The sequence below is a fragment of the Pituophis catenifer genome, unplaced genomic scaffold (assembly GCF_029215685.1).
Source record: "Pituophis catenifer annectens isolate HBS135680 unplaced genomic scaffold, rPitCat1.0.hap2 SCAF_1, whole genome shotgun sequence".
Taxonomy (NCBI): Eukaryota; Metazoa; Chordata; class Lepidosauria; order Squamata; family Colubridae; genus Pituophis; species Pituophis catenifer.
In genome coordinates this window covers 203,882,715-204,459,430 of record NW_027256881.1, presented here as the reverse complement: position 1 = coordinate 204,459,430, position 576,716 = coordinate 203,882,715, and the positions used below count along the sequence as shown (strand labels likewise).

The 576,716-nt window shown below is 38.5% G+C and overlaps 4 protein-coding genes and 1 long non-coding RNA gene across 9 annotated transcripts; 3 read left to right on the top strand and 2 right to left on the bottom strand.

Moving 5' to 3' along the window:
* Positions 1-62,657: 62,657 nt before the first annotated feature.
* On the top strand, positions 62,658-78,796 carry DAPL1 (death associated protein like 1). Its single transcript, XM_070941052.1, has 4 exons — positions 62,658-62,831; positions 73,681-73,768; positions 75,955-76,012; positions 78,545-78,796. Exons 1-4 carry the CDS (start codon positions 62,771-62,773, stop codon positions 78,662-78,664), a joined length of 327 nt encoding a protein of 108 aa, XP_070797153.1. The 5' UTR covers positions 62,658-62,770; the 3' UTR covers positions 78,665-78,796.
* A 28,800-nt stretch (positions 78,797-107,596) lies between these two features.
* TANC1 (tetratricopeptide repeat, ankyrin repeat and coiled-coil containing 1) lies at positions 107,597-265,356 on the top strand. 2 transcript variants are annotated; one of them, XM_070940590.1, is made up of 26 exons: positions 107,597-107,959; positions 170,027-170,106; positions 190,354-190,554; positions 201,502-201,606; positions 206,163-206,293; positions 207,730-207,919; positions 211,217-211,474; positions 218,379-218,504; positions 219,635-219,913; positions 223,340-223,491; positions 225,461-225,692; positions 229,770-229,936; positions 232,211-232,818; positions 235,859-235,967; positions 238,264-238,386; positions 241,188-241,424; positions 243,208-243,393; positions 249,156-249,234; positions 251,246-251,379; positions 251,985-252,108; positions 252,371-252,546; positions 254,008-254,140; positions 256,710-256,801; positions 260,207-260,353; positions 260,877-260,977; positions 263,294-265,356. In XM_070940590.1, the coding sequence occupies exons 2-26, from the start codon at positions 170,046-170,048 to the stop codon at positions 264,654-264,656; spliced, it is 5,514 nt and encodes a 1,837-aa protein (XP_070796691.1). In that variant the 5' UTR covers positions 107,597-107,959; positions 170,027-170,045; the 3' UTR covers positions 264,657-265,356. The 2 variants fall into 2 exon arrangements, with proteins under 2 accessions (XP_070796691.1, XP_070796604.1); XM_070940503.1 differs by lacking the exons at positions 107,597-107,959; positions 170,027-170,106; positions 190,354-190,554 and having other exon boundaries at positions 201,506-201,606.
* Positions 254,066-290,354, bottom strand: WDSUB1 (WD repeat, sterile alpha motif and U-box domain containing 1). 4 transcript variants are annotated; one of them, XM_070940892.1, is made up of 12 exons: positions 290,268-290,354; positions 288,996-289,411; positions 287,642-287,826; positions 285,602-285,691; positions 284,773-284,866; positions 283,497-283,530; positions 280,560-280,600; positions 280,345-280,451; positions 277,767-277,946; positions 273,670-273,810; positions 267,042-267,264; positions 254,066-254,136 (listed from the first exon to the last, which is right to left on the bottom strand). In XM_070940892.1, exons 2-11 carry the CDS (start codon positions 289,391-289,393, stop codon positions 267,086-267,088), a joined length of 1,449 nt encoding a protein of 482 aa, XP_070796993.1. In that variant the 5' UTR covers positions 289,394-289,411; positions 290,268-290,354; the 3' UTR covers positions 254,066-254,136; positions 267,042-267,085. The 4 variants fall into 4 exon arrangements, with proteins under 4 accessions (XP_070796993.1, XP_070796822.1, XP_070797078.1 ...); XM_070940721.1 differs by lacking the exon at positions 254,066-254,136 and adding an exon at positions 262,769-263,501; XM_070940977.1 differs by lacking the exons at positions 254,066-254,136; positions 290,268-290,354 and adding exons at positions 262,769-263,501; positions 289,901-290,044.
* Positions 290,355-298,061: 7,707 nt separating this feature from the next.
* Positions 298,062-463,781, bottom strand: BAZ2B (bromodomain adjacent to zinc finger domain 2B). The gene is made up of 37 exons (XM_070940289.1): positions 463,737-463,781; positions 396,532-396,684; positions 381,202-381,390; positions 373,683-373,844; positions 370,138-370,331; positions 367,045-367,266; positions 365,303-365,698; positions 358,840-359,461; positions 356,011-356,310; positions 353,533-353,593; positions 351,580-351,688; positions 351,204-351,305; positions 345,670-345,880; positions 342,795-342,887; positions 342,622-342,683; positions 340,513-340,578; positions 337,138-337,203; positions 336,060-336,104; positions 335,738-335,764; positions 334,414-334,479; positions 328,758-328,898; positions 326,158-326,412; positions 324,668-324,882; positions 324,261-324,335; positions 320,202-320,442; positions 319,531-319,593; positions 318,112-318,256; positions 315,094-315,773; positions 312,151-312,427; positions 311,657-311,812; positions 310,680-310,840; positions 308,308-308,618; positions 307,754-307,889; positions 306,168-306,314; positions 304,501-304,766; positions 302,664-302,807; positions 298,062-298,847 (listed from the first exon to the last, which is right to left on the bottom strand). Exons 2-37 carry the CDS (start codon positions 396,680-396,682, stop codon positions 298,694-298,696), a joined length of 6,711 nt encoding a protein of 2,236 aa, XP_070796390.1. The 5' UTR covers positions 396,683-396,684; positions 463,737-463,781; the 3' UTR covers positions 298,062-298,693.
* LOC139314647 (uncharacterized) lies at positions 390,771-403,117 on the top strand. Its single transcript, XR_011600204.1, has 4 exons — positions 390,771-390,875; positions 399,839-399,947; positions 402,178-402,282; positions 403,035-403,117. It is a non-coding gene; the product is annotated as an uncharacterized lncRNA (long non-coding RNA).
* Positions 463,782-576,716: the final 112,935 nt, after the last annotated feature.

Sequence of the window (576,716 nt, the reverse complement as noted above, 5' to 3'; positions counted from 1 at the left end):
CTCCCTTTGTATGTTCCTATTCTAAACTTTGAATGCAAATGTGAAGTTCAAAAGATCAGTTTAACATAAAGTATATATCAGTGATGGCGAACCTTTTAGAGATCGAGTGCCCAAACTGCAACCCAAATCACACTTATTTATCGCAAGTGCCAACACGGCAATTTAACCTGAATAATGAGGTTTTACTACCTAAAATAATGATAAACAAGGCAGAGTTCAGCTAAATGTTTGAAGAAAAACATGATAAATGCCTCTTCAATTTTTTTCTGCTTTTGAAATATTATCTTTAGCAACAATAAAAAAGAAAACCTTTTGTAATATCATTTCTCTTTCCCCCCCCCTCTCTCTCTCTTTCCCTCCCTCTCTCTCTTTCCCTCCGTCCCTCTCTCCCACCTGTGGAAGAAACGCGATGGAGCTGGCCTGGGGCGTGCCCATAGAGAGCACTCTGAGTGCCACCTCTGGCACACGTGCGATAGGTTCACCACCACTGGAATATATACTGCTCAAAAAAATAAAGGGAACACAAGCAGAAGACATCCGAGATCTGAATGAATGAAATAGTTTTATTAAATACTTTGTTCTTTACATACAGTAGTTTATACACTGCTCAAACAACTAAAGGGAACACAAAACTACTGTATGTAAAGAACAAAGTATTTAATAAGGCTATTTCATTCATTCAGATCTTGGATGTCTTCTACTTGTGTTCCCTTTATTTTTTTGAGCAGTATATATTGGTATAAGCATATATGTCTCTTACAGCCTGTGTGTGTGTTTGTGCATGCACAAACACATACATTCAAATGAATTTTGGCATCAGTGACTGCTCTGACCAAAACCCTGCAATTTTCTTGGCAAGATTTCCACTAAGGTAGAACTAGAACTCTTGGTTTCCTGGTTTCTAATCTGGTGCCTTCACTACTATACCAAACTCATGTAGGCTCCACCCATTCTGAATTACAAGGTATCCTTGACTATTTATTCGTGGTGATATATGTAGACCATACGTTTATCCTGAAGAGATCTCACACTGACAGAGCCTGAACTTCCAGCAAAAGGGTGTGATCATAGGTGTTCTTGCTGAAGCACTTCAAAATTGCTGGAATATTTGCTGGCTTCAGGAAACAGCTGTTTCCTCTATCATTCCTACACTTTTCATAATTTTTTTCCTGTTGATAGGTACTGAAAGAAAACTTTCATGGTGATGTCACTGCCCTTCCAAGTTTATTTGCTGAACCCTGAAAAAGTATGATGTCTATCATAAATAAATCTTTGGTATCTCTAGCCAGGCTTTTTTTTTTTCCTGGGAAGACAGCTGGTTTTTTTCCTTCAAAATAGATTGCATTTCTCTGATACAGGATTTATACCTTTAATATTAGCTTTACAGCCAAGAGCTCATTTGGTCAATAGACAAGATGTATGAGTTAAGCTATATGCTCCATAACCGCTGGAGAGCTGCTGCAATCAAAATGGCAGCCACTCGGAGCGCAAGGGAAAGTTTTTCTTGTTTATCATAATGTTTTTTTAAAGGTTTATAAGCAGGAGATTGTTTTGGAGCACCCAAATCAAACTTACACCATGTTCAAACATTTTCCAGGTCATGAATGTTTCCAAATAATGTTAAAATTTAACCCGTATATTTAGTTGAGCAAATCTATATGTCATTAAAGTCTGTTTCTTAAGCCTATCTATATTAAATTTGCTTGTGCTGAAAAGAGAGACAGAGAGAGAGTTATTTCACTAATCTAATAAACTTGCCTTATTACAACAGCAGGAGAAGTAGAACTGGGGTGTTGGCATTTTCAAAGAAATACTATTCTTGTATCAGACATGTTAACTTTATTTCAGTCATGAATTCTCAGCTAGTGAGTGTAGTTGTACTTTGTTTTCATTTTCTACCATACCCCTGAATTGATTTGTAAATAGAATTCCCATCAGTTTTTCCCATGACAAAATCAGGAATCTCTTTTGCTTTGAATTTTGGATTGAAATACAGCTACAAATTTAGTTCAGCTACAAATTTAGGAGTTCATTCACAAGCTACTTTTTAATGGTGGTTAGCATTTCAATGTCTTACTATTGGGACATTAAGTAATCATGCCTCAAGTATTGTAGACATTAGGAGTTGAGCATGGTCCCAAAACTCTTTATCATGTTGCAATTCTCGCATATTCTATAAAATAATTAGAGAAATTACAGTCTAGTCAAAGATTAGCAAAAGTCTTTTCAGTCAGAAGGTTAAAGCAATCAGTTGGGTATTTTTTAAATATGTTCAAAATCATATAGTATAATTATATTAAATATATGGTGACTGGCACAAAAGTAATTAAAAGATAAGTGTTGTGGGCAAAATCTAATTGGAACTATGAAATCATTAGTAGATCTATCTATGTAGAAGACATTGCTGTTATTAGAAGCTTATATTTTGTACTAAATGAACTAAATATGTTGCTATAGAATGCAATCTTTCAACTTGCAATTACTTAGCAGATATAGCTCTTTCCTCAAAGCTATACCCCAGCCCTACTCTCAACCCAAAATCAAAGAACAAGCATAGGAAAGACCTCTTTTGAGGTAAGACCATTCATCTCTTCAAGTCCATTTTGTCAACACTGAGTAGCAGAGCACTCAGCTGAATACATCCTTCAGCTGGTATTTGATCTTTTAACTAAGGATGTGTAGGGATGCTGAAACCCTTCTGGATATGAGAAATGGGTTATGCCATGAGCTCTTGCACAATTTTATTGCACAAAGAGGAAGAGAGTCTCTGCAAATAGGCTGCTATTTTAAACACCAAAGACATCTATATATGATTAGTGATATATACAAAACACCCCATGCTGAACTTCATGTGTGAGCTTGTAGTTGATTAAGTTCACAGTCATAGACCCAAAAAGTCCATAAGGAGTGTCCCATTATTGATGAGTGTCAGTAATGACCTTTCTCTAATTAAAGAAGTCAGTTTAGTCATCTCAGCATTTCTATCAATTTCACCAACCATTTCTCCTTGGTGGGTAATGCCAAATCTTTCCATCTTTGTGCATATAATAATCTTACTACAGTAGCCATATACTGAAATATTATTTCATGAGTCTTTAAAATTGAGTCTCTACCAATGTATAAATTTGACCCTATTTTTCTTAGCTTTTTTATATGTCCACCAAATATGATAAAATGTCCCTTCATATTATTCACATTTTCAATATACATATGAAAGGCTTTTATACATTCTAGATAATTACTTTGGTATCATATACCAACAATATATCATTTTATAATTTTTTTCTTAAATGTAGTGTATATTTCAACCCACATATTTTCCCATTGATCCATCTGTATATTATAACCATAACTGTTTGCCTGTTTATCATAAATAAAACTTCATCTATTTCAATTTTCAACAAAAGTTTATATATTTTAACAATTACATGCCATCATCAGGACACAGTTGCACTTCAAATTTCTGTCTTACTTTGCTCCATACCATAAGTATTTTTATCTACTTGAATTTTTTCTGTTAACTAAATGGGAAAACTGTTGACAACTATATCGTTCTGCCATTAGTCATTTGTCTGCCTGTTGTTTCTCTTCTATAAATGCTTCTTCTGAGATCCATGTTTTGTTTTTGTGTAAAAAAAAAAAGATAAATGATTTTGTGACATATGGTTTTGAGGATTAGAAAGAATAGGTTATAGAAAGAAGGGAATTATGATGTAACCCTAGGGAGAGAGGTTTGATTACAATTGTATAACTGCTGTGAGGAAAATCAGAAGCCACTTCTTCATATATTTTTTCGTGTTTTATGTTCTTTTTCTTTTTTTATGTTTCCTTGTTTTCTTTGTCTTTTTTTTCTTTTTCACATTTGATAATTTTTTCTTGGAATGTATTTTTAATACATAAGTAAAATCTTTTAATAAAATCTATTTTTAAAAAACGACAGTCACAGGCCAAAGGAACAGTAAGAAATTAGAAAAGAGAGATAAAATGTGTCAAGAAGTAAATGTAAAAAAGCAAAAAAAAAAAAAAAGTAAAGTGATGAAAGCAGGTTATCAACTTAAGAAGTAGTAAAATGCTATTGGGCATTATTAGTCAGTATGAAAACTGTGGACCCATACATTTTAACTGACTTTTGAGAGATTTTTCTAGAAAAGAAAAGACCAGTGTAGGATTAGAAGGATGAGCCTGGGCATCTATTCATAATCAGAACCCATAATCAGGTATCAGGTGAGGTACCAGAGACATCTCCAAAAAAGCCAGTGTCATTGATTCAAACTCTGTGTTTGAACATATGCATATTTTTAAAAATTCTTCATGATTTTTAAAGGTAGTTTATCAAATCTCATCCAAAAAAGTCATTCTGTTTGAGACTAAAAGAATATGTTAAGTTATTTGGAAGGCATGCTGATAAAAGTAACATGGGTGAAATTCAGTTTTGAAAATCTGAATAAAATATTCCGTTCGAATAAAATATTTTATGTGTAAGCACATCTATTGCTTTTTCTAAACTGTAAGTAAAGTGTGGGTTGAGAGGCCACAATAACCCAAATCAGCAGCTAATTATTTCTTCCAAGAAGAGGAAAATTGATCAGTCAAAGAGAGGTGGGCTAAGAATTTATCTTCAAATGCTTCTTTCAACCAATATTTCAACTGGCAGGGTTTCATTGGGACTTTTAGCAAGGCACAGCCGGAGGACGATATTTGCCCCGGTGTTGTGAAAGGAGAGGGCAAACATGGAATTGCTTCAAATGCAAATGCATCCTTGTATTGTAGGTGCAAAACTCTACATGAGAAAACTTGGCATTTAATACTTTGACTGTGTCTGAGATACAATTATTACCCATATGGCAAATAGGTTTGTTTTTAGCATTAGCAGCCTGTACTAAAAGATCATGAATTTGTTGTTTTTCAGCCAGTGGAATATTTGAAATAAATTCCTAGGTATATCTTGACCTGTTCAATTTGCATATGATCAATTTGCATATGCACTTTTTATTCCCTGGCAAAGGGGAAGACACATGATATGCTAGTGGTTTGGATCTGAACTTTACTTGCAAACAGTTAGAAACAAAGATTCCTTGCCTGAGTAAGGAAGAGGTGCCAGTCCTACTTTTCTGCCTTTAAAAGTAGCCAGTGATAGACCCATGATCTGAGTTGGTATAACACTTGCTTCATATTTTACTACTTATTCGTCGGTTGGTTTCTTACATTCACAGCTTGCCTTTTCTCCAGCAGCAAAAGGTAGCATATATACCATTTCCTCCTCCACTTTCTCCTACAAGAACAATCCTTGAAAGGTTGGGCTGAGAGAGGGTGACCATCCAGCAAGTTCCCATGACTGAGGGCCTCCCCAGTTCTGGTTCCAACATCTTAACCACTACATCACATTGGCACACCTAATGGAACATATCTTAATCATAGCCAACTGAACAGCAAAATGGTCTTTGCCCCTTGATGATTAAGGCATCCAATAAAGCCTGGGAAACCTGTGCCTAAGAATCTGGGTATATAGTGCTTATTTTCTGAAAACAGGTAAGTTCTAAATGTGCAGCACACGAAAGGGATGTGCTTCAGAATAAAACTCTGGTATCTAGACTCTAGATTTAGAAAAAGAACAATCCTGCCATCTATATACATAACATAAGAAATAAGAGTGCTCTTTCATTGTAATTAGATAGAAATAAAATGCCAAGAGGCGGGTTGCTTTTGGCCTGTAAAAAAGGTGAGAACATAAGACATATTTCAACATTGATTTTAACCCCGGAGCAAAGATTATCAGAGAGACTCCTTCCTTCCACATTAGTCAATATTAGAGTTGTCTCATCTTTGCTAAAATCATCTTTTAAAAATAGAACCAGAAGCCATATTTAAGTTACTAAGTGCCACAGACAATTAGCATTCACATAAGCTCAATATTTAGTTATGACATGAATCACAGCCATGACCTGTGGCTGGATTAAATGTCAACTCTGGGTTCTAATATATTTCATAAAATATGTTATTTTAAATCCATAACACAAATCTAAAGTATATGCTGGAAAATACGTAAAATTACTGGAAACACAGAAAACTATTTAGAATAATAAGAAAGCTATTTTGAGCAAATGTCTTGATTGTTATCTGAATGCTAGTTTTATAAATATTGAAATACCTGAATTTCATCCTTCTACAAGGGCTATAACAAACAAATTGTTAAAAATTCTTATGACTTAACAGGAAAGAATAAATGTAATTAAAATTATATACGCACAAACACATATACACACTACGAAGAAGACCCTGAAGTTAATAAGTATGTGAAATATATTTTTTTTATTTATTTATTTTATTTTATTTCGAATTTATATACCGCACCTTCTCCCGAGGGACTCAGGGTGGTGTACAGCCAGATAAAAACATACAATACAAACATTAAAAACAATTAAAAAGATGTATATTAATTTGGCCTCAATTTAAAATAACAAACCAATTAAAAATATTTAAAATATATATTAAGCTATTGAAATTTATTGATAAGTCATTGAGAGAGTTTTTATAGAACAAATAAATTCCACCCACCCTCCAGGTTTTTTTAAATCCATACAAATATAAGGGCTTTAATTTTCCTGATTTTCAACTTTATTGTTGGGCTTATATTTCGATTTGTATATATTTGTGGTACTTTTTCCCCATAAAACATCATAGACAAAACTTATTTGTTGATATTTTTGCTATTTTAAAATGGCAATTTTCATGCTGGAAATGTGATATATTTGAAATGATCACATATATGATTGGCTTTTGCTCTACAGTTGTTCCACTTGGATGCAGTATTCATATTATTGTTAATTTGAAGTAGAAACAAAGAAAAATAGGGTTCAGATGTTAATACGATATTGAATTTATTTATGATGAAATTTGGAAGAGAGACAGATGATAGATGCCTTCAAGTCAATATTGACTCCTGACTATTGTCTGGACTAGTCCCTGCAGTTTTCTGGACAAGATTTCAGAAGTGTGTCCTTGCCTACTTTCTAGGGCTGAGAGAGAATGACTGGCTCAGGGTCACCCAGCAGGCTTTTGGCCTGAAGCTGGGCTAGAATTTATAATCTCCTGATCTCTAATCTGGTGCTTTCACTGTTATATCAAACTGTCTCTCTATAATAGTTACTAAGATTCCCTAAGTATTTTACAGCTAATTGTATTGTAACTCATTTGTCTAATCCTAATAAGGTATTTGAATGGTTTCTTGTTTTAGGCATGTTCATAGAAAAAAAAAATTCCCTTTCCCCAACAACCCCTACATATAAGAGGACACTAAAATTTCCAGCATCCATTATTTTGCTTTCAAGGTAATTTAACACTTGGCCTTGCCTTGCAGCAGGGAACTGGAATATTATGTGAACAGATATGCTTATCTCAATGTGATTAGATAAAGACATATGGTTGTTGTGGCAGTAGCCCAGGAAATGGCTGAGTAGATCATGCGAGCAAGAAAGAACAGCTATTGAATATGCATTATTTTGAGTTGCCAGTCTGTTTTTTTTAATCAGGGAGGTTAAAAAAAAAAGAATTTATTCTTTTTTCTGTGAAAGGAGTCCCAACTAAGTACCCTTTTTCTTGCTTCAAGTAAAGTGAGGTTTGGAATTATTGTCCCATAGAATCAGTGGTGGGATTCAAAAATGTTTACTACCAGTTCTGTGGGCATGGCTTGGTGGGCGTGGTAGGGGAAGGATACTGTAAAATCTCCATTCCCTTCACACTCCAGGGGAAGGTGACTGCAAAATCCCCATTTCTTCCCAATCAGCTGGGACTCGGGAGCAGAGAATAGATGGAGGTGGGACCAGTCAGAGGTGGTATTTACCAGTTCTCCGAACTACTCAAAATTTCCACTACCATTCTCCAGAATTGGTCAGAACCTGCTGAATACCACCTCTGGTATAGAATGACAGTACCCGATGGAATGCCAATCTCAGTTCTTTTTCTCTCCAGACATGATGCACAGGATCTTTTTATTCCCTGGATCTTGAGTTCCTCTTCAAATGTATATTTTATTCATTTATTTTCAAGGTATATACAGTATACTGCTCCAGTTGGTACCAACTTTGAGCAGTTTTACACATCCTTTTTTGCAAAGATGAGTAGAAAGTGTTTGGTTGCTAAGGGTTGACAGTGACTTGATGGCACATAATTAATCTTAATAATAATCTGCAGTAAAGGAATCGGCAATCATGAAATGCATAGTAGACTAGGTCTAAGTAGAGAGGCAGTGAAGTGTCTCTTGCTACACAATCATGCAGGCAGTGGGCTTCCCTGTGACATTCTATGGAAGTGAAAGCTGGATTTGAAAAAGCAGGAGAGAAAAAGCATTGAGAAGACTCCTGGGAATATCATGGATAACCAAGTAGATAAACAAATGGATAATCAAACAATTCAAGCCAACGGTCTCACTTGAGGTGCTGTAAGTGTCTTTTCTACTATTTCAACCGGTCAGAAAACCAGAGTACCAGTATCAGTTGATTGATGCACAGAGGCCACATAGGCACAATCTAATCCAAAGCCCTCATCACATACCCATTTGAGGCAGAGACTAAAATCTAAGTTGAACTGCCTCACATCCCCAAGAAGAAGCCTAAGTCCTCTGTGAAATCCATCTGGATCAATTAGTCACTTGGATAAACTGATCAAATAAACGCTTCCTCCCAGGGGTGAAATGCTACCGGTTCACACCGGTTCAGGCAAACCCATAATAATAAAAGCTACTGGTTCGGGCAAACCAGTAGTAAAAGAAAGCTATCTGTTCATTCGAACCGATATTTCCGACGATCAACTGTGCCGCGTGATTTATATTCGCTAGAAAACAGGAAATCCTGCTTTCTAGCGAATCTAAATTGCACGGCACAGCTGTTCCCCCTCTCGCTGTTCTACTTACCTTCAAAAGGTTCCTTTTTCCACACAAAACACGCATTTGGTGTGCACTGTGCATGAACGCACACAGCATGCGTTTGGTGTGCACCGTGCATGTGTGGGCAGCAAACTGGTGGCAACCTGCAGAGAATTTCACCACTGCTTCCTCCCTGTAAGAGAGGGCAGCATCAGCAAATGTGATCAGAAAGCCAAAAAAGCCATAAGGTAAAAAAAAAAAATCAAAGAAAGCCCCATGTAAGCAGAAAATAAGATGTGATTGAAAGAAGGAGCTCAGTGTAGGAAGAATCAATGGAGACAGACAGAGTTGTATAAGGCCCTCCTTGCCACAGCTGCTATTCAGAAAATGAGGGTCAAAAAGGATTCCCAAATTAGTTTGACCTTGTGATTATGACCTTCTTTAAAGATGGAATACCCCTGAAATCAGATGGTTTTGTCACTTAAAGCCACATTACCTCACAGGGCCTAAGCTTAAGTTTATTAGGAGGCTCTAACAGCATCCATGAAATACTGTGTTCCTGAAAAGGAGAGATTCCAAAGAGATGAAATCAGGATACAATCAGGGGTGAACTTCAGCAGGTTCTGACAGATTCTGGAGAACAGGTAGTGGACATTTTGAGTAGTTCAGAGAACTGGCAAATACCACCTCTGGCTGGCCCCGCAGTGGGGTGGGAATGGAGATTTTGCAGTATCCTTCCCCTGCCACGCCCACCAAGCCACACCGCGCCCACCAAGCCACACCCACAGAATCAGTATTAAAAAATTTTGAATTCCACCACTAGGTACAATGATAAAACGCAGGGAGAACTTCTCTATAAAGACCATGAGAAGGAGATACTGATCTTCTGAATTAGTGGTTCTCTGCCTTTCACATAGTTCTCTGCCTTTAAGTCATACCTGCCATGTTTTCCTGCTAGCAGTCTGGATAAGGAACAGTTAATTCAAAAACTAGTAATATTTATTAGAAAGAAGATGAAGGTTAAAGTACAAGAATTTCATTTGTTTTCAAATGAGGTTTCTCTATTTACCCAATTTTGGCAGCCAAAGCCTTGTATGTTTTGTCAGGCTCTCATAATAAAGGGGATTGAAAGCGAGCCGGTTGTGTAAAGATAGGAAAACTTGCACCTGTTCATGGTTCTGATAAAAGTTGTAGTGTCTTTAGCAGTCTGAGAATCAACTCCCACATCAACCATCTCTGTCAAAGAATCTGAATCCTTTCGTGATTCATCAAAAAAAAAAAAAAAGGCACTTTTCCCAAAGAGATTTACATAGAAAGGAGGGCATGGAGATGATCATCCTTGGTGAATGCTCCCTTCATTGGCAGCAGTTTATCCCTGAGGCAAAAATGCCCCCTCATTCTTATGGCTTTCCAAAACAGGTGGAAGAAGGTCCACATCATTGCTCGTTCTTGTGTACAGTTCTTTTATTTTTTTTTTAATTACAGTATATCCTCTCTTTTTTGTAAAATCTAGTTCTTGGATGGTTCCTAGATTTTGATTTTGTATATTGCCTACAACTCTGGAATACAGTGGTTTCTAAACTATCAATAAATTTAGGCATCTGTTGTAATACTTACTCTGTGATAAGTTTCAAAAAGTATAATTTCAAACATCTACACTGTGTTCCACTTACTGAGTCCCATCTAAAACCTGTTCTGGACTGCTGACCCAGTCCTACCAACACAGCCAGCCTTTACTTTATTCCCATTTATGCATGTAGTCCTCGACTTACGACCACAATTGAGCCCAAACTTTCTGTTGCTAAGTGAGACATTTGTTAAGTGAGTTTTGACCCCTTTTATGACTTTTCTTGCCACAGTTGTTAAGTGAATCACTGCAGTTGTTAAGTTAGTAACATGGTTATTAAGTGAATCTAGCTTCCCCACTGACTTTGCTTGTCAGAAGGTCACAAAAGGTGACCACATGATACTGGGACACTGCAACCGTCATATATATGAATCAGTTGCCAAGTGGCAGAATGTTCATCAATGTTGACCATGGGAACCATGGGAACCATGCTGCAACGGTTGTAAGTGTGAAAAATGGTCATAAATCACTTTTTTCAATGCGGTTGTAACTTTGAACAGTCACTAAGTGCATGCACGAAGCGAACCGGTTGTTACATTGGTTGAAACCCACCACTGCCCTGGACTAAGTCAACTAGAAAGCTCTCCTAGATCTGGATGTTTGATTTATAGCTGCTGGATTATTTGAACAGTGTCTGCATAATCTTCTGCAGGTGCAAAATATTACGCCAATCTTATGCCATCAAAAACCTCAGAAGGCTGAACCTCTGGATGCAGCTTGGTGTTTTCCAAGCCACACTGAAGTTTGGCAACTGAATGCCATTTGTGATGCCTAGCATGCTGGACTAAGCAATGTAGCTCTCCAGTAGCCAAGATTGCAGTTGACTGGTTTCTATTCCCACCTGAAATGAGAATATTTGCAGCTCATGGTTGACATGAAGGGTACTTGGTGCTCTCTGAGCTTGGTTATTTTCTTGCCGATGTTTCATTACCCAAACTAGCTAACATCATCAAGGCTAATAAGGAATGGGTTTTGTTCTTAGTTTATAGTCTAGTGGCTTGCCTCGTTGGTGTTGGTGGAGGTGGTCTTAGAGATTCTTTGGTTGGGCTGTTTACTGTTGGCTTGTTTGGCAGTTTCTTGATTGGGTATTGTTGACTGGATTATTGGTCTGATATTAATCTTGGAATTAATCTATGCTCATCTGGCTGCTGATTGCTGGTGTGGATGTTTGGGTCTTTTTATTCCCTTTTTTTGGCTTGTTGATTGCTTCTTTTGCATAGTATGTGTAGATATTGTTTATGTCTAGGTGTCTTATTGATGGCTAATTTATCAGAGGTCAACCACCATTACTGCCTTGCAATCCTGGAATTTTGTGACTGGAAAGGGTACTGTCAACCCTGAAGTGATCATGGCTGAAGCCATCTTGAAGGCTTCAGGGCTGCCACACAACAGAGGGAGTCGGGAAATAGTTAGATGGGGTTTGTAGCCAAAACAATAAAACCCAAGGACACTTCCCACAGGTGGCTGGCCAGAGGATGGGTAAAGTAACCAAGCAACTGGCCAGCTCCTGGATTGGACAGCCTGATCAGTGATTTAGGGGAAAGGGGGGGGGAAACTTTTACTTTTAAGTAGGTGAAAGCCATGGGAACTTTTAGAGTCGGCTTTTACCAGTCGTGCCAATATGATCTTCCCAATAAAACTGTTCTTTGTGGAACCTGTTTGCCTTGGAGTTCTGATTTCTATGGACGCATTACTTGGAACGCTGACAGGTACATCTGGTTGACACCACCAGTCCTGGTTGGAAATGTGGAACTATCCTACCATTTCTCCTCCCTTTTTTCCATAGTTATCAATCTCAAGTGATCTCCACCAAAAAGAGTTGTGTGCTGCCTTGTTTTCTGCTCGCTGGAACGTGCCAGGAGATATTATGGCGGTTGAGGTGAGATGCTTGTGGGAAGAGAGAGGAGAGTAGCTAGTGTAACGCTGCAGAGATTTGGGGTGGGAGTAGTTTTAAAAATAAGAGACGAGAAAGTGGGACAGGCATAAGAAGGTAAAATGGGAAGTTTGTCCGTGGCCTTTACAAAACTAGCCCTGCCATTACAAGAGAGCAGTTAAAATTCTGTTCTTTGACTCATTGTGTGCTCAAACCTCAGTTCCCTTGCAATTAATCTGGTAAACATATTAAACATATTCTGCTGGTTCTACTCTTACTTATGCTTCATTTGATCTTTTTTATTGCTGACTGCTTTTCTTATATCTGGCTGCCAAATAGGGTCCTCTATTGTTTTTCATGTTAAAGCAAGAAAGGTTAATTAACACCTTCCACTATATGTGTTCCTTTTAATTGTCCAATTAATCAATGTTCTATCAAAGATAATGCTGTCTCTCCTCAAAACTTATAAAGAAAAATAAAATCAACAAAATCTAGGGACGCTCTTTAAGTTTTATATTGAACTCTGCACTTGATATATTCTTGTGCCCACAAGGGATTGGAACGCAAGTACCGTTACTTGATTTTATTTTGCCAGAACTATAAAATAGTGGCAATTAATTGTTATTACCCCAATGAGGCCTTGAACTGAAGGAAAAAAAATCTATACAAATTAGACATCATTTATCATCATATACTTAGAACGGAGTCGCTGGGTAGCCAAAACACTCACCAAAGGAGAATTGGCTAGGTCAAGAATATTCACTGCTTGTAAAAAAAAGAACATTCTGGGGGAACTTTAGCAAGGGAAATGGAATGCTGGGTGAATATTGGAAGCTCACAGGATAGACCTGAGGCAATGGAATGGAATATTCTTGAAAGGAGCATGACTGGCCGGGCATTAAACCAGAATATTCTATCCTACAATTTGGTATACAGGTGGTTCTCCTTTAGCTACCACAATTGGGCCCGGCTACTCAGACATTAAGTGAAACTGTGACTATGCTTACGATATTACCTTTCTTTGCTTTACAGATCTGAGGTCATAAAAGGACTGGTTGCCAAGTTACTTTTTCATCATTAATCTAAATGTGAACAGTCACTAAATGAGACAGTTGCTAAGCAAGGATTACCTGCATGCTTAAAAAAAACCCCATAATTTACCGTTCCTTATTTGTCCACCCAGGAAAGAAAAAAAGGAAGCATTAGCAATTCTGAAAACCTTTAGGATTCAATAGTATAGTATAGTTTATTGAATAGCCCGAAGGCCTTTTCAAACAAAACAGAAAAGAAAAAGGGAAAAAGATAAAACAGTTACAAAAATAGCAATCTAAAAATATATGATAGGTGACATTAAAATTTTACAATATCAAATTTCAATAGCTAAGTTGCCAAGACTAGATAACCCAAATAGGATAGCTCCTCTCTAACTGAGCTCATCTTCCTTACAATCGATAAATTTTTTTTTTGATATAACTGGCTCGTATTGCCGTCATTCTTTTAAGGTATCGAGTGATCGCTCTTACCAGGGGAGGAGAGTCAGCCCTCAACAGAAATGCTAATTTTTGGCTTATATTCCAGTGGGGAAATTTATTTATAATTGGGGACAGATATTGTTTTCTTATTTCTTGATAGAGACTACATTCGAATATTATATGCGCCGTGTCCTCCACGACGGATTCAATAAAACAAACCTAAGAATTGTAGACCCTTCTAAACAATAAAGTAGGTGTGGAATGGAGTATTATCAAATAGGGCATTTTTCTATACAACTTTTTCTTTCGGGTTCTACTTTTTCTATATAATATCAGCTGAGTAGGTGATGTTTATTACTTGTTTTTTAAAACTGTAAACCACCCTGAAAAGCATTTTAGAAGGAAAGTGGGGGCATAATTAATAAATATTTGCTATTGTCTAAGGACAGATTGTACAATCATATCCCTGATTCCACATCATGTATCTTCTGCCAATATGCCAAGCCTAAATAATCCTTATCACCAGGCCCTGAACCTAAAAAACTAATGAATATTGTGCAAAAGAGCACAATGTGTACACCATCAGAAAAGAAACAGCTAAATTCTTGCAGCAATTCATCAAGATCCCAGTCTGGCCTTTTAGGATTTCTGAGATCCCAAAATGGAGCAAACAAAATAGTTTTTCAGTTGACTCAAAAAGTTTTGCCAAACAGTAATAGGCCCTGCAAAATTGACAAATATCTGATACTAAGAAAATCGCTGAGACCAACTGATCTTTTACACACTTCTGACAAGACAATCTCAGCCTGTGACAGCCATCTTGAATGCAGCCCCTGACTTTGTTTCCAAATGCATTCCGGTACATAAGCTTTGTTTTTTAACTCTGTATTTGAAGTATGTTTGTCTGCATTTCTGCTTCTGCAATTAAGTATTACTTTAACTGAAAAAACAGCCACTTTTTAAATTATAAATACCGTTCTCCACAAGGTAATGCATTTTTAATGAATTGTAATCCGCCCAGAGTTGCTCTGGATAGTGAGATGGGCAGCATATTAATTTAATAAATACATAAATAATAAAAAATGTGGTGAACAAGGTGAAAATGGAGGCTGCAACAGTGTGACCCAAGCTCTGCAATCCACATAAAAACCAGCCAGAGTGTGCTTGGACTGCATTGTCATGGCTGCCATCTTTTTTTTATTATTATTTATGTATTTATTAAATTCATATGCTGCCCATCTCACTATTCAGAGTGCTCTGGGTGGCTTACAATGCATTAAAAACAGAAGTATAAAAGCAACGATAAATATAGGAACAATTCAAATTACAAGAATTAAACAGACTAGGGTAGCCTCGATTAGAAAATATAAACCACCAACGAAGACAAATTCTGAAAAGACGTTTTCTCTCACATGAATCTGTCTGAAATTTCATAGCTTCTCTGGGCATTCTGGTTGTTGAACAAGATGGGGTCCGATTTTGGGTGGAATGAACTAACAAGCAGAGTGCTGGGGATCCAAATTTTATGCTCAGATTTTGAAAAGGATGGCTTGTATTCCAAGCACCCATGTATAAATATAAATAAATAAAAAAAAATAAGTTATCATTTATTGTCCATTCAAAATCTTCTACTATAAATATAAATACTCTCCAAGGACCACAACTAAGAAGCCTTCCTGGGGGTGGGAGAAGGCGACATTCTCGGTTTCTAATATCAACTTTTTCATATTTCAGGCAACAGTTGAATAAATGTCAATGCTAATTTTTAATTAATGCATTAATGGTTGGCTTAGTACTGAACAAATTTAAAAGCACCCTTTCTATTCCCATCCTTGTCACTCACTAGGATAGCAAATAGGAGGGGAGAGGAATCGAAGGATAATTAGATGCCTTCAGGTTAATACACTGTGGTTTAGTAAATTAGGATATGAAGAAATATTCCCTTCTGCATCCATCACTTCTGATTCATAGAACCAGCCAGGAATTTTTCAGGTAATTTAATTCTTTCTCTCTTTAGCTCTGTTACACTCAAACTGGGAAGCAATTCAGCAAGTTCCCATTGCAATAATAGTGCCTGGCAACATCAACCAAAGCCTATTTGTTAAAAAATGAGCTAAATAATCACTTGGCCTTACTGTACTAATACCATACTAAACAACTGCATTTATTTGGGGCCAGGAACCAAAGAGCAAACGGTTTTGCTAAAATCATTTTATAGGTGTACTCATTAAGCAAAAAGCTGGTTTAAATATAGCCTTTTTGGCATCTTCGGCTCAGAGAACTGGCAGCCCAGAGAGTAAGAGAAAAATGACTCTGAATTTCATGTAAAAAATTGCTAGCAGTTACAGGTCTGTTTACATGAGGCTAAGCAGGGCAGAAAGGACACAGATGCTATCATTTATTGTCACCTTAATTGTGAACTATCTGCCATCTATAGGTAAATACAGGCATTGCAGGAGAAATATATAATTTCCAGATGCTTGTCTATTGCCCACTCCACCCCCGTCCAAAAAAAGATTTAGAAATATATTACAGTATAAACATTCCAGAAGTCATTTCCATCTTCTTAGCAATCTTTTTATCCCAGATGAAGGTCATGTAATGAGTGACCACAGGAAATAGCTTTTGAGCAAGCATGGCAGGAAACAGTTCTCTGCTAGCAGAGAATTGAAAAACTACAACTTGGAGATGGGAGAGAGGTGTGGTGGATGTACAATATGACAACATTATTGCAATATACACAAGAGTGCTGATGAATGTGGCGAGCGTCTGGATGGGGAACAATAGGCTTCACTGAACCCAGGCAAGACTGAGTGGTTTGGGGGGGCTGCCTATTCTGTTCTGTTCTGTTCTGTTCTGTTCTGTTCTGTTCTGTTCTGTTCTATTATTCTATTCTATTCTATTCTATTCTATTCTATTTTTTATTTTATTTTTTATTATTTTTTTATTTTATTTTATTTTTTATTTTATTATTAATTATATCCCACATTTATTATTTCTGTAGACAACTCTAGGTGGTGAACTTGCTCCATCTTTTTCCTATTTCCCCACAACAACAACCCTGTGAGGTGGCTGGACTGAGAGTGACTGTCCCAGGGTCACCCAGCTGGCTTTCATTGGAAGGCAAAAATAGAACTCACAGTCTCCTGGTTTCTAGGCCAGTACCTTCGCCACTAGACCAAACTGGTTCTCTTCACTAAGCCATCTTCGATGCTGCGTGGGCCCCAGACAGACCCCATGCCCAATCTGGGGGACTGAGTTTGACATGCTTGTTATTTTTATACTTTTTTTTTGCTATATGCCACTCAGAGTCACTTCATCTGAGATGGGCGGCCATATAAATTTGATAAATAAATAAATCCTTAATAGTTCACATAAGAATAGGAAATCAGAATTATTGCAAAGTCCAAGCTAAAAGTGGGGTAAATACTCAGTTATTTTTGAAACTGCTTCCATCAAAAGCTAGTTCTTTTTCCAGTTTTGGAAGAAACAGATGAAAATGGCTTTAATGTTTTTCACAGGCACGAGCATGCACGCGCGGGCGCAATGCAAACCGGTAGTAAAGGTAAGTAGAACCCACCCCTGGTCATCATGTGATGTATCATGACTTTTCCCCCTTCGCTAAACCGGGCGTAGGCGTGGCCAACGCATGATTCATCCGGTCCATTGGCTGTGAGTTTGACAGCCCTGCCTTAGTTTCTGAATTTTTGCTCAGCCTGCCTCCTGCTGAGAGTGAAGATACTTTCCCAAGACCTCTGCAGAAGGTAAGGGAGGCAAGAGTAACGAGTGTGCAGAAGTGTCTCTAGTAATTTTACTGGGTAAAATTGCCAAAATTTAAGTTATATGTACTGTTATTACCTCTATTCATTATCCCACCTTAAAAAAACACATCTTTTTAAAGAGCAAATGGATTTTTAATTCTTTTTCTTTTTTAGTTGAAGTTAATGTAACTAGCATTGGTCTTTTCTTCCTAAGTGGATAGAAATAGAAAAAAGTGGAAAGATCGGGAGAGGGTGGGGCATGGAAGAGTTAGGACATTCATTTTGAAGAAATAAATGAACAAACTTCACTGCATTGTGAATACAAACCCGAAGGTGAAAACCAAAAGGCCTTTTCCAGACATTTGGTTAACTGAGGCAGTTTTCAGTGGGTGTTTCTTAAGGTTCCAGTGCTTTTTAAGGTTGAAAAAGACTCTAGTTTTTTCTTTCTTTTTCTTCCTACAAGTAAGAAGTAGGGCCTTATTTCTTGCCCTATATATTTTAGCCTGCCTCATGTTTCTACCACATTCTGCAATCCCCTGACCTCTCAAATAATTTGTTCCATTCTTAAATTCTTACTACCCACTAAATAGTAGGGATATTTAACTTTACCTTCAGGCAATATCTATCATGTAAACTACCCATTTAGTAGCAATACTTTATATCTGAAGTATGGGACTCTGAAATGTGATTAATCATTATGGCAGCCTATAGTTTGTATGTTCAGAATCTGTCTACCACTTAGTATTACTTGTCAGAACATAAAAAGAGGGGTTCTCTCTGTCCTATTATTTGGTTTCCCAGAAATATCTCCACAGACTCTGTTGAAAAAAATAACCTTGACTATTGGTACTGCAATTAACGTGCAATATTCGGATAGGTCATCTTGATATAATTATATCAAGATGACCTATCTGAATATTGCACTTTAATGTGGAATATTTTGAACTTTAATGTGGAAACTTTTTAATCCATGACCTACACACAGCTTTTATGAGGACTGTTGAAATTAATGTAATAATTTAATGTTGTTTTATTAAGCTGGTTTCTCTGTCAAAATCAATAATTTTCAAGTGGTGTATTGAAAGTTTTGGGAGTTGTTTGTGTTTTTAGTTCTGAACTTCCTTTAAGCTGCTGGTTTATGGGCTTTACTGATGTGTTGTGGCCATGCCTGTCAGGCACAAGTAACCAGGAACAGGAATTGAATTCAAAGCTCCTAAAAGTTATTTCATGCTAAGAATCTTGGCTACTAATGATCAAGCCAAATTGGTGCTAGATAAGGGTCAGTGGAATTCATGGTGTGTGTGTTGGGGTGGACTTGGTCTCTTGTGGCTGCAGAAAGATTCCAAATTGATGACATGCTTATCCCCACCCACGCTCAGGCTGCTCCTCTTCTACAACTATGGTTTTTTTTTTAAAGATTGCTTCAATGAATAAAGTTGGGTGTTGTTGTTTTTTTTTTGGCTTTTAGAAGATTTAGAACACCCTCCAATCCAAATGGATTTTGGGTGGAGTATAACAAGATAAACACAAAAACAAAATGTTAAAAATCACACAGAAATAATAAAAAAAATCATCAAATGTTTATCTTTTAGGTAAGCTGAAATGCATTATGTTCTACTAGCATCCTCAAATCAGATGGCAGAACTTAAGATATTTCACTCATGGACTGTTGCAAATATAGCTTTCAGGATTATGTCTTTGCAATATTTATCAGGTTTTGTTAACATTGTTTTTGTATTGTCTACGTTCAGTATGTATCCAGGAATGTGATGCTTGTTTCAATATCTTGGTTTGGCTTGGTCATCTTGGCCTTAACCTGCCATTTGTTTTGTGAAATCTCTTATTGTGAGAATTTTATCTTGGTTATTGTTTTGTCGCTTTTCTCACAACTTGTATCTTGTCTTTTTTGACATTCCAGGCCTTCTCTCGGCTTTATTGACATTCTTTGCCTTGCGACTTGCCAGAGATCTTACTCTGTCCTTGATATTCAAGTCTATCTTTTCACGGGCTCCTTGTGCGTCTTGTATTGCTTCTCCCATTTCAAAGGTTTCCATCCATTCAACACATTAATTTGTGTTATGAATTTTGAAAGTTGAGGTATAACAAAAAGTATGAAGCAAACCGAAGGCAGGCTGCGATGTGGCAATCTTTCTCTGTGCTTCATCCTCTACAAATCTTTCTTGCTACTGAGATGTTGGTTTCATGAGGCAGGTGGATTTTGTTCAAAGCAATTTAAATTAACTTCTCTTTTTTGGTGTGTATCTTTTAAAAATGTATAAGGCAGCATTCCCTTACTATGTAGGGGCCATACTTTGGCATCTTCCAGATGTGTTATGATTATAATTTCCATAATTCTCAAACAGCTGTTGGCCAAGACTTGGCAGGAACATGAGAGTTCTAGTCCCAACGCATCCGGAGAACACTAGATTGGAAACAATGACATTATCAACAACAACAATAAAGTAAATGAAAGCTAGGCTTTAGTGATGCTTTCCCAGTCACTGATCACTAGGCAGCTATATTCCTAAAAGGAAAGCATTGATTGCATACATGCTGGGCATGCAGCTTTGTGTCATAAGTTACCATGGTACTCTATCCGTTTGCCATAATGTTAAATCAGATTGTGAATCAGAGCTATAGGGGTGCAACCAACATAGAAAGAACTCTAGCAATGTCTTGGTTTAAAAAAAATAAAATAAAAGCATCACTGAGAACAATGTAAACCTGGCCGTTGCCAGCAAATGTTTCCCCAGGAAACACAATAGCAAATCTCTCATGGAAGCTATTGGCAAGATAACCTTGAGCCCATTTCAGAGTAGAAAACCAAATGTTTGCTTCTTGGTTGAGAGGCTTGATAAATATGTTCAATTGTCCCCTTTGTCCCAAAGCAAAGGAAGATGGAGTAATTATAACAAATAATGGCAATGCAAGGATATTTTCCAAAAGCAAAGCGTGAATTTAAAGCAGCAGGGAGACAATATTTGAGGACCTGAGGTAATAATTCTGCTGCCTATCATTCTGAAGGGCTGCTGGAAGGAGAGGGGTCTACGTTTTTACTTCTGGAGGAGGACTTCAAGGATAGGTGTTGAGCAGGGGTGGGTTCTAAAAATTTTTACTACTGGTTCTGTGGGTGTGGCTTATCTGTGGGCGTGGTTTGATGGTCATGTGACAAACAATTCTTTAGGATTTAGCAGAGGTACTGGTCTATTAGGCTTTTAACTTCTTGCAGAGCCGTACCGGTCTACCCATTTGTTTTTGGAGCATTCGGTCTACCCATTTGTTTTTGGAGCGTTCCAGTCTACCCATTTGTTTTTGGAATGCACTGGTCTAACACCACACTGCCTTTTACCGCTGATCAGCTGTAGGGCGGCCCTTTGAAGTGCTGCGGCAAGAGTTTAGACAGTTTTTTGCTGCTTTGCCACCACTGAGAGCATCGGAAACCGCTTTCAGGCAGCTTGGCCTCAATTGCCAATCTACCACCACCAAGAGATTTACAAGGAGCGGATCAGTTCTAGCCGGATCCGTTGGGAGGCTTCTTGCCTTCTCAATTTAAAGCTAAGGTGTCTTGTTTTTTTTTTCTCTCTTCTTTGTCAAGTGAGACCTGATTTTTTCCTTCTAGCCGATCAGCTGGGACTCGGGAGGCAGCGAATAGATTGGGAGCAAGTCCAGGCAGAGGTGGTATTTCCCGGTTCTCCGAACTACTCAAAATTTCCACTACCAGTTCGCAAGAACTGGGGAGAACTGGTAGCAACCCACCACTGGTGTTGAGACCTCCCACTCCCACTCCCATTCCCAATGCCAGTCTTAGTTTCCACAAAAAAACAAAGAAATCATTACCCTGCTAAAAGTTGTCACCAAAATTCAGCAGCAACAGCTGAATTTGCAGAATAGTTGCGAGGTGGCCTGCAAATGGGGCATTGTTGCACAGCAAATAGCTTTATACAAAAGACAGAAATGCATTGAGAGAGAAACACTAAAGTTAGGAATATTTACTTTTATAAGGAAGTGTTTGGGGGGCAGGAGCTTGCATGAAAGAAAAATAAATATAAGCTTTATTTGAGGGGGGAAAAACCATGGTAACTGGAAAACCTGAATTACTTAAACTAGTCTGCAGCTAAGAACATTTAGTGTGCAACCCCCCCTCCCCCTTTTATGGAGAAAGTGTATGTTTGAGTCTAGAGAAAAGGAGAACTCAACCATGAGTGGGAGGATGTGATGGAAAGAAAGCTCCAAGAACATCAGTTTAATGAATAGGAGACATTTCAAGTGGAGACATCCAAAGTAAGCATTTTAGACAAGGAAAGGAAGTAGAAATTCAGGGAGAAACAAAACTGGATATATTCTTTTCTCTAATTAAATTTAATCTAATTAAAACAGTCAAGTTTGCCATCTCTGATAGCTTATATCACTTTTTCTATCAGTTCTTCTATTGTGAGGATTGATGTATCTGTCCATTTCTGTGCATAAAGACTTCTCACTGCAATCAGCAGATACAATAATAAAGTTCTGAATTCCCCCCCCAACTTTCCTCCCAACTTAATCTTTTCCAGACTCTTCTCAAGACTACCATCACTAGACCCTTATGGGCACTCACGTCTTCCACTCAAGAAGTCTTTGATATCATAAGGTTCCCCTGGAGCTAAGTGGTAGCTGGGTGCACGCCCTTCTCCTCTCCCACCTCCAAAGGCTGAACCTCAAACACTAATTCTCCTTCTTCCCATCGCCTGGTTTTGTAAGATCCAGCCCAATGAAGAGTTCTGAAGACTCTTAAAGCTTCCATGCTCATCCGTGCCATTTTTCTTGCTCCTAGTAAAGAAAATTCTACAACTGGATTCTTTTTCCTTACAGACCAACATGCCAGTCAATTTTCTATTCTGAAGGGCTTCTCCCAACAAATATACATATATAGCTTTGTGTAGCTATGGGTGCATGTAATGGGAGAGATAGAAGCCAGCATTTGTAGTCTACTATGGAGCCATAGCTCTCCCTCCCCTCAACATATTTTTCTTTTAGCTCTCTGTTATTCAAGCAGTTAAATGTGTGCTGAAAGATAGCAATGCAAACAGCTCTTCTTCCATCTGCTATATGAGCAAGATAGCCTTATCAAGAATTTTCCTAGGCAACTGTTCACGATCACCTAGGGGATGTTCCTCTCAGATTTACTTGGGTTTGAAACCCAGAGTGGGGGGCATTCTACTCACTCCTGCCTATCTGAAAGCTCTGGCCATTGTTTTCATCATTCTCATCAATGAGGCCGCAATTGCATAGTTAATACAAATGAAAATGCAGAGGATTGAAAAAAACAGAGTCCCCTCCTTAGAGGATGACCTTCTCAGCAGTGCTGGATGAGGCAGTTTGGGGAAGAGGATGCCATTTCACAATAATTGGAATAAGACAGAAAATTAAATGCTCCATTCAAAGATCAAGCTGTGCCAAAAGTTCTGCCTTTGCTTCATTGGCCAGCATAGGCATCTTCCCTCTAATTCCCAGAAAGACGGACTGCTCCAAGAGTTGTTCTGTATCAATCTCCTTGGGTTTCTGCCCCCCCACCCCCTACCCCCCTGCCCCCTGGTGAAATCCAAATTGTTTACCTACCGGTTCTGTGGGTGTGGCTTGGTGGGCGTGGCAGGGGAAGGATACTGCAAAAACTCCATTCCCTCCCCGCTCCTGGGGGAAGGATATTGCAAAATCTCCATTCCTACCCCACTCTGGGGCCAGCCAGAGGTGGTATTTGCCAGTTCTCCAAACTACTCAAAATTTCCGCTATCGGTTCTTCGAACTGCTCAAAATTTCCCCTGCTGGTTCTCCAGAACCTGTCAAAACCTTTTGGATTTCACCCTGCCCCCCCCCCCCATGGAATTAATGGAAGTTAAAGGAAGGGAAATGCATTGGAAAGATTCTACGTGAATATTTGGTTTTTACTTTTCCTTTTTACTGTGAATAAGATGGTTAGGGTTGCTCTTTAAAATGACAATCTGCACTTTCAAATACTATTTGCATTCTAGAAAATGCAAGGAAATGGAAATGCCTGACTCCATTGCCCAGAGGACAAATTTCTTGAATGCTACTGCAGAACTGAAGAGGAATTAGACAGTTCTGTTATTAATGCCTGGTCAAAAAAAATGGGGGTTTTCAACAGCAGTAAATACTTGGTTCACTTAATGACAGAAAAAACACATGCTTCCAATGTTCATCTTTCTCCCCCACCCCTTTATTATATTTAATGAGTCTGAGCTTCATCAATAATAACGTCAAACAATATTCACTCCCTGGACAAGGCCCTGCAGTTTTTTTTCAGAAGTATTTTGCCATTGCTTAGTTTTTCTTATGATAAAAGAGCTTAAAGTAATACAATGTGAAGCATACATAGGGAAAGAACAATAGACTCATCTGATAATGTGTTGGCTCTGCTCTCCAGCCAAAGTCCTGGAGGAAAAAGACAGGTTTGGGGGGCTCATTTAAATAAGTGTGGGGACAATATCAGAGGCCAAGCTCTATGACAGAGAAGACATACTTTCTGGGTCTCCTCAGATGATAATGTTTAATCAATGGGACCCAAAGCATGATGATTCTGCTGAATTGTATGAGATAGGCAGAAACTACAGAAAACAGATGATCCTTTAGGTAACAGGCCATCTGCTATGAAGAACTTTGTAAGCAATAAACAACACCTGGAATTGCACCTGGAAGCTTGCTCCAGCCAGTACATTTCATGAAGCAGAAGTGTCAAGGACCTGTAGCTACAGTGGCTGTTAGTTTTTCCTGTCCTTTAAGAGAGAGTGACTTTATCTGCTTTATTTTTCTGAGTCATCCTTGGGAAGGCTCAGCTGATTATAAGAAAATTAATTTTCTTTACACACAGACTATTTGCACATGGGAGAAAAGGGGATTGATCTCAATTAGGCTAAAGAAGAAATACATCACACTCTTCTTAAAAGTCTTATAATCGAGTTATTGAAAAATAATGCAATTATTTGTCTATTGTCTCCTGAAACAATTCAGGCTGGAAGTGGCATTGGCCTTAGATGGTTAGCAAGACAGATAGGACTGAGATGGTCTTTGATCAAAAGTCTGAATTGCTTTTGATATCACAGTGAGGGAATCAATTCTACCCTATGAATGGATGGCATGGGAACAAAATAAATGTTTTTCTCTACTCAGTTGAAAATCTTTTTCCCAATGTGTTCTGGTAATTTAGATTTGATGTGAAACTGTCAATCACTTTCAAATAGGATATCAGTTTGCCCAAATGGATAAGGGTTTCTGTAATCCTAGATTATGCACAACTGTAATTGCCTGCAATAAAATAACCATTGGAAATATTTATAAAGTGTCAAAAAGTCATAGATTAATTTTTTCCAGTAGTGGGATCCTGAAAGCAATTCTTCAGAATATTTTTTTTTTGCTAAAAACTTGCCTAAAAGCAATTTGCCTGAAATTAATGAGCCTTATTTCTGAACACATATATAAAATCACTTTAAAATTAATGTCACTTTTGTTCCACTTTTAATAAATATTAAAAATGCATTTAGCACAGCCTATTCCTGCTTTGAGGATGGCCAATCACAATATTTCTATAAAAATATAAAGTCTGAACATTTGAAAATAAAAACGTATTTCATATTTTTTGAAAAATGACTAAGATATTGGTAGGATCATTCTTTCATTTCTTAAACAAAGCATTTTATATGAGGGTAGAATGTTGAAAATGTACAGAGAAAATGGAATTATACTTTTTTTTTTTTGTTAAATAAGTACAGCTAATGACTAGATGTGACCCTGCCCTTAGGCAAAATGAGAGGACTTTAGGCAGCTGTTCTCTGGATGTTATGAAATGGCAAAAGATTGTCAAGTATTTAATTAATTTCCGGTGTAACTTGTACTGAAGGAAAAGCAGGAAAATATTGTAGGCTTTCCCCTTCATTCGCTACAATAACTTTGCTGGTCTTGTAACCTACTTTGATAAGAGAGCACCATTTTTTGTTTTGGCTGAAAGGCTAAATGTTTTGTGGCAGCCATGAGAAGGTCTTGCAGTACTGTTGAGAATTGTCTATCTGTGAATGGAAGGACTACCAAAGAACTTTTTATTGTGCAATTGTTGTGCCATATTGATAAAATTTTATAAATTTGTAAATCTCCTTTGTTTTCTCACATATCTTATTCATTTAAAACAGTTCTAAACCAACTTTGGGTCAAAAGCTTTAGTCTGTTTTGCATATTATCATTATTATTAATATTATTATCTATCCATTCAGTGATTGTCACAAACAGCAATGATTTCAATTTTAACCAAGTGCCAGAGAATTATGGAATTGTTGCTGCCATACATTGTTCAGAAGGGAAAGAATGACTGGCCAACAGTAAAGAATATTGTAATTAGTAGCATTAGAAATCCCATTGGAAGCCTCCCAAACTATGCAAGTTTTCTTCTTTATAGTTACCAGAAACAGGATGTTACAAATGGACATTTATATTTTACTGGATTTGTATTTCTCCTATCCTGTTGTAGTTCAGGGTGGTTGCTCCCCTCCCATTCACAGGGGTGGAATGGCAGAAAAAATATATTTGAGGAGCAAGAGGAAGAGCTGCAACCAAAACTACAGTCAGATTAAAGAAATCTAAGTCCAGGCCAGAATTATAACTCCAGAAACATCTCAGACAAGACGCTGTCTGGTTCTCATCAAGATTAAAGGAGTGATAAGGGGAAGTGCATTCAGGTTTACCAGATTGTACAACTATGTCTTCATAATCTGAATTACATTGGCATTTATGACTTTGTTTTTGTCTGCCTTGAAGGGTTGACAAAGGGGTGTGTGTGTGTGTGTGTGTGTGTGTGTGTGTGTGAGAAGTTCTGGAACCTCTGATTAAAAGAGTTCCAACCTCTGCCCTTTCTGGGAGCAAATGACTGAGTGCATTTGAGAGTTTTCCCTTTATTCCTTTGCAGTGAGTTTTTTTCCCCTCAGGCTTAGAAGGGAGTATGGTATCAAAAACAATATTTTTGTAATTTTGAATATAGAGGGTGATGAGAGAGGGAAGCAAAGACGGCTGAGATTTGGTGGAAGGAATCTTGTGCCATGTAAAACCTCGAATGGGAAGTAATGGATTGCTGAAAGTCTGCAGAGATTCTCAGTCATCCAGGTCATGGTTGTCCCAAAAGTGCTTTTTCAGGGGGAAACTGGACTTTCTTGTTTTTCCTTTTGAAGACGTTCAGCTTCTCATCCAAGAAGCTTCTACAGCTCTGACAGGATATCCATTCCCCACTATCCTGTCAGAGCTGAAGAAGCTTCTTGGATGAGAAGCGGAACGTCTTCAAAAGAAAAAAACAAGAAAGTCCAGTTGCCTCCTGAAAAAGCAACTTTGGGATAATGGATTGCTGCATTTTAAGACTGCCTGCTGTCTAAAATAAAATAATAAAATAAAATAAAATAAAATAAAATAAAATAAAATAAAATAAAATAAAATAAAATAAACATTCCCTAACAGAACCAAATTCAAAGGTACTCCTTTTAGGGATTGAATTTCACAGGAAAGCAGTGAACACATCAGATTCAAATATAGACTTTCATTACATTTGTTAATTTTTGCTTTTGATTAGTGTAATAATAATATGCTCCTTGTTCCAAACTGAGAATGACTGCCCTTTATTCTATAGCAATTTTTGGCTATGCTTGTTCTTACTGTTCCTGCCCCCCCCCAGTTAATAAGAGGTAAATTTGCTATAAGAACCTACCTTTATTACAATTCAGCCTGCATTTGGCAATCAGTGACATGTAATGACCTTCATTTTAATCATCTGAAACTAGAAATGAATCTCAGGCTCTCAGATGACACATATTAGCAGAATTTGGGCTTCATATAAAAGATAAAAATCTCCTGAGCTTGAGTTCACCTCTTGATGATAGCATCCCTGCAGTGTTCTTGGCTGTATTATGGAAGAGCTTTACAACTGCTTTGTTCCAGAATGTTGTGTGTGTGTATGTGTATGTGTATGTGTATGTGAGAGTGTGTGTTTATAGTCCCAATCTACCCTGCAGCCCAAATTCCTAGGCAGCTTCCCAAACAAGTACAAACCAAGGCCAATCCTGTACAACTTCCATGATCAGCCAAAATTCTGCAAGACCTGCTGAACAAACAATAAACAAACAAAAAAATTTAATCTATTTAGCAGTCTCAGGCCTTGGCCAAGCTTTGAAGTGAGCTCTGAAGCGCAAACTACTAAATACAAAAATGTTTTAAAATATTCCAAATATTCCAGGGGAACCTTTTTTTTTAATCTTCCATGTTGAATAGGCCACAGTGTGATTACTGTAAAAAAACAACTACAGATAAATAAATAAAAGCAAAGAGCTGCTGGGCATTACTTCATGTAGTTTGGCCTTGCAATAGGCCTCTCAGATGAGGTTCCACTTAAGATACAAACGAACAGAATCTGAAGGCAAAGACAGAAAATGTCACTTGGGAAAGCTAGAATTCTGGGGTATGAAGGAAAGGATTAAGGATCAAAGGCATAAGATATGGAAGATGTGACAAAAAGACTGAGACTCAAGGTCTGGAACAAGCAGATAAAGGAATCCGTATGGCCATTTGCTAAAAATAATTGTTTAGACTGAGGAGCCAAGTTTAGGCAGTACAGGTAGGCCTCGACCTACGACCACAACTGAGTCCAAAATTTCCATTGCTAAGCAAGTAAGTTGTTAAGGGAATTTTGTCCCACTTTACAACCTCTCTTGCCAGTTGTTAACTGAATCACTGCAGTTGTTCAGTTAGTAACATGGTTGTTAAGTGAATCTGGCTTCCTCATTGACTTTGTTTATCAGAAAAGTGTTCATATGAACCTGGGACAATGCAACCGTCATAAGTACACACCAGTTGCCAACTGTCCAAATTTTGATCAAGTGACCATGGAGTAGCTCCAATGGAATAAGTGTGAGAAACATTAATGAGTCAATTTTTTCAGTGTTGGTGTAACTTCAAAGAATGGTTGTAAGTCAAGAACTATGTGTAGATACACAACATCAGGCAAACCCTGTTAATTTCCTCAGTTTATTGGTCCAGTTGATTTGTTAAAGTGAAGTAGCACTTCCAACCATTTGATGAGTGAGTATAAAAACCCTCTGCCTATCTTTCTCCTACAATATTGAGAATAAGGTACTTAGTCACAGTTATATAAGTCTCCCATTCCTGTGCATTTGCATCTTTTTAGTATTTTTTGAATCCTAGAAAATAGGATTCAAAATTTATTCTTCTGTGAGGGTGTAAGATTGCCCAGAAAATAAACAATAAAACACCAACACCTTTTATTACTCCCTTGTACAAGTTCTTGATCTGTAAAACTTGTGATCAAGCATTATCAATCAGAAAGCTTTATGTGCCCTCTAGTGGCAAAGCACAGTTTGGGAGTTATGTTAAATTTTAGTCCTATAGAATAAAAAGACAGCTTCACATATCACATCTAAGCCATTCCCAATCAGGTTGGAGGCTCCTGTGCTGTTATCCCAAGAGCAGTGGTGGCCCAGTGGTTAGAGTGCGAGTTTTTGTGAGAGTTAACAAAGAAGAAATATGTGTATGGAACAATAATTTACTGTTCTACCACTACAGGTCATATATAGGAGCACACAAACAACTTTGTGACTACAATCCAATTGCTGCTGCCCAACTCCTTCAGCTTTTATTTTTGGCTTGTTTGATATTATGTCTGAATCAGGAACCTTCACACGCTCCTCTCCTTGGAAACCAATGCCCCCCCCACACACACACAAAAGCCTTGACCAGACATCTTCTGATTCGTTCATCCACTCTCGCTAGCAGGCGTAGATATAGAGAGCAGTTGGGTAGCATTTGTTTGCCTGTTCCAACATCTGAACCAGCCAGAAGAACTCAAGAATGCAGAGGAGACCATAATATTGGAACAGGTGGTTTCATTTGTTACTGGCTGATATAAGAAATTACATCTTTTGAGACATTTCCCATCTGTTTCGTTAACACGCTTTTTATCAACCAGCACAAATTGAAGCACAACTGGACTATCGCCACTCTATTGAAGCAAAGGAAATGTAGGTCACTGCTCCCCAGAAACAATAGTTTGGCACCCAGCTTATAAAGTGCAAGTAGCATCAGACATTACACTGCAGATTCAATTATCAATTCTACATTGATAATTCATTGCATGGTATTGTCCAAGCTTCTGATATAAATGGCTACATCACATAGTTAGAGTGCAGTACTGCAGGCTACTTCTTTTGATCACCGGCTGCCAGCAGTTTGGCAGATTGAATCTCACGAGGCTCAAGGTTGACTCAGCCTTCCATCCTTCCGAGGTCAGTAAAATGAGGACTCAGATTGTTTGGGGTAATATGCTAACTTTGTAAACCGCTTACGCTTAGAGAGGGCTGTAAAGCACTGTGAAGCGGTACATAAGTCTAAGAAGTGCTATTGCTATTGCTACTGGGCTGCTGAGTTGATTTATTTCCAGATGAGTTGAGGAGGTACAGGACTTGTTCATGAGACCATTGAAAAGTAGAATTGCAGGGACTCAACATTTTAAGACTGGCTACAGGGAGGGGACATGGGAGCTGATACGGAACATTTTTTAGATATGGGGAAATAAAAACACCAATGTGTAAAAATATGCATAGCATCAAATTTGATTTTGTTGTCAGCTTTGGAAGCCATATTAGGCCGGAAGCTTCCATGCTGCCACCTTCTCATGTGTGGGAAAGTAGGAGGGGGGATTTAGTAGAGGGGTTGTCTTTAGACATAATAGCATTCTTCCTGTCAGTCAAGGTCAGGGCGATCCAGCATCTGGAGAAGGAGTGGTCGGAGTGCTGTCTCGAGATGGGAGAGATGGTGATTGGAGCATGTGATCGACTGAGGAGTGAGGGGATGGTTTTGGGGGTTTTGACTTACTGAGGGAAAACCCCGACCTCTCAGATTCGGGTTTTTCCAGATGTGCCAGTTTACCTATTCTAGTAAATAGAACTTTGAAAATGCTTGCTTCAGAGTCTTTACTTGGAGCTGGAATAGTATGTGAATGCGGGTAGTATAACAGACCTTTCTGTGAGCCTTAGGGAACATGGAGTGATAGGTTGCTTGCACAAAGAACAGTAGAGTCAACAAAAACATTCTAAATAATTTAGTCCAACTTTCCTACTTGATGCAGAAAATCAGAGCAGAAATGTTGCCAATGGCAACTATCCAGTTTTTCTTTGAAAATTCCATGAAGGAAAAATCTAAGTAATTAGGTTAACATTAAGAAAACTGTGTTCTGAAAGCAAAATAGGCAACAAACCCTGATAAGATATGGTCTTTCTAAAAAGAGATTTTTAAATTGGCTGAAAAGTCTTTGCTCCTCTTCCCCTGTACACGACAGCCGTTTATCTGGATTGCTGGATCAACTGTGTCTGATCTGACTTAAATGGCTCACTTGCCCCCTGCCATCTTACAGCCCTGTTCATGCCAGGGGTGTATATCTTCATTTTCCTGAAAAGCCATATGAAGTTGATATGCTGTGATGAATGCCACATTCCAAGCCAGGGCTTATTTTGAGAAAGGGTAAAATAATTTCCGTAAGCATCTCCAAGACTTACATCATTTATTTTGCCTCTTTACACTTGTGAATGCAAAAAAGGGGCTAGGTTTTGGGGGTTCAGTTAGTTAAATGGGTTGGGGAGCAGAAAAGGGATGCGGGGGCTTTTTTGTATCCTTGATATATGCCTTCATCTGGTTTAAATGTAGTGAAGGTAGAAATCAAGAATTTATTGTTGAAAAGTAGATGGTTCTAAGAGCAAAAAAATATGCAATGGCTCAATCCAACAATGCAGTCACATGAATCTTAATTAAGAAATAAAAATGCTAAAGGCAGAAAATAATAAACTGTGGTAACTGTACACCAATCTTCTTGAAAGGCATGAGTCTTCGCGAAGAAATCTAAATCTTTGAATATTAGGGTTTGTTTTGTTTTTGCTTTTATCCCGATAGATGATTAATTGCAAAATGTCAGAGTGACAAAAGTATGTTCCTTTTAATGGTAATTTTATTAAAGATTATAATGACAACTGCAAAAAGTAATACAAGCTAAAAGAAAAGCATACAAAAAAAATAGAAGGTGCAGAAAAGAAAGAAGAAAGAGAAAAGGTAAAAATAAATAAAGAAAAGTAAGAATGTAGTAAAGAAAAACATATAAAGAAGTGATTTTTCCCTTTATGACAGCCAGGGACTAGGGGTGATATGATCACAATGTTCCAATATCTAAGGGGTCGCCACAAAAAAGAGGGGGTCAATTTATTTTCCAAAGCACCAGAAGGCAAAGCAAGAAGCAATGGATGGAAACTAATCAAGGAGAGGAACAACCTAGAACTAATGAGAAACTTTCTAACAGAACAATTCAACAGTGGAACGACTTGCCTCCAGAAGTTGCAGGTGCTCTGACACTGGAGGTTTTGAAAAAGAGATTGGACAATCATTTGTCTGAAATGGTATAGGGCAGGGGTGAAATGCTCCCGGTTCGGACTGGCTTGGGCGAGTAGGTAGCGATGATGGCCGGTGGTTCGGAGAACCGGTAGCAATGGCAGGTGGAGGCTCCGCCCACCCGCCCACCCGCCCCATTCCCCGGACTCGGGGAATGCACCATTCCCGGACTCCTACTGCTCATCTTTCTCCCGCGGCTGGCTGTCAGGGAAGGCAAGCACCCGAAAGGTACTGGAGTCGCTCACTCTCCTTCTTGAATGAGCCGCTCTGGTCCATGCGCCGGCTGAGCAAGCGCACATCATTTATTTAATTCAGTGGCAGGTTGGGTGTGTGCTTGCGCAGCTGGCGCGTGGACCAGAGCGGCTCATTCAAGAAGGAGAGTGAGCGACTCCGCTACCTTTCGGGCACTTGCCTTCCCTCACAGCCAGCCACGGGAGAAAGATAAGCAGTAGGAGTCCGGAAATGGTGCATTCCCAGAGTCTGGGGAATAGGGCAGGTGGGCGGAGCCGCATGGCAAAGGGCGAGCAGGCAGCAGCTCTGCGGCAAGGCTGGAGTTGAGGAATGGTGCATTCTCCGACTCCTATTGCTCACCTTTCTCCCGCGGCTGGCTGTCAGGGAAGGCAAGCGCCCGAAAGGTACCAGAGTCACTCACTCTCCTTCTTGAATGAGCCGCTCTGGTCTACGCGCTGGCTGCGCAAGAGCACACCCAACCTGCCGCTGAATTAAATAAACTGTGCGCTTGCGCAGCCGGCGTGTGGACCAGAGCGGCTCATTCAAGAAGGAGAGTGAGCGACTCCAGTACCTTTCGGGTGCTTGCCTTCCCTGACAGCCAGCTGTGGGAGAAAGGTGAGCAGTAGGAGTCCAGGGAATGGGGCGGGTGAGCAGAGCCGCGGGAGAAAGAAATTTAAAAAGTTTTCCTACCAGGTTCTGTGGGCGTTGCTTGATGGAAGGGAGTCTTGTGACTGAGTGGGCGTGGCTTTGAGTGACATCGAGTTGGCCATGCCCACTCAGTCACAGGACACCCCTCCAGCAAGCCACGCCCACAGAACCGGTAGGGAAAAATTTTAGATTTCACCCCTGGTATAGGGTGTCCTGCTTGAGCAGGACTAGAAGACCTCCAAGATCTTTTCCAACTTTGTTATTCCATTAAAGTGAAGGTATAAACAGTAACTTATCACCTTCTCTTAAAATACAACAAATGATTTCTTCTATCCCATCTCTTATCTTTCATGGGTAGCAATAGCAATAGCACTTATATACCGCTTTACAGCCCTCTCTAAGCGGTTTACAAAGTCAGCCTATTGCCCCCAACAATTTAGGTCCTCATTTTACCCATTTTCGAAATGATGGAAGGCTGAGTCAACCTTGAGCCTGGTGAGATTTGAACTGTCAAATTGTAGGCAGGCAGCAGAAGTAACCTGCAGTACTGCACGCTAACTACTGCGCCACCATAGGTAATCTCAAATCCTCTCCTTTTCTGGAGAGGAATTACTAAAGAGCCAGTCTACTCGTTGGTTTTTCATTCCACCATGGTTGTTGGCTCCATTTTTTATTTTTATTTTTGCAAAGCAGTCTTCAGTCCATCATTTCTCACTCTGAAGTTCTTGAGTTTGTAGATAAAGAAGTATTAAGAAACATCTCCTTCGATGGGTACAGACATTGACTGGTGGCCATATCTACAAATAAATAATAATAATAATAATAATAATAATAATAATAATAATAATAATAATAATAATAATAATAATAATAATAATAATAATAATTTTATTTCTATACCACCCTTCTCCCGAAGGACTCAGGGCGGTGTACAGCCAATTTAAAAGCACAAGACACAACAATGATTAAAAATTAAAATAATTAAATAGATTTGGCCGGTTTAAAACCCCCAAAAAGTTAAAATACCCCAATTTAAAATTATTATATTGATAGCCCGGCCTGGCGGAACAACAGGGTCTTCAGTGCGCAGCGAAACACCCGGAGATCGGAGATCTTACGTATTTCCGGGGGCAGTTCATTCCACAGGGCTGGGGCTCCCACAGAGAAGGCCCTCCCCCTGGGTGTCACCAGCTGACATAACTTGGCTGATGGCACCCTGAGGATACCCTCCCTGTGGGAGCGAACTGGCTGGTGGGAGGCTATTGGTGGCAAAAGTCGGTCTCGAAGGTACCCGGGTCCTGTGCCATGGACCACTTTAAAGGTGATGACCAATATCTTGAATCGCACCCAGAAGACCACTGGGAGCCAGTGCAGCTCACGCAGGAGGGGTGTCACGCGGGCACAACGAGTTGCGCCCATAACCACCTGCGCGGCCGCATTCTGGACCAGTTGGAGCCTCCAAGTGCTCTTCAAGGGGAGCCCCATGTAGAGAGCATTACAATAGTCCAGCCGGGAGGTGACGAGGGCGTGAGTGACCGTGCGCAAGGCGTCCCGGTCCAGAAAGGGCTGCAACTGGTGGATCAGGCGAACCTGATAAAAGGCCCCCCTGGCCACGGCCGTCATATGCTCTTCTAAAGACAGCCGTGCATCCAGGAGGACACCCAGATTGCGAGCCCTCTCTGTGGGGGGGCAAAGATTCACCCCCAATAGTCAGCGATGGCACCTGCTGAATATATCGGGACGCCGGCAGCCACAGCCACTCGGTCTTGGACGGGTTGAGTCTGAGCCTGTTCCTCCCCATCCAGACCCGCACGGCCTCCAGGCAGCGAGACATCACATCAAGGGCATCGTTGGGGTGGTCTGGGGTGGAGATGTACAGCTGAGTATTATCAGCGTACAGATGATACTTCACCCCAAAAGCATGGATGATCTCACCCAGCGGCTTCACATAAATGTTGAACAGAAGGGGCGAGAGGACCGACCCTTGTGGCATTCCCCATGCGAGACGCCTCGAGGTCGACCTCTGCCCCCCTGCCAACACAAACTGTGAGCTGTCAGAGAGGAAGGAGGAGAACCGCCGCAAAACGGTGCCCCCTATTCCTAACCCTCTCAACCGCTGCAGCATGATACCATGGTCAATGGTATCAAAAGCTGCTGAGAGATCTAATAGGACTAGGACAGAGGAGCAACCCCTGTCCCGAGCCCTCCAGAGATCATCCACCAACGCGACCAATGCCGTTTCTGTGCTGTGCCCCTGCCTGAAGCCCGACTGGTACGGGTCTAGATAGATAGCTTCATCCAGGTGCCCAGGCAGTTGTCGTGCCACCACACTCTCAACAACCTTTGCCACAAATCAAAGGTTGGAGACCGGATGGTAGTTGGCTAATTCAGCCAGGTCCAGGGAAGGCTTCTTGAGGAGGGGCCTCACCACCGCCTCTTTCAAGGCGGCGGGAAAGGCACCCTCACTCAGAGAAGCAGTTATAATCCCCTGGAGCCAGCCTCGTGTAACCTTCCGGGAGGCCAGTACCAACCAGGAGGGACACGGGTCCAATAAACATGTGGCGGCACTAATCCTACCCAGAACCCTGTCCACATCCTCGGGAGCCACAGGATCAAACTCCTCTCAGGTAATATTCTCAAGACCTACCCTCGTCTCCTCCCCCGGACTCATCCAGTCGGAGTCCAAGCCTTCCCGAATCTGAGCGACTTTATCGTGCAGGAATTGCACAAAATCCTCAGCTCGACCCTGCAAGGGATCTTCCCGCACTCCCCCCTGAAGAAGGGAATGGGTCACCCTAAACAGGGCGGCTGGGCGGTTCTCTGCAGATGCGATAAGAGCAGAAAAATGGTTAGATTTCGCCGCTTTTATCGCCACTAGGTAGGTCTTGATATAAGACCTCACCTGTGTCCGGTCGGAATCAGAATGACTAGTCCTCCAAATGCTCTCTAGGCGTCTTTTCCGACGCTTCATCTCTCTCAGCTCCTCAGAGAACCAAGGAGCCAATTGAGATCACGACATGATCCAAAGCTCCGGCGGCCGCACTCTCCCAGGCGGCCACCAGCTCTTCAGTCGAGTCATGTATCAGAGTCTCAGGAAAGATGAAAGATTCAGCTCAATTTGGATTCCAAAAAGGCCAATACGAATTACAGGATAAATTTATCACAGGATAAATTGATAAAAAAAAGTCTATAATTATTTACAAGGATATAAATTAGAAGAAGAGGTGGTCAAAGAAAACATGATAATTTGGGCAAAGAATTTCGGCTACAATATTCAATTAGACAATTGGAAAAAATTATGCACAATAAATTATAAATTAACAATGTCTGTACCATATAAAGAAAATCTGTACAAAATGTTCTATAAGTGGCACCTCCCACCGGCTAGACTGGCAAGAATGTTCCCCAATACTTCTCCAACATGCTGGAAATGCAAACTTCATAAAGGAACCTACTATCACATGTGGTGGACCTGCCCAAAAGCAAAACAATACTGGCAAATGATCAGAACACAAGTAGAAGAAACCACACAACAAAGATTAGAAATGAGGCCAGAAACCTTTCTGCTAGGCATAATATATGGACAATATGAAAAGGAAATAAAATATTTAATCATTCATATAACAACAGCAGCATGAATAATCTTTGCACAAAATTGGAAAAGTAGTGACACACCAACAGAAGATAGAGTAATTAGTAAAATCATGGAATGTGCAGAAATGGACAGACTCACAAAGGAACTACAAGATAAAGAGGAATATACAAAAGTATGAAGGCTATTGCTTAACGCATTGTAAGCCGCCCTGAGTCTCTGGAGAAGGGCGGCATATAAATCAAATTAATATATATATATATATATATATATATATATATATATATATATATATGTAGGTCTTTGGTTATTCGGGTCTTCTCCCACGTAAAATTGGAAGTGTCTTGGCGACGTTTCGACGAAGTCTCATTCGTCATCTTCAGGCTGGTGTTCTCGGCTTCGTGCTTCCAGGAGCAATTTGCTCCTGGAAGCACGAAGCCGAGAACACCAGCCTGAAGATGACGAATGAGACTTCGGAACATAAATCACTAACATAAGCTAACAGTGAACTATAAAGATAGATATAAGAGAAAGACCAAACAAGGAGGAGTCAAGGAGGAGTCTCCTTCTCTGGAAACTCAGGGCAGCTTACAACGTTAAGCGATAGCCTTCATACTTTTGAATATACCTGCTTAGTAGGGCTTTCGGCGCCCCCAAGCGGTGTTCTTTTTTATACAAAGTCAGTTTATTGCCCCCACAATCCGGGTCCTCATTTTACCTACCTCGAAAGGATGGAAGGCTGAGTCAACCTTGAGCCTGGTGAGATTTGAACTTGCAGTAATTGCAGGCAGCTGGTGCTACTTAATAGCACTTTAGTCTGCTGTGCCACCAAGGCTCTTATTTATGGCCTCCTACCACCTTGCAAACAAAAAATAATTAAACCCTATCTAGACATTCTTTTTTTTTAAAGAAAACTCCTTGCTTTCATATGGATGAAAGAAAGGAAATTTTCTTAAAAGGAGCCCAAGTCTTTCCTTTCATCCATTTATTTGCCTTTTGCCTCTTTTCTTGAGATTTGACAAATAAAGCAAGACGGGGGGGGGGGGGGAGGAGATAGCCAAAAAACTTCATACCATTAATTTGATTGGTTTATCTCTCCATTACTGTTGCATGGAATGTCACCTTCCATTCAGGTCTCAAGCAAGAACATTGCTCTCTCTGCATAAACCCTATTGATGCCAACAGACAAGCAACTTCTTGCCAATACTTGTCACAAAAGAAACACTTTATCTGTCAACTTCTGATGGATATAGGAGAGTATCGGAAAAGTTACAAATTTAAAAAGCTAATATATAACGAAGAAGAGATTTTTAATTATAATGATGACAGCAGTCAATTTAAAAACATCCATCCCTGACAGAGTTAGATGATAACTTTAACTGGGAGGTAACTAGCCCTCAATCGGCACATCAAAAAGGAGCTTTGTCAAATGCTTGAAGTCCCTGCCGTTTCCATTAGATTGCTGTCAGGTTGATAAAACAGCAGTTTGTTTCTTTGGGCAGATGTATTGCCTGACACTGGAGGAACTTGGAAAATAGTAATGAGTGTTCACATTTCAAGTGTCAAACAGTAGTGTCACAAAGAGCATTATGCGCATTGGTTTTCCCCAGAGTTGAGAGGAGTGTGAAAAAGGAAGTGCCGATTGTTGTTCTGTGTATGTGGACAAGTGTTGTTCTTGTGTACAGCCATCTCAGGAATTTCCCTTTTGGGTGGTGGTGGTAGATTAATGTATTGTTAAAAACAATCTAGGAGGAAGGCCATGCTGGTCATTGGTGGTGAAATATCAGGAGGATTCCGGTGCTTGTAAATTTATCTCTCATGTAATCTGCATCTGCAGAATGAATCTATCTTCCTCTCCCTTTCTTCCCCCCCATCTTCCCTCCCCCAATTTAAAGCTACATCACTCTAGTCACTCTGTGCATCTCATGAAGTAAACTGCAGCACACAAAAGCTTATGCTTTTTAATGAAATGTGTTAGCTAGAAAAAGTGCTACCAGACTCCTCGTCTTTCAAGTAACCTACAAAACATCTTTCAAGCCAGATGACAGTGGATATAATTTAATTTAATTTCCAATTTATATACCGCCCTTCTCCCTGAGGACTCAGGGCGGTGTACAGCCAAGATAAAAAACATAGAATACAAATATTAAAACATTTAAAAATATATATAAATTTTGGCCCGAAGTTAAGAATCACAAACTAATTAAAAGAATTTAAAAATTTGTTCTAAGCCAACCTGGCTTGCTGAAAAAGATAGGTTTTCAGGGAACGACGGAAGGCATTGAGGTCATGGATTCTTCTTATCTCCGGGGGCAGCTGATTCCAGAGGGTGGGAGCCCCCACAGATATAAATATATCTGCATGTATCTCTCAAACAACATTCAGGTGTTCTGAAAATTGCTGTCTTTAATTTACTTTGTGTAGGCAAGGATTCTGAAAAGAAACCTTTGAAAACACCTGAAACAAAAAGGTACGGGGCTGAAACAGAGGATAATGTTGTTATATTTAAACAGTAGACACAGTACTGAGCTGTTTTTATGCTTAAATGTAATATGGGATTCTGGAATATGTTCAAGTGAAAGGAAGCTCTATACATCAGTAATGAGTTTCAATTTAGTTTGCTACCAGTTTGCTTGTGTGGGTGGGCGGAGCCTCCCACCACTGCTACCAGTTCACCCGATCCGTGGCGGACTGGTAGCAACCCATCACTGCTGTACATTAAGGGTACTTAAATATAATGTCTTTGCACAACTTATCTCTAATTCTAAAATTCCCATGTAAGGCAGGGGTGGGTTCTACTTACCTTTACTACCGGTTCACAACAGGGCCGCATGTGCGCGCTCGCTTCGCTCGCATGTGCGCTCTTCTGCACATGTGCAGAAGCATTTTGATGATGTCAGGGTCAGTGGGCGGAGCCTCCCGCCGGTTTTACTACCGGTTCTATAGAACAGGTGCGAACCGGGGGCAACCCACCACTGATGTAAGGGGATTTCTTTTGTATGGGATAGATAACATTACTATATTAATTTCTTAATTATTTATATTGATATCCCTTTTTGCCTTCAGGAGGTTAAGCTATACATGGTACTTCTCTGTTTTAACCCACAACTACAACTTTGGGCAAGCTTGGGCAAAGGCTGAAAGAGTGATTGTCCTAAATTCATCCAGTGAACTTTATAACTCAGTGGCTGAAGGTGGGCTAACACCTGGGTCTCCTTAATGCCCTTAACTACACAACAGCTGTCCTAGAGTTTTTGTGAGAGTTAACAAAGAAGAATTATGTGTATGGAACAATAATTTACTGTTCTACCACTACAGTTCATACTTCAGGTCATATATAGGAGCACACAAACAACTTTGTGATTACAATCCAATTGCTGCTGCCCAACTCCTTCGGCTTTTATTCTTGGCTTGTTTGATATTATGTCTGAATCAGGAACCTTCACAGGCTCCTCTCCTAGGAAACCAATGCCACACGCACACGCACACACACACACACACACACACACACACACACACACAAAGCCTTGATCAGACATCTTCTGATTCGTTCATCCACTCTCGCTAGCAGGCATTGATATAGAGAGCAGTTGGTTAGCATTTGTTTGCCTATTCCAACATCTGAACCAGCCAGAAGAACTCAAGAATGCAGAGGAGACCATAATATTGGAACAGGTGGTTTCATGTGTTACTGGCTGATATAAGAAATTACATCTTTTGAGACATTTCCCATCTGTTTCGTTACACGCTTTTTATCAACCAGCACAAATTGAAGCACAACTGGACTATCGCCACTCTGTTGAAGCAAAGGAAATGTAGGTCACTGCTCCCCAGAAACAATAGTTTGGCACCCAGCTTATAAAGTGCAAGTAGCATCAGACATTACACCGCAGACAAGAATCTCCAATGTTATCTTCCTTTCTGAAGAACTTACACACGTGTGTTTCACAAATGTACAACTTTATTCAAATGAGCATTAAAAAGCATTGAAGCAAAATGAAGTGCTTGCTTGCATAATGTGTCCATTTATATTAATCTACCAGATTAGTTCATTAGCTAATGGACCAAAAATTCTACATTGATAATTCATTGCATGGTATTGTCCAAGCTTCTGATATATTTGGCTATATCACATAGTTAGAGTGCAGTACTGCAGGCTACTTCTTCTGATCACCGGCTGCCAGCAGTCTGGCAGATCGAATCTCACCAGGCTCAAGGTGGACTCAGCCTTCCATCCTTCTGAGGTGGGTAAAATGAGGACCCAGATTGTTGGAGGCAATGTGCTGACTCTGTAAACCCCTTAGAGAGGACTGTAAAGCACTATGAAGCGGTATATAAGTGTTAATGCTGTATCTTTTGAGCAAAACAAGAAGGGAGAAGTCAAAGGGAGAAACACCAGGTTGAAATGCATTGTTTGTACCACATGAAGCTGGCAAGAAAATAGTAGCGGCTTAGTTGGGTAAAATATATTTCAAGAAAACATGTGTCTTATATTGCAGTCAAGATCTTACAAGACTGACTGTTCTTGTATTGAAAAGGAAATGTGAAACAAAGCAGGGAAGTATTGGTCCACCCAATTACATTCTTTTGGTTGCTGTTGAAAGTTTAGGTTTCTATCTAAAGCAGTGTGGAAAATGTATCTACTTTGGGGTTGCCCTACCATTCAAGAAGAAAGTAACAATTATTTTGCACATATCTGCACATTTAAGCATGGATTGGTAATCTATAATATTGTATATAGCTGAATAGAATAGAATAGAATAGAATAGAATAGAATAGAATAGAATAGAATAGAATAGAATAGAATAGAATAGAATAGAATAGAATTCTTTACTGGCCAAGTGTGATTGGACACACAAGGAATTTGTCTTGGTGCATATGCTCTCCATGTACATAAAAGAAAAGATACATTTGTCAAGAATAATAAGGTACAACACTTAATGATAGTCATAGGGTACAAATAAGCAGTCAAATCATATTAGGAAACAGTCAATATAAATTGTAAGGATACAAGCAACAAGGTTACAGTCATACAGTCATAAGTGGGAGGAGATGGGAGATAGGAATGATGAGAAGATTAATAGTAGTGCAGACTTAGTAAATAGTTTGACAGTGTTGAGGGAATTATTTGTTTAGCAGAGTGATGGCGTTCGGAAAAAAACTGTTGTTGTATCTAGTTATTCTGATTTCCAAAGCAACTACAAATGATATGTACGTATATATCTTTCTTAGAAATTCAAAGGCACTTTTCCACTAAATTCAATGTCCTAAATGTGCATAATAATGATGGCACATGAAATCAGAACCTCAGCAATATTTTTGATATATTAAACTGTTTGTTTTAATCATCATCATTATTATTTGTGTTTGGTGAATCATGTTATGTCTCCATAGATCAAAATTAGCTGTAAAAATAATCAATTAAATCCAGCATGCATAATATATATATATATATATATACATTTTTTTAAAGAATGGATTTTTGTAATGTTGTTAATCACTTATGGCTCTTAAGAGATTATGTGGCATTTAAATACCTAAATTAAGCTAAGATGAACTGAAAAAATCTTTAATGAGTCTGCATATTTGTAAATCAATTGAATAGTAATGAAATGCTTCAGTTAGCCAATATATACCATAAACTTTTATTAGTTTTTTATTGAATTAAATCCATTACGTTTCCTGTTTTTCTTACAAGAATTGCCAAAGTGATAAAATGTGAAGACAGCTGTATAGCTGGCAGCTCTGAAACAAAATAATCAATAATAAACATGGTGTGAAATCATTATAGGGAATGTTGCTGACATAAGTCTTTCTTCCAAATGCACAAGAATTCTCACAGCGTAGTGTAATTTAAGATTCAGAATCTCATTTTTCACCATCAAAGCATGTGCAATTGTAGAAGAACTGAAACAGGTGAGTTTCTTTGTTTTGTCCTGATGTAATTGTAGCGCTACTCCCAAAAGGGTCGCTGGAGTCCAGGCTCCCCTGGCCATCTTTTCCAACCATCCAGATGCCTTCCCCTGATACCATCCGTTGTTACAGCTGCCAGTCCGCTCTGGTCCCTCGCTCAGGCACCTCCACTTGCCTGGGTCAGCTGGACTCTGCTGTCTTGTCATTTCAGCTGATCCCTTGTGCAGTCTCCTCCCAGCAAGCAGGTCACACACTGGTGTGGTGGTCAGACTCCTCCCAGCAGGTGGGTCACATGGTGGGATAGTGGTCAAACGGCCCTCTCTCTCCTTCTGCAGCTTGCTGGTCTCTTCTGCCACTGCCTCTGTTCCTTCATTGATTCCTCTGCCGGCCTGCCGGCCTCCCTTTCTATTGCTCTCTTTCCTCTTCCTCCTCTTTTCTCAACCTTTCCTCACACAATTTTCCCTACCTTTCCCCACACTCCTTTCTCCACCTTCTCTCCCACTTCTTTTTTTCTACCTTTCCTCAACCTATTCTCAAGCAATGCTTCCCCCCTCCTTGCCCTTCACTCAGTTGGGGTGGAAGCCAAGTGGGCCAGTAGACCCTGCTTGTCTTCTCTCCAGTGGTGGGTTTCAAAATTTTTTACTACCAGTTCTGTGGGTGTGGCTTGGTGGGCGTGGCATGGCTTGGTGGGCGAGGCTTGGTGAGTGTGGCAGGGAAAGGATACTGTAAAATCTCCATTCCCTCCCCACTCCAGGGAAAGGTTACTGCAAAATCCCCATTTCCTCCCAATCAGCTGAGACTTGGGAGGCAGAGAATAGATGGGAGCGGGGCCAGTCAGAATTTTTACTACCGGTTCTACTCTGAACTACTCAAAATTTCCGCTACCGGTTCTCCAGAACTGGTCAGAACCTGCTGAAACCCATCTCTGCTTCTCTCCCTTTATCCTCAGGTTTGTTCCCCCAAAGAGACTCACCTCTCCCTCTTGCCTTCTCTCTCTAACCCTTGCTCTCCTCATGGTGGAGTCGAGGCCAGATCAGCCAGTAGTCCCTGCTTCCCTTCTCTCTTTTCCCTCAGGCCTGTCCCCCAAAATTCCTATCGCCTCTCTCTCTCCCTTGCTCTCTCCCATTTCCCGCCACAACCTCCTCCTTTCATTCTCTTTTCCCCCCTCCCCCATGCTACATAATATTAATTTTGCTTGTTGATAGATTGATGATAGACAGAAAGAGAGACAGATATGGTAAGTAAATAAATAGGTAAATATAGATGATAGTTAAAAAGTGTCAAAAGAGGCAAAGATCACATTCTATTCCATAAAGTTGATACAGTAACTTTAGTAAAAAAATAAAAAAAATAAATTGGCAACTGCAGTTAACAAGTGCAGATCTCATGCATAAAATTGCATAGTTTTCAATCTATGCATCCGCTTGTGAGGGGATGAACATCTGTTACTGCCATGCAGATAGATTGGTGTCATTAGCCATGGCAGTGAGAACTTGCTGCAGAAGCAAAGCGATGTGGCAGACATGGACCAAGACATGGTACACAACGCAATTCCCTTTGCAGTGAAAAAAGAATCCAGAAGCCTATTTTTTAGACTATTTGTGCTGCTTTAATCAAATGGGATTTGAAGCAATCTTTGCTCAAAAACAGCCCTCTCCTCCCACCTATTAGCTACAGATAAAAGCTAATACACAGCATGATATCCTTGCACCCCAAGAACTATTTGATAAAAGTAAAGTATGGAAAAGTTTACAGTTCTTGAAACTTGGAAATACTAGACATACAACATACTGGTAAAAATAAATAATAAAATACTGGTAATAATAACCCTGCTTCTGAAGGGATTAAAAATGAGACTCTTAAAAGTTTAGGGAAGGTTTATAAAGTTGTCTTATTTGATCAGAGCTAAAAGAGGAAAATAGTTGTATCCAGTTCCCATACTGGACTTTTACTGACAAGGAACAATTGATGAAATACACGGATTATGTTTTTTTACCAAGTGATGAACTATGGGTGGTTGGGTGAGACATTTTGTTGTATTTAAAAATGTGATGAGTTATTAAAATTGTCTTTAATTACTGTGATGAAGTTACTCTTTCTTTTCTCTTTCCTTTTTCATACCTTTCTTTTCTTTTCTTTTCTGTATCTGTTTGCATTTTTCATACTTTGCATTTGATTTTATTTCTTTCATTTATACTTTTTAATAAAATTTGCAAAAAAAAAAAGGAAATGTAATTCGTATACTAAAAAAGACACATATCCACTTACACATATACACATACCAAATGCACAACTTACATATGTGAGACTTTTCCCCCCCTAAAAACCTTTTTTCATTAGGTTATTATAAAAAAAACTAATTTAGGAGATATGATTCCAATCAGAGAAAAGGAGGGGGACCATCTCTATTCCCTTATATATTATGAAAGAAGCCATTAAAATTAGTTGAGGAATAATGTTTTCTAGTAGGAAATGAAGATTAAGGGACATACATAATTTATATGGTTAGGTATGAGAAAATAAACCCAGTATCAAGGTAGTGTAAATAGCATCATGCTTACCGATGTTTGTTGTGCAACTGCATGTAATTAGTACAGGGGTGGTATTCACTTACGTTTGCTACCGGTTCGCAAATGTGAGCACACGTGCCACCTCCGCGCATGCGCAGGACTTTCTGTGCATGCGCAGAGTGTAAAAAACGGGATATGATGACATCTGAGTGGGTGGGTGGAGCCTCCCACAGCTGCTACCGGTTTGCCTGAACCAGATAGAACCGGTTGAATACCACCACTGAATTAGTACCTACACATATATTTCTACTTTTGGCTGAAGTCCCATCTACCCCATGGACCCAAGAAATCACCCCAGAAGAAATGTGATTCCCAATGGAAAGAGCTGTTTATCCATATCTTTCATCCTGAAAGTCTCATACATAAACATAATATGGTTTCTATTTGCTTCCATATTGGAAGCAAATCGGCTTTGAATTATACCGAAACCTCCAGTATAAAATATGGGGTTGGAAACCTCCAAACCCATATTTTATAGTGATATGTGATAAAATGCAGTTGTTTCTACATGAATTCACATGTTCAAATATTCATACCACAGTTGTGACTATTACACTGAAGGGTTTCTTGTTCAAACTCCATGAAAATGTAAGCTGATACGTTTTTAAAAAGCAGTATTTTCATTGTATGAATAGCGACTGTCAAAATTAAGAGTACATCCAGTTGATGGCAGTATCATGTGAATAGTTACTCTAAATGCATTATTAATATTCCATAGACAAAATAAACTGAATAAGACACATACTTTTAAAAATTCTTTCTTTTTGTCTGCCTGTCTCTCCTCAGAGTGGAATAGTGAAATGTGGGAGAGAGGCATCTGCATTATGAATCATTCTGCACGGTACAATTATAATATGTGGAACAAAGTACTTGCCATCCAGGAAAGTAGACATTAAGATTTCCAAAGTTTTTCTTTGTCAATCAATAATGACACTCATAGCTACCCTTTTCTCTGGGATTACAGTATGTAGGTCTCTTGAGGACACAGACTATGGCTGAAACTCTTGGCTTCTGTGAATTCCCTTAATCATGAAATGGTGTAGGAAAAGGAAGTTCATCAAATCATTTGCCAGGTTATTGTCAGATCCAGGCAATAGATCAATACATGAAAAATTCAAAAACAATGCTTGATTGAATTGCTACCTATAATACAGGAATCTCCCAGGTTTCTTGTCTTCCCTTGGAAACAGATAGTATGGTTCCATGGATCTTAGAAGGGGGGAGTTATTCCTGGATTATCTGTGGCTACACAGTGATTCAGGGCTACCTCAGTTTGATTCCTCCTCTCTCTGGCTGGGCATTTTTCCAACAATTATTGACTGCCAGCAATAATTATTGACGCCAGACAAGTTAGTCCAGACAGAAAGCACGACTAGATGGACTAATTCTAGTTTATTATAAGGTTACATTAACAGTGTCTTGAAAGATTGAAAGTACAAACTCCCACCCCCCACCCCATCCCCCCATTTTTACAGTCCAGGAAACTAAGTAGAATCCCTTCTGTGACATTTGCAATGCCCACATTCATGTTGCGGGCTAAGCTACTTTTATCAGACTGTTGTCTAGTCTGTGGCTCTTCCTCCTGTTTCCCAAAGTCATCCCCCCTCCCCCCAATACCATTACTTTGAGAGTCTTAGGATCTTACAGTGTAACTAATGCTTCTACTTCTCCTAATAAAAACATGGCATAGTATTGGACTACAACTGGAAGGATCCATTCTGAAATCTACTTTCTGCCATGAAGCTTAAGAACTAACTTTGGGCTAATCACCTAGCCCAGAAGTAGGTATTCCAATGCCTTCAAATACTTCAGGCTTCAGCTTCTATTTGCTTCAGATAATATGGCAATGGCAAGGGACTATAGGAATTCAAAACATCTGGATGACACTAATTTTCCAACCACTATCTTACAAGATACAAGTTTTGCATATGAGAGGGATGATAACTGTGATCCTTGGATTAAATTATAATAAATATTTTACAATTATACTGTATATTACTTAATCATTCTTAATTTATTTATGCTGACAGAATGCTTTTCCTGGTGATCAGGCCACTAAAATATAGGCACCCATCCTGCTAGGCTGCTTCTGACATGGTTATGTACATAAGTGGCTCGACAGATTTTATTTATTTATTTATTTAAAATATTTCTATGGCCCATCTTAAAACCAGAACTCTGGGTGGCTTGATGGGTTTAGGCTTGGAAACTCAATTATAAATCTTTCACAGGGTCACTGAGGATTTTTTAAAAAGTTATTACTAATTTTGGACTGCAGTTTTTATATCTTTCTTTGAGTGAACCACACTGAATTTAACGAGAGCAACTTTTCATAGAACCTTTCCAAATATGTCCTATGTCATGCTTGCCTCATTACATTTGTTTAAATAATTTTAATTTAATGTGAGTTATGTTTGATGTTGGAATGATAGTAAAAGTATTTTAAATTATTAAACAGATATTTGTTCAGGTTGCTTCATATCACAAATATTGCTTATGCCTTTAAGAAACTTTGCATGTTCTTTCTGGAGGTAAGTTGTAAATTTATTTACATGGAAAGAGCACCAAGAATTTTCTAACAATGAGAGAATATAAAATTTAAGCAATTAATAGAAAGAGAAAAACTGTAGCTGGTTAAATCAGCAAAATAACTCAACCCAGATATCCTAAAGCTAAAATAAGAACAAACTCTTTGGACCAAGACTGAGGAAATAAATAATGTCTGGACAAGATGTTTGTTATATTTAAATGAAAACTAAATATAATTTATATGAATTAATGTGGCATATCCAATCTGCATATTATTTAGTTACTAAAAAGTAAACAATTTCTATCATATATAAATCAATAAAATGAATATTTTGTATCTCAGCTATGTAGAAATGTATCTACATTTTAACTACAGAAAGCCATTTCTACTCGTGACTTTTCCATGTTATGTTACACGGGTATAATTTATGCTATTGTGAAATAAGAGTCTAACTTTAACTCCATTGAGAGTTAAAAACTCATTGAGATTTGGAGAAACCCCAAATTTGCAAGAAAAAAGAAAAAAAGCAGCAAATAATTTGGGTGCCAGTGAAATTAGTGGGAGGTGAGGGCACAAAAACTAACACTTCTGAAAGACTACAGAACATTAAACATGGGATTGTCTATTCTTTTTCAAAAATTATAATGCTAGTTAACAGGGGTGAAATTCAAAATTTTTCCCTACTGGTTCTGTGGGTGTGGCTTGGTGGGCGTGGCAGGGGAAGGATATTGCAAAATCTCCATTCCCACCCCACTCTGGGGCCAGCCAGAGATGATATTTGCCGTTTTTCTGAACAACTCAAAATTTCTGCTACCGGTTCTCCAAAACCTGTTAGAACCTGCTGGATTTCACCCTTGCTAGTTAACCTTTAAAGCCCCATTTCCCCATTGCTATTCCTGATGTTAGGAAAGAGCCCAAGCTTTTGGAGGCTTTTTAAAAGTAGGTTTACAATTACTTAAATATTTTTAAATGGCATATTAAGTTGATTTTTTTTTAAAAAAAATGGCATTAACAAGCCTCTAAGTATCTGCCCTAAGGTCAGAAAAGTAAGATATAAAAAAATAAAATATGAGAGATGGTCAAATAATGTAGTAAAACAGGATGGTTACATCTGCAATAATTTTGATGCTAATTTTCTATTCTGTATGTACAAAAGTTGTGTGTGTGTATATACAATTAAGTATGTGCCATCATGTCAATATCAACTTTTAAGTACTACATAGATATGTTTTCTCCATGATGATCTGTCCCTGACCTGGTCTTTCAGGTCTTCCAACATCCCTGTAACTGGGTTCATCCACCTTGCTGCTGATCCTCATCCTCATTTTTCTTCCACCTTTCCCAACATTAGAAGCTTCTCTAAAGAGATAGAATCTTTACATAATGTGTCCAAAGTAAAATCATTTGAATCCATTCATTTATGCCACAAGTGAAAATTCTGGTTTGATTGGCTTAATCATCCATTGGTTTGTTTTCTTGATTGACCATTGCACCCTCAGAAATCTCCTGAGTTTGTATCTATTCCATATTCTCAATATAGCATGTCTAACTTGATGATTTTTGGAATCCAAATTAACTGTGACTTTATCATATCACAAATATCCGTGCCACCTAAATCTCAGGTCATGTGCTCCTAATTCTAAAAGTCTTTTGTTTCTCAAAATGCCCATTCTTTCATTTATACCAAACTACCTATAAGCTGCAAAATATAATAAAATCAATTCTCCTCTTTCCTTTGCATCATATAATACCTTATTTAACTTGTGGCTTTTTCCCGTGCCATCCAAACCTAGATAAATCTTTTTGCCCCTTTTTAAGCGATACATTGTTTGTCAAAACTGATATCGTCTGAAACAAAAACCTCATACTATTCTGCATATCTAGATTGAAAAAAAAGGAGAATAAAACTGAAAGAACCAAAACAGGTAAAAAGGCTACTGCAGTAGCATTTTCCTCTTAAACTGGCCAAAAGAGCTTTCAGGTGTGTACACAGTTTTGCACTTCCTTCACACACAGGGGCCTGGCTAAGTGGTCCCTAAGAGTGGGGACAGTACAGTGCCTAGCGGCAAACCTCAGGGTGACATAGAGTTAGGGTGAGTGGTATCTGTTGTCAAATTCATCCTGGCACAGATAGGTTTGTGTATGGATATAAGTAGTCCTTGACTTACAACTGCCCGTCAGGGTTGTAAGTCATGAAGATCATAAAGTGGTCATCATATGACTGGACCCAATTTTATGACTTTTGTGGCAATCGTAAGCTGACTGCTGCAGTCATTAATCAAATACTTTGGCCACCTAATGAGAAGAGAGGACTCATTGGAAAAGACCCGGATATTGGGAAACATTAAAGGCAAAAGAAGGGGATATCAGAGGATGAGATGGTTAGATAGTCATTGACTCAATCAATATGAGTTTGGACAAGCTCTGAGAGACAATGGAGGACAGGGGGGCTGGGTATGCTATGGTCTATGGGGTTGCGAGGAGTCAGACACGACTTAGTAACTGAACAACATAGCAACTTCCAGTTCTGATCGTAGTTGTCATATCTTCCAATCCTGTAATTCTTATAGTCTTTAATTCTGAATTTTCTGATGAAAGTACTTCGTTCCTCTCACCAAAAGCCCCTGCACACCTGTTGCTTTACTTCCCTGTAATAGGTATATTTGTTTGTTTGTTTTTTACTTACATGAAAGACACAATAAAAGTGCTGCATTAGCTTTGGAGAACTACAAGTGAATGCCATTTATTTTTCTTGAAAACTTCTATGAATGAGTTAGAGCCAGAACACAATAAAAGCATCTTATCTGAAAGCTTCTTTATTCTGTGTGTACTCTTTCTATTTTCTAATTCAAAAAGCGTTCCATTACAAATTCTGTATAAACAAGATTGGTTTATTTGCAATAATATGAAAAAAGGGGAATTGTTGCTTCTCTAATGGATTTCCTACTGGTATTTCTAAATCAGCCCCACCATGCTTGAATTGCATCTTATAATAGCCTCATTTCTGCTAGTGGTGTATGCTCTGTCCAAAAAAAAAAGAGAGTACATTCTTAAAAAGAAAGCCAAAAGAGAAAGAATATTATGTTGGCATTCTTAGGAATCAGAGCCTTATGCTTGAATAGACCGGAATTATCTCTGTAGCAAAGTTTCAATGAATCCTTGAAATAAAAGGGTGGAATATTTTTGCTTCTATACAAGAAGCAAAAGAAGAGGTAATGAAAGCTATTCTCATAAGATGTGAGTTTCAGTTATGAACATAACGTCCCATTTCCTCTTCCTGAGTACTATTTAAGGTGGATTGCATAGAAAGACAAAGTCCTATTATAAAGCCGCGTTCACACAAACAAGGAATAGAGCGGTAAAGAAAGAGAAACTGGTTGAAAAGGGGCATCATATGGCAACAATTTTTGAACCAAGGATCTCAAATGGACTAACTTACACACTGTGTCTAAAATCCAGGATCCATGACTCCCAAGGGAATGAAATTTGGGAAAGTTATACCTGCTTCAGTGCTATTGGCTGCTGCTATGCTGCTGGGGCAATGACGTTATTTTCATTTTCAATATTCGATGATAGTTTCCAGGCCAGTCCTGACTTACTCCCCCTCTGCCCACCCCCAGCAGCAGCCACATACTTGCTACTAGAAAGGGAAGGGGAGGGTGGAGAGGAAGGAACCCCTACACACCCTTTCCAACTCATGCCAGCTTGTGTGCTCCTCTGACCTGTACCACTCCGTGTGTGCCTTCCTTGACCCACATCCCCATATAGCACTAGCACTTAGACTTATATATCGCTTCACAGTGCTTTACAGCCCTCTCTAAGCGGTTTACATATTACTCCCAACAATCTAGGTCCTCATTTTACCCACCTCGGAAGGATGGAAGGCTGAGTCAACTTTGAGCCAGTGAGAATTGAACTGCCAAATTGCTGGCACCCGGCAGTCAGCTGTTGTGGTCCTCCAGCAGCCTGAGGAGCTGGCAGCAGACTCGGTCAGTGAGGAGGCTGGGGAGGACCATGGGCCAGTCCTGGAGTCTGGGGAAGGCTCGGACAAGGGCTCTGCATCGGAGGCAGAGAACGGGCCACCTGGGAGGTACACACTGCCTCCAAAGTCTCCAGAGTCAGACCACTGCTCAGTGAGGCAGAGGAACAGAGGGAGCCTGTTCCCAGTGCACCCAAGTGCAGAGCTGCCAGAAGGCAAGAACTGCTAAAACAAAAGGGATGACTGGATTAGGGCTGGGAGATGATTGGCCCCTCCCATAAGACTTAAAAGAGGAGCAAAGGCACATGGGCCTTTGCAGGAAGCAACGTTTATTCATTTGGTTCAGCTTAAAGCCTGAAGCTCTGTTTGATTCTGGATTCCGTGTGGCTTTGCCAATTAGGTCTTTGGCAGCATGTCAAGGGAGATAAAGGTGGACGATTATCCTGAAGGACTTCTCTATAAAGAAGGACTCTTTATAACTAATTGGGACTCATCTGTGCATGAACAGAATTCACAGCTGTTACAATAAAAGAGGTTTTTGGGACTACCCGTGTGTTTTAATGACTCAGGAAGTCTAGGTCAGAACATCAGCAGAAATAGCCTGCAGTACTGCATGCTAACCACTGCGCCATCACAGTTCTTTCCTGACTTACACAGTACCTATTGTTCACTCTCTTGCATGCTCTCTGACCCACGCCGTTGTTCCCACATGCCTTCCCCAACCCATGCATCACCTTTTCATCACACCACACACCCTTCTCAAACTACACCCTCCTCATGTGCCATCCTTGACCTTCATAGCACCTCTTTCCAACCTATGCCATTCCCCGTGTGCCATACCCAAACCGCACTTGTCATCCCTGCTACCCCCCCTCCATGCATTTTTCTTGATCCGTGCCCCCTTCATGCACCTTACTTGACCTGGACAACACCTTTTACACACCCATGACCCCCACACACTCCTGATCTACTCTGCCTACCGTGTACCCTTCCCAACCCAGTGGCATTCTCACGCACATCCACACCCCCTTCCCAACCCACACATACTCTCACATACCCTCACATACCATTCCTGACCTGCACCTCCACTCCCTCCCTCACCCAGCAGCAGCTACTTAGATGCCTGCTGGCCTTAGACTTGCAAATTCCTGCAGGCTTCCCCATTGACAGGAGAGAGGGAGGGAGGGAGGGAGGGAGGAAGGAAGGAAGGAAGGAAGGAAGGAAGGAAAAGACAGGGAAAGAATGTAGAAAGAGGAAGGAAGAAAGGAATGGTGGAAGAAAGAGTGGAAGGGAAGAAGGGAGGGGGAAAGGAAGGAAGGAAGATTTTTTTAATGTGTCCTGCTAGCTTCCTACAAGGAAACTCAATGGGAAAGCTGGCAGGAAATTGATGCTGCTCCTCTCTCACTGTTTTTTTGCCCATGCATTGTCATTCTGTTTCTGATGCTCAGCTCCCCACTTTCCAAATCTCAACATGGGGAAAAGTAATACTTCTGGAATTATTATAAGGATGACAATTGGATGAACTTCATGTGATTCTTAAAAGTATTATTTGAGTGCTTTCATTCATTATTATATCCTGAAATGCACTTTATATGGATGTTTGTTTAGAAAATGCTAAAAAGTCACCTTCATTAAAAGAATTCCATGCTCTGTTTACTTTAGGACTGTTACAATAATATTAAAAAAATTAAAACATCAATATATTAATGTTGAGAGATATGGACTTGCTAAATCAGCAAGCAACAGAAGCAATTTAAAATGCTGAGGTAATTGAAATTGCTTTGAACTGTTATCGAAAGCAGCTCAAGGTCATCATCAGGCCTATTCTTTGTAGAAAACCTTTCAGTAAGAACTTAGGATGCTTTAAAAGCATTTGCTGAAGATGTATATAAAATAGTAGTGTAAATGAACAGTAATATATTGTTGTTTAAGCAATCAATTTGTTTACGTTCTGATAGGTGTGTTTCAGACAAGCCTGATACTAAAGAAAAACAGCTAACACAATCACAGCTAACATTTATAACAGATACAATTGCATTTAAACACTATTGCAGTGTAAGAAGTTAGTACCCACCCCTCTCCTAGAAAAATGTAATATTTTAGGAAATATTAAAAAGGCAGAATATTATATTTCCCTGGATGAGAAATGGAGAAACATGTTTTTTAGGCAGGAAGCAGACTCACTCTTAATAGCCCCCACCCTCCTCAATAGCCCATAGCAGATGTCAGCACTTTAAGAGACAGAGATAGCTAGGTCTATTCATAAGCAAGGCAAATACCCTCACCCAAGATCCAACAAAGATAGGATTAGCCCTCTACCCATCTAGCAACAGAACTCACCACATGGCACCTGGGGAGATTACATCACCCAGCAAGGCTCAACTAAGCCTGGAACTCAAAAGACAACCTACAAAGTTATCCCTGAATGGCCCCATGGGAGTCTGACAACCAATCAGAATGCAAACTCAAATTTAAAACCCAACAGAGGGCATAAATCTCTCTCTCTCTCTCACCCATGTGCTTTTTATGCCCAGGACCTCAAACCATGTGGTCCTGCCCACCATTAAACCATCTTTTCAAGCAGTCTCCATGTTTCCAGTGTCTTTCTCCCCACTTGGAACTGAACCCAGATGGACATTTCTTCCAACAGTAGGATAGCCAGGAAATTCCAATCTGGGGCTTTTTGGACATGTCAGATTACAATTCCTAGAGGGCCGTCAAAAATTTTGAGGGCTATTAGTGCAATACATGTGAAAGGCACCAGGATGAGAAGCATTACTTTAAAAGATTAATCTGAAGTTACCTTTGCTTTAAAGTGTTGTTGTTGTTTTTTTTTTTTTTGAATCTAGCATTCTAAATATACCAAATCAAGAAGTCACAGTGGGATTATATATGAATGAAGATGGTTAGATTGCATTGGAACAGAACAAAATAATCACGACTAGATGAAGAGTTGAAAGTACAGATTTACAGAAAATATAAAACGAGTGCTTAGTATGATTTATTCCCTGGAAAGGATGTGCATTGTTAATTCCCAAAGACTGTAACCGAGGACTTTAATATTAGTAGACAGCAAGTCTCTACTGGTACAATGGAAATGGAAATCACCCCCCTAAACGCTAGAGAATATTTCTGTTGTGTTTTAACTGTATGATTATGCTTCTTAATGGTTATTGTATAATTCTTATACTCTTTGAACACAAATAGCTACACCCATCATGATCATAGAACAAGTATCAACACAAGAACAATTATATAAGTTGAAATTCGTCTTGAAAGGCAAAACACAAACCAGTTTTCCTGTGATGAGAATAATAACATACTGTATTCCTAAAACAAGGTGCTGACTAGGTCTTTGCAAAATTGAAAGAACACAAGGCGTTGTAATTTAGAATAAGTGTTTCGATTAGAATAGGAATTCCAGAAAGAAGTGTTTTGACGTAATTTGCTCATAGCAACTCTGAGTTATTTATTTAGTGGCACCTTCACACTATTTTCTATTTTATCTCCATCTGGACAGAGAGAAATAGGTAATCTTTGCATTTAAAGTATAGAGAGGCAATCCAAATCCCACCTGCTGTTATGCATTAAATATACAAATATGAAAAGGAATTGTTTGTCTTTTAATCAAGCAAAAAGTAGAAAGAAAAATGCACCTAACTAGGAAAACCATGAGTGAACAGTCTGGGATTGGCTGCTTAACAAGCTTGCATATGACTATGTGGGAGAAACATCTGCAAGATAAATTCCTGAATTCATTTTCATCACACTTATGACTTAATAAGTTTTTTCTTCCTTTTCACTTGGTCTCTCAGGATAAAATGAACTTCATGTTCCCCAGTCAAACAGGACACCAGAGACCTTCAGTTTCCAAAGTTTATTACATTGTTTGCAAACAAGGACCTGTTTAGTTACTCAATGGACAAGGCCATTATAAAGTCCAAATCAGATGAGTGCACCAACTTGCAATGGCAATTCTGCTAGTCCCGGCTGCTGTCATTAGGTGAATCCAGTGGTGTTACAGCAGAGCTGTCAAACTCCTGGCCTACGAGCCGGATGCGTCACACACTGGCCACGCCCATGCCCGGTTTAACAAAGGGGAAAACAGTCCCAATGTCACATGATGCCGCCGTGATGACGTGAGTTTGACATCCCTGAGTTACAGCATCTTGTGATCATATAATCACCATTTGCAACCTTCTGACAGCTTCCTCTGCTTATTAGAAGCTAGCAGTGAAGGTAGTAAATGACAATCACATCATTGTCACTGTGGGAAGCTGTGATGTCATAATTGCGAGGCTGTAGCTATGTGTCTGAATCACCTTCACACAACTGCAGAACAGGATTGGGGAAGTATGGCCCTTTTATGACCAATGAACTTCGACTCCCAGAATTCTTGGAGTTGAAGTCCACAGGTCATAAAAGGGTTGTAGTTCCCCAATCCTGTTCTGCAGGAGGACTAACAGTCACAACTACAAGGACTGTCATTAATTCCCACTTAATCAGTGCTTAAACAGTCATTGAACAAGAGAGGAGTTTCCACTAGGACTACCTAGGACTACCTATATTTATGACTGAGCAACAAGGAACTACAGGAATATAACAGGACTGGTTACAAGTTGACTACAGGTAGTCCTCGACTTACAACCACAATTGAGCTCAACATTTCTGTTGCTAAGCGAGACATTTGTTAAGTGAATTTTGCCCCATTTTATGACCTTTTTTGCCACGGTTGTTAAGCGAATCGCTGCAGTTAAGTTAGTAACACTGTTGTTAAGTGGAACTGGGTTCCCCATTGATTTCACTTGCCAGAAAGTCGCAAAAAGTGATCACGGGTCTCTGGGACACTGGCATTGTCATAAATATAAGTCAGTTGCCAAGCATCTGAATTTTAATCATGTGACCATGGGGATGCTGCAACGGTGAAAAACAGTCATGTCACTTTTTTCAGTGCCATTGTAACTTTGAATGGTCACTAAATGAACTGTTGTAAGTCAAGGATACCTGTATAAAAAGGGAACAAGTTTAAACAGATTCTCTATGCTGTAACACACTTGTTAAATGTCAAGCCACAAGTCTGCATTAGTTCTAACCAGGGTGGATTTGATTTAAATCGAGTTGATCTAAATCACAATTTAAATCATGATTTAAATCACTAGTAAAAAGGCTTGATTTAAATCAACTCGATTTAAATCATAATTTTTAAAGAGCAACTGTCATCTCTGCTACTCCTTTGACCCACTGTTGACTCACCAATAGTCCCAGTGGTGCAGAATATACAGCCTCATGCTACATAACTAAGCTCCATTTCATGCTGAATAAACTAAATTATTTATGTATCCTAAATAGAAAACTATCTTACGATAGATTTTTACCCCAAAAGTTTTTTATTAAAATAAATTCGATAAAAATCAAAAAAATCTGATTTTTTTGATTTTTTTAAAAAAATTATTGATTTTTATCCACCCTGGTTCTAACTTTGATCAACATTAATTAGCTTGCTAATTAATGGTTGCTGTATTTAAACCTTGCTATGCACAGGACCTGCATGAAAAAAACATATTAATATTCAAATTGCTTACATTCATTTACAACTGTGCTGCACAAAAGTTTTATTTATTTTATTTTACAAATGTTCTCTCTCAACAGATATAACTATTTAACTGCAATTCCTGCACACCCAGCAGTAGCTGGTGGTTTTCATCTAAGCAGTTGTTTTGGTTTGTCAATTCAATCCATTTTGAGTTGCTTTTTAAGCCGCCTTCCCAAGCTGTTTTGTACAATTATTCAGGAACTGAACTGCATTATGTGAGCACCAACAAAATTATTTTTACTCACTTTCAAATCTCTAACATAATAAATTACCAGGATTTCATGCACAAAGACAGGCTGCCCTTGATCCCTATTGTTATATTTCTCATAATCCTGTTTTCCAGCCTTGAAAATATAACAAGTGCAGGCATTATCCAGACATGATTTCCTTTGGAATGAGGTCACTGGAGGCTGATGGCTTTGCTTCTTTTTTGTTTTTATGTGAGAAGGTCATTTAAAGTTTATTTATGCATGTCTACAGGAGCTCAAAGTAATCACATGCCAAATAGATATTGCCACCCATTTGATTTGTTTTGCGAGCTCTTGCATTCTAGACATGCTTCCAAAGCAGTATAACTTAACTGCAATCACTAGAAACAGCTCTCATTTTACAGATCTTAAAAGATCAGCACAGAGACCGTGGAGAGCTTAGATCAGGGGTGTCAAACTTGTGGCCTGCAGGCCAGATGCATCCAACCCTGTTTTAGTGAAGAGGGAAAAGTTTAGATACGTCACATGATGTGTCGTCACAGGTTTAACACCCCTGCCTTAGGTCTTTTCCCTTAGCCCTTTTTCAAATTGAAGAAAGTTAGCACCCACCCCCCTCCTAGAAGAATGAAATATTTTAGGAAATATTAAAAAGGCAGAATATTATATTTGCCTGGATGAGAAAAGGAGAAACATGTTTTAAAGACAAAGCAGCTACCTGCAACTCCCTGCCCCCCGTCTTCAACTCCGGGGTGACGGGATTAAGACATGGCCCTCAGGACATGATAGGATTAGCCCTCTACCCATCTAGCAACAGAACTCACCACATGGCACCTGGGGAGATTGCATTACTCAGCAAGATTCAACCAAGCCTGGTACTTCAGACAACCTACAAAGTTACCCTTGCATGGCCCCATGGGAGTCTGACAACCAATCAGAATACATTTCTTACACAGGAACAGGAAGCTCCAAGGGATATAAATCAATCTCTCTCTCTCCCTCTCCCATGTACTCATTTTGCCCAGTACCTCAAACTATGTGGTCCTGTCCACCATTAAACCATCTTTCCAAATAGCCTCCATGTTTCCAGTATCTTTCTCCCCACTTGGAACTGAACCCAGATGGACATTTCTTCCAACGAAATATTTTTCCAATCAGAAATAAATGTGACAGGCTGCTTTGGGGTAATATTGGGTTTCCAACACAAAAGTTGAGTTCAGGTGTCCAGCTTGGATCCAGCCGAGTACATGTGGCACTTTTAAGCAACAGGAAGAAAGAGCAAGGCCTGCAACTTATTGGCAACAGCATTTTTAATACAATGGTTTTGGAACCTGGAAGTCTGCAAAATAGGTGGAACCAGATCACATGCGTGGGCAGGATTGAACTGCTGCTGAGTGTTTTGGAGCAGTGATGTGTTTATTTTAGGACTTACATTACAGGGTTTCTCTGTTTTTCAGCTCAAATGGCAGGAAATGGTGCTGTCAGTTTTCAGCCATCAATGGACAGCAGGTGGCTTTGAAAGCTGTTCAGGCTCTACAGGGGTGCAGTGTTGCAAAGCAATGATCTAGCTTTGCTCTGGTTTCAACTAATCTAATCACTTATCTCCCCAAAGAATCAACATTGTGAGATCTTGCCTGTAGCTGCTTCTGAAATGTAACAGAGGCCTTATGTTGAGATGTCTTATGTCAGAAAACGGAGAATCTATAATGAATCTTATCTATTGCCATGTGTGATAAAACAGTGATTTCCAATTGTTACTTTGTTTTTTAAACCACCAAGATCCATCATATTTCCAATAAGGTGAAGCTGTTTAGATAAAAAAATAAACCAGGTTTAATGGGAAAAGGAAATAAAAAATACTGAATATCCTTATTTTAGGGCCGTGAATGTTGGAGAAAGGAAATATTTGAATTTAAAGCATTTGGGACTGAATCACAATCTTAGTCCAGTTGGGAGATGCTTCAGAAGCTTCTGTTTAGGCACTTAGAGCAAACAAACAAACAAACAAAAAAACCAATTAAACTCTTGGATCTGATGGATTTGGTCTTTTAGATCCTTTTTAGTTTAAGTGAGAATTACAAGGTGAGGAAGGAAGTCTGCCTGAAAATCTAAGGTGCTTAAAATGTACAGTATGCTTATATAGCACGATAAGGATAAATTATTAAAATAGTATTTTTCCTTTTCTTTGTTTTCTCAGCAGAATAGAGAAGTATTCTCCATCCACATTCCTCCATCCCCTCTTTCCAGATTTCCCATTCTTGGACTATGTCCTGAGAAATAATAATTACCACAATCAATCATTATCAGAAAATACCTCATCTCCATAGCTTCTATTACTCCCGCATTTCTCTCGAGTTCTCATTTATCCTCTTTTTTTGGTCTTGCCACGCCAAAACTGGGGAAGAGCTGTCCTTTCCCACACGAAGCAACATTAGAACCTTTCTAAGGCCTGCCTCTACAGCAGGAGACTCCTGCTTATAGGATGCCCAATGGCTCAGTGGGTTAAAGATGCTGAGCTTTCCAGCTGACAAGCCAGAGTTTGAGACCCAAGTGCTACACTGTGGGATGAGCTTCGGTTACTTGCCCTAGCACCTATGCATCTAGCACTATGAAAGCATGTAAATGCAAGTAAATAAATAGGTACCACTTCAGTAGGAAGGTAACAATGTTCTGTGCATCTCAATATATAGTCATGCTGCCCACATGAACACGGAAATGTCTACCTATGCAATGCTGGCTCCTTCGGCTAAAAAACAGAAATGAGCACCACCCTATAGAATCAGAAATGATTGGACACAGGAAAACCTTTACCTTCTCTGCTGTAGGAAAATAGGATTTTCTTGTTACGAAAATATATCATTTGGCAATATAAAAAAGACATGAAGATATTGATGAATTTCAATAAATATTATCTACAATTATTATACCCCTCCAAAAAGATATTGCCTTGTCACTAATGTAATGGATTAAGAGAGGGTATATATCAGTATAACACATATTTGGGTTTTTAAAAATGTTTTGATAACTGTATTTGAGTATAATTGGTTTCCTTTGTAACAGTCTATATCAGTGATGGCTAACCTTTTTGCTGTGGCGTGCCAAAAGCGGGGGGGAGCGCAGTGGGTTTGCACGCGTGCATGCCCACACCCATAATTCAATATGCCACGCCCCCCGCGCAAGCACATGTGATGCCTCCCGCGCTCCTCCCCACTTTTGGCACATGATGGCCCGGTGGGCCCAGTAGGCCCATTTTTCACCCTACCCGGGCTCCAGAGGCTTTCTTGGAGCCTGGGGAGGGCGAAAATGGCCTTCCCCACTCCTGAGGGGCCCTCCGGAGGCCGGAAACGGCCTGTTTCCTTACTCCCAGTGGGCCTGGAAGGGCCGAAAATCAGGTGGCCGGCGTGCACATGCATGCTAGAGCTAACCTATGGCAATGCTCACGTGCCCACAGATATGGCTCTGCGTGCCACCTGTGGCACGCATGCCATAGGTTTGCCATCACGGGTCTATATCTATTCCAAAGGTGCTTTTTCAAGAGGCAACTGCATTTTCTGGTTTTTGTTTGAAGATGTTTCACTTCTCATCCAAGAAGCTTCTTCAACTATGACTGGATAGTGGGGAATGGAAGGATTTATACTCCTTGGACATTTGCATTCCTTTAGCAGGTTGTTAATGTCACCTGGAGCTTTATCTGTGTCATCAGGGTCACCTGAGTGGTGCAAATGGGTGTGGTGCCAGATAGATGATGTTGTATCCCTCCCCCTCTGTTGAGAGAGGGCTGCTCAATTTTGACATAGATGGGCTCTTTAACCCCTTTCAAACCAGCGATCTTCTGTCCAAAATATGGACTTTGTTGTCTTCAAAAGTGTGGCCTGTGTCTTTTAAATGCAGATGGACTGCTGAATCTCGTTCTCATGTGTTTGTTCTGTGAGAATGTTGACCTTGATGACCCGCTAAAAGAATGCAAATGGCCAGCTGTCTGCAAGGAGTACAAATCCTTCCATTCCCCACCATCCAGTCAGAGCTGAAGAAGCTTTTTGGTTGAGAAGTGAAACATCTTCAAAGAAAAACCTGAAAGTCCAGTTGCCTCTTGAAAAAAGCATCTTTGGGACTACCATGGCCTGGATGACTGAGAATCTCCATAAAATACATAGAATCTCTATATCTATGTATTTTACTGTCTCTACATTTTTGTGAAAGGGGCTTTAAGTTTTACTAGACTGTCAAAGTGGGCCAGTTCCCTACATTTCCCAAGGCATTCCTGCTATATTAGCACATTTTTTAAAAAAACCGCCTTAAAGATGCTACCGATACCTAGATTGCTGAACTTTGCCTACTTATAATTTCTTTCTTTATATAGTGTAAAAGGTGGTTTAATTTACTTTTCTCTGATTAGTCATTTGTATTCTTGTATTAGCTGGGTGCGGAGTTACAATTCTATTTATTTATATCCTGCCTTTATTATTTTTATAAATAACTCAAAGAGGTGACCATATCCAACACATCTTCCTATTTTCCCTACAGCAACAACCCTGTGAAGTAGGTTGGCTGAGAGAGAGAATGACTGGCCCAAAGTCACCAGCTGGGTTTCATGGCTAACGGCTGAATTAGAATTGCCTGCAACAGTTCATAGGTGTTGCCACATATGTACATTGCCAAAGGATTGATGGATAAGCATAAGCTACAGACGTGGTGCTACATACATCTCCCAAATACCACTTGCGGTTGTGTGGAGGGGCATGCCCTGCATGCTGATTGGTTGATCCAACTTCCTGTTCTGTGCTTTATTGTTTGAGCAGTCCTAGCCAGAACGAATATTTGCAGGGCATAAATGCAACTGTCACCAAACGACGATGTGCAGTGCTGGAGAAGTCTGCTGGACCCTTAAGGCGAGACTTGAACTCATGGTCCCCTCTGCCTAGCCTAGTGGTTAATCTTAACATTAGATTAACAAACCAGCATTGACTGATTGACACAAACCTAAATCAAACACCACAAAATACATCATGGCTTGGTGTGAAGCATATCATCAAGTTGGGTGATGTAAAATCTTACTTAAAATGATAGCTACCGCCTTTTGGGTTCCTCTAACAACAGACAAACTATAATTTAAAATATAATGACCGGATTTTCACGCTAACTCAAAATCCCAATCCAACACGGTTCAGTCCATTTTGGCTTGGAGGGGAAAAAAACAGTTTTGTAAGCAGGAGGCGTTACCCTAATCTCTCCTTCGCTTTCTTTTACGTCTCAAATTAAGCACGTCCCGAAATTTTGTGAAACTCCGCCAAGTTTTCCTCTTCCCAGCCCCTTTCTCTGGGCTGCTTCGCCTCGCCCCGCCCCGCTTTTATCTTTCCCAATAAAAAAAGCAAAGCGGCGCCCTGCGTACTAGGACTAGTAGTAACGCTACCTAGTAGTGAGATACTAGTGCTCTTTTACCGAACTCTCAATGGCAAATCCGGAGTTGTCCCCGCCGCCTTCCCCGGTTAAAGGGGAGCACCTTCCCGCAGGTAAGCAGGCAGGTTGTCAGCGAAAGGGAGCGGGGCAGGTGGGGAGCCCGTGACGCACTTCTTCAGTGGAAGTTTCCTTAGAGAAGCGGATTCTCTCCCGCCCCCTAAAAGCTCAGATATACTGAAGGAGAATGGTCTCCAGTCTTCTCAGTAACGGCTGAAACTTTCACTTTGGACTTGCTAGTGCTTTAAAGCCTAAAGGGGCAACTTCGCTTGCACAATAACAATGGCGGGGTGGGGGGTGGGGGTAGAAAATGTGAAACTGTACGCTAGATATATGACGCTTTCACACATATACGCACACACCCCCCGCTTCTCCTTCGGCGTCAGGTAATTCTGCAAGGGTTGTTGTTTTTCCCTTTCAGCCCGCCCGGGATGCCTCGGCCGGGTTCACTCTCTTTCCGCGTACATAGAGGCCAAAGTACAGCCCGGGACCTCCTTGTTTTGCTTGGGTTTTATTCGGGAGCAGCAGACGCCGGGTGGGGGAAGGGCGGTGCTTTGATCTTTATGGCGACTGTGGTTTTACGACCTGAGCCCTTCACTTTCTCTGCACCATCCAGAAAAGGGCTCCTCCCCTTTCCTCTCAGCGGCTGCATTGCTGCATTCACGGGCTTCTTTACGCTTTGTCGGGGGGGGGGGGGGGGAGGGGGGGGCGCAGCTGTTGTTCCCATCCTAGATGTTTTGAAAGCCGATCCTTTGCATTTCCACAGTTTTTCCCTTTGGGAAGGGACCCAACCCAAAGGGCTAAAGACAGGCCACACATGCGCTTTCTGTCTTCAGCTTCTTTCATATGTTTGCGGTTAGCCTTGCAACTGGGTTCCATCTGGTTAGTAACTGATATACATCGCTAGTTGGTTAATTATGGTATTGGCTTAGTTCAGAGGTCTTCAAACTTGGCAGCTTTAAGACTTGCAGAGTTCTGGGAGTTGAAGTCCACAAGTCTTAAAGCTGCCAAGTTTGAAAACCTCAGGCTTAGTAGTTTAATGGTTACCTGTGACTCCCAAAAAAGCATCCCAACTTAGGCTGTTGTTTCTCTGTGTCGTATAATATATGTGGGCACATGCATAATTTTGTATTTATTTTGTCATGTTTACGTAGTGTATGTTGTGTATATTGCAGGTGGTGACCCTTTGAGGGTTGTATTCATTTTAATGTGTGCAGATTAGTGTACATTCAAAGTGACAAAGCTTTATCTATTTTGAATGAAGGATAGGAAACTGAGTTGACCAGCAATCACCTGTCAATCTAATGTTTCCTCCAACTAAGATTCCACACCAATAAGAAAGTTGTATTGGACTACAGCCCCTATCATTTCCCACAATCTGGTAGAAATCAAAAGCCAACATAAGAATGCCAAAGGAAGGCAAATATGCTGGCCTTACTCCTGTTTCCACCAGTAAGTGGATCTAAAAGATTGTAAACCATAATTAAAGTGGAAGTATGTGAGGGTGCAATGTACTATGTCCAAACTGCTAACCCTTTGGCTGGGATTGCACAACACAGAGATTAAAGTGTGGGTAGTTTGTCTTGATGTGACTTGTTTATTCAGACAGCTGCAGTCTTGTTTATCCAGACAAATACCATCATAGCCAATGGTACGATAGCACTGATAGTGAGTTACAGCAGTGATACTGTATGACACCTTTCCCTCTTCCTCCAATTCTACCTGATACATTTTCCTCATTAATTGGGCAAGGAAAAGTGGGTTTGGTTTGAACATAGCAGCCAATCAGTGTTGTATACTGTCTTTTTTTAAAAAAGACAATATTGTTTCCTTGAAGAACTTAGTGGGGATTTTGCTTTTTTGTACCCCAGTCTGACCAAGGAAAGATTTTTTTTTAATTAAATTGAATTAATCAGGATTATGGATATGTGTAGCATGCAGGACCTAGAAATTACTTGTTTTACTATGTTTATTAAATTTATTTGCCACCCATCTCGTCACAAGAGAGAATGATGTGCAAAAGCAGGTGATTTGGGATAATTCAGTAAACTCTGAGTCAATGTACTGTGCAACTGTCAAATATAGTTGCTTGTCCAAAAATCAGTTTGGTCTAGTGGTTAAGGCACTAGGCTAGAAAGACTTTGAGTTCTAGTTCTGCTTTAACCCTAACCCTAATCCTGAAGGCCAGCTGGGGCAGTCCCTCTCTCTCAGCCCAACTCACCTCACAAGGTGATGGTTGGGGAGAAAATTGGAGGAGGAGGGAGTGTTAAGTATGCTTGTCACCTTCAGTTATTTATAAAAATAATAAAAGTGGGATTAAAAATGTAAAGAATGGTTAAAAACCATAATTTGTCGATTCAATAGTACACTGTAATGTTAAACTGTGGGTCAGTCATTACACTATATTTCATCCTAATCTTTATTCTTCCTTATAGTAAGGAAGCTGTAAATACTGTCCTGAAACACATAGCATAAGACTGGAATAAACATTGTAACAATTTAACATTGTTTATATGTGCTAATGATCGGGAATTGCAAAAATCATAGCTTTATTCTCTAACAGAAAAAAGCAACAAAGGACTCTCCAATTTTATTTAACTGAATTCTTCCTGAATACTGCATCCTACCATTCCCCTTTACGGTTGGGAGACCCTTACATTTGACTTAACCTAAATATAATTCTTAGCAGATCAATACTGCAAGCAAATCAATACTGTAATTATTTAGTCAGAATGCTGCTTTTGAATTTCCATAGTTGGGAGGAATGAGTTGAGGTTCTTATACCAGCAATCTATTTTTATAGTAAATTGACGAATGGATACTGTTTATATGATTTTGGAGTCCTGAGCTTGAATAATGGAGGGTTTAAAATTTAAAAATGCGGCATTAGTTCCTTTTTAAGAATAAACTTATAGTTCCAGAAAAAGTAAAGGTAGCCCTTGACTTATAACAGTTTGTTTAGTGACCAAAGTTCCAACGGCATTGAAAAAAGTTACTTATGACTGTTTTTCAGAGTTACGACCTTTGTAGAATCCTCATAGTCACATGACCAAAATTCAGAACCTTGGCAACTGGTTCATATTTATGACCATTGCTGTGTCCCAAGGTCATGTGATCACCTTTTGCGACTTTCTGACAGGCAAAGTCAATGGGAAAGCCTGATTCGATTAACAACTAATTTATCAACTGCAGTAATTCACTTAACAACTGAGGCAAGAAAAGTCATAAAATGGGGCAAAAGTCACTTAACAAATGTCTCACTTAACAAATTTTGGGCTGAATTCTGGTTGTAAGCCGAGGACTATCTGTGTTTCAGGTATAATTGGATACCTCCCAAAACAATATTGTAAACCTTGGTGGTAATGTCTTATTGTTGAAGATACAAAATAGAAGTGAAAATATTCTCGTTATCAAATTTTTATTTGAAATAAAAAAAACCTAGTAACATGACTTAGAACAAATCAGTGCAGGGTAAGAACATAGCTGTTTCGATATGTCTCCAGTAGTTGGACTTTATTAAAATATCAAGAACTAGATTTTCACAAATGGATGATGGCTAAAATAAATACATACAATATTAGGAGAAGTCTAAGTCTGTTTTGCAACAACAGATTATTAATATGTGTTTTTGGCAATATTCTTTAGTTGATTGAGATAAGGAAGAACACTTTACAGTAAGTAATTTGGTCAAATATTTTGGACATTTTTCTTGTTAATTGTAAAATCAAGTCTCTTTTAAGTTAAGACTAAATCTTGATGATTTTACAGACACATCTGTGTAGTTTTCTTGGTCATATTCTAGATTTTTAAAAAATTGTTTTCCAGATTAGTTTATAACCTTGGGTTTGTTTGGTAGTTTCTCATCCCCAGTATTAACTAGGCCTAATCCTATTTAGTTTATGGATTTAATCAGAAAAGTGGTGACACCTAAGTAGTCAAAATAGAAATGCATGGAGACAATGTGATACTGTGATCTGGACATTGTCCAGAAGACAAAGAGATACTTAGTTGTTTTTTGGGGAAATATGTAGCAATTACATATTTAAGTCAATTTAGAACATCAAGTAACTGCAACAAAAAATTGCATTTAAAATAATATTTGTTTGCTGAAGTCTTATTTTCTTTTTCTGCCAAGAAGGTAGTGCCTGAGAACAAAAACCCAGATATCACATGAATATTTCAGAAGAAATAAAACATTTAAAAATACTTCTTTAAGAACCTTGACAAAAATAGCTTACATGGTGCCAAAAAATACCAAGGCATTTGGTATACATACATACCCACATATTCTCTTCTCTCTCCTCTCTCATTTATTGGAAAAACTTCTCTTTAACCCTTAGTCAACTTCCTCATCTCAAATACTATTTTTTAAAAAAACTGTCACTTTTTTTCCTCAGACAAAATCTAAATAATGTATCTCTTTCCTGGGCAGGGGCTTTTTCTCCAGTCCACCATCAATATAGTGTGCTGTCATGTGTTCTCCTGTACACCACCAGCTACAGGTCCTGTTTGAGTTAAAGTTTCATTACGAGACCGCCTACTGCCACCAATAACCTCCCACCGGCCAGTACGCTCGCACAGAGTGGGCCTCCTCAGGGTGCCGTCCGCCAGACAATGTCGGCTGGCGACCCCCAGGGGGAGAGCCTTCTCTGTGACGGCGCCCACCCTCTGGAATAACCTTCCCCCGGAGTTACGTATAATAACAGACCTCCGGATTTTTCGTCGGGCCCTGAAAACTTATTTATTTCAACTAGCTGGGCTGGCTTGAGCTAAATTTTAAATTGGTTTTAAATTGGGTTGTTTTAATTTACGGCCAGAATATCTAATTATTTTAATACTGTTTTTTAAATTTTGTATGCTTTGTTTTTACTTAGGCTGTGCACCGCCCTGAGTCCTATTTGGAGAAGGGCGGTATAGAAATTTAAATAAATAAATAAATAAATAAATAAATTAGAATGGAATCCTATTTGCTGCACACTTAATATTTTTCTGGTTAATTTTTATCAACTGTAAGTTACAATGAGGACCAATGCAGCTTAAAAGAGACGATTATAATCATTGTACAAGTATTTAAATATGTATCTGAATTTCATATTTGCCTAAATTATCTTACTGTGGTGATGTTTTTATACATTCCACATAATGTTTTTTATGCTTCAGGAGTAATTTTTTACTGTACATTCTCTATTTTTTTCTTTCCTACTATTAGTTTCTTTCTAGTCCATTTCAATGGAAGGCAAGATTCTCTCTTGAGAGTTTTATTGAAGAGAATAAGATGAAGTTTAAAAACTTTGGAACTAAGTAGCTTTCAGGTTTAGAACACCATAAATCCCTCAATTAAGGCAGAAACGTTTTCAATGTATTGTGTTAATTGATAAAGAGAGGAAGAAGGTCAGGGTGTCTGGGATGTGACTCTCAGATTGTGAACATATTGAGCTCAAGTCCTGAAAGCCAGTTTGTCTGTTTGTTTGTTTGTTTATTTTATTGGTTCGATTTATATGCTGCCCTTTTCTGGAGACTCAGGGCGGCTTACAATGCATTAAGCAATAGCCTTCATACTTTTGTATATACCTGCTTAGTAGGGCTTTCGGGGGGCCCTAAGCAGGTGTATATTTTTTTATATACAAAGTCAGCTTATTGCCCCCATAATCCGGGTCCTCATTTTACCTACCTCGAAAGGATGGAAGGCTGAGTCAACCTTGAGCCTGGTGAGATTTGAACTTGCAGTAATTGCAGGCAGCTGGTGCTACTTAACAGCACTTTAGTCTGCTGCGCCACCAAGGCTCTTGGTGGATGTCCTTGGACCAGTCACTTTCTCTCAGCCCAATTCACCTCACAGGGTTGTTGTGGGAAAAACAGGATGAAGAGGAAGGTGGGTTGGATATGTTTGCCGTCTTATTTGTAAAAATAATAAAGGCAGGATACAAATAAACAAACAAACAAATATCACACTGTTGTTTAATTTGAGGTGAACAACATTTAGCAATATTGGACATCCACCTCTCTAACCAGGTAAGCATGGTGGACATGCTTCTAGTCCTTTCCCCAAATATTGTCATCTATTGAAGCAGTCCCAAACCTTTCCAACTCCATGGACTGGCAGTGCCTGAGGTGGCGCGCGAGGGGATGGTTTCACATGCGTGCCTGTCACTTGTGCAAATGGAGCTTCACACACTAGCCTGCCACTTGACCCTTGATCTAATGGGAAGTAGAAAGTAGGAAACAGTGGCAGGCCCTGTCCTATGGAATACTTTGCCTCCTGAAGTTCAGCAGCCCCCACCCTACTACCTTTCCATAAAGCTTCAAAGACCTGGCTTTTCCCTCAGGTGTCTGGTTACAGTTGGATAATGGGACATTAGAAGATTGACTTGATGCCAGGTCTTTGTTGTTTTTAATGTTTTAATCTGTTTAGTTTTATAGTTTTAATACGATCGTGCATGTTGTTTTAACTTTTGATTGGGTGCTACCCAAAGTTGGTTGGAAGATAGGCGGCTATATACATTTTTTAAATAAATTAAGCAAATAAATATCCTTATGCCATACAGAAATCTAGATAGTTGGGCTGTTGATTTCAAACTTTTCTGTAGGACTTTAACTTCTATTTTAAATTGTAGCTTGGCTACAATTGGGCCTGGTGGCTCAGCAGACTGATAGCATTGTGATTAACACCAGCTGTCTGCAATTACTGTAAGTTCAAATCTCACCAGGCTCAAGGTTGACTCAGCCTTCCTTCCGTTCTAAGGTAGGTAAATTGAGGACCCAGTTTGTCGGGGCAATAAGCTGACTTTGTATAAATATACAAAAGTATGAAGGCTATTGCTTAAAGCATTGTAAGCAGCCCTGAGTCTCCAGAGAAGGACGGCATATAAATCAATTTTTTTTTTAAAAAAAAGGGATGCTAATTGGGGTTTTTTTTTACTGGCAAGCATATAACAGTGTACATTTGACTAACACAGCAAAAAATAATATTTTAATATACTCTTGGGAAAATTAGTGCTATGCCATTTCTCATGAAATATCAGATGTTCCATGGCAGATAGCAAGTAATGTGTTTATACAATTCTAACAAGTATTGTTCAAAATTCTAAAAAACAAATCCTATTCACTGTCATGACTCAAAATAAAATTTTATACTGTTGACAGAAACTTAAGGCATAGTTAGCAATGAATTGGATTGCAATTACTCAGCGTTGAAGACATTGAGTTTATCATTTAAAAGCTGACAGCCCTGGGTTTGAGACCCAAGCACTGGGCAGTGAGGTGAGCTCCTGTTCCTGCTCCAGCTCCTGCCCATCTAGCAGTTTGAAAGCATACAAATGCAAGTAGATGAATAGGTACCACTTTGATAGGAAGGTAATAGGGTTCCATGTGCGTTTGGCGTATTGCCATACTGGTCACCTGGTCACGGAAATGATCACAGGAACAATGGTTCCTTCGGCCAAGAAATGGAGATGAGCACCTAGAATCAGACACGACTGGAAACCATTTTACCTTAGCACTGAATTAAAATAAAATCTTTATTTCTCTTTCAGTATTTTGGAAAGTTATAAAAATTTTCACGTACAAGTGTAATTTTTAAGTAAATATTGTTAGGTATTGTGGTAATTGCAGCACTTCCAATATAGTTCATATTAAGCTGCCTGAAGATAGTTGCTATACATATATGGGATAGCTCTGCTGATATCTTCATTAATGCCACAACTACATAATATTTTTCAATTTATTGACATCCCACTAGGAAAAAGAGGTAGCCTTATGAATTGTAGCTACTTATGGTGTTACTTATGGTTATGTTGTAGGCTGGCAACATAATAATAATAATAATAATAATAATAATAATAATAATAATAATAATAATAATAATTATTATTATTATTATTATTATTATTATTATTATTATTATTATTATTATTATTTTATTTCTATACCGCCCTTCTCCCGAAGGACTCAGGGCGGTGTACAGCCTATTTAAAAACACAGAACAAAACAACGATTAAAATTTAAAATCATTAAATAATTAGGCTCCAATTAAAATCCCAGAAATTTAAAATACCCCAATTTAAAATCGTTATGTTAATAGCCCAGCCTGGCGGAACAACAGGGTCTTCAGTGCACAGCGAAACACCCGGAGGTCGGAGATCTTACGTATTTCCGGGGGCAGTTCATTCCACAGGGCTGGGGCTCCCACAAAGAAGGCCCTCCCCCTGGGTGTCGCCAGCCGACATAATTTGGCCGATGGCACCCTGAGGAGACCCTCTCTGTGGGAGCGGACTGGTCAGTGGGAGGCTATTGGTGGCAGAAGTTGGTCTCGAAGGTACCCGGGTCCTATGCCATGGAGCGCTTTAAAGGTGGTAACCAACACCTTGAATTGCACCCGGAAGACCACCGGGAGCCAGTGCAGCTCGCGCAGGAGGGGTGTCACGTGGGCGCAGCGAGTTGCACCCATAACCACCCGCGCAGCTGCATTCTGGACCAGTTGGAGCCTCCGAGTGCTCTTCAAGGGGAGCCCCATGTAGAGAGCATTACAATAGTCCAGCCGGGAGGTGACAAGGGCGTGAGTGACCGTGCGCAGGGCGTCCCGATCCAGAAAGGGCTGCAACTGGCGAATCAGGCGAACCTGATAAAAGGCCCCCCTGGCCACGGCCGTCATATGCTCTTCTAAAGACAGCCGTGCATCCAGGAGGACACCCAGATTGCAAGCCCTCTCTGTGGGGGGCAAAGATTCACCCCCAATAGTCAGTGATGGCACCTGCTGACTATATCGGGGCGCCCGAAGCCACAGCCACTCGGTCTTGGAGGGGTTGAGTCTGAGCCTGTTCCTCCCCATCCAGACCCGCACGGCCTCCAGGCAGCGGGACATCACATCAAGGGCATCATTGGGGTGGTCTGGGGTGGAGATGTACAGCTGAGTATCATCAGCGTACAGATGACACTTCACCCCAAAACCACGGATGATCTTACCCAGCGGCTTCACATAAATGTTGAACAGGAGGGGCGAGAGGACCGACCCTTGCGGCACTCCCCATGCGAGATGCCTCGAGGTTGACCTCTGTCCCCCTGCCAACACAAACTGCGAGCGGTCGGAGAGGAAGGAGGAGAACCACCGCAGAACGGTGCCCCCTATTCCTAACCCCCTCAACCGCTGCAGCATGATACCATGGTTGATGGTATCAAAAGCCGCTGAGAGGTCTAATAGGACTAGGACAGAGGAGCAACCCCTGTCCCGAGCCCTCCAGAGATCATCCACCAGATGATCATCCAGAGATCATCCACCAACGCGACCAATGCCGTTTCTGTGCTGTAGCCCTGCCTGCCTTCCTTCCTTCCTTCCTTCCTTCCTTCCTTCCTTCCTTCCTTCCTTCCTTCCTTCCTTCCCTCCCTCCCTCCCTCCCTCCCTCCCTCCCTCCCTCCTTCCTTATATTTAGCCCACCTTTATTATTTTTATTATTTTTATAAATAATTCAAGACAGCGAACATAATACTCCTTCCTCCTTCTATTTCCTCAACAACAACCCTGTGCGATAACTTGGGCTGAGAGAGATTGAGAGACCTAAATTCACCTAGCTAGCTTTCAGGTGCAAGGTAGGTCTAGAACTCACAGACCTTGCCAGTCTCCTGGTTTCTAGCCTGAAGCCTTAACAACTAGATCAGACTGGTTCTCAGTAGCTATATGGGAGAGCATTGTAAGACAACAAACTTCACAGTTGTAATAAAAACAATGTTTCTGGTTATATATCATCACCAGCATTAATCTGGTTTATGTGCATGTAAATGCATGAATGTCTTCTTCATTGAATAAGAAGGACAATATCATCTCTGTTTCTAAGTGTAGCCTAAGAATCAAGATATTCAAGGGAGTAACTTGTAGACAGAAAACAACATGTGTCTGCTGATGCTTTCAAGTGGATAAAAAATACTGTTTGAAGACCAAATCAGCAGTGGCAGAAAACAGTATGGAATGGCTGTGGATTGAACCAACAGCCGAATTTATCCAACTTGCAAAGCCATAATATTTTCTTTGATTTTGTTTTGTAAACTTAGACAGTAAATCATGGTTTGTGGACAAACCATGGAATAGCATAGCTGCTTATGTATTTGACATCCTCCTCCAATAAATAAATTAATTCTTTTGGTGGGATTAGGGTTGGATATGAAATAAGTATAATAAAATGTATCATTCTAAATAATTAATTTTACTCTACATATCACAAGAATTTTCCAGCTTTGTGGACTAACACAGGCAAAGAAGGGAGTGAGCCGTGACAATCCTCAAGCTTTCCTTATACAAGTCTGATCAGATTGTAAAAAATCTGTAACCATAACTCTCCCCCCCATAGTTGCTCCCAATTCTTTGGGCTGTGATCCATAGTTTGAGTGTCTCTGGCTTAGCATAATGTGTTAATTGAGTCTGTGACAACATTTATGTAACACATCAAGCCAAAGTGCAGTTGACTTGTTTGTGTACAAATATCTCTCTACCAGCCAACTCCTGCATACTTGTTTGTGGGTTACCATGTTGTGTGAAACGAACCTTGATTAAAACAAAGTTGAGCATATGATGTATGAACTTAACCTTATTTTTTAGCATTTTTGAATGAAGATTTGAATACATTTGTATAATATAATTTGTATAATATAAAACTAAAGGGCCACCATCAGTGAGCTGTTGGACAGCATTACTTGGTCTGTTGTGTGGATGGTTTACGAGTGGGGAATTTGTGGTGGATGGAGGTGTGTTTGGGGATTGTTATGTGTGTTGGACCTGGTCTTTGGGTATTAAGTGAATTTCGTTGTATGGATATACTGTGTATACACGTACAATGACAATAAAGTTGTTGTTATTATTATTATTATTTATTATTATTATTATATTGGAAAATACAATATTCCTGCTTTCTTCAACAGTCAAAGCTGGAGGCATAAATGTTTCTAAGAAGCTAGAAAATGCACCAGTTGACAGAAGTTCTAAATTCGCTGGAAAAGAGAAAACTAGGTATATGACCTGCTCGTGTTTTTCTTATTTTATTTCTATTGTACAGTAGATGAATGAGGGCATAACAGAAGGTTTTATATTGTAAATAGCAATTCCGCAACAAAATGAAGGTTATCTGAAACAATTTAGAGAGAAAAACCAACATCAAATACAGTGAAATCCTTGATGTTCTCTGAGTTGTTTGCTTGCAGATGTTTCATTACTCAACTAGGTTAACATCATCAGTGCAAGTGAGTGTGGGGTTTGCTCCATGTTTAAATTCAGTGGCTTACCTTGCCAATTTTGATGGGGGTGTGATTTTCTCTTTGGTAGTTCTTTGATTAGGGTATTGTTTAGCTCCTCTTGTGGGAGGTTATTACTTTGGTAATGGAGCACTTGGCTATTACCAAAGCAATAACCTAACCATCCATAGAAGGAGTTGTGTAAGAACATTGTTCAGACAAGTACAAATGTATTGTGGCAATCCAGAATACCAAAGACACCAAAGATTCACAATTCAACTCTAGCTACATATATTTTCTTCTCTTGGAACATCAGACATATCCAAGCCTAGGAAATTGTGTGTGGATAGCTGTTTTAACTGTTCTAAATTAAGGATCTTTCCAGACTTCAATTCTTCTTCAATATGTAGCTGCTCAGCCTCTACATGTAGGGCTAAGTATTTCAACTGCTACATTACCCCAAATTGTTTCCATCATTTATTTAATTCTAACTTCTTCAAGAATAAGCACTGAAAACTTCTCATTGTTATCCATCTCATCCTTTCAGTTGCTAGAGTATTTGTAACTGTTTCAGGGCATTACAATATTTTGAACTAAATCTTAAACATTACAGTGATGGTCTTTATCACTATTTCCTAAAATCCCACAGCCATTAAAATACATTTGTTCCTTGGTGTGTGTTTTATTATTGAAAGCATATATGCTACTTGTGATAAAATTCATAAAGCATTCATTCTATTATTTGAAAAACAGTATATACATTTAAAACTTAGAATAAAGTTTAAATAAAAGCTGAGGAGATGTGCTTTATATAACAGTGCTGAGGGGTTTTTTATTATTATTTTCTCTGGAACTAACAGTATTTTTTTTTTACACAATCTCACAAAAATAACAATTGTAGTTTTTTCTTTAATTTTATAATCCTATTCCTGAAATTAGATTCAACTATTGTCACTGACTTCCCTTTCCACTAATGAGCAAGATAGATAAGATTTTGCTCTCTTTAATTATTGCCTTTTATACCAGAGGTGGGTTTCAGCAGGTTCTGACCAGTTCTGGAGAACCGGTAGCAGAAATTTTGAGTAGTTCGGAGAACCGGTAGTAAAAATTCTGACTGGCCCCGCCCCCATCTATTCTCTGCCTCCCAAGTCCCAGCTGATCAGGAGGAAATGGGGATTTTGCAGTATCCTTCCCCTGGAGTGGCTGGGAATGGAGATTTTACAGTATTCTTCCCCTGTCATGCCCACCAAGCCATGCCACGCCCACCAAGCCACACCCACAGAACCGGTAGTAAACAATTTTGAAACCCCTCCACTGTTTTATAGTAGAAAACGTTTTAAAATGTTTGAAATGTATCACTGTACCTTCTTATTCTGGTTCCACAGCTGCTTACTAGTCATAATTGAGGGGTGATTATGTTTGTTATCTAAATAATCCGGAAAACCTCAACATTTTTGTGTTTACATCCCTAAAACAAGGACTAAATCAACAATGCTAGAGTTGCCCTTAGCCTTTTTAATCCCTAGTTAAATAAGAGCCAGTTACTATACCAAAGAAGGGATGTTTAGGGAAGAAGGGCAGAAATGTATAACTGGTTGTGTCTCACCTGTGAGCAAGATCAGCTTTTATCAACAACCTTATTGTATTACTCACTAACCTTGACAGGTCAGTTTTCCACAAAGGTTTTCAGTGCAAATACATATGTAATGAAATTATATATGTTTTACCCAATATAAAAAGTTCCACATTTATGCTATACGGTTTCCTTAGGGTGACTGATTTACACATCATGTTAAAATGTAATCATAGGACTATGGCATGGGAGACTCAAGTGTTATTTAAGAAGAATAAAAACTGAATCTATAAGGGGCCAGATGCTCAGTGTCATCTGATTTAATCATACATTTGGGGAGGGGAATTAAATCGGTAATATAAAAAAAAAACTTTTCTATTTCTGCTTTGCAGCTCTGCTCCAGTCAAAGTACAGCACATGAGTATCTTACTGACAGACCCCCTTCAGAATGTAAGTATAAAGCAAAGAACAATACTTCATTCAAGATTTCTCATTTGAATTGACAAAGTCCAGAAACAGACGTATATATTAGTGTACAGTAACACAAGTAAAAATGAGTACTATTATATTTTAATCCCTAGCTAATGGAACTGTTTTGAAGTAATTTGCTGGCCTTGTTTTATTAGTTTCTTTTTTTCAGTAGAAGATCCTCACCTAGCATATTTTATATATTTTACAAGTGTAAGTGTAGTTATGGAAGAGGGCAAAAAAATTGGACAATCTGCCATGGCATGTGAAAAATACAGACAGTGAACTTTTTAATGAATTATATTACAATGGATGGAAGCTTATCAAGGAGAGAACCAAACTAGAAATGAGAAATTACCTGATGGTGGGAATGATTAATCAGTGGAATGGCTTGCCTTCAGATGTTGTAGGTCTCCATCACTGGAGATTTTAAAGAAGACATTGGACAGCCATTTGTCCAGAATAGCATAGGTCTCCCTCTTGAGAAGGGGGTTGGATTAGAAGACCTCCAAAGTCCCTCCCAACTCTTTTTTTCTGTAATTTGTGACCACTTCGAAATATGAATTGATGATAGGAACAGAATCATCTTGGGAGAGGCCAGTGTACTTTTTTTTTTTTTTAGTGAATAGTTATATTTAGTTATAGTTTGTCATTGGTAGATAACATGTTAAATGTTTATAAGATATGCAGTCAGGATATTGGATCTAACTGGGTGATTCTGTTATCAACTCTTACTATTGTCTTACTATTGTGAATGGTCATTGTACTTACTTTGTATACATACTGTATATGCTGTGCATAGAAGCTGTCCTATTTGTATTGCAAATTAGTTGGTATATTATGGGGAACCTGAAGACATTCTAATGGGGATGCGAAAATGTGCAATCTATAGAACAATGATCAATATAAAAAATGCAGTAATTTTCAAAAGGAGGTCTAGTGGACTGGGAAAAAATCAGTCTGATGGGGAGAATGGAAATACTGTATATTGAAGATTGGTGGAAAGGTGGTTGGAAACTAAGGAATGGGTGAGCTGATAGAAGGCATGGAGGCAAATTCATTTTGTTTCTATTATTGAATTCCATTTCAATTATTTTTTTATTAGCAGAAAGTTACTTTTGCCTATTTTTACTTAAGAACAAAAATGTATATCAAGTATTTGTGTTTTTTAAACATTGATCTATATATTGATATGTTTGTTAAAGGAGGTAGGCTTGAATGAGAAATGTGACAGTTGCCAAACAATATTTGAAGAGCACTGGCTGCTCTATCATTTCCCTCACTTAGTCATCTGTTCTTAAGGCTAAATGTTCCAGTTCCATCAATCTATTCTCATTTTCCAAGCTCCAGTCATCCTTGTTTTCTTTCACTGCGCATGTGCCAGTTTCTCTGAACCTTCTTAAAAGGTTCCACAACTGGACCTAGCATTTGAGGAAGATCTGACCAATGCAGAATAAAGTGAAAATGTATTTGTAAGAACTGTAGTAGAAAAATACTGTTCTCCATAACTAGTGGTCTGAAGTGTAGGTCTCTCTTTTTTATTAATTATATGCCTTTTTGTTTTTATTCTATATTTTTACCTTGTTGTGTGCCATTCAGAATCTACAGATGAGGGCAGATTAAAAAAAGGGAGGGAGGGCGAAGAAGGCAGAAGGATGTTTCAATTCAGGAATGTGAAGGCAGGATTATATCAGTTTTTCTGTCTCCCAAATTGTTGACAATGTAGTAAGGGGATAGACAAAAACTAAAACAACAACTCTAGACCGCTAAGCTTTTTTTGACCTTGTTATCGAGCTTTAATTTAGGATAATGAATTGAAGCAGGGATCATATCAAAGAATCTGAAAAGAAGAACATTAAGGCAAGGATAGGATTTCAGGCCTGCTTTCTTGTTATTTTGCTACATCCCTCCCTTGTCTCCCTGTGGATTTTACTCCAGTACTTGCTGACTGGAGGAAGAAGTGCTCATTTCCATTTCAAGGCCATTTCCACAGTCATATGGCCAGCAAGACATTAGAGAGTGCTGTTATCTTCCTAATGATACCTATTGATCTACTTGCTTTTGCGTGCTTTCGAACTGCTATGTTGGCAGGAGCTGGGGCGAAGACGGGAGCTCACTCTGACGCATGGTGCTCAGCTCTGAAATCTGGGCTGCTGGTTTTCCAGCCAGCAAACCCAGCATCTTAACTACTATGCCGTTTCCTCCCTTATATAATATAAATTAACTAAATATTTCCAGGAGGATTATTTTGTTTGTTCATTTTAATTTGGTATTCTTTTTTTATTCAGTATTAAAATTCTAGGATATTTAAAAGTTTGCTGCTTCATTCTTTTCCTTTTTCTCATAGGCCCATTTTCCTCTCATCTTTAAATCTAGCAGGAGCACTCTGAATATTTTGAAACTGAGCCATCGGTTTGATACATAACTAATAAGGGAGGTCTTTTGTCAGGTTGGATTTGAAAGTGGATGATTTGTAAGCAATTAAAATTGTTTCTTTTTTTTAAACTCCTGCAGTTGAAGCATACATTTCCAGCCGCCGCAGCACAAGGAGCATATGAGAAGCCACGACCTACTCTGGAAAAAATTGTATTGCCCAAACAAATGTGCATTATTCAGCAGCCACGGAAATGTTAAACGTGTAGAATAAAATATTCATATATTTGACAGACTTGCACTTAACAAAAACACCAGTTAGCTAGGCAAGCAGTAAATAGACAGTATCACTCAGGCATTTTGTTTTTTTCACAATAAAAACTGTGTATATTCCATTGTTGTTGTTTTTTCTTGAAATGATGAAGGTTAAATGAAACATTTAACATTTTTGTTTTGTTTTGTTTTGTTTTTTGTTTTGTTTCTTAGTGACCACAAACCCTTATTTTACCATTTTCCACCATGTAATAATAGCAATTACAGCTTGGAATAGAGAAGCACTTTTCTGAAACTATATCTGCTAGAGTGGCAGAAATGTTCTAGCCTCATTATGTATCCTTTAAAAAACAACAAAAACCATTGAGAATGTGGATATATAGAGAAGAAAGATGACAGAACATTCATAACTTCTGTATCTAAACTTAGATACCAATTGTTGTTAATACACTAGTTGTTTCCTGATAATGGTACTGAGGATAAGAAGGATAAATAGGGACACTTTGTCTCTCAGGATACCATTAGGTTGGTTTGGAGAGAGAAAAAGAAAGTTATTAGTTGCTATAATGATGTGTCCATTTACCAGCAGATGAAAAATTAATTCTTTTGCACACAAAATAAATAATTTGACTTACTCCTTAGAATCTAGGCTTAGCATAATAAGTTTTGTAATAGTGTAGGCTATATCAAGAAACATGCATCTTTAATGGCCATGATTTCTATTCCAAAGAGTTCAAGCTCATAAAAGTTATATTCTGGGGCAACCAGGAACAGTGCCATAGAATAACAGCAAAAAAAAAAAAAGACAACGTTTGTAGAAAAATAGGTGACACCAAATAAAATATTTAAGTTCTGCTGCTTGGATACCTCTGAATGTTAGTGCTTAGACTGATTAACAATGATCGAATATAATGTAGCTTTTAGAAACCTTCAAGTAAAACCAACTCTATCCCATTTATATATTCCTTTTTCCTCCAGGAATTCAAGGCTATGTATGTGGTTCTTCATTCTCCAATATTATTGACCCACAAGCCTGTGAGGCTGAGGGTTTCATGCCTGAGTGAGAATTCGAATGTAATCCAACAAGCATAAACAATAATTCCTCATTGAGTAGGAAGTCAGCTTAAATGTAAGTGAACCTAGCTAAAAAATTGTCTTTGCCTGCTGATGGAAGAGTAGCAGAGATGGAGCTAATCTACTTTCCCTTTGTTCAGAATCCTACCCCCTTATGACTCAAGGCCTATTGGATACATGTTTGACAATATTTGTTTGAAAAGGCAGAAAATAGATAAGATATAAACAGCAAACAGCAGAACAACACACAGTAAGAAACATTGAAAGAGGTGAGAAAACCTACACAATTTGGGACTGGGTATAAATATTAGCTACTTTTAGAAAAAAATATAAACTTTACATTTCTGCCCAGAAAAGATATTCCTGCTAATAAAGGAGGATATTTGTAGCTCAGGGTTGACATGAGGGGTCCTTGATGCTCTCTGATCTTGAAAACAAGCAAGCTCAGAGAGCACCAAAGACATTTGTACAGATGTAAGTATTTAAGACATTGAGAGTATTTTTGAATAAAACATCCTTAATTATAATATGACTCAACACTCTACTGTTGTATTAATTCTCCCAAACAGTACTAATCCAAATAAAGATGTGCAGTTGTCAGTCTTGTAAAAATGGGTCAGCATGTTTTAATAGCATCCTCATAAATCTTCAAAACTGCATTTGTTGATTTTTTAAATAAAATGTATCTTCCAAAATTGGCTTCTATGTCATTAAGAATAGGTATCAGCCATTGTGATGCCATTTTTTTTTCAAACGGAATATTAGAAGTTAAATAGAACATACATTAAGAACTCCAGACTGGTGCTTAGGAAAGGCTTAAGTGCCTAAAATCTTCTACGTATAACTTTTAATAGCTCACTGACCTTTTTTTCCTTTAAGGATTTGGAACAGGTTACTTTAGCCTTGAAAAGAACAGAGTAGAGAAATATAAAAGGACTCTTTTTTTTAAGTTGTTTGCATTTTTTAGGAGTACAAACATGTAGAGAGAGAAAAGGGAATAAGGAGAAAGTTATTTTATTTTTTATCTTGCAACTCTTGCTCTTTTGCATGATGAGCATGTCTTCCGAGTAGTCAAGACAGAAATGGAGAATCTACGCTAGAATGGATTCTCCAGAAGTTCAGTTTGATAAATGAAAACATGTTATTAGCTTAGAAAATAATGCAATGGTTTTCAGTAATTCTACAAATAGCACTTTTTGCATGATCTCATCCATTGAAAAACTTCCAGCCTTCTGCTGGGAAACCTCAGCACGTTGCAGAAAACTCCCATTTTCTAGAATGCAATTGGAATTTGTACTAGGAAATTTTTTGCGTCATATGAAATGAGTGATATGCAACATCAAGAAATGGGATTTCCACCGTCCTAAAAACAGGCATCAATAAAGCACATTTAACACTGCACTTAACTTCTCTTATCTAAGTCAAAATTCTATCCATTAGTGTGCTTTCAAGAGTATCCAGCACCGTTTCCAACCCAAACCATAACCTTTCGAAAATGTTTCCTTTTGAAAATGTTTGACTGAAAATCTCTTGTTTAAATTAAACTTTTGTCCTAACCATGCTTTCACTTGTACAGGTAGTCCTCGACTTACGACCACAATGGAGCACAATATTTTTGTTGTTAAGACATTTGTTAAGTGAGTTTTGCCCCATTTTTTGACCTTTCTTGCCACAGTTGTTAAGTGACTCATTGCAGTTGATAAGTTAGTAACCGGTTGTTACGTAAATCTGGCTTCTCCATTGACATTGCTTGTTAGAAGGTCACAAAAAGGGATCACATGACCCTGGGATGCTGCAACCATCATAAATATGAGTCAGTTGACAAATGCCTAAATTTTGATCATGTGACCATGGTGATGCTGCAATGGTCATAAATGTGAAAAATTGTCATAAATCACATTTATCAGTGCCATTGTAACTTTGAATGGTCACTAAATGAACTGTTGTAAGTCAAGGAGTACCTGTACTTCGCACCTTTTCTGATTGTTCTATAATCCTGCACAAATCCACAATCCCAATATAGTTAGATACTATTTACTCCAACAACGGGTGTGTTTGCATATTTTATGATTGTTGCATTTGTAATCTGGCTTTCCCAGTATTGCCAAATGACAACTGCCAATTGTCCCATCCACAACAACCATTGCCATAATGAATTAAGCTTTTGGGAATCATAGTTTGGCTTATTTGGAAGACAGAAAATCTCCATTTCTTGGAATGGCTATTTCGCCATCCCAATTCTCTTCCTTTTACTTTGGTACACAGTAATGATTTACTGTACCATGTTTTCAAAAGTTAAGAAAAGCAGGTGTTGCAGAAATAGGCAACTTGTAGATCTCCAGATATGCTGAAACACAGCCTCCAGCTCTGCCTCTCATTGGTCATAAGCAGGGGTGGGTTCTAAATTTTTTTACTGCCGGCTTTGTGGGCGTGGCTCATTTTGTGGGTGTGGTTTGATGGTCATGTGATAAACAATTCTTTAGGATTTAACAGAGGTACTGGTCTACCAGGCTTTTAACTGCTTACAGACCTGTACGAGTCTACCCATTTGTTCTTGGAGCATACCGGTCTACCCATTTGTTTTTGGAGCGCACCGATCTACCACCACACTGCCTTTTACCGCTGATCAGCTGTAGGGCGGCCTTTTGAAGCGCCGCAGCAAGAGTTTAAACAGTTTTTTGCCACTCTGCCACCACCGAGAGCATCAGAAACTGCTTTCAGGCAGCTTGGCCTCAATTGCCAATTTACCACCACCGAGCGGTTTACAAGGAGCGGATTGGTTCTAGCCGATCAGTTGGGAGGCTTCTTGGCTTCTCAATTTAAAGCTAAGGTGTCTTGTTTGTTTGTTTTTCTCTTCTTTGTCAACTGAACCCTGATTTTTTCCTTCTAGCTGATCAGCTGGGACTTGGGAGGCAGCGAATAGATTGGGGCAGGGCCAGGCAGAGGTGGTATTTACCGGTTCTCCAAACTACTCAAAATTTCCACTACCGGTTCGCAAGAACCAGGGAGAACCAGTAGCAACCCACCACTGGTTATAAGGTTTTAATGGCTGGTGTTGTACTTCAATAATATCTGTAGGTCAGCAGATGACTCATTTCTACATTATAGTCACATGAACTAGATCAGTGATGGCAAACCTTTTTGGCGTTGCGTGCCAAAAGTCTGAGTGCGAGAGCCCTCACACGCTCTCGCGTGCCAGCACCCATAATGCAATGGGGGCCCCCATTTGCGCATGCGCACATGATCTGCCCAACGCTTCTAATGCGCGTGCACCTCACACTGCACGTGCGCACATGCAACTCCCACTGCGCATGTGTGCACCCGCCACGCATGCGCCCCCATTTTCCCAAGAGGGCCGGCGCACCACTTACCGGAGGATAGCTGTTCCCAAGCCGGCAGCAGCGTTCTCAGCCCTGCCTGCCAACTCGCCAGCGCCCCATTCACCCATCCCAGCAGAGGCCTTTTGCCCATGCTGCTCCCCCAGTCAGAAGGGGGTGCAGGGAACACGCACGGAGGCTGCGGTTGCTGCCAGCCGGGCCCACCCGCCTTCTCCGGTTGGCGGGCGGCTGAGGCTTGCAATGAATGGCTCAGGCAGGACTGTAGCTCTGCGCCCGGGCTGTAAATGCGCCTTGCGGGAGCGGAGGCTCGTGAGAGTCGAACCCTCCTGCCTGCCTTACGACGGGCCTTTCCAAGGCAGGGTAGGGCTCTCCAACCTTGGCAACTCTGGGAGTTCTCAAAGTCCACAAGTCTTAAGGTTGCCAAGATTGGAGAGCCTGTTCCAAAGGGTGCCTGCAACCCATGACTGAAGGAGCTGTGCCAGCTGTGCCGGCCATCCCATCCCCCCACCCCATTTGGCTCCCTTCCCCCCGGCTGCCCCCTCCCGCCATCAGGCTCGGCGCCTGCAATCGCCACAAGTGGGAATCATCTGCGCTGCCAGTGGATCCCGGGTTTCCTCCGCGCTGCATTCTGAGGGACCCAGCAAGGGAGCGCCAGGACCCCAGCTGCGCTACGCTCTCCCCCGAGGCAGCCACGGCTGGACCGCAGCCCGGCCCGGCAAGCAGAGAGCAAAGGGGCGGTGTCTCCGGCCGGCCCGGCACCCGTTCTTGCTTGGAGGACCCGCTCTTGGCCTCCGACTGAGGGAGTCAGCCCTCTCCATGGGGAAACCCACAGTAACACGCGGGGAGAGGCAGCCCAGCTGCGGCTGCTGGTTGGGGGGCTCAGGCCCCGAGCAACGGCGGCTCCTGGCCTCGCTGGCATGGGGCAGAGGGAGCACGGGGGAGTTTGCAAGGACCGCTCGGAGGGACATTTGGGGAGGTTTCAGCAGCCGGAGATTGAATGAAAAAATCTGGAGAAGCTAATAAACTAAACAATTGATCTGATATAGAATTTTCAGGCAGCAGCACGGGCTGGGACCAGCCGCCGCCTGAAATGCAATGCACTTATCCCGCGGCTTGTATAAATTGCTCCCGCCCCTTTCAAAATAACCACCCAGTGCTTCCCTTGGGCGCTCAGGGCCAGCAAGAAGAAGGGGAGGAGGCAGGGGCGCCGGCGGAGACGGGCTTGATTCCTTGTTCTGCTGCGACCCCGAATCCTTGCTTGGGCTCCTCCCTGCTGGGTGTTGGGCTTCCTGGGAAGCCCCCTGCGCCTTTGCTGCCTCGGAAAGAGGAAATAAAAAATGAGTCTGCGGAGAAGGAGGAGAAGGACAGACGGCTCTGGAATGTGCATTTCCAGGGAAGAAAGGATTTTCAGGTGGCAGTGTGGGCTGGGAACAGCCGCTGCCTGAAATGCAATACATTTATCCCGCGGCTTGCATAGACCGCTCCTGCCCCTTTCAAAATAGCCACCTGACACTTCCCTCAGGTGCTCAGAGCCGGCAAGCGGCTCTTCTGAGAAGGGGTGGGGGAAAGGCAGGCATGTCTGCAGAGATGGGCTTTGGCTCCTCAATGGCTTGCGCCATTCATTGCAAGTCTCAGCCGCCCGCCAATCGGAGAAGGCGGGCGGGCCGGGTGGCAGCAACCGCGGCCTCCTCGCGTGTTTCCCCGCACCCCCTTCTGACTGGGGGAGCAGCATGGGCAAAAGGCTGCTGGTCCACCGGTGGTCCAGACTGCCTGGGACTACGCAAGTTGCTCATGCGGGGAGGGAGGGAGGGAATCCCTGGCTTACCTTGCTCTGCTCCCTTAGGAAGTGGCCACCAGGATTCCCTCTTTTGGTACGCGCGCCAATTGCTGGTCTTTGTGTGGGCATGCGCGCCAGAAATCAGACCAGCTGGCCAGTGCGCATGCGCACTCTGGAAACAGGAAGATCATTTTCCTGGAGTGCACATGTGCGATGGGCAGCTGCTCTTCCAATTTCCGGCACGCCCGTGCACATGAAAACCAGATGACCGCCGTAGCGGAACCCGGAAGAACAACGGGCGATGGCTCCGCGTGCCCGGAGAAATGGCTCTGCGTGCTACTTCCGGCACGCGTGCCATAGGTTCACCAACACGGAACTAGATGGTATTTAACATTCAGAAAGTCATCTAGAGCCTGAAATATTATTGTATTTAGATATTTAGTCACATTCTTTGTATTATCCAATCAACAAGAAATTTCTTAAGAAGAAATTTTTAAATGTTTTAATTGGTAGTGAGTTTTAATTGGGCCAAATTTATATATCTTTTAATTGTTTTTTTAATATTTGTACTACATGTTTTTTAATTCTGGCTGTACACTGCCCTGAGTCCTCAGGGAGAAGGGCGGTATAGAAATTCAATAATAAATATATAAAAATAAATAAACAACATTCCATAACCATCTCACAGAATTAAGTTCTTCAGAATATAAATATATAACAGATAACAAATGAATCCAGCAACTTTTGAACTTTATCCCAACACTGAAAATGAATCAAAATTATTTAAAAAACTTTTTTTTCCTGAATATATTTCAAGGGTTCTCTTTTTACATAAAAGTGTTTCAATATTGTAATCATTGCCTCCAAGCCTTTATTTTTACTGAGCCAAAATACATTATTTTGGACATTATTCATCCAAAATTTTAATCAGATTAGTTATCACTTTGCAATATTTTTGTTTTATTTTAATGTGGCATTATTCAGTATTAGTTGTCTGCTCTAGATTTTATTATTTTGTTGCCACCAGAGGGTAGTAGATGCCTGCAATATATATATGCAATTCAGACAGTTTGAAGTTACCATTTGAACTAGATCTCTTTTTTCCCACTCTTGACATTTCTGTTCAATTTGTAAATAAAACATTAGGGCAAGAGTTAAGAAAATTTTATATTTCATAATATATTGAATTTTCCATTCATCTCTCTCCCTTCCTGAGTGCATGTATAAATAATTAAAATTGGGCCATGACACAATGAACAGTTTTAAATACATAAGTATGCGTAAGTCTCTTGGAAATCAGAGTTACCCTGTAGTAAGATGGGCGGCCAATACATTTAATTAATAAATAATAAATAACTCACTTAATTCCTTTATCACTTTTATATATTAATATTTCTGTTTTAGGAAAAAAGTTAAACAAAATGAACTTTGTAAAAACTGATGAGTTTAGGTGATTTTGCCTTTATGTCATTTTAAAATAATACGGCAGCCTTCCAAACAAAAGGCTGCAATTAATTATGAATGTAAAATGGATATAGTGGAATTACACCCATGTCTGAATGTGGGTATAATTCCACTATATTGTACCCTATATGTTTATTGCTCAAATTGATATTTCAGTGTATAATGTTTATATATTGATATAACATTTGTAAGTTGCTATACTTTTATAAAGTTTAAATTGTACTGATTTTATTATACACATTTTATGACTGAGAATGTTTTCATTATAGTAAATCCGGTTGGTTTTAAAAAGTAGTATTGTATATAACTTCATGAAATAAATAACATTCTGGCTTCATGGATTGGCTGCCTTAATTCTTTCCTTAAGCTGCTCTTGACACTCTCTGTTTAGAATATTTCAGCAAGTTACTGGGCTGAGAGTTGTCAGTATATTGGTTATGGTTCTTTCCTTCTTAAATACATCATTCAATGTACTAGCTTACATTCAGAAGCATTTCACTAACTGATTTTATTTGACAACTGATGGGAAAGAGACGAAGTACTGTATATAGATGGGGGCCTGCCTGAATCAGCTGCACAGTCTTAATATTTAAATTTAACAAGTCCTAGGGCTGGGAGGAAAAGTTTATTTACATTATGTTCACACACTGCCTGGTCATAACTGAGACTGAATAAAGGGAATCCACATACATCAGAATCCAGACACAGGGGGGATCTGTCCACATTCCTTACAAACTGAGATCAAATAAAGAAGAGAAGGCCTACAAAATTCTTCCAACCAGTAGTGGGTTGCCCCTGGTTCGCACTGGTTCTATAGAACCGGTAGTAAAAATGGCGGGAGGCTCCGCCCACTGACCCTGACATCACTAAAACGCTTCTGTGCAGAAGAGCATGCATGTGCGAGCAAAGCAAGCACGTGCGGCCCCGCTGCGAACCGGTAGTAAAGGTAAGTAGAACCCACCCCTGCTTCCAACCCCTTACCCATCTAAAGGGCATAAGGAATGGCCTTGAAGTATAGTAGGAAGAGCCACTGCCAAGGCAAGTGCAGCTTAAGTCCATTCCAAAAACTAATTTGAGAAAACAGATTCAGAGGGAGCAGGAAGCCAATTCAGACTTGCAAGATTCTATTACTACAGCTATTGTAATTAAAGTAGTCCTAAACTACATGACATTGGTTTCTTAGTCGGACCTAATCTGAAGGATTGACAACTAACAATGACTCTAGTACTGTGTTTCCCCCAAAAATAAGAACAGATCTTATATTAATTTTTGCTCCAAAAGATGCATTAGAGCTTATTTTCTGGTTAGGTCTTAATTTTGGGGGAAATACAATACTAAATGTGTCCATCTGGCTGAAGATCTTAAGGTAAAGGTTCCCCTCGCACATATGTGCTGGTTGTTTCTGGCTCTAGGGGGCAGTGCTCATCTCTGTTTCAAAATCAAAGAGCCAGCGCTGTCCGAAGACGTCACCGTGGTCATGTGGCCGGCATGACTAAACGCCAAAGACGCACAGAATGCTGTTACCTTCCCACCAAAGGTGGTCCTTATTTTTTACGTGCTTTTGAACTGCTAGGTTGGCAGAAGCTGGAACAAGTAACAGGAGCTCACCCCGTTATGTGGCACTAGGGATTCGAACCGCTGAACTGCCGACCTTTTGATCGACAAGCTCAGTGTCTTAGCCGCTGAGCCACTGCATCCCTTAATTGGGGCTTATTTTGGGAGTAGAGCATCCTGAAAAATGCTAGGGCTCATTTCCAGTTGGGTCTTATTTTCGGGGAAACATGGTAAATGCCTGTGTTGCCTTCTATGTCACAAAGCAACGTGTCTGTGTATTTATGATCTTAATGTTGCATCTTTGTGTGTTAGTGGTATGTGTGCAGCGGTAAGCACAGGGCAAGCTGCCTATGGTCCACTCTGAGCTATATGACCAAGAGAGAGTTAGGGTGAATCAGTCTGCAATACTGCCCCACTGTGATATTTTTCTTAAATGTTGCTTGATCTGGCCTGTTTTCAAACTCTGCATTTCTTTTGCCAGCTTCTGCTGTCGTGTCCAATTTGGCTCTGTTCCACTCAATTTTGAGAGGACTAACCAGCTGATGGCAGATAGAGTCTCAAGGCCCCTTACATATTCCCCCCCCCCAACATTCCTTAGATTAAAAAAATTTTTTTAAAGATATGTAACAGAAAGGATGGTCTTTTTTGGTCAGTTGGGGGTACAGCATTCACATTTGACTGCTGCATCTGACTTTATTCTTCAAAGAACAGTTGTGATGGCCAGGAATACTGTTATGATGGTATGCATTTTAAAATGAAACATTCGGTTCCAGCAATTAGCAGAGCAGCTAAACTATTATCCAGCATTAATGGAACAGAGTTAACTCCACTTCTTTATAGAGCTGATTGAGTTTCCTGATCTTAAATGCCCACTTATTTCCCATAGCAGCTAATGCCTGATCAATGAATTGTATTCAATAGATTATAAGCTTCTTCCTTTTCTCTTTCTAGGCCATGTTTTCTTTCTAGTCAGATTTCCTTGCTCTGAGATTTAAACTTCTGGGTATTGCTCTTGCTTTTTACAAAAGCATCTCAGTCAAGCAAGAAAACTTCTTCCAGTATCATAAATCTTCTTTTGTATTTGCCTTAGGATCAAGTTCTCAGCAAAATGTTAAATTGTATGTAAATGTTTATAGTTTCTTATCTGACATACTGCCCCATGGTTTTTATTCCTGTTCTCCAAATTATTAGTCTCTGAATGATAAAAGGATATCTCTTATCCCATGATTGCTACATTTGTTCAGGAACCTTTGATCGGGGAAGGAGTCACAATTCTTTTTGTTTGTGGTAGGTTCATGAGCAATGTGGCATAAATGTGCTTGCCTAAATTAGGACATTTGCTTCTACTACATATAGTTCAAGTAATTGTGAAATACTCAGGATGTTTTATGTGCTGCAAGAATCATAATTTTGGTTTAGTTATTTTAAAGGGCCTCATGGGTAACTTGGGAAGAACACTGACCTTGGGGCATATGGTAAATATGATCATTTTTAAAAAGTCTGTATCAGCAACTAATTCATGCTTTTCTGTAGAATGAATTCAGAGGCTTGGCTCCATAGAAAAGTCAGCATTAACCGAAGATAGAGTGGATTTGTTAATTATATAGGTCAGTATGGAAATCCTGACCAAGTGGAGCCACCAGCATGCCTGGAATTCAAATTTGTCTAACAACTGAGGTGATCTGTTACAGAATTTGTATCATGAATTGTCAGCCTGAAATATACTTAAAGTTTTAGCTGGCTTAGGTCTCCCAGAGAAAGGAACTTCATACCTCTCAATTCGACGCTTAGGAATTCACCAGGAAGCAAAAAGATCTACAGATGCTTACACTAGGTACATTTTACACTGAGTGGAAATTTGTCTAGGTTTAAGGCCCCTTCTCTGCCCACACACATAATGCCCTAATTTAGCCCCTCGTAAATCATTGTCTTCTGCCAAAGGCTTTCATGGCCTCATCTGGTAGCAATGATTCAAGTCTCTTGTTTAAATTTCCTGTAATGACAAACAGCAACACTTCCTCAGAAGCATTCTGATGTTCCATAGGAAGCTTTTATGGTGCCTCTGAACTACTAAACCATGCACAGATATCAGCAATAGATCCTGCCTGAGCACTAGGATTCTTGCATCTGCCCAAGAATTCAGTTTGCTGACGCCAGATACAGTAATATGCTTATGTCACATTGACCATACAAGATAACGTAACTGGGATTGTGATATTCTAACTGGCACCCATTTTGGGTGTAATGGTTTTGTCCTATGTTAGGACTAGGCACTCTGCTTCGGACTTTTGTTAATTATTCAGGAGTAATAATAATAATAATAATTTTATTTCTATACCGCCCTTCTCCCGAAGGACTCAGGGCGGTGTACAGCCTATTTAAAAACACAGACAAAACAATGATATAAAATTTAAAATAATTAAATAAATGGCTCAAATTTAAAACCCCAATAAATTTAAATACCCCAATTTAAAACTATTGTATTGATAGTCCGGCCTGGCGGAACAACAGGGTCTTCAATGCGCAGCGAAACACCCGGAGGTCAGATATCTTACGAATTTCCGGGGGCAGTTCATTCCACAGGGCTGGGGCTCCCACAGAGAAGGCCCTTCCCCTGGGCGTCGCCAGCCGACATAACTTGGCTGATGGCACCCTGAGGAGACCCTCTCTGTGGGAACGAACTGGTCGGTGGGAGTAACACTTCTACCATATTTAGCCATTAGTGATGGAGGAGTGGACTGATAATAGTTGTAGTGTAAAGTGAAAGAATATCAGTATAACAGAGTTGGAAGGGACTTTGGAGCAGAGGTGGGTTTCAGCAGGTTCTGACCAGTTCTGGAGAACCGGTAGCGGAAATTTTGAGTAGTTCGGAGAACCGGTAGTAAAAATTCTGACTGGCCCTGCCCGCATCTATTCTCTGCCTCCCAAGTCCCAGCTGATCAGGAGGAAATGGGGATTTTGCAGTATCCTTTCCCTGGAGTGGGGTGGAAATGAAGATTTTACAATATCCTTCCCCTGCCACGCCCACCAAGCCACACCCACAGAACCGGTTGTAAAAAATTTTGAAACCCACCACTGCCTTGGAGGTCTTCTAGGCCGACCCCTTCTTAAGCAGGAAACCCTATATCATTTCAAGACAAATGGTTACCCAATCTCTTCTTAAAAACCGTTAAGTGAAGGAACACCCCCAACTTCTGGAGGCAAATCGTTCCACTGATTAATTATTCTAACTGTTAGGAAATTTCTCCTTAGTTCTAGGTTGCTTCTCTCCTTGATTAGTTTTCATCTATTGCCTTCAGGTGCTTTGGAGAACATCTGTGGAAGACTACTGCACCTACCCATATTGTGTAAGATTTCCTAGGAAAATATCTGAAGGGAGCAGTCAAGAAAGCATGGTAAATCTTTGCTGTGTGTGGCCCTGCTTAATCTTGTCTATAAGTTTCTTTTATTTTTGAAATGTGACCTTGAAAAAAGCATGTGTTTGTGGCATCCCCTGAGCTTTCCGATAATAATTACTTTCATAGTAACCACCCAGCAGCATCAGAACTGATTGACAAATAAATTAACTCTGACAGCCAGCAGGCTGAAATAATCAAAAACAGATTGTAATTTTCCTTGAGCAACAGGCAATAAAAATGGGGGGAAATGTTATAGATCATGTACAGGGAAATGTTTGTATCCTCCTCTAAATCAAAGTTGCACTCTTAAAAGATGTACAGTTTTGTCCTATCTTTTAGAGTCGCCTATAATAAATGGTCACTGTAGTGTCCTACATGGCTGAAATGATTGAAAGAATGTTGCTCTACACCTTTACTATGTAAGATCATCTTTCTGCCAAAATAGCACTACCATATTTTTTGGGGTAGAATTTTATACTGAATGGGATGGGAATGGGAATATCTAATGATCATCTGTGATTTGTTTTAGCCTCTTCCTTGCAGTTTTAACTTGCACCATGGCTTATCTGCTTTTGGAGCTGTCTAAAGCCCAAGATAATTTTTAAACACCATGTATTATGAATATTATATTACAAAGATTTCTGCTACCTTAAAGACAAACTTTATTATGCCAAAGTTTATATTAGCATATTTCCAAACAAAAATAGTGTCACAGGAGATTGCTGTTAATTTCTTTTGCCAAAGAATACTAACATTATTCAAAAGAGTCAAGAAAGTTTGTAGGCTGCTATTTAGCATCAGATTCTGTTAATAATGTGTATAACAGCAACAACAACAACAACAACAATATTAAAAAGAGTCAACACAAAAGGAATACATCAGGAGGGTCCGTAAAATATTAAAATCAAAGCTGAATGCTGGAAAGATAATTAAAGCCATTAATACATGGGCAGTTCCAGTGATACGATACTTAGCTGGAATCATCAACTGGCCTTGGACCGGAAAACACACAAACTTTTGAATATATACCACGCTTTACATCCACGAAATGACATCGACAGGTTGTACCTGCCAAGAAAAATAGGAGGCAGAGAGCTATTACAAATCCATAAAATTGTAGAAGAAAAAAAATGAAGTTTGAATGATTACGTGAACCAAAGTACAGAAAAATTGCTGCAGGCTGTAAAAATGGAGAACATTATAAAAACAACAGAAACAAAGGCAGAATATAAGGAGAAACAGCTGGATGACAGATTAAATAGATGGAAAACCAAAGCTTTGCATGGACAACACTTGAAAAACATTGAAGGAAAATGTAATGACAACATGGGCATGGCTTAAGATGGGAACCATCAAGAAAGAAACATAAGGTTTAATACTCACTGCTCAAGAACAAGCACTACAAACTAATGCCATGAAAGCGAAGATCAAAAATCCACTGATAATCCAAATTGCCAACTATGCAACAACAAAGTCGAAACTATTTCACATTTAATATATGAATGCAGCAAAATTACACAAATTGATTACAAAGCTAGACACAACTGAGTTGCTAAATTAATCCACTGTTCATTATGTAAAAAATATGACTTACGTCTATCCAAAAAGTCATAGGAGCACAAAGTGGAAAAACTTACCGAAAATGAGAAGGTGAAGATCTTGTGGGACTTTCAAATACAGATGGATCGTCAATTGGAACACAACAGACCAGACATCACGGTTGTCGAGGGCCGTGATTTGTTGATATCGCTGTACCAGGAGATGCCAGAGTTGAAGAAAAACACCTGGAAAAAATCACGAAATATCTCGACCTAGCCATCGAAACTACAAGGCTATGGAAGAAACATGTAACAGTGATACCCATTGTCATCAGGGCACTTGGTACCATGTCCAAGAATTTTACATCAGCAAATTGCAGCTTCCTGCAATAACACCAGCGGAACTGCAAAAAACTGTGCTACTTGAAACATCATACTTCTTAAGAAGGTACTTGGTTGATACCTAGGACACTGGCAGCAACCCGTATCAACCATTAGCACCAGTCAATAGTATTTGTGATACATTTTTGAATGATCAGTTGACTGAGTTTCATATTTAATGAATAAAGATAATAATAATGGTATTTGTGACGCATCATGATGTGTATATCATAATGAATAAAAGAAAAATAATAATAATAATAATAATAATAATAATAATAATAATAATAATAATAAGTAGTAGTAGTAGTAGTAGTAGTAGTAGTAGTAGTAGTAGTAACTCAGGGTTGATATGGGGGGGTCCTTGACACTCTGAGCTTGGTTGTTTTCTTGCAGATGTTTCATTACAAAGTAGGTAACATCAGCAGTGCATTGATGATGTTATCTAGTTTGGTAATGAAACATCTGCAAGAAAACAACCAAGCTCAGAAAGCATCAAGGACTTCACAATAATCGAGGCCTGAGGTGCAATCCCAAAGTAAGTGGAGCACCACTTTTAGTATTGACAAAATCACCATTGGGCAATTGCACAAGGCAGCTTTACTTGGAACAGCTTACATTCGGTGATCATATCTATAATACCATCATTCATCAACATCTGCCTATTCCAAGTCCTTGGGAAGGAATCGAAAGATGGATAAAACGCCAAATGACATGAGGTTGATTGTGCAACAAACCATAATAATAGTAAGACCATATTTTTCATGGGTACTGATGCTTTGTCTATCAATATAAACTCTTTACTAAACATACTGATCTTTTATCCTAATCAAATATTAAGATAAAATAAAATAAAATAAAATAATAAAAGTTGATTTTATTTAAACACTTACATTAATTATACAATAATTTCATGCCAGCATTTCTAAACAACCATGATTGGATATCTATACATCCTGTCGTGTAATTTAATATATGAGGTGGAAATAGTTAAAGTATCTGTATTTGCAATATTATATTAGCATTAGTTATCAAGGACTGTTTGTTTGTTGCTTCCAAGCAAGACAGGATTTTCAAACACACAATATGAGATTGTTTATTTGTAGTTTTGGATTATTTTGATAATATAATAATAACCAGGTTTGAATATTATACTAACGAAGAAAAACGACACTACCATCTATTCATGATACAACGTAGACTACAGTAACAATCACAAAATATAAATAAGATGGGAATCAGAGGTGGGTTTCAGCAGGTTCTGACCAGTTCTGGAGAACCGGTAGTGGAAATTTTGAGTAGTTCGGAGAACCGGTAGTAAAAATTCTGACTGGGCCTGCCCCCATCCATTCCCTGCCTCTCAAGTCCCAGCTGATTGGGAGGAAATAGGAATTTTGCAGTAACCTTCCCCTGGAGTGGGTGGGAATGAAGATTTTACAGTATCCTTCCCCTGCTACGCCCACCAAGCCACACCCACCAAGCCATGCCATGCCCACCAAGCCACACCCACCGAACCGGTAGTAAAAAAATTTGAAACCCACCACTGAATGCTATCTTGGAAATAGCCAAGATAAATGAAAAAGATACATTTTAAATATCTTATAGATCGATGTTATTAGACCATACATTTGAGTTCTTTCCCTTAAAAATGTGAGTGACATGCTGCAGTGGTCATATAACCCTCTCTCCCCATCCTTTTCTATTTTTTACTTTTAATCTCAATATAGTACTAATCCTTATTCATTCATTACAGGCTTCTTAAAAATATAAAATGTACAATTGGTATATTGCTATCTACAAGGATTTTGTCTTTTCCCTTAAAGCAGGGGGTTTCCAACTCTTGGACCACAGACCTTTTAGGAACTTGGCTGCATTGCTGGAGGTGAGCAACCGGTGAGCAAACGAAACTGAAACCACTCCCACTATCCCCAGTCTGCAGAAAAATTGTCTTCCACAAAACTGGTCCCTGGTGCCAAAAAAGGCTGGGGACCGCTGCTTTAAAGTACCTCTCAGTGGTTTACTGACCAAGTTTTTTCAGCTGCTTTGCAAAAATCCAACATGAATGTGCCGAATTTATCAGCATTCTGTTCTCTGAAGCATTACCCACAGTTTAGGAGAAGTCATATACGAAGACCGGGATGCTGGAATTTTTTCATTTGCCTGCCATTTATTGCATTTTGCTACTTTCGCACCTATTTAAAATAAATATAGAAGAAATGTATAAGCAAGAATGGGCAGGTCAGGAATGGAACTCTGAGTAGCCTCTTAAAAACAGAAGAAAAGCTACTTTCTAAAAACAATAAATTCAGTTAGGATTATAATGCAAGTTTCTTAGAACCAACACAATCTCATAAATCAGAGTCAATTTTTTCCTCTCTTAAGTAGAATTCCTAAGATAACAAATATTGTAATCGGTCAGCTAATTAAAACAATTCTGCCCAATTAATGATATACATTCAAATATCATAACATACCATATTTTTTCATATATCACCTCTTTGCTACTACTACTATTTCTGTGTTGGGAGCACTTCAGTGGTGGAAGGATTTGCCGGTGACATCACTGTTGCCCAGGGGACACTCAGTTGGGGGCTCCTTTTGTGTCCCCATGTAGCTGCTCCCCAAAGTGGTACTCATCTATCTACTCTTGGTCACCCACTTTCAAACTGCTGAATTGGCAGGAGCTGCAACTCGTAAAAGGAGCTCACCCCGCCCCGTGGCAGCAACGGGTCTCGAATGCAAGCCTGCCAATCGTCACCCCACCTCACGGTGCTCCTTGTCATTTTTGCTTTTACTATATCTTCATGGTAGTAAAATCAAAAGGGATTGCAAAGACATTCTAAAAAATCTGTCCAAAATGGATGCAGAGACTTTAGAATGACAAATGCAAGTAGTTCATTGTAAACAAATGTAAAGAGATCCATGTTGGTACAAAGGAAGGAAACTTCACCTATACATTGATGGGATGTTTGTTTACTGGCTGTGACAAAACAGGAAGTGGATTTTGAAGCCATATCTCAATGAAAATGTCAATCAGTGAGCAGTTGCTGCAAAAAGAGCACTTGTGTTGCAAGATGTCAATGGTGAAGTGGACCTGTCTTATCCTTTCATTAAAGAAATGTCCTTCTGCTTTCTGTAGGATCTTGTCTGCTCTGTAACCAACCCTTGACCATGGATTGCAGCCATAGGTTCGTTGGGATGAGGCTGTTGTCTGCATTTAAGGTTGAAGCGCAGGTGATTCCTGTAGTCTGCCACATTTTTGCTGTCTTTTCATATTCCAGCACCTGCCTCAGGGTTTCTTCAACAAAATGTGTGGCAACATATCAGTGAAGATTCTCAATCATCCTGGTAGAGTTTTCTGGAAGCTGAGTCATGGCAACTGCATTTCTTTTCTGGTTGGCTCGAAACATTTTGCTGCCTATTCAAGTAGCTTCTTCAGTCTGAGCAATTTGGTTAGAGGGATTCCATATATGTCCTACAGGAAGATCACCTAATCTGGATGGGCTCATTAGATGAGTAGGCAGAGAGTTGCTGGGGGGATTGGTGTTTACCAGTCACAGGTAGCAGGGCTTAAATATTGGCTGTTGGAAAGTAGCAGGGAAAGAAAGTTATTGACCTCAACTCCAGACTTGAAAAATATCGTAGGTGATAAGCAGCAGAAGGAAACACTGAATTTAATAAGTGGCCATTTTGCAAATGTTCCCAGCTCAAAAGCATCTTTATAGATCAAATCCAAAGTACTGCACATCCCTAATGATTTGTTTAATCTTAGTTTACTAAACAGAGGAAAGTTGACATTTGGTCATTCACATAATACACTAAGATTGGTGACCAAAAACTTTTAAAGTGAGTGGGCATCAGTGGTGGGTTGCCCCCGGTTCAAACCGGCGGGAGGCTCCGCTCACTTACTCTGATGTCATCAGAAGCGATCTGTGCATGTGCACAGCATAGGCTAATTAGCCCCTTGATTAGATCGGCCTCCTGACTCTCAGCTGATTTGCTCTCAGCTGTTTTGCTCAGGGCTCTGCTGCTTGCTTGCAAAGAGTGCTGGAGCAGATTTTTTTTTCCCCTAGCTATGCTGAAAAACAAAACTGAAAGTAAAGCAGGCTGTTGGCTTTGCTGTTTGCTGCAACATTGGAAAATTAGGCAGGTAGATTTCTTTTCTTTTTCCTCACCCAAAAAGGTAGGTGCAAACAATGGGAAATTTAGGGAAAAAGAGGAGCGTTCAAGATTTTAAAACACAAAAGAAAAAAAGCTCTATTTAACTAGGAATTGTAATAATTGAGATACTATTAATTGTATATTGTGTTGAAAGCAGAAATGGTTAAGTTGTGGTTTGGAGGAATATATGGGGGAAATTATTTGGTTTATTATTATTGGTAAATATAATTAATTGATTTGTAAGAAATTGGATTGCATGGAAATAATTGGAATATTCATGTCCATATTGATTAATATACAAAAAAGTTAGTTATATAACTAATTGATTTATATTAAAATGTTGAATTTATATTAAACAACTGTAATATTACATAATTAACCAATGTAAGGATAGATATAAAAATAGATGACAATGGGAAGGGGTATAATATAGAATAGAAGGGAAAAATTGAATTTGATTAAGATTAGAGATGAGGATGAAGGGTAATATTGGTTTTTTAAAAAAAATAGATAAGGAATAAATATGGCAAAAAGGAAATATAGAAATTGTAAATTTAATTGAAATGACTAAACACTGTTTAAATTTGTGAACCGGCCAAATACTCTGTTCAAAGAAAATAAATTGTATGTTTGTATGTGTGTTTCTAATTATTGCTATTTATTCATATTTGTTCTCTTTTATTCTTTAAAGTTTAACAATTCATTCTTTATCTTAATATCTTTATATTTGTTTGTGGTTGCTTTTCTTCCATTTCATCTTTTTTACTGTACAGCAATCTTTCTCCTCAAACTTACCACCTCTCTCTTTTCTTTCCTTCTTACTTTCTTCCCCCCCCGCTTCTTCTCCTCCCTATTTCCTCTTCCTTTCTTCTTCTCCTCCTCTCTTCCTCCCTCTCTTACCCTCACTCCTACTCTAATTTCCCTTCCCTTCCTTCCTCCCTTCTCTTCCTTCCCTCTCTCTCCTTCTTTCTTCCATCTCTCTTCTCCTTCCTTCATCGCTCTCTATTGCTGTATCCTTTTGCGCATATGGACTACTCCGAGAGCTGAAAAGGTTATTTTTGACTGGTCCTCGCACTTTTGACCAGTCCTTGAACTTACGACTGTCTTCACATTTTACGTTTTGCGCCCTATCTTGTCACCGTGGTGAAGACAAGTAGTGGTGAAATGACTGACAGGGTTGTTAAGAATGCCGCAACGGGCATAAATGTGAGGAAGTTCATAAGTGCGAGGACTGGTCAAAAGTGTGAAGACCAGTCAGAAATGACTTTTTTCAGCCCTCTGAATAGTCCCTATGTGCATATGGACTACTCAGAAGGCTGAAAAAGTTATTTTTGACTGGTCCTCGCACTTTTGACCAGTCCTTGAACTTACGACTGTCCTCACATTTTACGTTTTGCGTCCTATCTTGTCACCGTGGTGAAGAGAAGTAGTAGTGAAATGACTGACACGGTTAAGAATGCCGCAACGGGCATAAATGTGAGGATGGTCATAAGTGCGAGGACCAGTCAGAAATGAATTTTTTTCAGCCCTCTGAGTAGTCCCTATGCACATAGCCATGCCCACCCGGTCACATGACCAGCTAGCCATGCCCACCCGGTCACATGACCAGCTAGCCATGCCCACCCGGTCACATAACCAGCTAGCCACACCTACCCAGTCACATGACCACCAAGCCACACCCCCAACTAAGCCATGCCCACAGAACCAACTGTTTAAAAAATTGAATCCCACCACTGGTGAAAAGGGTCAGAGACTTTGTGCTTTTGGTCTAAACAATTATCTGCAAGGCAGAAGAATGAAATGACACCATAATTGTAGGTAAAAAAAAAAAGGACCTTGAGGTCTGCAAAACTTCTGCAAAATATATTCTTGTTTTTGTATTTAGTGCTTCTGGGTCCCTAATTTTTTTAGTTCTTTGTAAAAGACCAAACAGAGACCGTGGGAAGCTTCTGTGCAAACATGTTCCAAGAAGCAGCTGTATCTCATGAAAGCTCTATTGTTCTAAACTATATGCTGGGCTCTCTATTTATACCCTTAAAAAACCTTTTAGGGTCAGCTGCTTGTGCTAAAACAAAATTGATAATTATTAGCCATCAACTGTAAGCACTGTGACCATTGCCTCTTATCCTGGAACGAGTTACATTTCGGTGCCTGTGTGCTGCACAAAATGAGGAGTTCCTTTGAATAGCTTTCTTCTAATTGCAGTAGTCTGAACAAAGGAACACAACCAAAAGAGCAGCTACATTTTGTAACTAGAAACCATAGTAGAAAGTAGCTAAAATAAAATGGCTAGGAACAAATATGTTATATAGCAGGAGGGAAAGTTTCTGAACTCCCAAAGCTGGACCAGCCTTTTGCTGCTGTCATTCCTAGCTCAAGTTATGGTGGTTGATAACTTGAACAGATTTCTCAATACTTTCAATTTTTGCAAGGGGAAATTTGAGAATCTGAAAGCAGACACAACTCCTATTTTAAAAAAAACCCTCAGAAAGCCGTTTGGCTCAGACAAATTATCTGAATATCAGAGCAAGAGGAGAAATCTTAAGTGGAAGAACAGCTGTGAATTTGGCTCCTCCTAGGAGGAAGCTCCTGAAGATAATAATATTCTGTTTCTCCCTTTCCGTATCATTAGACATAGTACCCTAAAAGCAGCATAATATTCCAGATTCCAAACCATTCTGTTGAGATTCAACCTGATTTGTTTATTTTACATTTAAGTATTCCAGATTGTATTATTAAGCATGGGGATTACCATATCTGGTTAACAAAGATCGAAATGCAGAAAAGTACAAAAGGGGTTTGTGGATTTTTTTTGTTATTTAGTGGTTTACTGAATCTCTGTGGAGCAGATTTGATAATCCAGTTTGTGTACTATTAAAGGAATGTAATAAATCAGAAATGCCTTGGCTGTAAAAAGTGTCCTACTGGATTTCCAAAAATGTGCAATGACACTAAACCATGATTAAACTCAGTGGTGAAATCTAAAATTTGTTACTACCGGTTCTGTGGGTGTGGCTTGGTGGGGGAGTAATGTGACTGGGTGGGGGTGGCCAATTTTTTTTTCTTTTAAACAACCTCTTCACCTCGGTGACGAGGTTGTAAAAAAATGCTTTCAAAAGCTCTGACGATCCCAGCTGAGTTGCCTGATCAGCAGAGGCTTTTTTAAAAACTCAGCTGGGATCATCAGAGGCATTTAAAAGAAAAAAAGGGTTTTTTTCTTTTAAAAGCCTTTGACGATCCCAGCTGAGCTGTGCGATCAACAGAGGCTTTTGTTTTTACTTTTAAAAGCATTTTTTCGGCCGAAGAAGTTGTAGAAAAAATGCTTTTAAAAGTAAAAAAAAAGCCTCTGATGATTGTGCGGCTCAGCTGAGCATTGGGGTGGGGGTAGGGAGGTGGGCAGGGATTTTTGCTACCGGTTCTCCGAACCACCTGCCTCCATTACTACAGGATCAAGTGATCCGGTCCGAACCGGGAGCATTTCACCCCTGATTAAACTGTTGTTTCTTGAAAATGTATTTAGCTGGCTGCATTCATATATTCATTCATTAAGTCATTCATTAAGATGATAAAGTATACTTGTGAATTCAGGTGATATACTAAGGCTCAACTGCATTACATGCTAACTTGAAAAGTCTGGTTGATGAGACTGTATACCTTTTTCTTCAATCAGCGTTGGTGGATGATCTCTGGAGGGCTCGGGACAGGGGTTGCTCCTCTGTCCTAGTCCTATTAGATCTCTCAGCGGCTTTTGATACCATCGACCATGGTATCATGCTGCGGCGGTTAAGAGGGTTAGGAATAGGGGGCACCGTTCTGCGGTGGTTCTCCTCCTTCCTCTCTGACCGCTCGCAGTTCGTGTTGGCAGGGGGGCAGAGGTCGACCTCGAGGCATCTCGCATGGGGAGTGCCACAAGGGTCGGTCCTCTCGCCTCTTCTGTTCAACATTTATGTGAAGCCACTGGGTGAGATCATCCGTGGTTTTGGGGTGAAGTGTCATCTGTACGCTGATGATACTCAGCTGTACATTTCCACCCCAGACCACCCCAACGATGCCCTTGCTGTGATGTCTCACTGCCTGGAGGCCGTGCGGGTCTGGATGGGGAGGAACAGGCTCAGACTCAACCCGTCCAAGACCGAGTGGCTGTGGCTGCCGGCGTCCCGATATAGTCAGCAGGTGCCATCGCTGACTATTGGGGGTGAATCTTTGCCCCCCACAGAGAGGGCTCGCAATCTGGGTGTCCTCCTGGATGCACGGCTGTCTTTAGAAGAGCATATGACGGCCGTGGCCAGGGGGGCCTTTTATCAGGTTCGCCTGATCCGCCAGTTGCAGCCCTTTCTGGACCGGGACGCCTTGCGCACAGTCACTCATGCCCTTGTCACCTCCCGGCTGGACTATTGTAATGCTCTCTACATGGGGCTCCCCTTGAAGAGCACTCGGAGGCTCCAACTGGTCCAGAATGCGGCCGCGCGGGTGGTTATGGGCGCAACCCGTTGTGCCCGTGTGACACCCCTCCTGCGCGAGCTGCACTGGCTCCCAGTGGTCTTCCGGGTGCGATTCAAGGTGTTGGTTACCACCTTTAAAGCGCTCCATGGCATAGGACCCGGGTACCTTCGAGACCGTCTTCTGCCACCAATAGCCTCCCACCGACCAGTCCGCTCCCACAGAGAGGGTCTCCTCAGGGTGCCATCAGCCAAGTTATGTCGGCTGGCGACACCAAGGGGGAGGGCCTTCTCTGTGGGAGCCCCAGCCCTGTGGAATGAACTGCCCCCGGAAATACGCAAGATCTCCGACCTCCGGGTGTTTCGTTGCGCATTGAAGACCCTGTTGTTCCGCCAGGCCGGGCTATCGACTTAATAATTTTAAATTGGGGTATTTAAATTTTTGGGGTTTTAAATCGGCCAAATTTATTTAATTATTTTAATTTTTAATTATTGTTGTGTCTTGTGTTTTTAAATTGGCTGTACACCGCCCTGAGTCCTTCGGGAGAAGGGCGGTATAGAAATAAAATTATTATTATTATTATTATTATTATTATTATTATTATTATTACTATAATATTTAGGATTACAGAAACCAGTTTGTCATCTATGACAAACCATGGATACCCATTCTAGTTTTTGTAAACTCTAAATGGCAGCCCTTATTCAGGCCAGTTAAGACTAGATCTTCAATTAAAGTGCTGCATGGGAGTGAGGAAGGGGAATATCATGCTAATTAGGCAAACATAGCTTAAGTCAAAAAGAATAAACCATGAAATGGGTTAGTGGGATGTGTAACAGTCTTGCCCTCCCTGGCAGAAGAAAAATTGTCTTCAGTTTGACATTTTAAATCAATGTATCCCCATTTCATGAGCTCACAGTTTAAACCATGTCTTATCTCAGGGTTATGCTGAGATAACCATTCTCTGATTATGTGAACAAGACATTCCAATGTATTTCAGCCACACCTTCTGGGACTTCACTACTTAATGGGCATTAAATTCTTCCAGAGATAACGGTTCTTTTATTTACATCATCTGTCAACACAGGATGAAAGGGAGACAGTCAGGAGCTTCTAATCTTGTCTCTTGCAATTCACTTCAACCTGAATAACCCTTGGAATATGTACGCAAGCCAGATGGCAAAGTTTGTCCAAGTCAGATGATTGTATAAACTGGAGAGGGGGGGAGTCTTCCCCCAAGGTTATGGGCCCATGCGGGAAAACATTGGGAGTTCTGTCGGGGTGGGACAAGTTGACCAAGGATAGAATCTGCATCATGACAAAAATGGCTGTTGTTTCTCTTTACAGCTATTCATTTACTTTTATTTTTTATTTTTAGAAAACTGGTCTATGTTCTGTATACAACATGAATGTAATTCTAGTGGAGCATTTAAGAGTGGGAGGAATTATAAAGAGATCCTTAGTTTGAAATCTGGGGACCTCAATCCCAACCTGTTACATGCGTACTCACATACGCAGAGTTCAAAGTACTTTATTATGTTATGCCTATAATACAGGAATCTTCCTAGTCTGGCAACTTACTCCTAGGAACAAATAGATAAGTCTTTAAGGAACTTAAGGGGTGGGTGGGTCAGACCTAGCTCTTTTGAGGTTGTGCAGTGACTCCAGACTAGTTCCACATTTGATCCTTCCTTCCTGCCAGGCTGGGTGCTTCCCAACACAACAATTTCCAATAACTTTTTCATAGCTGTATTTTGTTCAGAATTAAAGGAGGCTGATATTTATCAAACTATGCATTTATTTGTTCTCTGTGCTTTATGTTAAATGGCTAAAAAAACTACTTAGGTTCACACATCTTATTACTTTTATTTATTTATTACATTTGTTTGCTGCCCATCTCACTATGAGTTAACTTTTAAGTATGATTTGTTGACTAAATTACGGTTTGCCAGGTTCACACATGGTGCTAATCTATCAACCACTGGTAAAACTCCTTGGCCAAAAGGTGTGGACAGCAATACGGTACAGGTTAAGAGCAAAGTAATCATAGAGATTATTGTACTACACAGGGGTGGGTTTTACTTACCTCCACTACCGGTTCACAATGGAAGCACGTGTGCATGTGCACACTTCGCTCACGCTTCTGCACATGCGCAGATTGTCCATAATGACGTCCGGCTGGGTGGGCGGAGCCTCCCACCGCCATTACTACTAGTTCTCAAAAACTGGACCGAACTGGGGGCAACCCAGCACTGGTACTTCATGATTAAAAGCTTTCAGGATTTTTGAAATAGCTTCATTCCCCATCCTTTCTAATAAAGTTGTTAAATAATTCAACTGATCATTATTCTTCTATAAGTATTCTTGTGGAAGGAAAATTGGTGTAAGTCCAAATAAGGAAAGATTTTCAACTGATTCTACTCACAAAATATAATTGACAAAGTAGCAGGCAGACTGATATGATCCTGTATGTTCCAATATTAAAAGACCCTCCAGAAATTATAAACATTGGGACATAAAAGACACCAGGGTAATGATACATAAATAAGTAAAACGTCTGCAGTTAAGACTGGTATAAGCCAGTAATTTCTCACAACAGGGCTAACTGTGAGTTCTGTACAAAGAAAAGGGTTGCTTTCAACTTTAAAGGTCACACTAAATTGCGATGAAGACACCAAACTCAGAATTTTTTAATTTTTTAATTTTTAATATTATGCAGCAAATTAAATAAATATAATTATAAAGTACCAGCCTATCAAGATTGTGTTGCCACTTAAAATTCAACTGGTACTGATGCAGTTACTTATAAGTAATTCTTATTAAATGGCAGTTCTGAATAAACAAGTAATTCCACTGTTAAGAGATATATATGTAGAATAATCAAACTGGATCAAAACATTAAATAGCTACATTTGTGTACCAAAAGAAATACTTCTATTATAAAGATGGTAGGTTCATTTTAAGGTTACCATCTTTCAAATGTCTTAGGCTATTTGAAATAAGTTACATACTGGTAGTCCTTGACTTACAACTACGGTATAATGGAGCCTACCCATCATGGCCATTAGTTGTGATGATTGTAAAATGCATCTTTTCATGTGATCTTTTTTATGATAGTCATAAAGCGGCCACCATGGTCATTAAGTGAATCCATGGTTTTGCTGAAAACTGGAACTGCTGATTTTTGACAAAACTGTTGTAAAATGTGACCAGAGGATGTTAAACAGCTATAAATGTGGCTAGGATGTTGAGTGCCTGAGGTTTGGTCATGTGACTGCTAGGGGAGGCAACCATCAGATTTACAATCTGAATGTAAGAGACTCCAGGTAGGCCCATGAAATCTTAAAATGGTTGCCATGCAACATTAAGACAAGGACTACCTGTAATCAGGCACAGATACAAATACAGGTAGTTCTCATTTAATGACACGATTGGGACCAGAAATTTGTTGTTAAGCAAAGCAGTTGCTGAGTGAAACTGCAACTGTAGTTACAATCTTACTTCAGCCTTCCTTTGCTTTATAGACCTGTAAATCTTGCAAATTGCAAGATTTGATCATAAAATTACTTTTTCATCGGTATCACAATTGCAAATGGGTTAAATGAGGACTATCTGAAGCATTGACTGAATTCACACATAACTCCAAATAATTATGAATTTGCTCATTCTAGAAATCAATCGTGAGATGGGCAGCTATATATAAAATTTAAATATAAAACAAAATGTTTGATTTTCTCTAAAAGATTTTAAGGATATTTTTTTTAAAAGCAGGCCTGGGCTGCTCTGCCCCCACCGTAATTTGGTGGAGGGGAGGGAACACAGGAGAAAGGTGGAGAGAGAAAAAAAGCTGGAAGAGTTACAACAGATTGAGCAAGAGAAAGTTCTCTGTAAGTGATCAGTTCAGACTTCTGGCACAGAAGAGTAAAAATGACAGATAGGAGAAAACCCTTTCTACAAATGATAAGTTTAGGCCTTTGGCTGACAGAAGACAGTGGAAGACTGGATTCAAGCCATAATGCAGTTTATTTGGGTTTGACTCATATCCTTCAGCTGACAGAAAACTTTTTATATACATGAAATCTGCCATCCCCATTACAGATGTTGCCTGTTTCAGGTTAGCACAGTCCCTTTAATCTCCTCTAGCTAGACAATTTTATAGGCCTTGTTGCTACCGTTGGAAGAAGTGGGAAGAGGAGAGAAAATAGAGCTTTAATCCCAGAATGAGTAATCAGAGGAAGGCAGTGCTATATGGGAACAGGGAAGAAGCATACAGGATATGCTTGCATTATGTTTAGGTGCAAGTGGAGAAAACCTTTCACCTTAATACACAAATTCTGCTAAATTAAGAGGAGGAAAAGTAGTTCTCCATATTTGGTTTTGCTCTTCTGCTGCTTCCATTTACAGATAGTCCTCGATTTACAACTACGAATGAGGCAACAATTTATGTTACTAAGCAAGGCAGTTGTTAAGTGAATCACATGGTCATTAAGTGAATCCAGTCCCTCCCCACTCTGCTTGTTGAAATTTAGTTGGAAAGGTCACTAATGATAATCATATGGACCCAAGGGGCTCCAACTGTCAAAAATACATACCTGTTGCCAAGTGCCTGAATTTTAATTACGATTGTGAGGAGACTTGTGATGTTTGTGTAAGGACCAGTCATAAGTCACCTTTTGAAGTTTCCGTGTAACTTCAAACAGTCACTAAATGAATGGTTATAAGTTCAGGACTACTTGTACTCCACGGACTTATTCTTGTGTACCCCACCAGAAATATGGCCTTGAAAAACAGGAAAAACAAATCCAATCTCTGTTTGAAATGTTTTTAAAGTGTCTTTTCTTTTTAAAAAAGGAAATTAACAAAGCACAGATATAATTAGAATTCAGCCAGATTTATTTACCAAATACTTGAAAAGTATTTTTTTACTCAAAGGACAAGATATATGAGTCACCTGAAGGCAGGTGAAAACTATAAAGATGTTCTTTTTTTTAATGACAACTTTTGAAGATTGTGCCTTCATCAAAGGGGGACGTTTTAATTTCAGGCCTTTAAAACACTTTTTTTTTTTTCATTTTTCAATCCCAACACCTTACCCCGCTTTGCAATCCTGAAAACCCCTCAGGTGAAAAACCTGCGTCTCATGGGACCACAGCAATGAACTCCCAAGTGCACACAATGGCAGCGCTTATATTGTGTGCGGAAGCCGGTCGCAACACGCAGGTTATTTCGTACTTCACAGGTAAGATACCCGAGATGCTTTCTTTGAACCCAGCCAGCAAAAGGACAACCCCACAGATCATGCAAAACAACGTGCAGTAGCAGACAGATGTCAATTGCATTTTTCCCCCTTCGGCCGACTGACTCCATACCGCTCCCCCCACCCCTTTGAATGTCATGCCCCGGCCTCCCCCACCCTGGCTTCCAGCTCGCCTTGTTGATCCTGGGAAAAGAGAGGGGGAGGCGGGAATGCCAAAGGCCGGGGCTCTAAAACCCGGCCTGCAATCCTGCTGAGCCCCTTCCTGCTAATTGGTCCCAGATAGTTGTGCTTTTTTACCAAGCAACAGGAACTTTGGCCGCCCGGGGTGGGGGAGGGTGAAATGCGGGCAGGAACCGAGGAGGAAGAGGGGGGGGGATGGAAATGTGGTTGCTGCGGTGAGTTGGCCGCGCCCGGGGGTGGGTGGTGGGTGGGTTTGGCTTAAGCTGCGGAGTCTCAGCCCAGCCTTGCCCTGCCGTCCAAATCCGACGGGGTGGAGGAGAAAAGGGGGAAGACGCGACGCATCCATTTGCAACCTGGAAACTCCTTCCCTTCCCCCAGCACGAGACTGGCTGCTCAGGGTAAAGGCGGCCTTAGGGAGAACCGCGGAAGGCGGGGACTGGGGCTGCTGGCTTCCAATGAGCTCAGCCGCCTTGCTTTGCCTTGCCTGCCCGGCGCTACTGGAGGAGTCTCGGTCGAGAGACTCTCCGAGAGACCCTGAAGCGCCTTCTTAAGAGGCGCTGGACGGCCAAGCCAAGGCGGTAAGTGCCCGCTCGCACAACGACGGCGGAGACGACGACAAGAAGCAGGGCGCTTCCCGAGCCTCCCGCTTTGCACCGCTAAAGGCATCCGCCCTGATTTCCCCCGCCTCGGTGTTTACAGCTTTTCCGATATAGAAATAGAGGTAAACGTGTCTATTGAATGGAAGCAAAGCGGGTCGAAGTTTCTGGCTGGGGCAAAGGTGCGGGAAAGATTTGAGGCTCCCTGCTTTCCGCGGCGGTGAATTCGGGGGTGCCGTCTCCGGCTTGCAAAAACGCGGACGACCACGAGGCGGCAAGGAAGCTTTGGCGTTTTTACTGCTCCTTTTTGCTCACTTCTCGGGATTATTTATTCGCAGACCGACCGGGTAGCCCTCTGGGAAAGGTGGAAGCCCAGGTGAGGGTGGAGCTGGGGGAAAAAAAAGCTGCTCTAAAGCTGCGCGTATCGGATTCCATTGTGGGCACCGTAGGCTGGCATGGACGCCGAGGTTTTCAAGGGCCTATAGGCGGTGCGGGGCTGGCGAAGCTAGAGGCAAAAACAATTTTGATCTTTACCACACCGGCGCCAGAGGAAATCGAAATGACCACGACGTGGCGTTCACACGGGACTCGGGAATTTGAGGAAAAAAAGGGGATCTCCTCGCTCAGAGGATGAGTCATAGACTTGATAAACTGGGTTTTGTGGAATAGCCAGTGTTATAAAACGGGCTGCGTGGTACATAGGGACAAGGTCAGTGGTTAAAGGAAAGAAGAGTTCTTGGGTGGCATGTGTGCCCAATTGTCAAAGGCATCTCCTGAGTGTCACTTCACAGGTGGCAATTTTTATATATGGCTGGAGGAATGTTACAACTTAGTTGAGCATGATAGAAGTCAACCTGCATGTGTGGGAAAACAGACCCAGGATTAATTGTTGGAGGTGTGTTCTATTTGTGGATGTGATTTTCCTGGGGTTGTTTAGGAGGATCATAAAACAGCACAGTTCTAAGAGAAGTTGGCAGCAAGGTTTAGCCAGGGTCACTTCAAATTTGTGCATTTCTCTTAGAATAAAGAACCTAAGGCCTAGGCGGAATGTTTTTAATGTCATCACTGAGTAATCTCCAGTACTGTCATCCTAACTCCCTTGACATTAGAAAGCAAGAGTTTAACATTGGAAAGTTATTTTTCAGGTTAAACATTGATCGCAGGAGTATGCTTCTGTATGTTCTGTTAGGAAATAGGATATAGGGCAGAGAAGGAGGTAGTTAATACTGTTGTATATTGATCATCTTGGAAAAATAGGTTTAAGGAAGATTGAGGCACCTGGTGGTATGGTTTTTTTTTTAAAAAGGAAGGCTAAGCTTATAGTGGTGTTTCCAAATGGAAATGTTCCAAAATAGGCTTTTGTGTGAAAAGGTGAAATAATATTTTTTGACAGAGAAGTAAGCAAGCACATTTTATTTTTTCCTCTCAGTTAAGTGTGCTTATTGTGTATCCTATATACAAATGATGATGTCTGTGTATGTGAAAATAGACAACTTATTTTGTATTGTCCTTTATCAAGTAAATGTCATCTGTAATTAGAAGTCGAAAGGTACAGAATCAAGTGGCATGTTTCTACCTTGGTTTATTTGTCTTTTGACAGTTAGAAAGATGAATGTAACAGAGTTGTCCAGTGAGGGTAAGGAAAAAGAAGGGATAATCTGGGCAAAAGGGAAGGTGAGGTAATCCTGTTCTCAGTAAAACCTGTGGATTTAGTCCAGGTTTAATATATAACTTACTTCAACGTAAGTTTTATGTAAAACCTTTCTTTTCTGTGTATTGTTGAACAGCCTATTTGCTCAAACAAGTTGAGTCAAGCATGATTTTAAGGCTGTGTTAATATATTGTGCTAAGACAGAATGTGGTTTGTTTGGTTTTGGCTTACGTTAGTACAGGCATTATCTATTGTAAATCATGTCTTAGGGCATGCTCTTAGAACCTAGCCATTTGTTTCCAATAAACCATGGCTTGTGTAGTGTAATATGTGAATTCCTTTTAATCCAATTCTTTTTCCACAAATATCCCTGGCATTGTCTACCGTATCTTTGCAGCAGTTGAACTGCAACTCTTTGGGGTGTCATTCCAATCCATTGAACAGAGACCTGCAGTGAAGCAAGCAGAACAATATTTAATAAACTGGCTTCATTTTTATGTTTTACATTGCCAGGTTTTCATTGAATGCTTTCATTATTATTGGTGTATTGTTAAAGACAGAGATTGCTTTTACTGTGTACTGGGGATTCTTCTCATTCTACCATTTTTTAAACATACAGTACAAGCTGGAGCTGGTCCTTTCACTCAAAATACCTAAACCACTTAGCCACAAATCCTTTACTTCGCTGCTGACAGTCCCAGTAAAAGCAGAGGTGTCAAACTGTTGGCCCGCAGGCTGGATACATCATGCATAGGCCACACCCACCCCAGCTCCGCGAAGGGAAAAAAATGTTGCGATACATGATGTGGTGGCAACGTGATGCACGTTTGACACCCATGCAGTGGTTGGTTCAAGGGTTGCCATTTTAGGAATATTTCCTCCAGTTGGGAGTCATAACTGATAAGCACTTTTGTTGGAAAAGCACTGACAAGGCTTTATTACATCAATACTTCCTTTTCCCCATTGGCCAGTAGGCAGTAGAGATCATGAGTATAGTCTGCAATCGAGACTTGGAAGGTATTGCCTTGATACCCTGTTTTGGAGTGGAGTGTTTTTTGAGCCAGACTTGGACTGTGTCCTACAGACGATATAATCGACTAGGAAAGGATAGTTTGACTAACAATTGCTCTTGGCCCAATAAGTACATGAACAAGCTACCCACACCTCCCTTTCCCAGTTGCTTTAAGTGTGTTAAGTGAATTAAGTTACTGTCCATATACTAAATTGTGACTTGTTTAATGATAGAACAATGAACCAGAATTGTTTTACATTCATGCCACTTGCTAAGCCATTATTTACAAACTGCAGTGACTGAGTTCACATCACATGGGCAATCACAAACAAGCAGACAATATTATAACTGAATATATTGTGTCACAACAACCATTGTCTCCTAATGGTTAAATGTTTTATATATACCCATTTTAGAAATGTTAACTGAGCACATATTTTACATGTAAATAATGTCAAAGTCAATCCTTGTTGTCCTACCATAGGGCAAGAAGTATTTTACCTGAAATACCAGAGAGCTACTGGCTATGTTTTTCAACATACTTACCACAGTTAATTTGACCAAAGTTTAGTAATTAGTTCAGTTGCTTGAGTTTACCCAATATATGTCAGCTAATCAAGCTGGATTTTCATAACACATTGTGCCACATATTGGCCAAACACATTCTGTTCTTGCCTGTTGAGTGTTCTCAATCTCTGCCAAGCAGAGTTGACAGTGCTAAACTAGATAAACCAGTGCCTGCCTTGGTATAAGGAGGGATCCTATGACAGCAAATAAACACCGTGAACTAATCCTGGTAATTTTCAGCATTTATGGTTACATAGCTTGAATCTTTAAAACATTTTGTATATAGTTCAATGCTAATCCATCTCTACAAATTCATATGATCACCAAATTGTTCATGGGAGACTATTGAGGAAAAAAATAGTTTATCAAAAGCTACCTGATTAGTAGTAAGTTGGAGACTCTGTTTATACTTTAGCTCTTAAGACTAGCTGTCAGTACAGAAACTGTTATTGTGGGTGCAGCAACTATTAATACTTATTATGGAATGTTTCCCTAGATAACACTGAAGTTTTGTTGGTGATACTCATAGTTCTTTCTTAATACTGTTCTGTCATATATAGTTATGACTCCATTGACTTCTATTGTATATGGATAGCAGTACATACTATCTGACAGTAGGATATCCAAAGTCCCAAGATTAATAAAAGTGGAAAAGATGAATAACAAAATCTTAATTTCCAAGAATTGAGATTTGAAAAATTATTTGTATGTGATATCTAAATCTGGTTCTCTTTAAACAGGGTTGAGCATCTTGAACATACACTTAACAGAAGTGCTAAGGATGGGATACTACAATAAAGTTTACAGCTACCATATTTGGGCTCTAGAATCTGGGGTACAATTGGATGGCAGCAGAGAGTATGTGTTATATATAGTGCCATCTTGTGGTCATCTGAATTTTACAGCTCAGATATGGTAGCGGGCAGAGCAGTGTTGTGTTCATTAGCGGCTCAGGGATCTTTTTTTCCTCTTTCTGGAAATCAGGGTGGGTGTGGTTTGTTTGTTAAACAATACTAAATCTACATTAACGTTTTGGCTTTTAGGCGTTCCCTCCCATCCCCCCCCCAAAATGGAATGAAACAATAGTGTTCAGATGGAGATATTTCACTTTAAAGTAGTAGAAGCCAAGGTAACTGTCAGCTTCTCTGTGAATTATAAACTGTTATAATCCATTTTGAAGAAATTTGAAAGACAAATGTTGAGCTCATCATTTAACAAGGTTTTTAGAAACTTAATTTAAAATATTCCCAAACGATTGCTAGCCTGTTTCCCCCAAAATAAGACATCCCCTGATAATAAGCCCAATCAGGTTTTGAGTGCATGGCAATAAGGCCAAGCGCTTAGTTCAGGGTTCAAAAAAATATAAGACAGGGTCTTATTTTTGGGGAAACATGGTAATTGAAATTTATGTTGGATACTGATTCAAAATCTGTACATGTTATAAAACTAATTAAATTGTAAATGATACTGAGGAGTCATGCAATTTCCTTGGTACTAGTTTAGTGTAAACTAAGTGTTGTGGTTTATTTGAAAACAAATTTTGGGTTAAGATGATGTGTGAAGTGATGGTTTAATATATAAATCAAATTGTTGCTCAAACCATGGCATCTTAATTAAAATCTAAATGATCAAACCTTTAGTTCTAAGCTTCATTGAATTAAAATAAAAGCTTTAATTGGAATTGTGTTTTCCCTCCTTTTTTCACGTTTTCTCCATTTTTCCTATTGTGGCAACAACAAAAGTGACCCATAAATATTTGGGTTGAAGGTTTTCTGCTTGGGGAAAACATACTACTTTACCAACGTGTTTATTAAAATTTCTTTCTAATAGTATGGTTCTTTTGCTTACTAGGATCAAAAGAAGTTACCATTGCTTCAGTGGTGAAATCCATTTTTTTTACTACCGGTTCTGTGGGCGTGGTGTGGTGTGGTGGCCGTGGTGTGGCTTGGTGGGTGTGGCAGAGGAAGGATACTGCAAAATCTCCATTCCCACCCCACTCCAGAGGAAGGATACTGCAAAATCTCTATTCCCACCCCACTCGGGGACCAGCCAGAGGTGGTATTTGCCGATTCTCTGAACTACTCAAAATTTCCGCTGCCGGTTCTCTGGAATCTGTCAGAACCTGCTGGATTTCACCCCTGCATTGCTTTGATTGTGTTTGTTATAGTGTGTGTGCACATGTGCATGCACATACACAAACAGTGGTGCTTAAAGGCTTTTGAACCCTTTTGAATTTTCAATATTTCTACACAGATATGATCTAAAATATTATCTGTTCTGTGTTTAAGTCCCAAGATTAGATAGATAATCCAATTAAATAAATGAGACCAAAAAATACATACACACATGCACAAACACATAGACAAAACCATTATGTGCTTTATCTAGCTGTTCCATTAAAAAAAATCAGGGGCAGAGTAGATTGAATTATCAACTGTTTGCAGAATTTGTCTGTCAGCTATAAACTTTGGTTTGTGGCCTTAAAAAGAAACCCTAGCATAATATCCAGCTTGCATTACAAGAGGAAATGAAGGCAATATCTTACATCCTTCAGAATTTCCTTTTAAAAGCTGATTTTATTTATGTGCGTGTGTTTTGGGATAGAGAACTACTATGAGACTTCCTAGTTTTTGAAGAACACTAATTAGGAATTGGATGCTATGATATTTATTTAAATCTGTTTGTTATGAGAGGGCAAATGACTATATGTGAAGATTGTTCTTGATGTGCAGGACATGTCTACAACTTTGATAGGATAGGAACTTTACTTTGCTCAACAGTATAAAGTACCAGTTGTTCCTGCTTTCTTGGTTTAAGCTAACCACTGGAATGTCCAAATGATGATAAATTAGGTCTACTATAGAGGCCAAAGCATACTTGGTTCTTTTCCAGAACTGCTTGCTTCCCATCGCTGCCTCTAGGAAAGAGACATTTTCTGCCTTTAACTGTGGAGTCTTGTACAATCGATGCCATAGCAGTTCTGAATTGGAGGACATCATTTTAAAGTCAGCTGTGGAATCTGTAGTAAAGTATATGTGTTTAAGGAAAAAATGCCATCTAGGGGAAGTTTCTCTTGAATTATGCAAACCACTTTCTAGTTAAGCCAAGTATATTAATATTTAAAACTAGGTTGTGAAAATTATTTGATGTTTTCCAGACTTAGAACTTTAAAAAGCCTTTGAAAACTTTCTAAACCCAAAATGGATTGATGGAGGTATAAAAATAGGGTCTAATCTATTTTAAAAAGATGGTATCTTAGAAATAATCATATAGAAAATCTGAAATCAAATAATCATTTATACCTTGGGAAATTTCCATTATTATGATTGGGAGAAGTTTGTGTATTACGGGGAGCAGTACATTCTCTTGTCATCTGTAGAAAAAGACTTGCCTATAGGAATTCTTTATTCCTTCCATTGCCAGGGGATACAACAGTTCTTTTGACCTATATTGTTCCTATTGCACTGCAATAGTATTGCAGGTAATTGATTTATCAGCATATACAGTCATACAACGTTCATCCCAACTCACAGCTGCATTATTTTTAGTTTGTGGGAATGAATGGCATCTACTTACCAGCTTGTTTATACTATAATGCTGATTTTGTGCAATTTTAATGACTAATCCTACAAAAATGACATCATCACTTCTAAGAGAAGACACTATAAACATATTTAAAGGAACTCTACAAGGTTTTAGAAGTGCAGAGAAACCGATGACTGAAACCTCTCCTTCCTAAACACTGAAATGAAAACTGACCCTGTTCAGTGGTCCTGACTGATTTATATGGAGTGGAAAAAGAGGATAGAACTGGATATTTGGGAAAAGAAATACACTTGAACAAGAGCTCTTCCCTTTGAAGTATTTATTTATAAAATAAATGGATCCCAATTGGTTTATTAATAGAAGAAGAACACAGCAGCATCACCATTACAATTACAAACGTAAAAGTGGAAAAATTAAAGACTTCCGGCCTTGTCCGTGCTAGTTTACCCATCTACAGTACATGTGACCTATGGGGAAGGGAGAATCTCCAGATTACTTTCTTCTGGATTTGCTCTGTTCCTGGGAAGGACAATGGACACTCAATTTGCAAGCCATTGCTTTTAATATGATCCAGGAAATGGATTCCTGCAGAGACCTTTATATTGCATACATATGATTCTCTTGATGTATGCCACCAAATTATGATTGCAGAAGCTTGAAATGATTTACAATCCTACATCAAAAGACTCGTTTACATCCATATGTTTCCCTTACATTATGTAGGCACATGAAAAGGGTGATCCCCCCCCTTCACGGTGACTGCTGCGTACAGGAGTGACATGTTTGGATTCCTTCTGTTGTCATGTAAATGGATTTCATATATCATAATTTTAAGCGCCTTTGTAACTATAAAACGTATAATTGCTAAACAATTTTAACAATACAATTGTTAAAAAGACATAATGGGGATGTGGTTAGTGGTTTTTGCATATTATAACTATGATGAGAGGACTATTTTTAGAATTATTCCACGTGGGAGCTGTAGCACAAAAATAAATCTAACTCTTGTGGTTCTGGATATGAGCTCTGTGGATATAAAATGGTAAACTGTTTTTCTATTTTATTTTATGCCTAGCATGTGTCCTATCTAGTTTAAGAAGGTTAATAGATGGAGATTTTCATCTGCTTCTTCCCTTATGCCCAATTGTGACCTCTAAAATATGTCATTTTATTCAAGATTTTTGAATGAAGTGGGAGGAGTTGCAGCAATGTGTTGAAGGAAGACCAAATTTGTCCTCTTCCGCATTTTCAAAAGGACCCTTATTTCTAGAGATCTTAAATTTGTTTATTTTTCATATTTGTATAACCGCTCATTTTGCATGAAAGTTACTTTGGACAGCGTGCAACACTTAATTAAAAAACAATAAATACATAAAACAATCACACTTAAAAATAATTATAAAAGGCACACAAAACAGGAGAGAATGATAATTATGTACAAATTCTTGATTGTACATTGTAGATGCTTTGCTGTTATTCCTTACTCTAAAGTGACAGAAATGTATGGTTGCTTTGGTGGTATAGAAATTTAATTCTTTATTAAGTAAATTAGATAAATATCTTGTTAGACTTTGGGGGGAGAGTTGAGGTAGATTAAGAAGGGAGAAGTTGGAAAAGTAACCTTTTGTGAATTATTTTCAGCTCGGTTGATTTAGGCTTTAAAGGTATTTCGTCATAAAGATGCATATTCTGAGGAAAAGCTTTTTTTAGAATACCACTTGTTCTTGCTTGCTACAAAGATTGCCATATAGTTTTATATTTTGGGTTAACTACCACACATGGTTATTGACCATATAACATAACATGTTATAATAATATCACAATAATTTCATCTTGCAAATGATGCACAAACTTCATATGGATTTTTAATGTGCGTGTGAGAGATACAGACAGACAATATTTCTGGATGGATCATACATATCTCTAAGCCAAGATTTACAATGTGTCTGTATTTTGTGCTTGTTTTTGCTTTTTGTGGTAATGTGATCTCAGTCTCAATGTTATCCTACCGGTGGTTGTCCAGAGTTGCTTATTACTGAATTGCTGATAGATAATTTTTAAAAGGAATCTAAATATTCCATTCTAAAAGGATATAATTGCTTAGGCGTAACAATTTAGCAGTAAGTTTCAGTCATTAAGTGTATCAATCTAGCCAACAGCTTAGTCCCTCTGTTCTGAAGATAGCCCCCTGGGGAATAAATTTCACTGAAATGGATAGGATTATATCTGAAAACAAGAATTACAGAATTATGAAAAAGTTGGTTAAAGTTTTGCTTGATTAATAAAAGGAAATATTTTAAGACTTTAAGGGTCATACTTGTTTACCATTTTAGGTGTTATCACTTAAGAAAAACTGAATAAAAAACTTAGTAGTGCCAGGCTGTTTAATGAATAACAGAATAATAGAGTTGGGAGGGATTTTGGAGGTCTTCTAGTCCAACCCTCTATATCAGTGTTGGCAAATCTTTTCGGCACCAAGTGCCGAAACAGGAGCTTGCCCGCATGTGTGCATGTGTGTGTGCCAGAAACCGGAAGAGCAGCCGCCCAGTGCACATGTGTGTGCTGAGTGGCTGTTCATCCGGTTTTCTGGCGTGCGTGTGTACGCCACCTGGTCTTCCGGTTTCTGGCGTGTATGCAGGTGCAAAAACCAGCTGGCTGGGGCGCATGCATGCACCAGAAACAGGAAGAGCAGGTGTCCCGTGCGCATGCGTGCACTGGGAAGATGATCTTCCGGTTTCCGGCAGGTGAATGCGCTCCAGCCAGCTTGTCTTTGCCCATGCCTGTGCACCAGAAACCGGAAGACCAGGTGGGCGGTGCGCATGTGTGTGCTGGAAACCAGAAGAGCAGCCACCCGGTGTGCACATGTGCACCAGATGGCTGCTCTTCCGGTTTCCGCACGCGCACACTCCTGTTTCAGCACTGAGTGCCAAAAGGGTTTGCCAGCACTGCCCTATACCATTTGAAACAAATGAGAGTTTAAATGTCTTCAGAAAAGCATCACTTCTGAGAAGAACAAACTTATTAAGGCTGTCACCCAGTTAACACACTTTCATTATTTAACAATTCTGCTTTCTAATTGTATTTTATAATATAAAAACAATTATGTAATATGCAGATGCTTAGTTCTAGTAAGATTGGGTTCTCCAAAGTTTAACATTTCTTTATTCATGAGCTTACTGATAGAAATGAAGATCACACAACAGTTGAGTTTGATGTGTTAAAGTATCATGTCTTTTCATACGGTATAGTTTCCTGGAGAAATTTTATGAAGGACATTATTTAAAGATAAGAAAGCAGAAGTAGAAGAAAAAGCTGAGAGTCATTGAGAGTCAAGTGACATACAAACTTAATAATCAGGATATTATTATTTATATGGAATGCATGAATCTTACCAAATATTTATTTATATTTCGTATTTCTTAACTACTCATCTCCCTTTACATCTTTGATACTGATTATTTATACAGGTAGTCCTTGTTTAGCAACTGCGTCAGTCAGCGAGTTTTTGCAGTTACCACAGTGATGAAAAGGCAACTTTTTGACCAATGCCCATATTTACAATTTTATCAGCATTTCTCAGTCACGTGTTTGCCATTACTATCAGTCCTGTGCAGTGGTGAAATCCAAATTTTTTTACTACCGGTTCTGTGGGCGTGTTGTGGCTTGTGGGCATGGCTTGGTGGGCGTGGCAGGGGAAGGATACTGCAAAATCCCCATTCCCTCCCCACTCTGGGGTCAGCCAGACGTGGTATTTGCCGGTTCTCCAAACTGCTCAAAATTTCTGCTACCGGTTCTCCAGAACCTGTCAGAACCTGCTGGATTTCACCCCTGGTCCTGTGGCTTTTTCTCCCCCCCCTTCAGTAGAGAGATGCATTAAAGAAGCTATCTCTTCATGGGCCGTTGTTCTCTGCAGTGCAGCACCTAAAGAGTTAACAATCTCAGCTCTATGTCCTTAATTGCTAGTTAACTAGAACCCTTCTCCAGCTGGCTGATTCTGCTGCCTGACACGGACCAGACCCGACCCTAATTTCACGTTGAAGGATTTATTTATTTTTTGCCTCCTAAGCAGCTAGGGCATTCCAGTCCATGTGATTTCTCCATTGTGAGCATGCTTACTCTCTTGTAATCCTGTCCTCTGCAATGAATGTAGATACAAATATCAGTTCTCTTGCCAATTATCCTCATGCCGGGTGAGCATCCCAAAGGGTGTGGGATTGGAGAAAGGGGCTATAAGATTTGCCATTTTATTCAGCTCCCTTGCAAGTAAAGTTCCAGAAACTTTATAGGTCCAGGTTACTTGAGGAACTGTCTCTCTCACCCCCCCCCCCATGGGATTGGCTCGTACTACTCGTGTTGGCAGAGAAGGCATGCTGCAGTTCCCGTCAGCCCGATTAATCCAGCTAGCGGGGTTCAGGAGGAGGGCCTTCTCTGCTGTTGCTCCTGCCTTCTGGTACATCTCCCCCCCCATGTGAGGTTAGCCCCAACCCTCCTGTCTTTTCGTAAGGGCATAAAGACCTGGCTCGCCAGTTGATGTGGTACCCCAGTGCGGGAAGAGTGCAATGGAGGTGCTTGACTGAGTAATAACAGATCCCACCTACCCCCTCACTCCACCCCCGCTCTCTCCATGTATCTTTGATTTTAATGTTTGATTTTAAGTTTTTATGTTTTACCTTAGATGTAACTGTAAGTCAGAGTTATCCTATGGTAAGATGGGCCGCCAATAACCCGTAGCCATGAAGGGTCATTAGATGACTTTGAGCCAATCATTCTCTCTCAGCTCGGTCTTTCTAACAAGGTGATTGGGAGAAAATTGGAGAAGGGAGCATCAGCCTCGAGTTCCTGGAGAAAAGGTGGGATGAGTCAAAACTGTTCACTCATTTGTGTTAGCAACTATGCTATAAAAGGAAGTGTGTGATATGCTCATTTACGTTTTTGTGTTACATTAATATAGTAGCTGCAGAAAAGCCATGTTATGTGGAAGATATTTCTCACGCACTTGTTCCCAAAGATATAATTAGTATGATCATGGAACAAAATTGATACATGCACATGTCTGTACATAAGTACATCTAAAATACACATGAATGTATATATAATGTGAACATGTGGAAGACATAAATGAAGTCTGCCTTTTGCATCAGTGAGCTAGATGGAAATATGTTTAGAATTAAGGCATAGTGGCCTGTTATAATTTTTATAATACTTGACATGCAAGTAAAATATTACCAATTTGCTTTATAAAGCAAAACTGGCTTTATTTCAATTGCATAATACTTAGTATATAGAAGAGGTTTGTTTCTTTGCATAAAGAAATGCATCAAGTTACATGATGTAAATGTGAATCTGGGAGTCATTAAGCTATTTATCTAGATAAATATTAATTGAATATCCAGTGTTGCTTCTGAATATGAATATCATGATATTTATATGCATTTGAATGTAGTTCCAAATCCTGACTTTATCATGTACTACCAGAGGTGGGTCAAAATGATTATTGGATAAAAGGTATGAGTATTGGTCTTGCATATTTTCATTACGTTCCATCATATTCACCTATTTTGAAATCTCTAGATATTTTAAAAAGGTAAAGGTAAAGATAAAGGTTCCTCTTGCACATATGTGCTAGTCGTTCCCAACTCTAGGGGGCGGTGCTCATCTCCGTTTCAAAGCCGAAGAGCCAGCGCTGTCCAAAGACGTCTCCATGGTCATGTGGCCGGCATGACTAAATGCCAAAGGCGCACGGAACACTGTTACCTTCCCACCAAAGGTCTCTATTTTTCTACTTGCATTTTAATTGTGTACAGAATGTAACTTGTCATTTCAAATAGCCTTGGAAAAATAAGATATTGCGCCCCTTAATCCATTTTCATTTAAAAAAGTTGCGAACAGACTAGACCTAGAAGGTCTCCAAAGAAAACCAGTGTTTATAAAGCAGGTATAAAGTCTGTATCTTGCTCTCCACTGACACAATCGGAAACCTTTGATATTCACATAAATAGGGAAAATGTGTAATTGTTAGTTTAGAAAATAATTTTTAAAATATAAGTCACAGCAAGACACAAGCTTTTACATCAAGTCAAACTCCACGCTAGTAACTACAAGCCATTATTTAAATAACAGTGATTAATAAACATCAATGTATTGTCAGAAAAAAAGGCTACTTTGTCTGCATTTTCTGCATGCTCATGTACCCACTAATGAGCAGCAGTTGGAATTTCCAAATGTGAAGTCCCTCAAGATAGATTCTGGTGATCAAATTGTGAGTTCTCTTTGTTTCTGCTTCATAGGTAGTAACAGCATTTTACTTTCAGAAGGGAAGACTTGTGTTCCCCTCCCCTTCTGATAAAATACTATGGAAATGATAAAGCCACATAAAGAACTACAGGATTATAATTAACACTTTTATAATTAAAATTTGAGATTCAAATTTTTTTACTACTGGTTCTGTGGGCGTGGCTTGGTGGGCGTGGCAGGAGGAGGATACTGTAAAATCTCCCACCCCACTCCAGGGGAAGGTTACTACAAAATCCCCATTTCCTTCAGCTGGGACTCTGGAGGCAGAGAATAGTTGGGGGTGAGGCCAGTCAGAGGTGGCATTTACCGGTTCTCTGAACTACTCAAAATTTCTGCTATCGGTTCTCCAGAATTGGTCAGAATTTGCTGAATACCACCTCTGTTGGAGGTCCATAATTAGCTATTCAATTTCTTTTGTAAGAAGACATAGGGATTGGTGTGGAATGCAAATGCTTACCTGTTGTTTTCCTACACTAAGTCTGTATTTGTATGCCAAACTGACCCAATATTCATAGTTAATCATGGTTAGTGAAATTAGCCCAATTAGTTACTACATAGGCTAGTTTACACAAATTGAGTACTAACCAAACTGAGAGCCAGTTTGGTGTAGTGCAGTGGTTCTCAACCTTCCTAATGCCGCGACCCATTAATACAGTTCCTCATGTTGTGGTGACCCCCAACCAGGGGTGGGTTCTAAAATTTTTTACTATTGGTTCTGTGGGCGTGGCTTATTTTGTGGGCGAGGCTTGGAAGTCATGTGACCGGGTGGCCATGGCTATGTGTATAGGGACTACTCAGAGGGCTGAAAAAAGTCATTTCTGACAGGTCCTCGCACTTTTGACTGGTCCTCACACTCATGACCATCCTCACATTTATGCCCGTGCAGCATTCTTAACAGTCATGTCACTCATTTCACAACTGCTTCTCTTCACCATGGTGATAAGATAGGGCAAAAAACGTAAAATGTGAGGACAGTCATAAATTCGAGGACTGGTCAAAAGTGCGAGGACCAGTCAAAAATAACTTTTTCAGCCCTCTGAGTAGTCCCTGTGCACAAAAGGACTACTCAGAGGGCTGAAAAAAGTGATTTCTGACAGGTCCTCGCACTTTTGACCAGTCTTCGCACTTATGACTGGTCATCATGCCCATTGTAGCATTCTTAACAACCGTGTCACTCATTTCACAACTGTTTCTCTTCACCATGGTGACAAGATAGGGCAAAAACGTAAAATGTGAGGGCAGTCGTAAGTTTGAGGACTGGTCAAAAGTGCGAGGACCAGTCAAAAGTAACTTTTTCAGCCCTCTGAGTAGTCCATATGCATAAAAGGATACAGCAATAGAGAGGGATGAAGGAAGGGAAGGGAAATTAGAGTAGGAGGGAGGGTAAGAGACGGAGGAAGAGAGGAGGAGAAGGAGAAAGGAAGAGGAAGTAGGAAGGAGAAGAAGGGGGGGAAGAGAAAGTAAGAAGGAAAGAAAAGAGAGAGGTGGTAGGTTTGAGGAGAAAGATTGCTGTACAATAAAAAAGATGAAAGGGAAGAAAACCAACCCCAAACAAATATAAAGATATTAAACAAACAAACAAACAAATAAATAAATAATTTTATTTCTATACCGCCCTTCTCCCGAAGGACTCAGGGCGGTGTACAGCCAATTTAAAAACACAAGACACAACAATGATTAAAAATTAAAATAATTAAATAAATTTGGCCGGATTAAAACCCCAAAAATTTAAAATACCCCAATTAAAATTATTATGTTGATAGCCCGGCCTGGCGGAACAACAGGGTCTTCAATGCGCAACGAAACACCAGAGGTCGGAGATCTTACGTATTTCCAGATGCAGTTCATTCCACAGGGCTGGGGCTCCCACAGAGAAGGCCCTCCCCCTGGGTGTCGCCAGCCGACATAACTTGGCTGATGGCACCCTGAGGAGACCCTCTCTGTGGGAGCGGACTGGTCGGTGGGAGGCTATTGGTGGCAAAAGACGGTCTCGAAGGTACCCGGGTCCTATGCCATGGAGCGCTTTAAAGGTGGTAACCAACACCTTGAATCGCACCCGGAAGACCACTGGGAGCCAGTGCAGCTCGCGCAGGAGGGGTGTCATGCGGGCACAACGGGTTGCGCCCATAACCACCCGGGCGGCCACATTCTGGACCAGTTGGAGCCTCCGAGTGCTCTTCAAGGGGAGCCCCATGTAGAGAGCATTACAATAGTCCATCCGGGAGGTGACAAGGGCATGAGTGACTGTGCGCAAGGCGTCCCGGTCCAGAAAGGGCTGCAACTGGCGGATCAAGCAAACCTGATAAAAGGCCCCCCTGGCCACGGCCATCATGTGCTCTTTTAAAGACAGCCGTGCGTCCAGGAGGACACCCAGATTGCGAGCCCTCTCTGTGGGGGGCAAAGGTTCACCCCCAATAGTCAGCGATGGCACCTGCTGACTATATCGGGACGCCGGCAGCCACAGCCACTCGGTCTTGGACGGGTTGAGTCTGAGCCTGTTCCTCCCCATCCAGACCCGCACGGCCTCCAGGCAGCGAGACATCACATCTAGGGCATCGTTGAAGTGGTCTGGGGTGGAGATGTACAGCTGAGTATCATCAGCGTACAGATGACACTTCACCCCAAAACCACGGATGATCTCACCCAGCGGCTTCACATAAATGTTGAACAGAAGGGGCGAGAGGACCGACCCTTGCGGCACTCCCCATGCGAGACACCTCGAGGTCGACCTCTGTCCCCCTGCCAACACGAACTGCGAGCAGTCGGAGAGGAAGGAGGAGAACCACCGCAGAACGGTGCCCCCTATTCCTAACCCTCTCAACTGCTGCAGCATGATACCATGGTCGATGGTATCAAAAGCCGCTGAGAGATCTAATAGGACTAGGACAGAGGAGCAACCCCTGTCCCGAGCCCTCCAGAGATCATCCACCAACGCGACCAATGCCGTTTCTGTGCTGTGCCCCTGCCTGAAGCCCGACTGGCACGGGTCTAGATAGGTAGCTTCATCCAGGTGCCTGGGCAGTTGTCGGGCCACCACACTCTCGACAACCTTCGCCACAAAACGAAGGTTGGAGACCAGACAGTAGTTAGCTAATTCAGCCGGGTCCAGGGAAGGCTTCTTGAGGAGGGGCCTCACCACCGCCTCTTTCAAGGCGGCGGAAAAGGCGCCCTCACTCAGAGAAGCAGTTATAATCCCCTGTAGCCAGCTTCGTGTAACCTCCCGGGAGGCCAGTACCAACCAGGAGGGACACGGGTCCAATAAACATGTGGCGGCACTAATCCTACCCAGAATCCTGTCCACATCCTCGGGAGCCACATTAAGATAAAGAATTAATTGTTAAAATTTAAAGAATAAAAGAGAACAAATATGAATAAATAGCAATAATTAGAAATACACATACAAACACACAAAGTATTTTCTTTGAACAGAGTATTTGGCCAGTTCACAAATTTAAACAGTGTTTAGTCATTTCAATTAAATTTACAATTTCTATATTTTCTTTTTGCCATATTTATTCCTCATCTATTTTTTTAAAAAAACCAATATTGCCCTTCATCTTCATCTCTAATCTTAATCAAATTCAATTTTTCCTTTCTATTCTATATTATACCCCTTCCCATTGTCATCTATTTTTATATCCATCCTCACATTGGTTAATTATGTAATTATGTAATACAGTTGTTTAATACAAATTCAACATTTTAATATAAATCAATTAGTTATGTAACTATCTTTTTTGTATATCAATCAATATGAACATGAATATTCCAATTATTTCCATGCAATCCAATTTCTTACAAATCAATTAATTCTATTTACCAATAATAATAAACCAAATAATTTCCCCCCTATATTCCTCCAAACCACAACTTAACCATTTCTGCTTTCAACACAATATACAATTAATAGTATCTCAATTATTACAATTCCCTGGTTAAATAGAGCCTTTTTTCTTTTGTGTTTTGAAATCTTGAACCTCCTCTTTTGCCCTAAATTTCCCATTGTTTGCAGTTTTGCACCTACCTTTTTTGGTGAGGAAAAAGAAAAAGAAATCTCTCTCTGCCTCATTTTGTCACATTGCAGCAAAGACCCTGCTTTACTTTCAGTTTCGTTTTTTCAGCATAGCTAGGGGAAAAAAAATCTGCTCCTCTCTTTGCAGCTAGCAACAGAGCCCTCCGCAAAACAGCTGAGAGCAAATCAGCTGAGAGTCCGGAGGCTGATCAAATCAATTTATGGTAATTAACCTATGCTGAAGCTGAAAAGGGCTGTTTTTTTTCTATTTTTGCAGGCACCGGTCTTCTCATTTGTTTTCTTTTAACACTGATCAGCTGTAGGGCAGCCCTTTGAAGCCCCGCGGCAAGAATTTAAACGGTTGTTTCCCTCTAGCCATCAGCTGGGATTCAGGAGGCAGCAATAGATTGGGAGTGGGCGGGGTAAGCGACCGGCGACCGGCGATTCAACAGAGGCAGAGGGTGAGGGTGAGTGAAGTTGTGGGGGGGGGGCGAGAGAGGGCTTTGGCGACCCCTGTGAAATGGCCGTTCAACCCCCCAAAGGGGTCGCAACCCCCAGGTTGAGAACCGCTGGTGTAGTGGTTAAGGCACCAATGCTAGAAAGCAAGGAACTCTTGAGTTGAGGTCCCATCTTAGCTATGAAAGCTAGCTAGCTGAATAACCTTGGGCCAGTCATTCTCAGCCCAACCCACCTCACAAGGTTGTTGTCAGGAAAATAGGAAGCTGTATTGTATATGTTCACCACTTTTAGTTATTTGTAAAAATAATGTGGGATATAAACTAACAAACAATGATAGGCTGATGTGTGGTTCATTGTGTTATACAAAAATAAAACGATCTGTTCATATTGCTTTAGAACCCAGGTGATTTTATTCAAGTAATGTGTTCTCTACTGTGGTAAATAACAGCTTAAAAGGAATAGATACAATGAAGAAAATAGTACAAAAGGCAAAGGTTATTCCTCTTTCCCTATTTTATCCAATGTGTGCCTTCTTACAACATGCTTTTGAAAGAACTGAAAGACCAGATAACTGCTTTCCTACATTTCCTTTGGATTGGCCATTATGTAGTTTAGAGAAAAAGAAATTTAATGGTTGTTTAATCTGAATATTTTAAAAAGCTTTAATAGTATCATACCACATCATAAGATTGCTTTAGATTTGCTTCCCCATCCCCCTACCCCATAGGCAAATACTTGGGAGGGAGGGAGATTTTGGATCATCTTTAGCAATTTTTCTCAGATGATAGGAGTTATTTTATTTTTTGATTTCTTGAATCTAACACATTTTGGTACTGAATCATCTCTATTATTATTTTTTACATTTTAAAAACTAAATTGTACACATTTTCCTAAAAAGTTACAAAGTTCATAAGAAAAAAAGAAAAGTGATAAAATATTTGAGGAAGTCTAAAATACTTGACAGCTGTTAATTTCCATAATTGCCGAAATATGGGTTATTAAAATATTGAAGTAATCTTAAATATGGTAAAATAGCCATTTTTGTGTAATACTTGGTTACTATAAATAACGAAAATCTTAAAACTTCCCTTTTATTAATAATTTCCTGGGATAGAGAAACTGTTTCAGAACATAGTTGCCTGAAAATGACTCTGTATTATCAAATATATTTTCGTCTGTATTTTTTATTTATTTCATAGAGAATGTGTAAGATGAGGGAGGCTTAACCTTTTCTCATAAAAACTTTCCATGGCACAGAAGTGGGAGACAGTTGAGAAGGAAAGATTAATCCTGTGTGGTCATTCCAATTTATAGTGATATCATGCATTTTTACTGTACTTGGCACAAAATTAGAGAGGGAATTATCTATTATAGCAAACACGGTAAAAACAATTTCACAGCAAAAACATCTTCACATATTTTATCAAAATACATTGTGTAGAGATGTATAGTACTTGGGTCCAATTCTGGCATAAGTATTTCATTTTGTTACACTGTCAGCTGCTTACACCACATCCAAAGTGTCCTTCCTTGCTTGGAATACAAATACTTTAATAACATGATTTGATCAGTTTTTGTTCAGCATCATGTATGGGGTTAATTTGATACAGCATTTAAATAACATTGTGCCTTAATATCATGTGTGAGCCCATAATGTAGTTTGTGGAGGCAGAAGTCGAGTCTATTGTAGTTAGAGACTGCAGCTACACATGGTTACAGGAAGGTGTATTTCAAGACAATCAGGTAGATGATGAGTCAGAGACAAGAAACCGAAAGTAGTAACTCATCCTGATGTATTCTGGAAGATTTGGAGTTCTATACCTTTCAGCCCTAGACATATAATAAGGAATTGTGGGAACTGTAATCCAGAATGTCTGGAGGACACCTTGCTGTCTTCTCCTGCCAAAATATTTAGGACAGAGTGGGTTTCAGCAGGTTCTGACCAGTTCTGGAGAACCGGTAGTGGAAATTTTGAGTAGTTTGGAGAACCGGTAAATACCACCTCTGACTGGCTCAGCCCCCATCTATTCTCTGGCTCCCGAGGCCCAGGTGATTGGGAGGAAATGGGGATTTTGCAGTAACCTTCCCCTGGAGTGGGGAGGGAATGGAGATATTACAGTATCCTTCCCTTGCCACGCCCACCAAGCCATGCCCACCAAGCCATGCCACGCCCACCATGCCACACCCACAGAACTGGTAGTAAAAAAATTTGAAACCTACCACTGATTTAGGAGTCTATTGCAACTTGAATATCTGCTGCTGAAATTGAAAAAAAACTGGATTGACTATGAGGGATTTCTAGTATATGCAGGTTGGTTGTAAAATTAGTGGGCTATATTAAACTTGAGAAATAAGCTGATTTTCAATGTGGAACAGCAACCTACGGGAGACTACTTTGCTTGATGTTTTGAGGAACCAGTTTTTAAACCATTAATTCAAGAGAGAGGATAAGAATGACCCTGAAGAGAAATAAGCCCTTCCCTCTTAGGCGAGATACAGAGCAGGAGAAAATGGTATCTTGTGGGAGTAGGAAGCTCATGGTTTGAAGTAATTGTTCTGGGTGATCTTCTGATCTCGTGAAAGTCAGACAAGTCTTTTAATATGTATTATAGAGAATATAATTAGTGGTTACTGCTTGTTTGGAAGCACAATGGAATTGAGGATAATAACTAGGGGTGGGAGGAAACAAAGAATTAAAAAAAATTTATTGGCTAACTGTGATTAGACACACAAGGAATTTGTCTCTGGTGCATAACCTCTCAGTTGCCCTTTTTGTGGGGTCTCCTTCATGTTTCACCCATCATTTTAAAAAATGAAAAAGTATCCAGCTTTATTGATAGCATTCCCTGACATAGGTACAGGTAGTCCTTGACTTACAACAGGTCATTTAGCAACCATTCAACGTTACAACAGCACTGAAAAAAGTGACTTAGGACCATTTTTCACACTAACGACCTTTGTAGTAGCCCCACAATCATGTGTTCAAAATTCAGATGCTTGACAATTATAGTAATAACTTTATTGTCATTGTACGGCTATACACAGTATACCCATACAATGAAATTCACTTAACACCCAAAGATCAGGTCCAACACACATAACAATCCCCCCCACCAACCACAAATTCCCCACCCCAAACCACCCAAACATCCACACAATAGACCAAGTAATGCTGTCCAACAGCTCAGTGATGGTGGCACTTTAGTTCATTGTTGAATGCAATTATAGCTCCAGGATAAAAACTATTCAGAAAACATGTGGTCCGAGTTTTAATTGTTGTATATCTTCTGCCAGAAGGCAACATTCCAAAAAGATTGTAAGCAGGATGGGAAGAGGTTCAATTGGTTCATACTTAACAACCATTCCTGTATCCCAAGGTCATGTGATTCCCTTTTGCAACCTTTTGACAAGCAAAATCAATGGGGAAGCGAGATTGACTTAACAACTGTGTTACTAACTTGTCAACTGCAGTGGTTCACTTAACAATTTTGGCAAGAAAGGTCATAAAATGGAGCAAAGCTCACTTGACAAATGTCTCATTTAACAACGTAAATTTAGGGTTCAATTGTGGTCGTAAGTCAAGGACTACCAGTATTTACTTGCATCTTCAGTTCTCAAATATACAGTTAGTAATGTTGATGGAGAGGCAGGTTTCAGTGGCTTCTTGTTTTATGCAGGTGTTCATTACCTTGAACTGTTTTGTGGAGTTCTGTGATATCAACTAGAACAGTGGTGGTGAACCTTTTACTCACCGAGTTCCAAAAAGGTACGCATTTCACTTATGTGCAGCTCCTCCTCTGTGCGCTGCGCACACAACCACACCATTTGCACATGTTCACGGCATTCTCGCACTCCGTGCAATGTGCATGCAACCACACCATCTGTGCATGCACATGGCTTTTGCACAACTTCCCCTGTGCACTGTGTGCAGTTGCACCATCTGCACATGTGCGCAGCTTTCGCATGGCTCCCCCGTGCACTGTGCAACTGCACCATTGCGCATTTGCACAGCTTTCACGTATGCATGCAGAGGAGAGCGCCAAAGACCAGCTGGATCTCCAGAATTGCATGCATGCGCACCGGAGGCCCGAACATCAGCTGGGCACACACACATATGCAGCTACAGGTGAGTTGGGCGACAGCTCACGTGCCTGGAAAGATGGTTCTGCGTGCCACCTCGGGCACGAGTGCCATAGGTTCGCCATCACGGAACTAGAACATTTTCATTTAACCTTTTGTTCCTGGGACCATTTTACATTTTATTAATATAATATTCCAAAAAGTTTAGATAAGGGGTTAAAGGTTGTTGGGAGGATTCTGTCTCAAAATAATTTTTATATGTTTGTTTTAGCCACAGAATTGGATAAAGGACATCATATGTATAAGGGATATGCTAACTTTTGTAATATTTGAAGGCAAGAACGAGTTACCATTATAAGGATTGTTCAAAGAAGACATCTTGGACCTCAGTCTACATGCAATTATTTCATGCTAAATGAACATACTGTCTGTACATGAAAGATATGAGCAAGACAAAGATCTGTGAGAAGGCCAGAACTGGTTTTTTAATTAAGCAAGGTGTGAGGAAGCCTGTATGTGGTATATTGGCAGGTGTGCAGGAAAACACAATTTTGGAAACATTAAGAAAGTTAAAAAATAGTTTTGAAGACTCGCCTAACGAACAAGGTAAAGGTGGTTTTCTATGGGATATTTTAAATAAAAGCTAGTCTTACCGGAGAGAAGCTGCAATTTGTTAATCTGAGAAACACCCTTAATCAAGAGGTGTGTATAGGGCTCTACAGTATGTGAATAAGAATTGTGTAGCTGGATGTACTTGTTGCAAACTCTTATTTGCTTTTAGGGAAGCTCTGAAACATGGTGTGATATAAAATCCTGCCTCCTCTGAATCTTTTTAAAAAGAGAGTGGGGGAAAATATCCTATATCAAACTCAGTTTAAATGCACTAAACACTATAGATCTGAATCTTTTACAGACCCATTTGAAAAGCTTTTAATTACTAAAAATCTAAGAACTTGCTGGTTTTCATTAGCTATAAACCACTTTAGCTTTTAGGAGAGAGGTTTTTTTTAAAGAATTCAAAGCAACATGAAGTTTTTGCATTCTGCCTTTAGCTAGAATAAAAACAAACAGAATAACTATTGGGCAAGAAAGATATTAGAAGTTTGGAATTGAACTTTCCCCCTCTTTCCTTTTCTTTCAGCAGAAGATAAGAATGAATGTGAAAGGGAATGTAACATCAGATAAATAAAGTAGACATGGAATATCACATCAGACAGTGACTGTGTTTGCATGTTATGTTAAGGCATATGATGTAGTTATTGGGGGGGGGGCTTAATAATAACCAATGCCTTCTTCCATGAGTATACAATTAACAAACTATAAACGATGGTTTCACTGTATAGGACAAGCACTGGATTAATATGACATGCTGAATAAGGTTATAAGTATTTATATATGACAAACAACATCAGATACGTGGTGCTGACAAAGCCAGGGATGGCAACCCACAGAGAAAAATAGCCATATGTTTGTTCTGTGTTCTAAGATGGATGGTAAGGAATTGTTTCTGCCAATTTTCAAGTCTGTCTCCATTTGGAGATGAAGCTGTGTGTTCTGCGATAATGATAAACATAGCTTGAAAGGACTTGTACTTGTTCTTCTGGTTTGTAGTCAACAGCTTCCTCTACATTCACAAGTGGCTCATTTTTTTTAAGCACCATGAAAACATTGCATGAAGTTCAATGTTTATTGCTTTTGTAAAATTCCTGTTTCCTGTTTTGGGCAATATTTGACAAGAAAAAAGGAATTCTATACAAGTTTAATATGAAGATTAGATGAAGTCTGATAATTCTTTTCTTTTTGCTAAAACACTATCCTTTGGATGGTTTGGAAAGCAAATACAGCAAGCCAGTGTACTGTTGAAATTGGCTCTGTTGAACTCAGACAAGTTTCTAAATGTTTATGCATTTGCCTCAATCAACTGTGATACTTTCTGCATAAATTCCTGTTGCATAATATATTCATATTATCTCAGGGTCATATAGATGAGTGAATCATATAGGGTCACTATAGGCTCAAAGCATCTTTCCCTTGACAACATGGTTCTACATCAGTGTGTGAACAGTGACATTGGAGGAAGGGTTTTTAGCAAATTTGTGTACATTTCAAAGCTATATTGTGATTGAAGAGATATGGAACTGAACTGAGATGCTGACTGGTTAGGTAGTATATTCTGGCTGTTACTAATCCGAATGGCCACAATCCGCCTGGTAGTCTCCAGATGCTTGGGGATACAGTGCATTGCTACTGACTTTGCTTATACCCAGCCTCAAGGTTTAATGATTTTATTTTAGTGCAATCCATTCTGACTAAAATTATAGTTATTATAATGTCTCTGAATTCAATTGATTTGCGTGTTCGCTAATTACCATAAACTGTGGTTAAACTTGAGAAGTACATTGTGTGCTATTTAAAAAAAGTATTTTGTTGTAAGGAAAAAATGGATATAAAGAAGCATAAGGCTTCATTCTGCTCAGAAGTTGTGTTGTGAACACCCACTTGTCATCTGGAGTTCCATTTTTCCATCTGAGCTGTGAGAAAGTCACTTCGCTACAAGCAGCTGATTGGCAATGCAGTCCTATACATGGCTGTTCAGAATTAACCATTAAGTTCAGTGAGGCATATTCAAGGTAAGACAAAGGATTGTAAACAAAGTATCTTCAAAATAGCAATGTGTAGTTTTTTCCAGTTTCATAAAAAAAATCAGTTTGAAAAATGAACTCATGAAATGAAGCATTTAAATACGACAGACTTCACCTCAGTTTCAGAGGTGCTGGCCATTTCCTCTTTTGGCTAAAACCGTTCTTTCTATAATGGTTCATAAAAACAGCCTTCGTTTACAATAACAAAAACAACATTAGATGCCACCGTTTAAATAATCATGTTTGATTCTTATCCATAGAGCACTTTCAACCCAAGCTGTGAGGAGTATTATTAATATATTTTATTTGCCTAATTCTAATCATTCATACATAGCATCTTCCCTCACTTTCAGATAAAACCAAAAACCTAACCCTACAAAAATTACAGCCAATATACTATGTATATTGTATATAATATACATGTAATTAAAACATTACATTCCAACTTTTAAAGCTTTTTGAAATAGGCAGGTGCCTGGTTGGGAGCATATCCGTACATCATACCATATGCATTTCCATTAGTTTAAGAGAGTGATAGCATGCTTTCATATACACTGAATAATGATAGCATTCAATGTATAAGCTATAATGTGGGCAAAATATAACTGATAAAGTAGTAGCAGGATAAAACCTCAGTTAATTTTGTCTACACAGACTAGGTTTTAAGAACTCTCTGAAGGGTAACATGCCTCCATCCCAGAGAAGGCATTTCTAAAGATGTAAGACCAGTATAAACTGATTGGTCTCTGAAACTTGGACATAAACCAGGGGTGAAATGCTTCTGGTTTGGACCGGATTGTCCGATCCGGTAGCAATGGAGGCGGGTGGTTCAGAGAACTGGTAGCAAAAATACCTGCCCCCCCCCCATGCCCAGCTGAGCCGCACAATCATCATAGGCTTTTTCTTTTAATTTTTAAAAGCATTTTTTCTACAACCTCTTCGGCTGAAAAAATGCTTTTAAAAGTAAAAAAAAAGCCTCTGATGATCGCGCGGCTCAGCTGGGATCATCAAAGGGATTGTCAGCTGATGATCCCAGCTGAGTTGCCTGATCGGCAGAGGTTTTTTTTCTTTTAAAAACCTCTGACGATCCAAGCTGAGTTGCCTAATCAGCAGAGGCTTTTTTTTCTTTTAAAAGCCTCTGCCGATCAGGCAACTCAGCTGGGATCGTCAGAGCCTTTTGAAAGCATTTTTTTACAACCTCTTGCATTCCTGGCTAAAGATACTTTCTACACCTCCATGATAAGAACCACGTGTAACCATACAGAGCCAGTTGATTCTACCCCGGCATAACTGAGTAGGGCAGAACTTTTATTTTCTTCTCCTTATAAACTCTCATATTTATTGCATTGCTAGATTACAGTGCTGTTAGAGAAAGGAAGCAGTCCAACGTAGCTTGTCAATTGGCAGTAGGGAAGAGAGGACCTGAGACTCCTCCATGTGGGCCTTGAGTTTTTATAGACTACAAACACCAAAAGTGCACACACACTTTGGTGCATTTGCAGTGGGAAAATCCAGATAATGTTCTATGCAAAAAGGACAGATGCTAGATGATGATGGGGTGTGTATATGTGCACTGCTGTGATACCATTTCAAAGAAAGGCTTGCCTCTTATTTTCTCCACCCTTATTTCTGAAGAGACTTATGGGTCTTATGAGAACATCTAAGACTACAATGAGGTTTCGACAGGATTAGGCAAGACCTTGAGGCTGTAAAGTATAGACTTTGCCTCTCTAATTACACACAGAAACAATGTGTTCATAAAAGACTATTTTCCTTATTTTGAGAAAAAAAACACACACACACACACACACACACACACACATTGAATTCTTTCTTTGATCCACTGATAATTTATTGCTCTTAGCACTGTTTGAATTCTTAATTAGCTAAGCAGTCTCAGTAGCCTCCATAAATCTTCTACCTACAAATGACAAATAATTCATTATCTTTTGATTTTCTATTCACCTTTGCAGCAGTTATTGCCAGAATTATTTATGCAGTTTTCTTCTATTTATTATTTATATTTATAACTGATTTACGCATGGTTTGTATTTCTAATTTACTCTATGGATTTATTGTTACAAATATGAATGTTTTCTTCAGCAAGGAAAAAACCCCACAAGTTATTCCTGACTTGTTAACAAGTTAACCGTTTCAATAAAGGAGAATATTTGTATCTTAGCGTTGAATGAGGGACACTGATGATATTACTTAGTTTGGGTAATGAAACATCTGCAAGAAAACAACCAAGTTCAGAGTATCACGGACCCCTCACATAACAGTTTGTATGCAGTTGTTTTTTCCTTGAAAATGCTTAAGATATTAATAACATATTTTTGAAAATCTATGATAAGCCTGTTGGTCCAATGAGCCGGTTAAAATTCAGTGAATGTGGGATGTATCTATATGTAGATTTATATAGTATATGATGTATATGATGCTTGCAGCAGATTCTGGATCTGCAAGAATCACAGATTTTAGTCCAGGCCTTCTTTAGGCCAAAGAAGCCATTTTAGTCCAGGCCAAAAAATTTCGACTGTTGAGATCCAGGAGAAGAGCTTTTTCTGCTGCAGCCCAACCCTTTGGAATATTCTCCTGCAGGAAGGGAGATTGGACCCACATCCTGGCCTTCTGCAAGAGCCTCAACACCTGGTTCTGCCAGTTGGCCTGAAGGATAGGATCCTTTATGCTGAGGATGGCTGTAGAGAGAACATCCCCACCTCCATGTTTCCTGTCCTCTTGGTTTTTAGCCTTTATTTAATCTTTCTTAATTTTAATAGTATTGTATTATCTTTGTTTACCCTTTTATCATTTTTAAGCTGCCCAAAGTAGCTGCAACAATACACATTAAATAAATAATGACTAGAGCATGGACAATTTCTGGCTGTGAAAGCTGTCTGAGTCCCCTTGGGCCAGTCACTCTCTCTCTTCCCAACTCACCTCACAAGGTGAAAATAGGAGGAGGAAGGTGTGTTACTTACATTAGCCAGCACCTTGCGTTATTTGTAAAAATAATAAAGGTGGGATACAAATAAGTAAATAATGGTCATATGCTATTTTCAGGAAAATGAAATCTGAATGCTTAATAGATGTATATCTATTGGATTTTTATTAAGTATTCTTTCCTTTTTTCCTTGGTATTCCTAATCTACACACTCTGCTATGAAAATGTCCAGCCTTTTCAGTTCTGGTAGAAATAAGATCATGTTCATATAAGTTGTGTCTCAGTGAATTATCTCAGAGCTTGGTCTCATTTGTGATTTATTAAATGAATGAAAATATTTCAAGCCCTACAGCTTGAAAGAAAGTCGGGTCCTAGATTTTATTTATTTTTTTTCACAATACATTTCAGGATATACAAAAATAGTTTGGTTTTTTCCAAGAAGAGAAGGATGTTGATGTCATGTTTATCATGTGAACTGTTTTGAAGAAAGAAAAATAAGATAATTTGCATGTTCTGTTACAAGATATGGAGAAAATATTTAGACAAAAACTTCAACCATCTTTAGACAAAACACTTCAACAAGTGAAATGTGATAACTAGATGAAAGAAATGAAGTTGAGTGATTTAGGAGTTAATTTTATTTGATGAAGGAAAAATTAAAAAAATAAAGGAAAGATGATAAATATGTAAGGTTATGATTGGGAAAAAAGTTTTACCTTTAAATGAAATACTCCTCACTACTTATACTGAGTTTTGTTGAAAATTTCTGTAGGTTAGAATCAAACATGACTATTTAAATTCTAATTTTCCTCCTTCCCTCCCTCTACTAAAGTAGGCGGCACCACTCATTTTAGAATAAAAAAGATTTTTTGTAGGCTGAGCAAAAGTAAAATTGCTAATTATCTTTTGACTGTATGGACTTTTTTGCTTGGTTCCATTTGTGCTATTCAGCAGGCATTGTCCTACTTTAATTACCGTAAGTTGTGGAGGAGAAAGACACTTTCTTTTAGCCCTAGTAAGCAGAATTCTGGCAAACTATTTCTGAAGGACTTTGCCAAGGAAACTGCAGGGACTTGAGAATTGGACACAATCAAACAGCAATAAGAAAAAAAATTAAGAGTTACTGTTTGTCCATTAGAATTCCCTGTCTGCTCCAGTGATATTTATTGATAGGTGGCACTACTCTTTATGAACAAGTGGGACTTTGTTGGGCTGAATGTCTGACTCCCACACCCACTGCTTAAGTTCTGCCAGGGTTTGCTTTTTTTTTTTTAGGCCTAAAACAAGTAAGTCTGGTATTCCCAATCCATACTGTCCTTTGATGGGATGGCATTACCCTGAATGAGCAGTTAGGCTGCAGGTGAGTGCTGGGGCGCTGGGGTGGTTGGCTGTGGGACAGAGCTTGAGTCAGCATTTCTTGGCAGTGGCTTTAGGGCTGAAGTAGAGGCCTGGGGTGAGAGCAGCTGAGACTGCTGAAAAACCAGGGACTTCAGCACCAGAGATGCTGGCACAGAGGTGTAACACTCTGCAGGTTGGTTAAAAGGGCGGGGATAGGCAGGTGGAGGAAATTGAAGCACCCCTGCAGTTGTAAGTGAATGAGGGCTGCCAAGTGCCCAACTACCTGGATGCTGCAACAGGCAAAATTTCGGAAACCTGAAGCAAGCACCTTTTGTTCAGCACTGTGATAACTTCAGATGGTTCCTGAATGAATGTCTCTTAAGCAAGGACTACCTGTAGAGAGAGAGGAGAGAAGAAACGAAGTATAATATGGATAAGGCTATTGTCTGCTTCAGGTATTTTCACCCAACTGAGAATTAAACTTGTTCGCTCCATTTTCATTCTGCTTCTGTTTATTCACCTTATATTGTATATTGTCATATAGGACACGTAGATAACTAATAACTAATTAACATAACTAATGTTATATTTATATACGTTTCTTTTAAATGCTTACAGAATTTTGTGGGTTCAGCTGATTTTTCAGAAAAAGCCCAGGTTTTCTCCTTTTCTGTACCCTTATTTGAGTATACAAATGCATCTCTTTGAATATATAATGCATCTTTTTTCATTGCTTTTCCCTATCTGTGAAATGATTTGGGTTCATTCAGAATAATGAGCACAAATACAATTGTTATATGTTTGTTTTATATTGGGGAGGGCAATGGGCGTATTATTATTATTATTATTATTATTATTATTATTATTATTTATTTATTTATTTATTTATTTATTTATTTATTTATTTATTTATTTATTTATCTATATTCCTAGAAACTTAATTAAAAATCTTACCTCAGAAGACAAAATACAAGAGGTGTTTGGAGGGGGGTGGGAAAGAGAGTATATTTTGCTTTGTTGCAGTTGAGGATTGACATACTGTGCGATTGGCAGTCTTGACCTAGCATTCCATCCCAAAAACAAAAACAATTAATTTGGCAGGGTCAAGACTATACACATCTAATATCCTCTTTTGGAATCGAGAAAAGAACATTGGCTGTCACCTGGACATTCCTTTCTCTTTTTCCGTTGCGTGCTCCAGGGCCTTGCTTTTCAGATACGTGCGACAGGACCTTTGTTACTGAAGTCTTCAGTAGAGTACAACATTTTTCAGTTCATCAAAATATATGTGGGAGTTTGCATTCTGCATTTTGGAGACGCTTCCTCCCTTTGCTCCTGTCTTTGGATAGCAATGTGCTTGTTGAGGCTGTTTTTCCCCCCCCTCTCTTCAATTTGTAGCACAAAAAGACTTTTGTTTAGGAAGCCTTTTAGGCTTATTTCAAAGCGCTGTTAAGGAAATATGTAATGTAGTATGAAGAAAGCCTCCACTGACAGAGTAGAGATGGCTACAATGCCACCCTGGAATTTTTGATATTTTGCTCTCCAAAATGATACATTGAATCAGGGTTCAATCTGAAGTTATGGAATGTGTGTTTCCTGGAACTCACAATACCCCAATTCTGTCAGTTGAACCATTTATCCTTTTAATATCATGTAGCTCCCCCATTCATTTAGGTTTGTGTTTTATTTATTTGCCACTGCAGTGTCCTTTAGATGTAGCAAGATCAAAGAAAGCACTATTGTAATGCTATCTTTAATTTTCTGTTTGATATTCATCCTCCATAATGATTAGTAGTGACAGAGTGCCACATATTCTTTTCTTTTTTTTTCACCCAGACAATGCAACAAGGAATCTGCTGTAGTATCTTCAAACAGACCTGCTGTTCCTTGCAGTAATTCAGCAGAGGGTTTTCAAGCTGTCATGCTATATACAGCAGATGCACAAAACCGTTGATTTACTCATACTCCCTCTCACACACACTCCTTCAGAAAGTACCAGAAGTCATCTGGGCTGTGTTTAAATTAAACAAATATTAATGCGCTCAGGGAATTCTGCACTCTTAAGTGTTTTTCCTCTCGTTTTATATATGGTTTCCAGAAATTATATTAAAATGAGTCTGTATTTTTCTGGTAATTGCAATAAAGACTTGTTTTGTCATGTGTTTCTGAGACCAATACCAGGGAAAATTATAAACGTACAGAAAGCAATGTTCCCAGAATTATTAAATGCACCAAAACCAAAACTGATCAGTAGTTATGCAAGACATCTGGCACATTCATTTATATCACGTGTCTGCAATATTTTTGTACTGAAAACAAAACCCTCTCTTTTTACAGGGCTATACCAAAAAACGAACAGGGCCAAGAGAGACAAATTCAAAATACTGATTAATTCGGTAAAATTCAGTTAATTAAAATATAATTAATAAGATTACTATCCTTATAGAAATATTTCCTGTTCTGTCATCTTAAATATTAATAGGATGTTCAGCCTAGCAGCAATGTTGGGAAAAATTGGACAACAGTTACAGCTTTCAGGGTAATACTGTATTGCCTATAGTCCTGAGGTCTTGGGTTGTGCAGATCTGATTACAAGTTCAGAGGATTGTGTTCTGTTTGGCCAGACATTTCAACACAATCCTGACATATCTTATAAGAGGAGCATGATCAGGGACAAAGTGTCTCCAATGCAGACTTATTGATAGATTTGACAAAAGTGGTTAAAAACAAAGTGAGTAGCATTAAAGAATTTTTACATGGGAGCATCATTTTTGCATGGAATTAGTCTATGTTAAGTTTAATTTAGTTCCCTTATAGTATTATGCATCCAAGATAGTGAAATTTAGAAGAAGAGCAAGTTTTTTTCTCACTTTATTCATTCATTCATTCATTCATTTACTCAGTGAATTAACTTCATTTGTACATTACCTTTTTTACTCAAATGAATACTCGAGGCATTACTACCACTGTTAGTAATATTAATACTGTAATAGTAATGTGAAAATTAAGACTAAAAATTCATCGGTAGAAATTCTGACCAAAAAGAGGCAAAGAATTCCAAGCATTTAAGTACATTCATTATCCATAGTTGAAAACACCATATTTATTTTGTTACATAAATACAGATTGTTCTAAAATATGAGTTGATCACCTGTAATTAAAACATTGTATTGAACCTTGTTTAGAATAGATTATTGTAACCAATCTTGTAGTTTGGTTTAATAGACTTCCTCTCTCCATATCTTGTTATACCAAGTTATTACTCTATAGGATATTTTTATTTTAATTATAAAACCTGAACAAATTTAATTTAACAGGTACAATACTGGACATTATGATATTTGAGGGGATTGTACTATTCATTCTCAAACTGCCCACTGACCAGGTACATAGTGATAATTGATGAAGATTCCTGCGATAAAACTATATAATGCATGTCCAAGATGCTACAAAAAGTAAAGAACCAATATTGTGGAATTCTAGATTTAAAAAGTAGATGTTCTGTAAAAAAGTGAAAGTGGTATTTTTTACAGTTATTTGTTCAGATGTTACCCTCTCTTGACATGATTCATAGAGAGTGTTCTTTACCAAAAAGCTTAATGCCAGAATGATGGGATTGCAAAGGTACTCCCTAATGGATAAATATTTTATTTCAAAATGCAAATATTGAATAAGGATAGGATATAGAATCAAGCTTTGGAATATTTCTGAGCAGCTGAGGTTTAGTTGATTGAGATATTGGGGAAGGTTCAATAGTGAATGCTCCAGGAAGAAAAAAAACCCAAACAAAAACAGAACGAAACAGAGAAAGGATATAAAGAGGTGATTGAGGATACCTGTGTAATCATTTGCGTGGATCAACTAGATCAACTCACGGGCCGGATGTGTCATGCACTGGCCATGCCCACCTCCAGTTTAGGGAAGGGGGAAAAAGTCGTGATAAGTCATGCAACAACATGACGACATGAGTTTGACTCCCCTGAACCAGATGGATTTTCCTACGCTTCATGCCAACTAGACTTTTTTAAAAAAAGCTAGAAGAAATAGACAGCAGATATGGAAACAAAAATAGTATTCAATACCACACAAGCAACACATGCTTTTACCTGCTCACTTCCTTTCCCACCTTTGCCTAATTTTAAAATGTTGCTAAACTATAAAGTAAGAGAAAAAGGTGCTTATTAGGCACTTCCTAATTTTTTTTTTTAAATCTCTCTTCTGCATAGTGACAATGTTTACTGACTCATGGGTTTTCCACCCTTTACTTATTATATATCTCATTGGTGTTTTTAAAATACTGTATTATGTGCCTCTTGATAAAAGATCCTAATCTGATAAGACCACGTTTTACAGTGTTTCTCTACCTCCTAAACAGCATTCTGAGAAAAGCTATGGTAATCATATGTAGTCTATTTCAATATCTATTATAATGTAACTAATGGGTAACAATCTGTAAAAATCACCTTGCAAAAAAAGATTTTATTGATTGGTGCAAAAGCACAAATTTCATATCTGTTGATATGCCTGCTGAAATAATATATCCTTGTAGCTTTTTCTGCTAAGATTTTTGCCAAACCAAACAATGTTTAGCCATTCTTTTAAATTAAAATATGAAATCCAGCTTAAAGAAAAGAATATTTAAATCAGCTTCTGTTAGAGTAGGCCAACCTTATACAGGTAATACTTGTTTAGCACTGTTCTCAGTTACAGTGGTGATGAAAATATAGCTTTGCAACTAATACTTGTGTTGTATCTTTGCAATGTATCTCTCTTTTTGTCTCCTTCGTGTTCACCATTACAGTCAGTATGCATTGTCCTGTGTCTGATCCTCGTCTAATTGCAACAAGTCTACTCTATGACCTTAATTGATTAGAATGCTACAGCTGGGTGGCACTGCTGCCTGACCCCAACAAGACCCTAATCAGGTTCACACTGCTTCCAAAGTGGCTTATGGCTGGCATCCATGAATGCACTAGGCAAACAGCTGGCACTTATGGATTACTTTTAACATGCATTCCCTATTGTGTACCTGTTCAGTCTCTTGTAATCCCTTCCTCTTCAGTGAATGTAAATACAAACATTAATTTCCTTTTTGCTAATTATCCCAGTGCCAAGATCAGCATTCCACTGGATAGGGGACTGTGGGGGGAAATAGGCTATTAGATTTGCTGTTTTATCCAGCTTCCTTGCTAGACAAGTTCCAGAAACTTTCCCCACTATTTGGGCTAACTAACCTTTTGGGGGGGTCATATCCTTCTGATATTGTTAAGCAAAGAAAGTTGAAGTAATAAGTGCATCATGGGGACACATTAAATAATAGGTTGGAGGTGGATTGCTTTGGAGAAATTCTATTTGCAATATGTGGTTCCTAGGAGTCAAAAACATTTTGATGGCACATAATCTACCACTTTGTTTAATGTGAGTCATCACTCATTACCATTGCTGGTCCCAATTGTCACTAAACAAGGACTACCTGTATATGGGAAAGAAGTTATTATTGGAGATAACATATTTGTTCCACGTTCTCAATTCATCTTACAAGTTTACATAATATTGGCATCTGTAGTATAAATGCCTGGAGGAATAGCAAAGAATGGAAAGGAAATATTATATGTTTTATTATCAAATGCTTATGTTGTTAATAACTCAGTTTTTTTTTAATATAATAAAATGAGAATTAACCTGAAATATTACAAAATCTGGTATCAAAAGCCTACTTTAAAACGTGTCCAATTCTTAAAAACCAAATAAGAAATAATTCCCTCAATTGAAGAACTAATGCTGTGAAGAACTAGTGATAAACCAACTCTGAGTTTGGTTTGCTTAGAACTGGTTTCTTCTTAGTCTGTAAAATATAAAGTGAGTGAAAACTAAGTGTTTGGGACATCTTGAGCTTTTTCACATGTAACTAATGCACAAAGGAGTATTCAGTACTCTATGCTGATGAAAAAGTCTTTGATTTAGTGAAGGTTTAATCAGCAGAATTTTGTGGCTACCCCAAGATTATTTCAAAAGTTTGGAGGCTTTTGGAAAGTGCCAAAAATCACCATAGTGGGAAGGCAACTATCAAAAATTGTCACCCTTTCTTATCTGGTAGTGAAAGCCTCTATTGGATCAAAAGCCTTGTGTCCATAGTGACCTTCCATCATTGGATATAGTTCTAAGAAATGAAACATGCTGTTTTAATCAGAATAGAAAAGTACAGTTTCAACTCGTATATTAAGAGAAATATTTTGCATCAGTTTTCCCCCAGAAGTTTGATGATGATAAAAAACATATCTGATTCAAAATACAGATCAGCATTGTAAGGAACATTGTTACATTTATATAAATTGATGATGATATTTGTTTCTTTTGATGAAAATTCTGCAATTACTTTTATATATAGAAAATAAAAATGAACAAATAAATAACCCTGTAATATTTTGCAAACTAGGTTCCAATTAACTGATAGGATAACTGCTACTTTATGGATTCCATACCATTCTAATCATATAATTTTCAAAAGAAAATCTATAGAACAATCACCAACACTTTAATCATGTAACAATTCTCTGGATTCAGTAAGGGAAACTATCAGAAAGAGTCTGTACAAATATGCCCAAGACCTTTTTGTATCATTTCTAATTAGTTTTTTCTTCCTTTTTAAGCTGCCCAGTTATATTGTCCTTATAACTCATTTCAGTGACTCTATAAACTTTGAGGAAATAACTTAAGCACATTGATTATGTTTTTCTAGGGCTTCATTAAAAAAGCTGGCTTGCCTGTAAATCTAAAAATACTCTAGGCAAATGTTCCCATATAAAACTACGTATTTTCTCATCTCTCTTGTTCATGTTTTGGAGGAGATTAATTGTGTAACAACATCCTCAGGAATGTGATATCTCCACCATCTTGTGCTTTGGAACAGATACTGTGTACATGCACTCTTGGCTGAAAATAAGTATTATAGTTGTCTGCTGAAATTGCTTTGTAAAAAGTAATGCAATTAAGCTATATGAAACAGAATCATTTAATGTCATTAATAGTACATCTGGCATATTTCAGTCAAAACACACAAAAGTTATAAGATTATGCTTTCCTGCAGACTGCTGCTGGTCACTTTATTGTTTGAGGTTTATGGCAAATTGTTTAGAGAGGTCGTTTTAGAGGTTTATGTATAGATTCACTATCAATAGATACATATCTGCCCTAATGCAATTCTTTAAGTTAAACAAAGGAATCCAGCATCTGTTTCCGAGAATCTTTCTTTTAATGGTTTGGGAAGGCCTCTAGTTTGAAAAGCATGGAGTTAATTCAAAGGACTTACAGTAGGTCTTGATTTAATGTTCCAATTATACTCGTAGTCCTATTTTATCCGAAGAATCAAGCATTCTCCTATCTATAATGCAAACCACATGTAGAAGGTTGAATCCTGTTTTGTGCCAGCATTTTGGTAAAATTAATTTTTGATCCCAGCTAAGCTTATCAGCCATCTTTCTACGGAGATCAGACAGGATAATTGTACATCTGACAAATGTTTCTGGAAGTAAACATTTTTAAATTGATGATATGGCAGTTCAATTTACGTTTTAAATGCTTCAACATCTTCCTTGCAGACTTGCCCCGCTTCTTTCCCTTTAATACTTGTTTAAGAGGTTTTTTTTAAAAAAAGTTATAGGATCAGTTTGAAAGCATGTTTATTGTATTCAGTTCAAATATATGTTTCATTATAAATATAGTCATTAGGAATTCACTTGTTTCTCCATTTTGCATTCTTTGAAAGGGAAACAATTAGAAGACACATGCAGCATCTGGAAATGAGGGTGGCGGGGTAAGATGGACCAAAGAAGCATTGGTGATGTTGTGATGCAATACTTTTTCCATATGCCTCAAGATATTGCATGCACCCAGAAGACACTGTCTCTTTTATTCCAAAGCTTATTTGGTTCACCTTTCCCTCCTGGCTGTTCCACTGCTTTTGAAGCTATTGGATTTGTTATATTTGATATTCCCTTGCCTGTGAGCAAGATAAGCAGATCCCTGCTGAATCCTCTTACAGTTGAGGAAGATGGATGGGGACAAACTCTGTTATAGTGTGCTCAAATTTTGTGCAATGAAGTAGTTTAGCTCATCTTTGATTGGAGAATAAGCCAAATTTCCTGTGAGGTTGCTTCTCAGTTTCAGCCTGGTTTGGTCTCACCTCAAAAGTGTAACTGATGTATAAGAAAAGAGTTGTAACTTTGAGCCCGAAGGAGGAGTCAAATGAGTCATCAGTCTTAAGTCCCTTCACGCCACAAGAGATCTGAGTCCAGCCCACTTTAAATTCCATTGATTCTTATCTACCGCCAATTTGCTTTGACTGTTAGTAGTTCAGATTCTTTTAGAGAGCATAAGCTTGCAAGAAACCTTTATATTCATTTGACTTCTTGGACTTGGTTGGCTTGGACTTCTGATTTTCCAGTGCTTGATAAGTGTCTCCACAGCTTTTATTAGCAAAATCAGCTTGTAAAGCATCACATACTACAGGCATTCTGCACTCATTTCTTCATTAGCTCAATTCAATTTTGTACCCTGGCATTTTTGTTGTCCATGCTGAGCATCTGGGTTTTGAAGGCTTTCCTTCACAATAAAGGAGAAGAATGAAGTCCTGCATATGTGCTGCTACAGATAGCTTTTGTTTAATGGTGCCAATTGGGACTGGAAACTCTGTTGATAAACAACACAATTATTAAGTTGAAAAACCACACGACTACGCCACTTAGCAACAGCAATTCTGGCAGTCCTGGCTGCTGTCATTAAGTGAGGACCACAGGGATTATTAACATGGCCTGGCTTATAACTTCTGCTGGTTTCCCCATTGACTTCGCTTGTTGGAAGCTGGTAGGGAAGGACACATCATGATCATGCGACTGTGGAACCCTGCAACAGTTGGACATCCAGGCCAATTGCCAAGCACCTGAATCGCAGTCATTTGCCTCAGGATCGATTGTAAGTTTCGAGGATACTTGAGGATCGATTGCAAGGACTATTCATTCAGCATGGCTTAAGTTTAGACAGTTGCTGAATGAGTGGTTGTTAAATGAGGACCACCTGTACTTCCTTTTCCTCGGTGCTAGCACATCTGGTCTGCCTGAGTTAGGGTTAGGAAGAGGAAGGGGAGAAAGAAACCAATGCATGTTCTCTGCAGTGAGAATGCTAGAAAACTAGGGTAACACCACTATGGCAGTTAAGGATGGGGAGATAATTAGGTGGGAGATAATTACCCTACTATGCAGTAATCAGCCTCTAGGGCTGTATAAATCAATAAATATTTAACAGAATGTTTTCTACGAAGCTGTAGTATTTGTAAAACATAATTTTGGTTTAATAAATGTTTACCCGGCTGAGAGGTACAAACCAAAACAAGTTTAGCTTGCATTACTTCTGAAAGGAATCCCACAATTTATAATCCTGCCTGCTGCCACTGACTTCTATAGTAGTTTTTGTTTTTTTAATTTGATTTATATGCCGCCCTTCTCCGGAGACTAAGGGTGGCTTACAATGTGCTAAGCAATAGCCTTCATTCTTTTGTATATTTATACAAAGTCAGCTTATTGCCCCTGTTAGGTTCAGCTTGCAGCGTACTCCTAACTTGTTGGTCAGGCAATATCTGTTTCTTTAAGAAACAACTGAGCCATGTAATCAGGGTTTGCTGAACCCTGTAATTAGGCTACAGTGCATAAATAAGCAGCACAGAGAAGCGTTCGTTCTTCCTGGTTCTTCCTGCTTCTTCCGGATTGATACCTGATTGTATCCTGTTGCTTACTGAGTCTGTTATATGGTACTGTATACCAAGTTACTAAAGTCTGTTTGCTTTGGTAAGGGAAGATACTTACTGGACTGATATTACTGTTTATGACCTTGGACTGTTTTACTCACACCGAGACTGTTTGTTATCTATATAGTATTATTCTCACAAGAGCTGGACATTTATCTCCTTCCCTGTGTGTTTCTGCTCTGCTCGTTGCACAAGCAACAAATACTTTTTACACACACCCTAACATTGGTTATGGGCCCAGAACGTTCCAGGGCTCTTTAATTTGTTTTTGTGGAAGTGAGAAGTGCAGGCAGTGGGTGTAGTAGTCAAGATGATGGCTTTTGAGCAAGGTACAAGTTATTCTACTATAACCCGGTTGGATGGAACAAACTATGTTACCTGGTCCACAAAATGCTGTCTACTTTTGCGAAAAGAAGGACTGTGGGACATGGTCAATAATCCACCGGACATAACTGCACTGAATGCTGCTGACGAAGAAGATGCCGAAAAGATAGCGAAGTTTCACAGGGACAACGGGCGTGCTTTATGCATCATTGGCCTGACACTGGGAGACCAGCAACTTGTCCATTTCCGGGGCGAAGAGTCTGCTGCGAGGTGTTGGTCAAAGCTAAAGAAGCTCTACGTTCGTGACTCTGTGGGTGTCCATATCTACCTGACACGGAAATTATTTCGCTTACATCTTCAGAAAGGAGGAGACATGATGGCTCACCTGGACTCCATGACAGGGCTTTTCCAGGAGCTACATGAGAAAGACCTTGTGTTTACTGAACTGCAGCAAGTTTATATTATTCTTTCATCGTTGGATGACAGTTATGACTCTTTTGTTTCATCATTAGAAGTATTGTCTAGAGATGAACTAACATTGGCCAGTATAACTGGTAGGTTACTGGATGAGGCCAAACGTAGGCAAGAACGAGACCAGTTAAGGATGCAACAGCAACCAAAAGTGGAAGCTGTATATGAGAATGTCAATATTGTTAAACGCTGTTATGCATGTGGGGCTAAGGGGCACATTGCAAAATATTGTAAAAATAAGAAAGTTTCTGCTAGAAACTCTGCTAAACCCAGGAAAGGGTATAATTTAGCAACCAGTTCATCTAATAATATAAGAGATGATTGGTGGGTGATTGATAGTGGTGCCTCTCAATCAATAACAAAAAACAGAAAACTGTTTCTAAATATGAAGAAAAGTACTAAAAAGGTCAAATTAGCTAATGGCTGGAATGTGACTGTAGCTGGGGAGGGACTTGTTCAATGTTCTATTAGTAAGCACCCTTTACCCATGCTTTATATCCCTAGTTTGAAATATAACCTTTTATCTGTAAAGTCATTACTACATTCTGGGTTTACAGTAACTTTTAAAAACAACAAATGTTTGCTTGAATGTGAAGGCACTGTAGTTACTGCAGAATTAGAAGACGACTTATTTGTTATTAGGGATAAGTCATTACTGTTATTTCAGTCAAAAGCTAAATTTGGAAATGTAAAGCCTCATGATGAATGCGTACATTTATTACATAGAAGGCTTGGTCATCTGAATTTCAGGTTGTTGAATTTGACTGTTAAGCAGTCTAACGGCATTAAGTTAAGAGCTTGCAGCAAATACCTGAATTGTAATACTTGTAACCAGCATAAAAGTAAAGTTACACCTGCAAACCGCTGCAATGGGTTTAAAACAACTAAACCTTTGGAGGTAGTCTTTTTAGACTTAATAGGTCCAAAGAAACCCAGTTTAGGGGGAGCATGCTATATTTTGAGTATAGTTGATCACTTTACTAGATATGGTTTTTGCTACCTTATGAAGTCCAAAAGTGATACGTTCCAATGTATCACAAATTGGCTTCGTTTTGTAGAAAGGAAGCAGAGGTTTAAGGTGAAATGCATTGTTACTGACAATGGAACTGAGTTTACTAACCATCAGTTGGCTAAGTTATTGAAGGAAGCTGGGATACAGCATAAACGTTCTGCCCCTTTTCGGCCAGAACATAATGCATATATAGAAAGAAGAGGCCAGACCCTACAAGCTATGACTAGGACTATGCTGGCTGATGCTTGTTTACCTGATAAATTGTGGGGAGAAGCAATACTATGTGCCAATCATATTTTAAATAATGTGGTGCACTCCTCTACAGGAAAAATTCCTTTTACTTTATGGCACGGGAGGAAGCCTGATTTAAGTTATATACATACTTTTGGTGCACCAGCCTGGGTGCATATACCAGTTAGTCAGAGAAGGAAGGACCAACAGAGAGCAAAGAAAATGATTTTTGTTGGCTATGAGGCTAACCATAGGTCCTATAGGTTCTGGGAAAAAGGAACAACAAAAGTTTTGTGTAGCGCTAATGCTAAATTCCTAGAACATGAAGGCTGGGACAGGTTAGAGAAAGCAGACTATGGTTTTACAGATGTTGATGTTAAGATGGACCATATTCCTGATGATAGTTCATCTGAGATGGATGATAAACCATCTATTAAGGTTGAAGAACAGGAACAGGAATTAGGGTTAGGGGAGGATGAACCCAATATACCTGATGTTAGTCCTGTTATGCCTAGACGATCTTCCAGGGACCGGCATCCACCAGATCGCTATAAAGCCACAGTGGTTTGCCAAGTAGATATCGAACCATCCAGTTATCATGATATAAAATTATATCCAGAAAAGGAGCAAAAAGCCTGGCAGGAGGCAATGGATAGAGAAATTGATTCTTTGAAGAGGCTTGGTGTCTATGAAGTTGTAAGAATACCACCAAATGAGAAACTTATAGGCTGTAGGTGGGTCTACAAGGTAAAGAAAAGTGTAGATGGGGTAGTAACCCATAAAGCTCGGCTTGTTGCACAAGGGTTCTCACAGACAGATAGAGACTATGATGAAGTTTTTGCTCCAAGTCTACGAGCGAGCACTTTGAGAACGATGCTTGTTTGGGCAGCTAGAAATAAATGCTCTATTACTCATATAGATGTCGAGACAGCTTACTTGAATGCTCCGTTGAGGCATACAATATATATGAAGAAACCTCCTGGTTATGATACACAGGATAGAACTGAGTGTTGGAGGCTACAGAAAAGCCTATATGGTTTAAGGCAATCAGGTTACGAGTGGAACCAATGTATAGTGCAGGAATTACATAACATTGGGTTCTATGAGGGCGTAGCAGATAAATGTCTGTTTAAAAAAGAACAGGATGGATGTGTTTCATTCTTGTTACTCTTTACAGACGACATTGCCATAATTACCAGAACTGACGCTGAGGCCAGAGAGATTATTGGTCAGTTGCAAACAAAATTTAAACTTAGAAATCTAGGACATATACGGCATTATCTAGGGCTGGATATCCTGAAAACATCTAGAGGATTTAAAATATCACAATCTAATAAGATCTGCAAATTGTTGAAAAAATATGGGATGGAATTATGTAAACCTGCCAAGACTCCTATGGCACAGGAATTCCAACAGGATAGTTTGCAGAGTCCACAGTTCAGTAAAGAACTGTATCAATCATTAATAGGCAGTTTGTCGTATTTGAGCAACTGGACACGGCCTGATATAGCTTTTAGTGTTAATCAACTAGCACAATATAGTTCAGAGCCTACTGATAGGCATTGGCAGGCTGCTAAACGTGTTCTTAGGTATCTTAAAAGAACATTGCATTTTGCTATGTATTTAGAACCAAATGCCAATATGGTATTAAAGGCATATGCTGATGCCAGTTTTGCCAGAAAATCTACGTCTGGAATAGCAATCATGTTGGATAACTGCCTGATTGGATGGAAATCAATTCGCCAGAAACACATAAGTTTGTCTACCATGGAAACGGAGTTTTCTTGTCTATCACTTACATGTACTGAACTGATTTATTATAAACAGTTGATGGAAGATATTGGATTCAAAATGGATTATCCTATTACGGTTTATGAGGATAACCAGGCAGCCATTAAAATGGCAACGAATCTTGCTGTAAAGACAAGGACTAAATACACTGATATACGTTATCTGAATGTTCGGCAATGTGTTAAGGATAACATGATTACACTGGAATATTGCGCATCAGAGGACAATATTGCCGATAATTTTACTAAAGTGCAAGGTGCCATTAAACACACCAATTGTTGTGAAAGATTTGGGTTAAGAATCTGAAATGTAACTGATACCACTGTACAATGTATGATTTGGATGTGTGTTTTTGTTTCTGTATCTATTGTGTATATTGTCCTGCCCAATGGGGAGAATGTTAGGTTCAGCTTGCAGCGTACTCCTAACTTGTTGGTCAGGCAATATCTGTTTCTTTAAGAAACAACTGAGCCATGTAATCAGGGTTTGCTGAACCCTGTAATTAGGCTACAGTGCATAAATAAGCAGCACAGAGAAGCGTTCGTTCTTCCTGGTTCTTCCTGCTTCTTCCGGATTGATACCTGATTGTATCCTGTTGCTTACTGAGTCTATTATATGGTACTGTATACCAAGTTACTAAAGTCTGTTTGCTTTGGTAAGGGAAGATACTTACTGGACTGATATTACTGTTTATGACCTTGGACTGTTTTACTCACACCGAGACTGTTTGTTATCTATATAGTATTATTCTCACAAGAGCTGGACGTTTATCTCCTTCCCTGTGTGTTTCTGCTCTGCTCGTTGCACAAGCAACAAATACTTTTTACACACACCCTAACAGCCCCCACAATTGGGTGCTCAATTTACCTACCTTAGAAAGGATGGAAGGCTGAGTCAACCTTGAGCCTGGTGAGATTCGAACCTGCAGTAATTGCAGGCAGCTGTTCTTAATAACAGGGTGCTTTAACGGCCAGTTAACTGGCCGTTAATGTTCATTATCAATTAACAGTGAAATTTTCAATAAAATATCTACAATAAATAAACAAATCCACAGTCATTTCATAATAACAGAAAAGGTATTCACTTCAGTACACTAAAACCCCCAAATAGTTCCAATCAATCAATCAATCAATCAATCAATCCACAATATGTGGACGAACTCAGTTTTGAACAGTTTCTGAAACAAGGTAAGGGTGATAGCAAGTCTAATTTCAACAGAGAGAGTGTTGGAAAGAGTAGGTACTGTTACTGAAAAGTCACACTGCATCTCAGCCCCCTTACTTCATGGAAGTAGGTTACTACTGGCAGCAGCTTCTGGGAGATTGGCTATGCCGATTTTAAGTAGGAAAAGATATAATGACTCTTAGGGCTTCATAGGGCAAAACCAGCACTTTGTATTGAATTCTGAATTCTTTTGGAAGCCAGTGGCGGTGTAATGTCCTCCCAACTGCTCCCTAAGACACAGGGTACTACATCTTGTACACCTATTATTTCTTCATGTTCTTTAGAGACAGTCTTATGTAGAGCAATGTAGCAATCCATGCAGGTAGTAAAAACCCAGCATGAGTTACTGTGCAGGGTCCTCTCACCAAATAGAACCACAGCTGGCTTACCATATGGAGTAGGATGAAGGACCTCTAGCCACAACCTCCACTTGATCAACCAACAATAAGCTGAGTCTAAGAGGACCCCTTCCTCAACAAGGGAAAATAATGTAGCCAACAGAGTCCCTTGATTTAAGCAATCAGGTACCTTGTTTGTTGGGTTCTGCTTTAGAGTGCCATACTCTATCCAGATCCTAGATCATCCTTCAGCATGAGGTTAGGTTGGGTTGGGTTGGGTTGGGTTGGGATGGGATGGGATGGGATGGGATGGGATGGGATGGAATAGAGAATAGAATAATAGAATAGAATAGAATAGAATAGAATAGAATAGAATAGAATAGAACAACTCTTCTCTTTCTTGATATTTAACATTTAGGTGAAACCATTAGAAGGGGTCATGAGTTGGATTGGGATTCAGCAGCACTAAAGTCAGGATGATTATTCTATTCTATTCTATTCTATTCTATTCTATTCTATTCTATTCTATTCTATTCTATTCTATTCTATTCTATTCTATTTTTACTTTTCTTGTTTTATTTGATTGTTGTGTGCTCTCCAGAGTTGCTTTGGGTGAGGTAGATGACTATATAAATCAGACAGACAGACAGATGGACTGACTCACTAAACCCTCTTTCCTTACTATCCCCAACTGGAGCCAGCTGCTGGAAGGAGCAGAACAGTGCTCTAGTCCTAGTCAGACAGACAGACTGACTGACTAAACCCTCTTTCCTTACTATCCCCAACTGAAGCCAGCTGCTGGAAGGAGCAGAACAGTGCCTCTAGTCCAGGGGTGTCAAACTCATGGCACACAGGCCGGATGCATCGCGCACTGGCCCCCCCACCCCCAATTTAACGAAGGGGGAAAAATTGTGATACATCACGTGATGAAGATGTGAAGATGCAAGTTTGACATTCCTGCTCTAGTCTTTAGTCCTCAAAGACAGCCCAGAAGGATTCCAAGGTTGGTGGTGTTGAAGGCTGTTGAAGACCAGAAGGATCATCCCCCCCCCCCCAACATCCAAGTCCTAGCAGAGGTCATCCGCTATATGTCTTTTTTCCATCATTGGGAGTCCTGATTTTTTTTTATTTATTGTGTCTCATTTCCATAAAGCAGATTTTGAAAAAATAGAAAGAGAACCCCATGCCTGTTAAAAGATATGTTTACTCTGCAGTGTCTTGCGGAATAAAATATTTATAGGAAGCTTATAAAGAACACAATGATCTTCCTCTGTTCTCTTGTAGCTTCCTTTCAAAGAAATGATCTTTCATTTAATGGAGAATAATAATAATTCAAGATCAGCTCCATTATCCACTCTCATTTCCTGATACTCTTAAACTGAGATAACATATTGTATTCACATGAAGAAAGAATTAGTGTTGGTAATATAATTACATTTTGAAAGAATTCTTAAGGTCATAAATCTGATAATTGTGTCTTATTAAATACTACAAGTAGCTTGCTTCTTAAGTCTAGTAGCTTTTCTCAAGTTTCACTTTTGGGAGAGTTTGTTGCTTTCCAGTGCTGCATTTCTTGTTGCTTGGCTATCAATCTGTTGTTACTTAAAATAGACTCATTCAGAATGGATTTTTAAAGTGGGGAATTGTTGACATGTTGGGTACATGTGGTGCAGATAATTGAGTTTCAGACTGCCAGAATTTTTCAAACATTATCAGACTTCACCATCGCTAATAAAGTTGACCTTGTGTGCAGACAAGTCTTTCATATCTCCAGATTATTCACTGTCCCTCTGATTCTTATCATCCCATTGAAATTAATGGGATTTTAGTTAAACATTGATCCAAACTAAGGCATTCCTGGGTGCATCCCCAGTCTTTTCTCAGTAGTCTCAGCACCCAGCTGATCATATTTGGGCCTTGAAGCTCAATAGGGTTTACCTGGTTAGGACTGAAATGGGAGATTACTGTAGAACTGCAATTCGATTTAGGAAGCAAGTGGATCAGGGGTGGGGAACTTTGTCTCTTTTATGACTTATGGACTTCAACTCTCAGAATTCCTGGGCCAGCCTGTGTTGTTGTTCAGAATTCTGTACGAATATTTCCTCGACACAAATCGAGTTTAACTTGAAGGAATTTATCCTTGAACATAGCTATTAATAAACTTGATTTTTATTTATCAAATTCATATGGTTTTCCCTCTTACCAAAAGCAACTTTGGACAGTGCCGAACAATATGATAAAAGAACAAATGTAAAAAAAACAGGTGTAAAATATAAAAATCTATGTTAATACATATCAAAATAACCAAATATACAAACCATAGGCAAGGAGGGTAAGAAGAGCTACCTCAACAATGGAAGCATCTAAGAAAGCAAGTATCAAACATAGTATTAAAACTAGAGGATGCAGACTTATTTTCTGATGCTTTGTTTTGTGTATTTTGGGAAGAAGGTGGCATTTTTCAAAGTTCAGAGGTGATAGTTTCTTTTCTTACTAGTTTAGGTGTGAAAATTTCTGAATTATTTTGTTCTGTTATTTAAAATTTCTGACAATTTAGGATAAATGGAATATACATTCTGCTCCAAAGGAAATAGTTTTTTTCATAAATCCCATTTATTTCTGGAAAGGGTGGGAAAATTCTAAATTTACCTTTCCTGCATAGCTTTATGAAGCTTTGTAAAAAAAATTAAATGGATTCATAGAACTTTTACTTTCTCCTCCATGTACCATTATTTCAATAAAAACAGGATTAAATGCTATTTTTTCTAATTATTTTTAATATATTAACCTGTGTAGCCATGTAAAAAAAAACAGAGAAAACTATTTTATTGATGTATGATACAAAAAAAATGCAAGAAAGAGAGAAGAGAGAAACAATTCATTTTTAAAAGTTGTTTTAAAAAAAACATGAGCTTTCATCAGGTGTGAAATCTACTTACCTTCCCAACCGGTTTGGAAGTGCACATGCCGTTTGCTCGTGTGTGTGCGCGTCACATGCGTGTGTCACATGTGCGCGCAGACCCTCTGCGCATGCGCAAACCCTTCTGTGCATGCATAGAGGGTAAAAAACAGATTACTTCCTGGTTAAAATCAGGAAGTAACGAACAGGCGGGTTGGTGGAGCTTTGTGCCACCATCGCTACCGGTTCTCTGAACCACCGGCCGCCATCGCTATCGGTTCTCTGAACCACTGGCTGCCATTGCTACCGGTTCTCTGAACCACCAGCCGCCATCACTACCGGTTCTGTGAACCACCGGCCGCCATCGCTTCCGGTTCAGCCAAACCGGGGACATTTCATCCTTGGCTTTCATGTAAGATGTTTTGTGCTGCCACATTACCTCATATAGGCAATTTTATGAGACTTCAGGTGTTTTTAGTTCTCTATTTAAAACATATTCTGTGTCTTCACAGTTTATTTCCCTTTCTTTCCTACTATAATGATAGAATGGATAGACAATGCTTGTTGATTGGTAGTGCTAGAGAAATGTAACTCAGATGTAATGGGTTTTTCATCTCTGTTGTTGCGAGGGTTGTGTGCTGCCTTGAATTCAATGCAGAAGAGACCTTTTGGGGCACAAATGCACAACTGGTCTAAACTTACTAAAGCAATAGCATCTTTTCCCAAGATTACACAGCCAAAGCAGTGAGTGGAAGGTTCTCCTAGGTGTCCAGAGCATTTCCCCCCCCAAATAAAGTTCTTTTTGTTTCTCCTTTCTTGTCCACTGCCTTCCCCTCTGTATGTGAAAACTATGCTAATTGAGGATAGCATATCAACCAAGGATTATTACAGGTAGTCCTTGCTTAGCGGCCACTTGTTCAGTGACCAATTCAAACTTATGATAGTGCTGAACAAGGAGGATTACAGCTAGTCCTTGAAATTATAGCTGTCACAGTGTCCCCACAGTCATGTGATTGCAGATTCTGGCATTTTGCAGCTGGCACACACTTATTTATTATTTATTTTATTTATTGGTTCGATTTATATGCTGCCCTTTTCCGGAGACTCAGGGTGGCTTACAATGCGTTAAGCAATAGCCTTCATAATTTTGTATATACCAGCTTAGTAGGGCTTTGCCCCCCCCCCAAGCAATGTTCTTTTTTATACAAAGTCAGCTGATTGCCCCACAAACCGGGTCCTCATTTTACCTACCTTCGAAAGGATGGAAGGCTGAGTCAAACTTGAGCCTGGTGAGATTTGAACTTGCAATAATTGCAGGCAGCTAGTGTTATCTTAACAGTGCTTTAGTCTGCTGCACCACCAAGGCTCTTATGATAGTGGCAAGTCCCACAATCATTTGGTTATCATTTGTGACTTTCACTGCTGGCCTCTGACAAATAAAGCCAGTGGGGGAAGCTGGCAGGAAGTCAGAAGTTGTGCTCGTATAACTTTGTGTTTAATAAACCTGCATGATTTGCTTAATGACTGCCACCTGAACTGCCACTGCACGGTCATTTGTTTTACAACCCTGTTGCATAGTGTTGGAGTTCCCAGTCTTAATTATGATTGCTAATTGTGGACTACCGGTAATATATTTAATGTATTGGATAAAACTACACTGTAGTTTTTGGTAGATATTTCATTCCTTACGTTGGAATTGTAGGGGCTGAAGTCCACATTCAGAAAGCTGCAGGTTGGGGAAAACTGCTGTAATATTTTTTTTTTAGTGCCAGTGAGAGAGACAGAAAGAGAGAGATTTGCATGAAAATTTGACACGGGGTTTAAAGGAAACAGCTAATTTTGATGGCATTTGATACTGGATATTGGATATGTAATTGCATTTTCAGTAGTAGTTTCCATCTGCATCTTCTGGAAGTCCCAACTGGTATGCCTTATGGAAGCAATATAAGGTTTTATATTACTGTGACAAGAAGGAGCCAGATGAACTTCCATCAGTGCCAGTGAAGTGCCAGTACTGCTGAGCCACAGTACAACTGAGCAGTAACGAGTAATGCTACCGTTGTATTTGATGTGGCAACCATGGCAAACTCTCTGGTCTGCAGAAGCAACTTCTGCTTATAGGAGAAAGAAGCGATCAGAAAAAGCTCCAAGGAGCAGCCAGACCCAGGAAGCTTCACTGAGCTGAAGAAGATACTTTCACTGTTGGAACTATTCTGAGGAAGCTTTTTTGTTCTAAGAAGATCTCTTCCAATTGCTTCCAAAAATAAGGGAGATTTTTTAAATATAACTCTCCGTGCATTTTTTCACCATACAGTGTACTTGACAAATAGGAGCACTTTTTAAAAAATTTAACTTTCAGTAAGAACAAAAGGGAAAAGAGCAGGAAAATATCCAGGGACTATAATGACCAATATTTATAAAGATCTGAAAGCCACTATCCATTGGCAAGAAAATTAAGCCCTCAGCTGTATCTTTCCACAATATAAGTTGAAAATGAGGAGGTTGATATGAATATTTTATCTACACAAATAATAAAAAGGAAACCATATGCTCAGAAAATTGTTTTTGTTGCTGTATCCTTAACAGCCTTATTTTTTTCTAGGGTCATGAGGTAGGTTCCAGGGTTTAATATTTTGTAAACTAAATGGATCTACATAAATAATTTAATTCTTTACTCTGTCATCCTTCATTGCGTTTATTAGATTTCAGGTAGACCATAGTGTTGTGCTTGGGTTAAATAATTAGTGATGAGTTAGTACATTACCTATTACCTAACCATAATCCTTAAGGAAAATGGCCAAGCTGTAAAGTCGTCTGTATAGGGATTTGATGTTATGAAATGCAGTTTGCTTGAAAAATGTTTGAAGTGTTCTCTGGATCTCTGTTTAACAAGACCATTTAATTAGTCTTCATTCCTTACCAAACCCTTCCCTGATTTGCAAGTCTATTATTAGTGGTTACTTCTTGGGTTCAGTAACTCTCTAATCTGCTGGTTTCTTCCTTTCTTCTAAATGTTGCCACACCAGTTACTAGGGTGGAACTGTGCTTTTAAGTTTGAAATGAATATTGTTTTGCCACAAATGGAAAGCATTTTCACTCTTGTGCCATACTAACTATGCGTTCATCCCCAAATACATTTTGAGCACTATTTCTCTGACCTTCCTTGTGTACTGAACTGTTGAAAACCTATCATGAAGAAAATTCTAGCCTTTTAGAGATTTCTTCAGTGTCCAAAAGCATTCATAGAAAAACATATCTGTGAACCTTTAATTCTACCCACATTGTGCAAACAATGTATTTTAAGGAACAAAAGACTGAAATGAATGAAAAAATGAGAAACCTGCAGGACAAAACATTGTAATTAGAAATCTAGAATCTGAAAAGCAACCATTTAGCTGAATTTCTTGCATCTCTATTTTAAATAAAAACAACATTTATCCTTCAGTTCAAGCATATCTATCAGTTAATTTTGGTGATTAGACTATTAAGCCTCTGATAGGACTATAAAATAAATTCTTTCATGTGTGGTTCCTCCCCCCACCCTCCGCCAAGGAAATGACGGAGTTTTAAATAAGGACGATTTAAGTCTTATCAAACCAGCTTAAGTACTTTGTGTGGCCAGGTTGAATGTTCTCTTGCCTAGCTATTGTTTTATTGGTTTAATATGAATTTCAACTAAATTTCAAATATTTCTTATCATAGAAACTATTGATCTAATTACATATGGTCTGGTATTTAGAACTGATCTATGAAACCATTTGAAATCAGTGTAGGAATGCTTTTTCAGTTGGAGTTCAGAGTTGGACAGCCTGTGAATCATAAGAGTCTTGGTGGCGCAGCAGACTAAAGTGCTGTTAATTAGCACCAGCTGCCTGCAATTGCTGCAAGTTCGAATCTCACCAGGCTCAAGGTTGACTCAGCCTTCCATCCTTTCGAGGTAGGTAAAATGAGGACCCGGATTGTGGGGGCAATAAGCTGACTTTGTATAAATATACAAAAGTATGAAGGCTACTGCTTAACACATTGTAAGCCGCCCTGAGTCTCCGGAGAAGGGCGGCATATAAATTGAACCAATAAATAAATAAGCCCAAATTTTTGTAACTGCCAGATTCCTCCAAGAAAATAGTACCGAATTTATCTACAAACTGGCAGAATAGATGCATTAATCTTGCTGTTAATGCTTCTATTATGCTTCCTGTGATCACTGCGTTACCACCAGGCTCCAATGTCTTTCGATGGCCAAATAAATGCAATACAATAAGAACAAAGCCCAGCTCCTGATGACACAAAGGTTGACCCTGAGAAAGTTAGACTAATACATTTAACATGTAGGAGATGACCCGGCTGAGCCCAAGGGTGGGATCAAAGGCATCTATAGCCCTGTAAGAGACCTAAGTCTAGTGCCCCCCCGCCCCCCCCCCCGAAATCCATTGACACTTATCTGGCGTCAATTCACCTTGACCCATTAATAGATCAGATTCTTGTATATAGGTTGCATGGAATAAACTCACAATGCTTTTTTGAACTGTATCCTGGCTCCTGATTTCCTCTGCCTGATATAAATAGCTTACATATGGTAAACCTGTAAATATTGCCACTTGATCATATAATTGTTTTATAAATCAAATTTATAATTGATATCTCACGTTAAAGAAAACGTATTTAATCTTAATTATTTTCAAAAACTGTGCTCTAAGGGAAAGTCTGGACCCACCACTAAAAATCATGTTGATAGGCTCTCATTGTGGCGTGATGGCAGCCTGTAAATAAAGAAGAATTGAACTGCATATGTTCAAAATATAAAGTATTCAACTATTTGTAGTAAAAATCAGAATTTATTATTAGATTTATGTGCCACCCATCTCATCTAGAGGCAACTCTATTTAGCCCTGATTTGCTACAGAATTATTAGTCGGGTGGTCTTCACTGTGATGTAGTAATGATTTGTTTATGGTTTAGTAACCTGTTAAAGCCTGCAGTCTCTCAGACTGATCTCCTTTGAAAGCTGGTAAATAGTCTCAGATCAGTATTTTCCTATATTAAAATATATTTCACAGCACACCCTTCCTTTTTACATGATCACTCCCTGGCAGCCTTCCAAAATACCTACCACATTACTTCCCATTTCCTCTAAAATCTTAAAAACAATCTCTCTCATTTTTCCTTTGCTCAAATGGTTTGGTCTTTACATATCTTAGTCCTTAGGAACCATTGATCTGGTGCCCTTTGACAGCTATTGCGAGAATTCTTGAGAAGCTGTTATATTTGGAAGCAGAACGTCAAAAGAAGGCTCAGGATAATCTATTAAATCAGGCTTTGTGCATTTTATTTTAGAATGTAGCAAGTGGCCTGGTGTACACATCTGACATATTATTCCTCTTTTTTTTTAATCAGGCTGACTTCTAACTTGCTCTTTTCTCCCTTTCCGTATGTGCCACAGTTTCTAAACATAAAAGTTTTCATAATTAATGCTGATCCATCATTGTTAAGATTTAAGCTACAGTACTCACTCATATGAGAACCTAAATTGTTGTATTGACATGGTGGGTGGGAATCATTGTTAAAGTCCCTCCTGCAGAGGCTAGGTATTACAAGAACCAGGAGATTCCCTGATCCCATGGGAGGAGATAGAAGAGTTGTGACAAAGGAGGGTTTTGCCATTGGCTTAAAAGGTGCAGCATATATTGAAGAATTTCAGAAGCGTGTAATGTTATCTTAAGCATGGCTCTTTTGTATCTGTTTGCTTCATGGACTTTACTAGACTTCCCTGGTTTAAACTTTTGAAAACCAGTTTGGTAAGCCAAAACACAGCTGCTCTGGAAGGAGAGGTTTTCACTTTTATGCATTTTTGTTCTTTTTTTTTTTTCCTCCAAAACTTCCTTAAATCCTTCCAATGATGTTTATAACTTTTGCTTTGCTGGAGTTAGTATGAATGTTTAATGTTTAACTGCTGTTCTGGCATGTTGTCAGTGTTTTCTTGGTAGAGTCAGTGAGAAAAGAGGCCAACAGCAGAAGTTTTTCAAAGTTCCTCTCTGGGCATTAACGTAATGGTAGGCAATTCAGTTGTTCAGTATTAGAGCAAACACAGATATGAAAGAGAACAAAAAAAAACCTTACCTCCCCTACACTGATAATTCTTTCTAAGATAAAAACTTACAAAATGTGCCATTTGACTCCGTTTACAATTGGCAGTTGGGTTATAAAAATGGGGATGAGAAGTAGAATGAATCCACAATATTCTGTTTCTTTCTACCTATGAATTGCATTCATAGGTGCTTAAGCACCTTTGCATGTTAATGCATGTGGTTCTCCATCTTTTCTGGAAGAAGTTGTGCATTTAAAAGATTGAGATTATGTAATGAGCATCTAGAGCAGGGGTGCCAAACTCACAGCGGTGTCCCGTGACGTATCACGACTTTTCCCCCTTCGCTAAACTGGGCGTTGGTGTAATGGTAAAGGCAGCAGCCTAGAAATGAGATTTTGAGTTCTAGTTCCACCTTAAAGACAAAGCCAGCTGGGTGACCTTGGGCCATTCACTCTTTCTCAGCCATAAGAAGGAGCAGGCAATAGCCAGCTGCTTCTGAAATCTTGCCAAAAAACCCTGTCCAGGCTGTTGCCAGGAGTCAGCACCGACTTGAGAGCTCACAGCATCTAAACTCAATGGCTGCTATAGAAGGGATAGCCAGCCACAATGAGTGCAGTGCTTCAGAGTTGCTTTGCCAAAGGTACAGGAAAATAATTGTGGCAACTCTTTGCAGCTTGGTGAAGCTGTTTTCAGGATTGCACAACTAGTGTAGGGAGGAAGACAGGAGATCTGCTCACACTTCCACATATTCTGAAGCATTTCTTCTGAACTGAGTTAAAGGATTTACACATTATAAAGCAGCATTTTTCCGGAAAACAAACTGCTGAGGATACCTCCCCATCTCCCCCTTTTATCCCATCCCAGGATCCTCTGTTCTAATCACCAAAATGATTCAGAAGAAGACAGCGGCAAAGAGCCTTGGTACTACAGTGGTTTAAAGCACCCTGTTATTAACACAGCTGCCTGCAATTTACTGCTGGTTCGAATCTCTCCAAGGCTCAAGGTTGACTCAGCCTTCCATCCTTTCTAAGGTAGGTTAAATGAGGACCCAGTTTGTGGGGGCAATAAGCTGACTTTGTATAAATATACAAAAGGATGAAGGCTATTGCTTAATGCATTGTAAGCCGCCCTGAGTCTCCGGAGAAGGGCGGCATATAAATCAAATTAAAAAAAAAAAAAAAAAAAAAAAAAAAAAAAAAAAAAAAACAACGTCCATATTGTTTTCAGAAAAACTACATGGACCCAGGGGTGAAATGCAGCAGGTTCTGACAGGTTCTGGAGAACCGTTAGCGGAAATTTTGAGCAGTTTGGAGAACCAGCAAATGCCACCTCTGGCTGGCCCCAGAGTGGGGTGGGAGTGGAGATTTTGCAATATCCTTCCCCCAGGAGTGGGGTGGGAATGGGGATTTGCAGTATCCTTCCCAAGCCACACCCACCAAGCCATGCCCACAGAAGCTGTATTAAAAAAATTTGGATTTCACCACTGATGGACCTATAGGTAGTCCTCGACCTACGACCACAATTGAGCCCAGCTTTTTTGTGGTTAAGCAAGGCAGTTGTTAAGTGAGTTTTGCCCTATTTTATGGTCTTTTTGCCGCAGTTGTTAAGCGAATCACTGCAGTTGTTAAGTGGATCATGTCATTAAGTGTATCTGGCTTCACCATTGACTTTGCTTGTTGGAGGCAGGCTGGGATACATGCATGCCAGTTGGTAAGCGGGCAAATTTGATCACATGACCATAGCGATACTGGCAACAGTCGTAAGTAAGTGTGAAAAACCAGTCATAGGTCACTTTTTTCAATGCTGTTGTAACTTAGAATGGTCACTAAATGAGTGGTTGTAAGTTGAGGACTAGCTGTGTGCATCCAGGATTCAGCTTCAGTCAAGGAAGTTAATATGTATGAATGAATGAACATAGGCACCTCACCTTTCAGAATTGTTTTTCTTTCAAAAGCAGATTTTTATGGTGATGCAGGTTTGGGATGTGTGCATGACTAAACGCAATTATGAAGAACAGAATAAATAATTACATAAACAAAGAAGACTTATGATTGCTAATAATCATTCCTGTCCTGCTAAAACCTGTTAGTTGAATTCCTTGTGGACGTTCAGGAAGCAGTTGATTTGATGAAAAATAGTGTATATTTTCAACAGACTGCTTTTTTTTCCTGTCTTGTCAAAAAAGCTATGATAGCAGTTTTATGCTGATTACTGGTCGCTAGGCAAGTTGCCCTTTATATTTTCAAATTATTCGTTGTGTTAGTATAGGGGTGTGTGTGTGTGTGTAAGTATATATATGTATGTGTGTATATCAGGGGTGAAATGCTCCGGTCCAGACCGGATCACCTGATCCGGTAGTGATGGAGGCGGATGGTTCGGAGAACTGGTAGCAAAAATCCCTGTCCCCCCCCATTGCCCAGCTGAGCCGCGCAATCATCAGAGGCTTTTTTTTTATTTTTAAAAGCATTTTTTCTACAACCTCTTTGGCTGAATCTGGGATCATCAGAGGCTTTTAAAAGCATTTTTTTAAACAATCTCTTCAGCCGAAGAGGTTGTAGAAAAAAATAGTTTTGAAAGTTAAAAAAAAAAAAAAAGTTGGCCATGCCCACTCAGTGATATTACCCCCCCCCCAAGCCATGCCCACAGAACCGGTAGTAACAAATTTTACATTTCACCACTGGTGTATGTATGTATGTATATCTATGTATAAATATGTAGTGTATCCACATCTGTTTTAGAGCACCAAAAATGGAGCCCATGTATTCTATATTGTAAAACTGGGACAGAAATCATAGCACTTTTAATGACCAAATATTATCTAATATACTGCTTTGCAATGCTGTGTGTGACTTCAGCCTCTTTTGGCTGACATGTGGGATGGAGAAAGTCACACTGCTCTTTTGACCATGAAAATCGAGAATAAATTTTAATTACTCTCGATTTTCATGGTCAAAGAGCATGAACACACTCTGGGTCCTCCAGAGGCTCAGGAACTGCACATCTAGTTTTGTTTGGTGCTTATTGACAGAGTGCATATATGCAACTTACTTTGAGAGGACTACATGCAAAGGATAAGATGAAGCCAAGGATTTATGGTAGGGTAAGTCTTGAAAACTTGTGCAAAGTAGAAGAAGGTATTCTGGAAGAAGGCAGAGAAATTTCATGGATGTTTTGTTTAACCGATGGAAACTTAAGATAAAGTCTCCCATCAATGTTGAGGAAAACATCCATGAAGTTTCCCTGCTTGCTTCCAGATTTTTCTAAAAATTCCCCACCCAGCAAAACATGTGAAATGAATCAGTGAGAAAGGATGAAAGCCTGGGGAGGAGAGAAGATAACATCTAATTTTAAGGGATTGCTATGAAAGATTCAGCTTCACTAAAGTCTTCCTTGCCAGCTTTCTTTTGTTTGGGCATCTTTTTGAATGCTTTGCGCTAAGCCGTTCCCTGATATTTCAAAGTCACCTTCCAAGTCTGTGCACTGCATAGAATACCAATTAATTATTCACCACATGTCCTGATTTCACAGTAGATCAGTTAATATTTCCATGCTAACTATAAATCACCACTCTGTTCGGTTTTAAAATACCCTTAACATAGATGCTACTTATTGCCAAATACTTTCCTACTAGTAGAGTCCATTGATCATGCCTACAATTTAGGATCTGTGGTAAATTAATAGAAAATAATATTCTATATACATATTTTAAAAGGCTGCTTATTTAATGTGTAATTGCAAATCTAATTGCTTTGTTTCTATTCTATTTTTCCAGACATTAGAACTTGTTTTCTTGTCAGAACATAAGGCATTCCACTTATTTTTGGATAGAATGATTGAAAGTTTTAATGTTCATGGAATCTACATTATTTCAGGCCTCTCATTTTCTTTCCCCCTACTTTATATCAATAACTGGAAGGGGGAAAAAATCTTTAACATGCAAATCACTTTTAATTTCCCTTTTTTGATTTCCTGATACATAACCTAAGAGAAGGCATAAGAAATAATGCTTGATGCTGTTTTTCAAACTGCTATGAAATACATTGGCAGAATTTGTGGAATGTGATCCCATGGCTTTGACCTACTAATTACATATTATTATACAGTACTTTTTCCAATTTCTAAAAAAAAAAATCTTAATGTGACTTGTGGCTGAAACAAATATACTGGAATTGAACATTGGCAAGGACAACATGGAAAAAAGGGGTCAGTTTGCCATTTGTTCATAATTTCTAGTTTAGAGGTGTGCAGATCACTAATATTTTGCAAAGTAGAAAACTACCCAATGCTTACTTTTGGATAGTTAAATATTTGTTGCAGCTCCTACTTCTGACTTACTGCTTTGTTATAAAATCAGTGTAGAATATACGCACAAATCTTCACTGGGGTTAGAACTTCCATTCAGCCATATCTGAACTTGCATGCCACTAGTATCCGTATAATCCTCTGGAAATATAAAATAACTCTTGTAGAAGGATTGTTCATTAGATTCTTGTAAATACGATAGGAATTTAAGAAAAACATGATTGGCAAATCTGTGCCATGTACCCAAAGCATTATTTTGCAGTGTGAATAGAAACAATTGGATGCTTTTCATAGGTGACATTAAAGGCTGCTCTACTGAGAGTCACTTGAGTTAGGAAGCTGAAAAAGTTATTTTAAAAAACTAAATGTGATCTGGCTATTCTAAGTACTGAATTGAATTCAGATTATAAATGTGGGAAACGCAAAAAAGTGACTTGAAATGTTGGAAAAAGGCCTTGGGGTGCTGCCTAAAATTAGAACCATGCTGTTCTAAAATGTTGTTCAGGAGAGTGGAAAAGAGAACAATGAGATTAAGAATTTGCAAGAGGAAGTAGCAACAATGGAGGCTCCTAGTAGTTTTGGCTGGAATGTTAGAGATGTAAATCACAGCCGTCTCATGATCTTGCAGTACTTGCACAGCTGTGGGACTCTGAAAACATCAAAGAAGTCTGCTGATACTTTGAGCAGAAAACATATGGACTCCGCCACATGGAATAATTTGTCCCTCTTTTATAAGTTGGAGCCATGAACATTAAAAAAAAATACATTAAAGAATATATAAAGAACATACTGTATTCAGTTGCAAAATAGTCACAAAGGAAAAGGCTTTTGTATTAAAAACATGTCTTTGCCTTGCTTAAAGAAAGAGTAATACTGTTCCTCAGTGTTGACAAGAAAACTGACATATCCAGAAAAGAGGTATCAGCTTTGTTCGGAAAGTATATGATGATAACTTACTTTTATTCCTTGCAGATTACTGCCACTTCTGGACAATTCATAAGTGAATAATATTGTACAAAATAAAGAAAATGAAAATAATTATATTTAGAGATTTTTTCTTCCAATGTCCCCATTCCCATCCCTGGGATTTTATCCAAATAGAAAGGGATTGATACTACACCACAAGCTCAGATAGTTTTATTCCTACAGAGAAAAGTAAATAACAAAATTGTGTAGCCATTTCCCCTTTACTAAATATCTCAAATTAAAAAAAAAAATTAAGTCTAGTCATGGTGTTTTAATGTAGTCAAAGACTTTGTGGTATAAGCTTTCATGAACTATATTACCTTCAATATATATAAAAGCGAAATCCACTCACTCATCACGAAATCTCCAAAACTGCAAAGCCTACAAACCTGAAATTCGGCACATATGTTCCTCTTGGCTTCTAGGTGCTCGCTAAGAAAGGATTTTTCGAAATGGCCATCCGATCATTAGTATTTCATATACAGTATATTAACATACTCTGATGCTAAGGAGTTAGACGTTCTACTTCCCTTTCCCACCTGAAAAGTTCCACTTCTGTTACCTCAGGTCAAACTGGCAGACGTTCCACTTTTTCACTCGGGAGCGGTCGGGGGCTCCTTACAATCCTAAACATTGCTACCTCACCAAAATGTCTACGCTTTCCATCTATGGAACTGCTTCCAAACACAAGGCAGCGGGAGAGATATTCCCTTATGAATATTTCAATCATCGACCACCACTGAGCCAATGGATTGTGAACCAAATTTCTCCTGCATAGTGTCCCAGCCCCAAATCACTTCTTACACTGACCTCCTCAGTTCAGATGAATCTGTTCCTTCTACTATAATACCAGTTAAAGGGAAAAGAGGGAAAAAACGCAGGAAAAGATTTACAGATGCGATTAGAAAAACCACAAGTAAGGGAAGCTGCAAAAAAGTATAATCAAAGTCATCACAAAGTCAATAGAGAGGCTGTAAAAAAGTATGCATCTAATAACCCCTACGTTAATCAGGTAGCTACAGCTAAATACAATGAAAAGATATCACAAATCAGATCAATGCCTTGGACTAGTAAGTACTGTATTTGTCTGGTTTTAAATATGAACTTCAGATTGATTACGCCAGGGAAAAGGTTGTTGATCTCAGACCTTGGTTGCCTGGTGCCGTGTCCTAAAGTGGCAGGATGAGACTCCTGGGATGTGCTGTGGTGGCAGTAAAGTCCAGCTCCCTCCCCTTGAGCCCTCCCCTGAACCCTTACACAGCCTTCTCACCCACCAGCATCCAATGGCAGACCACTTACTTTCTATTGCCCGGAAGTACAACGGATGCTTCCAAATGACCTCTTTTGGAGCCAGAATGGGGGAAGGAGGAAAATTTTATGCCAACATTCAAAGTGCAGGGGCAGGTCTACCACAGGATAGGAAGTATCATGGCAAGGCTTCAGCAGCAGCCTTCATTTCTCCAGATATACTTTGTTGGCGATGACAATGAAAGAGACATCCGTTGTGGAATCGACCCAGGCGTTAATCCAGAACTGGTTAGCCAACTGCAGAAGTTGCTGCGTGAACACAAGAAGTATATTCTGGAACTTAAGGCTGCTGTTGATTCTGTTGATTCCTAAGGGCCACAAGAACTTCCAATTGGTGATTAATGCCGATTGGAAGCCTTCTGGAGAGCACCAAGGTCATTTCAATGCCCCCATGACTACAGAAGTGGCTGTTTTCATCATCGGCCAGGAATTTGAAAAAAAGAGAGATATCGTTCTCCACAGCAGAGACAACAGGTTGTTACGAATCACCACCCGATCACATAGTTTCGTAGTGAAGCACGGGTATCCAGCTAGTAGTTCATAAAATGTATGTTCCTTTGATAAGAGTAAATTTCATTTCATGCAAAAAGTATCAATTTCATGATAAGTCGTTTTTTAATTTACCATACAAAAATTCAGATTTAAAAAATGGACAACGTTCTTCCATTTAATGCAACTCTTTTGAGTAAATGTAAGGGCAAGGATTTTTCTCCACATCTATTCATAAAGAAGAAATAAAATTTAATGCAGTTGCTGCAATTTACATGCATTACATTGTGAAAAAGTACTTTCATGATAGTGATTATAATTTTGTCCAGATAATAATAAAATTCTATAATTATGCCAAATAGTTTCACATCATGGAACAGATATAATGGGTAATTCTTCGAGAAAGACTATGGCAGGAGTAGAGAGAAACCCCAAAGCTGAAATGATAATGACTTTTTTGGCACTAGATATTCATAAAAATTATTGTAGTAGATATTCTAGCACTGGAGAGTTGGTTGGCACATGTTGCATAAGAACATTTTGTCCAGTCCTCAGGTGGGAAAGCTTAAATGTCTTAGCTACTTTGTGATTAAATTACCTTCATAATTCTTTTGATGAGAGATGGCCTCCTTGAAATCAGAAGTACCATATTGCACTCATTTTAGATAGTATTATTAGCCAAAAGCTGGGTCTGCCCAGTAACAAGGGCGGGACTTAACAACTTTGACAGGCTCAGTCTATCAACCTGAACAGACGAGCACACACCATCCTATCCTGGCTGCTGTCTCCACCCACAATGGAGAATAGGAATATTACTGGGACGTACTGGCAAGATGACCAGATATTTCTATTTTTGATGAAGGTGCAGGCAGGAAGGGTTAGGGGCCGGCTATACCCTATAGCCGCACTATTTTCGGCCAACTTTGCTCCAAATTATCTAGATGGAGACTGCTCATGAGAATGTTTTTATTATTTTGTTTAATAGAGCACAAAAATTTGTGCAAGATGGCCAAGTTTTGTTTTTCTCAACAAAATATTGCCAGAGATATTATGTCTCAAAGTTGCTGGAACCTCAGAGTCATACGGTAGAAGGCTGCGATATGGGGTTACACAAATGCCTATATCTCCACAAGTATTGCATCGGCACATGTAACACTTTACCAATGTTCATTGGGGACATGTGTGCATGTTCACACAAAAGATTTCATCGAAATCTGTGATGATCAAGCGGGGCACTTTTCTGAAATCAGACCATTTGACATGGATTTTTAATACAGTATTGTAAGCCACCCAGAGTCACCATGTATGGGCGGCCATAAAGGTGTGTTTAATAAAACTTGTGTGTAATAAAAAAATTGCCACTTCTAAATTAAATAAACATGTCCAAGATGTCAAAATACTAGGGTATTTCAGACACACAGGTCTGAAAGCAAAAATGTAGTTTAAAACCCAGGGATGTATGAATGTAGCATTTATTTGCAACTCCGTGAAGCAGCCCTGCCTTTTCAGGAATCACACAGCTGCTGTTCACAGGTGCCACACCATCCAAGAAAATAGATATATTTAATTAACGGGTTGAAGATTGCTTCTATTTTTGTGCTCCTGTGCATTTTGAAACATCTTGCTACCTTCAGTGCAAAAGTCTTGCACCAAGCTTGTTACCTAACGTATAAGTTGTTAAGAGAGGGGGGAGAAATACTCCTAGAAAGTGTTATACTAAAAATCCCACCTTTAAAAAAGTATCATCCATAGGGCATCTGCAGTATTTAAAGTGGCCTTCAAAGATGTAGAAGTCCTCCAGATGTTGCTAACTACAACCTCTTATTGTTCCAGAAAGCATGACCAATGGTGAGGGATGTTGTGGGTTGAAGTTCAGGAAATACTTGGAAACCTCTAGTTCTTCTACTTCTATAATTCAGACTTCATTTTGTATCTATTTTTATATAGGAGTTTTAAAACATACTGAGGAATGTTCTTTCAAGGATGCTTATCTTGCCTAGACTTCCCTCCGTTTATAGTAGACAGTGTAATGGTACAGATTATTTCCCCTCTTGATGAACTCCGGTCAAAAACCAGACATGCTTGTGCCCAAGTGCCTAATGGTAACTTATCCAGGTTTAGCCTTCTAACCTTAATTATATGTGGAATGTGGAGAATGTTGTGTCCTGTTTTTCTTTATAACGAGACAGTAAACCCCTGGCCACTTGCTTTTACTATTAAAACATTCTTTTTACCTTCAGTATTTGGTTCACTAATATAACATGATTGTTTAAAAATAAAAGTATGCCCTCAACATGTTTTGAATTATTACATTTGTTTATTTGCATGCAATGTGCAAAAATTAAATACACTGGTATTATCTCCATGTGCAGTCATGTAAGATTATTATATCCTGTGTTCTGTTTTAGGAAAAAGAACAGTGCTAAAATGTTAAAAGCAGTTTTGAAAAAAAGCAGAGATGGTGGAAAGGCAAACAAGAAGGAATCTGGTAGGATATTTTACTTTATTTAAATGCATATTATGAGAAATTGATTTCTAAGTATTTTACAGCTGGTGACAAGTGAAGAATCTGTGTCCCTCAGCTACAACTCTTAGTTCCCTTCTCCTTCTCTGCAGATTGAAAGTTCTCTTGAAATAGATTGCAATGAGTGATTGTTAGTTTCCTGAAGAGACTGTATGGGACTAGAGGGAACATCCTTTTAGCTGATCAATCCTAGAGTAATGGAAAGCTGGACACGGATGTTCTTTGAAAAATAAGAGAAGAGAAATGAATCTTTTGCAGGTGCATCTTCAGTAGTTGAATATGTGGGGGCAAGGCTAATCTCCTTTGTCGAGAGATGGAAGACATGCAACATTCTAATGGTCCTTGCTCCTTAGGTTGACGCTGGTCAGTGGTCCTTAGTCTTATGGCAAGGTGTATTTTCTTTCAGTCTTGATGCCTCCCAGGAAAACAGAGAAATGTAATTAACAGAGTTTGAAGGGACCTTAGAGGACTTCTAATCCAACCCCCTGCTCAAGCAGGAGATCCTATTCCATTTCAGTCAAGCTGCTGTCCAGTCTCTTCTTAAAAGCCACTAGTGACAGGGCACACACAACTTCTGAAGGCAAGGCATTCCACTGGTTATCTGTTCTCACTGTTAGGAAATTTCTCCTTAGTTCTAGGTTGCTTTTCCCCTTGATTAGTTTCCATCCATTGTTTTTTATCTTGCATTCTGGTGCTTTGAAAATAGGTTGTCACCCCCCCCCCCTTAATCTTTGTGGTAGCCCCTCAAATATTGGAACACAATTTTTTTTTGCAGGGAATTGAGAAAGTTTTGAGGTTAAAAGAGTGATGAGATACCGGATTTAATAGCAACTCTAAAAGTATTCCTTATGCAGGTATGAGTTGTAATATATTGTACTCCAATAAAAAGTTAAATAAAAGTTAAAAGTTAAATACTTGAATGCAATTCCCCTTTAGAAAATAACTCCAATAACTTGGCTCCAGTGGTGAAATCCTCCGTGGATTGGCAACGGTGCGCTGCACGTGCATGCACACTGTGCACAAAAAGCACGCTGCATGCACACACGCAGTGAGCACCAAATGCACGCCGCATGCGCAGTACTCACCAAATGTGCACTTTGCACCAAAAAAGGAGGCTTAACAAGGTAAGTAGAACAGCAAGGGGGGGGGAACAGCTTTGCCACAAGCTGTTTATATTTATATTCTAGAGAATATAAATCAAATGGCACAGCTATCATCGGAAATACCAGTTCGGACCAACCGGTAGCCAGCTTCCTGAAAAAGTCCCTCAAAAGAAGAAGGGATACATAAGCTTTAGGCTTGAATGGTGTGCACAATGAGGCCGTTGCGATGTTTCAATAAAATTTATTTCATTTTGATTGGGGACATACCTCAGTGGGACTTGAGCCTTTGTTCTACCTACATTTTTATCCTATTAATACATTTTTAATAGGATTTATGTGCTTCTGGTATATATGATTAATATGTTGGAGACTGAAAGGATCTGATTCAAATAATTGAGTTCCTTTTATTAGCCCATATCTCAGTCTAAACTTTATAGGTATTAGTGCACTATATTTTGTGAATTCTAGATATGCAGGCCTCATAAATGCAGTGTACCATCAGATATTCAGGAGAAGCCATAAACTGATATCAGAATCATTTTCCTCAATATCTGCAAGCTTCAGATAAATTATAACAAAATAATAAAAAATTATCTTGGATGATGCAATTTGTAATATTTCCTATATATTTATTTATTCCTGAAGCTACTTAAGACATAAATTAAATATAGTTTCCCCTTCAGCATTTAAAAATATTGTGAGAATAGTGGTGTACAAACCACAGCTATTCAGCTAAAGCTGATGTTCATTTCTAAACACAAATCATTTTGTCTCAGATTTCCATCTTAGTGTATAGCGAAATTAGAGTTAGAAATTTTTAGCCAAATGTCCTGTGAGCAAGAGTTTGCTTGTAAAACGTAAAGTTTCCTAAACAAAGAACTTAAGCCAAGAGTAGGCAACATTTTTTTTACTTTTACCTTCCTTCAATGCCTGAGGAAAGCCCAGTGATATCATGACATTGTTGAAATGGATGAGGCTAGTTAACTAGAAACTATATTTTAGAAAGAAATTGATGAGTACGTCTTTTATTTCCTCTTCTGATGAATATAAGTATAATTGGATCACATATAACGGGGTCCCCAGCCCCTGGCCCACAGCCCTTTAGGAACTGGGCTGCAGAAGTGGTGGACGAGCATGCACACGCCTGTGTCTACAAAGCTGTTTTTGTAAAAGCGATACGCCCAAAACCATCCCCTCCTCCCCACCACGGCCGCTAACTCTTCCATTGGTCCACCAAGCCAGAAAGGTTGTGGACCACTGACATATGTGACATACAGCATCCCCATACTAAAAGGCCCTTTCTTTGCTAGGTTGGTGGCATGCGTACCATCAAATGCTACCCTTCTGTGCTGCTACACAATGTGAGAAAATCCAAACCACATTGAAAAGGCTTCTGTCATTTATCTGCCCCCACCCAATCTTAATAAGTCATCCTGCAATATAAATAAAGAAAACATATTAGAAAACCTTTGCTGTAAACACAGCAGTTTATTTGCTGCTTGATAACATGCTAAAAGGTTATTTTGTCAAACAAGAAATTATTTTCTGGCTCACTGATGAATCTTTGTTCCAATTGGACTGACTGGAATAGTTTGCAAGAGTGACAGTTCTGGATGAAACTCTATGGCAAGATTTAAACTCTCATCAGCCCCAATCAACATGGCTAGTAGCAAAATTGTGATCTAAAACAGCTGAAGGACAATAGTAAACTGCCGGAAATCTGTAGTTTGATTTAATTGTGTTTTTTTTTAGTCGGACTCTTGTGCACAAATAATTATATCAAACAAGACTTTAGTTTGTCTCATGTTAATTTGTTTTTCTTAATCTCTTCTGAATATAGAGTTACTCTGCATCAGAGCCATTTCAAAGATAGCTGAGAGTAGTTGGTTGCTGAAAGGGGCAGGAATTATGACTGTTCTATTCTGACCAGAGGTGGGTGTCGTATACTGTAACAATCGGTTTGCCAGGAACCGAAAATGTGACTGTGTGTGTGCCTTCCGCACATGCACATGGCATCGAAAAACCGGTGATTATATAGGACAGGATAGCGTCAGGGCGGCTGAGTGGGCCCAGCCGCTAGTTGGAACTAGCTGTTCGCCTGAACCAATCTGAACCGGCAGCAGCCCACCATTACTTCTGACCCAGAGCAAAATACAACAGTTAGTTTTATTCTGAAGCCTCCTGGGCAAAATTTCATTCTCTTATGGTTGCTTTTTTCAATAAGTATGGTTTTTAAATACTAAATCTTTACTGGTGAGTATGTAGGAAAAGTAGGCGTCAGTAATAATGGGGTCCTGCAAAGAGAAGCAGCTATGGGAACTTTTGGAAGAATATTTTAATGAGAAATGAGTGGGTACTCTTGATAGTGAGGGAATTTTAGATCAAAGTACAGCTACATCTGTTAAATTCTTGGTACCGTAGCTAAGACTAAAATATGCATTTGATATTGTTAATTAGACGCAGATTAAAATGTCCATAAAGTCCTTCAGAATTTTTTTCCCCCAACAACAGGATACAGTTAGGCTGAAGAGTAAAAATCTTGTAAGCAAAACGTATATTGTCAGGCGGAGTAAGAAGAGAAGGAATGGTTTGTAAAAGTGTCAGAGAAAGATTTACAATAGGACATTTACCTGTGGCTTCATATCTCAGTTTGGCATCAACCAAAATTCTAGGCCTTTTAAGATGCTGAAATAACATTAGATAGATTCATGCGCTAAATTCATCTTCCCTCTTAGAAAAATCAGTTTGTCTCAGTCCAACCTTTCTCACAGGTTTCTTGTTGTGGGGATAAAACATTGGAAGATCTCCCTGTAATAATAGCAATTTATCATATTTATATGTTGCCTGATTCTCAGTGACTCTCTGTGGTTTACAAATTGCTAAAAATATATTTTTTTTAAAAAAAAGAAGTAATACCAGAAATACAAAGCAAAGAACCAAGATGGCTGAGAAAACCAGGAACAAGAACAAGGAAAAGGAAATAAAAGGAATCAGTTGTGCGTATCAAAGGCCTGGGCAAAGAGCCAGGTCTTCGGAGCCCTTTGAAACAACAGTAGGGTGGAGACCATTCATATCTCAAAAGAACCTCATTCCAGAGGTAAGGCACTCCTTCTGGGTTCCCAAAAGATGGCATTGTTTAATCAATGGAACCCAGAGTATGCCACCTCTGCTGGATTGAGTCAGCTGGACAGATACAATGGGAGACAGGCAGTTCCTTAAATAATTAGGTCCTATGCGACATAGGATTTTATAGGCAGACTAGCACCCTGAATTGCACCTGGAAGCAAACTGTCTGTCAGTCCTCCTAGGTAACCCAGACAGGAAATATGACTGCGTGAACTAATTCTACTTTATTGTAAGGCTACATTAACAGAATCTCGCAAGTCTGAAAGTACAAACTTCTCACCCACCACTTTTAACTGCTTGACCCATTAGGATAGGTCCTTCCTAAGTTCTTTCTCTGACTGTCAAGCCATTTGGAGCATCTGCGTCTCTTGTCTGATTGTTTCCTAGGTGCTATCTCTTCCCCTTGTTTCCCTAAAGCCATCTATACATTCCATTACAGTGGCAACTATTGCAGTTTGCAAAGCAGAGGTGTTACATTCTAAGGCCGTGATGGTGAACCTATGGCACGCATGCCACAGGTGCACGCATAGCCATATCAGTGGGCACACCAGCTCAGCTCTGGCGCACATGCGTGCGCTGGCCTGCTGATTTTCGGGCCTTCTGGGTCCACCAAAAGTAGGGAAACAGGCTGTTTCCTGCCTCCAGAGGGCCGGAGGTGGGGGTGGGGAAGGCCCATTTTTTTTTCTTACCTGGCTCCAGATCCTCTCTATGCACCTAGAGAGGCTCGGGAGAGCAAAAAACGTCACTTCCTGTCCCACTGGGAGTTGGGAAATAGGCCTTCAGAGGGCCTCCGAGGGAGTGGGAAAGGCTGTTTTCGCCCTTCCCAGATGCATAGAGAGGATCTGAAGCCAGGTAAGAAAGAAAAATGGGCCTACCAGGCCATTGCGTGCCAGGAGCGGGGGGGAAGGGGGATTGTGTGTACATGCGCAGGGGGGGCGCATAGAATTATGGGTGTGGGCACGCGCATGCGCGAACCTCCCCCACCCTCCCCTTTCCTGGCACACAATGGCAAAAAGGTTAGCCATCACTGTTCTAAGGCATGCCCATTACTACCTGCACGGCTGAATTGTGGACCAATTGAAGCTTCTGGGTGATGTTTAAAGGCAGCCCATGTAGAGTGCATTCTACCATAAAGTGACCTGGGCCTGAGGGAATGTGTGAAGGCCTACTCCCAATCTAGGAAAAGGCTCAACTCACAAAACAAAGGCCTTCCACATCAAGCAGGACTTATGAATCTAAGCAACCTCACATCACCCCATCCAAAAAAGTTGGATCCCCATGTCACTAGGTCTTGGTAGGAGTTATTCAAAGATGGTTCTTTCCCATCTAATTCCACACAGCTTTCAGGCTGTCCACTGTGCAGGGACAGAACATGTACAATGCCTTGAACAGGGCATGGGCTATTAATAGGGTTTCAATATCTATGCTAAATGACTGCAATGAATTGGAATTTTCTATATCTAGTAGTCGCGCAGTCAAAATATTGGAACCGTAGCTGTAAATTGAACAAGTAAATGTATGAAGAAGTCTGATTAAAACATATAATTTTGGATTACTGTGGAAAAACTAAAATAATAACGTGTTTGCTTTCTCTCGGCCCTTGCTAGGGTTTTCTGGTTTACTGTGCCACAGTTTGTAAATCAAGAGTAAAACCTGACTTGCCACTCTGGTTTGTGATAGATGCAACTGAATGGGAGCCCCACTTCCATTGAGATCTTGAAGTTGCTCAAGGTAGCAGAAAGGCCCAGTGGAGCAAATACGTTATGTGCACAGCTTATTCCCTATAAACCGTGATTCCCCATTTAACTAGTTTACTATTTTATGCAGGTATAACTACTAGCTGTGATGTATATTGTGGATAAAGCCCATTGTAGTTTGTTTAGGCTCAGCATAAAATACTATTTAGATTTTTATTATAAAGATATTTAGGCTAGATTGCTAATGTAAAAATTAGATAAATAAAATAAACCAAGCAAGATACTCAAGCAATTCTTGAAGGGTTACATTCCAATTTGTCAGTTTGTTGCAGCAATCATATCCAGAAAATACACACAGGTAACTGATGCAGCAGGATTCATTAACTTTTCTTTATATACATAATAACACATGAGACATATATACAATACCAAGAGTGGTTCTTCCAATGTGGTAGAGAGGAGAGATCAGTTTCAGTTCAGAGTTCAGAGCAGACTAGTTTCGTTTTAGAGCTGAGCACAGAGCTAAGCCACGCCCAGACCTCTTGCTTAAGTTTCTGTTTCCAAACAGTCCCCATTGGCTGACCCAGTTGCTATGCCTATTCATTGACTGACCTTGTTACCATGTCTCCATTCTAGTTCATGAATATTCTGACACAATTTTGATGAGTTCAAAATTAAAGCAGCTCTGAAAATTATTTATTGATTGTGTGCCATCAAGTTGTTATAAACTTTTACTGGACTCATAGATTATCTCCAGGAGAATCTGTCTCCAGCCTGTTCCTTTGGATCTTCTAATGATGCATCCATTGCTGCTGTGAATTAATTAATCTACCTTACTGGTGGGAATCCTCTTTTTTTCTCATTCTGTCTACCTTTATCAGCATTGTGGGCTTATCCAATTAGGTCTTCTTTAGACGTAATGTTTCCAACATATGATAATTTGAGCCAGATTATTTGTGCCTCAAATGAAAACTCTGAATTGATTGTTTTCTTGCGTATCCATAATATTTTAAAGAGTTTTTTCCAGTACCAAAGTTCAAAAGCATCAGTCCTGAGCTGTGGTGGCACAGTGGTTAGAACACAGTATTACAGGCTAATAATAACTGCTGACTGCCAGCAGTTCGATTCTCACCAGCTCAAGGTTGACTCAGCTTTCCATTCTTCTGAGGTCAGTAAAATGAGAACCCAGATTGTTGGGGGCCATATGTTGACTCTGTAAACCGCTTAGAGAGGGCTGTAAAGCACTATGAACTGGTATATACATCTAAGTACTATTGCTATTGCTACTTTATCTTGCTTTCTCAAAGTCCAAACCTCATAATACATTTCCAAAGAACCAGCAAATTCCTTATATTCAATATGCACAAAATTCTAACCTCCTTACTGAGATGTGAGTAATAAATTCAATGCTCTAATGAAACAGGAATTCCCTTCCAGAGTGATACAAAATGATCTGTGAACCAGTTGTTTTCCTATAGAATGTTAATACTGCTATTTGCACAATGTGATTTTTTACATTCGGATATAAATCCAGTTGTGTTCAATGAAGCGTATTCCTGAGCAAAATTTAAATGGATGCTTTTCCTTAATAGTATTAAATTAAACAGATTGAATCAAATAATACCGATTGCATTTCTAACGTTGCAGCATCTTGTAAAAAAACAATATAAATTCTTTTACTTCACCTCCACTCCTTTTGACAGCTGGCGTAATATTATATAAATAAAGCACATTGGTTGAACCAGACTTTTACCAAAGATAGTTAGAATGATCTTCAAATTGTTCTATTCTACTCCCTACTATTGCTCAAGTGTCAGCTTTGGAAGCCATATTAGGCCGGAAGCTTCCATGCTGCCACCTTCTCATGTGTGGGAAAGTAGGAGGGGGGATTTAGTAGAGGGGTTGTCTGTAGACATAATAGCATTCTTTCTGTCGGTCAAGGTCAGGGCGATCCTGCATCTGGAGAAGGAGTGGTCAGAGTGAGGTCTTGAGATGGGACAGCGGTTGATTGGAGCATGTGATCGACTGAGGAGTGAGGGGATGATTTTGTGGGTTTTGATTTACTGAGGGAAAACCCCGACCTCTCAGATTTGGATTTTCCCAGATGTGCCAGTTTATTTATTCTAGTAAATAGAACTTTGAAAAATGTTTGCTTGAGAGTCTTTACTTGGAGTTGGGGTTTTTCTGGAATGCTGACATTAAGCAAACAATAAATTATTTGAAGTCCTGAATGCAAAAGAAAAGCTGAAGTTTAAAGGATTATTATCTAAGATTGATAATTCAATATATTTGCTGTTATCAAGTTGTCTTTGCCTTTAAATCATTATAAAAAGGATCCGGCTAGATAGATCCTCAATTGATGGAATAGATGTCAAATCAGCATGTTCAAAAGAAACCTCCAAAGGGGAGGGGAAAATGTGAATGGAGGATGGGAAGAATAGCAGATAGCTATTGAAAATAACACTTTATGGATTCCAGCTGCTTGGGGCTCAGGATTTTTTCAATACAGGTTTAGCTGCAGGATTACACTCTTAGAAATAAGACAGTGCCAGACAATTGGTGACAGTTGAATGTGTTACATAATTAAAAAGCTATTATCTTCTATGTGGAGATCTCTAATTGAGGCCAGAGTTACAATTTCTGTGTATCTCTTTTTTGTGTGTGGTATGTGAACCCAATAGCAAACTGAAACAGTAGTTATTAGTATTTCTGTGATAGGTTTCCAAGATTTTCAGCTTTCAAAATCATAATCATTTTAGACATCTGAAAAGCTAAAACAGACAAACTCTGTTGATGTGCATCATATAGGCCATGTGTCACGGGATTTTAATTTTCTGGCATGAAAAGTTCAGATCTGTTCATTGTAAATGTGGAGCTATCCTTGGAATCTTTTCAAGTTGCAATCTGATTTTTAGCACAAGTTCCTCAACGGAAGATTTTTTTAAAAAAAAACCTAAATATATGGATCTGTTTATGATTTATTGAATCCTATTCCAGTTTTCTGTTGTTGATTATTATAAAAAGTTTAATCACGCCTGGGCACGATGCGAACCAGTAGTAAAGATAAGTAGAATCCACCCCTGGCTATTAGCCTTGATGGTAATGTGATTTAGCAATAGCAATAAGCACTTAGAGTTATATACCCCTTCATAGTGCTTTCTCAGCCCTCTCTAAGCAGTTTACAGAATTAGTATTCCAACCATCTGAGTCCTCATTTTACCAACTTTGGAAGGCTGAATCAAACTTGAGCCGGACAGGATTGAACTCCTGGCAGTGGACAGCCTGCAATACTGCATTCTAACCACTGTGCCACCACAGCTCTTAAGGCCATCTGCTGGAAGACTAGCAGCTTTCTTCTGCAGTTGGTTGGATTGTGAGAACAAAGCAGTGAACTAGATTGGCCATAAATCCAGCAGGACACTGTTTCTGTTCTTGTCACTGGTCTCCCAAAGTAGTTTAGTAATTCAGTACTCTATTCATAAAATTGTTTTCTAGTGAACTAGAGTATTTATAATAGTATTCAACTATTGTTTATAGTGTTCTTTTAATTTGATCCATTTTATTTCTGTGAATCATCTAGAAAATATTTGTGTATCTTAATCTGAACTCTGTAGCCCTTTTACAAAAAAATGTCTAAAATGCCGACTAATGCCTATAATAACAGTGCTACAATTTGATGTTTATTAAAACTTGGGCCTGTTGATTTTCCAAGCTTTAGATATTCCAAGTCTTTATTCCACATATCATACATTAACCAATATGTTTTGGGTTTTGTATAGAACTGGCTTTATTTCAAATACTTATCTTTTAAATATTCAAGTATTTCAAATGCCTCTGAAACAGCTAACCGGTTGAGGCCATACTGGAATGGCCTGTATTTTAACAATACATGCTTTAATTGTATATACCGCCAAGGAACTGATTCAGGTAAATTATATTCAAAATGTAACCTCCAAAAATATCATTTTAACTCAGGTACTCTTGGTGGTCAACTATTTGAAGAAAATATCTGCGTTTTGTACTGATACTGTATTAGACTGCACTGATGGAAAGAATTCCTCTAAATTGTTGCTTTGACTTGTGACCCGATTGCTAGTATTTCCTGGTTCTTCATTGTTGGTTTAGAGCAGATGCAAAATAACAGTTCTTTGGGATTTCTATTCCATCTGTTCTTTCTTGTCTTTTTACTGCTTCTAAAAATAAAATGGTTCTTATGCTAGGCAACTGAATAGGATTTATTACCCATGAATGTACCAGTTCTATAGAATTATGTTCAATGGGAAAATAAATTAGTTGTTTTTTTTTAAATTGGCGGCAGAATGTTTTGTGTCAATATATGCCTGGCTGGAATGTATGGATAATGTGTTTATTGAGAAAAGAACTCTTACATTGCTTACTGTATAATATAATGAAAGTGATACAGACATCTGTGCTGCCTGCTGAATATCACAGCATGTCTGTTTTATTTAAGCAAAGTATCATGGAGATCACAAAGTTCCGTTGATCTGGCTAATATGCATGCAAGATTTCCATTTTTTAAAATCTTCTGTAAAATTATTATTATTATTATTATTATTATTATTTGCTTTAATTTATATGTCGCCCTTCTCCGGAGACTCAGGTAATCAAAAATTACTTTTTGATAAAGATACAACACAAATCTATGTGTTTCAGTTGAATGTCTCTTTCATAACTTTAAAATACAGCGAACATTGGACTTGTACTCCTATTTCCTCTATTCTCCTCAATACCAAGTCATTCTCTTGGTTTATCATTTCTATTTTCATTTTAATTTTTAGGACTTCAGCCAATTTGTTTTCCAAATCATTCTCTCGGCCTGTCATTTGTAGTTCCATTTTCTGTACTGACAGTGTTGGTTATGATAGCTACTAATTTACGGCTCCATTCTTCAAAGGTCTCCTTTAATATTTCTAAAGTTACAATCTTTTCTGTCAATTTGTAAGTCCCAATATGAGCTGACATCAACTGTACTGTATCTTTTTTCCTTCAGCTTAGAATCTTTAGTCCCTCTAGTGTCCAGTTTCTAAAATCATCACTTATCTTTGTTATGGCATACAATAGCCATAACAAAGATAATAAATCTATTTCCCACAAGAACCTATTTTTTATTATTTAATTCCAAAATCTTTTACTAAAAGCCGATATTCCAAATTTATTTGGATCCTTAATCCATTTATAACTTTATTAGATCAAAAGTTTATTTAGTTTTTGCTGTTTATTTCAAATTCTTTAAGTTCTTAAGTTTATAATTAATTTTTTTGTTAAACCCATCCAATGAAGATATTTCAACCTTGTCATTCTAAAGATCTCTAGTACCTTTAAGATGATAAATAGGCAATTTCTGAAAGTGATTAGAAAGTGATGCTTGGAAATTTTAGTATCCTTTAAAATGTCCACTACAATTGAAAGCAAGATGCCTGGTCCCCATCACCACCATTGTCTCCTGGTGCTCAAACCCATGGAAAACATAGTCTTGCAGTCTCCTCGTGAAGAGCAGCTTTTCAGAGCAGATGTGAGTCATGACCCATTCTCCTTATCTGGAGATATTCCAAGGAATCAGTCTACTCACAGGTTCCTTGATTTTTGCCTGGTCGTCAGCTGGTTGTCAGTGCTTCAAACAATTAGGCATACCTCCTTCAGAAATCTTAGTTTGTCAGACATTTCTTAATTTTGTTTTCTTTCTTCTCTTCCATGTTCCTGAAGTCCTCTAATAATCTTTGTTCTCTTTGTTAAGCTGTTTCTACCACTTGGAGCTCTTTTCTATCTAATCTATCTAAATTACTTAGCATTTTAAAAATATATCATTTGCTTTTCTGTTTTTCATTCGAATTTTATTCTATTTTCCCCAAAATAAACTCATATTTACTTTTAAGCAAGGTATTGTGTTGCAAAACAGAATGGTTTGCTGGAATCATAAAGCTTTAATCTGTTAATGAAAGTGATAGACCATTAGGCAAAGTACTGAAATTGAAAAGAGACATTTCTTATGTATATTTCATTTTTGTTTTCTCGGGAAGAGAAGCTGTTTTTTAGGTAGTTTTTAAGCCAGTCCTTTAGATTTTGAGATTGTTAATTTTTGTTAAATTTACACCAAGATATTTGCCAATGTCTTTTTTCCCTTTTAAAATAAACTTCTTAAGGTCTTGCTTGAAAACATCAATGAATTATAGAGGCAGAAAATATATCACTATGTTGATGTGTATAGTTGGGCTAGGAATCTCTATTCCTAATCTCATTTCATGAATACATGAGTGTGGAATTGTGTCTGGGTACTCTGTAAGATGATGTAAATCAGGCTAGACATCACTGGGTCTCACTAGTAGAAAATTGTTATCAGTTATTCCCATTCTATGGAACATAGTCCGCAATTCTCACCAATCTATGGATTCTTATTTATTTATTTGTATTTATATATCATCAATTTTGCTATTTGAAGCAACTCTAGGCCGTTACAACATAGATAACATCAATACGTACATTAAAAAAATATGTTTAGCATTTTCATTCATAGTAAACTTACACCAGGGGTGAAATGCTCCCGATTCGGACTGGATGGCCCGATCCGGTAGCGATAGCGGCAGGTGGTTCGAAGAACCGGTAGCAAAAATCCCTGCTTCCCCCACATCATGCCCAGCTGAGCCGCACGATCATCAGAGGCTTTTTTTTAACTTTTAAAAGCATTTTTTCTACAACCTCTTCCAACGAAAAAATGCTTTTAAAAGTTAAAAGAAAAAAGCCTCTGATGATCACGCGGCTCAGCTGGGATCATCAGAGGCTTTTCAAAGCATTTTTTTTCTGCAACTTCTTGGCCGAAGAGGTGGTTAAAAATATGCTTTGAAAAGTCTTTGACGATCCCAGCTGAGTTGCCTGATTGGCAGAGGCTTTTCAAAGCATTAGAAAAATTGCTTTGAAAAGTTAAAAAAAAAAGTTGGCCACGCCCACCCAGTCACATTACCACCACCACCAAGCCACGCCCACAGAACCGGTAGTAACATATTTTACATTTCACCCCTGATTTACACCTTTATTTTTCTACATGTATTCATGAGTTCCACTGCATAAAATCAAACCACCAATCTGTTACATACTTTCTGTTTGGCTTTGTTTTACAAACACACAACATTTTTATTTTTATTTTTAATTAATTCATGTTCTTTACTACTTACGGTACTCCTCCTACATTCCAAAACAGAATCTTCCATGGACCATACTTGTCAGAGATGGGGCTATAGTTGTTATTCTTTGTGACCTATCATGTCTTGTATAATTGGGGTTTTCACATAACACTTTTTAATAAGTTAAAAAAAGGTCTAGACTAGATTACAAACTTTAGTCATACCTATGCTACATGCAACAATTTTGCTAATAGAAAGTACATATTTTCTCCAAGGATATATTCTATTCTAGGCAAGATAGGATCTCTGATCTAGAGACTATCTTGTAAGCCAACATATTGTTGTCTGCTTTCCACCAATTGGGAGGTAACATGATACTCTGGGTACTGATACATACTAAGGAAAACAGAATTAAATTATTTACTACTGCAATATAATAATACAGCTTTTACTGTTAATGAGAATGTAATTGGAAAAGTGGTCCAACATGTCTTCTCTTTAGTGTCTAGAATATATACAACATTCCTTTAATCATTTTTTATTAACGGCTGCTCAACCTTCACTAATCAGTACATTTTAGATTGTAAGGCCAGGAAATGTGAACATTAGTATTGTTAGCAGTATATAGTTTTGAAGTGTGAAATAACTATTTTTGTAACAGATGTGTTCTAAAAATAAAAGTGTGAGATTAGTTTTTATTTGCAGTCTTCCTGTTATTTCCAGAATTGCATATTGCATAAATTTAACATTATTTAAAATTATAGTTAAGGTAAATTAAACATAAAGCTAAATGCCCAATTAATAACTACATATTTTTGTAGCAAAAATAAAATTACGTGGAGAAAAGTTAAAATATTTTTCTCATTGGTGTGATAAAGATGAAAACCTTGCCCCCTGCATTATATTAATCCTGGAAGAGAAGTTTACATTAATACAAATAAGACCCATTTTCCAGTGCATTGTTGCTAGAAAACTTACATAAAAGTAATTTGTACACAGGGACTGGGTTCAATCATCAGGCTAATATGCCACCTTTGAGTTCCTGACTCTTACATCTGACATGTAAATAGAAAATACATTTTCCTCTTGAACAACTTGAGCATCACATTTTTCTCTTGAACAACTTGAGTATCTTTACCTGGACTCTCACTAGAGAAATATATTGTAATGAATGAATGATTTCAGATATTCAGCATAGGATATTAAGATGTTTTATTTCTACCCTGGAGCTCTTCAGATGGATAAGATATATAGAAATGCTTGTTGCAGGAAATCCCCTGGCTGGCAGCCAAAGACATAGCTGGGTGTGGACAATGGCATTTTTATCAAACAATGTTAATAAGCTAGGTAGGAATGACTAATTAGGGCATTTATCCTGAATACTTTTCTCAGCCTGAAATCTTACAATTTTTATGATATATTTTTGTAAGTATTTCTAATTCCATATGATGTTTTGAATCCTAAAAAGAATTAGTACACTGAAGACAAAAACCGTACTTTCAAATAAAGAGGGACACAACTCTAAGAATAACAATTTGTCAGGTTGTGAGCTTTTTTCCATAGGTAGACGCAACAGAACTGTTGAACATTTTTAAAAGGATAATCTATGTAAAGTGAGCCTAATGAATTTGTGTTTGAGTTGAAAATTGAATTAGAATCTGAGATCATGTTCTTAATTGCAGCAAGGTTTAGTGATTTAATACTTGCTCCACAAGAACTGCAAAAATATACTGTTTGTCTTTTACACAGGATCTTTGATGCATTTAATACTTTAAATATGCATGAGATATCCTAATACAACCATAATTTCTATAGTTGGCTATAGATACCCATTTTTTCTAAAGCAAGAAACTATATTACTGGCTTCAAAATAACATGAATAAACCATTTCAAACTGTGCTTTAATATCTTTCTCCTTTAGATTTGGTAATTATCAATTTCTGGTTCCGATGAAAAAGGGAATAATGATTACTAGAGGTTTTCCAGCATGGTGCTCCAAGACTCCAGGCATGGATATCACTCTTGTCCTATAGCTCTATAGACTGGGTCTAAACTGAAGAAACTCCCTCTGCTGACGGTCCCCAGTTTTGACTCAGTCTATAACTCTGTATAGACGTGGCAGAGTGAGCTCTGCTAAAAACAGCATTTGGTTCAGCACAGTGATTTGGAAGAAGAGTGCAAGGAAGAGAGAGAGAAGATTACAGCATGAAGAGCCCTAGGCTTGAGCCCGCTGTTATTGGAAGAGTTGGTATTGCAGGAAAGTGGAGGCCAGAAAAGGCTTCACTAACTGCGGCAGCTGTTTTCGGGGGCCAACGTGAAGAGCCTTTGGCTCGAGCCTGCTACTCCACAACGAGGGAGGTTTGGAAGGTGTCGCTGGAAGGAAAGGTTGACTCAGGCGCATTTTGAGCTCCTCGTGGCTGCCAGCACCATTTGGAGCATTCTGCAGGCTCTGGCAGTGTTTGTTCTGGCTTGGCGCGAAACGGTGAAGAGGCCAGGCGCCATTTTGATTGTGGAGTAGCGTGGGGGCCGTAAGATAGAACATGCTACTCTGAAAGGCCATTAGTGTTACCAGCTGGTAGCATTCAGGAGAGGGCTCTCTCGGCTGCCTTCCCAGTAAGGAGTGCAGTCTCGGCGTTATTGCCGGCCCCAGACCACGTGGAGGTTCCTAGGCTGCTTGCCTGATTGAGAGATAGACCGGGACCTACATCTGTTGCAATAGAGACAGATCTGAGGCTTTTTGGCTGCCTGCTCAGCTGGGAAGTAGACCAGGATCTCCAAAGTATAGCAGCCTTCTGGTACTTGCTGAGAGTGACTGTGATCTGGAGTGGTGAGATAACTGAGGCCATTGGAGCCATTTTTCTTTTGGGGCTTTTCCTGGCAGGAAGCTTTTTCTTTTTTTCTTTTCTTTTTTTTTAAGCAGGCTAGTAGACCAGGTCAGGGTCTGCAGTTTTTCACGTGTGCACAGAGAGATGGCTGACAGAGCTCAGGCGAGCAGAGCTACCAGTCGCGGCTCCAAGCATGGATCCTCTAAATCTAGGAGTGGGGCCAGGGAAGCGGCAGCCAGGACAAAATCCAAGGCCTAACAAGAAATCTTCTAAGGCCCAGGAGAAGGCAGAGCAAAGGCTTCAAAGGGCCTTGGAGAAGCAGGTGGAAAAAGGGGCAAAAGCAGAAGAGAAAAAGAAGCACCTAAGCCCCCTTGTAGACAAGCATGTTATGGTTGGCCCTGCTTTCAGGAGTCTGATAATCTCAGCACGGCAGGAGGCTTAATTATATAAGAGTCAGGTTCAGTCTCTATACCAGATCCTGGGCCATCAACAGGTGGCATGTGGACTCCACAGGGCCTCTCACCTTTACCACAGGAAAGGGGGGTGGCAAGTCAGAGAAGGCATCCACCCAAGGCTACCTTCACTCCAACGGCAGCGGGGCTCCGCCCGCTGGGAGAGGGCAACTCAGAAATGCCTCCTTTAGTCCAACAATATATTTCTGAGGCAGTTAAGAGAGGGTTTGATGCTGGCAGACAGCATTTTCACCAAACAGCAGCGGTGGAACTGAAATTGCAGGTGCAGGAGAGATCCCCTCAGCTCCCTAGGGAGTTACCAAGTTATCAGGTTTCCTGTTATCCAGACTCTTCCTCGAGGAATGAAGATTCTGTATCTGAGGAAGAGGGCCTGATTGATCAGGAGTTATCAGAAGATGAGGGTATGGCGCCTGAACAACCTACCTTCAAAGGTTTGTTCCAGCCTCACTTGTTTAAGGCACTACTTTTTAAGGCTAAGAGTTCAACCCAGCTAGGGACGAACTCATCAAAGCCTGAGACGTTTCAGGAGACTTTGGATCCCACTGATCTCCTTTTTTCGGAGCCCATGACTGAAACAGAGGCAATTCCAGCACCAAGATTATTTATGGACGTAATTCAGAGGCAGTAGGTTTCTCCTGGGGCTTATCCCAATCCCATGTCCTTTGACAAAAAATTCTACAGTGTCACCCCGGATCTCACGGAGCTTCTACAGATCCCAGAAGTAGATGAGCCGGTGATGGCGTTGGCATCCCCTTCAGCTACTCTCACTGATTCTGAGGACGTTTTTAAGCCAGGTGAGAAGAAGGTGGAGCTTGTGGTTCACAAAGCCTACTAAGCGGCTGCCTGGGCGGTCAAGACTGCCACAGCCACTTCTTTTTTCACCAGTGCGTCTTTGCTTTGGTTGAAGCAGATGCAGGAAAGAGTACCATCCAGTGATCCGTGGACTCACCAGGATTTCAACAAGATTGTAGCTGCAGCAGAATTCACGGCGGACGCCACATTGAGAGTTCTTCAGCGAGTACTGGGAATGACTGGTGAGCCAGACCAGACAGGTACATTCCCTTGAGGACAGCCAGCTTTCGTATGTCCCATGCCTGGAGTCTCAGAGCACTGTGCTGGAAAAGGGGCATTGGTCCTACCTGAGACGCCCATTTTCAGACGGTGTGAAGAGACTCCAGACCTATCCTAAGGAGGGTCTGGTCCAGGGTATCTTTGGGGTGTTGTTGCAGATACTACATTATGAGACATCGCTGTAACATCGTTGAAACTGGGGAGCATCAGCAGAGGGCATTTCTTCAGTTTAGACTCAGTCTATAGAGCTATAGGACAAGAGTGATACCCATGCCTGGAGTTTCTTCACACCGTCTGAAAATGGGCGTCTCAGATAGGACCAACGCCCCTTTCCCATTTTTAGTTACGTTGTGTTGAAAAGGGCACACAATTTTGGTAGTCATTAATATCTCAGTTTATGGAATCAGTAGTAGTTGTAATACACATGGATGATGGCTGCTCTTGCTTAACAAAACCAAAACATAATATTATAATAATGTTTTTATTCAAATAATCAGGAATATGCTGTGAATCAGAGAAACTTCCCTACGTCAATGAAAAAAAGTTTGTGTAATATATATTTTCGGGGCCAGATTATTAAAGTGCCCCCATCCATACTTGCACATGACAACAGCACAATCATATTCCATAGCTGTTGCTCTTAACACAGATGAAAATATTATGATTTAAATAAAGAGAAACATTGTTAAGCATCCATAGCTGGGCATTATCTTTACTATGACAGATAAGGTCATACTGATTCAGTCTCTAGTCTAGGGGTGTCAAAGTCGCATCCTTACGTTGTCGTCATGTGACGTATTGTGCCTTTCCCCCCCTTTACTAAAATGCAGGTGGGCATGGCCAGCGCATGATGCATCTGACTCGCGGGCCACGAGTTTGACACCCCTGCTCTAGTCTTTAGCTTTGTGCTGACTTTGCACTGGAAACCTTATGACTTAAACACCTTATGACTGTGTTTTGGAAATTTTATGTCTTGTTTCCAGTTATTTTTTCTAGCATCCTTCCTAACTATAAAAATACCAGAAAACTAAAAAGACCTGTATATGTTTTTTTGTTGTTGTTATTTTGGTTAGTCCTAATAAAGACATTTTAGAGACTTTGCTTCTGGCTATTTGTTGATTGGGGTGAAACTAAACAGAAAGAGGCTGAATATAGATGGAAAAAGCCTAATTTTGTTAATATCTGTATTTGAGGATGAGTTACTAGTACTTAATTTTCTTAAAAGGTTTATTTTTTCTCTCTACTTTATCCTAATCTAAGTCTTCTGTTATAAAGTACTACCGGTATACAAGATGTAAAACATACAAACTGTTAAACTGATTTATTGGTGTGCATGTAATTAATGATTCAGCGGCTAGAAATTGGCAGCTGTAGAATGTGATTGTGGGACTGTTCTGTCATTAATTCTACGAAATATACAGACCTAGCAACAAGATACCAGATCAGCTTTCCCTAGCCCAATGCCCTCCAGATGTGGTGGAATTACAAGCTTCAGAATTACTGACAGATTTCAGCAAGAGAAAGAAGTACTGAGTTGATGTAATTTGGGAAAAAACTTTACTACAACATTTTGTTGCAAGGCTTCCAAGTTCTATTTATTTTGAAGATTTATAGTTGGTCTTCTGCAACAAACTGCTGTAAAACAAAACAAACTTTCCCACCTCCTAGCAGTTCTTTGGATGATGAATGGAGACAGCATATCCTTCTCTCCGGTTCTGGCATCCTATGGCAACTGGCTCTTGGAGCCAAGTGTTCTTTTGAGGTTAGGACAGCAAAATCCTTGCAGATGCTCTTTCTAAGTGTTTGAGACTAAGGATGATCAAGGAGCTTGTCCCCTTGCCATGGCCTTCTTGTAAAAATAATCTGTGGTATATAATTTTAAAATGCTACATCCAGCATGTCAAAAATAGCTTCTTAATCTTAGTCTTTATTGTTCAGTATAATTTTAATAGTTATTCTTTTAATATTTTAATATTTTTTTTTTATTTTTAATCCTTATTTAATACCAATAGAGCTAATAGTTTGGAAGAGTTGTATTTTTGTGTGTGTATCTCCAAATCAGTGTTTACTGTCTGGATAAGTGCTTACAGATGGCAATATTTCAGAAATGGTTTGCTATTTCCTGCTTTCTAGGGCTGAGAAAAAGTGATTGGCCCAATTGGCAGGACAGGACCAGGAGTCATGGTCTCTAGCTTAGTGCCTTAATCACTACTGGCTAACTGGCTCTCTTTAGAGATAAATGTTACAGCCGTGCTATAAGAAAACAAATACAGTGTTGCTTTTGTATTTGATTTATTTAATATTTTTAATACTTTATTTATGATATTAATTATAAGTCGCCTACGGTTGCTTTTCAGAGTGAGATGGCACTGTATTAATTTAATAAATAAATATTTTTTCAACTGAACAGGATGAACATGAAGAACAAAGCAGTGGTCCAGTTCCTAGCAAAATACCTGGAATAGCTTTTTTTTCTTTGACATCATGTGTGCTAATTCAGATTTAAGAGTTTGACACTGGTGTAGCAACATGATTTCAGTACAAAACAAACTAATGTAAACCTTTTTGTTCTAATTCTTAGAACCTGAAGCAAAGTTTCTCCTGTTTACTATTTTTGTTTCTAGTTCTCTCTTGCGACCAGTGCCACTAAAATTAATTTTTGCTCTGTTGCCAGTACATCAAAGAGATACGTATCCTATATCATACAACTCTGATCAATTTTGTAGGACTTATGAGATTTCGTTTGCTAAGTAGCTTAATTTTTCACTTGTTTGTTTTAGGTGATTCATGTTCAGAAAATGTACCGCAGATCATATCCACATCTGGCCACAGTGCAGATTGTCAAAGTGGCATCCAACCTCTATCTGAAGATGTCTACAGAATGAATTTGGCCAAAGGAGTTTCAGTCTCCTTGCCATCATCACCTTTGTTGCCTCGTCATGCTTATTTGATGCAGACAAGAGTAAGCAAAAAATCTCCAGGTAACTAGAAAGATTCACTTGAAGTTCCATACTATTTAGTGAACAAAATAGTTTCCAAATGGCCATCCTTTGCAGTTCCTTTCATTCCGGCTTCATTACTGCCTTGTTGAATTTTGGGGGTGGGTTGGAAAGAATATCCTACTTTTTATGCTTCTGATTTAATACCTGAAATTAATTGTCTCTACATTTTAACAGATAAATGTGGATAAACTGCTTGTCTGACATTTTTACCTTACAGGTAGTCCTCGACTTACGACCAAAGTTGAGCCCAAAAACTATGTTGTTAAGTGAGACATCTGTTAAGTGTTGCCCCATTTTACGCCCTTTCTTGCCTCAGTTGTTAAGTGAATCACTGCAGTTGATAAATTGGTTAAGTGAATCTGGCTTCCCCATTGATTTAACTTGTCAAAAGATCACAAAAGACATGACCTTGGGACATAGCAACGGTCATATATATGAATCAGATGCCAAGCATCTGAATTTTGATCACATAATCATGAGGATATTGGAAAGGTCATAACTATGAAAAATTGTCATAAATAACTTTTTTCAGTGCCATTGTAACTTTGAACAGTCACTAAACAAGCTGCTGTAAGTTGAGGACTACTTGTATTTGCCACAGTTGGAGAAGTCACAATGCACTTTGTTTATTTTTGGCGTAGCGTAAAGTGTGAACCCATCCAAAGTTGTAGTTTACAAACCATGGTTCATGACTGTTACGTTTAGCACAAATTTTTGAAGTCAGCTATTGTTTGAATAGATACCTTACATGCCAGAGTTGTGTACTTCAGGGTTGACACTTAGGTTCAGTGCTGCACATTGGATGCTGCACTATAAAAAGCAGGTACATTAAAATTGATTTAATTTTAAAATTAAAAAGTAATTCATAAAAATTGGTGTTACCTTTCAGAATACCAAGATTTTTCAACATGTTATAGGGCTCGTCCAATTGGAAACTTGAAGATAGAAGCAGATAAGGTGATAAGAAAGAAAAAACTGGGCTTTGCAATTTTATTGTTGTTACTCCCCCTGAATCTTGACTGCCTAATGTTGAACTTTATAGACCTATTGAGGACAGGTGTAAAGCTCCTGATTGATCAGTTATCAAAGATACACTGTTCATTATCTCAAATCCATGCTTGCTTGCTCAGTTTCCTTGGTCTACTTGGGCAATTTGGAATAGTAAGACTCTGACTCCTTCTTCAGAAGGGTCCAAAAACTATTCTTGGTCCTGGTTGGTTCTTTCTTCCTGTCTTCCTTTCTTCCTTTCTTCCTCTCTCTCTCTCTCTCTCTCTCTCTCTCTCTCTCTCTCTCTCTCTCTCTCTCTCTCTCTCTCTCTCTCTCTCTCTCTCTCTCCCCCTCCCTACTTCTTTCTTTCTTTCTTTCTTTCTTTCTTTCTTTCTTTCTTTCTTTCTTTCTTTCTTTCTTTCTTTCTTTCTCATCACTTCTGGACTATCTGCTAAATTTGGATATGCATCTAATTTTTTACTCTGTTGCCTTATTTTGCAACTAAAACTTTGTCACTAATTCCACAAATAAATAGAAAAAGAGATGGCTTTGTTTCTCCATGCCATACCAGCTGAAGCAATGTTTAAATTTCCCATCTTTAAAAAATGATTAATAAATAAATTGGGTGAAAAAAAATCTTCATGTTCTTTCCCTTGGGCAAAACAATGTTTAATATAAAGGGCGGAGTAGCACCCTAACAATTGGTACAAATGTGTTATCTCATCAGTTCTGCGCACTTACATGCTTAAAGAAATGAGAGAGCGTTGAAAATAATATTTAAGGTAATAGACTAAGGGATGGACAGGAAGAGATAATTATAAGAGTCCAGTGACATAATACTGGATGAAAGACTTTTTGTAACTTGATGTAATTAGAAATGTATTTGGTAAAAGTAGTTTATAAGCGTCTCATATTTTGTCCTTGTAAAAAGTAAGTGTGAACTCAGAAAGAAGTGATTTCAGGAGGGAGAATTTGGCTATATTACTTTCCTAAAGCTCTTATTTCATACAGAGTTTAGAAAACATGAACATTCAGTTAATGCAGCAAGTTTGGGATTATATTGCTATGCCTAGATTGTGTCTGACTTATAAATTACTTGTCAAGTTAAATAAAATATGATTCGGAAAATGGAGAAATGTTTGGGTTTGGAAAGAACAACTCTTGAAAGATTTATTTGTAACAATAAATAGAATGTTTGTGTACAAATCTTACTAAATAAGGTGTATCTACTAACTTCCCTTTTATCAATAAATTGGACTCAGTCCAGTATAGTAACATCATTTTGATGTTGCCCGGCTAGATTTCTAGGCATCTGCGATAGTTTGCCAGGTGCTTTTTATCTGTAGTTTTTGGTTACTCTAAATCAGGGGTGTCAATCTGGTAGCCCATGGACCAGATGAGTCATGTGCAGGCCACACCCACCCCAGCTCCTTAAAGGGAAAAACATTGCGAAATGTCATGTGACGCCAACGTGACGCCATGGGTTTGATACCCGTGCTCTAAATGATCCTTCTTTGAGCACTTTATTTGTCAAGAGAGAAGCACACATAGAAAGATATGTAATTTCTCCCATTTTTTCATTTTTATACATTAGTGTAACTAATGCTCTTTCTCAGTACAAGCACCAAGGAAGCTTTAATTGATTTCCTATGTAAACTATTAAAATTAAATATTGTCATCCAGGAACTTAATTTAAAAATATCTTTGCCTTAAAAATCTAATATATTTTTAAAATCCAGCTGGAGTTCATTTTGCTTAATGCACTGTTATAGAGCCAACTTCAGGTTTCTTTTTAAAATTTCTTTTTTCCTAGAACGAGTAGAAAATATTTCCAATACACCTACATTTTTTCTAACTTTTACAGAAAAATATATCATCTTGATTGTAGTTAACTCCTGAACATAACTAAAATATTTAGTTGATATTTAGTAAATAAATAAAGCACACAGTGAAATGGCCCAATATTAGTGCCTAATGCTTTTGGGACTAAGAGACTTAATTTTATTTTGAGATATGAATACTGACATAGTAAATATTAGAATGAAAAAATAGGTGGCATCCAGACAAAAATTAAACATTTAAATTTGTTATAAGTTAAATAAGGATAATTAACAAACAAGTGTCCAATGTAATTATTAACCATTTGAGTTACATTAAAATTACAATCCAGGGGCAATTTGGAGAACTCTGGAAGCTTTATCCAGAGTTACGTTTGGAAGAGCATAACCTGTCCACTTAATAAGTATGTCATTTTTATGTGATAACAATTCTGATGTTTCATTTATGTAATTCAAATATTAAACATAGTAATTGGTGACACCATGTGGACAACAGTAGAATAATTTCTGGGTGGCTTAGGAAAAGGAATAATTGATGAAGAGAAGAACAAAGGAAATACTGGAACATAGTAGAGTAAAGGATCAGCAACTCAAGGGACATTCAGGAGTAGCAACAGTGAGAATGTAGGAAATTGTAGGTTAAATGAGAGAGGGACACAGCTTTCTCCTTATTCTCTTCTATCACTTTTCTCATTTGCAGTTAACAAACCGGTGTGGTATGTTTATAATGCCACTTTAACGTGTTTCATTCAAACATGCATGAAGTCAAAAGGGACTGCTGTGTTATATATGTTTAATATTTTCCTTGGTATAGGTCAGTAAAATGTTGTCAACAAGAATTCATAGCCGCAGTGAAATTGGATGCTGATAGATTCACTTTTATTTCAGTGTTTTCTCTAGTTCTATAGACTGTTTTGTTTGTACTATTGCTTTTTGGCCAACCAAATTATGCTAATTCATCGGCAAGATGATCTAAAGACTTACTATTCTATTTTGGGATGGTCCTTGGTTCTGCAGCTCTTTTTTGTATGACATTTTTAGCCGATGGAAAGTAAATTAAGACTTTTGAAGATAACGGTGACTGATTCTGAAAGCTTGATATTTTCCCATAACAGCTGTATCATTCCGAACACTTCTAAAGTTTTCATTTGCCAGGGTTTGCCCTTAAATTTGTGGTTAGAAGTTCATGACAATAGTCTGCAGCTTTTTTGTTTGTTTGTTTTAAATGTTGCTGTGATGTCTGGTCTACGATGACTTCAGCAGTAAGTTTTCATTGTTCCTACAATAATGAAATTTTGGAGGAAAGCTGCGTCTGTCGGAGATTTAGGATCTTTTCAGGCTGTAATGTAATTTTACCCTTTCTTGTTTATTACTCTAATCCGGATTCCAAATGGTTGTCCTCTGAGGTTCTAGTTTACTGTATCTAATTATAGCATTCCTTTGCAGTAAAGAACAGAAAGGAATTGTCTTTTGAAAGGATGTGGTAGGAATGTTAAATTATGAATATTAGGGTTACTCCATTTTCATTTGGTGTTGCTGCTTTTATTTATACATATCAAAGTAGCACCCTCTACTGGTATTTTTATATTTAAATCTTTGATTTTTAGATTTATAAAGGTCTTTTTTTGCTGCTGTATCTCTCTTGTATTGAATGTAGAAAGCTTACCAGAGAATCATTTTGCTAAGCTTATTTCAGAATTCCAAGAGAGAGAGGGAGAGGGAGAAGGAGAGGGATATTAAATGTAGATATATAGATGTAGATATATAGATATATAGTTTAAATCCTGATTTAAGGTACCAGTCTACAAGATTTAGTTTAATGATTTAAACCAGGTTTCTCAAGCTGTGACCTATGGAACCCTAGGCTTCTATAAGAATCTCAAGGGACTCATAATGGCAACAAATGCTCACTTAGATACAGACACTTTTCTGTCATTTGAATGTTGCTTCTTGATTAGGTCCTAAAAAACTACAGGTAGTCCTCGATTTACAACCATTTGTTTACTGCCTGTTTGAAGTTACACTGAAATAAGTGATTTAAAATGTTTTTCACATTTACAACCATTACAGCAGGGGTGTTAAACTGGATTTCTTCAAGGGCCGGATCAGCATTGTAGTTCTTCTCTGTGGGGCAGCCAGGGGGAGGAGGAAGAGATGGGATGGACGCCTCCTGCAGCACCCTGCCAGCCAAAATTGGGCATGGTGGGGCCGCCCACGCCCCCCCATGGCCCGTTTTTGGCCTGGACGGCCTCCTGCAGTATCCTGCTAACCAAAATGCCCCCCCCCCCGCGCCTCATTTTGGCTGCCAGAGGCACCGCAGGCCGGTCCTTTGCTATTTCTAGGCCAGCCCCGCGGGCCAGATTTAAACACCCTATGGGCCAAATCTGGGCCACGCGCCTTGAGTTAGACATCCCTGCAATACAGCATCCCCATGGTCACGTGTTTGGAGTGTTTGGACATTTGGAGTGTCCTGGGGTCATGTGATCACCATTTGTAACCTTCCCAGCTGACTTCCTACAAGCCAATTTAGTGGGGAAGCTGGATTCACTTAACAACTGCATGATTCACTTAATAACTGCAGTGATTTGCCTAACAATTGTGGCAAAAATGGTTGTACAATGGAGGCAACTCACTTAACAATTTAGTAATGGAAATTTTGGGCTCAGTTGTGGTCATAAGTCGAGGAACGCCTGTAACAACTTGCATAGCAGTAAAATGCTTGTGACCTCTTGATAAAACCTTTCTTTATTCATTACTTTGGAAGATTCTGATCAATTCATCTGTAACAAAATACATTGTGCTTGATTACAAACTTCCTATCTTTTCCTGTTCCCAATTTTTTTAAGAAAATGAATTGCTCAAATGGAAGAAATGACAGAAACAGAAGAAACCGTTAATGTTAATAGTTGGGGTTACTATTTCTGAATCAAAATGTTTAAATAACTTCTACCATCTCACACATGTGACTTTAAATTGTTACCAGTAAATATATTTCTTGAATGAATCACGTTGCCCTCAAATTTATTACAACTGATAACTGTGGAAGAATGATTGCTGTGAATACACATAATACAGTCAAGTCCTCTTTTTCAATAGTTAAGTATTGATTCTAGTACTAAGCACTTAGTACTTAGTGCTCACTTTAGCAACAAAGTGAGTTGGAAAAAGTGTTTTCGCTATTTTTTTTATTATTTTCTTAAAATTGTCATTGTGTATTATTAAAAAAAAGCTTCCATTGAACATCAACTGAGACTATTAATTTGATTTTCCTTGCTTTCTTAAGAGCAACTGCTAGAAACTGCTAGTTATTGTGCAAGTATTTTTTAAATGTCCAATATAGCTTTTGTGTCTAGAAATCCAGTAAATCCTCAATTTAATGGAGCATTTGAGATCTATTAAACCTGAATTTCTAATTAGAATAATAAAATACCTATAATTATATAAAAGATGTAAACAGATGCAAATTATGTAAACGTTTTCAGTTGTCTGGGTTACTCTGATAAAGTGAACATTGCCATTATTTTGGGGAGCGACCCAAAGAAAATTGTTGTCTGATGCATCCAAACTCCACTGAGTAAAAGTTTAATTGTATTGAAATATTAGACTATATTGAAATTGAGCAAGTTTTTTTTGTTCCTTTCAACATTTCAATTTATTTTGGCGTCATTATCTGTGATGCTGTGCATTTGAAATTCTTGGGACATTCGTTACAGTTTTTACTACTACTACTTGTAAATATTTAGCAGTATGTGGATTACCTGCTTTCTCAGTTATTTGAATAAGGAAGACACTATTTTATTGATGCTGGATTTCCTTACACATTTTATCTATATATAGACTTCTCTCACTTGCCCATCACCTCAAATCCCTATTGATTTGGCTTCTTTGTCTTTGTGCTTTCTTGGACTTCCAGCTTCGGAATGGGACAACTCACTGTGACCAACTTGCTGCAGAACAACTTGCTGTGGCCAACTTGCCATAGGACAACTTGCCACGTGACAATTTAACAAAAGTTAAATTAATTCCAACAGAACTGTGGCCAATAGTAATAAAGAAAGTCAATCCAAAACTAAAAGAATTACAATAATTTTTATGAAAACTTGGTTGCCAATAATAAAAGTAACTGAATAAAATGATTAATACAATGTTGAATTGCCCCACAGCAAGTTGTCCCGGGACAAGTTGGCTGTGGTGAGTTGGCCACAGTGAGTTGTCCTAGACCTGTTCTGACCTAGGCTTCCTGATATAGTCAAAAGCACACAATTAGTCCCAAAAACCCTTTTTTATTTTAATGGCTGTGAATTCCTTTCATTCACAGCACATGCTGAATCACCAAGAGTTTATTAATAGTCCAACAGAAGTCTGCCACAGTCCTTAGGATAAGGCTGGTAAACACCCACCTTTATCTTCTTTGACACGCCGCCAAAACACCTAATTGGCAATTATCTTGGCAAGGCCACACGGAAACACAGAGTCAAAAACAGAGCTTCAAAGTACATACACCGACACCATTCACAACGTTGCTTCCTGCAAAGGGCCATGTGCCTTTGCTCTTCCTTTATGTTTTATGGGAGGGGCCAATCATCTCCAAGCTTTACTCCCAAGTCGTCACTTTTGTTTTAACTGTTCTTGCCTTCTGGTAGCTCTGCGCTTCCCCTGTTCCTCTGCCTCTCTGATGTCCAACTCTGGAGTCCGCACATAACTCCCAGATGGCCTTGGCCCCATCTTTGCCTCCGAAGCAGTGCCCTCATCTGAGTCTTCCCCAGACTCTAGGACTGGCCCATGTTCCTCCCCAGCCTCCTTACTGTCTGATTCTGCTGCCAGTTCCGCAGGCTGCTGGCGGACCACAACAATACCCTCCAGCTTCTTACTTTTTCCTTTTTTCAGAGGCTGAAGGAACTTTGTTGTTTTCCCTCCCTCAGTATAGCTGAGTAACTGAGTAAATCCCTCAGTTTCTCTTCCTCTAATCCCAAAAGGGGGAAGGGTTGGAGTAACTTCTCCAGATCCCAACAAACAGGTGTGAATGTTTTTTGTGTTTCAGATCTATGCAGGTGAAGTTACTTCTGGTGGAGGACATTTTAAAGTTACTATCATTGGCCTATATCTTTTTGCTACTTCTGTGTGTAAGAAAATAAATATTGCCATGTTTAGATTAGTTACTATTAGGTGGAAGAAAAGAATAGGCGGCCAGTTTTTAATATGAACTTGACTGTCTGCCAAGATGAAGTACAGAATAAAAGCTATTTTTATTTTATACATGGGGTTGGTATGAGCTCAAGTATGGTATATTACTGAAATTTAAAACTGTCTGCAGTCTTAAAAAACAACAGCTTATAACCCAGAGACAGTACTGTAAGAAAAACAATGTTCCAGTAAATTCAGAATAAGGACAATTATGAATAATTTAATTTGAAAATCCACTTGAGGCTCTGGAAGCAAAGTCATGATTAATTAAGGTTGTTCAAAACATTTCAGACTGAACCTTCTTAAACTTGAAACATTGCATCTCAAATACACAATACTCTACCTCATATGCAAATTGGACATTCTGAACCTTTTGGAGGTGTTGAGCTGAAGTGTTTTCCTACTTGAAACAATGTTGTTCATGTGTTTAAGGTGGCATATTTTGCATTCAAAATAAGCTACTTCACAGCTGAACTAGGGTATTTTGAATTTGAAATTCTTGTATTCGGTGTTTTGCATACTCACATTAGTAAAATTCTTTTTGTTTCCTATCTTGTATTTTTATGCTGTACCAAGGTCTTTTGAATTAAATAGCCTTTTGCAGATAGCCAACCTTACTCTCTGATAGAGCCAAATTAGGCAAGAACACTCATTTTGTTAAGTTCTCCCACCTTCAGGAAAGAGAGTTATTCATTGAGATATTGAAGCTGTGGATGGTTTATTGTTGAATGTAGTGAAAAAGTTACCCAATGAAAATATAGTTAGGTTTAAGAATGATCTTACTGTATTGGAAGCTTGCCTCTTTCTAATTGAAAGCCCATTTGGCTTCAAAAATCCAGGATTATTATAATTTAACAATGAAATAGAAAATAATGCAATTAGCATTTAAGTAGAACTGCAAGGAATTGAATTTAAGTCAGACAAATACTTTGCTGGTTTTATCTCTTTCTCTATAAAAATGTATGTTAAAAGAACTTTTAAAGAAACAAAATAGATAATTAAAGACATGTAAACTACAGGTAGTCCTCAATTTAAGGCCACAACTGAGCCCAACATTTCTGTTAAGTGAGACATTTGTTAAGTGAGTTTTGCCCCATCTTACAGCCTTTCTTGCCACTGTTGTTAAGTGAATCAGTGCAATTGATAAATTAGTAACCCGGTTGTTAAGTGAATCTGGCTTCCCCATTGACTTTGCTTGCCAGAAGGTCGCAAAAGGGGATCCTGTGACCTTGGGGGCCACAGCAACAGTCATGAATATGAACTAGTAGCCAAGCGTCTGAATTTGGATCACGTGACCACGGGGTTGCTGCAAAGGTCGTAACTCTGAAAAACGGTCATAAGTCACTTTGCAGTGCCTTACGTAATTTTGAATGGTCACTAAATGAACTGTTGTAAGTTGAGGACTACCTGTATATTGTTCATATACAATGAATGGGAACTGCACCTGAAAGCTTTGATGAAATGATGGATATGGATCAGGGGTGAAATCCAGCAGGTTCTGACAGGTTCTGGAGAACCAGTAGCGGAAATTTTGAGCAGTTCGGAGAACCGGTAATAGAAAGTTTGAGTAGTTCGGAGAACCGGCAAATACCACCTCTGGCTGGCCCCCGAGTGGGGTAGGAATGGAGATTTTGCAATAGCCTTCCTCTAGGAATGGGGAGAGAATGGAGATTTTGCAGTATACTTCCCCTGCCACGCCCACTAAGCCACGCCCACCAAGCCACACCATGCCCACTAAGTCATGCCCACAGAACCGGTAGTAAAAAAATTTGGATTTCACCACTGATATGGATGGCTGCAGTATGTGGCAATTCTTCATGAGTGCTGTTTCAGTTAATGGCAATAGTGCAAATTGTGATTGGTTGCAGCAGTGAAAATGCAATGGGGATGGCAGCTGTCGGTGGTGCTGTGGAGAACTTACTTCTAATAGTAATTCAATTATGGGGTGGGGTGGGGGGTAGGATGACAGATTGCAGTGAGAACATAAAACAGTCCAAATTAAAGCTATTGCCTCAGTACTGAAAGCCTTTCTCTAAAGAAACTTTAGATGGCAGTATTTTCATTGTGACTACAAATTCTATTGTTCCTTTAACGTTTCCAGCAATTGTTGCATTTGGTAAAGTACATTGTCATTAATAATTTAAATACCCTAATGAAAGTACTTAGGCCTTCTTATTTTTTTTTCTTTTTACACTTGATGAAATCTGTTTGATGAATTGACCCAGGTGAAAAGACATGCTTGTGAAATACTGAATATGCTTTGACTTAATATAGCTATCCGTTGGCAAATTGCTGCAGGTCTCTTTTAAAATGAAAATATTGAGAGAGCTGCCAAACGGATTTTTTTTTCTCTTTTATTTCTCTCATCACTGACCTGTGTGCGTCATCGACTTGGCCAAAAATACAGTACTCGGTAATATAAAGCTATAGATCGGGGTATTAAGAGGGCTAATGCTGCAAGCTGCCTTTGTAATCATTGCCTCCCAGTTTCAAAGATTATTCTTGTAAACAAGGGTTATCTTCCAATTGAGGTGAAAAATAGGGATTTGGCCTCCAGAGGCCAGTGCTGATGCTTGTATGGCTTTTGATCATGTCAGAGCCACCCTCTCTTTACATATGCTGGAGGCTGCTTCAGGGGCATCACAGCTAGGAATCTGCTTTTGTTCTACAGAAGAGTTTACATTCCAAAAAGTGAGCCTAAATACAGCTTGCTGTTGCTGCTTTCCCCCCTGACAACAGACTGCACAAGTGGAAGTAAGAGAGAGATTGCTGTAATCACTATAATATATGTCGAGGACAGTAGTTGCATGATGAGCTTCTGCTTTTAGTGTATTCTGATTATGTCTTCTGGAAATCTGTAATCCCTTTGGAAAAATATTACAAAAGGTAATAGTAAATACCTCATTTCCCATTTCAGGTCCGGTTAGGAAGCCCAAGTATGTGGAAAGTCCTCGCATACCTGCAGATACAGTTGTCGTTCCAATGAGAAAAGTGTTGGAGCCAACAGAACCTAACCAGAATGGTAAGCGTGTGTATTTGGAATTGTTTCATTTTTAACTGAATGGCTTGAACGTTGCCTTGAAAGGGAAATGGGGACGAACGTTTTATGGATCTTGCATGAGCGAATGTATCCTTGTGTTTGGTTGCTTGACATTCGGGAATGATGATGTGTACCTAATCTTCAAGCGAAATTCAGTCTGATGGTTGTGGGGGGTCTCTTTTAATGTGAGAGGCCTGCTTGGAGTTAGTTTCTGAACTTTCTTTCAGAGTGTGTGTGTGTTTTTTTTTTTTTAATCAGAGTGTTCCACTTATGCCATGTTAAAGTGATGTGCATCACAAATGAAAAGCTTGCTAAATCAGACAGCAATAACAATAGATGACTGTGTCAGCAAGACTAGTAACAGCCTGACCCTGGTGTTAATTGGTATTCTTGAAAAGTTCCATGTTCATTAAATTTGACCATGGCATAACAGAGTGCAGTTTCAGTGAATGTCAGTGAGAACTTACAGTCAAATGCTCTATAAGTATTTCTAATATAAAAAGAATTTCATCTTCAGCATTATATTTTAGATTTACAGCCTGGTCAACATCAGCAAAATCAGTATATAACATCTAGTTAAGTAAATTACCTCCTTGTTTTTCTTGAGCTTGAACTCTCAAAATCTCTTTGCTATTTGAGGCATAGATTTTTCTAGCAGAATTGAAAGCTTTGTCTGCCTGTTTCCCCCACATCTCACACCTTCCCCCTCCCCTTCTTTAATGAGAAATCTACTATAGCCCTGATTCTCCTTTGAGTATAACAAAGCTAATTTCTACAACATAGTGTTTGTGCCTCCAGTTTTTCCCATAGGTTGAGGAAATTAATGGAGAGCTAAAACAATTTACTATTATATAATAATTGGTAAATATACTATTTATCCAATTGTAGTTTTATGTATATTAATGCTGTCATAGATGTCAAGCCTAAAATGTTTGACAGTTATAATGTATTGATTTTGAGGATCTTTCCTTCAAAACGCTATTCTCATTCTTTTATTCTATGAGATGTGCATGCAGTGACTGGGAAGGATTGGCAGTTTTGTTGATGAAAAGGTGATGTCTTTTTGTAAAAGAAAGATTGTAGTTAATAGTGCATAAGAATTCTTCTATCATCTCCAATGCCCTATTTATTACTAATTCTGTTTATTCAGCAGAGAAGACCTAGCTAGGGCTGGTAATCCAGAAAAATGACTAAAGAACATCCTATAAACCTGAAGAAACGCATTAACTTTGCTAGTTAGTTGATTTAAATCTCCACTCCATCAGTCCCACATGACAGGATTTATTAATGAGATTTATATGCCACCCTATCTCCAGCCGGACTCAGGATGCCACACAATCACTAGTCTGTATGTATTATTTATACTTAATATATTAAAAATAACAAATTTGGACAAAAAAATAAAATAAGGTCTAATATTTGATAAAATAGGTAGAAGAAATCATAGACATCACAGATGCACAGGTTAGTTTTGACTATTATTCTGCATTGTTTATAATCATATAAAGATTGCTATAGGAATTGCAGTTTTTTGAGAAAGGATCTTCATGAATGGACTCAAATAGCTAAGATAGCAAAGCCATTGCTAAGTAAGATTTTTGGCATAGTAGGCATTATATGAATGCCATGGCATAGCTCACAGACATGATAAGATTATATATTTTAACTTTCACTACATTATAAAAATATTCTCAGATCAGATTCATACAAGTCTTTGTCAGGTGTTTTTTCTAATGCCTATCTACTCAATTTGTTTATTTTCGCTAGGAAAGGCTGATTCTGATTTGGGAGAAAGTTTGTCTGCTTGTCCCATGCTTGTGCAATCTGCTAGGTAAAGGATTGAGGAGCTGGTTGGAGTGAAGGAGCTTTGGCTCATAATTGTGGGCAAGTGATAATTAAATTGCAATATTTTGATTTAAGCATCTTGAATCTGGCAAGTTTAATAGGTAGGATAAATGACCTAATATAGGATTGAATGGCATTCAGAGAGATTTGATTTGTCTCTAATCAGTAATTAAATTGGGTTTTCTGTTGTTAGGAAAGCCCTGGCAGCATCATAAATTGTAAAAAGAAGGCTTTCTAAATGTATATATTTCATCCACCAAATATCTTCAGTTCTAGATTAGCCCTTTTACTTCATCCTGTACTTTCATAAAATATTCATCCATGAAAAGGCTTTTGAAGTAAGGTTACCTTACTTGAAGTAAGAAACCTTACTTGAAGTAAGGTTTAAAAAAAAGGTTGAAAGAAAAATGAATACATTAGTGAAGAAGACAAAGTGTTTCATTTGTTTACATAATACATTAAGTTTGTCTTGTCTTGCTTTAGAATAGAATAGAATAGAATTTGTCTTTGTGCATATGCTCTCAGTGTACATAAAAGAAAAGATAAGTTCATCAAGAATCATAAAGTACAACACTTAATGTTGTAAATGTTGTGCAAAAACACTTGATATGATATGATATGATATGATATGATATGATATGATATGATATGATAAACTAGCTACCATATTTATTGAAAAGTCCTGATTAAACAAACTCTACCAATAAACAAATTGTGAGAATAAACAAAACTGTGTTTTAGTGGACTGAGTAAACCTAGTCAACATGATGTTGACTTCCAAGAATGGGTTTGGGCAGGTTATTTGAATCTCTGACTCACAAATTTGCTTTTTTGTAATGTCAACGATAGTGATAACAGCACAAATGTATTCATAGGAATTGTGCGTTGTGTGGATTAAGCATTGTCTTTTTCTTGTAATCAGGTTGCTGCTGTAAGTAGGTTTTTTTTGGCCTCCATCTCATATATCATGATTCCAACAACAAACAGCTGCTAAGTCTGTGTACAAATCTTATACAATTGTTATATGATGACAAGAACATTCCCCTTCTTGCTTTGAGCATCTGGTATTCAGAATTAACTGTGTTTGGACATGAAGATTCCCTTAACTTCTATAGCTGATGAAAAGGTCTCTGGAGATGTGGCTGGCATGGGGCAGATTATAAGAATTTACCTTGGATGGGACCAAGTGAAACTATGATGTATATGACAGAGAATGCTGAGAAATAGACAAGTCTCACTTTCTGGAGTAACTAGTTGCATGAAGATCTGCAGAGCATGTTAGAAATCATAGGGATTTTTCCTTAAAGTAAATGTATTGCCAAGTAAAACTGAAGCATGCAAATCCTTGCACTAGAATGTTGCCCTGTAAATGGACATCATTTAAAATCTTACAGTTATTAAGATTGTTTTATTTTTTAGCACATCACTTATTATTTGTTAAATTCACTTGTTGCCTATCTCACTGTGGGGCTACTCTAGGCTAATCAATGCTGATATGACAGGTTCTGGTTGGAATTTCTATCTATACCTTCATATAAAATAATAGTACAATAGAAGAAAATGGATTATAGTATCAGCCATGGGTGAGGATTTAAATACCTCCTTTCCAGCTTTTGAATCTATTTCACAGTTGGAACGGACCTTGGAGGTTTTCTAGTCCAGCCCCCTGCTTAAGCGGGACATCCTATACCATTTAAGTCAATTGATTGTCCAATCTCTTCTTAAAAACCTCCAGTTTTAGAGGACCCATGATTTCTGGAGGCAAGTCATTCCACTGATTAATTTTCTGATTGTTTGTTTTGTGTATGGGAGGATTAGTATGCTGGAATGTTATCTGATTGCAAGAATTAGAAAGGCAATGCGCTTCTAAAACAACCGTGCTTGTTCGCTCATGGGATTCTTGGTGCAATTTAAAACATAAAACAAATTTATTTATTTGTTAAATGTATTTATTTAACAAAAACTTAGCAATGCAAACAACAGTATAACATCCAGGAAGCCTGAAGGTATTTTGGTTGATAGCATAGCTATTAACTGAATTGTTTCCTATGATCAGTCCTGAGGTACCAATTACACTGGTAGACAATTTCATAGGTTTGTTTTGTTAGCATAGAAGAGCCTGGAAAAATAATCACATGAGCTTTTTTGGTCACCTCTCAGTCTGAATCATTTTAGAACTTGCTATCAGTTTCCATAAGAATATAGATAAAGGTGTGCAGACACGTACATATATACACACCGGCAGACACATACATAAAAGAGGCTCATGTATGACCACATACTCTTCAAAAAAATACTCTGCATTTTTGTATTTTCATCCATTGAAAAAATAGCATCTTCAGATTCTACTTATGTGTGAGAGAGAAAGACATTCTTTATATTCTAAAAACCCATGTTGGTTGGATGCAAAACCAAAATAATTTAATTCTAGTATTTATGCCTAGTTTAATTCAGATTCAGAAGTTAAACGTGTGCGAGGATCTCCCTTTATATAGGGAGTTCCATTTAATAAATGGACATTGAAAGTGCTTTTTTTAATAGAGTTTTGTTAGAATATGGCAAAATAAAATTTGTTGATAATAATTTGTTTAAATTTCATTATTTGCCTTTATGTTGGAAGCTACAATCATTTGAAGTGAATATAAATGTTAATTAATCTTTCTCCTTCCCTTGAAATTACCTTTTTTGAACAGAAGCAAAGTCAGAGAAGGAATCAAGCTGTTCACCAGCAGCTCAGGAACTGATGACAAGGCTTGGGTTTTTACTGGGAGAAGGGCTTCCAGCTTCTGCCCATATCTCCCCAGAAGAAAAACATGAAACTATGGTATGCGAATGGAAAATAGTCTCAATCTAAGATGCTACATATTTCTTGCTTTCAAAATATTTCACCAGAACATGTAAATGTGTCATGCAAATAACTACAGGTAGTCCTCAACTTAACACAGTTCATTGATTGACTGTTCAAAGTTACAACAGCACTGAAAAAAGTGACCTATGACTGTTTTTCACACCTGCAACTGTTGCAACATCCACGTGGTCACGTGATCAAAAAATCAACTGACTCATATTTATGATGGTTGCAGTGTCCCAGGGTCATGTGATCCCCTTTTGCGACCTTCTGACAAGCAAAGTCAATGGGAAAGCCAGATTTATTTAACAATTGTGTCACTAACTTAATAACTGCAGTGATTTGCTTAACAACTGTGGCTAAAAAGTTGTAAAACAGGACAAAAGTCACTTTAAGTGTCTAACTTATCAACAGAAATGTTGGACTCAATTGTAGTCTATCTGTAATAAATAAGTGATATATTTATTGGTAATTTTCTTTGCCTTTTTTTTTTTTTAACAGAAACACTACTTTTAAGTATTTAAGATACACCACATAAAATGATTCGAATACTATTGAATAATTGTTTTTTTTAATTCAGATGATTCAAACTACTTGACCTAGAAAATATTAAAAAAAGAATATTTAGTTCTTACTCTTTTCTTGTCTAAGGCCACAATGATGCAGGTTATGGTACTTGACTTGCTGGATCTGTGGAGAAAAACTAAATGAAATTCTCTCCTAGCAGAAAAATTAACAATACAATTTTTGTATGACATTTGGAAATCAGTTCTGAATCATGATGCAACTGGAGATGATTATTTTTTTCTTACAGTGCAACATGCATAGTTATTTTGCACGTGAACTCTATATATTGAATTAAAAAGTTTTTCAGTTAGACAAATTTATCGTTTAGGACGATATAGGAAAATCTTTCTACAAAATGTTTAAAGAATGGAATCTCTGTCTAAAAGAATATGTGGTTTATTAATCTGCTTCATTCTAAACCTATAAGCAGTTATGACCAAATAGTTTTAAATAAGATTTTCTATATGGCTCTGGGTTGTTGTTGTTGTTGTTGTTGTTTTAAAAGCTAATGAAATATAATCTGCATTTTACCTTCATCCTGAAGGCCCAATAGTTGGATTTGGTATTGCTGGCTTTTTGTAAGATGATTTTTCACCAGTATTTCAGAAAATCCTGTACAGTTCTGACCTAGAGTATCAAAGGTCCATAAATTGATTTAACTTCTTATTGTGGTCATGGCTATACTAACTGCCTGAAAAGTATTCAACAGATCATTCTGAGAAATTTCCAGGGGAACTTCATATGTCTGTACAGTTTTTTTTTTCTTGCTGAATATGAACTGTTCTCTTTGTGGATTGATCTGTGCTGTGTTTGTTAATTCCTTGTTTCATTCTTTTTTTTTTTAGTGCACAGTAGCTAGTCAAGGAGTCAGTCCTTGTTCTACACTAACAAGCAGCACTACGTCGCCTAGCACCGATAGTCCCTGCTCTACTCTGAATAGCTGTGCTGACAAAACAGCGGCCAACAAAAGTAGTCCCTGTGGGACCATTAGCAGCCCAAGCTCCACGTTGGAAAGCAAGGACAGTGGAATTATAGGTAAGCAGTTTAATTCCTGATAATGCAGTCACTTCTGGCTGTCTCTTCTGTAGCTTGCTTTTTATGTGTGTCTGCAAAGGCTATCTGCTGCAAAGAAAATGGAGCTGAAGCTCTCTTATCTTAATTCCTGATACTGCATGACTCCAATTTCTTTTTTTAAAAACAATGTAAAATGATCTTTCATTCAATACTATGTCATTCTCTGGAATTCCTTTGAGTATTTTTTTAGGTATGTAATTGTGTTCTATTTACTTATAACTCTTATTGGGCTAGAAGGGGCTGAAAACCTTCATTTATTACAAGGCTGTCATGTTCAGAGGTATATGTTGGATGGGGAAGATCTGTAGAAACAGATAATGTTGCTATGGCTTAATAGTTAATAGAGTTATGAATTTCAAAGTCCTTTCTTCAGATTTCAGTACCACTATGATCTTGTTGAAGTATCTTCAGAATTGATATTATCCCTGAATCTCATCTGGAATGCAAGGACAACCTTCTGACAAGCAAAGTCAATGGGGAAGCCAGATTCACCTAACAACCGTGATACTAACTTAACAGTTGCAGTGATTCACTTAACAGCTGTGGCAAGAAAGGTTGTAAAATGGGACAAAACTCACTTAACAAATGTCCTGCTTAGCAAAGGAAATTTTAAGCTTAACTGTAGTCGTAAATTGAGGATTTAGGTTAGAAGGTTAGAAAAGGGGATCACATGACCCTGGGAACTGCAAACGCCTTAGTCTGTTGTCAAGCACCTGAATTTTGATCATGTGACCATGGGGATGCTGCAACGATATAAGTGTGAAAAACGGTAATAAGTCACTTTTTTCAGTGCTGTCATAATTTTGAACAGTCACTAAATAAGCTGTTTTAAGTAGAGGACTACCTGTGTTCACAAACATGTTACTGTAGCAAAGTGGTAGATTTGTGGTATCTGAGTTGTGGGGATGATGGGTGAACGGTTCAGTAGTATTATGTAGGTATAGTCAAGGCTTGTGTGCAAAATCTTGGAGATCTACTGCTAACCATTGTCCAGTCATTACTAACCTAAAACGACCAATAATGTACCTCCATAAACGGAAGTCTAAAATGGGGGGCCCCAACCTCTGGGCCATGGCGCACTAGTGGACCATGAGCTGTTTGCAACAGGGCTGCGGAAATGGGCGAACGAGCAAGCACACATGCACATCCCCACTTGCATGAGCAGCAGGCAAGTGTGTGCACGCACACTGTATCTGTGTGAGCAGCGGAGGCATGTGTACACAGCTTGTGCAAATGCAGCTGTGCGCATGCACGCGCCTACCAGCCAGTTGTCCAGAACCATCCCCTCTTCCCCCCCTGCCGGTCCACAAAGCCTGAAAGGTTGAGAACTCTGGTCTAAAATATGGAAATAATTGTTTTCCATAAACAATTATGTGCCTATGAATGACCTAGTGCTCTATTGCTCAGCAAAAGCCTCATCCCCACCATGATGTCTATGTTAATTGGAAGTTACCATGCCAGGTTTAATTGCCTGGAAAATTGGTTTTCTTATACTGGAAAAACACCACTGGTCTGTATAAAATTGGAAAAAATTCTGAAGTAAATCTGCAACCTAAGAGTTGCTTTCTGTGAAATGGGCAGCTTCATAAATTTCATAAATAAATACAAATAAGATTTCTTACAATTTTTGTGAAGCTATATATTTCCCTGGGAAGTGGCAGTACACAAAGCATTTAGCTGTTTTATTTTGAAGTTGCTGTGGCAAGGTCAAGCTTGGAGTTCGGAATGGTAGTGAAGGCAAACAATGCACACTGGTAAAATGCTGCTTGTCTTCCAAGAAATAAGACGTTGCTTATTTTTAAGATGTGGAAGCAGAGGAATTTTTATACTAAGGAATGGTTTGCATGCTTAGTTTAAGATTGGGAATGTAAAACGAACACAAAGTAAGCTATAGAGATCTGAGCTAAACTGAAAGCTTTAGAAAATCTAGAAGAAAGCCAAGGAAAAATAGCTGGGACAATAAGGATCCTGAAAGAATATCCGTCTCAATGTACATAAATTCATATCATTTATTCTTAGTGCTGTTACAAAAATACATAAGATGCATCAGTCTGTCACACATACTTCCCAGCAAATATTGAAAGATGCTAGTGCTTTTTGAAAGAGAACATTTAAAATGGAATGAAAATGATGGACTAGGTTTCTTCTGTTTGCATTTATCTGTTTAGTTTATTTCCCATCTTTTCATTCATACAACCTTCAAGTCACTTCACAGCATTAAAAGAATGCAAAACTAATAATGAAATGTTCCATGAATTCCTTATAAATCTACTTATTCTGCATTTATTTGATAAGGAAAGCAGACACTAATTTTCAAACCTACCAGGCCTTTTTTTTTTTTTTGGTTTATGTGTGCAAATATATTACTAGCATTAATGTTCATTCAGTACACAGTTTAATAAGTATGCCTTTTGTAAGGTTTTCTTGTGGAGGGAGGGCAGGCTTTGCTCAACCATGAAAATAGTTGTTCTTCTATGCCACTTAAGTCGGCTTCTATTCTGTTTCCATTCCTGCTACGTTATTCTGGGCCAGTAGCTCCTTTGAGTGGAAGATTACCTTCCCCTCCTCCTCCCACACTTTTTACTGGCTCAGATAGCTTTCCTTCTCTTTTTGGTGTTTTATTGCCTTAGTTGAAATTGTCTGTGCCTCCACTGACATAAAAAAAAAGAAGAAAAAGTAAAGGCAGAATTTCGTCTTTTCCAGTGAGCTAAAGAAGAGAAAGGTCTGGGCTAGTGGCCAAAAGGAGAGGAGGGGGGGATATTTGGCAAGATGCCCTCTTTTCAGGGTTACAGACTTGAGTGGAAAACCTCTTCCTTCAATTAGAAAATCAGGAGGGAGTTTTCTTTCATAATATATCAAAAGACCAATTTTTTAAAAAACCAAAACATTTAATAATTCTGTCACATAGAAGCATACCATAAGGCTCTCTTCAAATTTTTACATATTTTATAGTGTTTGAGTTGTTAGTCATTTCAATAAAATGATAGTAGTTTTCATGGCATATTTTCTTGAATGTTAAGAGGCGGACAGTATATATAGACAAAACTAAGAACATTTACAGCGACTATCCTATATTTTCCCAAGGATTATAATTTAAAGTGACATGAAAGAACTTGTAGACTTGCCAGATGGGTCACATAACTATCATTTCTCCTTATGTCAATTCAAAGTTTCCCATGATTGTGTGGGTGTAACCAAAACTGTACTACTCATTCCCAGGAGGGTATTCTTATGGATTTGTGTTTGTTGGGTTTTTAGGGACAGTAACAAGTTCATCTGAAAATGACGACCGGAGTGGATCAAGTTTAGAATGGTCTAAAGAAGGAAATCTCAGAACTGGTGTACACCAAGGAATTATTGACAGAAGGACAGATAATTGTTCACCAGTTGCAGAAGAGGAGACAACAGGTTCCTCAGAAAGTTTGTCAAAAGTGGAAGCATCTTCTGGAGATGGCCCCATTACTTACATTCAAAACTGTGGCTCGTTAGGAATGCCTCGACCCAATTCTGTTGCAGGTAAGGAAGAACTGAAGAGTTAGTGTTGATTGCTTTCCAGATTTTGTTCTACTGAAGTGAAAACATTTTCCTTTAATGTTGCTCTTGTATCAGCATAAGTCAATTCTCGTAAATTTAGATCTGTTCTTTAGCTAATGGGCAGACAAGGGCAGAGCAACAGGAATTTTTAAAAGTACAACATAAACCATAAATGTGTTCATAGAATATCCTGACTTTTGTAATGGTTCTTGCAAAAACCACCTATGCAATTTTTAAGGATTCTAGTCAGGGAACAGAAGTTCATATCCTCTTGATTGAGAAGAGAAATTTGTCATATATGAAAGTACTTTAAAATATAGTCAAGTGCATTCCTGCTGAATTCTCTTCTCTTTGTTTCTATAAGTTTTAAGTCAGCTGGTAGTGGTTCCTGCCTATCTTTATTTTTACATGAATTTTTTTTTTGTGAAGGCTAAATAACTCAAATTCCTCACCCCTATATTTATGGCTCATGTAGTTAATTCTTGGTTAAAAATATAACGGTCATAGGATGGATGGACAGGATTGTTGCCTTAGTGGGAAGAGCTTGTTCCACACTGCTGGAAGTATATTAAGCAATTTTTTTTTTTATTTAATTTATATGCCGCCCTTCTCCGGAGACTCAGGGCGGCTTACAATGCGTTAAGCAATAGCCTTCATACTTTTGTATATTTTTATACAAAGTCAGCTTATTGCCCCCACAATCTGGGTCCTCATGGGTAAGAACTGGTCACCCAATGGATAAAATGGGTAAGAACTGGTCACCCAATGGCATGCCTTGCTTTTCTGATAAGGTTGCCAGTCCATTGGATTGAACTTGCTCCAGTAAGCCTAAACCAGAGGGTGACCCAGCTGTGTGTAATACAGCATCTGTGCCAGTGTTTTTATTGCAATTAATTTGAGGGCAGCAAGAATAGAACTATCCTCTTCTTTTTGCAAGAAATGAAGATGAAATATATACAGATTTTAGCATTGTGGGCTGAAGCAGAGGCATGAGGTTCCCTACTTAATGAATGTATGAAAAATGACGCTCAGATTACATGATTGCATGAGAGCCTATTCATATGCCTGGCATGACTTTCAGGTCTTCTACCCAAACTCATGATTTTAGTCTTTTGATAGCTGTAATTCCCAATATATTCTTCCTGCAGAATTGCATAAAGGGCTCTTCTGAGATGGTATATAGAGTCCCACATAATATTACCACACTGTCTATAATGAAGTGGAAGCAAATTTATTTCCCAGTTTAAGAATATGAACGTGCAAATTTGAAAGGTAATCTTAACAAGCCATTTAGATAAAAGTTAGAGCAATGGAATTACGATTCATCCCTGCTTAGTTCCCCACCTTGTTGATATTAAATAAGGTTGGTGATCATATATAGGTAGTTCTCCTTTATGGACCACTCATTGAGTGACCGTTTGAAGTTACAATAGTGTGGAAGAATTAATTTGCAGTCAATTTACAACTTTTGCAGCATCCCTGAGCCACGTGATCACCATTACGGTCAGTATGCATTGTCCTGTGCCTGGTTGGACACAACAGCTTATTCTCTTGAAATTTCTTCTTCTCTAAACTCTCCACTATCGGATGAGGGTAGGAAACATGATTTTGTAGGTTTTGTATTACCCTTCCCCTCCAGGGATGAAATCTACTTACCTTCCTTACCGGTTCAGAAGTACATGCACGAGCATCACATGCACGCACAGACCTTCTGTGCATGCGCAAAACCTTCTGTGTATGCGCAGAAGTTAAAAAACACATTACTTCCTGGTTAAAACCAGGAAGTAATGACACCCGGGTGGGTGGGCGGAGCTTTGCTCACCATCACTACCGGATCGCCAAACCACCGACCAAGATCACTACCAGACCGGGCGATTCAGTCCAATCCGGGAGCATTTCACCCCTGTTCCCCTCCCCTTACTCTCAGAGCAGAGAGATTGGAGAGAAAGGAATTGTAAGAGAGTACTATAAGCTAAATAGTATAAGCCAAATGAGTTGCTAAATGCCCAAACGAAGAAGACATATAGATGATCCTAGGTGCCAATGTCTACCTTGCCAGCAGTGGATGATCATGCATATGATTTGTACGGTGTCTGCTGGGATTTACTGTATAAATGGGGTATAGCATCCTTCCCTCAGTGTGACTGTGGGGTCCCACGTCAAACTGTAGATCACATTGTGACTGGTTATAAACTGAGTGTATATCTCATTCCAGTTTCTGAATTATTTTCAGATAAACAATGCTGCACTTCAGTGGTTAGATGACTTGGACATTAGTATCTGAATATAGATCTTTTTATGTATTTATTCACATTTAATTTATTTTTAATTTAGGTGAAATATTAGTATCCTTTGTCTGTCAATGTTTGTTATGCCATATGCTAAATAAATAACTATTAAGCTGATTGTGTGGGGGCGGGGAGCAAGTACTGTCTGTGGCAATCTCTCCTTTGCCTTACCCTTTCCCTCCCCACCGAGCAGAGAGACTGGAGAGGTAGGGTTTGCAAGAGAGTAAGCTGTTTGCTGTTCTACACATCAAAACCAGTAGCCCAGGGCTGGGAGCCGCAGGCAAGCTACACCAGCAGCTTATAGTATTCTCTTGCATCTTCTCATAGGACTCTTTAAGATTAATTCAGGACTCTGCACATAAAAGAAAGAACTATATCCTGAATTTGCTCTACGGATAGTTGCTGCATTATTACCTTGTCCAGTTTTGGGAATACTTAATGTGGCATAATAATCTTCCTGTTGGAAATTTTTATAACCATTATAAATCCTCTGCAAGAGACTGCAGAGCAATACATTTTAAACATAAAAAGAGAGGGAAATGGTCACTTTCACATTGAGGAATAATCTTTAAAAACTGATCTTTTTGAAGCAGATCCGTCTGTGTAGGCAAAGCTGTCAAAACTCATTTCTGTTTTGCTTGAGCAAACCTGCAGTTGGCTTATCTAGACATAGTTTAGTTTTACTGGGGGGTGGGGGGGGTAAAAACCTGAAGCAACTTTTGGGAGAGGACTGAACCCATGGATTGAAAGATTTGTCAAAACCAGGTGCCAATCACAGCAATTTTATTCAGTTAGTTAAATGTTTACTGTTTTTCAAGGGGAGATCACGCACATGCATTTACCATTTTAGACACTATCCCAATATCGCGAAGTTTAAGAACTCTTGCTTCACCGCGCTCTGTAAATTTATCGGTGCTTTCCTATTTGGGGTTACTTTTTTTATGCTTTTTATTAGCCGAATGAATCAGTCAGACGTGGCCTTGCAACTTCTGTAATACCGTAGAGATATTTGGATCCCCAATGGACCTCCTTCCTCTTCCCCCAGTTTACCTCAGAGGCTCATTTCCATGGATCTCTGCTTTCCAATTTTCTTTCCAGCTTGAAGTGGCTCCGCGAGTGCAGACAAGTGCCCCGCAGTTCTTCTTTCCCCTGTTAATGCAATTGGCCCACTTAGACAAGGAGGTGCCTTTTCCATTGTAAATGTCACTGCTTGAACCATCCAGGCATGGATAAGAGCTGTTGGATCTTAGCCTGCCCTTGAATGGCGAGTCTAAAGAAGGGAAGAAAGAAGCTGTATCTGAGTTCAAGGACTCCCTCTCGCATGTTGTGGTGTTGCTTCTTTGAGATGAGCCGCTTGTCTTCTTTGTGGGAATTACAAAGCTCATAATTCATCTGGGTGTCTCTCAGTGTTGTGGATTCCTTCCCTTAAACAGCATTTAGCTGTCTGCTAAATGTGATTAGCTAATGTTAAAACCTGGTTTCTTGATCTACAATTAGAAGTAATAGGACAGCTCTTCTTTTAATCTAATTTACTTCTGTTTCCAAGCCCTTATTTTTTGCTATACATCCCCCCAAAAAAACTAATTATTGTCATTTTATTCAGCTATTATTACAGTTAACTTTACTTCATTTGTTTTTCTGATTTATCAACTTTCGTATTTTTGACTTCAAATTTTTTAAAGTTTTTGTTATTTCTTCTATAGCAATGTTTAGTATATCTAAGAGATGCTTAAATCTTTGGAAATACCTCCAGAATTTCTAGTTTGTTTGTTTTTTAATAGGAAGAATAATTTTAAAAAATCTTCCAGATAAAAGATAGTTTTTGGTTTGTATATAAGTCTTAATTCCCAGACTTGTATGTGGATGTGTTGTAAGAGTTGAAAGATTTCACTTTCTATGTGCAAACAAACTCAGAATCTCTTTACATTAATGAACTTTTGTCTCTACTGCAATGAATATCAGAACTCTTTAAAAATTAATTCTGCTATTCAGTTTATCTGTGAACTGGAGATATGCCAGGGTATATATTGTTGTTACTTCAGTTAGAAATAGTTGAGAAATGAGGCAGGTAGATGTTGCTTAAATGCAAAAGAGCTAAATGGGAACAGTCCCTTACTCCAAGATATTGGAAATTATCCAAATTTCTAAACTAATTTATGTCTAAAGTGAGTTCAGCTCTTTTGGAAAACATCACACAAATATCAGGATGGTAATTGTTACTAGCCGGTTTCTGTTCTTGTGTAACCCAAAGGTTGCTCAGTAAATGAGAAATGTTTCAACAACCATGGACAGCCTACTTATTACAGTTGGATATGTTTGGGGTTTCCCCCCTAATTTATATATAAATGTTAACCACAGGTTTATTTTTTTAAATTTCTGCTGCATAACTCAGAGTTCTAAAAAGGCAAGATTCTTGAAGGTTACACCTTTGTAAGTTGGGTTATTCTAAAACAATCTTTCTCCCCTGCCTCCCGCCCCCCACCTTTCCAAAAAAGCAAAAACTTGGGTAACTTGGGTCCGTTTTGGACCAGAACTCTCTATTTTAATATACCTCCTCTTATTAATCCTTTGAGGTAGCTATTAATTCTTGGGTTCACCAGTCTGTTTCCCAATCTCTTGAAAATATTTTATGATTAGTAATCTTTGGAAAAGTGAGGATGGGTATCCAATCCATAACAGTTTATTGTTAAATGCTGCACAAAGTCTTTCTTGCCTCCTTTGGATATCCATTGACTCAAAAGTCATCTCAAAAGCTATCTTATCATATAAAAAGCAGAAAGTTTAATACATAATTTGAATGTCAAACATCCTATTAAAATTGAGTCAGATACTGCTTAATCAGTTTTAAACCTATTCAGTGTTAGTTTATATTAAAAATACGTATCACAAATCATATATTTAATTGAAAGAAAGGAGCCTTGACCCAGGCAATTTGGGCAGAGGTAGGTTGTTTGAAAAATGTTTTCTTTACAAATAGGAAATTATACATAGTAAAAGTGGCTTTCATGTGCAGATTTATTACCTACTACAAAATATTTCTGGTTACATTATGTCTTCAAAAGAAGAACATGGAAATGCCTTGAGTATCTGTTCTTTCGTAATACAACAACTTGAAGCATAATAAATTCTTAAAATTTAGGGCCATGGGATATTATGATTGACATATTAATAGACAATAGTGATTTAACTCTTAACTTCATACTCATGAAAGTTCAAGGCTCTATCTTCAGAGTGACAAAACTGCCAAAAGTAGTTGTATGATTCTGACAAGGAAACATTTCAAAGATCATTGCTGCAGTTGTTGTTATTGTTGTTTCTTGTTTATATCAGTTTTTCCAAAGAATTCTAGAGAACATATTAATTCCACATTTTCTCTTTCTCAAAGAAATAAATGTTCTTTGACTTAGAATAGAGATAGATAAATAGATAGATAGATAGATAGATAGATAGATAGATAGATAGATAGATAGAATTCTTTATTGGCCAAGTGTGATTGGACACACAACGAATTTGTCTTTGGTGTATATGCTCTCAGTGTACATAAGGAGAATAAAATACATTCATCAAGAATAAAAAGATACAACACAGTGATAGTCAAGGTTATTAATAAGCTATCAAATCATACTACGAAACTGAAACTATATAAATTGAGAAATATAAGCTTATATAATATAAGCTATTATTAATATTATTAATATAATATTAATATAAGATATTAGCTTGGCAACTAGACATAATCTCTCTTTGTACGAGTAATAGCTGAATATTTTCCTGAGTGTGAATATAGCTTCAAAATACGGCTTTATAATCTTGACCCGTTTTTCCTCCTCATCCTCCATTTCTTATGTAGAATTAAGAACAATGAACTGACGGGGGTCAGGTAGCATGTTTTTTTTTAACACTTGTATTTTTCCTACTTAAAAGTATCCAAATATAGAATGATACTTAATACATCATGCAAATCAGCTTTTTCCAAGGCCCATTACGGCAACATTATGAGAATATGTGGTAGCATGCAAGGTCCTTACATGTCTTATCTTAGAATAGTTTTATAATCCATGCATGAAGATGAAAAACCAATATATTACTATATGGTTTCCCTCTTTTGAAACTACCATGTTTTCCTGAAAATACAACCTACCCCAAAAACAAGCCCTAGCCCAATTTTCATGCCTGTGCCTAATATAAGCCCTACCCCAAAATAAGTCCTGGTTAAGCCCCACCCACCATCTGGTTGTACGAGGTGGGACGAGGCACAGGTGTAAAAATCAAGCTGGGGGCAGGAGTGCCCACGCACCCCTTTCCAGTTACCAGAACGTTGCGAGACTCATCGCGCTGGTGCTACCGCTCATGGCAGAACGTCGTGAGGCTCGTTGCGCTGGTGCCGCCACTCATGGCAGAACACTCCCACACTTGCCGCCTCCTGCATGTCAAAAAAAAATAAGACCTCCCCGAAAACAAGCCCCAGTGCTTATTTCAGGGCCCAAAAGAAAATAAGACCGGATCTTATTTTGGGGGAGTACACGGTACATAAGAATAAACTCATATTTTGATCAGTTCTTCTTACCTTCCTGATTAGTTAGCTATTCTCATTACAGCAACAAGTTCCACAAAGCTTGAAGACCTGAGCTATTTGGATGGACAGAGGAATACTCCTTTGCGGACCTCAATTCGCTTACCTTGGCACAGCACTGCTGGAGGGAGAGTTCAGCAAGAAATAAAAGGTAAGACCTATGCCAAAGCCATGATTTAAAAAGATCCTTTTTTTTAGAAGGCCATGCTACCAGTAGAATCTGAAGAGGGTGTATTCGTGGAAAACTGTTGAAGTCTGTTTTCTTCTTTATGGCATTTCTTAGAACTGATTTATCCCCCCTCAATTTGAACTTCCATTAAAAAGTGAGGACTGTAACTATGCCAATAGAAGAGAATATTTGTAGGTCAGGCTTGAACTGTGGGGGATCCTAGGTGCTCTCTGAGCTTGGTTGTTTGCTTGCTTGCAGACACTTCATTACCAAACTAGGGAAATCACCAGTCTTAGGTAACATCATCAGTGCTAACATCAAGTACTGATAACGTCACTTAGTTTGGTAGTGGAACGTCTGCAGAAAATGGTGTAGGGTGTCCTGCTTGGGCAGGGGGTTGGATTAGATGACCTACAAGATCCCTTCCAACTCTGTTAATCTGTTAAACAATCAAGCTCAGAGAGTACCAAGGACTCCACGCTATGTCTATGGTCATAAAAGACAAAGGTGACTTATTTTTAAATATTGTGTTTTTCAAAGAAATAGGTTCTGGGCCCAGAACATTATACCTGAGAATTTAAAGTCAACATTTGATAGAGCTCATTTTCCATTGCTTGGTGCCTGGATTTATAATTTGCTGTCATATTTTTTCCCCTTTGGGCTGCCTATCTTAATACTAGGTATTCTCAGAATTTGTGACTTGTCCTGCTCCTTTTTCTCTTTCTAATTTATATGATAAATGTTGGATCCCCATCCTTTCCTTAATCCTCCTTCATATCTGTTAAGTCTTAAAGCACAAATTTATTCAGGAGAATTAGGGATAAGGCTTACCGAACATGATTGTTGAAACTAAGAGCATTTTGAATGAAAAATCTAGTATGTTCATTAGAGAGCCTAACTTCCTGATTTGTTTAGCACTCCTGCTGGAAGGAGTAATGGAGCAGCCTGGACAAATATGGGTTTTTTTTTCCCCTTTAAAATCGACTCACTGTATCTGGACTAGATTATTGAATTTCAAAGCAGCTTAATATTTCTGTAGGCTTTAAGTTCTTTTTTAAAAAACCATTTTTTTCATTGCCTTGTCCTCTAATTAAAGTGTTTCCTTCTTTTAGCACGTTTTGTTCCATATAAGCCTCAAGATATTTTGCTAAAGCCATTATTGTTTGAAGTGCCAAGCATAACAACAGACTCTGTGTTTGTCGGAAGAGACTGGCTGTTTCAAACAATAGAAGAAAAGTTGAAGAATCCCAAGCAGACAGAGACGAGGGGAGCTGTTGTGATTGGAAATGTGGGATTTGGAAAGACGGCTATTATTTCCAAGCTTGTGGCACTGAGCTGCCATGGAGGTCGCATGCGGCAAATTGCTTCCACCAGCTCTGCTTCTCCCAAAAGTAGGTTTGAAACTTTTTTTTTTTCTATTTAAGGGAAAAAAATATTTAATTCAGAAAGTGGAGCTATATATGCTTTTGTGTAAACGTGTCTTATATGGATTGCCATTCCTAAAGGGTAGTAAACTTTCTATTAACAGATCATAAAATTGTTATTCTCCTCCCACCCCATCCCACCCTCTTAATATGGAAAGACAAGCCCCTGCCTACAGGTAGTCCTTGATTTATAATGATTTGTTTAGTCACTGTTGAAAGTTAACTGAAAGCATCCCCACGATCACATTATCAAAATTCAGGCACTTGGCAATCAGCATGTATTTATATGATGGTTGCAGCATCCCAGAGTCATACGATCGCCTTCCAGCTGGCTCCAGACAATTAAAATCAACAGGGGAAGCCAGATTCATTTAACAACCATACAATTCACTTAATGACAGCAATGATTCATTTAACAACTGTGGCCAAAAAAAAAGGCGGTAAAATTGGGCACAACTCACTTAATAACCATCGTGTGTAGCAATGGATCATCTAGTCCCAACTGTGGTCATAAATTAAGGACCACCTGTATTCACATTGTATGTCAAGATCCGTCTGAGATTCATTAAGTGCCGTTTGATGCTTCCTAACACAGAAGCACCTGAAGCTTTTTTTTTTTTTTGCGCTGTCTGGAGCTTTCTTCTGATTTCTTCCGATTTCAAAACAAAATTGGTGGCAAAAGTGCTTTTACAGCCCTCTCTAAACGGTTTACAGAGTCAGCATATTGCCCCCCCAACAATCTGGGTCCTCATTTTACCCACCTCGGAAGGAATGGAAGGCTGAGTCAACCTTGAGCCTGGTGAGATTCAAACTGCCAACAGCCAGCAGTCAGCGGAAGTAGCTTGCAGTACTGCATTCTAACCACTGTGCCACTATGGCTCAGAGAAAGATCAGAGAAACACAGGATTCCCCACCATCCAGTCACAGCTAAAGAAGCTTCTTGGATGAGAAGCGAAACGTCTTAAAAGAAAAACCAGAAAGTCCACCTTTGGGAGTTTCATGGACTTCTTGATCATGGTGCCAAGAGTAACAAAATGAGTCCTGTTTTGAAGATTTCCCGATCCCCTTCACTTTTGATGGTTGGAATCCATCAAAGACTTTTCTGTTTCAACAGATTAGTGAATGGCTTTTTCTTAATCTGCTAACTACAAAGTTAGCAGATTAATGAGTTTTTGCCGTGTATGTGTTTTCTGGCTTAATTTTTATTTTTAATGTTATCTGATTTGTACATGTAGTTCTCGACTTACAGCAGTTCATTTAGAGACCATTTGAAGTTAAAACGGCACTGAAAAAAGTGATTTATGACCGTTTTCACACTTCCAGCAACATCAGTTGCAACATCCCCATCGTCATGTGATCAAAATTCAGACACTTGGCAACTGACTGATATTTATGGCGGTTGCAGTGTCCTGAAGTCATGTGAGCTCCTTTTCTAACCTTCTAACAAGCAAAGTCAGTGGGGAAGCCAGATTCACCTAACAACCGTGTTACTAACTTAACAACTGCAGTAATTCACTTAACAACGGTGGCAAGAAAAGCTGTAAAATGGAGCAAAACTTCCTTAAGAAATTTCTCACTTAGCAACCGAAATTCTGGGCTCAGTTGTGATCGTAAGTCGAGGACTACCTGTGCATGGTCCTATAAACGGTCTTTTTTATACTAAGTGTGAAAGTTGTTTGGCTGCAGAGTTCACCTCCTTTATGAACTATGCAGTTTACATTCATTAATCCAGTCCTATGATCACTTGCTTATTGGGACATTACTCCTATTTGCCTGGATGGGAGATTAAGATGTGGTTCCTTTCTAATCCATTCACTGGAGTGTGTTTTTTCTCATAAAAATCCTGGAAAAGGTTCTGAAAGATGTGGGCCAAGAAGCTAAAGTGGCTTGAAAAAGGAAACTCTGAAGAAAATTCAGAGGAACCCAAAAAGGAGAAGGGAAGGGGGAGCAAGTGAAAGGCCCATTGTGTTGATGATGCCGCCTGCCATTTTCTTGGATCATGTTTTGGCAGGGAAACTGAAGAGCAATTTCTCCTGCAGGCTTCAGTGAAAAGTGTGTGGATCACGTCCAGATCCCTAGTCACTCTATGTCAGCCTTCTTTATCCACATGGATAGGATTCTAGGTGCCATCTTATATGTGCCGGATGGATTTGACAGCTGGTGACAGGGAGCTATTTATCCTGTTTCCAGAAATGATGCAAAAACTGGTGCGTGAAGAGAGGACACAGAGCTTCAGCCAGAGGCTGTTAGCTACAGATAAAATTGTGGAAGGCCAGAAGATCAACACTTTAAAAAGATGCCCAGGGAGCTCTGTAGGACTAAAGGAGAATACAAATTCTAATTTAAAGGGAAAAAAAGTGTAAAGTCATATACTGAATCATATATTGAAGAGAAGAAATAATCGTGTATTCCTGGCAAATCCACAGGTTCAATACTTATTTGTTTTGTTTCACAAGATGAATTTGAACAAAATTTGAATTGATTCAGTTGATGTCAATGTTCAGAGCTGGGCACAAATTCTGCTTCTAACGTACCATTCTTTTCCCTTCCATTCCTGTTCACAGCATAGCTAATCACTACATTTAACAGGGCCCCTGAAACTGGGATGGACTTGAGGGAAGGGTAGAATGGATGCGAAGGAAAGGTCCTATTTCATCATGTATTCATTAGATGCCGTCTCCACACAGTACTTGTGTACTCTACAGTAGCATGAGTGCTTTTGGCCTTGAGCTCTTGGCTGGTTTCTAAGTACTATTGAGGTCCATTATATCTCATAATTAATGTCTGTCTATCTATCCTCTCTCTCTCTCTCTCTCTCTCTCTCTCTCTCTCTCTCTCTCTCTCTCTCTCTCTCTCTCTCTCTCTCTCTCCCTCCCTCTCTCTCTCTCTCTCTCTCTCTCTCCCTCCCTCCCTCCTCCCCCATTCCTCCCCCCCACCACCACACACACCTATGTATACCATTTGCTGACTTGTAGCTTTTTGGGAGTAACTGTGCAACAAAATGTGATCGTTTTTAAAATTCTGACATGAAGATGCAAACAGAAATCAGTGTAGCATGACACAATTTTGTGAGAGCAGGGGTGGGGGAAAGTGTGTGTGTTTGCATGTACACACATACAATGCTCTTTCTGTAATCCACTTCTTTGGAGATGCTGCCTTGTTTCAGTTAACTTCTTGTGCCAAGATTTTGTTACCAGAAGACTCCAAAGGGAAGCATAGCCAGAAGCTATACGCTGGAATCATAACTGGTAACAACTGAGAAAAGAACCCAAAATTCAAACAATGTTTAGGTTTCTCTTGAAGACTAAACATCTCCAGTATTACAGATACATAATTTGCACCACAAATGGATGCCGTTGGTTATAACTCAGGTCTCTGCTTCTTCCCCTGCAGCCAATGATCCTTGTCAGGAGATTCCTCTCAGCCAGCTCCCCCCGTCTCTGGTTCCTTCAGCTGGTACCAGTCCAGCCAAAACCTCAGCTGGTCCTCCTGCTCAGGAACATCAAAACCAAATGGATGAATCAGTTAAACGCCTTGCATCCAAGGTAGCGCATTTAATGCTCTGTGTGTAATGCATGTGTGTGTATAACAATTCAGGATGCTGTGCAGATAGACAAGCTTGTGTCTCACCATTTTATTTTACTGGTTTTTAGCTTTAATAAAACCTGATCAATTTGATGCACGAAGACAGAGAAGAGACAGTGCACATTCTTGAGGGCTATTTTTCCCTTCCTGATGTTGCTGCTTCTATCTGACTTCGGCAGGGTTAATCTGTGATTCCAAAAGGAACAAACCCCCCCCCCCCCCCACACACACACTTCTTCCTGGTTTATTCAGTATAATTTCCTCATCTATTGGGAAGAGGGAGCGGGAGAAATAAAACACTGGATTTAGGAGCTTACAGTGTGTTCGTCACTGATGTATCTAACAGTTATGTAAACTGGAATTAGCAGATTGCACCAGGGATAATTCTAATGCATTTACTTTGGTAGGAAGGATTGTGAAAATAGGAAAGCCTTGCAAAGGATTGAAAATAAAAGAGGATTTGCTTTGGTGTTGAAGTATTTACTTAAAGCAGTATTATGTAACTATTATCCTAATGCTGTCATCCTCGGTGCCGTGCTATGTTTAGAATTTGATAGAAAACACACACATTAATGTAATTTAATTTAATTAAAGCTGTAGTTTTTGGGTTTGCACTCGGTGTAATTCAGCTGTATTTCTGAATAATGGGATACAATTGCTGAAATTAAACTCAATGTCCCTACTGTGAGTGCACTAATTGAATGTACCTAAACTATGGAGACTCCAAAAGGAGGTTCATGACAATTATTTAATTCTTTGATTACCACACTATTAAAGGTGGTAATCAAACTATCAAAGGTAGAGTTGATTGACAGCAACCAAATAGCATTTTGCAAAAAAGCAAACAAATGAACAAAAAGACAGACTGTACACACTGGATTAGATTGCCACTCTATTGAATATGTGAACTAAAACTTTCTGGTTTTATTTACTTATTGGCAGGAACCTCCCCCGTGGGGTTAATGAGGTGCCATGTTTATTTCCTATTGCTTTAACTATTTATTCTGGCATTGGGTACAGAGTAAATTCTTTCAGCGCACAGCACAGGATCTCTGATGCTGACCAAGATTATAGGATGGAAAGTAGAAGCTTTTAAATATTTTCTCCTGCTGAAGAATTGATCCTAATTTGTGTGTGTGTGTGTGGCTTTTGTTAACAATTTGCATTGCCAAAACTGTTCTTTTGCTTCCTTAAATGAAGTGAAAGGATGAGAAATTAGCTGCTTTTTCCCAGTCCTGTTTAGATGATGTAACGGGGGACAAAATGTGTATGTATTTTTGAATGAGACAATGTAACAGTAACAGAGTTGGAAGGGACCTTGGAGGTCATCTAGTCCAACTCCCTGCTCACGCAGGAGACCTGTATTAGGGATTTGAACCGCTGAACTGCCGACCTTTCTGATCAACAAGCTCAATGTCTTAGCCACTGAGCTACCTAGTCAGGAATGGATGAAACTGATAATGTGTTTCTCTAAAACTCTTACATCAATATGTGCTATATTATGTAATACAGAAGATTTTTTTTTGAAAAGAAAAATAATGTTTTATACAGATATTTATAAGTGAATTTATCACAGTTAAGAAAAAAATGCCATACTGTGATTCTGCTGTTGCAAAAAACAAAAATAAATTATTCAACCGTTACATAGAGAATTATATTAGATGTACAATGCTGGGGGCCAGATATATTTAGCTAATGGATGTAAAAATATACACATGCACGCTGAAGAAAATTTTTTGCTAGTTTTAACGATTGTATGTTAAACTAGAGTAGTGAGATCTGCACATAAGTTTGAATATTCTTTTGAGGTTTATGTCTCAAATGGTTTAAGGAATAATTAGAGTGCATTTCAGCCTGGGATACTCCTTTTTCATTATTTTGTGTAGTTATCAGCCAGAAATTCTAAACAGTGTTTTATTTTTTTTAAAGGTCGTTGCCTATCACTACTGCCAAGCTGACAACACTTACACATGCCTTGTCCCAGAATTTGTGCATAGTATCGCAGCTCTACTTTGCCGGTCACCTCAGTTAACAGCATACAGAGAACTTTTGATAAAGGAACCACACCTACAAAGTATGCTTAGCCTTAGGTCCTGTGTTCAAGATCCTGTGGCAGCATTCAGAAGAGGCGTATTGGAACCACTGGTGAATCTTAGGAGAGGTAAGCAGGAAAACATACACATGCCAATATGGAAAAGTATGTAGAGTATTTTATAACAGCGGACTGGAGAACAGTGAAGAGGTTTCCTTTCTTTGAAAGAGGACAACAAATACCATACAGAATGAAACGGGATAGAGTTGATGTAAAAAAGGTAAAGGTGTTGAGTCCTACCGGAGCTCGCCATCGATGGGGGGTATGGGAGACGAAGGAGCGGAGATAAGCAGCCGCAGCGAACATACAATCAGTTCCTGGATAGCGGCGTTCATGGCGATGATTGATGACGTTGCCGGGCTCTCCGATTCTGCTGTCCCCGCTGCTCTGGCGCTCGCAGCTGTTACTGTTAAGGGAGTGGGGGGTGCTTGATTGATAATCACCGGATGTATGTTTAAGGGGCTGAGTTTTGTTAAATAGCGCTGTGGTGTGGTTACACCCAGCGCTGACTTTGAACCAAAACACCGACTTGTACTTTACTTTTGACTGCGAGCTTACCATTGCCAAAGTAAACCCTGATTCTCTGTGCGTTACTGGTGATTATTTACTATCGCGGTTCTGAACGAACGACAAGCCGAGAAAAGGTTTCCTGTCTAGTCGTGTCTGACTCTAGGGCACGATGCTCATCTCTCTTTCTTGGCCAAGTGGTCATGTGACCAGCATGGCTATACACCAAAGGCACACACAACCTTCCCACCAAAGTGGTACCTATTTATCTACTCGCATTTGCATGCTGCTAGGTGGACAGGAACTGGAGCTCACCCCATTGCGTGGCACTCAGGTCTCAAACCTAGGCTGTTGGCTTTCCAACTGACAAACTCAGCACCTTTAACTATTGTTATTATTAATTAAACTTGTATGCTGTTGGACTCTGGGCAGCTCACAACAGTAAAAGAAATTACATTGTTAAAAGATAGCAAGCATGATGAAGTGAGGGATTCCACTCTTCCTTGCTCATTCCTTCCATTTCCAGGGCTTCACTGCTCTTCTAAACAACAGCAGAGTGTGTGTGTGTGGGGGGAGGGCATCAGGATCTTAGGAGGAATCCCATTCCAGAAAGCAGATGTTGCTACAGAGAAGGCATACATCCAGGGTTTTAGAGATGGTATTACTATATATGTGTCATATAGGGCTTTATAAGTAAAAATCGAGGGATGCGGTGGCTCAGTGGCTAAGATGCTGAACTTGTCGATCGAAAGGTTGACAGTTCAGCAGTTGAAATCCCTAGTGCCGCGTAACGGGGTGAGCTCCCGTTACTTGTCCCAGTTTCTGCCATCCTAGGAATTCGAAATCATGTAAAAAAGCCAAGTAGAAAAATAGGGATCATCTTTGGTGGGAAGGTAACAGCATTCCGTGCGCCTTTGGCATTTAGTCATGCCACATGATCACAGAGATGTCTTCGGACAGCGCTGGCTCTTCAGCTTTGAAACGGAGATGGGCACCGCCCCCTAGAATCAGGAACAACTCAGCACGTATGTATTAGGGAAACCTTTACCTTTAAGTAAAAATCAGCATTTTGACTTCTACCCAGAAGCAAATTGGTAACCAATGCAGTTCATGAAGCAGAGGCATTACATGGGCATACCATGGCAAGGTGCTTAGTAACTAAGGTGACTAGGTCATGAATGACTATCTGAAGCCATCCCCCGATCTAGGAAAGAGGGCAACTAGTGTTGCCAGATGGTGTTGTGCAAAAGCCATCTTGTCACAGATGATACCTTCTATTCAAGCAGGAGCTGTGAATGCATGGAGCTCCCCAGATTATGTATATATTTATTAAATAGAGAGACAGAGAAAGAGAGAGTTGATATATTAGTCTTAAATTAATAATGAACATTAACTTCAAAAGTTTTTTTAGATTATGGTTTTATATATTTATTGATATGCTTCCAAACTGTCTGATCTATACAATAATGGAAAACATGAATTATTCATGAGAGGCGCTGTGCATCCATTTGCAAAATGGAACCTCAGGGTGCCATGCAGATGGTTGTTCCAGAATCTAGAAATGCTTTGTAATCATTCTACTTTTAGCAATGTTGCCACTCTCTAGATCAGTGACGGCCAATCTTTTCCGGACCTAGTGCCCGAAGTGTGTGAACGTGCGTGCGAATGTGCAAAGCATGTGCCCAAACCCCCAAAATGCAATGCATATGCACCCTCTACGCATGTGCCTCACACATGCATGCACCCTCCATGTGCCCTGCCCCTGCACATGGGTGCACGTCCCCCTCGTGCCCCACCCCACGCTCATGTACACGTGGCTCCCCACATGTGCCCCGCCCTCCATGCATGTGTGTGCCCTCCACATGTCCCCGCCCCTTCGCGCATCACATGTGCCCCAGGGGTGGGTTCTAAATTTTTTTACTACCGGTTCTGTGGGTGTGGCTTATTTTGAGGGTGTGGCTTGGAGGTCATGTGACTAGGTGGGCGTGGCTAGCTGGTCAGAGTCAATTCTGGAAGGTCCTCGCACTTACGACCAGTCCTCACACTTACGATCCGACTCATTTGTTTGCTTTTAACACTGATCAGCTGTAGGACGGCCCTTTGAAGCCCCGTGGCAAGAGTTTAAACAGTTTTTTTCCCTCTAGTCATCAGCTGGGACTCAGGAGGCAGCAATAGATTGGGGGTGGGACCAAATAAAAGGTAAGAATAATGTGGGGGGGTGGGAGGGCGGGGGGGGAGAACCGGCTCTGAACCTCATGCATGCGCAGCAGAGACCCGAAGACCAGCTGCCCGCGCACGCCTGCGCAACAAAGTTGAACTGGGGCGACAGCTCATGTGCCCACCTGTGGCACACGTGCCATAGGTTCACCGTCATGGCTCTAGATAAAATGAAATGCAGTTGCTATCTGTTCATTTAAGTATATCTGTTAGATAGAATTTGAAGCAAATACTAGCCTGGATTGCCACTTTTTGATGAAATATCCAACTCGATAAAACATTTATCACTTTTTTTCTTTTGGTTGTTAATCATGCTTGATAATTTTCTCTATTCTTAAGGTTCTAAAATGACAACATCATACAGTATTTGTTTTCTCTTTTTGGTCTTTAATCCAGTATGTAAATTTAAAATGGGATGTTTGGGTTCCTTCAAGAAGGCATGAAGCTAATCGTTGCTGTGTTGCTTTTTTATTCTTGTTGATCATTTAAATGAATTTCAGAATTTGTGTCAGTATTGTTTTATGTTAATATTTGTACCTTTTTTAGTTACATCCTTCTATACAAAGAAGTAGTATAGGATATAATTAAGATAGTGTGTGCTTAAAATATGTATTTAATAATGTTTTCAAATAGAACAATAACAAGAAATCACACCTTAAGAATTTTGGGAATACGTTGATAGATTATATTGCTGCACAAGAAATAGCATAAAATAGATGCACTATAAATATTTAGGCACGTAGGAGCTACTTTTTCAGGGGATGAAAGCACATTAAAGCATGTTGTCTTCTTATCAATAAATATCTTGGATCTGTTGTCAGTTTTTCAATTAGTACTATTGCCAAAAATAACATTTTGCTTGAGTTAACTATTTTAGTATTTCTATTAACATACAAAAGATCATTTCTTATAAAAAATATTTAACTATTTAAAAGTATGAGCATGTTTTTGGGAAATTGTCAGAGTGGAACATTTGTTTTTCCTTAAAATTAAAATACTTATTTTTTTTAAAAAAAATCTAACTTTTAACTGCCTACCTTATTAAGATGGAATAACATTTGTGGGTACCTCTTTTAACTTCGGAATAGTAGATTCATGGCAAACATTTGAATAGATTGGTCTGATTTACTAGAAAGAAGTCTCTTTTACAGACAGTAAAATAATATTTAGCTATGCCACTTTTTAGTAAAGGAATCTTCACTGTAGGTTTCTTAGAAAATAGGTAAAAGACACTTTTTATATTTAAATTAGTTGGCCAATGTGTGTCAAGAGGAAATAGCCTTTTATTATTTGCTTCATGCTGTGTTCCATATATAAAAATTAAGGGACATTAATACTTTTTTTTCTAATCAGGAATCAAATTGCTGCAATATATTAATAAATGTTCTTACCTCTTTTGTTTTTTACAATCGTGTCCTTCAGAACAGAAAATTTCAGAAGAAGAATGCATCATTTTAATAGATGGCTTAAATGAAGCTGAATTTCATAAACCTGATTATGGGGATACAGTTTCTTCATTCATCACAAATATTATTTCTAAATTTCCACCATGGCTAAAACTGATCGTGACTGTAAAAACAAACTTTCAGGTAATATTTAAGCAAATGGTGGTATAATTTTTGCAAAAGGCCATAATTTATTTGTTGTGTGTCTGCAATATTTGTATTCAAGTGTTTTCATTGTGTATTAAGAACATTGTTCCACACCAATGCCACTGTGAGTCAGTTTGACTCACATTGATGCTTACTAAAATCTAAAACGTAGGAGTTTGAGCTGTGTAGCATTCTGAAGCAGCTGCAGTGACCTGAGGCAAGTCTTTTGATTATGTACCACACAGGTCCTTTTGCTAGAATTTCTTCTGTTCTTCCCATTTTCTCTTTTGTTATGAAACATCTGTGGTTTCAAAATTTTATTTTCAAATTCCTTTTCTCCAATACAAACTGATTTCAAGATGTAGACCATAAATCTCTGAATTGAAGAACGCTAGGGATCAGTATAGAGCAGGATTTACTTCCCAATCTTGACCATGGCAGGAGGCTAACCAGGAAGATTATCAGAACAGTATGTCAGAAAGTCATATGATTGTTCCCTATTAAAACATATGGGGGAAACTTTTTCATGAGTATAAGATATCTTCTTGTTTTGCATATCCCCTTGTTACTATAAATTGGGCCTTTAGCTTTTAAAAAACTCTTGCTTGGTCACAAGAACAGGGTCAACCACTGTCAAGTTATTAAACTTGACCTGTTCAAAGATTACCATTTTAGAGTTCAAATAAAATATCTTGAATGCTTTTTTATATAACACCATTCAGGCAGACTAGAATAAATGCCTTGATTTGTTTTGTGTACATAAGGAATCTGGGTTGTTGGGTTTTTTTGTCCCTGATAATAAGTGTTCAAATATTTAATTGTCTGTATGAATATAGGAAATGAATAAAGGTATTGTTAGACCACAGAGTTACCTGTTAATTCAATAAATACACAGTGGTGCTAATATGTCTTTCGGATTCTTTGTGTTGGCAGGGGGACAGAGGTCGACCTCGAGGCATCTCGCATGGGGAGTGCCGCAAGGGTCGGTCCTCTCACCTCTCCTGTTCAACATTTATGTGAAGCCGCTGGGTGAGATCATCCGTGGTTTTGGGGTGAAGTGTCATCTGTACGCTGATGATACTCAGCTGTACATCTCCACCCCAGACCACCCCAACAATGCCCTTGATGTGATGTCCCGCTGCCTGGAGGCCATGCGGGCCTGGATGGGGAGGAACAGGCTCAGACTCAACCCCTCCAAGACCGAGTGGCTGTGGCTTCCGGCGCCCCGATATAGTCAGCAGGTGGCATCGCTGACTATTGGGGGTGAATCTTTGCCCCCCACAGAGAGGGCTCGCAATCTGGGTGTCCTCCTGGACGCACGGCTGTCTTTAGAAGAGCACATGACGGCCGTGGCCAGGGGGGCCTTTTATCAGGTTCGCCTGATTCGCCAGTTGCAGCCCTTTCTGGATCGGGACGCCTTGCACACGGTCACTCACGCCCTTGTCACCTCCCGGTTGGACTATTGTAATGCTCTCTACATGGGGCTCCCCTTGAAGAGCACTCAGAGGCTCCAACTGGTCCAGAATGCGGCCGCGCGGGTGGTTATGGGTGCAACTCGTTGCGCCCACATGACACCCCTCCTGCGCGAGCTGCACTGGCTCCCAGTGGTCTTCCGGGTGCGATTCAAGGTGTTGGTTATCACCTTTAAAGCGCTCCATGGCATAGGACCCGGGTACCTTCGAGACCGACTTCTGCCACCAATAGCCTCCCACCGACCAGTCCGCTCCCACAGAGAGGGTCTCCTCAGGGTGCCATCGGCCAAGTTATGTCGGCTGGCGACACCCAGGGGGAGGGCCTTCTCTGTGGGAGCCCCAGCCCTGTGGAATGAACTGCCCCCGGAAATACGTAAGATCTCCGACCTCCGGGTGTTTCGCTGCGCTCTGAAGACCCTGTTGTTCCGCCAGGCCGGGCTATTAACATAACGTTTTAAATTGGGGTATTTTAAATTTCTGGGATTTTAATTGGAGCCTAATTATTTAATGATTTTAAATTTTAATTGTTGTTTTGTTTCTGTGTTTTTAAATAGGCTGTACACCGCCCTGAGTCCTTCGGGAGAAGGGCAGTATAGAAATAAAATTATTATTATTATTATTATTATTATTATTATTATTATTATTATTATTATTATTATTATTATTATTATTATTATTCTCACTCAAAAAGCTTTCACCAGCTTTAATGTAGCATGGTTTTAAAATCAGTAGATATAATAATGAAGTTTGACAAATGCTATAAAGTACTTATTTCTTTCTCCTTCCTTCTCTAATTCAGGAAATAACGAGCTCACATCCTTTCTTCACAATCTCCCTGGATGATTTTTCAGACAACAAAGAAATACAGTCTGATTTAAATGCATATATTCAGTACAGGATCAATGCCAGCCAGGATATAGTAAACAATATTTCCCTCAATGGAAAAGTTGATGCCATGACTATTGGGAAAGTGAGCAACCACTTGATCTTGAGGAGCATGGGATCTTATCTCTATTTGAAGTTGACACTAGATCTCTTCCAGAAGGGTCACCTAGTGATTAAAAGTGCAAGTTACAAAGTAGTTCCAGTATCTCTTTCTGAGCTTTATTTGCTTCAGTGTAACATGAAATTCATGACAAATTCAGCCTTCGAAAGAGCCCTCCCAGTGCTGAATGTGGCTCTAGCGTCTCTTCACCCAATGACAGATGACCAGATCTTCCAAGCAATTAATGCTGGCCAGATACATGGCGAACAGGAGTGGGAAGAGTTCTCGCAGAGGATGGAGGCCCTTTCAGGCTTTCTGATAAAAAGACGTGACAAAACACGGATGTTCTGCCATCCTTCCTTCAGGGAGTGGCTTGTTTGGAGAGCAGATGGGGAAAGCACTGACTTTTTGTGTGAGCCAAGGTAAAATATAGGAGATACTAAAGAGAAAAGCTTTAAGAGCCATCATATTGTACACTTAAGTTGGTTGAAGGATATGTGGAGTTGAAAAATAAAAAGATGTGTGCATATCCAAAAGTAGAGGTCCTACAATTGTTAAGGAATGAATTATTAATTATTAGATTCTGCATTTTAAAATTTAGTAACAGGGAGAATGGTGCTCTCATTTGCTGTAATGCTAGTTAGTCTGACTGTCCAGCATTGAAAATCCTTTACCAAATTATTCTTGTACACTTTCAGACAATGCTTTCTCAGATTTGCAGAGATTATAGATACTTCGACAGACGGAATATTTATTTTATTTATTTCAAACATTTACCGTATATAGCTGCCCATCATATAGAATAATATGGTAGGAGGGAGCCCATTGGAGGAATCTATTAAGTTTTTGAATTTGGGGCACTGATAAGTATTTTTCCGCCCCAGTTGTCATTTGCAAATCCTATCAATAAATTTGGGTACGGTCTGTAATGAAATTATTGATGTCTACAGTAACATTCATATTATTTGGAAGAAAAAAAAAGTTCAGCTATCTAAGATTTATGGGTCCCTGCTGCTTGGTGCTCTAAATTTAGAAGCAGTTCAAAAATTAATGAAGGAGAATGAATGAGCATGTTGGCTCCTGGAGAAATGTACTTCATCAGGTCTATTTTGCTAAGCAGATGTATCATTTGCATGCTAGTCCCGGCGCTGCAGCAGCTCTAACAATTCTCTTTCCTAGCTCCGAGCATTTCAGTATGCAAAATTGGGGATTTAGTGCTGAGCATGGCTGTCCTTTGAGGCTTTCTTAATGACACAAATGTAACACTGACTGAGGCTCTAACAGGTCTTTAGATGAGTTTTTCATGCCACAAAAATTACAGTAAGGTGCACCTGAAACCCAGGCGTACTTTGAAAACACTGTGATGTGACTTTGAGGGAGAGTATTGTTCAAAATAAAAAAGTGAAAGTTCAGTTACATATGTGAAACCCATTAAATACCACTAAAATAATTTTCTCCAAGGTATCTTTCAGTTCAGAACAAAGAGGCATTTATCACAATCACCTTGTGATAGACAGGTTGTGCTAGTCAAGGGTGGGCAACTTGCAGCCCCAAGTCTTCAGTAAACCCAGAGTTATCTTCTTGTGGCCCAGGAAGCCTGTCTGATGATTCCCCAAACCTGGAGACATGTTTTCCTCCTATTTTGAAGGACAAAGGAAAATATGTAACCACACACATATAAAAATATCCTAGATAGACACAGTTGACTCAGGAAGATTTCTAAAATCACTTCCCCTGCCCCTCCCCCAGTTGTGCTGTTCAGGTAATCCTCAATTTATGACCACAATTGAGCCCAAAATTATGTTGCTAAGTGAAACATTTGTTAAGTGAGTTTCGCCCCATTTTTTGACTTTTCTTGCCACAATTGTTAAGCAAATTATTGGCAGTTGTTAAGTTAGTAACATGGTTGTTAAGTGAACCTGGCTTCCCCATTGAATTCGCTTGTCAGAAGGTTGCAAAAGCTATTCATATGACCTCGGGACATTGCAACCATCATACATAGGAACCAGTTACTAAGCATCTGAAATTTTGTCACGTGACCATGGGGATGCTGCAGTGGTCGTAAGTGTGAAAAATGGTCATAAGTCACTTCTTGCACTGCTTGTTGTAACTTTGAATGGTCAGTAATTGAAACTTACAGTAAATGTTGTAAGTCGAGGACTACCTGTATATATGATGTGGCCTCATCCATTTTGCGGCCCTCACCCATCTCACAAAATGCTAAGAGTGTCCATTGAAGCCTTGCTTTCTCTTATCATTGTAACGAGTATTACAGAGTTGCCCCAAACTGCAAGATGGGCGGCATATAAATTTAATAAATTAAATTAAATTATACTGCATTATTTGATAATTCTTATTTATTATTATTTTTATGTAGGCGGTATATATTTTGATTGATCTTGAAAACTAATCCTTAGTCCTTCATTGAGAGGAAATTCTGAGGCTAGACTGAGAAGTTAGCAAAAAAAAAAGCTTTCTGTATTATTTGAAGAATATAATATGGATAAGCCCATGAGGTCACTAAGAGTTGAGTTCAAATAAGTGATTACCTTTTTGTTTCTTTTAATCTCTTAACATGCATAAAATATTAATCCATTGAAATACATTTTTTTTGAAGATTTAATGTTGACTTATATTGTCATAGTTTTATTATGATCAGGAAAAAACCCAAAATATTTGTATATCTGCTTACTGTTTGAATATTGCACAGGGAATTGACAGTGGAGTTTGCACAACTTTGCAATCATGCATATTTATACTTAATTTGTACAGGTATTATAAATACAATATGTTTTCTTCCTAAAAAGAACTAGTTTAGTTTCAGAATGATGTACAAATAACCGAATAACAGAGTTGGAAGGGACCTTGGAGGTCTTCTAGTCCAATCCCCTGCCCAGGCAGGAAACCCTATACCATTTCAGACAAATGATTCCCCAATCTCTTCTTAAAAACTTCCAGTGTTGGAGCATTCACAACTTCTGCAGGCAAGTTGTTCCACTGATTAATTGTTCTAACTGTCAGGAAATTTCTCCTTGGCTTTAGATTGCTTCTCTTCTTGATTAGTTTCCTTCTATTGTTTCTTGTCCTGCCTTCAGGTGCAGGCAAAAAAAAGTCCATTGGATAAGCTGAATGAGGACTTACAACCATGTGATTTACTTACTAATGGCTGTATCTCACTTAATGACTTTCATAAAATGGTCATAAAATCGAATCTGGTCATGTGGTGACTCGATTTACAGGTGCAGCAACTTAACAACCAAAATTCTAGGTTCAATTGTGCTTATAAGTCAAGGACTAACTGTAGTACTAATAGCTTTTTTACTTCCTAAGTTTAATATATTTTGAAATTTAAACTGTAGGCAGAGAAAAGCGAGAATGAAAATTTGTCACTTGAGATATTCCGAGGGGATTTATTAGGAACTATTTTAAATTTGTCTCCATTCTTTTTATTGTTGCATTTAGGAATGGACACGCTCTTCTTGCATTCCTCTTTTCACGTCAGGAAGGCAAACTTAACCGTCAGCAAACAATGGAACTCGGGCATCACATTCTTAAAGCGCACATTTTTAAGGTAAGAGATATATTTTATTCTGCCATTTAATCTGCCTTTTTGGCTTATTCTTTGTTAGGTATTTCTGTCACAATGCCTTACATTACAACATTCTTGGTGCTTAGAATTGGAGGCCAACATCACTAAAGAACTGGCAGCTATGATTTCACATTGTTGTACATAATAATCGTTGTTCTTTATTATTGTTACTTGCTTCATGTACAAAACCATTCCAAAACAATTTATGAAATACAAAACATCCAATTTAAAAAAAAAAACAGAGAAAGGGAAACAAATACAGAAACAAAAGCCATTACTTGAACAGTCAAATAGAGATGGCTTGGTTTAAGATACCGATTTTCAAGTGCAACATTAAGATATAATATTAGGTGCTTTGGAATTTCAGTGATTTGAGCGTTCCAGAACAGAGGCAAAAGAGAGAAAACCTTTAAATATCACTAAACAGAAGACTATTAACAGAAGGCCACTGAACAGTTCCTAGTTTTTCTGGGTACATGCATTAAGTCCTCCTCTAATGATCTCAGAAATAGGATCAGCTTATAACAATGAAGATGATCCCTTGGCTACCCTGATCTTAGGTTGTTTAGAGCTTTGAACCTACCCCAGCATATAATTGGCAGCCAGGGCAGTTTCTTCGCACCAAGACAGACACCCCTGAGCAACCTACATCCTAACCAAGCTCCCCTTTTGAAAATAACTTGGAGTAGTCCTATCAAAAATGCATTAAAGTAATCTAATAAATCTGAATTTATCAGTGTCTGAATATTAATAGTTAGACTGCTTCTGTCTAGGAAAAGCATAATTGGAATACCCGCTGAAGTTTACAGTAGGGTCTTCTACCGCTCAAAAGCCCGATTGGATTTATTATCAGGGGATGTCTTATTTTGGGGGAAACAGGGTAGTTATTCATAGACCTCCCATATTCTTGATCGCTCTAGGAATGTTTCCAAATCATCCGTCTGTTCTTCTGGAAGAATCTAAATACATCAAATGTGGCAGCATCCCAATTCCAATACTTAGAAACTATCCATCCACAAAGTGCCTGTCTGTCTTGTTTCAGTTTATTGACCTTCATCCACCTCATCCAGTAGATGCTGGTTGCAGATCCCGTAACATCTCTAGCCTTTGCTAACTCCTATTGATGACAGTCAGCTGTAGGGCTTTATCTTGATGCTAAACGCCGGTAGGATCAAAATCATGCCAGTAACTATCCATGGCCAGAGGTGTACTCCTCAGATACTACTTTCTGAATCCATCTCTCCAAACCAGGATCAGAAACCCTTACCCCCATCACGTAACTATATAATTCATAGCTGTAAATTTCTCAAGACAATATAGGAGGATATCATAATTGACAGCATCAAAATGTCCTGAAATTGCACTTCCTCTGTCTCCTGTATGGTTTTCTGACAGGATGACCTGTAGTTATACTGTATGGGTTTTGTAATTGTTTTTATTGTTTTTAATGCTTGTTTGTATGGTTGCTTTATTTTTTAGATTTTTGTTTTTGTTAATATTTTAATTCTAAACTGACCAGAATCATAAAATATGAGAAAGATGTCTGTATAAATTGATTAGATAGTAAGATAACTAGAAAGACAGATATTTTCCCTCCAAAGCCAGACTGGAACTGAAATTGAAAAAGCTTAAGATACTTGGGGGAAAAGACTAGAGTTACACCTATAGCATTCTCTCAACCATTTGTCCCAGAAAGGGATATTGGTACTAGGGCAACGGTTGGCAAATTTCTGGATGCAGGGTGAGCTTCAGGAGTGGACAGACCATTTTGATACCATTCAGGGACTTTTAAATTGGATGGGCAATCCTTTTTGTTCCAAGAGCTGCATCTGTATCTATGCAAACACACATAGTTACATGTCTGTCTCCCTTCCGGGCACTCCATCACATTCTAGTTTTCTTTATGTTACAGCTCAGAAAAAAAGAGAAGGTAAAAAAAAAAAATTCCCCTTCAGGCAGGGAGAAAGCACTGCTGCCTGTTGCTATATCCATGCAGTGGCACAAGGAACCCGCATCAGGCAGCAGGGACAGATCCTAAGGCATTTAGGATGCAGAGTGGCTATATGTGCTTTAAAAGATTATGCACCTTAAGTATATTTTTATACCTGACAAGCTACTATGATAACCACCCTGAACTGTGAGAATTTAGTCCATGAGGGCTTTTTAAATTATTATTATAATGTCAAGGAACATTCAAGGCTTCTTTCTGTAGTTTCCCCTCCCTGCAATTCTGTTGTTTCCGTTTTTGTTATCATCAGCGTTCATTGTGTCTTGCCAGGGACTGAGTAGAAAAATGGGCATTTCTTCCAGTCACCTTCAGGCCCTGTGGATTGGCTACAGCACTGATAGTTTGTCAGCAGCACTTGCATCTTTGAGAAATCTCTACACACCAAATGTAAAGGTAAGAAAATAAATTATTGGTTATATTTCCAATTTGTGTTCTGATTTTAAAAATAATAACAATAAAGATTTGGTAGTTGGTATGGGGGGGAAACATCTTTCTTTTTTAAAAAAATAGAATTTGGAAATAATAGTAGGTTTTAAATGTGTTGAGAATTTGTTCCAGTATGAAGAGAAATACAGGAATATTCCATCAGTCTTCAAATCATAAAGTTGAAAGGTGCCCTTTCAGCCATTGCATCCAACCTCTAGCTCAATTGAGGTTGTTTTTGAAAAGTTACTAGTTTGGATGGCAAACTGAACCAATGAGAGTAAGGGCAGAAAAAGCAACCAATTTTATGAAAGAAAGCATGTGCTATTACAAAAATATGCTGAGATTCTGAGGTGATATTTGGCTATCAGCTTTTGCAGAATTAATTGGAAAAAAATCCCCATATCAGGAGAAAAACTGCAGTGGAAGAAAGCTAGATGAAGTAATTGCTTCTACAAATGTTAAGGCTAGACAAGTTAAGGTAGCCAAATTCTCTAGCATGTATATAGGGTTCTATCTTCTACATTATGAATGCACATTACTTGAATAAACTGATTCTTGATTTATATCAAAGTCATCCACACTGGACTAGCTGAATTTAGCCCCAACTAATTTGGATTCTACTGAATGTAATCATACTTCAGATTAATCAAATCAAATGTCCTCATTAGTATCATTTGGCCTGATACACTACCATTAGAGGACTAGAAGTGTCTGTGTGTCGTATTTATAATTTTAAGAATTATAACATTGTAATTGTTTAGTAGTGAGACATAGAATTCAGTGCAACTCAGCTTGCAATTGTACTTAGGAACCGTAACCTGTAGGAATCTAAATTTATGGTAATAATGGCAGCAGTTATACTGAGTAAATTGCCAGTGAATTGCCATAATAATGTTTATTAGCTTACTCCAGAGCAATGTTTAAGTGGAAAATCATACTGAGTCAATTAAAGTCTGTGACTGCAGCAGTCCCAGATAAATATTACATTAAGATATTACTAAAACATGTTGGGAGACCATTGGTCTCTCTGGTTCTGTTGTACAGAAAATGCTCTAATATGCTCCTTTTTCTTCCGTTCAATCATGTCTGATTCTTGGAGACTTCCTGGACAGGTCTCTGCAGTCTTCTTGGCAAGGTTTTTCAGAAATGGTTTGCCATTGTCTCCTTCCTAGGGCTCAGGCAAAGTGACTAGCCCAAGGTCAGTCAGCTGGCTTTGTGCCCAAGTCAGGACTAGAACTCCCATTCTCCTGATTTCTAACCTGATGCCTTGATCACTGCACAAAATTGGCTCTGTTTAATATGTGCAGGTAGTTCTCGACTTACCACTGTTTATTTAGTGACTGTTCAAAGTTACATCACTGAAAAAAGAGACTTATGACCATTTTTCACACTCACAACCGTTGCAGCATTCCATGGTCACGTGATCAGAATTTGAATACTTGGCAACTGGTTCATATTTATGACGGGTGCAGTGTCCCGGGATGGTGTGATTACCTTTTGCGACCTTCTGACGAGCAAAGTCAATGGGCAAGCGAGTTTCATTTAACATCTGTATTACTAACTTAACAACTCCAGTGATTTGCTTAACAACTGTGGCAAGAAAGGTCGTAAAATGGAGCAAGATTAACTTAACAACTATCTCACTTAGCAACATAAATTTTGGGCTCAGTTGTGGTCATAGATTGAGGACTACGTGTATAGATTATATTAAACTTTATGCTGGGTAGGCACAAAGAAACATCAGTTAGTTGCTGTAGATTATAAAAGTGCCATCTAGACAGGAGATACTGCACTTGTGAAGTGAATAATTTAAGGCACAATAGCCTATAAATATGACTGTGGACTGTGTGTCTTTGTATAAACAGCTTACCCAATCATTCTTATTCCTTTTGCACATGAAACATCCTGCCACCTGGGCTTACATAATTCTTCTTTGTCCCAATTAGAAGGTTTTTTGGGAAAAACATAGGAAGAGAAAAGCAGGCTGTGCAGAATATCTTCATCTTAAAAAAACAGATGGAGCAACTAATAATTTTTATTCCTCACAACAATGATACCCTTGCTTTCCTTTTAAGGTTGATTTTTATAAAGTATAAAGGATGATAGTGAAATTTCAACCTGTAGCTTTTAAGTTATTGAAATTGATTGGCACCTGCCTTATAGTTTTGATTGGTTTGGACTGTCATTTTTTCTGTATACATTTTAATTGTTGTAAACGTCTCAGTGTTTATTTAAATTATACCGGTAGTCCTCGACTTACAACATTTAGTGACTGTTCAAAGTTACAATGTCACCGAAAAAAGTGACTTATGACTGTTTTCCACATGTGTGACTCTTGAAGCGTGCTCATGATCGGGTGATCAAAATTCAGGCACTTATGATGATTGCTGTGTCCCAGGTTCATATGATCACCTTTTGCGACCTTCTGACAAACAAAAGTCAATGGGGAAGCCAGATTCATTTAATAGCTGTGTTAATAATTTAACAACTGCAGTGATTTACTTAACAACAGTGGCAAGAAAGGATGTTAAATGGGGCAAAATTCACAACAACTGTCTCATTTAGCAACAGAAATGTTGGGCTCAATTGTGATCATAATTTGAGGAATACCTATACAGTAATAAAGGATAAATATATGTTTTATTAACAGAATAAAGGAATGACCTTCAGGTGACCTGATTCAATTTCCTGCTTTAACACAGAATCAAATGAATTTCAAAAATGATATTATCAAAATGAGATGGTGATTTATTTTTTTTAAAACCTAGGTGAGTCGTCTGCTGATTCTGGGTGGTGCAAATGTAAATTACAGGACAGAAGTCCTCAACAATGCCCCAATATTGTGCGTGCAATCTCACCTTGGGCATGAAGAAATGGTCCTCCTCCTCCTAGAATTTGGGGCTTTGATTGATGGAGCATCTGAAAATGGGATGACTTCACTTTGCTGTGCAGCAGCTGCAGGCCATATGCACATAGTTTCACTTCTTAGCAAAAGAGGAGCAAAGGTAAGTTTCATAAGAGACTTTGCATGTTTGGAATTGAAGCAATAACAATAGCAATTAGACTTATCTTCTACTCCATGGTGCTTTAGTTGTAGCGATGTTGTTGATAAGCAGAGCGTGCTCCATCAAGATATGCTTTCTGTCAATTAAACGTGGAAAAATTATGTATAAAACAGTTAACTGATGTCCTGCTCAAGTTTGCACAAAATTGCTTGGAGAAAATTTAAGTTAAAAGCCACATGATGCAACTACATATGGCCTTACTTTTCTAACATTTAGCGTATCTTAAGAATTGGTGATAGGTATTTGTATTATTTCAGAATTATGTACCAAGGAATGGTTAAAATGGTAATATAAGTAATTAAATAATTAAATGGAAGCATTAGCAGAATCCTTGAGGAAGAGTAGATACTTTGCAAGAAGAAGAAAAATAAATGAACGGGGGAAAGAGCTCCAATTGAGACGTGTGCTGTCAGATTATTAGAAGAAGCTTGTGCCTTCCAGAAATTTGAGAGATAGAATATTGACGTGTACTTATGCATGCTACAAAATCAGCCTGACCCAGTGGCTCTATGGAGAGCAAGAAGGGTCATGCTTACAAGAACAGCATCGCTACTGTCAACCCTGAAGTTGGCTGAACTGAGGCCATGTTCATTTTTCCGCTTCAGTGCTGACACATACTGGAGCTGAGGAATAGGGAGGGGGAAATAGAGATAGCTGAGGTGCTGTAGCCAAAACAAAATGCTTCCCCATGGGAACCAAGGACAGTCCCGCAGGTGTTCAGAAGGAGGAGACTGAGGTCATTTAGCAACAGGACTGTATGCTGATTGGACCATGTGACTGAGGGTTTGGGGAAAGTGACAAACCTTCACTTTTAATTGGGTGAAAACTACAGGAACTTTTAGAGTCGGTTTTCACCAGATCTGTGCCAATATGATATTTCCAATAAAGCTGTTCCTTGAGGTCTTCACCTGCCTTGGAGTTTTGCTTGATACGGGATTATTACTTGGACCCCTGACAGCTACATAAACCCCATCCTTTTTCTATGTGTTTTGACATTGCAAACATGCCCCAAAGTTTATAGCATGACACTCCAGTGCTATTTTTGTGGGATTTTGAGCTTGCCATAGCTTTGATCTCATCTCTCCCTTTCTGCAAGGTTCTTTTGAGTCAGGAGAAATAATTACTAATTAACAGGTTGCCTCCTCCCTCCAACTAAGTGTCATTTTATAGTGCTGTTACCATTGCCATTTCTTTTTTCTTCTAAGCTTCCTAAAGCATCAGCGTATAGTCAAGAAATTAGATTACCTCTTTATTATTATTGCTTTGATCTACCACACACTGTTTCATGTTGTTGATACTATGAAAGAAACATTGGCTAGTAAATAATTCTTGGCACGCTGTAATGTTTGGTGACTGATAGGTTGCCAAGAAATCCTGTGATAGGATTTTTGTCTTTTGCACGTACTTTGGCCGATCTTTTGTGGCTGAAAAGCAACTACCAGTTTATAATTAACCCAGTTACTATATTGAAATCATTTGGGAAAGGGAAAAATCATTTTGTTTGAAACATATTATCAGGCCTTCTAATAACTCTTTTTAAAAATTGGCCTTACAATAAAATTGTGAGAGTGAGAAGAGACTATGTTTGTTTTGTAATATGTGGGATGCCAAAACCACAGCCCTAAAGGTCTTGGGGGTCCTTCTCCTGATCCAGTACTGGATTATTAGTTTGTTATTTTGATTATTTTTTTGCTTGATGCATCTTCTCCTCCCTTTAAAATAGATTGATCACTTGGACAAAAAGGGACAATGCGCTTTGGTTCATAGTGCTCTAAGAGGTCACTCTGATATTCTCGAATACATGCTCAGCATAGATTGGCAAACTTCGCCTCACCAGCAAAGCTCCCTGTCAAAGAAGCAGGCTCTTCAGCAGGCCCTGACTGCCTCTTCAAGCATGGGACATGGCCAGGTAACTTGTCTCCTCTCGTTTTTCCACAGCCTGTTATCATTCCTTCAGGGTAGACCAGATTAGGAAAGTCATGGAGGTCACTTTTATCATAGAGCTATTGTAACAAAATCTTGCCAGTCTGAATACACCTCCCTCCCCTTCCTCCCTTTATCTTCATGGGAACTGAGGAGTTTCTTGTCTGCAGTGCCTTCTCAAGCTACAGTTCTGGCCTCGACTCAGATTTCTTTTATCTATTATTTTGGTTCCAGTTCTTCTTCCTGTTCCTCAAGGTTGTTCCAAATGCTCATTACATCTGTTCATAGGTTTAAAAAAGAGACCCCTTTTCCCCATATAAAGAACCATATTTATTGCATCTTTGTGTAAAATGGAAACCAAAAAAGGTTAGTATATACAATATGCCTGCTTATACTGGATTGACACTGAACCCAGCCAGCCCCACTGCCAAACTTGGATGCTCACAATTTTAGCATGTACAGCAAACAGAGTCTTGACTGGTTTTCCTTTTTTAAGTGCCTTTGATTTTGGGCTTGGTTTCAGCTAGCTAGACAACATACTTCAGTTTGTAACTAAAGCTACTGGATTGGTGATATTGGGCTCAAAGGCTCATCTGATGCATTTATAATTTTATCAAATTAATATTTGCTTGCACACTTTTAACATCTGTAATATTTTTATTGCAACTTTTAAAAACATGTTGAACTCTGCTCTGCATGGAGTAAAGCAGGATTAGGTCTTCCTGTGTAAATAGAAGATTCCTTTTGGTTTTAAAATAAAATCCAAACAAAGTGAAAAACTTCTATTTAATTGGAACAGAATATCCAGATAGCTATTAGCAATAATCATTTCTTATTAAATTCATATTGAAATAGTTTGCTTTTTTACGTGTCCCTTCATTATTATATGGTTAGCAGTAGAGCAGGAGTGTCAAACTTGCATTGTCACAGTATCGTCATGTGATGTATCATGACTTTTTAACCTTTTGCTAAATTGGCCGTGGGCGTGGCCGGGGTGTGATGCATCCGGCCTGTGGGCCGTGAGTTTGACATCCCTGCTGTAGAGGCTTCTTAAAGAAATTATCTGTAAAGAACCAGTAAAAACAAAGAATTGCTTGTTTAATTTTTTTGTGTTAAGTAAGACAGAATATGTATCTAAAATAGTGTGTTAATATTATAGACTAATATGAATGTTTGTATGTATACACTTCAGGGTATCTCTTTGATTCACACAGATAAGTGTGAATCCCCAAAGTGAGGCCCATTTAGAATTTTATGGAAAGAGCTTACAAAATGCTCAGGGGAAGGCTCACATACACATCCTCCCATGTCTCAGTCCTGCCAACCCTTCCTTCTGTTTGTTTTTGATCTTCACAGCTTTTTTTCTTTAAAGTAAAGATTATTCTTTACTGATGTTTTAGTTTTTTTCTGCTTCTTAATTGTTAACTTTTATTTAACCCTCCTATCAGAGGCACCTAAGATTCAAACTTCAGGCTCCAAAAATTCCATTTAAAAAAAGACAACATTGTGGGAACAAATTTTCACCCTCTAATGGGCATAAATGGCCTTTTTTTTGTTTTGTGAAAGGTCACAAAGCATAGGCAGGCATTTATTAAACTGGTTTGTTGCAATCAGTCCTCTCATTCATGAGCCAAGAGACTTCTCAACAAGAAATTCCTTTGAGGTTCACATCACACCCAGACCCTAGCATAGAAGTGGCCTCTTACCCAAATATCACAGGTTTTCCCTTCAGTCAGACTTGGGAATTTATAACAGAGCGTGCGGGCAAGCAGGCCATATGGATGAGGCTTTTCTATGTCAGAGAACGGAATTTGAATTGACTTCTGCTGGGAATATAACTGCTGAGAATTAGAAGTAACAACAAATCCTGTTTGTTATTGTTCATTACTTGGTCAAAAAGCACAAAGCATTTGCTATCCTCACCAAGGAGGAAGAATTGGTTGAAGAATGGTGATGAACACTTGGTGAGAAAATGATCATGTTATCTTTGAATTTATAATATCCAAAAGAAAAAAGTACCATCATACCTGCATAGTAATGAATAGTAGACTTTGATGAGCTGTGAGGGAGGAGAGATTAATTTCATTGGCTTGAAATCCTGAAAGAAAAAAGGATCCAGGAAGGATGAAAAATCCCATGAAACAAGATATAAAGAAACAGTTGTAAATAACTTCTGTAAAATTAGAAGATCTCTAAAGAGGCCAGCATGGATATAGGCAGAACTCTCTAAAATGTTGAAGAGGAAAAGGGACATAAACAAGAAAGGATTAGGGAAGGGAAGGACACATAGTCAAAGAAGAATACAAAGTGGTTCCAGAAACTTCTGGAACTATGGATTGCAGAAACTGTATGTCCTCTCTTAGAAAGGGAGTGGAACTTTACATGGTCCTTGTTATGCCACTGAGAGGAGGAGGGATCCGCAGCTTATGACAGACAAGGCCAGATGGATTACATCCTACAGTCCTAAGGGAACTAGTGGAAATGATTGGAGAACCACTCTTGATTGTGTATGAGAACTCCTGGAGGATTGGCAAAATCCCAGAACATCGAAAAACAGCAAATACAATATCCATCTTTAAAAAGAAGAGAAACCAAGAAACTGTAGATTTGCCAACTGAATGTCTGTCCCAAGGCAGCATAGACACTACCATGTGTTTGTTGCAAATACACTCTGCAGGTGACGAGAACTACCTTTAAGTTTCCTCCTCTTCTCAGTAGCTAATGCTTTAGAAAAAATTTACTCAGGTTTTAACGGTAGGTTGAAATTAAAAAAGATGGAATTTAGCAGGGAGAAATGTATAGTTCTGCCTCTGGATAAGAAAAATGAAATGCATAAGTATGGGAGGAGGGGCCCATCTAGTTTGGTGGCAGTACGTGTATAAAGGATCTGGATGTCCTCAATGAGTAAGCATTAAACATAGCAATGCAATGCATCTGCTAAAAAGGCAAATGCTACCTTGAGATGCATTAACACACTGTAGAGTCCAGCTTACATGAAGTAATTGTTATATTCTATCCTGCCCCAATCTGACCTCATTTGAACTACAGGTAGTCCTCAACTTACAACAGTTCGTTTAGTGACAGTTTAAAGTTACAACAGGTAACTTTGAAAAAAAGTGATTTATGACCATTTTCCACACTTGTGACCATTGTAGCATCCACGTGATCAAAATTTGGATGTTTGGCAACTGGTTCATATTTATGACGGTTGCAGTGTCTTGGAGTCATGTGATCACTTTGTGACCTTCTGACAAGCAAAGTCAATGGGAAAGCCAGATTCACTGAACCAACATGCTACTAACTTAACAACTGCACTGATTCATTTAACAACCGTGGTAAAAAAGGTCATAAAATGGGGCAAATCATATTGCCATCTAAAAGACAATGTGCCTAATTGTATGATATGCATGGAAGTTAATAATTCTGTAAGATCTCAGAAGTTGGAACATGGGTCTGCATAGGCCAGTGATGGCGAACCTTTTCGGCACCGAGTGCCCAAACTGGAGAGCATGCCACAGCCCGGAAACTTGAAGACCAGATGTCAAACCTATGGCACGTGTGCCAGAGGTGGCACACAGAGCCTTTTCTGTGGGCATGCGCACCATCGTCAGCTGCTTTTCGGGTTTCCGGTACGGCACATGCATGCTAGCCAGCTGATCTTCGCGCGTGCGAGAGTCCCGGAAACCCAAAGACCAGCTGGCCAGTGTGCATGTGCGCGTTGGCCACCTGGTCTTTGGGTTTCCGGCGCTCCAGCACACACAAAGATCAGCTGGCCGGCACGCATGCACATGCAGGAAACCAGAAGAGCAGCTGGCAATGGCACGCATGCCAACAGAGAGGGCTCTGCATGCCACCTCTGCCATGCCTGCCATAGGTTTGCCATCACGGGCATAGGCTATAACCGATTGGTGTGAATTCATGGAAGACCACTGAAGGCCTACAATTTTGTGCTCTTTGTGTTTCCTCCCAGAGGCCAAGGCAATACACTTAATATTGCTCCTCTAGTTGGTATGATAAAGAGGCTAGTAATTGTGTTACAGTATCCAGCTGTAGACCAGCCTGTCCTTTCATAGGTATTCTCCTCTTTTTAGTCCAGATGTACAGGGGGGTGGGGGGCGAGGAGGGAGGAAAACAGGATACTAATTTGTGTTAATGAATGTATTTGGCTGCTTGCAGGGCTAATGGTTCCATTCAGTTGATTCCATTCCATTCAGTTGATTCCGAGTAGGATTCAAGTTCACAAATTTTGTTTAAAATAATTATATCATGATCAAATATTAAAACCAAGATCATACATTATAAAACAACTGTATATACATACACAAGAATTCAAACATTTTAAAAAGAGGCATTACTCATCTAGAAAGATACTAATAGCATCCCTGCCTGTTTGGCTTGATGAAGTAGCTAAGTCTTCACAAATCATTGATCATCAGGGCTATTCAAATGTCTGGAGAGATGCCACTTGACAGCAGGGGGTAATGAGAAGCCATGTTTCTTTGGCCCTTCTAAGTGGCAACCTCTGATCCAGGGGATGGAGGAAGTTACCTGCCTTATTAAACCTTCACTATTGTCTATATATGGGATTCACCTTTGAAAGTGGAAATACTTAACAGAGTTCTTTGTTTATACCTTTGCTTTTTTTTTCTCTAATAAGTCTTACTCATTCACTCAAATCACCCACTTATTTTCCAGATTTTGAATCTCTTAATTCCCCAGCTACAGTTCTCTAACATATATACCACACTTGTGGTTTGTATTGTGTACATTTAACTTTAGTCAAATTTCTTTTCCATAAAGTTCCATAAAACCATCCAAACCCAATTCAATTGTCTTCAATATGAAATTCAACCTTAATTATATTGAATATTGATTAATAGCACAAGTCAAACAACTTTGAATACAGCTGTTATGTTTTCAAGGTTGTATTTATATGTTAACAATGGTTTCAGACTTCAAGAGCATCATACTCAGAATAATCTAAGCATTTCCCATGAACTGTTTGATTTTTACCTTTTTATGCAAAAGTCTGTTGGGACTTATTGCCACTTTAATGAAAAATAAGTTTACTCCTATAGCTGCACATTGCAGGGAATAAGATACCAATAATAGGCACATTGTCTTCTGAGACAATCTATTGGCCACTCCTGATGGTAATCTGGTTCACTAGTTCTCAATCTGTGGTCTGAGGACTCCTGGGGAACCCCAATGTCATCACAGGGGGTCCACGAAGACTTGGGAGAAATGTTACAATTTAAATCTTGAGTTAAGTCTTGGGGGTCCGAGGTCATGGTTCGTGGCCAGAAAAGGTATTTAAAGGCGGTCCATGGTGAAGGTTGAGAACCGCTGAACTAGTTGATGAATACTGGGGAGTTTTAATTTAGAACTTTTCAAAGCTAAAAGGCAAAAAGACCTGCTTTATTCACAAGCTACATCTGTGTCAGCTTTGCTGTTAAGTTAATTCAGTGTTGTTGTTGTTAGTTGTGAAGTCGTGTCCGACCCATCGTGACCCCATGGACAGTGTTCCTCCAGGCCTTCCTGTCCTCTACCATCCTCTGGAGTCCATTTAAACTCAAAAGTTAATTCAGTTATAATTATAATCTATGTATAATGTGTCCTTTAATTGAAACTCAGTGTTTACAAAAGCATTCATAGTAATGAAGTGCAACAGTTGAGCAAATTCGTGATTTGATGGACTTCATCAACTGTTTCTCCTCCCTTCCTCTCTTTTCATTTTTCTTCTCTTAGGTCATTCGCTTTTTGATAAGAATTGACAAGGAGCCTAAAATTGACATCAATGAAACAGATACTTTATGGGGAGAAACAGGTATATGTGCTAAAAGTTTTTTTAAAAAACCTTTCCAAACAATGGTATATTGTAAAAGCTGAGTGAAATGTGTAGATTTAGAGCAATGCTTACCAATTTGGGGTGAGGGGGGAGACACAATTACCAAGCTTAATTCACTGGTTGAAAATCTGGTGATTGTTTGTGGTGTTTACCCAGAGATAGCAATGATAGTGTCAGGGTGACTATGTCATGGTATTAATACTCATGATAAGCATGAATAAGGAACTGAACTTTTTAAGGCTGTTACCTTTTGTGAAGCAATGTTAGACTTAAAAATTCACATTTTTTTTGTCATGGCAGTGCTCGTTTATTTTAAAGTTTGCTTGCTTCTTTTGTCAAAGCCTCTCCTCATTTCTTTGTGGAAAGTGTGCAATGAAAGTGTACTTAAGTAAATGAAGTTAATGCAGCTTATCATTTTAATGTTTAATTCTAATTAGTATTTCTGATTGTCCCCATGTATTGTGAGGCTCAAAGCATTAATTTCCATTTCTTTGAATACAATAGAATAGAATTTTTATTGGCCAAGTGTGATTGGACACACAAGGAATTTGTCTTGGTGCATATGCTCTCAGTGTACATAAAATAAAAGATACGTTCATCAAGAATCATAAGGTACAACACTTAATGATAGTCATAGGTTACAAATAAGCAATCAGGAAACAATATCAATATAAATCGTAAGGATACTAGCAACAAGGTGGTTTGTATGATTTTTTTTTGATTAAGGAATGATCCTTTTCTTTTTTCAGTGGGTCTGTCTAATTATGTAATGTACAACACTAGACCAGTATCTGAGAATGGAGAAGTGCTCAATGTTCAATGAAGCCTATGCAGAAGATTGCGAATTCTATCTCGGGTTGGACAAAAAAATACATCTGCCTGAAATTCTGGGGTCAGGATGGAAAACACTGACATGAATCAGTCATGGCCTGATTCAATAGTGCAAAAGCTACTGTCCTATTTTGCCAGAAAAGATGTATGCTAGAAATTAAATTCCAATAAGTTTTGCTCCACTGTGTCAGAAGGTAGATGTGCACAAAAGCCAACATTTGTGAAACGGAGATTATTTGAAATGCCATGTGAGATACAGTAAAGCGAATGAGACAGTTTATATTGAGTACAGCAGCTTTCAGCTGTTCGAATCATTTAACTGAAAAATGTCCTTTCCTTCACCCCAACTTTTTTCAACATTTGTGGCAGCATTCCTCTGGTCTAATGGGTCGCTCTCATATTTTCCATTTAGCATCAGCTTCTTGTTTAGATTTTCATTTAAACTTCTTTTCCTAAAGTCAGAATTCATCGGACAGATTAGAGATGGGGTTTTTCAACTAGAATGGTTAGCATTCCTGAGCATAGTTTTTTTTTCCCCCAGAGGAACTTGTTTGTTTAAGCCCAGTGCAAACTAATCTTCGGCCTTGCTTTTTTCCCAATATGGTATACTTGAGATTCATTGTTTTTGTATCTTAAGTGACCTTAGAGCTATGAGCAATACTGAGATAGAAGACAGGTCTGCTCTGCATTCTCTTTTTACCACGGTGGCTAGCCTTGCCTTACACTACCCATAGTGATCAGCTAGAAAGTATAAATACAACTGTCAGACTGCTTGGGTCAGCACAATTCTAAAATAAGTAAGAGTTATTCCCAATGCCAAATGACATGTTTTTAAAATTTTTAAGTGTATTTCCTTATACACTAGTATTTTAGATAAAAGTTCAAGCATATTTTTAAATTTAGGTAGAGTCAAATAACCCTATTAAAATACGGACAAGAGTTCTGATTTTTAATACAAACAAACTGAATTATTTTCCTCTCTATAATTAAAATGAAAGTTAAAATCTGAGGGTATAGGGAAGTTCCCTTTTAGTGATTATTTAATTATATGCTCTATGTAGCCTTAATACATAGAATGTTCTTATGGTTTTTCTTTAAAGTTTCTGGTCCCCTTTAAAACCTATTTAGTACTTTCTTTTTCTTTTTCTTTAATTTTTAGCATTGACTGCTGCTGCTGGGAGAGGAAAACTGGAAGCATGTGAGCTGTTACTTGAACACGGGGCTCTAGTTACAAGACCTAATAAGAGAGGGATACCTCCGCTTTTCTGTGCCGTGCGTCAGGGGCACTGGCAGGTGGGGCTATACCATTATGCATAAAACAGTTTCATTGATGGGAATGAAGGAAAGATTCATAATGTCAACTCAGAGTAGCCATTTTGGAAATCAAAAGGAAATCTGATGAATTAACGAAAGCCATGGCTTTGTTTAGATATAACTACAAATGTGTAAAACTAATTGATTTAGCAAAGAGAGAGGGGAGAGGAGAGGAGAGGAGAGGAGAGAATTCTTTATTGGCTAAGCATGATCGGGCACACAAGGAATTTCTCTCTGGTGCATAAACTCTCAGTGTTCTCAGTTGCAGACGGGTGGTTCTGGTAATAAATCCTTTGATGTGTATCCTTGAGGTGGCTTGTCCCAAAATAGGGCTGTTTTGCCAGATAATTATTTCTGAGACATCTCAAATAATGTCTGGGTCACATCTTTACTTCTGGAAACTCCCTACTACCCTCTGGTCTAGTATGGTTAGGAGAAATTTAATTTTTGTGGTTTAAATTTGTTTCAGTCAGCTAGCCAGAGTTTATATTGGTTCAGATATTCATGTGAAGGACATCTTTTCTTTTGTTTTCAATGATTGTAATTTTGCAGCAGGGCTAATGAGGCTTTTTTCATTTTTCCAGATAGCAAAGCTTCTATTGGAACATGGTGCTGATATAAATTTAAGTGACAGGCAAAGTAGAACACCACTCATGGTGGCATCTTGTGAAGGACATCTGAGCACTGTTGAATTTCTAGTCTCTAAAGGTACAATGAATAGCTTCTCCAAAACTTTTTTCCCTTATTTTTCCAGTTATTCTAATATACATAGTATTTATTATTGCTTTATTTCTGAACATAGATTGACTTTTATGAATTCAGGCAAAGACCAAAACTCCAGTTGAAATTAAACAGTGTGTGTTGTGAGCTTTCTAGGGAAAGTCAAGCAATTAAATGAAAAATACCATATATGAAAATCAGCTTAATCAAAAAAACATTTTTTCACTCTTTTTTTTTTTTTTGCATGTAGGTGCTGATATTTCATTAGTGGACAAGGAAGGCCTGACAGCGTTAAGCTGGGCTTGCCTCAAAGGACATAAGAGTGTGGTCCAATATTTGGTTGAAAAAGATGCCAAAATAGGACAAACAGACAAGAATGGAAGGACACCTTTGGATCTAGCAGCATTCTATGGAGACTCAGATATTGTAAGCCAAAATGCATTTTATCTTCTCTGTCAATTTCACTATCTGAAATCAAGTAAAACTATTGGTATCTTCTCCATTTGGATACCATTTAAGTAAATTCATACTGCTTTTTTTGTAGGTACAGGAAATACATTTAACAGATTTTTTTAAAAAAATATAACTGCTATTTAATGTTGAGTAATTTAGAAATGCATGTATTTTGCTCATCTGATTCTCAATTCAAATACCTTCAATGCTGTGTCACACCATCAGATCAAAATACTGAAAGGAATAACAACATAACCTGTTTTTTTTCCTACTGCCTAACATCAAAATTGCATTGTTTATTGTGATTTCAGTAGATGAGATGCAAAAAGATGCCTCAAAGTCCTTGAGTATAGCTTTAGTATTAATTTTTGTAGTTCGTACTTTATATATTTGTAGATTGTACACTTTCGTATAACATGGATGCCTGTAACAACAGTCTAGCTGCAGAACTATTTATTCATCTTAACAAATTTATATAGCTGGCCAGCGCACATATAGGTGACTCCAGATGGCTTACAACATTTAAAAATTTAAAAGATCCATCATATAATAAAAAACCCTACCGCCACTCCTCGTGGCAGAACAACACAATTAGATTAACCACTTAATTAGCTCCATTTCCCTCTGTTGTCCCCAGGCCTACTAACAAAGCAATGTTTTTATGGCCTTTTGGAAAAGGAGCAAGGTGGGGACCAACCGTATCTCGGGGGTAGGGGGAAATGATGTTCCATAACAAAGTGGCCATCACTGAGAAGACCCTTTTTCCGTGGTTCCACTAGATGACAATCCCTAATTGATGAAACCATTGGTATTCCCTGCCTTCCCATGCGGGTGGGGGTGGGTGGATATAATAGGGGAGACGTGGACCTTCAAATAACCTGGCCCTAAGCCATGTAGGGCTTTAAAGGTGATAACCAGCACTGTGAATTGTACCCGCAGCTTCTGCAGAAGAGATGACACAGGTGCAAGTCTAGGCTTGAGCACAATTGTTCAGGCCACTGTGTTCTGAATTAGCCAAGTATAAAAGTATAAAAAAATGCTTAGGGTATTTTATGATTAAAGTCTGGATATTTGTAATATAAATGGTTAAGTACCTGGTGTTTTTTAAATATGATGTCTGCCGGTAGAAAATATTTTAATTTACAAATCAAGTTATGCCAAAGGTTTCTTGAAGCTTGATGGAATACATTAAGAAATATTAATTAAACATTCCTTTCAAGATTCTGCTTCCTGGAAAAACAGCTGTGGAGCACTTTATTGATCAAATAATCCTACTATAGTAATAGGGAATTGATGTACAAAACAAATACATGAAATAACTGTTCCCGGTTGTATTGTTTCAAACTGAGGATTGAGTGGTTGCACCAGTTACCACAAAGTAATGTTGTTGATTTTTTAAAAAGCTTTATTGCTTTATATTTTTATTGTTTACAGGTGCAGTATTTAGTGGAGAAGGGAGCCATAATTGAGCATGTTGATAATAGTGGAATGCGCCCACTGGACAGAGCCATTGGATGTCGAAATACATCAGTGGTAGTCACCCTGCTTCGAAAAGGAGCCAAGCTAGGTCAGTGAAAGGTGTTGAGAAAATAAAATGGTTCTGTTTAGGAATGTTTCAAAACCCAAACTATTTGCACCAGACTTTTATAAATACAATTTTAGTACTAATATTATGCCTATCCTAAATAAACGGAGATTTCTAGCAATTCAGATGTTATCTATTTTAAGTTAAATTCTTAGCCTGTAAGTATCCAAAGTTTGGGCATTAACTCCCAGGTACCTTCAAACTTAATGCTGAATTGTAATTACAAATGTGACCAAATAAGGTAGAATTATTAAACACATAAAGAATAATCAGATTAATAGTTCAGTTAATTCATATAAAATTTCATGTCTGTCTATTTTTTAGAGCGTAGACCCCCCCAAGGTTACATATCTTGTTACATGATCATGTAACAAGATATGAAATCATGAAAAATTAGCAGCTATAATAGAAACAAAATAAGATTAGAAAGAATGGAGTCATCCAAGAACAAGACAGAAATAGGTTATTCCACATTGCTAAGTTTATTACAATATTTCTAGGCTGCCAACTCCACGTGGACTTTCAGTGGTGCATAACTCATTAACACTAATACAAAATAAATATTTTCATTAAAATTATATTAAGATCCCTCCCATGGTAATGCCTGGCAACATTGCACTCTGAATGTTCTTCTGTGAAAGCTATCAGGGAAGGCTGTTCTTTCAGGATGGAGCATATAGAGAGAGACAAAGCCCTCCGCCCATAAATATCTGTGATATTTATATATCCTGGATAGAGTGTTTGTCTTCCGTTCTAAGCATATCTAGGTTATGTAGAATCATGTAGAATTTTAAAAGTAATGGCTAGTTATAGAAATTCTAACCAAAAGTCCACTGGCTATCAATACTTTTTGGACTGTTGCTTTCTGGCAGAAGATACAGAACAATTAAAACTCGGACCACACGTTTTCTGAATAGTTTTTATCCTAGAGCTATAATTGCATTCAACAATGAACTAAAGGGCCACCATCAGTGAGCTGTCGGACAGCATTACTTTGTCTGTTGTGTGGATGTTTGGGTGGTTTAGGGGTGGGGAATTTGTGGTAGGTGGGGGGATGTTATGTCTGTTGGACCTGGTCTTTGGGTGTTAAGTGAATTTCATTGTATGGATATACTGTGTATACACATACAATGACAATAAAGTTATTATTATATTATTATTATTACAGTGCCCTGAATAGCTACGCTGGACATTTCCAGAGACTGCACCCTGAGTGGGCTGTGCATTTTTTATTAATTGTCACTATCAAATAGTTTTAAAATATAGCCCCAAGTAAAGCATATTGCAGTAATCTAACCTAGAATGGCCTGGATGATTGGTCCAGGTTTTCCTCGTGCAGGTAGGATTAGACATGACAATCCAACAGAAATCATTTGTCTAAAAGTTCTGGACCTGCTCCTTTGGGGAAGTACTCCTACTTCAGAGTGAATTTATTAAGTTATTTCTACAGTTACTTGTAGACTGCCCACTTCAACAAAGGACTCAAAGCATTCAGGAACAGAGCAATAAAAACAAATCAGTCTAACCTGATTTGATTAACTCAGACAATCTTGTATTGTTAATGTCCTTAATCACTGGGACGAACAAGGAGGCAGACGATTCCTAGACAAGGCATCCGACTTGCTTGGGTTTACCTTCACCTTGGGTCTTTTCACTGAGACCTTGACTTCCTCGTGACTCTGGGTGAGGACCTCCATAGTATCTCCAGGGTGGAATGGCTTTGTTTCTTTGCAGATTGCAATTCTCCTGAGCTGCTTTTGATTCCCACTATCCAGAACAGTGAGATAGGGTCCATTTCTTCTTGGGAAGAACTCTGGTTCAGGAAAGGTATTTCCACACTTCCACAAGTGCTAAAGTGGCAAATGTAATTAGGTACTTGTAAGCCAAGAGCCGCTCTCTTCAGTCCAAGTGCCAAAACAAAAAAAAAGTTTGGGTTTTCTTTTTCAGCCCTCAACAAATAGGCTTAGTAAGACCTGTGAAAATCCTAGGATGTGTTCTTTTAAACAATACATCCAAATGCTCAGATTTGAAGAGATAGCTGTAGTATACATCGAATTCCAAAAAACAGCAAGGCATGCTAATATAATCCAGTACAGGGAAACTGTTCTATAGCACCTTGAGTTTCAGAGGCTGCAGAATTCATTTCAAAGATATAGGCTTGACAGCAGCAAGGCCTCTTGAGATTATTGGAAGACAGATTAAAGCATCCCACTTTTTATGGGACTCTTGGATCATGAATAGCCAGCCACTTTGTTAAAATAGTTGATCTACTTGCAAGCAACATCCCTTTTTCATGTCAGGATTTAGCCTGAAAATTCAACAACAGCCTAAAAGCTAAGATTGCCTTCTTAATTGCATTCTTCATTTGCAAAAGAGCTGGTTTGTTCTAGTCAGACAAACCATTATGCTGTAAAGTTTGGATTAAAATGGAGAGGGAGCACTCCTGATAGTGTCAACTAAGAGGCACTGTTGAGTTACATAAATATAGGAGTAGTCAATCATTTGAAAGAGTTCTTAGAATGCATCTAAGAGTTAATTTTACTTATTTCAGGAAATGCAGCATGGGCTATGGCTACTTCAAAACCTGATATTCTGATTATCCTTCTACAGAAGTTAATTGAAGAAGGAAACATCATGTATAAAGTAGGTGGATACTTGGGGTAATTGAGACCTGAATGAATGAGTGAAAAGGTAATATGTACCGGTAAAAAATCCATAGTTATGGATTGCTAAACTACCATTACGTGCAGAGGGGCTTTGTACAGCAGTATATTTGCTTTTATTTGTAATATTAATAATATTAGTCTTGGCTGCAGGAAAAAGATAAATAAAATAACTTCATTTCAAATATAAAGGTGTAAGCAAGGTAATGGTTGTTGCAACTAATGTTTAAATGTTGATTTCTGTACTCATACATGAACTGTGCACGAATATAATACAGTGTAATCCTGATTCTAGTAAGGTTTCTCTAATGACAGTGAAAATCACATGAAGAAATAATATAGGTAATCGTAAATCCCGTGTAATCTTACATAGGAGAAATAACAATGACTAGTTATGTACTTCTAACCAGGATATTCAGATTCACAGATTTGTGCCCGTGAAGGCTATACAGCTCTGGAACATTCTAAAGTTGGTCATTTGGTTGGGCTATTCCTTCCTATTACGGATGCCCCTTCAGAGAGTAGGGTTAAGGAGCTTGATGCGATAAGAGGCTCAAAGGGAGGGGTGCTTGAATGTGCAGATGATTACTTAAAGGAATTGCAGTTATAGAAAACTGAACTCTCATTATTCTTTATGACTCTCTACATGACACATATTAGAGAATAGAAAGCATATTGTAGAGTGATGGTCTCCGTTAACATAGAACAGTGGACTGCCTTGTGAAAAGCTACATGAGGCCAGTCAGCAACATCCAAGCAGTAATACTGGGTGGATTGGAGCTGGGAACAGTCCATGAGTGTCCTGATTGGGTATCCTTTGGCAGTGACAGCAGACATAAAAGCAGCCCTTTAGACTCTGATGAGCTATGAAGTAAGCCAATTCCCACCATGAAAGGCATGGAGCTTTGAGGTCTTCGTGACAAAAAAAAGTGCTGAGTTTTCTGGCATGTGTATAACTTTCCTTGTGTGAAATAATGTAAGGTTCACTGGTCTGCAGAGCACAAAGTTCTCTGGTGTGACATACTGAAGTAATTAACCAAGAGAACAATTTTCATGGTCAGCAGCTCTCAGAGAAGTAAGTTGCCGTAGGTCCTAGCAATTTTGGAAAGACTTTTGAGAACTAGAAGATGAATACTTCATAAACGGAAACCATTCAGTATCTTTTAAATTAAAGATTAAGAAGTGATTAAGGGAGGTTGTGCTTATTCTCCAAAGGGAAAAGAAGAAGAGGGCAACCTAAGCAGAGTAGTGAGAAGTGGAGGGATACACTGGACCCTGTGATTTCGCCCCTCCTTTCCTCTCAATTTCATTTTTAGATATGGAGCTATGACAGCCAAGTTCCCTGGATGGTGCACCAGCACAAGGGACTTTAAAGGAGTAACAAGGGAGGCCGAACATGAGGCCCGTTTGATGATGAAGGCTAAAAAAGCCTCTTGAGGCCTTAAAAGCATTTATTTTTAAATCAGGCGTAGGGAACTGATAGCTGTGTTTTAAGGATAAGGTGCATAGGATTCTCCCTGATGGAAAGACATACAGTCCATTCTCCTCATTTTACGACACTTCCAAAAGAAGTTAAAAGCCCTGGCCAAGGAGTAATCTTTGAAACTCAGCTCAGTAAATTGAAATGCTAAAGACTGATATAGTGATAAAGCTAAGCTTTAGAATGTTCCAGAACCATAGTTTGCACAGGCCTTTGTGTATGATGAATAAAACCAAAACAGAAAGGGGGGGGGAAGTACTTCACAGCTAACAGCCATCAGCAGCTGCCCTCTGCAACTACAACATGATCCCAGGAAATGTTGGTGTTGGTTTAAGGAGTTGCCAAGTGATGCTGCACATGCACCAATGTGCTGTGAAGCGGCCTTTCTCCACATTCAAAACAATGCACAGCAAGGTTTGTCTTAAGTCAAGACAGTATCTGTAAAAGGCAGTGTTTCTCAACCAACTTTAAGATGCATTGGCTTCAACTTCAGAATTCTCCAGACAGCATAGTTTGTGTTTGTGAAGTCTACACATCTTGTAAAATTGCCAAAGTTGAGAAGCACAAATATAAGGCAATGTATTGCAAGTGGGACAGCAGGGAGCGCCATTGCTTCTTCACACGCTTTCCAACTAGAAATTACCCAACCATTGCCAATTATATTTTAAATGAATGTGCACGCAATTTAATTGATTCTTGCTTAGCTTATCTCAGTGCAGTGGACACTTTATAGAGAAATGTATTATTAAGGACATTTATAAATACATACCTCCATAAATGCTTTACTCTTCAAAACATGTGAAGAAGTTGTTTACTTGGATGAAGAAATTTGAATTTTCTCCAGATGTAAGGCAGTGTTATATTAGTAGTTAAAATATATTGGATGCCTTTCTCTTCGTTACAAAAAAAAATCAGTATTATAACTTAGGTTGAAATTAATTAAATGACTTTCAAGTTAAAGTTAAGATGCAAGTGAAAGATTGTATTTTAATGAGATTTATGGAATTGCACCTGATCACTCCTACCTTTTCATTCTTTTTATAGAAATATCATTTGTGAATCTACCTTATAGTGTTAATTAATTTTTATTTCAGTGGGTTTACGTATATAGACAGATATCCTTTAATAATTAACTTCATAAATGTTATCTAAAGTTACTACTCTGTACTTCTTTCTGAAACATCTCAAGTTGATAAAATCCGTGCATAATTCAATGTAGCAATGTAGTTTACTCATAGCTTTGTAAGCCTCTGAATTATACTGTTTTGTATAATACAACCTTTTTCTCTTTACAATATACATCTTAATAAAACAGAAAAATACCTGTAAATGAAAAATTGTCTTTATTACAGGCATAACTTGTTTTTAAAAGAATATTCAAAGCACTGCCGTGGTTCAGGTGTGAAGCAAATATACCAGTAGTTAAGTTTCATCAACTATATTATTTGCTTCCTTACCTGATGTAAACAATTGTTGTTGTTGAAATCTAGTTAGCTTCCAAAATGAAATAGCTGCATAACTTTTAAACTGACTGGTAAAATGTTACACATTTACATAGGATATTGTTTAAAAATATTTTAAACATCCCAGTTTCATAAGATAAAGAATGCAGTTTCAGATTCAATTAGTTTTTTTTTAAAAAAAAGTCTTTGTGGTCTCTATCATATCACATAGCAGACTCTTGCCTATAGATAGATCCTGAAAGTAAATGTGCAAATATTTCTCAAACAATTTGCATGAAATTCCAAGTCTATATTATCCCATAAAAATTATTCTTAATAAAATATGTGAAGTACTAAACTTTTTTTAGTCTTTAATGATGCCCACTGCACTACCAGTTTATTTTAAAGATGAAAACACTTTTAGCAGTGAAATATTATTATTGTTCTCTGGTTTGATCTGCAGAAAGGGAAGATGAAGGAGGCAGCACAGCGGTATCAGTATGCCTTAAGGAAATTTCCACGAGAAAGTTTTGGAGAAGAAATGAAAGCTTTCAATGAACTCAGGGTTTCCTTATACCTGAACTTATCAAGATGTCGCAGAAAAACTAATGTAAGCTCCTTCTCCAAGTTTTTCCCCATGGTATAACTTGCAGAAAATAATTCTGGGTGGAACTGCCAGTTAGATAATACTAAGTCAGCAGCTTTTTTGGATAACGGGTAATTGCCTTAAAAAAACATTTATAATGACTTACAGTTTCATCTAAGAATATAGAGTTCTTGAAAGTTTTGGCTCTTTTAGAATTGTTTAAATTGGGTGAGGGATGAGGGAGAGGACAATGGGCACCATCTAAATGTGTTCTAGACATTGGTTAGTGCTGAGTTATGTGACTGCTCACATATCTTTTCAGATATCTTTTACAATGTCTGATCTTTCAGACATCAAGGTATTTCTGAAAGCAATTTGGGTACACACATCTTCAATTCATGGCAATCATCTGTATCTCAGATACAGATGGACACAAACAGATTCAAACGATCAGCAGAAATGGGATTAGGAAGATGTCTTAAGTTATTTTAGCAGATACTCCTCAGTCAAATGGTTACATTAATTTGCGCACTGTGATTTTTGGCAGGATTTTGGCATGGCAGAGGAATTTGCTACCAAGGCCCTTGACCTCAAACCCACATCCTATGAAGCATATTATGCTAGGGCAAGAGCCAAGAGAAACAGCAGGTACTTAAAGCCATTTTGCAATAATATTTATTTTGGTAATATTTTTTAAAATGTATAAGAATGATGAATCAGCTTTCAATATTACATTTTGATAAAAGACCGAGAAGTTTTCTACTGGTTTCCAAGCTGTTAATGGATATTTTGTGTTAATTTTGTGTTACTTTTATTTGTTTATGCTGGCAGAATTTTCAATCTTGGTGGGGTACCATGATGGTCTGTGCAGCTGAACAGAAAAATTCTTAATTGACAGAGTATTATGAGGAAAAAATTAATTGGGATATTTTTGGTAGGAGCACAAAAAATGGCTAAAATCACCTCCTTAAATGCCATAACCAAACACTGACTTCACACGAAATTGAAAATAGGAAACCATTGGTATGTGCAATATACATGAAATAGCCCTACTATCACCTTTTTTGATATAATTTTCTAAAAAGAGGGGAAAACATAATTCTTTGCTAAAAGCAAGGCTTGGTTATGTGTACAATAGTGGCCAAAATTGTGGGAACCTTTTGGGGAAAATGTATTTTTGAGGTTTGATGGCTAATAACACCATTTTGTTTTGGAGTAGTACCATAAAATTATATATCAATGGAAAGATAGTTTAATCAAGAATGTAATGCAACAAAGTTTGTTCAATTATCTGTATTCTATGAAAAATTATAGCCAAATAACCAGAAAAAGGAAGCACAACTTGCTTAGGTTGATATCAGGTAGCTTTCCTTCATCTGATTGTAGCCAATGAGCATGAATGTTTAGAGAGCCAATCAGGTGTCATCTTGTTTTGGCAGCGAGCCAATCAGATTACAGTAGGATTCAGTTATTGAAGCTAAGAGGAGGACATTTGTCAGTGTGTTATGTGATCGCTATCAAGTTGGTTGGGTTTTTTGGTGTTTTTTCATTTAGTGAGTTTGTAAAAAAAAAAAAAATTAAAGTAATGGTGCAAAGAGTTGACTGGTCGCTTAGAAAGCAATGTAAAATAGTATTATTAAGTGAACAAGGCTACAGTTATAAAGAAATTAGAAGAAAAATTGGTGGAAACTTAACCAAAGGTGGCATTTATAAGTTTTTGAAAAGGTATAAGGAGACTCAGTCACTACAAAACCACACTGGTAAAGGCAGGAAAAGGTGCATAACAGCAAGTGATGATAGAAGAATTAAGAGACTGTGCCTACGTAACAGAAGAAAGTAATCTGGGTGTATACAAGATGAAATGGCGCAATGCAATGTGAAGTTGAGTGCAAGGACTGTTTGGTGCAGACTGCAGGAATTTCGCCTAAAATCTAAAATTCCACAAAAAAAGCCACTTTTATCTCTCACACAAAGATTGAAAAACATTACATTCTTGATTAAATTATCTTTCCACTGATATATAATTTTATGGTACTACTCCAAAAAAAAGTGGTGTTATTAGCCATCAAACCTCAAAAATATACTTTTCCCAAAAGGTTTCCACAATTTTGGCCACTACTGTATCTATTTCCTTTCCAAACTGAGGTACATATGCTCTCTCTAAAACAGCACTATATTAGCTTTTTTAAGTCATGAGCCACATTTTAAAAACTGGATGACAAGATAACAAATACATTTTATATCATTTAAGGGTAATAACAGAAAGTTATGTTAATTAAAACACTACAGTATTATTTCGTATTTATATAATTTAATAGGGTTAGGCTTTCTATTTTTTGTCAGTAATTTTTGAGAGAATTTTGGGGCCTATTGTTCCTGTATTTGGGAGTAGCAGCTTATACCGTTTTGTTGCTTGTATAGAAGAGAACATTTACCAAGTTATTTATCTTATCTTTATTTTATATATCAAATTTATTTTTACACTATTCATCAACATAAAACATTTTAGTATTTTACATTTCTGTATGCTCTCCAGATGCATATTGTAGCACATCCTAAACTTATCATAGTATGAAATGAACACAAATGTGCTTATGTTTTAAGAATGCAATGTTAAGGAGGAGACTACAGTCCTGCAGGGGAGCCTTTCCAGACTCCTCAGGATCATCCTGGACTGTACATAAGTGTCCTTTTATCTCCTTCAGAAGGAAGCACATTGCAGAAAAGAAGCTACTTTCACGAAAACTGTTTTATTGCTATAGGTATTTTTGACAAGTGATTCCTTTTTTTTGAAACTGCTTTGGGAAATAAGGCCAGGAGCTTATCGTGCTACTCTTGAAGGGGATTTACAAGTGGGTTATAAAATATATAAGGAACTGCCAAAATAAATATACTGTGGCTTGTTGTGGTTGTGAAAAGAGGAATGTGCCAAGCTCATTGTTTTTTGGATTTCCTCCCTTCCAGGCAATTCCAGGCAGCCCTCTCAGATCTGCGGGAAGCCATAAAGTTGTGCCCTGGAAACCAAGAAATTAAGAGACTGCTAGCTCGAGTTGAAGAGGAGTGCAAACAGCTCCAGAGAACGCAGCAACAAAAGCAGCAATGTTTTCAGACGATGCAGCCGAGCAATGACTCTGACTATGAGGGTGAAGTACTTGTGCAGGATCACTTCAGCCTGGAAGAGATAAAAGAGGAGGAATTTTTATGTGAACAGGAACCTGGTCCAGCTAGGCCAAGATTGCCACTTTCCCAGGCTTCTTTATCTTGTAGCAGAAACCCTCAGGAAGGTACCCAGCAGAAATTTAGGCCTGTATCTCCTCCAAATAGAGCCAGCGGTGCATACATGCGAGAGCCTGGCTTGTCTGTGCAGCCCACGAAACAAGCTCAGATAGTAAAAACCAATCAGCATCTGAATTCTGCCCAGGCTGGAGCAAGACCTAGTTCTAGTCAGACTGGCACAAAGATTCAGCACCTCCAGTATCTTCCTCCAAGCCCTGTGACTTCCAGACACCATATGACACCAAACAATAAAGCACAGCATTTAGATGGGGCACACACAGTATCAGCAAGCAGTAGCTGTGCACTTTTCAATGAAAGATTAGCAGCTGGCCAGGTTCCCTACTTGCAGCATTGTGACAAAGGATCTTCTTTCATGAGTAAGTCCAAAACACATGAAAAGCTAGCTGTGCATCCTCCTCCATCATTAAGTCAAGGAACTGGTGAATTAAGGCAGCAAAGTAGTGCCAGTTTATTGTCTGTCAACTTGGCACCTTCCAGCTCAACAAGCAGCTTGTCATCTAGCAGCAGCTTTTCTGAGTCCATGGCAGGACAAAATCTCGACACTCGACTCAAAGAGAACAAAGCTGGGCTTGGTCAGAGTGGACCAGCCGAACACCGGTCCCGCAGTATTCCGTTCATGGGGATCATGGATAAAACTGTACGCTTCCAACAGCAGCAGATGAACCCCTTAAATCGCAGTTGGCACAGCCAAGCTACAGAAGGGGTCCTGAAGAGTTCTGGGACAACTTTATCTGCAAGCTGTGAGTTTTCTTCCAAAACAGCAACAAGCAACTCTGCAAATCAGGGTTCATCTTTCTCTCCCTCTTCCCTAATAGGAGACAATCTTCAAAATGGAACTCAATCTAAAGAACTGGAGGAACTAAAGCACCAAGCATCTGCCAGCTCTCAAGATAACAGGATAGGTAAGCCAGTGGCTCATTTATATCAGGAAGCTCTCTCCAAACAGCATTCTCAGCTAAGCAGAGACATTCATTCAAGTCACATCACTTCTACAAAACCAAAGCGATCTTTTGTAGAATCTAACGTATGATTCTGTTGCAAATTAATAACAGGGATGAATCATGGCTTTTGGTTGTAAAATGTATGGCAATAGTGGCATATAGGTTACTGCTATTAATCATATTTTAGGGAGTGTATCACAAAAATGTGATCTCATAGCTGCAATATGAACATTAACCCAGCTATCCTTATTGTTTTTTGAAATATGTTCTTAAGGTGTTTGTTAACACAGTTGAAAAGTTCCATCATTTATGCCAAACCTTGCAAGTCTGGATTTACGCGGCCTGCGGCAGTTATAGCAAACTAATTTTTCTTTTTAAAAAATTCTTTTAAAAATCTGCAGTCCTGAAGCTGCAGTGATATATACAGTCACTGGGGACTAAGTCTCAATGAACATAAGTATAATTTACTTCTCAGACTATAGGATTGTGTTGTAAAACTCACTTTGTTTGGTCATGTATATTGTTTATTGTTTAAAGTTTATTAATTGGTTCCAGAGGATGGAACCCAGAGAACCTTTACTTTTGTCAATGAGTATTTTCTTAGAAGGAAGATTGTTATTCTCCCACTTTTATAAACCTGGCAAATATAACTTATATCATCTCTACAAATACTTCAGCAGTGATATTTTATTCCATGCAATTAAGGCTGTCTATCATTATTGCAAGGCAAGAAGTAAAATTTTGCATGCATTTTATTCAACATCTTTGTTATTGCACTGAGTCATATGACAAGTTAACAACATACAATCAGCACTTTACATAGTTTATCTAAACATCTTTTGAGGTGTTATATCAAAAAAACAAAGAGAAATACAGGTCATAGAGTATTTTTATAGAACATCTAATATCTATCTGAGGGAGAAGCTTACATAAAGGCCATTGATACTTTCCTCAACATGCAGTAGGAAATATCTATTTAAATTACAAATTGTTCTTGAAGAAGCACATTTGTAAGGATGTTCCTGTAAGTAATAAAGGCTGGTTGTATAAGCTGGAAAATTCTGTAGCCCCTTTAACAAATTATTTCCATATGTACAGAATATATGTTACGTTACAACTTCACACATTTTTTTTTTTAAAAAAGCATTAAAAAGTCTGTTTTGGAATGACTTAATCTATTCTGTAGCTTATTTATTGTTTATCTTGGTATTTGTATAATCTTATTCTCTTGTTCTGTAGATCTATTTTTTGCACAGCTACTGTATTTTTCTCTTATTAAATAAAAGATTATTAATATAGTTTATGGTTCAGTAGTGTAGTTTTACAGTACAATGTTGAGAGGTCATCACTAATGCAAGCTTAATTAGGATCCATTCCCAATGTAAAATATATGAACAACCTGCATGGATTACTTCCATCTTCCAAAAGTTGTTGGAACCCAGGTGAGTATTTAATATTTGTAGATCAACTCAACAGCTGGTTTCCAATGAGTTGATATCTAGTCCATGCCAAAACTTTAGTTGAATTGTCAACTTTCTATCTAGGCTGCACATCTGGCAAGGCACTGAAATAGGAGCGTACTGAAATTGTACAAAGTTATAATTGATTGTGAGATGCCCTTTTAATTAAACTATGCAGAGTCTGGGAAGTTTTTCACTTCATTCTTGATCATAGTCCTCTGAAGACTGTAACAGCTAATAAAAGGAACATGGTTTCAGGGCTGGTAGTAAGCAGTAGTAATTCTGCCATTAACACATACCAGGTCATGCAAAATCTAACAGCACAGGGTCATGCAAACTTGGAACTGGAAAACTAATGTTAGGTTCTTGCTCCTTGTGCTAGCTTTTTCTGAGCTCAACAAAACATGACACCAGACCCATCTCACAAAGATATTTGGAAGAAGGCTGGGCAAGACAGGCAAGTCTTTTGATCCCAAAGATCAAGCACCTGATGCTCTCTGTCAGGGCCACGGTGTTCCTACATTCTTTGGAATAAACAGGAACGTAAATATGTACATTCAGAGATCCAGGACAGGGACAGAAAAACGTCTCTCTCTAGCCTCAATTCTCTACTTTTGGTCTACTATGGGCTGGGCCCAAGAGTTTCTGGGACGCTCTAATATCCAAATCAAGCTAGGAAAAGTCACATAATTACTTTGCTGATTACTAAATAACTTATTACAGAGCACAATCTATTACAAGCTATATACTGTCTTGAAATTAATAAAACTTATTTTCTATCCTATGCATACTTAATCAAAACCAAGTCCTACATCAATGGAATCCATTTTAATATAAATATCACCGCAGCCAGGCCTTCATTCAGTAACAGACACTTAAATCATTTGTAACACCCAATAGCTGACATTTGTCAAGGATCAAAGTACTTGAGCTAATGTTATCAATTACCCTGTAGTTAAAAAAAAGTGTACTATATCAACAGGAAGCAGCTCACCATTGAAATGTTTTACATACCTTTAGATTCATTGCCTCTAATTTTGAAAAAAAGATGACAGCCTTTAAGGTGCTTGCTTTTCATTATATTTTGGCTGAGTTTCCAACCAGCGATTAATAGCCATTTTTAGGGTTCGGTTTGGGGTAAGTACAAGTCTCTGAAGAGGGAGATTTGTCATTGGACTAGAACGCCGTTTTTTAATAATCCAATTTTCCATCGCTTCTTTCTCATAGGAGTAGCCATCTAAAGAAAGAAACAAGCATTCCTGAAAACAGTTGTGCTCTATAAATCATACCTTAAAGCAAGCTACCTAGTCTATTCAGATAGGAAATGGACCAACTTTGTATCGATAGACACAAATGTACATATATTATCTAGAAGAAATCAGTATGAACTTTGTAACTGCATTCTTTAACTCAATAAGAATCTACTAATGTACAGATGTAAAATATTAATACAATGTAGAAAATTTCATTAAATACATTTTAATGTTACACAAAATCATTCAGCACCATTGCTTGAAGTGACAAAGTGTCATGTCTTTTACATCTTTTACAGCCACACTGAAAGCTCCTACTGCTTTGGCAGCAATTCAAATTGGAAGTGCTGTCTGACTAGTCATTCATATTCAGACGCTGTGAGGCGGCTCCTGAAGCAGCCATGCAGAGCTTTTGAAAGGCCCCAGCATGGCAAACTGATCCAAATAGCTTTGTGCTGCCATAATACATACATCTATACCAAGCTGGGATCAGGTATGCTGGCTCAATATGTGGAGGGCCACTATTGCAGAGGACTCTGCTATGTGAGAAGGCCTTTCTTGGCAATTTAAATGCCTGTTTTGCAGGATCTGGACTGTACAAGGATTATCTTCACATACTGAAATTTTCCTCACCTGCAGTATGTAAACAGGGAAAGCATGTCTTTTCCCAGCTCCTTCAAAACTAAGTCCTGTGTATTATACTTACAGATAACAGTCTCATTAAAGGCTACAATTTTTATGTACTAGAAGGACATTTTTATAATTACAGGCAAAGCCTTTGCCCCAAAATTTTTAAAAATGCAGTTTTGACAAAAATTGAGAGGCAGCAATCATTTGAATATATGCACACCACTTCAACAAGCTAGACAGAAATAAACTGTCTCTCTCTCAGTCTGTGTGTGTGTGTGTGTGTGTGTGTGTGTGTGTGTGTGAGAGAGAGAGAGAGAGAGAGAGAGAAAGTAATATGAATTTATAGTATATAAATAATTGGTGTAGTACTTATATATAGCAATATCTATCTCACTGTTTTAAGATAGTGCAAGAATTAAAATACTGTATTCCAATCAAATATATCTAAACCTCATACCATATAGTCGTTCATCAGACAATATGAATATTTTCTCATCTGGAAATCTGATTTCCATGAAATTAAAATGATGGAATAAACAAGTGTCACTAAACATTTTGTACTGATGAATAAACACATCTCACTCTCTCCTAGTTTGCTATAAGTGAGCTAGAATTCTCAGTATGCGGAGTCTGTTACTTTAATGCTGAGTTCAAAATTAATTTCCAAAAACTCATCACAAAGCTGTCAAAGGAATAATCAAAACTGCTACAGAAAGTCCCTTGCGTCTTAAGCTTTTCATGTATAAAACAGAAGCACAAAATTGTGACGTGATTAGGAGATAAATGCATTTACCAGGTGATATTCAGTTGTGCTAAGAAAAAGAAATAATGTATAAATGTACTGCCAATTTTTGTAGAGTATGTTGCCTACTTATTTAAGTCACATAGACTTTCCAAAGAATTTAGAAATTTGTAATCTACTTTCCCTCACCTTCCTTTTGAAATAAGAATGAAATAATTTAGCGCATGCTGCATTCAGATATAGCTTTCTTTAATGCAGGCATCAAGAACATGGGCTTTCAAATGTGGGGTCTTCATTTCCATTGTACTTAGCTACAATAGTTATTTTTCAGGAAGATTTTTTTGGTATAACTTCATATGGCCACCTATCAAATAAACATGACTTTGGGCAGCTAACAAATTAAAAACAGTAAAATCAATAACCAAAATTTTAAATAGCATAAAATAGCAGCAGAAGACTTTCACTGCATCCCACAATCGATACAACCAGGAACTGGGCTCATCCTGTATTATCAGGACTCCTCCTAGCTTGATGGCAAAACCAGATCATTAAGGCCCTGTGAAATGCCAGAATGTTTAAGGTGAGTTTGATCTCTGGGAGATGGTATTCCAGAGAGTGGGCACCATAACAGTCTTTTTAATCCTGCCAAATGGCACACCCTTGCAGACAGGACCTGGAGCATACCTCACCTGCTGGATCTAATAGGATGGGAAGATACCAATATGGAGGTTCACAGCTTCCTAATTCCTACTTCAGTAGAAATAACTTCCCAACCCATTTTGGGTTTTTTATTCCTCCAAAACTAATTGAAAGAGCTCTGGTGGCTCAGCAGACTAATTAACATCCACTTACATCTGCTGCCTGCAATTACTGCAAGTTCAAATCTCACCAGGCTCACCTGACTCGGCCTCCCATCCTTTCTAAGGTAGGTAAAATGAGGACCCAGATTATAGGGGCAATAAACTGACTTTGTATAAATATACAAAGTACGAAGGCTATTGCTTAATGCATTGTAAGCCTCCCTGAGTCTCCGGAGAAGGGCGGCATATAAATCAAATTTAAAAAAAAAAAAATTACGGAAGTTCACAGGGCCTTTGAGAATAAAGCTTGGCATGGTATCAAAGGCTGCAGTGGGTAAAATAAAATAGCTTAAAAAAGCAATGCTTAACTTGTAAAACTGAGAATTCATTAATCATTCTAAAATTTCTAAAATTAAATCCTTAACTTATTCAAATATCCTGAGGAATTATGAAGCATCTTGTTTTGATATCAAGGTCTGATAGAAATGATTTTTTTTTAAAGCAACAGTAGTAAGTGAGAAGGCTTATGGTGCTAGAGAGGCAGGGCAGGCCCGTTGAGTAGGTGCAGGGCAACAAGAGGAAGAGAACTATGGGAGAAACAAAGTCTTAGCTCCTTTAACAGTTCAGTGTATTTGTCTGGGCCAAAAAGTGAATCAATTTCAATGATCTGGATTTTGCTTTGTCCAGATCATTAACCCCCCTAGGATGGTCTGGTTGAATTCTGTCAACAAAGCAAAATTTAATTCCACTCTATGTATACTGTTACTGACAATCAAAATGTGTACTTATGGGAAGCAATCCAAGTTAATTTCAAACCTGATGCATTTTTCCAGTTATATGCATTACAATGTGTAAATGGCATGCAAGTAGTCAGCAGGCAAGTCCAGGACAGCAGATCATCTTGTGCTTTTCCACCTGATGTTGTCAGCAAGAGAGGACAGGGATTTGTTGAACCTCTGACTTTGGGCAGAGTAAAATTCCAAGTAGAAATTAGGATAATTGAAAATCCCCATTATCATTTTGGCAAGTAGATTGGTTATCTGATATAACCCCTCACAATAGCATCACTTTTGTTCTTTTCTCGATTTGTTCCCATATGCATAAAGAAGGCATGGCCAGTGACCAGAATGAATGCATGAGCCACAGGAATGTTTCTGTGAAGTCCTAAATATGTGCACCAAAAAGACATCACTCTTCTCACAATAACTTGCCTGGTCTACACACATCTGCTTCTAACCCTTGCAAGAACGATTCTTTCATCAACACCAACTATTCTTTTGTTTTTCAGTGAAAAGCTTTGGTTTTGTTGATCCATGCAGAGTTGAGAGTCCTTTCTATTATTTTGAAAAGCCTGGAGTAACTGAATTATCTCAGGAATTGTAGCTTGCTTTTCATATCCACATATTCAAACTGGCTGCTGACTTCAGAGGACAAACCTATTCCTAGTTTGTCCACTGTTTTTTTGCTAGATATCAACAAGTACTCACTCCAGCATTCCTCTTTGTGGCCCTCTTCTTATCTATCCTGGTCCCAAACATTCTGTGCCTTCCCCTCCTAGGAAACTAGCTGTTTCATGAAAAACTCTGAGCAATCCTGATGTTTACTTCCCTGATGAGTCTTAAGTGAAGATGTCCTCCAATTATTTTACCTTATCCTTCATTAAAAAGAGAAGTTTCCTTTTGCAATAGGTACAATTAAGATACCACTCTAGTATAAACAATCCATTCCTGACAGGTAATCACAGAAGATTTTCCCTGTCAGATCTCAAGTTTGCCTTGTTCCTCCCCAGCTAAATTCCTTGGTTGCTGTTGCTGGTTCACTTTAATCACAAAGTCCTTGTTGCCTGATCTCTTCCTAGGAATGATGCCTGAGGGGTAGCTGCTTGCTGACAAATGCAGTTCCAGCCACTAGCAGTCACTTGATTACTGAGTCAGCCACATCTGTAAGTTCAGACTATGTACTCAGCAAACAAGCAAATCTACCCCTGGGCCAAGAATCCACACCATTCCAGAAAATCAGCCAAGTGCCCCTCCTCTACCTCAGATCACCTTTGTAATTTGTAAGCTCCCTTACAAAATGCCTATGGTCCTATGTTCTTGTGAGCTCTATGTTTTTCCAAACTTTATACATAATGGAGAACTAAACAGAATGGTAGCCATTCCATAAACCTTTTCCAGAGGGATGCTGCTTTAAAGAAGCTAGGTTGACAGATTGTTTACATGATTAAAGCAATCTCCTCCCATTATTCACACCTATCAGTGTTCAACTGACATTCATATGTCCATAGATTATATGCAATACTATTAAGTCTGAAGTGTGTGTGTATTCTATGATTATTGTTCCTATTGGTTTCATTATTTTAAAATGCTTTAATATTTTGATTGTAGTATAGGTTTTTGAATTGTAAGCCACCCAGAGACACTGACTGAGATGGGTGGGGAAAAAGAAAAAAAGAAAGGAAAGGAAAGGAAAGGAAAGGAAAAGAAGGAAGGGAGGGAGGGAGGGAGGGAGGGAGGGAGGAAGGAAGGAAGGAAGGAAGGAAGGAAGGAAGGAAGGAAGGAAGGAAGGAAGGAAAGAAGGACGGACTTAATTTTCAATGAAGCAGTAAAATGCATCCAAACTCTTTTGAAATTGTAGGCTTAAGGCTTGAGGACATACTCAAATGTGAAAACTAAGTGTCCAGGTTTTTTAAAAAACCCTTTAAAGAATGTTTATAAATTTGGGAACCAAGCAAGAGGTCTACATGCCAGACTGAAAGAGCCAACATTCAAGGGGAAGCTTTGCAAATTTGCTAAAAACCCTCTTAAAACCAGGAAATTTTCAACAACATCACAAACAAATTGCTGTCTGAGATTCAGAATTATACTGACCAGACAAGGGATTAAAAAGCACTGGAATCAATTTGAGAACATTAAACCCATCCCTGAACTTTCAAAACAGTCCATTTTGACTGGTAGTCAAAATACCAGGTAGTTCTCGATTTACAACAGTTCGCTTAGTGACCGTTCCAAGTTACAATGGCTCTGAAAACAGTGAGTCATGACCATTTTTCACACAACCATAGAAGCATCCCCATAGTCACATGATTTACTTTTGGATCCTTGACAATTGACTCACATTTGTGACAGTTGCAGTTTCCTGGGATCATGTAATCCCCTTTTGCTACCTTCTGACAAGCAAAGTCAATGGGGAAGCCAGATTCATTTAATAACTGTATTACTAATTAAACAATTGCAGTGATTCATTTAACAAATTTTTAAATCCAAAAACCGTGTTAATAATCAGGCATGAGAAAAGCTCCAGCTTCTGACTTCACACAATTTTGCTTCAGAATTAATGAGATGTTCCTTATCTCTTTCATGAATCTTGGAAATGACAAATGTGAACATTATGCAGTACTGGGCAGCCAGTTCAGGGGTGAAATGCTCCCAGTTCGGACCGGATCGCCCGATCCGGTAGCGATGGCGGCGGGTGATTCGGAGAACCAGTAGCAAAAATCCCTGCCCCTTCCCCATGCCCAGCTGAGCCACACAATCATCAGAGGCTTTTTTTTTTAAATTTTTAAAAGCATTTAAAAAATGTTTTTAAAAGAAAAAAAAGCCTCTGACGATCAGGCAACTCAACTGGGATCATCAGAGGCTTTTAAAAGCATTTTTTCTACAACCTCTTCAGCCGAAGAGGTTGTAGAAAAAATGCTTTTAAAAGCCTCTGACGATCCCAGCTGAGTTGCCTGATTGTCAGAGGCTTTTAAAAGCATTTTTTTTACAATCTCTTCAGCCAAACAGGATGTAGAAAAAATGGTTTTAAAAGTTTAAAAAATAAATGTTGGCCACGTCCATTCAGTCACATTACCCCTCCACCGAGGCACGCCCACAGAACCGGTAGTAACGAATTTTACATTTCACCACTGAGCCAGTTATACACATATCAAATGTGAACACAGAAAAGCCACCTATTGGACACACCCTCCATCATATATAATATGGTATATAAAATTGTCTAATAGACTTTCACTGTATCATAATTATACTATGGTTCGTTTCTATTGGTTTCTGGGAATGTAATCAACATGGTGATAATTAAAACTAAAAATGTTTTCCCTGCGCCTTTGATAGAAAAAGAATACACAGAACTTGCTTTATAAACAAGTAATATTTTTCATTACTAAATCTCTACCAAAACGATATATGCAACTAAGCCATCTTCATTACACTTACCTGCAGCAATCACTGGCTCTTTCATAAGTTCTTTGGTTATGGGGCACAGGAATTCATCAGGAATCTCTAGAGAAGCAGATTTCATCTCATTCCTGAGCTCCTCAATGTTACGCAAAACTTTACTGCGAAGACCTAAAGATTCTGGAAAAGTCGTATTAGAGACTTCTTAGTGACTAGATCTAACTGGAAAATAATACACGGGAACATACAGTTAACTAATCATGTAAAATGATTCTGTTTTTTAATATTAAAAGCTAAAATCATGTGTCTCTTTTAAATTTGCAGAGAGAACACTTCAAACAATGGTCTTATATAAAGCTATCTGTAACAGGGACAATATAAAATGAAAACATTACATTCGCTTTTGCCTACTTATCGTTAGCTCAAGTGACAAAAAGACATTATATACAGAAAAAAAATATAGCCAAGAAAACAAGCATGAACATGTATTGCTTGACATGGCCAACAATATCTCTAAATGGCCATGTTTTGTTATAATGTTTGAAAAAAAGACTCGTTTTGATTGCTTCAGTAATCCTGTAGTAAATTATACTGTTTTACTTTGTTTCATCTGCTGCTCATTTATTGAATTCTACTCAATGATTGTAATAAATATCGCAAGTATCATTTCTATCTGACTCCACCCTAGACTCAATTTTTATAAAAGACAATGTAAATTTATTTGGATAGGAACTCATTAAGGTGGATAGGAACTCATTAGGGTGGAGCCTAATTATTAATGATGATCTACCTGGTGGTCATCTTCCCATCCAATAAATGTTTCTAGAGAATTAAAAAGAGAGCACAAAAGCCGAGCATTTACTATAAAATAATAAAAGTTGGTCCATTGTCTTAATTTTCAGCTTATGAATTTCATTTATTTTTATACAAAGCTTATTAAATCTGAGAAATGCTTTATTTTTCAAAAGGACAAATGTACTTGTAGCTCTTAATAGACTTTTGTTGAACTGAATGATGAGTTTTATAATTTGATTACTAATAAGGAGTGTGATATGGAAAAAAGAGATCTTTTTTTAAAGATCTGAAGTAGTTTGTACTTGTCTTTTGTATTTTTTATCTCTGAATCTCAGGCCAGCAAGGAACAAATGTTTGCATCTTCTTCATGTTTTTTTAAAAATACCTTTTCTAATGTAACCAACTCAATGATTGGTTTAGATTTTATTTATTTATTTTATTAAAATTATGCTGCCCATCTTGCTATCCAAATTATGTGATGGTATGGGTAATGGATGGATGTGCCCTATCAAGTCATCAGAAGGTCTTTGGATTCAACACATCTTCAGCACATCTTTTTTTTTGGATGTTGCAATGTGTCAGCCTCAGAGGTTGGTAGAAGAAACTGAATTTCACTTTTCTTTCCTGAAGTCAAAGCATTCTGTCTGAACTAGGAAAATGCAAGCAATCCTGTAGTTATTCTGATTTTTCTCAAGGACCATAAAACTGCAGCCTCAGGAAACGTTAATTTAAATAAAGTATCATAATTATTTCTTAATGTTATTTCTTTCAAAATACTAAGCTAGAAGATGTCAAAAGTTAAAATTCAGAGAAATTGCAGCCATTAAACGATCACTTTTTAAACTATTATTGATCTTGAATCTTTACAAGACAACCATCTGCCCTTTGCACTGTATGGCACTGAATGCTGGGCAGCAACAACAGGGTCAAAAGCTATCTCCATGCCATGGAAATGTGAATGCTCCATGGATATTGGGCATCTCCTGTCTTGACCACATCACAAATGACATCATTCAACAACATTTTGATGTGGAACCAATTATAGAGAAGATGAGAGAAGGCTGACTCTGCTGGTATGGACATGTCTAGAGAGCAGTACCTTCCACCATGGCCAAGACTGCCTACCAACTAGAAGTCAATGGCCAGCGACCTCACGGGGGTCCAAAACAGAGATGGCTAGACACCATCAACAAAGATTTGCAAGCCATGGACCTACGCCCTGGAGACAAGCTGACTGTGCAAAGTGGCGCTCAATGATCTGAAAAGCGGACCCTGCACCTGCCGGAATATGCTAAGAAGAAAATTGTTCTTGAATCTTACAAAAAAAGTAACACAGTTGAAGCAATAATGCTGAAAACATTAATTTTGTCAAAAAAGGAGAAAAAAATATCTGGGTTGTTGGCCTACTCAGGGAAAAGTTTTCTGACATAACGGAGGCAAAAATAAATTCTTTTCAAGTTGCAGAGATCAGAATCTATAGAAGTTCTGAAGATAAAAAAAGAACAGCTTAGAGATATGTTGCATGTATAATATGAAAAGAAAAAAATCCTCATAAGGATTTTTCAAGAATAAGATTTTTTTCTTGTTTTCAAATTAATCTATCTCTACCTAACTTTGACAGGAAATGTCAAAACAGGATGTAATATTATTAGGTAAAGTTATATAGAATAATAAATACTGTGCTAAAAAGAGTTGCAAGTCAACGATTTTTTCTTTCTTCCCTTGTATCTCATATTTTCTTTCCCCCTCTTTTCCTTTCCTTAATTTCCCATTTTTATTTTTCTTTGTATTTTATACATTGATAAAACAATAAAAGTCAAAAAAGCTCTAAGTTATGTAGAATAATGTTGTTTACTCTCCTTCAACTTAAAATGATAATAAAGTGTATTTCAGATTTCAGTACTGTACAATTCAGGTTTTGGTATTAGAAAAACTCAGTAAATATTTAAGTTAACAACAGTTCTGTTCTATAGTGATCATGATAAGAGAGTCTGCACAACAGTTTTCAATCACAAAGTCAAAGGCCCACTGAGTTAAACATCAGGAAGACAAATTTATATACAATTATAGGCTGAGAAATATTGTGCAGTTAAACAATGGAGGAATGACACACACCTGCAGGTACACCTGCCTTCTTCTTATTCAGTTAGCTTTATCAGAATTACGGAGATCAGCAAATTCTGCTAACTAACGTATTTCACATTTTGTTTATCCACCTTATATTATAGATCTCATTACGATCAACTCTGCCAAGTTTCTTCTTATTTTCCTGTTTGTAGCTAGTAATTAATTCTCAGTGGTGTCATTAAAAGTCCCTGTACACTGACGTGTTATTACATTGATATTTCCACGGAGTGCTTGTGCACTTGGGGGAGGTCAACCTATCTTCAGTCCCACTGATTTCAATTTTTATATAAGCTTATCATCAGCATTATCTAATTAGTCTCAACTGATAAGCTTTGGCAACTTTGGTACCCTTGAATAGTCAACAAAATTCATGGAACAAAAGGGAACCATTATAAAAATTATGTGTGATTTCTATGTGTATGAAATTCACAGATAATTTTTATATATACCAATATATATATATTCATATATTTATTTATAGAAACTAACAGTGATTGTTAAAATTTAGAAATATTATTTGGTGAAATGGCTTTGTGGTCCTCACTAGTAGTACAATAAACAGTAAACACGATTAAAAGACTAACAAAACGGAAGATGATTCATTTTCAAATGCATTTGATTCATAAACCAATTCTATTCATGTTATTTCTTGTTAAAACCAACTGTTATACAATCCTCATCCTCACTTGTTTGTATTATCAGATCATTATTTGATTACCTGTATGATTGTTTCATATAAAATAAAAGAATCTGACAAGGACTAAAATCAAGGAATAGAATGTATTTGATCTTCTATACAAGATACAAGAAGATTAAAAGATACAAGTAATCTGTATCTTTTATCTGAAAAGGCACTGAAGTTCTATAACTTGTTTACAAAATCAAGTATTTAGGCCTAAAAACTTGGTTTCCATGCTAAAAAACTTATATAAAATTATTTATTAAATGACAATCACTTGATAACACAGAAGAATGGAATATTTTGACAACCTGGACCTGTTATTTTTCTAAATGTCAAATGTTCATATTGTTCTACATAAGATAAAAAAATCAAATATTCCTAAAACCATTAATGTTATTAATAGCTATGCTAGGGTTGGATTTTTTTTTTTTTGCATAAATTATGTTCAAATTAGATCAGAATATTCAACTTAAATAATACTTCATTCTGTTAAATACTTTATATTGTAAAATACTTAATTCAATGGTCTTACCAATTTTTAAATCATCAGTCAAGCTCTCTTTTGTAAGATTTAACAGTTCTTTACCATCAATATTGTTTCTTTTAAAAATCTCAACTAGGTCTTGCAAGTTATGTGTTTGAAGCCAAACAGAAACATCTTCTTCTGTCCATTTATCAACAGAAATCTTTGATTCCCGTATCAGAGGACTTCCTGAGAAAAGATTAAAATGAACTCACATAACTAAATAACATATAATAAAAGAAATAATTAAAACATTACTCCAAGTGTAAAGGGTGGCACAAATATAACATTTATCCTTTTTTTTTGGGCATCAGATTATAGCAAATGCAACATAACATAGATCTTGGTTTGGTTTGGTTTGTTATCAGTGTGGGAGAGAGTGAAAAAAAAACATTATTTGAATATTCCAATGTGGCTTTCTACAATAGAAGTGGTGACACCCAAATATTGTGAACATGGGGAATATTGTTAGATATAAAGACATTTTGACAGATCGGGAAGAATTGAAACAAAAACAAGAACTAGAGAGTCAAGGGATTGAGATAGATTGGTATACAAAACTGCAAATACAATCAAGATATGAAGCAGATTGTAGACAATATGGCTTTAACTTGGGGAAATCAGAACTGGATGAAATATTGACAGGAACAGATGAGAAAATGATTACAAAATTATATAATTATTTATTGTGTATTAGACTAGAAGATGAAGAAGTAAAAGAAACAATGACAGCATGGGTAAAGAATTTCGGATACACCATAGAATTGGATAAATGGCAACAACTTTGGGAAAGAAATTATAAATTAACAATGGCAACAGCCTATAAAGAAAACCTGTATAAGATGTTTTATAGATGGCATATGCCACCAGAAAAATTAGTTAAGATTTTTAAAGATAAATCAGCTAAGTGTTGGAAATGTCACCAGTTGCCGGGATCATACTATCATATGTGGCGGTTGTGTAAAGAAGCAAAATAATATTGGGTGAAAATACAAACATGGTTAGAGGGAATGTTGCAGCAACATATAGAGTTAAAACCAGAGATATTCTTATTGGGAATTTTACCAGAGAATTATACTAAAGAAGATACATATTTGATTATTCATATAATAACAGCGGCTAGAATTGTATTTATTTTACGAAATTGTACTTGTTTACGAAATCAAGTATTTAGGCCTAAAAACTTGGTTTCTGTGCTAAAAAACTTATATAAAATTATTTATTAAATGACAATCACTTGATAATACAGAAGAATGGAATACAAAACAGGAAAGCAGATAAAATCCCATTGGAAGGAGAAATTATAAAGAAAATTTTAGAATGTGCAGAAATGAATAGATTAACATTGAGAATAAAAGGTAAAGAGGAGTCGATGTATTTTAAGACATGGGATAAATTTTATGATTGGTTGGAAAAGAAACATGAATAAGGACATAGAGATAAAATAGATAGAGAATAGATGGGAGAAAACAATTAGAAAAATAAATATCCAGATGATGTCAAGTAAAAGGAGAAAGGGGAGTGGGGGGTAAAAGGGAAAAAAGTGAGATATTATAAAAATGTACGCAAATGATGAAATAAAAATAAATAATAATTGAATAAGAAATTGAAATGAGAATAAAGATAATTAGGAAATCAGGGCTGCTCGAATACCATTTTAGATTGAACTGAAAAAGGAAACAACAGGAGAGAGGGGAAGGAGTAGAGAGAGAGGAAGGGAGAAGAGAGGAGAGAAGAGGAGAAAGAAGAAAGGGAAAAGGAGAGGAAGAAAAGGGAGGGGAAAAAGGAGCAGAGGAGAAGGTTAGAGGGGGGAAGAAGAGAGGAGTGGGGGAAGAGAAGGGGAAGTAGGAAAGAGAAGAAGAGGAAGAACGAAGGAAGTAGGAGGAGAAACAGGAAGGAAGAGAAGGGGAAAAGAAGAAAGGTTGGAGTAAAGGTAAAGGGTAAAAAAGCAGCCCCAAAAAAGTAAAAATGAAAAATGAAAGTTAAAAGAAAAGATGAATGAAAAATGATGGATATGACTGTACATGTAAATGTGTTTATGAAAAATAAAAATAAAAACGTTATTGATAAAGTACATATGAGTGTCAATCCCTTTAGATATGCCTATATACCAATGTAATAAGAAATTGATAAAGCAGTAAGAATATTTTGTGGGGCAATTAATTAATAATTAACTTGTATAGTTGATTAGATTGCTTGATTTGGCCACTAGTACAACAAACTAATATTCATCGAAAAGTATGTAAGAACACAATAATTTAATCCTGGATTACTATTGTGAACTGACATGTGTGATTTAAGCCTGGTTGGATAAAAATCTCAATTTCATCCAAAAGTACAACTGAGTTTCCAACTGTTTGTTTCAAAAATTATGGAATAGGAATTTTTCTTGGAAGCAAAGTGATTATTTCTAATTGAGATTTGGGATTAGTTGAGAAAGGCTTCTATTTGGAGCCTTACTTGAGACAAAAGGCAACAAAGAACATTATTTTACATATAAAAACTTGTTTAAACTTGGGTGGTAAAGATGTAAAACAAATTGGTATAATGTTTATAAGGCAGGAGACAAAAACATTTTGGTACTGACCTATGAAAAGTTGTTCTGGTTCCAGCTGCCAGATGTGGACACATTTATCCATTGAACCAGTAGCAAACAATGGCATATCTGGTGCAAAGGCACAAGTTGTAACATATCTAGAAATAACAAGCTATTTGATAAATATATGTCACACTTCAAATGCTATCCTTGATTTAATAATAATAATACTATATAGCAATATACTAATACATGCTAATACCTACCTGGTATGCTGAGTCAAAATGTGCAGGATGCTCCCAGTGTTCTGTCCAAAACAAACAAACAAAAAATAAGGGAATTTACAACTAACTTTATACCATTCTTACATCCAAAGACTACAGATGTACAGAATACGTTTACAGATATCTATAATACAGGAAACTGAATCTATTAAAAATTGCAGTAAATCTTTATCAAACACAGAGAAAAATTCCAAAACTGCAGGTATCCCTTACTCAACTGGGCTTACAGGAAAAAATATTCTTGCAGAATATCCTAAAAGGATGCAAATGACCAGCTGTCTGCGAGGAGTATAAATCCTTCCATTCCTCAATGTCCTGCCAGAGCTGAAGAAGCTTTTATTGGATGAGAAGCGAAATGTCTTCAAAAGGAAAAAACAAGAAAGTCCAGTTGCCTCTTGAAAAAGCACCTTTGGGACAACCATGACCTGGATGACTGAGAATCTCTACAGACTTTTAGCTATACTATTTGGGATGAACACCCTTTGAATGGTGTGGGAGTAGGAATGGATTTCCAGAGGAAAAAAATTGCAGACTACAGGAACCAGGAGCACTACTCAGGTGACCCTGAGGACACAGATAAACCTTCAAGTGCTTCAATGACCCTCTAAAAAGATGCAAATGACCAGCTGTCTGCATGGAATATAAATCCTTCCATTCCCCGCCATCCTGTCAGAGCTGAAGAAGCTTTTTGGATGAGAAGCAAAACATCTTCAAAAGGAAAAAAACAAGAAAGTCCAGTTGTCTCCTAAAAAAGCACCTTTGGGACATTCTTGCAGGACATTTTTAGAAAAACCACTATCCAATGTTTATATATATTTTTGAAGATTATTTACAATTACGATACTCTTCAAAAATATTAAGAAGTAACATAAATGTGACTAGAATTAATTATGCTGCCATCTGTATGTGAATAACAAATCCTGTAATTAGCATCTTGACCACTAGATGCTACCCTTCACAAACATTGTTCTACTTCCATTGGAAAAGCTATTTCTTTAAAGCAATAGTGTTGGTATATAGTTTTCTATAATAATTTTGTTCATTCTTAAGGTGCCATAAGTCTTTCTTATTATTTTTTCAATTCATAATTTTCTCTAAAATTTATCTAAAATAAAACATTGAAGTATTCTACATACAGTACTCAAATTTACCTCAGAAAAACTAGGGAAATATTCCAAAATTGACTATTAAATGTCCCACGATTGTATAAAAAAACAAGCTTGCAATAAAAAACTTACAGATAGCTAGTACATGCTCGTTTTTCAGTATTTCATATTTCATTGTATATTCAGTATCATACAACTGCTTATACAACTTGCTATCTGCTCATCACTTGTCTTTACAAAGCCAAAGAATCTATCTTGCTAATTTGATATATCAAATCCCCATTTTGTTTTTTAACTTTCAAAGACATTTGGACTAACAGTAACTAAAACTTTTGTATCATTTAAAGATAGACATAGTCCTCTAGGTAATCAAAAAGTGCATGGAGAAAAAAATACTACAGTGTCACATTTCAATTGAGACTGCAATCCTTTTCACATTAACAGTAACATTTAATATGAAAAATGCCTTTGTCTCCTGCCCCCCCAAAATTTTTTCTGTCTGCATCAGAAAGTTGCAGCCCCCTAAATCTATTTTGGTAAATGGCTGATGAAATTTATCTGCTGGCAGACAGTTGACCTTGGATATAACCCATCTTTAAAAAAAAGAAAAGAATTAAAGATATAGTTTTTAATGAAGTAGAACATTTTCTGGTTGTCAAGAAGGGAAACTTTTTTTCCTATACCAGTGGTGGTTTGCCCCCGGTTCGGACCGGTTCACAAGAACTGGTAGTAAAACCAGCGGGAGGCCCTGCCCACTGCCTCGGGTATTGTCATTGGCGATCTGTGCATGCACAGAAGGCACAAGTGCAAGCAAAGCGAGCACACACAATCCCATTGCAAACTGGTAGTAAAGGTAAGTAAAACCTACCCCTGTCCTACACCCTATAAACTAATTGAAACTGTAATGCAACAAGTGACATAAATATTCTAAATATTTTTTACAAATAATTCTGAGGAATAACAAACAGATTCAAAGAAAAAAAAAAGCCTAAAGCAAATACCTGGCCTACATAATAGCTTATCATGGAACACACTAGTTTGGCATTTGTAAATGCTAGAAGTCAAGTTCCTAATGGCAACTTTCACCTCTCAGAAAGTATTTATCTCTTTTTTTTAATTGCCAAATTTGTCTGCCATTTTATGTTTACATGAACTTATCCAAGAAACTAAGTTCATATAAATCCATTCTTCCAGTCTACAGAAGAGGATCAGAAAGGAAAAGAAAAATACAGAAGACTGGCAACGAAAATAGTGTTAGTGGGAGATATTTAATTTCTGTAATTCTGATCTATATTTTCTGATGGATTGCTGGGACAAGACATAGTGGACCTCACAATGATTAAAAAAACCCAAAACATGAAATTGATCAGAGGGCTTAAAATGGCATTTTTTGCTTTTCTTTCAGACATAAAAACTTGAAACCAAGACTTATTCACCGTAGAAAAAAAATGAAAATGACAATGTAACGGGGGCAGATAAAATCTACACCTGAAAAATCAGGAACAATATTAATTCATAAAGCTCACTGTTTGTATACTATTTAAAAACATGTGAATTAAACGATATGGGTTTGGATACTTTTTATAGGAAGGTTTAGTTGCCCAATTCCTATATAGGTGTGGGGGACTTATGATTAGGCTTACAAGTATAGAACTCTTTTGCTTAACTTTTTACAATTTAAAATAGAATAAAATAAAAATAACAGTTACCGAAAAAGCAATTTTTGCAATGCCTACTAATAGAAAAAAGAATGTTAATATATTGTTATCTTTGCATAACGAGGGCTTTCCCTCTTAGATACTTAAATACTTACGGTTTCAAAAATCATTACAGTTTTGTCCACAGATCTAATATGAAAAAAAAGATGAAATAACATAACTGCCTCAGTACTCATCATTCAGTATTTAAAAAAAGATTTTAATTGTACAAGAATCAGAATAATATGAACAGGAAACAGTGAGCAAAATGCTCAGTACTAGAGCGCAGTGATTATTATGAATAGTTAACTTTACAATAACCGCCTTTGCAACTCAAAGGGAATGAAAAGAAATCCAGGAGGATTAGAACCATCAAAATAATCTGCTGAACATTTTAAAAGCTGAGAATCCAATAATTAAGAATTTGATAGTTATCTCTACTAGAAGGAGTAATATATACTTCTTAAATGATTTTGCTTGTTGGCTTTGATTTGTATTCTGTGTACAGGTAGTCATCGACTTATGACCAGTCGCTTAGTGACCATTTGAAGTTATGATGGACCCCTACTTACAACCCCAAATTCCAACAGCCTCCATAGTGATTACATTTTGGGTGCAATTTACAATGTGTCCCCCACCCCCAAACCAGCATTTTCTTCAGGAAAACTGCCTAATGAAGACAATGGATTCACTTAATGGCCGCTGTATTCATTTAGTTGTGGTGACTCACTTAATGACTGCTGCAAAAAAGGGTGCAAAATCAGACACATGTAGTGACCCGCTTAATAACTGGCATGACTTATGACCATAAATCTAGGCTCAGTCGTAACTCAAGGACTACCTGTAGTTTTGATCCACTGCTTGGTTGAACGAAAGTAGTATTAGAGCTGCCTTGCTCCATAACCTTGAAATACACTATATTAATGTAGAATAAACCTTTCTGCAAAAGCAATTAACATTTGAGTAGGAACATTTTTTTTGATATTGCAAATTAAATGTATAATTGTTTATATTTACTTTCTGTTGCAAAAACTTATGTTTTGAAAATGTATTTAATGGAAGCATGCCATCCACACATTTTTCTTTTAATTCACACAGAAAGTTTGATGATAGGTACAAAACTTGCAAATATATTTTCCTTACATTTTTAAATTTGGGAGATTGGTCTATAATGATTTTGAGTTCATTACAAATGCTCAACACTGTCTTCTCCTTAAAATGATTCATGAGCTAAGATGGATATAATGTCATGCTCAGTATTGTCAATAGCATCACAGCACTTATCAATTTAGAAATAAGCTAAATAAAGGTCTATCTTTATAAACACAGAAATGGGTTTCTGAGCAAACCAACCACAGAAGTAAAACATATAAATTAAACAAAGATTCTTACCCAGTAACTAAAACTTGCCCATTGTAGGAAAAAGCACAAGCCAGAACGGGGGCAGTATGTCCACTTAAAGTACATCTACATCTCAGGTCAAATCCTAAACATTGAAAGGTGAACAAATATTTAATGAAAATATTCTTAATCAAATTGCAACCCTGTCACCTTTGAATACAAAGTAAAATATACTGCACAATGCAGTATCTAGGTTGCATTTTGTGTTGTAAATCTGGCTGCTCTTTAATTTTCTAGTTCTGTATTCCATGACAGCAATGAGAATAGGATGGAATGGAAGGCTTTCTTAAAAAATTCTACTTTCATAACAAATTTTTCTGATCATCCTGCCATCCCCCGCCCACAAATGTGCTTTGGAAGCTCTTTAGAATCAATTTTGGAACCAAAGTAGAGAATACGGTAATTTGATCTGACAGAGACATACACCACTGGATATTATTAATGAATGCATGTTAATGAATTCATATTCATATTAATGAATGAAAAATATAACTTTTAACCCTCAATCTAATATCAATCAAAATAATGAATAATTATAAATGAGAAAGCTTCACACTCTTAAAAATGATTACTTTCTTTACCTTTCTCTCTGTGTTGTTGGTGTTTTTATTGCTTTATTGTAATATGTTGCTTTACTGTAATGTACTGTCAATTATTTCCTTTACTTTTTATACTATTATCAAAAAGAATTATTCACTTGTTCAGTAAGATACTTTTTTTGTGTCTTAGAGGTTTGTTTGAACAAGACCTAATTAAAAAATCCAAGCAGTGGAAAGGCAAATAATTTTTTAAAGAATAAGCATTTTTAAATTCAAGATACCTGTAGAATCAGAAGATGAAATGAGCCAGATCTTAATTATGCCATCCTGACCAGAAGATGCCATTCTGAAATAATCAGCATCTTGCTTATCTGATAAAATAGATATATATCCAGAAATGGATGAGAAATACATGAGAAACATAACAAAATAAGGTTTTCTATTTTTTTCAACATCTGCTTCTAGTAAACTAAACATAATTAGAGATTTGCCTTGCATAACTCAAAAATCTTGTGGACTATATGTAATGTAGGTAGTCCTTGACCTATGACCGGAATTGTGACCAAAATTTCTGTTGCTAAGCAAAGCAGTTGATAAATGAGGAATGCCTGATTTTATTACCGTTTTTTACCATAGTTGTTAAGTGAGTAACCACAATTATTTATTTATTTATTTATTTATTTTATTTTATTTTATTTTATTTGTATGCCGCCCTATCTCTATAGGACACAGGGCGGCTCACAACAATTAAAATCAAACCAGATAAAAACATATTAAAATACAAATTAAACGTATGTTAAAACTCATTAAAATAATCAAACCCCATCAGTTACAGCCATGTCTTTAGTTCACGGCGGAAAGTGCGAAGGTCAGGGGCCAATCGGAGCCCCAAGGGGAGTTGATTCCAAAGGGTGAGTGCGAATTATTAAGTGAATCATGTGGCCATTAAGCAAATCCAGCTTCCCCCATTGATTTTGCGTGTCAGAAGCCAGCTGGGAAGGCTTCAAATGGCAATCACATGACTCCAGGATGCTGTAACCATCGTAAATGCATGTCAGTTGCTAAGCGCCCAAATTTTGATCACATGACTATGGGGATATTTGTGACAATTATCAGTGCGAGGACTGATTATAAAACACTTTTTTCTCTGCCACTGTAACTTCAAGCAGTTGCTAAACAAATGGTTGAAAGTTGAACAAATATCTAGTTTGCTTTGTGTTGTAAAGCAAACAGTTCTTGAATTTTCCAGCTTTGTGTTCCATGAAAGCAATAAAAATATGCTAGAATGGAAGCGTTTTTCCATAACATAACAATAATAATTCTATATAGTTCCTTCAATTCACAAACCTGTTTAGGTGTGTCCCTATTTGGGATTCCACACAAGGAATCCCAAATAGGTAAGGATAAATGGACATCTTTCATTCCAATTTTAACTATGATAACTTAAAAAATATTATATACTGCTCAAACAACTAAAGGGAACACAAAACTACTGTATGTAACGAACAAAGTATTTAATAAGGCTATTTCATTCATTCAGATCTCGGATGTCTTCTGCTTGTGTTCCCTTTATTTTTTTGAGCAGTGTATATATTTTAGAAGGACTTAATTTGATATATGGATGTTAACATTTTCCTATGATAATGTAATTTGAAATCATAAGACTAGATGAACTGTCTATAGAATATTCAAGTAGAAGCCAATTAGCAATTCTAAAACCACATTTATTAGGGAAAAATAAAAAAAAATAAAATTAATTGCTTTGAATTTGACAACATCTTTCATATGAAGAGAGATTAAAAGTTATTGTCCTTTTAAAGTGTGTTCAGTGAAAGCAAAGCGGCATTATATATGATTGTTGCCTTGAATTACTTATAAAATAAAACAATGAGATTAAATCAAATAAAAATATAAAAATAATAAATAATTTCACGATTTTAATTGCAGCCAAAATTCTCTTCTACTTCAAGCACAATTCTTTAAAGAGAAACAAGAATATGATAAACTTTTTACACAATACAGTCCTCTGCACATATTCTAAGAATTAATTCCTAGTGTGACCAATAGGGCTTACCCACAGTAAATATATTTAAGATCGCAGTCTTACATGTCATACATACTGCAAAAGAGACAGATCACTAGACAAGAAATATTACTTAAGGAAAAAAAAGTGGCCTTAAATCCATTACAATGGAATTAAAGAGAAATTTCAAAAGGAGTTTATATTCATCAGTTATAGACACTAAGGACAAGAATACAAGTTAAGGCTGGAACTGACAAGATATTAAAAAAGGATTTATTTAAATAGTAAATTATCTAACCAGAATGTGGCCTTGAAGAAAAGTCACAGCAGGTAACACCAAGATCATGAGCTTTCTCATTATATAAGCACTTCATTTTGTCATCCCAGAAAGTTAGATCTCCACAGGATGATCCCGTCACAAAGAAACGTCCATTAGGAGCAAATGCACAAGCTACCAATGATCCATCTTTAACACTACCAGATCTAAAAAGCAAGAATAAAGGAATTTGGTAGTTAAAACCCTGTTACATGTTTGGGGGAAAAAAATAAATCTAAAAGGAGCAATATCTAAGCTGCCTACAAATGTACTGTAACATTTTAATTTGTGTAATTATAAAATATCAAGACTTGTTAATTCCTTGTCAAGGCCAGGGCTATATTTAAAAAGCCTCACTGACATTTAGGAAACTACATATACTCCTTTTTTTGCTCCATTTTATATTAAATGTAAATTCTAAACTATGTTAAATCTTAATTATAATTATTTAGAGTAAGCAAGAATCATTAACTTAGTTTGTAATGGGTTTATTCTAAAATATGCCAGGATTCAGATAATAGGCAAGTAGTTGTTAATTTCATGGAAACAAAAACTTCAGAACAGGATATCACAGTTGCCTCAAAGGAAAGGAAGGCTAGAGTAGTGGTGAAATCCTGCTGATTCTGCCCGGACCAGTAGCGGCAGCGGCGCATGGTTCAACGAACCAGTAGCAGTGGCAGCACGAGGCTCCGCCCACCTTCCCGGACATCATTAATTCCTGGTTTTAACTGCATGCGCAGAAGGTCAAAAATCGGACCTGATGATGGCACACGCACTTCCGAACCGGTAGGGAAGGTAAGTAGATTTCACCCCTAAGCTAGAGCCACAATTTAGCATTATGTCCAGTGAGTTGACTGATTCACATGAATACAGCACAAGAAAATTTATCATTCTTATTGAGATATCTTACGCCTAAAATAATAATTATGCCAATATAAAACTGCATTGTTTCATACTTGATAAAGTGGTTTTAAACATGATACTATACAGAAGGATATGTCATTTTAAAAAAACAAACAGAAATAAAATCTTTCCTGCAATACTTGAATTTCAAGAATTCTCTTCAACCCATTGAAGTCCAAGTTTATCCTGACTTTCACAGAAGCAGTCCTAACTTTATCACTAAATGAGACAGTCTGATCAGCCTTTCCCAAGTGGTACCATCAACACTTATTGGGCCTAAAACTCCCTTGAGGTTTGGTTCACAAGGCAAAAACAGCTTATTGGAGTAGAAATGGGAATGCAACTTCTCCCATTATATTAAGCATGAAATACAAATAAAGATAGTAATTCTGAAAAAAAATATTTCTAACAGCCACAGATTTGATATACTCACCGATACAATTTTAGTGTCTGAACATTCCACACATTTACACTTCCATCAGCTGCTCCTGAAACTAAATATGTAGAATCAGGGGAAAATCGACAAATTCTTAGAGGGTTTCTACAGGGATGCTCCAACACTGCCACTTTCAACCCATCTTGAGTATTCCACAAAATTGTGTTGCCATCTGTAGAACACGAGGCCAAAATATGTCCCGAAGGAGAGAAGCAACAGCAATGGACAGCGTAAGTGTGGCCTTTCAGTGGTGAGTAAGGAACCTCACCAAAATTGTTTAACGAATACAGACGGACTGTTTTGTCCAAGGAGCATGTAGCCAAATAGGAAGAAGAGAAGGCACAGTAGTTGACATCATCTTTGTGGTCTGCCAAAGTGCAAATTAATTTAACCATTTGGTGATATAAAGTTACCTGAAATAAAGAGAACCAAAAATCAAGCTGATTTGTAATTTCTGGATTAAGTTACACTTCGTTGAACATTCTACTAAGAAAGCTGATCTATAATTACCAAAATATTAGTCCTCACAAAAAAATGCTTTGTCACTAGTTTTAAATCAGAGTAAAGGTGAAAAGCTAAACCCAAAATAATAAACCATACATTTATGGCTTACATTGCATACTGTCCATCATTCTTTATTTTACAACGGCGTCCTTTAAATTTAATTCCTTGCTTGGTTTTGCTCTTGAATTGCCCTTTGTAAAAGCAAACTTTTAAACATAAACAGTTAACTTTTTTTTCTCTCCTTATAAACAAACCTCTTTCAGATTTGCCCTTTTTTTTTTATTTTTCCCAAGAACATATGGGTGCTGTAGTAGGTCTCCTATTAAACAGGCACACTGGAAATAAATGCCTATTTGGATTTTGCTTTAGAGTCTGGCAGCCTCCAACCTTACAGTCACCTGCAACGTCAGAATCGCTTCCTGAAGTCCCTGACACTTAAATCTGTCTGCTTCACATGTTCGAGAGAGACGTACTTGGAAACGAACATTTTCAAGGCAGAGGACCGACCCTTTCGAAGTCTTAAGACTAACACTAAGAAACCCCCTTCCCCGTTTCCTCTTTCCAGAAGAGGGGAGGGACCCCCAGAATAGAGTGGCTGTGACAGACAAACAGGGGACCACCCACCACCGGGGGGCGCTCTCGTTCTAACGACCCCCGGCACTCTCAGGAGTGACGCCTCAGCCCTCCTATCCGGGACAGGGGACGGGGGAGGGGGGAGGGGGGCGGGAAACCCTCCCTTCAACTCTATCCAACTCTTATTCCTACCTCCACCTATGGGCCGCGCGACGGCTTTGGGAATTCGCCCGTTCTGTCCGCGAGGAACTGAGCAAGGCGGCGCGGCGCGAGGACACCCGACCTGTCAGAAGCAAAACAACATCACGTGGCCACGCCCATCGCTTCTCTCCGGAGGGGAAAGATGGAAGTGCTGTACAGTTTAAAAACCGGGCGAACCTGTGCTCACGTGACCGTCTCCTCAGAACACGGAAGCAAAATAAAGAGGGGGGGCCGCGTGTTGGTGACGTGACGTCACCATGCTAAACAAAGTCTGGAACCTCCGTTCCAGTTTTCTCCGATCCTGTACAGTACTTGTACACGGAGGCGTGACACAGGCGGAAACTGCATTTAACACAAAATGGGGAAAAAAAGGGTTGCGAGCCGTAGTAGTCCAATAAATGCGGCCGAATTAAAGACTAATGGGTCTTTTTTAAAAAAATATATATTTGTTGAATTTTCCAACATTAAAATACACAGTACAACCAAATAGAAAAGAGCAAAAAATAAAAAACTATAACACACAACAAAAACAAACACATCAAAATACTAGTAACAGCTTTTCTACATCGGTATATCTATCCTAATTAACTTCCATACACAAATTCTACTTCTATCTATCACTATCTTAACTTACATCCTTATCTAAGTTATAATAACTTCTATTCACAATTCGGTTTCGTGACAAAATATGGCTTACATTTTAGATTTACTCTCCAGCCAGAAATACCATCTATTCCAAATTAAATAGTATTCGGTATCTTCCCTTTCCTTAATTTCCATAGATAATCTGTCCATTTCTGCACATTCCTATATTTAAGACTAATGGGTCTTTTGCAGACTTTGAATTAAACCCCTTTTAAAAATCGCTGCAACTTAAAGGTATTTTGGAGGAAACTGCACTTGGTCAACTGTTCAGTTTCCAGATTTTCAAGTGGCAGACATTCAACAGTCTCCAGTCTAAATTTCAAGACTGTAATGATTGCAACATAAACACGTAATTGAAGTATTAACCTGATCCATTGGGTTGCCAGATCCAAGTATTCCTGATGTAGCACAGGAAGACAGTCAATTCTCAAGAAGTGTTTTGTGTGTGTGGCTGGTTGTATTACCAATCATATCTACATATGTCAGGTGTGATGGCTAATAATAATGCACTAGTTCTTTCTAAGCATATACAGTAGATAGAATGTAATTTGCCTACTATTTTAATAAAAGGTGCTGCTACAAATAGCCTTCTGGTAGTTAATAATAGCTTTTAGAGATTGAATCCAATTATATATAGTTTATTGACACTCAGAGAATAATCAGGAATGTAAAGATTTTAAATGTTTAGTCAAATCTGAGTTCCAATCAGAACTTACATTTTTAAATATTTGATGGGATAAAGATGTGTTAGATTTCATGTCACTTGATCAAGTGGTCATCCATAAAGTTGATAAATGATTGCTGCCTTGTACTAAATCATTCTAAGGAAACATCCTGTTTCCAATAGTGGTGAATCAGATATAATTTTAAGGTGTACGTATCAGTGGCCATTAGCTGGTAGGAAACTCCATAGTATAACTATGTGTGGTATGAAGTGCTTCCTTTTATCTGTCCTGGATCCCAGACTATTCATCTTCATTGGATGACTGCAGAAGTGGGAGGGGAAGGCAGCTAAAATATAAAAGTGACTCAATAAAATTTCACATGTGTTGTTTGTTGTTTTTCCTGCTTCAAAACTTTACTTTGGATGGTAATTCTATTTTTATTGCTTTAGAAATATTTATTCTTTATGATTTTATTGCTTTTAATTGTAGAAAGTCAGCACCCACCCACCCTCCTAGAAGAATGAAATATTTTGAGAAATATTTTTTTAAAAAGGCAGAATATTATAGTTCCCCAAAGGAAGAAATGGAGAAACATGTTTTTTAGAGGCAGAAAGCAACCCCTACTTTTCTTAGTAGCCCACAGCAGATGTCAGCACTTAAGAGATATTGAAAGAAGCCATGTATCTAGATAGCTCTATTCATAGGCAAAGCAAATACTGCAGGCAGAAATCTATTCAAGACAGGATATTTTGAAACTCCCTGCAACAAGGTCTGAACAAAGATAGGATTAGCCCTCAACCACAATAGGAATTGCCCAACACCCTTTCAGTTGTGCCACCCCCAGCAAACCTCAACTAAATGTGAGAGCTCAAACACCTAGGATTTCCATTTCCCCCTTTCCCTATAGAGCCAGACAGAACCCCTACATAACCCCTACAACAGTCAATAGAATACATGTTCTTGCACATGAACAGGAAGCTCAAATACAAAGCCCAAAAAGAAGGTATAAAAGCCACCCATTTTCAACACCATTTTGTCAGCTGCACCAGAACCACAAACTCTAGTGGTCCTGTTCATCAATAAATGGACCTTCTTTCCAATCAGCCTCCAGCCTCCATTTTGTCTCCAGTGCCTTTCTCCTGGTTTGGAACTGAACCAGATGGACATTTTTCCCCACATAATGCTGTAAGCTGCCCAGAGTCATTTCAAAGGGAGATAAGTGGCAAACAAATTTAATAAATAAATAAATAAATAAAACAATAGCAGGGGCTTCAAATTCATGCTGCTGCTTAGGAATGTTCTCTCAATGGAATTCTGTTAACAGATAAAAGGCTTCCACATCCTTGATTCAGAGGTGGGTTTCAGCAGGTTTTGACCAGTTCTGGAGACCCAGTAGTGGAAATTTTGAGTAGTTCGGAGAACCAATAGTAAAAATTCTGACTGGCCCCACCCCCATCTATTATCTGCCTCCCAAGTCCCAGCTGATCTGGAGGAAATGGGAATTTTGCAGTAACCTTCCCCTGGATTGGGGACGGAATGGAGATTTTACAGTATCCTTCCCCTGGAGTGGGATGGGAATGGAGATTTTGCAATATCCTTCTTTCAGGAGTGGGGAGGGAATGGGGATTTTGCAGTATCCTTCCACTGGAGTGGGGAGGGAATGAAGATTTTATAGTATCCTTCCCATGCTACACCCACCAAGCGACACTCACAGAACCGGTAGTAAAACCTTTTGAAACCCACCACTCCCTTGATTGTATAAAATTTGCAGTGTGTGTGCAAGTCTGTGTGTCTATATAGAAGACAGGGAATTAATTAAAATCTCTACATCTCTTCTTTCAGTGGAGGAAGTCTGAGTGACAGTCATATTCACAGATAAGTGTTGAGATCCAAACCAATAAATGTCCAATAGCTATTTGCCTAGTCATCATTGGTATGTAAGTATCCCTTCTGACAACTAGAATTAAAAGTTTTGTTAATGTAAAGAAAATTTGTTCTGTGCTTTGCACAAAATTGGAGTATCCCTTGGATAACAAGTATATTTAAAAATGTACTGAATGGCAAGTCAATTTGTAAGTGGCATCAAAAATAAAGTTTTAAGTTTATTATGTTACTATAGTATTCATATTTATAGAATTAAATCTATTACTATTTTTGTGAACATGAATAGGATTCCTCACACAGCTACCGGTATATGCATTGTATTTTCTAGTACACACTTTGCATCATATTACCTTGGCTAGTAAATGCTGCCACTGCTCCTTCTTAGGCTTCCTCTGTTTTTTTGTGTGTCATTTATGGCAATTGTGTACTTGAAGATTTATACCCATTTACCTGGAATAAGTGCTATTGAACTCAGCAGGGCATTCTTCTGAAAGGACACGTAAAGGGTTGAACTGTAAACGAACTTCATATGCTCCATGTCATGATACCACTTAAATATATTTCTAGTTCTGCAGATTCTGCTTAAATCACAATGATAACAAATCTATTCACTGTCGAAGAAGTGGTTCCAAAATGTTTGCAGCAGCTGGAATGTGGTTATTGCTATTTCAGTAAACAAAAAAGAAATTACATTTGAGAGTTTATGGACCCTGGCAGTGACTTCCTTTACTGATGGCTTCAGTTCATGGATGCTTAGAAGGAAATGACCAAATATTTAAAGACTCTGATTGATGTTTAAAATGTTAATTGTCCAAGAGTAGCAGTGAATTGAAGACTTTTTAGAAAACATGGCAACAATAGTTTTATCACTGTTAATAATTAACTGTCCTTCACAGCAGTAATGAACAAAGACTCTGCTGAGGCGTACTTGCTTTGAGGAAAAGGGTGCTGTGTTGGAGGCTTTTAGGTACATGGAGGCAGGTCTTAGTGTGGCCACTGAAATTTAGGCTTTGTCAATGCTCAGACAAGTATATTAATATAAAAATTGAATACACATACACATGTACATATAAGCATTAACAATGTAACTGTCATTAAAGAAGAAAGACCAGGAAAATTATACAAACAACTCCAACAGAGTTGAACAAATTTCTTAAAAGTCCTTTATTGGGAAAAAAAGTTTAATTCAGATGTTTATATTAAAAAATATACTGTCAACCAATTGCAAATATTAACAAGTCATTTGGATCATTTCCCTTAACCAAACTCTCCAATTCTTAGAATCTTCTTGAAAGATTCAAAGAAAAACATATGCATCCTTGACCCACAAAAATGTCTCTGAAATTGTGTTACTATAAAGAATTATTTCCTTTTTGTTTGGGGGAGGGGTTGAGTGTGTGACATGCTAATCAAGGCATTTTCTGAATTTTTGATATGCCGAATCCAAAAGGTTAACTATCAGCGCTCTAGAAGAACTCAAGGACCTGCCTTATAACGCCTTACCTAGTAAAATACCCAGGAAATTCTTATCTTTATTTATGTGCATTTGTTATCAGATTGGTATGACTCAGTGTCCTTGAACAAAGCTAAATTTTGTCTATAAAACAAAATTCCTGTAAAATAAGGCAGAATTTGATTATCCCTTGATGAACCTACCATCAATTATAATATTTTATCTTTTGTTTCAACTTTAATTTTAAATTTAAATTTGTGAGTTTTTGTTTGCAATTCTGGTCAGTGACTGTAAAGAAAATATTCGTTTCTTGTCTGACACACATTAGGCATTCTAAAACTGGCCAGCTTGCTATGTCTGTACTCTAGTTTGAGCTCTCAAAATTTGCCAAATAGCATTGGCATCTCTGAAGACAATTATCTCCAAAGCAAATGTATGTGCTTGTGCTTATGTGTGCATTCATGCACATTTCAATCAGTCTTGAATCCTGGTGACTATCTAGACTAACTTTGCTCTTGCCTCTTTCCTAGGACTGTAAGGGAGTGACCAGCTCAAAATCACTCAGCTGGCATCATACATACATAAGGGAGGGCGAGAACCAACCACCTGCCTGTTTGTAGCCTTGTATCTTTAACCACTGTACCAAAATGGCTTTAGTAATCACTTAATTCTTAAGTCATATGTACTATGTGGTACAGCCCAGAAATAATGCAGTCCAAATGCTCCACATCTGAGATTTTCACTAGTCTAGTGTCAAAAAAAAAGTATTAACAATCCAGAAGCAGAAAGGAAATACATTCCTATGTAAATGCTGTGTATCAAAGAGATCTTAGTCTTAATGGTAAATACTAGATTTCCAAACTTTGTTTACAATGCCCTTAGAGTCTCAGTAATATTTTTCACAGCACCCCTAGTTTGTGCAGTGTCTTGTTGACATCAAGTATTGCAGTTTCCCTCAAAACTGAGGTGCAGAGGTACAACTATAAAAACTTGTCCTTGCAAAGTCAAATTCTTTGATATTAGTACCACAGCCCTGAAATACTATGCCATGAGTTTTACTACTAAGTAGACAAACGTGATCTGCATTTTGAGTGAATGCAATTATAACAGTGGAGACCAGAAGACTATATCCAGTTTGGGTACAAAATGGCCAAGTTTATCAAAATACTACCAAAAAAAATCTCACAAACTCTTAGGAAATCTTCCTCTTTAAAGTGTCTATATTTTCCAATTGGTTGGAAAATCAGCCAGTACTGAAAAGATCTGAATTGGTTGCCATTTATGGTATTGATACCGACCTTTTAAATTCTGAAGTGTTGAGGACCACTTTTCCTGCTTTGAACATGCCTGGCTTAGCCACTGTATGGAAGAGATCCCTTTCCAGACACTCAAACTGACAGAGGTCCCACTGTCACATGGGATAAGACCTCCTAGGTGATTTGCAGGTTATGAAATGTATTTTTGGGGAAGTTGTCCCTTTGCTCATTCTCTCTCACTCACACAAAATTTTTTTTTTCCAATTTTGTTCGTCATCTTGAGTGTTTGCCAAACCAGAAAGACAAAGTATAAATCAAGTAAATATAAAAGTAAATATAAAGGTATGTTGAGTTTGAATGTAAACACATTCAATGTGTTAACACATTCAAAGCACAATGTTAACTTTCTGAGGTTGTCAAATAGATGTTAAGATCTAGTGTTGGTGTTCTCCATAGATGTGAGGCATCAGTATTGGTCGTCTTCCTAAAACAAGACAAGTTTTAGGAACAGTACTAGTGGGCCTGAGCCTTCCGAATCTAAAACCCTATGGTTCTCCTACCAGGCATAAGAGATCAACAATGCCAGGCTAGAACTGCTGTAGACAATTTCCCTCCTATTGTACCAATGATGATTTCAGGAAACGTCTATTATCCTGGGTAGAAAAAAGGAGTTGGGAAAGCATTGGGTATAATAGACCATATATTATTATTAAACACAAGGACTGTTTGTGGTAATTTTATCATGATATTCACGCAGCTTCAGGTAGTTTTCATAGCTTTCATAATTCCAGACAGCTATAAAGCTGACATTTCAGAAATAATAGATTTTAGTTTAACACCGGACTGAAGTATATCCAAAGCAATCTGGTCATAAGCTGTGGCTCTAATTCTCCTCCTCCTATCTTTTACAGAAACAATAGTGTGCAAAAGGCAGCATGCTGAGGATTGAATGTTCCAGGAAAGACCAAGATATTCTGGTTTATTCAGAAAGATAAACTTCCAGTATGTTCCAGAGTGTTTTGTTCCTCGAAAGATGAGTTTTGTCCTCAAATATTTTATATAGTACATTTTCCATTCATAATTTCAAGGAAACAATCATGTTGCTAATAATGTTAGCTTTCTAAAAATGTGTTTGAACAACATAGAATTAAAATAACTGAGAAAAAACTGGTTTGCAAAACAGTCTTTTATTGTATCCGTGCCACACATACTAGTGAAAAATAACACTCCTAAAAAAAAAAAGAATGCTACCTTTTCCACAACATTTTGTTTTAAATGAAACTTCAAGTACTCTTACATAGGTACAAAAAAAAGTCTGATCTATCTGCCTCCAACAGGCCACCACAACACACAGTAGATAAAACACAGTGGTTACAAATTTTTTTCTTTTTTTTTTCTTTTTTGTTGTTTCTGTGGCAAGGCAAATGGAGGGAAATGTTTTTATGAAAAAATACTGTGTGCGTAAGAAATTGTCACATTTTTATTCCACATGGATACAAATGATTATACTCAAATTTGAGGCCCTGGTGGCTTGAAATTATATAACAAAATAGAAAAATGGAAAACTAATATCCCCTACACCCTGTTTTAAAGGCAGGCACTACAAAGATTAAGGAGACTCCACAGTGTTGGTAGAGGATACTTACTGTACAAGCCATATAGCTGTAATTACCTTAAAACTAAAATAAAATGCTACAGTCCTTTCTAAGGCATAAACAATGTCTGCAAACAATATGTACACATCATACATATTTAAAACAAGACTTAATATAAACAATAATGAACAGTATATACATATGTTTCATTTTTTTTCTTCACTGTTTTGAAATACAATTTAACTACACAAGTGATGCAGCAACATATATATATAAATGTACTTGTAACTCTACAGTAAAGTTTAATTTTTCGTGCTTTTTACAGCACATCAGTGTAAACAGTTTTACTTGGCTTTGTTTTGTTTTGTTTTTTTTAAATTTTAAAACATTCCTTGTTGTATTTTCAACATTTAAAGCAATTTTATTTTATTTTTTTAATTCTTCCTTTTCACAGAAAACGAAGAGTCTGGATGCTATTTAATCATAAATAATTCATAAAATTAAATACGTTTACTAAAAATAAACTACAAAGTAAAAAAAAATGAAAAATAGATATTTATTGAAAGGGGAAATACAACTTTTTTCCCCAACTAGAGCTCTGGTGGTTGAATATTCAGTGCGTTTTGATATATTTTAAATTGCTATTGCACTATGACACCCCTTACATTTAAATTCTTTGGGTGTGCTTCCCTGTTCTACCTAAAATAGTTTGATAAAACACACAAACCAAGAACCAAGGGCCATGGTTACTGAAGGAGTGAAACCTTAAGAATTAGTACTACTCCCCGTGATCCCTTAAGGAAAAATAAAACAGTCATTAGTTATGCATGTGCCTTGTACTTTAATGTAAATACACTTCACATTGCTGGTCTTATTTGTCCTCATTTATGAAAAGAAAACATGTTGGACTGTGATCACTTCAGCTCACTTTGAAAATCTCTGTCCATTTTTTTTCAAAATGTTTTCTCATGTTGTGGCCAGCCCGACCAATGTCAGAATCATCTTCATTAAATGTTTCACAGTTGTCAAACACAAGCCTGACATCTATAGCAAAAGCTTCAAGATTAGGATACCTGAAACAAACAAACACAAACATTCTTTTTATGTGGAGTTAAAACAGAAAAATAAAAATAAAATGCCTGCTAAGGAGAAATGCAGAAATTTTGTTTAAAATTGGACGATGCTGTAAATCAGCAGATTCTACCAAAGCCAACCATTACACGTTTTCTATGTAAGCAATGAAGTCTAATTTTAATACAATATTACTATAATGGTAGCATACTTTGTAGAATAATATCATCTTTGATTGTTTGATCCTATGCCATCAAGTCAGTATGCACTCATAGCAACTACACAGGCAAGCCTTCTCAGGTTGATCTATCCTGATCTTATATAGAATCATATTCATTTTAAAATGCCTCTGAGAGATTTATACAGATAGTCCACAACTTACAACAGTACATTTAGTGACAACGGCACTGAAAAAAGTGACTTATGACCATTTTTCACACTTACGACCTTTGTAGCATCCCCATGATCATGTGATCAAAATTCAGAAGCTTGGAAACTGGTTCTTTCTTATGACGGCTGCTGTGTCAGAAGGTCAGGCGATCACCTTTTGCAACCTTTTGACAAGCAAAGTCAATGGGGAAGCCAGATTCACTTAACAATCATGTTACTAACTTACCAACTGCAGTAATTCACTTAACAACTGTGGCAAGAAAGGTCGTAAAATGGGGGAAAAATTAATTAACAAATGTCTCTCTTAATAACAGAAATGTTGGGCTCAATTGTGGTCATAACTCGAAGTCTGCCTGTATCTCCACCTGATCTCATTAATAGCAACAATAATAGTTAATAGATGTGGCATGATGAAACAAATGAAAAAATTAGCTTACAACATCTCAAAACTATGAATGTGTTCCAAAAGTGGCCAGTGTAAATTTTAGCTGTAGTCCATTTCATATTTATTGGAGTAAATCAGTCTCATGGAAGGATCTGACTTCCAAACAGACACTCATAAGAACGCTTAAGGGCTCTAAGGGCGAATACAATGGATAAACAAATATTATCCCCCCCCCATTAAATCATATCTGATTCTCTGAACAAGTCCCTGCAGGTTTCTTGGCAAGGTTTTTTAGAAGTAGTTTGCCCTTACCTGCTCCTTCCTACGGCTGAGAGTGAGTGACAAAGCCAAGGTCATCCAATAGGCTTCATACCCGAGACTAGTCTGATACCTTTACTACTGTACCAAACTGACCAGTGGTGGGTTTCACTTACCTTTGCCACCGGTTTGCTCACGTGCGCACCACTTCTGCACATGCACAGAAGCTTCTGCACATGCACAGAGCATATTTGATTACATCCGGGCAGGTGGGTGGAGCCTCCCGCCGCCGCTACTACTGGTTCGCCGGAACCGGGAGCCACCCACCACTGAAACTGACTCTCAAAACACTGCATAATTGAAAATAAATTAAAACTTGATTTATTTTATAAAGAACTAAGAGAATACTCATAAAATCCACATGTACATACTATCTCTGTCAAGGTATGCTTGTAAAGGCACTAATCTGTGCTGTGACACTGCCTAGCACGGCCTTCCTTCTAGCTCAATTTCTGAAATTTCAAATGTGTTTCAGATTGCTTTCTTTCTCCATACCAATATTTTTATTTATTTATTTGTATCCCGTCTTTATTATTTTTACAAATAACTCAGGGTGCTGGCTAAAACATATATACCTTCCTCCTCCTATTTTCCCCACAACAACCTTATGAGGTGAATTGGGCTGAGAGATGACTGGCTCAAAGTCACCAGCTGGCTTTCATCATGGCTAAGGCAGAACTAGAACTTGGGACCGTCTCCTTTCGAACCTGATGCCTTAATCACTAATTTAAACTTGGTCTCATATACTTCTTCCTTTTTAGTTCCAATCACATCCAATCACTGCAAGATGAGTGGCATATAAATTTGATAAAGAAACAAACAAACAAACAAACTCTTGTTTAATAGTATCTCATTTCTGGTATTAGAATTTGAAACCTGAATTCGGTCTTTTCAGGAGTCTTTTTAATCCATCAACAACAGGCTCCACCTACTGGTAGTTTCCATGAAACCAAAACCATGCCGCATAAAATGTCGTGCACATTTGTCCTTTGTTCAACATCATTATCAAAAAAAGAAAGTGTGTGCGTGTGCACACGCTTCCTCACCCCTTGCCACTCTGCAATTGCGCTCAAATTCAGTATTTAATTTCAACCTGAAACAAAGGCATTATTGCTATTTCTAATCAATCTTCTTCTCCCACCCCACCTCTTCAATGAACTTTAAAAGCTTTTTAGAATGCTTCTAATGTCTTGGCTGTATGATTGCTTATTATTGATCTTCACATACTCCTCCCCCAAGACTTTTGAGAAGGGCTATTGAACTGCAGTTTTAGCATGATGGCACTAAGTGTGCAACCACATTCAGAAGGGCCTCTGGGTGAAAATCTGTTGTCCTGCCACCCGGCTGCCATGCCACCATAATTGTAGCTCTTCTGAATGAAGATGTATGACTATAATACCATGGAACTACTGTAGCCAGGTGTGCTTGCTTCTGTATTTCCATTTTTACAATTTTGCTTCATACCACCAACTCACAGAAGAGGTTTGCAAACCGACAAATGTAGATTGATACAAGTTCAGATTTAAAAGATGTAAAACTGCCAATGGCAAAAAAAACCAAACAAAAAAACCCCCACTCAGCTATTTCTTAACTTGAAAGCGAACGCAGACTGACACTCTTTGAAAGTTTGAGCTCACAATACTACTAAAATGTGTTCTCTATCATTTTAGAACCATGACTATCAGCATAAATCAGAAGAGACTGAAAAGAGAATGCAAAAATATTCTCATTTTATTTAAATGTGAATGGTAAAAGCAGGAAACTCATCATATGGTGATTTATAGTAATTGTTGCTACTTGTATTGCTAGGTAAATTAATTGATTGGTTTTGAATAATTCATGCAGGACAAGGCTTTCAATGGCTATATTGCTATAATATTAAACATTATAAAGCATAAGTGGAAGGATACCTATTATGTTCTTGACTTTCCAGAGGCATTTAGCTGACTGCTGCATACCTGACTATGTGGGCTTCTAGCAAAACTTTTTTCTTTTTTTTTTAATAAAAATGCAGATATATGCATTCTGGGATACATGCATATACTTGTTGCCTCTTTTCTTCTTGCTGCTGGTCTTCCATTAAACCCCAAGCACTATCCCATGTCTTTCCAAAGCATAATAATGTAACACATAATATAACAGTATAACACGTTCTGTGCTTCTTCCATTAGACCATTTTTCCTGACTCTGTGTAAATGTTCTTTGATGGTGGTCCTAAGATCTAATACATAATTAGACAATATCGAGTCCATGTCTGCTTTTTGAAGTCATCAACAGTGAATTTCCCTTTGAAATTCAGCTAATGAATTGATTTTCCCACTTTAAAACAGAATCTGACACCAGATCTCAGATATATCTTGCAACAGCTATTTCAGAACAGTTAAGAATAAATATTCTCTAACCCTAAGTGCCCTCCCCCCGTGTGTGTGTGTGTGTAAGATACTCTTCACAATATAGCTGCTTGCAGAAGCTACCAAATAGGATGTAGTTCCTTACTGGATAATAGTCTGATACACACAGCCCAAAGAAACAACAAAGCTTCAATCTCCAGGGTAATTACTAGTACTACATACTTACTCACCTTGCCAGCCCTGACTGTTCACCATTATGGTACTCTAGCACATAAAATATTAGACATCAGACACTACCTGGGATTTAATTAATCAAAGTGGATTTAAAGTTTCAAACTTGTTTCTTTTCTGTGGTTCCTCTGATTTTTACTTACTGTCCACTATTCAGCTTCTCTCGAATTGTAGAAAAATCCATGGGTTTTTTAATAACTTTCCTATAACCAGGAACATGTTTCAAATTTACAGGAAGTAGGAAAGGCCAGGCATCTTCATGAGTTTCCAATTCAGACAGGAGCACACTAACAATATTTAGAAAGAAAGTCACAAGTCAGTTCTCAACTATTTTGCACCTCATGTTGCAATGAGTATCAATAAAAAAGTATGGCACATTAAAAAGTAACACATTTATTGAGGGATTAGCTACAATTCAACTAATCTTATGTAGAGAGGAATCTTTAGAAAATATTTGGGACAGAGAAGAATGATAAAAATCAAAATCGGAAGAAAATGATGCTACAGAAGCTGAATAGATATGAGAGACCAAAACAGCCACATGAATAAGAGACACTTAATTCTGCCCAACTTTCTGCAATTTGCATCAAAACCTGTTTCTCCCAGTCAAATTTTGACAATAGAAGGGAGATTAGGTGACTAAAAGATGGCCGACTGATGGACACACCCAGGGAAGGATCTTTGAAGGGTTTTTCCCTGGATTGCAGCTTTTTCAACTCACCAACAGGAACTGGCATTCCTGTAGTTTATATGACTCTCCTGGGTTAGAGAAAGTCCTAGAATTATCCCATAAGATCCTTTGATACAGCAAAGGTTTGCAAGTAGCTTCAGGAGCTGTGCTTCAAAGCATCCTGCACGCCGAAGGCTGAGGGTGCAATGAGTTCCTTGTTGAAGAAGCAACTATTTTGGAATTTATTTTTCAAATGGATAGTAAGTTGTGCCTTTCATTTCTTAATCATTTTAAAGGACTATTTATTAAGATAAAAGGGGCTCTCTTTAGCCACAACCTCTTATTCCTTTTTGAAGCTATGTGCCATTTTGGGGATTTTTTCATTATTAAACAACAAGGAAGAAGGCTGCTGAAGGCAAGCTAAAATAAGGAAGTGTGGAGTATCTTAAAAAAAACTGATGGAGAAATATAAGGGCAGAAAGTTGTGGTTCTAGTTTATTATTTTTAATAATTTGTAGCTTGGTTTGCTTTGCTATGGGTAGCTAAAGCTTTCCAATTTTTATGATTCCTGATCCAGCAATTCTTAAGTGATTTACACAAAAGCTACTCTTTGACTAAAGAGGAAGTTAAGAAGATGGAGGAGCAAATTATTAGAGATGTATTTGAAAAATCTTTAAATAAAATCCGTCAGTTCATAGATCAGCTATACTCCAAGGATGTTAAAAAAAACTTCTCAAACTATTTCAGAGATGCAAATATGTGTAGAAAGTTACTAAACCACAGACAATTTCTTAAGTAGCTGACAATGCAGAGGAGTTGATTGCAATTTTGGAATATAAACCTGGCATCAATTTTTATTATGATGGTTTAAATATAAACCTCCCAACACAATTGAAAGATGAGCTCCAAGAAAATCTGGAACTTTTAAAAGGACCCGTTTAAGGACTTTTTTCCTCATGAACATTAACAAGGCTGAGAAATCCTTGAGAAAAAGAGAAGCTTATAACTACTTGACAAACATTCCAGACAAGAAAAATACTTTATTTCATAAAGCTGGAGTGACTTAATGACATTGATAAAACAATAAAAGTCATGAGATAAAAACAGAAAGGAGATTAGGTGAGGAAGCAAGGCAGGAATGAAGTTATGGGAAACTATTTCCATTCATCTATTTTGCTCTTAGGTTGGGGCCTGTCAGATCTTTCTTTGCATGAGATTAGGGCAGGCTCAATTTTAAACAGCTCCTGTTACATTTGAGAACCTCAGTTTGTTTTCATATAAAAACTAAAATTAATACACTCAAGCAATACCTGCATAAAGCCAAATCCTTGGATTCATCACGTTTCATTTTCTTCACAGGGGAGACACTTTCCTGTTTTGATGGACTAACAGAAATGCCATCTTCAATTTTTCTCTTTTTGGACTCCGTTTTCCCCCTTTTAACAGAGCTGCTTACAGATGCTGAGTCCTCATCTTCCATTTCTACCACTGGAGGGAATTTCTTGCTTTTCTTGTGTTCATTACTTTTTTTCCCTTTCATCTGATTTTTTTTAACTTTTAAAGTTTGACCACTTGCCTGTATTGGGAAAAAAAAACTCAGTAAGAACAGAGCAAACATGTATTTATTTCTGTTAGCAAAACTAGTCTATACATATCACTTTGTCAGTATTGCTCTCATTTGAAGAGGGCCACAGCTGGCTACAAGCTAAGCACACAAAAAGGAGTTAACTGTGCAGAACCTTCCTAAAAATGTCTTTTGAAAGTTATGAACCAGATGTTTTCAGGACAGCAGTTTTCTTCAAGGACAGAGCTTGTATACTGTGAGAACATGGCACATGACGATAAACATGGGGATGAAAGGATAGCACTGGAGATGAATTTGTAACAAGGAATGTTTCACAATATCAACTCTTCCAATTCAAAATTTCCAGGGACATGAAGTGCTGACCGTAATGCTGATCCTACTAAATTTAAGTTGGGGTATTAAGAGATTTTGTAAGGCTAGTTATCCCACTACTAGTCCTGTACACACAATAATCCTCTCCTTGGTAAATTGGAAATTGATACGTATAATCGGAACCAGCTGCAATGGAAAGCCAATTTCTAATAGGCACTTGTGCAACTCCTCTTTTTCACAGGAGCCCCTGATACCTTTCCAAAGGGCTTTTGGAACAACAATCAGTGAAGTACCAGGGCAATGATCCTCTTTTCTATACTTGTGATTGTGCTTTCCACTTATACACTATATAGGAAGAAAGGTTCAAACGTGATTTTCAAAAATACGTGGAGATTACATGTATCATAATTTTTGGATGCCACAATCAATAACTTGAGTTTTGGAAATTACTGAAATATGTTTTCTTAAATTCAGGCCAAGTCTAGAGTTTTATAGATTTGATCAGACTTCCTTTTCTCCATTTTCAAAAACTAGAAATTAAACACTTTAACTATTCTGATTATCCCATATAATTCAATCAGTTTGACACCAAGGCTAGAAATTTCATTAAACAATGGGGCATTAAAGGAAAGCATGTATTTTAGGACAGTGTTACAGTTTATGTCAGTTTTAACTTCTTTTACTTAGATATGAAAGAATAAACTCACTGGTTCAATACCTTCTTGATCATAAAGGATGAGTGCTGCAAAAGAAATTGCTCTGAAAAGGGGGAGGTTAAGAAACACTAAGTGGAATCAAATTGCAATATGCCTAAAACCATTATGTGCTCTAATGACACCAACTGACACCATTAAGACTCTTCAAAATAATTTTGTTTTTAACAACATACAGAAAGCAAGTAAGGGTAGATAACATTTCCTGGCTACTCCGAAGTGTAAGTGCAACCACAGAAAGGTCATACCTATAAACATCTAACCATGGATCTAACCACTACTCCTTTGTCTTACAGTTTAGGCATAATAATCACATGGCAGTCAGTTGAGGGAAAAAGTATACAGATTTATCTCCAATTCATATTACCTTTGCTATGCAGGCAGGACAAAACCAGTCACCATCTGGAATAGTACTGATCTTGGGCCGATGACAGTATGTATGGCAGCCTTTATCACAGCCATCACAGAGAAGCAGTAGTTCCTCATTATCTCCTTTTCGACATATTTGGCAGTACTAAAATACAGAGAAATTATTTCAGATACATGAGTTATCTTCCACTGGAAGACGATAACCAGCATGCTATGAAGACTCTAGCAACACTTTAAAATTAAGCTCAATATCTGTTGTTATATGAACTATTACACTTACAGCAGAAGTAGAGTAATAAATACATAGTCAGTAAAATAATTACTTCCACCTCCTTAATTTTATTGAATTTACAGATCTTATCTAAGCCAAAATTCCCAACCAACTCAATTAGAGACGAATTATGAAGATTTTGTAATGTTCCTAAGGCATTTGAAAATTGATTCCCAATTACTGTATATTTTGTATTTGCAATTGTTCCACATTTGTGTTTCAATTTGTGATAATTTGGAATTCAAATAAAAGTACGATGCTCCAATAATGCCACATAGAGAAAGTATTAAATCAGGAAAGGTATGTGGATAATGTTGAGCTTATTGCTTGCTGGTTAAGAAGGATGTAAATTTGGTATGGACAGTCCAAGCCCAAGAGCTAAATAGGGGTCACAATTGTCCTAAGACTTGATTTTTGAAGACTATTAATGACAATCTATAATCTTCATTCCAACATGTATTTGCTTTTATGACATAAGCAATGCCTAAAGTTTGGAAGGAGATGCTTTATTCCCCAATTTTTAGTGGATAAACACCCTATAAAATGACAGTATTTCCAATGTTAATGGAAAATCATTCCAGTGCAAACTAGATTAATAAAATGTGCTGGAAACATACATATCACAATTACCAGTGAAAAATAAGTTTGAAGCAAGTTGGAGAGAGAGAGTTATTTCGAGAGTGACATACTCACTGTTTGTTAGTACTTTTTCCCATTGATTACTACAGCATAAAAAGCTTTATTTTCAGAAATCTGATGCCCAGGATTCATGCAAAATCTCTTACATGCATTTGCATGCCACTTATGAATATGCAATTAACATAGCAGTGCTTGTTAATTTGTTACTTCTATGCGGAGATGGGACATTTCAGCTTGTATGCTGTACAGCATCCAATCTGCACATACCGTTGTATTGGGTGGGCATGCAAAGAAGCGATGCACATCTTTAAAGCATGTACTTTGCATCTCATTTTTCTGAAAAAGCCTTTAATTGCAGTTTTTGACCCAGAATCCCCATTATGGCAACGCAGAAGGCGTCACTTTATTAATTGCATTGAGACCCCACCCAGGGAGAGGCAAAGAAACTTCATAAAATTCAAAATACACCAGCAGAAAGGCTATTTGACATGTGGAAGTTCAGAATACTGAATTTGGCTACAGGAGGGCCCTTTATTTTTATTTTTCAAAAATTTATCTGATCCACGTAAAAGTGCCATTTAATTGTCATTTTGGGATGCAGCGACAATGCTATCAACTTAGGTATCTGGAAGGGAGGAAAATAGGATATGTAAAAATCAGTTCATAACACTTACAACTTTCATAATAGATTTTTCCCATGCTATTGTTTTCTGTAACTGCTGAATGCACAGAGCTACCTGTGCAGCACTGCGAGCTTCTGACAATGCCCTTCTCCATACCCTTAGCCCTGGAGCAATATCCTCTTCCATTCTGCATTGAAATATAGAGAAATTAAGCAGGTCACATCCATTTTCATCAGTTTCTGAACGTGGAACAATCATCGTCACATTGAAAGCCAAGCAATGACAAAAACATACACAGCCATTAAGGGTAATAAGGCTTAAGCAACTAAATTTGATGTAGTGCACAGACTGTGGCTACGTGCCTCAAAGCTCAATCACAACCATAAGATAACTTTGCAGGATTAACATACATAACAGAAAAATAAATAAATAAACAAACAAACAAACAAACAAATAAATCTTTGCACAGCACCATGCATAAAAAAGGCAGTCCATATGGATCAGAGACATACAAGAAGATACATAGATAAACACACAATAGGAAAAAATAGGCTCCAATTAGCAAAGAAGCACAATAATTTTTCAAGTTAATCTCAATAACCTACCCGTCACCATCACCACTAACGGATGGTGCAGGAGCAGGGACAGTAACTGTGCCCACATTATCCAGTTTGATCTGAATGGTGGTACTTAAGGGGCTCTTCAGATACCTTCGCTCTATGTTCCGCTCCAAGTCAGCAAGTCTGGTTACAGCTATATCTAGAGGGTTGTCACTCTTCCGTTCTAGAGTGCTGCTACTGCCTTCTTCTCCACCAACACAATCACCATCACGCTTCTTGTGCAATGGAGTGATTGATTTATGCTCATAATATACCAAGTCTTCCCTTTCCGATTCCGGTTCAGGGCACATCCAACCCTACATTTTAATACAAAATTGTGCACATATGTGTTTGGCACTGTTAACCATTTCAGTTTGGACAATGGATGGATCATTTGTTTACCTCCCTAAATTCTGCATCTCTTTCCAGAAGTTCTCAAAAAGTCAAAAGAGCTGATACTTTTCTTTCCTATACTACTGAAGACAACCACACACATTAATGTTTAAATCAGAGTTTTATGTTACATTTTTGGGAGAAAAAATAATCTGCAATCCAACAAGTTTTTAAGTAATAAATTGATTTTTAACTCATATCCAAGAGCCAGTGCTATTGTGGGAAATATACAACTGGCACAAATCCCAGTTTCAGGTTTTTAATTTTTTTTTTTAAACCCTGTAATCATTTCTGATGACTCACAGCAACAAGGTTAATTCACATTAATTATATGTGATACGTAAACACCTTCATATTGCACAGTTTGTTAATTTCACAAGAAAAAAAGGCAATTTACATATATTTATTCCCCCCCCCAAATTTTAAAAGATGCCAGAAGTCACATGTTGATCATCATGACTAATGGGGAACGTAGATGGAATCCAAGAGCTACTAGCCTTTGTGCTCTTTGTCAGCGGAACTTACTATTCCGTTGCACGGAAAATCAAAGGCTTTTTCCCACTTGCATGATAATGTGTTTCCCCCACATCCTCAAAAGGGGAGGAAAAGAGAAAATTGTTGTCTCCACAGTGATCTTTTTGCTGCACTTTGAAAACAAGGCCAGCAAATTTGCTGCCTGCATATGATGGCGAGGGCAGGGATTGTTATGCAGTTGCTACTTGTGGAAAAATGAGATGCAAAAAGAGGACTTTTTCCTTCATCTCTTGAAGCAGGATCCCTGCTTTTACCTCTGTGCTTGCTGGGGAACACAGCTATCTCTTTGCTATTCAGCAAAAAATGGAGGTTAGAGCAAGATCACTAAGACAAGCCAGCAGAAGGGATTACTGATAGGAGTATTGATCCAGGAGATTGTTATTTTTGCTAGAATCAAAAGAAAAGAAAAAGCTTGGCTGCTGGGTGAGTCTCTGTTGTCTTTGGCAAACAGAGAAGGATCCAGGGATGTCGGAGTCGCATAGGCAGATAGGAGGGTAGTTCCACAGTGGGCTGCTGACCTCCCTCAAGCTCTTCCTCCACCATGGGAACCAGAATGCCCACACAGGGGAGAACTTGCATTTGCTGCAAGCTACAGTATGTCCCCAGTGGCAGCAGCCATTTTGGAGCTATGTGGATGACATACAAGGCAGAAAATAAAATTGCTCTAAGTTGTACTGCTTGTGTAGCACTTTCCTCCATACACATTGGGAAGAGATGCTGTTTGCGATATACTAGTCTATCTTCCAATAAAGGTAAAACTAAAATCTAAAAGACAGAAAATAGATGCTATTGGTCTCCATCACTCCAAAACCTGACAGAAAAAAAAGCCTAAATCTACACTCAAGTGTTTTCCTGAGCCATGCAAATTTGAAGTATGATCCCAGAGATGCTGTATTTTGAATTTAATAATATTGCATTAAATTCTACTATATGATTTTGAGGACTTGTATGATGGTCATGTTTCCTCTATAAAATTTATTTACTGACTTATTTTTATCCCACCTTTATTATTTTTTATAAATAACTCAATATTAACATACTTAATGTTTCTTCCTCCTCATATTTTCTCCACAACAACCACCCTGTGAGGTAGATTGGGCTGAGAGAGAGAAAGAGTGGTCCCAGACCATTAGCTGGCTTTCATGCCTAAGGTGGAACTGGAACTCAAGGTGTCTAGTTTGGTGTCTTGGTTCATGAAAATAGTTATATTTTTAAAATCGCATTTCCTAGTTTTTCTCTGAACATTTAACCAACCATAAAAATAAAGCCCTCTCCATAAGAAAAGATGAAATAATTTCATTCCAGGTAGTGTTAATACATTCTTCAAAGTCTTTTGATTTCTTTTATTACTGAGAATAATCCTTAACGCTAGAATATCTACTCTTCATAAGTTTGAGTTAGCACTTTAGCCAATAATTACTACATACAGATTTTACTGAAATACTTTTTACCTTGATCTGCAAACTAGCTGATGCCACTCTTCTCTCTAAATCCTCTACCTGCTGAAGAATAGCAATATCCGTATCCATGGCTTGCTCTTCTATGGACCAATTTTCTACAATATCTCGTGTTACTTGGTTTTCATCATTTTCATTTACTTCAATAATTGCAGCTGTATTTAGAAATTAGATTAAGCTATTTTAGTATAACTTTCAGATCAAGTGTTTTGTAGTAACAATGAGGTCAATGGCAACAATCATTTTATCAATACAAGAGGCCACAATTAATACAACAAGTATACGTCTATTGAATTACTTCTGTAGACATATATTTGTATACCCAATTTATAGATGTGTCATGTATTTTGCTTTAATAGGTTAGAATGTTTCAGAATCTTTAGCTCAGTAAAATGTTGAGAGAATGGAGATAAGCTTTATAAAATTATGCATAGCATTGAGGAACTCAATCAAGACAAGTTTTTCCTCTTTCTCAAAACACTATAGCCAAGGAGCCATGGAAGAATAATTGGAAGGAGATTAGAACAAAGGAAAGGAAGTATTTCCTCACAACAGCATAATTTAACATGTGGAATTCATTACCATCTAACATGGTGATGGCCACTAACTTGGACGGCTTTAAAAATTGAGATCAGTCAACGGTTGTTAGTCTTGGAGACCGATTGTTATTCTCTGGGTTGAGGTAGCATGCCTCCAAATACCAGCTGCAGGAGAATATGGCAGGAAAGAGAATTATCTCTTGCTTGCCAACACACCAAGTTGGCCATTGTGGGAAACAAAATGCTGGACTGTGATGGGCTTTGGCTCGATTCAGCATAGTTATATTCTAATGTTTTTTTATTTTAAAAAAAATGTCCATTAGCCATTTCATAATTAATAGGTCACCTGTGCCATCTGACCTCTTAGAAAGCAATCTTACAAAATCTACTTCTCATTATACCACTGATTTTTTCCCCATTTAAATTACATACCATCTTTATTCTTGAGGCAAGCTAGAGTAATATAATCCATATGTTTTTGAATTTGCTTCTGTAAGGCCTTTTCTCTAATTCCCCTGAGATGCAACACTTTAACCAAAGCTTTTAGGTCCTCTGGATCAATAATTCTCCACCAGCCAAACTGCATTTCTGAATCAAAATATGGAGACAAAGAAAGATTTAAAATACACAAACGTTCTATATGGGAAATGGATACCCCAAAACCTGAGTTCTCTCAGGTTAAAAGACACAGATATATGATCTCAGGGAAAACTACAGCATAGCTGAGATCCTTGCTGTTATTGCCATTGTTGCCGCCGCCACAGAAAACCTCTTTTCTAAAAAAAATAAATAAATATGAACAGAGGTCTGCCACAAACAAACACTGGGTCATTTTAAAAAGTCCTAGTCTCTAACTAGAAGAAGAGAACTAGGATTCTGTTAGAATTAGTTAGAAACACCTATAAAAAGAATAAAATGATACTGACCTTCTGGGATAGGCTTTGGACTAGGATAATCAGCTGGTTTGGCTACTTCCACAAGAACTGAAGAAGGTACAGAAGTTTGTTTCTCAACCTGTGGCACTGGCGATTCACTTTTACTTGTTGGAACACTGGGTGTCAAGAAAGAGCTACCATTGCCCTCTGACAGTCCTAGGCCAGACCCCATACTAGGCAGTGGAGATGAAAACGGATGATTTGAACTCATAACGCCAGTAGGCCATCCACAGAACTGAAGTCCCATTACAGGCAATCCTGTCTTCATCTGCTATCCAAAAAAAACAACAATCCCAATTTGAATAGTTATAACTATTTGTTATATAACAGCTCTGTGCAGGAAACTGCAATCAGAATAACAGCGTTGGGAGGGACCTTGGAAGTCCCTTCTTGTCCAACCCCCTGCTCAGGCAGGAAACTCTACACCATTTCAGACAAATGATTGTCCAATCTCTTCTTAAAAACCTCTAGTCTTGGAGCACCCACAATTCTAGAGGGAAGTTGTTCCACTGATAATTGTTCTAACTGTTAGGAAATTTCTCCTTAGTTCTAGGTTGCTTCTCTCCTTCATTAGTTTTCATCCATTGCTTCTTGCCCTGCCTTCAGGTGCTGTGGAGAATAGGCTGGCCCCTCTTCATACAGTAAAAATCAGTACAGATTTTTAGTAAGAAGATGAACTTGCAATAATTCCAAATCAATAAACATTGAGCCCAGTATAGTGTACTGATTAATATATTAGAGCAGACAGATCCAAGTATTAATCTCCACTTGATTGTAGCACTCACCGAATGATCCTTACATTAGTCATTCTTTTTTAGGCCAACTTATTTCTTAGAGCTGCCAGCATATGCCATTATCAGCTCTCAAAGAACAGATGGGATAAAAAAAAAAGTATTGACTAATAATAACAAGCATATGCAAAGAGTTCCATAAATGGCCCATCCTGTGCATGGAACAGACAGCATCTGTTTTGGAAATAGAACTATGATATGCATTTTCCAGAAAGATGTTTTGAGATAGGACAGGGAAGAAGGGAAATAGGGAAGTAATACAGCCATTTGCAGTGGTACATGGCAACAGCAGCAACTAAGTGAAGGTAAGGGAGAAGGAAGGCGGAAGAAGGATTTGGAAAGTGATTAATGGGCTGATCTGATATGTTATACTTGAATTCATAATCAGAAGTCCCAAGCATTAAGGAAGACAGTACTGGAAAGATGGGAAAGGGAGGTTTCACAATTGACGGGTTTCAAAATATGGATTTAGCTCAATAATTAGCAGTATCACTTTAAAATATCACAAAAATCATGCTTTCACATAGTACAGTTATTGACATGCAAAAATATTTTCTTTCAAATCTTCTTCAGATAATACTGCAGACTTCTTCAACTCAGAGTGCCTCAGGCACCATTTTGTATCCAATGTGTTACCTTCCTTTAGAAAATGCACATTTTCTAGCGTATGCTTCATATGTCCTCATTGCTTATAATAGGGAAATTAATAAATAGCCGTTTTCTTTTCTAAAACCTTTTCAGAAGTGAATACAACTTGCATGCACAGTAATGCTTTCTGAGGGATGGGTGAGTAAAGTAAATATAGGATTGCAATGCTGAACTCCTACCCATGTTTCCCCGAAAATAAGACCCTGTCTTCTATTTTTTTAAACCCTGAAATAAGCGCTTGGCCTTATTTTCAGGGAGGTCTTAATATTTTGGGGCGTGTGGAACAAGATGGGCTCCTTTTGCCGTCTAATTTGATTTCCAGCTCTGTCTCCCTAACCCTAACCAGAGGAAATGGCGGGGACCGGCTGCACATGCATTTAAATATTTTCGCGGAGGGCTTATTTTTTTTGCGGGGGGGTATTTTAGCGCATGCGCTCAAAAGCCTGATTGGGCTTATTATCCGGGAAGGTCTTATTTTCAGGGAAACAGGGTATCAGGTGGGAGGGGCCTTCTCATTTCTTGGCAGAAATTTGCAGGCGTGGTTGCATCTTCTTGGAGACAAAGTTTACTAAGATGAAATAGGGCATTATGCAAATAACTAATTTAAAGAGGTTAGCAGGGATCCCATCTCCCCCACTCTAGTTTGTACAGAAACAGTACGTACACCAAAGGTACCAGCAAATAACTACATTTAACAAACTTTAGATGTAATAGACATTTATGTCCCAATTCTCCACGCCCTTGAACTAATGTAGCATCTGAAATCAGGACAAGACATGGTATTTACATAATTTGTATTAATTTACTTAATTACACAAATAATGGGAATTGCTGCGTATAACATATTTTCAAATTGAATGGATATTCAGAAATAAGACAAACTCCCTCCCCTGGAATAGTTTGTTAAAATTGAGGTTTTACACAACTGTCTAGATTTGGATATTACAATGAAGTTTCACCTATACTAACTCTGCATAGATAAATATCAAATATCCATAACTGAGTTCACACTCTATACTAAGCCATAGTTCGTTTTAAGTATGGATCACTGAAAAAGTCACAGTGGCTCAATTGATAAGTAGTTGTATGACATAAACCGTGCTTTACAAACTATAATGATTGGCTCAGCTAGAATGATTTCAAATATTCCATTAGCCAAAACAAAACAAATCATATTAGGACTTAGTACAATGTATGAACTCAACCACTGAATTTTGAATTTTGGAAGAGATTCCAATCAAGAGAAGCTGGAGAGAGAAAAGGAGAGTGATGATTAAACCAATTCCTTTCCTCCTTACGACTCCCTGCATCACCCACCCTACCCAACCAGACCCCAAAGATCTTCACACTCATATGCCCACAACTAGTAATTAACTTCCTTCCTTTACAACAAATGGTAATCAGGATCTTAGCATCCATCTATACTCTTTTTTTTTCCTGTAGAAAGCGCACAGGATGAAACTTCTTGTGGAATAAAATGGAATAAAATGCTTACCTGAAGTGGTGACAAGGCAAATGGACTTAATCCTATTGGGCTTGGTGAAGAGGCTGAACCAATAAGTGGAGATGGAACAGGTGAGGGTGATTTGGATGGAGGGTGAGAATGGGGAGTGAGAGATGAAGAAGAAGTAGCAGCAGCAGCTGGTGAATCTAGGTGGGTAACAGAAGTGTCATCACAAGGAGTTCTGGGTAATAGGCTGAACCACTGCCTGCTCTTTTCTGTAAGAGTCTTTAACAGTTGGTCATTTGAAATTAATGGAGAACTGTAAAATTTCCCTGGCCCGGTTGCCACAGGATTAAAAAGATGATTTGGATCAGACCGTTCATTGCTGCTTTGTGATAAAGTGGCCTGGTGGCTACACAATGAGGTTTTAGAGCTATTCTGATAGGCCAGCGAGCACCCATTTGCTGCACTGCCATTGGCTTTGGGGGCCAGAACATCCGACTCAGGAGGCATTTTTGCTACTTCTAAAAGTTTGCTTAGCTTTGAGAAAGAGCCGGGCTTCTGCAAGAAAAGATTTGTGCTGTCCTTCTCTTTGACATCCTCTTTCGGATTACAGTGTGTTGCATTTAAACAATTTAATTTTTCTTCAGAGGTCTCAAAAATTTCTTCTTTGATATGAATATTTTTGGCCTTTTTCAGCTTCTCTTTTTCTTTTGCAATTTCTTCCAGACCTGTAGGCATAGAAAGACAATTACTTAACTCAATTTACAGCCAAAATGGGTTTGGTTTTCAGCTGTTCAAGCTGAAAAACCACATTCTCATCTAAAAAAACCTATACTCTTGATTTATAGAATGATTTTTTAAGGTAGGATATTCAGCTAGCATAAAATCAACAATGATAACCAAAAGAATATAACAAGTGTGTATGAGGCTGATCACAATTTCATTTCAAGAGATGAAATGGAAAAACAATCAAAAGCTTCCTCTTAACATCTGAACTGAAAATGTTTGACACTTCAGCAGGAGGATGTACCAGACAGAAGGAACAGTGTTATTAAATGCATCACGCAAAGGGGATTCATATGGAAAAAGCCTTTTTTGCATGCTCTGATACATAAAACACACTTCACTGCTTGTAGAAACCTGAATGAGAGAGAAAGAGAAATGAATTTATACTACATCTTAATTTTTGTCCTAACTTATGCCATGCACTACTGTTCTATTTTAGTGATGCAGAATATTTTTTTAAAAAAATAATACAAAGATACTCTTTTAGTGTAACTAATTTTTTTCCAGAATTTCAAAATGAGGGATGAAGAAATGGGGTTGTATGTAGAAAACAAAAACAGGGATTTCACAAGTACCTAGCACAAAGTGAAATATTCCCTAACCCATGATTTAGTACCAGCAATGGAACTTTTTTGTTTTGGCAGCAAAATTCTGACAAAACATTTTTTATAAAAATTCCCATTCTATGGCACCCATCATATTTATGCTTTATTTCAAGGAGTCTCAAGGGAAATTATTTTTACTTAATTTATTTATGCTTCCAGTGCTTAAATTACTTATTTTTAATTAACAATTCTAAAGTGCCTTAAAATTAGTATGCTACTAGTAGATTCAAATATCAGCATAAGGAATATACAATTGGTTTTTGTTATCAAGCCTTTTCCCCTTTGTGTTTTTTTATGAAAGGTGAGTACAATAAATTCAATAACTGTGTTACTACTTGTATCAGAATAGGCATCACCCAAATAAAAGAATGTGGATGAATGTATAACCAAGTTATACATATGAAACCTCATAAAGGAAATAAAGAGGACCAGACTCTTCCAGATAAATATCTGACAAATATTCTGAAATGTAAACTCTCCAGAATCCATTAACTGTGTTCAAAGAGCAGTTCCATTTTTTAAATGGAAAGCTTTCATTCTTTATCCCCACATTTCTCCACTTCTCCTTTAAGCATGTGTCAACATGCATTAACAATTTCTTCACAAAGAGCAAAAAGAAGAGAGAGAATCGCATAGAAAGGAACAGACCAATGGGAAAGAAAGGAAGTGTTCGGTGTTTCCTCTCTCCCAATTTCAATCTCTCTAATGACAGTGCATTTGGGATATCTTTAGCATAGTTGATAGTCACTTTTAAAGGGCATGGGGCAAGGTTTCTTGCAAGACTGCCGATCTCTGTGGGTTCTGCAAGTCCCATTAGATCCAGCAGAGTGGCATTCTCCAGCTCTCCTTGGTGAAGCAATGTCACCTTGTGATGCCTAAGAACAGGGGTGTAAAACTCAAGGCCCCGGGCCTGGATCCAGCCCGTGGGGTGCTTAGATCTGGCCCATGGGGCCTCCCTGGAAACAGTGAAGGACTGGCCTGCAGTGCCTCTGCCAGCGAAAACAGAACTTGGGAGGGCTGTGTGTGGCCCTCTCGAGCTCAGTTTTCGCTGGCATAGGGTTGCAGGAGGCCATCGCAACCGAAAATGGAGTTTGGGTGCACCCTGGCCCCTGAAAGTCAAACACAACCCTGATGTGGCCCTCAGTGAAATCGAGTTTGACACCCCTGCCTATGAAAAACTCCTTCCCTGTTATGGCACCAGCCTTGTAGGGACACTTTCTCCTCAGAGATTTAATTTGTTCCAGATTGTAAATTTGGGATTATCAAGAGTTCACAAGACAGCATAAAAGCACATTCAGTCCTTCAATGAGGATGTACCAATACCAGCTTCTGGCAAAAAGAAGACTTTGACAGAGAAAAGCATGGACATATTTTTCAGAGTTCCCAGATCTAGCTGGGGATGCTGTGGGCTAGAGGTTAAGACGCTGGGCTTGTTTACTGAAAGGTTGGCAGATCAAGACCAAAGCATCGTGCAATGGACTGAGGTCCTGTTCTTGGCCCAGCTTCTGCCAATCAGCATTCTGGGCACTTTGGCATATAGTCATGACCATGGAAGTATTTTCAGACAACGCTAGATCCCTCAGCTAAGAAACAGAGATGAGCACCCCCGCCCCGCTCCAGCATTAGACACAACCGGACAGGGGAAGCCTTGACTTTTTTAGATCTAGCTCATTACCTTCTCCACTTTCCATGCCTTCAACAAAAATGCCCCCACATTGGGGCAAAATCCAGTATCGACGTCTGTAACGATCCTGGCCAAACATCATTGAACGTAAAGAGTGAGAAGCTTCAAATAGCTTTCTTCTGTACTGGTTTTGTTGCTGTTGTATATATAAAAAAACCCACAATGGTAAAAATAAAGATTTTCTTCAAAGTTATGCTAATGAATGACAGACAGCTCATCAAACTTTTTGAATATTTAAGTTACTTCCAAACAATACTATTATTCTGTTTTTTGAGAAATTGAAAGAGTCTAATTGATGATGATGTGTCACACTGGACAAAATTAAAACAAATTGAAGGAAACATTACATAAGCAAAGTTTGGGCTTTTGTTATCAATTTTCAGAGAACAAAAGAATCAAAGATTTTCAATGCATGAAAACAAATGAAATGTTATCAGTTATGACATACAGCAAAGGGTGTATACATTTAGTACAACAAGCCAGGCTAATATGAGAAGTTGTGGCTTTTTATGAGATATTTTATATGGCCTTGAGATAAATTATGTTTAGGATAACCTGTAGACAAAACTAGTACTCAGGTGTCCAGAGATAAAGAGAAAAAGTTAACATGCTGAATGCCATATTCTTGCTTCAGTTGAAATAAATGGCGATAAATGCACATTAGATTGAGAATATACATTGGCACATGCCTCTCAAACTGGAGACGCAGAGAATCAAAAATTCCAGATAACACTTTTCCTTATTTAAACTAATAATTTTGTTCTATTATAATTATTTCACTATAGATGGAATCAGAAGGTAACTTTCCATCTTCAAAAAAACCATTAGCAGTTTGCACCAGTTTTACTTTGAGAAAGAAAGCCTATGTTATTTTGGACTCACAAAATTAGTTTCGAGGTTCTTATAATTCAGGTGAGTAATATTAGTTAAAGTTTCTCTCAAGAGTACCAGTCCATTAGCACATTCAAGTCTTCCAAAACATACAAAGATTGTTCTGGCTCCAGAATAGAGAGCACATTACAACCATACAATTCAAATAACAGATCCCAGAATAAGGCAATATGATGATTTATTTTTTTTTGTAGTGCTCTTTGCACGCTTGTGTCAGCATCAAATAACATAATTAGCTGTCTTCTGGATACAGCCTTGGATTTCTGCCTTTTTATAATATTTCACAGGTTTAAATTAAGCCAGGTCCAAGAGCTTGCTTTATTTATACTTTGTTATATTAGCAGCAAATTGCTTCATCTTTCCTCATTTTCAATAAGACTGAAATTTGGTTAAAACAATGAGGAAAAACCTGGTGAATGTGTGTAAATGCTAAAGATCTAGTTAAGAACACTTTAAAAATAACTCTCGTCTACATTATAGTGACAGAGTAAAGTTTAAATTTATAGAAGTTCAGGTTACCTTAGTAAGTTTGTCAATCTGTTTCTCTAGCTCCTCAACACTTGCCGTTTGATCTCCATCATCCTACCACCAACAAATAAAATGCAGTAATGCATTATTTTCTATATACTAATTGTGCTCACGATTATAAAACCAGAATTTTATGAAATATGCCTCAAAAATTACAAAGGCATTGCAATCATAAATATTTATTATGGGATGTGGTCTCCAACGAGTATCTGTTCTTTACAGCAGTGGTACATAGGAAGCCGCAAGTATGGCAAAAAACTAATTATTTTTTAAACGTATTAATCTCAGCAAAGCTAGAGCAGTCCATGCAATGGCACTGTGGCTTCATTTACACATCATACTGAGCTTTGTTCACGGAAGTCTTGACTGCACATAACATGAAGTCATAACAAGCAACTGCATATCATTGTTAGTCAAAAACAGAAAAACTTAATGTCAGTTTATTTTCAGCAATGGACACAACAATAAAGACCTGCTAATCCTTCCCTCTTATGCCTCTGCATAGTTGGTAAATAAGAAATGTTGATGTTACAATTAAGCAAACTCTTGTTATAACCTCTTTTAACAATTTTCAGTCAAGGTTTTTCATATAACACTACATTAAAGACACATATACTTTATAAAAGTTATATTAAGTTATCTAATTTATCAGCAACACCTACCTCATCTTCACAAATATCTTTCTTTCCCTTTTTATCATCTTTGTCGTCATCTTCTTCCTCATCTTCATCTGCTTGATCATCACTATAATCATCATCGTCATCATCATAATCACTCTCCCCTCCCTTCCGTCTCCTCTTTCGGCCTGGTGTGGGCGTACCTAGTGAATGGGGTTCTTCTCCTATATCACCTCCTCCTGTGACATCTCGCTTGCCTGTTTTCTTAGCATGAATGATTCTAAGCCTTCAAACACATTGTAGACAAACAGTATTATGGAGTGTTGCTAAAATATACACATACATATTTCCTCATATTTCACCAAGAGGAAATCAGTCTCCTTATGCATTTGAACCATTTCTGTCACATAATTTATTGCAGCTACTGAATCAGCACTTGAGAAATATAATTCACCAACAGAACCATTTTTATTGAAGGGATAAATTTATTCGGCAAGAGCTTTAAAATTCTTTGATTTTATTTGCTGGGAATCATCAGAAACCACAAAATCTCTACTCTTATTTAATTCTTCATGAAATATTTTAGGTCTAACATGAATGATACCGTATAAAATTCTGTTACAACAGCTAGGAACAGCAGAAAGATTTCCAGAACCTTTCCTCTAAGCTGAAGAAACAAATATTTAGCTGTATTCTTCTTTTGGTCAATCTTAATCTCTGTAACCTCTTTCCAGTCACATTTTAAAAAACAGTGCTAATGCTGACAAAAAAATGATAAAACTGATGCTTGGTTGTAGATTATATGAATACAAATCATTTCTCAAGTGTCTGCATATTACTTTATATGATATGTTATTAAGCATTAATCTTGTAGCACTCTGGTAGCAGAAGCCTTAGTTTCATGTTTATGAAACAAAAGAAACTTACATACCAGTAAGTACAGTTGTGGTAGCCCTTCATCTCTTACCCTACAAAACAAGATTCCATACAGCAGATGTTACAGCTCTAACTACCAGGAATCTAACAGGCAAATTATTTTGAAACAGCCTATTTGGTACTTCAAAGCCAGGCTGCACACGCCCTTTTAATATTTTGGCATGTAACAGAATTTAAGGAGATATGAAAATGTGTGTCTTTGAAAAGGCAAGGATTTCACAAGAAAGAAAAGAAAGGAGAAAGAGTACGGATTAGGATGACAAAAGTAGATAAATTATGATATTTGAATGCTTCTATATATTTTTTTCAGTTTCCTTTTCTTCCTTTCCTCGCCCATCCTACAAAACAGTATTCCATACAGCAAGTGGGTATGATGCAGTGAAGCTGGCTTCTTAAAAAGCAGACTGGAACAAAGCTTATGATTTTAAAAAGAACTCATCTGGAGGATGTTTATCAGACTAATTAAAGAAAGATAAAAGGACTTAAAATCTTTAGCTATCCTCAGTAAGCTCTTCTTATAATGCAAAAGATGAAATTTACTTTTAATGTTCTAATTTGCAAATAATTAAATGCCCACTGCTTGACCAAGGACATATTAGGCTGAAATTTTATACCACAACATATGCCTTAAGTAAAATGATAGATATCTCTAGATTAAATATCTGCACCAGTATTAAAACATTGAAAAAATAATTAATGATGCTCCTTGCACCCTGACAAAGCTCATTCAGCATTCTATTCTAAAATATTATACAGTTCAGGATAAGTAGTACTAGAATAGATCAGCCATCTTGGTAAAGATAATTAAAACTAACGAAAGAAATTAAAAACACAAATGAAAAACTTACATTGATAGTCACAGAGTCTAGCAGAAAGTGCCACTTGATTTTGATTTTCTTCCTAAAGATCTTTTACTGATCTATTGCTATGTTTAAACAAACTCTACTGCTGCTAGCCAATATATTTTACTTTTCTCTACATTCAACTAACAAGAGTAAACTAAAAAGACAGTTCTGACAGTATGCAATTACTTTCACTTGCCCTTCCTAACCCCAAGTAAAATAACTGTTTCTTTCCCAATCATTTACTTAGAAGGGTGAAATCACAGCATCAACGAAGACAGCAAACAGCTGGCCTAATGTTTTCAACAAAGTTCTAGTCCACAGAGAAACTGAAAATTTATTGTATCTTTGGCAAGGTATACCTATGGTTGGAGCCCAATATAATAGCAGTTTTTAAAAAATTACATGTCTCTCTAATATATTTATTCTAGGCAAATAGGATAGGGCTGTATTTTATCAATAAAAAGATAACATGACCCAATATTGAAACCTTTCTAACTAATGGAAGCATCTTATGGTAGTGTAGAAAACACAAGATTGGACTCTGGCCAAAAGAATTGAATTTAAATGCTTAGTTGGGCCATAAATCTAAATGGATGAACATTGGAAGGTCAACATCTCTTGGTTTAATCAAGTATATAAAAATCTTAGATTTTGGGGGAAGAAACAGGGACACAGTAAATGAATTTTGGGAGAACAGGCAGAATAAGAATATAATGTAACTTTTTTACACTCAAGGGATCATGAAAATACATGCTTAAGTAAGTCTGATGGAAAAGAAAAAGAAAGGTAAATATGAATAATCTTGTCTTCTCCTAATCAGGTGCAATTTATGCCTATGGTGAATGAATGCTAGAATGTAATATTTAATAAAAGATTTATCATCTTCTACAGCTATGAATGGTGCACATCATACAAAAATCTGAAGGAGTGATATACAGCTAGGATCTGAACAAACGTTGTCTTAAGATTGACCAATGAAATACCTTACTCTGTAAGACTTCAACAGATGCAAAATGAAATTATCTCAGCTCACCCTCATGACAATAATGAATGAATAGTGAAAGAGAAATAGTGGCATCACATAAGACGGGGATGGGAGTGAGAATGAGCAGCTGAGAGGCACAAAGGAAAGGTTTGGAAAAATAAAATTTGCCAGTTTTTTTCAAGCAGAGCTAAATAAAAGAAGAGAAGCAGCTATGCCCCTCAAATCTAGTTCGGTACTTACATTTGTTGAAAGGACAGTTAAGAGAAAAAACTGAATTCCCCCCTTAGGTGAGAAGCCTCCTTGCATAAGGGACAGCAGGGCAACTTCAAATATTAATTAGCCCATGGTTAGGGTGATTTAGTACATGGTTTTTATATGAGTTAATTATTACAAGGGCCCCACAATTATACTCATGAACACGGTATGAATTTGGAGCCAGTATCATTAACAGAAATTTATAATCAAGATCTTTTTCTTCCTGTAATTTGCTTTATATCTCTTTTTTTAACTTCTTCTATCTCCCTTCTGTAGCTCTCCTTTACTTCTTCTTTCTTCAGAGGTACATTACAATGAGTGGGGAAGGAGAAATAGGATTAGAAATACAAACACTGTAAGAATTCCTTGATTTGCTAAACAAGAAAGAAAAGTGACTAAAGAAAAGAAAGTGGAGCCTGGCTATGCATAGCGCAGGGCTACACAACCGTCTTGTGATTTACAATTACTTTCCCTTCAAATTCTATGGTAGACTGAGCAGTTATACTTGCTGTATGGAATTTTGTTTTGTGCAATGGAAAAAAAAATGGCATCCTTAAAAACTTGACTATTTATTTTGTAGCAACGAAACTACCTCAATATTGGCAAGTATACCCCAGGTGTACCTCAGACCACAGGAAATACTTAAAATTATATGACAAACTTTTTAACCATTACCTAAATAATTTGCAATTCTAAAGATGATCAGAACAAAATAACTTGACCCTATAAATCCTCTTTCAGAAATAAAAATACACAATTGTTCCAATCAGATTTTACTAATGCCAAAAAAACCCACCCCAATTTATTAACTCTACAAACCTTCAAGCAAGAAACAAATTTATTTCTTATAAGTACCATAGTATGGATTTCTTCCAATTTGAGTCCTTCTAATTCACTACCGTTTTTTTCTTCAATGGACTATCAAAAACAAATTACATGCTTTACAAAATTAATTTCCCATTTTAATTAAATAAATGAAACTGCTACTTCATTTTACATAGCATGAGATTTGTCTTTGCAAATAAGCCACATAACAAATTAAACAGAAATGGTGCTAGAATATTTTAGAGAAATATTACTTACTTCCTAAGTTTGCCTTCAACCATCCATTTATCTCTTCTTAAATTTGACATATAATCTATATTCTTTTCTATTTCACTGTCAAAGCAGAAAACATTAATTACTCAGGCACAATTTATTGCATGACATATTCCAAATATATTTAGTATCGGAGAAAATATTTCATTACCCAAGTTTATATGCTACCTATTCAAACTAGTATGAGTCAAGACAAAATAAAATATTCAGTTTAACAATGACAAATAAGTACAATTATTTCATGGAATGTGGTTGGAGAAACCTGTTCTTTTAAAAATAATAGCTTGTGGTTGACTCTGCTAACTCTGCTACAGAGGTTCATTGAGAAGTTCAAACCTATTACTGATCATTTTATTAGCTTCACCAGAAACATGCACAGAGGAAATTCTTACCTTATGACACTTTTGCTACAGGCTAATTCATTAACAAGGAAAGCAAGCACGGATGCTTTCTGAGCTGGGGTGTGTGCCTGAAAAGCTTTGGTTTTCAAACTCTCTGTGAGTTCGGTTTGCCCACAGTGACCTTCCATAAATATCTGCAGTATTTCAGACACATTGTCTCTGTTGATGCCCACATTCAACAAATGATCCCCAAGAATTGTTTTGGCCTAGAGAAAGAAGTCTGCTTGTAAATAATTGCACTCCACGCACAGTAATGACAGCACATATGTAATACAGCTTTCTGTTACTTGATAACAAAGAGGGGGAAAAAAACCGAACAAAATACAAGCCATAAACCAGAGGCACTACCATCTATTATCTTAGAACCTATTACTATTTTATTTCTGCTGCCAGCACTCACAGAACCAATATACTATCCTTAATTTTTTTAAACATTTATTTATATTGAAATATACAGGCTCCTTTTTAAGACTTAAAGACCTTTCCCAAGCAACATCCTGGCTTAACTGTTGGATCTCGCACAGAAAGGTAGATTCAAGACCCCTAAACTAAATTTAAGAAAAAAGACATTCAAAGAAATCTAGAATAAAATAAAATTTGGGAATTACCTGGGGAGGTAGGCAGATGTTTGGAAATAATTGGGAAATAATCTAAATATGTTGAAACTAAAGGCAACAGACTTATAAAGTGGTATCTGTTGAGGACAGATTTGAAAATCCACACCATTATTTAAGCCCAGATAAAAGGGAGACATTACTGTTAAGTGTTAGTAAATGTTAAATAACAAACTTACAATTTGTTATCTGTTATATACTCCAAATGTGTATGAAATACAGCATCTTATCTAAGTTCTATACAGTCCCTTCATCACTAAGTGAGTGATACTGGAGTTCTAATTGCATTTAGCATCAGCCAATAGACAGAGAAAGATTGGGAGATGTGGGGAAGAGTGTAGTAAGATTTATACATAGGTCTTAAGACATGGCTGATCCTCTAACAGAATAATAGAATTGGAAGGGACCTTGGAGGTCTTCTAGTCCAACCCTCTGCTCAAGCAGGAAAGCTTATATCAAATCCTAACCCTAGTCAGTGTGGTCAACGGTGTAGGATGATAGGAACCAGGGATGTACTTACCTTCCTTACCGGTTCGGAAGCGCACACGCCGCGCAGAAGGTAAAAAACACATTACTTCCTGGTTAAAACCAGGAAGTAATGACACCCAGGTGGGTGGGCGGAGCTTCGCTCCGCCATCGCTACCAGATTGCCGAACCACCAGCCAATATCACTACCGGATCAAGCAATCTGGTCCGATCTGGGAGCATTTCACCCCTGATAGGAACTGCATCTCAACTAATAGAAAAATACTCAGTTATGAGGTACAACCCATAAGATACACTTATTGTACTACCAATTGAATATTTGTTCATGATATTATAAAAATATTATCGAAAGATCAAGGATAGTGTAAGAGTACTCATTACCTTGTATCCTGTTATTAGTCCTGGATCACAGATTGCAGCTGAGAGCAACCTCACCAGCAGATCTTGTATTTCTCCCATGCTGTCTCCTATGTTCAACAGCCCCTCTTGCAGAACATTTAAACTTGGGACATCCAGATTCACATCAAAGCCAAGAACTTTGCCAAAGTTGCTGAGAAACTGTACCACCATGAGACAATCTGAAAATGTACTTCCCGAGAGAACCAGGCCTGGAATGCGAGGCAATTCTGGCAAGGGCTAAAAAAGAAAAAGAAAAAAAAAACATATTTTACATCCTATAGCGCTGATATTTGGCAAATTATTTCGAAGAAATGTAGCCAGCATCCAAAGGTTTGTATGTTTCGAAGTGAATAATGTAGACTATCCGGCCTGCAAAATAATTGGTTGTGCAAGTGTTTCAAACAAGGATGAAACCGGGCAGGAAATTTCTAAACACAAACAGGGTATCAATGATTTGTGCATAAATGGATTGAAGTCTCATTTATCTGTAGGGACCATATTTTAGACCCATTAAATCTTCCCGGAAGAAAAAATGGGAAACCCTCTTACATTTGTAATCTAGTTATTGTGAAAGCTCAGGTTACTCATAAATTGCTCCTAAATTGTTATGTCTGACTTTGGCAGAAGGAGGCAATTATTAAATATACCAAGAATAAATATAACCATTTGATTTAGTTAAATTTAATATTCAATCAAATCAAATCTAGCTTTTATTCTGGTTCCAGCATGATACTCAAAGGCTAAGTGTGGTTTTCAAACCCAAAAAGGTTGTACAAGCCTTCCTGAGCTAAAGTTGCAGCTGACAAAGTGCTCAGAAACATAGTAAACCACTTTCTTCATGCTTGGGCTTTCACCTTAAAATGTCTATCTTCTTTAGTTGTGAAAATGCAGTACATGAGAAAACAAACAGGCCACAATCTATTCAGCTGCTTTGTAAGGAGTCATAAATTCAATAATAATTATTAAAATATATTTGGCTACAAGCTATTTCTGGTATTATACACTTATTTCTTACCATCTTAGGTCCTCATTGCAGAATTTTGGCAACCAGTCTAACCTTTTGTTTGAACAGGAAATTAGACCAGCAATCACACAAGGCATCCAGGCATGGAGCTAAAGCAGTACTTTCACACATCTTTAATAGAAGAGTTTTTATACTGAAAAGGGAAAATAACTAAGCTCCTGAAATAATGCTAGAATATCACACGTTGCATTTTCCTAAAACGCTGATGAAGAAAATAAAGAACAAATACTAGGTCCAGTGTATTCTAGCAATAGCAACCCAAATTTGATTATAAAAAAGCCATTCCTGATTACTCTTAAGATAAAATATTTAAATTTTGTTGTCCATTTCACCCAGCAATAAGCCCATCTGAAATCTAAAACAAAAAAGAAGCTGGTATATGTCTTTCTTGTGGGTTAGGAGCAGAAAAGAGAAATCAAATGGGTTTGACCATATTGGTGTTCAGAGTTTTGTATTAATCTACACAAGCCCTCTTTAGGACATGCTTAGTGTGCAAAGATTAATAAGCCTTGGTAATACAGTGGTCTAAAGCACCCTGTTATTAAGACCAGCTGCCTGCAATTACTGCAGGTTCGAATCTCACCAGGCTCAAGGTTGACTCAGCCTTCCATCCTTTCTAAGGTAGGTAAATTGAGGACCCAGTTGTGGGGGCAATAAGCTGACTTTGTATAAATATACAAAAGGATGAAGGCTATTGCTTAGCACATTGTAAGCCGCCCTGAGTCTCCGGAGAAGGGTGGCATATAAATCAAATAATAATAATAATAATAATAATAATAATAATAATAATAATAATAATAATAATAATAATAATGTTTAATGCGGTATGGTACCCTACTATAAGCATTCTATTATGTACTATTGTAGACTATTCTCAGTTTATGATAATCATCAGTTTAAAACTGCAAGGTATGCTTTGGACCAAAGTCAGATAAAAGATTAAAAATAAAAATAAATTAAAAAATATTAATTTTTACTCATTATCTCCTATTGAATAGCACCTGAAATCAAACTGACCTAGACAGGTGGGAAAAAAAATATAATTTTCAAATTATACTCCATTGTAGTTTGTGTTCTGAGGAACAGTGACTTTCCCTAAAGAAAAATGTTTTCCTTCTGCATCCTGCAATATGTAACTATGCCCCATGGAAACTGATAGTCCAGAAAAATTCTGGGAAGCTATGAGTGTAAGAGCTCTGCTGGATCAGACGAAAAACATTCTTGTTCCCGAAAGGAGACGACCAAATGTCTCTCAGAATTCCCAAGCAGGGTATAAAGGCAAGAACTTAAAGAGGTAAACCGGAAACAAGCAGAGAGAGTTCGAACAAACAGCCCAAACATTACAAAGAAAAACAAAAAGAAACATACAACATCACAGTATGTGCTTTAGTGTAAATGCCAGCCATCCTGAAACACTGACATAATATTATTAAGCATTCTAAAATAAAATGGGCATAATTTTAAAAGGCAATAAAGTAAAAAGAAATTGCTACAATAAGAGAGGAAGGAAGGAGAAGCAGCAAGGCAATGAAAGGTAAATTTACATGATTCTGATTACCTTCTGGTCTGCTAAACACATATCTTCATTAGGCTTCTTTAGCTCCTTAGCCATTTCTAATTCTAATCTTCGCTGTTCCAGTTTTCGTTGTTTGTTTAATCTCTTTTCATCACGTTTTTCTTGTTTTAACCGCTCTTTCTCCTTAAGTAGCAAGAGATAGATAAAAAAGAATTAAATCCTGTATAGTCCACTTCCAAAGGAACAATTCAATAATTTGAAAAGCGATTGTTATATAATCTTAAATCATCATCCTAGCAATTAAAACATTTAGGTTAAAGGAGGGGGGCGGAGGGAGACACCTACACTTTAAATACACAGAAGACCAAATCTTGCAAGTGAGATCTGCCATAGTAAGTTCTGTAGAAAGATGCTACTATCAGTCAGCTCGGGAGTCTATTTTCAAAAGCATGAACGAATTCTGTACTGTGAGAATACAAACAAGGGCTGCACTATATATAAATGCAGTGAAAACTCTTAGGTTTGAGGCAGAGTTTCTAGAATCAGCAGCATGATACATTCTCTTAACATCCCTACTTTTAAATGAATTGTTATATGGTAAGAGTGTGAATACATTTGATTCAGTACCAAATGCATATTCAGGGTCAAGGCATATTGGAATTTTGACATCTGCTAGAAGATTGGTTCCAACTTCACAGGAAACTGCAGGGAGACATATGTATGTAAACACCCTTCCCGCCCAGCGGTGAAATCCAGCCGGATCTGTCCGGCTCGTGCGATCCGGTAGGGCCGGCGGCGGGAGACTCCGCTCACCCGCCCGGATGTCACAACACCCCATTTTTGACCTTCTGCGCATGCACAGAAGAGGCACGCACGCTCATGTTTATGATCCGGTAGCGAAGGTAAGTACTAATAGAGAAGTTTTAATTTCTAATTAGAAGGGAACATAGGATCCAAGCCACTATTTTCATTCACTTTTTTCCCCAGATAAAAAATATTATCCCAGTATCCTAATACGATGTATGTTACCTTACTGGTCTACTACTTTTATTTTAAATCTGAAACCATCTGTAACTGTTTGTACAGTATTTTCACTTATAATAATATGTAGGAATGACGTTGGGGGATAGTTGAAAGAGCCACAGGTCAGACAACTTTCTGATACAGTAAATGAAATCTGACTCTGCAGATGGAATGGGGGCATGGCAAATGTCTCAAAAGGAACCCTCCCAAGTTTCTTGAACAATAAAGGTGAGGGGGAGAGAGATGCACTTTCAGACTTTCAAGAATCTGTTAATGTAACCTTACAATAAAGTAGAGCTAGTACTTCTGGGTGTGCTTCTTGTCTGGGCTATGTTGCAAGGCAGATATCAATAGAAGAAAGGCATCTGAATTGAAAATAGAGAAGTATGGAAACAAGAGGATTCTCCTAGTGATAAGGCCAAAAGATGACGTTCCCCTATAACCTCTCCTTAACGATGATGCAGTTGATAATGATGACCAAGCTTTGCCTGCCTGCCTCTGAGCAACAAGAGGAACCAAGCAAAACACTGTTGGGATTGCAAATTTGCACAAAAGCTGACATATAGGCAAAAAATTGGTACATATACAATAGCCCAGGGGATAGCCTGGCACTCCAACAATGCCTGCGACAGCAAACCAGCGACAGCAAATAATCCAGATTCTCAGAAACCTCCACAGAATAGGATTCTTTATCCCCAACACATCCCCTGGGGGTCATGTGCATCTACCTATCTTTCACTTGCCTCATTTTTTTTGACTAACTTTCACCTTGCAGGGGGAGAGATCAAGCAAAATTTGTTCTCATTGTAGGTCTGGGTTTTGTGTGGTAGAGCACACTGTCAGACTGTGATAGCTCAGCAGATAGATCTAAATGATCACATAACAATAAGTATTGATAAAGCAGGCAGTTTATATGTTTTAACACCTAATAAAATAAACGTTGCTGGAAAATCCTGAATATACTGATTTAAACGTTAAAAATCCACCTACTGAAGATATCAATCCCATGCTTGTCTATTCAGCACTAAACTTCACTGATTTCAGTAGGACTTCTCCCCAATGAAAAGTATATAAGATTGAATCTAAATATCATTGTCAGTTAATGCTTGCCCTATTTAGCAATGGTTTGAAATCATGAGGTCACTCAAAAAAAAAAAATTCATGCCCAATCCTTGAAATTACGACTGTCAAATGTTCCCTTGGACACATAATTGCGATTTGGGTAGCTTGTAACCAGCATGCATTTACAACTGTCAGTGTCCTGAAATCACACAATAACCATTTGTGACCTGCGCAGCTGGTTTCCAAACAGCAAAATCCATGGCAGTATAATCACAACTCATGTCTGATCTAATGACCAGAGGTGATTTGCTTAATGACCACAACAGGACTGCTGTAAGTCCTGGTGCAGTCACATGATCTTCCCCTTCATGAGCACAGCATTTAGTGACAGAGTTTCTGGTCCCAAATGGGGTCATTAAATGAGGACTATCTGTTTTAAGTAATCAAAAAAAAAAAGCTAGTTTTCCTTCGAACTTTGTCATTGTCTATGAACCTTTGCTCCCAACGTTATATGGATATGCAATAATTGCTCCTATATTTCAATTACCCTCTTATCTTCCTCCGCTAATACTAATATGACGTGAAACCTAAGGTAGATAAGCTGGCCGCTCATAGGATCTATGTAAGAAGATGGGACTAAGAAGATACTATATTGATCAGTTCCTGGAAGGCAATGGGACAGTAAACATAGAATGATAAAAGCTCTATTTACTCCCTCTGCTAAGCATTGGTTATCTCTGCAGAGTTACTATTAATTGTAAGAAGAGAGATAGGGATAGGCGTGGATGCTGGCTGCATGACTAACGGATGCCCTTCGATATCCCAATGACATCCCAGACCTTCCAGCAAATCCTGCAAAAAGAACCTTGCAGCCATTCTTCTTGCAGCTGTGGTGCAGGTGGTGTACCTCTTTTGTTCCTCATGCCTCCTGAGGTTTTGCCTATCTCTTTGAAGCACCGGGCTGCTCTTCCCCTTTGTTTTCTGGATACTCTGATGCAACTGTATTGTGCACAAGAGCCAACTCAGTTTTGGCTTGTTTGTGTTTTTGCTTTTTGAATGGAAGAAACCACAGGAATGGGTGGGCGGGTGCAGGAGAGAGCCTGCAAAGCTGGTCTCCATGTAGAAGGGACCCGAGATAGAAAATGAACAGTGCTTTCCCCTTGTGTATCATGCAAAGAAGTCTTGCATTGCAAAGCTACAGTATGAAGGATGCAGTGATGCCAGAAAGTATAGAAATGCCCAGTATATTTATGCATGCATAGGCAGTCTGCACCCTACCGCATTCTTGGCTGAGCAGAATTATACTCATTAAATTCCAGGGCAATCTGTACCTATTATTTGAACATGGGGGAAACTGCTTAAATAACCCATATTGCTGCAGCTTTGTATTGCCCAGGGGAGCCATTATGCTGGGTGGGCTTGGCAAAACAGAACCTACGGGGGGAAAACCAACTTGGCTTGCTTCTAAGCCGTATTGTTTATTCATTCCTGCTGGGCTCGAAAAATTATGCTTAATCATCCTGCAGCATTACTTACCTCCTCTTCCAATTAATAAAACATTCTTGGCTCCTGTATTTGGCTTTATCGATTTTAAACGGTCAAAGTGTATACACAGAACACTTAAAACTGAAAGATGAGTTTTGTTAAGTAAAACTAGGACTAGATTCCCCCATGGTATGTTCAATAGGCAACCAGGTGGTATAAATCTTCAATCATGGAATATTCAGAGCACAAGACTCACTCGGGTGCTGTGAATTTAATTCTGCTTTCAAACTGCTTATTAGACAACTTCCAAAACCTGAGATACGCTTCCATATTATGACTGCCGACAAAACTGCTGACAGCGCTGCTTAGTGATAAATGCATGTTTAACAACCTTTTGTTGCTTATTGATCCTCTGAGAGTTACTGGGAGGGAGTTGGAGGGAAGGAAGAACCAGTGGTACAATTGTAGCACTTTGTTATAGAGTTCATAGAGGCAAAATGAAGATAAATTTCTGAGTGCAGCCATCTGAAGATTTAGTGGCTCTAAGAAAAAAGGCAGAGAATTGAACAAATATAACACACACACACACACACACACGACCCACAACTGTTCAAATATCCAGAATCTAAGACCTGCTCCCAACAGACTGTGAATGATCAAGGTATTAATTCACAGTAGTTTATCTTTCATAGTATTTGAAATTAAACATTATTGATAAGGTGTTTTTTTACCTTTGAAATTAATTAGAATTGATATAGATTCTTTTCAGCTGTAAGTAATTTATTAATCTTTGCTTTCAATGTTTTCAGCTGGTTGCTGGTTTTTTTTTATTAAGATTTTAATTGGAGAATATTTTAAGTATGTTAATCAACCAAAGTATTAGTGATATATCAGTTATGTTGCACACTGTATTTGAATCTAATTGCCCTTGCTTTATTTTATAGCCTATGTATGATGATCATACAGTATGATCTGTAATTATTAGTTCTTAATATTTGGCAATGCTGAGAGAAACATTTTATTAAATTTCAGCTTAATTCTGAAATATATTTGCAGAGTTTATACTTCAGATTCTGAAACCGGAAATAATCCAGAGAATGATATGTTAGTAATTTCCCAATTTTCACCTTTAGATAACATTTTTCACATTACTATTTTCCAAGCAACTTTCCCATATATTCTTACTCATTGCAGACATTGGAATATGTCTTTGAGCATAATGCACAAAGTGACAGATTCATGCACGCTCACCATGAAAAAATAATCTAGATCAGTCTTGGTTATTATATGGATAGGAGACCACCAGGAAATTCCACTACTTACAGGATATACTATGGCTGAAAAATGTATGGAGGTGTCTTTACAGACACTATGAGACAAGGCTAATTTGAAGAAGTGTTTCCTTCTTAACAGTTCTTTATAGCTGCATTACACAGGAAAATCAAGCTGATTAAATTGCCTTCCAGTTCTTATTTTCAATGAAGCATCCCTGATTACTCTCCAGAAAATCTAATATTGCCTAAAGTTGAAATACATGTTTATTATATTTGACAGTGCCTGACAGCACTGGAATGAATAGGAGTTCCCTTTCCCTGTAAACAGTTGTAATTCTGAACAAGCCTGTGTTTTGGTCCCAATCCAGGTCAGGCCCCTACAACAGCTATTAAAAAATCAGCCACATGGAACCAAACGACACTGACTGAAATTGCTTTATGCAAATGCTATGCCAAATGTAACCCAGAGTTCCATTTGTTTCTTGTATGTGACAGATTAGATCAAGTAAGTAGAGGAATAAGCACCTATAATTATCATTTATTTTGGAATTTTGTATAGAAGTCACAGAGGAGAATATTCTGCACCGGGTTCGGGAGCAGGGTGGGTGGGAAGGCAAAATCTGTAAACTTAAGGAAGGAGGGCAGGGAATAAGACTGCATTTGCAGGTAAAATTTAAGAGCATGAAATGACCTCATGGCAAAATGAAAGAAGATTTACTGACTGTAGATAAGCTATCACTTGTCCTTAAGAAGTTTGATTAAAACTAGATTTTTTTTTAAAAAAAAGAAAGAATTAAAATATTGGAAAAAAGGAGGGGAAACAGAATCAGTCTACATCAGACTTTAATACTCACTTCTGCTTTTTTACGTGCTTCCATAGCTTTCATCAGCATCATGTGCTGCCTTCTTCTTTCCCGTTCCTATTAAATCAAATCAAATTAGAACAAAGTACTATTGAAAGTAAGAGTTTATATTTCTTTTGTTATTAAAAAGAATTCCAGAACTTGACAGGACATGTTTAGCATTAACAGACAAGTCAGGGTGTATGCTAAATAAAAAGTATAGCAAGTCTGTGCATGTTTTAGTTCAGGTTTAGAAAGCAAATACAAGTACAACTGAAAGCAAAAAGGTAAAGCGATGAACATGGAGACAGTGTAAAACAGAAGCGTACAGATTTACTTATGGTCAGTTGTGAGGCTCCTTCAGAAGCTGGCCGAACAAAAAGCATAATGGTTGGCTGGAACAGGTCAGTTACCTTACATCTGCTGTAATAGGAAGTTTGCAGTCGCTCGCTGAGTGGCCAATTAAATTTTAAAAAACTGTAATGCAGATACTTTGGAAAATAATTGAACGTTACTAAAAAAAATTCAAAAACCATTTGGGCTACACGTTGGCTGTAATCATTCATTTGGGTAGGTGTTGCTGAGGATACAATTAACATTGGCAGCTAATCATTGAAAATAAAATCTGTTGGTTTGAAAATTAGTGTCCAATGAAGTCGCCAAGAGATAATCCTCTGGGTTGTTCCTCTAAGGCAAGCCAAAGAAGCTGCATCCAGGACTAGGTTAATGTTGAGTTAGTCCTGAACTAGAGCACAATGGGGGGGGGGGGGATGGCAAAGGTTTGTCTAGGGACCAAAATCGTGTGGGTTTATTTTAATATAGCCCAAAGACTGTATGCTCTTTAGTAATTTCAAACCAAGTTTTTTTTTCTCAATTGCACAACACTGAAGTAATTTGAAAATGATACGTCTCTTTGATGTTAGTGTTAAGTAAAATTGAACATGGTTTCCCAAATCATGTGCACAAATGGCCTAGTGAAAATCATGGATAACCTACTTATACTTCGAAAAAGTTAAGTGTAAGGGTATTATGAATTTGAACCCTCACTACGTTCAGCAGTCCAACTTGATACTACAGCAAAGAAGATTCTGTTAACAAGGCAACAGCCTCACAGGTGGCTCAGATGGGTCAATTTATAGTTAAGTTTCAGGTAAGTTGTGTTCTTTTCTTTTACAGACAAGACAAGCAGATGTATGCAATGCACTGTGCTGAAAAGCCATGCAGCATTATGTAATATGACAGCAGCCAGTGCTACATTTTATGCATTGCTATGACAACCATATCACAACCAAATCACAATGCGGTGTTAGATGTACAAAAGTAAACATACCCATACCATATCTAGTCTATGCCTCTCCAACTCCTGGTAGAAAGAGTTGGCACAATATTATGAAACAGAAATCACAGAGTCAAAAAACCACTTTATAATTCCCCCCTCTCCCCCCCCCCACCCCCAACCCATCCCAACGCAAAGCTGTTTACCCATAAGGTGAATGAAAACATTTAAATAAAAACATTTACATATATTTATACTTATTCAACTAAAGTAAGTATATACCGTATAGGGGAGAACATTTGAAGATTTCTCCTCCAAATTCTTTAGGTGTTCATTCAAAAATAGAATTTCTGTTTCTTTAAATTAAATTCTGGATACATACCTGATGTTTCAGAAGGACAGCTTGCTGTCTCCTCATTTCCTTTTCCTTGAAATATGAAAAAAAAAAAAATCAAGTATCTGATAAATGTTACTATCAACCAAAAATGACTTTTCTACATACTGATCAAAGGAAAAATTCATGGTTTTTAAAAAATGTAATCCCACTTTGATATTTTTCTAATAACCTGCAATGACTTGTTGATTATCTTGAAAACACAATGTGTGGAAGATGCACTACAGTGGTTATCAGATCATGCCGCAATCAGGAATGAGGCAACATGATAAGAAAAAAAAAAACAAGGCCCTTATATTCTGCATAGACCTGCAGGTTGTGTACAACTATCATCCCAAACCTGATGGGAATAAAGTAGGATTCAAATGTTCTGTTCCACTACCCAAACAAACTTGCATTGACAGAATAAAACTTTTGTGACCTTCATGGTGCGATTCTTTTTCTATAGATTAACTTCTTTCCAACAGTAAAATGGAAAATTGGGAACAGATCCAGTAAGTTGAATCAGAGCTCTTTACACACGTTTTGGACTTGCCTCAAATCTAGAGAAATAATCCACTTCCCCCTCTTCCTTCTATTGTTGAGTCTCCAGTGCTACACTGGGTAATTTTTTAGACTTAAACAGGAATTTTTAGAGAACAACAATTAAGATTGATAGCAAAAGGGAACTCTGCTATGTACAAAAGGTAACTCATAGTTTTTGGGATCCTGGCCTCAATTTAAATGTTAAGCTACATATTTATTTAATGGCTCATGGGTTTTTTTTAAGATCATGTATGAACTTTTAATTGTTTTCATTATTATTACTTACATATACATATATGGAAGCTGAATGTCTGAAATATATCTTTAAAAGCCTATTGTGTTTTTACAAACTATAGATGCACACACACAAAACACAGAAAGACACATGTATATGCCTATACAGAGCAAAGCATTCAGAATAAAATTGTGGTGATTTTTTAAAAAAATATTTGGATACATTATCAGGTTTGATGTGTATGGTCATACAATGCATTTTTTAAATGGTTGGAAAATAAAAGCTCTGATGCTTCTCTAAACTAACCTTTATTCGTTTCTCGGCCTCCAATAATTTGGCATTTGCTGCTTCTTCCTTCTTTTTCTTTTTAGCCTGTGCATGCAAAACAGGTCCCAAGGTCATGCAAGAGAACGCTACAGCTTGAAAATAATCTCAGACCAGCAATAAGGCTTCATGCTTCACAAGGTGCGAAACAATACTACACACCATGTACACATCATAACAGATTTCTTCCTCAGTACTTTTTTGTGTTAGGAGTCATTCAATTGATTTTTTTTTCTAGAGGAAAGACTTACATATGTACAGTCTAGGAAAAACACCATATATAACAACATGTCATCTTACAACATGGCTGCACTACTGAACTTCTAAACTTTTTGCTTGAAGTGGCATGTTTACAAACAAATGAACAACTAATGATGAATGATGTTTTTTATTCCCTGGATAAACCTCATCTGTGGGTACAATTTTGAGGATCTAATTAAGTCAGTATTTTAAAAAATAACATCTCTTTGGCATATTATTAGAACCACATTTTCCCCGATTGATGGTTAAACAGCAAGTATGACAACTGAGATTAAAAAGAAATGTTGCCAGAACGATCAGAAATGGAAACCTGAAACTGGAATCTTGAATCTCAATTTTCTCCAGTTTAGTTACAGTATATATAGAACATATACAAACCAGCTTTTTGCACACAAAAAAATAGATTCATACATCTCTTAGAAGTATAAGCATGCACATTCTTTAAGATTAAAATCATGCTATTCAAGTATCAGTCTTCTTAATACACCTTTGTTTGTTCTAGTGACTCAGTCAAATTGTTTTCCCTTTCTCTGCCTTCATCATTTAGCTTTTCGATATCTACAGGACTATATAAGTAGTGCTTACTTTCACACTGTTCTAGATAAGTGTGTCCCAGTAGACACACAAGGATAAAAGGATGAGGAGAAATGTCCAAACTATCTCCTCCTTTCCTCCAGCAATTGTATCAGTGAGTGAAAATAATTTGGATCCATTCAGAGAATATTAAATTACCGGTAATAACATGTATCAGAGCAACCATGTCTAAACTGTATTTTGCTGCTTGTTATCTGGATGAAAGAATGGATGTTGCTGAGAAAGAAGAGTCTTTTACGGTTAGAAGGCCACAACCTCAGTTTGGATGGTATGGGTATTTATGGTACGGTAAAGTTAATGTGGATGTTAAAAATTATTTTATTAGTCATACCATATTGAGAATATGCAATAGCTATAACTCAGGTTGTACCTAAAAGCATCTTTATGGATCTCAGCTCAAGAAGCATATTAGAGAAGAAAAATGGCAGACAAAGATAAATGTTTGACATACTGGCACTTATTGGAAAATTATCAAGGCATTTAAGATCAAATCAAGAGAACAATTAATAGCAAAAGGATATGTAGTTATTAATGATTCTTCCATTTAGTTACCTGAAAGTTTTAAAATGGATAAAAAGACTTCTCGTATAGAGTCACAATTTGTAAGTCAGAATTTGAAATACTATTGTGTACAGATGATGAACATGTAATTGTATTTATTAAGAAAATTGCTAAAATGTATAAAATTTTGTTGAAATTTGAAACACAGGAAGAAGAGGTTAAAGAACATACAATAAAGTAGTCTAAGAATTTTGGTTATGCAGATAGGTCAAATATGTGTTTACAAGGTTTGAAATTTATATTGTGCTATGTTCTCAAAGAGAATTTTGAGACAGAGAAATGATGTACTGTTGGTACATGATGCCAGAAAAAAATATCTAGAATATATAAAGGCACTTCAAATGTATGTTGGAAATGTGAACAACATGAACAGGCATTTTATCATGCTTGGTAAAAAAAGCTAAATAGTTATGGATCCAAATACATATTTTGATGCAGAGAATTTTAAAGATTAATATTTAATTGAAGCCAGAACGTTTCCTCTTAGGATTGATGGTTAAATAGTTAGAAAAAAGCCATGGAAGATTATTTCAATATATGTTCCCATCAGCAAGATTACTGTATGCACAGAGATGAAAAGATTTGACACTACCCACTATGGAGGAATGGTTGGCTGACAAGATTTTGCTGAACTGGATAAATTGACTTCTTTGCTAAGACACGCGACATTATCTACATTTATTGCTGACTGGAAGCTTCTTGTGGACTTTTTTTTTTTTGCGTAAAAATGGAAAAAAATAACTTGTGATTTATGGTTTTGATATTTAGACAGGATAGTGTATAGAAAGATGAATATTATGATATAAATTTAGAGAGAAAGGTCAAAATATATTTGTACTTATAACTGCTATGAAGAATTCCGGAAGGCACGTCTTTATACTTTCTTTCACTATTTTTTTTTACTTTTTCCTTTTCTTCCACTTTTTGTTTTCCCCTTTCTTTCTTTCTTTCTTTCTTTCTTTCTTTCTTTCTTTCTTTCTTTCTTTCTCTTTCTTTCTTTCTTTCTTTTTCTTTCTTTTCTTCCTTCCTTCCTTCCTTCCTTCCTTCCTTCCTTCCTTCCTTCCTTCCTTCCTTCCTTTCTTGGTTCGATTTATATGCCGCCCTTCTCCGGAGACTCAGGGCGGCTTACAATGCGTTAAGCAATAGCCTTCATACTTTTTGTATATACCTGCTTAGTAGGGCTTTCGCCCCCCCCCCCAAGCGGTGTTCTTTTATATACAAAGTCAGTTTATCAGTTTATTGTTTATTGCCCCTCAATCCAGGTCCTCATTTTACTTACCTCAGAAGGATGGAAGGCTGAGTCAACCTTGAGCCTGGTGAGATTTGAACTCGCAGTAATTGCAGGCAGCTGGCAGCTAAGTGCTACTTAACAGCACTTTAACAGCTGCCCCACCAAGGCTCTTTATTATCTATTAGTTCATATTAGCTAATTAGTTTTAATAAAGATTATACTTAAAAATTATTTTTAAAAACCATGGAGGGTCCTTGTGTGTGTACGTGTGTGTTTGTGTACACAGGGACATGAGTGAGTTTACCTACTGTATCCTGAACATAAATGTATTTATTGTGGCATAAGATTTCATAAGAGTACAATCCACTTCATCGGATGTTTCTGGTGAACCTGATGCCCCTGACAAAGTCAAGCCCAGTATATTAAAGTGTGTTATAACTTATTAAATGTGTTACTCTTTTAAGTATAAGAAGATAATTCCTCTGAATGTGAACGGGAAGTTGGCAACAGTCTAATAATTTTCTTCTAGAAATTCCTGTACATATTAACTGTTCTGTGAAATGATTTTATATCCATAAAAAATTCACAGCTTGGGAGCCACATTTTAATCTATGGACTGAAATATCTGCAACAGCATACAATCCTTATACAAAATTGTAAAATTCTTGCAAGAGCCCTTCTTTTTCTTTGCCATTAAAAGTTGGTCATACCTCTAATATTTGCTGAGCTCGGAGTTCTTTTTCCATTCGGATTTGCTGAATTCTCTTAATTTTTTCCTGCAACAAGAAAGGCTTTCATTCATTTGAAGCAGCAGTAATAACGGGCCATCCCCCCTGCTGCCATAGCTGAGAGTGAATTTCCACACAGACCCATCCAGTTCAGGTCAAGCCTCCCCTGTACACTCACTGCTTGCTATTATTCCATCGTATTCCCCTGGAAGAGGCCAGCCACAATGATTTCATATGCAATACCAGATCATGCGATGACATCTGCCAAATAATGCAATGTTAAGACTGCAGCCCTTTTCTAGGTGGTTGGGGACTTCCAGGCATTGTGGTACCATTGAAGGAGGACCTTCTGCGAGCTACGATCAAAGTTAGTAAGAAAATGGCCCAGATGCTTAAAAATAATGTTTTTCTATGGTTCACCTGCACCTCAAAAGTCTCAACTTTGGCCTAAAACAAATGACTGCTGAAATAACATGTGTTCCAATACCAATAAACAAAGCACTTCTAAGAATTTTGTTTTCCCTATATACTTAGCAGAACACATAGCAATATTAGCCACATTATTGACCAATTTTATTAAAATCATTGCTGTTCCTACCACCTCTCTATAATACACTGGGACTGAATTCTTAATAGAAGCAAGCTACCACAAATACAGAGGGAATCGCTTCTGAGCAAGAATGTATTGTAAATTTCTTCATTTCAATTTGTGTCTCTGTATGAAGATCTAGACATCCCAAAGGTTGCTGCTGAGTTCTCTGGCATTCCACAGCTTCAAGAGCTGATGGTAATAACTGAGAATTAATGGAGAATATAATGGACAAAGAAAATAAATTCTATGCAATAAATTTAAGAATAGGATGAACAGTATATGTGGTTAAAAGGACTGAAATTCATATTATCTTATAATTTAAGAGAGAATGAAATAAAATATCATTGGTGTACAACACCAAAAAAAAAACCTAAGACATAGGTGTGCAACGTTTTGGCTTGCCTTGGGCTGCATTGAGTGAAGATATATATATATATAATACACTGCTCAAAAAAATAAAGGGAACACAAGCAGAAGACATCCGAGATCTGAATGAATGAAATAGCCTTATTAAATACTTTGTTCATTACATACAGTAGTTTTGTGTTCCCTTTAGTTGTTTGAGCAGTGTATAAACTACTGTATGTAAAGAACAAAGTATTTAATAAGGCTATTTCATTCATTCAGATCTCGGATGTCTTCTGCTTGTGTTCCCTTTATTTTTTTGAGCAGTGTATATACTATAGTTAATGTATAATACTGTTAAACATTTATGATCTTGTGGAGTTGCATTACTAGCTATTCAGGGCCTCATGTGGCTCATGGGCTGGGGGTTGGACAAGCCTGATCTAAGATGTACAAACAATCCTCATCTTACGATCATAATGGAGTCTGCTGATTATGTTATGACAGTTATAAAGTGGATCTTCATGTGATCAACCTGATTTTTTTGACCTTTTTTTTTTGCAGTGGGTGGTAAGTAAATCACCATGGTTGTTAGGTTAATCTGTGGTCATTAAGCAAATGCCAGTGTTTTTGCTGAAAATCAGTAGCAAACACCAGTTTTCGGCAAAAACATTGTAAATCATGGTCACCTGACCGAGGGACACTGCAAGTGGCCATAAACATGAGGCTTCTGAATTCTCCCCAATTGATCCCGGAAGGGCAGGGCAGGAGAAATAGAACAAAATGTTCCCTTATGCCCAAGGTTGATAGTGTATTAGTGGACAGATACTCATGTTTGTACGTTCCCTCTTTTTTTTTTTAACCTTTCCTTTTTTTTTTTTTGCTTTTTCCCTTTAAAAGCAACTTTATCTATAGAATTTGCAGATGATGGCACATCTTCATGCTTGAAATGCATTGTTTTCCATAATGTGTTATGGATCATCAAATTATCCAGCTGAGCTCGAGCAAAGCAAAATGAGTTTTCAAGTGGTAGCCCCACTACAGATACACAAACGTGCACACACACATAAACACACACACACTTACACACACACCACTAAAATAGTACATTTTGCACTAGTTGCACTAGTTGCAGCCTGAAAGACATAAATTACCTGCTGTTTCATTATTTTTATCTGCTCTTTTTGCTTCCTTTTTTCTTCTGCAGCCATTATAGCTAAGAATAAGACAAAAACGTGTTGGTAGTAAATAACAGTGAGGATAATGGAAACATAGTATCTATGGTTTCAAAAGCTGTAAGGTTCTTAAAAAGATGTGTAATACTGACCTTGCTGTTTTTTTGCTTCCTTAGCAGCTCGGGCCTGCTCTTGCTTCTGAATTTTTCTCAAAAGCTTGATTTGTGCTGCTTGTCTAGCAATTTCTGGAACACAAAGGGGAAATGCTTGCAGTATAATAAAGATTGCCTATTGACACAAGGACAGTTGGACAAATGGAGAGATAGAAACAAATGGAAAAGAGGCAACTCAGCACTGAGGAAATCCTTAATATGATTTCATACAAATATTTGTTATTTTGTTAGTACCCGAGGGAAAGTATGAAACTGCAGATGTATCTCAAACCATCACTTCTTTTCTTTTTTTCCCCCTTGGGTAATTTAAAACAATATTAAAATAATATGGATTGACATTCAGATTCTGGAAGATCACTAGAGCCATTTTTTTTTTTTTTGACTTGCAGGTCAAAAGGTTACAATTCAGCTTGGTTGTCCTGTAGTGAAATTTTCCTTCCTGTCACTGCCTTCCATTATTTTGAACCTGCTCTCTGGAATCAAAGAGAGCAAATTCTGACTTTTGACTCTGTGACATCATCCCAGGTAATTGAAAACTGCTATTGTATCCTTTTCAAGGCTAAACATACCCTGTTCCTTCCATCTCTCTTCATAGGGCTTAGTTTCTAGTCCCTTGATCATACTCATGTTATCTCTGAATCTTAAAAGGTGATTCCCAGAAATGAACACAATAATTTGAGTTAAGGATTGAGAAGTGCAGAATGATGTGTAACGATTATTCCCAATGTAATTTGAAACTACACTGAGCAGAATTATTTCTTGCTATGTAACAGTTTGAATCTATTATTTTCCCACAGCAAAATTCAGTGGCCAAGACAAGCTACCTTACAAAAACAAAATAAACCACAATTAGAAGCAGAGGATTTTTACCCATAGATATATCCTCTGAAACTGTAACATAGGTGCCAATTTATGGAATCAGAGGCTACTGAAGTGAGAACATCCAGACCATTGGCATGTGCTCTGAAGAATGTGCCAGAGGCTGGATCAGTATTCTTCTCCCCTAAGTGTTACAAGATTTAACCAAGCTCTGCAGAATGGATTTCATTGTGAGGCATACAGTATCTACAAACACACAAGCAGCAGAAATATGGATGAGAACCATTCTTTTCCCTTGAAAAGAGCTCATAGGCCAAGAGCTCGAGATCCAAGATTTGAAAGTAAAATTTCCCTTTATCCTTTTGCAGACCTACAGACCCCAACTGTCCATTGGGGTTAAAAAGCCAGGAGAAAATACAAACGCAAATGCAGCCTTAGGAAGAACTTGTGGTTGTTTTTCAGGCTGTCAAAATTCTGCTTAAGGCTTCTCCTCATCCTTAAGGAGGCAATTTTTAATAGTTCAGTGTAATAATACTAAAACTTTTTCCATTAAAATGGTCAAAAGTGACGCTTTGTGCCAAGGAAAGCAAGTTTTCATAAGAATTTGCATATTTTACAAATATGCAGGAAGATAGGTCATGTACTGCAAATCTTTAACAGACTAGAAATCCTTTATCTATCCAAACTGGTGTTATGTTTCTCCACATGTGCAGGTGGGCAAATCCAATTTGCCACAGCAACTACTAGAACAGGATGGCACAACGTGCGGCTGCCAAGAACCCTTCTGTGGCCCACTGTTTTTTTCAAAACCTTAACAAATCCACAGCCACCAAATATTGTTGCTGCCAGGAAGAATCTGCTGCCATCACCTAGCTTTTCACAGCTTCCTCCACCCTGAAAAATAAGCTGCTGAATGCCTCCAGGCCTCACTAGCCGACAAACAGCGATCATTAGACCAGCTATTCTTTCTCAGCCCATGATTATCTTTAAGGTATTCATTTCAATGTAATTAACCTGGCTCCTTCTCCTCTGAGATGTGCAAACCTGTAGTAGAATATAATCAAAACAAAAGATCCTTTTACAGATGACATGTTAAAAATACAGAAAAAATATTCAAAAGTTAAAAGAGAAAATCGTGAGTATCATTTGTTATATACTTGCAGTAATTTTCATCCTGTGAAAAGTGGCAAAGGAGGTTTAATTAGAAATGGAACAAATGTGTATTTATAAATTTAGTAACAGCAGGAAAAAAATAGTTGCATAAAAGGGATTAACACTGCCAAACATATTGGAGAAAAGATAAAAACAGAACTGTAATCAAGCAAACTACCAACTTGTAAGCAAATATTAGAGCCGTGCAGCACCTGTTGTAGCGCCTTGAGCTGAAGGCACAATTTTGGGATTGCTTGGGAGCTGCAGAGTATGGTCCTGAGATAAACCACAGCTACTTTAAGGATTTGCTGACAGATGCTATGTATGCACTCCCAGGCATCAAAGAAGACTTTTTCAAATCCAAAGTGTTGTTTGTGGGAATCATTATTTTGAAATATTAAGCTACACTAATATCTTGCATTAAGTTAAGGTATGTATTAAAGAATCTGAATTGAACTGCCTAATCCCATTTTCCAAAGCAAGGAAGTGGCTCTATGTTCTTGTGTGTGTGTGTGTGTGTGTGTGTGTGTGTGTGTGTGTGTGTGTGTAAAAATAAAGTCCTGTTTGAGTCAAGCTCAACTGCTGATGACTTATTTGGGCAACATTTACCCTTTGAAAACAGGATATAGTGCAAGTCTTTGCACTGCCTCCTGGGGTGTTATACAACTTCTCAGGCTAGCCTATATAGTCCTGATATCCCAATAATCTCTCATCTGAGCATTAACCAAACTTGGTTTGCTTAGCTTCCAAGTTCACACAGTATCAGCCAGATGCTGCCTCCTGGTGAGAATTCAAGGAAGGCACCATAGCCTCTTTTTTTATATATATACAGAAATTTTAGACAGGTATAAAATAATAATAAAATCAGTAATAAAATACTTACCTTGGGCTTGTAACTTTCGTAAGAGTTTGGCATCTGTATTGTCAAGGAATTCAGTGGTACCAACATTTGGCGGTCGACCTTTGCGACGTCTCATTTTTGATTCCTCCTTGCTACGTTGTCTATCAGGATTTGGTGGCCGGCCCCTACGACCTTCCATTGCTCTGATGCGGGGAAGGACATCCTCTCCTTTCAGTAGACACCATTGCATCCCCTTGTAATTAATATATTTCACAGAAAATAATTATAAATACAAAATGGAAAACAAAATTAAAATTCAATACATATATATATATATATATATATATATATATGCATCGAAGCATATGTCTATATCTGTAAGTATTAGAACTGTAAGCTTGGAGTGATTCAATTAGCAAATTAATGAAGTAATAGTAAATGGACTAGAATTTGTCCTTTCAGCAGAGAGAAAATTGAAGAGTACCAAACTACACAGAGTCCACAGCTGTCTTGAATTCTTTTCTTTCTGTTTATATCACAATAAACAACTGAAACATGATTGTCCGTCCATATATACCCAAAGACAACATGTACCTGTACTGAGGGGTGATAAGACTTTCGATTTCCTTTTAGAAACCAAACCCATAAATTGATGGAACTCCAGTGAATACAGAATCAGGAATTTCTTAAAATCTGGATCTTCCAAAATTCTGATAAACTGCTCTATTTGACAGACATGTGGGTTCTGGTATATCACCAGCAAAATGGAATAGCCATCATGCTGGCTGGACTTGATGAAAAGGAAAATATGCAGAATGACCTTTTTCTTGAAAAAGTGGTGACATCTTTATGAAAATTGCAAGTTGCCTAAGAGAAAAAAAATACTAAAAGAAGTGTTTGTTAATACAAATCTATAATTACACTGACAGTTGCAAGTAAGTCCCAGTGGTAAGGTTGCTTAGGATTGTAGCCTTAGAGCTCAATTCCCCAAACTCGATGGGATTACTTCTAAATGACTGTAAATATATTTGAGACTTGAGTACTTGCCAGAAAACAAAGATGAGGCAGAAATCAAATTTTAAATAAATAAATGATCCTAATATATCCAATTACACATCTGATTTTTCTGCTTGTGATTAGAATATTTATCGAGTTATCCATTGAAATTATTTTGTAATGCTCTATAGTTTTAAAACATTTTTTGACTTGCAGAAATGGAAGCTTGGCTTCATACCATCCATTTCAATTTTAGGAGTATCTTCCACTTAATTTGTCAAACAGGAGTCTTGTACTATGTTTACCTAATCAGACATTGTACTGTAATCTAGTATCTTCTGAATTGTTTTCTCTTTGTTTCCTCAAGCCTATCAATGAGTTGGTCAATATGTATCTTATTTGTAACACTTCAAATTACATGTCAAGACTCACATAATAAATGCTCTTCTAATTATCTCTGCACATGGAAATGCACCATCCTGCTATATATGTATTGCTCAATTCAGAATTTGTGTGAATGGAAGTCTGGTCATGAAATGTTTTTCGGCAAAGTAGTGGTGAGAGGATTTTTGTGGATACTCCCCAGATACTCTGAAAACTACTCCAGAAAGCTCTTGAAAAGCAATGGACCAAGGGAATCTCCTTTGGATCATAGTCCTTTACATGAATGGAAAGAGAACTGAATTTCAACCTTCCCCTCCCTCTCTCTTTCTTAATAGACTATTGATTTGAGGGACAATGAGCACAATCTGTTTCTCATAAGAGTCTAACAAGAATTTAGATAAATTTGCTAGATGAATTAGAAAATTAACTATATTAGACTTGAATTCTAAACCCATCTGGATCAAATAAACACAACTATTTCACCAAGATTTCTATAGGTGTAACAATGTGGATGGGGATGGGAAAGATTCTGTTTTCATAAGGATCATTTACTGGATTGCTATATGTGGGCCTATTCATAAAATAACACCCAGATATTTCTATTAGAACATACACATTTGTCAACAGGTCTTAATAGCTCAGTATCAGAGCACAAGCTCTACCTAGAAAATGTAGAATCTCAGGATGCCCTAGAGAAGGCTGGAAAGACTTCTGCCTGAAATCTTGGCACACCTCTGCCTCAGAAATCATGACCTAGATAGACCAGTCATCTAAAAAGACTTTTTTCTCAATGTACTATTAAATACATTAGGATGACCTAAGATTGATTAAATTAATTATTGAATGAAACTTAAAAATAACTACAGCAACTTGCATAAAACCGAAGGCAAATAATCAAGTCCTTACAGATGACAATGTAACAGATGCAGAACTCCGCATCATATTAGTGTTTTAAGAATAGCAAGCTGGCTTAGTTTAATTGGTATAAAGAAAACAGCCTTCCCCAATCCATTGTCCCCTAATGCTTTGAACTACAACTCCTATTATATTCAGCCACATTATCAGTGGCATGCTAAATGGGGATGATGAATATAACTGCTGAATGTATCAGAACAGAATCAGATTAGACAGACACTTAAAATTACAATAAATTTAGAGCTTACAGAGTAAGGCTGTTATAGACATATACAAAAACACATTCAAAAAGCATTATTTATACTAGCAAACGTAACACCAAAGGTGCCATTCTGAATTTTCAAATTCATACTTGCTCTAAATTGCATTTGTCTCAAGCACACATATTGCAATTTAAAAAATCCTATCAGGGAAGAGTTACTTACCTTATTTATTCTGTAGCTTACATAAGATCCACACTAAATATAATATAAAAATGCTTCTACTCTTCCAATTGCTAACACCCAAAATGAAGACAAAGGTGAATTCAAAACTAACATTTGGCACAATCAAATGGTTTATTTGGTTTGTTTAACTGGAAATTGTTTCAAATTGACTATGTAAATCAAAGACATACTGAACCAAGAACTGGACAAAGAAAGCGACAGTTAAAAGTTCTATAACGGACAGTTAAGCCTGGCAAGAAATCTAAATTCTCTACATTTATTCCAGTGCTTAATACCAGCATAATAATGGAGTTTCAGTGGAGTTTTTTCCAACAATGCAAAAATTTCCAACAATGCAAAAATTTCCAGCAATAAGAACTATGGCAGAAATCTTTATAAGATGTTTATAATAAAAAAAATAATAATTGCGCAATAGTAATTCAGTTTTCTAAAGAGGTAGAAATAATAAGCAGGGGAGAAACAGTTATAATTTCAGCAAAAATGGTAAAACAATTAGAAGTTGTGATTTCAGTTTAATAAAGTTACTGAGATATTCTGGCATTTTGAGAAAGACCCAGTGCAGTACAGGGTCTAGGAGTTATGTAAGAAATAATGGAAGGAAAGGATTAAAGGAGTACCATCTGTGCAACATAATATGCAGGTATGAAATCTGAGAGAAATGGTTGTATGGTCAAAATTGTATGCTGACAGACCCAGATCAGGGTTCTGTTGTATACATCAAACTGTCTTAACTGTCACTTATCATTACACCATTTCCATTTGTTGTAGATTTTTCCAGGTTACATCAGGAACTGTACTTCTGAGACAGGGTCTATAACTTCACTCAAGATTCTGTAAACTGCTCACTATACCATAGTCTACATAATCTCTCAGGGGAATCCATTATACCAGGGGTGTCAAATTTGCAGCCCGCGGGCCAGATGCATCACACGCTGACCATCCTCATTCCCATTTTAGTGAAGGACGAAAAAGTTATGGTACATCATGTGACGACGTGTCATTGTGAGTTTGACACTCCTGCATTATACTAAGAACCTGATCATATCAATAGAATGGCTTTCTCCCACAATCTTGGGAATTATAGCTTGATAAAGATTCTGAAAATACTCAATTATGTATAATTCTCACAGGCTTTGCTGATGGGAGGGAACAGTCATAGAGTTTCATCTGTACAGTATTGCAGCTATTTTTATTTTGCTTCAATAAAAATAATCTAAAACCATTATCATTAAAAATAACTCATGATCAAAGCAATCCATTCTAGTCCTTTAAGAAGCAAAGGGTACTTTTTTTCTTGTTTAATTGGGAATGTGCTTACATGCATGCATGCACCTCGTTGCAAGCAAATAAACAAACAAAAATGGTCTTTTCAAAAATGAAAATAAAATGTTAGGGGAGGAAAAGTTTAATTTGCTCCTTTCCCTGACATTCCAGTTTTGAAACTGCCAGAATTTTTCACAGAAATGAATACTGCACAAATCTTTTTTCTGTTTCTATCCATTATCTACAATAATGACCTGCATTATTGACATCTTTTTACATAAATAAGCTTTCATGCAACTAACCATAAGCCTCCATTATTCTTCATCTACTGGACAAGACATTCAAGCAGAACCATTTTCTTATGTATGTGGCTCTACAGTATTATGATTTTTTCGCAAATACCCTCTTTTTGTAAGCTTGTAGATACATGATGCAATAACCATTTAGAATAGTTCCAGATGTTTTGGAAAGCATTTTTGGAGTATATGACAAATATCTACACATATCTAATTTGTAGCTATTAAACTTATTGAGGAAGAATAGATTGTACATTGAAACCAAAGAGGAGGAATGCTACTTCTTACATAGGAATATATCAGATAGCATGTGATGTAATATGAAGAAGGATACTAAGGCAGGGAATATTAAGAATAAGCAAAGTTTCCTGTGTAAAAATCCCAAAAAAATCAGACATGGAATAAACCAAGAAAGAAATCACTTTGTAAATTCTTAAACGATGTATATTGATATAGTTTAAAATAAGTCTCATTGACCTCTTTAGGAGTTGCTCCTATATAAACCTGCACAGGATGACTGCATTTAGTCATCTATCACCGAACATGGTGACTTTAGAAAATAATCTCCACAATAGTGTCCCTGACTGCCTTTTCAACTTACTTGCCTATACTTTGCCCAGTTTCTCATGCATGCAACAAACACATCTGTCTTTCATATCTGAGTTAACGCCACACAGGTTACTAAATACCTAAGATAAGAATATCAGAGACACAACTGTTAACCATATATAATTGCCACTAGTCTAACACAGATACAAAGCTTTCACAAATGTTGAAAGGAATATACCAACATTGGTGTTATAATAGATGGAATAGTGGTGTCTATTGATGAAACCCAATAGTCTAGGGCTACAGATGCCCTACATACACATTTTAACCACAGGAGTTATTTCCTAACCTGCTCACCCACCCACCCACCTATCGTTGGAGCAGTGGAATATACTGAGCATTACAGACCAGTAATATCAAATAATGGTATTGACTGCAATTTGAACAATACTAAATTGAGTTCAACAAGACACTTATTAGCTTAGCAAAGTCAAAACATGAAATTATGAAGGTTTTTCAGCACTTTCCCTGATCATGTGCTCAGTCCACTCACCATCTCGACAATAAAATCATAAGTACTGCTCTAAGAATGAATAACTACCAATAGCAATGTTCCAGAGTGTAGTGTAGTGTAGTGTGTGTGTGTGTGTGTGTGTGTGTGTGTATCACTTAGATTTATGGTACTACTCCTCGGATCAAAGACTTTACTTTTTTAAAAAGCGGATACCTGCGGTCCATCTCTGGCTTCATAGAAGTCACCCACTCCTATTTTTGCACTGAAGCTGAAATTGTCCCTTGAGATATCCATTATTCCATTTCGGCTGAGATACTGAAAAAATCACATATTTTTCCACTTCAGGTTTTAAGTCATCACAACCCAGCTTTGATGTACAGCTAACATTAGAGAATTCAAATACTGTGCATATTCTAGCAGGGGACTATGACTTTACAGTAGGTGAATTCAGAGACAGGTTAAGGATCATTAGCCTCCACATTGCAGGCCATTTTGTACCAAAGAACTTTACAGGAAGAAAAAAAAATTCCATTTAAACACAAATGGGCATGCTAAATACATACACAAAAGCATAATGTTTAAAATATACCTTTACAACTTCTGGGTACTGCCTTAACTTCTTTCCACATGGTGCATAATATGCTACTTCTCCTTGAAGGCGGCCACCAATGTTCCTTATTCTTGTTTCCCTTTGCCACCTGCAAATATAGTTCTGTGTTAAAAGACAAACTAGGAAAGGAATTGTCTACATACTTATTTGGAAGTAAGTTTTTTCTAGAAGGTAGAAGATTTACTTCATAAGTATGGACACGGTTGAGTAGACATGGAACAACTCTTTGGAGTCAAGAGTAACTGGTACTGAGCTAGAGGAAAAGAAGGTCATGAAGGTTTTGGAGTGGGACTTTGGAGACTCAAATCATGTACCCTCATTCATGAAAGTTCAATGGATTACATTGGGCCACAGGGTTGTTGCAGGGCAAAATGGGATGAAGGGATGCTATGTTTAATGCCTTGAATGGCTAGAGCAGAGCTGTCAAACTCAAAGCCCAGGGGCTGGATTTAGCTCACAGTGTGCTTAGATCTGGCCCATGGGGCTGCCCTGGAAATAGTGAAGGACCAGCCTCTGGTGCCTCTGCCCGTGAAAACAGAGCTTGCGAGGGCTGCGCATGGCCTTCCCGAGCTCTGTTTTCACAGGCAGAGGGTTGCAGGAGGCCATCCCAGCTGAAAACAGAATTCGCAAGGGCCGCACATGGCCTCCCCGAGCTCTGTTTTTGCTGGCAGAGGGTTGCAAGAGGCCATTGCAGCCAAAAACGGAGCTAGGGAGCCTGTTTTTGCTGGCAGAGCGCTCGGGCCACCACAATCGCCCCCAACATGAGTGACATCATGCTGGCCACGCCCACCCTGGCCACACCCACCCCGGTCCCCCAAGATCAAACACAACCCTGATGTGGCCCTCAATGAAATCAAGTGTGACACCCCTGGTCTAGAGGGATGGTGGAATATAAATCTAATAGTATAAATGCATAAACAAAACAAACATAATTTTGATATGAAATAATGAAGGTCCTTTGAAATTTCCCAAGTCCTATTTGTAATTGACATTTTGATAAAATATCATATGGAAAAAATTAAGCTGACACTGAAGGAAGTACATTAGAAATCTTAGCTGTAGGGTAAAACTAACTTTCAAGATAAGGAAGGACTGGGTTTGATGATGAGCTGTGGTGGTGCTGTGATTAGAATACAGTATTGCAGGCTGACTCAGCCTACAACCTGGAATTTTGTACTGACCAGCTGAAGGTTGACTCAGCCTTCCATCCTTCCAAGGTCAGTAAAATGAGGACACAGATTGTTGGAGGTAATATACAAACTCTGTAAACTGCTTAGAGAGGGCTGTAAAGCACTGTGAAGCAATATATAAGTGTAAGTGCTATTGCTATTCTTATTCAGATTGCACTTGGAATCTGTATAGAAAGATGGGTTGTTACAAATTGATTCTGAACCAAGATCTAGTCTGGAATTCAAGAAAAAAGAAAATACGGTATGAAGTACATTGCCAAGTGAAGAAAGAAGTAAGATGCAAAGACACTTAGCAATGCAAACTAGTTTAGGGTGACTGAAAAATGGAGGCTTGAAAAATTAAGGATGTTCTATTCTCCAGCAGAGAGATTTTCAAAGTGAATCTAGCCTTGGTTAACTAGCAAATTGATACTGAGAGGAGAGAGATCCAAGGTTCAAATGAAGCTAAACAATGTCCCATCCATAAATTCTCTTCCACAAGTGCCTCCTGTTTAATAATAGATTGCAAATATGAGCCTTTGGCAACAGCAACTTAGAATTCTCTCTTCAGGATTAACAATCATAACACTACATTTTCAAGATAAAAAAAAATCTAACAAGATATAGCACAAATCAATATTTTATTCCTCTTCCATCAATCCTAAACTCAGACTGACATCTTAAAATAATTCCCTCTTAGAATGGTAAAAGCACACAACAAATAAAGGCTACAAAAATTTAATTTCAAATTTATTGTACATACCCATACTCCAGAGGAATGCGCAATTCCCGTTCATCTGTAACTCGTCGCCTTTTTGAAGAACCTTAAATAGAATTCAAAAAGTCAATTTATAATGAAACATACAGAAATTAAAACTAGTTGACAAACAGAAATTAGAAGCTGATCATTTTCATTTGCTATCGTAACATTTCCCATATTCTAAAAAAATCAATAGGAGTACAAGTTTACTGTTTTACCGATTACAATATTAAACCTTATAATTCAGCTGAATGGAAGTGAGGGACATTATCTCCCAATAATGTGCCAATCCATGAGAACTCTAGGACTAATTCAAATTTGCGTTACTGCTGTATCATGAAGTAACTTATTCAACTTACTTTCACAAAAAATGAATATTTCAGAGGCCTACACCTCAGGCTTTAACAACATTTTTTCTATGCCATTTTTTTACTCCTAAGAGTAGGCATTGACAACTAATTGCTAATTTGGATACTCACTAGAAAAAAATGTTGTGTAAAATTATTAAAATATGTTTTTGCAAGCAGATATGGCCCAAGTCCTCATTTTAGTGGTAGAATGCCAGCTTTGCATACTGAAGGTCCCTGTTCAATTCCCTGCATCTCTAAGTATGGCTAGGAGAAAATGATTTCTGAAATCATGAAAAGCTGTACATAAATCTTAGCCAAAATGATTGGTAATCTAACATGGTATGACAGATTCCTCTGTGAGGTCCACTAATTTGGATGGCTTTAAAAGAGGATTAGACAATTCATGGAGAATAAGGCTATAAATGGATACTAGTACTAGATTATTCCCATTAGTAAAAACTTTAAGCCTGTTAACTCTAAGTCGCTGGAGGAAAATGAGTCAATGAGAGTTACTGATTGTGGGCTTCCTAGAATCATCTCATCAACCATAGAATACTAAGTTAAATACACATTTGTTCTAATCTTTTCCTTATATGCAACAATTCATGCAATTCATATTGAGCCTGGCAGGCTCTCCATTTTATATTTTTTACTTAAAAGTAAACCAACAATTATATCCACTTTAAAAAAAATCTTCTCCTTTGCAAAGTGATAGGAGTTAGCACTACTAGATGAAAGATTTATACAGCATGCAGTATGCTGAAACAGTTATTTGCTGACAAATGATAAGCAACGGGATTACAGTAGTCCTTGATTTACGATCATTTGATTAACAATCGTTCAAAGTTATAACAGCACTAAAAAGATGACTTATAACCATTCCCCATCCTTACAACTGTCAGCATCCCCATGGTCATGTGTTCAAATTCAAGTGCTTGACATCCAGCATATATTTACTACGATTCGAGTGTCCTGGATCACTTGCGACGACATCAGTCAGTGGGGGAAGCTGGATTTGCTTAATGACTGCATGATTCACTTAACAACTGCAGTGATTCATTTAACAACCATGGCAAAAAAAAAGGTCACAAAATTAAGGACAACTCACTTAGCAACTGCTTTGTTTAGCTATAAAAATCCTGGTCACAATTGTAATCATATGTGAAGGACAACCTATATATGTAGTTGAAACCTGGATATAAGAGAAGTATCTGGGCATTTAGCTAGCTGGAAGGCAGGATGAAACTTCAATTAAGTTTTTAAATCTTATTAAAATGAGAACTATAATTTTAATACCTATAAATGGAAACAGCATGCTTGCCTTTTTATTAGATTAGGAACAATGTTCTTTGATAATATGATTAGTCTGAATTAAGAAATGAACAGTTGAACATAACTATCCCCAGGTGGTCTTGTTGAAACCAGTAACATATAAACAGACATAAAGACATGTTTTTTTTTTAATCTATTAAGCACCTATTTTATCTTGAGTCAGCAGAACTTACATATTTTTGATAAATCTCACCTACAAATCTTATCTTTGTAAGATAAATCTTACAAATTTTGGGAAAAAATGATTCTGCATAGACCATGGATAATATTCAACTAATGGATAGAACGTAGTCTACTTCAACTGATTGGTCTCCTTGACCAGGTTTTGTAATAGAGTCAGGGTGTCCGGCAAAGTGCAAGCAAATGTGTGAATTTCAGGTTCTAAATACCCTTATGGAATATTCACTTTCTCATTTTTCATCACCTTCTAGACAAGGGGATAATTCTGCTGTTTTTCCTTGGAAGCCACAATTTATGTAAGGCATCTTTCAAGTAAAAATAATGTAGTGCAAGTCACTCTTTGCTATTCATATATCTAACAGCAGTAGAGCCCTCCATATGTTAAAGCCCCCAACATCCCTATCGGTCAGGATACTGAAAATTATATTCCAACAATATCTAGAAGACTACCAGTTTCCCAGAAAGACCTGTTCCCCAACCCAAGCACAAAGAAAAATCTGTAAAGTCAAAAAATATTATAAAACAAGCCAGATTTGAAAACTGATCAGTTATAACACCTTTTTGATTTCAACCAAAGATCATACAACAGTCTTTTCAAAATAATAAATTAATGCTATACCACAATGAGTGCTTGAAGCAAGTCCAGACGATGGTGTTCCTACAAATACTGGTGAGGGGGACTCAGGGCATAATGCAGCAGGAGCAGAACTGGGTGTCTTTGCTACTTGGAGATTAAGTGGTGTCGAACAAGTGGCAAGGCTGATAGAAGAGCTTTTAGTGGAAGAAGGGGTTTTGCTCAATTTAATTGTAGATTTTTCTCCCTCGGTATCAGACTCTGACTCATCTGGATCTTTGTCATCTTCTTCCTCGTCATCTTCAGACCCTTCTGTGTCAGACCCTTCTGAATTAGTATCGGATTCTTTGAGAAAATAGAGAGAATTACATAAAACAAAGGGCGCCTAATTCCAGCATTCTCTAGTATATTGAAAAAAAAAAAAAAGTAATTAGGACCCAAGAAATCCAAGTACTGTATTTTTCAGAGTATAAGATGCAACTTTTTTCCCCTTAAAAGAGGCTGAAAATTTGGGTGCGTCTTATACTCCGAATGTAGCTTTTTCAAAGCTTTTTTTCAGCCCTAACGAGGCACTAGTGAGCGATCTTCCCAGCTTTGCCTGCTCCCTTGACTCTCCGCTGTGCTTTAACGAGGCGCTAGTGAGTGAAGCGATCTCCATGCTTTGCTCCAACTCTCAGCTGTTCTTTAGAACAGTGGTTCTGAACCTGAGGGTCGGGACTCCTTTGGGGGTCGAATGATCCTTTCACAGGGGTCACCTAAGACCATCGGAAAACACATATTTTCAATGGTTTTAGGAATAATTTTATGGTTGGGGGTCACTACAACATGAGGAACTGTATTAAAGGGTCGCAGCATTAGAAAGGTTGAGAACCACTGCTTTAGAAGCTTTTTTTCAGCCCTAACTAGGCGCTAGCTGAGTGAAGCAACCTCCCCCGTGCTTTGCCTGCTTTTCTCATTGCTGCTTCCTCTCAGCTGTGCCTTAGAAGCTGTTTTTTATCCCCAAGCAGGGGATAAAAAAACAGCAAACTAATGTGCTGAAGCTCACCAGACTAAGGACGCTAGCCAGATGAATACCTGGTGGGCAGATTTTTTTTCCTATTTTCCTCCAAAAAAACTAAGCTGTGTCTTATACTCCGGTGCGTCTTATACTCTGAAAAATATGGTATGTATTGTGGAGAACAATTGTTGAGTCCATTCATTGGCAGTACTAGATGAAGTAACAACAAGAAAAAGCCACCTCTGTAGTGGGAACATGACCATATACCCATAAGGCTTGCACATCTACTTTCATGCCCCCACAAGAAAAAATGCAGCCCATGGATTATACTATTCTAATAGTATTATATTATTATATTATTCTAATACTATTCCAAGAAAGCAGGCCAAAGCAGATGCTTCTTGAGCCTTTCTTTCATCCCCAGAACTGCTGATTGGCTACTATTCACTTTGTAATTCATAAAGAGAGGGATGCAGCAGTCTCTGTAAATTTTAATGGTATACAAAACCTCTTGTAGATACGGATACTAATTCCGAAGCTGAACTTGAACAGAACATCATAGTTCTCATAATTTTCAGTTAAGTTAAAATGCTGATTTCTAGCCTACATTTAATCAGAAAGTTGACAGTTTCTTCATATGAGTAGCTATATGATTTAACTAGTATTTAAATCTTACCTCAGTAAGCATGCATGTAGAAGGTAGGCATGCGCTGATTACAACTATCATGCAAACGGGTCAGCACAGCTTTTGTTGCAAGTGCCCATGTATATGTATCTGTTCATGTGTATCAGTGGTGAAATGTAAAATTTGTTACTACTGGTTCTGTGGGCGTGGCTTCGTGGGGGGGGTAATGTGACTGGGTGGGCGCGGCCAACTTTTTTTTTTACTTTTAAAACCATTTTTTCTACAACCTCTTCAGCCAAAGAGGTTGTTAAAAAATGCTTTTAAAAGGCTCTGATCCCCGCTGAGTTGCCTGATCATCAGAGGCTTTTTTTTTCTTTTAAAAACATTTTTCTACAACCTCTTCAGCCAAAGAGGTTGTAGAAAAAATGCTTTTAAAAATAATTTTTAAAAAAGCCTCCGACGATTATGCAGCTCAGCTGGGCATGTGGGGGGGAGGGTGGCCAGGGATTTTTGCTACCGGTTCTCCAAACCACCCACTGCCATCGCTACCGGATTGGGCGATCCGGTCCGAACCAGGAGCATTTTACTCCTGATGTGTATGTGTATATTTTACACACGTGTACACACATACATACTCGCACAATCTCCTTCTGAATCCAACTGGCTCATTTCCAGATATCTTTATAGAGACTTGAGGCCTAAAATATTTAAAGTAAGCCATCAGCTATTCCTGACTCTCCTCTACCTCCTTTAGCAAACCTTTATTCGAGAAACAAATCTCCCTGAACTCAAAATTTCATCCTCATTGTGTGACCAGATCAAATAGTTATCTCATAATTACTGTCACCCTCCTGAAAGAAAAAAATTGGCAGTGGAATGTACAACCTGTGACACTCCAGATTTTGCTGTTCTGCAATTCTCAGTATCGCTAGGAAGTTTAGCCAACAGAGAAATATGTTGGGAGCTATAATTCAACAACATCTGAAGTGTTGCTGGCCTACTGTGATCTAAGAGCAATTGCAATAAAAGTGTGGCAGCAGTCCCACCACCGCTAGTTTAAATGAGTTGGGAATTATGCTGCATTAGGGTTGATTCATTTCTATAGTTCTTATCTCAAATATCAGCATTTAATACAGAAACCACTATAGAACTAAAAGCCTCAGCATAAATTCAAGACACTTGCAGCACAGAAATATGTGCTTTAGAAAGACGCAAGCATGCATTTTACACAGGTTCTTTAAAGGAAATAAACCTGATTGACTATCATCAGAATCTTCATCTTCATCATCCTCATCTTCTTCTTCATCATCATCCTCATCATCTTCATCGTCATCATTTGAATCTTCAGAATCTTTACTGCTTAGAACATCTGAATCCGTTCCTCTGAATTGTTCAACTAATGATTTTGCCGAAGAATGACTGTGTTGTGTTTTTACTGCTGTTACTGTATTATTGCTGACTGCCTTTTCCTTTGCTGGGCCAGGTAATACAGGAGAGGTAGAAGACATAATAGGTGTCCGGTTGCTTGGTGTCTTTTTCCCACATGTGGTTAAATTTACCGGTGAGGAAAAGGTTACGTTGCTGGAAGTAGATATGTTTTCGTTGACCTTGGGTTGAGATTTGGATTTGGTGGTAAGTGCTAGAGGAGCCTCTTGAATGACGCTCTGAATTACTCCATTAGGTTGATGATTACCTAAAAGTGCATTGGTCAAGAAAGGATTCGAATGGTTGTTTTCTAAAGAGGTGTGTTTTTGATGAGCTGGTGATGAACTGGTTGGCTTTGGACTTGATAATGCTGTGATAATCTTTTTTAGGTTCTTGGATGACTCGTGCTGTTTCTTGAATTGTGCTGGGAATGTTTGTTTGTACTGTTCCTGCAGAAACACAAAAACATAATAAATGTCACCAAATGCAATGGGAAATGGGTGGTTGGGTGGGCATATAAGATTTATCCTTCCTTCCTTCCTTCCTTCCTTCCTTCCATCCATCCATCCATCCATCCATCCATCCATCCATCCAATACTAGGTTAAATGGGAACAGGAACAGGAGATGCCCAATTAATGAAGCATCTATTGCTGAGTGTAGAAATGAAATGTTGAGCTAGACATAGCTGATCTTGGAAAGCTGCTTTTAACATTCTGATAAACAAGCTACAGAATCAAATACATTGAATTAGAGTTCACAAAGAGGAAAAAATGGTTAATCAAAATTATATTATTAAAAAAAATATAAAAGTAAAGGTTTCCCCTTTCCATTCATGTCCAATTCTAGAGGGCTGGGCTCATCTCCTTTTCTTAGCCAAGGGAGCCAATGGTATCTGAAGACATTTCCATGGTCATGTGGCCAGCATGACTATACAACTATACGCTGTTGCCTTCCCACTGAAATGGCACCTATTTATCTACATGCATTTGCATGCTTTCAAATTGTTAGGTGGGCAGGAGCTGAGGCAAGTAATGGGAGCTCAACCCAATCATGCACCGCTAGGATCAGCTTTCCAGCTGACAAGCTCAGCATCTTTAACTGCTGAGCCATCGCACCTCCTAAATTATTAAATAAGACAAACCTTAATTGTTACATGCTGGGGTTACTTTAGCAACAGAAAGATGATGAATATATTGTCTGTAATTCTATATGTATTCAAGACAGAATTCACAGATGTTCCAACAGTTAATGGTTGGATAAGAAATTACATGCATCTACTTGCGTTATTACAGTGTCATGACAATATCCACTAAGATTTGGTATGGAAGAAGAGAAATTGGAATGCCTAATCCAGGAGTCTGCAACCTTAAACACTCAAAGAGCCATTTGAACCTGTTTCCTACAGAAAAGGAAACACCGGGAGCCACAAAACCCTTCCCGTGCCTGACTATTTCTTGAGCGGCCACAAAACTAGCATATGTAGTTGAATTAAATGTTCTGTTTTCTTCTAAAACTTTTATTTTCTTGGATTTATCCATGGTTGGCCTACTGGGGTTGAAAAGCTCAATAAATCGTGTGCCGGGAGGTGTCGCACATTGGTGGTTGTAACACATATTTTGAGTGATAGGGAGCCGCAGCAGAGGGGTGAAAGAGCCACATGCGGCTCCAGAGCTACAGGTTGCTGACCCCTGACCTAATCCATTTACCTGAAGAAACTGCCATTACATACAAAGTGCTTAACGTATGAGGGGAAAGATGATTTTGAAATAGTGTATAAATAAAATATCACATTTTTAAAAAAAGATAGGTATAATGCAATGTTAGTTAATAATAAAGTACTGTTAATAAAGTACAGGTAGCCCTCGACTTATAACCATGATAGAGCCTGGAATTTTGGTCTTAAATTGTTGCGGTCATACGTCAAGACACTGGCAACCTCAGTCACGTGATCACATTTTGGGCGTTTGGCAACTGTTCTGCATTTATGGCCGTTTACAGTATCCCATAGTTACTTTACTGCGATTTATGACATTTTTGCCAGAAACCAGTATTTATTTCCCGTTTCCAGCAAATAATGCCCATAGCAAACAAAGCATTCACTTAATGACTGTGGTGTTTGCTTTACGACTGTGGTGTTCACTTTACAATGTTTGCACCATTGTGAAAACTCAGTCATGTGAAGACCCACTTTACAATCATCAAGATTTGTGTCAAGATTCCCAGACTCAATTACAGTCATAAATCAAGAACTGCCTATACATGCTTTACTGCTATCATATATTGCTTTACTGCATTCCGCAACCAACATTAAACTCCATAGTCATGTAAAACGTTCCAGAATTCCACGTATTCATTTTATTGTACATTTTTTCTAAATCAACAAGAATATAATAAACTTTATTAATCTTACATTTCTTATCAAGAAGTAGAAAGAAAGAAAAATCTAGTCTGCACACTCTTTGCCTGGCATAAAGCCACACTGCACTTTCAAAATGTTACTCAATGTCATCTCTTATATCCTGTCAATCAGAATTCTGCTGAGAACTATTTCATGCTCATTTAACATACTAAATACCCTTTAGTTTTACATTCATTCTTGTTACTTCTATCTTTGCATAGGGAATAAAAATAGCATTCTTCCAGAATTCATGCAGCCTTTTCATTGCACACATTGAACAAACATAGCCTCTCCATAAAGGAAACCATCTAGTTTTAAACATTTCTCCTGTTACAGGTAGTCCTTGCTTGGCGACCACAATTGAGCTTGGTAACTCCATTGCTAAGCACCCTAGTTACTAAGCGAAACATCACATGACTGGAATGAGCTTCCACCCTCACTTTCCTTTTAGCATGTATGACATCCTTTTTATCAGTTTTTTTCTTGGACATTAACATTTATAGTAGTTATTTCAATTCCATACTTATACATGTTAGTATCATTCAAATATTTAAAATAGTTCTTTAAGCATTCCCTCACTTCAATTTCATCCTAAGTAAGTTCTTAATTTTTATTTCTAATTCCAATCTCTCTATTGAAGGCATCTTTAGCCATTTCCACCCAATTTCCCAAAAGTGTTTTATTTCCATTAAAATTCCCCTGCATTTTCTTTGCTTCATTTAATCTTCCTGGCCCTATTTGATTATATTCTTTCCAGCTGTGTTATTCTCTTTGACTACATTACACAACATCTTCCTCTCATCCTCATTTTTGCAGAAATGCACTTTACATGCACTTTTTCAATATCCAGTTTCTTTCCTTTGTTATTCTACTAAGCAACTTTTTTCTTACTTTACAATTCAGACCCTTGTGTGACACTTTGTAACTGTGTTTAATTATTTTCATTGTGTTTAAAGCAGCTTCCTCAGTTCTTTTCCTTATGTTCACTTCCTGTTCAGAATTGCATGTAAATAAAAATCAAAAAAATCCATAGGCAATTTATAAAGTTTTTTTTTTTTAAATACTGATTTTATAAATATCTTTATGTAACATTTGTAACAACAAAAACAAAACAAAACAGGACACTCCATGAATATAAATTGAAAATCCAAAAATGAGAACTGACACTACACAATGAGATCCAGTATCTCTGGGGAAAAATACAGAGAAACCTGTGTAATTTCCTGCCACTTTAAAAACAAAGTATTTTATATATACAATTGCTCAAGTTTCCATTTTTAATCATGAAGCACAATTGTGCAAGCAGCCAATTGACACAATTATACTGTGAATAAACTTTGATCTAGTTTTAATACCAGTAAGATCACAGCTACTAAAGCAAAACAATAAAATAATCATAAAAATATGCATATAAAATTCTCACGGACAATTTTATATTCAAGTTCTAAGAACTGCATTCCAATCCATTGTGTATCAGCAACAGTTCAATTTGTCTGAAAGCTTTTGCGCCTTTAAATAACAACAAACAGATCCCTCATTTAAGAATTCCTTGTAGTGTGAGACGACATGATGGAAAATAAAACATGATAGAAAATACAACATGATGGAAAATAAAAGATGACCAACTCTTCCTTTGCAGAAACCAAGCATGAATGTCAGTTTAAAAGGATGCCTTGGACTGTGCTTAGAATTCTGAGGTTAGTACTTTTGTGCGACCTCTTTTTCAATAGGCATTTGGTTCACATATCCGAGTTGCTTTGTATGTACAAGAAATAAGCATGAAAAAAGTGTAAGTGACCTATACCTCCACTTGGCAGGCTTCTGGGTCTCATCAAAAGAAAGGGATATGCATTCCCACATAGCACTTTGGACAAGATGTGGAAGCACAATGAGACAAAGTACAAGCAATCCTTTCATTGCTTTTTATCTGCTGTAAGGTCTGAGGTATATTATTGACTATAGTCCCTTACAAAAAGTGTGAAAGGGACAGCACAGAGATGAAATGTAATAATATGTGCTATTTATCTGTTCAAACCAATCTGGTAAAAAAAAAATCCAAAATTAAAAAACCCACATATTAATTGCTGCATAATATCTGAACTTTTCCCCATGAAGAAGGAATAACAGGAAAGCATCTTGAGGCAGTATTCTGGACTAATGAAAGATTACACCGTACTTACATTCATTTTTATATTGCCAATAGAGCCAGCTGGTCCCCACATCATTGTAGCATTACATTTGTGGGGCCCATTATGTTGTTGGAGAATAAAGCTACCATACGATAAGGCCAGATGTGGTACTAAGCATATTCATATCCATTTTTCTGAACTGTCCTTCATCACTTTCAAATGGAAGGCTTCTCGAGGTTTTTTTAAACAGTATCTAAGAGGTTTTCTTCCTTAATGGATTCTTAATAGACTCCCCCCCCCCTTTTAGAAAACCCAGAAAGGTTATAAGATGAAAAAAAAGGGTATGAAACTTCTGTTTTTGAACATAATATAACAGCACACTAAGGCCTTATTTGAAAGCATCTGTGGTTCAAAATTAACATTTTCTATTTAATACAAGTGCAAAACCAGAAATATTTAGGTAGGTAGGATCATTACTTCATTTCTGTCTTTAACATCATTGGGTGTCAAAATCCCATTCTGGATTTCCATGAGATTTATAACAAAGCACAAAACTTTATATCATGCCAATAGAAGAATACATTTTGTTTTCCCTTTTAACTATTTGAAAGCTGAAACATCTTCCATTGAACATTTGGTGGCATCATGCTCAACTGTATTTTTAAAAATTGGGCTTGTTAGAAAGAAGATACCTTTCTCAAAAAAAAATGGTGATTTTATAAACTCTATTGCTTTTAAAAGAAGTATTTTATGAATGCATCCTCTCTATGCCTTCAGTAGAAGTATTTATACCTAGTAGGGATGTTAATGTCCTTAACTACAAATGTTAATGGGTACCCCACTTTCATGACTTCAAGTGTCCACACATGATGCAGTAGAACAGCCCATCATAACCTTGTTTTATGCACTGTGAGAATAGCAACTCCTAAATCCCATTGGCATTATCTCAGTAGCATTAACCAATTGTTTCCTTCTTAGCTCCATGCCCAGCCTCAGCTCCAGTCTCCCCAGCCCCCAGCCCCCAGCCCCAGCCCCAGCCCCAGCCCCAGCTACACTCCACTTGTATCTGGAGTATCTATCAGAGGTGTACAGTCCTATCAACATTCATACCAGAATTATTCACTTGCCCAGGCTCTGCCTTCCATTCTACAGAGGAGGTACAAGGTTGCTACTACTATACAGTATCTCTTTCATTGTTTATATATTCATTATTTTAAAGCATTCAGCATGAAAGCCTGGAGGCAAGGGAGCCCATGTTTCAGTGCAATCTTTCTCTGTAAAGTAGGGGATGAGATCTTTTTTAAAATGTGCAACTGCATGATCAGCATTTATGCAGAGCATTCCATGTATGTTAACTGCCTGGAGGAGAAAGCAAAGAAAGAACATGTTCTTCTGTCAAAGGAAAACTGTTATTCAGCAAATCCTCTAAATCAGGGTTCAGTGTATTTATTTCATTGATAACCTGTCCCAAGTAGCTTAGGCCTGGGATACATGGCTCATCCCATCCTGTCCATTTGTCTTTTCACTAATCCAAAATTTATTTCTATTTTTCTATTCTATTTCTATTTTACCCCAAAGCCAAAATAATGTAACCATATTAAACCATTTTATAATATTGTATATAATTGTACCAACAGTTAGTTATCATTCTCCAAATACGTACGATAATTCAAACAAAATAAAAATTAACATATACGCGCACGCACGCACAACCCCCCCCCACTTTTTCAAAAAGTTCATATAAAAGGGAAATTCATCTCACCCGGTTTGATCTGACATCAATGGTCAATGCGCTAGCTTCTTCAGAGGTATTTTTATTCCCTGTCTTGAGTAGATCAGGAGAAGGAACTATAAGTTTTAAGAAAGTTTCCTTTTTGGCTTGATTTACCAAAGACAAAGGGTTCACATTGGGCACCAATCCAGTAGACTGTATTACACTTGTGTGTTTGTTCACAGATTCCACCTTTGCCTGAGAGCTTTGGAAAATAAAGGGAAGTTGCTGTGACAAAACCTGAGGCTGCTTCTGCTGGGCCTGGAATGATGAGTGAGTCTGGCTATCAGACGCAAGAGGTATTGGCTGGTGTGGTCTCTTTTCCTGGGGCATTTCCTGGGATTTCTGTCCATCTCCTTTCATGTCTGGTCCGCTATGCATTAGCACCTGTAAATATGGAAAAATAGCTTGATGGAGATATAGGGGTGCTTGAGCTACGGTATAAGCCACCAAAAATAAGATAGGTTGAACTGCCTTTGGCCCCCTTTTTAATGCCAAGACTAAAGGAATTGTGAAGTCCTGGCCACAAAAAGGGGCACCTTCCTGTGATTACAAGTCATTTTGAAAAAATAATAAAAGAAAATAATACTCTATCCATACAAGGGCCTACAGATAACAAATTGTTTTTAAATGAATCCCAAAATATCATTAATAACAAAATAATAATTAACTTATTAGCATTATTTCATCCAAATAGCATAATTACATACTTGGTTGTCACTGGCACACACCCACAACAGGCAGGCAGACACCCCCATCCACTCATAACTACTTTACCTAATAATAAACATAAAATAACCTTACAATATATCTTCTTTGGCTTATTTCCCGCAAAGTCCTTTTACTACATCAAGTTACAGTTTCAAGGGTAGTGAAAAAATACTATGGAAAAATCAGTTATTTTTGAATGTATGTCACACGATTAACTTAACGGAACATTAAAGATTACATTCTGGTTACTGGACAGTGCTAACTGCTCTGCAAGGAAAAGAGGAGCTGTAAACAGAATTCAGTAGTCATGGCAACACTCAGGACACCCAAACCTTTGCGACACAGTGTTTTATTGGCTTGATATCCATGGGCCTCAGTTTACAACCTAGATTTCCCATTTTAGAAGAATATAAACCTGTACTTTGCCCAGCTAATTTAAGGTGCTCACTTTTTTATCCTAAACAGAGAGCATATTTTACTGAAATCCAAGGGGATTTCTTCCAAGAATAGAAGGACTAGACTATGCTATACCTCTTTCTTTCTTTCTTTCTTCCTTTTTTTTTTTTTTTACATTTTAAATGTGCTGTTCAATCTAAAATGCATTTTACACTGAGACTCGCAGGATAATAAACGCAAGTCAGTAAATCATTAGAAACTAGGAAAACCCAATATCTTTTGCTCATTACATTGGTTTGTTGGTTTCAGTCAGTTTTAAAAATATGGAACAAGTTTCTGAGATCAGCTGGCTATTTCTGGAATACTTATGTGGTTTAATGCAGACTGGGATTTTGATTCCCACGTAACCCAAAAAGTTAATACATCAGGATAGAAAAGCATCAGACTTAAAACCTGCTCCTGTTTTTCCAACCACGCTGAGAAGTTCAAAAGGGAGCACGTTTAATAATTAATAATTTATGATACCCAGTGCAATCTTACAATACAGAGTCCCATAAATCGAACACGTGCCCTATAAAAAAAAAAAAAAATCTAGCAGTTCGAGGCAGTTTGTGATACGAACACACCTTTTTCTTATTTTTCGGCTGTGCTTCATTCTCAGAATCTGAATCATCATCTTCACTTTCTTCAACACTTTGATCATCTTCTTCTTCCTCCTCTTCTTCCTCTTCCTCTTCTTCCAAGTCATCTGAGTCGCTGCTACTGATGCCTTCACTAGAGGTGTCTGAGGAGGAGCCAGAATCACTTTCACTGTTGCTGGAACTATCCACTGCTTTCTTTCTGGGTTTCTAGGAATGAAGGTTGAGTGTTGAAATATTTTATTATTAGAGACATTCAGCTCTTACTCCTGTAGCAGTTAAGACAGAGATTTATCTCACAAACAGCTGACATGAATTTTAGGAATCAATTGGGTTTGCACTTAGATAACCGATTTGGTTCCACATTCTGGGAAATCTGTTATCTTCAACTCCCCATCTGCAAAACGGATATCTAATTCTATGTATTTGTTGAATTTATAATATCACTACTCCAGAAGCTAAAAGCAGCATACTTCCCTCCATTTTTTTTCTAACAGCAACCCTGTGATTAAAAACTGGGCTAAAAGAGAGTTACTAGCCCAAAGATAGCCAATAAGTTAAGGATTTGAACCTTTACTTCCTCAGCCTTAGTCTTAACCATTATATCACACTGCAATAAAGCTAACAAAATGAAGGGTGCAAAATGTGATATGAAATGCTGGCCAGCTGACAGGCCTGCTGATCTGAATCTGGTATCTTCTAGTTGTGCTGGAACATATATGAAGAGTACCATGTTGGCAAAGATTCATTTGGAAAATAATATCTTTGTTCCGAGAAATTATTCAATCAGTTGCTCCAAAATAGACTGCACATTAAATTTAGAAAATTATGTTTGTACAGAGCGGAGAGATACGCAACAGCCATGTTTTTATATCACCCCACCTACCCATCCAATAATTGCTGTAATATCTACCACATTAGACAATCTGGCAAGAACAAACTTTCTTCTTACTGAAAAGCACATGCTTTTATATACTGTAATTGCTCTTATGTGTGCTATTGCACAAAAAGAAAAAAAAATTAGGCATAAAGCCATGGCAGAGGAATCAGCTTCCAAACGTGAACTGTTTTGGTAGCTCATAAACACTCCACGCCACACACACATTAAATATAGACTAGAAACATCTGAACACACGTCATTAAAGTACAACACTTATTTAATATTATCAGATGTGGGTGGGAACATACACATTGATCTTTATTACAACATGGGTAGAATGGCATATCCATAATCACAATTCCTGGTTTGAACAGCAGGTAATAGCTGTGGCCAGGGCTTTGCACAGATACACCTAGTGTGCCAGTTGCCCCCTTTCATGAACAGGGAAGTTCTTCGGAGATTCACTCATGCCCTAGTTATCTCACAAATGAATTCTGTAATGCACTGTAGATGGCGCTGTCCTTGAGATCAATTTGGAAGCTAGAGCATGGGAAGTGTTGGGCATTCCTTATTATGCCCATATGACTCAACTGCTCCACAAGTGGAAACTGATTACCAATTGGTTTCCAAATGCAATTCAGGGTGCTGGTTATCTCCTAGAGCAGGGCTGTCAAACTCACGGCCCACAGGCCAGATGCATCATGCGCTGGCCATGCCCATGCCCGGTTTAGTGAAGGGTGTGTGTGTCACGATATGTCACGTGACAATGCGAGTTTGACACCCCTGACCTAGAGAGCTCTGTATGGCATAGGGCTTATTTATTTGAGGAATCACCTATCATTAGTTGCTTCTGTCTGAGAGTCAAAAGCTATTATATTCAGTAGAATATATTTAGTATAATACATTCCCAAGTAAGCATACACAGAATTTCATCATTCTTACCAAAACTTTGTCTTTGTTTTTCTCTCCTTCCCCCATTGTTTAAGCTTCTCTATTACTCCAATCAGTTACTATATTATTCTATTCTATACTATATCATTCCTATGCTATTATAATTTTCCATCATAAAGATATTGCAATACCGGTTCTGTAATATATCATCAGTGAAGCTGCAACCCATAAGCTTATGACTGCTTACCAGACCAGCCTTTCAGCTTGCAGGCTTTCAAAGCAAGCTTATTCCCTACACAACAGCTACCCCAAGTCCCATACCCATACTCAGCATTTCTAAAGGGCAAAGTCTTAACATATACAGAATGGCTTTAGCTATTTTCCCTCAATGAATGGTCCTTCTCAACCTCAACGTCAACTTCACCTTCATCTTTCAAGGAAAATGATGGGATAGTTAAAACTGCTCTCCTTGGTGAGGTCTAAGAGTATTGTTCATAATACATATTTCAGACCTGATCCTTTCTAACTTTATGTATCAAAGATATTACAAGCAACAAGTTACCCCCATGAAATATCTCCATCCTAAGAGCAGGGGTGGGTTCTAATTTTTTTTACTACTGGTTCTGTGGGCGTGACTTATTTTGTGGGCGTGGCTTGGTGGTGGGGGTAATGTGAGTGGGTGGGCATGGCCAACTTTTTTTTTTTTTTACTTTTAAAAGCATTTTTTCTACAACCTTAAGAGGCTGCAGAAAACAATGCATTGAAAAACCTCTGCCAATCAGGCAACTCAGCTGAGATTGTCAGAGGCTTTTCAAAGCATTTTTTTACCACTTCTTCGGCTGAAGAGGTTGTAGAAAAAATGCTTTGAAAAGTTTCTGACGATCCCAGCTGAACTGCGGGATCATCAGAGGCTTTTTTTTTAAACTTTTAAAAGTATTTTTTCGGCCAAAGAGGTTGTAGAAAAATGCTTTTAAAAGTTAAAAAAAAAAAAAAAGGCTCTGATGAGGTGGGTGGCAGCCGGGTCAGGGACTGGTTCGGGGGCATGGCCAGCCAATGTTATTACCCGTTCTCAGAACTACTACAAATTTTTACTACCGGTTCTTGCGAACCGGTGCGAACCAGGAGCAACCCACCACTGCCTAAGAGTGCATCAAACCTCATGGCCCCATGGGAATAACCATCCTAAGTAGCAAACATACACACCAGTTATAGCTCAAAAAGGGATGGCGTTTATATAAGGATTTCCCCTTACAATTCGAGTGACTATATCTTTTGTCAAAGTTTACCAGGGTTTTTTTCATGGTTTTTACCTTGTCTTTAATCTTGACAGATCTTGCATCCAGAACTTGGTTTTTATTTTGTTCCTGGTTACATTTGCGGCTTCCTCCTACTGAAGTTATAACTTTTGCCTGTCCCGCAGAACTTGCAGTGGTGGTAGATAACACAGAGGTGTTGATGCCTGATACTGAAGTGGTACTATTTCCATTTACAGATCCATTAACACCTTGAAAAAAAACAAACATTTATTTAATAATAGTAATAGTAATAGTAATAATAATAATAATAATAATAATAATAATAATAATAATAATACACATGCATATATATATCTATATATCTATATATCTATATACCTATACCTATACCTACCTATCTATCTATCTATCTATCTATCTATCTATCTATCTATCTATCTATCTATCTAGGTCTCTAGTGATAGAAAGTCTGCAATTTTCAACAACGTGAACCTCAAGTTAACATTTTATGTATTCTGATATATCATTCATAGTTCTGTTTAGAATCTTGTGGTAGCTAGAAGAGTAACAAACATGATCATATAAACTGGCATGGGTCCATTTGATGAAGTGGACTGTGGTCAACCAAAGCTTATGTGATAACAAATGATCAATTCTTTACAGTATCACAAGACTTTGTGTTGTATTTTCTGCAAAACACTAACATAACTTCCCATCTGGTAGGAGTTAAACATATATAGATTTCTTTTCCATTATTACCTCTAGCAGCAGGTCATGATCAATACAAGTTCCAATACTGTGATACAGGTAGACCTCAACTTATGACCACAATGGAGCCCAAAATGTATGTTGCTAAGTGAGAAATTTGTTAAGCGAGTTTTGTCCCATTTTATGACTTTTATTGCCGTATTTGTTAAGAGAATAGCTGCAGTTGTTAAATTAGTAACATGGTTGTTAAGTGAATCTGGTTTCCCCACTTTGATTTTGCTTCTCAGGAGGTCATAAAAGGGGATCACATGATCCCAGGCCACTGCAACAGTCATGTATGTGAGTCCGTTGTCAAGCATCTGAATGTAAATCTCGTCACCATAGGGATGCTGTGAAAAAAATGTCATAACTCACTTTTTTCAGTGCCGTTGTAACTTCAAATGGTCACTAAATGAACTGCTCTAAATCGAGGATTATCTGTATTTAACTTAGCACAGTTTATATATTGATTCCAGGTACCTGTACCATACTATTTATGGGAGCCAAAACACAGTTAGTGCAAGACTAGCAAGCAGGTGGTTGAGGTTAATGATAGCACATTTGGTATTGAATACTAATTATTGTGTATGCAAAATGGAAAAAAGGAAAGTTCTGTTCAAGGAAATCTAAAAAAAAAGAGCTTCTAAAAAAAAACTATAGCAGGATATAGATGATAGCAGGTACGCTTTGGGTATGCATTTCTCTTCCAGCTTGTCCTGTGTTCATCTGATGATTTAGTTTAAATATTTATAAGAGCTATTTATCTAGAAGATATAGGAATGATGTTTAGATATTTCTGGTTTTATTTTTGCATTATATTACTAATCTGGGACTTTGATAAAAAAATATATTCTTTTAATCATTTACTGTTATATTCATTAATAAACATATCAAATTATCTATTTCCATTGAACTAGAACCAATTACCCTATTTTCCATATAAATATCACTTTGAATAGCACAAATTCAAATAAAATGACTGTGTTAGACAAGAATAATTGTAGATATTAATTCATCAGTATATCTATAGTATCTATCTATCTATCTATCTATCTATCTATCTATCTATCTATCTATCTATCTATCTATCTATCTATCTATCTATCTGAAGAGGACAGATGACTGCCTCTCACCAAGGAAGAAGAAAACCCTTCCTTCTTTTTCCGTTTCCCTATTCTTCTCTGAGCTGAAATTTATTTCTAAGTGGACAAAGGTCATTGAAACTACAGCCCATGTCCTGCTATACTGTATCTTCGGTAAGGATTCACAGACTCACGTTGTAACACCTCACCTAATAAAATACCCAGGAAATATTGAAATATTGATATCTTTTATGCACAACTACTGCAATCAGATCAGCACGCAGTAGTTTCTTTGAATGTGGCAAAATTTTGTTATACTGTATGCAAAAATTAGGCAGACTAACTTCCCACTGGTAATTAACCACTAATTATAATATATTATTTTGTCTGCTTTTATTTTGATGGTTTTTAATGCTTTTATTTGTAATGCTGGTCTGTGACCATAAGGAAAACTGATTGATTATTTCTAAGATGTATTTATTTATTTATTTATTTATTTATTTATTTATTAAATTTTTATACCGCCCCCTCTCCCGAAGGACTCGGGGCGGTGAACAGCCAAGATTAAAAACACACAATACAAATATTAAAATGCATTAAAACAGAATTAAATTATCTTAGGCTTCTCCAATTTAAAACCCCGTTACCCATAAAATTCACCAATTAAAAAAATTTTAACCCAGCCCGGCTTGCTGAAACAGAAAAGTCTTCAGGGCCCGGCGGAAGGTCCGGAGATCCGGGATTAGTCGTATCCCTGGGGGCAGCTCATTCCAGAGGGCGGGTGCCCCCACAGAGAAGGCTCTTCCCCGGGGGGTCGCCAGCCGACATTGCCTGACAGACGGCACCCCGAGGAGACTCTCTCTGTGGGAGCGTGTTGGCCGGTGGGAGGTTATCGGAGGCAGAAGGTGGTCTCGTAAATAACTGGGTCCTAAGCCATGGAGCGCTTTGAAGATGAGAACCAACACCTTGAAGCGCACTCGGAAGACCACTGGAAGCCAATGCAGCTCGCGCAGGAGAGGTGTCACGTGGGAGCGCCATGCCGCCCCCATAAGTACCCGCGCGGCTGCATTCTGCACCAGTTGGAGCCTCCGAGTGCTCCTCAAGGGGAGCCCCATGTAGAGAGCATTACAGTAGTCAAGGCGGGAAGTAACGAGGGCATGAGTGACCGTGCATAGGGAGTCCCGATCCAGAAAGGGGCGCAACTGGCGTATCAGGCGAACCTGATAGAAAGCCCCCCTGGCCACGGCCGTCAAATGCTCTTCTAAGGACAGCCGTGCGTCCAGGAGGACATCCAAGTTACGCACCCTCTCCGTGGGGGCCAATGTCTCGCCCCCAATAGTCAGCGATGGCACCAGCTGACTATATCGGGACGCCGGCAGCCACAGCCACTCAGTCTTGGAGGGATTGAGTCGGAGCCTGTTCCGCCCCATCCAGACCCGCACCGCCTCCAGGCACCGGGACATCACTTCAAGGGCATCGTTGGGGTGGTCTGGGGTGGAGATGTACAGCTGGGTGTCATCATTTAAACTCAGAATATTAAAATTCCCATTTGTTGTAGGTCTATGCACACATTTGAGCTGAATTGGGAATCCAAGTGAAATATCTATATATTTATATATATATATATATAAATATAAATTATAAAATATATATATTTATATTTATAAAATATATAAATATAAATTATCTCTATAATTTTATGCATGCATACACACTCACCCCTTCCAGTCCCGGAGAGGATGCTGTGGGCATGTCTCATTCAGAGCTTACCTTTCTCTAAACTTCCTCGTGCACTTTTTCCTGGGGTCCTTGTATGGAATGCAGTAGAGTCATGATTTTGGACGGGAGGGGCAAACAGAGGAGAGATTCCAAGTAGTGGTGGGAAAAATGTAGTGCCAGTACGGGAGTGCACATCTGCATTCCGCCACCATTCTGCATATTCAATGTAAAGAAAATGAAAATAAAAGTCACATTATTTATTCCGCTTTTGCATTTTGTGTGTTCTTGTGGTTACATATTCATATACAGATCTCAAATGTTGTACAAGTTAATACTGTTAAGTATCAGAACTCCTGCGCTTAAAATCTATATGAGGCTATACCTTTCTTTAGTGTTTTGAAATTTAAATATGCCCCTTTAATTTCCTAACCTAAACACTGTATCTTTACATTTAATTTGCACATATCTTTCATCAATCAAATATGTTTCTCTACCACTCAGAAGTACTTTACATCTGAGGCTCAACATTTTACAAATAACACAGAAAAAATATAATTATTACAGTTATGTGCAACATCTACTAAACTGAGAACAAAGAAAAATGAAAAAGAATTAGCAACAAGATTGGTCTCAACACGCAAGAGGCAGAAATCATTGACTGCAGGCAACGTCTGAAGGAGAGATTCGTATAGGAATTGACATAGGGGTGAAATGCTCCCGGTTCGGACCGGCTCGGGCAAGTAGGTAGCGATGGGGGCGGGCAGTTCAGAGAACCAGTAGCAAAAATCCCTGCCCCCGCCCCCCCATGCCCAGCTGAGCCGCGTGATTATCAGAGCCTTTTTTTTCTTTTAAATGGCTCTGACCAGCCAAGCTCTGACAATCCCAGCTGAGTTGCCTGCTAATCAGGCAACTCAGCTTGGATTGCCAGAGCCATGTAAAAGAAAAAAACTTTTTTCCTTTTAAATGGCTCTGCCTGCTAATCGGTAGCAAAAATCCCTTCCCCTCCCCCACTCAGCTTGCTTTACTTAGCTGCTGGTCGCAACGCCTTGCTGTAATCCTGCAAACAATTGCATCAGCAAGCAACTGAATCTCCCTGCCTGCAATCAAGCAGGCAGGAAGTTGTGGACTTCAACTCCCAGAATTCCTCAGCCAGCAAAGCAAAGATGGCTGAGGAATTCTGGGAGTTGAAGTCTACAAGTCTTAAAGTTGCCAAGATTGGAGACCCCTGTTCAATTGGGTAAGTTTTTTTCCCCTTTGGGAGCTTGGAAAAAACAGTTAATTGGGGTTTTTTTTTAATTGTTCTTTTTTTAGACCTAGCCATTTAAAGTTTAGGAAGTTTTAAATTTAGCTGCTTTTATATAAAAATAAAAATAAATAAAAATAAAATAATATTTGTGTAGCTTTCTGAGATTTAGTGTGTTTCTGTAGTGTTTCACTCTAACTACACAATCACACAAGATCTCACAAAGCTGTATGTGGAATTTTGTGTGTGTAAAGTGTGAAAGTTGTTTTTTTGGGCTTTTTGTGACCGTGTGAGGTCCTTGCTTGTTGCAGGGGCCATTTTGGGTCTAGCACAGCTGCTTTTATATTGTGGGTGAGCCAGTTGTGTTGTGTTGTGTTTTGTAGGTTAAAAAAGGGCAAAGAAGTGACATTGACTTGGCCATGCCACCTGACCAACAAACCACGCCCTCCCAGTCACCTTATCACCAAGCCCCGCCCACTAATTAAGCCACACCCACAGAACCGGTAGCAAAAAATTTTAGATTTCACCCTGAATTGACATCTGAAGGGTGTAGCAAACCTTTTTTAAAATGCTGTAGGGAGGGTATGAGTTGCTATTTATTGATATTGGAATGATATTGATAAGCAACTATCGGTGCCTAGGTATTCTGAGAAACCATACAACATGCTGGTGGGGCAGTGATTCAAATTGAAGTGATGCTAGAGTTGTAATGACCACAACTGAACACAAGTAAATGCAGTTTCAATTTATACTGCAGGAGTATACAATTTATACTCTTGTTTTAATGAAGTAAAAACTGGATACTGTAGCACCCCAGCGGATCCTCTTTTTCTCTTGACATTATTATATTCTGCAAGTACAAATTGAGGATTTAAACAAACCAGGGAGATTGGGCTAGGATGGGATTGTGGATGTCAATGCTTTAGGGAGGGGTTAATACTTTCCACCCTTAAAAAGATGGCAGTGAAATTCCTTTTGAAAAAGAATCAAGCTCTAATATTTTGATCAAAGGACATTAGTGCTCAATGTCCCATTTTATAGTTCTGAATATTGAAGAAAGCACTTCCACTTATCATAGCAGAAGGACTGGCAAAGCTCCCTGCTTCAAAGCAGGGAGAGCCATACCATTCAGAGTAAGGATACACTCTGGACCATGTAAAACAGATGGTGTTTTAGCCCAGATTATTTATTCCCCTGTGTAAAGTTGGGTTTATTACTCTTCATATGCCTTATGTGGATAATAGAATTTGTCCCTTAGAGATGAAACAAAACTGCACAATATTATAATCTTTACTACATATGGCAAGAGTAACCATTGATTAAATCAATAACATGGGATGACTCTCAGATGAAGGGAGCTGGTCCTTTTGCTCCTTCTACTATCAACTAATAAGCTAATCAGTACGGTTAAAGCCAAATCACAACTCACTGATTAAACCAGAAGACCTTTTCTGAACAGTAAATTTATCTTATGAAATGTGAGGATAGTCCACTCCCTGGATTCCACTTGCTAGGTTCTACATGCAAATGATCTGAAGATGATTTCTGCATCTTAATGAAAATTGACAAACACTACCTGTTAAATCCCAAAGACAATTTCTTATAATATTTCTTATAATATTACTCAAATACAAAGACCTGTGATACTACTGTTGCTGTCTTCATTGTGGCATGGAACAACAGATCTTTCATGGGTTTGATCAATTCCATAAATTTAATGTGCAAGTTTTTTTCCTCCCCCTCCAGTGTGTTACAAACCATATGGAGATAAACTATATAATGAGCCTACCCACACACCACCATTTTTTAAACTTTCTTCTTGGCATTGGAATGAATGGCATAAATTGCCTGATATGAAACAAAGAATTAAACCCCATTGTAATCCCAGAATAGTATCTTAGAAAATAATTGTTCCTCAGTAACAAAAGGCAGCAATAAAGAACGTGTTTGCATTTTTAAAAAGAGTTAGCAGAATAAGAAATTGGTTATTGCTTAATACTATACCAGGATAAATGCGTTATAAAAATCTAAAGAAAATTATAGGAGTTGATATTAGGCAACCTATAATAAGCAAGTGTGAAAATCATACTGCTGAAACTGACATAAGTTACAAAATATTGAAATGTATAAACACTAGATTAAACAATTATGGGCTTTTTTTCTGGAAAGATAAAAACACTATAAATAAAACTACAGCTTGAATTGCTGTCAAGTGATTTTCCTAAAACCACAACAGCTTCTGATTAAGTTGATTACAAAAAAAATGAAAATAATGTAAAGCAAAGTATTCTAAGTCATTTGTCTTCTCATAGTGCTATTCAGTGGAGTTCATTAGCATGTCTTGAACACAGAATTTGGAACAAGTTTGCAGAATGAATGGGAGATCTATTCAAACTATGCAAACACTCAAGGATGCTTTGGGGAATATGAGAGTGAAGCCGCAGTGTGTCCAGATGCCTGAGAAGCAATGGGAGAAAAGAAAAAAAAAAAAGACATAGATATTTTAACAACCTGGAAAAAAGGTGCTTTGTGTGTCCTTCCTCAATGTTCCAAAACATCTCTTTTAAAAGGATCCGCACAGCCTTCATCTCTCTCAACTCACTGGATTAAGGAAAATACAGAAAGCACTAAAAATACTTTGAGAATAATTGAGATGGATAACAACATTATCTCATTCCCTTGCCATCACGTATGCTTTCCAGAAGGAAAAGGAGAAAAACAGGAGAAGCTATAGCTTTTTTTAAAAAAAAAAGACTTAGGCAAATGTATAGGTGATGCCAGTCAAAATTTTGACGTAATCCTGCTTTAAAGTCATTTCCCTCTCCCGCTGCTCTGCAGGAGGGCTTCCTAAGGTGCGTTACATCAAGTTCATCAATGAGCTAAGGCAGACATTTTGCCAACAACAAGCAATCTGCCCATCCTTATGCCACTATGAAGCTAGAATCCAGCCACCTTAGGTAAGTTCATGGAATTAATTTGCACCTCATTTATATCAATGCTTTTGAACATAAATTTCAAACCATTTGTCACACATCAAGAAAGAAGGGCTGTTTTTTTTAAAAAAAAACCTTTAAAAAGAAGAGATGGCTTATGGTAATGAAATACCTGATGATTAGGTAGAAAACGGGCTTTGTAACATGCATCATTGTTTTGAAGGCTCAAGCATGTCAATAAATTAAAGAAAAAGTAAAGGAATGTCAAATGTCAAAGTACAAATGAATACAGAAGAAGATAGAGACTTGAGCTGGACCTATCATTCGGCAGAGCGAGAAATCTGATTTAGGGTGATAATTTCCTCACTACTGCAGCGTCTTGAGATCGCAGAACAACTATATGTTTAAGGAGTCCATACTTTCACTCTGTTTATTTTAATATGATATCTTTCAGTTTACATCAAAATTCTCAAGCTCTTTCTACGCCAAAGGAATGAGAATTAGATATCTGACCTACTTGCAGTGCAACTTGCCCAGTGGTGGGTTCCTCCCGGTTCGGCCCGGTTCCACCGAGCTGGTAGCAGTGATGATATGATGTCACCAAACCGGGAGGAACCCACCTCCCTCCCCCTGCGTTATTCTTACCTTTTATTTGGCCCCACCCCCAATCTATTGCTGCCTCCTGAGTCCCAGCTGATGGGCTATAAGGAAAAACTGTTTAAATTCTTGTTGCCGGTGGGCTTCAAAGGGCCGCCCTACAGCTGATCAGTGGTAAAAGGCAGTTTGGTGGTAGACCGGTGCCTGCAAAAATAAATGGGTAGACAGCTCTGCAAGCAGTTAAAAGCCTGGTAGACCAGTACCTCTGCTAAATCCTAAAGAATTGTCACATGACCATCAAGCCACGCCCACAAAACAAGCCACGCCCACAGAACCGGTAGTAAACAATTTTAAAACCCACCCCTGAACTTGCCGTAAGCAACAAAAGCACACATTCACTTTCAATGAGGATTTAAGACTTGCCAAGAGCCACGAAACTGTTACTAGATAACACGCCACAATAGTCTACCTAAGATGTAGATGAAGGTCCAATCTACTCTGGAAAGAGTGTCAAACTAAATTAGACAAGCACGTGGAGATCACACAATATAATAGGTGGTGGCCGGTCCACTTTCACACACTCACCCAGCCATTGTGACTGCTTCTGGGAATGGAGTGGGGATTCCTTTGGGTCTATGACAATTCGCCACGGCCAACTCGCCGTGGCCAACTTGCTACGGCTTTTCGCCACGGCCAGCTTGCCATGGCCAACTTGCTGCAGGACAGCTTGCCACGGCCATCTCGCCACAGGACAATTCACTGCGGGACAAGAGTTACACTAATATCAAAGAAATGGTGGAATAGAATCATTAAAGAAAGGATGTAAATGGAGGGACGGAATGAAATGTGAATGGCAAAAATGAAAATAAATATTATTTATTTTAAATAGTTAAACAGAAATATTAAATTGTCCCGCAGCGAGTTGGCCATGGTGCGTTGGTCATAGCAAGTTGGCTGTGGCCAGTTGTCCCATTCCCATTCCTTTTGGTATCTTATGATTATATTACTTTGTTGTTTGTATGTCCACTGAGGGCTTATGCACTGGAGACAAAAATTCCTTGTGTGACCATTTATAGTTGGCCAATAAAGAATATTCCGATGTTCTAATTTTTTGCCAAAATCCACTCAAAAATGCCTTTCATAGAGTGATTAGGTATTAAGATAACATTGACAGTGGAAATTATTTTGAAGCCTTGAGAAAATGGGATAAGGCCCCCTTTTCCCATTTGCCTTAGCAGTAGTAGATTGAGGAAGGGATCCCTGCATGGAAAAAGAATTAAGCCATTGCTTGGGAAATGATGTGCCTTTTTAAAGCACACACATCACTTAGGGAATTTATACATGCCACTTTCAACCCATAAGCCACAGATTTTCCATATGTGACCTTGGATGTATGTTGAGCTGATACTATATTGACAAGAAACATTCTAAATTAATTTTTATTCTGGTCAACAACAGAATGTGCTTTATAGCTCATTTCTCTATAGTTAAATGATGCATTAAATATGTACCATAAATTACCCTTCAGATTTTAATTTAAGCTAGAGTGTAAAAATCCTCTTAAAACTAAGTCACGCCTGGTGCATAACTAAAATTATGGTAAATATATATTTTAAAAACAGGTTACTCCAAAAAAGTTTTGTTATCCAAATACAGACCCATTAAATACAAATAAAACATAGTTTTGCAATTATAAAGCCACATGCTGCACTACTATTCTGATAGATGAGTGGGACTTTTATGATAAATCTTATGTTTACTAAAGTATCATTGAATTCAGTGGAACTTACTTAGTCCAGAATAAGTGTGCACAAAACTGCAGACTTTTTTCCCTTTCCTTTTTTTAAAAATAAGATTCTGAGTCTCTTAATTATAATCTGAAAGATGCAAACATCTTGGAGAGCCCTAAATTAAAGCTGTACCATCATAATCACCAATTATAATAATCCAGTAGAATTTACTCCCAACCAAGTTGAGTAAAATTGCAGACTCATAGTGCAAGCTTGCACATGCTTACTCAGAAATAGGTTTCCAACATGATTTATTTTGTGATGTGTACATCGGATTGTAGCCTTACAAAATAATCATACATCATACAGTTTCTGGAAAATAAGTATTTTAAGACTTAAATAACCAGGTCCTTTTTCCAAATAAAGTGTCCAACTCAATTCGTTTTCAGCTACAACAGCCAGATTTTGATTCTCAGCACTTGGAGGCTGATCAGATATTTTTCATTCCACAAAAGTTCAGATAGATTTGAGTTACAAATATGTAAACCAAATGTATGGAAAAGTCTTTTATAAAACAACAGGCGTCTTACTTGTGTTCAGTTTTTTAAAAATATGCCTAGAGAGGTCTGATTTAGGATGTTGACAATGTTTTCAGATTAGTACTAAGCAAATCATAACCCACCTAGATAATGTTTGTTACAAGTAGATTAGAAACATAAATAAACAAGTGATGGGAACATGAGTAGAATAAAGTAAAAACAACCTAGAACCAGCCAGCATGCATTACTATTCTCGTTGTAACCATGCAACGCAACTGCCTCAACTGTATTTACTCATGAGTAAGCCTCCCTGAGATCAAAGAAGTATTCTCTGATCAATGTATATAATACTAGGGATATTCCTGGTGTGGTAGAATCTGGATCTTACTGAAAAAAAAGCTGACCTTTTAGCTTTAGTATGCAAAATATAAAATCCATGCCCCTTTACTTTGAAGGAACATTTGTGGCTGCATCTTCAAGCAATTTTTTTTTTATGGAAGATTTTTTTGAACACATAGACTTTTTTACCTGGAAAAGTTGTTAGCTGGGGGTGCGCTGCTAAGGCTATGGGTGTACCAAGTGACCCCAAGCCACCAAATTCTGTATGCCCTGAGCTGGCTGTATGTAGACCAAAGACTGGGTGGCTGACCATTGGAAAGGCACTCGACACTGTGGACAGGTTACACGGTTGATCCCCAGCTGTTCTGAATAAATGTCCTGAAGGGGGAAAAAAGCAACACTTGAAAAGGTCCCAGAAAAACACATGCTCCTCTTGAGATATTTCTGGCTTTGGGGGTTTTTGAATCTGGGTTTTTCTATAGATTTCAGCAAAATTGGCAGCCGTCAGCTTCAAGCCATTGGAATAAAGCTGGCATTATAAGGCTGCTAAGTTCTGTGAAAAAGGATTCTGAAACTAAATATGAATTCTAAAGCAAATTAACTTTCAATTCAGGCTACCAGATCGGGGCTGTGAAAATCTAGACCACCGTTAGATGTCCAAAAAAAAATACAAATTCGCTCTGGTTTTTAAAGTATTCTTATATTCCCTCTTGCTAATAAGTGTAAAGCAAGTTCAAAACACATTAATGTTAATACAAATGAAATCCATAATGGTCAAGCGTGGTAAGTGTTACAAAGAAAAGTTACGAAGAACGGTTAAAGGAATTGGGTATGTGTAGACTAATTAAAATAAGGACTAGGGGAGACAAGGTTACACTGTTCCAATATTTGAGGGGCTGCCATAAAGAAGAGGGGGTCAACCTATTCTCCAAAGCACCTGAAGGCAGGACGAGAAGCAATGGATGGAAACTAACCAAGGAGAGAAGCAACCTAAAACTAAGGAGAAATTTCCTAACGGTGAGAGCAATCAACCAATGGAACAACTTGCCTTCAGAAGTTGTAGGTGCTTCATCACTGGAGCCTTTCAAAAAGAGACTGGATAATCATTTATCTGAAATAGTATAGAGTCTCCTGCTCAAGCAAGGGATTGTACTAGAAGACCTCCAAGATCCCTTCCAACTCTATTCTATGTTCTATCTCTATGTAATATTTCTTCCACTAATAGGAAAGTTTTTGGAAAGATACTGTCGCATTATGTGTTAAGAATGCGGCAGCGCGGGTGGTTATGGGCGCAACCCGTTGTGCCCATGTGACAACCCTCCTGCGCGAGCTGCACTGGCTCCCAGTGGTCTTCCGGGTGCAATTCAAGGTGTTGGTTACCACCTTTAAAGCGCTCCATGACATAGGACCTGGGTACCTCCGAGACCGTCTTCTGCCACCAACAGCCTCCCACCGACCAGTCCGTTCCCACAGAGAGGGTCTCCTCAGGGTGCCATCAGCCAAGTTATGTCGGCTGGCGACACCCAGGGGGAGGGCCTTCTCTGTGGGAGCCCCAGCCCTGTGGAACGAACTGCCCCCGGAAATTCGTAAGATCTCCGACCTCCGGGTGTTTCGCTGCGCATTGAAGACCCTGTTGTTCCGCCAGGCCGGACTATCAACACAATAGTTTTAAATTGGAGTATTTAAATTTTTTGGGGTTTTAAATCTGAGCCAATTTATTTAATTATTTTAAATTTTATATTGTTGTTTTGTCTGTGTTTTTAAATAGGCTGTACACTGCCCTGAGTCCTTCGGGAGAAGGGCGGTATAGAAATAAAATAATAATAATAATAATAATAATAATAATAATAATAATAATAATAATAATAATAATAATAATAATAATAATAATTATTATTATTATTATTATTATTATTATTATTATTATTATTATTATTATTATTCTTGCTTGTAGCCTGTCAGAAGGTAACTATTTGGACACTGTTAGAAACAGGTTGCTGGATTAAGATAGAATCTATTAATCCAGTAGGGTTCTTTTTACATTCTTAAGTACCACATTTGAACTTCGTATACAGGTAGTCCTCAACTTACAACCACAATTGTGTTCCAAATTTCAGTTGCTAAGTAAGACAGTTGTTAAGTTAGTTTTCCCACATGTTAGGACTTTTCCTGCCACAGTTGTTAAGTGAGTCGCTGCCGTTGTTAAGTTAGTAACACAGTTGTAAAGTGAATCTGGCTTTCCCCTTGACTTTGCTTGTCAGAAGGTCGCAAAAGGTGATCACATGACTCCAGGACACAACAATTGTCATAAATATGGAACTATTGCCAAGCATCTGAATTTTGATCATGTGACCATGGGGATACTATAATGGTCGTTAGTGTGAAAAATGGTCATAAATCACTTTTTTCAGGGTTGTTGTAACTTCAAATCGGCATCAAACGAATGATTGTAAGTCAAGGACTACCTGCACTTGAGTTCAAATCCTGACAATTTCAAAAAGACTATTATGGAAACGGAGGGCAATCAGTGTCTGGAACTGAATGGTACACTAAGCCATTTGTTATTTTAACAATTATGCACAACAAGTTATACATTTGCACATACTACAGATAATATACTTTGACTGTGATTTACATTTGTATAAACCCAAGTATTATGGCTTATTAAACAAACCAAAGTTACAGCAATGTGCCTTACTTGTCAAGATGTGCCTTAGAGTATGTTAACCTTGTCACAATGATTTACAGTATTTTATGGTTTATTGTGTTCCGAAAATTCAGCCAGTTTTCTCTTAGTGAATCAACCTACATTTCCTTGAGCACAGGTGAGATATTTTTTTAAAAAATATTACTATTTAACCCCCCACCCTCTTTATCAATATCACGATTACAAAGGACGATTTTACCTTCATAAGGATCATGATATATATATATATATATATATATATATATATATATATATATATATATATATATATATATATATATAATTTGGCTGCTGTTTTCAAAATGCCACTATTTCTAATATCTTGGGATATAATTGCTGTGATGTGTAGAAATTATCACTAGGTGGTACTATTTACATCACTTGCACATAGGAGAACTCTCTGTGCTTCTGAACATTCTAATTATTTTAATTATCTAGGACAAAGAAGGTAGAAACTCTGAAGAAAATGCACTGACTCTAAACAAACACACACAAAAATGATAAGAAAGCAGTGATCTAGGGGCCTAGGAAAGAAAGAAATATCTAAATGAGAGTAGGAGGCATTTCTTTCAGAACTCTTAGAATCCTACCAAGTTCAACTTCTGATTATTTACTGTAATTTAATCTTTAGATTTTATCTTCAGGCAACCATCTTTTCAGAAGTCAGTTATATTTGTCAATGTTACCCAGACAAAGGTACCCAGATAATATGCAGCCAGGCCATTGACAGGCCAGCCATGAGGGCCAAGGGTGTGATTCCTAAATGTGTGTGGCCTTAACAATGTACCACAGCTGGACTGCTGTGGTCTCTTCCTTGATCCCTCTGATCATGGTTCTCAGCCAGGCAAAACAAGGTAGTCCTCGACTTATAACCACAACTGAGCCCCAAATTTCTGTTGCGAAGTGACAGTTGTTAAATGAGTTTTGTCCCATTTTACAACCTTTCTTGCCACAGTTGTTAAGCGAATCATTGTAGTCATTAAGTTAGTAACAAGGTTGTTAAGAGAATCTGGCTTCCCCATTGATTTTGCTCGTCAGAAGGTCACGAAAGGTGATCACATGACCCCAGGACACTGCAACCAATCATGAAATTTGATCATGTGACGAGGGAATGCTGCAACGGTCATCAGTGTGAAAAACAGCCATAAGTCACTTTTTTCAGTGCCATTGTAACTTTAAACGGTCACTAAATGAATGGTTGTAAGTCGAGGACTACCTGTAGTGGTGAAGATGAACCTGCAAGTTGCCAGCTCTTGTCCTAGGCAGAACAGAGGACATCCAATTTACCTGAGAAGGGCTCATATTTCTTTTGGACTTTTCCTTTAGAATAGTTAATGTTTGTCAGTAAACCGACAGAGATCAACACTAATTAATTTTTCTATAGTACTCCAAGCTTTAGCAACCGCCTTAATCATCAGGAGCGACTCCCAAGCCAAAAACCTACTGTTGACTGATAATAACCATAACAATAGTCATAATAATAAAATGCATCACACAGCAGTACAGTGCGGGGAACGTTTGGAAGCTGTCCCAAGAACAGCAACATGTGGTGTCCACATTACATACTAAGAGCAAAGAAATATAAACCAGAGGATGGGAGAAGGAAGTACAAAGGACAGCAAAGTTTACTCATTCTAGAAGCAACAAAGTATCAATGCACTTGGCATTTCCCCCTCAATTATACTGTTTTTAAATTAATCAGGGCTGGCAAACAGGTAAAATGCCTGATCCCTTGAGTAAGAATTATCTCCAGGAGACAGGCAGAGAGATTTAACACACTAAATAGGTCCTCTGGTATGTTAAAGAGCCAGTCAGAATAGAAAAGGGAGAAACAGAGTTGCAATCCTTGTTCAGCCAGGAAGCTCACAGCTAGCCTGCCCTAAGCTGTTTTACAGGGTTGGTGAGAAAAAACACGTGGAGAGGCAAGTATTGGGGCGGGTAAGAAAAGGAAGAATATAAACACAAATAACAAAAAAAGAATATAAATAACAAAACAGCATGGTATTGTTGTTAGCTACTACAGGTAGCCCTTGACTTACAACAGTTCATTTTGTTCCCGTTCAAAGTTACAATGGTACTGAAAACAGTGACTTATGACCGTTTTTCCACACTTATGACTGTTGCAGCGTCGCCATGGTCACATTCAGATGCTTGGCAACTGACTCATATTTATGATGGGTGCAGTGTCCTGGGGCCATATGATTCCCCTTTGTGACCTTCTGACAAGCAAAGTCAATGGGGAAGCCAAACTCACTTAACAACCATTTTCCTTACTTAACAACTGAGGCCAGAAAGGTTGTAAAATGGGGAAAAATTCACTTAACAAATGTCTCACTTAGCAACACAAATTTTGGGCTCAATTGTGGTCATAAGTCGAGGACTACCTGTACAACAGGCATAGTATAAGCCAAAAATTAGCATTTCTGTTGAGGGCTGACTCTCCTCCCCTGGTAAGAGCGATCACTCGATACCTTAAAAGGTTGACGGCAATACGAGCCAGTTATATCAAGGAAAATTTTATTGATTGTAAGAAAGATGAGCTCAGTTAGAGAGGAGCTATCCTATTTGGGTTATCTAGTCTTCTAGTCTTGGCAACTTAGCTATTGAAATTTGATATGGTAAAATTTTAATGTCATCTATCATATATTTTTAGATTGCTATTTTTGTAACTGTTTTATCTTTTTCCCTTTTTCTCTTCTGTTTTGTTTGAAAAGGCCTTCGGGCTATTCAATAAACTATACTATACTAACAGGCATAGATATTGATACACTATACTGGCCTAATATGCTTGTCCTGGGAAGCCTGGTATGCAATATCCCTGTTTTGTTCTTATGGTTTGGAACTGTTTTTGTTATACTCTATTTACATTGCTCTAGACCCCCAGAATCATATTATGTTATAGTTTTTTTTTTTCCAAACACTTCCTACATGGAATATGCAAACACACAAAAAATACCCCTTTTTATGAATTAAAAATGTGAGCAATTGCTTACAGGAAGAAACTCTTCAAGAAAACTGCAACAACACATATGCATTAAAAAGCTATCAATTTCTTACCGGATATAGTTTAAGTTTTGATACTGATCTTTAAATCCCTAAATGACTGAAGATTTGCGTATGGGACCATCTGTCTCATTATAATATTCTTTTAAGATCTGCAAGAGAGGTCCTTTTAAAGATGTCCTACCTCCAGCCAGAGGTCCAGGTTTTAGGGAGGGGAGATTTTGGTGTTAATTTTAATCTCTCTGGTTTTTTGTTATAAATATTCTGTTCTTATTTACAGTTGTGTTAAACTTTGCTAGTTACACCTTGAGTATCTGCTAAAACAGAAAAGCAAGACATAGATCAAACCAACTCACATATACACTAAATGCTGTAACAGCATCTTAGCTATATTGCTACTTGTAAAAAATGTGTGTTCTGCAACTTGAAAATTGCCATTGAATGGTTCCTTGTATTAGGTAAATCACACCAGGAATCAGAGCCAAATAAGTCAGTCCTTATTAGCCTGTCAAAATCAGTTGTCCCCATTTCTGAGACAGATAACACTTGATTTCGAAATCCTTCATTATAGATAAGCAAAAAGAGAGCCTTGGAGAAAATACACAACCACCACAGCAAAACATAAACTCAGCCAGAAACAAGAATGAGAGACTTAAAATTGCCCTCCTTTACTCTCTTTGATATAAAAGGGAGGAAAGACGAAACCCTAGGAGGCTTTCAAGATTCAAGACTACTACAGCCTGACTCAATAAAAAAAGTTCTAGTAATTTTTAGTGAAGTCAGTTTCATGACCTGCTCTATCTTGAAGGGTTTTCTCTCAAAGTTGAAGAATTAAATGCCACTTGCCCCACAGAGACCGTGTTTTAACAGACTTCTCCCTGTTTACTTAAAATGCAAAGATGCCTCATGATATTTTTTAACCCAATGCTACCTATTCTCCAAAGCACCACCCATTGCTTCTTGTCCAAGAAGTAATGGATGGAAACTAATCAAGGAGAGAGAACCAACCTAGATCTAAGGAGAAATCTCCTGACAGAACAATTAACCAGTGGAATAGTTTGCCTTCAAAAGTTGTGGGTGCTCCAACACTGGAAATTTTTAAGAAGAGATTGAACAACTATTTGTCTGAAATGGTAAGGTTTCTTGTTTGATCAGGGAATTGGACAAAAGACCTCCAAGGTCCCTTCCAACTCTGGTATTTTGTTAAGATGCTGCTTGGGCAATTCATTTATTGTTCAAAACCACCCTTTTTTAAGATCATTGCCATGGAAATTCATACTCCATGGTGATAGTATGCATATGTGTTGAGGCATTCATATGAAAAGGGTTGCTGTAAAGTTATTACTATATTAAACTTTGCCATTTTCTATGGAAATAGCATCTTATGCAAGCTAGTGCCAATTCAACATCAAGTACTCCAGTAGATACCAGCAATATTTAATATAAATTCAGCAGGCCAATTGATGCAGTAATTTAACTCAATTGATGCAGTAATTTAACTCAAAACCTACTTAAGAAAACATTTCAGTTTTATGTTCACAATACAATGAAAGATAGGTTATAGCACCAAGACAATGTTAATAGGAATTATCATTAAATTTAAGATGACCCATGCCAGAATATTGAACATTATTTTGTTTCATTTGCAACATTTCATAAAAATAAGTATGGAACATGAAAACATGCCAAGTTTCTTAAAATACTTTTAAGAGATATAAGAAAAAGATTCAAATATGATTTGGACATTAGAAATAGTAATTTTAAAATACATATTTTATAAAGAAAACTAATATGTTCAAAAAAGAATCAGATTGTAGCTTATCCTCAAAGCAAGTCATAGTGGTGAATTAAACAGATTCCTTCCTTTCTGCCAACTCATTATCTTTTTGTTTCTTAATACATTAATATTCTGGCTAGAGATGAATATTTGTATTTCCTTTCATTTTTTCCTTTTGTTTTTTGTTCCCGTTAAAAAGTGCCAGCTTTCTGTATGCTTATTTTGCATAATGAAATTTAATACAAAACTACATTGCTTAAGACTCTTGACTTATATTATAATAGGCTGAATATTTTTCAGCAAAGCTTTTGAAATTCTACTAGCCAGTACGTAGATAAATGATTGAAAGTATTACCCAAAAGGCCAGCATCCATTTCGACAGGGCTGGTGTCTTAGTAACAAGGAACGATAAAGGCAAATGCCTTTATTAATATTAATGAATTTTGTGCTGCACTGTAATAAGCCTTTTCAAAAGAACTAAAAAGGATAAATACTTAACTAATGCCTTAAATGTAAAAAGATGGTGAACAAAATCCTTTGAAAAGCAACAGAGGCACAAAAATGACCAGCTAGATACCCACCCCACCTCAACTACTTGTCTATTTAAGACACAGGAGATAAAAGACATTAACATGAAGGATAAGGTGGGTGATTTTAACGTGAAGCTATGCAATATTTTTTACTATACACTTTAGACAAAGTGAGTAAAAGCTCTACTTCTATGATTTAAATCATTATCTGAATGTAGCCACGATATTCACACCTCTGTATTCTATGCAGTTTTACCTAAATGCAGAAATCTCTGAGCAGCTTGTTGCAACATGTCTTTCAAAGATCAGATGTGTAAATTCACAGTACTGGCAAGTGTGTCTCCTGTGTTAAAATTGAGAAGAGTGCCTAATCATCAGGAGCGACTACCGGCCAAGTAAAGGTCTCCTGTTTTAATTAACATTTCTCCTAATTTGATACAATACTGAAAGGTTACAAATAAAAAGGGTTTGCTTCAAAATCGCTGCCAAATCATTAAAAAATAAATCACATACCACAATGTATATACTATTGGAAATAAGAGACATAGATACAATATGAATGTTTGTGCTATATAATTCCAAAGCTATGACAACATAGTTCTCTTCTTACTGGTATCAATGCTGAATGATATGTATACCTATCCCTTAAAACTTTATTCCCCAAATCATAAATAGGTGAACGCAGAGGTAGATACTGGGAGCTAACAGAATCTTGCTATTTTAATTGTAATGCCTTCAAATCTGCTGGGTTTTGAATGACAGATTGCTTTCTTTTTTGCTCTCCTCCTTTCTCTTTGCCCATTACACATGAAAATTGCTTCGCAACGTTCCTTACTAAAGGAAAAAAAATATGTTTTGTCCAACCCATTTGTGATATATTAAAATCTTATTCTGTCCCCTTCAAAATCTCTTCTTTCCACATAGAATGTCTCTCTCTCATATATGAAAGAAACTTGACAAATACATGAGTCTAGTTTAATAGGATTTTTTTTCCTTCTCTGAAAAACATTGTATAAAGACAAATATTTTGACGATGTATTTGTGTCTCTCCCATCATTGGCTTACACAAGTATTGCTCCCTTCACTTCATAATTAAATCCTCCATAACTTTAACCTATCTGAATGCTACATGTCTCATATTTAGAAGAGCTACCTGATCCATGATGCTCAATGATTATAGGTAAGATGCTTAAAAAGCCTGAGTGTGTACAGAAACTTCATGATCAGCCACTATAATTTAATTATAATTGGTGTTTGCTTTGAAAAATCAGGATTGAAAACCAGGATGGATCACACACACACATCTTGAAATAAGCCATCTTTAAATAAAGAATGACAGAAATCAGAGATAAGCAGTTTGCTCCTGGAAAGGGGCTGAAGAACACAAAAATCGGGCCTGGGGGTTGCCAATTATTCTTAAGAATGGGCTCCTTCCTTTGCTGGAAATATATATATATATTCTTCTTCTTCTTCCTCCTCCTCCTCCCCTTCCCCCTCCTCTCTGAAATGCAGATTATTTCTGGACCACTAAGCAGAATGGCATATATTTCTTATTAGAAACAGACACAAAGATGTTATTATTTATATTTGAGATCCAGATGCTAATTAGCACAGAGTTGTTTTAAGAGTTAATTTTAGCATGTAGCTTGAACAGATTCCTATGTTAGCACTTTGGAGATTACATTTCTAGTAGGGCTTCACAGGCATCTCTGTCATAATTGCAAATAGCATAACCTTTGAATCAGCCCTCAGGGAAGACCACTGAAATATATGGGAGCATTCAGACTGCAATGGATTAAATGGCTTGTGATTCAGATTCATAATGAGGAAAAATACTGCAGAAAATGTATGTATAATGTAATTACCATACTTAAATTACATGCATTTGGAAAAGTATTTTTCCAAAGTCACATTATATAATTATAGCAGAATAACCACAAATAACAGCTGATCTGTAACACAATCTTTCTGGCACGACATCTAGAGTTCCAGTCTGGACTAAGTCTCTGTCTTGGGATTTGTATGGCTGAAAGACTGAAGTTTATTACAAGCCTGCTTAATAGACTATTGATTACTGCAAAGAAAATAATTATATTGCATTGGATGAAACCTGAGCCTCTCTAACTGCAAGCTGAGTTGAAGGTGTTTTTAACAGTATAGCACTGGAAACAATAACTGCTAAAACTGTAAAAGATAAATGCTCAATTATATAAATAGATTTTCTTTTTCTCTTCACAAGATCCAGGCTGGTAACTCAAGAAATTATCACATGTTTATCTTATCAAATATCACACGGAGCACGAAACTAGAGCTAAAAAGATGCAATTATATTTCTTCTTCATTCTAGAATATGTGATAAATGTAATGTTTACTAGATTTTACTTGAAAACTGCAGGGTAAAAAGCAGCGTCATATGTGTTCCTATGCAATCAATAAAGCGAAGGTATTGTAATATTAGTCGTGATCATGAGTTTTCATCAGATACACCCCAAACTTATTAGACCAACACAACACTTGTTAGACCAACACACATAAGCACTTTAAGCAATTAAATACTGTGGACAAATATTTACCCATTTGTCTCCCTTTCAAACTCCCAAAGAGGAAGAGAGAAGTAGTTCTGTCTGAGTATCCAAACTACATGATAACAGACTGTATGAAGGAGATTATATTACCTTGACTAGCTTTTGTGGTGATGGCATGGAGCAGAATAATAAATGGAAAGGGGGGGGGGTGAAGAACATCCTGTGAATGTGTTATGTCTGATTCAACATCCCACATGAGTAAAGAAACAAAAAAAAACACAAGATGAAACAGCCATTATTCCTGAGCTTTTTTTTTTCTAATTATCCAAAATATGTGTAGACTGGTGTCATGTTAATATCTTTCTCAGTGCCTAGTGAGAAATATTCCATATAAAGTAAATAGCATTCTAAATTTTGATTTCATATTACCATAGGAATATAATTATATTTTACTATTCTGTAATTTATTCTTTTAATCTTTAGCCAGCCATTGACTGTTCCTTTATTTAAAATATATGTTGTTAGGCAGAAACCCATTTGGGCTCAAGGAAAAGCAGGTGTGAGAGGAAGCACTTCAGAATTTTCTTCCGCCAACTCTCAGTCTTCACCTGGGACAGAAAAGTGCTTGATAATTAAGAGATTCATCTGAGATTCATTCCTCACACAACAGCTACTGATCTGAGATTTCCATCATGCTATGAGACTTTCATAGGTCTTGGCATGTTCAGCTGATTAACTCATCCTCAGTGGTTGCTCTCAGGGAATTCCCAAACGAATGTGACAAATAGTTTTGTGCCAGGTTCCCATTGGTAAGGATTTCCACTTCCTGTCTCATTCTTTCCTGATTCCAAGGTGCTGTGGCATCTTATAATCTTCTTCCATCGTTTCTGACCATGTGGAGATTCCCCCATACAGTGGCCTGTTTTTATTGTTTTAGTTTTTTCACATGAGAAAAACAACCACATTACAGGAAGAATGGGGATAAGGTGCCATCTGATTATCTTTTTGTTCTCCCTTATATATCAGCTGAGGGATGTGGTGGCTCAGTGGCTAAAACGCTGAGCTTGTTGATCGAAAGGTCGGTAGTTCAGCAGATCGAATCCCTAGAACCGCATAATGGGGTGAGCTCCCATTACTTGTCCCAGCTTCTGCCAACCTAGCAGTTTGAAAGCACTTAAAAAATGCAAGTAGAAAAATAGGGACCACCTTTGGTGGGAAAGAACAGTGTTCCATGCATCTTTGGCATTTAGTCATGCTGGCCACATGCCCACGGAGACGTCTTCGGACAGCACTGGCTCTTCGGCTTTGAAACGGAGATGAGCACCACCCCCTAGAGTCAGGAATGACTAGCACATATGTACGAGGGGAACCTTTACCTTTATACCTTTACCTTTATATATCAGCTAGAGCACGGGTGTCAAACTGGATACAGCAGCAATGAGCAATAGGGCTGTTCAACAGTTTGGATATGAAGAGGAATCCAGACTACACAGGATAGTCATGTAATTCCTGTTATCCTTAAAGAAGGATAAAAAATTATTCAACATTGTCTGAATAATTTTTAATACCGTGAATCTCCTTTGAATAGTTCTTCTAAGCATCCTTAGGTGGCAGTTCAAAAAAGTTCTCAGAGTTTGGGGAGCATAGCTGGTTATGGAAGGACCTTTATTTTGTTGTGTTTTTAATGTCCTGACCAAAGTAATTATCATCTAAACTATACATACCAAAATTACTATGTTAATGAGGAAATAAACGTTCAATATGAATAACTTCTCTAAGATTATCTTTCTAACTTAGTGGTTCAAATATCTCACCTCCTGCTGCTCTAAATATTATCCATGGACCAAATCAATTATTTTATAATTTTTATGTAATTAATGAAAGGATGTATGAAACAAAATAGGTTAACAACATCTGTAATTCACTGAAGGTCCACAAATACCAATGTTTTGATTTTATACTATGAGCCGTATCTACAAACATACCATGTTTCCCCAAAACTAAGACATGTCCGGATAATAAGCCCAATTGGGCTTTCAAGTTCATGCCCTAAAATAAGCCCCCCCAAAAATAAGCCCCCCCAAATACATAGACACATGCGCAGGGTGGGGAAAGGGAGGGGGAACATCAGAGCCGCTGCCGCCCGAGATCAGCAGGCCAGATTCAGTGAGCCGGATGCACCGCTGCCCCTCGGGAGAAGAGGAGAGAGAGGAGATGCTGTGAGAGCGCCCATTTCTCACGTTCTTTTCTTCCCGGGTGGTGGCAGCGCATTCAGCTCCCTGAATCTGGCTTGCCAATCTTGCTTGGGGAGGGGTGGGGCGGCGGAGAAGCAAGAATTCTGCCGCTCGCCCAAACCCCAGATCTCCTGTTTGCCTTGCAGGCTCTTCAAAAGGAAGGCGATTGAGCCAGTCCGTGGCTTTTACAATCCAAGCCAGTGCTTCTTCTCTTGCTCCCCTTTCCTCCCTCCCTCCCGAGCGGTGTGTAACTTGACAACTTGGATTCTCTCTTTTAAACTCTTCCCAGCCATCCTTTTATTCTCTGCTTCGGCTCCAGTAGCTGCAACCAACCCCATCCCACCCCATCCCTGGCTGGGGGCGGGGGCTCAGGAGAATTTCGGCAAGGTTGGCCAGGTGACTCTCGGGGCCGAGACCCCCACCCCGGCCCCCTTGGCTGCCTTGAGAGCAGCCGTGCAAGCCCAACACAGCCCAGTCCAGTCAGCCTCCTTGGTTGGCAGCTGGGGAAGTGGAGTGGGGGGACAGAAGGTCAAAGGAACAGGCATGGAGTGATTCACAAAAGAGACAAGCTTCTAGCCCTCTATGTCAAAAAAGCAGGAGGAAATAGATAAGGAAATTGTCAATTTAATTGCCTATAGATACATGACTCACTTGGTAACAGGAAATTTTCTAGAATCCTTAACCTTCCTGCAACTAAACACTATTAATCAGAGGTTAAAATTCTCATTCCTTGGAATAAGTGTTTCCAGTCTACATTGCCTGGAGGGTAAGTCTGGCAAATCCAAAATAGTTTTGAACAATCCAGTTAAATTTACATTAATTTAACTGCAATTTTATTACATTGCATAATGATATCAATTATGCAAATAATGTAAATCATCAAGATGACATATTGGTAAGACTTGTCGCAACTGACTTAGTAAAAAACTATTTGCAAGGATAGTCTTGCAAAGCCACCAAAGTACTAATAAGTAGATTTAGTGCAGTAAAGTTAATGAAGCCCTATTTATAGTGAAACTTCTAATATATGTCCCTCTTTTTCCTTCCCATACAATGTAAAAACTAGAACTTCACTGTCTCTTGTTCTGTATTGGACATATCCTCCCACTTATGACTGCATGACTGTAACTTTGTTGCTTGTATCATTACGATTTATATTGATATTGTTTCCTAGTATGATTTGATTGCTTATTTGTACCCTATGACTATCATTAAGTGTTGTACCTTATGATTCTTGATAAACATATCTTTTCTTTTATGTACACTGAGAATGTATGCACCGAGACAAATTCCTTGTGTGTCCAATCACACTTGACCAATAAAAAATTCTATTCTATTCTATTCTATTCTATTCTATTCTATTCTATTCTATTCTATTCTATTCTATTCTATTCTATTCTATTATCTGGTATCAGACTGTTTGCTTCTTACTGCATAAGGACATATTCATACATATACTTTCATATTTATCAGGCATTTGGGAGTAAAAAAACCCCACTCACTGCCCCCAAAAGCTCAATTAAAAGTACTGTGCAGCATTGCTGATTAGGTGAGTTTTTGTCTTATTCAAATAATTTCTGCAGAAACATTTTTGACAGCCTATGAAATCATACAAAACACACAGAACTGGACAGAAAGAAGAATTCGTCAGTACCAGGACAACTTTACTCAATAGGATATAATCAACAACAAAATGTTATGATCCATGGTTGTAAAAGCAGCTTTGGATAACTACTGCAATTATCTTAAGCTTCTAGTTGTTTCTTCAATAACTTATTAGTTACTTTCACACTTTTAGGAAGCTTATGGCATCAGTTCCTACTTGGATATAACAAAATCCAAGCAATCTACAAATCATGCGTGGTATGCAACTTCCTCAACCTGGTGTTCTCAGTTATCTTCAGGCTATGTTTCTCAGAATTTCATTTGCAGAATTCTTGCCCAATGTTGTCAGTGTTGGGAAGTTCTACAAGCTACAGTTCCAAATCTCTAGAATGGAAACTATTCTTACCTATAATTGTACAATTGCTTTAAAGTTTCCTTCCGAGCAAGACATCAGTTTTAGGGATCGTTACACTGAATGGCCAAAACTGTCACTTCTGTTACATACAACTTCACTACTTTTCTTTTCTTTTTTATTGCATTCAGATCCCAAACCTATAAAAATCCTAAAACACAGTGAAACCTTGACTTAGTGGATCTAAAGCAGTGGGTCTCAACCTTCCTAATGCCACGACCCTTTAATAGAGTTCCTCATGTTGTGGTGACCCCCAACCATAAAATTATTCCTAAAACCATTGAAAATATGTGTTTTCTGATGGTCTTAGGCGACCCCTGTGAAAGGGTTGTTCGACCCCCAAAGGGGTCCCGACCCACAGGTTGAGAACCATTGATCTAAACACTAAATATGGCACATGCAACACACCATATCATTTATGCCGTTTCATAGTATTACAGGGTTCGCTTTAGAGGGAAGGGCCAAAAAAGTTAGTGATGACCACAACCTGCATGTAAGGGGATGAGTCTTTGTTCACATAGTTACAGCTGCCATCTTTAAACATCCCCCATATCTTTATCATTTGTGTGATGACATAATGCGCACATGTCATCATTTTGCATCAATTTACATCCTTTATAATTAATAATGCATTGCGCAACAAGGTTTCACCGTGAGGTAAATTCATCTGGATGCCTTGATACAAGCCACCCACATGGCACAATATCACAAATATGACATATTCACCACAGGCGTTGATTGTGGAGCTAAGTGACGTGGCTCCAGTGGAAAGGCCACCTTTGGAAATTGCTGAAACGATGGATGCTGAGGACAAGGCAGGAGATGAAGCTGCAGTGGAAGAGGCTGCTGTTGATGTTAACCGCTCTCCAGACTCCATATCTAAAACGAAAAAGGACGTGTTAAAAAAAAGCACACATTAAGATGGATGTATAAGAGGTTATCAAGTATTTCACCAAGATATTCTGCATTTGGCAAAAAAAAAAAAAGGCAACTAATGAATTTAAAAGATAACAGAATCCAAAGGGTTCCATATTTTCCTTTACACTGGGGAATCTTTATTGTTGGATTTTATACTATAATCCCAAATATGACTGAATTTTGTTTGCTGAAACTATATATACCGGTATAATATATTCAATCAACTGAAACTGAGTTCTTCTTGCCAAATAGTTCTATAATACCAAACTATAAAGAAAAGCTAGCTAGCTAGATGATAGGTAGGTAGGTAGGTAGGTAGGTAGGTAGATACATAGATAGATAGATACATAGATAGATAGAGATAGATAGATAGATAGATAGATAGATAGATAGATAGATAGATAGACAGACAGACAGACAGACAGACAGCTCTCCAGATGAGACAGATAGGCTGACAGAGATAGATAAATAGATGGGGGAGAGGCAGAGGGAGAGGGAGAGGGAGAAGGAGAAGGAGAGTAATAAAATTATTTTGCAAATGATACACTGTTTTCCAAAATGGTTTTTATTTTGCTATGTTAGGTAGAGGTGTAAAGAATGAATAGTCATGGCCAAGGCAGTTTCTGCACTTGAATCATTCTTCATCTTCACATATACAGTATCTTAAGTGCAAAGACAACTCCATGAATGTTCCCTTTGTTTTTTTCCTGGTAAAGTTTTGAGTAAACTGCAGAAGTAGTTTTATTTTATTTATTTATTTATTTATTTATTTTTATTTATTTTGTCAAGCATGTATCTGATAACAGATATAAGTATAAACATTATTATGAATACATGAAATGGAAACGAATAAACGGGGACAGTAGGACAGGGACGATAGGCACGAAGGTGCGCTTATGCATGCCCCTTATAGACCTCTTAGGAATGGGGTGAGGTGAACAGTAGATAAGTCTAAAGTTAAAGTTTTGGGGGTTTGGGGATGAAACCACAGAGTCAGGTAGTGCATTGACCACTCTGTTGCTGAAGTATTTTCTGCAATTGAGTTTGGAGCAGTTTACCTTAAGTTTGCATCTATTGTGTGCTTGTGTATTGTTGTGGTTGAAGCTGAAGTAGTCATTGACAGGTAGGACACTGTAGCAGATAATTTTGTGTATTACGTCAGACTGAAGGTGGCGTAGTTCTAAGCCCAAAATTTCAAGCCTGGTGGTATAAGGTATTCTGTTGTGAGCAGAGGAGTGGAGGACTCTTCTCGTGAAATATCTCTGGACTCGCTCAATTGTATTAATGTTCAATTTGCAGTGCCGGTTCCAGATAGATGAGTTGTATTTGAGAATTGGTCTAGCAAATGTTTTGTATGCTCTAGTTAGCAGTACAATATTACCAGAGAAGAAGCTACGCAAGTTGGGCTCCACTAGTGAATTCTACAGTTTGAACTTGAGTTCTCAGCAAGAATTTCTGCCTGACAATCTATCTGACCCAACCAAGAAGCGATTTTTATTTATTTGAACCCCATCTTTATAATTTTTACAAATACCTCAAGGCAACAAACCTATCCAATATATCTTCCTCCCCTTATTTTCCCCACACCCACACCCCTGTGAGGAGAGTTGGACTCAGAGAGAATGACTGGCCCAAGGTCACCCAGCCATTTTTTATGGCTAAGGTGGGACTAGAATTCACGGTCTCCCACTTTCTAGCCTGGTGCCATAACAACTAGACCAAACCTGCTTTATGATAATGATCATCTGAACTGTGTATGCATTCTGTGTATGTTCTTTGTTCCTGATAATGCTTTTGAGATTTAGGATGACTATGCAGTGAGTGTTATCTTCACGGCACTCTGAAATTTCTATAATCAACAGGATAAAAACCAGGAACGAGCCTTTGTCTGTCCTTCCTTCTGCTTTGGAAGAGGAAAATGATTGAAAGATGTGGTGTCTGAGAAATGAAAAAGACAGACCAGCTTCTTCCTCCTTGTATTCTGTTCAATTAGAATGCCTTATACCTTCAGAGCAAATGGGCATTTTAAGTTCAAGGAAAGCTAAGAGCTAAAGGTCTTAGACAAGCATTTGGGATGGCAATAAAGAATTTTATTTGTAACTTTGCAGCAAAAAAGCTTGTTTTCTATGTGCCTATGGCCAAAACATCTGAAACATTTTTCATTTTTGTTTCATCTGAATGCAGAACAAGCAAATCTTTTGTTTTGTCTCAACTGCAGCCAACCTGAATTGGGTTGACAGAACTTCCGGGACATAATATTTTGAGTTTAAAATAAACTACGTTATTTACAGAATTACAAATAAAATTCTTCTGTCTTCGGATTGATGTTCTCTCCTCAGTTATGGGACCAGAACTTCTGGTTATGGCACCAGAACTTCTGCGCTTGAATTCTTCTGTCCTCGGTTATGGCACCAGATCTACTAGACAATAGCCAAGAGTTACAAATAAAATTCTTTATTGCCGTCGCAAATAACAGTATACTCCTATGTTTTCCTACTATAACATATCAGGTCACAGTTTTTGTTTTGGCTTTATCTTTTCTTCTACTTCTGGGAGTAATAGTGGAGAATCAATAACCATTTCAAGATGCAGAGCTCCTCATTGCTTTTTGATCCTGAGATATTCTGGTTCTAATATATTGTGAATATTGCATATCCTGCCAAAGTTCATGATTTGATAGAAAAACAAAGGTTTTTTGGATTATTTTATGTAAATTGGATGAAACTATGAATATTCTTGGTGCCAAACGATCAAGAACTCGGGCAGCTCAGAAAATGTGTCTGATCCAAATTAGACCGAGTCTGAAAGCTGGGGCGCAAGAGGAAGAGGAGGAGCTTCTCAGCTTGCAGACCCGGTCCATGAAGATCAGACAGGAGTTAACCCGTTCCTGACCGCTGGCCCCACGCTCAATGAGAAGCATATATTTATAGTCTTGTCAATGGTGAATATTTTGAATTAGATTTTTCTAAAGGTGGCATTTGCTGAAATTAATGCACTGATACTTTGATGGATCTATTTACATCACCAAAAACATGTTTTTGCTGAATATTTTAACATACTTTTTTTAAAAAATATTTTAGAAATTGTTCTACTTTGTTTGTATTTTATTGTGTAGAGCAGGGGCGTCAAACTGGAGGCCTGTAGGCCGGATGCATCATGCGCTGGCCACCCCCACCCCCGGTTTAGCGAAGAAGGAAAAAGTCATGTGATGACAACGTGACGATGTGAGTATGACACCTATGGTATAGAGAATTTCTAATTTAAAATATTAGGTATAAGTTTACACAATTTATTTACAGAATTTTCTTAATAGAATATCTGATGGCCAAAGCTAAATAAAAGCATACAAATATTACCACAGGCACATAAGTACATCCGAAACAAACAAAAAAACCAGCAACTCTCAAACATTTCAGTAACAACAATTATTTTCAAGTTAAGTGTGAAAGTAATAAAACTCAAAGATACAATTCTATGATTTCTCTGAAAATAATCCCCACTGACCTCAGTGATACTTAATTCTAGGTGGACTTTTTATAGGATTGCATCATTAATTAATGGTGTCTCCCACTGGTTTCAGTGGGATTAAAAATACACAGTCTGCTTAGATGCAAACCCCACTGTACTCCCAGTTAAATTAGTACAGAATGGCAGCTCTAGACATTACTAACTTCAGCTGATTAGAGCTCAATATAATTAACATTATTTATTACAAAAATTAATATTAGCATGATTTTATGTTAATTAAGTAGGAAAAGCTTGTAGCCCAAGGGATGCGCACACGATTTCTGCACGCTCCGTTTCAGGTAACTAGGTATTGAAATTAATATTTTAATACTATTTTATTTGCCACGTATATATGCAGTGCTCTCAAGTATCAGTGTTATCTTTTCACAATTAAACAATAAGATCACTCTTAAGATTGGCACCCAAGATTATTTGCAATATGGGATACAACAAACTTTCTCAGAAACAGGAATTAATTGAAGACTAAGGACATGTAGTATCAGTATTTCAAGATAAAGTGCAGTTGTCTGAAAATTATTTTTCCATATATAATAGAATTGAGCAGCTATTCAGATATTCCTTACAAGTACCCATTTAGGAGAAACTCACAAAACAATATCCTCCATAGCCAAACTTTGTGGCTTATTAAATGTTGTTCAGTGGAACTAAAATACGGATATGCCACCTAACCTTTGTCTGTAGCATCTTCTATTGTGTTTTGAGAGACCTAAGAATTTTGTTTTTAAATTTAAGAGTAAGCCTTAATTGTACTCAGTTAGTTCATTACTCTAAATCACAGCAGATGGCTGACATTGTAAGAGCTAATCCCTGAAAGAGTCATTAGTGAGGATCAACGATAATTAGACTGCAACCCAAAAGGTTCACAAGAGAGAATAAAAAAGTATCAATATAGCAGCTCTTCCTATGAAAAGCAACAAGTGCTTATTCCATTTTTTCCCCTTTGGCTAATGCATTGTTGGCAAATACACACAACTGTGTCAAATGAAAGACTCTTATTACTCTTATTACAGATAAAACATACTTTAGCTAATACAATACTTGCCCCTCTATCCTATTATCCAGGACAGGTATTTTTATCTATCTATCTATCTATCTATCTATCTATCTATCTATCTATCTATCTATCCATCCATCCATCCATCCATCCATCCTTCCAGACAAGGACTGAAACTTCACTTCGAGGCTACTTCCTGCCTGTTAAAAACAGGGTTTTTAACAGGCAGGAATATCCAGCTGAACTGAAAAAGATGAATTGTGTGCCTCTTTTAACATTATGAGGAAAACCTGTCTTTTTCTCTCTACTAATTACTATATAAATATTTCAAGGCACACTGAAATATTTTGGCTCAAAGAAGCCAAAGAAGTAAATAATGTATTTCATAAAAACATACATGTTGTAATCCTTTTCAAAATGACAACTGCATATTGTATAACAAGCTGATAAGTACACAGCATTGTTTTGTCCGTGTACCTTTCCAGAAAGATACATTTATTAAGAGAATGTATTGGTTTATTTTATGGGAAGTGAATCGCACAGCACAGGATCAGTTCACACGTCTATCATGTTTCAGATTTCTGTTGTTGGGCGTTGGCTGCAAAGCACTGGTCCCATTGGGGAAGGGTAAATTAGTTACATCCTCTGACAAATTCCTTTTAGCATTAGAACTGTCGAGCTGAAATATCCTTAACAAATGTAGTTTCCTTCCTATATAAACTTTAAAGATCATTATTACTTAAATCCATGTTTTAAAATGAAATTTAAACTTGTTATAATATTATTTCAATAAATGAAAAATGTATTTTCTCAAAGACCAGCAGTATTTGTTCAGGCAATACGAGTGTTTCTTTAGCAAAATAAGTTATAATGTTTTAAAATATTTCGCTATTTGCCCTTGATTCTTTATCCCATAATTCTCTTCCCAACAGATTAAGGATGGGATTTCTATGGCTTAGAACATCTCTACAAAGGGCAAGACATTTCCAGGTGTTGGTCTTACGGATTCACATGCCACTCAACTATGGGACAGCCTGGTACGAAAATAAAAATAGATTTCATGCTACAGACAATTAACAACAGGATACAAAACATGAAGGGGATACAATCTCTAAAAGTAACAACTATTTCTTATCTGATGGCTTAATATAAAAGGTTTAATATAAAAGGCATGACTAATATAAAAAGGTATGACTTCTCCAATCTCTAAAAGCAACAGCTATTTCTTACCTGATGGTTTAATAGAAAAAGCAAGACTTCTCCAATGGTCACTTACACTTAAAAATTATATACCAAATATGTAATTGAAATAATATGGTCTAAAAGTGCCCAGGTCTTAGATTCCATAGATACATTTAAGTTAGAACCGGTATTAAGTGGAAGTTGAATCTTCGCATGGAGGAGATATTTTTCTTTGGATCAAGCTAGAAGTTTTCTGTTGCCTGATTAATATCAGGGTGGCTACCTAACTACAGTGGTTGTTATTTGAATTCACTGTATAGTACTACCAAATCATATTTAACATAACAGGAAGCAAAATCTGTTGCATAACAGAAATGTCTTTTTAAAAATTTCTACTTTTGTTTAGGGGAAAAACCTCAATTGTTACTATAGTGAACAATACAATTTTAGTTAGAATCTGAATAATGACTTAGGATGGAAAAGAATTTTAGATACGCAATGTGATCACAAATTCATTCTCTGCTTTGGAAAATTGATAGACATTATGAGTTGAGTCAAATTGCATTCCCAGAATTAATTTAATTCTTTTTTTCACATTTTCGTCTAGATGCATTGGGAAGAACAACAAAATAAAGCAGAATGCTCGTCTTGTATGTGCCTTTGTATTATTCTTATTAATATAAATTCCAGGAACTGTTGTTTTTCATTCTCTTCTATTTTGCTGTCAAGAGTCAGCTGTAACTCTTTGTCCCACTTCAACAAAAAATAAAAGCCCAAAACAGTATCTCTGTGTATTTAAAAACAGAAAATACTGAGAAACAAGAAAAGCTGCACTATAGGATAAGTGGGAGGGACCATCTCTTGCTGGTCACATCCACCTGACCCACTAGAGCGGGGAAGCAAGGAATATTACAGGTCCCATCCCCTAAGAAAGTACAACTGACAGGATCCAAAACCAGGGCCATCTCCATGTTGGCTCCCTCACTTTGGAATATCATCTCTTCAGAAATTAGACTGGCCCCCACTTTGACATCTTTTGTAAGGCCCTAAAAACTTGGTTTTGCCAATGAACCTGGGGAACTCAGAGTGGGATGGAGCCCATCAAATGACTTATTTGACCCTATGTTGTCGCCAGGGATGGGTGGTGGGAAGTCGTTGTTTGTTTGTTTGTTTGTTTGTTTGTTTCTATACTGTGTTTTTATTTTTTGTAAGCTGCCTAGAGTCATTGTGACCGAGTAGGCAGCTATATAATTTTCTAAATAAATAAATGAGAAGTAAAACAAGAGACAACAAAAGCCATATACCATCATCAACAGAAAAAATCTGGAAGAAAGCTTCTGACAAATCTGACCAAGAGCAATAACCCACTCCCCTTTTAAGTGCTTTTCTGTAGTTGCATAGAGAAGAACATTTAGGTTCTGTCATCTCCGAACTTAATTCTGTATGGACGTAGCTCATTTTTTAAGAACACAACTTAACCATAGAAATCAAAGCTGCTGGACTTAAGTAGCAGTCCTTTGCTTTTAGGGAGTATTCGTGTGCTAAACCACTGAGCGTACTAGCATCTCAATTATTTAGTTAGGACATCCGCTAACTAATTTCCCTGAGAAATTTTTTTTAAGGCGCTGTTTCCATAGGCTCCATCTGCCTGGAATGGATGATAGGAATCATATTTTAACCTGCTATTTCCACTGTGTCACACATTTCTGTTTGGGCCAACAGTTGTTATTTTATTTTCTTCCTTCTTTCTCTGTCTTCATCTCATCTTCAAAACAAGTAACAAAAGGAGAAGCTGTTTTCGTTGACTTTTTGCTATTAACATTTCACTGTGGCTAGTCACATAAAGTGGGATCAGATAGGACATTAGTGGTGCTTTTATATCACCTACGTCCATGATTATGAGTCGTAATGCAACAATTATTTTTTAAAAAAAGATAATAAGAAAAATGCATAGGATTTGACCAGAATGATTAGAAAGAAGAAACCTCTGGAAACATACAAGCTAAATGTCACAACACATCTCTACCTTTGCACAATAGACTTTGACTCTTAGGCTCAGGCTTTTGTCTTCAGAAAACAAGAATTACAGGTAATTAATTTTATTTCTTGACATAGTGCTTATATAATTGGCATAAAAGGAAATGAAGTGCCAAAAGAAACAGAAATAAGAGTAATGAAATTTTGCTAAAACCTATTACATTTCAAGTATGCTAAAGAGTTTCAGAGGACAGATCTACTCAAAAAAATAAAGAGGCTATCCTACTAAAAATTTTGAGATGGGTGGATCTGTGAAATTCAATTTCACCTCATTTTTTATTTTTCCAAACTTAGTTTCATCCTGTTTCCTGAATCAGTTTACTATTTTTAAAAGTTAGCATTAATTTTTTTATCAATCTTTGTGTTTTAATATGAATTTTCATAAATGATGGTATATACATCCTCCTAATTTACCTATTTTTCTTTAATACAGTACAATAAACAAACTTAATTACAAATTTCAGATACAGGAAGTTTTCTTTCTTGCTTCTGGGTTTATTGATATTTGAGAAGTGTGGATTGGGTGAATTTTCATTAAAATGCAATCCAAACACTTCTACTTTCCTATTTTTGTATATAATTAATTTATGGTATTGTCACATTTCATATCTATGGTTTAATAGTACAAGAAGAAGGTGACTGACTACTAAAGAAATATAGGTAGTCCTCGACTTATGATCACAAGAGCCAGAGGTGGGTTTCAGCAGGTTCTGACCAGTTCTGGAGAATTTTGAGTAGTTCAGAGAAGCGGTAGTAAAAATTCTGACTGGTCCTGCCCCCATCTATTCTCTGCCTCCCAAGTCCCAGCTGATCAGGAGGAAATGGGGATTTTGCAGTAACCTTCCCCTGGAGTGGGGTGGGAATGGAGCCATGCCCACCAAGCCATGCCACACCCACCAAGCCACAGCCACAGAACTGGTAGTAAAAATTTTTGAAACCCACCACTGAATTGAGCCCAATATTTCTGTTATTAAGTGAGACATTTGTTAAGTGAGTTTTGTCCCATTTTACGAACTTTCTGGCCACAGTTGTTAAGTGAATCATTGCAGGTATTAAATTAGTAACACTGCTGTTAAGTGAATCTGGCTTTCCCGTTGGCCGGGTTTGTCAGAAGGTGGCAAAAGGTGATCACATAACCTCAGGACACTGCAACCGTCATAAATATGAGTCAATTGCCAAGCATCTGAATTTTGAGCACACGGCCATGGGGATGCTGCAATGGTTTTAAGTGTGAAAAACGGTGATACCTCACTTTTTAAGCCTTTGTAACTTCGGTCACTAAATGAACTGTTGTAAATCGAGGACTAGCATGTTGTGGTATCTAGGATTTGTAGAAGGAAAATAAGGGACTCCTTTCTTCTCATATACTAGGAAACTTGCAGTTCAGTTCTCAAACGCCGCAGCACTCTCAGTATCTCTTCATGGGTGCTATTTTTTTTCTTCCCGTATTCCTCACCATACCCTTATTCAGAATGTTCTCTTGCATATATAACAAGAACCAAAATAAGTGTGACTCCGCCACAATCAAGTTGATATAATTAAGCACTCAAACTTGCTTTTATGGTTAAGTGAGGCACTGGAATCCTTTAGTGAAACTACAATTTAGTGGATTTTGATACAATGGACTGTGCATGCAGTGGACCCAATTTCCACGGCAATTTTACATAATATGTGTAATGATATAAATGATGTCCCTTGCATCATTTTGAGTAATGATACGATTCATGCAAATGGCTGCAATGACACACTTTTGTATTTGAGAGATGTTTGTGAATCAGGGACATCCTTTCCCTTAATTGGTCTGTCAAAGCAAAGTTTCACTGTGCATCTAAGAAAAGACATACACTGCTAAAACCAGACCACTAGCAGCTCTTTCTGATCACAAGGTTTCCTTGGTAGAAGCTCTTCTGCCGCATATCAGAGATGAGCGACAGCTGTGATATTTAAAGCAAAGAACTTGGAACTCTTGGAATAGGTTAAAAGGGAATCTGATGCTCACTTACATTTCTTATGGTCTCCCAGGTTTTTTTTTAAAGAAACATTCTTTCCAAAATTGTTTTCAAATGATATGGCAGCAGGACACAGTGAAGACAAGATCTGACATTTGAAAGCCCTTAGCACTGCCATTACAATTAGAGGCAAGGTGATTTTTTTTGGGGGGGGGTGTTGGTTATCATTTATTATTTGTTTTCTGATGTACAATGAAACAGAACTGATATCTAAGACATATTCTTAAATAATTTAATAACCTAAAATAAAACAAGCATTCCAGCATCCATTAACACAGAATATTAAAATCAGCACCAACTGTAATTAAAGGTGCTGAGTTCTACTTGGTAGTTAAAAATGAGATAAAGCTATTTTTATTCACTACAAAATGGGCTTAAAATCACCACAGATGGGGCAGGGCAGAATTCACACTGATGATATCAATTTCAAAGTTATCTAAATTTGTAGCTATGACTTGTGGGACTGTCTATCACTGATTAACAAGGTGCATGCTCCAGGTCCCATCTATTAAGGAGTGTCAACTGGTGGGACCTAGGTATCATTCCTTCTCTAGATGTCAGCATCTTCCCAGACATCCGGATGGCCCTGATCTTATTAGCCTTTTGTAAGGCATTAAAGTCCTGGTTGATCCCCAAAACTTTTAGGCTGTGAACCTCTGTTGGCTGATTTGTCCTACAATTGGAAATGGAATATTTTTAGACCTTGGGCATGTATTTATGTTCATTTTCTTGCTTGGGCTATTTAAGGGACACGGTGGCTCAGTAGCTAAGAGGCTGAGCTTGTCGATCGGAAGGTCAGCAGTTCAGCAGTTCGAATCCCTAGCGCCACATAACGGAGTGAGCTCCCATTACTTGTCCCAGCTTCTGCCAACCTAGCAGTTCGAAAGCACGTAAAAATGCAAGTAGAAAAATAGAGACCACTTTTGGTGGGAAGGTAACAGTGCTCCATGCACCTTCGGCATTTAGTCATGCCAGCCACATGACCACGGAGATGTCTTCAGACAGCGCTGGCTCTTCGGCTTTGAAACAGAGATGAGCACCGCCCCTAGAGCCGGAAACAACTAGCACACATGTGCGGGGAAACCTTTACCTTTATGGGTTATTTATACTATTCTTTCTTTCTTTTTTTGCTTTTCTTGGAATCCTTGTTCATCACCTGGAGTTACAATAGTAAATAGATGACTGCATAAACTGCATATCGAACAAACAAACATACCCCATAGCACAGAAGGTTTCCATGTGGAGGAAGGGTTCCTATATGAGCTCCAACTCTGCACAATCAGAATCAGGAACACTAAGGATTATTATAAATGGAAGGCAAATACATCTGGACAACCACTTAAGATTCTTTGAACAAAGCAAAGGAATGGCACATCTGGAAGCACGGTGGCAACTTCAGTGCTGACATTGAACTAAATACTGTAATAACAATATCAACATGCTGATACGATGCACTGATCCGGTAAAAACCTCACTCAGTTCACTGACCCCACATTACATTTCATCTGAGAAGTGAAATGTACTAATTTTATCCTGTGCTGCATTATTATCAAGGCAGGCAAGGATCAGGCAAGTACCACCTTCATACTACTTTGACCACCAGAATACTTTCCAGGTGTAAGACTTCATCTCCCTTTATTCCTAGAACACATTTAGAAGGCACCAGATTAGAAAAAGCTCTTCTAGATTAACAAGTGTTTAACATCATCTAATCCAAAATAGAGGTTTAGGCATCTTAATAATTAATTTTGCAGAGTGATCTTAAATGCCTGTTCCCTCAGATGAACGCCCCATCGCATCTCGTGGACTTGATTCCCAAATAAACAACAGGATCACAGCTTTATGCAAAAGAGAAGCTAAACCCTGTTAATTGAAATCAGATGCAGTTTCCTCCATTCTAAAACTGCGGTGCCCCTTCTTAAATTGTAGCTCTCTTTAACAGCCCAGGGTGCAATTATATGAATGACACAATGTGGGTGGAATCACACTGAGTAATGCTTACCGCCTTGAGTGCCTAAACTGAAGCAAAGGCAGCTTAGCTTTGGTATCCATTCTTTTCATCGCGGCCCTTTCAGGCCCATCTCCTGAAAGGCCACAAGCACAATGAAATGGAAGGAGGGGAGCTGAACATGTAAAACATATTCAGTTCAATCTGGACCATTATTACCATTTGAGAAAAAAAAAAGTATCATGAGAATGTTCTTTTCTCCATAGAAGTTGTACAATTGGGGGGGGGGGGGCGGGAACTTTTCAATCATCAATACTGAATCTGGAGTATTGTTAAAATTAGGGAGAACTTCATAAACAGGAAATAAAACAAACAGAAGTGGGTGATAAAATAATATCTAGCAATTGTAGAAGCTGCCTAACCTTGATAAAAAAAAACCCTCAAATGCTGAACTGGATACTATAAATCGCAAAAATATTTCAAAGCACATTTTGTAGTTTCAGAAATTCCATTGTTCATTTCTTTCAATTTGGAAAAGTGTTATTTCCTGAAAAAAACCATTGTATATCTAAGCTAATATAAAACTAAGCTCACTATGATTACATGGCATTCTGGATTTGTTTTTGATAAAATTTGATATGTAAGAGCAGAGGTGGTTCAGTAGTTAGAGTGCAGTGCTACGGCTACTTCAGCTGACTACTAGCTGCAGTTCAGCAGTTCAAATCTCAATGGCTGAAGTTGACTCAGCCTTCCATCCTTCCAAGGTGGGTAAAATGAGGACCCAGATTGTTGGGAACAATATGCTGACTCTGTAAACCACTTAGAGAGGCTGTAAAAGTACTATGAAGCAGTATGTAAGTCTAAGTGCTATTGCTATGTTCTTATTAGTATAATGACTTAAGGTATAAAATGGTACCATGTTTCCCCGAAAATAAGACCTTCCCCGATAATAAGCCCAGTCGGGCTTTTGAGCGCATATGCTAAAATAAGCCCCCCATGAAAATATTTAAACGCATGCGCAGCCAGTCCCCGCCATTTCCTCTGGTTAGGGTTAGGGAGACAGAGCTGGAAATCAGGTAAGAGAGCAAGAGGAGCCCTGTCTTGCTCCACACGCCCCAAAACAATAAGACCTCCCTGAAAATAAGGCCAAGCGCTTATTTTGGGGTTCAAAAAACAGGGTCTTTTTTTCAGGGAAACACGGTATTTTTTTACAATGATAGAAAGCATTTTAATTGCAGTCATTTATGTATCAGAGGTTTGTTTAGAAAAACAGAAAACAATTTTTTTACAGCATATAGGGAAAAATCTTATTTTTAATTTTAATTTCAAAACACATGTATCAAAATTTTAAACTGAATTGATATAATTGCTAGTAATTTATTAGGAGGCAGTTTGGGACATTCTGCATGTATACTGTGGTCTTTATTTTCACATGGTAGCTTATTTTTATATCCCCATTCTGGTTTTGCCATTAATAAGGTTTTGAGATTGTGTAACACCATACAAAATTCAGTCTCTCACATAAATACATTCAGAATGCCTTAATTTTACTTTCAGAGACTGATTTATTTCAATAGAAGCATCTACTTAATTCCATAAAATTAATCATTTATTTATTCCTCTCCATTTTAAATGCTAAAGCGCAGATTTTTGGCATTCAATCTGTCATAGAAGTAAATTGCAAAAATTAATACACACTTCTAGATGAAAAGATGATAATTATTCCTTTTTGCAACCACTTGTTAAAAGAAACCTCACTAAACAGTTAATGTTTGCTCTTACATGTTTTCCTATTATTATATAGCAGCTACTGCTAGTTATGAAATATGAGCACAATGACTTATTCTTCTATTAAAACTTACAATTCAGCTGAAGAAACTGATTTAAGAATAAAATAAATAGATCACTGTCCACTACAGGCTGAATACTCTGGAAGTTCAAGTAAAGATGGAATAAAATAGTACTACTCAAGAACTATTTAGCATGACTTATGATCTATTTTTTAATTTAAATCCATTCTAGCTCCCATTCCAATAAACTGAGGCATTTTCAAAATTAAAAAAATAAAATAAAAGAAATAAAACAGTTCAAAACCTATAAAGCAAATCTCCCCAAATTTCATTACTGTTTACTTAATAAAAGTGTTGATCCCCGATATTTCTTTTATCATGATACTGAAGATGGTATACACAATGTTCCCCAATGGTATTTCCCAAAGCTTGTTCAGTTTTGCTGAAGTGGCTGGATTATGTGTCGCATAATGTCCCATCAAGGGCTCCCCTGGTTTTGCTATTTACTTACTTTACTGTTGCAAATTCACAAGAGCTTGCTCAAGACTTCGTGCCCTAAACTTCATGGTTGGTGCACAGTATCAGTTTATTCATTTAGAAACACAGCTGTCTTTCTTCACATGCTGAAGGCTTATAACCTCCAGATCTGACATCTGTAGTTAATTTTATGCATTGCAATGTAATACAGGTAGTCCTCAACCTGCAACCACAACTGAGCCCAAAATTTATGTTGTTAAGTGAGAAATTTGTTATGCAAGTTTTGCCCCATTTTACAACTTTTTTGTCACATCTGTTAAGTGAATCACTGCAGTTCTTAAATTAGTAAGACGGCTGTTAAGTGAATCTGGTTTCGCCCATTGACTTCGCTTGTCAGAAGGTCGCAAAAGGGGATCACGTGACTCTGGGACACTGCAACCGTCATAAATGTGAGTCAGTTAATCAAGCATCCGAATATACATCACACGACAATGTGGATGCTTCAATGGTCGTGTGAAAAATGGTCATAAGTCACTTTTTTCAATACCATTGTAAGTTTGAATAGTCATTAAATGAACTGTTGTAAGTCGAGGACTACCTGTATGTGTAAAAAGAGTTGGGTTTTACCAATTCTTCCTGCTTTGGGGAGAGGTATATACTGTAAATATAAAAACAATATAGTTATTGTTAGTCTTATACTCTGCCTCTTTCAAATTTTATGTTTTAAAATGGTCAATTGTTGTACCAATTTATTGGGGGAAGGACAAAAAATAGATTATGGTGCTGCATTGGCCTTAATTTTCCACTCCTGTAGACTTGTTGCTAGTTCCATCTATTCTCTGAAGTTACCCACTGCAGAGAAACCACCTTGGAGGCTGGTAATACCATCGCAAATAGAAGGCAATATGAGATGAAGGGCTGCAGTAGGTAAAGAGGATTCTGTGGGAGCTTAGTACTCCAACTGATGCTACCATTAGATAAAATACTAATGTTGGATTATGATCGTTACTTTGGATTAAAATGAAACTAAGTCCACTCATGAAGACACCTTGATAAAATTGAGTTAAGAATCCGATTGTTTTATTTTTAACTGGCTTGGTCATTACCCTCATGCGTAATACAAAAGCTGACTGTGGGTATTGCATGGGAAGATCTTCATATAAAAAAGTAGGGACCAGTTAGGATTTTTTAAAAATTTGACTTCAGTACTTTTTTTAAAAAAAAAAAAAATTATCCACAGAGACAATTTACACCAAATGATGAAGATTACTACTACCAATTACCACTGGTCTCAACAACTCAGAAGAAGGAGAAATTATTATAAGTGGAAGCTTGAGTGAACCAGAATTAATAAATTGCTTACAGGTTTGGAGTACCTTGGCTCTGGCATTATAATTGGTTTTTTAATGCATGATATGGCATAGAGAATATTAGAATACTCAGTAAAATTTGACTTAACCTTCAGCTAGAGTTCATGAAAGTGCACTGAAGCATTATGACAGCTTCAAATCTGATTGAACAATTGTCATCATTTGGTACTTTCTATGAACCATGTTCAAAGCGGCTCTCAATTTTAATAAAGAAACACATATTTTACACTTATATACACACTCCCCAAATGAGATGGACTTCAACTCCATTGGCTGAAGTTCAACATATATCAAGGGGAAGGCTGAATCAGCCATTTCAAGGCAACGGCATTTAATAATCATACAAATATTAGTAATTATTTAGCAGTGCCTGGCAGTGATTTGTGTATAATAATTTCGACATAACCAAACATCTATCTCCTCATCGTTTTAAACTCAACTAAATGGATGGGAATTTGTGACAGCAAACCAAAGGGTTCAGGCACAAGAGCAAAGCAGAGGCTACTATGAAATTGAATTTAAAATGGTCATCATCACTCACTAGTTTGCCTGAATATTATCAACAAACAACCCCAAGTTGAAACCTCCCAGATGCACTCAGTGTACAGGAATCTATACCAGCATATTCACTGACCATCTGGTTGGGAATTATAGTCCTAACATATCTAAAAGGTGCCATATTGATGAATAGACTTTTTTAAAAGGATCAAATGAGTAGAAATAGCTGACTGAAAACAAGAACAGCTCCATCTTCAAACTGAATTTTTTTAAAAAACTCCAGTTAATCTAATATTTATAAAGAGTTAGCACAGAAGTATTGAATTTTAATAAACAGTATGTCTAAGAAATGCAAAGCTTTTTCAAAGAGATCCAGCAATGCTCTTCAGCAATATTCCCTAATGTAAATTCCTTATTTGCATTACAACATAGGTAGAAAAATAATTCTTCCTGTGATTTAAACTTCTGAAAGCTTCTAGACTTCTCATCAAGTCACTCCACAAAATTAACCTTTACCACTAATTCCATCAGGAAACTACATAAAAATGTGATTACTTTCATACCTTTCTGTCACATCCGTATAACAATGTTTTTTAGTCAGAACCCAATGCCTGATTAAAGAAATCTCAGCCAATTAAGAGAAAGCCACACATGGTTAATTTGTTGGTAAACTAGTTGATATTCCTTAAGAACCAGCTTAAATATTGTTTTGCTGGCAGCACTGAAAATCCCTAACACGGCAATACTTACCTAACCTAAAAGTCCTGTAATCCAATCCCAGAAGCTTTGATGATGCAAATTTTCTGTCAACAAATGAAAACCTGTCCCTACCCCTCACTTATCCATTTGCAGAATATCTTTCATCTGTTACTCAGTGCAAGTAATATTTCTCTGTTAATCTATTCACCAATTAATCAATTCTAAAGGCATTCATACAGAGTTCAGATTTGGCCAAGAACATTCCATCTTTCCCCCAGAGATCTACATAGAAACCATCCACATCTCTATATCCATATCTCTATCCCTCAAAAGCACTTTGAAGATAGTTGAGAATTATGTCTATAGTCACCAGAAGATAACCCAGCAGCTGAACTGAGAATAAGTCTGTTCATCTCTTGAACCCAATCAGTATTATAAAAGCTCCAAGGTCCAGAGCTGGCTTTATAGTAGCTAATGCTGCTAATGAAAAAAAGGTATGAGGTCCCAAAAAGAGGAAGAGATAGTCTTGCCACAACCAACATAACTAGATCCATATAAACTTCTTCTGAAAGAATACTGCCTTTTATAGATGAAAGGTATCCTATTCCTTCTATAGAAGATAAACTAATGTCTAGTAAAGATTCACAAGTATCTTCTTCTGCTGAAGCTCCTGAAGTAGCCTTAATAAGCAACTATTTTAAAGACTGATCTTATCACAAAACTACTCTGAAAAAAGCTTGCTTACGTGTGAAATGTACTTTGAGAAGCCTCTCAGTACTTAACGGTTCAGGCACAAAGTTTGATTTCTTGAAGGTTAGGGATGAATTGTTTACTTTGGCAGTCATTCCATTTTAATAGATGTTGCCTATGAGGAACAATTCCATCATTTTTCTGAGTCCAGATGTTTTCTATGGAAATCCCTGAGGATACTTCCATGATTGGAAAGTTCTTGTTTCATCTTAAAGATGACAATTGCTACATAATTCTAGATTTCAGACTTTCATTATGACACTGCCTAATGCAGAAGAATCTGTGCACTGCACAGATGTAGGTATAATGATTTAAAATTGTCTTTTAGTGCTACCCATTCAACAAAGGAGGCCTCCATCTGCAGCAACGGGATCCCAAGGTCATGATGCTCCTGGAGGTGGTACAGAAAACTACAATGAGTGTTCATATTATTTTGTGTTTAGAAGGCACCTTACAGATTTGACATGCTTTGCGGCCTAACAGCTTAGAGACCACGAAAAGGCAGATGGAGAATCAAGAAGAGGAAGAAAACAGCATGCTTGAGCAACCCAAGGGGAAATCAAGACAGGATAGTTCTGATAACAGGTCAGGAACTAAAGGAAACGTGACCAGAACTAAGCACTAATTAACTTGGGGCTTGGGAAAGTACAACCACAGAGATATGATATTCCCAGTACTCAGTAGTGGTATGGGTAAAATTAGACTAGGTTCAATCAAGTGCTTTTTTCCCCCTTGCTTTTTTAATACTTTTTTTGTAAAAAGGTGAACCCAAAAGACTTTTCCAAAGCTAGCAAAAAGTTAATGCAGAAAAGAAAGTATATGAGTTTAAAGAGTCAATTCCAATCGGATTTTGAAAAGCACTATTGAAAGAAGATTTTTGGGTAAAGGCATACTTCATAGACAAAAATGTGTATTACGAACAATCAGCACATGAAGAGCCCTCTGTTATACAGGGTAGAAATCTTAAACAAATAACAATGTTTTGGGCAAACAAACATTTCAATCCAAAGAGCAGGTTATTAGCATATTAAATAGGTTTATTCTGGCTGTACTTTGAAGGTAGAGGACCATTCTCAAACTGGCTGTTTGAGATAACATGAGGGACAAACATGATGGTTCCAACAGAGTTTAGGCTCCAGATAAAACAGAGCAATATTAATCAGATTTGTAAAATTATGCTTAAAACTTTCCCACTATCTGAATATACATCTCATATGCAGATTGCATAGCTTGATTTTCTGATCACAAACTCCCTCTTTTAGATGTTGGTTTCTCCTCTGCTAGGCATTCTAGCTGGCTAGGGTGTCAATCTGATTTTGTGCATATTCAAAATCAAATTCTTTCTAGATGGATCATGATTTTAAGATTTGAACTCTGCCATCTTCAATTAAGGAAGAATACTGTAAATGAAAATAAGGGTTAGAAAACCCTTACCAAAAACGGTTGATGCTGGGGAAGACCAATGACTTGGCATGTTTACTTGATTACAATCGAACCACTAAACCTACTGAGTTTTTCTTAGGCTTTGCAACTGATACTGTATAGCAAAATACCCTGTATTTCTAGAATTTGGGAAAACAAAACTGAGAAAACATGTGGCATTTAATTACACCCATATCCACAGGCAAAGTGGAACTACAGGTTGATGAAGCACTGAAGAAACATGTTTAAAGTCTGTTTCTGTCTCTCTTATACTGCAAAAGTATCTCTGTATTGGAATCAGAGAGACTTTCAATTAATACTTCCTTTAATAAACATCTGACCAGTTGGCAAACATAAACCTTTAAGTTCATCCACAGAAACACATTCTAGATCATTTCCAGCACCTCACAGTTTTCTGATACCTATTTTTAAATCACCAAAGAGATAAAAAAAAAAGCTCAGAAAGAAATTGCACAGATGACTAAACATTTTCTCCTGTTGCTTGAGCTGGGCCTAGTGCACTGGAAATAGATGGGAGTTTGAAATCTTTAAATCAAACAGAGATGCTTAAAACTCAGCACCCTAAAAGGGCTAACTGCTCTTTGACTTAACAGTTTTTTAAAGTTTTACGAGCATCAAAAGCATACACATTTTTTTGCAGGCCATATTTAACTCTGGGCATCAGTGTCCACTCTTCTAAATTATTGTCATTTCAAATTAAAACACAATAAACAAGTAAACAGACTCACATCGGTGGATTTAGACTCAAAACCATTTACTCTGAAGTACTCACAGTAATTTTATGAAGATTTCCAGAGTCAGCAGACAGATGACTGTGGTCTATTATCTGTTTAACTGTAATTTAAATTGTGAAATTTTTCCCTTAAAAGATGTGCTAACATCTTTTTCCTTTTTCTAAAAGTTTAGTTTCCTGCAATTCAAGCAATACTAAATAATGCAGTACTAAAATGCAGCTTTAAAATTGCTGCAGTTAAACTAATCCCAAAAATATTCTTTATTTTTGTTGTCCTTGTTCTCTTTTTTCAAATGTAAAACACTGATGCTGTGATATAAAAAGCATCACTCTGCTTTCTCCTTAGGTTCTAATTCAGGATTCTCATTGTTCAGTTGTCAAATTACTCCCATATTGTTAAACCATAGTGGTTATTCAGGCCAGACCTGGCTAAAATCCAGATTTAAAAACAAACCTATAATTAACAGGTTTAAGGAAATAAAATTCAGAAAGGAAGCAGTGTGTATGTGTGCCATTGCATTTATATAGCAATAGCACTTAGACTTATATATCGCTTCACAGTGCTTTACAGCACTAAGTGGTTTACGGAATCAGCAGATTGCCCCTAACAATCTGGGTCCTCATTTTACCCAACCTCGGAAGGATGGAAGGCTCAGTCAATCTTGAGCCAGTGAGACTCAAACTGCCAAACTGCTGGCAGCCAGCAGTCAGCAGAAGTAGCCAGCAATCCTGCATTCTAACCATTGCACCACCATAGTTTGTGTGTGTGTGTGTGTGTGTGTGTGTAGTTCTCGACTTATGACAATTGAGCCCAACATTTCTGTTGCTAAGCAAGACAATTGTTAAGTGAGCTTTGCCCCATTTTATGATCTTTCTTGCCATAGTTGTTAAGTGAATCACTGCAGTTGTTAAGTTAGTAACACAGCTGTTAACTGAACCTGGCTTCCCCATTGTCTTTGCTTGTCAGAAGATCACAAAAGATGATCACATGACCCCAGGACTCTGCAACCATGATAAATACAAGCCAGATTCAGATGTCAAGTGCCCAAATTTTCATCATGTGACCACAAGGGATGCTGCAATAATCAAAGTGTGAGAAACAGTCATAAGACATTTTTTTAAACAGTTATGAGTTAAGGACTACTTGTATATATTTGCTTGCACATCTGGACTCTAAAGAACCTGAAATCTGCTGTAGTCAAATATTCATATAATATTTGCATACCATTAATTTCGTACAGACTACCAGTTATTAATGCTAAATCAATATCAAGCCAGAAATCTCATTATGCAAAGAAATTCAATGTTAGGACAGACACACCAGATTAAATTGAACATCCACAAGGGTTATGTCATGGAGTTAGTGCATATGGACTGGGATAAACACATATTGGCTGTGCCCTTCCTCTTCACCTATTGATGCAACTTGGGAATTATCATACGTGCAAACAAATAGTATACCTCAAAGGCCTTGCTCTGGGAGCAAGTTTGGGCAGGGTCAATAGGCATGATGTAATGCATTTAGGTATGACAGTACAGACTGTCTAATATTTGTTTATATAGAATAGTCATTTGAATTTATATGTTAATTAATATTCAGTGGTACCTTGATAATTGTTAATTGGTTCTGGGAGGTGCAATGACTACCAAAAACGATAAGTACCAAATTTTTTCCATAAGGAATAATGTTGTGAATCACAAGGCAGCCAACAATGACAAGTTCTAGCTTGTGTGCTGAGTACCAAACAAATGATGAGTACCGGGGATAAAATGTTTGTGTCCAAACGCATTGAGTACCATATTCAATGTGTTTCAAAGCAGTTGAGTACCAATCATATTTATGGCCTATAACAAGAATGATATTTATGGATTGCTTTTGTCAATCTATGAAACGTAACTGATTTGAAGTTTTCTGAATGACTAATATTTGGCTTTAATAAAAACATTGTTTCTGTCTTTTTCAGAACAAAATTATGGCCAGATACTCTGCTCATTGAGACAAATTGATGCTCCTGCCCATCGACACCATCAAAATGCAGAAGAGAAAGTTATTCTTGTGCCTGAAACTGAACAACCGTATAAGGAAAAAATATAGTACAAAATTTCATAACATGTAAAATCAGCTGTGAATAATAAAATGACTTCTCTCTTTTGATTCTATGATTCTATGACAAATTTGACAAGTAAATCAGCAATATTTGTTTCACTGGTTGTAAGAAGATCTTCAATATTCTGAAATTTACATTCTTATAATTTGTCTTGGATATATAGGTAGTCCTTGAGTTATGACCACTCTTTCAGTGACTGTTCAAAATTACAATGGTATTGAATGAAGGGGACGTGTGACCAGTCTGCCAACTTTCAGCCATTGCAATGCCCCTGCATGCAAGTAATCATGATCCAGATACTTGGGTGCCCTGCTCACAATTACCATACTTCCATAAGCCTCAGTCACTGCAACAAGCCATTTGCGACCTTCCCTACCAGATTCCCACAAGCAAATAGCACTAGCACTTAGACTTATATACTGCTTCACAGTGCTTTACAACCCTCTCTAAGCAGTTTACAAAGTCAGTATATTGCCCCCAACAATCTACTTATGCCTACAATTGCCTATGCTTCCCAGCACCTGCCCACTGCCCTTGCTGGCCCACCCACAGTCCCAAGTGCCAACTTGTGGCATCCATTCATTCTCTTCCCATCTAGGACTCCCACTCTTCTTGCACAACAACCCATGGGGTCCTGGGATTACGGCAACAACAGGAACTCCTGGGATTGTCATCACTAAACAATGTGATCACATGATGCCATGCTTTATGACCGCATTGCTTATTGATGGGAATCTCAATCCCAATTGCCAATATAACTCAATGATTACCTATATATGTTTTTCTTCTCTTCTATGTGCTATTGAAATCCCATCAATCAGTATTTTAACAAATAAGATTATTTCTTCAAACATCAAGGTGTTTCAGGGAACTCATTGACATCATTTAATATCTACACTCGTATTTAATTCATCCTTTAGAAACTTTGGCTTCTTTATTAGCAGAGTATATTTTGAATATCGAAGTAGCTGAAGTTGAATACAAATTCTTATTTGCTGATATTTTATGTATTTATGTATTATTGATAACTATTGTTCTTTCCCAGAATTTATGGCTATAGTACAATTTGATAATTATCAGGTAAATAAATTTATTTGAATAAGCCTAATATACTTCCTATAAAATCAAAGGTGATTATGAAAATTTGTAAAAAAAAATACAGAGTTTTAAGTATTATTTGAATTATTTAAAAGACTTCAGAATAATTATTCAAAGAATAGCTTTCTCATTTGTAGGGATAAATATTTCAAATTGTTTACATCAGATTAATACCTACTTTAATAGGTTAAACATACCTAAAAGTTTATTGGAGGGATAACGCTGTTAAAGTGGCATACCTTCTTAGAGAGATTCCTATATTAATCTGATAATATTTTAAACAGGTTGATAAGATACTGAGAAAGTTTCTATGAGATGAAGGTTATCCTAGTTTTGTTTATCTAAATTCGATAATTCTAAAGTTGATGGTTTCAACTTTCCCAGTTCTCAGATATATCACCGGCTTATATTTTGATTTCTACTTTATATAGAATTGGAATTTTTATCAAAAACCTCAGTGAATAAAACTAGAAAGTGATTATTTGACCCCTTTGACTTCTTGGCAGGGGCAGTGATTTGATTCTACACAGATGTTTTTTTCAGAATTAAAAGCTGCAAGACATTTTTGCATGAAGTTGGGAAGGAAACTTAAATTTTATGCCAATTTCCCTGAGAATTTTAAGATAATCCTAGTTTGAAAAATGTAGGAAGCTTTTCTTTGGAGTTTCAGGACAAGAAAGGTATTACTACTGTTAATCAAACTTTGAATTAAATGTCTACTGTCTTGCAGCAAGTCTTTGGGTTATCTAAAATTGCTGAGCAGTAATATATTCAACTAAAAATCTTTAACAGGCTCAGGAACTCCTAAATTATTGTCAATAGATAGTTTCAGATACTTCTGTATGGACAATTTCTTTTTTACACTACTGAAGAAATATCACTCAGAATCACTGGTAATTAAAAAAAATTAAACAAAGCATTAAAAGGCCATATTTTAACAAATGAATGGACTTGAAATGGGTTTTAAAAATGTTTAATGTACACATTATCACCTTGTGATTAATTTAATACAAGAGTTGTGCTGATTGGGCACTGCAGAAGATGTTAGACAAGAGTTGGCTGTCAACTTTACTAACTTTACTAAGTTAGAAGTGCAATATCACTGATACATGAGTTCTGGGTTTGTATTTGGTTGTCCTGTTTTAACTTAATATTTATAGATTCCATTTTTTCACATATATAGTTGAGCATGAAAAGATGTAATATCATGTTCAATTATATACAATAACCTTGGCATGTATTGCTTTATAAAGAATTCGGGATTTCTCATGCATGAATGTACCTCAAAAGATGGTTTTGTTTAGATGGAAATGATCTGTCTCCCCATATTTAAAATCCTGAAAGGAACACACATGCTTGCTCTTCAACTATAAATTGGTTTGCTATTGTTGTTTTAGAAAGACTGACAAATACTGTTCTGTGTGATAGGGTTTAAAAATTGCTGTTTAAAAACTGAGTTATTTTCTGACGTACATTTTATTGTATACTTTGCTTTTTCTTTTTTTTTTAATCTTGTTAATTTTCATGCAGCTATCTTCAACTACTTTCTTAACTTGGAGAAAAAAGTGATACAAGTAGTGGATAAAGTTATACATTCATACCTCCCGTTTTAATGTAAAATGCCTGAAATTTCAGGCATTTTAAAATTAAGAGAAAGAGAAAAGGATACAAATCAGTCTTTCATTCAAATACTAGCTTGAGAAAGACAGGTAACCAGAAATTGTCTACAAGTAAATGTAAGCTAGCAGATGAATACATTGTTCTGACGCCTTTTTGAGCACAGAGGAAGTATACAGCTAACTATCTTGCAAGCTAATAACTTTTTGCTTAGTTTAAAAACTTGCTTTTATAAGATTCCCGTTGTTTCTGAACCAATAAAAAGCATCAGAACCAAAATGAAAAATTGCTCAAGCATCTCTTCTAGCTGTTGCTGCAAGTTCATCACATTCCATGAAGATATCTGTTCTGAACGACATACTTTAAATATTTCCTAATATAACCCAGTAAACACAGAGAGTATTCATCCACTTCACTGAAGGATCTGACTGGAAAAAAAACTGTTGTGCTTGAGACATTTATTGCACTCTAAATTGTTATTAGCAGCATTTAATAATTTGAAATATCCATAGGAAGAGTCTTTGGTCTTGGATCACTAATAGAGATTCTTGTAAAATATTGAAAGAAAACGCTGAAGTTAGTTTAATAGTAAAGTTCATTGCAGATATAAAGTTATCAAGCAGGAAAATTCTCCATCGAAAGTAAAAGAGATACTCATGTTTTTGACTTCTGGAGTTTCAAAATTTATGCAATATTAACTGTTCATGGATGATCCAAAATGAAACACAGTATGTGGAAAGTATAAGAAGAAGGAGGGGACAACTAAATTATCTTCTCTTCCCTGCTTTGTTCCAAAACCCCATTCCACGTTCACAATTTTGTGCATGATAATATATTGTGGGATGCCATAATATATTGTGCTGTGATCCTAGATCCACGGATCCTACCAGCAGAGATGATGCAAAAATGGGTTTGTCTGAGTAAGAAATTCAGTGTTATTTAAGGTTGTGAGGAATTAAAACCACTTTCCAAATCTTGTGCCTTCCATTTATTTGGATCCTTTTTTTTATATTCAACCAGCCACCATGTTAAACATATCTGAAACACAGGGTACCTGGCCAAGGAGGCAAAGTCAAAATACATTTAATAGGTAACAACCTTATAAAACAATGACATAAACTGGGCAATAAGACATTCTCAAAAGGTTGTGGAGTCTGGTCATTTCATTCACTGTAACCAAATTACATTTTCATCAATGGTAAAAAGTTAACATTTTTGTCAACATAACTACAAAGCCTCCTTGTCACCCAATACAGGTAGTCCATGTTTAGCAACTGCCTTGTTCATCACTGCAAATACAACAAGTGATGAATAAGTAACTTTACAACTAGTCCTTGCATTTCTGACCTTTGCAGATCTATAAAGTAAAGGGGCCTGGTGGCTCAGCAGACTGAAAGCATTGTGATTAACACCAGCTGTCTGCAATTACTGTAAGTTCGAATCTCACCAGGCTCAAGGTTGACTCAGCCTTCCTTCCTTTCTAAGGTAGGTAAATTGAGGACCCAATTTGTGGGGGCAATAAGCTGACTTTGTATAAATATACAATAAGTATGAAGGGCTATTGCTTAACGCATTGTAAGCCGCCCTGAGTCTCCGGAGAAGGGCGGCATATAAATCAAATAAAAAAATAATAATAATAAAAATAAAGGACAACTGAAGTAAGACCAGAAGCACAACTGCGGTTTCACATAGTGATTGCTTTGCTTGAATTGTGAGTTGCAATCATGGTCATTAAATGAGGACTGCCTATATTGATTTGATACACAGACAGAATTTCAACTCACATTCTGATCTGGTTATAGACCAGATAATTATGAACTTGGCATTTTTGAAAAGTTAATCTTTCAATCATTGTCATCAAAAATTAAAATAAGTCTTTGCAATATTGATTTATTGTGATACCTTCACTTTCAAAATGGTTTACCAGCTTATTTGACAATGTAAGGGAAGCTGCTACCCAAGCCTCATGTTTGCTCAGAAGTTTGTTGCAGAGTTTAAATGGGATTTATTATTAAATATCAATCTATGCATAGTAATGCATTCTTCATCAAGCAATTTTTAGAAAGCTCTTGGCTTTAATTTGGGGGGCACTTTGTGCTATCAATAGTAGATACAATATTATGATGTACAATATTATGATATTATGAATAGTAGATACAATATTATGAAATTTAATTTTGCTTTTGAAGTTTGTACTTACTCATATTTGATCTTCAAATACCTAGCATTAGACTCTCAGAGTCCCCAAAATTACTACTTGTACTATATGAAGCTGTTAATAAATACTTAAATAATGGATTCAATCACTACAAACTGCATGACAAACTGGTGATAAAAATAAACCCTATATCCTTTTCATCATACTTCCTAAATCATTATTTTTTCCAGAAAAAAAAAGTCAGAATTATACTAGATATATAAAAATCATTCAAACAATATAAGAACCTAAATAGTTCTTGATTTTCAGCTCATATAATGTGGCAAATACCTTCTATCCACTTTGCTTAATGACATGCTACAGTTCCTTTTCACAAGAATATATAATAATTCAAATACTCATATCATTAATGCACACAATATAATACTGTTGTATAATTCTGAATGTAGGTAAAAGCAGGCATGCCTGTAGGAAAATATTTTACAGCTTTTAATACTCAAGAGCTTAAACAATTTCCTTACTTTAAAAGACAGAAGAAAGCAAAACAGAGAAAAATGAAAGCAAGCATGTAACCCACTATATCCATAAACATGTTAAACTGAAAAAACCCTTAATTATTTTTCTTCTGAAAAGAAAGAAGCATCAAGCACGTCTCCTATTTCAAGCAAATAGAGATGTAATATGAACAGCTTACTGTGAATAGTGGTTTAATCAGGAAGTAGCCATTACCCCCTCGATACAGAACAGTGACAGCACTCCAAAACAAGCCGTGATATTTTCTTTTTTTTAGTTCAGAGGAATGAAAGAACACCTCCTATTGTATCCTAGTTCTTCTGACCTCTGGGTCAGCAGATCTCTATTATCAAATGCTATCAAGGCAGCATAATCCAAAGCAAGCATTTACAGCACTCTATTTGTGGAAACACCTAAAATCTCTCTTAACACAACCTCTCTCTCTCTCTCTCTCCCTATGTTACTCACAAAACATGGCTGTCTTATTCAGAGATTAGCAATTATTGTAATGAGATACTGCCGGAGAGGGTCAAATAGTACTTCCTGCAGTTTACACATCTTGATTTCCTGGTAAACAAAACTGAAAGGCAGCTGGAGCACTTAGATTACCAGTAAACATCCATGTTCATGTGACCAAAACCAACCCAGGTAAGGTATGTGGCTTGCAAAATATAAGGTAGGAATTGTTTTACTGAACTGTGGCAACACCCTATCTAAAGCAATTTTAACAAAAGGAGCGTTCTCTATTCAAAAGCCAATTTTTCCCCCCCCTCAGAGAAACAGATGAAAGGCTTAGTCCGTATTATGTTATCCCCTTTGCTATAACAAGGAACTAAGATTACCCGGATTTTAAATAAAAGATTAAATTTCACTGGCAGCTACAATTAAAGAAAAAACAGAACAGCCCAACTTCTCAAAGAACAAGGAAACTGCACTGGGCTTAAGCTAATATAATACAAATCAATATTACTTTCTTGAAAATGTACTTGAATGAATAAAAACATGATATAATTCCTTGTCAAAGAATATACACCTGAACTTTTTCTGCAAAAAAAAAAAAAAAAAATCTCCCCCTTCCCAAAACAGTGAATATATATACCTGGCAAAGAATAAAAATTAATATAAAAACCTAAGAACAACCCTGGTAAGTCAGGCCAATGCTTCCTTAATACAGTTTCTAAATAGGAAATAGGATTCAGTCCCCTTCTAAAGACAGTCCAGTCAGTAGTCACCATCATGTATTGTGATAATGACTTGCACAGGTGAACTATGCATTGGGTGAACAAGTGCTCCTTTTTTCTTTTGAAATTTTCCTGTTCAAATTTTTCTAACTAGCTTCACTGCATACCCCTTGGACTTAGCATTTTGAAAGAGAAGGAAACCTCCCTGTTAACTTTCTCCAAATGCATTCATTCATTCATTCATTCATTCATTCATTCATTCATTCATTCGATTTATGTGCCGCCCATCTTGACTAGAGGTGACTCTGGGTGGCTTACAAATATTCATACACTTTGATCCCATCCCTCCATCATCTTTATTTTAAATGAAGTGTTTTAATTGTTTTAGCCTTTTTCTTGTAAGGAAAAAGTGAATGGTTTTTAAAAAACAGTCTCTCTCTCCCTCCCTCCCTCCCCCCACCTCTCTCTCTCCATCTATCATCCATCCATCCATCCATCCATCCATCCATCACAGAAAAGCATAGTAGGTTCCAAAAATATGCATAATAAAATAAAAATGTTATAAAAAGCGAAGAATAAATAAGTATCCAAACTTAGCTAATGGTGACATATTGTACAGATGGTAGCACAAATCTGGGCAACTTCAGAGGATATTTTTGAGTTCTTGTCTGAAAGAAGTAACAGTAAGCAGAAATCCCATTCTCTGCCTGGAAATTCTTCAAGATTGGAAAAATGGAAGTCAATCTATATAGACACCAGGATAGTAGAATATGACTTAAGAGCCATATTTCTCAACTACAGCAATTTTAAGATATATGTATTTCAACTCTCAGAAGTTCTCCAGCCAGCATGCTCACTATAGACATAAATGACCAAGCTCAGATCTTACATCAGATACATTATATGATGATCTAGCTCTCAACAGAAGGCTCTAATGCTGGGAAAGAGAAGCAAACAACCACCAGCAAAATTGACACTCAGTTACAGTGATGATGAGTGCACCTTTGAAAGACTTGATGGACCAAGTTCGGGACAGAATATCTATGTAATTACTGTCAGCACTGATGTGGTATCACATCATCCATCCATAATATCAAGCACTGGGTTACAAATGATAACCTATATATCAGCACTAATTGCCAGACTTTCTCTATGGGTAAAACTATACTGCTCAAAAAAATAAAGGGAACACAAGTAGAAGACATCCGAGATCTGAATGAATGAAATAGCCTTATTAAATACTTTGTTCTTTACATATAGTAGTTTATACACTGCTCAAACAACTAAAGGGAACACAAAACTACTGTATGTAACAAACAAAGTATTTAATAAGGCTATTTCATTCATTCAGATCTCGGATGTCTTCTGCTTGTGTTCCCTTTATTTTGTTGAGCAGTGTATTTCTTCCAACAGGACAAGTCCTAAAAATTCTGTTTGGATTGTTTCTGAGGGTTAAACTTACTTTTTCGCACAGGGAAGTTTTGTAAAAATTGGGAAGAGTGCTTAAATCTACTGTATGAAAAAAACAGCCATATATATATTAAAATGGTGAGTAATGAGTAAATTCAAACATCATATTAAACCACTATTGGCTAAGCATTGACCCTCTGTGATTGGTGCAGCAACCTCTGATTAACCAAAATGTTTAGCTTCATGTATGAACCCAGCACAACGTCTAAGCTTGAATCTGAGCTTTAGGAATAAATGTAATGATTAACAAGGAGTTTAACTTCAGTAATCAAACAAAAATAAATCTATTTTAGATAAAGAGATGATAGAGATCAACAAGATTCTGGGAAAATTAAGAAATTGTCTTAGAGTAAGAAAATAATTTTGCAAATAACTTCACCAAGTACTATCCACTACAAAGAGCAATAATTCATTTACTCTGTTGCAGACATTTGAGCAAATCAGGTAGTAAAGTCCAACATTCCTGTTTGTGGGCTGCCTCAGCGGTCCACTATCTCTCTTCTCCTTTTTAAAATCTATATAAAGACGAAGGTAATGTCTCTGGCTATGCAAATGAAATTGTTAAGATTCTACCCCACTTTCCATGGCGTAGAACTGTGATGGCGAACCTATGGCATAGGTGGCACGCAGAGCCCTCTCTGTAGGCATGTCAGCCGTCGGCCCATCCCAGCTCCACTGTGTGCATGCGCGTGCCTCCCGATGGCCAACTGGTCTTCAGGCATCTGCCGCGCATGTGTGGGGGGCGGGGTGCATGTAGGGGACATGTGCACATGCGTGGTGGTGGGGTGCATGCACAGGGGGCAGGGCGCATGGGCGGGTGTGCAGCTTGGTGCAGGAGGCTTTCCAGGCCCAAAATTGGGCACGGGGGGCCTCACGTGGATCCCGTGCACCCCGTTTTGGCTTCCAAGTTGGTGTGTTTTGGGCCTAGAAAGCCGCCTGCACCAACCTGGAAGCCAAAACAGGGCGTGGGGGGCTGGGGCGCATGCGTGGGGGCTGGGATGCATGCACAGGGATACACGTGCGTGCATGGGGGACATGCGTGCATGCGTGGTGGCGGGACGGGACACATGTGCAGGGGGTTCTCGCATTGCATTTGGGGGGTTTGGGCACACATGCATGCACTTGCGCATGCGTACACTCTTTGGGCACTTGGCACCAAAAAGGTTAACCATCACTGGGGTAGAATATTAAACTATAGGGGTCTGATTTGGTAAAAACAGGCTTTGGCTCAACCCTTTCAAGGCTGAGTGGCTGTGGCTTTGGGTCCCCATAGATCTTGGAACTGGAGAGATTCATCTTTGCACCTCAATGGGATTACATTGCAATGATGCATATAGTAAGAAAAATGGACAGAATGGCAAAAGAGGAACTATATGTAAAAGATAAAGGAGGCATGATTAAAACTGATCCATAAAACAAACCCCCATAAATACCAACAGGATAATCCAGAGTTCAGAATATTTAATAAAATAGAGATTGCAATGGGTATATATAAAATAATTACAATTTCTATATGTGGAAAGTATGAGCATTTGTGCAAAAAAAAAAAAAAAAAGAAGAAGAAGAAGAATTATCTTGATATTTCGGGGGCCTTTTAACTAGATATGACCAAATTTCTTTGCAAGGAAAATGAGTAGACAAAGAGTTGTATTGCATGAATAAAAACATTTGGCTTTTGACTCTTTTCTACAAGGGAACGGGATCAAGGTTGTATTATGTCAAACGTTTCAATATTGTCCAAAGGGTGAATTTTCCTTGTAATTAGAATTACCAAAGGTAAAACACCCAACGTACACCAAAGTTATTGTTTGGAGGGGAGGGGGGAATGGGACATTATTAGAAAATTTTATCTGAATTTAAACAACAGATATTACTTTTAGAAAATGCAAACCTTTACCAATCTTTTGAACCAAATTTTGAAAATGTGGATTGTGAAACTAAAGGAACTGAAGGAATCATGGAACGATGAGCCAGAGGGAGGCAGGAGGGAGGTGTTCCCTAAAGGGCAGGGAATGAGCAAATATGAAACAATGGTTCACTTACTTTCAGTTAAGATAACTTGAAATACAAGTTTCTTTTGGGGTTGTCTTCTGTCTGTATTGAAAAGCATGAATGTACATTTGCACCCCACCCACTATACATCATCCAGGATGCATAAACATTGTGGATAAACCCTGGAAAATTCTGTAGTAGTACAGAAGATAATTTCGCTAGGAATAAGGTCACAACGTCTAACTTTGATTCAACTTCATGAGGTAATAATCCATAAAATTGAACCATGTCAACTAACTCAGAAGATCATTCCATAAACTAAGTAGGTATAAACAGTGAATCATATATGCATTAGATGCCATCAAGTCTTTGCAAGCCCAACAAACGATAGTTATATTGACATTTGGTGCTTTTGTGCAAAAGCTGAGGAATGTAGGCTGGATAGAGGACGATACATCTATAGTAAGTGTCTTAGAGGATTATTAGTGATGGGCAAGGCCAACACAGTGCTCACAATGGATTGATTCAGACATGAGCCAAGTTTATTTTTTGATTGAAATAACTGAGATTATTTTCTGAACTAACTACACTCCCTTGTCCATTCTCATTTTCTTGTCAATCCTGTTACCCCTCAAGCACTTTTTATCTTTGAAAGACTTAGAAGCTGGCTATAGCTGTAAGAAAAATGGCACAAAACAGCCATCATGAAGTTTTTCTCTAAGTTTTCTTGGAGTTTGAGGAAGTTGCTCTTCCACTCCTTTCAAAATCCTAGATCAAAGGCTTCTATAATATGCAGAAGCCTCTGCAAAGATCATTTATTTTCTTATGAAAAGAGAGACCACCTCAGTGGTGAAATCCACCCAGTTGTGTCCGGCTCGCCAAACTGGTAGCACCGGTGGAAGGAGACTCCACCCACCCGCCGGGACATCATTATGTCCCATTTTTTTACCTTCTGCGCATGCGCAGAAGAGGTGTGTGCACACACACTCTAGCGCACTCCTGTTCTTGAACCAGTAGCAAAGGTAAGTGGATTTCACCGCTGGTCCACATTCAAATTTACTAATGAAGCTAATACAAGAGTTGTTATTCAGTCTCTTCCAGCAATAATTCTAGCTGCATCTTAATTCTTCCACTTATGTTGGCATTTTTTCCTCTCCTCCTATTATTGGCATGCCAGGTAAACAAGGAAGAGCTCTGGATTCTTCAATCTGAAATATTCCGTTCATATACTCTCCAATTTTTACCATTCACCATTTTTATTATTGGAGCATAGCTATGGAGGATCAGTATCATAGATGACCATCTTCAAAAGAGAAGGCCAACCTCTTTCTTCATCAGTATGCCATGGATTCTGTGACTCCCTTCTAGAGATGATAACGATTATCATCATCATTTATTAAACTTGTATGCCACCCGGCTCTTAATGATTCTGAGCTAAGATTTATCTCCATAAAGTATTATTTATTGTTTTAAAAATGGACTGTGCAGCAATCACAGTTTAATTTAATAAATCAAAATTTTAAAAAAATCATTCAAAAGATATAAAAACCAGTTTTAGGGCTGAAAAATATTAATGATTTGACCAATCTTGCACCAGTCTTTACCATTTTCTTCAACTAGGATTCCTAAAAATCGTAACTTTTCAAATTAGTGGCACCACGTGGAAGAAAATGTAAATCGCTGTAATTTTTATGACATTATTTTCATGTATAATTTTCACAACATTTCTACTTACAACATGTCACTGAAGATACAAGATTGCCGATCAACCTTCCATCCATCCATTGACTTGATTCCAAGAAATCACATACACTATACGTCTTCTCTGGGATTAGCTTCCCAGGAAGTTAACTGGCTTCCAAAAAGTACCCTTTCTTCTTGAGTTTGATTGTAGGGCAAGAACACACCATGAGTGTTCCTGACGTCACCTACACTTACCAATCCCCTCAAAACTTGGATGGACTCCAAAGTTCCTCCAAATCTTATAATCAAATTACAATGGAAGAGTGATAGAAGAGAGAAATTATTGAGTGAACATATAGTAATTGTTATATTATCCACATTTAACTTATCTTACATTTAAATTGAATTTTATTTTCTGGCTCCAGTTATTTTGTGGCATACCGGCCCTTCCTGCAGCTCCATACACATACCATTCAAAGCCATATGTAGTCCTTAGCACAATCAAGTTTGCATATTCCTGTTGCAGAAAATGAGGAACTTTTCAGAGACTTTTAAAGTAGAAAGTGTTCTTTTAATTTCAAAGCACAATATTTGTACCTGAACAATAAAAAGCTACTATTGGGATAAGAGAGCTCTATTAGGCACCAGTTGCTAACTTTTCATTATATCTTCTAAATCATATCACTGGTCCTCTGAGCTGCATCTAACAAGAAACTCAAAGACAGCAAGAATAGATCATATCGTCTCTGGAAACCCTGGTTCTTATATTTCTGTCTATTTTCCATAACCATACAGGGCCATGGTAAGTAGGGTAATAATTTCCTACATTTGTTCCAATATTTTAATTGATTACACTATAACAGCAATTCAAACAAAGCTTGCAGGTTTGTGATCTTTTATAACCATGAGCATTTGAAATATTTTATATTATGGTACTATATTAAAATATATAAAACAAAATAAAATATGTATATAGTTATTACAGTAGCCATAAGGAAATGAAATTCCTGTATCACTTTTATAAAGGGATAATAGGAAAAAGATGGTATCAGAGTAGTTGCTATTGTATAGAATAATAACGCGTTGCATATTCAGACTAACAGCTTTCAGGAGGTTTCTTGCTTAAATGTAACCCCTCTCCAGCAGAACATGAAAAAAGCAACTAAATTCATTCTGACTATCTCGACTGTAATGCTAGTTAATTTGTACAGGGTACCGTGTATTAAAATATTCATTAATATGCAGCTCTTAAAAGCTTTACAAGAACAGAAGGGGGGGGGAGGATAAACTGAATCAGAAGCTTTGTTTTTTTTTTCCCTATAAAATGCATGAAAGTCTGTGAAAAGCAGTAAATATATATCCTTTCATTTATCCATCAACAGAAAATAGACACACAGCCTGAGAGAATGCAATATTCATTTTGCTGCAGAAGAACAGACATTGCATAACAATGAGATTTGCTAATGAAATCAACCATCAACCTGGAATACATATGTATTAAACCAAGACCTCGGTGTCATTTTCTTTTTGCATCATTTGTTCTTTTCCTGATTCCAACCCCTCCCTCCTCTTTTCAGCATTTTGTCCTTCCTACCGTTTTCCTGCATTCAAATAGAGCTATGTTGTACAACAATGTTTAAATATTATAGATGCTTTTATTTTAACATTTTCTCCCTGCCAAATGTAGATGCCAACAGCGTAGCTTCCATCAGCATTGTTAATGTACCCTTGAAGGAAAAATCAATGGGTACTAAAGAGACAAAGACGATTTATTTCTCAGGGAAATTGTTGAAAGTATTCATCAAAACTGTTTGCCATCCAGACTACAGAGGTGTACCAATATATAGTAATATATAACATAATAGAGGGTGTTTAAAAATTAAAGTTACATATACATTGTAATTCAATCATTTTCATTCCACAATAATTACTAATAATGGTTAAGAACTATCCTAATTATGTTTTTAATTCAACTGTACGGAAGACCACCATGGTACAAAAATAATCTTAACTATAATACATAGTATGTATCACTTGGAAACTAGAATTTCAAATGCCATTTTTAAATTGCAGGATGTGACTGAATTGTTGGCAATTAATGATATTCTTTTGTAACATGCAAAGTCATAGTCCTTTAAGAAGAAGCTATTCGCTTCAGGATGAATTAACAATGGAAAGTTTTGAATTTAAAAAAAACCCTATTATTTAAGTCATCCTCTGGGAAAAAAAATACTATGGCCTTTTTCAAACATGCTTAAATTATTGGCAAGCAACAATATTCTTATATAAAGTGAAAGCTATCATTCTTTAAGAAGCCATTTATTTTAAAATACAAAAATGCAAGCTTTCATTTTGTGAAATATTTTATTAAGTGTGCATAAACTAGATTTAATTAACCTGCACACAACTAGGAAAGTTATCACTACATCCTTCTGTTGATGTAATTAATCCTAATTCATGGCACCCATAATTTCTGAGATAGCTGCACTGCTATTAAATAAGGGAATAACTCATCCGGTACTTGCTACTTTAAAAATCTAATTCGTATTGAAACAGCTTATGTAGGTGGCCACATAAACAGCATAGAATTTTATGGAGGAGTATTGGTTGGTAAACCATTGTTGGACATGATAAGGAAGCTCCCTTTTTCATTAGTACCAATTCAGCTTTCAACTATTTCCTAATGTTTTCTTAATTATATAATGCATGTGAGCATGGACTAAACTAAAACTGTAATCCACCTAAAATTTAGATTCTAAAGAGGTCAATGTAGTCACAGGCTATAATTAATCACAACTAGCAGAGTAAATGTAAATTATTAACTCTATGGGGTTTGCAATACAAGCCACTAATGCAAAACATTTGTGCTGGTATTAGATAATATTATGTTGGATTTACGATACTTAGTTTTCCCCCCCCTCCCCACACACACACATCCTGAACAGTAATACACAGATGTAGCAAATTTTAGGAATCGGCTACCCATACCATATTCCACACCTTAACATTTTACAATATTGTACAAGTAGTCCTTGACTTAAACCACAATTGAGCCCCAAATTTCTATAGCTAAGGCAAGACAGTTATTAACTGGGTTTTGCCCCATTTTGCCACAGTTGTTAAGTGAATCACTGCAGTTGTTAAGTTAGTATCAAAGCCGTTAAGCGAATTCCTGTCCCCCATTCTTTACTTGTCAGAAGGTTGCAGGACCCTGTTACACTGCATGCCTGTTGCCAAGTATCTGACTTTTAATCATGTGACCATGGGGATGCTGCAACAGTTGTAAGTGTGAAAACTGGTCATAAGTAACTTTCAGTGCCGTTGTAACTTTGAATTACAAAGTCATTCAAAGTCATTAAACAAATGGTTGTAAGTTGAGGACTGCCTGTGCTTTGTATCGCTGTTACAACATTCCCTAGTTCCTATAAACAACGAAGCATTCACTCTTGGATGTAACAGAAACAAAATGGCCTATAAATAAGTCACAGATTCACAAGGAATCCTGAAGATAGTGACCCTTGAAACTGATTTCATGAACCTAAAGGAGGTTGGAAAAGGAAAGAGCTATTTCATCTTTTCTTTCAGTAGCAGCCATCCTCCCTGTTCCCCAGTTGAACGTTTATATGATAAACGGAGTTTCAATTCAATCAGTGAGATTTTGGACTAGTTAGTTCAAACTTCAAAAAAACATGAATTCCATTGGACTAGCCTCGTGATGGCGAACCTATGGCACAGTTGCCAGAGGTGGCACGCAGAGCCCTCTCTGCTGGCACGCATGTTGTTTCCCAAGGTCAAATCTCCGTGGCGTTTCTTTCGTGAGCTTCTGGTTCCCTGCAAACAACAAAACAGAAGCTCGCAAAAGAAAAAGATCTTACCTCTTGCCGCGCTGCCAGTGTTGGGATGCCCCGCCTCCTGCCGGCCAGCTGGTCTTCAGGTCTCTGCTGCGCATGTTTGCACATGTGCATGTCTGTGCATGTCCACGTATGTACAAGTCCGCACATGCGCATATGCATGTCCGCACATGCGCATATGCATGTCCGCACATGCACATATGCATGTCTGCGCATTCATACACTCACGCACACCTTTCAGTTTGGGCATGCGCATGCGCAATTTGGGCACTCAGTGCCTAAAAGGTTTGTCATCACTGGACTAGCCTAAGCCTAAATAGCTGTACAATAAAACAAAAGCCCCCTTCTCCACTTGGTAAGCTCCAGATGTGTTGGATATCCAATTCTTACTCTCCTGTATCCTGAACTAGGAGCTGCAGTCTGAGCACCTGTAGAGGAAACTAGATTGGGAAAGGCTAGATTCAAGGTTTCTTCATTTACACCTATTTTGTTTTCCGCTTCAGACAACTTTCAGAGGTACTTTTAGAATTCCTTTGCTCTCACTTGGTGACTTTTCTTATCTTCCAATCAAATCCAAGTGAAAGTGGATCCTTAGAATAGAAACTATCCTTTCTATTTGGAAATAGAGATTAAACATTATATGGCTCAGAGCCAGGCTATCTTTGAGACTGCCTTCTACCACATAGCTCCCAGCGACCGGTAAGATCCCACAGAGTCGGTCTCCTCTGGGTCCCGTCAGCTAAACAATGTCGGCTGGCAGGCCCGTGGGGGAGGGCCTTCTCTGTGGCTGCCCCGGCTCTCTGGAACCAATTACCTCCTGAGGTCTGGACCGCACCCACCCTATTGGCCTTCCGCAAAGCGGGGAAGACCTGGCTCTTCCGGCAGGCCTGGGGCTGTTGATCTCGTTATAATGATTTTGCGAGACCCGGCCATGAATTGGAGTGCATGTGTGTTAACGTTTTTAAAGTTTTTAATGTTTTAATGTTTTTCTTTTTAACATTTTTTATGGGATTGTTCGCATTGTTTTATTCTTTGTTGTAAGCCGCCCAGAGTCCCTTGGGAGTTGGGCGGCATAGAAATGTGACAAAATAAAATAAATAAATAAATAAATAAGTACATATTTTTAAAATTTGCACAGGTTCCAGTGAATTATGCATCAAGACAGACCTCCACCAATTTTTTTGAATGCAACTGTTTCGCATGCCTGATAACCAGTCTCGTACTTCTTAGGGAATCAAGCATTACTACAGAAACTATAGGGAATCTTTAATGTCAGCCATGTTTCCATGTACAGACAGAGGTGGGCTATTGCTGGTTCGGATTGGTTCGGGCGAACCAGTAGTTGCGATCCCGCCCAGGCGCTATCCTGTGTTTTTGAAGCCACACGCATGCGTGGAATGCTGTGCGCATGTGTGGATGGCGTGCGCTCACATTTTTGGTGCTAAGCAAACCAGTTGTTACATTATGTGACGCCCACCTGTGTACAGATAATCCTCAATTTACAACAGTTCATTTAGTGACTGTTCAAAGTTACAACAGCACTGAAAAACGTGACTTATGACCATTTTTCACAGTTATGACCTTTGAAGCGTCCCCATGATCATGAGATCAAAATTCAAATGTTGGGCAACTGGTTCATACTCATGAATGTTGCTGTGTCCCAAGGTCATGTGATCACCTTTTGCAATCTTCTGACAAGCAAAGTCAATGGGGAAGCAAGATTCAATTAACAAGCAGGTTACTAACTCACCAAGTGCAGTGATTCATTTAATAACTGTGGCAAGGGAGGTCGTAAAATGGGTGGGGCAAAACTCGCTTAACAAATGTCTCACTTAACAACAGAAATGTTGGGCTCAATTGTGGTCGTAAATTCAGGACTACCTATATTTTTATTTCTTCTTTGATTCTGAAGCTTGAGGTTCTACAGCAGCTGATAAGAAGTTGCCAACTATCTGAATGTTAAGCAAAATGCAGCACTTTTGAGTAACAGCAGCAGCACAAAAGAAATACAAAATAAAAGAAATCTGAGTACCCATTCTGAATTGCAAGATTTAATTCCACCTCTGCCCATTGAAATCAGTGTCATATTCTAAGTCAGAATATCAAACAGGGAGCAGACACGGTTCGTCTAAGAGTAGGATAACTTTTTGGAGCAAAAACTATAACCTCAATAGTTTGAGAGAGTGCATAGTTTAATGCAAAAGCCCTGATGCTAGAAAACATAACTTTGCTTTTTTTTATGATAAAACACTTATTGCTTTCTATATTCCTAACATTATCAACTGGGATAAAAAGTAGCCAAGGCAAATTATGAATGGGAAACCTTCATTTTAATTATTATTTGTTGCTCTAGTCTAAAATATCTCCATTTGAACATTTTGGCTGTGGTTTTCAGCAATCCCATGCTCAGATTGGCATCAAGATACTTTCAAAAATTAAAGGACAGCAGATGTCCCTTGAAATATATAAGAACCATATGAGTAATTCTTGGTACAAGTTTATGAAGAGAAAAGATTGTAAATTAGCTAGTTGGAGAATGATTAAAAATGATTTATTCAATTATTCACAGGTTTCTACTATAAAACATGTTAAACAAAAACATTAGTTTAAAAAGGACAATTATTTATACAAGCCCCAAATGAATGATAGTGGGTATTTGAATGCTAGGAGGTGAGATTATTATGATTGTTATGCCATACTGGAACCACCTGCCTGAAATGCAGTGGAAAATGGTGCTTCTTAAAAACATAATTTATTTTTAAACAAACAACCTCAGCTGAAAAGTGGGTTAATGCCTCTATTTTGAGGGAGGCAGGGAATAGCTGTAGATTTCCCACTCCTCTGAGGCACAGTTGGCACCTACTTTGTTCTCTTTCCACTACAGCAAAAATATTTTTATTCTCCAAGATTTTTTAAAATCGAAATATGTTAATATTTTAACTTTTCCACTTCAATGGAACTTTTATATTAAGCCATTCTGTTTTTAATGTTTATATGTTGCATATTTGTTGCACAAAATATACTCTTTTTAAATAACCTTTTTAAAATGTTAATCCAGTGATATAATCATATTACTGCCCTCAGAGTTATACAGGTAATCCTCAACTTACGACCACAGTTGAGCCCAAAATTCATGTTGCTAAGTGAGAAATTTGTTAAGTGAGATTTGCCCCATTTTACGACTTTCCTTGCCACATTTATTAAGTGAATCACTGCAGTTGTTAAATGAGTAACCCGGTTGTCAAATGAATCTGGTTTCCCTATTGACTTTGCTTGTCAGAAGGTGGCAAAAGGGGTGACCCAGGGACACTGCAACCGTCATAAATGTGAATCAATTAGCTTCTGAATGTAAACCAAGTGACCATGAGGATGCTGCAATGGTCATAAATCTGAAAAATGGTTATAAGTCATTTTTTTCAATGCCGTTGTAACTTTGAGTAGTCACTAAGTGAACTGTTGTAAGTCAAGGGCTACTTGTATTCTCCAAATGAAGAGATCCTACTAAGCAGAAGTTGCTTACTCTGAACTAGGCATTCTGTTAGCTACTATTGAATTACACTTCTTTGAAAAGTGGTTCAACATCGAGAAAAGTTGCCTCAGGGGAAAGAAATTGAATAGATAAAACCAAATAAAAGTCTTTTTTAAAGAAATAGAAGCCACTATTTATCATTCCAGGTAATCTTTGGGTTGCAATAAGCAATTGGTTTTGCTGTGGTTAAAATGATGTGGTTGTAAAGCACAATGTCACATGACAATACCGCTTAGCTATCAGGCAGTCCTGGTTGACTTCATAAGATGTCTGGGTGAATAAATAAAAAGTGAGGAGAGTCTCAGATAAGAAATAGGGGAGTGCCAGAAGTGGATGGGAAAGGCCCTGGGAGGCCCCACACAGGATGCATGTGAGTTGGGACGGAGGCGCTGCAGTGTGGCACAAGTGCAGGGAGGAAGAGGGAAAGAGAGTGCAGGTTGGTTATGCAGCAGGAAGGTGTGAGGGGAACTTAATATAAGGTGACCAGATTTTAACATTGGTAAAGAGGGACATTGTGGGCGTGGCTTATTTTGTGGGCGTGGCTAGCTGGTCATGTGACTGGGTGGGCGTGGCTAGCTGGTCATGTGACCGGGTGGCCATGGCTATGTGTATAGGGACTACTCAGAGGGCTGAAAAGTCATTTCTGACAGGTCCTCACACTTTTGACTGGTCCTCACACTTATGACCATCCTCACATTTATGCCCGTGCAGTATTCTTAACAACCATGTCACTCATTTCACAACTGCTTCTCTTCACCATGGTGACAAGATAGGGCAAAAACGTAAAATGTGAGGACAGTCGTAAGTTCGAGGACTGGTCAAAAGTGTGAGGACCAGTCAAAAATAACTTTTTCAGCCCTCTGAGTAGTCCATATGCACAAAAGGACTAACCAGAGGGCTAAAAAAATCATTTCTGACAGGTCCTCGCACTTTTGACTGGTCCTCACACTTATGACCATCCTCACATTTATGCCCGTGCAGCATTCTTAACAACCATGTCACTCATTTCACAACTGCTTCTCTTCACCATGGTGACAAGATAGGGCAAAAACGTAAAATGTGAGGACAGTCGTAAGTTCGATGACTGGTCAAAACTGCGAGGACCAGTCAAAAATAACTTTTTCAGCCCTCTGAGTAGTCCATATGCATAAAAGGATACAGCAATAGAGAGGGATGAAGGAAGGGAAGGGAAATTAGAGTAGGAGTGAGGGTAAGAGGGGGAGGAAGAGAGGAGAAGGAGAAAGGAAGAGGAAGTAGGGAGGAGAAGAAGAGGGGGGGAAGAGAAAGTAAGAAGGAAAGAAAAGAGAGAGGTGGTAGGTTTGAGGAGAAAGATTGCTGTACAATAAAAAAGATGAAAGGGAAGAAAGCCAACCCCAAACAAATATAAAGATATTAAGATAAAGAATGAATGGTTAAACTTTAAAGAATAAAAGAGAATAAATATGAATAAATAGCAGTAATTAGAAACACACATACAAACATACAATTTATTTTCTTTGAACAGAGTATTTGGCCGGTTCACAAATTTAAACAGTGTTTAGTCACTTCAATTAAATTTACAATTTCTATATTTCCTTTTTGCCATATTTATTCCTCATCTATTTTTTTTAAAAAACCAATATTACCCTTCATCCTCATCTCTAATCTTAATCAAATTCAATTTTTCCCTTCTATTCTATATTATACCCCTTTCCATTGTCATCTATTTTTATATCCATCCTCACATTGTTTAATTATGTAATTATGTAATACAGTTCAACATTTTAATATAAATCAATTAGTTATAAAACTATCTTTTTTGTATATTAATCAATATGAACATGAATATTCCAATTATTTCCATGCAATCCAATTTCTTACAAATCAATTAATTATATTTACCAATAATAATAAACCAAATAATTTCCCCCATATATTCCTCTGAACCACAACTTAAACATTTCTGCTTTCAACACAATATACAATTAATAGTATCTCAATTCAATTATTACAATTCCCTAGTTAAATACAGCTTTTTTTTCTTTTGTGTTTTAAAATCTTGAACTCTCCTCCTAAATTTCCCATTGTTTGCAGTTTTTCACCTACCTTTTTTGGGGAGGAAAAATAAAAATAAAAATAAATCTCTCTCTGCCTCATTTTGTCACGTTCCACCAAAGATCCTGGTTTCGGTTTCGTTTCTGCAGCTTAGCTAGGGGAAAAAAAAACTGCTTCAGGAACTCTTTACACTGATTGCCTGTAGGGCGGCCCTTTGAAGCCCCCGCAAAAGTTTAAACAGTTTTTTTTTCTTCTAGCCATCAGCTGGGGCTCAAGAGGCAGCGGGACTGAGGAGGCAGAATGAAAAATCGGGACTTTTTTGAAACGCCGCGGGACGCGGGACAAATTGCTAAAAAGCGGGACTGTCCCGCCAAAAGCGGGACGTCTGGTCACCTTAACTTAATAGAGTGATCTGTAATCTTCCTACCCAATTTCCCCATTGATTCTGCGTGTGGGAAGCTCGCAGGGAAAGTTGCAAATGGCGATCACATGTAACAGTAAGATGTTGTAATCGTCCTAAGTACAATATGGCTGCCAAGCACCTGAAGTATATTCACATGACCATAAGGATGCTGTGACAATCAGAACTTCAAGGACTAGTCACATGTGCCATTCATTCAACACCTTCTGCAACTTCGAACGAGTTGTTGAACATACAATAGAGACAGAAATTTATTTATTTACTTATTTATTGGTTCGATTTATATGCCGCCCTTTTCCGGAGACTCAGGGCGGCTTACAATGCGTAAGAAATGGCATTAGTGTGAAATTATTTTAAACACTTGTCTGACTACAGTTTGCCTCTTTTACTTGCCAATTGCCCAGTAAAATGGCAACTTCCAGAATGTATATTTAGAATTAAACATTGGCAACATTATTCTCCCATTCTGGGTTTTAGAGTCAGAAACACAGAAATACGTCTTCAATTTATAACCAGCTTGAAGTTACAACTGCCTCTGAAAGGGTGTTTTATAGCCTATAAAACGCTTCCAGCATTATAAAACATCATGTCAACTCTCCCACAAGATCACATTTGGGGCACTTGGCAAGTAGCTCATATATTATACAACCAGTTGTGGCAATCTATGGTCGTGAGACAGCAATTTTCAAAAATGCCTATTCCAGTGGTGAAATCCAATTTTTTTTACTACTGGTTCTGTGGGTGTGGCTTGGTGGGCATGGTGTGGCTTGGTGGGCCTGGATTGGTGGGCATAGCAGGGGAAGGATACTGCAAAATCTCCTTCCACCCCACTCTGGGACCAGCCAAAGGTGGTATATGCCAGTTCTCCGAACTACTCAAAATTTCTGCTACTGGTTCTCCAGAACCTGTCAGAACCTGCTGGATTTCACCCCTGGCCTATTCAGGAGAGTAGATTTGGACTTACGACTGTATGGTTTGCTTAACCACATGATTGGCTTAACAACTGTGCGATTTGCTTAATGATGTGATAAAATATGTTCAAAAAATTAGGCCCGGTCATGTGGTGCCTCGACTTACAATCGCAATGCCTTGCAATCAAACTTTCAGACTCAATTGTTGTCGTAAATCAAGGATTACCTGCAGCTAGCTAAAAGAAATACAAAACCATCTTATTCTTGAAATGAGCTAACCTCAATCTGATCTCCTCACAGATGTTTATGGGAGGTTGAAGGAGGATAACTGATGAAACAAGTAGAATGCAAATATGAAAGGCCAGAGTCTGCTTCATGAAATAAAGGTAGTCCTCGACTTACAACGCTTTATTTAATTACAACAGGACTGAAAAAACTGACTTATGAGCTGTTTTCACACTTAACAACTATTGCAACATCCCATGGTCACATGATCCAAATTCGGGCGCTTGGCAAGTGCGTATATTTATGAGAGTTGCAATGTCCAGGATTCTTGCGATCCCCATTGTTAACCTATCCAGCTGGCTTCCAACAAGCAAAGTCAATGGGGGAAGCCAGATTCACAACACTTAACAATTGCATGATTCACTTAACAACTGCAGTGATTCGCTTAACAACTGTGGCAAAAAGGTCGTAAAATGGGGCAAAACTCAACTTCACAATTGTTCTGCTTAGCAATGGAAATTTTGGGCTCAATTATGATTTTAAATTGAGTGATAACCTGTATGACTATTTCATCATTGTTGTTCTACCAGACGCCTAAGTTCTGCCAGCCACAAAATCTTTTCCTGTCTTTTATTACAGAACGTAGGTCGTAATAGGCAGATGTTTTTCAGCTTTCTTCCATTAGGCCACATAGCTGCCAATCATTTTAATCAAAATCAATGAAATACGACACATTGACATTTAGCTCTGATCTAGAATAACATAATCCATTATGGTGTAACACAGGCAGTTTATCAGCTAAAGTCTTAAAATGTTCACAGAGCTACAATTTCAGCCATCCCCGTCGATCAGATATACCGAGTTTTTTGTACTTGTTCCTTTAAATACCTTATTTTCTGTTCTCTTTCTCAAGGGTATTCCAAGACAATACTAGCTCTAGGGCCTAGCAAAATCTAATTTATTTTAGGTTTTGAGTCTCTTAATTTTAATCCTATGGCCTTTAAAAAAAAAAAAAAAAAAGCTGTGGTTTCCTATCTCCATTCAGGAAAGCAAGCACACTTAAAAGCTGTCATATTAAGCATGTAGGTAATAAAGTAGGCTTATGTTCCTTTTATAATGAAACAGCTCAATTTGTCTTGAATTATGATGACGACTATTTATCTACTTTTAAGGAATAAAAAGCAGAGGACAATTTATTAAAGCAGAAGCATAACTCCTGAACACTGGAAGGTCACAGCCCGTGAGTTGAGCTGCTAGGAAAAACATCTCCGATGCTCCAGAGCTGCCATTTTTCTTCCTTGACAGAGACTCCATCTGCCACAGAGCCATTTAACAGCCTCAGAGTCGGAATATCAATGATTTTCCAGCATTCTGCAAGTCGGCTTTCACCTTGACATCACCTCTGTAATACATCTAAAACAGATGATACGTGCATATCTCTTTTCCAGACTACACCCCAGCTTCACGTGGCTGAGAGGAATTTGGTTCTGATGAGCCATTTTACATTCATGCCCCACTGGAAAAAAATGAGAGTTTTAAAAGCCTCAATGCTTCCTACTTTTCTGTTCTACCTATGCGCCTGAAATGAAGTTGTTTTCTTCTCCTGGGGAGAGAAAGCATTGTAGCCCAGCCATATTTACACAATAATTCTTCATGAGGGCATTCAATCAATTGCATTTATTGAGTTGAATGTTTCAGAAATAGTAGAGCTAATCCTGAGACTGTAACCCACTATCGGAATGCATTACAGGTAATCCTTGACTTATGACCATAATTGAGCCCAAAATGTCCATTGCTAAGTGAGAAAGTTGTTAAGTGAGTTTTGCCCGATCTTACGACTTTTCTTGCCACGATTGTTAAGTAACTCACTGCTTAGTTAAATTAGTAATTTAGTAATTAGTTAATTAGTAAATTGACTAATTTAACTGCTTTGTTAAATTAGTAACATTATTTAACATGTTAAATGAATCTGGTTTCCCCATTCTTGACAGTAGATTGCAGAAGGTGGTCAAACGACCCTGGAACATTACAACCGTCATAAATGGATGCCAGTTGCCAAGTGTCTAAATTTTAATTATGTGACCATGGGGATGCTGCAATGGTCGTAAGTGTGAAAACTGGCCAGAGTCACTTTTTTTCAGTGCCGTTGTAACTTTGAATGGTCACTAAGCGAATTGTTATAAGTCGAGGACTACCTGTACTTGTCTCGATTACAGCTTTTCACAATTAGTAAAATATAAGCCTGGCTAAAACAAGCACATTGTCTTCTGCAACATAGCCCTTGTACTTAAAAGAAATTTACCAAGGATTTATATCAGATCCGATCTGAAAATACAGGGCTGGCTCTACCATTAGGCCAAATGAAACATCTGCTTCACATAACAGAGTCTGATAATCATGAGACAGCTTTGAATGCAAAAAGAACTTGGATGGCCTTCGTTAACACCAATCTCGACTTGGGCATGGCCGAAGTGGGTTGGAACGAAGTGGGTACATTTGCTATTTGGCCAGGGCAAAAAAAATGTTTTTGGAGTAGCTTTGGAGATTGGCCAAAAGAGACTCTGCTGGAACTAAGGCAATGGTAATAATGCTTGAACTCCGCTAGTCTCATAAAAATCGCCATACACCCTACATTGTTCAGGAAGAGTGGGCTTGAAAAAGAATGTTTTTCTGAAACTGAAATGCAAAAAGGAATAGTTATGTTTAAAAAAAGAAAGAGTTTACACTGGAGAAACAGATGTCTAAAGAGCACGCCTTAGAGAAATGTATTAACAAGGTACAACCTCAGGGAAATTTATGTTATAAAGTATTCTCAGGGACTTTATATTAGCAGCTATGCATATTAGAGAAAATTCATATAAATTCATATAAAAACCCCGGATATGTAGGACAGTTTGATATGAAAAAAAGATGTCTGGTTTATTTTTTACTCTGAAAAAGAAATCATCTGGAATATCATCCCCCTAATGAGACAGTAAAATGTGCCGGTTTTACACCGGTCCATATATTGCTATTTATTGCTGACACGTTGCGGTCTATAACGAGATGACAAGATGATGACAGGCTCTTTCAAAAGTGAGCAGAGGCATCTCTTTTTGCAATATACACATATTTGTTGATGCCACAGATTATCCTCCAGATTTGGATGCACCTTACACTGCATAATTAGGCCACCCAGGCTATCTAAACTGAAGCTTTGAGCAGCATCAGTTCTCAGTGTAAGCTTCTCTCAGGAATACCCTCTCAGATGTGTGTTTTTTAAAGTACCTTAAATGTTTCAAGATTTTAAAAGTAATGCTACACATTGAACCCATTTGGGGTGGGCCATGTGCTGTTTCCATTTTCTATCCATAGTTTTTCAGATCTCAATAGTAACCAATAAAGGACTGTTGCCACCAGTGGTGGTTTGCCCCTGGTTCAGACCGGTTCACAAGAACCGGTAGTAAAACCGGTGGGAGGCTCTGCCCACTGACCCCGATGTCATCAGGAAGCTTCTGCGCATGCCCCATTGCGAACCGGTAGTAAAGGTAAGTAGAACCCATCCCTGGTTGCCACCCCAACAACTGTGATTCCAAGAAGATAAAGAAATTACAGATGTAATTCTCAGGCAGATAAATGGAGGAGTGAAGAGTCCAACATTCTGATGCAAAGTTAAGACTTTTCATTTTTGACAGTCGCAAGTAGCATTCTGCAACAAGTTTCCATCATAAATAACACTTGACAACAATACTTTTTCTATTTGCACTTTAGACTTTTATTACTGACGCACTGCATTTAAATCCACAGTTCTGACTGATGACCTGAAATTATGAAATTCCAGAAAATTTGTCATATATGGTTTGTCAGAATCAGACAAGATAGCAAAACAGCAGGGGAGATTCATACATGCTGATGTGTCAAAAATGAGGTATCCCAATAAAGAACCGTGAAATGGCACAAACACTAACAACGGAAGTGATCCTTTAAGAGCAATCAAAACGTATTATTTGTCTGCATTGAGTCTTTGAATTGATAGTAACACCCTGAAAATATTGTTGACCTAATGCCAAAAGTAGACTTCACTGGCTGCTGAAATGTGCCAACATTGTTACAGAATTTTTTTCCTGAAATCTCTTATCTTCCTGAACTATATCTCTATCCCACAAAACCTTCTGCAGTGGGTCCCCAACCTATCAAAATAAATTTAAGGATGGATGGGGAAAGGGTTGCAGGAGAGGGAAATTACAGTATCCCCTTCCCATTCTGCTGACAGGAACTGACTAACATGGCATATATTTTGACAGCAGGATCAAAAAATAACCTAGAGATCCAAAAATATAAAGAAAAATAGTGATGAATTATTTACTCTGCCTCCTTTGGTGAGTAGGTGGCTAGGGCTTGGGTTACTTTAATTTCTGTTAAGTTCCCAACGGAAAAGTTATACTAGCTTTTTGTAACAAAACCATTTTTGTGATTTTAAATGTACAGTTGTACAGCTTTTGTGCCATGTCTTCACAAAACGGACATCCACCAATTCAATAATGTAGCAAACCATTTCCTTCAACAACTGAAGACTGAAGGTCTGGGGGGTTTTTTTGAGCAAGACCAATAAATTTGACATTTCTGTACATTTAATATGTATTTGTCTACATATTTCATTTTGTACACTCTCAAGCATGATTTTCCCATGAAAGTCCCTGTTGTGTAATTAAAACTGGGGTGTTTGGAGCTATAGTCCATGATGTCTACCATACAAATGAAAGATGGCCTACATTTTTGTCCTTGTTGTTTGGTAAAACATTCTGTAATCATGGTCAGTTGGATGGCCATATAAAGAGTCTTATTTCCAAATACAGTAGAACCTCTGGTCATGACCATAATTCTTTCCATAACTTTGGTCGCAAACCGATTTGGTCATGACCTGATTCTAATTTTGGAAATTTGGTCCTTACGAAAAAAATGGCATGGAAGGGTAAATTGGCCGTGGGGGGGGGGGAGGGGGAGTGAATTTTTTGGTCAGAACCCGATTTGGTCATGGTCAGAAGCATTCATGACCAGAGGTTCTACTGTAAGCAGGAAACATCCTATTCTTAGAATTAAGGTGGAGGTGTCATTTGAATAAAATTTGAATTGTGAAACTTACAAATGCTCAGGTCATTGGTTTTATTGACATTTCCCCTCTCTTAGTTTTTGTATTTTGACTTTACCTAATAGATAAAAGCAGGGGTGAAATCTAAAATTTGTTACTACTGGTTCTGTGGGCGTGGCTTGGTGGGGGTAATGTGACTGGGTAGGCATGGCCAACTTTTTTTTTTTTTTTTTACCTTTAAAAGCATTTTTTCTAAAACCTCTTCTGCCGAAGAGATTGCAGAAAAAAATGCTTCTAGAAGCCTCTGACGATCAAGCAACTTAGCTGGGATCGCCAGAGGCTTTTAAAGGCATTTTTTTTTCTACAACCTCTTCGGCTGAAGAAAAAATTGCTTTTAAAAGCCTCTGACGATCCCAGCTGAGCCATGCGATCATCAGAGGCTTTTTTTTAATTTTTAAAAGCATTTTTTCGGCCGAAGAGGTTGTAGGAAAAATGCTTTTAAAAGTAAAAAAAACCAGCCTCTGATGATCGTGCGGCTCAGCTGGGCGTGGAGGGGGGCAGGGATTTTTGCTAACGGTTCTCCGAACCACCCGCCGCTATTGCTACCGGATTGGGCGATCCGGTCCGAACCGAGAGCATTTCATCCCTGGGTAAAAGATGGAAGCAAGAACTCCCTGGGTTCGAGTCTACAAATCTACCTGAAGATCTCCAATGTTTTGGCCAATGGCCATAACTGCACTTGTGAATCCATATACTATATCCTGACTGTGGTCTGCCAGGAGTATTGGGTCATACCTAAGGATAGGATTCCCAGTAGGCAGTAAAAGAGATACCCAGAAACACCATAACAGGGAATCCAGACCAAACTGTAGGCTGACATTTAATACAGTTCGATTTATTCTGAGTAGATAAATATACATTGCTAAGGCATATTACCTTTGTAAATGCAAATTCTCAATTTCATGTTTGTTGGGTTAATGTAAATGGAGAGACAGAGTCTATTATCTGCTCAAGTCTGTTTAAGATTTAAATTATGTCTCTCTTTGGGAATAATTTTCAATGTGTAGTTTATGTATCTCTATTTGCACTCAGGAAACCAGAATTTATTTCTTTAAGAACCGAAATGCTGCTTATATGATTAAAAAAAAAAAGCAAAAAAAAGCAATTGCTGTTCCAGCAAATTAACATTTAAAGCCATCTGCCTGATATTTATAGCCTTATTTAACATATTTATCCCTTAAACAAGTTACAGAAACTTTGTTGTAAACAACAATTCCTTTGGATGCTTTTGGCACCTCCTAAACATTAACGACTAACAGGAATTCTCAAGGTTTATTCAAACATACTACTGCTATTTGACTAATAAAACCAGCTGCTCTGAGTAATAAAATGACAGCACAGAAAATTCAGTTTACATCCGAATCCTTCCAATTGCCATCTGTACAGTAAAGCTTAATAAACTGCTTATTTCCCCTAACAGATGCTAATCATCAGCTGATAATGCACAATCAAAATCTGTTCTTTAATGCTTTTAGGCAATGGGCACTAGCAATTCCACCCAAACAAACTTAAAATATTCTATTTAGTTCAAGGAGCTTCACTCCTATGTTTCCCTAAATTGGAAAGCCGCCTCCTACTAACTATTAATACAAAAATCTACCATAGGAATAAAATTGTCTGTGGAGATAGAATTTATAAATGTTAAACATCTCATAACATTTTTTGGAAAAGTTTGTCTACTGATCAAAAATATAGATTACTTTATTAAAATAAGTGCCCGCTGTTGCAATATATATTTATATTAAACATATAAAGAGAGTGAAATGTATATTTCTGAGTTTAATGATTTTGCTTGTTTTTATTCATAGGTATTAAGCAGATATAATTCCTTCCATTTTTTAACATCCAGATATGGATATATTTGGTGGTTAAGACAAAACTCAAACATGAGATAAATGTACCGATAAGTACTATGTCTGGGAAAAACTCAACTTTGCAGAAATTCAAAAATTACAAAAGTGATTCTGGATTCTGAAAGTGGGGAATCCAATGCTAACTGAATTATGACAAAGTATGCTCAGTGATCATGGAACGCTTGTTGATATTATTGCATGGAGAAGAAATGGGAAAAAAGTGGAAAAGGAAATGGTACAGATTATGGTTAAAAGAGCATGGCTAGCTGAAAGCTTGCCAAGAGAACAGCATACTACAATATTTGCATGTGTTTTAATAACAATGAATCCTCAAGAAAAAAATATTTCATGTACAGGTTATCAGAAAAAGACTGACATTTATTTATCCAGTAGTGCTTTATAGTGGGCAACCTAGTATCTGACAGATGTTTTGAGTTTTTGACTTTTAACATCCTTATCCCTTGATCATATTGTCTGATGTTATGTGAGATCTGATAGGTACCAGGTTGCCTGTCCCACAACTGAATTTATGTTTCCTCTCCACTTTCAGTTGGAAAATGGGTCTCTGGGTCTTTGTATGAAAGATTCTTGCTGAAATAAAATTTGCTTCTAAATTTGGAATTTGTGCCACGAATTAACATTTAAAAAGCAGTTTCATTTTCCATTTTCCATTCAAGTTAATCTGTATTCCTCAATCGTAGAACGCAGGTTTTACTTAATCTTTACTGCTGATTTGTCAGCAAATGAGTCTCCGAATTACAAGCACCAAATAACTCATATTCATTTACAGCACTTCAAACTTAATATTTGTCTCTTTATAATCTACATGTATGTTTTGCAAAACTGCTTTCTTTTTAAAAATAATCTTGAGATGTGTAATTACTTCTTGGCTTCCATTTTAAACAGTTTTTCTTATTGCAAGCACTTAAAGCACTGCTTAGAGATCTTATTCTTTTAGGTTTCTCAGTTATAATTATTGTTATTATATGGAAGGAAAGGTTTAATTAAATCTGCAGGTGCTGCGAACATACAAAGTAGTGAATTTTCAGTTTTCTTTTTGAACTGTCTGTAGAAAAGAAATGATCTTGTTTCCATAATATTTTGGGATATTAAAATAACATTTATGGTTTCATGCTGGGTCTGAGAATTCACTATACCCAGAATAACAAAAATCATTACCCTTAGGTGAGGGAATAAAAGTTTTATTTTAGAATTCCTGTTTTCTCTTTTTCCCTACGTACACACACACACACACACACACACACACACACACACACACACACACACAGAATATCTTCTATCATTAAGACTGCCTTAAATTAATAAAAACTATAGCAAAAAAGTTTTTTGGGCAACTGCACACTCAGTTTCAAAGCATCAAAGAGAGCTAGATTTAACAGAGAGAAAGATGTGTATTTTTCCCCCTGTAATATAGGTTGTCCTTATTTAATAACAAATTCATGTAGCAACCATTCACAGTTACGACAGGAATGAAAAAATAACTTTGCAATCAGTCTTGTCATTTATGATCTTTAGAGGTCTATGAAGCAAACGAAAATTAAAATAAGATCATTGGCACAGTTGTGATTTCCCTTAGAACCTAGAACCAATTTGGTCTAGTGGTTAAGGACCAGGCTAGAAATCAAGAGATTGTGAGTTCTAATCCTGCCTTAGTCATGAAAACCAGCTGGGTGACTCTGAGCCAGTCACTCTCTCTCTCAACCCAATTCACCTCACAGAGTTATTGTTGTGGGGAAAATATGAGGAAGAAGGAATAATAGATATGTTCATTGCCTTGAGTTGTTTATACATATAATAAAGGCAGGATTTTTTTAAAAAATCTAATCTAATTTTTTTAAAATCTAATCTAATCTTCATGTAACATCTGAGTTGCCAGTGCCAACTGTGATTGCTAAATGGGGACTTCATGCATATACTTTTAAAATAAAGAAGTCTTACTTCTGTAGGTCAAGAATTTGCACATTACATAATGATGAGGATATCTACCAGATAATTTATTGTCAGAAGAAACACTAAACACTATATATCATATCAATTTACCTTTATTTCAAGGAAACAGATTTGCAGCTCGTATCGTATGATAACCAGATCAGTGGGGATAAGCAGACAGTGGTGCAGCGCAGAAGGCAAATCAGCTCTCTGTGCCCTCTGAACTGCTAACAGAAGAAAAGAGGTTAATGTGAATAAGAAAGGATTTTTTTCCTACAGGATCTAGTAATTAATATATTGATTGAAATCCCTATCCAGGCAACCTTCCCTCCACATGATTAAGTTCACTTGACGGAAACAAGAAACAAGTCTGTTGGCTCCAACCCTTTTCCATGTCTCTTCATCAAGTGGTCCCATATAATTATGATTATTTCATGAAAATATTCAGCATTTCTCATTGGTCCTCTTGTGCAGTCCAATTTAGTGCTGTCTCACACTATGGCCAGAGTGCACTGATGTAGGGCCAAAGCAGAGGGTAAATCAGAGGCCAGTGTCAATACAGGTTTATACAATCTTCTTTGTAGGGGAACACAATGCTTCCGATTTAATTCCTAAAAGCTGCTTTGGAGTAAGCATGGAGCAAGCGTAGCATCTGTCTGCAACTCTTTACAGCAGCTGTGTCTTTTCCTGAGATAATGGGTCATTCTCACAATCCCAGGAAAAGACACATTTGCTTGCAACAGTCACAAACAATTGTTATGCTCAGCTGCCTCTGTGCTCCAAAGCACCTTTTCTTTATTTTCAAGTGCTGCACAACCATATGTTGATCTTCTTCCCTGATGAATAATTCATATCAAAATACAGACCCAGATCTGAAAGGAATTCAATGTGTGTCAACCCTACACTAGACAACTGTGGTAGCCAATTCCTAATATTAATCATGACCGTGCTTTTCAGGCCTGTCCAATTTGTGATCCACCAAACCAAATGCACTCGACCAATCACCACACATCACTATCTGCCAAACTAATATGGTTATGAATAGCCTGAAAAATCATTATATATCCCTGCTAGATTACATTATTTGTTACATTTATATTCTGCCTTTCTTTCGGAAGGTTAACTGTCCATGTCCAGGAATCTCCTATTTTCATCTGCACAAGAACTTTCCGAAGACACTCAGTGAATTCCCTGATGGAATGGGCTCTGAACAAGGCTCTCTTTATTCCCAGTCCAAAATTTTAACTACCATATCGCTCTCCATCCAACGTCGTGGGTTGTACAGATATGCAGGAGAATGCAGCTTTGTAGTTTCTCCATCCCTTGATTCTTCTGATCTGTTGCTGCAATAAAGAAGCTAGCAATTCTTAAGATACAGTCTGGGTTTATTTTCAAAAGAAAAAAGAAGTTATACTTGATCATTTCTCCAAGAATATCTGATCAAAATTATTTAGTTCAACGAGTAACAGATAAAGAGTTGGATGCAGAACTGTTAGCAGAATTTTGCTCTAGGGATGTTTTTACAGTACAGGTAGTCCTTACAAATTGAGCCCAATATTTCTGTTGCTAAGCAAGACATTTGTTAAGTGAATTTTGCTCCGTTTTACGACCTTTCCTGCCACAGTTGTTAAGTGAATCACAGTTAGTAAGTGTTCACAGATTCACATGGACCTGACTCAGATAATTCAGATAATTCAGGGCCTGACTCATGGGGGGGGACACGCGCCCAATCTAGTCTTTATCTCGGGACAGTGGCGTGATGAGTTCGGTGGGGTAATACCATTTATTCATCCCCTTTCATGGACCGATCATTATCTCCTCCGGTTGGGCTTCCATTATGCCATTCCTCGCTGCTGGGATGCGGGACCGACCAACTGGTTCCGCCCCAGGCACCTAATGGACCCTGATAGGTTCCAGATGGAGCTTGGGACGATACCTGCCTCCCTCTCCCATGCCCCGGTCGAGACCCTGGTGGATGTCTGGGAAATAACGGCCACCGGGGCTCTCGACTGTGTTGTGCCTTTGCGGCCTCTGACCCAGTGCAGATCCCGGTTGGCCCCTTGGTTTACTGAGGAGGTCCGGGAGTTGAAGCGCCAGAGGAGAGGCCTAGAGAGCTGTTGGAGATCGAGTCAATCCGAATCAGACCGTGCACAGCTAAGATCTTTTACGAGGTTTTATCTTGTGACGATAGAGGCAGCAAAGCGTTCCTACTTCTCTGCCCTCATTGTGTCTGCAGATAATCGTCCGGCCGCCCTGTTTAGGGTGTCCCGCTCCCTCTTGAATCGGGAAGTAGGGGATGACTCTCTGCGGGGCCGGGCCGAGGAGTTTAGTCAACATCTGCTGGACAAGATCGCTCAGATCCAGGCCGGTCTGGACTCTGACTGGGCAGGGTCAGACGGGGGGAGACAACCGGTCGTAGTATCTGGGAGGAGTTCGACCCTGTTACTCCGGAAGAAGTGGACAGGATCATGGGTAAACTGAGTGCTGCCACGTGTTTATTAGACCCGTGTCCCTCCTGGCTCAGGAGGTTACACAAGGCTGGATCCAGGCAGTGATTAATGCATCCTTGGGTGAGGGAAGCTTCCATACCGCCTTGAAAGAGGCGGTGGTGAGGCCACTTCTCAAGAAACCTGCTTTGGACCCAGCTATTTTAAACAACTTTCGTCCTGTCTCCAACCTTCGCAACAAAGCGAAGTTGTTGAGAGCATGGTGGCACATCAACTCTCGTTGGCCCTGGATGAAGCGGAGTACCTGGATTCGTACCAGTTGGGTTTCAATACGGAGTACAGTATGGAGACGGCATTGGATATTTGGGGGACAATTTGCAGCCAGCAACAGCTTCCCATCGCCTGGTGCGTTCCCACAGAGAGGGCCTCCTCAGGGTGCCGTCGACCAGACAGTGTCGGCTGGTGACCCCCAGGGGGAGGGCTTTCTCTGTGGGCGCACCTACCCTTTGGAATCAACTGCCCCTGGAGCTCCGGGTGGCCCCCAACCTCCGCTCTTTCTGCTGAGACCTGAAAATGTGGCTGTTTCGTTTGGCCAGCCTGGACTGATGGGGTTTTAATTCTAATTTAATTTTAACGTTAGTCTTAATTGTACTTTTAACTGTTAAATTATGAGATTTGGATTTTATTTTTTAACTTTTTATTAGATATTTCTTAACTGTTGTGAGCTGCCCTGAGTCCGGCTGGAGATAGGGCGGCATATAAATATTATTATTATTATTATTATTATTATTATTATTATTATTATTATTATTATTATTATTATTAATAATAATAATAATAATAATAATAATAATAATAATAATAATAATTGTTAAGTGAATCTGGCTTCCCCATTGACTTTGCTTGTCAGAAGGTTGCAAAGGTGATCACATGACCCTGGGATACTGCAATTGTTATAAATATGAATCCGTTGCCAAACATCTGAATTTTGATCACATGACCATGAGGATGCTGCAACGGTCGTATGTGTGAAAAACAATCATAGGTCACTTTTTTCAGTAATGTTGTAACTTTGAACGGTCACTAACGAACTGATTACCTGTATTGGAATGGGAAAGTGTAACTTGTTCAGACTGAAGGCTGCATTTTGCCTTCAAAAAGAGCCAAACATAAGCTTGAGTTAATGAAATTTTAATTAAAATTAAATCAAATATAGTTAACACAATCACTCTCCGTGTAATTAACAAATCTCTTCTTCTAGCATATTAAAAATTACAATTTAGAGGCAACTTTTTGATCAGTTCTAGAGTCAAACTCAAATCTTGAAGGGCACTGAGGATGATTTATTAAATATTATTATAATAAATGGGGACGATTTATTAAACTTGTATGCCACCTGATTCTCATCAACCCTGGGCAGTTCACAACCAACAAACAAAATTACAATAAAATCAATTAAACATGAAAAAAAAAGATAAAATATATGAACAAGTGAAGGTTTGCACTCTTCCTTGCCGAAACCCTGGGTGAAGAGTCAGGTTTTCCCAGCTCATCTAAGCAATGGCAAAGTAGGAATACTTGGATCTGAGCAGGGAAATCTCTTTTCATGGGACAGACACTGCTACAGAGAAGATGCATTTCTGGGGTCCTGATAGATGATATTGTTTAATCAGAAAAAGAGAAGAGTGCACCAATCCTGCAAGATCAAATCAGCCAGGCAGATGTTATGGAAGATAGGATATGGCCTTATGCCATTTAGGACTTTATAGGTAGCAACTAGCATCTTGGAAGACCTCTTTGGATAAGTGGGAATGGTTACACAACACTTTCAGAGAGAATTGGCAAAGATTACTTGAATTCCCTGCCTCCGGATCACCTCCATCTAAGCACAGCGGAAAATGAACATGCAATAGTGAAGTCACAATGAACATTTTCTCATTTATCTCTCTTATGCCTCCTGCCATCCCTCCAAAGAGATCCAAGTCTTTTTGGAGCTCTTCCTCATATTAAGGCTACCAGATCTGGGTTGCAACTGTGTGGAGGACCATTAGAGGGTAAGCAGAGAGATACAGAAAAATCTAATTCTGGGTTTATGCAGCCCAGACCTGCTAGCTCTATCAATCGTGGAAAGACATGTTCCACGATTGATAGAGCTAGCAGTTCAAGTTCAAGTTCAAGCAAATTTCACAATATCTAGCATCTCAGAAAAATACTACAGGATATTTTCTGTTTATGATGAGGTGTAAATCCCGTCTTACATTCTACTGGTCAGTTGGTTGGTTTCTGCCTTCTGGTTGCTTCAAATGCATATGAGAAGAGGGAGGGTATTTTGGTTTTCACAGGAACCTGCTAGGGTACATATTTACTACAAACTTGTTCCTTTGGCCACTAAATCACTTGTATCCCCCTATTTTAAAGATTTGACCTCATGTTACAAATCTGGGCATTTTCTGATACTATCCTTTCCTCCATTCTAAAAAAAAATATTTAAGATGACTTTAAATAGTTTCATACTCAACTGTGGGCCCTGACTGTCTGATAAGCAAAAAGCATCCCCAACTTGGGAACCATTTAAAACTAACCTTTAAAAGGATTCCTTTTAGTCAGCATTTCTAAAACAATTGTTTTAGCATTCCCACCCATCCATCCACTACCAGATCTGATTTTAACTTTACTGATTGTAAAGCACCCATGGGACACAGCCGTGAAGGTCGCTACTGAAATACAAGATTGCAGACTATCATAAAATATTCAGCTTGCGCTAAAGAAGGAAAGATAAGAGTTCTTCTGCCTGGGATTCCCTGACACAGTTAAAATACAGCAGCATCAAACAAAGGCTCGCCTTTATCTTTGACTACCAAAGGCAGAAAACAAATTAATTTTCAATTAGAACAGCTATAAATTCCATTCAAACTGCACTGGTAGTCATCGACCACTTTTAACAATCCACAATGATGAAAAGTCTCAGATCTCTCCAAAACAGCCAGCTAAGCATCCAAGATTCAGACACCCATAAATAGACAGGCTCTCTATTTTAAAACTGTCCTGTTTTTGCAGTGTGCCATCAGCTTCAACCTGAACCACTAAGTTACAAAGAGATTTGACTCATACACTTCTCAAAAACAACTGGCCTCTTGAACAAGTCATTTTTGAAACAAGGAGAGATATGCAGATAATTTGCTACAATACATGGGAATCTGTATTCACAGGATTAGAAATAGTCTTCAAACGGTCCTAATTATTCTTCTTTAAGATTAACCAGAGTGCAGATATCGGGAGGTGACCAGGCTCAGATAGGACATTTGTCAGTGGTGGGTTTCAAATTTTTTTACTACCGGTTCTGTGGGTGTGGCTTAGTGGGCGTGGCATGGCTTGGTGAACGTGGCTTGGTGAGTGTGGCAGAGGAAGGATACTGTAAAATCTCCATTTTCTCCTGATCAGCTGGGACTTGGGAGGCAGAGAATAGATGGGGATGCGGCCGGTCAGAATTTTTACTACCAGTTCTCCGAACTACTCAAAATTTCCGCTACCGGTTCTCCAGAACTGGTCAGAACCTGCTGAAACCTACCTCTGACGATTGTCTAAATTGGGCAATATCTAATTGGACAATCATTTCACAATAGCCCTTCAAAATTGTAAATATTAAAGTAATTTGAACCATGTCTAAATTTGATGAATAAAAAATAATGTTATACCAATTCATTTTTTAAAAGCTATGTTGAAAAACATAGCTAGTCATTCCTGTGGATAAAACAGAAGTTCTCAAATTTTGCAACATCGCAAGTCATCGCAAATCACTACAATTTCAATTTGGATTGATTTTGCTGATCATCTTGATAATACACATTCAAGAATCTGATCTAAATAACAATGTAACTATAGTTAGATTGAAACGTCTGATGAATACATTGGTTTGGGAAGAGGAAAAAAATCCATACAAAGAATTCCTTTTAAACTGGATCACATCTCTTAATAATAACAAATTACACAATATGATCATGGTTGTTTTACTCAGAAGATAGAAGACAGAAGATGCTATATCTTAACATCGTTCTTAAGTATAGATGGTAAAAGTATAGGGTCTTAGAATTTTCTTTCTTATATCTTTCCTCTATTTTTAGTATTGCTGATATGACATCCAGTTAAGTAATTAAAATATTTTAAAGCCTATACTAATAAAGATCATCAACTGCAATCTTAAACTCACTGTCCATAGGTCTACTTAGAACTGGGTTGATTTAAAACAATTTCAGGCTCAAAGTCCTGCTGAACCAAATAGGCACAGTATTGTTAGGAAACGACTATTACCTAACTTGTTGGGTTGGCATATATATAAACCCTCAATATAGCTTTAAGACTGCTGTATTGCATCATACTGTGTCCTGATTGGTTAACTCTGTAGCCAATGTCCTTAAGAGGGAGCTAGAAACCTGGTTTGTTTCTCTTTACTGCTCTTTACTGCTCTTAGCTACTCTTTGCTGTTTTTGCTCGGATATCTCTGTATGCTACTGTTTGCAACTATTTATTGTGTATGACTACGACGACTGGTAAGAAGACTTTGTTATTGGATTATCCCTGGACTATTGTATGTTTTTTTAAAAATAGAAGTTCTTCTTCCATAAAGTACAAACACACCACATTCCATTAAAAAGGAATTAACAGAAAATAAATTCTCCTCTAAATACTCAAATCTTAGTATCTTAGGTAGAGGTAAATTCACTCTGTCAAGATAAGCTGGTTCTCTAGAGAGCTCAAAGCACAGTTTCTCAAGGGCCTGGCTTTGATTGCACATACAAATCCTGATCCCTTTCTTTTCCATTCCATCTGGATAAGCCAGCTTGTCCAGACAGAATGGGGGGGGGGGAATGAGTTTGGGATTGGCTGCAATGATTGTGGCAATTTAGCAACCTGTTCTCACAAACCAAACTGAATTGACTAGATTATTTTCCTAGCAAATTGGAAAATCTATATGTTCACATTTAAAAAGCTAGCCTTCAGCATAGGAGCAGGAAGGCAGAAGTTCCACACTGTAGCTGTGACAGTTGCTAAATAGTGTCAAAGGCTTATTGAAGAAGTCTACCTTTTTCTTCTTTAGGTTGTAGGGCTTTGGCTGTTGTTTTAATCATGACGAAGCATTAGGGCAGAAGAATATGACAAATCCAGATACAAGCTGTTTAGCCACAACAGATGGCTGGAAGTAAAATGACAGTGAAGAACTTGGCATCCAAAACCAATGGCTGTACATTAGCAGTAAGAAAAGTGAGGTCATCTTTTCAAGGCTTTGTTCCACAAGTGGCTGAAACCTCTTCTTTAGATTAATCCCAGATATCCTGAAGTCAGGTTAAGGTAACAGGCTAGAAACCAGGAGACCATGAATTCTAATCCTACCTGAAGCACAAAGCCAGCTGGGTAACCTTGGGCCAGTTGTTCCCTCTCAGCCCTAGGAAGGCGGCAATGGCAAACCACTTACAAAACCTTGCCAACAAAATTGCAAGAATTTGCTCAGGCAAGTACCAGGAGTCAACAGTGATTTGAAGGCACGCCCTCCACCTTCCTCAAAAGTATATATTTTAAGACACTAAAAGGTGCTTAATTTCAAATTTATTTATTTATTTATTTTATTTTTTAAATTTTTATACCGCCCCCTCTCCCGAAGGACTCAGGGCGGTGAACAGCCAAAATTAAAAACACACAATACAAACATTAAAATACTATAAAACGAAATTAAATTTATCTTTGGCTTCCCCAATTTAAAACCCCTTACCCATAAAATTCCCCAATTAAAAGATTTTTAACCCAGCCCGGCTTGCTGAAATAAAAAAGTCTTCAGGGCCCGGTGGAAGGTCCGGAGGTCCGGGATCAGTCGTATCCCTGGGGGTAGCTCATTCCAGAGGGCGGGTGCCCCCACAGAGAAGGGTCTTCCCCGGGGGATTGCCAGCCGACATTGCCTGACCGACGGCACCCTGAGGAGGCCGTCTCTGTGGGAGCGTATTGGCCGGTGGGAGGTTATCGGTGGCAGAAGGTGGTCTCGTAAATAACCGGGCCCTAAACCATGGAGCGCTTTGAAGATGAGAACCAATACCTTGAAGCGCACCCGGAAGACCACTGGAAGCCAATGCAGCTTGCGCAGGAGAGGTGTCACGTGGGAGCGCCATGTCGCCCCCATAAGTACCCGCGCGGCCGCATTCTGCACCAGTTGGAGCCTCCGAGTGCTCCTCAAGGGGAGCCCCATGTAGAGAGCGTTGCAGTAGTCCAGGCGGGAAGTGACGAGGGCATGAGTGACCGTGCATAAGGAGTCCCAATCCAGAAAGGGGCACAACTGGCGTATTAGGCGAACCTGATAGAAAGCCCCCTTGGCCATGGCCGTCATATGCTCTTCTAAAGACAGCCGTGCATCCAGGAGGACACCCAAGTTATGCGCCCTCTCCATGGGGGCCAATGTCTCACCCCCAATAGTCAGCGATGGCACCAGCTGACTATATCGGGACGCTGGCAGCCACAGCCACTCAGTCTTGGAGGGGTTGAGTCGGAGCCTGTTCCTCCCCATCCAGACCCGCACGGCCTCCAGGCACCGGGACATCACTTCAAGGGCATCGTTGGGGTGGTCTGGGGTGGAGATGTACAGCTGGGTGTCATCAGCATACAGATGGCACTGCACCCCAAAACCACGGATCTCGCCCAGCGGCTTCACATAAATGTTGAACAGGAGAGGCAAGAGGACCGACCCTTGTGGCACCCCACAAACCAGGTGCCTTGAGGTCGACCTCTGCCCCCCAGCCAACACGGACTGCGACCGGTCAGAGAGATAGGAGGAGAACCACCGTAAGACAGTGCCTCCCACTCCAACCCTTCCAACCGGCGCAGCATGATACCATGACCAATGGTATCAAAAGCCGCTGAGAGGTCTAATAGGACCAGAACAGAGGAGCAACCTCTATCCCGAGCCCTCCAGAGATCATCGACCAACGCGACCAATGCCATTTCCGTGCTGTACCCGGGCCTGAAGCCGGACTGGAACAGATCTAGATAGACGGTTTCATCCAGGTTCTGCGGGAGCTGTCGCGCAACCACACTCTCAACAACCTTCGCCAGGAAGCGAAGGTTGGAAACTAGACGATAGTTTGCCAAAACAGCTGGGTCCAGAGAGGGCTTCTTGAGGAGGGGCCTCACCACCACCTCTTTCAAGGCGGGAGGCAAGAAACCCTCACTCAAGGAAGCATTTATAATCCTCTGGAGCCAGCCTCGTGTAACCTCCCGGGTAGCCAGCACCAACCAGGAGGGACACGGGTCCAATAAACATGTGGTTGCGTTCAACCTCCCCAGCATCCTGTCCACGTCCTCGGGGGTCACAGGGTCAAACTCATCCCAGGTAACAGTCTCAAGACACACCTCGGACAACCCGCCTGTACCGACCCAATCAGAGTTCAAGCCTTCCCGAATTTGAGCGACTTTATCGTGCAGACAATGCTCAAAATCCTCAGCATGTCCTTGCAAGGGGTCTTCCCACGCTCCCAGATGGAGAAGAGAGCGGGTCACCCTAAACAAGGCAGCTGGGTGATTATCTGCCAACATGATAAGAGTGGAAAAGTAATTACACTTCGCTGCTTTTATCGCCACTAAGTAGGTCTTGATGTAAGACCTCACTAGTGTATGGTCAGATTCGGAGCGACTGGCCCTCCAACTACTCTCTAGGCATCTTTTCCGGCGCTTCATCCCCCTCAGCTCCTCGGAGAACCAAGGAGCTGGGTAGATTCGGCGCCGGGTCAGAGGCCGCAAAGGCATGACCTGATCTAAAGCACCAGCAGCCGCCCTATCCCAGGCGGCCACCAGGTCTTCCGTCTAGTCGTGAGCCAGAGTCTCAGGAAATGGCCCAAGCTCCATTCGGAACCTATCAGGATCCATCAGGCGCCTGGGGCGGAACCACCTGGTCGGTTCTGCCTCCTTGCGGTGGGGTGTAGCGGTCAGAAAGTCAAGTCTAAGGAGGGAATGGTCTGACCATGACAAGGATCATAATCAATCAGCTTCATAATTTCTGATTTGAATTTGCTTCTCTCCTACAATCAGAAACAAGATTAACCACATTACATCCAGGTTTATGCAACACAAAATATATTTTTATTTTCTGTAAAATCTGTGATAAAAGGTCTAGGAAGAAAGGAAAGATGATAAAAGGCCCTGAATACAGTAGTTAATGAGCAGATTTTAAACACTGTAACAGCCAAAAAAATTCTCACATAGCTTTCCTGAGTTTGGTAATCCCAAATGATTTGGAACTAAACCCCCCTGGATTCCCAGCACCCTAATAATTCTGCGAGCCAAAAGCAGATGAAAGATGTCAAGTTACTTAAACCTTGATTTTTTTTCCTTTTCTTTTTCCATTAGCGTGGCCCAAAAAATTCTGCCACAAGAAATGTAAGGTTATAATAAAACAGCAAAAAAGAAATAGAACAAAATGTTTCTAGAAGCATGTTGTTATAAAAGTTAAAACAGACATTTATTATTTTTTTAGGTTAAAAGAAAAAAGAAAAGGAAAACACACACACAACCAGAGAAGCAAATAAAGACTTTTCTCACAATAGAAGAAACTGAGCTGGGCAGTGGGCACTTCCCTCAAGATACTGTGCTGGAATCGATGCTATTTAATATTTATAAATATCCTGGAAAGTGGGAGAACAGTTAAATTATAAAACTATAGATTTTTCTGAATGCAATCATAAAGACTGCCTAAAGAATCCCTAAAAATCTTAATAAACTGTGCAAATGGTAGGTAAAATAACATTTATTTTTTTTTTAATTTGATTTATATGCCGCCCTTCTCCGGAGACTCAGGGCGGCTTACAATGCTTTAAGCAATAGCCTTCATTCTTTTGTATATTTTATACAAAGTCAGCTTATTGCCCCCACAAACTGGGTCCTCATTTCACCTATCTTAGAAAGGATGGAAGGCTGAGTCAACCTTGAGCCTTGGAGAGATTCGAACCAGCAGAAATTGCAGGCAGCTGTGTTAATAACAGGGTGCACTAAACCCTTGTACTATCAAGGCTCTTTAAAAAAAAAAAAAAAAATAACATATGAGCTTGAACCATAGGAAGGATAAAACATTTGGCATCACATGCTGGTTTTTGAACCAGGCCACGGGGAAACAGGATTTTGAAGTCCTAAACAGCTTGGGTCCAGGACACCGGAGGAATCCTTCAAGATTTTCTTTGCCCAAGTAAGATTATTGGATAATTCCCTGTCAAGAAGCAGCCAACCCTCTGGATCAATGGAGTTGATGTACAGAATGTGCTGATGGCCTTGGAGAATGAGAGGAAGAGATGCTACCAAGGAAACTATCAGACAAAAGAGGTAGGAGTCCCAAGTGGCTTAAAAGTCAGACAAAGAAACTTAGGAAAGAGTTGCACTAATGGATCAAGAAATTCAAAGTGGCAGTGAGAAATTGTACTTTCAGACTTGCAAGTTTCTACTAATGCAGCCTTACAATAAAATGGAATTAGTCCATCTAATTGTGTCTCCTGTCTGGTTGACTGGGGAGAGCCGACTGGTTGAAATTCACTTCCCAGTATAGTAACTAGACTTCCTCTTGTGTTAGCCATTGAGAAATCTTTAATAACATCTGTGTCAATTGGCCACCATCTTTAATTCCTTCGTTAATGAATTTTGGAAACTTTGCCAAAATGATACCTTTTAAATCTATTTTAAATGTAAGAATGTGTTCTTTTGTGTATGTTTATCTATCTGATCTTTTGGCCATTCTGTTTATTGCCTAGGGACTTTTATGATATATGGCCTAAAAGCACAAAAATGAAATCAATAAATACATGCTATCAAGGACTAGGCGTTACTAAGGCTAGAACTATTGGTTTTCTAATTATTTCTACACTCATGTGCATAACATACCAAAGCAAACCCAGCAATTCAATGGGAGCTAACCATGGGCACTAGAGGGAACCAACCAACCATATATTATACTTGAATATATCATTTATGGTTCAGCAAAGGGCTTCCCGGCCTGCAAACTTAAAAGAATAGCTTTACATGGAAATCTCAACTCACTGATATTTTGATTTATCAGGAGATAGGTCTCACTCATTTATTTTCCGCGCAGTGCAATTACAATTATAAAACCCAAACAGATTTTGTTTTTAAAAATGTCAGAATCAGGCCAGCTCTAAATTTCTTATTCTCACCATTCACTTCAAGTATGACTTCCGAATGAGAATAAAAACGTGCTTTGCCAATTTGTACCAGTGGCTGGAATCGTGTGTTCCATGCAGCAAATGAACCATAATCATAATATCAAACAGCATCTAGAGTATGATTTCCCTGTGTGACAATAGTAAACAGAAAAAAAGGACTGCTGTTTGAAAATTGCTGCCAGTCCTACCTGAGCGGCGGATGACATTTTGCTATCCTCAATAAGTGGCAAAATGGTTCCATATAAAGAAGTTGAACAATCCAGTAGATGAATCTTACTTCAGCTATCGAAACAGAACAGTGTCCTCCTCTATATCTAAAGGAGCAGGGTAGCTTATGAAATGCAGAGCAAGTTCTGTGCACTCACTGTCCCCATTTTATCCCCCCAGTATCGACTCTTGGTACAATTTGCTACCCAACCTTAAAATGCCATTTACTTCTCATTGATATTGAGTCAGCCTTGCAAGTTAAACCAGCCAAGAGAGGCATCCAGAAGTACTAGATCTAATTTAATTGTAAGATTATATTCATAGAATCTTGCCAATCTAAAAGTAATCTCCCTCCCTCCCTCACCTTTACAGTCTTAGAAACTCTGGAGAGTCCCTTCTGAGACACCCCCATTCCTTCTGAAGCTCAACTGCCTCTTATCTGACCATTGTCTAGTCTGCAGCTCTCCTTCCTGTCTCTCAAGGTCATTCTCATATACTATGGTATTATACATTGAATGTACTCAGGTAAAGAAAGTCCTCTGAGTAACAGCTTCACAGCACTGGAACTACCCAATATATAGTAGGTTAACTCTGCCCAATCTACTCCTCTCCAAATATATAAAGCTACACAAAAGTCAGTATGGTGTAGTGATTAAGGCATCAGGTTAGAAATCAGAAGACAGTGAGTCCCACGGTAGGCACAAAGCCATCTGGGTGACCTTAATCGGTCACCTTCTCTCAGCCCCACAAAGAAGGCAATGGCAACCATTTCTGAAAACCTTGTCAACAAAACTGCCGGGATTTGTCCAGACAGTCTCTGAGAATTAGACACGATTGAACAGAAGAAGAAAAAATAAAGCTACACAATTTCTCACGCATTTAATTTTCCCTGGGTCATGCCCACTGTTCTTAAGTGCTCCAATACAAATCATACTTGTAAAAAAATTATCTTAATGTCAGACAGTGAGCAACTAACTTACTGCGATCAATGTGGTCAGTTCTGCGGCATCACGGTTTTGAAATCTGAAAGACAAAAGAAAGGCAATACTCAGTTGAATTATCCCCAGATGCTAAACAACATCCTGTAAGCAGATGCATGAAATGTAATATTCAAGAATTTCCATAAACAATCAAGACAATAAATATGCACAATGGAACACCTGATCATGGACATTTTATAAAATAAAACATGCAATGTGCAGTCTGATTCCACAGGAGTCAGGAGAAAATTGCTTCTTTCACTGTCGTGGCTTGGCAGGGGGCTGGTACACCAATTATACCAGTGGTGGGTTGCTCCCGGTTCTGTCTGGTTCTTTAGAACCAGTAGTAAAAGCAGCGGGAGGCTCCGCCCACCCACCTGGACGTCATAATTGATGATCTGCTCATGCACAGAAGTTTCCATTGTGAACCGGTAGTAAAGGTAAGTAGAGCCCATCCCTGAGTCATACTATGTGTCAACCTGAAGGGATGATCAACTAGAAGTCCACCATTCTAAGGTCAGCATGAGGTGCTGGCATTGCTGTGCAACTGCCTTATCTGAGAAGGACTGATGCACATGCCAAACTCTTGAGAGTTACTTCCCTCTGTTCCTGCTACTGTTCTTCCTTTTGGATACAATCAGGACAAGGAAAAGCAGCTTCTATTTGCCTGCCCTGAACACCCTACAGGTACTCAATTCTGGACCCCAAAGGGCAAAACAAAGCCATTGGATGGTGGTGACAATAGATAGGAGGCGGTACTCAACAGTTTAGTCAACATAGATACTGAAGTCCCAATCCCACAGTTGAGAGAAAAAGAGAGTTTATCTACCCACAAACAGTATTCCATTGGGAGACAAAGAAGAATGTGGAAAATAATGTAAACCACTTCTGCCAACCTTTAGCATACTCTTTCATTCCTTAGGTTATTCTTTAGCAAAAAAAGAAAGAAATGAAATCAGTAATATAAAGTTGTTCCTGGTGTATTTTTCTTGATCAGACCAAATGATGAGATTTTAAAAGATTTGTTTACAGGTAAGGGGTAAGATATGGGAAAATATTTTTATTGTATTTTCAGAGAGAGTAATGTTACTGTGTTATAGTATATTCAAAGGAAAGGAATATAAACTTGGTTTATTTGGTTAAGGGTATGTATGTATGTATGTATGTTATTATTATTTTTGGTAAATCCTAATAGACTTTGGCTGACTGAATGATAAAGCTTTAAAATTTGTTTATAGTTAAGACAAAAAATGAGTGAAAATCTTTGAGTGTTGTATGAGAGAAGATGATAAATTAGTGAAATGTTATGGACTAGTAAGCAACAAAGGATGTTAATGAATGATATATTAATAAAGCCTATCAGGAAACAGAAAAATAATTTTAAAAACCATATGCTTTGACTGCAATCTTCCCACAGAAATTGAAAAATGCTTCATCTACAATATGAACCTTACTGGAATAAAGAGAACAGTAGAAGTGCAAGGCAATGCCATTCGACAAGTGTCAATGAAAAGATTCTTACTTTAACCCATCTCTCAATGTCAACACAATAGTACACAATAACATACTCTGAATTTTTCACTGCACAGTTTAGTGCAAGAACAATGTCTAGAAGTTCAGGAAAGTTTTATGTAAATAAATATAAACTTTATTAAGAGCAAATATTGTGAATACATTATCTACCCTGCTACAGCCTACCTAGAATGCCTGTATTATATAGTATATTCATATTACAGTATGCCAATGTAGCAATCTCAAAGTCAGAGACTGCTAATAACCTAACCCTAACCCTAACCCAACCAGAGTTAGATTCTTGGACTTAGACCATGATGTCCTATGTTCAGCTCAGTATTTCAAGCTTCCTAGGTAATATTTGCATTTCCCCTTTAACAAACAGTATTTGCCTTTTCCAATTCAATTTTCTCCCAAGAATGGCTAATAAAAGTATAAATTCACAAGACAAGCAGAGAGAAGGAACTTATAGCTAAATTAAATTATGGATAAATACCCTATATCTAAGATGCAGTCAGATTTATAAAGAACTTTTCCAGGTACCAAAAATGCATAATCAGTAACCATCAGTAGAGAAAACATCCTTTTGAACTCAGTCTGAATGGCTCCTCCACCTGTAAATTCCAAAAATAAATATGGGAAAAAGAACCCTCAATATTGCTTTGGTTGACAAAGTGTATCAATCACGCAAGTCCTTAAAGTTTCTCAACCTAACATCTCACAAGATTCTCATAAAGGTCAAAAGCTGGAGGGAATGAATTTTAAAATAAAATAAGTGCAATGATAATGGATCAAAAAATCTAACAGAAGTAACTGATGGGTTGGTTAGAGAAAGCATGAAAATACCTCAAATGTCTCTGTTTACATACTATGACTGGCAAAAGTATGATCATGTTATGGATGTCAATTTCACTTTTGTTATTTTAGAAACAGAAGAAAACAGCAATGTTTGGCTGCTAACAATCATGCAGGATGGAATGGTCACAAATGACAAGATCTCCTTCACACTGCATTTTTTTCTAATTGCATTCAACTGTTGATTCCAACGCTGTGGCATTCCACAGATGCCTATCTGAGATTGTCAACTCTGCTTTTCCTTGTGTTTTGAAATATATCCTTCATTTATATTGCTTTGTGTGTGGCTTGTGATGTGAACTTTGAGTGATACTAGCTCTACTGTGAACATTCCATCTGGAGACTCTTTATATACCATACTTTTCGGAGTATAAGATGCACTCCCCCCCCCCTAAAAGTGGGTGAAAATTGTGGTGTGTCTTATAAACTGAATGTTGCCGAAGCCTCACCCAGCCACTGGCTTCCACCCTTCGGCCATTTTCGGCCTCCGCACATCATGTTTTCAGCCTCAGCATGGTCCATTTTAGACCTGTTCCAGGCTGCAGGGATCGCCACAGCACATCGCTGCTGATTGCCGCCTCTGCATGTTGCATGTTCAGCCTCCACATGCCCCATTTTTGGTCTCCATGTGTCACATTTTCGGCCCACTTCCAGGTGGTGGGGATCGGCGATGGCGGCAATCCCCACCTCCTGGAACCGGCTGAAAATGTGATGTGCGGAGGCCAAAAACCGGGCATGCGGAGGCCAAAAACGTGACATGCAGAGGCAGCGATGGGCTGTGGCAATCCCCACCGCCTGGAACAGCTGATTGGTGGTATTCCGGGAGGCCGATCCAACCACCAATCAGCTGCTCGTGCTGAATCAGGCTGCGATAACGTGCAGAAGCTTACCAGGCTCTTTGCTGCAAGCTCGCTAGCCAGATGAATATAGATGGATGCTGGTAGGCAGAGGCAGAAAATTTTTCTCGTGTTCCTCCCCAAATGTGCGTCTTATACTCCCGAGTGACTTATACTCTGAAAAATACGATACCTGCATTGTACTCGCTTTCCGTACCGTGTGAATGTATGTGCATGTACATATGCAGGACCTACCCTAATGGACTGTGTTTCATTCATTTTGAATCATGTCAGCTCCTGCTGAAAGCCAGTTTTTTATTTTTGTCTAGCAGAGGCCAGCAGTCTCAATTAACTTGTTTTATATTACTGGTATTGTTCTTCCTTTTGATAAAACAGAATGGGTTTTTTTTGTTGTTGCTGTTCACATCTTGGTTTGCTGCTCAAGAGCTGTTTGCTATATACTGTTAATCATGCTCAAGGGCATCTTACAAATAATCCTGTACCTCAAAGACAACATGTCTATATTTCATATTTTTGAGAAATTGTTCAGCTATGTTTAGAAATTCGTCATTTCCTTACATTTTAACAGTTTCCAAAGCATATTGCACACTGCAAGGTCACGAGTTAAAAATGATTGACAAATGACTATTAACAAGCATCTTCCAAGGCAGAAGTTAAATATATTCCAGCCTCTCACTATAATTAGTAAAAATTGTCATGCTCTCATTATATTCTTAAAATAACTCTCTTTAACAGAAATGAGCACACTGGATAGACTCTGGTTTCAAAATTTCAAAGATTAAAGCTGCCTGATAGATTTGCGTTATACTCCCTATTACATACAAGAAATTAGAACTCCCCAAGTAATTTAACTCACAGTACCTTTCAGGCTATTATTATTACTATTATTATTATTATTATTATTATTATTATTATTATTATTATTATTATTAGTTAATCTTTAGTGAGATTCACAGCCTTTGAGGCTGGTTAATAGCTCAGCAGCTCGAGTCCTAACCAAGGACCTAGGAACTGTTAAGGTATCGTCGGAGGATGTAAGCTGTTCCGACTAAGGTGGTTTTTTGTAGAGTCAAAATGTTGTTGTTGTTGTTGTTGTTGTTATTATTATTATTATGCTTCATTGCAGCCAAATGCTTAGACTAGATTTGGCATTTTTATTCACTTATTCAGTTCTTCCCAACGATCTGGGATAGGCAGATGTAGTTTGACAGTTAGAGATATCATCGCAGCATGTAAGCTGTTCCAAGTAAAGCTGCCTTTTGCAATTGACCAATGGTGATTTTGTCAACGCCCATGGTGTTTAAATGGTGCTAAAATTGTTTTAGGATTGCACCTAAGGCGCCTGTTAGGATTGGTACAACTATCTTTGCTTTATTTTGTCACATTCTGATTCTATTTGCAGGTTTTGAATTATTGTTATTATGATTCACTGTACAGTTCAGTCCAGTCAGATATTTAGACTGGATTTGGCATTTTTATCCATATATCAAGTCCTTCCCAAAGACCTGAGATAGGCAAATGTTCTTGTTTGATGGTATTAAAGGAATTGTTGTGGGATATATTACTATTTTTCAAAAATATAAATGAGATAAAGCAGGCTTTTTCAGCTGCTGAGAAATGAAGCAGGATTTATTAGACGTCACTTGAGGTGATTATGTCTTTGAAGACTATTTTGACATTTAGAATAAATACTGCAATATATAATATATATATATATATATATATTAAAAATCCAGATGCCAGAAAAAAGAATCAAGTCATATACAAACATATAATGATGTAAACCTAGAAAAAAAAAGTTTCAAAAGTGTTTATTTGGAGAAAAAATGAAACAAAACACTAAGAACACTAAATATCAATGTGAAATGAAGAGAGAATAGACTCTAAATCTCTGTTTTATTCTCTGACAAAATACTTGGCATGTTTGCCTTTGCTGGTGCAATTGGCAATCATTCCTTGGCTAGAGTCCATTTGTCCTAAAGTGAGATGACGACAGATTTCTTGGAAAATTACTTTGATGCCTTTATAAAACTCCAAGTGCAAAAGTTCTCTCAATATTAGGCCTACATTTGATTGGCCTTTTATCTTATTATCTCTGATTATGCCCCCCTTACATTTTGCTCAACAATTTTACTCCACCATTCCATTTAACTCTTAGAAAAGAGGCCTTTAACACTCTCGGTGCTTTCAAAAATATTAGCTGGGTGCTCCAAAAGGAGAACATTTGTAGAGCAGCAGGTCTGGCACATAGCTGCCATCAAGGCTACAGGGTGTACATGACAGGAAAGCCATCTGTAACCAAGAAAGGGCAGTCTGCTCAGTCAGAAGACTTGAGAGGGAAATTATATGCCAGGAGACAATTTCTGCAACAGATATAGTATACAGGCAGCTGGTTGTAGGCAAGAAACTCAAATCTGTTTTCACGTCCTAGTAAAAAAAGGAGAGTAAGTCAAAAGCACAAGCAGATTTGCATGTGTGTGTATGTGTGTAACAGATGATTCTGGCTTTCTGACACAGAGATTTTAATAGCTGTGCTGGTAAACGCACAATGGGAAGGACTTTTAAGCACCACTAACTACACTTTGCATAAGCCATTGTGAATGCACATGGCATTTGAGGTATTTCACACTTCACATGAATGTTGACATTCTCAAATGCAATTAAATTTAAAAAAAAACAAGATCTGGGTGTTGATTATCATGGTTAGCATTCTTTAGTACATATCTAAAATGTTTGTTTTTGTTTGTGAGATCATGATGGGAAGAATTTCCAGTCCAAATTGCTTTCTGGAATAGAGACAAGGTTCACTGTCTATTGGCTCATTCTGGAAACATAAAAAGCCACGTTCTGGAGCCCAGATGTTCCTTTCTATATACCCATCTCTTACCTCAGGAATGTTCTTATTAGTACCTCAGAGATCCTAAATTAAACCTTACAAGTATCTTAGTCTTCATTGCTTCCACCTTTCTCCTTCCCTTTTGGTGCAGCTATTAGATGGCAAGATGATAATATTCAATACTGAACATGAGAATAAATTTAATTGTTAAAATAATTTTAAATGGAAAATCCATATATGGATCGGAGCAGGATTCCTCACCTTTTTGATGTTTTGAACTACAAATTTTGGGGTTTCTTCCTCTTGACTTATTCATACTTCCCTCATATTTGGTAGAGAGCCAATTTGGTGTAGTAATGAGAGCAGCAGGCTAGAAACCCGGAGACTGGAGTTCTTGTTCTGCCTCAGGCATAAAGCCAGCTGGGTGAACTTGGGCCAGTCACTCTCTCTCAGCCTAGAGAAGGAGCAGGCAATGGCAAACCATTTCTTAAAATCTTGCCAAGGAATCTATAGGGACTAGATCAAGCAGTCCACATGGAGTCAACACTGTTAAACATCCATTTACATGTTGATATGTCTTATATGTTGTAATTTAATCTTCATTCATTCTATAGGACTGAACCAGATTTGGTTTGTAATTCTTTTGTACTGTTCATAGACAATTCACTTAGAAGCCATTCATTCTTGATGCTCTTTGTCTTGTTTTAGATCACATATTTCTGAATTTCCCCATTCCCTCTACATTCAACTTACATGCATATTTCTCATGATTTACTCAATTCTCACTTGAACATAATTTTTCTTGCAAGATCACACTTCCAGATAAAGAACTAGGCCACAGCTATCCATCTTTATTTGTTTGTTTGTTCCCCACCTTTATTATTTTTTATAAATAACTTCTTTATTTCCTAAGAATGCCTGAGTTTCTTTTAAATAAGGCTGATGATAGAGGCTGGTATTTTCCTTTGCACGCTGAAAGCTCTTCATGTAATTGTTTTGTTAAAAAATTCTTTAAAAACATCAGATACAACATGGTGTCTGGTGAACACCACAGAAAGGTTAATCTGACAGCCACTTGGGAAGTTTTTGAGAAGAAACTTTGATTATATATTCATAAATAAATAAAAATAATATGGTGATATGATCTGGCTGAGCAAAAATAGCTTCGTGTGCACATATAGGAAGGAGCCCTGGTGGTGCAGTGGTTAAAGTGTAGTATTGCAGGCAAACTCTGCCCACAGTCTGGAGTTTGATCTTGATGGGGCTCAAAGTTGACTCAGCCTTCCATCCTTCTGCGGCCAGTAAAATGAGGACCGATTGTTGGGGCAATATGCAAATAATGCTCCAAAATTGTAAACCACCCAGAGAGTGCTATAAAGCACTATGGGGCAGTATGTAAGCCTAAAATGGTATGCTATGCTTTATATTCTCGTATCATCAGATCTCACTGTGTCAGTCACTCAGCAGCTTCCTTCCTTAAGGCAACCATTACTAATTTCCCATTCATCCTTGACCACTGGCACTTAAATATAAGGGTTGTATGCTAGTTTGGAATCACTTTGGACCAGTAGAGTTATATGATATTGGTGGATTCTGAGAACCGAATCAATTTTCCCTCCACCTCTGCTGATTTAAACAGTAGTGTATTTTTTGTAGTGTTTGCAGTACCACAGCGATTGTGGGTGGTCTATTATCCCCATTGATGTAAACTATAGTTTCACCCTGCCTCCCATCTCCTGGAGTTCCCACCACTGAGCTTCAGTGTTCTGCTTATATAGAACTCATCTCTCTTTCCCTGCCTCTCTCCAGCCATCACATTTACAAAGGTGCCTAGTTGCAAAAATATTGATGTGCTATTTTTCATTATCACAGCTGGTGGGTCTTTACAGCCATTTGAGAAAAGGTAGCTTGATGATTTGTATTTCCTACTCTTAGAAATCACTCATCGGTTTTTTCAAGTGACCAGACCAACACTAAGAGCATAAATAAAAACATAGATTCGGAGGGGTTGTTACCTCTTTTTTTTTTCTATTTGGGGTGAGTGGGCTCTGAGGGATTTGTGTTATTCCAAGATCCACAAAGAGACCAGTAATTGGTTCATGATATTCTCTACACATTCTCTTTATTTCAAGGTTGGCAGAATTGAAGATGATAATGGCTCAGCTTCAAACTGTTTTGAACAGACCGAGGAATGGAAATCGTAGCATTGAAGTAACCAAGAACAAAAGCCATTTCCTGCTTTCCAAATTTTGCTCTTAGCAGTAGCTTGCTTTTTGTACTGTGACTGAAACCATCAGACACACATGCTACATGGGAAGCAGAAACAAATGTGCGAGCTTTTGAACAAAACCCTCTCTTTACTAACAGGAATGGAATGGAATGGAATGGAATGGAATGGAATGGAATGGAATGGAATAGAATAGAATAGAATAGAATAGAATAGAATAGAATAGAATAGAATAGAATAGAATAGAATAGAATAGAATAGAATAGAATAGAATAGAATAGAACTCTCAGTGTACATGCAAGCAACAAGTGATGAATCATGATCATAATCATAAAATACAATCATCATAAATAATAAGATACAACATTCAGTGATAGTCATAAGATACTAAATAAAAGCAATCAACATAAATCATAATATATGAGTATACATTAACAGCTATTAGTATTAGGAATGGAATAGGAAGATGTAATGTAAATGGGTTTTTATTATTATTTCATGGAGAAATAAAACAAATTTAATCACCCATATTCAATATTTCTGCTCAGAATTATATTTGAACAAAGTTATCTGTTAAGGAAACCTTATTAAGTAAATTTATCTTGCACTTTATGATTCTTTTAGGGGCCCGCTTTGTTGTGCTAATTTTAAACCATCATATTACAAGGACATCATTTTTTAAAATGTTAAATTGATTCCTTCGAGCCCTATTTCTTCCTAGATTCACCAAATACATATACAAATAAAATACATTTATCTGGATTAATAATTAAGATATATAAATGTTAATATAAGCCCTCATATATCCTTCTTACAGGGACGCGGTGGCTCAGTGGCTAAGATGCTGAGCTTGTCAATCGAAAGGTCAGCAGTTCAGTGGTTCGAATCGCTAGTGCCGCGTAACGGGGTGAGCTCCCATTACTTGTCCTAGCTTCTGCCAACCTAGCAGTTCAAAAGCACTTAAAAAATGCAAGTAGAAAAATAGGGACCACCTTTGATGGAAAGGTAACAGCATTCTGTGCGCCTTTGGCATTTAGTCAAAGTGCCGGCCACATGACCACGGAGGCATCTTCGAACAGCGCTGGCTCTTTGGCTTTGAAACGGAGATGAGCATGCCCCCTAGAGTCAGGAACGACTAGCACATATGTGTGAGGGGAACCTTTACCTTTTATATCCTTCTTAAATCAAAGTAAACAACTTCTAGAACTTTATTCTCTCTCATATACTTTATCTGTGTAATACAGTTGTCCTCGACTTAAGATCACAATTGGGACTCGAATTTCTGTTGCCAAGCCAGCCAGTTGTTAAGTGTGTCACCCAATTTTATAACTTTTTTTCCATGGTTGTTAAGTGAAGCATATAGTCATTAAGTGAATCCAGTTTTCCTCATAGACTTTGCTTGTCAGAAGCTGGCTGGGAAGCTTGCAAATGGCAATCACATAACCCTGGGGTGCTGTAGCCATCATAAATATATGACAAGAGGACGAATTTTGAATACGTCACTATGGTGATGCTACAATGGTCATAAGTGCGAGGACCAGTTGTAAAATCCCTTTTTTCAGTGCTGTTCTAACTTCGGATGGTTGCTAAACAAATGGTTATAAGTCAAGGGCTCTCTATACTTTGTTTTTTTCCTATATGCATCTTTCTCATTCGTTCTTCCTTTCTTTTGCTTGGGTGCAATTTACACTCTCTTCTAAAAATCAGTACAAATTCCACAAAATATACAATCCTATTGCTTCTTGGGAAGTATCCCAGGGACTCTAAACATTGTATGGTTTCCAGAATTCCCCACCCAATTCTAGTGCCCTGGGATCAGTTTTGCAGACAACCAAACCAGCATCATTCAGAAACCTAAAACAGAGGCGTAGCAAAGGGTAGGATAGGAAATAGCAGTGTGGATAATGGATAAAGTACTGGAGTAGTGCAGTGGCCTAGAGGTGGAGGTCTCGCCTCACAATCAGGAGGCTGTGAGTCAGTGGTGGGTTGCTACCCCGAATCGGGTGAACCAGTAGCGGTAGCAACGGGAGGCTCCACCCACCCACCTGGACGTATCTGCACATTTGCAGAAGATTCTGCGCATGCGCAGAAGTGTTGCCTGCGCTCGCGAGCGTGCTCGTAAGCAAACCGGTAGCAGCTAAAATTAAAACCCACCACTGTTGTGAGTTCGATCCTAGGTAGAGGCAGATATTTCTCTCTCTGGGTACAATGAGAATATATCTGCTGAACAAAGCTCCGCATTGGTGATAGGAAGGGCATCCGGCCAATGAACACTCAGTTGCCCAGATACCACCCCGCGAGGGATAAGGGGTCATTAAAAGAAAATGATAATGGTTAAGATATTGGACTAAATAATTCACCTGGTAATTTTGTGCCAATCACACAATGGCCCAGCAAAGTTAGTGCTACAAAGATAAAACCAGTAGGGGGGCAGACTTCTATATACAGACAGTTCTCTACTTATAAACAGCTTGTTTAGTGACCATTTGAAGTTACAACGGCATTGAAAAAAGTGACTTATAACCATTTTTCACATGAGTGTTGGAGCATTCCCATGGTCACCTGATCAAAATTCAGACATTTGGCAACAGATTCATATTTATGACAGTTGTAGCGTCCTGGGGTGATGTGATCACCTTTTATGACCTTCTGACAAGCAAAGTCAATGGGGAAGACAGATTCGCTTAACAACCATGTCACTAACTTAACAACTGCAGTGATTCACTTAATCACCGGGGCAGGAAAAGTCGTAAAATGGGGCAAAACTCACTTTACAAATGTCTCACTTAGCAACAGAAATTTTGGGCTCAATTGTGATCATAAGTCGAGGACTGCCTTCAGTTCCCCTCCTTTCCATGCAGTTCTCCAAATTCATAGAGTATGTAAGAATCAGATACCAGCTTACTGGACCTAAGATAATATTCATATACCAGAAATACAGCATTCAATTTTTTTAAAAATCACAATTCTTTTAACATCTGGAAAGGCCCACTGATGTCATTATTTGGAATTGCTCAATACCAAACAACTCTGTTAATTCTGACTTATATTTATAGCATCTGTTCATAAAAGAAGAATCTTTTACATTCAGTACAAGTAAATATCCCTGAATTGTCCATATGGTTCTTGCTTTTAATGATACTATATTTATATTTTGGAAAAGATTGCAAGTCCTTTAAACATTATCTTCTGTGGAAATCTTAAAATATCAGTTTCAGTCTAAAGATTCATAAAGACTGTAAGAAAAAAAAGTATATAATATCCTGGTCTGGAAACATGATACAATACCTTTGCTGAAACTAAGCATATTTGAGTGGCATAGTCTTCAACAATACCTTCTATTCATGGCACTGAAGAGAAAACATGCAAGAAATACATCTGCTTTTGAAAGTGAGCTTAATGGCATTTTTATATTTTCCTTACGTGTCTTAAGGGAATCTATTTTTTTTTTATTTCACTGAAACTTCACTTTTAAACCACATTTTACAGCAAATGAAGAATCCATAGATGGTTTCGCTTACCTACAAGCCTAATTCATAGTCATAGGGCTGGAAGAGACCTTGGAGATCTTCTAGGATGGTATAAGGATTCGCTGCCCAAGGCAGGAATCCTTATACCATCCCAGGCAAATTACAATTACTTTAATCTGTCACTGAGTATCCTTTATCAAACAGATCAGCTATCCTTATCATGCACGAACTTGGACTCCGCATCTCTCCCCCCATCCTTACATTGACTAGCAATTGTTCACAGGTAAGTCTCCAAAATCATCAATTCTAAATCTATTCTTTCCATATTAAGAACCTCTAGTGGCCAGTTTTACACCAGGCCATGCATTTATTGCAACATGCTTCCCTCTCTCCTTTTTGCCAGCCACTAGGCATACCTGTAAAAAGCCAGTTGAAATTTACCCTAGGAACAAAGAAGGAAAAGGTTGACTGTGCATTTGATTCAGTATTATTAATTCAGTACACCATCTGCAGGCACTGTTCACATCATGGTAACACAGGGAGATATCAGGACTTCACTCCGCAAACTGAATCAGCCCATTCTCTGAAAAGGTTGCCAGAAGACCCAGGGTTATTGAATGTTCAGTTGCCCCCAACAATCTGGGTCCTCATTTTAGAGATCTCGGAAGGATGGAAGGTTGAGTCAACCTTGAGCTGGTCAGGATCGAACTCCTGGCAGTCGGCAGAATTAGCCTGCAATGCAGCATTCTAACCACTGAGCTGCCAGGGCTCTTATCAAACCACAGGTGCTGCTACAGGTGGAAATGGAACAGCAGCTCCTACAACAATTTGACTCAATGATATTGGAATTGCTTCATGGAAAGGGGGCATTCCACAGCAAAAAGGGTGATTACACACCTTTAAAGGCAAAAATATGGGGGATGGGCGATTACCCCAGGCAAAAGCTATTGCTTTAAGTCAGGCATCATATAAGTACCATGTTATGCCATGTGGCCTCAAATTCTATTAAAAGATCAGCTTTTTTCTGATAAATATGCATCTTTCCACAAGTGCAAAGACAGACAGTTAAGATTATCTGCACAAAAAAAAAAAAAGATTGACAGGGGATATACAAGTAGTCCTTATTTAATAATTGTCTCATTTAGCAATTGTTCTCAAAACAGTAACGAGAAAAGTAACTTTGACTTTGATCCCAATCCTCACATTTACACCTTTTGTGGATCTGTAATTAAAGCAAAGCTGAAATAAGATCAAAAGCACAATTGCAGTTCATTTAGTGAGCACTTCGCTTAACGATCGAGTTGCAAGTCCCAATTGTGATCCCTAAGTGAGGGCTTCCTGTGTTTGTTTATTAAATGTAAGAACTTCCCTTTCAGATGAATCCTATAACATAAATAAATAACATAAAACAACGTGGAAAAAGACAGAAATGAGAAGAAAAATAAATAAAAACAAGCATCGCCAGCACAGATGCTATTTTCTTAATATCAGATACACCATTTTAAGCACTGAGTCTGTTGACACACTAAGACTTATTGAAAAGATTATCATAAACTAAATAAATCATCAATAAATAGGGGAGATTTTAAATATTATTATTAAACTTGGTCAAGTTTAATTAAATCATATTTTTACTAATGAGGTCCTGCCCATTGCCATCAATTAAACAGAGCTTGGTGATGCTATAAGAGAGTGTGTCACTGTGGCTTAAATATAGTTAAGATAAAAAAACTAATACAGCATGGGCTTTTAAATTAGTAAAGGAATTATAGGTTTATAATTAGTAAGATTAACAGTGAAGTAGCACACAGACTATAGTTGTAATGGTTGCGGATTAGTGGGAGAGATATTCATTGTAAAGAATTTTGTGAAACCTGCCTTCCAAGTCTGCAACCTGTTTTGCTTAAAATACCCTTTAATTTGTTTATCTTTACATAATCTACTATTGACATTAACCATCAATTTAGAACTTAAATAGGGTATTTCTCTTTATTTTAGATACAATTTGCTGAATCAGCATATTGTGCGGAATCATCAGCATACTGATGATGCAGACCCTCTAAAACTCTATTCTTCCATAGAGCCAGTTAGGTGCAATGGTAAAGATACTGGCCCAGAAACTAGGAGATGGTGAGTTCTAGTCTTACTTTAAGCGCAAAAGCCAGCTGACTAACATTGGGCCAGTCACTCTGTCTCAGACCAACCCACCTCATAGGGTTGTTGTTGTGAAGAAAATAAGAAGAGGGAGGAGTATTGGGTACGTCTGCCATCTTCAATATCGTATTTCTCTGAAAATATGACCTACTTAGAAAGTAAATCCTAGCTTGATTTTTACACATGCGCCCAATATAAGCTCTACCCCCCAAAATAAGCCCTAATTAAGACCCTGTCTACTCCAGGGTGCACGGGTAAAAATTAAACTAGGGTGAGAATGTGGGGGGTGGAGTTGCCCTACTACTTACCTTCGGACAGTTGCAGCCAGGCCTCGCACACCTTGGCCCATTTCTTCTGCAGCCAGCAAGGCTTTCCTAAAGGCCTTGTACTCAATAACAGAGCTCTGGTTCGATCCTGAGCCCTATTATCAGCTAGAGAGGCCTTCAGGAAAGGCCTTCAGGAAAGGCCTCTACAAGCGAGAGCAGAGCTTTGGATCAATTCAGAGCTCTGTTATGGGCTACAGAGGTCTTCAGGAAAGCCTTGCTGGCTGCAGAAGAAATGGGCCGAGGTTTGCAAGGCCAGGCTGCAACTATCCAAAGCCAAAGAAGTTCCTGAAGGCCTCTGACAGTAATAAGGAGACTGGGGGTGACGCACACAAGTGAGGCAGGGGTGGGTTCCACTTATCTTTACTACCGGTTTCCAGCGGGAGTGCTTGTGTGCGTGCACCCATGATATCGTGGCGGGTGGGCGGACCCTCCCGCCAGTTTTACTACCGGTTCTATAGAACCAGACCGAACCAGGAGCAACCCACCACTGAAGTGAGGTGAGTCAGTGGATGATATCCCCCCGAAAATAAGACCTGGTGCCTTTTTTGGTGACAAAAAATATTTATAAGGCAGGGGAAACACGGTACTTATAAAATAATAAAGGCAGGATAAAATCTAATGAATAAATAAATATATTACATAACATGGAGACAAATTGCAACCCTAAGGAATAGCGTAGCCCATTTGCTAGCCACACATGGAACCAGCCTCTCTTAGTACGTCCTTCAGAAGTCATACATTCAAGTAGCATTTGAGCCATAAGAAAGCAATGTTTCTAAATTCCACCCAAGGAAAATAGTTCAGAAGAAAACCATGATTATTAGAACTAAAAGCTACTTAACAGTTCCAGACCTAAGATTAGGGTTAGGATTACTACCAGAGGTGGGTTTCAGCAGGTTCTGACCAGTTCTAGAGAACCGGTAGGGGAAATTTTGAGTAGTTCGGAGAACCGGTAGTAAAAATTCTGACTGGCCCCGCCCCCATCTAATCTCTGCCTCCCAAGTCCCAGCTGATTGGGAGGAAATGGGGATTTTGTAGTAACCTTCCCCTGGAGTGGGGAGGAAATGGAGATTTTACAGTATCCTTCCCTTGGAGTGGGGTGGGAATGGAGATTTTACAGTATCTTTCCCCTGCCATGCCCACCAAGCCATGCCCGCCAAGCCATGCCATGCCCACCAAGCCACATCCACAGAACCGGTAGTAAAAAAATTTGAAACCCACCACTGATTACTACCCCTGTTCATTTTAAATAAACCAAGAGCCAGTTTGGTCTAATATCCTAGAGGGCAGGATATTGTGAGTTTTAGTCCCAACCTCAGCCATGAAAGCCCTCTGGGTGACATTGAGCCAGTCACTCTCTCTCATCCCAACCCACCTCACTGGGCTGTTGTTGTTGTGAGGAAAATAGTAGGAGGAAAATGTGCTGGATATGTTCACCACTTTGACATATTTGTAAAAGTAATAAAGACAGAATACAAATAAATTAGTAAAATTAAAAAATACCTCAAGGTTTTTTCACATTCCCAAGCTTAAACTTCAGTCATGAACTTGTGATGAGTTGGCATCACATGCTTTAAAAACCTTGCCCAAAACTGAAAAAAAAAGCTATTTTTCCCTTTAAGTGGTAGGATTTAATGGAGGTTTTTAAATTAAAAGAGTCTTACTCCACTCCTTTTAAATATCATGGAATCGCAATCGATATACAGAAGTTCCATACTAGATATATTCAAAATGTTCTTGTGGGATTCAGTTCTCCAGACTGCAATATATCTATGACAACAGAACTATGGTACCTTCATCATCTCGTCTAACTAGCTCAGAAAACCAGACTGAATAGGTGTACTTATGAATAAAAAGGATACATTCCAATTTGGACAAGCCTATGTTGGCCATTCAGTTCATGAAGATCTAAGTCACTGATGACAGTCCTAAGGACTTTTGAAATGCGAAACTTGTTTTGTAATGAAAATCATTTTTCTGTGATACTTAAAAGGAACACCCTTTTCATATTTAGCAGTTGGAAAAAACACATTAATAGCTTTTCCATTAATGTTTCATTTATGGTGTTTGAAATACTAAATTGTTCTTGTGGCCATATCAGATTAAAACAATGCTTCTGGTAGGAAGACTTTGTAGCAAATGGAAAATAAACTGAGGTTCAGCCATGAGGATGTGATCTGGCATACAGTTGAGAAAGTTACACAATATGAACATGTTTATACAATAAAAATATCAGTCAGAGGCACAGGAACTTTTTAAAATTAACTAAAGTTTCTTTTCAAAGACTATTGTGTCAATGCATGCAATATTTTAATGTGAACATTTTCCAGTGCTAATAAGAGCCATATGCTAATGTTCAGGTCTTTATTAAATTCTATGAGAGTCTCCTCCCCTTCCCAATCTTTGGAAAATTGATGTGTGTGCGCATTTGTGTGCGCTGTATTAACTTCATTAAAAGACTGATTTAAGTGCTATTTATTTTTAGGACTCATTAGTAAGAATGAGCACATATATTGCCTAATGAAAACAAAAAGTTAATGTAATTCCACGGCGTGGTTGCACAATTAAAATGCACCAAACAAAGCCTTTAAAAGGTCAATTTCCAAACACAGCATCCTCACAAAGATTACACCAAGGATGTTTTTGTATAGCTCTTTTGAAACTTCCAGTGTCATTCAGCTTCATTATCCATTTTTATTTTTGTGCTGTAACTTAAACTGCTTTGTCTCTCCCTTTGGCTTGTTACAAATCCCATCTCTCAATCTTTTGTTGAAATTACAGTTTTGTTTGCCCTTTTGTTTAGGTTCTGCTGCTCAGAGGTGAGTTCCTGATTCTACCGTTTATTTATTTATTATGTCTGCTTTTTACCTTTTCTCTAAGGAACTGTAGAAATTAGTCATATACCTTCTATATGTGCACAAACACACCGACTTCTGATCCAGCCATAATTCCCGAATCAATAAACCTTAGTTGTTCAACAGGAATAGACAGGATTAAGCCCTGTGCTGCAAGCTCTTGCTTCTCATTTTCTAACTACCCTGACTTTACTTTAACTGTGTACTTCCTTTGCAATTACATAACAATTTCATAGGTGTCATCCAAGCCAGGCAATTAGTTTCATCCCATGGTTTGCATATCATAGGAAACTATGTTCTAACAAACCAGGCAGTGCTGAGTTAAGAGGCAATAGAGAAACAAGAAAAGAGAAAGAGTTGGGAAGGCACACAGCTCATTAAAGTGACATTCCCTTCCATTTCTGCCAACATCAAAATTCACTTGATTTTTTTTTTTAAAGAAACTATGGCATTGTGACTATTCCCAAGTTGTTTGACTCCCTCCTGATAATTACAGAATAGATGTTGTGCAATGGAGGACTTGAGGGCATGTTGATGAACTGCCACAAAATACTCAACGTATCTTCTAATTGCACACATATTCAAATTGTAGTAAATAGGATAGCACTTATAAGCAGTCCATAAGGGGAGAAAAGAAAAATCTTATATTTGAAACCGTTATCAAGCCATTGATTGTTAAAATGTTACAAATATATAAATCTTCCAGAGACCATGGATATACACTGTTACTACTTATTTTATTTAAATGTTGGCCTTTTGCCTTAAAAAGCCAAACACTGGTTTGTATGGACACATTATAAGACATTTATGTAGCAGCATATTGTAGAAAACCAGCAACTTTAGAATTTTTTTCTTGTAAGGCCATGAAAGTTCTAACCTTCAGATGTAATATATGGGCTGATTCTTCCTGCATTCCTCCCTCATTACCAGAGAGTAAAACTAGAAAATGGTGCTTATTTATTTAAATCATATTTATATAGTCACCCATCTCACAGAACATGTCTCTGGGCGGTTTGTGTTTCAGCAGAAGCCGCCTTCATTGACATAATCTTTCAATATAACCTAAACTGAAAGAAAAATTTGCTTTCCATTGCCAGGTCACAAAATTCCACAAAGTGGAAGGGGTAAGATGACTAAATCTATTAGTCATCAGCTAAAAGAGCTAGAATGCAGTATTGCAGGCTAATTATGCTGACTGCCAGCAGTTCAATTCTCAACAACTCAAGGTTGACTCAGTCTTCCATCCTTGTGAGGTCAGTAAAATGAGGACTGTTGGGAGCAATATATTAACTGTGTAAACCGTTCAGAGAAGGTTATAAAGCACTGTGAAGTGGTATAAAAGTCTAAATACTGTTACTATTGCTTTATTCCTTTATCTATATTCTGGAATATTAAAGAGCGTGACTTGATCTTCTTCTAAGTGGCCTTCTTTCAGGTAGCTAATGATGCTTTCATGTCCCTTTAATTTCTAGTATTTAATCATACTAGTTGCCTATATTTTGATCCTGGTCCTATTTCTCTGATTCATTTTTAAAGGGTGATGTCTAGTACTGGATGCAGTATTAGAAGCAGGATCTCACTGAAACAGAATGAGGTTGAGCAATAGCTACCTTGGAAAATAAGCTACTGTTAGAGTTCCAGGGACAAAATAGTAGATTGAAGATGGCTTCACAAAAAATGGAGCCGACGACCTTGGCAGAATGAAGAGCTGGTGAGTAGACTGGCTCTTTGATAATTCCTCTCCAAACAAGGAGATTTGAGATCCTCCATAAGTATGTGAACTGTAGACAACTGCTCCTCATAAGGAGATTGCAAGATAGTGGACTCCAGAAAGTTTAGAGCTTTTGGAGACAAAAGAATAGCCATCTTTTCTCAATCCGTGGTCAGTACCTTTGAAAAGATACTAAATTCAGACACTTCCTTTTCAAATCATTCAGAAATGGCTTATTAGCTGATTTTCAGCTACTTGGGAACTTATAGATGGGACGTTGGCTTACCATGATACGTTCCTTCTCGTAGTGTAAAATGGGAGGTGCCAGGCTGGGTTATTCTATGCTCTAGCTCTATGGATTGAGTTGAAGCTTTGAAGGTCCGCCTCCCTGGTGACGTCCCTTCAGTTTTGACAACGAAGACAAAGTGAATGGAAGGCCATCTGAAAGACAGAAAAAAACACTTCCCTCCCAATGGGAGTTGGGCCAGATAGATAAAGACAGGGTGGGGCTGGCACCTCCCATTTTACACTACGAGAAGGAACGTATCACGGAAAGCCAACGTCCCTTCTCCATAGTGTAGAAATGGGAGGTGCCAGGCTGGGATATACCAAAGACTGGCCAGCATTACGGGCGGGAACTGTCCTGGGCCGATGACCCTGGATCCTCGTGGACCCTTTGCAACACTCTTCTCCCAAACGCCGCCTCCGCCGAGGCATAGGAATCAAGTTTGTAGTGACGTATAAAGGGAGAGGGAAACGTCCATGTGGTCGCCTTACAGATCTCTTCCACAGAAGCCTGAGTAGCCCAGGCTGCCGTCGTGGCTGCACTGCGGGTAGAGTGGGCAGCTATCCCCTGAGGCACTGGGAGAGCTTGAAGCTCATATGCAGATGCTATACATGTCCGAAGCCAAAGCCCCACCATGGAAGGGGTCACCCTGTGGCCAAGAGTTGATGGCTGAAAGGAGACAAACAGGGATTCCGTTTTCTGGAATCAAGAGGTCCGAGAGATATAAATATGGAGGGCCCTCCTAACATCCAATGTATGCCAGGTCTGCTCCAAGACGTGCCGAGGCCTTGGACAGAAGTCCAGCAGGACCAACTCCTGTGCTCGGTGAAACAAGGAGTTGACCTTTGGAAGAAAGGTAGGGTCCAGCCGCAGGACCACCCTGTTAGAGTGAAATATACACAAGTCTTTCCTCACCGATAATGCCGCCAACTCCGAAATCCGATGGGCAGACATGACGGCCACAAGGAAAGCAACCTTTCACGAGAGGAGATGAAGACTAGCCTCCCTCAATGGTTCAAAAGGTCCCTTGGTCAATGCCTGTAAAACCTTAGTTAGGTCCCAAGTGGGATAACAATGAAGTGTAGAAGGTTTTAAATTAGATGCTCCACACAGAAATGTTGTCACCCTCGGATGGTTAGCGAGGGAGCCCCAGTCCCCAAAGGTCAATACTGAGCCCAGTGCAGACACCTGTCGTCTTAGAGTCTTAGGGGAAAGTCCCAGTTCCAGGCCCTCACAGATGCTGGAGTAGGGTCCAATTGTCTCATGGCACACCAACCGGCAAACTTGTTCCACGTGGCCTCGTAGATGCGCATGGTTGAAGGCCGCCTGGCCGCCTGCATCGTCTGGATGACCCTGGTAGAGAAGTTCTCCTGCCTCAGGAGCCTCCGCTCAACCGCCAAATGACCAATTGCAGTCTTTGCGGGTCAGGATGCTGCACGGGCCCCTGGCTGAGGGAGACTCTATCCGGGGGAATCCTCCAGGGCCTGACGACAGAAAGGCCGACTAGGTCGGCGAACCACAGCCTCTTGGGCCAGTGAGGGGTCATCAACACAATCTCTGCCCCCTCCAACAACACCTTCCTGATGATAGCTGGGATTAGGGGTAGGGGAGAGAAGGTATATAAGAGGCCCCTGGGCCACGGGGTCCTCAGAACGTCCACCCCCTCCGCTCCCGGGGCAGGAAAATGGGACAAGAAGCGAGGAAGGTGGGTGTTTGTTGGAGAGGCAAAGAGGTCCATCACCGGGTGACTGAACTGGTCGACTATGTCCGCAAACAGGCTGGGATGGAGCCTCCACTCCGATGGATCCACGGTGGCTCGACTCAGCCAGTCGGCTTGGACGTTGGCCGCTCCGGCGATGTAGTCCGCTGTCAGGGACAAAAGGTGAATCTCTGCCATTGGCAAAGGGTCTCTGCCTCTAGCATCAGAGACCGTGAGCAAGTCCCCCCTTGCCTGTTTATATGGGCTTTCGTAGTCATGATGTTTGTGAGGAGGAGCACATGCTGCCCCCTCACCTATGGTAGAAATGTCTGAAGGGTCAGACGGACCATCCGCAGTTCCAACCAACTGATCTCCTGGGAGAGTTCCAGCTGAGACCAGCGTCCCTGGGCTACCTGAGACCCGCAATGGCCTCCCTAGCCAAAAAGACTGGCATTCAACGTCACTATCACCCTGCAAGGCTCCCTGAAAAGGCAACCCTTCTGGATGGCCTTCAAGGTCCACCAACCCAGGAAGCGAAGTACCCGTGGTGACACCCGTACTCGGATCTTGGATGAGTTGGTGCCCGCCCTCTGAAATGGAAGCAAGAACCATTGTAGTGGTCTTGCGTGAAACCTTGCCCACGGGACTATAGCCAAACAGGAGATCATTTTACCTAACAGTTGGGATAACTGGGCCACTGGCACCCTCTGGTCCTGCCGAATCAGCTGTATCAACGCCCTTATGCTCTCCTGCCATTCGCGGGACAAGAAAACCTCACCTGCCTGAGTATCTATCAGGATCCCTAGGTGGACCAGTCTCGTCGAGGGTAGAAGTTGACACTTCTCCAAATTTACAGAGAATCCAAGATCCCTCAGCACACCTATTGTCATAGCCGAGTCCTGCTCCGCTAGCTGCTGTGATGACACCTCCATGAGCAGATAATCCAGGTAACACTGGATCCTGATAGGGATCGACCTGAGGTATGCCGCCAAGACAGAAAGAATTTTGGTAAAAGTTCGAGGGGCAGATGCCAGCCCAAATGACAGGGCAAGATATTGGTAGTGGCGGCCTGCATAATAAAACCTCAGGTACTGGTGATGCTCTGGCCGAATAGGGACATGGAGGTATGCTTAAAATCTGTTAAATCTATGGAAGCCAAGAAATCGCCCTCTCTGATTCCCGCTAAGATGGAATGCAGGGAGTGCATTTTGAACCTCCTGTAAAGAATGTAGGTGTTGAGTCCCTTCAAATTTAGAATTGCCCTCCCCCCTCCCCCCGAGGCCTTTGGGATGACAAAGAGGATTGAATAGAATCGGCGCCCCCGTTGCTCCAGCGGAACAGGCTGAATGGCCCGAATATCCAGCAAATGCTGGATAGCCAAATCCATGAGTCCCCGCCTGACCGGGTCTCCAGAAATAGGGCAACGGAGGAAACGCCTCGGAGGAGGGGAAAGGAATTCGAGGGAGAGCCCTGCTCTTACCATCTCCCTCACCCAATGATCTGATATTAGGTCATCCCAGCGGTCCGCAAACAGAGCGAGCCTGCCTCCAATAGATGCCTGAGGCGAGCCGTCACTTGGATCGTCTAGCCCCTTTGCCACCATTGCCCCTAAAGAGTTTGCTGGACGGCTGCTGCCTTCCCCTGCCAAAGGTAGATCTATCAGCCTGGAAACTTGGTCTGGAGTATTGAAAGGGCCACTGCTGATGGGGAAAGCCTGCCCCAGCTCCCCCCGGCGGAAGGAGGGCCATCTATAATAGGGAGATGGACGGAAATCAGTACACCTGCCCTGGGAAGGAAGCACCTTCTGCTTATCCCTGGTCTCCACCAGTAACGGATCTAAAGACTGACCAAATAAGTGACCTCCTTGAAATGGAGCCGAGGCCAACTTCCATTTGTTCTTTCCATCCATGCGCCAATGGCGCAGCCAGAGCATACGCCTCACTGTAATGGAGGATGCCAGGGCCCGGCCAGAAAACTTGACAGCCGTCATGGTAGCGTCAGCGGTGTTCTCTGCAGCCGCCAGAATCTTTGACAAGTCCTGGTGAGCCCTGACATCCTCTGGCACCAGGTGGGACTGTAGGTGGCGTAGCCATCTGACCAAGGCCCTGGTAAAAAAGGATGCCAACGTCGATGCCCTGACAGCCCAGGAATCCGCTAGGTGAGCCAGGCGAAGAGCAGTCTCCTCCCTCCGTTCCTCAGCCTTCAAAGCACTGTCCGCATCTGGCGGCAACACGGAGGAAGAGGTGAGCGCCGCAACTGGAGTATCCACCTTGGGAATCTCCAGCAAATTAAGCAGTGCTGCATCCACCTCAAAAAGCTGATTCTCCAACCCCGTGGCCCTGGGAGCCGGTACAGGGATGGTATTTGCTACCACCGACTGTTCCGAGAATAGGAAGTCATCCTGGCCACCCCCGCCGATGCCCTTATGAGAAGTAGAAGGGGCCTGGCCCAACTCTGCAGTAGCTCGTGCCTTTGCTAACAGGGGCTTCAAAAGGGTGGGGTTAAAGAGACCCTTGAAGTGTGGTCGCTGGTGGGGATCCTGCTGTGTATCCGAAAAATCGTCTTCCCCCTGAAAATCCTCAGAATACAGACTAAGTTCCAAAGGGGTAGGGGAGTCAGGGTTTTGGTAATCCACAGGCATGAACCTGTGAGGCTCCAGGTCAGGTCTCAAGGCATACACTGGAACAGGTGCCTGACCCTGCAGGTGCATGCCTTCAGCAATACCCTTTCATATAACTTGATCAATCCACATTTTCATGAAATCTGGGATATCTTGTTCCCCCCATTCTCCTTCCCACTGCCCCGCTGTAGTAGGGGTGAAAGTGGCCTCAGGGGCCCGAAGAGTTGCTCCTGAAGGTCCAGGAGCTGGCTGAGAGTCTCCCAGTGCTTCAGGAGACCAGGGCCTAACAATCCCTTGTTGGGAAGGCACACTCTGAGACTGCATAGGTTGAGACTGCTGCCCAGACAAGACTGGGGGGCAGAAACCAACTGCTGTTCTGAAGCAGCACAAACAGAAGAAATCTAAGGCAAAAACCCCTGATGCTTTCGCAAACTCTTTGTCCAGGGCCCTTTGTCTAACCAGGGCTGTCTTCTCATTTGCCTTAGAAAGGCCAGAGCGTGCTCTGGCCCTGGCCTTAATCTTTGCAGCCGCAGCAATGCTGGATGTTCTAGGCTTGTTAGTCGCCCTGCTCACTCTGTCAGGTGGAGGCGACCACGAGCCTTCTGCAGAAAATGAGCCTTGTCTGTCAGTATCTTCCATATTAAGAGTAGCTAGGGCCAGGCTCACATGAGGTCTTAAAGGGACAACCACCCCGCCTCTAATCCAGTCACTGCAGGAGAGAAATATATCCTCTCAAAGTGAAAGTCTTTTCCAGTCCAACCAAGGCCCCCAATTCAGTGAAACTGGTGAAGAAATTACAAAGATATACTGGCCCAATCCCACGAGGTAGTGCAGGCAAAATGGCCACCAGAATTCAAAATGGCTGCTCCAACGGTCCTGTAGAAAAATGCTGACAGGATCAGGTACACCGGTCCAGCCAGATCAGGCCGACGAGCAAGCCCGCAGGCCACAGAGCAGTTTGCAATTGTCCAGGGCTCCCATCCGCTGATATGAACAGCCCACCAGGCCACAGCCAGTCAATCAATGCCGGGGGAGTATAGCCGCCCAGACTTAATGCTGCCCAGAAATGTGCGGGAAACAAAGCCGCCGTGACCTAGCAACAAGGGCAAGGCTTGGCTGGCCCCAATCCACTCCGCTGTGCTCTCAGCACTCCGCGGAGGCTTTAGCAACAAAAAAATGGCCTGTATTCAGGCTCCCTGAGGCAGGCACAGCCGCTGAGTCCAAGGAAGCTGCTGGAATCCACAAATGTCCCCATGCTACAGCTGAGCAGCGGGGATCAAAGGAAAGCCATGCCAAGGCTTGTAAAGGCTGGCGCGGCTCTAGCGACTGCAATACTGGCTCCTCCAATACCGGAGCTAAGCCGCAATTACTGGGGCAACTCCCAGCCAGGCAGCACCCCAAATACAAGTCCAGCACCTCTGGGAGGTTGGGGAGGGTGAGAGACGCCGAAAAGGGCCACCCCTCAGCTCAAATCCGTAGCCACTGAGAGCCCTCCCTCACTGCAAGAAAATAAATCCAAACAGACTGAAGAAAAAAAGCAAATAAAAAAGGATCACAACAAAAAGAGAAAGAGAAAAATAAAAATAAAAATAAAAAACCTATCCAGGGAATTCTAAACTCAGTTCTAAAGCTCTGGAACTAAGAAATTGTATCCAGAGCTGAGACTGAGTTGAAAAAACCGAAGGGACGTCACCAGGGAAGCGGACCTTCAAAGCTTCAACTCAGTCCATAGAGCTAGAGAATAGAATAAGCCAGCCTGGCACCTCCCATTTCTACACTATGAAGAATAATATGTTTTATAGCACCAGGTACTATAAGTTTCCTTCAATCCTTAGCAGAAGAAGTTTTGATTACAAGGATATTTTTAATAAACAGCAAAAGGGTGATTAAAGCTTTGATTTTAGAAAGTTAAAATAGATTAAGAGTCTGGAAAAAACCAAAATAATGTTTTGGGATTAATTATGAACAATCCTTCCTGTGGAAAAATGCTTCTGTTTTGAATTTAAAAAAAATAGAAGGAACTTATAAACTAAATATTATAATTAAAGGAGAAGAATACTTAAACTTGACTTACAATTACATAATGAAGCACAATATTTTAACATTGGACATACTGATAGATTTTTTGAACAATGGACCAAGAAATTATTTTTTAGAATGTCTGCCTCTACTGATATACTGTGTCTAAAATTTGCTATGGAAGAGGAACAATTTCTACTTGATAAGATCAAGGCCGACTTGAAAATGAATTTTAAAATGACATGGAAAAAGATAATACACTGGATACAAAAAGAAATTAGCTGATATCTTAATAATTAAAATGAATAAACAAACAACAAAAACTAAGACGATGAGCTGGAAAATTTTCCTTTATGGGATTTACAAAAAAGGCTTGTTAAAATTTTGAAGTATTTTGTGAGAAGAGACAAATATAAAAATGAAAAGAAATCAAGTTATACAACATTATTTGAAGGGACTAAAGATTAAGATTGGTAGAGATTAAAGGAAGGAATATAAAGGTGATATATATATTTGATTAAGGTTAAAATAGATAAATTGTTAACTCTAGTAAACTTTTGGTGGTATCAGGATTAAAATGAGAAGGCTTTTAGGTTTTTAAAAAAAGAAATGGGATATGGGAGAAAGAGATCATTTGTTTTATTTTAAGAGATGATAAATTCCTAAAATTGTTTATACTTCCAATGAAGGCAGGAAGTCACTTACAGTATTTGTGTATTTTTCTTTTTCTTTATTACATTTAGAATAGAATAGAATATTTATGTTTCTCTTTTTTCTTTCTTCAATTCTTTCTTTTGATTCTTTTATTTTTTTCAGTTACTAGTTTTTACTGTTATAATTATATTTAATAAAATTTCTATTAAAAAAGAAAATATGTTTCTGTGTATCCAGTTTTTTATCTATGCCTTGCACTTTTGACACATATTTATTTTCAATTGCTATCAAGTACTAAACCAAGGACTTTTTCATCTGTACCATTACCAAGCTTGCTATTCCTCACTCTATATCTGTGCATTTGATGTTTGTTTCCTGACAGCAATGCTGCATTTCTTAAATTTTATTCTAATATTTGATTCAATTTCTTTAACTTACCAAGATATGTCTGAATTTAATCTATTTTTTCTAGGCACTTCAGTTTTGCAGTGTCCACAAATCTAATAAGTATAACTTTCACTTTTTCATCTGATTCACATTTGAGCCATGGCTCTCCATTCATTACACTGCCCCAGTGGTGGGATCCTACTGGTTTAACAACTGGTTCACTGAGCGCGCACTTGGCAGAAAATTGAACTTCCATGTTGCTGAAAGCAAGGAAAACAGCTGAGGAGCGGCAGTCCATTCTGCTGCCCCAATCAGCTGGGCTTCGGAAGCAGAAATATAGGTAAGTATAACGCATGGGCGGGCGGGAGGGCGAGAGAACCGATTCGCTCATGGCTGAAAGTTGGAGCAAACGGTTCTCCCAAACCAGTCTGAACCGGTAGAATCCCACCACTGCACTGCCCTGAATATTACTGAGGAACAGAAGCAATCAATGTATCTACTTAACTGAAATCTGTACAAGTCCATGTTTAACTAGGAGAATGTCAAGGGATACTTTACCAAATGGATTGTCTGCACACACATACACACACGCCCACACCCTTCCATGATTTTGACATAAATATATGCTTGCATCCAATAAGTCATTCCTCCATAGATAAACACAATGTCAATGGCTTCCATAGTTGAACATAATATATTGCTATCAAATGCTGAAATGTCCAAGATTTTATATTAATTTTAGTTTTACTCAGTATAAGCTGAATTCCTCTTTTCAGTTCTAATTTTATTAACTTCCAGCAGTTCCCCTCACCCTCTGTCATTAAAGCAGTAGATCTTTAAATCAGCATGCTCTGAAAAGCATAATAAACAAATGCAATGGTTCATTTCCTTTCTTTCTCTGCGAAATTTGGACATCACATAGTTTAATTAATAAAGTATCTCACTCTCAAATATCAAATATCATGCAGCAGTGTTTTCAGATTTTATGAAAAGCAGACAAAAGAGTATATGGATCACAATGTACTTACACAAAATTCAAAGCCTTTACATAGGACTATATTTCAACTCTAAACTTTTCCTTCTCCTTTTCCAAATCAATGAATGTTTGCTTATTCTCCCCCCCACCCTCCCCCAGGTTTATTGGGTTTTTATTTTTAAACATATATCAACCTCAATACATGAACAGTGTGGCCTTTGGGTGTGGTTCATATTAATACAAATAACAACAGTCAATTATTACATTAATCAAACATACAATCCTAATATTAATGTACTTGATTATTTTAAAGTAGTTATTCTAATGTCAATGATCTTCTTGAACATACATAGTAATACCATCTTTCAACCTCTCAACTTTCCATCTAATTATTACTTATTTTCAATTTATATAGAAATTATAACTACTAATATTCCCCCTAATTCTTATTTCTACCTCTATTCTGGTTCCTAGTCAGGTCATTCTTACTAATCCTAATGTTAAAACACATATTTATGTTAATACGTAGTCCTTCATATGAGGTGTATATTCTTATTTCTACCTCTATTTCTGGTTTTTAATCAGGCCATCATCAGAAAAAAGATGTTTGCTTATTCTTGAAGGTCTTGTTGGCATCTAATATGTGTTGACATATGAGTTGTCTCTAGTCTGGCAACAACAGGTTCCTGGTTCACCAATTTCATTCATTCATTCATTTTGCACTTAATGAGCACTTATGTTTTGATGGTACTATAGGAACTATTTTGCAACTGAATCGCAATTTGTGGATTTTAGATCAATCAATTATACTGCATCAAAAGTAATAGTGTTAAATGGTATGATGGAGATTCAAACAACAACTCTCTCTCTAGCTCTCATTCTAATGAATAAGCGTTTGGCATAAATGATTGACACAATCAGTGGTGGGTTTCTACCAGTTCTACCCAGTTTGGGTGAACTGGTAGTGGCAGCGGATGGCTCTGCCCACTCGCCCGGATGTCATCACGGACACTCTGCCCATGCGCTCACATTAGCGAACCGGTAATTTGCTACCGGTTCGTAGCAAAGGTAAGTGAAACCCACTACTGGACACGATGAACATTTTATCAAACAATAAAGAGAAAAATAATTTGCATCTATTCATATCAAGGTCTATCTTCAGCAACACTATGTATCTTCAAAGTAAAAAAAAAATTCCACCTTGGTAAAAATGCTACTGATATCTCTAGTGTACCATCCTCTGACAACAAGCTGGGAAAGCTCTGTAACCAGTCATCTGAAGGAAAGTCTGGCATTTGTAAATGTGTCAATGGAATAAAATCATTTCACCCTTGAATCAAACCCATTTTGACAGAATTCCAGAAAAAAACTATAGAAGTTGAAAAGTACTGCTGTGGGTTTGTTTTGTAATGCTTTTCATGTATTTGAAGGAGATGGGTGGTTTAAATATGCAATACATTAAGAAATATGCAATATAAATAAATTTATATTATATTATATTATATTATATTATATTATTATATTATATTATATTATATTATATTATATTATATTATATTATATTATATTATATTATATTATATTATATTATATTATATTATATTATTATATTAATTATATTATATTATATTATATTATATTATATTATATTATATTATATTATATTATATTATTATATTATACTATACTATACTATACTATACTATACTATACTATACTATACTATACTATACTATTATATTATATTATATTATATTATATTATTATATTATATTATATTATATTATATTATATTATATTATATTATATATATATTATATTATATTATATTATATTATATTATATATATATTATATTGCAATATAATAATTTGATCTTGTTATGGAAAAGAGAATAACACCTTTGGCAAAACTGAGTAAAAAAAAAAGGAATCTCTCTTTTACAGGCATCCTTCTTTAGGTTCAGTAAGCAGATGACCAAATCACTAATGAAATACCAATGGAAGCCATGGCAGTTAATGCTTTCACAGAAGGAGAGACTAATTTAACAAGTAGCTGAGAAATGCCATGTGAGGCTCCCTTTGCCACAGTCCATCAGTCCATCTCACTTGGTTAGGCAGGGAAGTATGCTGTGGAACCTGTCAGTTAAAAAATTCAATTGGTGGGGGATCCAGGAAGAGAGCCTCCTCTGCCATTGCCCCTACCCTGTGGAATAGTCTTCCCCCAAAAGATGAGCCGGGTCTCCACTTTCCTGGCCTTTCATAAATGTGGGAAGACCTGACTCTGCTGACTTGCTTAGGATCCCACAGAAGAGCACACAGCGATGGGACAATAATAAAGTAACATTTTTATCACACATTGGTATATAAGTACAGTAAAGGATCCTCAAACTGGAAAAAGGTAGATCAGAATATCCATAAAATTAGAAAAACAAATTTTTAACAGAAAGCACAAATGTTTCCATTAGATATAATTTCAAAAAATATAAATATAAATGGGGGGGGGGAATCACAATTTATTGTAGGGAGATATTTGTTGAAAGCTACCAGGACAAATTTGGCAAAGCACTGGAAAAGAGAAATTTGCCAATGATACAAAATTGGATAATATGACAGTATACTGGTATATTGATAAATTAAAACTGCCTGTGTTTTAGTCACATGGACCTCTTTGCCGTAGCCCCAAATATATTTGAACATATGGCCCCTAGTTTTCCACTGCAGGATGAAGTAGAGCCCTCAGTCCTAAAAAATAGTTGCCCAACCCTTCTTGAGAGTTTTGCCACTTTTGTTTTTATAAACCATCTCCATTTAGATGGCAAGTAAACTGTCATGTATTTTATTTCACTCTTTTTAAAACAATCACTCTTTATCCAGCATCAGTTTGTTCTTATAATATAGTTAACTTAGCACTTCTTCACTTTAAATAAAATATTTTATTCCTAAATACTTTAAATTGCTAAATACTTTCTTCAACAAAGTTACCTTAAGTTCTGAGTAAATTTAGGAGTGCAGCTTGTGTATTAAATTTTCCTCAGATGTGGCTGGAAACCTCTTTTGGCAATAAATAAGAACTGTACTGAACTTCCGGTAATTTTCTGGCAGAGCGACCAGTTACTAACAATGTCACCCTTCCTTTTATTGAGATAAACTTAATAACTGGAAACTAAAATATGACATCATAGGAAGTTGTCACATTTCTCTTATTAACTGCATGGGAACTGTCTATTACTTTACCTTACGCATGTTATACATATTTATTTTTAATCCATGTTATTAATTTTGTTTTTTACCAAATAATAAAAATATGTCCTCTTTGGTTTACATTTTGTGATATATATGCGTGTGTGGTAATACACATACACACAGAGGTGCTATTCAGCCGGTTCGGACTAGTTCATCCGAACTAGTAGTGAAAATCATGGGTGGGGCCGGCCCGCCCCCCCCCCCCGCCCCCCTGCCCCAGCTCTATGCAATCCTATTTAGGCACATTTTTGAGACCGGGCACATATGCAGAAGGCCGTGCGCATGTGTAGACATTTGCAAACCGGTAGGGAAGGTAAGTGAATACCACCCCTGCATACACATATGTACATGCCTGCACAGAGATACAAACAATATCTAAATTCCAATAGATACAATGAAGAGAATTATAATGCATTTAGGAAGAAAAGAAGTCCACTTGTTCCATAGGTCCAATGATTCACCCAACAATAGCTCTAAGGTATCCCTACCGATAAGAGTTCCTATCCTTTCTGGCCCTCACAACAACAGAATATACAAAAAAGAGAATATCATACAATATAGAATAGCACCTACAGAGAATTCACACAGACCTCCTTATCAAGGGTGTAAGACTCACAGATTGAGGAAAATATTATTATGATTCTGACATTTCCTGATGCCCTCTACTCTCTCTAGCAGTCCAGCCCTGCTTAATAGAAGAAAACTGGAGTCAAAAACATTGTATAGTGCCAAAGTAATTATCGTTGCATTTGAGCATATGTTTCCTTCCCTTGCTTATTACTACTCTATAGAATAGAATAGAATAGAATAGAATAGAATAGAATAGAATAGAATAGAATAGAATAGAATTCTTTATTGGCCAAGTGTGATTGGACACACAAGGAATTTGTCTTGGTGCATATGCTCTTGATGTACATAAAAGAAAAAATACATTTGTTAAGAATCATAAGGTACAACACTTAACGATAGTCATAGGGAACAAATAAATATGGCTGGGAGTTGTTTTAGATAGATCCCTGTTATGCAGTATTACTAAGGACATTATTATTTCAGTCTTTTCATTCTTAAGTTCCTTATAATTAGATAACAATGAAAATAGTCTTAAGTTTTGACAGAAACACTCAGAAAAATCTCTTCCTGAAAACAAATATTGTCCTTCTCAAAACACTGCAAGTCTAGAAATACCCTCATCCATATAAACAAGGAAAAACAAGGGGAGTGTAGCACTTCATATTTGTAGCAAAAACGTGTTTTGAATGGGTGAACACACCATACCTGTTTTAAAGAAATTGCTTCTTTTGTTAAAGTCATAAAAGAGCCATGTAATCCCAGGGAAATATGCATTTGAGGTCAAGAATTCCCAACAACATCCTCCCATTCATGTCAACACTCTTTGTCGCATCCTATCGGTTCTTATTTCCTCCAAGGTAAGGTATATTTTCTTAGGGTCAGGTGAGCACTGCACATGTAGGAACCAATAGCACTGGAAGGCTACAAAGAGCTTCTTCTGGACTTTCCATGCAATATACATGGGGCTTGGAGAACACATGACTTCAAAAGGTCCTTGAAACAGTCACAGTGAGTGTTCAGGAAGATATAGCTGTCTGTGTTTTTAAGATCACAATCCTACAACAGGACTATAGGTCAGTAAAACTTATACGGTGTACAATTGTATTTTAACATAGCAAAAAAATAAAAATTAGAAATACAAATAGTCCTCTACTTACAACCATAACTGAGCCCAGAACTTATGTTGCTAAGTGAAAAATCTGTTAACTGAGTTTTGGTCCATTTTATGACTTTTCTTGTCACGTTGTTAAATGAATCACTGCAGTTGTTAAATTAGTAACATGGTTGTTAAGTGAATCTGGCTTCCCCATTGACTTTGTCAGAAAGTCGTAAAAGTTGGTCATATGACCCTAGGACATGGGTCAGCAACCCGCAGCTCTAGAGCTGCATGTGGTTCTTTCATCCCTCTGCTGCGGCTCCCTGTTGCTGGTCGGCTCCACAATTGATAAAGCTTTCGGTTAGGACAGGTAGAGGAAAAAGGATGCCGCACTAGGAGACGACTCTATGGTGGGGGAACTGGACTTCCGGTCGGCCCCAGAATTGAATGGGGGGCTTCCAGTTAGGATGTTTGTGGCTCTTTGAGTGTTTAAGGTTGCCAACCCCTGCCCTAGGACATTGTGACAGTGATAAATATGTGTAAATCATGTGACCATGGGGATACTGCAACGGTCATAAGTGTGGGAAATAGTCACAAATCACTTTTTTCAGTGTCGTTGTTAAACTTCAAACAGTTACTAAATGAACTGTTGTAAATTGAGGACTACCTATGCTTATATCAGTTATCTACACAAAATGCTCCTACAATCTGAATGCTAATTTTGTGTATATAGATGTGTACCAATGGTGGGTTTCAAAATTTTTTACTACCGATTCTGTGGGTGTGGCTTGGTGGGCATGGCATGGCTTGGTGGGCGTGGCTTGGTGGGCGTGGCAGGGGAAAGATACTGTAAAATCTCCATTCCCTCCCCAATCCAGGGGAAGGATACTGCAAAATCCCCATTTCTTCCCGATCAGCTGGGACTTGGGAGGCAGAGAATAAATGGGGGCGGGGCCGGTCAGAATTTTTACTACCGGTTCTCCGAACTACTCAAAATTTCTGCTACCGGTTCTCCAGAACTGGTCAGAACCTGCTGAAACCCACCTCTGATGTGTACGTGTGTGTGCATGTGTGTGTGTTTGCATACATATTCAAGGGGAGAGTTTTTTTAAACGATTCATTGAAAACATGAATGGGACGGAAGAAAAGGTATGAATGTAGCACCAACAGGGGCTTCATGTACAGTGATTTGTTTGTACTTTGGTTGGAGTTCCGCCCGGTACTGTCATCAAAATATTTTGCCACTTGCAACTGCTACCTTTTTATCTGTGGTCATTGACAGAAGAAGAAATATGAGCCAACTTTACTTGCTCTGACTTCTCTTCCTAGGCAACAGGGCGAAATGAAATAAAAGGAGCTGGGTGTTGAAAGGGAGCTTGAGAAGGAGCTGACTCATTAATAAACACCATCAGTGTTTCAGAGAACTTAAGTGAGATGTAGACAGTTTTATGCCTCATTATATTTCCTCTCACTTACACAAACATTCTGTAAGAAAATAGATGTGTCCACAGGCAAGATAATCAATCAGAAAGGCTAACTGTGTTTGTTCTTTCGTTGTTACAAGATACCAGGAAGAGAGAGGACATCTATGGAGCTTCTGAAACCCAAAATGAATCACTTTTAACCACAAGTGAGTGACTGTGTAGCTACATATGTGACCACATGCCACATTATACTTGAGGTATTTAATGGAAAAAGCTAGGCAAAACACCTCATTTTATTCACAAGAATAATTAGCGATTTATGCTTTTATACAGATGGATCATGGAAGAAAGCCAGAACTCTAAAGAGAAATTATCTGAAATAACTTTTAAAAAAGCTATTATAGCAAAATTTGGGCTGGAAAAAAAACGCAAGCCTTGATTAGCATTAAAATGTTGATGCAAAAGTACTCTGAAAATTGTATTATCATAAGAACATATTTACATATTCTATTAAAATATACAGTGAACAATAGCACACAATTAAGGGCTAGTAATCCTGCTTTTAGAAAAAATTGATAGTGCTTCCCAATGTTGAAATTCCACTCATATAATTCAAGACCTCTTCAAGGAAATGACTGGATTTTTGGTGTGAGAAGCTGAAGCCCTCCTTTTTAAAAGCCAGATTGAGGATAGTGGCTATCAAGGGACGTATCTGGGATTCCACTGGTGCCCATAGGTACCAACCTCCTATCCTTGGCATCAGTGGTGGGTTTCAAATTTTTTTACTACTGGTTCTGTGGGCGTGGCTTGGTGGGCATGGCAGGGGAAGGATACTGTAAAATCTCCATTCCCTCCCGATCAGCTGGGACTCGGGAGGCAGACAATAGATGGGGGTGGGGCCAGTCAGACTTTTTACTACTGGTTCTCCAAACTACTCAAAATTTCCGCTACCGGTTCTCCAGAACTGGTCAGAACCTGCTGAAACCCACCTCTGCTTGGCACTGAGGGAGTTTCATACAACATCAGAACAGAACTGAAACTCAGTGCAGAGAATAGCAACAAAGATGATTAGGGGACTGAAGACTATAACATATGAAGAATGGTTGCAGGAATTCGGTATGTCTATTCTAATGAAAAGGACTAGGGATGACATGATAACAGTGTCCCAATATTTGAAGGGCTGCCCCAAAGAAGAGAGGATCAACCAGGGGTGGGTTCTAAATTTTTTTACTACCGGTTCTGTGGGCGTGGCTTATTTTGTGGGTGTGGCTTGGAGGTCATGTGACTAGGTGGGCGTGCTAGCTGGTCAGAGTCATTTCTGGAAGGTCCTCGCACTTACAACCAGTCCTCGCACTTACGACCCGACTCATTTGTTTGCTTTTAACACTGATCAGCTGTAGGACGGCTCTTTGAAGCCCCACGGCAAGAGTTTAAACAGTTTTTTTCCCTCTAGTCATCAGCTGGGACTCAGCAATAGATTGGGGGTGGGACCAAATAAAAGGTAAGAATAACGTGGGGGGTGTGGGGGGGCAGGGGGGAGAACCGGTTCGGTGACGTCTTATCGTCACCACTACCGGCTCGGCCAAACCGGACCGAACCGGGAGGAACCCACCACTGGGATCAACCTATTCTCCAAAGCATCTAAAGCCTAGAAATAAGGTTAAATTTCCTGACAGTTAGAACAATTAATCAGTGGAATGACTTGCCTCCAGAAGTTGTGGGTGCTCCAACATAGGGGTTTTTAAGAAGAGATTGAACAACCACTTAAAATGGTATTAAGTTTCCTGCTTAAGCAGCAGGTTGAACTAGAAAACTTCAAGATCCCTTCCAACTCTGTTATTCTAAAACAGACCAATAGCATTGTTAATCAAGCTTCCTGCTCCCACAATTGTGCAGAGTCCCTTGAGAAGTCTAGAACAAAAACATGAACTTAAGACGCCCCCTCTGCTTTCCATCCATCCCCTGCTGTTCCAATATTAGAGGTAATGTACAAAGATTAGCAGCCATTAATAACATTTTTAATAACCAGGAATTAGTCCAGTCCTTTCTTCAAACTATAAAAGTTGATGGCCATCCTATAATTTGTGACAATATCATAATTTAACTAAACTTTATCTGAAGAAGTGCTTCCTATTCTGTACCTCCTACTACTGAGCTTCACTGAATGATCCAGGAATCTACTATGATCAATTTCCTCCATGAGACTTACCTTTGAAAGCTTCCAGCATGTTATTTAGATATAAATATATCTATTTATTCCCACTCTTTACCTTCTGTCCTCATCAGTTTCCTCAAAGTACTGAAATTCTCTTTACCTGTAGATTTGGCTTTTCTCAAAAGGTTTTCACCATTACAAATAAATAGTGTCTACCCACTCACCCCCAGCTTCCTGAAATTGTTTAAAAGAGGGGTAACAAAATGGGGAGAGGGCTACATGATGCCCACCTCACAATTCCCTCTCTTCTTTAAAAATATTGGGGAAAATTAAGGGTCATTTTAACACTTAATCCTCTCTCCCATGCTCATTTAATCTAACTATTAGAATACAATCCTTGACATACAATATCAGGGTCTCTAGGAATCAAGTTATCAGAAGTATACAATCCTGTTCTAAAACAGAGATGGGAGATTTGCCATCTTCCAGTTGTTGCTGGACTCCATAACTCTGAAAACTTAATGAAACATGTATCTTTGAAGAAACCATGTTAAATCTTCTTCAGCAAACCTTAAAATTCCGTATGCTTGATAATTATCTTAATGTTCACAATGACCACTATCCAAAATACTCATATACCAAATTAAATATTACTTTCCTGTGGCATACACCTTAAGCCCCACACAAGCCTCCTTACTATTTTTGCTTTGGAAATTGTTGCATGGTAAGCCCTATGAATAGAAATATAAAATAAAAAATGAAATGATGTCAATTTTTGTCACAAAATAACATTTCCCCATTATAAATACCAATTGTTTTTCACCTCCTGAATTTTAAGAGGTTCTCTTTTTAAAATTAACATTCCACTAGATTACTTTTCAACCTTCTGGCATCAAGACTGACCTCGGAAATATGTTATGTATTTTTGAACAATAGAGAGAAATCACTCAAGATCAATGCTCAGGCAAAGCCCAAATCTAAATCAGATGAATTTATAACCTAACAAATCAGAGGAAACCAATGTTTTGCATAGTTAGAGGTAATAATTTTTCAGGTTGAGAAGACTTTGTATTCTCACTCTTTAATCTCTAGTTGTCAGTACAATAGTTTATCACAACAACCAGATAGCCCTACATCCATTAAAAAGTTCTTGATTCCAAATGCTTGAAACTCTCAAACTGTAATTTTAACAAATCCTTTAAGCTGGCTTTGAAGTGACAATTTGTCTATCAAAACTTGGATCCAGTATGCTGAAAATCTGTGATGGGCAGTGGTGAAATCCGGCCGGATCTATCCAGCTCATGCAAACCTGTAGCGCCGGCAGTGGGAGGCTCCGCCCACCCACCGGGACATCATTATGTCCCATTTTTGACCCTCTATACATGCACAGAAGGCTCTGCACATGCGCAGAAGAGGCATGCGCGCTCACATTCCCGAACCAGTAGTGAAGGTAAGTACATTTCACCACTGGTTACTAGGTATATAATATTTCATGATAGCATTCTCATGTTTCCCTCTTTGTATAAGCTTCTGTTCAGTTGATTGATCTCTTTTACCAATTTCTGTTACATCTGACTTTTGCTCTAGCCACAAGTCAGATGCTTTAAAATGTCAATTTTAATCTCAAAATTAAGAAACAGACCAAAACAGACAGAAAGAGGGACAGGCCCAGCTGAGGAGCAAGGATGAGCCGCCGTGGCAGCTTCCCAGAAGAGGACCCTCCTCCTCCTTCTCTTGTGACCCACTAGCCGGCTGTTGTGGGGCCCAGAGGGCACACATGAGCGGGGATACCCTCAAGTGAGGGACTGGGCTTGGCCAAAGCACAGCAAAGGCACATGGAGCAGGCAGATTGACTGGCTGACGGGGGAGTGTCTTTGGCCAGGGTGCTCCAGCTTTCTCTGAGCCTGATCCTCGGGGTGGGCATGTGAGGTTCAGCGGGGCCAGCCCCCTTTTCCCACTGCCCTGAGATTCTTTACTCCTCCAGTTGAGCACTGCCACCAGCAGTGTTGATTGAAAAGTGTCCTCCAGGTGGTGAAAGTTCCATGTGCAAGATTTAAACCCGCTGGAGGATGCTTTTCAATCAACGCCGCCAGAGGCACCACTCCGCTCTCTTGAAGAGGGTATCTCTGCTCATGCACACCCTCCCGGCCCCACAACAGCTGGCCAGGGGGTCGTATGAAGAGGAAGAGGAGAGTCGTCTTCAGGGAAGCCGCCGCCATGGCTCATGGTTGCTTCTCAACCAGCCCAGATTTCCGAATAGTTGCCAAGTAGAAACAAAAGGACTAGCAAAGAGCCCGAAGGAGAGCTCGCCGGGTTGGCCCAGCCTTGGCTTTCTGAGAGAGAGAGAGATGAGAAAATGATGGAAGGAGAGAATGAGAGCGAGGGAAACAAATGAGAGAGAGAAGGGGGAGAAAGAAAGAAAGAAAGAAAGAAAGAAAGAAAGAAAGAAAGAAAGAAAGAAAGAAAGAAAGAAAGAAAGAAAGAAAGAAAGAAAGAAGAAAAAGAGAAGAACAGAAATGAGAGGGAGAGAAAGAGAAAGAGAGAGAGAGAAATGAGAGTGAATGAGAGAAAATGGGAGAAAAAGCAAGAAATGAGAAAATGATGGAGGGAGAGTGTGAGAGGAAAAAGAAACAAATGAGAGAGAGAGAGAGAAGGGGTGAGGGAGAGAGAAATGAGAGAGAGCTGGAAGGAGAGAATGATAGAGAGGGGAAAAGAGAGGGAAACAAATGAGAGAGAAGGGGAAAGAGGGAGGGAGGGAGGGAGGGAGGGAGGAAAGAAGGAAGGAAGGAAGGAAGGAAGGAAGGAAGGAAGGAAGGAAGGATGTCATTATGCTCCCAGAAGTTGTAATCCAGCTCACCAAAGGCTAATAAGGAGCTCTCTAAACACTATAGAAGCACAATGTCCCGAATTGGTTCTGGACTTTTCATGAACATCACTGAGGAGAGTCAAGGATGAGCTGGATGCATGATGAAATATGGATCACTTAAATGCTGCTATAAGTATGTACGAGTGATGTTTATATGATATCACCATGCAAGTCATTTTGACATCATCATGGTTTGCTGCAGAACTATTGGGCCCTTCAGACGATATCCTGAGAAGACAGAATTAATCTTGGTCTGCTGGGCTGGCTGAAGTCCACAAAAATGAAGTCTGCCTCCAGCCTTCTATGGACAAGTCTTTGGCTGCAGAACAGCATCTATCCAACTAGACAGTCTGATGATGACTGCCCAACTACCACCATCTGTATCCCATTTGGCCACATTTTACAGGAAATTGTTTTGCCTCATTGTTGAGGACAGAATATTGCAATACTGGGGAGGAACAATGGAATTCTAAGTGTTGAATGTTTTCTGGTCTCCCAGACATGCTGACACAAATGGGCAATAACAAATAACCCAGCATTGTATCCATTGTCTGTTGGATATCACCCTCTGCCGGGGCCTCAAAGTATAGAGGAACACAGAAATAACCCTGATGAAGGCATGAAACAGTTGTTAAGAGAACATTAAAAAAAAGTTATGAAAAGGAGAGAGAGAAGGGAAGAGAAAAAACTGTCTAATATCCCTGCTTTGTTATGTAGCATTGTTTGCTATAAAGGAAACAGATTTTTCAAGAATCTATTACTATTATTATCAGTATACTACTTAAAACTCTGTAGCCTTCAATTAGTTGAAACCGTGTATCATAGGACAATGTCAAGTACCTCAAATGCACTAATTTACAGAATGTGTATACAATCCAAGACCCATCACTCCTGTGGAATTTTAATTTCAAGGATCTTCAGATGAGTTATATTTGCAAATTTGTCAGCTACAGTCACATGCCTAATTTCCAAAACTCCTTGTCAACTTCCCACAAAGTCAATGGGGAAACCGGCAAGAAGCTGGAAGTAGATCCAACTCCCACTGCTTCTTTGCCTGCCCATGGTCATTTTGTTTCTCTCTTTAGGCAAGTCATTATTGACAAAGAATGACCCAACGAGTTGTAGGTTGGCTCGTACCTACAACATTAAAGTCAAATTCCCATCAACCTTGCTATGCCTGTTTCTTGTCTACCTTGAAAGACTAACACAAACATATTTTGCTCCCTTTTCCTCTGTTCCACATCTATGATTGTGCTGTCTGTTAGGATAATTACAATTAAATAACTGTAGAGTCCATTCACAGACACCTTTGCTTAGAACCAATCCAACATCAAGAGACAACAGTTGTGTGATGATCTGACTTAGGAGATATGTGATTCAATAAAATAAACCCACATTTCTAAATATGTGGGTTACCAGGACATTATATAGACCTTACTGGAATTAAGTAAACATAGGAGAGAGGGAAGAGCTGTAAAAAGTGATATTAGATTAATGCTAGGGAAGTCAGGTTCATGTTATTTTTTCCAATCTGCTTTACTTTCTACAAACTGTCCATTCTCAAAAGTATTTTAAAATCTATTTAGAGAATCTAAGCAGCATTGTGGGTTTATCTGAACAGCTTATATAATTTAAGACATTTAATTAAGATATTGTTAAAAAAATGAATATCAACCTCCTTATTTTAGTCACAAATTATAGTGTACACTGCATTTCATCATGAGCCTTAGATAAAGCTGACAACTTGTTTCACAAACAGTACTTAGGATGGATGGAATAAAAGAAAATTGATTAGACAATATGCCTGTTCTAAAAAGAATTATGTTAGCTTCTATACATATCTGTCTGAAAATCAAAACATCCATTAATGTAAAACCCAACAGCAAAAATGTGGAAAACTGGTATATAATGTAAGGAAAACATCAGCTAGTTTTTGTTTTTTTTTATCAGACTTGTCTTTCACTGCCCAGAGTTTCTAGAAAGCTCAGCTGTCTACAAGGTCTCCAAAATTAATGAATAGGAACTGAAGGGCTGGCTGCTGGCAGTAAGATTCTCTAGGTAATAAATTTTAGCATGGCAAGATCTAGTTGTTCAAAACTGGATGTCATGTTTTTGAAGCTTCTGTCGGCATCATGTGACTTCCAGTATAATGGAAGGTTTCAGATGGATCAAAGCACTAATCAATATGACAATTAAAGGGAAGCTAGGATTTTGTAGGAGGAAGGGTTAGCAGTGCACCCTCCAGTTGTTTTCCTTGTGTTAAAAGATGGCCATTTTCCATTGAAGCTTTAGAGAGGCCTTCCTGGGGAGTGGCTACTGTTACAAGCATCACAGGATTTATGTTCAGGACTGGAATCATGGATACATTCAAGGCTTAAATCAAGGAAGTTTATGGGACAGAGTTTTACAGAAGTGTTGTGCTGTTATTTTGCCAGTTGTTACTGAACAATATGTGCATTGTGTAATCTCATGTCATATGCAAGCTTTCCTTTGGTTAGCATTTGTAGTCAAAGAGGTCATCGTGGTATCGTTTCAGGTTAAGCTATCAAAGTTATTGATAGAAGGATTTTATTTTATTTCGTTAAATAAATTATTCTCTCTTTTTTACTAAGCAGGAAACTCCATCTTACTTATGTTCATGGGAGTTCATCTTGATATGGCAGGATATCCCGAAGCTTTCTCACCACCTTTGCCAAATTGCATTATTTATGCCATTATTGCAGGTAAGGAAAATATCAAATTGAAAACAATATAAACTAGTGATTTATTTTGTTCCTTTCCTCTCAGAGAATTTCTATTTATAAAACCAAAATCAATTTTAAACGTCATGTGCTTAATTGCAGGCTATTTATAAAATAATCTTGTTATACATCTGTTTGCACAAGAAACTTGTGATGTTCCTATTCATAGAAAAGTTAGGTGAAATAATGTATTAATTCCTTTGGACTATCAACATTGTAAACCCTTTTAGACACTGTCTGATGGAAATAAACGGTCCCTTTCAACAGTCAGATATCAGATTGTAATTTTCAGACTACTGAAAATTACCCATTATTTACCCATTGACTGAACTAGCTTGGAAACCATAGAAACATGAATTTGACATGCTGGTATTTTATTTTCAATTAGATGATACTAAGTGCAGGAGTCAGGAGGGGCATACAGATAATCCTCGATTTAGGAACACAATTGGGATCAGAATTTCCATTGCTAAGCAAGGTGTTTCAATGGGTCACCCTCAATTTTATGAGCTGTTAAGCAAATCATTGCAGTTGTTAAGTGGATGATGTCGGCCTTAGCCGAAACCGGCTTCATCCATTGACCATGCTTGTTGAAAGCCAGCTAGGAAGGTTGCAAATGGCAATTCTGTGACCCCGGGACATTTCAACTTTCAGAAATACATACCGTATTTTTCGGAGTATAAGAAAAGGAGTGAGAATTCAGATGTGTCTTATACACCGAATGTAGCCCCGCCCATCCACTGGCCCCCACACTTTGGCCTCTGCCTCCCAGCAGTTTACCTCCTTGTAGCAAGCAGAAACAGCTCATTTCAGCTTCAGCACAGCCTAATTAGCACAAGTTGATTGGATCAGCCTCCCAACTCTCAGCTGTTTTGCAGGGGCCTCTGCTGCTTGCTGCAAGGAGGTAAATTGCTGGGAACAGATTTTTTTTTCCTTGTGCTAATCAAGCTATACTGAAAACAAAAATGAAAGTAAAGCAGGCTATTTGCTGTTTGCTGCAACGAGGCAAAATTGCTGGAAGGCAGAGACAGATTTCTTTTTCTTGTTTTCCTCACCAAAAAAGGTAGGTGCGTCTTATAGTCCGGAGCGTCTTATACTCCGAAAAATACGGTACTGGTTACCAAGTTTCCAAATGTTGATCATGTTGCTGTGGGGATCCGGTAAACTGTGGTAATCAACCAATTGTAAGTTACTTTTTCCAGTGTGTTATAACTTCAGTACAGTTGCTAAACAAGTAGGTGTAAGTTAAGGACTATCTGTAATCATATCCAATATCCAAGGAAACATTAGCAGGATAATAGCTTTTCCTTTGGGACAGAGAATGGAGAAACTTCCATTTTCAATGGAAGAAAGGCACTTAGCTTACACAAGTCATCCACAATGCCCCCTTCTGAAGAATAAGTTGTAGTTCTGCTTTTGCTATGCATATTAGCTTCATAAAAGTGGACCAGAGAGTTGGCATCTTATTTGACAATTTGGCACCTGCTTTTTTACTTTAGCTTTTCATTTTTTGTATTTTTTTTTTAAATGTAAGCTTTCCTCTAACAGATCTAAGGAGATAAGAACTGTCCCACAGTGCTGTTGACATTTTCTCAGTCCACTGTGTCTGTCAATCTCTGCAGTTATCCATATTTTGACTGGTCCTTTAAACTGATTTATTTTAGCAAAAAAATAATCTTAAACCTCAGTGTTTCCCTTTTGTGTGGAATCATATTTTTAATACATACTATATTTAATTTATCAGGGGATGCAGGAGTGCCTTGATCTGGTAAAATTAACTCCCAAGATTGTAATTTTAGACACCTAGCAGCCAGGACTGAGGCTAATGTGGAACAGATTATAAATAGCCTTTCTCTCAGAACCAGAGCTTGGAAATAAGTATGGGAAGTCAGGTCCTCCTGCCAACGGGGGTGAGAATTTGGCAGACACTCTGCTCTCAGCTGCCAGAATGGACCGTGTTTATTTTTGCTTTCCCCAAGAGTCCATTCTTGGAGTGGTGATGATGTAAGGCTTGGCCACAGATTCCAGAGTTATAACTGGCTGTCTAGTCAAGTGGGCAAAAGATGAAAGCAAGAGCAAGATAAATAAAGCATAAGAGAAAAGGGCTGAAACTTAAGAGCTAAATGACAACCATGCCATTTTTATTTCATGCTGTTTACAGGTTCTGAACGTATGGCCCCAACAGTATGTGAAAGCTCCAGCGTATGTCATTGATTATAACTCAGAGTAAGAGCTCATATTACACACCACTGAGCCTGTGGCTGTCATTAGTGAATACTTACTTACCCTGCATTTGTTTTCTTACAGTGCTCACCTTGCGCTTCTATTTACTTTTCTCCATCTGTGACTACTCAGTCCCAATGCAAGCACAGACTGAGCCTGTTTGCAGGGATAAAAACAAGGTGACGATCCCATCGAGTTATTTTATGTATGTGCTTCAATAAGGAGCAATTGGCCATACCTTGCTAAAAATAGTGGAAACTGCAATTTACATCTCAATATTAGTTAACAAAAATAGTACTGTTGTTTTAAAGACTAAAAGAAGTTAGAGCCCAGCAGATGTAGATATTTTTCTGTGTATTTATCATTTTTTCCCTGGACTTTAGGTAGGATAGCTCGTGGTGGGATTCAGCCAATTCTGGCGAACCAGTAGTTAAATTGCTGGTTGACCCCACCCCTCCCCTTCCAGGAGTCTCCCCGTGCCCCATTCTGGCTCCCAGGTAAGTGCAGGGAGGCCTACTAGGTCCAAAATAGGGCATGGGGGGTGCGGTGCACCCCGCATGGCCCGTTTTCGCTCCCAGGGGGTGCAGGAGGCCAAGTGATGCCTGTCACACCCTCTGGTCATGCTCACCATGGCCACGCCCACCCAGCCAATCATTAGGGCAGAGAACCGGTTGTTAAATGATTTGAATCCCACCACTGGATAGCTCTCTTGGAGACTGGTTCCAAAGTAAATCTCATACATTTGAGGAGGTTCACAATACCTCCTGAGAGAAAACAGTCCAAAAAAACGTACTTTTCAAGTTGCAAACATTACCCTCTCATAAAATGGGTGTGGCAAATTGTGAAAATAATACTGGGAAAACAAGGGAAGTATCTATACAGATAAACTAGGTATCTATATAGATAAACTGAAAAGGTCCAAAATTGCACTGAATTACAGAAATATCCAGATATTAAGCCAGAGACACAATCCAACATGACTGTCCAGTCTGACGGACTGCGTCAAAAGCTGGGAGACCATAGCAACAAAGGCGGGACTTAGCAACTTTGACAGACTCAGTCCACCAATCTGAACGGATGAGTGCATCCCAAGCCTGGCTGCTGTCTCCCCCCACAATGGAGAACAAATTCCTGGACCTCTAATCCAGTAGTTAAATCCAAATGAAAGGCATAAAAGAGCTCTGAGAGAAAATAATAACTGTTGCACTAGCCAAACAAACAGCTTACCTCATGAATGTGTGATTCAGCAATGCAAATGTAGAACCCAAACCATTGGTTAAAACCAACATAATCTTGATAAATCCCCAGGGTTCTTTATTTCAAGCAGGCACCAAAATAGAGGCCTCAATCCCTGTGCTCTGCTATACCAACCACGAGTCAACATGGAGCCATATATTTTGGGAACCATTTTCCCAACTTGTCTTTAGGTACTGGGGGATGGGAGGTGAATTTGCTTTGAGGTTTTTGTTTGTCCTTAGTATCTTCTAACGTTGGAAATGGTAATTAGTTATAGTCTTATTTTCATGTAACACTCATGGTACTTCTTAAATACAATCTACATGGAAGAGTCACAAGATTGTTCCTAACACAATTGGAAATGAAGTTGCATGTACGCATCGGGAAGCAATCTAAGTCTACAAATTTCCCCAGAAATAATAAATTTGTACTGATCCAAAACTAACAGATAGACTAGGTTAGTCCTTCCTCCACGTATTTTATATCAAGAAATATTCAAACATGCAACTTCTCAAATACCTCATTTTAATTGGCAAGTTGCAAAATTAAAATATTGTAAAAATGCTAATATCTTAACATTTACATATTAATTTAAAATGTTATAAAGTGTTTCCAGTAGTAAATTGCTACATTCCAAAATACTATTGTGATTTTTATGATGTAGAAATGTCCAGGTTTTATTGGACCAAATAAATGTTAGTTTTCTAAAGGCTGTAGGATATACCCAATATAGTTTCAGTGGATTTAACGCTATGCCTATTTTCCAATAGGGAAAAGGTTGCTGACATCTTTCCAACTGTCAGCAAAAGTTAGTTGGTTCAAGCGTGTATTAATGTGATTTAAATGATATTAAAGTAAGGATTGCAAAAGGTTGTCTTAAATCTGTCAAACAGGTTTGAATGTTGCTAATCTAGTTTACAGTTTAAAATATGAAATGAAGGGGGAAAAATCCACTGCAGGCTTGAAACACAGCCAGAAGCCTTAAAAAGAAGCCTATCATTGCCTACATTTCAATGAACAGTTTCAAAAATGGGTTTCATAACCTTCGGTTTTCATGTGTATCAACAATGATTGAGTAGGAAAAACACTTTTTATTAATGAAATCATAATCAGTTGTGTATATGGTAGCCATGGAAAGGAAACACTTTTGTGGATTATGGCCAGATTTTTGCTTCAAGCCATTTTAAACTAAAATGTAGCATACGTACAAAGATAAACTCTGAAGTTTGTTTTGAAAACCTGCAGGCTTTCAAAACAAACCTGTAATCACTGTTAACTAAGGAACTCAAGTAGGAGAGTGCTCTGGTGTTTGTTTCCCACTTGCTGGCTTCCCACTAGAATCTGTTACAGGAACTATACAATGGACTAGATTTTCTAATCTAGCTGGGATCTTAACTTCCCCGCAAAGAGAAGAGGCAGGGAGTCTAGGACCTTTTCCACGCACAGCAGTAGAATCAGGCAGTACTGTAATCATACTATTACCAATTCAAGATACCTAGAAGATTCTGAACTGGGAAAGGCTGATCCAAAATCAATATTTGCCACAGGGGTCGACATTGCTGGTGCTTAATTTCTCTCATTCAGAGTTTGTATTAAATCCAAACAATGGTGGGGCATTCAAGAAATGAATTTTTTGAAAACCAGCAGTAAATATAAATAAGGTAGACTGCAAATATGGGAGACAACCATACAAAGGCATTGCTTTTTACTATGAATTCTAAGAAATAGGGTGAAAGCTCCAAACACAAATTTACCCCAAGTAACACTTATAATCCCTACATGTCTAGAACAGCTCAAGGAAGCACTTGATCAGCAAAGGCAATCCATTTCTGAGATGCACAGAATCCAGCTTGCATGTGTGGGTATTTGCATGAAAAAGTCATATACCAGTAATACTGCATTGTGGTTAGAGAGTTGTTGTCAGATACTATGTAGAACATGGAACTTTTCTCTCAGAACTGGAAAACTTGCTTGCTACCTATTTGTTTGCTGGAGAACATCTCTTTCCAAGCCCCACAAAAAATTCTGCCTAGTTTGGGCAGAGGAATACCCCCCCTTATATCTTTTGGTTGATTTTCATAGACACCATCACCAACACACCAGAGTCTGAGCTCTGGTCACCATCCATCCCATTTGATTCTTCAAAACGCCTTTCACAGATAGCCATTCAGTAAGCGACTCAAGTTCATAAAAAGAACTAGCTGGCTGTATGACATGGTTGGTTGGGAAAAAAATATACATATATATATATATATATATAGAATAGAATAGAATAGAATAGAATAGAATAGAATAGAATAGAATAGAATAGAATAGAATAGAATTTTTTATTGGCAAAGTGTGATTGGACACACAAGGAATTTGTCTTGGTGCATATGCTCTCAGTGTACATAAAAGATACGTTCATCAAGAATCATAAGGTACAACACTTGATATGTTTTTGCAAGAGTGCCTGTCTCCCACTGTTACTGGCTACCATACTAGAACTAACAGAGACGCATGCTCCAGGACCTTTCCATCAAACAATGCCATTTTATTGAACCCAAGAATAGTGTTTTCTCTGTGACAGTTCCTGCCTATGGAACAGCATCCCTCTGGAAATCCAGATAACCTTGGCTCTGTTAATTTTTATAAGGCATTGAAGATCTGGCTGTTCCCCCAGACATCTGTTCAAGGGGTTAAAAGATTCAGTGACTCTCTTGGTTCAAGTTATTTTTATAAATTATATTGTTTTTGTCTCAGACTTTGTTGTTTGAATCATGGGATTGTTGCTTTCATAGTCATTTCTGTGAGATGGGCACCCATACAGTATGTATTATTTAAATAAACTCAAGTAGCTTAGCAATCTATTGAGCAACTGCAAATGCACACTTACATAAATGCATATACAAATGCAAAGCACAAATGGAAACAATTTCAAGAAGGCTGCTCTGGAAAATTGAAGTGGAGCTGAAATATTAAGAGCTAAAAGAAGACAAGTTTCATGATGTGAAACTGATCACTAACAGCTAGTGGGTTGCTGATGCAACCCAAGTGCTATGGTTCAACCGTTCTGTATTTATCTTATCAATGGATTTATTGGTGGTGGGTTGGGACGTACGCTGTATGCTTTTGCTTTACTGATATACCAGTATGCCATCTAGAAATCCTGTTAAACAATAAACAGATACCGCTTACCCAGGCAACATTGGCATACAAGCTTCTTGTACTGATGTTGTATGTTGCTCATCAAGGACTCAAATGGTAAATCGACAGGATAAGAACAATTGTTGCTGGACTTGTATTCTATCATTTTTAACTAAAAGCATCAAGAGGTGACTTTCCAATGACAGGGCTGGTTAGTCTACCCATGAATTCTCAGACCGCAGTGGCATGAACGCTAATTTTAACCTTTCACTTGTTTTACATAACTGTATATTCTCTCCTCTCCCTTAGAGAAAAAGTTAGGATCTTCTCCTGATCAGATGATCTGCAGGAATTATTTTAGGTATTTTTCCCTGGTTGGAGAACTAATGAAATGGTAGCAGAGTGAGGAAACGGAAGGCAGTGAAATGCTTTGCTATAGAAAGTTCTCCTCCATCTAGGTTTATTTCCTGTATTTCCACCAAAATAATTTTGTCCAATGCTCCAGACAAAAATAGACAACTTTAGGCTTGATCAGTCATTTAATAATCTAATGAAATGCAGAATGATTGCATATTCACAGACCAACTGTTGAGGGAAATACTATCTTGTGACTCTTAAGTTAAAATAATATGCCCTGTGATATAACCTCTGCAACTTTTAAAAACATTTAAACTAGTAGAATCTTCTAAAGATGTATTTAAAAAAGGACTCCCCCATAATTTATAAAAATCACTAGGTAGATGTCAGGAGCTTTTTGATACTTGAATGGATAGTATGTTTTCCGAGTAACTATATCACTTCAAAATTTTATTTTTCCTGCCAGACACTGAAATCAATTTTTTTGAAAACAAGAAAGCATTTCCAGATTTCCTTCAGAAACTGAAATGGCTAGAAAACAGTAGGCAATAGTTTTCAAATCTTCTGTTTTTTCCTCCCCCGAGATAATAATTTAGTTTCCATGAAAAGCGAACTAGAAGAATGGAAATAAGCAGAAGATTATCAGTTTCAGTTGCAAGACTGTTTCTTCTTCCATGTCAAGCTTCCAGTTTCCTTGGCAACCAAGGCGGCATCAAGGGACACTGCATGAAGTACACTTTCATGGAGGAAAATGTTAGCCTTCAAAAAAAATCAACTTTTTTCAATAGAAAAATTATCTGACATTAACCCAAGTCCTCAGTGGACTTTCCAGTTCCAAGTACAATTGCTTGGAATTTAAATAATTGGTACTTACCCTTGTGTAAATAGATTTAAGTTTGAGATGGAGGTGTGTTTTAAACAATCAGAAGTAAATTTATAAAACTAAAGTGAAGGATTTTCGTCTCTCAACATGACCTGGAAGAGAGAATATGGACTGGATCCAGATCTTTTCTCCAACAGCAACCGCAAACATATCTATCCAAATTTAGCTTTTTCAAAGTGTCCCAATTCCAACTCTCTTTGAAAATCTGGTTGATGCAAGGACCACCAGAATAGAACCAGGTCATATAAGTCTCTTAACAGTTCTGAACCTGATACAAGTGTGTCTCCTTCCACAATTTAATTCCATCAGCTTCTTTGCCTCTCTTCCATTCCTTTCTCCTAAAGCTGGCAAGGTATTTCTTTTTCCTTTGATGATGTCAGGGGAGGACCAGAAGAAAGTAGCAGCAGCCACACTATAATTTGGCAACAGTGACATTCAAAAGGTGAAAAAGGGGTGCACAAATACATTATGTGTAGGTGTGTATATAAGTGCTTGTGTGTTTTAAATGTAATAGTAGACTCAGCCTCCCTCAAGCCGGGGAGAGACCATCTGGAGCCCAGTTTGCAATACATAAAAGCTAGTCAGTTCTTAGGTTCTCTGCAATACATACATGTGTACATATACACATATATACATACATACATGTGTGTGTGTCAAAAACTGTTCTGAACATATATTTTAAAGCGCATGCTTCTAGGTATAATTCTCAAAATTCTGAAATTTATGAAGACCAACAAATAATTGCTTTAAAGATTTCCAAATACTTCTTTTAAAGAGGAATTTGAGACGAAAACAGAACTGTGTTTTTAAAAATCATTTCTTTAGATATGAACTGTGCTACATCTGAATTTGCTCAGGAATTCGAAATATATACAGGTTCTTTACTATTGAGATATTTCTATCCCTTATCATTTGCCATCTTAAAAATACTGAAATTTATGTTTTCTTTTCATAACTACTTAAGCTCATTTTTTTAGATTTCTGTTAAGCAGAAGCAGTCAAGACACTGTTTCCAGTACTAGAGTATGTACTTGTGCAAAATATACTTTCCTTTTTACCACCACCACCCCACCCCACCCCACAATATTAGTCTAGTGTTTCCCAGAACTTCCTGCTTCTACCCCTATCTGTATTGAAGATTTACTGGATTATGTTCATTCGTTCTGTTCTTCTCTGTACCTTGGGAGTAAATATAAGTCAAAAAAGAGAATTTAATTTAAAAAAAAAATTCTTAACTTCAATTATAAATTTCACATTTTATTCCTAACTTCTTCATTCTGACTAACCCTGAAAACAAGTTACATAGTAGTTGACTTCATGCATTAGATTATACCGTAGTTTCTTTAAACAATTTTTATTAACTCTCAATTGGTTTGGTTTCCACAACACATTAAACCATATTCATGGATTATAAACCACAATAATTTGTGTTAATACACATTCAACCCAAAACAAAGCAACATTATGACTTAGCATGATGTATAAAGAATTTGATGCTTTCTCCTTTCCTTTCTAACGTTTTACGAGGCTGATGGGTGAGCTCATCCATCATCATGGGATAAGGTATCACTGGTATGCTGATGATACCCAATTATGTCTCCCCAGTCTAGGTGAATTAAATGCTACCATGAATATCTTATCTCAATGTCTAGCTATTGTGAGGGTCTGGATGGGAATAACAGGTTTCAACTGAATCTGGCAAGACTGAGTAGCTTTGGAGTTTAGAGCCCACTGGTTCCAGGACTATGCCATCTTTGGTATTAGAAGGGATTGCATTATTACAGACAGACCAGGGGTGGGTTCTAATTTTTTTTACTACCGGTTCTGTGGGCGTGGCTTATTTTGTGGGTGTGGCTTAGAGGTCATGTGACTAGGTGGGCGTGGCTAGTACTTACGACCAGTCTTACGACCAGTCTTCACACTTACGACCCGACTCATTTGTTTGCTTTTAACACTGATCAGCTGTAGGACGGCCCTTTGAAGCCCCGCGGCAAGAGTTTAAACAGTTTTTTTCCCTCTAGTCATCAGCTGGGACTCAGGAGGCAGCAATAGATTGGGGGTGGGACCAAATAAAAGGTAAGAATAACGTGGGGGGGGGGGGGAGGGCGGGGGGGGGGAGAACTGGTTCGGTGACGTCATATCATCACCGCTACTGGCTCGGCCGAACCGGGAGGAACCCACCACTGAGACAGACCCAGTGCACAATCTGGGGTCCTCCTACACACACGACTCGTACTTTATGAGAATATGGCAGTTGTGACTAGGAGAGATTTGCACAGTTTAATCTTGTGCACTACAGGTAGACCTCAAATTATGACCACAATTGAGCCCAAATTTCTTTTTGTTACGTGAGACATTTGTTAAGTTAAATTAATTTGGATTAATTTGCATCTTCTACTTGTTTTTACACTTGCTTTTTGATCTGATTTTATGAACCACCCAGAGTCGCTTTTGGTGAGTGGGCAGCTATATAAATTTTATTAATAGATAATAAATATGGCAATCAAAGGTAGTAGATTCAATAAGCCAATTTAACAACATTGTGGCCTCTTGTTAAGTGATCATTTTATTTCTATGAGCCCAGAAAAGGTTCCTCAGACAACTTATAGTTTAAAACTTTAAAACAAATTACGAACTGGAAACCATTAAACAGCATAATCAAGAGCAGAAAGAAAAAAAAAACAGAGAGCTAAGTTGTTATATAAGAAACTACTCAAAAGCCACAGGGTTTAAATGTTTTAATAGGTTGCCTCATACTGTACAAAAAGAATAGTTTGTCTTGCTTGGGGGAAACAAATTTTCAATCAGAATTCTGTCACAGAGAAAAGACTCTGTCTACATTCCCACCAATCAAACTTCTCTTGATGGTGGTCTAACAAAACAACTTCTGAAGCAAATCAAATTTTAAACAGGTTCATACTGTATGGGAAAAGATGTGTCTTTCAGATATCCTTTGTAGTAAGAACCATAGAAACTGTAGTTTAAAAAGAGAAACATGTTTTCTTGTAAAGCAGTTGATCAGCAAAACAGAAAATAAGTATTAATAGCTTGGAGTTGTTCTGCTTTCCCCGCCTGTCCTATAAAGGTTCTATTAATAATTTTTAGCATAACGCAACCTAGAAAATTATGCAAACCAGTATTGCAACAATTCCAATAGTACAATAATTAAACAAAATCTGTTCCTGTATAAGCTCTTCTCCTACTGTATTTAATACTAGTCAACCTGATAATGCTTAACCAAATCCACACATATTAAATAAGAATAATGTCCAAAGCATTTAGTATTAGGCTAAATAACAGAATATAGTCTCCAAAACACAATGTAGTCAGTATCAGATGTAGTAAAAAAAAAATTGTCTTTCATTGCTCCATAGCTGGCCTTTGTCAGACTTTCCTTTAAGGAACAAAAATACCAGAAAATTTAGAAAGTATTAAAATGTACTGCACAGCTGATGCAGAGAAATGTACTAATGCATCACTGACTTCTTTCATAGAGTGTTACAGATTTTATATTATTGCAATAAATGGCTGGTCTGAGAGACCAACAAGGTCTTCTGCATGCAGCGTTTCTCCTATATTATCATTTACTCCTAGGCAACATACTTCCAATGGAAGCAAAATTATGTATACAGGCACATTTCAGAAACAATTTGGATCTGAAATGCTTTTTCACATGCATTAAAGACATGTATTGGAAAAACAAAGAGAACAGTAGGTGCTCTTTTTCCAATCTGCAGAGTTTGAAAAAGAGAAGAAGTTTGCACTATATTGCAAAAAATATAGAATTCTCCACTATTCTATAAACATTTATCTAGACTGGCCTAATAATGCCATACAGGGGATAAAAGAATTAAAGGTCCTATCGCGTACAATGGTTTAATCACTCCACACTTATGTTCTAATCCCCAAAGCATCACAGGATGGGGTAAATCAGAGAAAAACTACAAGCTTCTAAGCTTAGATCAGGTAAGAATATATTATCATAGCCTTCCTTAACTGGGAAAACTTTAACTGTGCTAGGACTGAAATCCCAGAAAGTGTAATCTAAGAGTATCTAGAAAATATTGTGCTCTAACCCAATGAAAGGTAAAGTTAGGCCTAGGACCAATACCATAATTCAGTACCAAGAACCAATACCTTGAATGTTCAAGTTCACCAGTGTTTAAGGTCCATCCTCAGCCGCAGATGCTCACTGAGGGAACTGTAATCAGTTGGTATCTGTCAGCCCAACTTTTTTCTTGTTGTATAGAAAAAATTGGAGAAGTGAATGCAGTGGTGGGATTCAAATAATTTAACCCGTTCTCTGCCCTAATGATTTCTTCCAACAACCTTTTCACCAAACTGCTCAGTAAGTTAACAACCAGTTCTCCCTGGCTGAATCCCACCACTGAGTGAATGTAACGTGCACCACCTTCAGCTCCTAGACTAGAGGAAAGGAAGCATATACATCAGAAAGGGGAGAGGGAGAGGGAGAGAGGGGGTGTGTGTATCTGTGTTCATAACAGGCCTCAGGAAGAGCAGAGAGCTTGGAACAATAAAAAACAGATAGGGAGTAGGGAATCAGATACCCTCTTTTTAAGAAATATTAATACAGCTCTGTGGTTTTCAAATGAAGTCATACCAATGATTCTGGATGAGCAGACTCAATCCTTCTTGAGGGATTCCCTCAAGGAATCCCTCTTTTTCAGGTGCAGTCAGCCTCATTTTAGAACAGCGACAATAGCTGTACAATTCCCAAAATTTCTCCCCACCCCAGTAAACTTGCTTAGTTTGGGAAAGCATCTCTCCCTCAGTATCACTGCTCTGATCAGAGTTTCTTTACCAGTTCATGGCTTCTGTAAATACTGTGTGAGGACAACCAATGTACCCTTTCTCTCCCTGCTCCAATGAAGAATAAGTGGGATATGGAGAGAAAGCAAGGGGAATGCAAAATTATACTACTTGTAGCAATGTGTGAAAGTAAATGCACTCAGAGGAGGAAAGTACACAGGATTATTTTTTAAAACAACTCTTGGATACAGAGGGTGTTTCTGAATGCTTGTATGTATATAATAAATACTCAACAGGCAACCTAAATAACCTCAACTGGACAAAGCATGAACTTGGACTAATCAAAAAGCCACATGTGATTGTAAAAAGTTTTAGGTTTTTCAGAATGACTGACAGTTCTGAGGCACTAAAGCCTGTAATTAAACCTGTTTAAAAGTTAAACCAGTTCCTTTCCTGAAATATAGTTTCCAAAGGATTATAGCTATTAGATTTACAGGATCAGGAATTCTGGTAAAAAAAAGAAAATCAACCTCAATTTAATGGAAAAACAGATGCCCAGCTGCAGTTGGCAATGCTAGCTGACATGGGAATCAATTCCCATATTGGAACAGGCAATATTTATTTCTGATAATGCTTTTTTTTTCAGAGCTTCCAATATATCCAAATGTTTTTGACAAATTGCCATTTTCTATCCTTCTCTCTCTTATGTATCTGTGGAACAAGATTTCATCCTATACAGTGGTGGGATTCTACCAGTTCTGGTGAACCAGTAGTGGTGGTGGCAGGAGGCTCCGCCCACCAGTCTGGATGTCATCATGGATGCTCTGTGCATGTGCAGAGGTGGCACGCACGAGCGAAGCGAGCGCACACACTCACATTTCCAACCGGTAGCGAAGGTAAGTGAATACCACTACTGCCTATACACAATGTCAGATTGCCACTTCACTCCTCATCTTTATCTTATGATAGACCCAAGTCTATGGGATGAAAGGTTACAACTTTTCTTAAAGGTTTCAGGAAGTATTAGCCTACAGTGGATATAAAAAGTCTAGACAGCCCTGTTAAAATGCCAGGTTTCGGATGTGTAAAAAAAATTAAACCAAAATAAATCACTTCAGAGTATTTTCCACCTTTAATATAACATATTAGCTGTACAATTCAATTGAAAAACAAATTGAAGTCTTTTAGGAGGGAATTAACCAATCACATTCAAACTGATGATAAACTGTAGTCATACTTGCCATCAATTAAATCACTGGAGGTTTTTAAGAAGAGATTGGACTTTCATTTGTTTGGATAGGATCTCCTGTTTGAGCAGGGAGTTGGACTAGAAGATCTCCATGGTCCCTTCCAACTCTGTTATTCTGTATTGTGTATTCTGTAAAATAACTGATCAAACTCATATAAAGTTCAGCTATTTGAGTAAGATTTTTCTGACATTTACTCAGTTGCCTCTTATAGCAAAAGATCTCATTGTTGGATGGTATCAGTCAGAAGGCTACAAAACAATTTCCAAGGCAGTGAATATACCATGGAACACAGTGAAGAGAGTCATGAACAAGTGGAGAAATTAGAGCACAGCAGTGACATTACTAGATGTCCTTCAAAAATTGATGAAAAAACAAGGAGAAAACTGATCTGAGAGGCTGCCAATTCCTGACAAGTTCTGGTTATATACTACATGTGACAACAATCTTCCTTATTCTTCATATGTCTGAACTGTGGGGTAGATGGCAAGATGGAAGCCTTTTCTTACAAAGAAAAATAACCAAGCCTGGCTAGAGGTTTGCAAAAACCTACATCAGGTCTGACAAAAAGGTGTGGGAAAATGTGCTAATGGTCTGATGAGATCTAGGTTGAACCTTTTGGGCAAAATTCCAAAAAGTACGTTTGGCACAAAACCAACACTGCACATCACCACGAGCACACCATACCTACAGTGAAACTTGGTGGTTGTAGCATTATGCCTTGGAGTTGCTTTTCTTCTGCTGGAACTGAGGCTTTAAGATGGAGGGAATTATGAAGAGTTTCAAACATCATTTAATTTTGGCACAAAACTTTCAGGCCTCTGCTAAAATGCTGAAGATGAAGAAAAGGTCACCTTTCAACATGACAATGACCCAAAGCATATGTCCAAATTAACAAAATAATTGTTTCACCAGAAGAAGATCAAAGTTTTGAAATGACCCAGTCAGAGCCTAGGCTTGACTCCAACTAAAAATCTGTGAGATGACATGAAGAGGGCTGTGCACAGGAGATGCCCTCACAATCTGACAGATTTGGAGTGCTTTTGCAAGGAAGAGGAGGCAAAGATTCCCAAGGCAAGATGTGATGAGCTGATAGACTCCTACACCAAAAACTGGATGCTGTCATAAAATCAAAAGCTGGTTTAACAAAGCATTCAGTTTAAGTTTGTGCACAATTATGCAATCACATTATTGTATCTTTTTTATTGTAATTTTCCCCCTAAAAGATTTGTTTGTTTTTCGATTGAATTGTACAGCTTATATGTTATATTAATAGGTATTAATAGGTGGAAAAAACTTCTGAAGTGATTTATCTTGGTCTGATTTTTTAGTATCTCAAAAACATGGCATTTAACATGAGTATGTAGACTTTTTACATCCACTATATGTAATGGAAGGAACTTCTTAGTTCTTAACTCTTCTTTCAGAAGTTCTCCTCTCTAACCCCCCAAGTTACATCTTGAAGGTGAATATTCTAATTAAAGCAAACAATCTAGAGTTCATGTTCTTTTCATTTGTCATGGAAAAAATGGTAACAGGATGCTATTTGAAACATTTTTCTTCCTGAAATAAATCCCACAAATTCTGAGTAAACGTATGGTTAAGTCAGAACTTCACATTTACACTCACAACCTATCTCATGCTTGCCACTTTATCATTAGCCTAGACAGCGCCAACACTGCATAATCAATGCCAGATAAATGAGAAACCTGTTTAAATACTGCCATCCTGCTGTGAGGAACACACAATCTGAATAAGAAGCATCACAGAAAGAGGGTTAAAATCAAACAAATGCAGGTACTGACTTGAGTATTTTTTTAAACAAGAAAACTATGTAAAATAAAACAAAGGCTCAGTAATTCTGAAACAACTGCTTTTGAAGTTCAGCTAGTTTATTTTCTGCTGTGTTAGACACTGTGGAAAACTGGTAAGTTTGCTAACTAATTGCTTATGTAGCTCCCTTCACTTTCCCTTTCTTTTCTGCACACAAGTGCATGGCACGTGGGCAAAGCATAAAGCCACTATGCTGCCTTTTAAGACCTATCACATGAAGAATATAACCTTGGCTGTACTCAGCAAATCCCCTAGTCAGATCAACAGAAGAAATCAAAGGACTGGAAAGGGTTGGAGAATCCTGCTGCCAATACGCAAAACCTAAATTGCATTTGAGATGTATGACACCACAGCTTCATACAGATAACCTCTTCCAAACTTTCAATGCTTTAACAGTTCTTCCAGCAGTTTGGTAAAATTAAATATTTAAAACCACATCTTCCCTACATGGTAAGCAGAGCTGAAAGGAAAGACAGCAACCAATTGTTCAAAAATATAAAAATCAATAAATAAGTGATAGAGGTATACACTGAGCTCAATCAGGTTCTGTGAGTGAATAATCAGCTTATACAAGTTTTCAAACGATGGCATGTTGGTTGAAACTTGTAAGTAGCATCCTCAAAAGGACAAATAGGCAACCAGTTTGTGTTTTGACTTAGGACCAGTACCAGAGCAATTCAACAGTTTCCCCTACATATTAGCTCTGTTAAAGATACAAATAGTGGCAAGATTCAGAACAAATAGAGCCAAACTATTGGCATTTCACGCATCAGGTCCATTATCACAGCAGGGATTGTCAATCATTGGAACATTCCTATAACAGCTCAGGCAATATGACAATGATCTTCCAAGGGGGACACACACACACACACACACACACACACACACACACAATCTCTGCAGCATACTCAAAGTCTCCTTGCCAGCTTCATGCTTTTTAATTCATCCAATCAGATTGTCAGCCCTGACCTAGCAGAAGACTTGCATCAAGCTTCAAACATTTAAAAACATCAATCATAAAAACAAAGACAGGACATTGAATTATGCAGTATTAACCTCCAGGGTTTGCATACAAAGACCTTAGATTTATTTATGTCCCAGTGCGTTAAGAGCTTCAGTACACCGTTCTTTGCACCAAACCGGCTGCCAATTTGATGAACCTCTCCGCCCTCAGCAGGAGTGCAGCGTCTTTGATTAATGAGTGCATGCTTGTGGAAAAGTGTAAGGACAGAAAAACAGGGTTAAAAACACACAATTATGGCTCTGCACATCCATTGGACCAGTGCAATAATTATCTTCGAACTGAATTTCCTGTCAGGGAAAACAAATTAAGCAGTTTTTGCTTACAATATAGATTCATCCAAATACTGAAGCCAAACCAGCCTTTCTATATATTTTCTTACAAATACAAATGTAAATGTATGTACATCTCTCTGCAAGTCTGCTCCCGTTCCAATATAACAGCCTTTGATGTCTTTTCTTGAAAAATGTTTTCCAAGCCTCCATTTATTTTCCCCCCAATCTTGAAGACATTAAATGAAAGCAAGCTTTATTTGACTCAAAAGAACAAATCAAAGAGGTCGGTATAAAAGTTTTCTATCTATTATTAGATATTGCCCTTTTGAAGTTAGTGATCAATGTATTACTAATACTAATGGGCTTATTTATTTCCCTGTTCCTCCCAATCATAATTGTACAATGGCAACTGAAACACAGCAACCCTCATTTTCTTGAAATAAAAGCCACAGGGAATAGTAAATAATCCTTTAAAGTTTACTGCCATCTGTGAATATTCTTTTTCTTCAATTTTCAAATCTGAAAGAGAATATGGTCACAAATCCCACAAAGGGAATAGTAAAACATCAACAGTTAAAAATAAAGCAGATTCTTACTCTAAAGATCCATTATAGCTTCATGTTCATTATTAATCTAATCTCCACAAAACCAAAAGACCCATACCTGTTATTATTGCCTCACCAAGGATGATTTATTATAATACATTATTTAAAGCAGTAAGTATTTTCAATAGAAAATCAACAAAACACCATATAGTCGTTTCCCTTTTGCGATTATCCTGGCATTTAAAGAACTTTGCTATGCAATGAGCAGAAATGAACATATTCATTCTTCTCCTGGTATGGTGTTAGACACTTTTTGGTAACCGCTTCAAAAAAGGGGAGAGGGATGAAGGTAATATTACCATTTTTGTGGTGTTTAGCTTTAAAGATAAATATTTAAGAGCTTGACTACTTTATAAAAATATTAGCAATTAAGATTAATAAGATTAGTCATTTAGGAATAAGCCTTATTGAACTAAGCAGGAATTACCCTACCCATAAAGAATCACACAAGATCGAGTTGTAAACCAAACCCAAAAGTATGTTACTTGTTGAGGCTGAGAATCAGAAGAAGCAGCCTTTTCTTCTTTTTCAACTCTGAAATGTCAAAAGTAGTAATTCACTAGGAAATATATATATATTTAAAAAAAACTCTTTCAAACAGAAGTTTGCCTTCAACATGTGCAAAGTGACCTGAAGGGCAATGAATAGGAGGTGGAGCTAATATGCCAATTGACAAAACAGGCAACAAAGGAAGGAGGAACCAGTATTCACAATCTTTCTCCCATCACAGTTTTTGCACTCCCAACAGGATTCAAAACTGCACTCAAAATTACACATACTAATTCATTAGCAGGAAATACATGAAAGTATCTGATAGCTGTCTTCTCTTTTGCCAAAGGAGAACCAGGAAAGGGCCATCAAGTATAGGTTGGAAGTTTGATGCAAATCCAAATGCAAATTTTGCTGGAAGCTACTTTACTGGTGTACTTTTTAAACCACACAGACACACTTAAGATAATGACTGCATACTAGAAAAACAATGAAATTATTTCAAGCCAATGGTGGCCTTTAGCAACTTGACAAAACTAGCATTTCAAATCAACTCTGAACATATTACAAACATTATTTTTCCTTTGCAGTGAAGTTTCAGAGGGAACTTACTTAGCTGATTCATGAGTCTGAAATATTCCTGCAATAGTGGAAAATTTGGTTTTATTGTGCATGTTAAAGTCAGTATATACCCCAAATATGATCTCCTTTGAAATAATGCATTGATTGAGTTCATTTTGACCTGTTTCTCCTCCTTTTAAATGGAAAAGCATTTATTTGTCCTTCTAATTTAGGTCTGTTCCCTTTGCTAAAATGAAAGGAGAAGCCTTGACAAGCAAGGTAGCTTTTTTGCTAAAACCCTTAGTCAGCAAATCTGCAGAAAATCAGACTGTATCTAGACAACGTGTTCTCCATATACACAAAGACTATCAGCCCAATTAGGTCAACGGCAAAACATCACTTTGCACTGTACAAATATCCCCTTTAAAATCTTTGACTAAAATTAGCAAGAGCTACAACTTCATGCACACAACTTCACGAAAAATCTTCTTTCTGTTCATTTGCTAGTTGCAAGAAAAGGTAACTAGTGCTGCAATCCAATGGCACTTAATTTCTAAATAGACAGACCACAATCATGCTGCCAATCTTCCTGAATCAAGAAATCCAGAGTCCAGATATCCATCTAAGATGTTTATTTAAATAAAAGACTACATAAAATCATACATAAGCATACTGCTTCCCCTGATATCAATTTAATATTTTATTTTTACCCCATTTTCACTCTGTTCAAATTATGCAAATATTTATTTTTATTTTACTACGCTAACACACTGCTCTAATCATCAACTGAACTCTTACAAGTCTACCATTGGTAAACAATATTAAAACTAGTTTAAAGAAACAATATTACAGAAAATAAACAATATTACATAGTGTAATAGTCCTATATGAAATATAGGTACTTCACTTCTAACAATTCTTCAAAATAAATACCTTTGATTGTGAGCGGCTAGAAAAGTTGCCATAAAATAGGCCCTACCAAATACATATACTTATGTTACAGATTCTTTGCCTATTGGAGTATGCAAAGCATTAGAAAGAGGGGCTTCACAAGATTTTAATGTGAAACACTTCTGATCTTTTCTAGGGTCCTTTGAAAGCTCTACCCAGATGTGTGTGCATACAGACACATCCCTTTTGTCAATTAATATATTCAGTAGCAGAGATTGCAAAGCAGCTCTTAAATGCTCTGCGCGCCCCTACTTACTCTGGATAGTCACAAGGGTGGGAGAGAGAAAATTATGCGTGACTGCATGAACTGAACTGGAAATTAAATGTATTGCTGATCACCAAAGAAAGTTTTTTTGTGTGCTAACTATTCAATATTGTATCTGTTATTCGGCATCTGAGAAGCAACTCTACTCACAGGGCAGAAGCCCATCTCTAATTACACAGTGGGACTTCCCTTTGCTCTCCTCTCCCCATGCATGCCCCAATTCTAATCTAGAGGAGGCACCAATTAGATCAAAATACACAAGGACAATATTTATGGCTTCGCAAGTGGATAATTCACAATTACCTTCCCATTAGAGTAAATCCACTGAAAGCATCTTCCTTGGGAAAAGCTGTTGGTAGTGCAGCATTTCATTGGGTGAGGGAGGTCAAGACCTCGAGGTGTTATTTCTCTGGGGTGTTTTGGGCCCCCTGGAATGGCCTCTCCCAGGGTGAAATTGATTTCATGCAGAAGAGCTTTCCAGAAGTTAGTTATAAACCTATCTATTTTAGAGGGCTTTGGGATGTTTATGTAATGTTGTTATGTGACTTGAGCAACCTGATTATTTATAGCTTACTGTGAACATTCTAATGGTACATTATTGTCACAAGGTGTGTGGTAGGTAGAATTAATAACTAAAACAAATAAACAAATTTTTCAGGCTGAAAGAAATTTCTTTCTAACCAAACACAGGATTATATTACAATTATACTGTAGTTAGCAGATATCCTTTTGCTTTTTACCACTGGGAGTGAGAGAGGTTTTAATTAGCAGTTCTTACCTAACGAGTATTGAGGTAATTTTAAATTTTCTGGACTTCTTGATTTTACTGGTAACTCTTCCACAACACACCTAATATGTGTTCGGCATATGATACGTAAGGTACATGACTTAAGGAAGGAAGTCCCAAATAGTGTTTTCTCCCCCGCAGGATGAGAAACTACCCCATAATTAATATAGTTATTATTGGTGCAAGGTTTGTTGGGGTCACCTATTCAAAATAAAAATGGATCCCAGATTCAACAAGAAAAATCAAGATGAGCTTCTAGGCTTAACATAGGTTCATAGTCAATCACATGAAAGACCCATTGAACATTATTGGATTGCGAACATGACCTACTTTAAACCCTTAGATTCATGGGCCTACTCTAAGTTTAAATGTATCTAGAGCCTTCACACCCATATACTCAAAACACACACAAAATAATGAACCATTTTGAAAACAGCTCAAATACTATCCCAAGAATCAAGCAAGTGGCATAACTTTGTGGAAGGATGCTTTCTATTCTGTTTGACTCTGGCTGTTCTGAGTTTTAATAGCAACCCCTAGCTGATCTTTTTAACTAAAGATGCTAGGACGTCTACATGCAAAGCACAGACTCTCTCACTGAGCTATGGATCACTGGAACCAAGTCTCTCTCTCTCTCTGCCTTTACTATTAGCTAGGGCCCAGTGACTATGAATAGGACTGTGCCCTGAGCTGGAAGATCCTTCTTCGAATCCCAGTTCAGCAGCCACGAAGTCACTAGATAACATTAGAAAATCCATTTTTCTCTTAGCTTCAGGTCTCCAAATAGAATATGTTGATAATGATATTTATCACTCAGATAATAAGTGTGGAATGCTTTGAATACTTGAAATGTGCTGTACAAATGCTATTCTTATTTTAATAATTCTCTCAAGTTGTTTTCTCCCCCAACTATAAACGGTGCATATGAAATGGTTTTAACAATCTATCTTACAGAAATATGCACCTTCTCCATTGCTTGATTTCATTAAAGCACATATTCATTTGCAGATCAATTTTCAAGCAGCCTTCCAATGTGAATACATAATTGTCCATCTTACTAACTTTGTCAGCATTTTTCCTGCCTATCCCAGCATTTTTAAAATACATTTATTTTAAAAAGAAAAGATCAGAGGTTTGTTGTCAAAAAGTGTTCAATATAAACGACCAACTAGCAAATCCCTCAAGGTAATAACATTGGAAAGCCTCAACTACAATTTCCAAATACAGACATTTCTGCTAATGCTTCTCCTCCTTGAAAGCAGATTAGTACCTTCCCAATATTCAGCTCACTACAATAAAGACAAATATACTTCTAATCCTGTAACAGAGAAAATCTGTGAATTATATTGAACTCTAGGCCTTAATCTATTACATACAAGAGCTATTGTTTTTCATTGGACTTAAGTGTGCCGAACTGTGCTGGGTTGTGATAATTACTTTTAAAGCTGAAATACACTCTTGAAAATAAATAACAGCATGTAGCCAATCTTAGCCACTACTCCTCTACCTATGAAGGCTAGAAGGAGAATGGTGTCAGTACTGAGACTATTTTTATCCTACTGTGTTCTTCTTATAAGTTTTAAAGTCTTTTATGCTACATCTTTAGGAACAAACTCTTTATATTCTAGGAAAAAATAATAAAGATTATTGAGCATCTAGACACAATCAAATCACAGCACATCTTTCCACTGATTTACGGAGAGCCAAAAGAAAGATAGGCCTTCCTTGCAACTGTGATATTCTACATCTTGGGTAGGAACATAAAAGTACAACAAAGACATTAACAATTGCAGTTCAAGCTGGGAGTGACTGTTCTGTTTCAATTCAGTGACACCACTAATGGCTTCTTAGCAGCTCCATGAAATCAACCAGCTGTCAGGCTGATGCATCAGAAGGAACAGTTATGCTCCCCTAAGAAAAAGCAACACATCAGGATGTTTGGCAAAACATCTGCTCCTTTGCACTGCGGTTTTATAATAAACATGCAAACAAAGAAATGAGGGGAGGAAAAGGAGAAAGGCACCCAGAAAGCAAATGTTTCCACTGCTCCTGTATCTAAATTTGAAATAACTATCTTTTGAGGAAGCAAATCAGAACAGAATCAAAACCAGCTATTTGTGCGGCAGCTCTTATCTTATCATTACACCAAAGTTGTAATGGTTTATTCTACACCATCACCAAACAGAAGGTGCATTATTTAAGTGATGTACAAATGTACTTTAAAAGTGCTGGCAGTACTTATTTTAAAGAAGAAATTAACACCCACATATATTCTATAACTAATGCTCTCTCAAGACACACACATACAGTACACACAAACAGAAATGTTAACAATGTCATGATGTATACGGTACTACAGCTAACTTTAAAACTGGTTCTCAGTTGGAATGTAGAACTACAGTATAGTAAATAAGTATTGTGCAGTTAAAAAGTCCAAGGAACATATTGCTTAGAATATATCTATCTACTAATTTCAGAGAACAGCAGTACAGCTAATCGCCCATTAAAGAAAAAAGAAAACCAAGAACTCCAAAATTTCAAACCCTTATATTTACTATCTATTACAACTTTCAGGCACAAAACTAGAGGCATGCATTAACAGGTTATGTTATTACAGCATTTAAAGATCAACATTACTCCAAGAATTAAAAATAAAATGGTTTCTTGCCAGAACAGATCTAAACTATCTGAAATTATTTGAACATTTGAAATAAAACTCTTAAATATTTTAAGACTTCCAACTCTCCCATGTATACCCAATATGGAAAATTGTTACAACTCTAATTTTCTCAGGATTTCATGTTTTACTGATTATGCATCATAAAATATGGGCACGGTTTACAATAGGTGTGAGGTATCAAATGTATTAACTGCCATTTTCTTAAACTGCTTATCTTCTGTGGCTCACCATTTATAATCTGTCAAATCTTCCAGGCATTTTTGCATGTATAATTTAAAGCCATCTGTTCTATGTGCTTTTAACTATTTCAACGGTTTCATCTACCTAAGATCCACATAACTGGCAGCCATTCAATTCAACCAAGCTTTCTGAAGTAGATTCTTTTCAAAGAAATAAAGAAAAAAAAAAAGGGCAGGCAAGAAAGGAAAGACATATTAACGTAAATAGTTTAATTTTGTAAACATGAAAGCATACTTCCAAACCAAGCACAAAATACACTAAATCTGTCATTCAGTTTTAACTGTATTGAAGAAACGAACTTCTTGACATACTAAAAAGGTTCCTTTTAATTTCCATTTAACTGTAGTAAATGGTAGGGTTTTTCTTTTCTTTTCTTCTACCCACAAAAACAAAGGAAATGCACATTAAACACAAGGAATTTCATGAGATGTTAATGCAAATGTTACTGAGATGTTAGAGTAAATAAAAATAAATGCAAGAAGCAGGAAAGTAGAAGCCCGCTTAATGATTTTTATTATTTATGAAGTGCTCAATGTTTCATTAAGTTTTGCCCTACGATCAGGGTAACTTTATAAAATGAAAACAGGGGTCTGTTGAGAAATAAATTGAATAATACTTTTTCTGATCTCCCTTTTCACAAGCAAAGACATCAAGGTGAGATGATGCAACTAAGATGTTTTGTGTTTTAATCTTGTTAGGGAGCAATTGGGAACTTAGCATACTAATAGTATTTTGATAGCCATAGCATCTGGGACACAATCCACAGGTCCTTTCCAGAATGGGGGCAGGGTATGGTATTGGTAAATGTAAGAAAAACAATCCACAAACTTTACAAAAATATATAGCTGCAGCCTGATATACTTTTTTGTACCCACAATTATGCCAGGACGATTATTAAGCACTATCCTCACCTATACATGGTTCAAGCACAAAAGTACAGTATTTGCAAATGAAAATACTTATTTTTCACTCAAATCCTTTGTGTAGTATTACCATTTAAACCTGGTAATTAACATACACAAAAAATCTATGGGTGAAAACTGAAAAACTACAAAGAATATAGTCTGCCCTATTCTTTCTCCACCTGTCCCAAAAATTCAGGCCGTACAACTCCTTCAGTGCATTTTATAAATGTAAATTATAACCTTGAATCGCAGCTTAAAACTTGCTCGACCAGAAATCCTTTGAAAGAAAACAAACATCCAAGAACGCAACGTTGTAGTAGGGAAAGGAGAGGGAGGGAGGGAAAAAATCCCTTTTAAACTTTACATGACGTCACTATCCGTCCTTGTAAGATTGCCTAAACTTTGTGGGTTATTCACCAGGACTTGAACCATTTCATCCTCTTATCCTTTAAAAGACACACACACACACATACACACGCAGAGCGGGACTTGATTTTTTTTTTTTTAAAGCCCAAGATGGCGAAAGGCTTGTTGTTTAGAGGGCAGAAAAATGGAGGATATTGTAATATACACAAAGGGATAAATTTCAACAACTCGGCTAAAGGCAGCAGCTGCGTCTCCGGCTTTATAAGGAAGCAACACACACAAAAGACCGGAGGCGGGGGGAGAAAGAAAGAGAAGAGAGGTTGTTGGAGAAAAGAAAGAAGCAAATGCCCCGAGAAGCAGCCCCGACTCCCGCCCGTCCCCCCACATCCTTCTTAAGCTTTACCCACACCCCGCTTTTTGCAAAGCGGCCGCAGCCTCGGATTCAACGCTGGCCGGGGCGCGTTTTGGGAAAAAAAAAAAAAAAGGAAAAAGCATTGAAAGCGGGAGGGCGGGAGGGGGAGTTGACTGTGAAAGCGGAGGGGAGGGGAAAGAGACGGGCACAGCCGGGGACCTCGAGGCGGGCGACGGAGCCGCGGACTCCCCCGTGCCCTCCTTCCCCGGGGAGGTGGGGAGTGCCTTCTCCTACTCTTGGGGGTGTGGGAAGCCAAAGAGGGGGAGAGAGAGCAACCGCCCCGAAGCTGAGGCAGGCTAGCTGGCTGTCACGCTCAAAGTCGCCTGAGCAAACGAAGGAGGAAGAAGCGATTCAAGCAGCCAAGGCAGGGCGAGAGGGCACAAAAGCGCAGCGGCAGATCTGAAGCGAGGAAGGTCGCTGGTGGGTGGGTGGGCGGGAGGGCACAAAAAAAAAGACTCCCGAAATCGCGCACCCCCCCCCCTGTTCCCGAGTCAGAGACTTTTATTGCGAGCCACGGGGGGTGGGGGTGGTACTGGAAGGGTGTTGCAAAAAAAAAAAAAAAAAACCCGCCTGGCACCAAAGGTGTCCCCCCCCCCCACCCTCGGCGAGGAGCCGCGACTCCAATACACCCCCCCCCCAAGAGCCCGTGTTAATCTACCCGCCCCTCCTGTCTCTCGGGCACAAGGTCAGTTTCACTTTGCTCTACTAGTTGAGCCACCGCTACGGCAGACGCACCGAGCCGGCGACTGGTAGTCCCCCTCGTCTCTCTCTCTCTGTGTGTGTATGAACGTGTGGCGAGACCGAAAGATAAGACGGGCACCCAAGCGAACGCCCCTCGGATGCACAAGCCAGCAGCGCCCCGGCAACAAAGAACGGCCACACAGGACAGGCAGATACTTCCGAAGCTGCCTGGAGCTTCTTCCCCACCCCGCGCCATCCTCGGTTTCTCTCTCCGTCCCTTTTTCCTCTGGAAGCCCAAGCTCGGGGAGCCTCGGCCGGCAGCACAACTTGCGCTTCCCCCTTTGAAGCCACCTTTTCCCCCTCCTTCTCCTCTCCTCCTCCTCCTCCTCCTCCGGAATCGATTCCAACTCACCTTTGCAATTGAGACGCGAAGCGAGGGCTCTCCTCGCTCCCTTCCACACACACACACACACCCGCGCGCGCCCGCGCACCGCTCCGCTTGTGTGATCTGGATGCTGGGAACGCTGCCTTCCTCCAAACAGGCTGGAGAAGGGAGTGAAGAAAGACCGGGCCGGGGAAGGAGGGGAGGTGGGGGGGGAGTTGGAAGAGAGAGAGAGAGAGAGAGAGAGAGAAGGAGGGGGGTGAATCTAACTAGAAGGATTCATGATAGATAACACGCCTCGTTCCCGCTCCGTCTCTGCTTTTTAGTTCGTTCCAGCGGCGGCAGCAGCTTGAAGCCCGATTCTCCTCTCAAGGTTTATTCAGCTTCACTTCCAGGCGAAGGCTTCACCGACCCAAAGTGACGTCAACCAACTCGCTCCTCTCTTTCTAACAATGAAAGTTGCTGTTAAAGAGACCGGGGGGGGGGGAGGTTGTGGGAGAAGAGAGAGAAAGAGAATTGTTTATCTCATTTCAGCTTCGCCAATACATGACCTATCGGGCCAGAGAAGCCGCAACACCAGGCCGGGGGTGGGTGGGTACCCGGGGGCGCCGCTGTTGCTCAAAGTTCACCCTCTTGCTTTGCTCCCGTTTCGGACCCCTCGAGGAGCATCCTCTCAAGTTTGGAAGAAAGTTGAGCCGCTTTGTTTTGGGGAAGGGGGCACCGCTCGCTCGCCCCCAAAAGGAAGGGGCTGGCCAGACGTGGATCCCTCAGGCGGGGTCCCGAAACGAGTGCATCTTGGCCAGCACGCCGGGAAATGGTCACTAACATTTTTAGGGAAGTGTAAATTTGGAGGCGGGGGGGGTTGGGATTGGAAACGATCGGCGCAGAAAGGAGCAGATCCAATTCCCTCCGGGGTAGGAGTGTGCAGGCTATCCAGTGATGCAGGCACACTCGGAGTAAGAGGAAAGGGAGAGACAGTGAGCTGGCCGTCCCCCATCGCCCCCCTCCCCAAGCCGATAAATGCTAACTTCCCTCGGCCAATAATAAACGAAAGAAATAAACGTCTTTAAACGAAAGAATATCAAAAGATGCCCCGTTAATTCTTTTAAGTTGCATTTTGCATCCTCATTAAGACCACAGCAAGGAGTCAAAATGTGTTTTCAGTATCCAAGTCATCAGCTCTTGGCCTTTTTGCTATTTATAAACGTATTCTAATATATGGGGAAGTGGTAGTTATTGTAGACACAGATAATTACATCTTTCTCTTGTCATTTTCCAGAAAAAAGACAGAGAAATGCAAAATACTTCTTTTTAAAAATTAATCAGTTTTCTGTTTCAGTAGTTTCTAAAACCTCCTGGCACTGGATTAAAGTCATGCTAAATCAGGGTTAAAGTACACTGCAAGCAAACCATTGCTTCCTGTAAACTATAAAACATATAACCTTACACCTACAATGGAAAAGGGATTTTGACTAGAAATAGCAAAGTGCAAGAAGATATTATTGGTTTTGGCACTCTGAAATTGGAGCATGCAAATTGCTAACAATTGTTTGCATTGAGTAGGGCCCTCTAAAATCTGCAGGTTTTTTTTAACATCAGTTCTGAACAAAAGCTGGTTGCAACATCAAAATTATATGCATATGTAGATACCATTGTCCTGGGTTTCCTCTTCAGACCCTGGCTGTGATTTTAATTGTGCTGGAGGATCTTCATTAGTATTAGCGCATAGAGAGATTTCACAAAGCTGCTTCATTAGGAGAAGAAAAAAAAAACAACTCTTGGCAGGCTAGGTCTTTTTGCATGCAATGAGAATGTCAGCCTTACCTCGGTCATTTGTAACATAATAAGTGCAAGCACAATGATTGCAATGCAAGAACCACTGGGGGAAGGGCTAAATATCCTGCCCATCTAACAAGGCTATCTGAAAAGCTCCTCATTACATAGGAAAATGTATTCCAAAAACAACAAAAAAATGTAGAAATAATGTCTTAGCAAGTTGGTGACAAAATCTCAGTTAATGACCTACAATTTTAATTGTGCAATTGGTAGTAGTTTGTTTCATTCCTAGTATTCACTTTCAGCAGCAAAATTGTGCTAGCATTTATTGATTTTTTGTGTGTGTACTGCCACATTCCCGGAATACAGATTTTAATCATTTCACTATTCCACACTCCGTAATTTCATTAAAAAACTGGAGTCTTCCATCCTCAGAAAAGCATTTAATTTCAGTGACACACAATTTCTCTTAGCAGTGAACTGTCTGAACAGTAAAAGCTGGCCTATAGTTCAAATGCATAATTTAATCCTGAGTTTCTCCATGCTCTGCATTCCTTTGAAGCTATAATTTGAGTAACTACCTAATAACAGTAATAAGAACAATGATTTCCTTATAATATATTATTAACCCACATTTAATTAACTCAAAGGCCAAGGTCTGTACATGTTTGATTGGGTCACTAGTTCTGTAACCTCAAAATTTACTAATAATATTCTTGGAGTTAAAATATGGCATAAGAGTATAGTTATAAATATAGACAATCCGATATCTCACTCAGAAAGCTGTGGATCAAAAGCTAATACTTTTCTTAGAAGATCAGTTTTTGCCTCTCTTTTAAAAGACAACTGGGTTTTAAAATACACAAAAGTAAACAAGGTATTTAGATAATGCATAGAGTAAATGGTAAGAGTTTTCAGACCCTGAAAAAAAATCCATCGTTGGAAGAAAAATCTCAGCTAATAATGTCAGGATAAAAACTCAACCGCATGTAATAGAAGAGGTAAAGAAAAGTCATTTCATTGTATTGGATAGTACAGTATAAAATGTTTATAGTGCACCAATCTTTAAAATTGCATTGTTGCAAATCTAACTATAGATAAAGGAACAAAAACTGCCATCTTAGCAAGCATCAATTTTTTTGGCATTCTTGGATTGTCGTCTGGAACAAAACACTTGGTCATCTAGATACACAGGAATCAAGTGGCTGCTAATAACTATCATATACCTGACAATATCTTAAGATGCCATCCCGTTCAGAAGAACAACATTACAGGCAAGCCCCCATCTTTCTCATACTTTGCTTTTTCAAATGTTATATTTACAAGGCATTGAAATAATATTTGCTTCAATTCACTGGGAAACAGTATTGGAATTGGGGATGGAGGCTTCAGTTTGCATTTTGAAATATAATAATGGTGTTTGTAGTCAAAATCAAGTGAAATTCCCATACAAGAAGTGATAACTGGCTTTCAGTTCTTGGGGTCTCAGACCAACGCTCCCCATGGAAAAAATATTCATATCAAAATGCCCCTTATTATATGATATCCATAATCCATAGGTATAATTTTTTGTTGTATTCTGACTGCATATGAGTATAACCCCACCCCCATACTCCTAAATAATTCCTAAATATGGCTTCCTCGTCAAAATCGGGGCTTTTCCCCCCAAAAAAAGTTGTGGGAAAGTATCTGGCCTGGATGAATTAAGTTTAAAATCATTTCCATCTTTCCAAGTTTTCACCCTTTGTGAAAACCCCACTGATGTGCCACTTCCTATTTTGGTCCCCTGTTCTTTGCTGTCTTTGCCGTCCTTCTCCAGGAAATGTTTTGACATGCTTCCGTCAATTTTCTGCAATCTACCTAACAGTTACTGACTGAATGGAAATAACTGGAAGAAGACACCTGGCGCAATGATAGAAAAGGAAATTCTTGGAATGTTACCTAGGCTTGGCATATGTAAATGAACTCTGTGCCTTGGTATGTATTTGAGCTGTGCAAAGCATTCATAGCAAGGTTGTTTTTTTTCCATATTAAATATGTTATTTAAGTTTTGTGTGCTGGCAAAATAATATTTAATTAATTCATTGTGGTGTAACTCTTAAAGAGCATTGCTTTATTTGAAGTAAGGGTCCCCCAAATCAACATTACTATTTGGCACTGCTGCTTTTTGCAGGAACATACTAGGGAACTGAGCAGCTGATTCCGATGAGTCTTGCCCATCATTATTAATTTTCTAGTTAAACTTCCAAGGGGCTAGACATTTTCTAGGTGCCCGGTCTAAAAACAACAGTGAATTCACTGGCTTTAGGAAGCAAAAACCCCAATGTGTGCAATCATGTCAACAGGAAAGGAGAGGCCTGTATCTGCAAGATTATTTCCAATTTGTGTGACCTGCTGCTGAAATCTGCCACATTTTGATGTGTTTTGCAATGCTCACAATGCACATGGTGAGAGCAGTTGCATGATAACAATGAAGAAGCTATTGGAAAGTATATATTGTGTGCAGTAGGGCTGTAAAGCTAGGCATACTTACCCAGAGGTTAGATCCACTGAACTCAGTGGGGTTTATTTCTTATTAGACCCCTATGGGATTTCCCTGCAAGAACATAACATTGGGGGGGGGGGGATTCTGCAAAGTACATCAACCATGTTTCTAGTAAAAGATGGAAGCATTTGTAGGAAGGACGTGCTATGAATTGAAAAGAAAAAGCACTATAGTAGATTTATTTAAAAAGCTAAATATTTCATTCAATTATGGTGCAATCTATGCCTTAAAATATTATACTTATAAGTAAGACCTCAGTGGAAAGCTCTAAAAGCATAACTTTTGTGCTCAGAAAATTTACTCTGGGTTTAAGAGCTTTACTCTTATCTCAGATACTTGTTGGCACAGAAGAGCTTATGCTCTCTGAGGGCTATTTATACAGTTTAACATGCCTAAGTACTCCTGCCTTTATGCTGTTACACTCCCTGGTTTATGATGTCACCCTAGAGTAGTCAAATGAATGCGGAGCTACTTCATTTCCCCATAATCAAAGAGTACAGAAGGACAAGAAACCTCGTGAATACGTAAAACACAACTTTAATAGCTTTGCAGCTAGATTGATCTGTTGTTGATCACCGTGACTTGCCTGTTCTGAAATAATTATCCTGCTAGAAATGAGCCTGAAAGAAATTCTACAGGAAAGTCAAGCCCCATAAACGGGTTTTGTGATTTACAGAACACGAAGGGTGGGCTTTTCAGAGGTGGGAGTGTAGAAATTGGATCCACATCTGAGAGACAAAAACAGCTTTTCTTTCCAAGGATTGCATTTTGAGCAGAGGCAATCTTTCATTGTGCCATTATGGGAAAAGAGAACAAATGTACCTTTAGGAGAATGAAATCAAGGTAAGGTTCGTATCCTGCATCAATAAAATTGACATCAGTGTTGATACAATCACTTGTTATTTGGGTTTCAGACCTAATTCTTTTAAAGGCTTTCTACACCACCAGTTGTGGGACCCTTCTGATTAGATGATCTGAGTTGATCTTGGAGATACTACATTGTTATTGGAATGATTAATTCCAAAACCCAGTTCTTAGTGTGGTTCTGCCTAATGGTTCCACAAAGTTCAAATTTTTGAAGTATTTACATGAAACCATGAAGTCAGGCTACCTGGAGATAAGGGTTAAAATTTCACTGATATAAGATGACATCTGTTCTTTTTGTGCGGTCCAAGTAAAGCAATGGATGGTCTGAACAATTTTGCAAGAAGATAAATGAGCTAAGAGCCAATATACTGAAATTCCATCAGAAAAAGATGGTGCTTAATCTTTGAGAGATGGAGAGAGTAGTGCCAAGAAAACTTCTACAACTCCAAAATGGGGCAGCAGATGCTCACTCCATTATGATTTTATTACAGTATCTATGATCCATATTGGCTTCTGGTCCTTTCCCTGCCTAAGGTCAAGCTACTGTTTTTCACTCTGGAAGTCCCAATCGGTTTATGACCAATTACCTGAAGGAGTTTCTCCTCCTATTGCCTTTGGGAGCCTTTACCGAATGAAGTACTGTAATGCAACTGGTTCTTAAAGAGTAGCTCTGGTAGTTTATTCTGCAGTGGTTTTCCCATCTGTCTGATGCTAAACTGGGGTCTTTTCAGTGCCATTCAAAGGGTTTTTTTATTCTTCCAGGTTTCTCAATAACAATACTTCGATATACACAGGTACACTATTAAAAAATGTTATTTGCAGTATGACAGCACTGCCCTTGCTGTAATTCCTTGTTTTAGTTTGCACCTGACACTTTATTTTTTTTTAATGATGTATTTTATAGTTGTTGATTTGAACAAATATGTTAATCATATCAGAACCTCAGAAGCCATAATGGCACGAGACTGGAAAATGACACCCTTTTTTAGGAGCATCAGTGGAGTGTGGTTTGGGACAATATTAGTTTCTCTACCACAGAGATTGCACTTGAAAAGAAGATGTCTGTACTTTCATTGCAGTTTAAAAACCACCATGATTTCTCCTCTAAAAAGAGGCTTAGCTTAACAACTTCATTTCTCAAGAGGAGACTTCTGAGCCAGGTAGTCATTAAGGGCACTGCCTATTATTTGTTGATTGATTGATTATTGGATTTATATAGAAAAATAGTTCCAGCAGTGAATTGCTGAGGTGTACTATTCGTTAAATTTTTGAATTGGCCTGTTTTTTCCTACAGAAAACCAAGAAAGAGGCCTTGTCAAATTTTCTTTACACAGTTCATTGTTAATTCAGACCACAGAGTTCAGACCACAGAGTATGATAGATGATACTGTTCTATCATAACAGTGATAGAAAATTTAATATTTCTATTAAATATTATAACAGAATAAAATATTAATATTAAATATTAAAGATATTACTTTTCCTATTATTGTTACTACCAATGTTTTTAATGTAAATAATTTAATAAAGTATACATGCACACAAACACAATATACTTGCTTTATTAAATTAACATTAAATTATGCATAATTAGAATAATATAAACAACTATAATATAATTACAATTAAAATATTATATATACTCTCAAACTATAGAAATATAAAAATACAGGTTGAATGTATTTAGTCTGTAGAAAAGAATTTGCACTGTCCCTTATCCCATCATCCCAATGGGCAGGCAGCCATTCCTAGACAGTGGAAACACCAAAATTGCCCTCTGTTAATCCACTACTCACCATCAAAAAGCTAAGTGCACATTTTTTTCTGCAGTTTTCTATATTATATCACTTGAACATGCCTGCTCATTTGAGATGGCATACTTCCATTTGTTGCAAGCTACACCAGCAATTCATTTAATATTTTGCAGAAAAAAGCACACCTGTATAACTGAGGCAGTGCTTACCATTACTTCTAGTATCTATTAAACTTCTCTTTTACCTTGAATATCAATAATAGCACAATGAATATAATATTTGCCTTCCAAATAGAAGATTGCTGGTTGGAAAGCCAGCATAATTTTTTAAAACTCTTTTCTTTCTGTGAATTGCCTACTTTCCCTCTACTTTCTTTAAAAAAAAGACATGTGAAATTTGGAGTACAAACCTCATACTTCAAGTAATTGGGGAAACAATGATATGGTATATCATTGGAACGTCACTTTTTTAAAAAAGCATAGAAAAGAATAATAGAGGAAAGAAAAAAATAAACCTGCATTTTTGCCACATTTTGAATGAATATCTTATGTTTATACAAGCTTTTGTGTAAGTAGCACACTTGTGAAAAAAATGGATCTAAAAGAGATTAGAAGAAACACATGTGAGATTTTGCTTGTTATGCCTACATGTATGTACATTTTAATATACATGCACAGAGAGAGACACCCACATGCACACAAATATATGTCTAGGAAGAGCTGCCTGCAGGAAAGAAAGTGATTGGTTTCCTAAAACAATAGATAGGAGAGCATAGCAGGAGCATAGCATTCCCAATGGGAAGCTATGGTAACCCACTATCTTATTGAATACCTTGTAACCTGTTGTTGAAAAATGACAGTCTAAGGGGAACTTTCTTAAAATAGTTTGAGTCAAGCCAGCATGAGCACAGGACAGAAGAAGTATAAAAAATAAGTGTGCATATGCCCTATTATGATATGATTCCAACCTTATATAACATTACAAACTACGTAATAAAATGTGATATCACTGTACCCAAAAGTCTCCGAAACAGCTTCAAAAATAGTCCCACTTAGAGCATACAATAATACAATACAGTAGTCTAATGTTACAAAGGCATAGATCATAATCATCAGGCTATAACTGGTTCAGAAAGGTATGAATTCCTCACCGGGGATTTCTTGAGAGAAATAGGTCTGCCTCCACCATATTCAGGTTAATGTATGATTGTCATTGTCCCTGCTGGCATCTGATTTCTGGGCAGACTTGTTTCGTTATTTCTCCTTTCATTTTCTGAGGATCAGGTACAGTGGTGGGTTTCAACCAGTAGTGGTGGCGGCAGGAGGCTCCGCCCACCCACCCAGACATAATCACCAACGCTCTGCACATGCGCAAAAGTGCCACACATGAGTGAAGCGAGAGCGCATGCGAGCGCTCACAGTTCCGAACCGGTAGTGAAGTTAAGTGGAACTGACTACTGATCTTGACCAGCCCAAGAATCCAACTTTTGCTATTTCTCTCATATCTGTTCCTGACCATCATAAACACTGAAGGCAGTATAATGCTCTGCATGCTCCAAAGCCTTACGATTATTTTACAATGGGTCACAACTAAAATTCCATTTTAATCTGCTCATCTGCATCCATTCCACATTAGAATTTTCATCACGTGAGCATGGAGATGCTGCAACGGTCATAGGTCACTTTTTTCAGTATCATTATAACTTTGGTCATTAAATGGTTATAAGTCAAGGACTAACTGTACTTAAGAGACCAGAAACACAACATGACAAAATATAGAAGACTATATATGTACTGTAGCTTTGGATTTGACTTCTAGGATACTAAGCACAATAATTGGCTACTACTACTTCAGACAACATACATTAATTATCTCAGCATTTCTTAACAATAGTCCTGCTATAATATCAGTAGATCAGTACAGGTAGTCCTAGACTTAAGACCACAATTCAGCTCAAAATTTCTGTTGTTAAGTAAAACATTCGTTAAGTGAGTTTTGCCCCATTTTACGACTTTTCTTGCCACAATTGTTAAGTGAAACACTGCAGTTGTTAAGATAGTAACACAATTGTTAAGTGAATCTGGTTTCTCCATTGACTTTGCTTATCAGAAGGTCACAAAAGGTGATCATAGGACCCCAGGACACTGCAACCGTCATAAATTTCAGTTGCCAAGCATCTGAATTTTAATCACGTGACCATGGGGATGCTGCAACGGTCACAAGTGTGAAAAACAGTCATAAGTCACTTTTTTCCGTGCCATTGCAACTTCAAACGGTCACTAAATGAACTGTTGTAAATTGAAGATTACCTGCATTCTTATTTTAGGATTGCAGAAAGATTAATTCAAAAGTGTCTTTCCACTCAGTCTTTCTTTAAGGTTTGTTTAAAGCCTCTGTAGCTAAGGAAAGCTTACACAAAAGACTTCCTGACACTCATGGCTGCAACATCATTAGTGGTTTAAATAAAAAAAAGCTTATGTTTGAATAATGTTCCAAGTGGTATCTTGCTTTGGCTCATGTTTCAGGTAAGATGACAAATGAGGATTATGAGAATGAGCAGCAAAGAGGCGTAGGATTATTCTCACTTCTCCTTCTCACCTCCTTCCTTTCCCATGGAGTGAAAGACAAGCTTGCACATCTTCTTCACAGCAAATTGTATTTTTCTTATTCCCTTCAATGAGGCAAAATCCATGACTTGTGTAGATTGTACTGAGCCACATCAAGAAGAAAACCAGAGTATCACTCTAATCTCTTTTTTTAAACTAAGCAATGGAGATGGGAGAAGGGAATTGAAGCTTATAGTAGATTACGACCAATATGATAAATCCTGATTTGTTAATGCATCCGTAATAAGCTTTTAATTTTTTGTTTCAGTTCTCGAAGAGTCTAAATTACGACTTCTCCACTTCAGCAACTTTAAAATGTGTGGACTTCAACTCCCAGAATTCCTCAGCCAGTACAGTTTATTTGTTTGCTTATATCCCACCTTTGTTATGTTTACAAATAACTCAAGGCAGCAAATATGTCCAACATACTTCTTTCTTCCTATTTTCCCAACAACAACAACCCTGTGAGTTGATCTGAGGGTGGGTAACGGGCCCAAAGTCAAATGTGCCCGCCAGGTTTCCGTGCATTCCATCAGCCAAGGACTCAGGGAAGGGGTGGGGGAGTGGCAGCAATCATTAGAGAAAGTCTTTGCCCGAGGGAGGCCACTGTTCCTCAGATAGCCGGATGTGAGTCCCTCCTTGTGAAGTGGGGTCGGGGGATTCAAATGGGCCTTCTGATTGCGTACCTGGCTCCCTGCCACGTAACAGCAGTCCTGCCTGAGCTGCTCAACATTATAGCCGGGGTGGCGGTGGAAACCCCCAGACTTATTGTTATGGAGGATTTTAACCTGCCATCCGCTGGTGAGATTTTATGATGTTTGTGTATCTATATTTTTCTTGACTCTACACCGCCTTGAGTCCTACGGGAGAAAGGCGGTATAGACATATAATAAATAAATAAATAAATAAATAAGCCAAGCCAGTTTTCATGGCTAAGGTAGGACTTGAACTTACAGTCTCCTGCCTTCTAGCCTAGTGCCTTAACCACCAAACATATCCGTTACACCAAATTGGTGTAATAACAAAATACTAAGAATACTGAGAGTGGATATTTCTATGTTGAATAACATTGCAAAGAAAACAGATTGCTTCCTGTTCTGTTTATCTATTAACTGTAAACAATTACATAGTTTCTCTCAATGTGAGGATTATTCCTGGTGACTATGTGAACATAGAAGTCTACAATTTGACATTTTCTTGGCACCATTCTTAGGGCTAATATAATTAAGTAGCAGAAAATGAAAACAACCACTAGATGGCAGCAAAGAGAGAGCTTGTTTCCCTTTGCTGCTACCTAATGGTAATCTGGATTTTTGCATTTTTCCTTTGAGACTTTCTAGTCTAGTTTCACCATGGCCTTTCGTTCAAGTATCAACCAAGTCTGACACTGCTTAGCTTTTTTAGGATAGGCCAAGTTCTCTAATTTAGCCTTTCTTCAGTTAGAGGTTTTTTTTCCCTTTTAGAATGTGATCATTGCCTAATTTAACTGGTATCCTTAAAATGGCCAGATTTTGCCTCTATTCCAAAGATACTGAACTACATTAAGAGCCTTGGTGGCGCAGCGGACTAAAGTGCTGTTAAGTAGCACTTAGCTGCCAGCTGCCTGCAATTACTGCAAGTTCAAATCTCACCAGGCTCAAGGTTGACTCAGCCTTCCATCCTTCCGAGGTAGGTAAAATGAGGACCCGGATTGTGGGAGCAATAAGCTGACTTTGTATAAAAAGAACACCGCTTGGGGGGGGGGGGGCGAAAGCCCTACTAAGCAGATATATACAAAAGTATGAAGGCTATTGCTTAATGCATTGTAAGCCGCCCTGAGTCTCTGGAGAAGACTCAGACGCATATAAATCAAACAAACAAACAAACAAATAAATAATACTATTCTAGTAGATTTTTGCATTGAAGACTCACTATGCTATTTTGTCCTTCTTCCTCTATAACCATTCTGGAAAGCTTCTGTCTTCCAAAACAGAACATGAGGTCATGCAGGAAAGATGGGAGAAGGGGATCCATTAGTACTGTAGGTGGAAACTCTTGGCGGCTGCACTGAAATTGTAACGGTTGTACACATATACAAATAATTACATTCTAAGATAAGCTATACAATATGAACAAAGAGAACAGAGAGGGAGAATCATCCCACAAACACTAAGGCTCTTATCATTTATTTTCTTGTAGATCTGTGAAATATTTGCTACTAGCTCACCTTGGTAAAAATCGATGGTCTGGTCCATGCTTTGTTTAAAGCTGCCCGGTTTCTCCTTGTCATATCTAAAACAAGAGTAGAGACAAATCTGATTTTTTGGGGGAGAAAAGTGGGGGGGACTGTAGGGAAGGGAAGACTCCCAACCTCTCTCTGTGGTCTGTAGCTCCCCTGCATTTCATCTCTCTCCACCACTTTTAGTAACTGAACTCAGACAAAATAGAACAATACTTTGAAGGCAGTTTACAAGGTTGCATTTAGACAACAGAGAAATAGCCCCCATCCCGAATGACTTGTACTCCTGCCTTTTGTGTAAGGAAAATCCTCTTTAAACAAATATGTTTGTTTGTTTTTTAAAAAAAATAGCATTGTCTTAATATTACCCTAATGCAGGGTGAAACCCAGGGGTGAAATGCTCCCGGTTCAGACCAGATCACCCGATCCTGTAGCAATGGTGGCGGACACATGGTACCTGGCTCAATAGTAGTAACTGTGAGAGGGATCTTAGAGTCCTAGTGGACAATCACTTACTGTACATATGAACCAGCAGTGTGCTGCAGCTGCCAAAAAAGCCAACACAGTTCTAGGCTGCATTAACAGAGGGATTGAATCAAGAGGTTTATAATGCTTTGACCACACCTGGAATACTGCATCCACTTTTGGTTACCACGATGTAAAAAAGATTTAGAGACTCTAGAAAGAGTTCAGAGAAGAGCAACAAAGATGATTAGGGGACTGGAAGCTAAAACATATAAAGAAAGGTTGCTGGAATGGGGTCTAGTTTAAAGGACTGGGGGAGACATGATAGCAGTGTTCCAATATCTCAGGAGTTGCCATAAAGAAGAGGGAGTCAAGCTATTCTCCAAAGCATCTGAGGGCAGAACAAGAAGCAATGATAGAAACTAATCAAGGAGAAAAGCAACCTAGAACTAAGAAGAAATTTCCTGAAAGAACAATTAATCAGTGAAACAACTTGCCAACAGAAGCTGTGAATGCTCCAACACTGGGCATTTTAAAGAAGAGATTGGATAACCATTTGCCTGAAATGGTAGGGGGTAAGATAGGAGGGGGGAAGGAGAGAGAGGAACAGAAGAAAGGGAAAAGGAGAGGAAGAAAGTGAAGGGAAAAAGAGTAGGAGAGAAGGTTAGAAGGGGGGGGGAAGAAGAAAGAAGGGGGGAAAGGAAGGGGAAGGAGAGAAGAGGAAGGAGAGGAGGAAAGAAGATAGTAGAAAAGGATAGAAGAAGGCAGGGAAGGGAAAGAGAGAAGGAGAAGAAGGATTGTTGTAAAATAAGGGAGAAGAAAATGTAGAAGGGCAACCCCAAATATAATTAAAACATCTTTTTTTTTCTTTAGAAAATATATGTGTATATGTGAGTAATTATGAATAAGAGAATGTACATTTACAATATGTTTATAAGAAATAAAATAAAAAACATTTTTCAAAAAAAAAGCTATCACTATTCAGGACCCATCTTATTAAAATGAGTAGTACAAGAACAGGAACAATAGAGATGAAACCTAGAGTGGCAATGTGATACAGGACAAAACTACAATAGAGAGGAATTATACAGCTGCATATAAGAAAGAGGCTGATTTAGCATCTCCTTGGCCTCCTGTGTATAAGACCCCCCTCCATTTTCAAGTAAATATTTTAAAGGAAAAGTAGCGTCTTATACATGGAAAAATACGGTACATTAAACAGATAATACTAACAAAGAAACTTAACATCAGAATATGTATATAAAGACAAAATGAGAAAAAATAAAAAGAATCTCCCCAAAGAAGATGTAAGAAATCTTCCCCTTCATCCCCGGGCAGCGTATTCAATGTTAATGATTTATCACAGTCTCTTAAATTGCAACCCAGAACATCTTCAGTCCACATCTCACCCCATTTTCTATGAGCTCATCTCTAAATCTTCAGCTCTCCTTATTGGCCAACCAAGGTCTGGTAAAACAACAACAACAACAATAAAAATACCTAATGATATAAGTAAATAATTTCAACCCATTCAGATACTTCTGATATAAATGAGTAAATGAGCTTTCTGTGTGTATCTTTGTAGATATATTAGGTTGTGTGGCTTCTGTGCACTGAGGAAGATGAGAGCTATGTCAGAGGTTAAGCCATCATGGACAGGTCTCACCAGAAGAGATAGATTAAGAGTGTCTTTCCCATTAAATATAATGAGGAATAATTTACAGAAACACATAATAGCTTGGTCATCACCTGGGTTAGAGGGACCATGCTAGGTGTTGGAGTTCCTGAATATTTGGTGAAAAATGGCCTATAGGTCTCAGGGTAGTTGGCTGAACAGCTAGGATCAGCAATCGCGAAACTACTGGAAGAAAAGGTGTTTACTCATCACAAATATGCAGAGATAGAAAACAAAGAAATAATGAGTTGTTATTACAACAAGAAGGGGATATTTGAAACAAATGCATCAATTCTGATGCAGCAACTCTCTCCAGTTCTGCTCATTCACCACTACACCATTTTTTCACTCTCAATTGTGCGTATTTTTCCAGACATCTTCCTGCTTTCTTCAGGAACGCTAATTTTTCTGTTGCATTTTTCTTGTTACTACATCCTCTGATTCCACCATCAGCAGGAATTTGTATTTACTTTTCTACCAATATTGAAAAATAAATAAAACTAGCATTTATTCAGCTAATCAGTTTGTTTTGCTTTTCCTTCATGAGGTCATGCCTCATAATACTCCTGACAGATGCATGAGTTCACAAAGGAGAAGTAAATAAAACTTTTTGGTGGGCTGATTGAAAACTATTCACCAGAGCTTTTAGGTCTGTGTGGGTGCTTTGAGGATTGGTTGGTAAATTTGTTTTTATTTACCTTTATTTACATAGTTTAGGTTTGTTTGTTTGTTTTACAATATTTATTTGTTTATTTATTCATCTATTTACTTCATATTATACCTATTTACAATTTATTTGTTTGTTTATCTTTATTTATATCTTTATTTATCATATTTAATATATTTGTTTATTTAGTTTAGCTTAGTTACAGATTAATTTATTTCCATTATGGAAACTTTTCTTTATTACACGGGAAAAGCCCTCTTTATGGTAAGAAATCTTCAGTTTTATTTAGTTACTTGTCAATTTACCAGATTAATCTTATTGCATTCTTTGACAAAGTGACAAAACTAGTGGACCAGAGGAATGCTGTCGATATAATTTACTTGGACTTCAGTAAGGCATTTGACAAAATAGACCATAACTACTACTTGATAAAATAGAAAAATGTGGGTTAGACAGCATCACCACCAGATGGATTTGTAACTGGCCGACCAACCACACTCATCGTGTAGTCCTCAATGGAACTTCATCTACATGGAGAGAGATACGCAGTGGGGTACCCCAGGGCTCTGTTTTAGGCCCAGTGCTCTTCAACATCTTCATCAATGACTTGGACGAGGGGATAGATGGGGAACTCATCAAATTTGCAGATGACACCAAGCTGGCAGGAATAGCCAACACTCCAGAAGATAGGCTCAAGATACAGAAGGATCTTGACAGACTTGAACATTGGGCGTTATCTAACAAAATGAAATTCAACAATGAAAAAAGTAAGGTTCTACATTTAGGGAAGAAAAACAAAATGTACAAGTACCATATATGTGGTACCTTGCTCAATAGTAGTAACTGTGAGAGGGATCTTGGAGTCCTAGTGGACAACCATTTAAATATGAGCCAACAGTGTGCAGCATTTGCCAAAAAAGCCAACACAGTTCTGGGCTGCATAAACAGAGAGATAGAATCAAGACCATGTGAAGTAATACCACTTTATAATGCCTTGGTAAGGCCACACTTGGAATATTGCATTAAGTTTTGGTCGCCACAATGTAAAAAAGATATGGAGACTCTAGAAAGAGTGCAGAGAAGAGCAACAAAGATGATTAGGAGACTGGAGGCTAAAACATATGAAGAACGGTTGCAGGAACTGGGTATGTCTAGTTTAATGAAAAGAAGGACTAGGGGAGACATGATAGCAGTGTTCCAATATCTCAGGGGTTGCCACAAAGAAGGAGTCAAACTATTCTTCAAAGCACCTGAGGGTAGAACAAGAAGCAATGGGTGGAAACTAATCAAGGAGAGAAGCAACTTAGAACTAAGGAGGAATTTCCTGACAGAACAATTAATAAGTGGAACAACTTGCCTGCAGAAGTTGTGAATGCTCCAACACTGGAAATTTTTAAGAAGATGTTGGATAACCATTTGTCTAAAGGGGTGTAGGGTTTCCTGCTTGGGTAGGGAGTTGGAGTAGAAGACCTCCAAGGTCCCTTCCAACTTTGTTATTCTATTTCTAACTTGCATGTCTGACTCTAGGATTTAGAATTCAAAAAGGTAACACAAGAGATAACATGACATAAGTAATGATATCTGGAAGGAACTATATTAAAATTGGATAATGAAGTAAAAAAGGAATCAAAGGAATCTAGGAACAAGCAAAAATTATTTTAGAACAATTTTTAGAATAACTTTTGAACCTGAATATTTTAAAAATATCTGCACATCTTTCAGGCTCTTTCTTGGTGAATTTAATATCTTCAATTTAAACACATCCACAGGACAGCCTTCCAGAAAGGCTGGGAAACATGGCTCTGTGGCTTTGCTTGGGGTGCATAGAAAAGGACATAGTTGTGGGGCTGGCTGGAGCCCACAAATCCCTCTTCCTAATTAATTTTTAACATTGCTTCCCTCTTTTAAATTTTATATATGATGCTTATGTTTTTAATATTTTATTTGTGCAGCTCCTATAGTCCCTCTGGGAGGGTGATGGGCAGATAAGCAAACAAATAGAGTATGACATCAACTTCAGGTGATGTCATGAGGATTGTTGCTTAACAGTGATTAGTGAGGGGTTTCATGTTATTTTTTAAAAAATATGGATGCAACCTGGCAATTGGGTAGCCTGTAAAAATCTGCTGTTTTTCTCTCACACCAACTTCAATACTCCCCTCCCCCAGTAAACGAACAAATAAATGAATAAAATCTCAAGCAAATTCAGTTTCAGCTCCTATCATATCAGTCTGATTTAACTTTACAGAAAACAATCTATTACGTGATGCTAGCTGCAGAGGCAGAGCAGGTAAAAATGAACTCTTTTCACTAATGTATATATGTGGGTTTTGTTGACCCATCCTATTATTATTTCCAAGCAGCAACATTTCCAGAAATATATATGTATTAAGAATTCAAATCAAATTTTAATATAGTTCCTTCCAGATCCCAGTTTTCAGATAAAATAGTTTCTTAGAAGAATTGTATGGATTATATGCAAAATAAATATTTTTTTATTTTATTTTTAATTTGACTTATATGCCGCCCTTCTCCGGAGACTCAGGGCGGCTTACAATGCGTTAAGCAATAGCCTTCATACTTTTGTATATTAATACAAAGTCAGCTTATTGCCCCCACAATCTGGGTCCTCAATTTACCTACCTTAGAAAGGATGGAAGGCTGAGTCAACCTTGAGCCTGGGGAGACGATTGAATTTTTATTCCTGACAGATTTTTACAAATAGAGCAAAATAATTATTCTCAGCAGCTTCATTTGTAATCAGCCTGTTTAAGGATTGCTGCTAAAAATCTAAATTCACCATACTTTGTCTCAAATAAAAATATCAATATTTTGCTTAGAGAAGGCATATATAAATTATTCTGAAAACTGGGATATGAAGATGCTACAATGTAAGATTGATAATAGATCAATGTAGTTACCTTCCTTTTCAAAATGTGGCTTTATAGCCCAAGCATTTTGCCAGAACTACTGCAAAGTGCTTTAAAACAAATAATCAGAAAGCAGCTAAAGAGCGTTGCAACTGGATATGACTCCAGCCAGAAATAAAGCTCTCTCCATCATTATCAATCTCTGCAAAATCCAGTGTGAAGAAAGGTTAAAAGTTGGGGAAGCGTAGCTTGGAAAAAGATTAAGGGAAGACAGGACAGCTTTCTGGGTCTTGTAGTTCTTTCTTTAATAGCACTTTGATCTAAACTTCAAGAATGAGCTTAATTCCCCCCTTTGTCTTCTTTTGGCAGTATTGTCTCCAAAAATACAAAACCCACCAGAGAGACAAAGGTGAGTAACCAACCATGTTGTTTGGGTAGCAGTGGTGAAATCTAAAATTTGTTACTACCAGTTCTGCGGGCGTGGCTTGGGGGTGGTGGGTAATGTGACTGGGTGGGTGTGGCCATTTTTTTTTACTTTTAAAACCATTTTTTCTACAACCTCTTTGGCGAAGAGGTTTTAAAAAATGCTTTCAAAAGACTCTGACGATCCCAGCTGAGTTGCCTGATCAGCAGAGGCTTTTTTTCTTTTAAAAGCCTCTTGACGATCAGGCAACTCAGCTTGGATCGTCAGAGGCATTTAAAAGGAAAACAGCCTCTGCCGATCAGGCAACTCAGCTTGGATCATCAGAGGCATTTAAAAGAAAAAAAGCCTCTGCCCATCAGGCAACTCAACTTGGATTGTCAGAGGCTTTTAAAAGCATTTGAAGATCCCAGCTGAGCCACGTGATCATCAGAGGCTTTTTTTTTAACTTTTAAAAGCATTTTTTCTACAACCTCTTTGGCGAAGAGGTTGTAAAAGAATGCTTTCAAAAGGCTCTGATGATTCCAGCTGAGCCGTGTGATCATCAGAGGCTTTTTTTTTTACTTTTAAAAGCATTTTTTCGGCCGAAGAGGTTGTAAAAAAATGCTTTTAAATTTTTTTTTAAAAAGCCTCTGATGATTGTGCGGCTCAACTGGGCATGGGGGGGGCAGGGATTTTTGCTACCGGTTCTCTGAACCACCCACCTCCATCGCTACCGGATTGGGTGATCCAGTCTGAACCGGGAGCATTTCACCCCTGTTGTTTCTCTGTACCACAGAGAAAAAAACCCCTTCCTTCAGAATTACTGTCTTTGGGAGAGGCTCTGAACTCCCTTTAAGTTAATAATAATAATAATAATAATAATAATAATAATAATAATAAGTATTAGTATTAGTATTATTAGTATTATTAGTATTATTAGTATTTTATTTCTATACCGCTCTTCTCCTGAAGGATTCAGGGCGGTGTACAGCCTATTTAAAAACACAAGACAAACATCAATTTAAAATTTAAAATTATTAAATAAATTTGGCTCCATTTAAAACCCCAGAAATTTAAAATACCCCAATTTAAAATTATTATGTCGATAGCCCGGCCTGGCAGAACAACAGGGTCTTCAGTGCACAGCGAAATACCCGGAGGTCGGGGATCTTACGTATTTCCGGGGGCAGTTCATTCCACAGGGCTGGGGCTCCCACAGAGAAGGCCCTCCCCCTGGGTGTCGCCAGCCGACATAACTTGGCCGATGGCACCCTGAGGAGACCCTCTCTGTGGGAGCGAACTGGCCAGTGGGAGGCTATTGGTGGCAGAAGTCGGTCTCGAAGGTACCCGGATCCTATGCCATGGAGCGCTTTAAAGGTGGTAACCAGCACCTTAATGGAAAACAGATGCAAAAAGATCTGTTCTTTAATTTCACAACATATAGCTTTAACCATAGTTTCAATTGGGAAAATGTGACAATCCTAGACCGGGCCAAGTCCAAAAATGACAGGGAATTTCTAGAAGCCTGGCACTCTGACTAATCAGCCATCAACAGACACATAGACATTAACAACATCTATAGACTATGCAAAAGAGGCAATCAACCAACCCAAAAGAGGAAAAATACTCCAGCACCTCTCCACCAGTAATCAGCACTCAAATCAGCATAGATTAACTTCAAGATTAACTTCAAGCCAAAAATCAAGCAATACCCCAATCAAGAAACTGCCAAAGAGCCATCGGTAAACAGTCCAACCAAAAAATCTCTAAGACCCACCCACCCAGCCACCCACCCAGACAGACAGGCAAGACTCTTGCCAGAATATAAATTGACAGCAAATAGCACTCCTTACTAGCACTGATGATGTTACCTAGTAAGGGTAATGAAATGTCTGCAACAAAACAAGCAAGCTCAAAACCACCAAGGACCCCTCAGATCTGTTTCATTGCACATCCCAACATTGAATTTTAAATGGACTGTGCCATTTGTAATGACCAGACATAAATTGCTGTGTTGCTGGTGGCTTAATATATATTGCCTTTCATGAATATTGTGTAATAACACAAGTGTTTTTTCATGAAAATACAGAAAACGAGGAGACTAAAGAAATGAGAAGCAAACATCAGAAGAAAATTGCTCAGAAAAATGCCACAATTAGAGATGTAAGTAATTCCCTTACAATGCTGTTTTAAGCTTCTCTTTTTGTTTGCTTATTTGTATTCTACGATTGATGAATATTTCTTGTAATTTCTGTATCTTAGCTAGAGGAAGAGAACCTATTTTTAGCAAATGAAATTGAAAGCCTTCTGGAGAAAAACAAATACTTGAAGGAGAAACTTCTCCAAAGTGAAGGAAGTGAGTATAACTTCAACTTAAAATTTTAATTATCTTCCTTTGAAAAATGAAAGTGATTTATTTCTTCTTTAAGTTTTATTTATTTCTTCTTAAGTTTAGCTTTACAAATACTAGTTATTTTGTTATTTTTTGCCAGGCCCTGTCTAGTAGGAAGAAGGCCATCAAAGTGAGATGGCTGGAAAAACACCAAGGGAAACACAGGTACTATATAAATAAGGACATGTGATTAAATTAGTAAATTAATTAGTGGATTAAATTAGCAGATCAAGGAAATGTTGTGGATCAGTGGTGGGGTCCTCCCGGTTCTGCCCAGTTCCGCTGAGCCGGTAGCGGTGACAATATGAGCGGTGACGAGATTTTGCAGTATCCTTCCCCTGCCATGCCTGCCAAGCCACTCCCACAGAACCAGTAGTAAAAAAAATTGAATTCCACCACTGGGTATAGGGTTTCCTGCCTGAGTAGGGGGTTGGACTAGAAGAATTCCAAGGTCCCTTCCAACTCTGTTATTCTATATTCTACATCCATGCAGTTTTTTTGGCAACATTTCTGGAATGGATTTGATATCCTTTTCAGAATGTTTTTCAACTTCCTAGTCCAAGGCTGAGAGGCAATGACTGACCTAAAGTCACCCTGTTGCCATTTATGAGCAAGGGATGACTAGAACTCAAGTCTCTCTTCTCCTAGACCAGCACATTTAATCACTACACCAACTGACTCTCAGGATCTTAATAAGTGCCACCATATACAAGGAATGGCACTAAGAGCCCTGATGGGGCAGTGGTTAGAATGCAGTATTTCAGGCTAACTCTGCTGATTGCCAACAGTTTGATCATGACCAGCTCAAGCTTGACTCAGCCTTCCATCCTTCCATGGTCAGTAAAATGAGGAGCCAGATTACTGGGGGCAACATGCTGACTCTGTAAACTGCTTAGAGAGGGCTGTAAACCACTATGAAGCAGTATATAAGTCTAAGGGCTATTGCTATTGCTAATAAAGCCTTGGAAGGGGACTATGTGGGTGAAGGTGCTAGAAAGGGTGGGGTTCAACCTATGTTCTCTGGACATGGTGATCCCAATGCACATCAGGGTATCTGGGCAAACTTTTAAATACAAAACAGAGGGAAAATGACTTGCTGCATAATTAACACAGCTTGGAATTGGGAGCCACAATCAATAGCCCCAAAATTAAAACATTGTTCCTCGGTCATATTAGCCCCAGTGGGCTCTTATCATATTTTGTCTGCATTCCAAAGGCCCTGCCGTGTTTTAAACAGCAGAAGTTCAAAAGTATTTTAATCCACGTGCATTCACAGCACATTGCAAAATGTTTTTCAATGCCAATTGCTTGTTATATAGTTATATAGAATTTTAGGATTTCCTGCCAATCTGCAATTTCTTCACCCCCAAACAGGTTTTCAGCATAATCGATTCGATTTCTCAAGTTTTGAATGTTCTCTTGGAATGCTGGGTCGGAGAAGATTAGTGCTATCTTCCACTATCAGCTAGATTTCTCTCAGCTTTGTTTAAAACCTGCATGAAAGCTTGAAAAAGTTCTTGGAATAAAGTTACTTTTCCAATCAGGCAGTGCTAATAATGCTTTTTAATCTTAATTTGCATTTGGAGAGACTAATACGAAGCAACACTTGGAACCTTATAGATGCATTTAGTATCACTGTAGTACAGGTAGTCCTTGATTTACAACATTTGTTTAGTGACCATTTGAAGTTACAACGGCACTGAAAAAAGTGACTTACAACTGGTCCTCACATTTACAACTGTTGTAGCATTCCCATCATCACATGATCAAAGTTGGGCACTTGGCAACTGGCATATATTTATGCAGCATCCTGGGATCACATGATTGCCATTTGTCACCTTCTCAGATGTCTTCTGGCAAGCAAAGTTAATGGGGGAAACCTGATTTCGTTTAACAACTGCAGTGTTGTGCTTAACAACTCTGACAGGTCATAAAATTGAGTGTGACTCACTTAACAACCATCTTGCTTAACAATAGAAATTCTGATCCCAATTGTGGTCCCAAGTCAAGGGCTATCTATAACACATATCCACAATTCCTCCTTGCCAGAGATTTAAAAGACCATCAACACTGCCAAAAAACTCGGATTAGATTTAGGTATGGTTGAACATCTCAAAAAGGAATTTCCAGCAATACCCTGGTAAAAGCAGTATATAATCTACATAGAGATGATTTGTCCTGTCTGCATACATGTCTTTTCTTTCTTCTTCATCTGATCCCCAAAACTTCTTATAATTAACTCCTCTTTGTTTCAAGTTGTATTTAAGCCACCTAAATTCATTACTATCCCCTATAGAGAATTTTTGGCAAGACTTGGGAAAGGAAAAAAAAATGCCTAAAGCACTTTCTGGCATTGACTAACAACTAATCTGTGGTTCTGTGTGAAGTCACAGGTATTCTCACATGTGAGAAAATTTATGTGGTGCTTGAGCTTTATTCTGTGTATTATCTGCATTGCCTTCTTGAAAATTACTTTGCTCCAATCCCAATGTTGGCTCCTTAAAAATCAAATAAAAATTAGTCTTTCATAGAATAGTTGGACTGAAAGGAAATAAAGGCCTAGGACTTGTGCAATAATTGTAATGCAATTATTAATAGAAACAAAGCAAGAAATGTATCCAAAAGGAAGTAAAAGCGGAAAAATCGTGTCTGAATGTAAGGCATGTTCAATTGTAAAAAGAAAAGGGTTATATAATTTGCAGTAGACAAAGTTAAATATAGAAGCTCTGGACACCAAATGCAATGATGGCAACCACTTTAGACTGTTTTTAAAATTTAGGAAAAATCCAAAATTTTCAGAGGTTTCTTGGTGGGCATGAGAGTTATATGCTATCTAGTTGTTAAGGCACAGGGTAGAAAGCAGGAGACTGTGAATTCTAGTCCCTCCTTACCCATGAAAGTTGGCTGGGTGACCTTCAGCCAGTCTCTCTCAGCCCAACCCACCTCACAGGATTGTTGTTGTGGGGAAAATAGGAGGAGGAAAGCATGCTGGATATGTTTGCCATTTTATATTATTTGTAACAATGATTAAGGCAGGATATAAATGAAATAAATAAAATATTCACAATACAACGCAGCATATGCTAAATTCTGTTTGCTAGGTAACAACTGCTGAAAAGTGCAGTTGCACTGGGAGCACCTCAAGGGGGCTGAGCAGCTCCAAGACACTCTATTGCAGGGGTCCCCCAGGCCACAGACTGGTACCAGTCCACAGCCCATTAGGAATCAGTCTGTGTGCAAGTGAGCAAAGCGTCATCTGTGCAGGCCCGGGATCTAGGTAGCGTGCAAAACCACACCCCCACGGTCCGTGGAAAAATTGTTTCAATCACTGAAAAGTGCAATTGCACCGAGCGCACCCTTCCCACAATCACGATCGTATTCTGGGTACTTGGCAACATGTGCACACTTACAACCAGTTGATAAAATGCCTCGCAATCAAGTGATCAGCATTTACAATATTCTCTGCCATCTCCCCAGTCAATGAGAAAGCTGCCAGGGAAGTTTGCAACCTGCTGCCAACTGCCAAAGGATTTCCCCTCCCCTCCATATATGGGGAGGGGGGCTTGCAGGCAGAAGTCCTTATCAGGCTGTAGAAAGGAAGCTCTGATCTTCAGGATTCCAGCTATGTCTCTCTAGCCCAGCTCAGGAGTTTCCTTACACACACAGAGGGGAGAAGAATTCCTTCACAAGGCTGGAGAGATGAAGCGGTGATCCTGAAGATCATCTCTCCAGTCCATTAATGAGTTCCCTTCCTCACACAGTGGGGAACTCCTACACTGAGCTGGAAAAACAAAATGGGGATCTTTTGCAAGTTTTTTGCCTCTCTTTTCTGAGAGCATGCCCCTGATTTCCAATAATAATTGAAATGCTGGTGCTGACTCAGAACAAAGCTTCTTTTGAGTTCAGTCAGACTTAACGCCAATATAAATAAGTATAAGATTACAGGCCATATTATTTCTATTTCACAAATCTTTTTAATTGCTTCCAATCCTACAGTGCCAGCAAAGCTGGAAGCTATGCCCATCATTAGGATTATCATCTGCTATTGCATTTTGACAAATATATCCAGCATATCAAACCAAGGAACAATTATGTAGGAGCCATAACAGGGCAGATAAAATATACTTTTCTCAGGCTGTACAATACCATCTAACTCAAGGAATTCGCACTTTAAACTCACACTTTATACAGTGGAGTGACCATAGGAAAGGCTTAAGCCTGATTTGGACTTCTGTGCCACTGCACCAGTGGTGGATTGCTCCCGGTTCAATCCGATTCTTGTGAACCGGTAGTAACGGCAGCGGGAGGCTCCGCCCACCCACCCAGATGTCATCATGAATGATCTGCGCATGCACAGAAGCTTCTGCACGCGTGCGTGCTCCCATTGCAAACCAGTAGCATTGGTAAGTAGAACCCACCGCTGCACTGCACGTATGCGTCTGTCATTTGGAGATGGCTGCATAGCTGTTACATTTATACTTTTGCAAATGTTAATGTTCTGTGATAGGGGAAACAGAAAAACTACTCTCACAGTTGCTTCCACTTTCCTTTCCATCTGGATCGTCCTCCGAACGTCTTCCAATTTCCCTCCATGAATGGGCTTTTACCTCCTGGCTTTTCTAGTTTTTATCCATTATATCATACAAGTGTTTATATCTCCTCTAGCTGCTCCATTTTTTTCATTTGAATATGCCTTGCCTTCAGCCCCCCTCCCAACAGGAAGTCGAATCAACCAATCAGCAAGCAAGATACTCGTCTCCACATAATGCATAGTTGAGATTGGGAGATGTGTGTGTTGATCCATCTGCAACCATCTGCAAATATCCTTACCCATCAACACCTTCACAGCATAGGTATGATCAATGCCTGTGCGCAGTTAAGGATAAGTCTAAATCAAGTTTTAGTATCCAAGCATATGCAGGCCTTTCCACTAATTTTAGTAGAAAGATCAGATTATCAGTACCAGAAACTGCCCTATAATCAGTAGAACAATAAGAGTACTTCAAGTACTTCAAGTGGAGCTCAGGGCCACAGTTCAGCGTCCCTCAGCTAAAGGATCCTATAAAATAATATCCTAGAAAATGACAAATAATAGCAGAAAAGATTGACAGCAACATGATGCAGGGGTGAAATCCAGCAGGTTCTGACAGGTTCTGGAGAACTAGTAGTGGAAATTTTGGGCAGTTCGGAGAACCGCCAAATACCACCTCTGGCTGGCCCCAGAGTGGGGTGGGAATGGAGATTTTGCAATATCCTTCCCCTGCCACGCCCACCAAGCCACGCCACACCCACCAAGCCACGCCCACAGAGCCAGTAGTAAAAAAAATTGGATTTCATCACTGACATGATGGTAACATGGCTGCTAAAGATCCAATAGTCTATGCCTGACATAATCCTTTTTATCCTTCCTGACATAGACTTTCAAAAGGAGATCCAAGATCAGATCTCTTTCTGGGTCTCAGGATCCTCGGACCACGAAACGGAAGAAACACAACAAATCACCAATAGACAACGTGTTGCTGTGGGATGATGGTTTACTTTCGTAGCAACGAAGGATACTGCAGTCGTACGCGATTTAAAAACGGCGCTATGGGTGTGTAGCTCGTAGCGTTTTTATGCCTCTCCGCCCAGCTGCTGTGGGGCGTAGCCCGCGCCACGCCCATCCGCCCCCCCGAACCAGCGAATCAGCGGCGGAATCCTCTCCGCCCAGCTGCTGTGGGGCGTAGCCCGTGCCGCGTCCATCCGCCCCCCCGAACCAGCGAATCGTCGGCGGAATCCTTTCAGCTGAGATGACGTTGCATGCGGGAAACTGCTGCCACGAGAAGCCCTATATCCGACGCACCCCGCCACCTCACCCGGCCGCCTAACCCAGCGCCCCGAGCCCCACCCCCGTGTGCCACCATGTGCGCCCGCTGGCCGTCCACCTCCGAAGCTGAAGGGCGAGGGATCGGCGGTGAGTTGTGTCGAGCGTGAGGGCGAGCTCGACATGCGGCACCCCTTCACCACGGTGTGGTCTGAAAGATACAAAGCAGATTCGTTAGCTCCTATTATCTCCGGTGGACTCGGTTTCATAGGGTATTTGCGATGAAACTGTTTCTGTAACTTTTTAGCGTGTACATCCTCCATAGGTACCCAGGATGCCTCCTCTTCAGGGTATCCCTTCCATTTAACTAGATACTTGAGCCGGCCCCTACTCAGTTTTGCGTCTAATATGTCTTCCACCTCGTATTGATCATACTTAACAGGCCCCGGATATGGCGGTCTATCCCTGACACGAGTTACTGGTTTTAGCAGACTCACATGGAACACGGGGTGTATCTTCCCTAATAAAGGTGGGAGTTTGAGAACCACAGTAACTGGGTTTATTACCCGAAGTACAGGGAAAGGGCCTAGGTATTTCAGACCCAGCTTCCGGTTTGGTACCTTCAGTTTGATATATTTAGTGGACAAATATACTAGATCCCCAACCTTGAGGGGATCACTATAGGCCCGTTTCTTGTCTGCATGCGCTTTATACACAGTAGCGGCCTCATCTAGCGCCTCTCTAACCTGTGGCCATAGTGTACGTATTTTATCCGCCCATTCCTGCGGATTCTGCTCGCCTTTGGGTAGGTCTTCTAACTCGGGTATCGCTACAAACTCACGACCTGTGACAATACGAAAAGGGGTAAAACCGGTACTGCTATGTACCGCGTTGTTATAGGCAACCTCAGCCAATGGCAAGAGACTGGACCACTCGGTTTGTTGATACGAGACGTAGCACCGAAGGTAACGTTCTACCATGGCGTTGGCTCTCTCAGCTGCTCCATTAGTGCTAGGGTGGAATGCTGAACTGAGCCCTTGCGTCGAGCCAATGGCTTGTATAAAAGACCTCCAAAATCTAGCGGTGAATTGCACCCCCCTGTCTGAAATGATACGCCGAGGCACCCCATGTAACTGGTACACATGTTGAATAAACAGTTTTGCTAGCTTTCTGGCTGATGGCAGTCCGTTGCATGGGATGAAATGGGCCTGTTTTGAAAAAAGATCTATCACCGTCCATATGACTGTATGCCCATTACTGTCTGGTAGATCGACCACAAAATCCATACCTATCTCATCCCAAGGCCTAATGGGATGTGCGACTGGTTGTAGTAAACCGAGGGGCTTCCCTGGCCGTGGTTTTGATTTAGCGCAAACAGTGCAGCTTGTGACGTACGCATCCACGTCAGACCGCAGACGTGGCCACCAGAACTGGCGCCGGATCAGGTGTAATGTTTTGAGGAACCCAAAGTGACCGGCAGTTTTGGCATCATGACACCTTTTAAGGACGTCTTGCCGTAACACACTAGGGATATACATTTTATCTCCTTTCCAAGGTAGTCCATTGTTATAGGTGACGAGCTGTGTGTTCTCTGCCACCCACTTATCCTGGGATGTGGCCTCCCGTACTGACTCCTCCCAACACCGTTGGTTTTCTGCGCTGGACGCCGCCCTCCCACCGGGGCCGTTACCAGGGAGGATAGCCTGAACAACGTCGTCCCGTTTACTGTGGAATTGGGGTAGTCGTGATAAAGTGTCAGCGAGGAAGTTCTTTCCTGCCGGTACATATTTCAAGACAAAGTTGAAACGTTGGAAATAGTGGGCCCACCGCACCTGTTTTGGGGATAATTTCCTGGGGGTTTGTAAAGCTATCAGGTTTTTGTGGTCCGTCCAGACCTCAAACTGGGTACGGGCCCCTTCTAGAATATGTCGCCAACTAATGAGAGCCCAGCGGACAGCAAAAGTCTCCTTTTCCCATATAGCCCAACCCCGTTCCGTGGCACTAAATTTCTTGGATGTATATGCGCATGGTTGCAACTGCCCTTTGCTATTGGGCTGCAACAACACAGCCCCCACGGCCACATCACTTGCGTCCACTTGCACTATGAACGGAGTCTCTTGATCAGGATGCTGTAGTACCGGGGCCTGTGCAAACTGAGCTTTCAAGCTGTCGAAAGCCGTCTGGCAAGCCGACGACCAATTCAGCTTCTGACCCGGCCGTGGCTTTCCCACCTGTCCCCTAGTTTGCAAAAGGTCAGTGAGTGGCAATGCTATATGGGCAAAAGAGGGAATAAATTGCCTATAGAAATTGGCAAACCCGAGGAAACTTTGCAATTGTTTCCTTGTCTCTGGGGCTTGCCATTCCAAAACGGTACTGACCTTCTTCGGATCCATTGTCAAACCGTCTGTAGAAATCCTATAGCCCAGATAATCCAACTGAGTACGATGGAATTCACATTTTGACACTTTCACATATAATTTAGCGTCCAATAAACGCCGCAATACCTGACGGACTAACTGTACATGTTCCTTCATTGTTCTCGTATAGATCAGTATGTTGTCTAGGTACACTAAGACACCACGGTAGAGGTATTCATGGAGAACCTCGTTGATTAATTGCATAAACACTGCCGGGGCGCCTTGCAGTCCGAATGGCATAACCCGGAATTTATAACTTCCTAGGGGGCAATTAAACGTGGTTTTCCACTCATCCCCCTGTCTGATTCTAACCCAGTAATACGCCTCCCTCAGGTCTAACTTAGTAAAATATCGCCCCGTCGCTAATGTGGCCAGAAGGTCTTTTATCAACGGGAGGGGATACAGTGGTTCTACACTCACAGCGTTTAGACCCCGGAAGTCGACGCATAAGCGAAGGCCCCCATCCTTCTTCTCCCGGAATAGTACTGGAGCAGCCATATGGGCTCTACTGGGTTCAATAAACCCCCAGGCTAAGTTCTTGTCGATATATTTACGCAATTCATCTACCTCCCTTGGTGTCATCGCATACATTCGGGGCTTTGGTAACTTCGCACCAGGTACAAGTTCTATAGCGCAATCTGTCCTACGGTGAGGTGGTAATATATCACACTCCGCCTCGTCGAATACAGCTGCTAGATCTGTATACACTGCTGGAACCCCCGGTGTCAGGGGTCTCGACCTATGTTCGGTCCCTTCCAGCAACCGACTAGAGGGTTCAGGAGTACTTGGTTCAGGCCCTAGTTCAAGGCGGAGTTTGCGATACCCTCCTTCCCACCAGATAGTTGGTTTCCATTTATCCAGCCATGTTAACCCCAGGATAATGGGCTCGATCATAACATCCACTACTATGAACCGAAGATACTCTTTATGCTCTCCTATCCGTAATTGTACTAGTTCCGTTACCTGCGTAGCAGGAGCCCCCCCCCCCCAACGTTGACCCGTCCACCTGTTCAAACTTAATAGGTGAGTGTAACCGATATAGCCGTAACCCCAACTGCACCGCTAATGCTCGTCTCATCAAGCAACGAGTACAGCCAGAGTCGATTAGCGCTCCCTGTTGTACAGCCAGACCCCGTCGTGTGTTCTCCATCGTAACCGGGATCAGAAAAGGCCGAACGGGAGCACTCACCATTGGATCCCGGTTGCTGTCCTCCTCGTCGCTATCCCCCTCTACAACGAATGCCTCGCCAGTGCTGGAACGTTCTGCAGGCTCGATTGGTGACGTGTCGTTACCGGACGGTCGAGCCTGAGCCACGACCTTGGACCGTTCTGGCGTGGTCCTTTGGCGTTCACGGCCCTTCCCCCCAGTCGCGGGTGTTCGGCTTACGGGTTGTTGGGAAGGCGGAAGAGGGCAGTCCAGAGCACGGTGGCCTATCTGATTGCATCGGAAACAACGAAACGTCGGCCGACGAACGGGGTCTCCAAGCGCTGTAGGTGCACTTCCTCGGTTGGCCACAGGTCGCTCTGGCAGCCTCCTCACTTGGGCTGATGGTCCTGCACTGGGTCTGCCGCGGAACTCTTTCAGCCCCATATCCAGGTCTATGGCTGCTCGAAACCACTCCGACAGACGTGGTGGTAATCCTCGATATACGCATGCCTGTCTCAGGTCCCGATCCAGTCCCGAATGAAATTGATGCACAAGCATACGTTCAGGCCACGCCCGCAACCGCCCAGCGATGGAACGGAATTCTTTCACATAGTCCTTGGCAGGACGGCCTTTTTGTCTCAAGGACACAAGCTCCCCTTCGGCCTCTTGTGTCCTAGAATCATCCTCAAACCGGGCCCGAAGGCCCTCCAGAAAAAGTCCAACGTCGGTTAACTCACGGGCGTGGTCGCTGTGTAGGTCCGCCACCCAGTCAGCAGCCTCCCCTGCCATAACGGTGGTGAGGGCTACCACCATGGACCACTGGGATGGGTAGAACCGCCCATAGAGATCGAGATAACTGATAGCCTGGCTGAGAAAGATTGCCACTCGGTCCGCACTCCCATCAAACATTGCTTGGAAAGGAGGAGGGCCCCACATAGGCTGGGCCCCCCATGGCCCCGCCGTCCAGGGTGGTATGGACCTGGACTGACCAGCAGGTGTGCCACGGAAGCTCTGTGAGGGTGCCCGCCGCCCTGTTTCGGCCCGACGTTCCTCCTGTGCAGGCCGACCCCTGGTATCCGGGCGACCCGTTGCCCTCTCCTGACCGTCTGTAGGGGGAATGGTCTCACGTCTCTGTCCAGGGGCCCCCCCATCTGCCCTCAACTTTGGGCTGGCCAGACGGAAACGGGTATCTGTTGTAGTTGTAGAAGCCCCTTGCCAAGCTGCTGAAGTCTCCCCCCCCATAGCCCATGGTTGCCAGGACTGTGCGTCCCGAAAGCTGGCCTCCCCAAACTTCTCCCTTAGGACATCCAGAGTCGAAGGAGCCAGATCGGTGGAATAACTCCACCCCCCCCTTCCTCATCATCAATCCACCGCCTCTCTCTCCACCTAAGGAACCTTTCATCCTTGGAGGGTGGGGTCGGCACTCCCTTACTCGAACCGGTGAGGGCTGAGCTATGCCACCATTCCCCAGAGGCCGTAGTTGTCCTCCCCTCCGGCTCGCCTGGCCCCTCACATTGACTCCCCGTCCATTCCTTCGGCCGAACGACAAGGGGGGGAACCTCATCCAAGCCCCCTGCACTTGCCTCCGCTTGCTCTACCCCGGAGTCCTCCCCCACGCACAGCTCAGGATCCAAACCTTCCGCCATTCGTCTGTTTGGTTCCTCCGCTGAAGTAAATAGAGAAGCGCTTACTTAGTACAATATTATTGATCAGGCCCATTTACTGCTTCCTATGCCTGTTCCACATCTGAAACTTTTGAGCTGGCCTATTTTTGAATACATGTTTACATTTCATTCATAAGAACGCTAAACCCATGTTGAGAAATAGCCCAATGGACCAGTTTCATTCAGGCACATATACTATCTATTAATTGGGCAACCTACTGATTGATAAACACATCTACCCAGTTATCCATTCCCAGACCACCACACATTATGGAAAGTTATTATCGTCCCCTGTCCCCCGTCAGTAAGCAACACTTGTTAAAACCAGGAGAATAAATTCGTTGCTTTGAATAATGTGTCTTGCAGGAAAATAATAAGCACACCATCTAATGCTGACGTCATTACTGAGACAGAATAGGGCTGAACAACTGTAGCTACACCAGCATACTCTTTTGTTGACTCAAAGACTGGTGGATATCTCTTTAACTCAGCTGATTGTCTGTGCCTCTCTTTCTCTGAGCATGGGTGTTGATCAGCAGTGGGTTTCAATTTAGTTTGCTATTGGTTCACTTGTGCGCATGTGAGCACAGAAGTGTCCAGGCGAGTGGGTGGAGCCTCCTGCCACCACTACCAGTTCACCCGATATGGGGCGAACCGGTAGCAACCCACTGGTGTTGATCCAATCTACTCAATAGTCATTGGGATATCTTTCCAAGAGTCTAAGGACTGAGGCTTACATAAGGCTGAATTTTTGGGGTTACAGTATTAAAAAACTATGTAGTATCATGTTCCTGTCATAGTTCTTATAGTAGAAGAGAAGGAAGGAAAGGGTAGGAAAAACCAGTTCTGCCAGAAGCAACTGCAACAACATAAATAACAAACCTGAGCAAACAAGACAGAACCTCTACAAGAAGTTAAAAAGCTTTCTTTATAATGCTTGTACTATTTGCTTAGAAGCAGATCTCAGGTGTTCCTCTGGGCAATTCAAAGAGGCAGGTGGAAGAGAGATAAAGGCTGGATTCACACAGTATATATTATGCTTTATATAAAAAGAAAAGCATACTAAATGGACGATTTATTCAATTGCCATTTCATTGTTACTAGTTGACTAACGGGCAAGGAATTAGTTTAGCATGATTATGGGGATTTAAGCCCAAAGCACAGGATTCACAGAGGGACTGAGACGCTTAATATTGTCACACATGTTTTAACTAGATTTTGGCCAAAGGCCACATTTAATTTTTAATAAAAAGCTGGAGATCACATGCCAAGAAGGAACGAAGGCCAGGACAAAAGCTGTGGTGAATTTAATTTAAATCAATATAAATTGAAATTAAAGGCAATTGAAGTCAATATAAAACCACCATGTATTCAATACATTTTTTCTTCTTCTGAGTGATTAAACACTGAGGCAACTCTTAGAATGGTTCTTGACCTGAGGCCAGTCCCAAGGCACTGAGAAGGGCAGTTTATTTGACTCTTCAGTCTAAGGAATGTCTGGCAGCCAAGATTACAAAGATTCCTGCCATTATATAATACAGTACAGATTATACTGTACAAGGCTGCAATCAAATTTGCCAGCAAACGGTCATTTGGTAGAATTGTTATTTACCAACAGTGAGACCTCTAGGGGAAATTCTTGAAAATTCCTAACCATTTTCATATCTAACCAAAAGAACTTTTGAACTTTTTCTAAACTGCATAAACCTACATTTTCATTATGTTGGACTTACGTTTTTTAGTAACTGCTTCCAATCAAACTCATTTTTTTCTGTACATCATCCCTAAAGAGCAGACAAGGATTAATAGTCATACCAGGAGCAGGCCTTCCTTAGTTCCCCTCACTTAGTTTACTAAAATAAGATTGAGGCCCAATCAAACTGAGTGGTCTGTTAGAAACATCTATGGAAATTCCCTTTGTTTTCCTACACAGTCTTTTAAGAAATACACATTTTGCAAGCCTCATTTAATTTCCTATGTCTCACTTCTCAATCCTCATCTTGGATTCCACCTCTGCCAAGGAGGAAGAACAAGAAACATGGTGACAGCTGGCCCTGTTTCCCTGTTGGGCTAAGCAGTATCTTGATTGCAAATGCTGGGTTGAGATTAATGTTATTAAACTAATGGAAAACAGCTGCTACCTGTTATGTGCTTTGCCTCTCAGCACAATCTGTGTCCTCAGGTGGGTCTGCCAGCCCTTTTTTGTCTTAGTTTTGGGCCTGATGCCCTTATTTTGGCCTTCCTTCCTAGGCACTGAAATGATATCCTGTCTCTAGAAAGCATAGCAAATTGCCTGCTGTATTGTTATTATGTAAAAAGCAGGGGTGAAATCTAGAAGGTTCTGACAGATTCTGGAGAACCGGTAGCGGAAATTTTGAGTAGTTCGGAGAACTGGTAGCGGAAATTTTGAGTAGTTCGCTGAACCGGCAAATACCACCTCTGGCTGGTCCCAGAGTAGGATGGGAATGGGGATTTTGCAGTATCCTTCCCCTGGAGTGGGGTGGGAGTGGAGATTTTGCAGTATCCTTCCCCTGCCATGCCCACCAAGCCACGCCCATCAAGCCACACCAAGCCCACCAAGCCACGCCCACAGAACCGATAATAAAGAAATTTGGATTTCACTACTGGTAAAAAACATATCCCATCTTAGATCAAGGTGGCACACCTAATACTTCAGCCTCCAATTTTATACTCACAATCACAGTTCTGTGGTAGATTCAATTCAATTTTTTCAATTCAATTTTTTCAATTCAATTTATATGCCACCCCTCTCTGAAGACTCAGGGCTAAGATTGGCTAAGAGAGAGACTGACTGGCCAAAAGTCTCCCAGTATGCTTCCATGCTTTAGGATGGATTTGAGTCTATTGCCCTAATCCAGTATTTTAACCATTAGACCCCATTTGCTCTGAAATAATAGAAAATATTTGTTTCAGATTAGTTCCTGAACATTTCATTACCAGACTAGATAACATCAGCAGCAGCAGTGGTGGGATTCAGCCGGTTTTGTCCGGTTTGGGCGAACCAGTAGCGACTGGCAGTAGGCCCCGCCCACCAACCTGGATGTAATGCTGTCCTATTTTGCCACATTTTGGAGGCCGTGTGCATGTGCGCCAGCAAAGAGCATGTGTAGAAGGCCGAGCATGCATGGAAGGTGGTGCATGCGAGTGAAGCGACTGCGCATGCGCGCTCACATTTGCGAACCGGTAGGAAAGGTAAGTGACTCCCACCTCTGATTCAGCAGGATTTTCTTGTCCTATTCTCCTTAGCTTATAAATGTCTTGTGTGTGCCAGTGTGGTCAGTTGCTTCTCTCTACAACATTTTAGCCCATCCAATTTGTCTCCTCCTTCCTTTTGGGTTGTGTTTGATGTCTCCTCAGGCCATCTTAGTTTACTACCGTAGCCTGGTCCATTAGCAGCATTTCCTAGTGTGCTGGCTGGTTGGGACAGCAAGAGACTCTGGAGGAGATTTCTGGAAAATATAGTCTCCAGTAAACAGAATTAAATCCGAGTCCTGGGAGTAGAATGACAGATTCCAGCAGCTCAGAAAAATGGAATGCGAAAAGCGAAAAGAATGAAGCTGCTGCGAGGAAAAGAGGCTGGAATCCTTTGGAAAGAGAGATAAATTATCCCCCTTCAAGGGAGAGGATGACTATATCTTGGCGTGAAGACTGTATCCTACCTGCCACGAGAGGTGGGCTCCATAGGGTTCTCACTGGGTCTGCAGAGGACATGTATATGAGGCAACAGGATTGGTGAAGAGCCATTTTGTCAAAAAGAACAGTCTTCTTGGGACATTTTTAGCTTGAGCAACATTGCTCATCATAAGATTTAATGTTTTATAGTACAGGTCGTCCTCGACTTACAATAGTTCCTTTAGTGACCATTCAAAGTTATAACAGCATGGGGGGGGAAAAGTGACTTATGACCGCTTTTCACACTTACGACCATTGCAGCATTCCCCATGGTCACATGATCAAAATTCAGATGCTTGGCAACTGTGTCATATGTATGACGGTATGGGGTCATGTGATCGGTTTTTGAGACTTTCTGACAAGCAAAGTCAATAGGGAAGCCAGATTCACTTAACAACCATGTTACTAACTTAACATTTGCAATGATTCAGTTAACAACGGTGGCAAGAGAAATTGTAAAATGAGGCAAAACTTACTTCACAAATGTTTCACTAAATTGTTGGGGTCAATTGTGGTTGTAAGTTGAGGACTACCGGTATTGTGTTGTTTGATTTTTATCTTAATGGCCCTTATTTTTAATTAAAGCCTGGAACTCCCTCCAAGGTGTGTTGGGGTGCCCAGCCAGGTGGGTTGATCACCTGGGAAACGGATAGAAGGGCTCGATTTCCAGTAGCTCCTTTGTCATATTGCTTAAATACTGAGAAGTGTCATATTGCTTAAATGCTGCAATGTTACTGGTAAGCTATTCATCATTCCTTGACTCAATTCCTCAATTCTAGTTTGGGTGAGGATTGCTGGAACCCCAGATGATGTAAGTGGTCAGTACAAGTAGTCCTCAACTTACAACAGTTCATTTAGTGACCGTTCAAAGTTATAACGGCACTGAAAAAAGTGACTTATAACAATTTTTCATACTTACGACCTTTGTAGCACCCCTATGATGATGTGATCAATATTCAGATGCTTGGCAACTGATTCATACTTATGACCGTTGCTGTTTCCCAAGGTCATGTAATCACCCTTTGCAGCCTTTTGACAAGCAAAGTCAATGGGAAAGCCTTAACAACCCTGCTACTAACTTATCAACTGTGATGATTCACTTAACAACTATGGCAAGAAAGGTCATAAAATGAGGCAAAACAAATGTCTCACTTAACAACTTTTAGGCTCAATTGTGGTCATAAATTGAGGACTACCTGTATTAGATTTATCTATTCTATCTTATATAACTAAGCACAGTATACATCAGTGGTGGGTTTCAATTTTTTTTACTACCAGTTCTGTGGGCATGGCTTGGTGGGCGTGGCGTGGCTTGGTGGGTGTGGCAGGAGAAGGATACTGTAAAATCTCCATTCCCTCCCCACTCTAGGGGAAGAAAACAGTAAAATCTCCATTTCCTCCCCAAACCAGGGGAAGGATACTGCAAAATCCCCATTTCCATCCCATTTAGTTGGGACTTGGGAGGCAGAGAATAGATGGGGGTGGCGCCAGTCAGAATTTTTACTACCGGTTCTCCAAACTACTCAAAGTTTCTGCTACCGGTTCTCCAGAACTGGTCAGAATATATATATTCTGTTACACATGGAGACTAAACATCAATACTACTACTATAAACTGCAATTAAAGATTAAACCAAAGTTGGAAATAAGTAGCCTTTAGCTTAAAAGGCAATTAGTATCAACATCTATGTGTTAATAGGTTTAAAACAAAAGTTAAATAATTAATGGGAAAGATTTTTTTTTATGCTTTATTAAACACTGGCGCAAACCCCAAATCTAGAAATTATTTACACAGGAGGAGAACCAGTTAAGACAAGGTGCTCAGCAGTGACATGACTATTCTAAAACTCACGAGAACTAGTTGACAGTGGTCTGATAACAGATCAAATATACCAATATATTGATTTATTTAACAAATTTATACAGCTGCCCATCCCTCAAAATGTGACTCTGGATAGCGTACAATACATAAAAACAATATCATAGAACACTAAAAACAGAAAAGCAAAAAAGATAAAAATTCAAATGATATTGTCTCTTCTGCTATCTTAATATTGCACAACATCTTGCCAGCTCACCTTGTGATCCCCAAGGTAGATTGAAAAACTATGTCTTGAGAGCTTTCTGGAAGGCAAGTAGAGATGGGGCCAACATTGCCTCAAGATGTGGCGGTGTCTTCCCCGCCGCCTTGAAAGAGGCGGTGGTGAGGCCTCTCCTCAAGAAGCCTTCCCTGGACCCGGCAGTGTTGGCAAATTATCGTCCAGTCTCCAACCTTCGCTTCATTGCGAAGGTTGTTGAGAGTGTGGTAGTGCGACAGCTCCCCCAGTACCTGGATGAATCGTCGTATCTGGATCCGTTCCAGTCGGGCTTCAGGCCTGGGTACAGCATGGAAACGGCATTGGTCACGTTGGTTGATGATCTCTGGAGGGCTCGGGACAGGGGTTGTTCCTCTGTCCTAGTCCTATTAGACCTCTCAGCGGCTTTTGATACCATCGACCATGGTATCATGCTGCACTGGCTAGAGGAGTTACGGGTGGGGGGCACCGTCCTATGGTGGTTCTCCTCCTTTCTCTCTAACCGGTCGCAGTCCGTGTTGACAGGGGGGCAGAGGTCGACCCCGAGGCCCCTTGTATGTGAGGTGCCACAAGGGTCGGTCCTCTCGCCCCTTCTGTTCAACATTTATGTGAAGCCGCTGGGTGAGATCATCTGTGGTTTCAGGGTGAAGTACCATCAGTACGCTGACCACACTCAGCTGTACATCTCCACCCCGGACTACCCTAACAATGCCCTTGAAGTGATGTCCCGGTGCCTGGAGGCCGTGCGGATCTGGATGGGGAGAAACAGACTCAGGCTCAACCCATCCAAGACTGAGTGGCTGTGGTTTCCGACATCCCGATATAGTCAGTTGGTGCCATCACTGACTATTGGGGGCGAGTCATTGGCCCCCACAGAGAGGGTTCGCAACTTGGATGTCCTCCTGGACTCACGGCTGTCTTTGGAAGAGCACATGACGGCCGTGGCCAGGGGGACTTTTTATCAGGTCCACCTGATTTGCCAGTTGCGTCCCTTTCTGGATCGGGACTCGTTAAATATGGTCACTCATGCTCTCGTCACTTCCCACCTGGACTACTGCAATGCTTTCTACATGGGGCTCTCCTTGAGGAGCACCCGGAGGCTCCAGCTGGTCCAGAACGCGGCTGCGCAGGTGGTTATGGGAGCGACGTGGCGCTCCCATGTGACCCCCCTCCTGCGCGAGCTGCACTGGCTCCCGGTGGTCTTCCGGGTGCACTTCAAGGTTTTGGTTACCACCTTTAGAGCGCTCCATGGCATTGGACCGGGGTATTTACGAGACCGCCTTCTGCTATCAATAGCCTCTAACCGACCAGTACGCTCCCATAGAGAGGGGCTTCTCAGGGTGCCGTCGACCAAACAGTGTCGACTGGCGGCCCCCAGTGGGAGAGCCTTCTCTAGGGGGGCACCTACCATCTGGAACAAGCTCCCCCCAGAGATACGGAGGATCCCGGACCTGCGCACGTTTCGTTGTGCTCTCAAAACTTTTTTGTTTCAGCAGGCTGGCCTGGCCTAACTCTCTTTTTTAAAATTTTTAATTCGTTTGATTTTATAAATTGGATGTTTTAATCTGCGTTTCGGCCAAAATATTTAATAATTTTAAGGGACTTTTAATATTTGTATTATCTGTATTTTATCTTGGCTGTTCACTGCCCTGAGTCTTCCGGGAGTAGGGCGATATAGAAATTTGATTAATAAATAAAAAATAATAAATAAATAAAGGAGGAATCATATTTCAGGTAGTGTGGGCCATAAGAGAAAAGGCACACTGCCTGGGTTACCACCAGATATAAGTCCTTAGTAGAAAGAACCGATAGCATTCACCTCCTGCTTGACCTGATGGGACAGGACATATAATCTGGAAGTAATCTGAAATAATCTGGTCCCATGCCCTATTCACAACTGATGAAAACACAGCAGGTCTTTCAAATGATCATATGCATATGGGTCACAAAGAGATTAAATTGTCCTGAATCAACCATTTTAATCAAATGATTGGATCAGGTTTACTGTATGCACATTTTTAATCTCATCACAACACTAAAAGATTTTCCATGCCTGGTTTATATTTTAGTTTTAAGTGTGGATCTAGCCATTTTAGTTTATGCAACACAACCTGTTACAATAGTGATGTGTCAATCGATGCAACATAAACAGTGAAAGCGTGAAGACGAGGAGAAAAGCATACAAAGGGGAAATTGTAGCATTCCCCCCAGCATGAAACTGGGAAATGATTAAACTAACCAATCAGATTGGGTTTGAACTATCTAAGAGGAAAGCCTTGAAAAACTCGAAATCTAAAAATGAGGAACTAGAAAACTTCTGCCAAGAACGAACATAGGATTTTATGCAAATCCATCTGATTTCCAGAAAAAATTACCATGGCTGAACAAACCCATTCTCCCTGAATTCTCTTGCAACCCCAGTTTTGCTCTAGGGAGAGATCTGGGGAACCACTGGGGCAGAATGCAGACAGAGGGCAACAGAAGGTCTTATTAAGTAAGGGGAAGTCTGCTTGTGCAATTTATAGCAAGCTATGTATGCTAAACAAACCAATGAATCATTGCTGCTTTTCATTGAATATGATTTAAAATTCAGTATTCTAACCAACTGTGCCTCTCCAAATTTCAGAAAGGGAGTTTGACCCAGATCTGGATGGAGGTGTCTGGGATTAAATCTTGTTGCATACAAAAGAGGGGAATAGGCAATACATCTTAAGGGAACAAATATTAATTATGCAATGTGCACGGAAACTCCTTTTTGTCCTGAATCTCAATAACAAAAAATATTGTGGCAAAACTAATTATTTTTATTAAAATATATTAATTTATTGTTGTGTACTATTTCTTTTAAATACTTTGTGATCATTAGAAAGCAAAATGTAATAACAAATGGCTACTGAATTTACTCAGAAAACATCAGCAAGGCATTTTTCCAAATTTTTTTTTAAATGTGCCATACAATATTTGATTGATTGATTCAATATGTGCCATCAATTTGGTGCTGACTCTTAGTGACCAAAGGTAGAGTGAGCCTGCCTCCATTGCATTTGAACTTCCCAGAGGCTGCTGGGAGGAGCTGCTGGCTGTAAGTGGGGGGGACTGAGAGGGAGTACAGAGGACAAAGGTAGCGGCCCATGCGCCGTTATGCGTGCGAATCACATAACTATAAAGCAGAATAGCAATAATACATTAAAGGTAAGTCCGCCTAAGATTGTGATTTGATTTTATTTCAGAATGACCGGCTTAGTTCAGTGCAATATTTGTTTTGCAGCTGTCTTTCACAGTACTCTTTTCAAATTTGGATACTGTCCTCTTTGTAAACAAATTACTAGTCTACATGGACAGATTACCTATCTAGAATCTCTAATCTGTGCTCTCCAAGCAGAAATTAGGTGTCCAATTCAGCCACTCCATTTTATTGAGCTGCCGCGCTGTGAGCTCCCTCTACCACAAAGATCCAGCAGGAGAAGGGCAGTATGGACAACTGTGGGCTCTGGCAGGGTGAGAGCCCTGCCCATAACCGCAAAGCTTTCGCTGTGTCCCAGCATAACAGATACAGTGCCCTTGCTGACCTTAATAGGAACACTAAAGTGACAGGTCAAAGTAGTTGTGATGACAATGATAACTCAAATGAGCAGGAGATCATGGTCAAAGACAAAGAACTTGTTTTGGATGGGGGAAAGTGTGAATCGGGTATTACACATCAGTCAGGCAAGAAGAGCAAGGTATCCAGAAAGAGAAGCCACCTTTTGGTTGATGATTCATTTGTAAAGGATGTAAATTTGGGAAAGGATGTGTAGGTTTTGAAAGAGGTCAGGTGTCTGCCAAGTGCTACTGCCAGCAGAGACAAGAGGTGTATTTTTAAGGTAGTCAAGAATGCCAATAAGGACTGTGATATTGATGCTATTATACATCTTGGCACAAATGATCTGTCCCAAAAAGATGTACTTTCTGTGCAGAATGATTTCCAGAACTTGGGGTATGAACTTAGTAGTATAGGTTGTAAGCTTATTTTTTCAGAGGTTTTACCAGTATATAAGGAACAAAAAGGGAAAGGCCAGCATGTAGTGGAGTTTAATGTGTGGCTAAAGGAGTGGTGTAAAAGGGAAGGCTTTGGTTTTATTAGTCATGATGTCTGCAGCTGGTCCAATGAAAAACTGTACAAAAGAGATGATTTGCATCCATCAAAGAAAGGGACTGAGTTACTTGGCATTACATTCACAGATTTTCTGGATAAACATTTAAACTGAACAGCGGGGACAGAGAATTAATTGATACAGAACATTTCTGTCCCCAGCAATCTAAAATTAATAGGGTTATCAGTGCACGTAACATAGATGTTTGTGTGGGTAAGATTATCAACCTTGCTGTCAAGCAAAACCAAGCATTTAATAGTGAGTGCCATACCATATGCACTAATCAAACAGGTGGCAAGAAAGTAGGGGCAGTCAGGCACAACATAGTTTATTTAGACAAGGGTAAATCAAAATGGACTCAAATGTCTATACACCAATGCACAGAGTATGAGGAATAAACAGGGAGAATTAGAAATTGAAGTAAATGAAGGCAGATATTATATTGTTGCCATGACAGAAACTTGGTGGGATGAAACCCACAAATGGAACATAGAGCTAGAGGGATTTAAATTATTTAAAAGAAATAGACCGAATAAAAGAGGAGGTGGAGTTGCACTATATATAAGAAATAACTACATTTCTACAGAAATAGAGCACAATAATGACGAAAATTATCTTGAATGCATTTGGGTCAATAAGGGGGAAAAATGACATTGCCATAGGTGTATATTATAGGCCACCCAACCAAACAGAGGAAATAGATTAACTTTTTGCTAGGCAACTAAGTAAGGTATATACGAAGCACATCACAATAGTAATGGATAATTTTAACTACCCTGACATCAACTGGAAGACAAACTCTGCACCAAGTAGAAGATCCAACAGGTTCCTAACAAACCTAGTAGACAACTCCCAACAAGTAGAAAAGGGAACAAGGGGATCAGCCATATTGGACTTAATTCTCACTAACAGAGATGAAATGATAGAAGGTGTTGAAGCTACAGGAACCTTGAGGGTGAGTGATCATGCAATATTGGAATTCAACATTATGCAAGGACAAGCAATAGAACAAAGTCAAACTAGAGTCTTGGACTTTAAGAGAGCTAATTTCAATAAACTTAGAGAGAGCTTGGGAAGGATTCCATGGATGAGAATCCTCAAGGGGAAAATAACTCAAGAAGTTTGGGAAATTTTGAAAAGTGAGATTATAAAAGCCCAGTGTAGCACAATACCAGTTAAGAAGAAAAATAACAGCTTTCAAAAGAAACCAGCATGGCTGCATAAAGAACTCTGACAAATTGAAAGACAAAAGGACACGTATAAAAAGTGGAAAGAGGGGCACATAACTAAGGCAGAATATCAGCAAATGGCCCGAGCCTGCAAAAATGAAGTGAGGAAAGCTAAGGCTCACAATGAACAAAGGCTTGCGACAAAAGTAAAAAATAACCAAAAAAAACCTTCTTCCAACATGTTAAAAACAAGAAAAAAAGTCAAGGAAACAATTGGTCCATTGCTGGGAGAAAGTGGCAAGAAGGTGACAAGCAACAGGGAGAAAGCAGAACTATTTTTTGCAACTGTCTACACAAAGAGAAAAAACAGTCCAACCTATCAAAAACAGCACCACAAAAACAGATTAGGAACACAAGTTAAAATAGGGAAGAAAATGGTAAATGAGCACTTGTCTACCCTAGACAAGTTCAAATCACCAAGACCAGATGGATTACACCCCAAGGTTCTGAAAGAACTGGCAGATGAGATCTCAGAACCACTGAACTATAAAGTTCCTGGAGCACCAGGGAACTGCCAGAGGACTGGAAAAGTGCTGATCTAGTTCCCAACTTCAAAAAAAGGGAAAAAAAATAGATCCAGGAAACTACAAACCTATCAGCCTGACCTCAATACCAGGGAAGATTCTGCAAAAGTTAATTAAGCAACGTATCAGCAAACACCTAGAAGCAAACAAAGTAATAACCAAAAGCCAACATGGGTTTGTCAAAAACAGATCATGCCAGACTAATCTTACTGCATTCAAAAGTGACAAAACTAGTGGACCAGAGGAATGCTGTCGATATAATTTACTTGGACTTCAGTAAGGCATTTGACAAAGTAGACCATAACTACTACTTGATAAAATAGAAAAATGTGGGTTAGACAGCATCATCACCAGATGGATTCGTAACTGGCCGACCAACCACACTCAACGTGTAGTCCTCAATGGAACTTCATCTACATGGAGGGAGATATGCAGTGGGGTACCCCAGGGCTCTGTTTTAGATCCAGTGCTCTTCAACACCTTCATCAATGACTTGGACGAGGGGATAGATGGGGAACTCATCAAATTTGCAGATGACACCAAGCTGGCAGGAATAGCCAACACTCCAGAAGATAGGCTCAAGATACAGAAGGATCTTGACAGACTTGAACATTGGGCGCTATCTAACAAAATGAAATTCAACGGTGAAAAAAGTATGATTCTACATTTAGGCAAGAAAAACAAAATGCACAGGTACAGTATATGTGGTACCTTGCTCAATAGTAGTGACTGTGAGAGGGATCTTGGAGTCCTAGTGGACAACCATTTAAATATGAGCCAGCAGTGTATAGCAGCTGCCAAAAAAGCCAACACAGTTCTAGGCTGCATAAACAGAGGGATAGAATCAAGATCACGTGAAGTGTTAATACCACTTTATAATGCCTTGGTAAGGCCACACTTGGAATACTGCATCCAGTCTTGGTCACCAAAATGTAAAGAAAAGATGTGGAGACTCTAGAAAGAATGCAAAGAAGAGCAACAAAGATGATTAGGGGACTAGAGACTAAAATATATGAAGAATGGCTGCAGGAATTGGGTATGTCTAGTTTAATGAAAAGAAGGACTATGGGTGACATGATAGCAGTGTTCCAATATCTCAGGGGCTGCAACAAAGAATGGGGAATTAGGCTATTCTCCAAAGCATCTGAGGGCAGGACAAGAAGCAATGAGTGGAAACTAATGAAGGAGAGAAGCAACCTAGAACTAAGGAGAAATTTCCTGACAGTTAGAACAATTAATCACTGGAACAACTTGCCTGCAGAAGTTTTGAATGGAAGTTTTTAAGAAGAGATTGGACAACCATTTGTCTGAAGTGGTATAGGGTTTCCTGCCCAAGCAGGAGGTTGGACTAGAAGACTTCCAAGGCCCCTTCCAACTTCGTTATTCTGTTTGTTTGTTTTTCTGACCACATAGATATCTACCAGATTATGTATTTGTCCTGTTTTACAACCTAATCTGTGCACAAAATACCTTATAAAATAATGTAATTATATAACCAAGAACAAATTAATAAACGCATTGAACAATAAAACAACACATTCTAATACAAAAAATATATATTTGGGTGTGTATTGTGCACATGCACAAACACACATCCGTATATGTGTGTATCAAAGAGAAAAGAGAAAGGGATCATGTTCCAAATGTTCTTTAAAATTAAATTGACTTTTTTCATTGTCTGAAAAATAAGTTTTTCTGTGAAATGAATTTTATATCCCTGGTGCTAGTACTGAACATACCCTGTTGTTTATTAAAATGCTCCATAGTTGCAATATTCTGTGATACAATGGAACCAGATATTTGGGGATGATTTAAAGCAGCAGTCCCCAACCTTTTGGGCACCAGGGACCAGTTCCACAGAAAGAGGTTTTTTCACAGACTGTGTTAGGATATGGTTTGAGCCTAACAAGTTGTCCAGGCAATATATGTGTTCTGCGACTTTAATATGAATATGTATTGCGTGACTTTAATGTTTTACTGCTGATTCATTGTAATGCTGAGTCATGCTATAATTAGATAATCACTAGTTGTAAACATATTTAAGAAAGGTACTGTAAAGTATTCAGTTGATGATATGCTACCATTGTGTGAGGAGTTGCTATCATTGTGCTATCATCATTGGATGGATCTGCTACCATCGTGGTTTGTGAACCAGAGTGAACTTGTTATTCTAACCAACTACTGTTTGTGTGGTAAGAAGATTTTGTATCAGTGGACTGATTT

Bases quoted from the DNA above. Each gene is read 5' to 3' on its own strand.
- DAPL1 (XM_070941052.1), top strand. From the start codon at position 62,771: ATGGCAAATCCGGAGTTGTCCCCGCCGCCTTCCCCGGTTAAAGGGGAG. The intron at 62,832-73,680 runs GTAAGCAGGCAG...TTTCTTCAACAG, and splicing joins AGGGGAGCACCTTCCCGCAG to TCAAAGCTGGAGGCATAAAT. The intron at 73,769-75,954 runs GTATATGACCTG...TCTGCTTTGCAG, and splicing joins GCTGGAAAAGAGAAAACTAG to CTCTGCTCCAGTCAAAGTAC.
- TANC1 (XM_070940590.1), top strand. From the start codon at position 170,046: ATGTTAAAAGCAGTTTTGAAAAAAAGCAGAGATGGTGGAAAGGCAAAC. The intron at 243,394-249,155 runs GTAACTTGTCTC...TTCTTCTCTTAG, and splicing joins CAAGCATGGGACATGGCCAG to GTCATTCGCTTTTTGATAAG. The intron at 254,141-256,709 runs GTCAGTGAAAGG...TACTTATTTCAG, and splicing joins TCGAAAAGGAGCCAAGCTAG to GAAATGCAGCATGGGCTATG.
- WDSUB1 (XM_070940892.1), bottom strand. From the start codon at position 289,393: ATGGTTAAATTAATTTGCACTTTGGCAGACCACAAAGATGATGTCAAC. The intron at 287,827-288,995 runs GTGAGTATATCA...CTTGCTTTTTAG, and splicing joins CAGACACTAAAATTGTATCG to ATCTGGTAGTGTTAAAGATG. The intron at 283,531-284,772 runs GTAAGAATCTTT...TTTTCATATTAG, and splicing joins GGGCAAGTTTTAGTTACTGG to ATCTGTGGACAAAACTGTAA.
- BAZ2B (XM_070940289.1), bottom strand. From the start codon at position 396,682: ATGGAGTCTGGAGAGCGGTTAACATCAACAGCAGCCTCTTCCACTGCA. The intron at 356,311-358,839 runs GTTTATTTCCTT...ATTTTCTCAAAG, and splicing joins TTCTGATGATAGTCAATCAG to AATCCGATACTAATTCAGAA. The intron at 342,684-342,794 runs GTCAGTATTACA...TCTTATTCTTAG, and splicing joins GGAAGCAAAAAAACAGCAAG to CTATAATGGCTGCAGAAGAA.